Source organism: Eumetopias jubatus, unplaced genomic scaffold, assembly GCF_037043125.1.
Source record: "Eumetopias jubatus isolate StellerSeaLion01/CBP00866 unplaced genomic scaffold, mEumJub1_p1.0 scaffold_7, whole genome shotgun sequence".
NCBI classification, from domain to species: domain Eukaryota; kingdom Metazoa; phylum Chordata; class Mammalia; order Carnivora; family Otariidae; genus Eumetopias; species Eumetopias jubatus.
The window spans coordinates 103,693,692-104,268,272 of record NW_028274813.1 but is presented as its reverse complement, the minus strand read 5'-3'; the positions used below and the strand labels follow the sequence as shown (position 1 = coordinate 104,268,272).

At 42.8% G+C, this 574,581-nt stretch overlaps 5 protein-coding genes, 1 long non-coding RNA gene and 1 pseudogene across 32 annotated transcripts; 4 read left to right on the top strand and 3 right to left on the bottom strand.

Moving 5' to 3' along the window:
* The first annotated feature begins 12,705 nt into the window (after positions 1-12,705).
* DAPK2 (death associated protein kinase 2) lies at positions 12,706-129,281 on the top strand. 10 transcript variants are annotated; one of them, XM_028099990.2, is made up of 12 exons: positions 12,710-12,798; positions 19,076-19,173; positions 77,331-77,552; positions 86,423-86,561; positions 103,737-103,866; positions 109,242-109,290; positions 110,094-110,120; positions 113,266-113,418; positions 114,465-114,510; positions 126,149-126,238; positions 126,329-126,412; positions 129,115-129,281. In XM_028099990.2, exons 2-12 carry the CDS (start codon positions 19,097-19,099, stop codon positions 129,193-129,195), a joined length of 1,098 nt encoding a protein of 365 aa, XP_027955791.1. In that variant the 5' UTR covers positions 12,710-12,798; positions 19,076-19,096; the 3' UTR covers positions 129,196-129,281. The 10 variants fall into 10 exon arrangements, 8 of the variants coding, with proteins under 8 accessions (XP_087880975.1, XP_087880974.1, XP_027955791.1 ...); XM_028099989.2 differs by lacking the exon at positions 12,710-12,798 and adding an exon at positions 13,195-13,275; XM_088024847.1 differs by lacking the exon at positions 12,710-12,798 and adding an exon at positions 13,195-13,275 and having other exon boundaries at positions 113,239-113,418.
* Positions 129,282-189,964: 60,683 nt separating this feature from the next.
* Positions 189,965-378,927, top strand: HERC1 (HECT and RLD domain containing E3 ubiquitin protein ligase family member 1). Of its 11 annotated transcripts, XM_088024839.1 has the most exons (79): positions 189,965-190,072; positions 234,454-235,409; positions 240,280-240,375; positions 244,565-244,759; positions 245,567-245,878; positions 248,451-248,547; positions 249,118-249,261; positions 250,317-250,444; positions 253,765-253,909; positions 254,003-254,174; positions 256,016-256,150; positions 256,467-256,632; positions 261,697-261,822; positions 262,735-262,956; positions 267,722-267,874; positions 268,000-268,132; positions 269,549-269,740; positions 272,646-272,867; positions 274,790-274,963; positions 277,895-278,009; positions 278,098-278,218; positions 280,435-280,606; positions 282,924-283,236; positions 283,717-283,837; positions 289,773-289,824; positions 292,190-292,318; positions 296,783-297,051; positions 299,598-299,813; positions 300,500-300,620; positions 300,858-301,095; positions 301,251-301,444; positions 304,326-304,481; positions 306,226-306,332; positions 306,861-306,971; positions 309,126-309,302; positions 314,250-314,489; positions 314,850-314,933; positions 316,653-317,173; positions 319,373-320,148; positions 323,187-323,385; positions 325,400-325,560; positions 331,623-331,739; positions 331,945-332,176; positions 333,963-334,087; positions 335,083-335,303; positions 336,250-336,518; positions 337,229-337,281; positions 337,958-338,158; positions 338,773-338,947; positions 341,501-341,771; positions 341,904-342,117; positions 342,864-343,120; positions 344,220-344,347; positions 345,278-345,405; positions 346,590-346,790; positions 348,404-348,534; positions 349,291-349,490; positions 349,876-349,981; positions 351,463-351,609; positions 352,179-352,280; positions 353,309-353,482; positions 354,766-355,059; positions 356,918-356,983; positions 357,134-357,259; positions 358,497-358,635; positions 359,676-359,857; positions 360,651-360,806; positions 361,534-361,656; positions 362,892-362,994; positions 364,539-364,708; positions 366,087-366,225; positions 367,957-368,126; positions 369,156-369,325; positions 369,806-369,971; positions 370,781-370,857; positions 371,629-371,881; positions 372,568-372,720; positions 375,362-375,667; positions 378,297-378,927. In XM_088024839.1, exons 2-79 carry the CDS (start codon positions 234,480-234,482, stop codon positions 378,480-378,482), a joined length of 14,766 nt encoding a protein of 4,921 aa, XP_087880965.1. In that variant the 5' UTR covers positions 189,965-190,072; positions 234,454-234,479; the 3' UTR covers positions 378,483-378,927. The 11 variants fall into 11 exon arrangements, with proteins under 11 accessions (XP_087880965.1, XP_087880963.1, XP_087880957.1 ...); XM_088024837.1 differs by lacking the exon at positions 292,190-292,318 and having other exon boundaries at positions 336,250-336,522; positions 337,233-337,281; positions 342,861-343,120; XM_088024831.1 differs by lacking the exon at positions 292,190-292,318 and having other exon boundaries at positions 282,897-283,236; positions 336,250-336,522; positions 337,233-337,281; positions 342,861-343,120.
* On the bottom strand, positions 227,469-227,737 carry LOC114206454 (SOSS complex subunit C pseudogene; annotated as a pseudogene).
* A 1,394-nt stretch (positions 378,928-380,321) lies between the features above and the next one.
* Positions 380,322-388,865, bottom strand: FBXL22 (F-box and leucine rich repeat protein 22). 2 transcript variants are annotated; one of them, XM_028100270.2, is made up of 4 exons: positions 388,507-388,865; positions 384,216-385,495; positions 383,382-383,562; positions 380,322-382,164 (listed from the first exon to the last, which is right to left on the bottom strand). In XM_028100270.2, exons 1-2 carry the CDS (start codon positions 388,839-388,841, stop codon positions 385,159-385,161), a joined length of 672 nt encoding a protein of 223 aa, XP_027956071.1. In that variant the 5' UTR covers positions 388,842-388,865; the 3' UTR covers positions 380,322-382,164; positions 383,382-383,562; positions 384,216-385,158. The 2 variants fall into 2 exon arrangements, with proteins under 2 accessions (XP_027956071.1, XP_087880968.1); XM_088024842.1 differs by having other exon boundaries at positions 383,382-383,559; positions 388,507-388,864.
* On the top strand, positions 384,819-397,589 carry LOC148163953 (uncharacterized). Of its 2 annotated transcripts, none has more exons than XR_015768561.1 (2): positions 384,819-384,994; positions 397,117-397,589. It is a non-coding gene; the product is annotated as an uncharacterized LOC148163953 (long non-coding RNA). The 2 variants fall into 2 exon arrangements; XR_015768562.1 differs by having other exon boundaries at positions 384,819-385,016.
* USP3 (ubiquitin specific peptidase 3) lies at positions 391,384-496,559 on the bottom strand. Of its 6 annotated transcripts, none has more exons than XR_003608624.2 (16): positions 496,205-496,558; positions 465,356-465,416; positions 461,228-461,359; positions 444,340-444,423; positions 441,129-441,210; positions 439,826-439,908; positions 438,338-438,451; positions 435,286-435,399; positions 426,691-426,837; positions 423,234-423,340; positions 422,990-423,070; positions 398,589-398,707; positions 397,412-397,525; positions 397,206-397,273; positions 392,074-394,945; positions 391,384-391,787 (listed from the first exon to the last, which is right to left on the bottom strand). XR_003608624.2 is itself a non-coding variant. In XM_088024841.1 (16 exons), exons 1-16 carry the CDS (start codon positions 496,293-496,295, stop codon positions 394,780-394,782), a joined length of 1,608 nt encoding a protein of 535 aa, XP_087880967.1. In that variant the 5' UTR covers positions 496,296-496,559; the 3' UTR covers positions 391,384-394,779. The 6 variants fall into 6 exon arrangements, 5 of the variants coding, with proteins under 5 accessions (XP_087880967.1, XP_027956066.1, XP_027956067.1 ...); XM_088024841.1 differs by adding an exon at positions 425,997-426,041 and having other exon boundaries at positions 391,384-394,945; positions 496,205-496,559; XM_028100265.2 differs by having other exon boundaries at positions 391,384-394,945.
* LOC148163952 (uncharacterized) lies at positions 495,284-510,364 on the top strand. Its single transcript, XM_088024844.1, has 2 exons — positions 495,284-495,858; positions 509,242-510,364. Exons 1-2 carry the CDS (start codon positions 495,554-495,556, stop codon positions 509,288-509,290), a joined length of 354 nt encoding a protein of 117 aa, XP_087880970.1. The 5' UTR covers positions 495,284-495,553; the 3' UTR covers positions 509,291-510,364.
* The last annotated feature ends 64,217 nt before the right edge of the window (positions 510,365-574,581 follow it).

The following is a 574,581-nucleotide window of genomic DNA, read 5'->3' as shown; positions in this document are numbered from 1 at the left end:
TTTCCTTGTCACTGGATTCCTGAGGCTGTCATATCAGTATCCTGTGGCTACGTCAACGTGAGGTCTGTTCAGATGAGTCAGAATATACAGTGCATACATATGCCAAGCTCAAGGTTGCCTTGTAGGGTGAAACTTACCAAGTTGCCAAGTACTGCTGGACTTTGATTTCCCCAACTGAAATACATGGCTACCATTGGGGACCATGGGGGCTGATTTTACGTTAATCTAATCTTACTACTTGATTTTATAGGTAAGAAAATGGTGGGCAGGTGTTGAGTAACCTATCCACATTCACACAGCATGGAAAACTCAGAGCCAGTACGATGGGCTTAGGATATATGGAAAGAGGTCTGGATTCCAAATGAGCATTTGCCAATTATCAGCATGATTTGGGCAAATCATTTCTCTGTGTTGATTAAAGTGAATTAAAAGAATAAAATGTGAAACTTTCTAGATTACTTAATTATTTTATAGATTAAAATAGGGGCTAAGTAGATTGACAGAGACGACCCCCCTGGTAAAAAAAAAAAAAAAGGACATAATAGGACATAAAAATCAAGATATAATTCAACTCATTCTGTCATTTTCATCAATTTCTGAAAGATATTTACATCCTAATAGGTCTTCACATTAGTGATATTTAATATTCTTAGCAGTATTTTTCCTCTTTGCAAGGTTTAGTAAAACAATTTAAGCCCTTTAATGAATGCTATTGTTGAGCAGAAACGAGGCTGAGGAAGCAAGACTGAGCTCTAAGAACCTCAGTGCACATTAATAGGTCTACAAGCTTAATGAGCATTAATGGGCACTAAACATGATATTTATTAATTCTTTTCTGGAATGAAGAGGCCTCCACAGATACAAGCTTACATTCTCAGAGCAACCTCTGTTCTACATATTTTGTTTTATTAATTAATTACTAGTTTTCTTTAATCACAAGAGTAATATAGAAGCACAGCAAAAAACATTCAAAAAGTATAAAATGAAAACTAGAAGTGTCCTTTTCTGCCCACTCCCCAAAGACAACCAGCTTCAACAATTTGTACTTTTAGTTTTTCTGCTAATTACCATAATAAATGTTGTTTTACTTCCCCCAACTTTTGGTTTTGAAAAACCTCAAACTTACAGAGAAGTTGCAAGAAGAATTCATCTAGATTTATCAGCTGCTAGTAGCTTGCCATGGTTAGCTTTCTCATAGTCTACATATATACATTCTCCTTTTTGCTGAACCATTTGAGGAACAGCTGTAGACGTTATGCCATTTCTCCTCCAAATACTCTAACATACATGCTCCAAGAATAAGGACATCCTCTTCTATAACCACAATATATTCTCCCACTCAGAAAATGTAGCATTGATTGATTACATAATGAAATGTCCATATTCAAATTTCCATAATTGTTCAATAATGTCCCTTTTAACTTCTTTTTTTAATCCAGGATCCACTCACTGGTGACACATTGCATAGAGTTGTCATCTCTTTGGCCGCCTTTAATGTAGAGAAGTCATGTTTTCTTTCGTGACAATGGTATTCTTAAAAAGTACAGGTCGGTTGTCCTGCAGAATGTCTCTCAATCTGGATTTGTCTGATTGTTTCCTCTTGACCAGATTCAGCGTCCACATTTTTGGCAGGAATAGTACATAGATGATGTTCTTTCCCAGCACAACACATGATGTCAGTTTGTCCCATTATTACTGATGCTCAGTTTAGAAATTTTATTGAGGTGATATCTACCAGATTCCTTCATTGTAAAAGTACCCTTTTCTCTTTGTCAGTAATGAGTAGTCTGTGGCATGGTAGTTAGAAACCACGGGAATATCTTGTTTTCCAACCATCTTTCACTCAGCGGTTTTAATATCCAGTGATGAGTCTTGCCTGAACACTCATTGCTATGTGGTGGGAAAGTGGTGATTTTTCTAATTCCATCATGTCTTCTCCACTTATGAGTTGGCATTTTTCTTTAAAAAAATTGCTCTCCTGAGGCACCTGGGTGGTGGAGTTGGTTAGGTGACCAACTCTTGGTTTTGGCTCAGGTTGTGATTTCAGGGTCGTGAGATCGAGCCCTGCTTCGGGCTCCATACTCAGTGGGGTGTGTGCTTGAGATTCTCTCTCCCTCTGCCCTTCCTGCTTGTGCATGTGCTCTCTCTCTAAAATAAATAAATCTTTGTAAATAAATAAATAAATAAGTCATTGCTTTCCTTCCTATTCCTCTCTTTGTTTTAATTTTAATTTTTAAAATAAATTTTATAGGGGCACCTGGGTGGCTCAGTCATTAAGCATCTGCCTTCGGCTCAGGTCATGATCCTAGGGTCCTGGGATCGAGCCCCACATTGGGCTCCCTGCTCCGTGGGGAATCTGCTTCTCCCTCTCCCACTCACCCTGCTTGTGTTCCCTCTCTTGCTGTGTCTCTCTCTGTCAAATAAATAAAATCGTAAAAAAAATTTTTTATAAATCTCTGTGAAGTAAATAGGGGTACCGTTTTTTATTTTTTTATTTTTTATTTTTTTAAAGATTTTATTTATTATTTATTTGAGAGAGACACGGTGAGAGAAGGAACACAAGCAGGGGGAGTAGGAGAGGGAGAAGCAGTCTTCCCGCCAAGCAAGGAGCCCGATGTGGGGCTCGATCCCAGGATCCTGGGATCATGACCTGAGCCGGAGGCAGACGCTTAACGACTGAGCCACCCAGGCACCCTTGGGGGGTACCGTTTTTTAAAAAAAGTTTTTATTTTTAAGGAAATTCTATCCCCAATGTGGGTCTTGAACCCAGGACCCTGATATCAAGAGATGAATGCTCTACTGACTGAGCTAGCCAAAGGCCCCTTAATTTTAATCTTAATTTATTTATTTAATTGATTTTTAAGAGGGGGAGGGGCAGACAGAGATGGAGAGAGAGAATCCTAAACAGATTCCACGTCCAGTGTGGAGCCCGACTCGGGGCTTGATCTCACAACCCTAAGATCATGACCTGAGCTGAAACCAAGAGTTGGACGCTTAACCAACTGAGCCATCCAGGTGCTCCTTAATTTTTATTTTTTAAATATCAGATTAGAACATATGGATTCTTTCAAAATTTTTCAATATATTATATCAACATATTAAAACCTATTCCTATCATTATTTCAATACTCAAATTATTCCAAATCTGGTCAGTGGGAGCCCCTTCAAGCTGGCTCCCTTGTCCCCAGCACATTTGTTACCATCCATTTTTGAGCACTTCCTTACTTTCTGGCACAAGATGTCCTAGGTTGTAGAATATCCTGTCCTTTCCCTGACTTTTGCTCTCATCCTTGTATTCTCCCTGCCCCATCCTTGGTATCAGCCATCTCCTTGAGGGGCTTCCATTATGATTAAAAATAATATAATATGTCCTGGAATCGAGCCCTGCATCAAGCCCTGCATTGGGCTCCCTGCTCAGTGGGGAGTCTGCTTCTCCCTCTCCTTCTGCCCCTCCCCGTGCTTGTGCACTTTCTCTCTCTCTCTCTTTCAAAAAATAAATTAATTCAAACAAAATAAAAATAAAAATAATATAATATAAACTAGAGCAAATTCCTCTCCTTCTACCCCTTCTTCCCTTTCCACTTCCCAAATTGTTAGCTATATACATTTTTTGTGTTGTCAAGATCTATAGCATTACATATTAATCGGTACATACAGTTAAACTAGTTCATTCTTTGCTTAAGCATTGTTTCTAAAAATTAAAAGCCAGTAAATGAGTTCTCTTTAGAAACAAATATGCATTAGGTGTCAACTTTTAGTGTAGATATGAATCTCCTAAGGGGCCTGTTAAAGATTCACATTCGTCAGCCCTACCCCCAGAAGTTCTGTATCATTTCATTTAAGGGGTCTGGTGAGTCTAAGACATTATGAAGTAGTACTGGGTGGATAAAGAAGGAAATATAATCCCGTGTCATTAAAGTTTGACAGCTTGATTGAGAATCCTTCAAGTGTCAGCCCCTAAAGAATTCTTTTGTTTTCTTTCTACCTGTGTTCCATTCTTCTGGGTCCCACTCAGCTCGAGCTATTTTTTGTATCTCACATCATCCACTTTCTTGGACCCTTTAAACATTTTTTTTTTAAGTTTTCCAGAGTAATTCTTTTTTCATCTCTGATGCATGTGGTAAGATTTCTGAGCCATTTTGCAAAACACGGTTTCATTTTGCTCTCCCATTCACAGTTTGGTTTGATAAATGAGGAACCTGTTGTTAGTCTCCTTTGTATTCTTGAAGCAAGATGCTTTTCTCCTCTGAATTCTTTTAGGATTTTTTTTTATTCTTACAGTTCTAAAATTTCATCCTGACTTGCCTTGATATACATATTTTTTTTCATTAACCCTACTTGGCCTTTGATGGGTTCCTTTATTTTTTTTATTTTTTATTTTTTTAAAGATTTTATTTATTTATTTGACAGAGAGAGACACAGCGAGAGAGGGAACACAAGCAGGGGGAGTGGGAGAGGGAGAAGCAGGCTTCCTGCCAAGCAGGGAGCCCGATGTGGGGCTCGATCCCAGGACCCTAGGATCATGACCTGAGCTGAAGGCAGACGCTTAACAACTGAGCCACCCAGATGCCCCTGGTGGGTTCCTTTAATCTGAAGATTTTTACCTTTTTTTTTTAAAAGATAATTTTCTTTTAGTATATCTTTTATTATTTCTTCCTTTTAATTCTCTCCTAATACTCATTTTAGACAAATGTTGGACTCCCTAGATCTATTCTCTATGCCGCTGAACATTTCTTCATATTATACATCTTTTCGTCCTTTTGTTTTGTTCTGGGAGACTTCTTTATTTTCCAGTTTACAAACTGTCCAAGTGGGTTGGATGTGTTAGTCTAGCTTTCCTGTTGGGGACTGCGTGGGAAACACAAGGTTGGGGACAAACTGCCAAAAAACGTTTTGTTTTTTGTTTTGTTTTTTTTTTTTTGCTTTTACTCTGAGCATGGCACACCACGGTGTATTTCACTTCTAGATAAAACTATCCTTTTCTGCCCTCTGTCCCTCATGGAGGGCCAAAGTCACCTCTGCTCCACTTCTCCCGAGGGGCTCCACTGCCCTGTCAGGAGGCTTCCCTGGGTAGGTTTTTCTCTTTTTCACAGAGTTATTATTATTATTTTTTAAGATTTTATTTATTCGTTTGTCAGAGAGAGTGCACAAACAAGCAGGGGGAGTGGCAGGCAGAGGGAAAAGCAGGCTTCCCGCTGAGCAGGGAGCCCGATGTGGGGCTTAATCCTTGGACGCTGGGATCATGACCTGAGCCGATGGCAGACGCTTAGCCAACTGAGTCACCCAGGTGTCCCTCACAGAGTTATTCTTATTCAGGCTTTATTTCAAATCCAAAGCTGCATCCTCTGGCCAGTGGATAGGTGGAAGAGTAATGGAGGAGTCTACTGGCCCCGCTGGGCCTGGTGTGGTACTTCCTGAGTGATCCTGTCACACCATACACTGCTCCCCAACTTCTGCTCTTCCTAATGTTCAGTGCAGAACTTGGAGATTTGGGGTATGGCATAATTGGTGCTCTGGAGTCAGATTGCCTGAGTGTAAACCCTATCTCTGCTACATGTTAACTCTGTGAGTCTCACTAAGTCTCATCTGTAAAATGGAGATTATAATAATACAGTGATTGGTGTACAGTAAGTGCTCAGTTACCCTTAGTGACTGTGAAGCCTATGAACTCTGATACCTTGAGCTGTGTTTTTATCTGCTTTTTTCAATTAGTCTGATCCTACCAATTTTCCTTTTCTTTTCTTTTGATTTTAATCAAAATATCATAAGTACATTATTTTCACAAGCAAATACTTTACAAGTTTTATAACTAAAAACCACCATCCCCTGCCTCATCCTGCCCCACATGTAAGCCCCACTCCCTAGAAGCCACCAGTTCAACCCTTGAAACTGTTCTTCTGTTATTCAGCTCCATGTTACCAAAAACCATTACTATAATCCTCTTTCACAACTTTTCCATTTAATATATCTATTGACTTCCTACTAGGAAAGATGAGGGTTTAATGCTCATACTGTTTCCCATCCTCCATCCTTCTCTCTAATGACAGAATATAAATAATTACTGTTCACATTGTTATGACATGTAAATATTATTCACAGCTCAAAGCTGAGCTGTAGTGTATTGCGATGAACATTTCCTTACTTACACACTTTCTTGTTATTTTTTGGAATTAATAATAATCACTTTGTTACTTTTATTCATGCAATTTTTTGTGTGTGCTTATAATAAATGCATCCCTAAACTTTCAAAGAGCACCACTCAACAGGTTAAAACACATTGCCTGATGTATCAGTTTCACCTCTTTCTTAGTCCTGGAGCCTTCTGTTCCCTGCAGATTCCTCTGCTCCAATCTCACATGGTTGCCCTCTAGGCCTGCTGCACACTGTCAACTTTGGGTTCCCCTTCACGGTCATCCTGGGAACTCCATCCACTTCTCTCTTGTGCTGGAAGCTCTGTGATGAGGTAGAAAACTCCAGGTTGAAGGAAGATGTCTTCATTTGGTTCTTGGCCCTTCACCACTGAGCTCATTCCTTCTCTCCCAGTATCAGCCAGGTTGTTGCCAACTCAGCACAAAGGGGTTCACTGGAAGACTAGAAGGACTCAGAATCAATGAGAGGCTGGAACAGAAGGAACCAAAGAGGCTCTAGAGGCTGGAACAATCTGTCCAGCATGTCTCTGCTGCTGATGGCCACTGTGAACATCCTGGCAGTACTCGCTTGGGATTCAAAGTGCTGGGCAGAAGTATGTGATTGGCCAGGCCTACTCTCATGGAGACTGGGGTCGGAGGAGGGAGGATTTTCTCCCTACAGCTTTGGTGGGAGCTGGTGCATCACCTCTGCTTACACCCTAATGCTGTCACCATAGCTGTTTCCTCTTAAATAGGAGGGAGGCATTGGACACCGGACAGCCAAAACAAATGCAAATGGGCACCACACTCTTTTGAGTTTCAGTTTCCCCATCTGTATAATAAAAAGGATATCAGTCTATAAAAGTATTCAACTTGGAATTTAAATGAAATAATAGGAAAATGCTTAGTACAGTGCCAGGCTGGGATAGATTCTCTATAAATGTTGGTTTGATCTGAGTAGAGGGATGAACATATTCTATGTGGATGCAGGGACAGAAACCAAGCATGAGAGGCTGGAAAAACCTAAAAGGGAAGAGCCAAGGGGGTCTGGGGTCCCTGACCCTGGAGAGCAGTTCTGGTGAGGAAGGAGGCCCAGTTCTGTTTTGGGTAGAGGCCACTGTAGATGGCCAGACTTGGCCTTTTCTGCCTTTGCTTTCCCGGATGCAGCTGCTTGTAACTGGGTCAGGACCTGGGCTCAGCTGAGAGGGAGACACAGACCAGGGAGGGCAGGGCAGGAGCCCTGAATTGGAGGGCTAGCCTATGCAGAGTTCGGGGATCAGCCAGGGGTGTGGAAGGAGCCACTACAGACTGACCCGGTTTGGCCCTGAAGTTTCTCTTCAGAAGAGGATGGGGAGGAACTGCTGTCCTCCCATCCTTCCCTCATGGATCCACCAAAGGCCTCTGATGGGTCTAACCACACCACCAGCAAAGTGTGAGAAGGACGGCAGGAGTGACTCAGAGGACCCATTAACAAACAGGAGAAGGTGCAATCTTATCTTCAGCTCAGCAGATATGATTGTGACATCGAGGAGGAGCTCTCTCCTCAGAGCAGCCTTCCTGCCACTGCCCCCAGCACTCAGGGACCATCCCTCCCACCTCTGGGCTCCTCTGGGTCTCTGCCCAGCCTCTTGCCTGGCCCCAGAGCATGGGGTTCTGGACCTTTGTTTCCAGGATAGCTTCTCTGCTTGGCTTGGAGCTCCTGAAGAGCAGGGCCTGTGTCTTACTTCTCTCGGGGCCCAGCCCAGGACCTGGTCCACAATGGGCACCAGGAAATGTCTGAAAAGTAAAGGAGACTGAAATTGAGCTGAGTCTTGGATAAATGAAGGTGAAAGGAAGAAAGTATTTCAGGGACAGTCATGGTAACAACATGGTTGGAGAGATACAGCACAAGTGACAGACTGTTGTGAGAGAGGGACATATATTTCTAAAATATTTTGTCTGGTCCTCATATCAACCCTGAAGGAAAGGTGTAATAGTCCCATTTTACAGATGAGGCAACTAAAGCTCAGAGAAGGAAAAGTGACTTTCCCAAAAAAATGGCAGAACAGGACTATATAAATAGGCCTATCTGACTCCTCTGCTTAGAAATGTAGGTAGGTGAAATTTGTAGCGCTAAAGGTAGGCACAGTTTGGGGGGCCTCTCTAAGAACTCCGTGTCCATGACACCAACCTCTGCCCCAAACTGAAGGTGATGGCCAATGCCTGAGTCATGATCCGATTGTGTGACCCCCGTGCTGGCTCAGGTGGGAGTCAGGGCAGTAAATGGCAGGTGGTTTCATACCCAGCCCTTTGTGCACACAGCTGCTCCCACCTAATGTGCTCCCCTCCCCGCCACCTCCTACTCACCTGGTCCTCTTCTTTCAAGTTTGAATCAAGCCTCTCCTTCCCCTCAAGCCCCTCATGATGCTTGCTGGAGTAGACCTGACACTTCTGGGCATTGAGTCTATACTTGCTAACAACACCCAGCTCCAGGAGGTGTCCTCGAATGTTTGCAGAGTGTATGGGTATGCATACATGCCCAGGAAATCCCCATCCTACAGGCTTCCAGGAAAAGGCAAGGCTTTCCATGCTCCAGCCCCTTTCTTAGTGGGGTCAAGGCCTTGCTGACTCCAGTAAGGCTAGAGGTTGAAGCAGCCACCTCTGGCTGCAGGACCCAGTGGGCCTCCTGAGGGAGGAAAGAGGAAGGGCATCTAGGCCCGCTCCACACCCCATGGCCCTGCCTGGCTGGGTGTGGGAGAGCAGAGGGCACAGGGCAGTGTGGGCAGGGCTGGGAAAGGCCGAGAAGTCAGGCCATCAGGCCACCCTTGGGAGGAGGAGGCTTCCTGCCTGCCTTCCACCCAGGAGGCAAGCCAGCCAGGGAGGAACCACCCGCACCCTCTCCTGGCCTGCTCTGATGGCCTAAGAAAAATGTCAGCACTGGGTCCACTGTCAAGAAGCCTGCATTCCAGACTTCATTTGACGCTTGCTAAGAACCTGCTCTGGGCCAGGCTGTGGGTGGGTGGGGTGAAAAGATGCCTAAGATCCATTTCCTCCTGTAGGGGAGCTCACAGCAGACATGTAAGGAAAAATGAAAAGAGCTAAGACTCATTGAGCACTTTGCCATGTGCCAGACACTGATCTAAGTTCTCTGCATGGATCCATAATGAATTGAACATTCACAACAACCTAGGAGACAAATTCTATTCTTAGCTCCACTTGACCATTGAGGATAATGAGGCACAGAGAGATCAAGAAGCTTGCCGCAGATCACACAGTAAGTAAACTGCATGCGGGCACCTGGCATCATTCGTCCTCACACTATGCCCCCTCGAGGCCGACCCCAGGGCCAGCTGCCCCAGCCAACCCATGCAGCATCCTAATCCCTGTCTCCTTGCCGGGGGTTGTTAGGCTCTGAATACCTGCTAGGCACCAAAGTGTCCTTTAGGATATCACCACTTTCATTGCCCTTTGCTGCCTGCCATGGTTACCTCTTTCCCCGCGGGCTTGTTCCCTGTGGAAGCTTCAAGCTCCTGTGACTCACCCATCTCATGGTCCCTTGGAGTGTCTTGCACAAAGCAGGTGCTCAGATGCGTTTGCAGTTTGGTGGGTTGATGGAGGGTGCTTTCATTTCCCCAGATCTCTGTGACATGAGCAAAGTGGTTCTCAACCTGTCCATGGGAATCCCTTGGGAGTGACGCCACTCCCAGAGGTTGCCACCCCATTGCCCAGACGCCACTCCCAGAGGTTGCGATGTCATTGGTGAGGGGTGCAGTCTGAGCATGGGGATCATTAAACACTCTCAAGCAATTCTGATGTGCAACCAGGGCTGGGAACCCCCGTTTTAACACCATTTTAGAATACTTGGAAGTTTCCATTGAGGGCAGACAGTGTGTGGCGGGGGGGTGGGGGGGCTGGGGGAGGGCAGGGGAGCAAAAAGAGCCTGGACTTGGGAGATGGGCAGGCCAGATTCACAGCAGAGCTCAGCCACCTACAAGTTGGGGTAGCTTGGGCAAGTCAACTTTCCCAAACCTCAGCTACCTCATCTGTGAAAAGGGTTCATTTGCATCCACCCCGAAGCAAAGTTCCTGGCACTGAGAAGGCACATGCTGGAAGGAATGCAATACATGGCAGCTATTAAAATGAGTTATCCATCTCTCCACCCAACACATGATTACTATGTGCCAGGGACTTCAGTATCCTTGGGAGACAATAGAAAACAAGACAGTTGTGATCTTGTGCCATTTACATTCTAGCAATCCAATTTAACAAACTTTACTGGGTTTGGGCTATCAGCCACTGCCTGGGTACACAGATGAACAAGACATTGTCCTTGCCCTGAAGGCAAAGAGAAGTGGACACTGATGATAACTAAAACAGGGGAAGGAGAATGCCAATTCGGTACAAACCAAGAACAGTGGGGCTCAGGGGAGCCCAGAAGGAGGGGAGATCGTATCCATGGAAGATATGATACCTGAGAAGGCCCTTGAAGGATGGATATGTTTTTGTAGGATGGGACTGGGGGGTGGGTGGAGTGGCTTAAACAAAACATGGAAGCAGGAACAGCCAATAATCCAACCCGGCAAAAGAGCTGGCTGTGCAAACACAAGAGGGAAGAAGATGTATGTAGGCCTGGGAAGTGCATGTTGGAGCCTTAATTGCCAGAGTGAGGCATTTGTACTGTTTTGCCAGCTGTGGGAGCATGCAGGAGCTGGAACAGAATCGCTTGATTCTTAGCTCTTAATACCCGGCCCTTCCTCTGGTTTCATTCTGGAATAGATGCGCTTGTTGCCACCTTTCCTTCTCTGCCCACTGCCACCTTGGTTCCATGTACAGTGCTCAGTGTCCTGTTGCTGTTCTCAGGTGAGGGTCTGATACACTCACTCAACCTTAAGCAAAAAATGCATTTCCAGATGGTACCTCCCTAGGCAATTGCATTTGGCAGGTACAGTGCAAAGAGCACCAAACAGAATCTGGCGGAAGCCTGTTTTTAATCCTAGCTCTGCCTCTCACCAGCTGTGTGACCTCGAGCAAGTCACTTTTTCTTTTCTGAACCTCTGTTTCCTCGTCTGAAAAATGACAGGCTGGCTGGGATGATTGACAATGACTCTTCCAGCTGTGATGTTCTTTGACTAATTTGCCAAATATCAAACCTAAGAATGTCTGTTTTGCCTTGTGCAAGGGGATGCCATTGTTGCAAATTAGGTGTTAAGCATGAAGCTCACAGGGGAAGAGATGGAGAGGCGACATGTAGGTGTTCTGGCAGTGTCAGCTGAGTCCAGCTTGGATTCATCACAGCCCAGGCTATGATGTGAATGAAGAAGCCTCCAGAATATTTCATCTTCCAGCCACACAAATCATTCCCAACCTCTCAGGTCTTCCCAGTTGAAGCCCTGGACATTGTGGAGCAGAGATAAGCCATCCTGTGCACTGTCTGAATTCCTGACCCTCCGAATTTGTGAGCCTGACAAGATCACTGTTTCAAGCCACAAAGGCTGAGGTGGTTTGTTACATAGCCATAGATAACTGGAAATGGGGGGGGGGCGTGTTTTGAGGGTAGTCTGAGGGTAAAAGGTCTCCCTACACTGGTGAAACCTCAGTGGGTGTCCTTCTCTTTCACTGACTTTGGAAGCCTTCTCTGGTCTTGGGTATTACTCTAGGTAGCATGGTGCTCTTGGGACAGGAGGCTCAGAGCCTGCGCTGTCCTGGGATGTGATAAAGTTTATAAACAAGGAAGCTCTTTGGTCTTCCTCCTGGCTGTCCAGACAGTACCCCGGTCTGTGTGGGGGAGATTGCTCACACTGGTGGAGGTCCTCTAGATACATCTTAACACTTTTTTTTTAAGATTTTATTTATTTATTTATTTTTAAAATATTTTATTTATTTGTCAGGGAAAGAGAGAGAGAGCACAAGCAGGGGGAGTGGCAGGCAGAGGGAGAAGCAGACTCCCCAGTAAGGAGTCCAATGTGGAACTTGATCCCAGGACCCTGGAATCATGACCTGAGCTGAAGGCAGATGCTTAACCAACTGAGCCACGCAGGTGTCCCTTACACATGTTTTCATTTCAGTTTCATAATAGCTCCATCAGAAACTATAAGAAGGGTGTTAGCCCCAGTTTACTCACGGAGGAAACGTTCAGGTGCCATGCCCGAGACTATCCATGGGGAATGGCAGAGCAGGGCTTTGAACCAAAGAGCAGAACTCTGAATCTAATACCTTTTCCTCTAGGACCTCTTGACTTAGGGATGGGAAACTCTGGGAAAGGGCCTCCATTTCCTTTTGCTAAACAGTCTCTTGTCTTCAAGTAAGTTCTGTCTTGGCTGTGATTCTGTTTCCCCTTCCTTCTTCCCATCACCCTCTCCACTCTCATTCTTTTTTTTTTTTTCTCCTGAGATTTTTGGCAGAAGGAAGAGAGGAGGAATCCACTGCCAAATCCTTTATTAAGGAAGGCTTGATGGGTGATGTGGGGCTTCACAACCATGCAGAGGCTGGGGGGAGGGGGCATAGAGGGCAAAGGAGATTAGGCCACTCCCAAGCTGGGGGTTGGTGGTGACAAGAGGAGTGTCCTTCTCTATCTCAGCCCCCACCCAGCTGTGAAACATTGGTGGTGAGGTTCCCAGAAGAATCCGTCAGGGAGCATCCTGGCTGGGAGGGAGGAAACGGCCTCTTCCCTCGTGGGACTTCCTTTTTCACGGTGTGTGTTTTGGGGGGGGAGAGGGATGGGGGGACAAGGAAACACCATTTTCTGAGCGATTGTTCCAGGCTATATCAGATTATCATCGGCTCATTTAAATCAATTTCCAGATCAGGCTTGGAGAGGTTAGTTGACTTGCCCAAGGCCACACAGCCTGTGAGCGGCAGAGCCGCTAAAGACGCGGGAGGGTCTCGCCCCTGGCGCTCGCCACCACTCCTGGAGGTGTCTGGGGACCTGGGAGGAGGCTCTCGGCCCTCACCTCGGGGCTGTCCACAGGGGGCTCCCAGCAGGGGGCGCCCTGAGCCCCAGTCCCGGGCCGCCGGGCGCGCCTCCAGCCGGCGCCTGGGACGGGGCCGGCCGCTCCACCCCCTCGGCTCCTCCGCGGCTCCGCGGGCGGGCAGCCGGCCGGGAGCAGAGCAGAGTCGAGCGCCGCGCACCCCGTCGCGTCCGCTGTGCCCGCCCAGCGCAGCCTCCGCCGTGAGTAGCGCCCGTATGCGGGCTCGACGGGCGGGACAGCGCGCGCGGGGCTGGGGCTGGCGGAGGGCAGAATGCTCCGGGGCGCTCTCTCGGGTTCCCCGAGCCCTGGTCCCTGACGCCGCCCCCCTGCCGGGTTTGGCCGGGTTTGGCCGGCCTTGCCCTCGGGCGCTGTGGCCGGCCCTGGACCTGTCCGCTGCGCCCCGGGGTGGGGGTGGGGTGGCGCTCCGAAGCCCGGCACTTTGACCCGAGGGACGGGGTGGGGACGGCGGACCGAGGCTTGGCACCCGGGGAAGAGATAGGAAACAGACCTTCATCAACTTAGGGCCCCATGATGGGGAGACCACTACAGATTTCCGGGAGGAGAGGGGCCAGTCTCAGCATCAGCCACCTCACACACCTCCTCTCCCCATTTGCACAAGGACGTGATTCCGGAAGGCTGCTCCACACACAGCTTGCTTGTGGCAGAATGAAGCTGTGGTCCCGCTCGTCAGGGGCCGGGGCCAGAGCTAGGGTGGGAATGGGGGTAGCCAGTAGGTCTGCAACTGGCTGGGGGTAGAAGGGCACAGGACGGCGTTGTCAGTAGTTGACCCTGACTTTGGGCCAGGCATTGTGGATATCTCATGGCATGTGTGGGTCTGGCTAGTCCTCACTGTAACTTTGCCAGGTGGAAATTAGTATTCTGACTTTAGGAAGGAGAAAATGAGTCCCAGAGAGGTGAGCATTGGGCCATGCAGGTAGTGGTAGGTGAGGGGTGCGGCCTGAGAGAGAGGGAGTCCTAGCTGGTTGCCTCAGAAGTGGGTGGGAATGGCCCTGGGGGCAGGTGGAGAGAACACAGCCCCTGACACCTTGTACTCTAGAATCCAGTGGAGGGCAGCTGGGGGCTGCTGCTGTGGCTTCTGACTGTTTCCCAGCTGCCTCCATGTAAGGTATTTCTGGGACACTCCTGGTGTCTAAGGGGAGCTGGTGCCTTGGCCTCTTCACAAATACTTTCAGAGTCCTGTTCTTCTCCTAAGACGTGTTTTTAACACATAAAGTGGCCCCACCGATAATTCAGCTGCTTTGGGAGAGGCTTGGGCAGGGGTGGGTGGGGGCACAAGGGGTGTGTGGATGGGGGTGGGGGTGCAGTAGTCTGGAGCAAGTTTCCAGCTGGCAGGAATGAGACCTGAACTGACCCTGACCACCCCCCTAAGGTTTCCCTCCTTATTAGACGTGAGGGTGTCCAATGGAGCTGGACCTTCACTAGAAAAATGGGTTTTCTCACATCAACTTAGGCAAATGGCTGATCTCTGAGCCCGAGCTTCCTCCTCAGAGATTGGGGTTGGTCAAAGGCCTGACTGCATGGAGGGGCTCTGCAATGCTGGAGCCCCTTCCCTCCTGTGGGCTGTCTCCTCAGAGCCTGAGTGTGATGATTCCTAACGTGGGGGGAGGGGTAAGAGGACCATCATGGCTGCCCCCTTGCAATGGTCCCATCTCACTGACTTACACTGGGTGAGGTGGGGTGAGGATCTCCAAATGTCCAGCAGAGTGAGCTGGGGCCAGTGAGTGAGAGGATTTAGTAGGGTAGAGAGTTCCCTACTGGGGTGATCCTCTAGCCTTGGAGGCCTCCTCCTAAGTGGTCCCTCTGGAGGGCACTGGCTTCCCCAACCCCAGTGCCACTTTGGGGGGTTGAGGGTGCTGTCATCAGAAGCCCAGGCAAGAAGAACTGGAGTGGGCTAGCTGTGTGACTTAAAGTCCCATCCCCTGTGTGCACTTCAGTTTCCTTCTTTGGTCAAACAAGTGGATTATAGACCAGACAGCAGTGATTTTTCAGACTCCTCCCGCCTCCGGTGAATTCTTGCACAGAACCCCAACCTCTAGTATAGATAAAGGGGAGATGCTTTGGCTCCCCTTCCTCATGCTGGTGGCTCCTGAAGCAGAGTCTAAAAACCCCCTGGATGACCTTTGCAGTCCCTTTCTGTGAGGTTCTAGGAAATCTGTGTTAAACCTCAGAAGTGTTGCCTACCATGAGGGTCGAGGGCAGGAGTGTGAGTCCTAGTGAGTCTATTAAGAGAAATGTGGGTGTTAAGGTGGGCTTCACCCTTGGAATGTCTGGAGCAGACATCCTGTGCGTCTGACCGGAAGTTGTAGCTGTGTCCCTCCCCTCTGCCACGTGGTTTCATCTTTTCAGGGCCAGAAAGGTACCTGTACCTCGGGGCCTTCTCTGGGTCCTAACTGGCGACTATAATTCCACCTCAGACTTTCTCCCCTTTAGTTTTATGTCCCTAAATTGATAAAATTGATAAAATGCAAATTCCTCCTGGGGAGAGATACTAGGAAAAGGCTTTAAGTCGTTACTAGTTGTTTTTACCTGATGAGGCAGCTGAGCAGTGGCCTTGAGAATCGAGGCTGGGCCACTACATTGAAGTCAACAAACATTTAGGGAGTGCCTGTTGTATACCAGCGCGACAAGGGGACAGAGGTGAGAGCGTGACAACCACTGCCCTCATGGGACTCCAAGACAGGAGGCAGGAGGGAAGGAATTCCCATTTGTTGGAACCATCCCAACACTACGTAGGTCATTTTACATGTTTCTCTCATTTGTCATAATGTAGATCTTAGTCTCATTTTTTATTATGTGAAATTTTGATTGCATACACAATAAGCGTACATATCACATATCCATGTAACCACTACTCAGAGCAAGAAACAGCATTGCCAGCACCCAGAAACTCCCCTTGTGTCCCAGACATAACCCCCCACCCAGGCATGACCACTATTCTGACTTTTAGCACCACAGATGAGTTTTGCCTAAGTGGAATCACACAGTATGTGGTCTCTTGTGTCCTGCTTCTTTCATTCAACATTATGCTTGTGAGTTTTATCCATGTGGTTGCGCATTGCGGTAGTTTATTATTGTTGTAGACTAATTCCATTGTATGGGTATAACTCAATTTACTTACCTATTCTATTGATGGCCCTTTGGTTGTTTCCAGTTTGTAGTTATTAGTAATAGTGCGGCTGTGAACGTTTTAACACGGGCTATTTTGGAAAAATCTACATGCGTTTCTCTTGGGTATGGCCATAGAAACTGCCCAACAGATTTCCAAAGTGTGATTCTCCTGGCAATGTTTGAGAGTTCTGACTGTTCCACAAAGTCACCAATAGTAGGCGTTATCTAGACTCATTTTCCATATAAGTCATTTGAAGCTCAGGAAAGTTGTCCCATGCTCAGTGTGTGCAGAGGTGATAGAGCTGATTCCAGCTCAGTGCTGTGTGACTGTAGAGTCTGTGTTTTCTCCTTCTGGGTTAGACAGAGACAGTTATCAGCCAAAATGTGAAAACTCTAACCCTGAAAGTATATGAAGAGACCTCTCTGGGAATTTAAAGGGGGTGGGGGATTTTAATCTGTTGTGATGAGAAATAGAGTCATGGAGCCTCACAGAGTTGGTAGCATTTGAGCCAGGTCTTATGGGAAGGGAATGGTTTTGCTAGGAGGCTCTCCAGGTGGGCCTTTCATGGAAAGGGCCTAGCTTGAGCTGAGGTGTGGGAGTTTTGGGGGAATGGGAAAGGTCTACTTTGGCTGAAATATAGGATATGTGGGGGGAGGGGACTAAGGCTGGAAAGTTGAGTTGGGGCCAAACTGGTGGTCCTAGCTTGTCCTTAAGGGGCTCCCTTGCCCCCCAGCCTCTGGCTACCCCTGGAGCCCAAGGTGGGGGGGCTCATCATTTTGCTGGGGATTTGGAGCTGCTTCGAATCCAGCTCAGCTTCTGCTAGCAAGTGGAGCTAGCCTGTTGCCAAATGGAGGATGTTAGCTGTTCTAGGGATGAGTCTCAGGGTATCTGTCAACAGAATTTTTTGGAGTTTTCTGCTTCCCTCTAGGTGTGTGAAATGAGTAATCCCACCCCTCAGGACCTACCTGACCCAAAAGAAGGTGATAGATAGAAGTCCTGCCACCTTCTGGGCTAGTCTCAGGAAATTTGCCAGGATGGGAGCTACGGGGGTGTGGGGGGGTAAGTGAGGGGGTCTAGCTTCAGATTTTGGTCAAGCCAAACTTTCCAGGAGGATCCCAAAACCTTCTCCCTAGAAGGGAATTGAAATGCTTGTCTCCGTTGCTGTGGGAAGCAGAAACACAAAGAGTGGCCCAGAAGGAGCCAGATATTAACAGTAATAATCACCTTTCTTATCTGCCTAGGAGTTTATGCCCTTATCACAAATAGATCCCCACATGGCTGTGTGAAGTATGCGATAGAGATGTTACCAGTCCCGTTTATAGATGAGGGAACTGAGGCCCAGAGGGTGCCAACCTGTGTGGGTTAGACAGCTACTACACATCCAGGCTAGTCTAGAACTGGGGCTCCTGGGAGCCTGCTCTTATTCATAGTCCATGCTTGCTGGGCTCAGGCCAAGCACAGGGTGAAGACCACGCAGCAGGGAGGATGCCTGATGGACCATGGACATCAACAGGCAGGAGTTCAGCAAGTGACCGTGAGAGTCAGGCCCAGGAGCCAGGCCAGCTCTGCCTGGGGGACTTCAGGGATGTGTGCCCCATGGAAGGGAGGGCGACAGGTGGCATCGTGGTTATAGAGCTATGGTGTGCAGGGGGCAGCACTGGAGGAAGGAGTGTGAAATGTATACATTCTCTGAGAGTTGGAACAGCTTCAGCCACTTGGCACTGATGAAACGCACCCTTGTGTAATGGTGCCTCCACCCAGCCTGGTGAAAAACAGTCTTTTGGGGCTCATGGGGCCCTGGGTGTGGTTGGTATCTGATTGGCAGGCTGGAGAAAAGTTGCCAGTGCTAGCCAAAATGAGCTCTGAGAGGCCTTTGCTAATGACTCTTGAGAGATACATCCACAGTCATTTGCAGACTGTGCCCTGGGTCCTGCCCTTGTGGTGCTGTCCAGGGTGGCATGTGGCTGTCCCGGGAATGGGTGAGCTTCTTGGGGCAGGGAGATCCCAGGTTAGGATGCAAACAGTCTTCTTCTGGTGGGGTGGTAAATACTCCCTGTGGCTCGGGGTTGTCTCTGGCTCTCACTGAAGTGCTCTGGGAGGGCAGTTAGGTCCATTTTATAGATTAGGAATCTGAGGCTCCTCTGACAAGAGATGAGGTCCCAGAGCTAGCTGTGGGCAACATTGGAAACAGAACCTCTAGCTCCTGACTCCTGTTGCCCATTATAATTTGTCACGCCTCTCCTGTCCCTCTTTCCCTTGGGGTGATGAATGAGAGAGTTTACAGATCAGTTCAGACTTGCAGTTGGGTGGCTCAGCCCCTCAGGGAACTGAGGTCATGATAATCCCCTACCTTTCTACTCCATTTTCCAGTTGACAGGATAATTTCATGATTTGCCGTGGTTTTTACAGGATTAACCCCTTTAGCAGATGGGCAAGCTAAGTCTGGCAGTTTAAACGACTTACCCAGGCAATTGGAACTCGAACCCAGAACTTCTGACCCAAAGATGAGCACTCTCTCTCCTGCCTCACGGCTGCCTCTTTTTCTCAGCCTACCTGAATTTCATGAGAACAAATCGCCGAAGTTGGCCATGGGGCTGTTTCTCTGAACGTGTTCAGAGCAGATCTGAAGAAGTGAGGAGGGCTCCTTTCCTGTCTCTGTAACAGCTTTGAATTGATATAACTCAAATAAGAACCATACACGGTCAGTCACTGGTGAGAATAGGCTTGGGCAGGGTAGTTCTCAAGGAACGAGGGCCATGGATTATTGTTAAATTATGAGCTCCTGTGCTGCTGATTACTTTTAGGCCCAGACTCTTAGGCTCGCGCCAATGTTCCCAGCTGTCCTGATCTCGGGCTTCCTCCGGTTTCAGGGCTGTGTGCTCCAGGCCTCAATGAGGAGTCCAAACATGGAGACATTCAAGCAGCAGAAGGTGGAGGACTTTTATGACATCGGAGAGGAGCTGGGCAGGTAAGAGGCTGGGAGAGGTGGAGGGGGCGCCTCTCCTGGGGCACTTTTCGCTTGATCGGGTAGGCACGGGCTTGTCATGGGACTCCCGGGAAGCGTTAAAAACGATCCCGAGGAATTCATCTTCACGTGCGGCTCTGCAAATAGTTGTCTCTGTGGAAATAACAACTTGCCAGCACAGCGGAAGGGACTAGAATTCTTGTGCCCTATGTTTTCACCGTCGCCTGGCTGACCGACAGTAATGGCGGGTCTAAAGGAGTCTTGTTTCATCTGTTACTTTTCTCCCAAAACCGTCCCCAAACTCTGGACTGAGACCTGGCCTTGTTGGTATTCTTCTCTGAGTCCCACTTGGGACTCTGCGTGGCTCTTGGGATTTTGTTTCATAAGCTCAGCGCCTGAATGGGAGGTGAAGTAATCCTCCTGAAAATGGATTCGCGTTGAGTAACAGGCCTCACGAGCCTTGTCATGAAGGTTCCTAGGATCTGAGTTATTGGGTGCATTTCCAGCTTGGCTAAATCCAGAATACAGCCAGGGATAAATTCTGAGATCTGAAAGTGATTACTGTGTGGAAAGAAAAGATTTTCCGAAGCTCTCTTCTTGCCTTCCATTTCTAGACTCTGCTAATATTTAGATTTTTTTTAGTTATTACAGAACACCAGTCCTAGAGTTTGATTCTCACTGCAGTGCCTGAGATTGAAATTCATTTCACTCTCATTTTTCATGTGAGGAAACCGGTCCAAAGAGTTTAAGCAAGTTGCCCGAAGTTGCTCAGCCAACGAGTGACGTAGTCAAGGTCTGGCCAGTCCAGTTTGTACCTGCACGCCTGTCATGCCTTTTCCGATAAGTACAGCACTTGCATACTCACGTGAACTTACCAGTACACCCAGCCTCACCCCCTCACACCCCTAGCAGAGTAAAAACTTGGGGGTTTAAAGCCTTCGCTGTATCCATGATGCAAAGCAGGAGTCCTTTCCCCTTTGTAGAGCTCTTGGGTTCAGGCCTAATATTTTCTTACTTTTATTCATTTATTTTATTTTTAATTTTATTACTTTAAAATATTTATTTATTTGAGAGAGAGAAGAAAAAGAGAGAATGTGAGCAGGGGGAGGGGCTGAGGGAGAGGGAGAGAGAGAATCCTCAGGCAGACTCCCCCTGAGTGTGGAGCCTGATGCGAGGCTTGATCCCAGGACCCTGAGATCATGACCTGAGCTGAAATCCAGAGTTGGACGTTCAACCAGCAGAGCCACCCAGATGCCCCATCTCTTACTTTTATTTTTATTTCTTTTTAAGATTTTATTTATTTATTTGAGAGAGAGAGAGAGAAAGAGCACAAGAGCGGGGAGCGGGAGAGGGAGAAGCAGACTCCCCGCTGAGCAGGGAGCCCGATGCGGAACTTGATCCCCAGACTCCAGGATCATGACCTGAGCCGAAGGCAGTCACTTAACCAACTGAGCCACCCAGGCGCCCTCTTACTTTTATTTTTAAAGACAAAATAGAAAGAGCTTCAAAGCCAGAGGAGCCTTACTTCAAGAAGAGGGTGTGTTACTTCCAGTCCAGGGAGTGCTTGTCCTGGCTTACTGGCTGGCTGGGTGCGGGGAGCAAAGGACTGTAGAGACCCAGGAGGGGCACGAGTCCTCAGCCTTTTGTCTGAGCTGACTGCCACTGGCAATCCAGGGCCTGGCAAAGATAAGGGAAGAGGACAGGGCCAGAGTCTGGAAGGTGGTCAGTGGGAGTCTGCCTCTGAATGGGAAGCCAGGTGCTTCTGACGTGGTGATACCGGGGGAAAGTGGCAGGCTCAGCAGCGGACCCTGGCAGGCCCTTCCAATGGCATCTGATTTGGGAGCCTCACCTCAGACACATCGTATGCGGAGGGGTCTGTGCTCAGTGCTCTGGGCACAAAGATGAACAAGACATGGACAGTTTCTGCCCTGCTGGGGCTCTGGCCCTGCAGTGGGGGCAGCCATGCACATGCCAAGGGCAGAGTTGGAAGGGACCTTGTCGGGGTGGGGGACTCTGAAGAAGGAAGTCGAGACCATTTCCTGGGGACTTCACCTATTATTCCTTCTTAGTCCTGTCTCTCCCCAACTTTGCATATCAGGGCTATTAGAGCTAGAAGAGGCCTCTTGTTAGCTGGTCCTTCACCTGTGGCAGGTGGGAGGGTCCGTACCTTTGGATCACCACTGCCCCCTACATCTCTAAAGCGCTAATTAGACATAGAATGGGTAAGTGGCTCCAGAGCCCTGAGGCCTTTGGAATGGCTTGGCATCCTGGGATTTGTGGTCTAGAGGCCAGATGAGCTAGAAGGCCTTTAGAGATCCATTCTTCCAGGCCCTTCATCTGAAAACTGAGAAGACTGAGGCTCAGGGAGGAGAGGAAGGTCTGGCCGTGAGCCATAAGTAGGCTGGAGCTAGCGCCGTCTGCAGACGAGTGCTCCGACTCAGAAGGGACAGTCCTATTTTTCTCTCCTCCCCTCCTTTTCTTCACTTAACACGCCATTGAGGAGCTGCTGTGTGCCAGCCACCGTCCAAGGCAGTGGTAAACAAATAGACACATTCCTGTCCTTTTGCAGCTTATGATCCATTGGTGGAGAAAGACACTAAGCCCATGAACAGGAATGAACGGGATAACTTTTTTTTTTTTTAATATTCTTTTTAAGATTTTAATTATTTATTTATTAGAGAGCGAGTGAGAGAGAAACAGCATGAGAGGATAGAGGGTCAGAGGGAGAAGCAGGCTCCCCGCCGAGCCAGGAGCCCGATGTGGGACTCGATCCCAGGACTCCGGGATCATGACCTGAACCGAAGGCAGTCGCCCAAACAACTGAGCCACCCAGGCGCCCGGGATAACTCTTTATAACATGTGTTAAGGGCTGTGCAAGGAGAGAGCGGGAGGCACTGAGAGAGAATAGGGCACACGGTTGAGACCAAGTGGTCAGGGAATGCTGCTCAGAGGAAGTGACTGTTCACTTAAAAACTGAGGGGTAAATGTGCAGGCAAAGGCAACAGCATGGACACAGGCCCAGAGGTGGGGTAGAGCCTGGGGACCCGGCTGCTGAAACGTGAGCTGTGGGCAAGCAGTGCTAGATGAGGTTGGAGTCATGGGTGGGGGTCGGACCCAGCCAGTGAGCTCCCTGTCAACAGAGTGGTGGTGAGGTTTGGCCTTAGGGGTCAACACAGATCGGAATTTGTGTCCCCTTCCTAGCTGTGCAACCTTAGGACAACTTACTCAACCTCTCTGGGCCTCCGTTCTCTTACCCATAAGATAGGAATAATCACAGTACCTAGCCCATGGTTGCGGGGATTAAGTGAGATGCTGAGTCTCTGGTGCTTCTCACAGAGCCAGGCCCAGGGTAAGTATTCAATGAACGAGAGCTTCCGGCCTTTGAAGTATGTTTGGGGCACCAAGGCCCTGCCTCCCTCCTCTGGAGCCCTCTGGGAGGGACTCTGCAGGAAGAACAGGGTTGGGTCATTCACATTTTGGGGAGAGCTACACACAAACCTGGCTTCCTCTGCTGTCAGTGAGCACCCTCGGCTAGACCCAGGGATGTTGTATTGATTTTAGCTCCTCATTCAAGTCCAAGTGAACATGACTGACACTCGTTTTCATGTTTACCTCTACTGGTAGAGGAAGCTCACAAACATAACGAGCAAAGGAAGCCAGACCCAAATGAGTCCATACTGTATAAGTCCATTTGCGTAAAGTTCAAAACAGGCAGAATCAATCAGTGGTGCTAAAAGCCAGAATAGTGGTTATTCTTGAGGAACTAGTCACTGGAAGGGGGCATGAGGGAAGTTCCCAGGGGGTGGGTATCGTTCTGTTTCTTGATCTGGGTGCTTGTTTCGCTGATGCATTCTTTTCAGGAAAATATATCGAGCCATACATGTTTAGGTCCATCTTCCTGTAGGCATGTTATACCTTAACTAAAAGCATGCGTTAGCAAACAAGGAATCTTTCACTCTCCTCCTGGTCCTGGTCTGGTCCCCGAAGCACATGTGTTTGATTCCTTTGGAGGCCTTGTATGTTTTATCCTACAAGTAGAAGGACATCTGTGAGAAAAGCTGCAGAATCCACCTTTGGATCAGGATGGGGTGCCCTGGCTAGAGGGTCCTGGGCTGTGACCCTCACTTGACCCTATGCATCTTGCCTGATTTCTGGCTCCCAGTGCTGAGTGGAGACACTTGGCTGTGCTCCCATTTTGGCACCAGCCTGCTGGGGATGCTGGAGATCATCTGCTGTTTCTGGGAATGCTTCGAGAAATGCTGGCCTGTAGATTCTGGCTTCTCCCAGCCTTGGTAGCTGGGGTTAGGTAGAGCAGGGGAATATGAGAGCAGGACTTACAAAGAAAAACCCACCCAACTCCTCCTTTTTAGTCAAGGCTAGGACCAGAGAGGGGAAGTGCATTGTCTGAGGTCACTCGGGGGTGGGGACTGATGGTCTGATTCTTAGTCTAGGGCTCTGGCTACCACACCCTAAGAACTCACAAAGCACAAACTCATTTTTGCTCTCATTCGAATGTTTCTGGTGAGTGAGGAGAATATATGGCAGGGTGGTCTTTTCTGTTTGACCTTGAGAGTAGGGTAGCAGTGTCAGAGTCAGGAAGGTGGGCATTTGGGGAGGAGTGATGTTCCTCAGAGGGAGGGGCTGGTAGATAGGCCCTCCCTCTGGGGATGTATGCCCAAGAATACAAGGTAATTTAACGTATGTGATGTCTATCCTATAATGATCAGTACTTTCTTTTTTCCTGTACTTAGATTACTTTCCTTTACTTAGATTGTTACATTAACATAAAACCATAAAATGTTATGTTGAACCGGATTCCAACATGAAGTTAGTCCCAATCTCAATTTTATAGACAAGGAAAGTGAGGCTGAGTGAGGGGAGGTGATTTTGTCCAAGGTCACAGAGTAAGCAATATAGAAGGTGGAGCTTAAAGAAGCTTTTCAACTACACTGTGCTGGTTTAAACAAACGGACAAATATTTATCTATACGTTCATTCGACTTTTATCCGCAGCCCCAACTCTATAGAGGAGCCTGCCTCACCATTACCCCACACTTGCCCTCACCCCCTCCCCTCTTCCCTGACGAAGACACCAGCCACAAGCCCTCTTACTTACAGGAGGCCCATGTGTGCAAAGCACGCTGCTAGGCACGTAATGTGCAGAATCCCCTTTCGTAGGGACAGGAGCCTTTGGCCAGGGAACCACTGTTCTCGAGCCTCACCCTCCCTAAGCAGAGCTGAGGAATTCCCTGCAACATCCATATTGATAGGGCTGCCTGCCAGACCCGAGTCACCCGATGGGGTTCCCTGTGGTTAAGGTCACACACTCAGCTTCGCCAGGGCAACGTCTTTTGGGAGAGAAACAAGACCTCCAGGAATGTGTAGAGCTCAGATTCACGCAGGCTGGGTTCTAGAGCCCAGTCTAGCCACAAAGCACTATAGAAAACTACAATAACAGGTGTTTGGATTGACCTGTCTCAGTCCTTAGGAAAAGGGTTTCCGAGGTGAACTCTAAGGCAAAGGGGCTTTTATTATTTCTTTTTAACTAAGAACTTTTTTTCTTAAATTAATAGAAGTAATGCATGGCAAATGTCATAAAGCTCTGAAGAATTCAAGTAAAAAGTCAACTCCTTCCATCCTCCCTTCTTGTCTCATGCCCACAGCTGGACTTTGATGATAATTTTCTTCTGTCGCCTTTCAGAACTTTTCTAAGTAAAGCAAGTGTGTACAGGGACCCAGATGGGATCACGTGACCATAAGAATCTACAACTTGCTTTTTTCACTTAATGAAATGCATTGACTCTCTTTTTATAGCACTGTATAGAGATCTATGAGACTTATTTTGGATGAAAGTTGTTTTTTTTTTTAACATAAAAAACTTAAGAAGGCAAGTTAAGCCAATGAGAGATTAGTAGCCTTAACTCAGCAACTATTTTTATTTCTGAGTTCTACCTTCTCATTTTTCCCGGGCTGTTTCTCACGCCCACACGTTCCCTCCTCTTTTGTGTCTGCTTGAGGCACATATGCTCAGAGTTAACATTCTCCCTGGTGCTGCACTACTGGGACAGGCTGGGGAGGCTGTGGGGAGCAGGGCAGTGCTCATGGCCCTGGGACTGCCTACACGAGGCCTATCTCACATTTGTTTGTACCAGGCTGTTAGCTCTTTGAAGGCAGGTTCTCTTATTTTGTTTTGTTTTTTTTAAGATTTTATCTATATATTTGACAGAGAGAGAGAGACAGCGAGAGACGGAACACAAGCAGGGGGGAGTGGGAGAGGGAGAAGCAGGCTTCCCGCGGAGCAGGGAGCCCGAGGCGGGGCTCGATCCCGGGACCCTGGGATCATGACCTGAGCCCAAGGCAGACGCTTGATGACTGAGCCACCCAGGCGCCCCTCTTATTTTGTTTTTGTTTGTTTGTTTAAGTTTGTATTTAAATTCCAGTTAGTTAACAGACAGTGTAATATTAGTTTCAGGCGTACAACGTAGTGATTCAATGCCTCCATGCAACACCCGGGGCTTATCATGACAAACGCCCCCATCGCCTGTCCACCCCTCCCCTCCCCTCCCCCCCTCCCCCCTCCCCTCGGCTCTTATTTTGAGTATTACTATAGCACTGAGACAGAGGCCAGAGGGCCCAACAACTTCTGTGATGTCTCCTTGCTCTTTCCTTCAAGGTCTAGGTCAAATGCTGTCTCCCCAGCAAAGCCTGACCCACACCATCCTACTCTACCCCCTTCTGTGTATTTGATTACCCCTTATTCTGGACCCACATCCCTCTTAAATGCTCAGGTCATCCTACTTCATGTTACCTGAAAGGGTTCCCCTGGTCATCCCCCCACTGCGGATTCCTCCGGGCCAGGCTTCCCTCTGCAGTGTCCAGAGGAGGCCTTTTACACCTGAGAAGTGCTCCGCTCCCACAGGTACCCATCAGTGACCTGCGCACTGTCTGGAACCTGCCCTGAGTTAAATCTGAGGCAGAGAACCTCAGCCAAGCCCCCCAGTACCCATAGGCCTTGAAATCCATGAACGTCCAGGATTTTGCAAACACCAAGCAGAGAACAAAATGCAATAATTACTTCACTTCCATTTCCTGGTCACACATCATTATATTTAATCCTTGTCATAGCCTGTGAAGCACTTATTACCCCATTTTACAGATGGAGAAACTCAGTCTCCAAAATGTTAGGTACCTGGCTCAAGAAATTCAGATCTACCTCATCAAGGAGAAGCCAAGTGGGAAATTCACTCCGTGCAGCACAGCAAATCTCAGAGAAAGTCAGAAATAGAAGCCAGAAACTTTGCTGGGCAGAGCCCTGCCTGCTGCCCTGGGCTGGGATTTTTGTCCCTCTCTGATCACATACATGCTTATATTTCCTGTTGCTGGGAAGGTGAACATGGCTGACATATGTTAAGAATCTTCTGCGCTCTCATCAGTGTCTGTGCTGAGTACTTCTTCCAGAACATATGAGTACTCCTTCCAGAACAATGTGAGCTGGGTCACATTCCCACTTCACAGATGAGGAAACTGAGGTGCAGAGAAGTTTTACAGTGGACTCTTGTCCCTCGTGCCAAAAGGCTTTCCTGCCACTAACACCGAGCTTGTCTTCTTCAGGCCCAGGAGGCTCTCAGCGTGGTGTTAGTGGCAAGGTGACCTTTTGGGCCGCAGCTGTACCCTGAGCAAGCCAGTGGTTTCTGAAAGATGAGTGGGGTGTGTGGATGCGTACATTCACGTCTATATTCTAGGTCATTATCACAGTCCAGTGACCCTTCCTGGGCACCCACTGGTGATGGGTACCATGATGGATACAGGACACTTGGGGCTCAGGCCTTGCCCCAGAAGAGCTTGGCTCAGTTGGGGCACAGGGCTGCTCTCCTCAAATGAAATGAGATGGAACAGGCCGCGAGCTAATACGGGGACCCCAAAAACATGTGCCAGTTGTTCAGAGGAGGAAATCATCACCCTATATAGGCAGCTCCTCACATTCTAATCCAGGCGATGGCAGGGAACCACCCCAAGGTTAGGGCTCTGCCAGGGACTGAGGAGCCGCAGGCCTGGGCTTAGGCAAGAGGACACTTGGTGGGGGTGGAAGGGTGGGGCTGCCAGGAGGACAGGAGACCTCAGAGGGCCCTGGATGACAGAGGCCATGGAAGAAGGAGGGAGGCGCTTTCATCACTCTTTGTTAGGAAAACAAAGCACAAAGCCACTCAAACAAAGTGGTTGCATTGCCCACGCTTCCGTCAGAAGCTGGCACACGGGGCAAATCGCTTGCCCTGCGGGGTAGGTCTCATTAAGCTCAGTTTGCATTAGGAAAACTGTAAGAGCTGGGGGGGGGGTACTTACGTGGGGTGTCACTGAAACCATCATATACCTACATCTACAGTGCACACTCTCTTTTCAACTTCATCACCAGTACGGATATTTGTGTTGTGTTGTTTTCGACTTGACGTTGTTTTATGTACACTGTTCCATGTAACCTGAGTCCATATAACTTGAACATTTTTTGTTTCAAAATAATTTCAAATTTAATAAAATTTTCAGAATAACAGGACTCCCATATATCCCTTATTCAGATGGACCAATTTTTAACATTTTGTCACCTCTTCCCTCCTCCTTTCTTTTTGTCTGTCTAACCATCTATTATTGCTTCTGAACCATTTGAAAGTAGGCTGCAGACATTATGCCTCTTTATCCCTTACTACTTGGTTATGTATCTCCTAAGGGCTCGACTGTTCTCTTCCATATCTACAGAACAGTTTTCAACTTCAGGACATTTAACTCCAATATAATATTTTTCTCTACGCTAGCACCCTCATTCCAATTTTGTCAATTATTCCATTAGTGTTCTTTTTTGTTTGTTTGTTTGTTGTTTTTTAAGATTTTATTTATTTATTTGAGAGAGAGTGGAAGAGAGCACAAGCAGGGTGGGAGGGTAGAGGCAGAGGGAGAAGCAGGCTCCCCGCTGAGCCAGGAGCCCGATGTGGGACTCAATCCCAGGACCCTGGGATCATGACCTGAGCCGAAGGCAGTCGCTTAACCGACTGAGCCACCCAGGCATCCTCCATTAGTGTTCTTTATGGCCATTTTCTCCCTGCAGAACAAGATCCGGTGCAGATCATATGCTGTGTTTTGTTGTCCTATCTCTCTAGTTTCCTTTAATCTGGAATGATGCCTCAGCTTCTCTTGGACGGTCATGACACTGATATTTTTGAAGAATGCTAGCCTTTAAAAAGAAATACAGTACAGGGCGCCTGGGTAGCTCAGTTGGTTAAGCAACTGCCTTCGGCTCAGGTCATGATCCCGGAGTCCCGGGATCGAGTCCCACATCGGGCTCCCTGCTCAGCAGGGAGTCTGCTTCTCCCTCTGACCCTCTTCCCTCTCGAGCTTTCTATCTCTCATTCTCTCTCTCTCAAATAAATAAATAAAATCTTTGAAAAAAAAAGAAATACAGTACAGTCCCTATACATTTGTTAATGTCATAGCCTTCTGCCATCGAGACATTGCCAGTGTACTTAAGTTCCCCCTGTTGTTTCTCACTACTAAAAATAAATGTTGCTGTGGACATATTTGTTTAATTTCCTCTCCACATTATTTCTGCTGGGCATATTCCCAGAGGTGAAATACCAGGTCGAAGGTTATGACTGATTTGTGTAATGGTTGAAAATAGATACTCAGTTTACCAGGTCACCAGGAGGTGCTTATTTCCGTGTGGCTTTGTCAATATGCTTTCATTGTTTTGTTTTGTTTTGTTTTTTAAAGATTTTATTTACTTATTTGACAGAGAGCGAGATAGCGAGAGCAAAAACATAAGCAGGGGGAGCAGGGGAGGGAGAAGCAGGCTTCCTGCTGAGCAGGGAGCCCGACGCAGGGCTCGAAACCAGGACTCTGGGATCATGACCTGAGCCGAAGGCAGACGTTTAACGACTGAGCCACCCAGGCGCCCCGCTTTCATTGTTTTTGTGTGCTTTTGGTACTTGGAGTTTTGTAAAGATACATTCGTGTTTTCACTGTGGGGAAATTTAAACTGATGGAGGTCTTCTGTGCTTCTCCCTTAGTTCCAAATTTTATTTCTCTCTGTGACTTTGCCCTCCTTCGTGGTGTTTACTTTTCATTACCTTTCCAGTCATTGGATAATTTGAAGTTTTGAGAGCAACAGAAGGCAGGTAAGGCAAATATAATCATTCCCATTTTATAACTGAGGCAAAGGAGGCTCGGGGAATGTACCTGACCCAGCCCTGCCAGGACCACAGGGTTTGGCCTCCCTCCCCTCAGGGGCAGAAAGGGCACAAGGTCTTTAGGAGACCATGGAACTCCAGCAGAAGGTTCCACGTCGTTGTCCATACTTTTAGAAGCTGGCCCGGAAGGGGTCTCTAAGAAAGCTTTCTGAGAGCTCTGGGAGAGGAGTTACCTGGGGAGGGGACTGCTTTTAGGGCAGAGGAGAGGAGAGTGTGGTTTCCCTGTACTTTCTTGCTGAGGAAATGCACGCGAAGGGGAAGAGGTGAGGCTAGTGGTAGCAGTTTGGGCCTGAGGTACCCATCACCTTAGCTGCAGTTAAAGCAGCCCAGGCTCTGGCAGTGCAGGTGGGAGGTCATGGAAGACCCTGAAACTTCTAGATCTTCCCACAGAGGTGATGGCTATGGCCTTCGCTGTCTCTCGGGGAGATTGCCCCAGTCTCCCCAGCAGCCTTCACCAGGCTTTAGAGCCCAAGAACTTTAATCTGCAAGGGCTCCTACACTGTCTAGTCCAGGGGACGGAAAACTATAGCCCTCCAGCCACATCTGGCCCGCCACCTGTTTGAGTGGCCCTGGAGCTATGAATGGGTCTTACCCATGAACTGTTCCAACAGATTTGATGAAAGGGAACACTGACTTTGGACCCCAGGTAAGCAAAATGTTATCTCAACCCCCTCCGCCCTGACCAAGTGTTCCATTCTTCTCCTTGGAAGATTTGTATTACAAAAAACACACAAAACAAAAATAAAATAAAGCTCCTTATTATATTTTGAATTTCATCAACTAAAAATTTGTGGAGATTTTTGTTTTATTCCCCATTATATACATACCTTGATTTTGCTTCTTGGTCAGCAATGCAGAAACTATTTACTCTCTGGCTCTTTGTGGAAAAACGTGACCACTCCTGATTGACTTTGGTAGAGTTTACTATTTAAGCAACAAAACTTGTAAAAAGTGGATTATTATGGGGTGGGGGACTGGATGTAAACCGATCAAAGTGAAGGGGCTGTTATGGAAAAGGAGGAAGAAGGGGCAAGCAGAGGTCCACCTGCTCCCCATCCCTGCCCTCTCTCTCTCAGAGCCTGTGAGGAACCTCCGAGAAGGCAGTTTTAGAGTCACAGTCTAACTAGGTTAAGCCTGTCCTCTTCAGAGAGTGCTGGGGTGGGAAGGAGGGAAAGGAGCTCTGACGATTAGCGATTGAGTGTCTTCTCTAAATCTGGTCCTGCTCTAGCCACAGGGGTTCATTACCTGGTTTAATCCTCTTGCAGCCTATGTGGTGATAGGTCTTTCTCCCATTTTGCAGATGAGGAAGCTGGAGTTTAGTGAGCTTGGCTGACTTGCCAGCTAGGATTTAAGCCCAGGACTCTGATTCCTGTTCCAGCGTTCCCTTTGAGATACCAAGTTGCCCAGAATTTTCTTTCTGCTTGAGACCCTCAGGTCCCCTCCACGGAACAAGGAGGGAGGTTGGCACAGTTGTTTCCTGCTCTTGGTGGGCTATTGGAGGAGATCTGCTGAGAGCCTAGTTGTCCTGCCTCTGGTGTACCTCTAGGGCTAGCACTGCCTCCCTGCTGATCCCCTGCCCTTGGTGGCCAGCATCTAATCCTGAGGCCTCAGGACCCTAATCTTGAATCCCGAGCTGTTTAGCCCCTGGTGTCCTAGGCACAGGGCCTGGAGGGTGAGGAAATATCCCTCCCGCCTTGGGGTGAGGTTAACTTGGCACCCTGGGGCAGGACCCACAAGCTAAAGGGGGAACGTTAGCTACAGTGTGATTCTAGGAGGCAGAGCATTCCTACCAGTCTTTTGGAGGGGACCCCCCACTTCTCTCCCATCCGTCCCCCCTTCCCAGCTGAGAAGACAGGGCAGAGGGGAGAAGGGCAGCTGAGGACGTCGGCCGGAGGATGGGCTCAGGGCAGGAGACTGACGAGCCCTAGCCTGGCAGGGACTGTTCTGGGTGCTAGAGCCACCAGGCCCAGGTTTGATTTTGACTCTGCTACCGTGAGCTTTTAGAACTCGGGCAGCTTCACTCTTGTAGGCTCTGTTTCTTCATCCTGAGACGGTCCCCGTCTCACAACATTGTTGAAATACCACACGCGGAATCTGAGTCTCTTCATGTTTTCCGGCTTTCTGGGGTCCCGTTCTTTAATGTCCAAATAAGAATAAGAGCATTCCATTGCAGGGCAACCGGAAGTCCTTTTCCTAATCCAGCCTCTCTGGCTCTCCCCAGGGAGTACTCACATCCTCCTCCATGTCTCAGGGCCTTGGGCTTGGGGGCCCCTTCCTCCTTTGAGACAAAGCTGGGCTCCCTCTGTGACCTTGTCTCACGCATGGACTCAGGCCCGTTTCTGAGTGCCTTCCCTCATCACCAAGATTGGTTGCAATCGGCTCCGCAAACGCTGAGTTTCTCATGAGCTTCTCATGAGAGGAATTTCTGCACAGAGATGGCTTAAAGCATGGTAGCAGACTCCTCAGCTCCTTTGACTCCTGACCTCTGCCATGATGCTGGGGCCTTCCAGGACCCCACCCCAGACCCCAAGTCTGCTACCATCCTTCATACTTACTACCCAAGGGAGACCCTTTTTCCTTCAGATATAACCAAGCTAGCTCCTTGTTGTGCCAACCTGTCCCTAGTGGACCCTGGCTTTTATATCCTGAATCAAAGGCCCTTTAAAGTTTTTCCCAGACAAAAGCCATCTCTGACCTGTACCCACCTTGCCCCCGTGATGGGGTCTTCTTCTCCCTTAGTACATGGTAACAGCTCCGAGCAGCTTTCAAAAATACCACTTTCCCCATTCCTGCCATAGATGTAAGGGCGTAGCCTGGCATTTGGGAAGTGCCCAGCAAATGGTCACAGATACGGACATTATTTTGCTAAAAGCCTGGCAGTCAGTTGTTTTGAAGGGCTTATGGGGAGGAGCTGGGTTGGGCAGCTTCTCTGTTACCTCATTTGATCATGAGACTCCTGATGGAGCAAGTCTCTGTATTATCTTGTCCTGGTTATGTTAATCTTACATTTTGCCTTTGCTCACACTGGACCCCTGCTGAGATGCCGCCCTCCCCTCCCAACCCCTGCTTGTGCGTGCTATCTACTGTACTCGACATTTTCTTTCTTTTTTCTTTTTTTTGAAGATTTTATTTATTTATTTGACAGAGAGAGACACAGCGAGAGGGGGAACACAAGCAGGGGGAGTGGGAGAGGGAGAAGCAGGCTTCCCGCAGAGCGGGGAGCCCGATGCAGGGCTCGATCCCAGGACCTGAGCCGAAGGCAGATGCCTAAAGACTGAGCCACCCAGGCGCCCCAATCAACATTCCTTTCTTGCTAGAACTACTCTCTTCCCTCTCCCCTACCCCATGCCCCTCACTGCCCCCTGCCCAGTACAGTGGAGCTGGGCTGGTCCTTGTGCAGGGGTAGCCCCCGATTGACCCCAAAGCAACCCACTCACTGGCTAGCTGATATCCTATGAGATGGCTGGGCTAAAACAGCTCTGCCCACTAGGAGCAGTGATACTTAGCTAAAAGCCCATTAAATGGCCTCTCTCTGAGACTTGACTCAAGAGTGTGAGGAGGGAATGGAACAGCCACTGAGGAGCTACTGATTCCACGAGCTAATCCCTTTATGGCCTCAAGGTTCACTTCCCATTCCTGCGTGGATCCTTCCAGTGACTACCTTTCCCTCAAAGAGCTCGAATAGCAGTCTTTCCCTGCGTTACCTACTCTCACCCGTGCACGGAGCCTTGCTCCAGCCGCTTCCTCCCGGAAGCCTGCCCAGACTAATGCAGGCATCCTGACTGCAGGCTGGATTGGGAGTGTCTACATTCCCACAACACATGTGGTGACCCTTGTCGTTATTTGCCCACGAGTCTGCTTTCACCAAGTTTTGCGCAGCCCCTTGATGAAAAGCTGCCCCAAAGCAGCTCATAGTCTGGTGAGTTTTCTGATCACAGGATCTGGAGGCCATTCTGTTTTATTTCCTAGTGCCTCACACAGTGATTGGCACATGGTAGGTGCACCATAAATTTTCAGATGAGATCTGGTTTCAGTTGGCTCCGCTCTGTAGTCTGGCTTTGCACCGTGACCTTACCCACGTTTCTCCTCTTCTCTGGTCCCCAGTCCCTTTTTTCCAGTTTAGAACATGGCTACCTCCATGGCCTGGCATAGCTGGTGAAGGTTTTGGGAGGTAGGAGCTAAGTGGGGCACTGAAGGGTGGTTGAAATTCAGATAGGCTGAGTAGAGAGGGTGGACATTCCAGATAGACATAGATGTAGAGCCTCCCAAAGGGACAAGAACATGCAAGGTATGTTTGCAGGGAGTGGGTCCCCTGGAAACTAGATGACCGGTTCTGGCCGGAGAGCCGTGGGCAAGCCCAGGGTAGCAAACACAGGATGGATAAAAATCTAAGCTAGCCGATTTAATGGTATTGGTCACAGGGGTGGGTGGGGTGGGGAAGGAGAGGAAGGTAGGACTATGGATGATTCGACAGTTTTTTATTTATACTTTTCTATACCTCCTAAAAAAATTTAATATGTATTTCTTATGTTATAGGGAAGGTATTGCTTTTTAAGTATTTCATGCTCAGAGATTTGGACTTTTTGCTGGTTTTAAACTGGAAGAGAGGTTCATGGGACCGGATGGAGAAAGGGACATGGGAGTCAGGCTAAGTTCACTCCTTAGGGATCTTGTCTGTTAGGTGAAGTGACACGTACTTGTATGTATTCTAGCTCAAGTCCTAATTCCAGCTAATGCTGGCTTTAGGAAGCTCTTCCTCAATAAGAGCTTCCCAAAATAAGTCTGGAAAACCTTTGCCTAGGACTTGAAGAACATGACCATTACCTGAGAATAGAACTTAAACTGTTAATGGCAGCAGGTGCTCATTTAGTGATGACATTGTTGTGCCTTTTCTGTTGCCCCTGTCAGATTGCCCCGTAGCCAGATGTTACCTGGCACTTGGATGGTTCCTCCCGTAAAGCTGCACTCTTGTGCCCACAGGTATATAGCTCTGATTTATCTGCCTTACCTTTCCGTTGCCACTTTAGTGTCCTCTTTGCAGGGAACGTGATTCAGGACTATGTCAAAGCCATGCCTTCACTACAGTCTGTCAGACACGGAGTCAGGAATAAGTGGCTGGCTGATTAAACTGAAGGATGTAGGGCACCTGGGTGCCTCAGTTGGTTAAGCGTCTGCCTTCGGCTTAGGTCATGGTCCCAGGGTCCTGGGATCGAGTCCCGCGTCGGGCTACCTGCTCGGCGGGAAGCCTGCTTCTCCCTCTCCCGCTCCCCCTGCTTGTGTTCCCTCTCTCGCTGTCAAATCAATAAAATCTTTAAAACAAAACAAAAAAATAAACTGAAGGCTGTGGTTGACTTAGCTCCATTGTTTTGCTTACTCTACTTGCCAAAACTTACCTCTCAATACTTGCCAAATTTTCTCTACTCTAGCTGCTATGCCCCCTGTCCAAGCCTTTTATTTTTACTTACATTTTTTGTAAGTTTTAATTACAGTTAGTTAACATCCAGTGTGATATTAGTTTCAGGTGTACAGTATAGTGATTGAACACTTCTATATATCACCTGGTGCTCATCACAACAGGTGCACTCCTTAATCCCATCCCCTATTTCACCCATCCCCCACCCCCTCCCCTCTGGTAACCATCAGTGTGTTCTCTATACTTAAGAGCCGGTTTCTTGATTTATCTCTTTCTCTCTCTCTCTCTTTTCCCCTTTGCGCCTTTGTTTTGTTTCTTAAATTCCACATACGAGTGAAATCATATGGTATTTGTCTTTCTCTGAATTATTTCACTTAGCATTATACTCTCTAGCTCCATCCACATCACTGCAAATGGCAAGATTTCATTCTTTTTTATGGCGGAGTAATATTCCATTGTATATATATATATATATACCACATCTGCTTATCTATTCATCTGTCAGTGGACACCTGGGCTGCTTCCATATCTTGGCTATTGTAGATAATGCTGCTATAAACATCGGGATGCATGTATCCCTTTGAGTTAGTGTTTTTGTATTTTTGGGGTAAATACCCGGTAGTGTGATTGCTGGATCTAGGGTAGTTCTCTTTTTTAACTTTTTGAGAAACCTCCATACTGTTTTCAAGAGTGACTGCTCCAGTTTGCATTCCCATCAACAGTGCATGAATGTTCCTTTTTCTCTGCATCCTTGCTAACACTTGTTGTTTCTTGTGTCCAAGCCTTTTTTTTTTTAATTTTTAAAACGTTTTAAAAGATTTTTAAGAATTTATTTATTTTAGGGAGAGAGAGAGAGAGAGAGCAGGGGGAGGGTCAGAGAGAGAATCTCAAGCACACCCCCCACTGAGCATGGAGCCCTACTCAGGGCTCGATCCCATGACTCTGAGATCACAACCTGAGCCGAAACCAAGAGTCAGATGCGGGGCGCCTGGGTAGCTCAGTCAGTTAAGTGCCTTCAGCTCAGGTCGTGATCCCAGGGTCCTGGGATTGAGCCCCACATCGGGCTCCCTGCTCAGCGGGAAGCCTGCTTCTCCCTCTGCCTGCCACTTCCCCTGCTTGTGCTCTCTCTCTCAGTCAAATAAATAAATAAAATATTAAAAAAAAAAAGAGTCATATGCTTAACCAACTGAGCCACCCAGACATCCCCTTGTCCAAGCCTGTTAATGAGACGTTCTTTTTTTCCTTTGGAGCACCTTCTCTCTCATCTCCTTCCTCTCTTCCCCTAGTTCTTCTCAGTCCTCAAGTCCAGTGAAAATACCTCCTATTACTCTGCAGCCTTCCATGGTACCTCCCCCAGCCTCGTCCATCTCTCCAACTTCGAGGAGTTGTAGCCCTTAGAGTCTGTGCCTCGTACATAATTGCTCTGAAGTAGAAGGCTTCCTGGAGGTTCATTCTGTATCCCAAGCCAGACTGTGAACCCCTTGAGGACAGGGGCCAAGGTGTATATTTCTTAGTGTTCCCAGCACCTCTCGCATGGGGCGAGTCCACAGGAGACAGTCAACAAACACAGGGGCTGGTGCAACCATAACCCGCGCTCAGCCAGCGCTGAGCCCCAACGGCTTGAGTTTGCTTCTACAAGCCCAAGAGAAGGTAGAAATGCAGCATCATTTTCCTCACAGCCCTGCTCACACGACCTTCTTTGTTTTCTTGCGTGGAGGGGGCGGAGCAGGGGAGCAGGCCAAGTGTGCAGAGCTGTTTGACGTCCCAGCAGCTGTACAGAATGTTCGCTTGTTCTCCCTCTCGGGGCCCCGAATGGCCCCACAGCACAGCTTCTTCCTGCACTGGGGTTAGCCTGGTGGCCTGTGTCCTGCTCTCGCTTCTTCAGGAAGTGGCGCCGCCGAGTTCTGCGAACCCAAGCGGGGTATCTAATTCCAGGGAGAGAAGGTGCTGGTACTTCCCCTTGTGGGGGTACCAATCTCAACTGAGGAGGTGAGGAGGAGCCCTGTCGCCGTAGGAGTTCCAGATCCGGGCTGTGGCATTCTTGGGGCTGAGGGTAAGAGAAGTAGAAAGCTTCATTTGTGGCATCCGAGCCAATAGTCCTGGACTTGGAGTAGAGAACTTGATTCAAGTTCCACTTTGGCCAGTAAGATGTTGTGCCTTGGGCAAGGCAGTTTTCCTCTCTGGGCCACGGAGCATGTTGGTGGTGCGACAGGGACCTGAATGCAGGTCTCTTCACTCCAGGTCCTTTGCTTTCTCTACTACTGCACAGAAACACTTACTCCTTTCAGTACCTGAGGCAGTCTCAGAAATGGGGGCTTTCTTCCAGAAGTGCGCTGTCAGGGACCTATCCCCAAACCATAGCTCTCCCACATTTCCTTCCTGTAGGTATTTCCCTCTAAACCTCCGACTCCCTTGGGGCTACCAGACAGTCTGTCTCCTTCAACAGCTGCAGGGAGATCCTTCCCAGAGGAGGTGGGGACAGGGGAACTGCTTGGGTGAAGCAAGCAATGCCTTCCCACAGCTGGGCTCAATAACAGTTTGTCATACGAATGGATGAATGATGCATGAATGAATGAATTCCAGCAGGAGACAGGAGAATTGATGATGCCATGATGTTACCTTAATCATCACTGTAGGAGACCAGGCCACTCTTGGGAAGACAGACCCCCCACCCCACCCCCGTGAAATGGAGTATCTCAGAGAAGCACCTGCTCACCTGGAAACAAGAGGCCTGATAAAATGCTGTTCTCTGTGTTGAGGCATTCAACGAGAGGACAGTAAGAGAGACTGCTGGTACGGAGTGGAGGGGTCCAGGCTTTTGTTCTGGAGCTGCATGTCCTTTCCCCCACATGGCCTCAATTTTCCCATCTCCAATGTATATATATTTTAAGATTTATTTATTGACTTGAGAGAGAGAGTGTGTGCACAAGAGGAGGGGCAGAGGGAAAGGGAGGGAGACTCCCAAGCAGACTCCCTGCTGAGCATGGAGCCCAATGTGGGGCTTATTCCCATGACCCTCATATCACGACCTGAGCCAAAACCAAGAGTTGGACGCTCAACCCACTAGGCCACCCAGGCGCTCCTCCCCCATCTCCAATGTTTGCGTGTCTCCTGGCACTAGCCTCCTGGACTGTGATTACGTGGAGCATCCTTGCCGGGCTGGAGGCCCCGTGCTCAGTTGGGGCAGGAGTCTCTTACCTGGCGCTGCGGCCCGTGGCACAGGAAGGCATCCGGGGCCACTGGGACTGCTGCTGCTGAGAGTAGACAGGGACGTTCGGCACTGAGGCCATGCCCAGGGCCTGTTTTAGCAACACAGCTAGTAAATATTGACCCTGTGACACGAACATGGAAAGCAGAGATGACTATGTTAACTCACTCAGAGGGTCAGAGTTCACCAAGTCCTGATAAGACTTGTAGTTTTGCAATGTGGAGGCGTGTCACTAACAAATAAGTTGTTTAGGGGTGGCAAGAAGAGAAAACAGGACAAGGAAGCCTTCGTGAGTAGTCTACTGCTGCTCTTCTGTGGACACTGGCTGGCCTGCCAATTCATCTGTTCACTTTTTTTTATTTATTTTTTTTTTATTTTTTAAGGTTTTATTTATTTGTCAGAGAGAGAGAGGGAGAGCACAAGCAGGGGGAGCAGCAGACAGAGGGAGAGGGAGAAGCAGGCTCCCCGCCGAGCGGGGAGCCCGATGCGGGACTCGATGCCAGGACCCCGGGATCATGACCTGAGCGGAAGGCAGACGCTTAACCGACTGAGCCCCCCAGGCATCCCTCATCTGTTCACTTTTAAATGAATGGATACTTACATCCTTGAGGCGCATAGAGAAAAGAATGCAAGGAAATGCACCAAAACATCCCCCACGACACTCTCCAGAGTGTGTCCAAATTGTCACTCGTTTGGATTTTTCATATACTTTTCCTATTTTCCACAGTGCCTGCAATGATCACATATTACTTTTATAATTACAAAAGGGCAACGTGTTAGAAATAAACTATTTTTCTGTGACGAGTCTGAAGGAAATTTCTGAACTCTCCCAAGTACCCCAGACCTTTGTGTTTTTCCTGCTGAACATTGTGTAGGAACATGGTCATCAAGAGAAAAGTCCGTATGGGAGAAGCTACTCTTCTGAATAAACCCTGATCTGAGCTTGTTTCCTTATTGATTTGTGCCCATGAAAGCAGAATGCCGTGGGAGAAATTCCAGTCATTTGAGATTTCAGGATTTTTTTTTTTCTTCTAAGTAAACAAACAGTTAACTGCTTTGAGTGTTTTCTGCTTGCCAGCTCCGTGTACCACAGAGGCGAGACCTGGCTTGGCCCAGAACTGGCAGGTCTGAGCACAGGACACTCTGCTAAACGGTTACATGGGAGCCCAAGGTGGCAGGGGTCAGGTCTGGAGGGACTAGGCCTTAGAGTTTGGAGCATGGGGTGGCAGTGCCATTTGCCATCATTATAATAACTATTGCTAATCCAGCACCAATCATATACCAGGAGCCTCCCACGTACGATTACTGATCATTACAAAACTGTGTGATAGGAATTAGCTAGCTACCTTTGAGGGATGAGGAAACCAGGGCCAGGACAGTCAGAGGCAGGCCTGGATTCAAACCCACGTCTGCTGACTGCCTCGCATGTGCTCCTCCCACCATGCCGGGCTGCCTCTCAAGCGAGTTAGGGTTTTGTACTAAAGAACGGAAACTTCCAAAGGGAACATGAGCTCACAAACAAGGTGCATGCGGCCTTCACCCAGGACTGAGGGTCTTGGGAGGAAGAGGCAGCCCCAAGCGTAAACATGGGTGAGTAGCTACAGGGAGGATCCTGGTGTGTCAGCCCTGATCCCAGGACTGGGTGTGTCTGCCCTCCTCGGCCCTGGGGTGACCCAAAGGGGCCGGTAGGGCCATGAGTACCAAGGGATGGGTAGACCTCCTTTGAGGTTACTTCTGGCCAGGCCAGAGGGCCTTTTATCTGCGGAGTGCTTGTGAGATGGGGGGGGCGGGGGGATTTGTTGGGGAGAAAGGAGTTGGAGCTCGAGGTTGTGGCATCAAGGCCTGTGGGTGAGGAGAAATTGGTCTCTGGGTCTTCTTTAGGCCCAGTGAATGAAAACAACCACTAAAGGAGTCTGTGGTTGTTTAGCTTTTTAGCTGGATTAGTAGAGCTAGCTAATTTGTGAGCCCGACGCAGTGATTGCCTCTTTGGGCTCATAGATCCAGTCCTCACAGCCCTTGGGACCGGCCACAAGTCCCACTTCCTCGCCCACCTCCCCTAGGAATCTCTCTGCCTGCAAACTGTAACTGGAGAACACTCTGTCTGCCCCCCTCACCCAGGAAGGCCTGCCTTCCGAGAGTACGTCTCGGAGTTGGACTTCATCAGTTAAAGTGGGTTTCTGCTTACTTTATTTTTTTAGGAGAAAAGATGTGTTTTACGGGGAGAGGCTGAATTGTGGTATGTGGTGTTTTGAAAAAAAAAAAACCAACTTTTTTTTGGGGGGGTTCCCAAGCAGACGAGTTGTTTGAAGCCCAGCAGCACCCATTATAGAAATGGCTTATCTCATGGTTCTCCAGAGTTGTGGCTAGAATATTTTTGGTTTCCTGGCAAAGCCATATGGAACTTTGAAATTTGATGGAAATGGTTTCAAAGTTGCCCAAATTGAAAGGAGCGGTTGAAAGCAGAGGCCGTGCTTTCCTCCCTCTGGCCCAGAAGTCTGTGTTCTACTGAGGCTCACACCAATGTTGAGCGCCTGCTTTTGGCATGGTAATGAGAATCATGATAATCACCTACGTTTGTAGAGAGCCTTACAGTTTACAAAGCACGTTCACATACACCATCACATTTGGTTCTCATGGCTACATTTCTAGATCGGGAGGGGCAACGAACCCTCTTTTACAGAAAAGTGAGGCTCGGAGAGGTTAAGTGCCCTGGTCACACAGCTGGGAAGAGGCAGAGTCAGAAGTGAAGTCACGGTTTTCTGACTCCAGACCGGGAAAGGCGGAAAGGTTTGCACCCACTTTAAGATGTGGACCTGCCATTGCCCTGACATGCAGTTTCGCTGTGACTGTTGTAGGCCCAGGAGAGCCAACCTCCGTAGGCTTCGAGGCACAGTTGGGGCTTTGCCTCTGTGGCTTTCTGTGGCTGGTGTCTCTATTTGGTCTTGACATTTGCCCCACGAGGAGGCAGAGTAGGTAGATGCTACTAGCCCCATTTTGCAGATGAGAAAAACGACGTTTTAAGAGGTCGGGTCACTCATTCAGTGTCTTTTTTTTTTTTTTTTTTTGGTTATTCACAAAACAAGTATGTGTTGGGGGCCTCTTGGAGGTACATAGGGGACTGGGGTTACAGCCAGTGACTGGGGAAGGGGGGACCAAGAAGAGGGAACACAGGAGGTGCTCACCAACTCTCTGCTGAGTGAGAGCCCTTGAGGACAGCCCCCAGGCTGTGGCTGTCTCTGGATTCACCACAGCAATGAGAACAAGGTGGGCTCAGGCCAATGTTCCAGAAAAACTTCATTATTCATGTAAGTAATGACGATAATTGTTACCACTTATTGTGCTCCTGCAATCTAGCAGACCGTAGGCTGGGCATTTTACATGTGCTATTTCTAATTGTCATAGTAGCCCTGTGAGGTAGCAAGTCCTTACCCCACTTTACAGATGAGAAAACTGAGGCTCAGTGAGGCCAGTCACTCATATCCCACGTCACCCTGGGATTAAAACCCAGGGGCGCCTGGCTGGCTCACTCGGAAGTGCATGCAACTCTTGATCTTGGGGTTGTGAGTTCGAGCCCCGTGTTGGGTGTAGAGATTACCAAAAAAAAAAAAAAATAATAATAATAATACTAAGCTTAAAAAAAAAAAAGTTCCCTTTGACTCCACAGCCAGAACACTTTCCATTGCACTACACTTTCTGTCTATGATAATGGACTCTGAGAAACTCACTGGACAAGGATGGTGCCAGTTGCTTTTGGGGGGCTCATGGATAAACAGGATCTGGTGGAGGGCCTGGGCTGGCTGGATAGGACCACAGCTCTGGACAGAACCCAAGAGGCAGTGAGCCCCACTGTGGTAGCTGTGCCTGATGGGAGAGCCGGGCGGGCTCCTGTTCATGGCCCCTGTATCCAGCTGGCCTGAAGTCGTCAGGAGCCAGGGGCTTCCTTGTCTCGTGACCCCTGCTACACAAACACGAATGACACCACCCCCCAGAACTCCTGAGACTCTCCAGCCTGCTTCCCAACCCCCTGCCCTGCTCTGTTGGTTTTTCTGGGCCTGCCATAACAAATCACCGCAAACTAGGTGGTTTAAAACAACAGATATTTATCCTCTCACAGTTGTGGAGACCAGAAGTCCGAAATCAAGGTGCTGGCAAGGTTGGTTCCTTCTGGAGGCTCTGAAGGAGAATGGCTTCCATGCCCCTCACCTAGCTTCTGGCGGCTGTCGGTAACCCGTGGCGTTCCTTGGCTTGTGGCTGTGTCACTCTGCCTCTGTCTTCACGCGGCCTTCTCCCCTGTGTGTCTCCATGTGTCCTCCTCTTCTGTCTGGTCTCCCTCTGCATCATCCTTATCAGGACACCTGTCACTGGATTTAGGGCCCACCCTGGTAACCCAGGGTGATCTCATCTCAAGATCCTTCAATTAGTTACCTCCTCAAAGATCTTTTTTTCTAAATAAGGTCACATTCATATGTTTTGGAGGTTAGGACATGGACTATCTTTTTAGGGACCCCTATCAAGCCTACTATGCCTGCCATCCCTTTTTCCTCTTGGAGTTGTCTGAGACCTTTGGGGTCAGTGTTCTCACTGCAGGCTGGGCCCTGTGCCCGTGCACCCGCCTCTCTCCTCAGGCAGCCCCTTGGGCCTGTGGTTGAGTGGGTCTTGGCCCCCCCATAGACTGGCAATGGGGGAGACTCTTATGTAAAATGTTCGTAGAGCCCTGGTGTTAGCTGCTTTTGAATTTCAGAGCCGTAATTCCCACCTGGAACGTGCTGTCCTTGTTGGATATGGTGTAGGCCGGAAAGGGGGTATCCTTGGCATGGTGGGGCCCTTAGGGGGCAGCCAGGCTGATTGTTTCCTGCCCGACGGCAGCTGGCACAGGCCCTTGATCATGCAGGACCCTCTGGTGCCGCCTCACCCTGACTGAGCACCCTGCAAAGATCTGCTCTCCTCCTCTGGCCAGCTCTCCTTAATACTTTCTGGCTGCCTCTTCTTAGGATTCCCCCTTACTCCCTGCCTCTTACTTGTCTGGTCATTTCTCTCTCCTTCCTCCATGGTGGCAAGTCTTGTTTTATTTAATGGCATTAACTTTTCCGAGGGATCAGGTCTATTTTTTCAATTAGAGGTGAGCTCCCCTGCGGTACTTTGCATGCCGTCTTTGATAAATACCTGTTGGTGGCCCATGGCTGCTCACCTGGCATAGGAAGGTGTGGACTCTGGGTTTCATCTAGGGCCTCAGGTCTCTCTCCTTCAGAGACCTGAGGGCTGTAGGGAGAAACGAAAGCCTAGGAAGTGGGTGACTTTTTCCTAAAAGATCAGGTGGCTGTGAACAAGTCCCTCACTTCCTCGGTCCTCCCTTTGTCCTCAGGAAAACCAGAGTGCCGGGCTGTGAATGACCCTGGAAGGTCCCTTTCAGGTTGAACATTGTGTGATGTCCCAACAGCCCTCTGGTCTCTGAAGGATCATGTCTGTTAATGGCAGGGCCTGGACCAATGGGGAAAGTTCTCCCTGTGCCTGAGGTCGGTCAGAGACACCCATTCTCCCACCTCCACGTGGCCCCAGCACCGCTGCCTCCTCAGGTAGTACCCCTGAAAAACCAAACTCCAGGAGGGGCTGGGCATGCTTTTCTCTGTAAGGAGGCTTTGAGAGAACCCCACTTCCCTAGGATTGGGTTCTTTGGGACCAGGGAAGACTATCCTAGAGCCCAGTTAGAGGAAAATGAGGTGACTGAACACTTGATTTATGTCACTGCAACGTCATGAGGACTCTGAGCCCAGACCAGAACCCTGGAAGGTGTTTCTTTCTAGGGAAGCTGCCAGCCACACCCAAGGGAGGTTGGGATTTGCTTCGTGAAATGACTAATTAGTCCTGAAGCAGGAGATATCTGTCTGCTCACAGTGGCATCATGATTTATTCATGTGAGGCCGGAACACTTGTGAGGGACTGGGCCCTTGTTGTGGCTTCCATGTGATGTGCAACCAACTGTATTTTTCCAGAAGGGATAATTTCTCAAATCTAGCCTGCTTTCCCAGTCGCTGCCAGGAAGCCTGCAACTGGGTCACTCAATAGCACCCTTTTTCCTGGGTCTGCAGTCATTTTAGAAGGAATGCATTCGTATCTGGGCCTCCGTTCCTTCTCTGGCAACGTAGGGGTTGGGCTAGATAGTATCTCGGTGCCTTCCACCCCTTAGGTTCTTTACTTTTAAATTATTGCCCCTTCCCGAAGCGAACCCTTCTGCGGAAGGTAATCAGAGACATCCCAGCTACTTGAAAGCCGTGCGCCTTGGCTTCATTTTTCTGCCAATTACTAACTCTCAAAGGCACCTAGTGTAGTTTAAGCTGCTAGTTTCTGGTCTTTTAGGATTGCACAGATTCACTTAAGGTCTTCCAACTTGGACCTTCCAGCCTAAAATCTCAGTAAAAACAACAAAATCTCAGCCCGCGGGGAGCGTTAAATCAGGCTTACTCCACCTCCATATTCCCTTGGAGTGAGGGTGCTGGACCTGTCTAGTTTATAGGACATTTGCAACATTACTGTGCCTCCTGCACTCTGGCTGTGCAAGGAGAGGCTCCTTAATGATTTGGTTGCCACCTTGTGGATCGGCTAGAGGTGGGGATGGCAGGGGCCTCAGGCCTTCAAGACTAGACTGTTAGGGGCTGTGTGGTGGTTTAGCTTCTCTGTGTTTTTCTTTTTTGTCTATTTGACGTTATGATCACACCAAAGGTACAATTCATATCCCATTTTCCCCAATTACAATATGATGTAAACATTTTTTTTCTGTTATTCCCTCAGTGTGTGGGTGTGTGTGTATATATATATACATATATATATATATATGTATGGCACGTGACATTGCAGATATAATTTCTAACATGATCACGTTTAACTTTTATAGATGAAAAAGAAAACTAGTCCATAAAAAAAAAAATCAAATAATGCATTGGAAATTTCCTGCCCTCCCTCCTCCTGAACCTCTCTAGCCCCTCCTCAGAGGTCACCACCATTAAGTTTCTTTGTATCCTTCCAGAAATTATCTATGCATGTGCAAGCGTACATCTGCACATTCTGTAGTTTTTAGAACGTAGATGGGGTGAGACGATACATATAGATGGGATCAGAAGGTTGTTTTGTAATTTGATTTTTTTCATCTTGTGCATTCTTCCAGATCTGTGTGTGTGTGTGTGTGTGTGTGTGTGTGTGTGTGTGTGTGTGTGTGACAGAGAGAAAGAGAGGTTGCTATTCATAGCTACTTGTACCACCTGTTATGGATGGACCATAATGACTTTGGCTCCCTTGTTGGTAGACATTTGGGTTGTTACCACAATGAGCATCCTTGTACATCTGCCTATCTGCATATCTCGTTTACTCACCTTCTAACTACCCACGTATGGTTTCAGGCACTGAGATTCTGCAGTAAACAAGACAAACTCTTGTGCCACACTCAAACCGGTATTGTCAGATAAATTCCAAGTAGAATTGTTGGCAGATTGATTTATTCCATTTATTGAGCCCATGTAAGCCACATAGAATATAGGCACGCGTCCTTTTATCATGCTTTGCTTTATTATGCTTTGTTTTTACAAATTGAAGGTCTGTAGGAACCCTGCATCAAGCAAATCTGTTGGCATCATTTTTCCAACACCATTTGCTCATTTCATGTCTCTGTGTCACATGTTGGTAATTCTTGCAATATTGCAAACTTTTTCATTATTACTATATTTGTTATGCTGATCTGTGGTCAGTGATTACTATTCACCGAAAGGTCAAGTGATGATTAGCATTTTTTTAGCAATAAAACATTTTTCTTTAAGGTATATACATTGTTTTTTAAGACATAATGCTATTGCACAGTGAATAGACTACAGTGTGGTGTAAATGTAACTTTTATATGCACTGGGAAATTGAAAAATTCATTTGATTTGCTTTATTGTGATATTTGCTTTATTGCAGTGGTCTTAGAATTGAACCCGCAATATCTCTGAGGTGTGCCTGTATTTTGTTGAATGTTTGATAAATCAGAGGCTGCCTGAAACTTTCTCCTCCCTCCTTGCCCCTGGCCACATTATCATCATCCTCTCCCCAGCCTCCTGGCGGCGGAAGGACCGTTTAGTGAGGCTTCAGGAAGGTAGTGACAGCATTCAGGTGTGGTGAGTGGTGACTATAATGTGTTTGCTAGCACTTTGAGGGTTCCTTAGGGTACAGCTTTGCAGTGTGTCCTCACAGCTGTGTAGGAGAGTCAGACTGACTGGTGTGCACTTTATAGACAGAACTGGGGCACAGAGGGGTAAGATTGAGCCGAGGTCGGTGATGGGACTCCTAGTTCCCCGCAAAGCTGGCTGGGGGCAAGGCTGGGATAAGGACCCAGGAAGAGGAGTTCTGCTTCCAGGGACTTCTTAAGGGGGTACTCAGAGTTTCTGCTCTTTAAATTAAAGCATCTTCGGGGCACCTGGCAGGCTCAGTCAGTGGAACACATGACTCTTGATCTCGGGGTTGTGAGTTCGAGCCCCACACTGGGTGTAGAGATTACTTAAAAATAAAATCTTTCCAAAAAAAAAATCAATTAAAACATTTTAAAACTGGAAGATTAAGTTAGTTTTTTCTTTTCACTAATGATGTGGAGACAGGGTTTTAAAGGACTTGCCTTTCATGAATTCACTTAGAGCTGTGCTGTAGGGTGCGGGAGCTGCCAGCCACGTGTGACTATCTAAATTCAAATGTAAAGTAAATAAAATTACAAATAAGTTCCTCAGGCACAGTGGCCACATTTCAGGTGCTCAGTAGGTCATGTGGCTAGCAGCTAGCGCGTCAGACAGTGCACTTACAGAACATTCCATCATCCTCAGTGCTGGCTTAGAGTGTCAGTAGGCTTTAGCATCGTTTTTCTCCTAAACGCTTGGATGTTTGTGGGAGGAATTTTTGAGATGGTCTTCATTTTCCAGCTGTATAGGTAGGGAAAAGGAGGCTCACAGATGGGAAGAGACTGGCTGCCCACAGTCACACAGATGGAGGTGCAAAGCTCTAGTGAGAGCCAGCCCTCCTCCTGTGTTTCCTCCACTCCAACCTGCCCCATTTTTCCTGAGGACCCCTTCACTTATGGCTTCATCTGTTCCCTTGCCGAGCCAAAGGGCCCAGATCAGGTGCCCTCTGCCAAGTAGCCCTGAGTCTGTGTTCTCACTCTGTTCCCCAGAGCGGGAGACCACAGAGCAAGTCAGCTGCCTCTGCAAGGCGATGCTGTGCCCTGCACATTCTCCCCACAGAGTGCAGGCCTCCTCTTGAACCCTCTTCTGATGGGGTCAGGACAATCACCCACTGTTTATAAATAAGATTACAGGAAGCTGGGCTGCCGCTGTGCACACAAACCAACCCCGCCCGGCACCGGGAGCATGTACAGCTTGTCTTCATGGATTCAAAGGTGGGGGCAGGTGTCCCAATTAGAGACCAAAACCTTCTGTAGGGGCTTAGAACGATTAAAGTGTCAACTGCAAATCAGGATGATTAAGAAAGCAGCAAGTTCAGCCTTGGTCTCCAGTGGTCCTCTGGGGTTAGGGAGTGATGAGAAACCACTGGTTAAAACTGAGAGACAAATGGGGAACGTGGGCACCCTGAAAGGGTCACAAACTCATATACCCCGTGCCTCATAGATTTTATCCTCTACTCGACCTCTTGCTCCTGGAAACTACTGTTTAGTTGGGAAAATTGGCAGAGAGTATTGCGCAGTCGATAACTGTTGTTACTGCTGGCACTGGTAGTTAGTAGGAGTGATATTGTTGTTACTACTGCTGGCGGTAGTGCTAACTAGTAGTAATAGTTATCAACTACTCAGTATGCTCTGCCTATTTTCCCAGCTACAGTCGTCAATTGTAGTCACGGTGGAGATAATAGTAAACAGGAAGACATGAGCTAAAAATCACATCCATAGGCAGTCTTTAGAGATGGAAGGAGTTGCTCTTTCTGATACACCAGGATATTCCCCTTAAGTGTTTGAACTAGTGGTTCTCAAATGTTGGTGGACGTCGGAACCCCCTGGAGGGCTCGTTAAACCACAGAGGCTGGGCCCGACCCCCAGAGTTTCTGAGTCAGGAGGTCTGGGGTAGGGCCTGTGAATCTGCCTTTCTCACAAGTTTCCAGGTGATGAGGAAGCTACTGGTCTGGGTGCCATCAGGGGCTAGAGAGGACTGTCTTCATGGATTCAAAGGTGGGGGCAGGTGTCTTCATTTTGAGATGGTCTTCATTTTCCAGCTGTATAGGTAGGGAAATGTATTTTTACAACTTTTTACAAGAGGGGTTTAGAAACTTAAATCTATGCCAGGTGGCATAGATTTAAGTTTCTAAACCCCTCTTGTAAAAATCCTCCTACCCATGCCCCAGTTGCATAGCTGCCTAGAACAGGCCTCTGTGCCACCCGGAAAAAAACACTATTGTCATTACTAACCAAGGCTGTGTTTCAGATTTTGAGATGTAACCACCAGTAAGTGTTGAGCTTCTAGAATGTGTCTGTCTTACACTGCGTGTGGCAGGTCACACTGATGAAGTATAACCTTGCCCTGCCCTTAAGAAGATTAATCTCGTCTGAGGGTGGAAAAAAGACAAACACGGAAAGAAAAGGGTACAAAAAGATTATTGAATGTACTCAGCTTTGGAGCTGACACATTCAGAGGCAAGGATCCCTGGGGGTTGGCATGGTTGGGGAAGGCCTCAGGAGGAGTTGGAACTTGAATTTTGGCAGAGGTGGGAGTTGAGGAGGTAGAAGGTATCTCAGGATAGGCAAACAGGGCTAGTCAAAGCCTGGGGGTGGGGATGAATGTGCTGGGCTGGGCCTGCTGGGAAGCCAGAGGAAAATTGGGCAGGTAGCATGGGGCCAGGTGATGAAAGAGCCCTGGGGCCTGGCCCAGGCGCTCAGGCTTGATGGGAAGGGTGAAACAGGGCTTGGAACAGAGAATGGGATGATATCAGCATTTCAGGAAGATGGACGTGGGGATGTGGGGAATGTGTGCGGGCAGGAATGCTGATTGGGAGGTGGTGCTAAGTGTATCTGTGTGTAAAAGTCTAGCTCAGGAGGGTGGCAGGGATGAAGAGAGTCTAGCCAGTTCCATTCAGAAGACAGGTACCGCAGACCTAATGTGTGTCCGGCCCTGTTATCAGGTGCCTGCAGGTACAAGGATGAGTGATTGCTGGCTCTGCCCAAGGACCTCGCAGTCTCGTGAGGAAGAATAATATGTAAAGAGAGAATTCCAGTAAAGTGTGCTGAATGTTATGAGGAGGTGTGCACCAGAGATGAAGACAGGGGAGCGTCCCCTGTTCAGGACACAAGGAACATTTTGAAAGAAAGATCAGTAGTGACTGAATACATCCTAGCCGACTCTCCTGTGTTCCTTTTGATCTGATGTTTGAGGACTAAAAAAGGGGTCCTGCCCTCTCCTCACAAGTTGCCTGTAAGGCTCTTGGTGACCCTGTGGCTCAGTGGCCTGTGCCACTTCCAGGGAGTTCACCCCTGTTTGGATAATTACAGTGCTCTGCTGTGCTGGTTGGGGGTGTCCGTTCAAGTGTTTATTTTCTCTCTCTCTCCTTTTTTTTTTTTTACTCTTAAAACAACACAGGAAGTTTTTAAAGGAAAGTTTTCACTCAACTATTCATCATCCCAGCACATTTTTTGCATCTGTCTTCTCTACTATATTTCGGCCACGCAAGGGTATTTAAAACAAAACAAAAGTGGTAATCAAACTGGCATACCATTTGCGCATGTTTACTTAACATTATTTTATAACACGTGATGCTCCTGTTTATCACGTTAATGTTTGTGTGTACTCTTCCGTTGCATCCGGGACAACTCATGGCCGTCGCAGTTCCTTAGCAGAGGAGGGCTGTTTTGTTTTTTTTTAAAAGATTTTATTTATTTATTTGACAGAGAGAGAGAGAGCACGCACAAGCAGGGGGAGTGGGAGAGGGAGAAGCAGGCTCCCTGATGCAGGACTCTATCCCAGGACCCCAGGATCGCGACCTGAGCCGAAGGGAGACGCTTAACCGACTGAGCCACCCAGGCGCCCCCGGAGGATGTTTTGTTTGTTTCCAGCTTTTCCTTTTGTATGGAGGTGTGTTTTTTCTTTCGAAGTCTCTCCATAGGCGGCATTCCCAGAGAACACTGTACTTGGACTCAGATCATCTGATTTTTGGTTCCAGATCTGTGGCTATTTAGCTATGGGACCTCAACTCCTTGAGCCTCAACTTCCTGGTCTGTAAAATGGTGAGAATAGCAACCATACAGGGTGTTGAGATATGACCCAGGACAGATGTATGTGGAAGTGTTTCATAAATACCTACTTCTTTAGGCACAGTTGACATCACCCAGTAAAGAGATATGAGTATTTGTATGGTTTCTCTTTCTTTATCTCTTTAAGTAATATAATTCACCATTTATAGTGACACAATTTCATGACTTTTAGTATATTCAGAGTCGTACGTCATCACCACAATTGATTTTAGAACATTTTATCACCCCGAAATAGAAAACCTGTTCCCATTAACAGTCATTCCCCTATCTCCCAGTCCCTCTAGGCCTAGACAACCATGAATCTAATTTTGTCTCTATGGATTTGCCTATTCTGGTCATTTTATATAAGTGGAATCATACATTATGTGGTGTTTTATGACTGGCTTCTTTTACTTCTCATGATGTTTTTTAAGACTCATCCATGTTCAGGGCGCCTGGGTGGCTCAGTTGGTTAAGCGACTGCCTTCGGCTCAGGTCATGATCCTGGAGTCCTGGGATCGAGTCCCACATCGGGCTCCCTGCTCGGCAGGGAGTCTGCTTCTCCCTCTGACCCTCTACCTTCTCGTGCTCTCTATCTCTCATTCTCTCTCTCTCTCTCAAATAAATAAATAAAATCTTTAAAAAAAAAAAAGACTCATCCGTGTTCAGCATGCGTCAGAAACTTCATTCCTTTTAATTGCCAAACAATATTCCATTATATGGATATAGCACGTTTTATTTATCCATGCATCAGTTGATGGTCATTTAGATTGTATCGGATACACAGTGCTAAATGGCATTTGTCAAACACTGCTGCGTGTCCCAAGCTGTTTGATGTGCCAAGAAGTAGGACTCTTGGTCTTACTCTTGGACACTTTTTCAACATAACAGTCAAACCACAGAAATTAGGTAACTGTTAGTAGACCCATCAGAGAACTGTCCTAGGGTGTTAGGAGGAATCCCAGGGCAAAGTAAGCATATGCCTTCTAGGAGGATACCTCTGCCTCCTTCCTAGCGCTAACTTTATCAAGGGCTGGGAGATCAGAGCAAGGGCTTCAGGAGGCAGAGAAGGCTGCCTGGAGGAGGGGGGCTTCCAACTGGCTCTTCAGGGATGGAGAGCTCTGGCTGGAGCTAGGAGGAGGTGGACATCTTGGACAGGTAAGCAGGAGACAGGTTGCCATGATAGGAAAGCAGAGGGAAAATTGGGGGGCACTGGGTTGGCCAGATCGTGAGCTGAGGGGATCTTATGCCTTCCCATCATTTGGGCGGTATGTGAGAAAGAGTCTCGTGATGATGAGCGTGAGGAAGTGAGGATGAGCCCACCCCTGTCTTTCAGCTTTCCCCCTTCCCTGCAGCTGGTGGAGGTTTTTCTGAGCAAGATTTGCGCCTCCCTGCATTTTCAATGGCTACCTGGAGCCAGGCTACTAGTTTGTGCTGGGCTACCTGTGGGCGAGAAGGGAGAATAGTCTCCACTTCCTCCTTGGCTACCTGCGAGATTGATGTAATCTGGACTTGGCCTTTTCCTCTCATAGCTGCCAGGCCTTCCCCATGCAGGTGCCAGGTCTGAGCTGTCTGAATCATGAGGCATGGTGGAGAGGAGAGAGGACTGGGCTGCCGGTCAGGAGACCTTTCTGGTCCTGGATCTGTCACTGCCTGGGAGAACAGGGGACTTGGGCAAGGCCATTCCCTCTGCTGGGCCTCGGTGGCCCCATCTGCAGAGTGAGGGCTGATGGTGAGACGCTCCCTTTATTTCCATGGTTCCATGTGGTTTGCTAATTTTTATTGTGCACGGGGAGATCTCGGACAACTTTCCTTGGTTGTCTCTGTCCTGCTTTGGGGGGTTTGTGGCTTCCCTTGAGGGTCCTGACATAGGGACTGCGCATCCTTAGCTAGGGAGTGTCAGGGGCTGACATGTATTGTATAAACCAGGACATAATACGAGGAGAGAAGTCGTTTTGGTGTCTCCTGCTCCCTGATCAGCCCCGCTGAAAGACTGTGGCCTCTGACGCTAAGAGCTGATTCTCTGACTCTGGTCTGTTTTCGATAAACTGGCAAGAGCTATATGTGTCCAGGTCAGGTTGGTACAGACCTCGGTGGCAGGTGCTGCCATGGTAGCAGTGGGGTCAGAGCTGGCTGGGGGGAGCCCTACGGTGGGCTGGCACCACTCAGTGTAGGTTGGTGCTGAAGCCCTCTTGATGGGCTGCCAGCCAATGGCACAGGCAGAGCCATGCTGGGCAGGTTGGTTTCGCCCACATTGCAGAGAGTTACGTGGGTTGGGTCTGGTTCCCCTCCTGGATCCAGTCCTTATGTTCGCTTACCCTCCTTTATGGGCAAGATAGTTTCTTGTTTCTTCCCCCCTCCCGCCTCCACCTTGGCCCTCTGTCTCCCAGTGTTTGCTGTTGGGAGAGGGACTTTGGGCAGATCGGTACAAGCCCGTTCCCTTCATGGGAGGGCACGTGGCTGTCCTCACACCTCCCAGGCTGTTTCAGGCATCCCTTTCCCCATCTTCTCCAGCACCTGCCCAACTTTCCCGAGCTTCATGTGGTATTTCTGGACCTGGCAGCTGGGATTTAGGTCAAGCGAGGATAATATTTCTGCTCTTGTTTCCGATATCTGTGGTGACTGTGTTTACTAAACCCCTGGTCAAAACACATGGCATCACACGCACAGCCCAAGAGTAGGACGCAGTGCTTACAATTGCTGCTCTTTGGGAAAATCTAGCAGGATAATTTGCTATGAGCTGACTGGAACCCGTCTTGCTAAGAGCCTCTTAACTCCTCCAATACCACAGGTAGGAAGATCCCTCAGGGGTGGGTACTGGACTTACTCCGAAGACATGTCTTTGTCTTGGTGTAGGCAAGATCTGAAGCACAGGCCTTAGGCCAGAGCAGGACAGCAAGAAGTCCAGCCAAGCTCTTTAGGCTCAGTTTCCCTGCCTGGGGAGCGGAGCTCTCTGCTAGTCACCTTCCTTATGCACTTAAGTGCTGGGAGGATTGGGTAAGAGAGTGATTTGAAAGCTCTTGAAACCCTCATCTACAAGGAGTTATGGGAGTAGAGGGAATTAATGTTTCAAAGGAAAGAAAGAGAATTCATCACTCTTTTGGCCCTGAAGCCAAGAATGTGAGGTCAAAGAACAACCTGTGGCTGCTTAAAGGGAGGGTGTGGCTTTCAGAGTGATGTCTGTTGCGAGAGGCAGTTCTGCCCATGCCCAGTGCGTTTTTGAGAGCCTGTGAAAAAGAGCCTGTATGCACCCCGCCCCAGCCCGAGCCTGTGCTGAACCTTGGGGCCTATCACGTGATTGTTCTGATCAAAGCTGAGGGGAAGACCCCACCAAACCAGTCAGTAGAGACCCCCCACTTCCACCCCATGCCGATGGGGCAGTAACAGCTTTGAAAGTCTGTATCCCGCTAAGGAGACCCAAAACCTCAGAACACTCTACTGGTCTAAAAGAAGCTGCCCCGTCCAAGCAAAGTTATCTGCATGAAGCAAGTCATGGGATGAGGATGAAGATTTTTTTTTTTTTAAGAGAGGGGGAGGGGTGGAGGGAGAGAGACAATCTTTAAAGATTTTATTTATTTGTCAGAGAGAGAGAGACAGAGAGCACAAGCTGGGGGATCGGCAGGCAGAGGGAGAAGCCAGCTCCCCGCTGAGCAAGGAGCCTGATGCAGGACTTGATCCCAGGACCCTGAGCCAAAGGCAAACGCTTAACAGACTGAGCCACCCAGGTGTCCCAAGAGAGATAACCTTAAGCAGTCTTCATGCCCAGTGCAGAGCCCAATGTGGGGCTTGATCTCCCAACCCTGAGATCATGACCTGAGCTGAAATCAAGAGTTGGACTCTCAACCGCCTAAGCCACCCTGGTGCCCCAATGATGATGATTTTTTAAAAACATGACTCCCCTCCCCCACATTGAATGAATGGGTCTAGGTATCGATCATCAAAAGCTGCTAATGTTACAAAGAGAGAGACAGCCATGTATGTATGTGCCTCCTAATGGAAGCACCTATGGAGTTTTGCCAGAAACACAAACCTCAATCTGATCAAATGTCTAGACCCAACTTCTACTTTGTAGGAAATACAGGGGACAGGGGAACATGTTCAGCGACACTGGGTCAGCAAAATCCAGAACTGGAAAACTGCAGGGCAAAAGACCTAGTATTTTAGCTAATGAATTTTAAGAAAAAGTGTGTGTGTGTGTGTGTGTGTGTGTGTAAAGTAGGGAAAGGAGAGGAAAGGAGGAGAAAAAGAGACCTATAGATTAAAAGACACTTAAGAGACATTCTCAATCAGTTGCAATGTATGGACCTTATTTGGATTTTGATTTGATGAAACAAACTAAAAACTTTTTTGACACCATAGGGGAAGTATTGGCACCAACAGGATATTGATGATATTAAAGAATTATTGTTATTTTTAAAAGTGTGATAGGTACTCTGGCTATAGTTTTTAAAAAAGAGCTCTTGCCTTTGAGACACAAATACTGAAATATTTACAGATGACATAATATTGTATCTGGGATTTGCTTCAAGATAATCCAGCAGAGTGGGGGGTAGGTAGGCATGAAATGAGATGGCTATGAACTGATAATGGTGGAAATTAGAAAAAATTTGTTTTTAATGAGATTGGACAAAAACTTTTATGGGACTGCTTGACCCCCAAGTTGATTCAGAAACCTTATTCAGAAGATGTGCCACAAAGTCGTGGTGTCACAAGCGTTATTGAAATATTTGCAAACAGAATGAACTCCAGTACAATAGAACATGAAATAGAATAGGACGATTTTCTGGGTTGGCACAAAGTAGTAGTAATAATAAGAGTAATTAATATCTGTAGAGGATCTGCTGTGCACTAGATGCTGTTCTATGCCCTTTGTTTTAGTTCACTGGATCATCACAACTCTGTAAGGTCGATACTATTATTTTGGAATTTTTCAGATTACAGATTAATTTAAGATTTACAGAAAAGTTATAAAGATAAGCACAGAGAGTTTCTGGATACCCCTCACCCAATTCCACCTAATTCTAATGACATCTTACATACCCCTGGTCTATTTTTCAAAACTAAGAAATCAGCATTAGTACATTATTATTAAGTGCACTCCAGACTTCCCATGGCTTTCACCCGTCTTTCCATTAAGGTCCTTTTTTCCATTCCAGGGCCTCCTCTAGGATACCACCTTGCATTTAGTTGTCATGTCTCCTTAGACACAGAATCACCTGTGGAGTTTTGCCAGAAATTCAAATCTGAATCTGATCAAACCTCTAGACCCAACTACTGATCTGTAGGAAATACAGGGGACAAAAGAACTCTGGTCTGTGACTATTTCTCCCTGTGTTTTTCATGATCTTGAGGAGTTTGAGGAGTGCTGGTCAGGTGTTTGTAGAATATCCCTCGGTTTCGGTTTGTCTGATATTTTCCTCATGAGATTCTGGACTGGGGTGGGGGGAAGAATACCAGAAAGGTGAAGTACCCTTCTTAATCACCTGCTAGGAGGGGGTACCTGGCATCAGCATGACTTATCACTGGTGTTGTTAATCTTGATGACTCAGTTAAGGTGTTGTCAGCCACGTTTCTCCACTGGAAGGTTACTGTTTTTCCCTTTCCATACTCTGTTCATGAGTCACTGAGTTTGGCCCACACTCAAGGGGAGGGGAATTTGGCTCTGCCTCATGAAGAGGGGAGTACCTCCATGTATTATTTGGGGTTCTTCTGTAAGGAAGATGAAATAACCTCATTTTAAAGATGAGGAAACAGGCACAGTGGCAAACTAACTCACCTAAGGGATGAATTCTCCATGGACCATAGCAAGCTGTGTCCGCTTAACTTTGTGAATCCCCACCTCCACGCTTGACCAATGTCCCGTGTAGCCTGGTTGCCAGACTTGACCATAAGAATCACTTTGGCTCCCAGTTCACCCTGACATTCGTCACCAGCTCCCAGGATGAATCATGGAGTCCCACCAGCTAGAGATAGACAGGAACATAGAGGCCATCTGACCTACCAATTTCCAAGCTGTGCTCCTTAGAGCCACAGCCTCCCCCGGCTGGGGGCCACCACAGGAGAAAGGGAAAGGGAGATTGAGCACCTGGCTCCTCCACCCCTAGAATTTCTGTTTCCATTGGTTTTACATGTTGGGCTTTACTAGTTAAGATGTTTGGAGATTATGGATCTATGTCAGTCATCTCATTTAAAATGAGGCAGCTAGAGGCGTCTGGGTGGCTCAGTCGGTCAAGCGTCTGACCCTTGATTTCAGCTCAGGTCATGATCTCAGGGTCGTGGGATCGAGCCCCACATCAGGCTCTGTTCTTAGCGGGGAGTCTGCTCGACATACTCTCTCTCTCCCTCTGCTCCTCCCCCCGTGCTCTCTCATTCTCTCTGTCAAATAAATAAATAAATAAATAAATAAATAAATAAATAAATAAATAAATAAATCTTTAAAAATAAATGAGGCAGGGGCACCTGGGTGGCGCAGTCCTTAAGCGCCTGCCTTTGGCTCAGGTCACGATCCCAGGGTGCTGGGATCGAGCCCCGCACCGGACTCTCTCCTCTGCCGGAAGCCTGCTTCTCCCTCCCCCAGTCCCCCTGCTTGTGTTCCTGCTCTCGCTATCTCTCTCTCTGTCAAATAAATAAATAAAATCTTTAAAAAATAAATAAATAAAAATAAATGAGGCAACTAAGGCCCAGAGAGGATGATTGATTTACTTTCCATCACATAGCCGATTAAACCCGGGTTGTTGAACCTCCTCAGGGATCAGTAAAGACACAGGAGTCCTGGTGATGCTGGAAGCATTGGATGCCCTGTAAGGACCTTATCTTACAGTCTGCAACGTGTGTCTAGGTCTCCAGCAGCAATGGCACTGGCTATGATGGGGCACGGTCACGAAGCCTTCCCACGAATGCAGGTTAATTTCCCACTCTTTGGCGGTATTGGTCTTCTGAGTTTTAACACTCAGTCACTGAAGAGGGACAGAACCTCGATATGTGGCCTGGAGGGAGCAGCGGAGAGCCCTCAGGGTTTGTCTGTACCCCTAAAGCGGACAGGCCCCGTCCTCTCTCCCAAGCCAGTTCCTCCCCACCTCATCTCCTTGCATCCATCCCTGCCCTCAGCCTCCCAGCCTAGGCCCCATTCCTACTAATTCCTGCTTTGGAGGAGTTGATAAGGGATTTGGCCATAACCCTACCCCATCACCTCATCACCTCCAGCAACACACACACACACACACACACACACACACACACACACACCCTCTGCTACCAGTTTCATTAGCTGGATGATTCTCTGTTAAAAAGCTCCAGAACTGTAAGGAATACCGCTTTAAAGAAATGCGGTGTGGGGGCAGAGGCCCCCGAACTCTTACCAACAGTGGCCCACTGCCTCTGTTTGTGAGACCCACGGAACTGGTCCATGTGTTTGCTTGGCCTTTTGCAGTTTACAAAGTGTGTTCACTTCCCTTTTCATGTGTGGGCCTCACAGCAGCCTCCCGTAGGCAGGGAGTACCCTCATTTTACAGACGAGGAACCAGAGGCTGAGAGGTTTATGACTTATCCCAAGTATGACAGCTCTCTTGAGGGAGATGGTACCAGATCCCAGGCCACCTGACTCCTGGGATCACATATCCCAGCTGTAGACAAGTGGCTGTAGGGTCCCAGGATGGGTGCTCTGCCTGTGCAGGCCTGTCCTAAAAGTCTACAATCACCTGTGACTGAGGAAGAAAGGAGCATTAGGGTTCAGGGGTCCACTGGTGACTTTTGTTTCAGTGGAACAAATAATAAGTAGAAACTTGGGTTGATTGCTCTCTCATGGCCAACTTCCCAGCACAGTCTGGTGATATTCAAGGATGGATCAAACTTGATCCTGCTTGGCTTTCAAAGTGATCAAGATCCTGACTTCCTGTCTCATCATCTCTCCCCAGGCTGCTGACTCTATTTTTTACCAGTTTCCCACTAACCCTAGATGAGGCCATCAAGGTCAGGAGTAAGGCTCTGGAGCCAGTTCTTTTGGGTTTAAATTCCAGCTTTGCCCCTTCCTAGCTGTGTGACTGGAAAATTACTTGCCCTCTCTGAGCTCCAGGAGCCGCCTCATCTGTAAGTGGGACAATCACGATACCTCCCCTATCGGATCGCTAAGAGGACCAAGTGAGTTAACACATTCTAGAATGGCGTCTAGAATATAGCAAGAAATAAATGGTAGCGGTTATTTTTAAAAAAGAGTGAAAAGTCTTTGTAAATGGAGCAAGATATAACTACAAAATAATGAGTGATCGGTTGTTGTTTTTAAATAAACTGGAGAATCTTCCAAGGATGCTGTCAATTCTGAAAATAGTCCTGAAACTCCTTCCTGGAAATTGTCTTCTGTGCCAGATTGCAAACCGTATGAGACAATTGGACACATTATGGTCTCATTCTATGAAACTTCAGTTAACTGTAACCCTCTGCCAAGTGGAATTGTGTGCATGTGTATATGTCTGACCTTTTAAATAGGCAGATTAAAAGAAAACAAGATGGTATCAGGAATCTAGTTTATATTTTAGGGGTAAGGCCCCAGTTTCTCACACCTATACTATAGCTCAGTTTACAGCCCTCTCCACTGACAGATGAAAAGACATGTTCTGACAAATTTGCCACGTCCATCTATCTATCCATCCATCCATTCATTCAAAAACACTTTTTGACAGTTACATGCAAATTACTGTGATAGATGCTATGGAAGACATGATAATAGGAGAACTTGAAGACTTTCAAGATCTGTTAATCTTCAAAAACATATTTGATCAAAGCACATATATACAGGATCTTATTCATTACTAGGGTAGGTGAAGTTGATTCATGTTCCCAACAAGAATGCCCAAATAAGAAAGGAATTTCTGATGAACTCTGTTACTAAAACATTTTTTTAAAGATTTTATTTATTTATTTGACAGAGAGAGAGACAGCGAGAGAGAAAACACAAGCAGGTGGAGTGGGAGAGGGAGAAGCAGACTCCCCGTTGAGCAGGGAGCCCGACACGGGGCTTGATCCCAGCACCCTGGGATCATGACCTGAGCCAAAGGGAGATGCTTAACAACTGAGCCACCCGCGCACTCCTGTTACTAAAACATTTTTATTTTTTTTTTAAAGATTTTATTTATTTATTTGAGAGAGAGAGAGAATGAGAGATAGAAAGCACGAGAGGGAAAGAGGGTCGGAGGGAGAAGCAGACTCCCCGCTGAGCAGGAAGCCCGATGCGGGACTCCATCCCAGGACTCCAGGATCATGACCTGAGCCAAAGGCAGTCGCTTAACCAACTGAGCCACCCAGGCGCCCCTACTAAAACATTTTTAAAAATCAGGTCATCCTTTCCTCCAAACGCTACGTACAGTTAATCCGTGTTGAGCTGTGACATTTCCAACCAGGTGTGGCTCCTGAGTGCCACGTTGGAGGCTGTTGGTGCCATTCTCTCCAAGGCCCCAGTGCTTGGCTCCTCGTCTGTAATCAGAGTCAGTAATGCCTGTCCCCAGGGTCTTCTTAGGGATTTGGTGAATTTGAAATAAAAGAACTCACATAAAACCACTTTGTAAATCATAATGCTACTCTTTAAGAGTCATTTATTGTTATTATTCAAGAAAGGAGTCATTCAACAGATATTTATTAAGTTGTGTTTGCTCATTACTCTGCCTTTACCAAAGTATGAAAACAGTCTCATAGGTCCAGATTTCCAGCAAGAAGGTCCAGAACCAAAGAGAATGTGGAATGAATTTTTAGGTACCCAGGATTCCATTAAGTAGTAGATTGGGGGCTTGCTGTAAGTTTTTCTAAAGTGGTGCTTCTCAAACTTCAATATGTAGGTTACTCGCGTGGGAGTCATGTTGACATGCAGATTCTGATTCAGTAGTGCTGGCATGGGGTCTGAAATTCCGCTTTTCTGACCACCCCCCAGGTGAAGTCAATGCTGCTGGTCCAAAGATCTCACTCTGAGGAGCAGTGTCCTCGGGGAGACAGTGTTCGGTGGTAAGGAAAGGAGAGGCCATGCAGCCCAGGGAGGGAGATTTCCAGGAAGGTGTTGTTGGGAGCTGTGATTGCAATTCTCTGCCCCTCCTTCCTTCCCATCCCCATCTGGTAGAGGCTGTTATCTTCCTGGGTTGTGTCTTTGCTCTGCATTTTAGAGGAAAAAAATGGACATTGTGAGTGCTTGGGGGAAGGAGGGGAAGGAAGGAGATTGCACCATCATGGAGGGTAACTGTCCTATCTAGGTGACAAGCTGCATTTCCTCATGACTGGACAGTGATCTAGAGAGAGCAGAATGAGCCAGTTCCCACCTTCTGTATCCAACGGGCAGCAGAGCAGAATCCAGTGCAGACCAGAACTTTTATCTTTGCCAGTACCGGAAGTGGTTGAAGAATGTTGACTTCAAGTGTTTTGAAGAAGGGAAGGACTGAGGTGTAAGCAATCGGGATGCTCCCACCCTTTCTTTTTGCATCCCTCTGACACATTTCGTCACCCTCTAGTCCCAGCTTGCCAACTCCAGGTGCCCTCATGCTGACCTCTGGCACCCCAAAGACCTCCGCTGTAGGGCCCATCCTGTTCTGCTTTCCCCGAGGTGCCCCAGTTCTCTCCACTCCCAGTTTGTCCCTTCTTTTCCTTTTGCATCAGAATTTCCTTTTTCTTCCCTAGCATGGCTGAATTCTGCAAGTTGGTAGGAAAGTAATCTAATTCAACTAATTTAGGCCTGCATGACTGCCAAGCGAACTAGCTCTTAGTTATTTCTGTTTATATGAGTTGTGGCATAGGTGGATTCCCCCTACTTCTGTCTCACCAGAGTCGGAGCCACAGGAAAGCCTGGTGCTTTGTAGAGGTCTCTTTTGCTATAGATGGTGATACCTCAGGAGTCTGGGTGTGGGAGGAGCTGTGGGGACAAAATGCAGGTATACCTGGTTGCAGGGGTGTCTGTGCAAGGAGCAAGGTTCCCTCTGCCTCCACGGCAGGCACGGAGTAAAAGCAGGAGGCTGTGTTGTAAAGGGGAAGTTTGCTGTAGTGGTGTGTGGTGTCATGCTGAGTCTTATGGGGCTTTCCTGTGTGTGTGTATGTGATTCCACTCTAAGGCCTTCTGTGCAATTTCATTTTTACATAGCCACGGTCATGGGTATTACTTTGCTAAAAATTTAAGAAAGAAATAATGAAAAGAAAAAGAGCTCTGCTACCAGAATAAGTTTGCAAATCCTTGCCATCATAGAAAGTCACAGATCAGGTGCTGAGAGACCCCGGGGTCTCAGGCTGCTCTGCCGTGAATTGCTCTGTGACCTTGGGCAAGCTCTGAGTGTTTGCTCAGCTGTCAGAGGGGTCCTTCCTCTCCCCTGTGGTTTGACCCTGCAGTTCTGTGACCAGCAGCTGTTGGCAGCTGTGGGAGCAGGACTGTCCCTCCCACTCCCCTGCTGTGCCCTGGACAGGCTGGGGTCTGACACCTAGCCTGTGGAACGGCCTGACCCCCAGTCCCAGCGTGGTTGGATAATTCCTCGGCTGAAGCGGCAGGGAGAATCTGACCAAATTACTTTGCATCTTACTTGCCAATGGGATCATGAGAAAGTTCCTTACAGAACAGAGACAGACTGGGCGGGTTGCCAGCAGAGTATACATGCGGTGCTTCTGAGCTGAGTTTAGTCTATGTCCAGGAGGCCCCTACTGTGTACCCCGTGTGAGCTTAGGCGTCCTGGAGGTAAAGAGGGGTTCCACAAAACAGCTCTGCCCTCAGAGAGCATGGGAGAGAAGACACACAGAACGTTTAGTTTAGAAACGAGATTTGTGAGTGTGCCTTCTTCAAATACTTGGTGGTTCTTATGTGAATGAGGAACGGCATCATGTTCTCCCTGCCTCTCTGTGTCCCCAGTGCCTACACTCCAGACTCACTCACACATCTCACACACACTGAGCATTGATAAATGCCAAAAGCACAACAGTGAGCAAGACACCACTGTCCCTGCCTCTTAGGAGTTTATGGCTCCGAAGGATGGGAGGAAGGCATGGCGGGTGGGATTCAGGCAAGCAGACAATCAGAATAGCCCAGGGCAGGAAGAACTGTGGTGAAGGCTGAGTTGTGTACACTGAGGGCACCTGTTGCCACAGTCGTGACAATCTCAGCCGCCCCGACTGCACTTCCTGGCAATTCCCCAGGGTCTGCTCTGGGAGTGGGCCTACCCAACACAGACCCGGGGACCCGGGTAGAGAGCCCTGGTGATCTGGGGACCCTTCTGTGTATGTAAATGAACCTCGCCAGCCAGACCCAGCATCCGGCAGGGGACCCTGCAGAGTCTCTGACCTGCAGGAAATGGTATAGTGGCAGGAGACTTAAGGGAGACAGTCTGTCCCCTGGCTGTCTTGAGCTCTGATGTGTCGAGACGTGGCCTGGCTTCTCACTTGGCTCTGGAGGGAAAGCTGGAACCTGCCAGCTCTCAAGATAAGCCAAGAATGTGCCCGTCTGGCCAGTCTGGGGCCCATGTGGGGCCCATGTGGGAGCCAGTGACTGCTCTGTTGGCCTATTTCTCTAAGGGTAGAAGTGATTTTCTGAGATTTTGAGGGACAGGAAAGGTCAGCCTGCAACCATGGGTGAAAACGTCTGCTCTGAATCAGGATATTCATTGTCTGATTTACTTATCCTTCACACTCAGAAACCATTCACCGAACAAGAAGGTTATGCCAGGCTCTGTGCTAAGTGTCCTTGGATTTCTCTAATTAAAATTTCTCAACCGTCCTGCAAGTTAAGCGGATTATTTCCATTTTACAAGTGAGGAAGCTGAAGCCCAGAGAGCTAAAACTAAAGTCATATTTATGAGTGTTTACCATATTGACACATGCTGTTCTGAGCCCTTAGATCTGTCACTATGCTTAATCCTCATCACAGCCTATGAGGTGGCTGTCATCCGCATCTTACTGATGAAGAGACAGAGGCACAGAAAACTTAAGAAACCATCCAAGTTTCTAGAGCCAGCTAGTAACGGAACTGGGCTGACATCAGCCTGGGGTCCTTCCCGGATCTGAGCCCCTGTACCCTCAGAGCGCTGCTGGTTTACCTGTGCCCTTCTGTGACTCCAACGTGGGTCACATGTGCAAGGACAAGGCCACACTGAGGCAGCTAGTGAGGGAGGCCTGGTGGGTGGGTTTCTAGAGGGAAGAGGCCATGGGCCGGGGTCTGTTCTAGATTGCAATTTGGGTCGACAGAGGTAAAAATAAATCACATTGGATGCGACACATACCCTTCCTGCATTCTGACAATTAGGCTCAGAGGCAACGTGCCAGGCAGTACCAAATCCTGTAATGACTTAGAGCAGCAGAGTTAGAGGAATTGAGAAGGAGTGGCAGCCTCGAGGGTGCCTGGTAGCTGCTAATTGGGGGTGGTGATGACAGAGGAGGTGGCAAAGCTGCAACTCTGAGCCACTTGCCCAACAGAGTTTCTGGCTTCTGCTGGGGAGACAGGGAGGGGTGGGAGGAGAGTTTGGAGAGAAATCTACTTCCAAGAGGCCTTGGACCTGTTCCCTCCACCCCCACCCCACCTCCAGGCTTGTGGGAGACTGGGTGTGGAGCTAAAGTCAAATCCCTCTGAGGGTGGGGTTGAGGGGTTGGGCCTCCTGTGAGCTGGGGGCCAGAGGGGGATGGGAGTGTCACCATTTTATTCCTGTGGGAAATGCCTCCTGCTCCGAAATCAATCATCTTGGCTATTGGGATCAACTGGAAGTGTTTGGGTGGTTCTCTCTTGGACCTGTAACAGTTTGGGGGCTCCTTTTGCCATCTGTGAAATGGGCCAAGTTCTGTCTTTGCAGGTGTGCTCCCCAGCTCTCTGTCTTTCTCTGTGCTACAGTGATGGCAACACAGAACCACTTACGGTTAGTTCTTCCTGTTCGTGGGTGTTAAAGATTGGAGACAACATAGAATAAGAGGTACATAGGCAGAATTGGAAAATAAAGGTAGAAGATCCAAAAGCCACATGCCCTCCAAAGATTATGATTTATCAAATCTATGGTAAGGCCTGGGGATCTGCATTTTGAAGTTTTTATTTATTTATTTGTTTGTTTGTTTATTTACTTATTTATTTATTGAGAGAGGAGGGGAGAGTGCAGGGGGAGGGGCAGAGGCAGAGGGAGAGAGAGAATCCCGAGCAGACTCCATGCTGAGCGCAGAGCCTGACATGGCACTTGACCTCACGACCCACGAGGTTATGACCTGAGCCGAAACCAGGAGTTGGACGCTCAATTGACTGACCCACCCAGGCACCCCATTTTTTAAAAAGATTTTATTTATTTATTTATTTATTTAGAGACAGAGCACGAGTGGGCATATGTATTTTAAAGCAGCTCCCCACATGATTCTGAAACACTCCCAAGTTTGAGAACCACTGGTGTGAAGGAAGGAGGAAGGAAATACACCCAAGATCTAGGCCATCACAGTTGTTGTCACTGACCACCAAGATAACAAAAAGGAAATAAGATAATGTCATTTTCATTTTCTTTTCTTTTTTCATTTTCATTTTCTGAAATGAAGAAGGGTATCAGTTTTTCAGGGTAGACAGACATCTTCATGGTGCTGGTTTCTGAAAGAAAGCCATTATGTGTATCGCGTGACAAAAGACACCAAATGATATGATGGATAATTCGGGGCAGGAGGGATGCTTTGCATCCCTCAAGGGTCTGTTGCACCAGTCGCCCCCGCAGCTATGGCCCCTGCAGGAGGTATCAGGCCCACTCTGCATTAGGACTTGCTCACCGTGAGATGGCTTCCCTTCCTGCAATCAGCTGGGAGGGTGGGGGGCATTGCCAGGAGGAAAAGTGAGGTGACTTTGAAGAAAGGAGCAGGTGTGGGGGATGAGAGATCGTGGTGGTTCTCCTGGGCCTGTGCAGTAAGTTTGAAGGTATAACCTGAATTGAGTGCCTAGTGACCAACCAAGTGAAGAGTTTCACCCCAAGGCACAGGGCACTTCCCTTCACGGTGCCCCTAAAGCACAGCATCTGGGTGATTGAAGTGACAGGAGGAGGGAGAGTTAAAGGGGAAAAACTGGTTAACACCACCTGATGCTGAGGAGACCTGAAGCTCCTTTGTAGGCAATACAATCAGTTGGGGAAAATATTTGCAACATATGTGACAAATGGTTAATACCACAAACATATAAAGAGCTTGCATAAACACTAAGGGAAAGGCAAACTCTCCAGTAGAAAAATTAGCAAAGCATATGTGAGTATGCAGTTCAGATCACCCGTAAACATAGGTAAAGATGTTCATTCTCACTAATAATCAATTATGAGTTAATTACCTTCTTTTTACAAGTTAATTAACTTAATTCAAGTTAAAACAACAATGAGATAATTATCTTTTGTGTATCTAAATGGTAAAGCTGAAAAAAGTAATGAGCCAGTATTTGGCAAGATGCATGTAGGGTGGGGAACGCAGGGGCTGACAATATTTATGGCTGTTCGGAGTCTTAGTAGCACAGTCTTTTCTGGAGGATAATTTGTCAGCATGAAAAACCTTAAGAATCTACATAACTTTGGCTAAGGATTCTATTTCCTGGAATTTATCTTAAGGAAAGAAAACCAGGGATGTATACAAAGATTTATATGTAAGGGTATTTAGAGCAGTGTTATTAATTACATTAAAACTTGGAGGTTGGGCGCCTGGGTGGCTCAGTTGGTTAAGCCACTGCCTTCGGCTCAGGTCATGATCCCGGAGTCCTGGGATCGAGTCCCGCATCGGGCTCCCCCTTCTCTGTGGGGAGCCTGCTTCTCCCTCTGCCTCTGCCTGCCACTCCCCCTGCTTGTGCTCACTCTGTCTCTCTCTCTCTCTCTCTATGTCAAATAAATAAATAAGATATTAAAAAAAAAAAAAAAAACTTGGAGGTAATTATAAATGTCCAAAATTAAGAATTTGCTTTTAAAACCATGGTTTATCTGTATGATGGGATATTATGTTGCCATTTAAAATCAGGTAGTAAAATAATTTTTAATTATGTAGAAAAATGTGAAGTGGATATATTGTTAAGTAAAGCATGTAAAAAAGCAGGTTCCAAAATAGTACTTATGGTGTCATTCCAGTTACATTAAAAAAATATTAAGAAACAAATAGAAAAGACTATATGATGCGCTGAAAAAATCCAGAGAGCAAACACCAAATGACAACAATGATTATCTCAGGAAGGCGTGATTAAGGACAGTTTTTAGCCTCCTTTTTGTGCTTTTCTGTTTTCTTTCTTTTCTCTTAGATAATGAGCATGCTGCTTTTGTAATCAAAAGAAAGTACCAGGAACATGTTCTTTTTTAAGTGAATCTGCCAGTCAGGGCTCCTGCTACACTGAAGGCTGGCTGTGGGTGATAAACTTCACCACCCTTCCTGCTGCCTCAGTTTAAATCTTCCTTTCTCCAATCTCTGCATCCTCGCCAACATCTGTTTCCTGAGTTGTTAATCCTAGCCCTTGTGTGAGGTGGTATCTCATTGTGGTTTTGGTTTGTGTTTCCCTGATGCCAAGTGATGTTGAGCTTTTTTTCATGTGTCTGTTAGCCATTTGGATGCGGAGAAAGGGGAACCCTCCTACACTGTTGGTGGGAATGCAAGCTGGTGCAACCACTCTGGAAACAGTATGGAGGTTCCTCAAACAGTTGAAAATAGAGCTACCCTACAACCCAGCAATTGCACTACTAAGTGTTTATCCACAGGATGCAAACGTAGTGATTCGAAGGGGCACATGCACCCCTATGTTTATAGCAGCAACGTCCACAATAGCCAAACTCTGGAAAGAGCCCAGATGTCCAGTGACAGACGAATGGATAAAGAAGAGGTGGTATATATCTACAATGGAATACTACCCAGCCATCAAAAATAATGATACCTTGCCATTTGTAGTAATGTGGTTGGAACTAGAGGGTATTATGCTAAGTGAAATAAGTCAAAGACAAATACCATATGATTTCACTCCTGTGTGGAATTTAAGAAACAAAACATGAACATAGGGGAGGGGAAAGAAAAAGAAAATTAGATAAAGACAGAGAGGGAGGCAAACCATAAGGGAGTCTTAACTCTAGGAAACAAAGTGGGTTGCTGGAGGGGAGGGGAGGGGGGGTGGGGTAACTGGGTGATGGGCATTAAAGAGGGCACTTGATGGAATGAGCACTGGGTGTTATATGCAACTGATGAATCACTAAATTCCACCCCAGAAACTAATAATACAGTATATTTTAACTAAATTGAATTTAAGTAGAGAATTTTAAAAAAAGGAAAAAAAAGCATTTTCCTTTCTGTAGGCACTGACTGCCTCCCTGCTGCGTGCTCAGTGCTGAGTGCGGTCTGTGAGAGTTCTCACTCTCCAGGCTCTTAGGGGCTGGTTAGTGGTGAAGGGCTAAGGTGCATGCCCATTTGCTATAGAAATGCCTTTGGCCTTTGGTGTGTTCAGCATTTTGATGTTAATATAAAGATCGCTTAGGGGCATCTTGCTGAGAGTGCCTGAGATCTGCTTTCCTTACCTGACGCCCTAATACCCTGCTTTGGAAATTGACTTGGTTAACCTGTGACTAAGTCTCAGTAGCCTCAACCCATGGCTGAGCCCTGTGCAGAGGGAAATGCAGAAGTCACCCTCTCTGTCTCAAGCTGATAGATCCATGTGACATACTGGCCTATATCAGAGAATCCTAAGAGGGCGAGCTGGGGTGGAGGTAGGGACCTGAATGAGACATCGGGTCCAACGCTTCATTTTTTCAGATGAGAAAACTGAGGCCCCAAGAGAGAAGAGAACTTGGTAGTTGGTGACAGACCCAGGACTCTTAACCTTGTGCTCTGCCCACATTCATAGCCCTGAGTGTTTGGGAGATGTGATCTGAGACATTGTCAAGTAATGGCAAGGGAAGCAAACTTTGGGATAAAAAATTCACCGAAATTCTGAGAAACAGAGGATGGCAAGGAACTGAGTGAATCATTGAAGAACTTGCAACAAGAATTCCTAGGACATTAAGATCCAGGGGCGCCTGGGTGGCTCAGTCAGTTAAGCGTCTGCCTTCAGCTCAGGTTATGAACCCAGGTCCCAGGATGGAGCCCTGCATCGGGCTCCCTGTTCAGTGGGAAGTCTGCTTCTCCCTCTCCCTCTGCCCCTCCTCCCTTGTCATTCTTTCTCTCTCAAATAAATAAGTAAATAAAATCTAAAAAAAAAAAAAAGATCCAGTGGTACAGAAGGGAACCAACAAGAAATAACTGGTCATGATTGGTTCACACACCCACATTCACTTACACAGACACACATAGTCAGTTCTTTGCAGAGCCACTTGTTTGATGTGTTATTTAGGAAAGTGGAAAGACCTTTTTATCTCCGAGGAATTTCTCCACTTGCCCACTGTGGGCCTAAACTTGCCACCTTGAAGCCCCTCTTGGTCAAGGATGCTGTTAAAATGTGAATGTGTTGCCTTGGAAGGAGATCAGGTAACCCTTGGGAATCCTTTATCACTTTCTGTGAATTATGGAAAGGATCCCAGAGTGATGTGGGCCTCGGGGAGGTGAACGTTCACAGGAGACAGGCTGGGCACAGAACTCTGCACCAGAGGGGTGGTCGAGACTGGCAAGTTGGGAGGGAGGGATTATAGAAGATAGACTGCTCATTTCACCGTTTCCCGAGGATGGCCCTGTACCCCCACAGGAATAGCAGAACCTCAGCCATCTTGGATTTTTCTGTCTTCCTTTGCAGTCCCAGTCTTGCTCTGCACCGTGAGCTCATGCTTAAGGTCTCATCTGTTATGGTCCGGCCTCTTGGGCTTTGCCAGGCTTCAAAGGCCAATTGGCTGACGTTTCTAGGAGCAAGCTAGCTGACCTGTTCTGTTGAAGTTCTTTCACTGATCAAACATACATCTGATTATCAGGAACCAGGTGGTAAGAAGGGGGCCCAGCCCAAGTGAACATCGCTGTTGGCTGACCACTTGTTCTCCCCTCCCCTCCGCTCCCACAAAGAGGAGAGGAAAGGGCAAATGTAGCTTTCTGATGTATTTCCTCGACAAAGTGGCCACTTTGCCACTTGCCAGCAAGGAAGTGAAGTAGAGAGGTGGTGACTTGGGGCCTCCACAGAATAGAGCATTCGTGTCTCTCTTCTCTGCTTCTCCAACTTTGGTGAGTGGTTTTCCCTTTGCCTGTCTGGATCCAGTGTGTTCTGCCAGGTCTGGTTCAAATCCTGCTAGCTCCATAAGGCTTCCGCTGACACCCTGTCAGCTGGTACTTGTCCTTCTCTGCAGTTTCTGTTTGCCCACTCACTTGACCCTGAGGCAGATATCTCGTACACACCCATGCCATGTTTCTTTTTCCACTAGTGTGTGTCTCATCTCCCCAGTAAGCCTTGCAAGTTGTGGGGTGTGTCATGCTTAGAGCACTTAGGACACTGACCAATAAATGAGGAATGGAGGAATGAATGAGAGAATGGATGGATAGGCGAATGGGAACTCAGGTGGATGGTGGGGATGGTGTGGGGGGGCGGGGAGCTAGGCAGGTGAGTGGGTGGAAGGCTCCAAGCCCAACACTGTATTATGTAACCTACATCATGTCAGCGTCCAGAACCTAGACTCTACACTAAGAGATATGCCAGAGGACACTGAGCTGTATTTTCAGTCAAAACCGTTCTCTATATAGCCAAGTCCCCCTTAAGTCAGGCCTCCCTTATTTCAGGTCTTGGACTTGTGGGCTCAGGTTCATTTGACAACAGCATCAAAAGGTGATAGATTCCGAAAAGCAATCATACCTCAGCCTGACTTGGCTATGCTCAACAATTCCTTCCTTTTTGTGCTTTAGGAGTTTTTTTTTTGGACAGGAAAAAAAAAGGCCGGAGGAAGGAAGTTAGTCTGCAGGGAATCCAGTGAGCTAACCCATGAGCCCAGCTACTGTGGACCAGTATGAGCAGACCCTGTGACTCTGTGGACGGGGCCACTGGTAGGTCAGGCCTCGGCTCCCTGGACACTTGTGGTCCCTGATTCTTATCTTCTGTGTATGCCTTACTGTTGACCCTGAGCTTGGCTTGGTTGGAGTGACTTCCTGAAAGACTAGATAATAATTTTGAGAATGTTTTCTGCTTATCTCTCTCACTCTCTCTCTCTCTCTCTCTTTTTTTTTTTTTTCCGCTTACAGTTTGGAACTGTTTAGGGATCAGCAAAGGGCATGTTGCCACGTTGTACAGTGTACTTCTCAGATTGTGTTTCCTGGAGCTCTCGGGGTTCTATGAAGCCTGTTAGGCATTAGGGGGTGGGCTCTGAGTCGGTGGGTTCCCCGTGCCCCTCCCCCCAAAGAAGCACTGTTTTTTATCTTTTTTACCTGCTGGGCTTCTGTGCAAGATGTATTGGAGAGAGGGTTCCACACCTCAAGCAAATTTAAGCACCGATGTCAGAAGACTACAAAGGTGTTGGCAACATGGTCGGAGAGGAGAAGCGGCTTCATCAGCCAGCAGGCTTGGCTCACTAGCTGGGAGAAAGGGCAGTTTGAAGGGCTCTGGGCACTCTTGTGTTTGCAGGTCTGGTGCTGATGTTTCTGTCTGCTCCAGAGTCTCCGCTTGCCTCGGGCTGGTTTGGATGCTGCTCCTGTATGCCTCACACTCTTTGCTTGCCCACCTAGTTCTTGATGTGCTGCCCACTTGGCTTTGGGTGAATTTTTGCTCCTTACCCTTATCCCTGTGACCTGGAATTCTGACCTGCTTCTTGCTCTGATTTCCGGTAACTTTATATTTCTTCACCCTATTTTGGCTTCCCGGCTATCTGGTTTCTTGCCTTGTCCTTGAGTAACTGCGTCCCAGGTGTGTTCTGTGTTCCTGGATCCTGGCATCACCTGGGAACTCTGCTTTTCATCTGCCATGGTCCGCCCCCCCCCCCCCCCCCCGCCCCAGCCCTATCTATATTTGTAAGCTGGGATCTGAGGATGCAGTTTGTTGGGGCTGAGTTGGGTTCAAGGACAGGCTGGGACTGGAACATGGGGACCCGGATCTGGATGTGGCGATCCAGTAGATGGAAAGGAAAAAGACTTTATATCCATGGAGAGGTCACACTTCACATAGTGCTTCTATACACGGGTCTCATTTCATTCTCATTACAATCTGGTGAGACTGGGACATTCTTATGTCTATCTTCACACACAAAGGATGTGATTTACTGAAGGTAGAACTGAAAATAGAACCTGGGTCTTTGGGCTCTAAATCCTGGGCTAGGGCAGAGGAGATAAGAACAGGTTGAGTGCTAAGGCAGTGAGGAGAAGGATCTTGTTCATGGGAATTAGGAGTAGCCTGAGTAGGGGTTGGATGTATTGGTAATAGGAGGGAGCTAAGAGGCAAGGCAGCCACAGAGGTCCCACAGTCAAAGGTGGCCAGGCAGAGGGGTGAGGAGGGGCTCCATGGCACCATCCCCAGACAGGCTGTTGCCGTGGGATCAGGGTGTGAGTCCTCTGGGATCAGGCTGATCTGGTTCCTACAGACTACAGATTTGAACTGCCTTTTTTTAAAATTAAAAAAAAAAGATTTTATTTATTTATTTTGAGAGAGCGTTTGAGAGAGACAGAGCATGTGCTGGGGGAGGGGCAGAGGGAGAGAGAGAACCTCAAACAGACTCCACAAGCAGCCTCTGTGCTGAGCACAGAGCCTGATGTGGGGCTCAGTCTCACCACCCTGAGATCATGACCTGAGCCAAAATCAAGAGTCGGATGCTTAACTGACTGAACCACCCAGGCGCCCCATGGCCCATGCCTTTGAGACATGTTAGCTGGAGGGCCCATTCCCTCACCTGCTGAGCTGCACTTGGAGTGGCCTTGACTGGGAAGCATCTAAGCATTATCCCTGCTCCGTGGCCCTGAAAACTTGCAGGGTAATTCCAGAGGAATCGTGGCTTGTTGTTCTGCGGTGTGGGGAGAGGAACTATCCTGACCGCTTGGGGGAACCGGGAGGAGGAACCTGGTCTCCCCATCCCTGTGCCTTGGAACACTTCCCATTTGCTGCCACTCCTCTCACATGGCATCTCGTCCCTGGGTTTGCATTCTATGCAGTCCTGCCTCCTCTCTACCTTAATAAACTGGTGACTTTCGGTTAGGTTACTAAACTCGTGGACCCTTTAAAGTTGATTGAGAAAGGAAGTGAGTTAGGTCTGCTCTATTCCTAGACCTTACAAAACACCTTAGCAGCCAGCCCCTGGTGGTTGCCAGAGCAAGTCTGGTTGGCTGGGGCTTTACCATGGAAGGTAGGGGTGGGTGGGCAGAGGATTTGGTTTCCTCGATGCAGGTCCTGATGGGTGCATTTTCTTTTGAAAATGAACACCAACAATAAAATCAAATAAAAATAAGTCTGCTTTTTATTTTCACTGTCCATGTGCAATTCTAAATAATATCAGTGATCAAATACTCCTCTCTTCTGGGGTGGGCCCCTCTGCCCACCGCTTGGCACACTACTGAGAGTCAGGAGATGTGGTTTCATGTCCAAGCTCCACTGTCAGGGCTGGCTCCCTGGCCAAACCACCAAGTCACTTCCCTTTTCCTCTGTTCTTTTCTGTGAAATGGAACTATGAAGGATACCTGCAAATATTAAAAGAGAGAATAAATATAAAATTAGCTTATAAAGAGAAAAGCTGCATATAAATGTAGTATCCACATTTTTATACAAAATCTAAATGGTATGAGATCTGGGTCATGTTCAGGTTATTTTTCTTTGGCAGTGAAGAATTTGGGGGTGATCGAGCCAGGCTCTTCCATGAAGTTGAGGAGCTGGTGTTGGAGAGGTAACACTGTTTCTGGCACTTAGAAACTGTTCTAGGTTTATGCCTTTTCATCTGATTCTTGGGGAGACAATAGGGCACCCTCCTGGGGTGCCACCCTGGGCCCTGCTGAGTTGCTGAACGAGGCCCATCTGTCTCACTGTCTAGGCAGGTTGCTCCATCTTCCTGGGGTGCTGAATGAGTGAGGAGCTGAGCCCTCTGCCTGGAAAGAGGGGTGTGTTCCTGACTTAATTGCGGGAGAATGTGCTGGCAGAAGTACGGAGACTAGTTTGTGTCTGGTGGATTGCCTGTCCATCACTAAACCATGCTCTGTGGCTTCTGCAACACACACACACACACACACACACACACACACACACACACACACACACACACACACACCCCGCCCCATTGCCTGTCCATCACTAAACCATGCTCTGTGGCTTCTGCAACACACACACACACACACACACACACACACACACACACACACACACACACACACACACACCCCGCCCCATGCCTCCTGCCCTTCTACAGTGCTAGATGGTAAAGGCCTTTCTCAGGCATTGTTAGGATTTCTCCTGTGACATGGGGCTTCCCGCTTGACAAGGAAGGAAATTGAAGCCCAGGGAGTTGAACAGGCTGCCCCAGGTCAGGGTAGGGCTCTGACTGGAACCCACAGGGAGAATGAAGGGAAAGTCTTGTACTTCTGTTCAGTTTGTCGTGGGCTCTTTGGAGCTTTCTGACAGAAGCTTTCTGAGGGGAGACCCATCCCGTGAGGCTCTGATGGCAGGACCAGGAATTGATCAGCCTGACTGCCAGCCCTTTGCTGCATGAGACCATGGGTTGGGTATGGCCTGTTTGCAGTGTGGGGTGGGGCGGGGCAGGAGGATTGCAACGTGCACGCTTTGCACATGTGTGTCAATGTGCATCTTCTGTCTTGATTTGGAACAGTTCAACGCCAGACCCGTCAAGCAGAAACTGTCCGGGTGGGAGAGACAACACTCCCCCTCCGCCTTCCCGTACTCCCCATCCTCCTTCCCTCGAATGTCAGATCAAAGAACTAAGGGAGAGGGTAATATATGAATACTGAAAAAGACAAGGCATAAAATGAGTGACAGCAGTACAATTTCTTCTCTGTAAAATGCAGAGAATCAGAAGACTGTTGTACCCGGTACACAGCAGTCACCTGGGAGGTTTTTAAATAGCTCAGTTCCCCGGACGGCAGCCCACCCAGACCCAGGAGATGGGAATCTTTGGGGATAGATGCAGGCAGCCAGGTTTGAAATCCCCTGGGTGATTCCGGTGTACAGCCAGTTGAGAACCATTGCTTGAAGGGTTAAAAGAGTTGGTTAACTGCTTAGGACAAAGATATGGCTGTGCACTACAATCATAAGGACTTTTAAAATGACACTGATTCCCTGGCCACATAGTACACACCACGTAAATCAGTGGCTTCTGTGGTGTCTCTAGCTTGGCCTTCCTAGGAGCAATAAACTAGTAAGAGAATAGCTATCATTCCTTAGAGCTGACCGTGGGCCAGCATTGCAGATATTTCCAGTCACCACGATTCCCTAGTAGGGAGTCATGATTCCCATTTTACAGATGAGGAAACCGATGCTCAGAGAAGGTAGCCACTTGCCCCAGGTGACAACGTAAGTTTTCTGAGGCCAAGCCTGTTTGCCCTGGAAGGCTGCTTTTGCTGCCCAAAGCCTCGCAGCCTAGGGGCTGGCCCTCATGGAGCATATTCTCCCCTCTTCCCAGTAATGGCGCAACAAGAAGGGCAAACTCATCAATGGCCCAGGCTCTCCATGGGCTCCCCTTGGACTCCCCAGGGCAGGTTGAGTGGAGGATCCCTCCCCCAGGAAGAGAGGGGAGATGAGTGGTGTTGCTTGGTATTTGGCTTTGTTATTCACCCACTCTCAAAATACCTGCTTTTGGTGGGAGGAAATGGCCTGTATATTAGGACTGACCCCCCAGCCACCTCTCATTGCCGCAGTTGCTCTCACAAGGAGAAAACTCAACCAGGAAAAGCAAACACTCATTTGCTTTTTTGAGACTTTGAGGAATTTTTAAATCATGTGATATAGAAAAATGCCTCTGTTTCCCTCATAAGTCAAAGTGGGGAGGGGGCTATCTCAAGGTGACTTGAAATATTTCTCTCTGCTTTACAAAAACTCTGCGCCTGCATGTCTGTGTTCTGTAAGCTTAAACAAAATGCTTAAAATCCTTAAGCTTTGGTTTCCCCCTCAGTCGGCTAGAAAGAGTGAGCCCTGTCTGCTCTTAGGGCTGCTGATGCCAGGCCCCTGAGATGTCAGAGAAAAGAAAAACATGGCCGTCCTGACATTGAGACTCACAGTTGCCTCACAGTTGCCTGGGACTGGAAGCTGAAAGTCAGGTGTTTGCTGTCTCCCACTAAGGGACCCAATGTCCCTGAGGCCCAAAGTAGCTCCAAGGGACCAGCGGTGTTAGAGATCTCACTAACTGTGTTCACTTTGGCTTTGAGAGGCCTGGCTTCACTCCACCTGCGTCATCCCCTCACGTGTAGACAGCTAGGAGCTAATATTCAGGTCGTAAATAGCTGAAACTGTAGACTTAGTAGACAATGTAATATAAATTTGGTTCCATAAAGCCATCGCTGTCCAGCCTATACCAGCCCCCAGGATCTTTCTTCTCTTTCCCCAGAGCTTCCCTTATACCTGTTGTCTGTGCCTTTGGTCCCTGCCCATTATGCCCCTGTACAGAGCCTGGCACAGAGCAGACACTCAGGCAGCACTGAGTGAATGGAGGATGAGGGGATGGAGAGATACGGGAATATGTGTCTGGTGACGTCTCTAAGGTGGTTGCCATAGAATGCTATTTAAGTGTTGGCATATCTATTCCTTGCTTGCTCTACTTGACTTTTTTTTTTTTTTTTCCACTTAGGTTTATTTTGAAGGCTGTCTCACTGAGGATTATTCTAGGAATGGAGTGGTTCAGATGTGATGCTATTTTCTGAGGTTGAGGCAAATATCTGGAGAATTTCATTGTGTGTAACTCTTACCCCAGAGCCACTAAGAGAGTACATCCTGTGTGTGGAATATGGTGCTCCCTTATTAAGCCATTAAGCCGAACCTGAGAACTTTCTGAGTTCTGTCTTAAGCAGTGGCTGTTGTGGGTGAGAAAACATGGGGCACTTGTGGAAAATGATGGAAGAGGGGTGGGAGGACCCCAGAAGGGGGGGACCACTGGGCAGTCTCCAGGGACTTCGAGCTGCCCACCCACCCTGCCCACCTGAACTGAGATGGTGAACAGAAGGCTGCTGCCCTTCCCGGTGGAGTGGGCTGTCCTTGGAGCACTGAGAGAAGCTGGCTCAGGGCCACCTGCCATTGGCATGGATGCCATTTCATGGTTGCTGTATTGGTCCCCAGAGTGAAGCATTTCTAGGCTCAAACCTGAAGGGCACGAAGCACAATCTTGACTTCTACAACTACTTAGTGGCTTTGTGGACAGTGGGCTGAGCAAAGGGCTTGGCCATTAACTCTGTGTTGACCTCACACTTGTCACTTGACCTCTCCCGTGCGTCAGTTTTCTAACACTTTACAACCCTGTGGTCCCATTGGCCCTCTCACCATGACAAACTCCCACTTATGGTTATTAACAATGTCAGACTGCCTCCACCCACCCCTGCCTCCACCCGTACCCCACCAACCCAGCCAGCATGTCCTCTGGCCTTGTTGTTACTTTAAGTGCATCACCCTCATCTTTGCTCTGTTCCCTTACTGAGGACCTGCTTCACTCAGGTCATTGAGATTTTATTTGTTGGGAGGAGGTTGGGAGCAAAGGTACAAACATAAGAATATAGGGAATATAGAGAAATCACAATTAAATGGATGAATTTGTACTTGTATCCAGATAAGGCAGACCCAAATGAATAACCGTTACCACTAGTACTTTGACCATGCCGATCTGATCTTTATGTTTTTCCTTTTTAATCTTTACATTACATAGTACAAGTCTCTGGACCCTGTGATTTTACCTAGTGGATACTGGACTTGGGTTCTAACTGAGACTTAGGAACGATGAGGCTGTGTCATCATCGTCAAATCAATAACCTTTCAGAGCCTCAGTGGTCACATCGGTACACTGGAAATGACAGTACTAACATTCATTCCTAGTAAAGGGGGAGGATTCATATGAAAAAAGGGAAGCCCAGGACCTGCCCCATCTCAGCCACGGGTTAACAGGCAGGGGGGAATGCTGGCTGGTGGCGTGACTTGTCCTACCCTCGTAGAATGACTCTGAATTAGTGTGGCCTGGGGGCTGACAACTGGGTCACTTCCTAGACGGACACAGTAACACCCCGATTGTGCCGATCTGTCTCCCCACAGCGGCCAGTTTGCCATTGTGAAGAAGTGCCGAGAGAAAAGCACGGGGCTGGAGTACGCGGCCAAGTTCATCAAAAAGCGGCAGAGCCGGGCCAGCCGGCGCGGCGTGTGCCGGGAGGAGATTGAGCGGGAGGTGAGCATCCTGCGGCAGGTGCTGCACCCCAACGTCATCACGCTGCACGACGTCTTTGAGAACCGCACCGACGTGGTGCTCATCCTTGAGCTGTGAGTGGGTGCTCGGGACCCCTGGCGGGCAGCTAGGGTGGTGGATGGTGCAACCACAGACCCCATAGTGCAGCAGCAAGCAAACCTAAGATCAGCCCAGAGGCAATAAAGTCAGCGGCGGGTGGTTTCCCCTGGTTATCGCCCTCCCCCCCCCCCCCCGCCCCCGGCCCCGCAACCTGGGTCAAAGGGAGGTGGGTTTGCTGAGTAGCAGGGACAGAGAGCTAGGGTCTAGGTCTGGCTTTCATTGGACCCTGGGGATAAAAGGGAAGCAATGGCTGGTGCTGGGGTCGTTTCCTGGCTGGAGAGCGTGTGGGAGGACGGTGGGGGGCGGGGTGTAAGAAGGCGGTGGGAGGGAAGGAGAGGCTGTCGGGGAGGGGTCTTCTCTATGAGGAGGAGAGAAGCAAACATCTTCCAGGCTCTGCAAAGCCCTTCTCCAGCGCTTTCCTAGGAAAAAAAAAATCCCCGCATTTGTGCTCTTTGATGCCTTCATTATCATAATAATAGATATAATTGAGAGAGCCCTACTGTAAGCCAACCATTTGTCAGGTGCTTCATGTTTGCCATCTGGTTCAGTCCTCACGGAGACTCTTGAGGAAAGTGTCCTATTAACATGGAGGGGTTCCTTTATATTCACTGTACTGAGCACTTCTGTTACCTTACTTAATCTTCCTAACAATCTTCTCACACAGAGGTTCTTATTATCTCCATTTTACAGACAAGAACTTGAGTCCATACAAGCAGCTATGAGCATGAGGTGGCCTTATGCTGGCCTAGCCAGGGAAGATGTCACAGTCTGGTGATACCAAGACTACAGGGGTTGGCCACCTCTTGGTGTCCCTCCTGGAGGTGTGTCCATGGAATGGGGAGATGGGGCTCTGGCAGACAACAGAGTTTGAGTTGGACTGTGGCACAAGTCACAATGGCTGTGTCCAGTCAAGCAGCAAGACCGGTGTTGGGAATGTTCTGAGCCTCAGAGGCATGCATGCATCTGCTGGTTAACAGAGGGGTGGTGGCATTTGTTTGGTAATCCCTGACTTTGTGACCTTGGGCAAGTCACCTCCCTCCTTTGAGCTTCAGCTGTCATCTGTACATGCGGCGGCCATCCTCAGCCTGCCTACAGGTTGGGTGGACCACCTGACATTTGAAATAATTCTAATTTGAGAGCTAAGCCCTTGTCTTACCAGGATATAGATTTATGTAGCAGATGGGCATTTGCATACTCTTGCATTTGATGCTTAAATTATCCATCTCACTGTTTAAATGCATAGGCCCACCCGTGCTATTCCTTTCTCACTCCAGCGTCTTCCACGTCTCTCCCGTGGACCTCTCAGTCAGTTGCACTAGTTGGCGTAGACACTGCCTGACTCAGCAAGCCTGGGGGCGTCCCCCAGGGGTGGTCAGCCATGTGGACAGCCCAAGTTGCGGCATGCCGTGGGGCTCAGGGTCAGCAGTGGGCACACTAGTTCCCAGCAGAGTGACAAGCCCACCTCTCCTGGGAAGGCGAGGCCACTGCCTTAAAAAACTTTCCAGCAACTGAAAAGAAATTACATTCATAATCCTACCACCCAAACAAAACACCCATTTGTGTTTTCTGTGGTTCCTCTCAGTCTTATCCATTTGTATACAATCATTGCACTTGTACAATTTCTTGCTCTACTTCTCCCCCCTCAGTTAGCTAATTTCACAAAAAGGTTTTTTCTTTTAACTGAGGGTTTCATGTTTCATTGAATCACATACTTGTATATCCCTATTGTTGGACATTTGGTTTTTATTTCCACAGCTTTTAACCATTACAGATTTTATTGCCATAAAACAAATTTCTTCCATAATTTCCCACTTTTCTTTTGAATTAATCCTTTCGGATCAATCCCCAGGAAGGGGATGACCAGGCTGACGTTTGTGGGGCTCTTGATATCCTTACTTTCACAGGACAGTGTTAGTCAACCAGCATGACCTACAATATAGGAACATTCCTATTTGCCTGCAGCCTTGCCAGCCCTGGGTCATTTGTTTTAGAGCAGGATTCATTATTTATTGACCTTTGTAGTTATAAAATGATTCTTTCTTGTCATTTTTATTTTTATAAAATTAAAGAATTTTATTCTTTAATTGCTTGGGAAATCGCCTGCTTTTCCCTGCTCGTAGAACCCTAGGAGTTGGGGTCTGGGATGCTCTTGAGATGTCCATGTTCCTCCCCGCAAGGCTCGTGGTCAGCAATGGTTATGTGCCCTCTCCTAGTAAGCTGTCACTGTCCACACCGCCAGTTGCACACTGGTGTCTTGCATGAGCTGCCATGCTTGCTCAGATCTGTGTATTCATAGTTTCTCTGTCTCCTCCTTCTCTTTCAAGCTGTCTCATGTTCTCAGGGTGCCTGTCTAGGGAGTGCTAGGGATTGCCAAGGCCCTGCTCAAACCATACATGCCCGGGGTCTGAGAGGGAGGACCTCCTGAGAGAGAAGGGCTTTTCGTGGGCTTTTGTGTTTGGACTTGGTGACCCCTGTTGGGCTGATCAGCAGCCTTTGGCTGCCCGGTCCTCATGGTGCCCTAATAGGTCAGTGGGTTTGCCCAGTGGGGAAACATGAGTATTAGTGCCCGCCTGTTCCGTTGAAATGGCAGGTTTTGTGGATGGGCCTACCCCAGTCCCATTGCCCCTCTTAGACACTGTGGTCTGATGCCAGGCATGCTCTGCTTTCTGCTAAAGTGACCAGTACTCAGAGGACATGCCCAGCCCTGATTTGAGTCCCTTTTAGCTGTTGTTACCCCATCCATGAACTCCTTAGCAGCAGCTGCCTCTGGTTCAGGGCTGTTGAAGGCAAGGATGGGAAGTATTCAGTTTTTCCATATAAGTTGACTTCTGTAGAGCATAAAGATTGTTTTCAAAATCCCAGTAGATTAACTCATGTCATATGTGGAGCGTGCTCTGGAAAATGTAAGTCAGTCCTGGGAGGGTTGGACAGGCCTTCCATCCAGGCCCGTGACGGCTCTGGGGCCTCCCCGACTCCCAGCGAACAGAAGGCAAGAGCCTGGGAGAGTGGCCTGGCAGAACACCCCCAGGGTGTCGCCAGTGCTTCCCAGTGCCCCCAGTTGAGTGTGGCTTCCTCGGCCTGAGCCGCTCCAGCAGCATTCTTCCCAAATCGCTGCCTACGCAGGTCGTCTCAGCACACGTTCACAAAAGAGTCAGAAAAGTGTTTCTAGCAGGCAGAGCAACCTGCGAGGAGGAAGATCAGCTGAGTGGGAAGGGGACTGATCCCGGGGATGCTGAGAGGAGAGCAGAAGAGGCTCAGACTGTTAGGTTTTGCTTTTCATCTTTAAGCTAAAGAGGTTTGGGATGCGAGAGGGGAGACATTTGGGAGGAGACAGGGAGCTCCAGGGAAGAGGTTTTGGGGCTGAGAAACCCTTGGGAAAAGCTATGTCAGGGGGAAAATGAACAAAACCTTGAGGAGAGCTGCCTGAGCATGGATGTGAGTGTCCCCAGCCTGGGTGTCCGGACTTGGACATTTACCCCAGTGGGCTCATCCGCCTCCCACCTTTCCAGGACTCTGGGGGAGATTCTGAGGACCTTTGTGGCTATTCCTTTCTTTATCCAAAGGAGACCATGTCTTAACCTGGTCTCCTGCCCAGATCACACCGGCAAACGGAGTGGCTGATTACTGCCTCCCAAAGTCCTCACCCAGCCTGGGCCTTCACATCGGCGGCTCTGGGTGACAGGACACATCCCCATTATCATGAGATTCTTTTACACTTAGGCAGCATCCTATTTAAGGTAGGAAGGGTAGGGTGTGCCTGAGGCCACAGCTTCACAGGACCCAGCAGGGGCTGGAAGGGCAGAAAACCAGGGCCAGGCGGTGTTCTGTGTTTCAGAGGGGGACACTGTGGATTTGAACATTTGCACAGGGCTCCAGGCAGGTCTCTTGCCGATGCCAAGGTGTCCCTTCTCTATGATATAGAATATTCTATATCATGTTGATAGTTTTAATGCTTTTTTCCCCCTTTGTTCTTTTATCCGCCTACCTTCTATTGAATGCCTCTGTTACACAAGGTGTTGTGGAAGCAAAGATAACCTAGCTGGGGAGAGAGACAGGCAGCTAAAAACAGCGTGGTATGATTAGGGCTCGGATATGAGTGCGGCTGAAGGGGATATGTGAGCACCACCCACTACTTGGGGTGGCTTTGAACTTTCCTCATTGCACCAACTCAGGCTTTATAATGGGGAGACAGTGCAGTGAGAAAGCCACATGGTGGACTGGGGCTGTGAAGATCTGGCTCTAAATCCTATTTCTGTGACTGACTGTGTGACCTTGGGCAAGTCACTTGGCTCCCTTGGCACCTCGGTTTCTCATTTGAAAAATCAGGACAGAAGTTCCATGTACCCCTCCGGGGGGATGTGAATCTCAAGGGAGAGAATGCTTGGGGAAGCACATTGCACAGGCGGCAAACTTAGAGTAAACCCGGAATCAAATGCCCTTCCACCACTACCATGCCTGATATCGATATGGTGCATGGTATTTCCTTCCAGGACTTTACCAAGGGTCTCATAGCACTTGTCCAACTCTACAGCAAGATTACACCCTCCTGGGGGCAATAGGCTGGGTTTTTCCCTCATTCCTGTGTTGTTTTTTTTTTTCACTCTTTTTTTTTTTAAAGGTTTATTTACTCACTTGAGAGAGAGAGAGACAGAGTGCGTGAGCAGGGGGAGGGGCAGAAGGAGAGGGGAGGCAGACTCCCCGCTGAGCGCAGAGCCTGATGCAGGGCTTGCTCCCACCACCCCGAGATCATGACCTAAGCCGAAATCAAGAGTTGGACGCTTAACCAACTGAGCCCCGCCAGGCTCCCCATCCTCATTCCTGTTTTGCAAGAAGAAAAGCTAGGCCCTGGGACTCTCCTGTGCCACACCCCCAGGGGACGGTTGGGTCTATAGGGAAGGATTGGAACCACCGTCTTGGCCCTTTGACCAGACTCAGGGTTACTCCTTCAGCAGCTAAAAGGGGCTCCAGTTTCTGGCACCTGCCCAGGTGGGGGTGCGGCAAAAGATGGCCTCACCCTTGAGACACATGGAAAAATAGTGCACCAGCCTCATCCCCAGCACTGAGGCAGACACTGTGGGCTACACCCAGCTGAGCGGCTCTAGCAGACGGCACATTCTCAGGCACCAGCTCACCGGCGCCTCTCTCAGGCTCTCTTCACCCCTTGAGCACCACTCCCCACTTTCTCTAAAGATTTACTCAGCACCTATTACGTGGTAGACACTAGACATAAAGATGAGGACCTGATTCACGGCTCCTGCCCTTGACAAGCTCATGCCCCAGCAGGAACAGAGGCTTCTGACATTATTCTGTCTGCCAAAGGGAACTATTTTTAACCCCATTTGACAGATGAACGAAGACTGAGGTGGAGAGTGACGTGCTAGGCAGTGACAGAACCAGCATGCCAGTAGGAGTGCCTGTCCCCTCCAAGGCAGGCCAGCGCTCAGGGACTTCCTGCCACATGCATGTCCTGCGCGCGGCCCCGTCTCTGCACCTTTTGCTTGTGCTGTTTCCCTTGCTCCCTCTGTCCAGGCCCTCCCCGAGCCTCACCGCATCTCCAGCGCCTTCTCCCACACTAACCACATGTGACAAACAATAACATCACGGCGGAAGCCCCTGCCGGTGGAGTGCTGGCACGTTCCAGTCACCGGGCTGAGTCCTTCCTTATTGCACCAACTCATTTGCTCTTCAGAATGACGTGAGCACCAGTCCCCAACAGACACTGCTGAGAGAGTTAGGACAGCTCGTCTCCCATCACACGTTAGTCCGAAAGACAGCGTTGGACGGCGGCCGGGGCCTGGACATGACCTTGACTGCACACTCCCCTGCTGGGAGACCTTGCACGGCCACTTCCCCTCCTGTGGGCCTCGGTTTCCTCTTCTGTTATGGAGGAACTGCCAGGTGGTGATGGTCATAATGTGGGAGGGCAGCTGAGGGAGATGGCAGAGACTGCCCCCCTCCCCTCCCCCTTCCCTCGTGGGAGTTTACTGTTAACTTCTTATTATGGTGGATTTCAAACATATACAAAAGTAGAGAGAATAGTGTAAGGAACTCTTATATGCCCATCACCCAGCTTCAAATGATCAATGTTTTGCCAGTCTTGTTTTATATAAAACTCCCACTCTTCCACCTGCCCCCACTCCAACTGTTTGTTTGTTTGCTGGAATATTTTAGGGCAACTCTCAGACATCATATCACTTTACATATAAATACTCTAGTGTGCATCTCTCACTGATGACAGTTTTTAAAAATGTGGCCTTCATATATCTATTACACCTAACAGAATTATCCAACCGGGCCTCGGGACCACCGAGGCTTTCTACACTCCAGTCCATAGTGATATTTTTCTGATAGACCAAAAGATATCTTCTTATGGCTGTTTTATTTGAATTAGCATCCAAATGAGGTCCATCTACTGCATCGGGTTCTTTTCTCTCTTCTGTCTCATTTCTCCTATAGCAGTTCTCCTTCCCCTTCTTTCTCAATGCTATTGATTTGTTGGAAAAACTAGGTCATTTGTCCCATTGATTGTCTCACAGCCTGGATTTGGCTTATGCCCTCCTCATGCTGTTAGTAAACTTGTTCCTCTATGTCTTGCATTTCCTGTAAACTAATAGTTAGATCTAAATAAGATACTCTCCGTATTGGCACTGTTCAAGAGAAATATAATATGAACCGTATATGTGATTTGAGATTTTCTACTAGCCACATTGAATCAGACGTGAAAAGAAATAGGTGAACTAATTTTCATCATATTTTTTATTTAATCCAATATATACAAAATATTATTTTAACATGTAATCGATATAAAAACCATTAATGAGATATTTTACATTATTTTTTCCATATTCCATCTTCAAAACCCAGTGTGGTTTTTACACTTACAGCACATTTAGTTCATTCTCAGTGTCATGGTTAGCGTGAAATACAATCCTATCAAAACAATAAAGTTGTGTTTGCAGGAAAACATTTTATACCACTTCAGTTTTTAAATTAAAATGACTTCAAAATGGGGTGCCTGGGTGGCTCAGTTGGTTAAGCAGCTGCCTTCGGCTCAGGTCATGATCCCAGGGTCCTGGGATCGAGCCCTGCATCGGGCTCCCTGCTCGGCGGGAAGCCTGTTTCTCCCTCTCCCACTCCCCCTGCTTGTGCTCTCTCTCTCTCTCTTTCTCTCTCTCAAATAAATAAATAAAATCTTAATAAATAAGATAAAATAACTTCAAATGAAATAAGATATAAAATTCAGTTCCTGGGTTGCACTAGCTATGTTTCAGATGCCCGATAGCCACGTGTGACTCGTGGCTATTCTACTGGACAGTGTTCATAGAGCACATTGCCATCACTGCAGAAAGTTCTGTTGGATAGCACTGAGTGAGAGGCTTAAGCAGATGTACGCTTAAGTGAGATAACTTCATAGGTGTTGCTGTGTATTTGCCTGTGGTACCCATCATGTCCTGTGGCTCTGTTTTTCATGAGGCTGAGATTGATTAGTGGGGCCGTAGGTGCTTCTGGACATTTTTAAAGAAAGGAGAAAAAGGAAATTTTGGTACTCTTTGTTTAGGATGAACTAGGTGGCAGGTGATTCCCCCAAACTGGGACAGAAGCCATTCTGGCCATGTAAGAATCATCTGAGGACACTCAGTATGAGATAGTGGTTGAAAGTCATTATGCCTGGGTTTGAATCCTGACTGCCACTTAATAGCTCCATGACCTTGGGCAAGTCACTTAACCTCACTGAGCCTCTGTTTTTTTTCAGCTGTGAAATAGGAAAATACTAGGACTTAGCTCATAAGGTATTGTGACGGTTAAGTGAGATAATGTGCCTAAAGTACGCATCATGCACAGAGTAAGTATTCAATGAATATGAATTACTGGTATTATGTTATTGTAAAAATACAGGTTCCAAGGCTTGGGGGCTGGAGAATCTAATTTGTTAGGGTCTGTGGTAGGACCTGGGATCTGCATTTTAAACAGGTTCTCCAGGTGATCCTGAGTTCCTGGACCCCCTAGCCCAGATCTCTTCCCAATATCTTTCCCTGGGATGACCCTTGGCTCTGTCCCAGTCCCAGAGAAGCACGTCCTGGCTGGATACCCTAGCATCCATCAGAGGACAAACAAGCTCAGTAGGGTTGTCAGATTTAGCAAATAAATATCCCCTATTTTATCTGGCAACCCCACATCTCTAATTCAGATAAAAACTGTAAACCAGTATTTACGAGGGACGTTGTTTTTGCTCTGTGGGCCTCCATTCCCGCCATACCTACCAGAAGGTGCGAGAGTGGGGGTGTGTGAGGACAAAAGTAGCATTTTCAGGTTTTTAGATGGGTCTAGCATCCATGCCTAGATTCTCTTGAGCTTTGAGGAGGCCATCTTTTGTAAAATGAAAGAAAGGGCTTTAAGAGCCAACTTACTCAACCTGCTCATTTTGCAGGTAAGGAAACTAAGGTCTGCCAGGAGGGGTAAGTGAGTTGTCCAAGGTCAGTGGCAGGGCTGGACTAGAACCTAGGTCTCCAGTTTCTGGCCCAGCTTACGTTCCTCTTTGTCATCCCACAGCACTGACTTCTGTCCTCTGCCCGTTCGGTCATGGGGTGGGGAGAGATAACACCCAGGACCCCTCTGGTGACTCCCCAAGAGCGGTTCCTACCCTTGTGATCCAAAGGGAAGAACACAGCGAATAGAAACAAAGTCAGTTCTTGGTGCTGGCTGGACCGAGCCCCGGAGATGGGTGAGGGGATCCCACTGTCTGTCCAGATGGTGGGGGTCAGGTTCAGGAGCTGCACCCATGGCCTGGCCTCCTAACACGCAGGGCTGACCGGACCCGCCCCCCTCCCCCACCGGTGTCTTGCAGAGTGTCGGGAGGAGAGCTCTTCGACTTCCTGGCCCAGAAGGAGTCGCTGAGTGAGGAGGAGGCCACCAGCTTCATCAAGCAGATCCTGGAGGGTGTGAACTACCTTCATGCCATGAAAATTGCTCACTTTGATCTCAAGGTCAGTGAGGGGATGAGGGAGAAGAATCATTTTAGGAAGAATGGGCCCAGTCACTTCTGACATCACTGCTAGGAGGGGCTCAGTGCCCATCTGGCCCTCCTCCCTTGTCTCGCCATGGAAAACGCTGAGCTCCTAGGAAAGAAATGACGCCACAGAAGGCGTCCCTCTCCTCAGTTTCATTTTGCAGATTGGGCTTTCTTCACATAGGGGCTGACTGCAAGAAGCTGCTTCTTCAGACCACAGGTACCTTATCTCTTTCAGGCAGCAGGTGGGGTGTCATTTCACTGACAGGAAACGTGAAACCAAACACATTTCACAGGGCTGGACTCTTCAGTAGCCAAGAACTAACTCATTAAGGAGGCAGAAGTGTTAGCGTTCGGGCGAGGACTGCTGAGGTTGGCTGGCTCTCTGGGCCCTGCACAGCCTCCAGCACCCCTGGCCCAGAGGCCATCGGTCTTGGAGCCTAGGGACCGCTGACTGCCCTCCCTGTTCCCATCCCCTACTGTGGCCACAAAACTGCTTCCAAGGGGCACTGATCATTTGTGGTAACTGGTATTCAGGGTCGAGAAAGTTAACTGTGACCACATAGGACCTCAGAAAGCAAGAGTGTGGTCAAAGTAGAAGGATCAGTTCCCCTAGTAACTGAGCTCAGTTTAGTGGACTGATAAGCCTTTACAGACACCCGAAGCATAAAGATCCTCTAATCTGTGACCAGAGGGACCTATTTACCGGGGTGAAGACCTACTCAGTTTTCTATCCAGAAATTCCTGTTGTGTTTTAAGCATTGTGCCACGTGCCTAGTTACTGCTACAGTTACAAAAACCAGCTGAGGCCCTGTCTGGGGTCAGTTCCTCTTTTCTAGGAAACCTAGTACAGGAGACAGAAAAAATCAACAACTCTAAGTGCTATGATAGAAGTACGTATAGGGGAGCTGGGGAGCTCAAAGGAGAGGGCATCTAAGTCAGACTGCAGTATCCGAGAGGGCTTCCTGGAAGAGGTGATATTTGAGTTGAATGTAGAAGGACTGGGAGGGGTTACCGGAGGGAAAGGGTCTTCTAAGGATGAGAGGCCAGCAGTTTACATGGTCTGGAAATGGCACAATGCATTCAGGGTCGTACAGGCAAAGGGTGGATGTTCCTAATGGCTGGAGAAACAAGCCAGGAGGAGAGCAGAAGGCAGACACAAGGGCGTGAGAGCCAAACCAAAGAGGTTGAACTTTACCTTGAGGGATACAGAGTCGTTGGGGGAGCAGGTGATCAGGGAGGTGAGGCGAGTGGATGTATGTTTCAGAAGGATCTCTCTGGCTGGAAGGCTGGGGAAAATGGGGACACCTGGAGGCTGGTGGCCCAGCTGGGAGGCTTGTGCAGTAATCTGGGTGAGGGTGTGGCCTGAGCGAGCCTTTGGATCTCAGAGTGGTAATGCACCAAGCAAGAAACGGTCTACCTGGATTGCACTTGTGTCTCCCTCCTGACAGTACTATGGACAGTTAACTTGTTTTCTGTGTCTTTACTGGCTCCAGGAGCCTGGCCTCAAAGTGGGCTCTTTTGTCTTTTCTCAGCCAGACCTGGTAGAGAGGTAGGAGTTGTTGTAATCCCATAGGTACCATGACAGCCGCAGCTTCATGCTGTTTAATTTGCTTGTGTGGCCCCTGGGGGGTGGGGAGGGCCGGCTTGGAGGCGGCCGGGTCGGGGTTTGGTCTTCATTCTGCTGTATACTAGGACACAACTGAACCTCAGTCCTTCAGCTTCAACGCAGATCATAATCCCTACCTGGCACAGTTGTTGCAAGGGTCAGAGAGAAGCAGCATTACGTGCCGGCTCCCAGACAGCGCTCTGAAATAGTCCCTGCTATTGTTATTTCCCCTCCCAGAGTAGAGGAAAAGAAAACACAACTCTCGTTACAGGATTCTGGGTCCATTAGACTAGGAAGACAGGCCTGCTAGTGCAGTTCTCAGTTGCCCAACAGAGAGCTGAGATTGGTTGCTGCTGGGGCATGGCAGGCTCCTGGGCTCAGTCTGGCTGTTTTCCACGACCTGGAGACAGTCTGGGTTTGCCCCAGATGTGTGCAGGGCGAGGATACTGCTCACCCCCATCTTGGCCTCCTGTCCTTAGAGCTGTGCAGACTCTGAGCCTTCTCACCTCTCTGCCCCCATCCGTGGTCCCTTGGCACAGGCCCAGCTGAGCAACTTCAGGAAGTGATGAGTAGCTGCATTACCTCATGATGGGGTAGACACTTCTTGGAGCTGGAATATGGGTATGCTTGCCCCTGGCTCGAACTTCCCCTGGGCTAGAAGGAATGATGTAGCAAGTCCAGCTGGTAGCTTAGAGGAGGGTTCTCGGTTCCAGGTTGTTTCCCATCATCTAAAAATCATTTTACACAAATATGTTTTTCTTCCTGATTTTCATTCTCTGTGAGGTGCCTCTGCCTTCCTCAACTCTTGTATTCTCTTGCTCCTCACCCAGTGAGTCAGGCTAACCTTGCGGTCCCATGAGCACAGCCTCCCTGTTGTCTCCAGGCCCCTACCCGTGACCTGCTGCTCTCCATGCTCATCTTCTGGCTTGAAGGAGCAGGTGATGGAGGAGGGGCAGCTCTCGCCTGCCTCTGGAATATACGAACGGCTTCTCCTGGGGCTGCTAGCTGATAAGCTCCTCCTGTGTTCAGCCACGGAGCTAGAGAGGTGAGGCCCTGTCCCGGCTTATGACACGCTCCCAGCCTTGTGGCAGAGAGCAATAAATGGACAAATTAACATATAATAAGCAGTCTTGGGAAAACAGATCGAGACAGTCTACGGCCCAGAAATCTGTGATGGGCTCTTGTCATCTGTAAGATAAATGAACCAACGGTCAGCCTGGTATTCAGGCCTTTTGTACACTGCCTCGGCCCTGATTCTGACCTCAGCCACCTTTCCCCGCTCCGAAACACTAGCCCCAGGCAACAAGAGGACAGATCCACATTCTGGCCTCTCTCCTCCTCTGTTCGTGCTGTTCCCACCCAGGAAGCCCCTGCTCTTCCTTTCCTCTGTCCATGGACTTCCTTCCTGCTCATCCTTCTAGGCCCAGCAGAAGGACCATTTCCTCTGGGAAGGCTTTACCATCCCTGCTACCTCCCAAAGCATAACTAAGAATGAACCTGCCTCCCTGCCTCCCTTTGCACAGCCTTCTGGTGAGAGTATCTGTTGCTCTCAGTCACTTTCTGCTGCTTATATCTAGCACCGTGCTGGACACATGAAGAGTTACTCAGTGTTGAATGAGTGAGTAAATGAAGGCATGAATGCCTTAGTAAGACCAGTGCATGCATGGAAGGCAAAGGCCCCTTTATGTCACCTGGAAAATGCAAAAGAGGTTACAGGCAGGTTTCAGTCCAATGATGTGAACATTTTTTTTTAAGATTTTTTATTTATTTATTTGACAGACACAGTGAGAGAGGGAACACAAGTAGTGGGAGTGGGAGAGGGAGAAGCAGGCTTCCCGCCGAGCAGGGAGCCCGATGCGGGGCTCGATCCCAGGACCACGGGATTGTGACCTGAGCCGAGGGCAGACACTTAACAACTGAGCCACCCAGGCGCCCCAATGTGAACATTTACTGAGGGACTATTGTATGCCCAGGAGTAGAGTGTCAAACACCAATGTGATATGGCACCTGCCTTCCAAGGGCCCACTGTCTACCAGGAGATGGCCATGGTGGGACTCGGTGGGGAGGCCACCTGAAATGAAAGCTAACCATGACTCTTGCCAACAAGAGCTCACTTCTGGGGGTAAGCGTTCTGCCTCAGCAGAGGGAATAGCATGCCAGTGTGCGTTGTAAATACACCCCAGAAAGGCCCATTGATGTGGGTGGTTGTGGGAGGTGAAGGTAGATGATGTTGCCCTGTATTTACGTGGATGGAAGGAACCCTGGGGCTGACTGCCCCCCCCCCCAGTATGAGGTAGCACCCAGTGTGCCTTCAGACATGGCATCTGCAGGCTGGATTACCAGGAAGTGGGTTTCAGTACCACCCAGGAACCTCACCCTGGTATGCCATTCCAACACAAATGAAGGCCTTGTAGAGGGCGGGTTTGTGTAGTTTTGTGTTTATTTTGTATTTGGGAGTTTCTCTTCTGAGTATGGGTGTGTCTTCCCTACACCCCAAACCCAACTGGAGAATTCAAAAATGGAAGGTCGTCCTCAGGTCTGACTGGTATTTTCAGCAAAAAGAACACGCTGTGAGGATTAAATGAAATTATATGCAAGCCAGGAACCCAGAACTCTCATGGTGGGGCTTTTTGGTTTATATAAATAGTATTAAGAGGTGAATTTCTTTTTTTAAAAATTTTTATTGTTATGTTAATCACCATACATCATTAGTTTTTGATGTAGTGTTCCATGATTCATTGTTTGTGAAGAGGTGACTTTCTGAACAAAGTGCCCCCAAAATCCAAATTCCTCTATGCCCTGATCGTCCTTTGAGTTGTTTTTACGTTCGTGACATGATGGGGTCTGCTCGTCAAGATTTCACAGAAATGATACTAATAATACTTTGAATGTTTATGGCACTTTCTGGAATAGAGTATGCTTACACATTTGTTCTCTCATTTGATCCTCATGGCCACTCATGGAGGTACAAGGTATTGTCCTTTTTTTACACACAAGGCAATTGAGATTCAGAGAGGTTAAGTAACTTGTCCAAGATCACGCAGGTATTAAATGACAGAGCTGGGGCTTAAACTTAGCCAGTGAGGAAATACGAAGCCAGCTGGGTGCCACCAGCTTTTCTTTCCCCAGATTCTGACAGTTGTAGATTTCTTACTTCCTTGGACCATGCCTCTGACACACCATTAATCCAAAGGTCTGTATTGTGCCATGCACTTCTCTTTCACACAGTTAATATCTCATCTGGTTACATTGTTTTTTATTTCTAGTAAGTTATTCCTCACATTTTAAAAAAATGTATATTTTATTAGTTGCTATAAAATGTGCATGCATTTGGAAGTAGAACTTCTAAGAATGAGGCTGTTTCCATACTAAAACCTGGCAGCATGAAGCAAAGGTAAGGCATGATAGAGTAGGGTGAGCATGCTAGAGATTTAACTGTCAGGATAGAGTAGGGTGAGATTGTGAAGTTTCAGGGCAGACCATGGTCTGCCAAAGTAAACCATGGAAGGCTTTTTCCCTCAAAATTTTTTGTTATGAAAACATTTCAAAACATTTAAAGAAATTGGAAGACTACAATGGACACCGTTACACCTTCCCCCTAGATTCAACATGTAGGCGCATTTGCTTTACCTCTTTCTCTCTTTAAAAAAGAAAAATATATGTTTATATAAAAAGGGATTTTGATATATGTGTGTCTACACAGACACATACCATATGTATATATGTTTTTTAGTATTAAAAACATTTTAAATAAAAATTAAAATAAAAAACATGTTTTTTTATTTTTTATTATGTTCATCACCATACATTCCATCCTTAGTTTGGGATGCAGGGTGCCATGATTCATTGTTTGTGCGTAACACCCGGTGCTCCACGCAGAACGTGCCCTCTTTAATATGTTATTTTTAAAAACGGTATAATTTGAAAGAAGATTCTTGCCATCCTGACACTTCACTCTCAGCACTTCTGTAGGCATCTACTGACCTTAAGAAAATTATCACACTTAAGAAAATTAACAATAATTGGTGGAAGACCTTTAATGAATGGATACACATGATTCTATTTCTGATTTTGAAAGAAAATTCTGGCAGGCAGAGAGGATAGCTGGGAGAGAGTAGGCCAGTTGGAGGTAATGATAAGAATGTGGGAAAGAGATGACCCAAAGGTACCCTTTAATGTTTTTTAAGTGAAGGATGGTCTTTTAGGCTATTATAAAAAGTATTAACTCGTAGAAAACACAGAAACTTGCAAGGAAGTTGCCCATAGACTTTCTACTCCAAAACAACCATTGTTAACATTTGGTGTATTTTCTCCAGCTTTTTATGAACAGGTGTGTGTGTGTGTGTGTGTGTGTGTGTGTGTTGTGTTCATGTGTGTGTTGTGTGTGTGGTGTTCGTGTGTGTGTGGTGTTCGTGTGTGTGTTGTGTTCATGTTCATGTGTGTTGTGTTCATGTTCGTGCGTGTGCGTTGTGTTCATGTGTGTGCACGTGTGTGTTTATGTGTATGTTTGTGTGTGTTGTGTTCGTGTGTGTGCGTGCGTGTGTTCATGTGTGTGTGTTGTGTCCGTGTGTGTGTTCATGTGTGTTTGTGTGTATATTGTGTTCATGTGCGTGCATGTGTGTGTTCATGTGTATGTTTGTGTGTGTTGTGTTCATGTTCGTGTGTGTGTTGTGCTCATGTTCGTGCGTGTGTGTTGTGTTCAGGTGTGTGCGTGTGTGTGTTTATGTGTATGTTTGTGTGTGTGTTGTGTTCGTGTGTGTGTGCGTGTATTTGTGTGTGTGTGTTGTGTTCATGTGTGTGTTGTGTGTTGTGTTCATGTGTGTTGTGTTCATGTTTGTGTATGTGTGTTCATGTTTGTGTGTGTGTTGTGTTCATGTGTGTGGTATGTTCATGTGTGTTGTGTTCATGTGTGTGTTTGTGTGTTCGTGTGTGGTGTGTTACGTGTGTTGTGTTCATGTGTGTATGTGTGTGTTGTGTTCACGTGTGTTGTGTTCACGTATGTATGTTGTGTTCATGTTTGTGTGTGTTGTGTTCACGTATGTATGTTGTGTTCATGTGTGTGTTGTGTTCATGTGTGTGGTGTGTTCATGTGTGTTGTGTTCGTGTGTGTGTGTGTGTTGTATTCATGTTCGTGTGTGTTGTGTTCATGTTCGTGTGTGTGCTGTGTTCATGTGTGTGTGTTCATGTGTTTGTGTGTGTGTTGTGTTCATGTGTGTGTGTGTTGTGTTCGTGTGTGTGTGTTGTGTTCATGTGTTTGTGTGTGTGTTGTGTTCGTGTGTGTGTGTGTGTGTGTTGTGTTCATGTGTGTGTGTGTGTGTTAGGGTGCTTATAACTACACTACTTTTACAGTTTTCTCTTATGCTTTTTTCTACTTTACATTTTAACCTGAACAGCCCACATGTGCTCTAAAGTATTTTACTTTGCTCTAGAAACTTTTATACAAGTCTCACCTGATTTCCTTACCTTCTCGGTGTAGCCTGAGGGGCGGACCCTGTTTCCCGTTCTTCAGATGCAAAGCTTGGCTTGTGCCCCAGCCTCAGAGTGTACCCCTTGGGCCCCTTCATTTCAAGCCCTAGAAATACATGCTGGCTGCTTTATCAACTCCTGCAAGGTCCCTCGAGGGCAACCCCAAGAGGAGTGAACTGAGGGTGCTGAACTTCTAAATAGTGGAGGGAAAGAACAAAATGTGGCAGAAATTAAGCTATGGAGAGCCATTATTAAGAGTTGAGGGGCACCTTCCTGGCTCAGTCGGTGGAGCATGCAGCTCTTGACCTCAGGGTTGTGAGTTGGAGCCCCACGTTCGGTGTAGAGATTACTTAAAAATAAAATCTTTAAAAAAATAAAAGATTTGAAATATAGACACGTTGGAACAGGAAGCATTAAGCCAACCAGGTGACTCTTACGAGCTACAGCAGGAGGCCATGGTGAAGCAGAAAGAGGAGAGGACTGGGGATTGAACCTGCATTTGCATCACCTGTGCTCTGTGACATTGGGGAGGTCTCCTCTTTGGCCTTGAAAGTGGAGGTAATATTGCCTCTTCTTCCTGTCCCACGGTAGTGGAGTGAGGGACCAGGGAGATATCAGTATTAATGAGAGGGCCCTGCAAATTCTGAAACTCCCTACACGTACTGGTTGTGAATTTTAGCTAGTCTTATTAGGCCACATTTCTCCCCATTCCTCTCTTTCCTCCAAAGGGATTAGGAAAGGAAGGTCGGCTTAGGAACATCCAAAGAGGAGGAATGACTAAGCTTGTGTTTCCCCACCTGCCCGCCAGGCAGGTTCCGAGGGTGGCAGGACACTGGGGAAGGCTGATACAGGTTGGCATAGATACCGTGATCCCCATTTCTCAGATGAAGAAGCAAAAAATGCAGTGCCCTCCTCCTCTTTTGTCCCTTATTGCCTTTGCCATCACTGTTAGGTGCTCCGAGGCCTCTTGGGGCTCCTGGCTGTCCAAGCCAGGCTGCATAATATTCCATTGTGTATATATTCCACATCTTCTTTATCCATTCATCTGTCAATGGACATCTTGGCTCTTTCCACAGTTTGGCTATTGTGGACATTGCTGCTATAAACATTGGGGTGCACGTACCCCTTCAGGTCCCTACATTTGTATCTTTGGGGTAAATACCCAGTAGTGCAATTGCTGGATTGAATGGTAGCTCTAATTTCAACTGTTTGAGGAACCTCCATACTGTTTTCCAGAGTGGCTGCACCCGCTTGCATTCCCACCAACAGCATAGGAGTTTCCCCTTTCTCCGCATCCCCGCCAACATTTCGTTTCCTGACTTGTTAATTTTAGCCATTATGACGGGTGTGAGGTGGTATCTCATTGAGGTTTTGATTTGGATTTCCCTGATGCTGAGCGATGTTGAGCACTTTTTCATGTGTCTGTTGGCCATTTGGATGTCTTCTTTGGAAAAATGTCTGTTCATGTCTTCTGCCCATTTCTTGATTGGATTATTTGTTCTTTGGGTGTTGAGTTTGATAAGTTCTTTATAGATTTTGGATACTAGCCCTTTATCTGATATGTCATTTGCAAATATCTTCTCCCATTCTGTCTGTCGTCTTCTGGTTTTATGGACTGTTTCTTTTGCTGTGCAAAAGCTTTTTATCTTGATGAAATCCCAATAGTTCATTTTTGCCCTTGCTTCCCTTGCCTTTGGCAATATTTCTAGGAAGAAGTTGCTGTGGCTGAGGTGGAAGAGGTTGCTGCCTGTGTTCTCCTTTAGGATTTTGATGGACTCCTGTCTCACGTTTAGGTCTTTCAACCATTTGGAGGCTATTTTTGTGTGTGGTGTAAGGAAATGGTCCAGTTTCATTCTTCTGCATGTGGCTGTCCAATTTTCCCAACACCATTTGTTGAAGAGACTGTCTTTTTTCCACTGGACATTCTTGGTGGCTGTGAGGATCTAATAAGGTGATGTACAGGGGAAGCCCACCACAAATGCTAGTTTGGCACAAACCATAGAGCCAGCATTGTTTATTGGCCCAAGGCCGAAAGCCAGTGGTCCTGAATGCCCTTAAAAGTGAATTTTTATTTCTCTCCATGCCACAGAGCCTAGAGAAAGAGTAGGCAGGTAGAGTGGGTTTTCCCTTCTGCTTTACCAGACAGGGCGATGGAAGGTCGGAGCCATGTAGCAGCCTTCCCCAGAGGAGGAGGCCATGAGTGAGTGGCCAGAAGCTGTGCTTTAACAAATCCAAATGCAAATGAGTTGGGGCCCTTCCTGAAGCTACAGCTGTGGGTTTTCTGGGAAAAACATGGAGCTGGGACAGGAAGCTGCTGAGGCACCAGAGCCAAGTTGGACATGCCCACTTTGCCAGCAGGCAGGGGTGACCCCAGCAGGCTCCCTTGTATCAACTAGAAGAAGGGAGGCGACAGGGGAGAGGGGAGAGCACACAGGATCTGGAGTCAGCCAGAGCTTGAACCTTAGCTGCACTACTTATTACTGAGGCACCTTGAGTAAGCACTTAACCTGTCTGAGCCTCAGTTTCTTCATCTGTAAAATGGGGATGATGATAGTACCTGCCTCGGAGAGTGAGAATCAAATGAGTATGAATGCTTTGTAAACTAAATGCTACAGGCTGGGCTGTACTGAAACCTCAGGCTGGGTGCTTTTAGGAACACAGAACATGCAAAGCAGGCCTGCCCTCTGCAAGTGTGCGATCTGGTTGGGAAGGCGGGACTAACACATAGGGCTCTCGGCAGTGGTGGGTGCTGCGGGGGGGTGAGGTTGCTACACACGTGTGGACCTGGGAGAAGGAAGCTGGGCTGGGTATTTAGATTTAGATGATACTTCCTGGGGGAGATAGAATTTTGGCTGGGCCTGGAAGAATGGGTAGGAGTTCAATAGGCAGATGATAAAGACCCTCATTCTGGGAAGGAGAGACATGATCAAGGAAATAATCACAGAGGTGATGCTAACAGGTCACTTTATATACCCTGTTTGATCCTCTTGGTAACCCTCGTGAGCTACTAATTTCTATGTGAGAAACCTGCCGCTGACAGGCTAAGTGACTTGCCCAGTGTTGGACTGGTAAATGGCGAAACTGGGATTGGAACCCAGGTTCTAAAGCTCTTAGCCATTATATATCTTGAGTCCCTAAAAGCTGAAGGTGCAAGAGATGGATATGTGACTGCACTGGTTGTTCATTTGTCCAGGAAACAATTCCTGAGTATCCAGGAATTGCAATGTCAGCCACTCTTGGGTGCAAGGGGTGGAAACGAGAGGCAGGGCCCCAATCCTCCTCCTGGGGCTTCAGGACAGTGGGGAGATGGCACACAAGGAACTACAGTGCAGTTGATTCGCCGCCAGAGGCTCTGACCAAGGGTAACTTGCTGGCGCTGGGGGGAAACAACTAGCTGTATGTGTTGGAGGGTGGGGGTCACAGAACACATTCCAGAATGAACGTGTCGGAGCTGGGGGTAGGGGGAAGTAGCAGCTTGTGAGGAAGGCCATTCCAGCAGAGTGAACTGCAGGTTGGGGTAAGGGAGATAAGGAGGTCCGTTGGGATGTGGCGGAGGGGTGAGTGTCCAGAGGTAGGAGGGCCTTGAATGCCAGATAGAGGGGGACCTTGTGCACGGGCCACACTGGAGGCTTGCGGGAAGGGGCTGCCTATGGTCTCATCTGTAGTGTGCCAGGGGGGAGTTTGCTGCGGCACTCTGGAGACCTGCCCAGAGAGGCCTGGCAGCACGCAGCCTTGCTTGCTCAGGTTGCCCAGCACTTCCTGAATGATCTGGGGCCGTGCTCGACATTTGCAATGAAGGTTCATAAGCAACTTCCTTGTCCCCAGGGCACAAACTGGCTGGGCCCCCGCTCTGCTGAGCTAAGCAGCCTCACCCAGTGACAGGCACCTGGAGAGGACACTGGGGGCCGGCGGCGGGGGGGGGGTCAGGAGATTGGGTTCTGCTCCTTGCTCAGTGACCTTGGCAGTTTCTTGACCTCTTTGAGTGGCTCTGCAACATGACGGGACTAAATGATCTCTGAGGTCCCTTGCAGCCTCAACATTGTGAACATTGTAGGGGTGACATGGGAGTGAGGATGAGTGGGACAGGGGGCAAGTCAGGGAAAGGGCATGTGCACAGGGGATTCAGCAGGGATTCAGTAAGGTTCCCGGGGATGACTTGTCATTCCTACATCCCAGAGAGGAGTGAATGGACATAGCCGCCATTACTTGAAATCATGCTGGGCATTGATCCTTCCGTGGACCATCTCTCTGGGTCTTTAGAACCACCCTGTGCCATGGGGGTGTTGTCCCATTTTACAGATGGGAAACCAAGGTTGCAAGAGGTCCGTTGACTTTGGCTGTCAGGTTTCACTGTGATTGACAGAGCTGGGATTTGAACCTAGACCCGCCTGACTCTAAGTTCAAGCCTTTTGCACCTTACTATATAGCCCCCTGAGTGTGCGTTCATCCTACAGGGGCTCTTGGACACACTGGACTGGACTGGTGGGGATCACCTACTCACATGGGTCCTGCCCAGAGGACCAGCTTCCGGTTTAGCACCATAGCAGGCACCTCTGACCAAATCCACTGGGACACGGTGGGGCATGTTGGCCTCTCCCGCAGCTGCCTGCCTCGTGGGCTGAACTGGGTGGATTTGTTTTGACAGGTGAGGGCAGTTTCACCTCCTGGGGTAGCAACTCCACAAGGCCTGTGCTGGGCAGTGGTGGCACCTATGGGAATGTGATCCCTCCTTGTAGCCATGCTTTGGAGGTGATGTCAAGTATGTGGGTAGTATTTGGTTGAAGTAAATAAAGCTGGAGAAGGACAGATGGATAGGATCATACTACCCTAGAGGGCAGCCTGGCTTGGGCCCAGCAGTCTGTGGTCACAGTGGCCTGTTCTTCCTTCCTGAGCTGGAGCCAGGAGACCTGAACCTTTCGTATGTCCTGCCTTGGGGCCCAGAGGAGTAGGAATTTGCCCAGTCAGCTTGGGAGGTGGGGCCACCTTGCAGTTGCAGAGGCTTGAGCTCAAAGGGGCTCTGGATCTTATCCAGTGTCTATTTTAGAATTGGGGGTGCTGAGGCCCAGAGAGAGGAAATGGTGTTCTCAAGTTCACATGGCCTTGTGTGGTGGAGGTGAAACTGGAATTTCCCAGTACCCAGGCCCGGGATCTTTTCTAGGGCCCTACTCTGTTTGGGAAGGGGGGAGCAGAGAAGCTGAGAACCTAGACCTTGGGGAGCTGCTGCTTTGCTGGCCCTCAAGCTGCCCTTGGGGATCCTCTCTGTCGTCCTCCCTTCTGACCCAGGCCTACAGCAGCCCTGTGGGAGGAGTGCCCTTAGGGCGCCCCCTACAGGTGGTGGAGGACCTCCCCAGGGCAGAAAGAGAAGGGCCACTAACTCCCAGTTCTTTCAGTGCATGTCAGCATATTTCAGTGGAGCATGCAGGATGCAAGACACCGTAGGGGACGCCAGGAAACAGCGCTGACCTGAATTTTCCCGGGAAGGCCACCACCCAGGAGAGGAGCAGTGTCACATTATGAGGGACAGCCTGCAACGGAGGACCACTTGCTCATAAGCATTGTCAGCGCCAAGCCGGTTAGAGCCCAAGGCCAGGGACCACTTCACTGAAAAGTAAGGCAGTAAGTAGAAGGAGGCAGGGATGAGGCACAGTCTCTGAAACGTGACGGGAGTAGGAAAGGCATTCTAGGCCAGGGGAAGAGCTGGAGCGAAGGATGGAACCGAGCTGTCATTCTGGGTGTGGTAATAGCCACCTGGAGGGGATGGGGGGCAGGTGCAAGGAGGGGATGGGCCATGAGGCTGGGAAGGCAGCATGGAGCAGCCAGAGCAGAGCCCTAAGGCCTCAAATATCAGACCGGGCATTTGAGCTTTCTCTCATGGTCAGTGGGGACCACCAAAGATAGTTAACCAAACTGGGTGATGTGGTGGCCAGCAGGGGCTGGACTGCCCAGGAAACCCACCCTGACTCTGCCATTATGAGGTGTTGGACCTTGGGCCAGTGCTTTGGCTCTCTGAGTGCTTTTTTCCTCATCTGTGTAATGGGGGTGATAACAGTGCTGTTGGCAAGGATGACGTGGAGCAGTAGCGGGCTGCTTGCCTTGGCAAATGTTCAGAAGATGTCAGCCCCTGCCTTGCCTCCTGAGTAGCATCAGGCTGGGTTCGTGGAGGCTGGGATAGCAAGAAGGAAGCCCTTCTGAAAGCAAGAGGAGCTGCAGATAGAGGGGCTATTTTCCTTTTTACTCCCGGTCAGGGCAGGTCTGAGCCTGAAGGTACATTTGGTCCAGGTGGGCCAGTGTGTGAGTGATGAGGGCAGGACAAGAGTCTGGGGCCTGCCCACCTAGCAGAACATTCCTGCTGTGCCAGTGTGCAAGCCTGCCCTAGGTTGCCAGGCCCAAACAGCATTCCCACTTCCCCCTGGGATAGATTCCCAGGACACTTGAGCCCCAGGGAAGGAAGATCATTTACTCTAGTTGTTAGGAGCAGAGGCTTTGGAGTCCCAACAGATAGAGGTTAAAAGCCTCTTGTTCACAAGCCAGTATTTCAGTCTTGGTTTCTCTTTCTGAAACAGAGGAATGATGACATCCACTGCAGAAGGTGGTTGGGAGGGTTCGATGAGGTATAAAGTATGTCACGTGCGTGGTTAGCACAGTGCAGCCAAATAGCTGTCTTCACTCAGGGGACATTTACTGAGCACCTGGTGGATGCCAGGCTCTGTAGCCAGAAGAGGAACAGAACTCTCAGGAAGCTTGTAACCCGGTGTGGGGAGACAGATAAGTAAGCCGTCACCTTGAGACAGTGGAATCGGGGAAGCACAGGGCATTATGGGAACTGGGGAGGATGTGTGCGCACACGTGTAGGCCTTCTGGAGGAGATACTATTTTTACTGAAATGTGAAGAGGAAATTAACCAGGTTGGGGATAGGGACTGTGCAGGAAGAATGTTCCGAGCGGGGGAGAAGTCACCTGCTGTGTGTTAGGTTCTTGGGGCGGACAGGAACTTGTGGGGCCAGGCAGGACTCAGGTAGGAAAATGTGGCCTGGCCCTGAGGTTTTCACAAGCCAGTGGAGAGGCTAGTTCTCCTAGGCTGTGGGACGCTAGAGGTGAGAGGACGTAAGGCAAGGATGCTTCTCAGCATTCGGAGCAGTGCTGCCTGGGAGGATTCAGCCTCCCGTTGTTCTTCCTTCTTCTCTGATGTTCCCCACCCAGTTCCTACTCCCCCATAATCCTGGGGGTCACCACACCAGGTCCGCTGTGACTGCCTTTGTCCACTGTGGCTCCCATCCTCAGGCAGAATGTGCTGTGCCCCCAGCACACTGCTCATCAGAAAGACTCGGGCCCTGACCCTCGGCCCCTGAGACAAGCCTCAGGGCCATTCCCTGGAGAGGAGGGGAAGTTCCCTATAACGTGACTAAAGAATGTGGTGGAATGGAGGGAGGAGAAGCTTCTCCACCCCCGCCCCCCTGCCGCCAGGGTGATGGTAGGCAGTGGGGAGGGCACAGCTCACTGCATGGGGTGCCAGGACACTTGGGGTCCAGGGGCAGCCATTGGAGGTCTGGATTGGGGGTACTGGAGTGGGGCCATCTGTCTGGGTCCTATTTCCTGACCTCCGCTGTCCCTACTCTCCTTTCTGCAGGGCTGAAGACCCTGCTTTGGCTTGGGAAAGGGCTTTGACACATTTTCAAAATAAAAGTGGAGAGAAATCTCCAGAGGGGAAAAAGGATAAATAAGGTTAAAAAAAAATGCAAAAGGGGATGTATTAGTTATTTATTTTCAAAGTTGGGGGAGGCCTCAGCCAGCTCCCTTGAGTGAAAGTTTCCAGCCCCTCTGACATGAGGTCGCGGAGAGCCAGGAAGTTCGGGCTGCGGCACCTGGAGTGTCTTCAGGCCAGATTTAGAATCAGTCCGGCTAAGTTAGGGCCGCACTCAGCCTGCCTGCCTGCCTCCGTGCTCTGCACTGCAGGGGTGAACATGCAAAGACCTGAATCCCTCCCTCCAGCTGAGGGTCCGGTAGAGGAGCTAGGGCAGTGACAACAAGGACTGTTGGGCAACAGAGAGTGTGACAAATGTCATAACAAAAAGGGTCAAATAAGCACCAAGGGGACTGGGGAGGAAGATTCATTTCTGGTGAGTGTGGGGGAGGGGTGCTCAGTGAGGAAAGCTTTCAAGGGCTAGCTGAGTTGAGGTAGACTTTGAAGCCCAGCTAGGATTTTAATGGGCAGATCAAGCAGAAGGCTCTCTAGGTAGAACAGATAATGTGATCCAAGGTACAAGGTGGGAAATTCTTTAGGACTTTGGAAATAGGGACATTTGATTTTCTTAATTTATTTAAAACTGCTATATTGAGGTAATAAGTCATATACTATACCATTCACCCATGTAAAGTGTACTGTTTACAAAGTTGTGCAACTGACACCACACTCGATTTTAGAAAATCTTTATCACTCAAAAAAAAAAAAAAAAAAGCCCCATACTCATTAGCAGTCACTCCCCATCCCCCCAGTCTTGGGCAACTACCAATCTACTTTCTCTTTCTATGTATTTACCTTGTCAGGATATTTTGTGTAAATGGAATCCTATAACGCATGGTCTTTTTTGACTGATTCTGTCACTTGGCATAATGTTTTCTTTTTCTTTTTTTTAAAGATTTTATTTATTTATTAGAGAGAAATAGCATGAGTGGGGGGAGGGGCAGAGGGAGAGGAAGAAGCAAGACTCCCCCGCTGAGCAGGGAGCCCAACTCGGGGCTTGATCCCAGGACCCTGGGATCATGACCTGAGCTGAAGGCAGACGCTTAACCGACTGAACCCCCCAGGCGTCCCCGGCATAATGTTTTCAAGGTTCGTCCATGCAGAAGTATCAATATTTCCTTCCTTTTTATTTTTCCTTTGCCTTCATTCCTCTTTATGGCCAAATAGGATTCCACTACATGGATACACCATATCCACCAGTTGATGGACATCTGTCTTGTTTTCCCTTTTGACATTTGATGTCAAATGTGACATGTGTTGTTTTGGTGTAGATGTATGTTTTCAGGACATTCCGTTTGAATGGAGCCTAGGACCCTCATGGCAGGGAGTGGGAGGGGACAGGGTGAAGCAGAGCGACCTGCTCACCCACTGTGGACTCTGAGTGGTTGGGTGGGAGTGAGAAGGGCAGGCTCCCGTTCTGGCCTCACTGAGAGCCTGTGGCGGATGAGGCCAGGGCAGGGCCATCCCCCACCCGACACACACCCACACGGTTGCATCAGATCTGACAGCCTCTGTCTATGACGCTGGAGATAGCCTGGGCAGCTGCTGTTTTCCCTGGAAATCAGGTGCATTTGTCCCCCGTGTCCTGCCGAAGGCCAAAATCAGTTAAACACATAGAGAAGTGTGAGCTACGTGGTTAGTCCAGAGGAGGGGAGTTTGTCAACAGGAAGCTGGCCAGCCGGGGGGACAGGGTGGTCAGGAAGCAAAGGTTAATAAGCCAAGTGTAAACCGAGGCTAGGCTGCTAGGCTCCCACCCCTCCCATCCTCACATGGGGGCAGTGGTTTTGTTTACAGGAAATGCTGCAAGTTTCTCACTGGCCCCATCTAACATATCGGGAAACAGGCACTGCATTAAAGGGATCTGCCATTCAGAGACAGAAGCTAAGGTCTCTGGTTCTGCTATAAGCAGCAGGCTTGGTAAAACCTGGGCCTTGCCCTCAGCACCGTGCCTGTTTTTGAGTTCGCAGGAAAATACAGGACACAAAAACAAGAAAGAGTTTTAGTCTCTCTTTTTTTTTTTTTTAAAGATTTTATTTATTCATTTGAGACACAGAGATACAGAGAGAGAGAAAGCATGAGCAGGGAGAGAGGGAGAGGGAGAAGCAGGCTCCTCACTGAGCCAGGAGCCTGATGTGGGGCTCGATCCCAGGACCCTGGGATCATGACCTGAGCCGAAGGCAGACGCTTAACCATCTGAGCCACCCAGACGCTCCAAGAGTTTTAGTCTCCTAAAAAAGAATACCAAACCTCACCCTAACCCCAAAGTGAAGACACAAAACAGGGCTTTAGTTACCATCTTTTCTTCCTTTCCTTCTTTTTTTTTTTTTGTTCTCCAGCCAGAAAACATTATGTTGTTAGACAAGAATATTCCCATTCCACACATCAAGCTGATTGACTTCGGCCTGGCTCATGAAATAGAAGATGGAGTTGAATTTAAGAACATTTTTGGGACGCCAGAATTTGTTGGTGAGTTATAGGCCTGTTTCTCTCCCACAAAAGCATCTGGGATCAAAAGGTAGAGAAATTCCGGGAATAAACCCTGTGTCTAGGGCTGTGGTCTCTGGGCTGAGAGGTGATGCCTTGGAGAGTGCCCCCCCCCCCAGCCCCGCCTTAGAAATAAAATGTCCTGCTGGTCTTCTAGGTAAGAGTTCAGGTGCTGGCTTTGAGCACCCAGTGGGGGAGGGGGAGGCCAGGTGGGGCTACAGGTCTTTTCTGAGTCAGACCCTCCCGGAGCTGGCCCCACCCCCCTGCTCTTAGTGGAATTTATTGTGAAGATTTAAAATTACTTCGCCCTCTGGCATTCCCATAAACTCAAATTTCTCTGGAGCAGCTTTTGATTTCCTGAAAAGGAAAAGGGAAATCATCTGCCAAATGCCAGATCTGCCCACTCACCTCTCCTGTGTGCCTGGCCTTTATTCGTGCATGGGGGGTGGGCGGCACCGGGAGCAGGGCCCTGGCAGCACTGTCTTCCCTCTGCTTCTCTCAGCCTTGGCTCAGGCCCCAGAAACCCCCTCATGGGACTGGGGCTGCAGGCTGGGGGTCCTAGAGAGACAGCCTTGCAGAAGGGAGAGGAATGAGAACTGAGGACCACCGTCTCTCTGCTTTGGGAGTTGGAGTGGTCTTGGAAATGGAGGGAGGGTGTGGTCTCCACCAAACCTGGAGGCGGAAACTTCTGACCACAGTCTAATCAAAAAGGAAAATAGAATGTGTCAGATCATCCATTCTGATGGATCCACGGCCGTTCTAGAACAGTGCTGTCAAGGCCCCAGAGACCCCAAGGTAGGGGAAACTTTCTGCGGTGCCAGGCACTATGCTGGTGCCCTACAGACAGTATCTCAGTTTATCTTCAAACAACCTCATAAAGCGGATTTAATTATTTTCTCTATCAAATGCTTTATTCAAGGCAAAATAACCAGTAGGTGGTAGAGCTAAGATTCAAATGTAGATACAGCCAACATCAAAGCCTGTGCTCTTTTGGTTACACTGGGTCATCTCTCTATAAAGACCTTCCCCCCAGGAGGCTTACAATTTAGTTGTGGAAACAAGACATCAAACCATCAAGTAAGAGTGCTAGAAGGATCTTTTTAGGTCATCTGGTCTAGTTTAACAAATGTGGAATTGGAAGGCTAGGGGATTTTAGTTAAGGTCAAGCAATGGTTATTCTTAATCTACTGTTTAACAGATATTAGGTGAGGTACTGGAGACACAGTCATGGCAAGGAGTCACACTCAGAATGACACATCCAAGGTCACACAGTGAGTTGGTGGCAGAACCAACTTGAACCCGGGGCACAAGACATCTATTCTTGAACTTTGTCCAAGATAGCAGTTGCTGTCCACTATTCACATATGTAGATAAAATGCATATATTTATTTAGTTAAGTTCATACCAAGTGTTAATCAACAACAAATGGTTCAACAAGAAATTCAGGGCAATAGTGGAAGAAGTGTCACAAGACAGAATGTGATTAATTATAAAGTGAATGATAGAGATATCTCTGAAAGACTATTCAAACAAGATGGCCACTCTGGCAAAGTCAGTGGGATCAGCCATGCCCTTGAGTCAATGAGAGACAAAGGGCTGGTGTTGTGGGTGGGAGAAGTGTCTGAAGAGGGATGGGGACAGAGCCAGGGTAGAGGAGGAGCACATCCCAGGTTCAGTCGTTTATAGCAGGGCCAAAATTAGTGCATTTATTGGGGATAGTTCACTGTCCACTCCGGATGGAGCAGAGAGTTCCCATCATCACACTGGCCATGTGAGTGGGATATTGATGAGTAGGCCAGACTGTGGAGGTTTTTTTCCAGTGGTATGCTGTTTAATGTCTAACAACGGGGTCTCAAAACAAAACAAAACAAAACACAACCCTGATTTATAGCATTTGCCAATTTTAAGCTACCAACTTGTCACTGAATTCAGGGTTGGGAAGAGATGCACACAGTTGACTCTGGTGAGCCAGTATGACCAAGCTCCAGCCCAGAACTGATTTTGTTTGTGCCTCACAGATATGTAAGGTGACTTCTTTAGGTCCCTGCCCAAATTATGATGACTTTCTTTACCCAGGACTCCTGAGAAACGGGGTTATAATCACTTGTCCTTCTCCCACATTCCTTTGAAATTTGAACCTGGGGGCACAGTGTTGAAAAGTTATTACTGCCAGCCTCTAGGAGTGTGGTGGATCTGGTCTTCCAAAAGCCCTCCTGCTACAAAACTGGATTCTTGAGAAAAATATTCTTTTTAATGAAATTATGAACTCATAGGAAATAAGAGAAATCTTTAAGGGTAGTAACTCCTCCAGCATCACTGGGCCCACCTCCAAAGCCAGTGAAATGAACTTAGACCTGGGGCTGTGAGCAGCAAAGGAATTCAGTAGAAGGACCTCTCCCAAAGGCAAGGGTATGTATCAGCGTTTCAGGGAGAGGCCAGCAAGACTTAGATATCCGTGGACATAAGATACTGAGTATAAAATAAATGGAATGTGTCTAGAAATAAAAGATAGAAACACAAGAATAAGCAAGCAACAAGAGACTGTCAAAAATGAGCAGGCAAATTCTAGAAAGAACCAGATAGAAGTTTGAGAGATTCAGTATATATTCCTAGAAATTTAAAATTCAGTGAATGGGTTAAACAGCAGATTTTACACAGCTGAAGAGAAAATTGAAAAATTGAAAGGCAGAGCTGGAAAAATTAGCTAGAATACCACAGAAGGACAAAGACACGGGAATATGAAATAGAGGACAAGTGTAAGAGGGTAAAAATGGAAAGCCTAACATAGGTCTGTTTGGAATCCCAGAGGAGGGAATGGAGACAACAGAGGAGCAATGTTTGAAGAAGATGGCTGAGAATTTTCAGAACTGTTGTAAAAACGTGCATCCCCAGACACAGAAAGGACATGTATATCAAACAGAAAACAATAAAAGTAAATTCATTATAGTTATACTAAAGCTAACATTACAGTTAAACTATAAGTTACCAAAGGCAAACACATCTTAAAAGTAGCCAGAGAGAAAAGACAGATCATCAATCAATCAATACAAGTTTTAAAAAATTAGACCTACAGCATACTTCTCAAAACAACAATGGAAGCCGATGTCTGATAGAATATTATCTTCGAAGAGCTGAGGAAAAATAAAAAACCAATAGGGAGCATATCTCTACTTGCTAGATGGGATGCTGATTCATGAATTGCTTAATAAAAGTCAATTACATCCTCAAAAAAAAAAAGGACCCATAATTGCATACCCAGGAATGTTATATTTCAAGAATGAACAACAAAAAATTACAAATGAACAACAAAAAAGACAAACCATGAAACAATTAACCACCAACGGGCATTTATTAATAGAACTCCCAAAGATGTGCTTGTGAATAAAATGACCTTTGAGGGGAAGTCTCAATGCAACAAGTAGTAGGAGCGAAGAAATGAGTAAACAATAGGCAAATATAAACACTTTCTGTTTAAAATGATGATAATAATGTTTTAATTGTGGGGTTAAAATAAGAACTAAAAGTTGAAGAAAATGTTAGGACAGACTGCTTGAAATTAGTGTTCTAAGGTTCTTGTATTGTTAAAGGAAGGTCAAAACACTGCTTTATGTTAGAATTTGTTACATAGCCATTCTAAAGTCTCAAGAGTGGCCATTACAAAAATATAAGTAGGGGGGAAAACAATAAGAAAAGTAATAAAAAAAAAAAAACAAGAAAGAAGGAAAGCACAGAAGAAAATGGACCAACAAAAGCACACAGAGGACAGAAGTGCGTGTATATGCATATCAAGCAGATAAGCTTGGAAAATGAGTTGTGTTTCTCAAACTCTCTTTGGTGAAAGACTGGGAAAAGCTATCTCTCATTCTCTCTCTCTCAAATAAATAAAATCTTTAAAAAAAAATAAAATGCTAACATCCTTTAAAAAAAAAAAAAGTCTTCAATCTGTCCTGGACTGCTTCTTCAGTGAGATACGAGAAAAATAAATCCCTAGAAAAATTATCACAATTTGAATGTCACGGCAATGTCAAGTTGCTCTACGAGTTTCTAAATGCTTACTCCCAATTTCTGTACCTGGTGTGTCTGGACCAGGGACTGTCTTCAGACCGCACCATGAATCACTGTCCAAGAGGAAGTCTTTCATGTTTGTGAGGAGACGTGTGCAAAAAAAGCTCATAGCAATGTTGTTCCAGTAAGAAAAGAAGTGGAAACCATCCAAATGATCACTGAGAGGACCGTGAAGGGAAGATGCTATATATTTGCTCAGTGGACTGTTACATGGCAGTGAAAACGAAAGACCCTGGATGAACCCTGAATGAATGCTAGAAGCATAATGTTAAGGGGGGGGCACCAAGTGACTACATCATATCTAGTATGACATCATTTTTATGAAGCTAAAAAATAAGCCAGAAAAGTGGTTCCTTGTGTCTCAAAGTAGGGACAGGTGGGAAGGTGGGCACACCCCCTAGATGCAGTGGTTTTAATATTGTTCTAGATGAAGAAACGCCTTTCCCACTGTCTCCCTTTTGCCATTATGATCAAACAGGCTCAGCCCTTCTCTCTTCTCTAGCTACTCACCTCTCTTTCTCCTCTGTTTCATGGCCAAGTTTTTTTATGGCGTCGTCTAACTCTTATCTCGACTTCCACCATCCGGGCACTTTCTGGACATTACTCACTTTCCAAGTGCTTGCCTGCTGGATCTTTGGGCAGCACTTGGCTCTCTTCTGTCCTGGGTAGAATCTTCTTTCCTAGACTCTGCACCCACTCCTGGTCACCATGTCATCCACACAGCTCCTGTTTCCACCTGTACAACGAATGACTCAGGTTTTGATCGTTCTGACTCCCTCTCCCGTTCCCAGGACATGTTTGCCTGGATGACCCTCGGGCACCTCAGGCTCATCATGTCATTGGCCCCACAATGTCTTCCTTCTCAACTCAGTGGGGAGGTGCCCCTCTTTCAGGCCAGACTCAGGAATGTGGATTCCCCCTCTGCCTTCTTTTCTTTATTATCACCTTCCAGCGCTGACCTAACTGGTTTCCACCAGAGAGTTCTAAAGCAGGCCTTGTTGCTAGGTCCCATTTCCCCTTCCTGCATCTTCCTCATGCCACCCTGCTCTTCCTCTTCCAGGTGTCCCTCTTCCTCACTACGAAGGCCTCTGTGTAAAAGCTTTCCACCAGAATAACCGGCAACTTCATTTCTCAAAATTCTTATGCCCAGAATTATCTCCATCTGTTGCTCTGATTTTTCCTTAGTGAGGATTCAGGAGGGGGACATTTGTCACCAAACACCCTAAAATTCTCTCGAGCCATGTCTTCTCATTTTCATTCTCCTGCTGATTCTTCAATATGGCTTCTTTCAGCTCCAGAAATTGTGAACTACGAGCCCCTGGGCCTGGAGGCTGACATGTGGTAAGTTGTACAGGCCACCCACGTGACCTAGGGATCCTTTCAAAAGCAGCAGGCCTCAGACCCCGGCTCCGGCTGACATCCCCCTCGACCATGAAAACCCCTTTCTCCACACATTCGGAGCCTCTGGCTGCTCCAAGTGTGCCGGACCCGCGGCCCAGGCAGCTGGAGGCAGCCAGGCCTGGACCTGAGGCCAGTTAGAACATGGCCACACAGAGACCAGGGGAGAAGTGAGGCTGCAAGTACAGGCTCAGCCCTGAGGCCTGCCACAGCCATGAAAAAGAAATAGTAACGATAGCTCATTCAGTTAACCAAGTCATCACTGAGAGCCTCTTAGGCTCTAAGCACTGGGTGGGGCCCGGGGATACTGTAGCGGATTTTCTGCACAGAGAGGACTCATTTCATTTGCACAGGGCTTTATAGTTGGCTGAGTACCCTGATTGCCTGGTTTTCTAAAATCCACGCAGCAGGTTTGTGAGGTAGTTTTCATTACCCTCATTTTATGACCAGAAAGAGGCTCAGAGATGGATGATAAGGGACTTGTCGCAATCACAGCCTGCGAGTGCAAGAGCCTGATCTTGAACTCGGGTCCTCGGATTGAATGTCCAGAGCTCGATGACTCCAGACGCATCCCTGGCTGCTGCTGAGGGGCAGGATGGAGGGGGTCATGGGCTTGAGATGGCATCTTTAGGCCGCCGTGGAGGGGCAAGTGACCCCTTCCCCTGAGGACCGTTCGGGGGAGTCCCTTGCTGGGCTGGGACCAGAGCCAGGTGGCTCTGACTGGCCTGTTTTTTTTTGTTTTTCAGGAGCATAGGCGTCATCACATACATCCTGTGAGTATCCCCAATGCCGGGGCGCCGACCTAGCTTGGATCCAGGGGACCCGGGAGGAATGAGAGAGGGGCAGGCCGATTGAATTTACTGATTTTCCTCATTTCCTCATTTCCTGTGAGCCAGATGTGTTCGATCCAGACGGCACACCTGGCGGTCTGTGCTCTTAGCTCCGTTTCAGACGCTCGGCCCCGGGGCGGAGGTGGATCCTTGTCAGCATCCCCACTGTGGCCAGACACACAGGCTCAGCCTCACCCAGGCTGCACGTCCTGTGACCAAGTCGGCTTTCGCCCAGAAGCCTTAGTCCGGCCCTCCGGGCTGCCATGCCTTCCCCGATCCCGCGTCTTTCTGCCCCCTCTCCCCTTCCTTCCCCAGTTCTCACAAGCTCTCTTGTTTCTCCCCAGAGCCTCTTTCCCAGCCCCGAAGTATTAAGTTGCTTAAGTAGCCATTTCCCGTGGAGCTCCATGTGCAGTGGATCTGTCACTTTCGATCTCTGTGGCCTTGGGCAGATACTTAACCTCTGGGCCTGTTTTCCTCATCAGGAAAATAAGAATCTCAAACTTCCTGCCCACGGGTGTGCTGGGCGGCTTAGATGAGCCGCCACCTGCAAAGCTACCGGCGCGGCTCTGGCACGTGGCACGTGGCTGATGAGTCAGCGTGCATTCCAGCAGTGCTTCCCCTCACTGCACACCTGGGACGTGCTATTTTTAGGGCACACTGGGTAAGAGTCTGCCCACAGCCAGAGGCGCCGTGGGGGCTCCAGCGCCCCACACCCCCATCCGCCAGTTCTCTGACTTTTCCAGCAGCCCACAGACTGGAAGCTCTGTACGACGTGGTGGACCCCCCTGAGCTGCGGAGGAAGGTCTCGATCCTGGCTGCACGTTAGACCTTTTAATACCTACCGCTGCCCAGATCCACTGCAGATCTGTTATCTCAGGATTGCTAGGGATGGAGTCTGGGCATCATTATTTTTAATCAGTTTTTTAAAAAAGATTTATGTGTTTACTGAGAGAGAGAGAGCGCGCGCACACATGCGCACAGGTTGGGGGAGGGGCAGAGGGAGAGGGGAGGGAGAATCCTCAAGCAGACTCCCCGCAGAGCGCAGAGCCCCACGAAAGGCTCTATCCCAGGACCCTGAGATTATGACCTGAGCCGACATCAAGAATCAGACACTTAATGGACTGAGCCACCCAGGTGCGCCTAGGCATCAGTACTTTTTAAAAGCCCCAGAGGAATTGGATGCAGAGAAAGAATCTGATGCAGTGCTCGATGGTTCCAGATTCTGCGTTGGCTCTTGAAACCTTGATTTTTTTTTTTCAAAACTCTGATTTCCGTATTGAAATATTGAGAAATTTCAGTGTGTACAAGGCACATAGCCTTCTTGCAGCTCATTGGAGTCCCACACAATTTCTTGAGTGCCTGCTCTGTGGCAGGCGCTGGGCCAGGTATGCAGGATGCTGACATGAAGGAGGTCTGCCCTGCTTGCCTGGAGCTGTCTGTGTCGGGGGGAGACACCACACAGCTAAGTCGCACTCAGTGGGACCAAAGTCACGCTGGATGTATGAACACGTCTCTGTGAGACATGGCTGGGAGGGGCACTGGTTTGCTGGGGCTGTGGAAGATTTAACGAGATAGAGATTGAGATTTATCTGAACTGGGCTGTACAGAGTGAGATTGATTCTGTAGGTGGAAAGGGAGGGAAGGGCTGTCTGCTGGGGAAGGAAGCAGTGTGCCTGTTAAGTGTGGTGAAATGTACTGAGGAGGTAGCAGGAACTAACTTGTGATGTCCTGCCCCGGAGTTTAGATGTGATCCTGTAGAAAATGGGGAGTCATAGAAGGTTCTTTGGGTTCAAAGACAGAAATAATGGCCACCAATTCCAGAGCGCTTAGAATGAGCAATATTGCCCGGAGCATTGTCAATGTATTTATTCTTTTTTTTTTTTTTAAGATTTTATTTATTTATTTGACAGAGAGAGTGAAAGAGCACAAGCAGGGGGAACAACAGAGGGAGAGGAAGAAGTAGGCCCCCTTCTCTGCAGGGAGCCCGATGCGGGACTCGATCCCAGGACCCTGGGATCATGACCTGAGCCGAAGGCAGATGCTTAACCATCTGAGCCACCCAGGCGCCCCAGTGTATTTATTCTTTACAAAATCACGTGAGGTGGAGGCTTTTATGTTCTTCATTTTATAGAGAAGGAAACTGCAGCTCAGAGAGGTTGAGTAACTTACCTAGGTTCACACAGCTATTGAGTAGCAGAGCTGGGATTCAAATCCAGGACTGAAATATCAAAATTTTGCCAGTGTACCTTGCTGCCACTATGCCAAGCAAGTGGCAGTGGGTTGGGGATGACCTGCAAGAGATATTTAGTAGATAAAACCAACAAGAGTTTGGGGCCAGTTAGATGTGGTGAGGGAATGGATGGAAGAGTCAGAGGTGGTCCCTGTGTTCTAGGTTGGGTGCATCCGTGAAGGGACATCATTAATCAAGGCAGGGAGCTCATGGAGGGAGGTTAGGGCACAGTGACAATGGCACATCTAGGGAGAGGTATCCCATAAGAGGTATCCCAATATGAGTCAGGAAACAGTAGATTTGGGAGTCACTATCTGAATGATACATTCTTGACAAACCCTGCAAGGGAACTTCACACACCTATCTAGGCCCTAATGGCCCATCTCTTCCCACACCTCTCAGGTTTGGCTCAAGCTGCTCCCTTAGTCTAGAAGAACTTTCATCTCCTCTGACTGCTGACAACCTCTTCATTCTTCAAAACACAGCTGATACAAATGTCAACTCCCCCATGAAGCCTGCACTGGGTTTCCCCTCTGTCCTGTGCTCCCCTAGTCCTCCATCTGGTCTTCCATTTTTTCTGCTTTATTCTGCTTGGGATTATGAAGAGCCATGTCCCTCCTCTTAAGTTCCTTGCAGACACAGTTTCTCTCTGTCACGTACTTAGTAGTAGCTCCATAAAGCAGATTGAATTCAACTGTTAGCTGAAAAGGCTGCTGACTGGCTGCCCAGAGGGGGGCAGGCGGTGTTGCTAGGAGCCTCCCATCCCCATGCAATAGTACGAGTCAGGGTTCCCTGACTCCATCACCCCCACCTCTGTCTACTTACCTACAGTCACGTGTTACCTCTCTGTGTGCTCAGCCTAAGTGGAGCATCCCCTTTCCTGGGAGACACGAAGCAGGAAACGCTAGCAAATATCACAGCAGTGAGTTATGACTTTGACGAGGAATTCTTCAGCCAGACCAGTGAGCTCGCCAAGGACTTCATTCGGAAGCTTCTGGTTAAAGACACCCGGTAAGAAGAGAGAGGAAGGCATGAGCTTCTTGGGTACTGAGCTTCTCCTGTCCCCTCTCCCAAAGACATGTCATTCTGTCCCTACTTTGCCATGGGCTGCCATCTGCACCATTGTGGTCTAATCTGGGCGGGTGCTGAGAAGTGTGGATTAGCTGAAACTTGGCATTCATCTTGCTTGCTCAAGTCTTTCTGCTTTCTTTCTTGCCAGAATACAAATAACTCTGTGTGTATGTGTGTGCGCGCGTGCACGTTTGAAAATCAGCCTGTGTTTCTCTCGGGCACATCATCTTTTCCCGTCTGTCCCAAAGGCGCCTAGAACTAGGATTTGAAAAGGAAGGTGGCAGAGTTTCTAAACCAATTCAGGTGGGAGTTGGGGGAGGCAGACTCAGCGGGGCCAGTAAGTGGGAGAATAGGAGACATGCTAATCCTACCCCTTCTTAGGGCCCAGGGTGAGCCCCTTGGCTCTGGAGTCAAAGCAGGAGATAGGCCGCGGATTCTAAGGTGCTGGGTGCCCAGAGCATGACTAGATGGGACAGGAATGAGATCTCCAGATTCTAGAAGGCCATGTCCCCTTGGTCCCACAGACTTCAGAGAGAGCCAGAATGGGGTCCTCTAAAGGGCAGGGGCCTGGTTTCCCCATCCAAAGGCAGTGCTAGGTCAGGTCCCTACCAGAGCAGGAAGGACGGAAGAGGGATCTGGGAAGCAAATAGAAAAACACCAAGGTTTCATGGTCTGTGGAGAGCTAACGCTCACAAGAGCACTTAATGACTCTTACAGAGTGTGGCGTTAGGCCCTTCAAGTTCGGGACCAAAGATGAGGGTTTACGTAATGTCACTCACTCTACTGAGGGGCCTGTCTGGACCACTTTCTCTGGAATGCGGGGACTTCAGCCAGTTCCCCATCCGTCTCTGCATCCCCCATTATTCTGGTTCGATGGCAATGGTCAAAGAATGCCACAGTGCGGGTCTGACAAGAGTAAGAATGGAGACCGTTGCTCTCAGCTTCTGTCCTGATGGATCATCACTGTTTTCTGATCCTCGTTGCAGGAAACGGCTCACAATCCAGGAGGCTCTCAGACATCCCTGGATCACGGTAAGGGCATGGTGTGGAGTGCCAGTGAGCAGGCAGGTCGGCAATCTCTCTGGGTGGGTGGCCAGATGCAGAGGGCCCACCGAAAGACCTTTGCTAGAAACACCCACCCTCAGGCACAGATGAAAGCCGGGCAGGGGTGCCAAATGGTCTGGATTTGTTCAAATTAGGTTCATAGGTTTAAGTTTATATTTCACAGGTTCAGGTGACTTATGAAATGAAACCTCACAAAGCTCCGTTGAAACCCTTTATGTTTGGGTCCATCTTACAAGGCGTACTTTGTCAGAGGACGTGTCGCTAGCACTCTCAAAGCAGAAATCAGGACTCGCAAGTTGTAGAGAGAAAGGAATGACAATTAAAACCTCAACTCTGTAACCAAGGCTCCTTCTTTCTAACTTTCGGCTCTCAGAGTAAAGGATGACACTCTGACCAGAACAGGGCTCAGAGATGGAAGCCTGGTGGGGAAGAGAGGTGGCCACCCCCAGAGCAATGCTGTTCCCTCTGGGGATGTGGGGGCACGAAGGCGACTCCCCGCCTAACCTGCTTCGTAATTGGGCTTCCAGCCGCTGGTTTGGGGAGGGTCTTGCTGTCTAGTCACAGTACAGTGAAGTGCTAGTTTTTGTTTTTGTTTTTTTTTTTAAGATTTATTTATTTATTTTGAGAGAGTGAGAATGAGAGAGAGAGAGTACATGAAAGGGGGGAGGGTTAGAGGGAGAAGCAGGCTCCTCGCTGAGCAGGGAGCCCGATGCAGGACTCGATCCCGGGACTCCAGGATCATGACCTGAGCCGAAGGCAGTTGCTTAACCGACTGAGCCACCCAGGCGCCCACAGTGAAGTGCTAGTTAAAAGCACTTTGCCGAGGGGTGTCTGACTGGCTCAGCTGCAGAGCATGTGACTCTTGACCTTGGAGTTGGGAGTTCAAGCCTTCAAGCCCCACACAAGGCATAGAGATTACTTACAAAAAAAAAACCAAAACACTTTGGTGGGGTGAGAATCAGGAGACCGGGATTCTGGCCCTACTTCTGCTGACTGATGAGATGTGCACTCCCTGGGTCTCACTAGATTTCCCATTCACCTGCATTGCAAGGAGAGGGCTGGCTAGGATGATCTGAGCGTGCAGATGCACAAGAATAAGGCCTGTGGAGGATGGAGGGCAGGGAGGGCTGGAATGCTTCGGAGAAGGTCACGCTCATCTGCTCATTAAAGGATGGGGAAGGCCAAGGGCCCTCTAGGTTTGGAGTGGGCCCAGAGCCCAGAGCGAGGGAGTCTCTCAGGCTTAGTGTGCTGAGTTGCCTAGGCCTGGGATGCCAACCGGCCCTGAAGGAGAAAGGTCCCTCAGCTCCCCTCTGTCAGCCATGGCCTTGTCTGCTCCTACCTTTGAGTGGATGCCTGCAGAGTCCTGTCTATAGCCTGCCTGCCTGTGTGAGCTCCCTAAATGCTGTGCGTGTGGAAACCTCCTCTAATGGCCATGGACCCCTCCCCCACCCTGAAGTGAGCATGCAGCCAGCACCCCTGTACTCTTTAATCTTATTCATCATCTGTGGGGATGCTCATCCCACCGTGGTCCTCCCCGTGGCCTGATGCGTGCAGTGAATGTGTGCCTTCTGCCTGCACCTTGAACTGTCCTTCGGATCAGACATCAACTTAATTCTGGCTGTTCTATCTAAACACCCACCAGTCCAAAGGAGAAGTCAGAGCCCCGGAACAGCAGAAGACAGAACCTCCCCAGCTGAAGACCAAGCGCCTGAGAGAATACACCCTCAAATGCCACTCGAGCATGCCCCCCAATAACACCTACGTCAACTTCGAGCGTTTTGCCCGTGTAGTAGAGGACGTGGCTCAGGTCGACCAGGGATGCCGTGCCCTGGCAGGGACCCATGACACCATCCAGGACGATGTGGAGGCCCTGGTCTCCATATACAACGAGAAGGAAGCTTGGTACCGAGAGGAGAGCGAGAGTGCCCGGCATGACCTATCCCAGCTCAAGTACGAGTTCCGCAAAGTGGAGTCCTTGAAGAAGCTCCTGCGAGAAGACATCCAGGCCACAGGGGACTGCCTCGGAAGCATGGCCAGGAAATTGGACCATCTGCAGGCACAGTTTGAAGCTTTAAGGCAGGAGTGCTCAGCAGACCTACAGTGGATCCAGGAACTGGTGGGCAGCTTCCAGCTGGAGAATAGGAACGCAGATGGCCTGGGCTCCATGTTCCACAGGGACGCCAGGGAGTCCCTAATGGAGCTGCTCGACAGATCAGCCAGCAAGGAAGTCTTGGCCGGCTTGAAGCTCTGAGTACCAGAATCTAGTCGGTGATGCATCCTGGATGATTTGCAGAAGCGTGCTTCCAAGTGCCCTGCCAGGGCATCAGCTAGAATTATCCTGTGGGGTGTGTGTCTGTAGCAGAGCCTTCCACCCCCTTCACAGAATCCAGAACCAGGAAGGTGCTAGCTAGCTATTCATTCTGCACCTCCTCTCACCAACCTGGGTTTCTGGGAGGGTGGCTGGCACAGAGAGCAGCCTGTTTAAACAGCAGGCTGTTTAAACAATTGCAAGTGAATACCCCTCCGCAAACCCTTCTCTGGAGGGAGGATGGCTGGCCCTGGGGAGATGCTTGATAATTGATTTGTAATAATGGATTTGTTCACACCTCACTTCCCATCTCTGTGCCTTAGGGACTGCAGACTAAAGGGCAATCTTTGCCTTAGCTAAGGATAACAATAAGCCAGTGTGGTGCTTTCCTGCTACAGAAGGAGGGATTTAAAATGCACGGAGAAAATATTACCTTTTATTTGCACTGGCTTTTCACTTACTGAGCACTTCCATCTTTGATCTTTTAAAGAACTCTGTGAGCAGGAAGGTGGGTGGTATTATTATTGTTGTTACTATTATTTCCATGTAACTGTTGAGGAAATTGATACAGAGAGGACAAGTAACTTACTCAAGGTCTTTCGTAGCTGGTCGATATGGATGGAACAGAAACCTAAGAAGCCTGACCCTCAGATGAGGTCTTTGGGAAGAAATAGTGAGACTTTGCTATAAATATCCACCTTCACGTTGAAGTTCAGGTCCAGAGGTAAAGTTAGCAACTTCCTCTAGTTCATGTATTCTGCCAGGTATAAGTAGAATGCCCCATTCCTTTAGACAATTGTCCCAAGAAGTGGGTCCTGGAGGGTGCGGTTCGTGGGTCCTATCTAGCCCTATCCCTGTCTGAAGATCAGCTTGCAGAGCAGTAGGCGAGGGGCAGCATCTCCCCCTTTTCCCCTCTACCCCTTCTAGCTAAAGGCCCCAACCTTGTGTTAGGAATGAAGACCGAAAGGAACTCAACAAGAAGGTCCCTTTTCTTATGTACCTAGGGCACTGGGACCCTGAAAGGGCTGAGAAACTCTGAGAGAGTTTAAGACTGGGAAGCACAGGCTCAGTGGTCCCCGCCTGACGCCAAGCTTTGAGCACACCTCCCTGAGGACCGTGTGAGGTCATCTCCCTGGAGGGGCCAGTCAGCCAGCTCATATGGACAGAGCGTGGTGGAGTGTGGGCCTGGCACTGGGCTAGAAGCTTGGGGGTGAGGGACCAGATGGTATCATTTCAAACTGACTTCACAGATTCACAAAACACCCTTGTCAGATAGGCAGGGTAGGTGTTATTCCCAGTTTGAAGATGCGGAAACAGAGAGGTTGTGATTTGCCCAAGGCCACGGTCGTGGTAAAAGTGGCACCCTTCTGATGATACTCTGTTGCTCTTTCTTGCTTCCCCTAACTGCCCCAGGCTCCAGGAGTTTATTCTCTGCTTACAGGGCAGGGATACCCAGACTCACCCATCCGTCTATTGACAAATAATGTTTGAGCACCTGCCAACTGCCGGGCAGTTGGGTTGGCACTGGGGATACAATGTTGAGTGAAAACAGGCTCATTTCCTGCCTTCATGGAGTTCACAGTCAGGAAGAGGATTCCAACATTAATCTAGAACATTCTGCAAGTACAGAAGTGCAGGTGGAACACATGCTATGAAAGAGAAGTGTGTAGCTGGCAGCAGGGGTTTGATCTAGTCGGGGAAGGCTTCCCTGAGGTGGTGATGCTGGAGGCGAGGTCCGTGAAGCAAAGCAGGGAGAAAGAAGTGTTCCCGACGGAGCTGTCAGGGCTAGGGCTCAGTGGTGGAGGGGGCATGGAAGCTGGAAAGGAGAGGATAAGGTGGATATATATATGGTGTAGATGGGTCTGGAGAGGAGGCATGACCAGTGGTACTTTGCCATATTAAAGAGCTCTGCCTTCATCCCAAGAATCATGGGGAGCCATGATGGATGCCAGACTAGTCAGCAGCCTGCGCTGCTGGGCGGGGGGAGGGCATGGCCAGTGAGCAGCACAGATGGCAAGTGGTTTGGGATGAGACATGAGATTTTGACCCCATGCAAACCTACCTCCTTTTCCATTATCCTGCCAGATCATCTCAAATATCATATATAATATTTGTAACAGAAACAGTTTCTATCAAATGTAAGAAACCATATTTTCATCAAATACATGATGCGTTGTTATTTCAGATACCGAAAATAAGAAAGAAAAAAGCCAAGTGAGGTAGGAGACCGCCTCCCCTCCCCCCACCCCAAAGCTGAGACACCTTCACTGAAGAAGGCAAACCAAGAAATAAAGCCATCGTGCAAAAAGGGAAAGCAAGGAAACGTGTGTTTCATCCTTAATGCTAGATGGAGGGATGAAAAATCCTCTCCTGAGAAGAGGAGCCCCAGGTGGGTGGTACTCATGCAGGTGTGCTTTCTGTATTTGCCCAATCCGTGTGATCCGAACAAACCTTAAGCAGAGAATCTAATGTCACACGGTCTGAGGTTGGGTGGCCCCTGATGTCCAGCGGGAGCAGTGTGTTCATCTGGAGCACCTGTCTTCACTTTGGACCCACTGTAATGATATGATGCCGTTGGTTAGAAGACAAGTCCTGATTTCAGAGTCCAAAAGTGTGTGCATTTGGAATCGGAAATGGAAGATAGCGAAGCCCTGTTTCCTGTGCCCTGCCTGGGAGACTGGCTACAAATGACCTGTCTCCAGTCTCTTCAAGAACTTACTCACCCTTTAGCCATGTCACTAGACCTTGACCTCATACAACCAGATTTCCTAAAGGAAAGAAGCCCCCAGCTGAGTAACTCAGGTTAGACTTTCTTGTGAAGGTCGAGATAAAAGGCACTACAGGAGTAAGACGTTGGTGCTGATTTGAGTTAAGGAGACCGGGAACAGGGAGGGGAAAGCGGTTAGTCCAGAATCGTGGCACCGGCCACTCACCGTTCGTGCTGGGAGGTACTGAGAGGCGAACCACCAGACGCTCTCGTTTTACAGCATTTGACAGGACAAGACTCGGCGGGAGTCATGCAGCTGGTCACCCCCAGAGCTGGGGTCAGAACCACGAGTGGTTTTCCTCCCAGTCGTGGAATCATCCTCTCTGTGTTCATGTCCTGTCATTGGTAACTATTTATTATTTAGATGTTTTATAAACAGGCCCTTTTCTGTACCTAAGAGCTTCTGAACACAAGTTGAAATGAACTGAGACGTGCCCCCAAGCCTTTCAGGGAAATTAGAGGAGGCTGTGACCTTCCTCTGTCACCTGGCCAGTCCAACTCCTGTCACCCTGTGGTATCAGAACTTGATGCCAAGGGGAGAGCCCAAGGAGGCCTGTGGAACGCCCAGCTGGAGGATCCGCCGGATTCCCCGCCACATGCCTACAGCTGGTGTCCTAACCGTGGAGTCAAGGGCAGGGCGGGGCTGACAGTGGCCGGATGGGGTGTCAGGAGGGGAATGTTGCACTGGTACCTAGAGGGAGGAAGGCCTGGGGGGGTGCTGCCAGGCCACATCAGCCACAAAGGAAGAGTTTTCATTCACCACATATCGAGAGATTGGCCTCTGCTCTGTGCAAACGCGACCCTGGGCTGTCGGGGAGGCTGAGCATGTGACATCTTCCTGATTACAGATTCCCAAGGAAGCTGGAGAGTTGGCATCTGCGGAAGGCAGCAGCCTGAACCCGCTCTGAGGCAGATGCACATGGCACGTGATAGCTCAGCTTTGCGGGAGGAAAGGTGGAGAGAGCCTGGTAACCGGTGAGGGGGCTGGCAGTGAAGGGACAGGGCAGAGTGATAATGGCAGGAGAAGTCAGTCTCCCCCGCGAGCCCTTCTCCCTGCACCGCCCACCCTCCCCCACAGGTGATCATGAAGACGGCAGCCCCCCACCTCTCTCTGACAGGCGGGGCACCCAGCCCGTGTGGGAGGTGGCTGTGTGCCCAGCCACCAACCCCACTGTCAGCCTCTGGAAATGTCTGTGGCACTGAATGGCCTTTTCTCCTTTGTCTGTGAAACTCTTGGCCTGTGGAGAAGATTCTTTGCCCTGTAGAGGAGACCCAGCAGTGGGCATATTTGAGGAGCAGAAGGGACCAGTTCATCTGGACAAACACTGATTGTGCTCTGGCTCTGAAGGGAGGTGACAGATAAGGACAAGACAACCCCTGAATAAAAGACTCAGTGTCTGTGACAGATGGGAACCACCCCCCTGCCTCTGAACTGGGAGATGGGAAAGGCCATGCTGAGTGATAAAATAGAGGTACCCAATATTCCAAAAAACTAGAGAGATAAATTTGGACTGAGAAAGGGTCAGAGGGGCAGCAAGGGTCAGAAACGTTCTCGGGGAGGGTCCCCCCCCCAACACCTCCTTCCCAAGCTGTAGCCTGAGAAGGTGCCACGTAGAATTTGGAGGGGTGGGCATGAGCCCAGATTAGGGTCAGGAGCCTGGACCTGTTAAACAGAGATAAAAGAGGAGCTTTACAGAAATTTAAGAGAGGGGGTGTTTTCGCTTTGAACTTTTGGTTGTGGGAAATTTTCACAAATATCCAAAATAGTATAGTGAATTCCATATGCCTCTCACCCAGCTGCAACAGTGAGCAAGTTATGGCCCATGATCTCACATGCACCTGCACCACCGCTGTTTCTGGAATATTTTAAAGCAAACTTTAGACTTATTTCACTCATAAATTCTTCAGCATGAATTTCTAAGCACTTTCTTTTTAATACTACTCCTGTACCATTATCACACCTAACAAAACCAAGAATCATTCCTTAATATCATGTGGATACATATTCCATAATCCCATGTCCCCACTTTTCTCCAGGATGTCCTGTTGTGGGTGGTTTGTTCAAATCAGGATCTAAGCACAGTCCATGCATGGCATTTGGTTGTGTCGTCTCTCAGCTCTCCTGTCTTCCATACCAGTACAGGAGGGAGAGCTTTGGAAACTTTTCCTGGGGACAAAAAACTGCTCAGAAAACTGAAGGTCCTGGGAAGAGGGTCAAAAGTGTGGAGCCCTAACTCTGGAAAGTGAGACCAGGTCAGACAAGGAAAGGGGGCATCCCACTCCTTTCCATTGCCTTTTTCTATGTGCGGGACGACCTGCAGAGACAGTCTCTCCACAGATCGCCCCACCCATGTATAAGGAGGCAGACACTCAGGCCCTCATAAGCCTCATGTGCTCCTTTCCTGGAAAGACTGGGAAACGAAGCCAGCAAAAGGGAGAGTTGGAGGTGCCACCTATAGAGAGACTGGATTAAGGGAGATTGGTGGGGCTGGAGACAGACAGACCCAGGCTGGAGATGGAAGTGGGTGCTCAGGTGTCGCTGACTTTCCATGGAGGATGGGGCTGGAGAAATGGCACAGATGGAGGTTTGAAAAGTTGCAATCCGTTTGCAGTTTCTAGAGGAGGCCTGGTATTGAGAGGAAATCTGGAGTGCCTCTTCTTATAAAGAGAGTTCCTTTTTTGTGCCCAGGGGGGTAGCTGCTGTTCCAACTCTCTGCTCTGTGGGCGTCGGTCCTGACCCAGCACACCCTGCTGGACTTTGTCAAGGCCATTTGCATCTCCATAAAAAAAACCTGACTTCAGCCACAGCGTTTTGTCTTCTTGCCTCCTTTCCCGACATTTTTCCGAGACACTAAACATGCTCCTAGGAGCCTGGTCAGAATTGCCCATACTCTGGCCAAAGGACCTCAGGTTGGAAGGTGGGTACTGTGTGTTCGCAGAGAGGGGAGGGCCAAGAGAAGGCAGACCACAGCCCCATCCCCCCCCCGACACCCCTAATTTAATCAAAAGTGTTGGTGCCACATTCCTTCTGGGAACAGATTTCACTGCAGAATTTACGTCTCTGACTTTCAAGGATTAGATGGCAGTGTCAGCATGTGGTGAGCCTCTTGGCAACCAAGGAGACCCATTGATTAAGAAAGGCCAGCCTGACAGATTTATGCCTGGGTGGCCCCGTTCTCAGAGTTCATGCTGTTTTGTGTAGCACATAGACAGGGCCCTAGAAGCAATGGCATCACCTCCCATTAATGGCTTCTGGGAATGGTCCCCCCCTCATATTTTAGTTGGGCCCCTCTGCTCCATGGTTGGCACTGCTGGACTAGTTGGAAGGTAGGATTCTTATTAATGGGATTCCCCTAACTGCGTGTTGACTTTCCAGCCATGGGGTTCGGGCCTCTCTCTTCTGGCAAGAGTGCCAGTCAGTAAGTGGATAAAAAGAGGTCCCTTCCCTCCCAGAGTCTGCTGATCCCACCTCATCAAACTCTCCAAGTGAAGTACAAGTGTCCCCTGCAGGGCTTAGGCTCAAAAGTGAACGCAGACATCAGTAAAGTTAGAGGTAGAAATGTTCTGTGGGTTGGGGAGGCAGGAAATCACCCTGGAAAGGAGATACTAGTTGCTGGGAGGTGCGGGAGAGGGAGAGTAACAAAAAACAAATAAATACAGAATAAAATGTCAGGTAGTGACACCTGTTATGAAGAAATAGGGTGCAGGCACAGTGCACTGTATGGGGCAGTTGGGGTGCTATTTTATATACAGAAGTCGAGGAAGGCTTCCTGAGGAAGTGACATTTGAGCAAAGACCGAACAAAGTGACAAAGTGAATATATGAAGGAGCAAGGGCAAAGACCCTGAGATTTTGGGTTCCTGGGCCAGGAAGCAGACTGTAGGAACCACAGTGACGGAAAGGAGAGAGGGACGAGGAAATCAGGGTGGAGCAGGACCCAGATGCTACAGGCATCTTCTCTTCCCTCTCTGTCTTCCTCCTTCCCCGCCCCTCATTCCCCCTCAGGCTTTGGCCCAAAGAGTGTTTTAGTTTGGGAGAGTGAACAGCCCCTGGCTTTCTCATCCCCCCCTCCAATGTCAAGGGTATGTGCACTTTCCTCCCTGCTCCCTGCTCCCCACAGAGCTCTGTTGACTCCCAGGCAGAGCCCTGGGGAGCCATGGTGTCACGGCCTCCGATCCAGGTGCCCGGGCCTGTCATTGGCAGGAGTGAGCAGGTCCCGGGTCCGAGGATTTCATTCCAGTGTGTCTCTTCAGCAACTCGCGGAAACTAACGTTATAGCTGTTAAGCACCCACGGGGTCTGCTCTGGGTGGGGAGGAGGTGGGGCAGAGGACACAGACAAAACCATGAAGAAAATCATTTCTGTGCCCTCAAGGTGTTTTTCACTAGTGAGACGGCCCCACTGCAGAGCTGGCCGAGGTTGGTGGGAAATACTGAGGGAGCTCACCTGTATTTCGGTCACGGCAGGGAGAGAGTCACTGCCTTTCGGAAGCTGTCTTGCAGAAGGTCATGTTTGAACTGGGCTTTGAAACACACAGGGGCCTTCCGGGAGCACAGGGGCTGGGGTGGGCATGGAAAGTGCGCCTCCTGCTGGGAGATTTTAGGTCCCCAGCAGTGTGGGCCAGCTCTATGCCCCAGCTTCCCCATGCCAAGCGCCATGATGAAAAACCAGCAAGAATGGAGGAGTGCTCCAAGCGTGGATGGGAGACAAGGCCAGCACTCAGGAACCCACGAGCGGCGTCACACAGCAGTCACTGAGGAGCCAAATGAGGCATTGCTGTGAGGAGGCTGTGAGAGCAGAGAGAAAAATCAAGCTGGGTGGGACCATATGGGTCATCCCTGGCAGTTCATTTTCTTGAGGTCACAGAGCTCTCTGAGAATGGATGAAATCTATCAGCTCTCTTTGGAAGAAATGTATATGTGTACACACCCATTAAATTAAATTTTTTATTGAGATATAAATCACATACCATAAAATTCCCCATTTAAAAGAATACAGTTCAGTAGTCTTTAGTATCTTCACAAGGTTGTGCAGCAATCACCACCATCTAACTCCGGGACATTTTGTCAATCCAAAAAAAAACCTCATACCCTCTCAGAGTCATCTCTCAGCGCCCCCCCCTCTAGCCCTGGCAACCACCAATCTCATTTCTGTCTCTATCAATTTGCCTATTCTGGGCATTTTATGTAAATAGAATCATACAATATATGGCCTTTTGTGTCTGGGTAAATAGAATCATACAATATATGGCCTTTTGTGTCTGGCTTCTTTCACTCAACATAATGTTTTCAGGGTTCATCCACATTGTAGCATCTGTCAGTACAGTGGACCCTTGAACAACCCAGGTTTGAGCTGTGGGGGTCCACTTTTATGTGGATTATTTTTTTATAAATACAGTACAGCACTGTAAATGTATTTTCTCATCCTTAAAATTTTCTCAACACTTTATTCTCTCTAGCTTGCTTTATTGTAAGAATACGGTACGTAAAACATATACAAAATATGTGTCAGTCGACTATGTTACCAGTGGGGCTTCTGGTCAACAGTAGACTATTAATGGTTAAGTTTTTGGGGAGTCAAAAATTATATGTGGGTTTTTGACTGTGTAGGGATTCAGTGCCCTAACCCCTGCATTGTTGAAGGGTCAACTGTATTATGAATAATATTTCTGAATTATATTCCATTGTAGAGAATTTTGTTTATTCACTCATCAGATGATGCACATTTCAGTTGTGTCTACTTTTTGGCTATTATGAACAATGCTGCTGCTTTGAACATTCATGTACAAGTTTGCACACTAAAATTTGCAAACCATTTCAGGGGGTTCATAGAACCTCTGAAACCTATCTTTTGCTCTAGGAAAACTTTGTTTTACAGAAAGGGAGGAATTCAAGAGGGAATGGACTCATCAAATTGTTTACATTAAACATGTCCAGTTTTTTTATATGTCAATTATACCTTAATAAAGCTTTTATCCCCATAATACAGATGAGAAAACTGAGGCTTAGTGAAGCTAGGCCAGCTTGTTGGAGAAGTCAGGATTTAAGCTGAGCTTTAACTGCCAGGCTGTGAAAGGCAACTATACATCCCACTTCCTCTCCCTCTCCACTGAAGCCCCTATTTCCTTCAATTTACTTTTGAACGGAGTCCTAATGTTCTATTTGCCCTCTGTTTTGCTAAGCCCAGTACCATCCCAGCGCACAGTGGGCATCCTAGACTGCTGTCCAATGACCCTTCCCCAAAGTGAGCCGTGATTGAAGGCCCTGCCTCCCATTCTTCCCCTCTGGGAGGACAAGTCTCCAGCCCAGCCAGAGTGTGTGTCTGTCTGTGTTATAATGACACCAGGGCATCTCCTGAAAGCTGAGAAGTCTGTAACCATTTGCCTCAACGCAATGGCCCTCTTCATGCCCTGCCCTATGAGGAGGTGCCAGAGTCAGGCTAAGGACAGCATGTGGCTGGGGGTTTGAAGGAGGGGTGGTGGCTGCCGACCCAAGCCCAGTGTCAGCCACCAGATTCTGCTTTGTCTCCCAGCCAGTGGACAACCAGCAAGCCCTGGTCCGCAGGGAGTCTGTGGTCAACCTGGAGAATTTCAAGAGGCAATATGTCCGCAGGCGATGGAAGGTATGTCAGGGTTTGGGGGTGGGGAGCAGGGAGCTCCGGCAGGTCTCTGTGCACAGTCTCACCTGGCAGCCCCTTTTCTCTCTCCCTCAGCTCTCCTTCAGCATTGTCTCCTTGTGTAACCACCTCACCCGCTCCCTGATGAAGAAGGTGCACCTGAGGCCAGAGGAGGACCTGGTAGGTAAATTCAGTGTTCTCTTCTTGGGCAGGATTCTGGGGTGGCCGGGAGCTCGGGGATGGAAGGGAGCAGGTGGGTGCTAACTGTTTCTCACCGATTCTGCTCGTCCTGTCCTCTGAGCTGCATGATCGGCAGAGGCTGCACGTTCAGGGGGCGCCGCTGGGGTGGTGCCGGGAGGGGAGCACTCCGATGGGGCAGCACGGGCTTCTGGAAGATCTTGAATCCTTTCCTGGCGGGCTTTCAAAGGGACTGCTGCTGCCGCTTCACTGCGCCAGGCTTTTCCCTGAGGACTTGTAGCCTGCTAGGGTCCTTGAGTCTGAATAACATGACTACCACAGTCAATCCAAAATGTATTCCTGATAATCTGAAGATCTACTGTAGCATGAGAGCTTAATATTCGTTTTTCAAATTTTCCATTTCTGTTTTGCTTTAAATTGCCATTAATAACAATAATAACAACAACAATACTTAGATGATATTTGACTAGCTTGTTACTGTTTATGTACATTTAAAATGAGGAACTTACTCAGGAGTGTGGCCTCTGGAACCAGACTTTCAGAATTCATATCGGCCACTTACTAGCTGTGTGACCTTGAGGAAATTACTTAACCTCTCTGTGCCAAAATGCTGTCCTGTGTAAAATGGGGTTAACAACAGTTCCTACCTCATAGAGTAGTGACGAGGATTAAATGATGACATAACCTTAGAGCCTGTCATTACAAGTGCTCAGTGTGTATTAGCAGTTATTATTGTATAAAATCTCCCCGTAGACTAAAATGCAGTGCCAAGTGCTTCAGAATGCAGTTAGTGTTTCCGCTCGTAGAGGTGCCCGGGACAGATGCTCCCCACTGCTCATCAAATGTGGGGAGGCCCCAGAAGTGTCTGGGATGGCACAGGAAGGGCAGCTGCCTGGGACGGATAGGGCCGTCAGCCCTGAACAGCCCCAGGACCCGCAGCTCTCGGGCTGCATCCCAGGACCTCCCTCCGCGCCACATCCTGGGGTCCACTTTCTTCAGCCGAAGCTCTTGATTCTTGCTCTTGATTTGGGGGTTTATGGCACCAGATGCCCTCAGCAACTGTGTGGCTTTGGCAAAGCCATGTCCCTTCTCTGACTGCTCTCCTCATCTGCTCTTCAAGGGGACTGGACTTTCCCTCTGAAAATCCCTGTTAATGACAGGCAGATTTCCCCCCCGGCTTACTTTTTCATTGTTTGGCTCTGACTCATGCTAAAAAGTTGCTATTCAGCAGAGCTGGAGTTATTTTTATTGTTACAGCCAGGCTTGGTCCAGGATATATTTGGCTAAAGTTAATCTTTTTTTTTTTTTTTTAAGATTTCATTTATTTATTTGACAGAGAGAGAGACAGCTAGAGAGGGAACACAAGCAGGGGGAGTGGGAGAGGGAGAAGCAGGCTTCCCGCTGAGCAGGGAGCCCGATGTGGGGCTCGATCCCAGGACCCTGGGATCATGACCTGAGCCGAAGGCAGACGCTTAATGACTGAGCCACCCAGGCGCCCCTGGCTAAAGTTAATCTTGACCTTGGATTTCCAACTAGCTCAGACCAGGGGAAGGAAAGGGAGAAGGCTCTGTCAAGGCATATGGCAAGTGAGTTGTTCTCATATGATGGAGGCCATGGGGAGACAGGACTGGAGAATAATTGGAAAAAATGTAAATTTCTTTCTTAATTTTTGTCCTTGTGCAAACATTTAAAAATAGCCCACTCAGTGCCATCAGCTCAATGGCTTATTCTAGCTTATTCTACAAGTGGAAAAGGAAGGCTTGGGTCCCAGACATCTATTATACAGTTTTCTCAAAGGGAATTTCCTTTAATAATAATAATAATAATAATAGGTCCTTTTCTTCAGGCAGCCTTAAAATTGAACATCCAAGAACAGATTATTTATGACGCACTGAAGTCTTTCTGAATTAGTACCTCTTTTAATAAATTTTAATAATTTGATTAGACTGGGGTCGCCTGGTGGCTCAGGTCCTGCCTCGGGTTTCCTGCTCAGCAGGGAGCCTGCTTCTCCCTCGGCCTGCCGCTCCCCCTACTTGTGCTCTCTCTCTGACAAATAAATAAATAAAATCTTAAAAAAATAATTTGATTAGACTGATGTGGCCTGAATAAAAAAGTCACTGTGACCTCCAGGATGGCTGCCCAGACTCTGGTTGAGCCATGGAATGCCCTTTACTCTTTTCCTCTTTCATAAAGATGGAGCCCAAAAGCCAAAGATGCAGCCTAAGCCAGTCAGAGCAGAGGGGATGTGGAGCAGTGGCCATCAGAGCTTGGGGAGGTCCCTGTGGCTTACCCCTGCCCCCCATCCTCTCCAGGCTGAGTTCAGGAGACCCTGAACACTTACCCAAGTGGTCTTGGTTACGTGGCAGCTACAAAGAGCACCAGATATCATCTTCATTATTATTATGATTTGGCTTCTCCTGGTGCCTTGTTTTTCCCAGATGCGCTGCCTGTTTTCCTTCCTCCTGGGAAGGAGGCCTCAAGGCAGTTGGTCTGGCCCCATTTCAGGTCCCTCCCCACCCGCACCCACTCTACCCCCAGACTCTAGACGGAGCAGCAGCCTTCACCTCAATGCCCACCTCCCCGGCTTGCAGGCCCCTTGGCCCAGTATCAGCCAGGCTGCCCAGCACAAACCCATCGCTGGCCTCTCACGACCCTCTTGCCCTGGGCCTCTTTTTTTTTTCCAGAGGAATTGTGAGAGTGACACAGAGGAGGACATGGCCAGGAGGAAAGCTCTCCACCCCCGGAGGAGGAGCAGTACCTCCTAGGTGGCCCGGCTCTCTCTGTGCAGACTCCGGGTCCCCACTCGTCACCAGCACCCAGGCATTCTGCATCCCTGAACGCTTTGCAAGACAGATGAGCCTGCAGGATTCAGAAGAACTTACAGAGGAGCAGGGAGCCCTTGGGAGCTGTGGCCGTCTCCTATGGGGGAGGCCCTGACGTCCTCAAAGCTCTTATTCTCCATAAAACAGGCTTTCACCTGTCTGCCAACCTCAGAACCTCGGGTGAGGTGTGGACTTGAGAAAATGATGTCAATGAACATCATCATCATGGGGGAAGGTCAGACTCGGGCAGGTTTCCTCACAGGATGAGGGAGTTCAGAACGAGCCTGGTGGAAAATTACACCAGAAAGACAGAGGCCTCCCCCATGGGAACAAGACAGGTGAGAAAAGTGAATCTTAGGGTGTGAAGGACCAATCCTGTGACCTCCCAAAACCCACGTGGAGTCAGCATGTTGGGCTGACCAATATATTAGGCCTTCTCAAGTAGTCCACTGTATTGTAATTTTTTTTCACTTTTATTAAACTTCTGATTTACCTGATGCTTGGCTTCTTCTAGGGCTATCCCCATCTGGTTTTCTTTAGCGCAGGTGCCTGACTCTGGGCGAGCACCCAGGGTTGGGGTGCTGAGTGGATGGTGTCTCAGAAAGTCACGGTGAACCATCCCCTCTGGACTATAGGGCACCTGCCTTCTACATCCTTCCTTAAAGGTTTTCCGCCCCACCCCCCCGTCAGCACAGACACAGCATATAATGCCTGTACCCCCCCCCCCCCACTATTACCATTGCCCCTGCTGGTAGGGGCTCCGTTGTGTCTCCCAACCCCTGGTACCACAGAATATGACTATATTTGGAGTTAGGGTCTTTAAAGAGGTAATTAAGTTAAAATGAGGTCATTGGGGTGGGCCCCAATCCAATGTGCTGGTGTCCTTATAAGAAGAGGAGATAGGACATCAAAGAAAGAGCGTGTGAAGACACAGAGAGAAAACAGGCATCTACAAGGTAAGGAGAGAGGCCTCAGAGGAAGCCAACCCTGCCAATACCTCGGTCTCGGGCTAATGGCCTCAAGAGCTACGAGAAAATAAATTCCTGTTGTTTAAGCCACCTGTCTGTGCTACTTTGTTAGGGCGGCCCTAGAAAACGAATATATTTGCCAACTATGGCCAAGATGGGGCAGGGGACTTCTTTTTTTTTTTTTCCTAAGATTTAATTTATTTATTTGAGAGAAGAGAGAGAGCACAAGTGAGGGGCAAGGGGGAAAAGCAGAGGGAGAGGGAGAAGCAGACTCTCCATTGAGCAGGAAGCCCAACATGGGGCTCGATCCCAGGACCCCGAGATCATGACCTGAGCTGAAGGCAGACACTTAACTGACTGAGCCACCCAGACGCCCGGGGCAGGGGACTCTTGAAAGATGTGGATGGAGAAGGGCAAAGAAGGACCCACAGGGAGAAAGGAGAGGAAAAAGAGATGGGTTACATGGACCCTGGAAGTAAGGGAGGCTTAATGACGTAGAAATCTGGGCCCTGCTTTCCAGGCCAAAAGAATGGTGACGCTGACCAGAAGCCCAAGAGAAGGTCCTTAGAAGCCACAGGTCAGGGTGAGGCACTGAGACTGAGAAAGTATGTGGGAAGAGGTGGGAAGAAAGGGGAAGTCTTGGAAGGTGTATGAGGGGAAAGTGAGCCAGGAAGAAGAGAGGGGGAAGGAAAAAGGGCCAAAAAGAAAGGGCCCGGGGAGAAAGGGAGGCTGAGTCAGCAGCAGGTTTGAAGTACATCCTGTGAGGGAGTGGGCCACACTGCTTTCAGTCAGTGCATGGATCCAGAGTAAAATGGCTCCAGGGGAACAGAAAGGCAGCCCAGTTTCAGAAAAGCTCCGAGGCAGAAAGGGAGAGGAGCTGTCAGTGTGTTGAGGAAGCTCTGCAGCTGACCTGTGGTTCCTGGGTGTCCTTGTTCTCAGGCAGAACCAGCTCTCTGCCTCACTGCAGCCTCTGGAGGACAGTTGAGGCTGGGAACCAGGTCCAGGGCCCCAGGGCCTGTGAGGGGCTCTCAGCTGTGACGGGGCACATCCGTCAGTGGGGAATGTTCTGGAACAGGGGCTCAGTGGGAGCTCCTGGGAAGTGATGTGTGGTAGAGGATAGGGGACTGCCCTCTTGCTGGGGAGCAGAGCAGTGACCGGCGTTGACAAACCCAGCCGTGAGTTTCCAACCATGAGCATCGAGTTAGCCTTTTGGAGTTTGTGTGGCCTAGCTGCTACGTTTGACTGAAGAGGAAATTGAAGCCTGGAGAGAGGAAGTGACTAGTTCTGTGTCACACAGCACATTTGTGAAAATGTCTGATGAAAGCCCAGACTTCTGCCTCCTAGCACAGTGCTCCTTTCTTCAGCCCGGTGATCTATGTAGACCCTTAATGAAACAGATGGACTTTTCACTTTGCTTCATTTTAAACACGTTCTCGTCAGTCCTTTACTGCGCCCCGCCTTGTACTTCATTCCTGGAAATGGATGACATTGTCACACGTGCTTCTGTCCATCTTTTCACAGTAAAGGAACTCTGTTGAGGAGTGGAGACATCAATCTACCTCCATGGGCTGCGAGTCAGTCAGGGAACTAGTATATGCCTCGCAGTGTTCTAGATGCTGGGTTTAGGAGAGTGAACAGGACAGACATGGCGCCTGCCCTGAAGGGGTCCGCAGTCTGGGACTCCTCCCTGCCCAAAGACTGTTCCTCCTAGGCTTCTTCTCATCCAGGCTTGTATCAATCAAGCCCCACTCACTGAGTCCCCTCAGCCCAGCTCTCTGGTGTTTGATGGCACCTGCTAGCTCTCCCAAATTCCTTGGGAAGCACAGGGCCAGGCAGTGAACAGAGGTGGGCCTCTGAGGATGCCTTTGAGGGCCAGCAGCCAGAAGAAGCCAGGTGCCCATGCCTTTCCCATACAGAGGCTCAGTCCCTGCAGCCTCTCTGCTGGCGGATGGCTGGTGCCCTCCAGGTATGAAGACGAGGGGGGCAGCTGAACCAGGTATGTAGGGTTGGCTCTGAAGAAGGCTGTGTTGGCCTGCTGACACTTCAAGGCTGAAAGAGACCACAGTGTACTCTGAGGTGAATGGAATATTCCAGTGACGAAAGCTGTGCTCAGTTAAAAAGGCAAGTCTTCAAAGAGATGTGAGGGAGCCCTGCCCCAGGGGTGTTTGCCTGTGTGTTTGCAGGAGGCTGCATTAATATTTCACAAATGCACACATAAATATTTTAGCGCACTGTGTTTTAATGCCAATCTCACCAGCCTTCCTGACTCCAGATCTTAGATTGCATTTGCCTTTTCCACTCACATATTTATTTGGTGAAAACCCTATTTTGGAAGCAAATGAAGACCATATCATAAGAGGTGAACCACAAAATCTCTGTGAAAGAAAAGTCAAGCCCAATGCTCTACAGACAATCAAAGTGGGTATATGTGAAAAGAGATCAACTAAGGACTGAGATATCACAAGGAATTTTATCTGGCGCTGGCCTGTAGAACTTTCTTTCCATCTGGTTCCCAGCTCGATGTCATCCCGACATTGTTCTGTTTGCTGCCGCTGGACCCCGAAGAATAATGTCTTCTTCAGTGGTCAGCTGAGAGGATCCCATTCTAAGCAAACCTTGATGGGCTTAGGGATCGGAGCAATTGAAGAGCGGTGAGCAATGGGTAACTGACTTTTCAAAAAGCAAAACACAGTTGGTGAGCTAGCACTCATAGTTCCTCTTCCTGTGTTTCCCTTTCTCCTGCCAGTTCTCTTTTTCTCTGCCCCTCCATCCATTTGCAAGTCATAATATATAGCTGAAGTACATATTTTAGTAATGTCTTCATTTACTGAATAAAATTCATGTTCCCAGTTCTTAATCTAAGAAACAATTGATTGCACTATCTAGAGGGAAGTAATTTTGTAAGGATTTTTCCCCCTGTGGATCAGTGATCTCCACCCCTGAGCTAGACGGAAACACAAGAGAAAAAGTAAACAACAGAAGCTCATAGTAATTTTTAAAAACCTGTTCTGCAAGAGGAACACTTCACATACAGGCTTTTACTATACCCTCTTCATAACCTTATAAGGGGAACAAGAGCCCCATTTATACAGATGAGGAAGCTGAGACTCAAGAGAGTTAAGAAATTTGCATGCAATCACACAGCTTGAGCACTTGAGATCTAGATTCAGCCCAGTTTTGCCTACTCCCTAATCCACATTCTTCTCTCCCGTTCCTGGAGACACAGTGTGGAGTGGAAAAAAAGCATCCCAGAGAAGCACATACAGTATGATACTATTATTATAAAACTCAAAAACTATACCATACATCGTTTAGCAATAAATGCAAATACGATGAACCTATATGTTAAAAGCAAGGCAATGACATTACTCAAAATTCAAGACGAAGCTTACCTTGAGATGAGGAGGAGCTCATCTGAGCTGAGATGGAGAGGAGCACAAAGGTGGGTGCGAGGCTGTTGGCAGTGTTCTGGCCAACCCTGCATTCACGGTGGGCTTATGGGCGTTCATTATTGTGCTTTCTTACTTACATATTAGTTATCAACTCTTTTGCATCTATCAAATATTACATTAAAATAATAAAAAGGGGGCGCCTGGGTGGCTCAGTTGGTTAAGCGACTGCCTTCGGCTCAGGTCATGATCCTGGAGTCCCGGGATCGAGTCCCACATCGGGCTCCCTGCTCAGCGGGGAGTCTGCTTCTCCCTCTGACCCTCTACCCTCTCGTGCTCTCTATCTCTCATTCTCTCTTTCTCTCAAATAAATAAATAAAATCTTTAAAAAATAAAATAAAATAATAAAAAGGAGGGGGTGAGGTAAAAGAAAAAAAAGATCCTAATGGTCATCAGGTCATCAGATGCTGGAGTGGACAGGACATGAAACTGCGTCATGACTACCCCTAGGAGGACCTTGCCCCTCGCAACTCAATGATGGTCTTTTCTCTATTCTTTTATTGGCACCCTGATCAGAGCTCATCCTGTGAGAGTCCCTGGGCTGAATTAATAGTGCCATTTTATTTTATTTTATTTATTTTATTTTATTTTATTTTATTTTATTTTATTTTATTTTATTTTAATTTTATTTTATTTTATTTTATTTATTTTATTATTTGAGAGAAAGTGCAAGCAAGGCAGGGAGGGGCAGAGGGAGAGAGAGAGAGAGACAATCTTAAGCAGGCTTCACGCCCAGCACGGAGCCTGATGTGGGGCTCGACCTCATGGCCCTAAGACCAGGACTTGAGCTGAAATCAAAAGTTAAACGCTTAACCAACTGAGCCACCCAGGCGCCCCATTCATATTCCTGTTTTAAAGAAAAGGTGCAGAAAATACCCCCTGCCCCTCCCAGCTCCACCTCCTCAGTCATCACCTCCCCTTGGAGTTTGCCTAAGGACCCTGGTCTGAGGACATCTTCCGAGCCCAAGTAGACTTGATCGCTACCTCTTGCTCTGGGTGTCTTCATGTCTCTGAGTTTAAACCCAGAAGCTGGACGGGATTTGAAAAGCCCTCTGGGCCATTCCCCTGTTCCTGGGCCGGACTGCACTTGGGGTTCTTCATCTCATTTTGAATTGAGAGAAGGTGATCTTATGCCTTTCATCAATTCCCTTTTCTGGTTCTTATCAGTCCTAATATCTCACCACTCAGAACCAAAAAACCTGGGCTAAGTCCTGGCATTTCTCATCTGCTGCATCTTGATCTTGTCATTCAACTTTTGTGGACCTTGATTTTTTTTTTTTAAGTTTATTTATTTAAGTAATCTCTACACCCAACATGGGGCTCGAACTCATGACCCCAAGATCAAGAGCCACATACTCTACCTACTGAGCCAACCAGGTGCCCCTAGATCTCGATTTTTTGAATCTGTGAAATGGTAATAATAATATTGCTACTTATCATGAGTGCCTCATTGAGAACAATTCTGCAAAGGAGATATGTCAACTCTGAAGAACTTGGCAAACCTAAGGGATTTTTTATTTACATAATTTAACTGCACTCTGGGACCATAGGCAACTTTGAGAGTTGCTAAAAAAGAATGACCATGGCCAATAGTGGTATTCCATGCTGGTGGCCTAGACTCTCGGTAGAGGGCTCCTGGGGCCTGGATGCACCTCTTGCTGGGCTCTTCTGTGTGATGCCTGATTCTGCACACTCAGCAAAGGTCTATTAAACACAGGAGAGAGCATGAGGGGCTTTCCCCCAACACTGGTGCCAGAGGCTCTCCGCTGGCCATCCAACTCTCCCCTCTGGAGGGGGCCTGCTGGGAGGCCAGAAGCAGAAACAGACTCTGGCACTGAGTGTGCTGCTTTGTGCTTTCATTCAGGACCTGTGGTATGATTACTAAAGATCTAAGGAGAGAAGGCAGGGGGAAGGGATGACGGGAGGAATGAAGGGAAGAAGGAAAGAGAGAAGTGTGGGAGGTGCAGAGGTAGCCATGAGGCTCTCTTTCAGGGGCAGCCTGCAGGAAGGAGCACACTGTTAGGGGCCGGCCCCCAGCCGCCAGCACCTTCAGGATCCACCAGACCATTCACGCTGAAGCTATTCTCTCCCCAGGCTGATGACTGAGCCAATGATTGAACATGGCAGGGTAGGGGGCTAGATGGGGGGGAATGGTAGGTTCTAGAACCAGGCCATGCCTGTCTAGTGTGGGACCCACTAACCCTTGTTCTGGGGCTCCCCAGCCCCCCGGCTGAGACTCTCTCAGAGTTGCACTGCAAGCTGAGTCCCTTCCTAGCCAACCCCCCTTTCTTCCTTCCCTCTCTCCTGTGATATTGGTCTGTGTCTTTGGCTAAAAAGCAGTTCCTTTTTTTTTTTTTTTTTAAGTAGTCTCTCCACCTAACGTGGGGCTTGAACTCACAACCCCAAGATCAAGAGTTGCATGCTGCACCGACTGAGTCAGCCAGGTCCCCCCCCCCGAAGCATTTCTTTAAGTGAAAACGAATCCCCTGTTTCTCCCCTTTCTCTTGTCTCTCATCTTGAATCCCAGAATCTTGAACATGGTCCAGGATGTGCCTCGTGATCAGGCCCATGCCTGTTGCTCCAGCCTTTGAGCCCTTCGCTCGCTGTGCTCCAGCTATCAGGCCAGGAGCACCCTGTGTTCCTCACAGGGGCTCCTTCTCCATTGCTTGAGGACCAGGGCGCATGTCCTCAGTCCAGTCCAGTCCCCTCCCCCACCCCAAGCCCCACCTACTTTCTACCTTTTGGGAGTTAACTTCTAATTCTTTAGGTCTCAGCTTAAATGACACGTCCTGTGACCCTCCCCCACTTCCAGAAGAGCTTAGGTCCCCCTTCTGTAACTTCTCATTACACCTTCATGACACTCATTCATTTTAATTAAATATTGTATTAGTTTGCTAGGGTGGCCATAATGAAGTACCACAGACTGGTGTGGGCTTAAACAACTCAATTTTATTTTCTCACAGTTCTAGGGGCTAGAAGTCTAAGATCAAGGTGTCAGCAGGGTTGGTTTCTTCTGAGGCCTCTCTCATTGGCCTTCCCCTGCATGTCTGGGTCCTAACCTCGTAATGCCAGTCATATTGGATTAGGAACCCCCGTGTGACCTCATTTTACCTTAATTACCCCTTTAAAGGGGTAATTACCTCCAAATACAGGCATAGCCAAAGGTATTGGAGGTTAGCACTTCAACATATGAATTTCAGCACATAAATATTTACTTCAAGAATTGCTTGAGGTTTTCACAGGCAGCAACCTCAGCCACAGCAACTTCTTCCTAGAAACATCACCAAAGGCAAGGGAAACAAGAGCAAAAATGAACTATTAGGACTTGATCAAGATAAAAAGCTTTTGCACAGCAAAAGAAACAGTCCACAAAACCAAAAGACAACTGACAGAATGGGAGAAGATATTTGCCAAAGACATATCAGATAAAGGGCTAGTATCCAAAATCTATAAAGAACTTATCCAACTCAACACCCAAAGAACAAATAATCCAATCAAGAAATGGGCAGAAGACACGAACAGACATTTCTGCAGAGAAGACATCCAAATGGCCAACAGACACATGAAAAAGTGTTCAACATCGCTCGGCATCAGGGAAATCCAAATCAAAACCTCCATGAGATACCACCTCACACCCGTCAGAATGGCTAAAATTAACAAGTCAGGAAACGACAGATGTTGGCGGGGATGTGGAGAAAGGGGAACCCTCCTACACTGTTGGTGGGAATGCAAGCTGGTGCAGCCACTCTGGAAAACAGTATGGAGGTTCCTCAAACAGTTGAAAATAGAGCTACCCTACGACCCAGCAATTGCACTACTGGGTATTTACCCCAAAGATACAAATGTAGGGATCCGAAGGGGCACGTGCACCCCAATGTTTATAGCAGCAATGTCCACAATAGCCAAACTATGGAAAGAGCATAGATGTCCATCACTAGATGCATGGATAAAGAAGATGTGGTCTATATATACAATGAAATATTATGCAGCCATCAAAAAAAGAAGAAATCTTGCCATTTGCAACGACGTGGATGGAACTAGAGGGCATTACGCTAAGTGGAATAAGTCAATCAGAGAAAGACAAGTATCATATGATCTCACTGATATGAGGAATTCTTAATCTCAGGAAACAAACTGAGGGTTGCTGGAGTAGTGGGGGGTGGGAGGGATGGGGTGGCTGGGTGATAGACATTGGGGAGGGTATGTGCTATGGTGAGCACTGTGAATTGTGCAAGACTGTTGAATCACAGATCTGTACCTCTGAAACAAATAATACATTATATGTTAAAAAAAAAAAGAAGATAGTTGGAAGGGAAAAATGAAGGTGGGAAATCGGAGGGGAGGCGAACCATGAGAGACTATGGACTCTGAGAAACAAACTGAGGGTTTTAGAGGGGAGGGGTTAGTCTGGTGATGGGTATGTATTGAATGGAGCGCTGGGTATTATACGCAAACAATGAATCATGGAACACTATATCAAAAACTAATGATGTAATGAATGGTGACTAACATAACATAATAAAATAAAATTTAAAAAAAAGAATTACTTGAGGTTTTGAGGTCTGTCCTTTCCTCATGCTTCATGGGAGCAGGACTGGGTCTCTCCATTTGCTGTTTTCTGTATAGTGCCTGTGGGCGCTCAGTAAGTATTTATGGAAGGAATTAATGAAGGGTTGATCCAAAATGGCAAGTGTAGTTGCAGGGCCTTGGCAAGAAGCCAAAACAGAGCCCTGAGAACCGGGCAATGGACAGCCACCCTCTCCCGACATGGCCAGCCCTCATGGGCGTACGCAGTTCAGTGCACAATGGTGTTGAAGGCCTACTGTGCATCAGACTTTCATCTGGCCTTAAAGGATGAATAAACTGGTAAGAGAAGGGAAAACAAGGTATGGGTTGGTGTTCTGATTTCTTGTCCTTACGCCTTTTCACGATTGGACTTTGGAAAGTTAGCAAATAAATGAAAGAGCCAAACATCTTTTCCTGGTGCTGAATTAGTCGTGTGGTGACTTACCTCTCCTCTAGTCATAGTGACCCTGTTTCTAGGTCAGAGACCCAGAGGGCCCTGCCAAAGAGCCGGTAGCCACCTGTTAGGGTTGGAAGAAGTGTTCAAGGTTAAGCATGGAGGACAGATCTGACTCTGACCCAGAGAGAGAGAGAGAGAGAGAGAGAGAGAGTGTGTGTGTGTGTGTGTGTGTGTGTGTGTGTTTCTGGGTGTTTCCCAGGTATCTGTGTGTGTGCCTGTTTCCACGTGGATATATCTGGATGTGTGTGTGTACACATCACTGGATGTGTCTGAGTTTTCTGTGTGTGTCTCTCTTCGTTTCTGTGTGTGTGCATCTGCCTGTGTGTCTAGGTGTGTCTGGACATGTGCATCCATCTCTGTGTGGCTATATATGGATGTCTGGGTATTGTCCGAAAGGACTCATGGGGAAAGTGACTCTGGGCCCAGGCTTTGCAGCCTCTCTTCTAATGCCATCAGACGTCTGAGGCTGGTCTCTTTGACATTCCAAGGGATAGGGTTGAGGACAGCCACATCTGCTGAGTCATAAGGATGTGGGCTGTATGTGTTCACAGTTGGACATATCTCCTTTCACACACACGGGGAGGGGAGATTTCAGATGGGCTGGCTGACCCTGCATTCTTTCAGAAGGTTGTGACCTCAGCCAGCTCCAGGAAGGAGCGGAAACGAGAATGTTTATGAGACCTAGAGGTTGGCAGAAGGCGAGCTGAGACCTGGGTGTTCTCCAGCTGGGTCCCCTGGGTCATGGCTTTCTCGTATTCCAATAACCAAACTGCCGGCTTTGAAACTGACTGCTGGGCACTTCCTGGTGGGGGAGGAAGCCAGGGCAGGGTGTCTTGAATGGTACAAACAGCAGGCCTCAGCCAACTCTTACAATCAGTGCTGCTCCTGGATAGGCCCCACCAAGCCGTGAGTCTAGACTCCAGAAAATCCTTCTCTTCCCTCTTCCACCAACCAACCAACCAACAAACAAATAAACAAAAAACACAGAAACGGTTTACTTAGCCAAAATGCAATCAAGTGAGTCTTTCAAGCTTGTCTGATCCAAACAGTACAATTTCCCCCAGGGCAGGGCAGGGACAGGGACAGGAACCCTCAGTCCCAGCCTCCTTGATTGGAACGGGTTATATAGGATCTTTCCCAAGAGCAGATGGGAAAGGGCAAGAGAACATTTGCCCATGGGTGTGTACTTGGGAAGACATCTTGGATGGGGAAAGGGTTTGAGCAGGAATGGGATGTAAGTATACACCTACTGAGTGTTCATGTATGCCTGTTGTGGCGCAGGGCACTATTCCCAAGGAGCCCCAGCAGGAGCAAACCTATATTCAGCTTACCCATGGATAAGATGCTTGCCCTAGCCCGTGAAGCTGGAGGCACAGGTGTGAATGAGGTGAGGGAAGTGGGTTCAGGTGCATCAAGGAAGATCAAGGAAGGGTTAATCGTTCTGAGGAGGCCATAATCAGAAGAGGGAGATAGGTTGGCCTGGAGCAGAGTCCCTCACCACTGGTCATGTCTTATAATCAGACAGTGAAGGCCATGGACAAAAACTTATGCTTGCCTACCATCACTCTCCTCTGGTAAGGTCCAGCCAGCCCATGGAGCCTTCAGGGGGTCTAGAATGCAGGGCAGTGGGTTTGGCAGGCTTTCCTGGGGAGAGAGGGGCCTGAGAAGGAGGTTGGAGTGATCAATACTTGCCTGACTTTAGCAACTTTGTAGATGCTCAGCCAACCTCACTGAGGGTGTCCAGAGGCAACAGGGAGCTCACACTCTCCTGGCAGGACCTCAAGAGCTGGTGTCAAACTGTTTGCTTTATTACAAGTTCTTTCTCAGGTTGAGACCAAATCGGTCTCCCTGAAGATCCACTCGTTGTCCTGGTTCTGCCTTCTGGGGTCACATGCATTTAACAAATATATGTAGACAAAGATGAAAAAAGTCCATGTCCTCAAGAAGCCCACAGACCAGTGACAAGGACAGCTGTTACTCAGGGCAGGATGAAATAGGAGCTGTGAGTGAGGGGGGCATCTTTCCTCCTGACTGACGGGAGCCCTGGGGCATCTGGAGAGGGGACATTACAGAAAGACTTCCTTTTTTTTTTTTAAGACTTATTTATTTGAGGGGGGTAGGGGCAGAGGGGAAGGGGAAGGTGACTTCGCATTGAGTGTGCAGAGTCCCCCGCGGGGCTCCATCTCCTGACCGGGAGATCATGACCTGAACTGAAACCAAGAGTTGGATGCTCAACAGACTGAGTCACCCAGGCGCCCCACAGACAAGCTTCTTTAAGGGGATTTGTGTTTGTGGAGGGGCCGTGGGAGCCAGACGAGGAACAGCTTGAGCAAAGACACAGAGCCAGGAGGGCAGAGCAGCTGCTGAGCCCATAGAGGAGGCAGGCAGGGTGGGGGCCTGGTGTGGAGGGGAGCTGTGCGGGCCATGGAGACTGGATCACAGAGACCTTGAACCCAGACCTGGGCCTTTACTCAGTGAGCCACGGGGAGGTCCAGAGGTTTTGTGAGACTTCATCGGAGCTGTGATTTACATCAGGTATTCTCAAAGCGTGGTCCCTGAGCAGAGGCATCAGCATCCCCTAGGGCTGGTTAGATTCAGACCTGCTGAATCACGAGCTCTGGGGGTGGGGCCTAACGAACGACCTGCTTTAACGAGCCCTCCAGGTGATTCTGATGCAGCCTTGAGAAAAATAAAATAATGAGGGGCTGAGGGAGGGCTGCGGTGGGAGAGGTATGGAGGAGGAAGAGCCGTCAGGGCTCCTGGATTCAGCTGTCCTGGCAGGAAGCGTTGGACAGATTGGGGTTCCGGTGCTAGCTCCTCACCTAGCCGCATGAACCTAGGCAAGGGACCGGCCTTTCCTGGGCCTCCATTTCTGCATCTTCAAAAAGGAGTCCCGGCTTGCCGAGGCCCGAGGGGTTTCGTGGGACGTGGGACTTGCAGTGGTAAACCCACAAGCGTCCAGGGCAAACCGGGACAGTGAGTCACCCACCCCCTGTGCAGTGCCCAGAGAGAAACACTTCTCACAATGTTTATGGAGGGGATGGGTGGGGAGTGGGGCTGTTGAGTTGCCCAAGTCCGTTCTCAAGTGGCCAGTCCCTCCTGTCACCCGTTTCCTGTGCCCAGTGGGCCTGGCCGGAGCCCCTCCCACGTGCCTCTGCCCTGGTCTGGCTCTGGAAACCAGCAGAAAGGGAGATGGGGGCCCAGGCCTGAGGCAAGGACGAAAGGTTGGCTCCGCAGGGCCCCGTCGCTGGCCCAGTGCCTCGGTCACATGAAATACAATATGGCTGACGCCTCTCAGACCCTGCTGATGCTGCCGGAGGCTGAAAATACCCACTGCCTTGGCCTGGGCGCCCGGCTGACTCTCCTGGGCCAGGAGTGGGGGCAGCGGCTGTGGTGTCTGCTTACCCTACTGCTCTGGTCTCCGCTGGGTTCTCGCCGCTTCAGCCAGGGCTGGGGGGCCGGTGTGCTGGTGTTACAGGGCCCTGTGGCCTCCCACCTTTCCTACGTGGGAAGTTTTTTTAAAATAAGAACCTGAGCCGTAAACACCAGATAGAAAAGTTACCCATGGACACTTTCTCAGCGAAGTGGGGCGGCTTCTTTCTGAAGACCCCATGGGCCCTCTCCATGTGTTTTGCTGGGGACTGGGAATGGAGTAGGGTGATTTGTTGAGGCCTGAGACCCAGAGCCATAGAGCCTGCTTCCTCCAAAACTAATGGAGGTGAACCGAGGTCGCTGCCAAGAGAAAGGCAACAGATGTCAAGGGGGACCAAATGTCTCCCTCATTCTCTGCCCCTTCCTGCTGGGCGGTACTATTTCCCTCGTTCTGCTGCTGGGATGCCCTCTCCAGCGCAAACTCTCTGGGGTTCAAATGAGGCTCCTCACTCCCAGCATGCACTCACTCCTGCCCAGGAGTCGGGCCTCCCAAACCTGCAGGCCCTGTGCGTATCTACCTCTCTTCCCTGGAAAGATCCTTCCCACCCAGGCAGGAGAGGCTAGTCTCAAGTGTGCAAACACCGGATTTGAGGTCAGGCCAGGCCTCTGGGTTTGAATCTCCGTTCTCGCACCTTCTTGGCCAGGTGACTTTCGGCAAGGAATCGAACCTCAGGTTTTCCCTCTTGTCAGTGGGGATGACAGCATGTTCCTCCCAGGGCTGCTGTGAAGATTAGAGGAAATGAACCAAAGCATGGAAGCACCCAGGACGCTGCACTCAGAACGTCGTTCCCGCTGCGACAACAGTGCTTCTTATTGATGTCATATAGTAAAATAACAAGAATAAATACATAAATGAGGAAACTGGAGCAGAAGGGAGAGGAGGATAGAGACTCCTTGCAGTATTTTTTGCCCCTGGCAACTGCTCTGGTGACTGCAAAGCATGAGGTTGGCAGGGGCCTTAATGTGAATAAGGGGCCACACATCTTATCCCTATTCTTACGAGGCCACGCCTCCTCCTTGGCCTCCCCCGCGCTGTGGGCTGGGCAGGTGGCCCCCATCGCCTGCATACAAGGCAGGGTTAGTTAGCAAGTCTCACCGCCCAGCCATGAGGCACATTCTGCCTTCCGCACATCTGCGCCACCCCCCTCCACTGGACCCCCACGACCCCACCATGACCACCGCCACGTGCAAAGTGGGCCCTCTTCCTACTATCTGTGCCAGGGGCAGTTTGGGTGGGGGAAGCAACAGAAACAGTGGTCCCACCTGTCATGTGCCTGCCACGGGCCAGGTGATCTGCAGATAGTATCTTTAGTCTTTACAACAATTCCAAGGAAGAGCTGCTGTCTCTGTTTTACAGGTGAGGAATACCAAGGCTCAGAGAGGAGAATGAACTCTTTAAGACCGCATAGCCAGCAAATGAATGAATGGTAGAGTCCAGGTTCAAATCCAGTTCTGTCTGGCCCCAAAGCCCCAGTGTTTTCCACCACACAATGGGGAAAAGAAGACTCAAGGTGCAGGTCAGGGTCATCTACCTGGGACTGGGGCAAACCCTCCCCTTGCTGGTCCTCCGTTTCCTCACCCGTGAATGAGGTTAGGCTTCTTTTCCCGTAGTGTCTGACTTCTGGAAAGTCCTCTGCTGCCACGGGTACAGAGAACAGCCAGGGAAGAATTGTGACCCAGGTGACCTTGGTGTTTCCCATTTTCGGCTGATGAGGCTCTTCCTCTGGCCAGGCTGGCGTCTTCTCACTGCCACACAGCTTGGAACCCAGTATTCACCCCTCCCAGGCTGCTTTGCCCTGTTCTTGGAACATTCCTGCCCACAGCCTCGAACAACATGTTTTCAGTCTAGCATCTCATCTCCCTTAGGTTCTGCCATCTTTGAGAAGACCTGGGAGGGAAGCTGAAATGCGAATCTGAATTAAGGGGAAAGGGGCTAGTGGGCTCTTTAGTTGGATGCTATCAGGAGCCTCTAGAAACAGTGTCTTAACCCAAAAGAACAGGTGACCAACTTAGTATTTTCATCAGTGCCTCTCTGGGTGCCCTCACCCTCCTGCACATTCATTGTGATTTTTGCTCTATTTGGCTCTCTCCTAAGACTGGGTGCTCCCTGAGGGCAGGAACTGGGCCTTGCTCCCTGGCCAGAGGACGTGCTCAATGGAGCACCCAACCCTCCTGGGGGAATGACTGGAACTGGACCAGACCCGCCTGTGGGATCTGCAGACACCTCCTGAGTTCCCTCCCCTCATCAGCCAGGCCAGAATTTATTCCTTGGTAGTTAAAGAAGCAAGAAGGTGGAAGGAGGGAGGGAGAGTGTTTAGCAAGACCAGAAGCATAAAGATTTCTTTTTCCTCCGTCTTTCCAATGCTGAATCCTCCCAGCAATGTGGCCAAAGTAAGCACCCAGGATCCAGGCTACCCTCTTTTGGGCAGGGGAATAGATTTATGAAGAAGTAACAAAAGGGAAGAGAATTAACATTTATCAAATTCCTGCTATGCACAGGCATTTTTCTAGGTTTGTGCACGGACTTTATCTGAGGTATACCTGTACCCATTTGGCAGATGAGGAAACTGAGGACCTAGAAGGTTAAGCCATATGAGATAACAAGGCTAGCAGATGGTGGCATCAGGGTTTGAACTCAGGCCTAACTTTAAAATCCATGTGCTGGGCGCCTGGGTGGCTCAGATGGTTAAGCGTCTGCCTTCGGCTCAGGTCATGATCCCAGGGTCCTGGGATCGAGTCCCGCATCGGGCTCCCTGCTCCTTGGGAGACTGCTTCTCCCTCTGCTTCTCTCTCTCTCTCTCCCCACCTCTGTCGCTCATGAATAAATAAATAAAATCATTAAAAAAAAAATAAAAATAAAATAAAATAAAATAAAATAAAATCCATGTGCTATGTGTCCTTGCAGGCTGCCTCTGCTGGCTCCTTGGGACCCAGGGGTTCTAGAACTCTGGAAAGCTGTGCCTCATTCCAATCAAGACCCAGACACACAGCCTCTAGGGACTGTGTGCCCACTGAAGCCACCCACCCAGCCTGTGGGCACAATGCCATGTTATCCTCCCTCTTCTGTATCTGCAGAGCATCCTCACAGATTTTTCAGAGGGATGCTTGGAATCCTGTCTGACTAAGGCCACCAGGTGGCGCAGCGTAAGTCATGAGACCTTGACTCCTGGATCTAAAGGTTCTGCAGGTTCTTAGGGATCTTTTATGACAGGCTGGGATTCCTCTAAGAGGATCCTGGTTAACCAAAACCTACAGGTCCGATCCCTAAGAGTCTGGTTTGATATTCTGAATTGGGTCCCAAGAACCTGCCACTATTTTTACATTGCATTTTTAGATTTTTTGAATTGGTGAAGTATCATTCCCATGGTTCAAAAATGTTCAAGTATGAAAAGATATATAGAGAAAAATATCCATTCACTCCCCAGCAGGTATTCCCTATTATTAGTTACTTGTGAATCCTTCTAGAGATCATACATATGTATACAATATTATACATAATCATCTGTATATAAGAGCACATATATAATAATACATAAGGATATTCTTTCCCCCTTTTTTATACAAATGGTTGTATATTATTTTGTTTTATTCAATTTCAGAATATACATCTAATCACAAGTTTTGTAAGAAGGAAAAGATATATCGCAGTACTCCATTAAATAAGACTAAGTTGCCATTTAAAGCAATAAAGTGACTGCTCTGAGCCTTACTTCATGTGATCACATACAAATATGAAATGTATACATCCAACAAAAGAAGCAAGAAGAATGGATTTTAATTAAAGTAACAAGACAATGGATTCTTTTGCTACCTAGCAAAACATAGGTTATACAACTAAAAATATTAACAAGCAGTAGCTATTCATCTGGTAGGAATAGGAATATCTCAGTCATGATTCTTATAAAAATTCACTTGATTTTTTTATTGATTAATCTCAAATTGTGGTTTTAAGACTGGTCTGGGTCACTATGTTTGTGAGCCTTACTTTTTTTGTCTCTCTTTAGCAATACTTGATTCCCACTTACACAAACTTTCCAAAAACTTTTGGTCATTAGGCTTCTTCCACTCAACTTTCACGTGATCCCACTCATTTGACTTAATGGAAATATAATATATGGAAATATAATATCATATTTCTGATAGTTGTGTCTGGTTCCTTCCAGATGTCACTCAGGTTGGGAAGGCTTGGTTCTCGTGATCACCACTTTGGGAGCTGGGTCCTTAACCTCTTGCTATGGGATAATGCCAAACAACTGGCTGTACATTTTCCAAGTACCCCCAGGATGGGGTGGCACTCACCCCATCCCCAACCACAGTGACCTGTGAGATCTGCTTCCATGATGTGGAGGTCTGTTTCCCTCTTGGGGTGAGAGTGTTGCATATTAACATACATACACTGTTCCGTACCTTGCTTTTTTCACTTAACAATATAGAGATTTTTTTTATATCAGTTCATAAAAAAATCTTGCTTATTCTTTGTTACTGTTTTATGGTAGCCCACTGAATGAATGAAACATATTTTTTACCAGTTCCCTAATGATGGATATTTAGGTTGTTTCCTTTGCTGTTACAAATAAGGCTATAGTGAACAACCTTGTGCATATGTCATTTCAGACATGTGTAATATCTGAGGGTAAATGCCTAGAAGTAGAATTACTAGATCAAATGGTATGTGCATTTTTAATTTTTACAAATATAGCAAAATTGCCCGTGATAAAGGTTGTACCAATTTATACTTCTACCAGGAAAGTATGAGAGTGCTTTTTTCCCATCAACTTCACCAATGTGGTATGTTATCAATATCAGATTTTTGCTAATCTGATAATGTGAAAAATGATATCTCAGCATTTATTTTGTTATGAGAGAATTTGTGAGCTGTCTTCATATTTTATTTTTTTTAAGATTTATTTATTTATTTATTCATGAGAGACAGAAAGAGAGAGAGAGAGAGGCAGAGGGAGAAGCAGGCTTCCCGCTGAGCAGGGAGCCCGATGCGGGACTCGATCCCAGGACCCCGGGATCATGACCTGAGCCGAAGGCAGACGCTTAACCATCTGAGCCACCCAGGCACACTGTCTTCATATTTTAAAGCTCTATTTACATTCTCTTTTCTGTGCTTTGAGGTATTTGTCATTTATAAAATGCTCCTCACTTATAACATGAGGCAGGATATAAAAAACACAAAGATGGGTATATTTAACTTCTTTCAAATCATAAACTTCTATATAATAAATAATAGCACTAAAAATCTTTTAAAAAACCTAACAGGAAAAAAATATTTGCAACATGTATTCTCAATGTAACTTGCAGAAGAACTTTCAAAAGAAGGGAAATGGCCAGAATTCGGGCTGTCCACCATCCCTCACCATCTTTGTAGCTTGCAAGGAAAGTGCTCATACCACATGACTCCTCAAAAAAGCCCACTGAAGTGTGTGCTATCATTTCATAGATGAAGACTGTAAGCTCAGAGAGGCTAAGTGACCTGCCCAACGTCACACAGCTGAGGGGAGGGAATGAGGTGTTGTGTCTTTACCACACACAGCTCCCTGAACCATGTGGAGACCTGGGCTCCTGCTCTGGCTTGGCCATGACTCCTAGACAACCTTGGGGAGGTCTCTTCTCCCTCCACGTCTTCTTAGCTATAAAATGGCTGGATTCTTAAGATCCTTGCTAGCTCTAGAGTCTGTGTGTGGTGGGGGTGGTGGGAGAGGGTAGGAGTTAAGTGTGGGGTGGGATGTGTGAGGTTGCACTGTGGAGGTGTGTCCATGATGGGGAGGTGGTGAGTATAAGTGTGTTCGTGGTGGGTGGACTATAAGGGCATTTCTGCAGGCAGAGACCCCCTTCCAGGGAGTTCATGGGCTCTTATAAGAAGAACTGCCTCTGACCCCATTCCTGTCAGCAAGCCAGGCCCCTGAGCAGTGGCGGGCATTGAGCCATCACCCACTTTTGTCTCCAGGACCCTCTTGCTATGCCTCTTCCCATTTTCCAGCAAATTCTTCCTCAAGCTCTACTGTCCTGAGTTTGAAGGAAAGGGAATGCAGTAAGTTCACCCCTCTGAGAGGTGCAGTCTAAGAGGCTCTATAAGGAGAGGACAATGCTCAACCCTAAAGAAAGACAGCCATTGGCAACAGCTGCGGATGAGGCTCATATTCTCATAGACACCCAAGTAGGGGCTCACATCCCATCGATACCGATCCAGGAGGCCTGCCCTTTTGGGAGTCACCTTTGTGCCCCGTCAGCCCTGGGGACGGTCTGGACAATTGACCTTAGCACAGACTGGAAGTCAGTGAACTGTGATGGGAGCCATGAGATCCAGCCACACAGCCTGCTGGGCAGATGACCCGAGGGCCAGCCTGGGGCAGGTATGGGACTGGGGAAAATGTCAACCCTACCCCCACTCTCCCCACACGGCACCGTGACGGGCCTAGTTTGCCCCGCATGGGTACGTAACTTGACTAAATGGTCAATGAACATTCTCTTTGAGAAAGCGAGAGGAAGGGAGGAAAAGCACTGGATAAACAAACTTTGGAAGTTAAAAATCTAAAACAAAACATGATAAAATAAAGATGATATCTATAAATACACCATTCCGGAGCTTTAAGCGGCCTTAGAAGGTCTCTGTTGTTGGCATTAGTCGTGGGTTCTGTGCGTATATGTGTGTGCTTGGGGCTCCCTGGAGGGTCTGCATCATGTGAACGGGGATGGGTCAGAGGCAGGCCTACGGGGACCTTTCCCAGGCCCTGTGGCTTTCTGGGTGACAAGAGCTGATCCCGGAACAGGACCTGGCCCTGTGTCTGCCTGGAGATCTTATCCTCCCCAACTCCCGAGCTCGCACCAACCTCAAAGCAGAATGCCCCAGGCTTGGCTCCAGTCTCACAGAAGAGCAGCTGGGGGCAACTTTCCCAGGCTTCCCGCCCAGGGCCTGGGCCTCAGAGGAGGTGCTGACAGAAGGTCAATGAGGCCAGGCCCAAGGGGGAGGAAATCCTCCAAATGAAGGAAGTGGAGCAGGGTCAAAAAAAGAGAGAAATGGGAACACATCCTTTGGGAAACCAAGCAGCCAGGGTGGTGTGAGTTCGCCTTCCCAGTGAATAAAGACTTGTTTTTCTCAGCATGGGGTTGGGGCGCAGAAAATTCACCAACAATCTTGGACCCCTGCCTTCTTGGTCCACGTGAATCCTGTGAGGGTACTAAGGAAAATAAGGCTCTGCTTTTGCCTTCTGGAGGCCCCCGGGGACAGGCCGTGTCAAACAGAGGTTTAGAAAAGTGCTGGAGAGGCAGGGAGATGGGAGAGGCTCCTTAAAAATGAGGGTAACATGGCGTAAGATGGCATTTACATCAAGTACAGACCAGCCAGCCCTCATCTGTGGGGTCAGGTCAGGACTCACCCTTGGTCGGAGAGGTGCTGGTGGTGCCTGGCAGGGACGCAAGGGGACTTTGGGGGCTTGGCTGGGACTGGCTACACAGGTGTATTCTGAAACCATACTGAAGGATTTCAGAACGAGCGTCCCCAAAATGTGCCACTTTGGCAGGTGGATTATTTCGAGCTGAAGACGATCAAGGCCCAAAAGACTCAGGAAGAGCTTTTTGCCTTCCCCTTGTCTGCCGGTAAGAATTTAGATAGGGGGCCTGGTCCAGGAAGAGCGCTCCCCGCACAGATAGGTGAGCTAAGTCTAGGTGAGGTGTGCTAAACTGGAGCCCAGCAGGACCTGTTCGTTCAAATTCCCCTCTGTGTCCCATTCACTCTGCCTGGCATGACAAACATTTGTTTACCTTTTGATACCTGAGGGTCTAGCTCATTGATTTTAATTGCTAATATAGTATTCCATGATCTGAACTGATCCACAATTCAGTCTTTTTCCTGTGGATAGACCTTTTTTATTTTTACAAACGTTACCACACCGAATGTTTGGATTCATGTCTCCCTGGGCCCGTCTGTGAAAGATTCTCTAGCGTATATACTCAGAAGTGGAATCCAGAGGCCGAGGGTAGGAACATCTTCAACTTACTAGAGATTGCTACATTGCCCTCCCAGCCAGTTCTCTCAATTCAAGCTCACATCACACAGTGTTGAATATGTTATGAACACCCTCCTGAAAATCAGTGCAATCAGGAAATGCAAATCACTTTCCCTTGGTCTGCCGGTGGGGAACTGAGCAATTTTATTTGACCCTGAAATACTTTACTCCTGTAGCATTTCATGGGGCCTTGCCACTTCTGCCCGTCCCTAGCACACCATGAGCAAAATAGCAGCTTAGTCGCCCTTTGTGTGCGTCTCCATCTTAATTCAGCAAACATTTATGGAGCACCTGCTGGGAGCAAGCACTGGGAAAGCTCAACACTGAACAACAAGACTCCTGTCTGGCCCTCGAGGGGGTTACGGGCCAGTGGGTGAGAGAGATCCAAGTATGCAAACCATTATCCAAACTACATGAACTCGTCCGTGAGGTACAAACAAGGCTCTGTGGGGCTTCCCAGCGGAAGTCAGTCTTTATTTTAAGTGATTTTTGTTTTGATTCTATCACTGAAGTGTCTTTCTGAAAAGAAAGAAAATTGGCCATCCTAGCCCCCAGAGACAATAGCTTTATTTTCTGTTAATGCTTGGGTGACTTGTTCTGAATGGGGAATGTGGTCAGGAGGCTAGAGGACGTGTGAGGAAGGGGAAGGCGCAGCAGAAGCGATGTGGGGTCTGCCACCCTTCAGCTAACTGCCCTCCCTTCCTGGAGTGGGAATTACAATAGACAGGGGACTGGAGACACCTATGTTGAAGTCCCCGTTCCTCAAGTCAAGCCAGCCCTGTCACCTCTTTGGGCCTCAGTGTCTCCATCTTTAGAATGGTGACCTCAAGGTTTTTTTCTGGGTTTCTCACTTGGACCGTCTGGCCTGCAGCTGGCATACTGGATTTATTTGTTCAAAGTCAGATTATTCTGTGTTGTTTTCTGTAATAACACATGAAGGGAAGCAAAGCCAAACCCCTGTCCCTCTCAGACAACAGCTCCTGTTCTCCCCACCTTCCTGTCCCCACCAGTTCTGGGGCAGCCCTGAGCAGTGGGAAGTCCTACCCTGGAGCCATCTCCCACAATCCTGGTCCTGAACCTGGAGGTCTGTCCGCGTCTGAGGACCCACAGAAAATGCCAGGCAAGTGCTGAGTGAGCCTGGCAAGCAAGCCTTGCTCAGCAGTGGTTATTATAATTGCTCTGTCAACCCTCCCAGCCCCGGTAGGAGATTCCCTGCCTGCCAGGCTGCCTCGTGGAGGCCTAGGGGCTGTGACCACTCCTGCCTTTTCCTCACTCCCAGGGGAACCCCCCCACCAAAGGGTCTGTAGTAGCCTCAGAGGGGAGTCATGTATCCAAGGGGGAAAGTTGAAGCAAAAACCCTGGGATTCCAGATCCCTGGCCGTCCCTGGGAGGTACGCGAGGTCTTTCCCCTCAGCCCCACTCTGCCCTGCCCTCCCCTCACCCCACTTGGTGAAGATGATTCTGCTGATGTCAGTGTTCACCTCAGATCCAGGTGTTCGGAGCGTGTCCATCCACAGGCCACTCTGCAGCAAGTATGGCCAAAGCCAGTCCCAGATACCCCACTTGGAGCCCTGCTCTAGGATCCAGCTTCAGTATCAGCCAGGTCCCTCAGAATTCGGCCTCAGGCTCAGGCCACTGGGGCTACTCTCTCCCTGGCTTTGTCCTGGAACAGCTATGAGGCGGGCAGCCTTCCCTGGCCTGAGGCCCTGTGAAGAAGGCCAGCAGGTAGGCAAACACCATGCCTAAGCACATCTTCACTCAGGTGTCACTATGCGTGGTCTCGACAACCTTGGGCTTATTACAACCCCCCACTTGTGGGATGAAGAAACTGAGACTCAGAGAGAGGGGTTATTAGCCCCAGTTCACTCAGCTAACAAGTAGAAGAACCTGGGCTTGAACCTGCATTCTGTCTGTGTCTCCCAGATTGGGACCTACTCACCATAAGCCCTTAGGGCTTAAGTTCTCTCTTTAGCTTCTGGGAAAATGCATCGAACTCATTCACACTGGAATGAAAATGACTGAAATAGGTTAATAGTATCCTCTTTCCCAGGGGGCTCCAGGATATGGGCTCAAGTGTGACCTCTCTCTGTCTCACATACCGCCAGCTGGTCATGGCCCGGGATGGCCCTGGGCCACAGAAAGTTGATGTAGTTGAATTTCCCCTAAAGCTAAGGCATTTCCCTCTAGGTGTCACTGGAAAGTTCCCAAGAAGCTTCTTCCCTACCCTTTCTGCCTGGTTGGCCCCAGGCCAGGCAAGAGATCAAGATAAGGGTGTGGCAGCTCTGGGGCTTGTTCTGCCTTCCCATTCCCAGCTGATCTGTAGCCTCTGCACAGGTCCCTGATCCTTCAGGGTAGGGGAGGGGCAGATGGTGGGGGTGGGCGGGGGTGGGGGGTGGGGAGCCTCATTGTGAGGAGCAGGACTTACAGGTATCTGATGCCCAGGACCAGGCCTGGCATCAGTTGAGTGTCGTGGGAATGGAAGCCAGGAGTCCTGCAGAAGCGCTGTGGAGCTCCCAGGGGCCATTGCAGTGACCCTCTGGAGGTCTCTGGGCTTGAGGAGAGAGGGGGCTCTGCTCAGGCTATGGATTCTGACAGACTGGATTTGAATCTTGGCTCCGGCACTTCCCACTGAGTGCTTTGGTGGAAGTGACTTAATCGTTCCAGACCTTGAGTTCCTCATCCCAAAAATAGGGACCCTACCTTAATAAGGGGCTACAGTGAGGCGTGAAGAGGCAATGAATTGAAAGAGTCTAGCAACTCAGGCAGCAATGTGGATAATCCGGGCAGCGTCGGCCGGGGACGCCGTGTGGACATGCAGTCGGTACGCGTGCGGGTGTCCACCGGCAGGATCTGCACCGTGTGACCTGCCAGCCATCTCCAGCCTGGCGCGTGGTGGGTGTTAAATAACTAGGAATTCTCTGTCCGCCTCCAGGGAAGTCACCTTCCCCATTTGTCGCTCCCTCTCCTGCCTGGGCCTGGGTGTCACCTGTCCTTTTCTGCACCCAGCCCCAGACCCAGGAAGCCTCTCAGGGTCTGAGGTTAGCATTCCAAAGGAGTCTGGATTCCTAATTGCAGAAATCTCCCTTCCTCCTGTTTTTGCCTCAGGGGGCATCACTAAGGACCTCGGATAGCTGATGGAGAATTCACTTCAGACTGGGTAATTAATGTGTCTAGATGTTCAATTTCGAACAAAGTTTATATTTGGCAAATGACTCCAAGTCTATGTGCTGAAATATTAACAGTGGTATTATATACACATGCATACCATGCACATACAGAACTTCATTTCTTTTCTACACATGAACGTGTTCTTCAAGGAACATGCATTATATTTATAATGAGAACGGAGTCATGGTGAACAATACATTTTCCCTCGTATAATTGTATCTATGTTGCTTTTTCTTTTTAAAGTACTGAAATCTAGGGCACCTGGGTGGCTCAGTTGGTTAAGCGACTGTCTCCGGCTCAGGTCATGGTCCCGGAGTCCCAGGATCGAGTCCCACATCGGGCTCCCTGCTCAGCAGGGAGTCTCCTTCTCCCTCTGACCCTCCTCCATCTTGTCCTTTCTCTCTCTCTCTCTCAAATAAATAAATAAAATGTAAAAAAAAAAAAAGTACTGAAATCTATATTGGCATGTGAATCAAGGTAGAGATTGAATCGCTCGAATGTCTTGACAACAAACCTCTCCTTACTCATTTTGGTCCTGTGAGTTCTGAAGTACCTTTGAAGAACCCCCCACCCCCGAGATTCCAGCTCGGTTTCTCTCCCCTTGACTCAACACCCATTTGCTGAGCACCATGTATCCAGCTCTGGACCAGGGGCTGGGGGATCATGCTAAAGACGGGGTGATCTCTCTCCCCAATGTGGCTGGGCAAATGAAGGAAGGAAATACATGCCTTTCAGTGGCTGGCATTTAGAGAGGAAAGATTTATATGCAGGAGGGAAAGAGGTGGAAGGTGGCTTCCCAGCTGGGCAGTGGGTCACCACAGTTGCAACTTGAGTTCCCCAGTGTCTTTTTAAGCTTTGCTGAGGTTTGGGGTCCCCAGGTATGCTGTAGAGCTCTCTGAGGAGGACCCCTCTTCCCTGCTCACTCAGAGCAGAGCTGTGGAGATCTGGGTTCCTGGGGAGGAACCACTAGACCAGGCTCCTGTTGGCATTTCCTGGGGCCTGGCAGGAGTGCTGACTCCAGAGTTCCCCCTGCTGCCGGGGCAGAGCTGCCTCGTAGCTCAGACCAAGAGTAACTCCGCCGTCCTCAGGCCTCAGAGGTGGCCTTGGTGACCTGAATCCTTAGGGAGGGAGGTTGTGCCTGGTAGGTCCCCAGGGTGCTCATCCTGCAGCTGTCCTCACCACGAGGGGTCAGAGCACCAGCTACTCCCTGTTACCAACAAGATGAGAGAAGCAGGGCCAGTGTGTGGAGTTCCGAGTCCTGGGCTCTAGTCCAGGCTCTGCCACTAATTCTCTGGGCACATTTGGTGATACTTGTTACCTAGGAAGTGCCGGACATGATGTGAGATACGTTACATTTTCAGAAACGTGTTTTCTCTCTTTTACAGGTGAGGACACCACGTCTTGGAGAGGCTCTGTAAATTGCACAAAGTCACACAACTGGAATTTCCATCCCGTTCTCTCTGGCTCCAGAGCCAGAGCTATATTCCCCCCACAGGGCAGGTCTCTGCATCTCCCATCTCCTCTTCATCCTATAAAGAGGTTTGGACTTACCTGATGAAAGGAGGAGGCAGGAAGGAAGCCTTTCAGCTAAACGAGCCAGCCAAGGGCTTACTGTCATTGCCATCAGAGCCACTGAGCCTGGGGAGGGGAGGGTCCCCCACCATTGCTTGAGTTTGCACCAAAGTTTCTGGTTTCTCAGGGGTGGGGGCCAGAGTGGTTCCATCTTGTGTCCCACCCACCGACATTGGCCCCAGTTTACCCAATAGGCTCTTTTTAGTCTTCCTTTTCTTTCCTTCTTTCTCTTTCACCAGCTAGGGTCAGAAAATCAACTTAAGAAGGAAAATACCAATAACAGGCTTTCTCCAGTGAAAACCTTGATCACTGGAACCCACTAGCCCTTGTCTCCTTCCACCGCAGGGAGGAAACAGCAATCCCCCAGGACACATGCGATGGGAGGCGGGCAGCCGGGCTCTGTCGCAGCCCTTGGGATCGTTTGAATCGGGAGAACCAAACACTCATGTTCTCCTCCCAGATAAGATAAAGTTTCATTTAGTTCTTGTTGCGGAAGGTGCTGACCTTGCCAGGTGCCAAAAATGTTAATGAGGCCCCAAGAGGAAACCTGCCTGGTGGTTAGAGCACGGAACTGAATGTCACATGGGGCTCTGAGAATTCCCAGAGGTGTGACTTTGGGCAACTCAGGTTGCCTTTCCGAGCCTGCCTTGCAGGCGGTTGGCAAGACAGTGAGGCAACACTACAATGTTTATGGCTTTGGAAAGATGCTCGTCATGTATCGGTATGAAAAAACAGGTTACAAAAAGTTGTGTATGGTAGGTCCCCATTAATGTGGACTATAGACAAATAGCTGACAGCTGTATATGCCATAATGTTAATAGTGTTTATTCTGAATGACGGAATCATAGATGTCTTATATTTCTCCTTTTTTACTTATCTATATTTTCTCATTTTTTTCCCTACAGTGAGCATGTATTATATATCTATCAGCTATTTCCACAATAGTGCTGCAGAACAGGTCAGCCCCCGAAACCAGTGGCTCAGATCACAAGGATTTATTCTCGTGCTCATGGTCTATAATTTGACTGATGTAGGTTGGCCTTGGCAGGGCTGCTCTGTGTCAGGTTGCAGGTCAGATGGGCCCAGCTCCTTACTGCAGGCTTGGGTTCAGGTCTATGCCATGTGTCTTCATTTTGGGACTCTGGCTGAAGGGACAGCAGCTCTCTAGGGCTTGCTTCTCTTTCCAGGTCACCAGAGCCCAAGACACAAGCCAAAGTGTACAAGTACATAGAAAATCCCTGTTCACCTCATTTCAATAATGTATCATTGGCTAAAGCAAGACACATATTGGCCAAGCCCAGCACCAATGGAATAGGGAAGTAGATGCCACCACAGTAGGAATTGGAGGGAAGTGAATATATTCTGAAGAACAATCCAGATGTATTAGTTATCCCTCGCATAACAACATGAACATGATGTACTTCATGAGATGCATTCATATTGTCCACTAGAGGGAATTCTATAAGGATCCCCAAGAATAAGATCGGGAGCCATTATATCATCTTGTTAGAGGATAGAACAAATGTACAAGGGATAGGCTGGCCCTCTCTTCCTTCATCCTCTCTGTCCCTTTAAGACAAACAGACACTACCGTTCATGGCACCTGCAGTCCCACAAAAGAAAGTGGAAAACACAGGCTTATGGACAATTAAAGCCAAGGGCCAGACATTTGCTAGTTCCCATACAGATCTGTCTGAATCCACTTCCTGGTGATTTCCTCTCTTTTGGCTTCTCTCAGTTCATTCAGCCATTCACTCAAGGTATATTTATTGACCACCTACTATGTGCTGGCACTCTTCTAGCCATGAATGGGGTTATGTTGGTGAACAAGGCAAGGGTCAATGAATAAGAAAATCTTGGGCACCTGGGTGGCTCAGTTGGTTGAGCGATTGCCTTCGGCTCAGGTCATGATCCTGGAGTCCCGGGATCGAGTCCCACATCAGGCTCCCTGCTCGGCGGGGGGTCTGCTTCTCCCTCTGACCCTCTTCCCTCTCATGCTCTCTGTCTCTCATTCTCTCTCAAATAAATAAAATCTTTAAAAAAAATGAATAAGAAAATCTCTCTAGGGTATACATTCTAGTGGGGTGATGAAGTGAGTGCTGGGTGTGGTGGGAAGTGGTAATGATGTTGATGATAATGCCAAGTAGTGTGGATGTGTGGATGCTAAGAATGAGATAAAATAGGGTATGCACCTGAGATCAATAGGGCAGGGCATGGCTACTTTGGGTGATGAAATCAGGGGAGACCCCTGAGCAAGTGTTGTTGAAAGTTATTGGAGGCACCTCTTGGAACCTAATATTTACATCTGGGCTCTCCAGACTTGACTCTGAGTCCCACTCAAGAACTTGGCTTGGATTGTTCCCACCAGCTCACTCCCTACTTTGCCCTATTTTGGGGAGCTCTCCTGTCCTAGCTGTGTTTCAGAACCCAACCCAGTTTCCCATTGACTGGCTGGTGTCACAATCAGCTTAGCTAGTTCTCACCATAGAAGGGACCCAGGGGAGCCTTGCTGACTCTTGATCTCAGGGTCAGTGGGTTCAAGCCCCACACTGGACATAGAGCTTGCTTTAAAAAAAAAAAGAGGGGTGCCTGGGTGGCTCAGTCAGTTAAGCATCTACCTTCGGCTCGGGTCATGATCTCAGGGTCCTGGGATCCAGCCCCGCATCAGGCTCCCTGCTCAGCGGGGAATCTGCTTCTCTCTCTCTCCCTTTACCTGTCCCCCCCCGCCCCAGTTCTGCTCTCTCTTTGCTCTCTCTCAAATAAATAAATAAAATATTTTTAAAAAGGAGAGCCCCCCAAAATCTATTAATTCAAGCCAACCATTTATTGAACTCCTTTTGTGTACCAAACTAGCAGGCATTTATTGAGCACCTTCTATAAACCAAACCAGTAGGTGTTTATTAAGCATCTACTGGATACCAAATCTACAGCTATTTATTGAGTGCTTGCTGTGTATGCAAGCCAATAAGTATTTACAGATGGACCCCAACTTATGATGGGTTCAGCTTATGATTTTTCAGCTTTATGATGGTACAAAAGTATAATACATATTCAGTAGAAACTTACTTCGAGTTTTAGTTTTTGATTTTTTTTCTGGGCTAGCTCTATGCACACAATTCTCTATCACAATGCTGGGTAGTGGCAGTGAACTGCAGCTCCCAAGCAGCCCTGTGACTTTGAGGGTAAACAACTGATACATTTACAACCACTCTGTTTTTCACTTCCAGCACAGTATTCAATACTTTGGACATATTCAACACTTTGTTTTAAAGTAGGCTGTGTGTTAGATGTTTTTGCCCGGACTGTGGGCTACTGTGAGTGTTCTGAGCACGGTTAGGGTAGGCTAGGCCTGGCTAACCTATCACGTTCGGTAAGTTAGGTGCATTAAACGTATTTTTGACTTACAATAGTTTCAACTTACAAAAATGGGTTTATTGGGATGTAACCCTTTCATAAGTCAGGGAGGATCTATACTTACAGTGTGCCTGGAATTGAGGAGAACATAAAAGGTCTAGCTATTTCTAAGAACTTGCAGCTGAGTGGTAGAGCCAAATGTTACATGACTATGGCTATAAAAGGTAGAGCTTAGTACAAGAAGTGCCATGTTGTGCAGAACAGCCTCTAAGCCCTTGAGAATCTAGAGATGAGCCTAGAGATCAGCATGGAAAGAGGTGGCCACAGGAGGCTTCATGGAGGAGGTGAAGCCAGTGCTGGGCTTGAAAGGATAGATAAGACTTAAGATGGAAGAGAAGAGTAGGGACAGACGGAGCATGGCTGGCCTGGGGTGTATGTGTTTTGGGACCCTAGCATATAATTCTGGGCATTCATTGTTTGGGCCTGGTGCCCTCTCCTTCCTGGTTTCCCAGCATTCCTGTGCCAGCCAGCTCATCCATGACCCCTGTTTGTCTGAGGCCACAGCTGACTCCTTGGCAGTCTGTAATAATTTGCCTGGGTGATCAAGGGCTGATGTCATTGGGCTAACATCAGAATGGGCAGCCCTGGGAAAAGGTGTTTATGATACTTTTGGTAGGTAAGGGCATAGAACCCATAAAGGTTGGCTTGAGCATATCTAAGTACAGTGTATTTCTAGTCCAGGCATCCTCCCACCTCATAGCACAGATGTCTTTAAAAACAATCATGTGGGGGCACCTGGGTGGCTCCGTTGGTTAAGAGTCTGCCTTCAGCTCAGGTTGTGATCCTGGAGTCCCCGGGGTCAAGCCCTGAGGCAGGCTCCCTGCTCAGCAGGGAGTCTGCTTCTCCTTCTCCCTCTGCTCCTCCCCCTGTTCATGCTCGCGCTCTCATTCACTCTCTCTCTCTCTCTCTCTCTCTCTCTCGCAAATAAATAAATAACATCCTTAAAAAAAAATAAAAACAATCGTGTCCATTTCCTCTGCCTGGAGCCTTGAGACAGCAACCAGGATCTTTAGAATTTATTAGATTTGAGGGATGGGCTCAGTGGTCCCTTCCTATATTTCTGGAAGCAGGAAGAATGCCGTATTATTATTTTATTACTCTGATGGCTAATAAGATACTCTACTTTCCAGAAATCAGTCATGAGAATTGTCTTACTCTCTGAGTCTGTTTCCTCAACTGCAAAATGCAGGGTAGAGGATTAAGTAAAACAGTGTTGGGAGTGGACTCAAGGGCCCCAGTACATGTTCAGAGAATGCAGATGCCCTTCATTCCTTTGTTACACCCCATCTAGTGGCAAGTTCAACACAGCGACATGTACTCTCCGCTCAGCCCCTCATCAACCATCCTTCCTCCCTCATCACCCCCTCCTCCCTGCCATCTACAGGAGAAGACCAGGCCCTTGAACCTCTATCACGATGGGGCTGCAGCCCGTGACTAGGCTCTGAGGTGGGGAAGAGGGAGACCCCAGCAGGATCAATGTCATTCTTACTGAGGGGGACTTACAACATAGTGAGCCATGTCCTCTCTGGAACAGCCTCAGGGAAGATGCTCAGGCAAGCTCTGCTACCAAGTACTTTGGGCTGGGGTACAGATCATCTGCTGCCCCCCAACTACTGGATATCTTCCTGCAGAAGGAGCCTTTGGGGACAGCTGTGTAAGGCAGTACCCAGCCTCTACTTGCCCACAACCTTGACCTCACCCTCATGATCCCACCATGCTGTTCTCTGTCTTTGTCTGGGTCCCTTCCCACCCAATAAATCCAGGCCTTTGTGCCTGCTGGTCCCTCTACCTACAGTGTCCTTCCCCTTCCCTCACCCTCCTAGTCAACACCTTCACCAGTCCGGCTCAGATGTCTCCTCTTCTGGGCAGCCTTCCCTGACTCACCCCTCTTGCTCTATCCAGTCTCCTACACGTGTCTCTGTGCCTTGGTTTCTATATCTGGAAAATGGGGCTGATGATGTTAGTATTACCATAGCTAATCACATTGTAGTAGTACGAATTAAATGAGATAATAGTAAAAAACACCTTGTAAAGGCCTGTATAAGTGAACACCATTGTCGATGATAAGCACGTGTCCAAAAAACACTGGTCTATGAGCATGTAATGCTGTAGAGTGGGCGATGAGAGCCCACAGTGTGGCAACGTGGAGGGAGTGCTGGACTCAGAAGTAGAAAACCTGCTTCTGTCTGCTGCTGGGCTAAGTGTTCCTGAGCCAATGCTTGTCCTCTCTGGGCCCCAGTTTCCTCCTCTGCATATGGATGTGGCCTCCTTGGGCCCTCCTTGGCTCAGAGGCTCTGGGTCCTGGGCCCTGCGTGTGTTGCCTGAGCTCCAAGACCCTTCCCAGCTCCCGGGCTGGACAGCTCCTGTGGTATTTCGGGAGGCTCCCAACTCTCAGCATCTGGACAGCACCTCAGGCTGGGAGGATGGAGAACCCAGCTGACATCAGGCCTGGGCTTCTAGGTAGGGTTTGGGAGAGTGAGTGGGGAGTTCCCTCCCAGAGGAAAAGGTTAGGGACCAGCAGCAGTCAGGAGCTCCAAGGCCTCAGAGAGCAGGTGGGAGGGGTCTAGACCAACTCTAGCCCCTTAGTGGAAGAACTAAGAGACTGTATGTAGCCTTTGGGATTTGGCTACAATCTTAGGGTCAAGATCACCAAAATCACTTAGACCCTGATGTCTTGATTGGCCCTAATCCAGATATAAAGCATAGGGTTTTCACCTGATGCTATGGAGAAGAGAAATTTTCCACTGTGATTGTTCAGAATCTTATTAGGCATCAAGGGCATTATCCCACACACAGCAACTCTGTCATATCCGAGACTATGGGAATTTTTTTAAAAGTCCTTTGGTGTGTCTTTGATGTTGGATCCAGTAATTGGCTGTTAGGTTTTAAAGGCTTGGCATTTCTACTGTGAGTCATAATTGTTCATTGACATACCTCATTTATTGCTTAATGCCATTTATAGCCCCAAAAGATAAAATGCATTGCATGAAAAATTTTAAAACTGCACTTCCTTAAATAGACTCTATATTGTATACTTTTTTCTAGGTCTTTCATCCATTTGTTTACCCATCAAGTGTTCATCTAGTGTCTCCTGTGTACTGGCAACTTCTCTCACTTTCACACCCCCACACCCATCAGGTTATTTAATTATCATGACCACCCCAGGAGCCAGGGATTGTTATTCTCTTTTCACAAGTGAGGGAAATGCAACTCGGAGAGGTTAAGTGACTTGCTCAAGGCCACACAGTAAATGACTGAACCAGGATTTCAATTTAGGACCTTGAACTTCTGATTGTATCCTATTTGCCTCCTCTCACCTTCTCAGCTCCTTGCCCCCATGGGCCTTGTGCCCTGCCCCCTTCTGTTTTGAAGCAGAGAACACTGAGGAGAGTTATAGTTGGGAAGATGGAACACAAAAGGGTATTGTTGAATGTCAATTTTATTTTCATGTATTTATTAATTCTTTCAACACAGATCAGTGAGAACTGGCTAAACAGGAGCACTTGGTCGTCGCCCAGAGACCTAAAGGTCATGGTCACCTATTACATGCCAGGATCCATGGGGGCTCCATAGCACCTTACTATTACCTACTATTACCCTGGATAAGGAGGGGAAATTAAAAAGGGGGCACAAATAACTAGAACTCAGGGTCTCTGCTCCTGTAGAAGAGGGTCTAAGGAAATGAGAAGGAGAAAATTCTACCAATTAGAAATCAAGTCTGAACTTGAGGCAGGAAAAGAGGGAAAAAAGTCATCTATTCAAAAAACCCTCTATTCCCACTAATCTCATGATGTTAGATTAGGATGTTTTACATAGTGGCCAGATAGGGTATGAAACTACATCCCTGGGAAAGAGGTGTTGTGAGGTGGGGAAATAGGGACACAGCATGGTCACCATCAGATCCTGGGCATTCTCTCAGGCAAGTAGCTTGATCTCTTCTGGCCTTGCTTCTTTATCTGGAAAAGGGAAATCTTTCCCATCTCTTGGGATAGCCCCAGGAGACTCAATGAAATAACACATGCAATGTCCTTGGTGCAGTTCCTGGGGTGTGGCAGCAGCTTGAAAATTGTTATTTCAATTCCATGAGTTCTACTGAAGTAATTGGTCCAGAGTAGAGGGGACCTAAAATTTGGGCCAAAAAAGGGCCCTTGGGACATAAGGGTTAACGCAGCATTTGCATGGATCTTTGAAAAGACACACTCTTTTTTCCAATGTGCTGATGAGACGCCCACATCCCATCACAGAGTTGGTCTAAGTGGAAGTGAAGGGAGCTCTAATTTGAGAATTGTAATGGACAGTCGTTCATGTGACAATGGCAAATGCTAATGACGATTGCAAACAAAGGGTGGTGGCCTATATAAATGAAAGGTCTTCTTCATTCTCTGGAGGAAAAGAAATATTTACTTGAGACCACTGGTTGGGTGCTTTAGGCTGAAGAAGGCCAATACAATATGGGAGATAACATGGTGGAGAGAATGAGGAGAGTTATAGTTGGGAAGATGGAACACGAAAGGGTATATCCAGAAGCCTCGACTTAGAGCAAGAGGACCAAATCCCAGTGCCACCCTTTAACAAGCTTTGACATGGTGGGCAAGTCACCAAGTGTCCTGCCTTGTTGGTGGGAAGAGTTCTCTTAGTACCTGCCTTACCTTTGTCATAGAATTATTGTTGGAACAAAGAGGTGGCTTCCTCAAAAAGTTAAACATAGAATTACTAAATGATCCAGCAATTCCACTTCTAGGTGTATACCCAAAAGAATTGAAAGCAGGGACTCAAACAGATATTTGTACACCCATGTTCACAGCATTATTATTCACAACAGCCCAAAGGTAGAAATAACCCAAATGTCCACCAACAGACGAATGAATAAAAAAATGTTGTACCTCCAGACAACAGAATATTATTTAGCCTAAACAAGAAGTGAGGTTCTAATACATGCTATAACATTGATAAACCTTGAAAACATTATGCTAAATAAAATAAGCCAGACACAAAGGGGCAAGTATTGTATGATTCCACTTATATGAGGTGCCTACAATAGTCAAATTCATAGAGAAAAAAATAAGAATAATGGTTACCAGGAATGGGGTGGGGGAAGGGAATGGGAGTTATTGTTTAATGGGTACAGAGTTTCAGTATGGGACGAGAAAAAGGTTTTGAAGATAGATGACGGTGATGGTTGCACAGCAATATGGATGAACTTAATGCCGCTGAACTGTACACTCAAAAATGCTTAAAATGATACGTTTTACGTTATGTGTATTTTACCGCAATTTAAAAGAGGATAACTTTTTAAAGAAATGGCGTAATGTAGAAGAAAATGTTTTACAATCTGTAGAGCAATATGAACCAATTAGCTGTGGTAAAGAGGTTAGGATGTAGTATTTACATTTCTGTTAGAACAACCATCAAAATTGGGGCCCCCGCCTAGAACTTCCTACAGCTGTCTTCTCATCTGTACGATATCAGGAAGATGTACATATGAAAAAGAAATAGCACCCAGTGGGGCGCCTGGGTGGCTCCATCGTTAAGCGTCTGCCTTCAGCTCAGGTCATGATGCCAGGGTCCTGGGATCGAGCCCCGCGTCGGGCTCCCTGCTCAGCAGGAAGCTGCTTCTCCCTCTCCCACTCCCCTGCTTGTGTTCCTTCTCTCGCTGTCCCTCTCTCTGTCAGATAATTAAATGAAATCTTTAAAAAAAAAATAGCACCCAACCAAAAGAGTTGAAAATGGGGCTTCCTCTGGGAAGTAAAAAACAGCAGTCCCTCCCACTCCTAACACACTTTGAAGAGCAACTGGACTCTTTTTAAAAATTATTTTTAATTTTTTTTTAGAATTTTAAAAAATTTTACTTATTTATTTGAGAGAGAGAGTGAGAATGAAAGAGAAAGCACTCGGAGAGAGGGAGAAGCAGACTCCCCGCTGAGCAGGGAGCCCCATGTGGGACTCCATCCCAGGACCCTGAGATCATGACCTTAGCAAAGGCAGACATTCAACTGACTGAGCCACACGGGTGCCCCCAGTTGGACTTTTTAAATGGTGCAGATAAAGGGGTGCCTGGCTGGCTCAGCTGGTAGACAGTGCAACTCTGGATCTCGGGATTATGAGTTCGAGCCGCATGTTGGGTATAGAGATTACTTAAAAAAATAAAATGAAATCTTAAAAAACTAATGAAATAAAAAAACAAACTGTGCAGATATAAGTGTTTCACAAAAACAAGCATGACTTTGGTCTTACTGGAGGCCAAATTAGAGAAAAGAAAAAATATCAAATATTTCTAATGCGTTACTTTGTTTATGCTTCTCTTTTACTATCTGTTCTATGGCATTGACTTTCATTCCATGATAAAATGAACCCGGCCAGTGAAACCCGGGTGTGGTTGTCAGAAGGAAGTAGTGGACAAATATGGAGCACCCTGTGTTCTTCCCCTCTGCTTGCTAGGCACCCAGCGAGGGGAGCACCCTGTGCCAAGACCCTCCACGCATGCCCATTGGTAAGTGAATCAACTGGCACTGGCTTTCCTGTTTTTTAGTAAATCTCTCAGGAATCTGGAGCCAAGGTCTGGATTCTCCAGAGCTTAGTGTCCTCATGTGAGCTTTGCAAGTGGGGTTCAACAGCCTTTGAAACCAGGACCAAACTCAGGATCTGAGGGACCTGTCAAGGTGTTCTTTGAAGTCCTTCCTCCTTGAAGGTCTTAGCCCCTTTAATTACAACACTTAGAGTAAAAATCCAATGATAAATTCTGTGCATAAAGGGTAGTGTGTACCAATAAATAAAAATTAACTTTGGCGGTAGGTTGGCACAATTTCTAGATAACACTTCACAGGCACTAACTCAATCTGCCCATTAATGTTTTTTAACATCTTTATGGAGATGTAATTCACATACCCTACAATACACCCATTTAAAGCGCACACCTTAATGTTTTTTGGTATAGTACATAATTAATCTTTTTAAATTGTAGTAAAAATATATAAAACATAAAATTTATCATTTTAACCATTTTTAAGCATGCAATTCAGAGGCATTCATTACATTCACTATGTTGTGTCATTGAATATCTGCGAAGACACCTATAGATGGAAAACTGAGTCTGAGTAAGGCTAACAAATTTATCCATAGTTACTCAGTGAGGAAGTGGCCAGGTAGAGTTGCAAACCTAACTCTAATTCTGCCAACCTTGAAAGCGAGCTCTTCCCAGCGTGTCGTGTCACCTTCTACTGAGGCAGAGAGAGAGGTTCCTCAGAGGTCAGCGGTGCAGAGTGGCTGGAAGGTGGGCTCGCTGGTGCCCACAGGAGCCAGCAGGGGAACTACAGAGTAGTTCCGGCCCCTTGTGGCTCCTTGCCTGCCCTTCCCACTCGATCTTTAATCAGTTACTGGTGCTCTCCTTTGTGCCTGTCACTGGTTCTCTTTTGAGGACATGAATAAGCCACCCGCCCCCCACCCCGGGCCAAACTTTGTGAAAGAAGGACCCACCACTGTCTCTGCTTCCTCATTCCTTGTTATTCCTCAACGGACCAAGATCCAGTCCCACGGCTCCCCTGATGTGCCCCCCCAGCGACCAAATGCAATGGCTTCCTCTCGGCGGTTGCGCGGGCTTTTCCCAGGGCTCCCACAGCCTCCTCCTCACCATCCTCCCAGCTCTGAACCTTCCTCTACCTCCTTCCCTCTGCCCTGCCCTTAGAGGCTGGGGTTCCTCAGAATTCGGTCCCAAGCGCTCTGCCCACTGTTCCTGTTGCCCTAGACAGCCTTGTGTGCGACCTACACCACCTGCCAGGCCAGACCTCCCATCTGAGCTCCGGCCTCAACTCCTGCGTGGCGCCCTCGCTGGTCATCCCCCAGGGGCCTCACATGAACCATGTCTAACATAGAACTCAGCATCCTCTCCAGCTCCAAGTCAGCTGCTCTGCCCTTGCCCCCAACTCAGTAACAAGTCCTGTCATCCACCCAGGCACCAGGGCCAGAAACCTGGAATCATTCATTCCCTCAAATGTGAACTCTACCAGGACAGAGACCTTGTTCCCTTCTTTTTTTTTTTAACCCTATATTTAAGCACCAGGAACTGTTTCTGGCTATAGGAGGTGCCTAATTATTTGCTGAATAAATGCTTGCCGTTTCCCCACATAGGCAAACCATCTCCAACACCTGGCTATTCTTGCCACCTAACACATCTTCCCATATACCTCTGCTCCTCCAGCGAGCCACTCTCCTTCTACTCTAGTCTAATCTGTCCTCATCACTGGCCTGGACAAGCACAACCTCTTCACTGTTACTTGTGCTCTCTACTTCTGATCTCCCCATTTCAAGACCATTCCCCAGGTCACTAGCCAGTGGATCCTTACAAAAACCCAAATGTAAGCAAAACAAAACAAAACAAAACACAAAAACTAATTATGATTTTGCCCTTACCTGTTAAAAATCCTTCAGAGTTCCTGTTGTGATCAGGATAAGTTTCCTGGCATTAAGGGGGTCAGGATTGGTTTTGAATAAGCATGTTTCTGCTCTCTGTAGCAGACTGAGGGCCAGGGTCATTGGCCCACCCAGCTCGAAACTTTCTTCCTGGGAGGTGGTGTTACAGAGCTCTCTAACATCAGAGGCCTCTGGCAGCTCCCTGCAAACATGCTGGCCTGTGTTAGGGCCATCTGGGACTCCTGTTCTACATCCTCTCCCCTGTTTCTCCCACCCACTCTGGAGTCCGTTCAGAAAGCATGACTTGGAAGTTGTGCCCGGCAATTCTGCAGAGCTGGGGGAAAGAAGAGAGAGGGACAGAAGCAGAGCTGCCAGGGTGACTCAACCTTCTCCGGGCCTAGGATCCTTCTTTCCTGCCATCCTCAGTCTGTATCCTGATCTGCCGGTGGCCACCCCTGAGGATCTCCTAGTGGGGACCCTAGACTGCCAGCAAAGGCCAGAGGCCTTTGTCAAGGTAACCAGCAGGGAGAGAGACCCAGCTTCCTCCCTTTACTGAAGAAAAAGACTCCTGGCTTCAGCTGCCCTAAAGGGCTTGGGTTTTGGTAACTTAGAGCCTGGAGTAATGGAGATCAGGGGTACAATGAACTCTAGAAATCAGGCCATGGAGTGGGGGGGTTCCTAGGCATTGGGCATAGAGAGATTCTGGCTGTAAGGAACTTTTTCTGGAATGCTTTAGACTCAGGCTGCAGGAACCCTTGAGGAATTCTTAGGACCCAGGCTCTGAGGACATCCTGGTGAAGGGACTGCACTGAGGCTGTGGGACCTTTTCGGGAAATGCATGCCATTCGGGCTGCAAAGGTCCTCGGGGAACTCACGGCTTCAGGCAGGGGGCTGCTTGAGAGATGTGCTGACTCTGTCAGGATGTCCAGGGGACGCTACTGGGCTCAGGGCCCACAGGACGTTCTTGGGGACGACATTGAACTCAAGTTATGGGGGCTGCTTGGAGGAATCAATGAACTGAGTTTATGAACACTTCTTGGGAAGCTCATTGAACTCCTGCTGCAAGCCTGGAGCTTGGCCTACAGATTCAAAGTCCAGGTGGCTTCCCTTTGCCACACAAACCCAGAGTTACCCGACCTAGAGACAGGCAGGACAGAGATGACAGTCACCCACAGGGTCGTTCGGTCTCTCTCTCTCTCTCTCTCTCACACACACACACACACCACTTTCCCGGGCCCCTCTCCTGTGGCTTCTACATTTTCCTGACCTCTAAACAGGGGTGCTCAGCCCTCAGTCCTCAGACCTTTCCTCATCTTGTTGGCACTCACTCCCCAGGTATTCCCACCCAATCTGAAGACATTAAGCACCATCTGTTCTCTGACAACTCTCCATTTTCCATCTCCAACCTAGACCTCTCCCAGCAATTCCAGACTCACCCATACCCAACTGCTTGCTTGATGTGTCTACCTGCTTGGCTGACAGACATCTCAAACTCAACATGTCCAAAACCAGACTTACTTCTTTTATTTTTTTAAAGACTTTTATTTATTTATTTATGAGAGAGAGAGCATGAGTGGGGGGAAGGAGCCTAGGCAGAGAGAGAAGCAGACTCCTGGCTGAACACGGAGCCCGATGTGAGGCTCGATCCCAGGACCCCAAGATCATGATCTGAGCCGAAGGCAGATGCTTAACTGACTGAGCCACCCAGGTGCCCCTGGACAGACAGACTTACTTCTGACCTTCCCTCCCATACTCCTTCCTCCCACAGTCTTCCCCATCTTAATAAATGACAACTGCATTCTCTCAGTGTCCCACGTCTAAAAGCAGAGTTGTCTTTGATCCCTTCTTGTGTATTCTATATCAGCAAATCCCGCTGACACTACCTGTAAAATATATCAGAACCCAATCTCATGTGGCCATCTCCACCATGTCCACCCTGGTTCAAGCCATCCTCAGCTCTCCCTGGATCAAGGCTCTAGCCTCCTGGGTTTCTATATAGGCCTCCTTGCCTCCATCCTTGCCTTCCTCTCGTCTATTTGTAATGCTTCAATCCTTCAAAAACGTAAGCCGGAGCACGTCCCTCAGTTGTTCACAACCCGCAAGTGGTCCCCACCTCAGAGTAGAAACCAGCTTTCTTACTTGGACCTCCGTTGCTTCACGGGATTCTTCCTCACCAGTCCTCTCTCTCTTCCCTCAACCCTATCACCCTTTATCCTGCTCACTCCACTCCAGTCCTTCTAGGCACTCCCCACCCCTTTGCTCAGCTTTTTATTTTTCTCTGTAGCTCTTATCACCACCTGATATACTATTGATTTATTTGCTTATTTTTTCATTGTCTCCCTTCACTAGAATATAGACTCCGCGAAGGCAAAGATTTTTCTTGTTCACTGCTGTATCCCCAGGTGCCTGGAAAATAACGGGTACTCAATAAATATTTGCTGAATGAATGAATGAATGCTGGGAACCAGGTAAATATTTGTTGGAATGAATGAAACTAGATCCCACCCTTGCCCTTCTAGGTCTCACAGAGTTGTATCTTCCTTTTCAGAGATTTTAGGAAACAAAAAGGAAGTTTCTAAAGCAGTTACCAAGGCTGTGACGTGTAAACCAATACTTAGACTAAAGGGAGGGGGCTTAAGACTTGTAGAACGGTATGGGATGCGTGAAACATGACAGCTAACAGAGTAACAAAACAGATACTGGTAATGTCTCGTCTGGAAGTAAAAACCACTTTGAGTATTTACTTTAAAACAGAGACGTTCATAAAGTGATGGAAGAACCAGAAACCTCCGGGGAATGTAGGGCAACTCAGAGGTTAGCAGCAGCGAGAAGCCACCTCGACCCCTAGCCGAGGTCGGAAGGTCCCTGGGAGGAGGTTACTAGGGCACAGGAGCCAGGGACACCAACAGAACTGGAACCACAGAACAAAAGCAGAGATGCAGTCAGAGGCGTGTGTTGGGGAGAAATTGCCTGACCTTTCCCCAGTCCCCCCACTCCAGGGCGTCCCATTGGCCAAAGCTGATCCAGGAGCCTGGGAAATGCAGCCTGCATGGGGCGCCTCCTGTAACACAGACCAGAGCAGGGGAAAATGGAGGAAGGGCATGGAGGGCAAATGGCAGAGTCCCCGGAGAGGCCCAGAGGTGCTTCAACAGGTAGAAGAGGAGAGAGAGAGAGTCACTGGGGAGAGGCAGAGGCCGTAGCAGAGCCCATGAGGGTGAGCAGGAAGGAAACATCAGGCCTGAAGTAGACTTTCAGTTGGACTCAGTCGGTAGGAGGTGCTGATCCGCGCCACCATATATAATTTTGATCACTTGCTTCTAGTCTCTCGTTTCTGGCAGCTGCTTTAAAGAGAGGAATCTGGGGGGCGCCTGGGTGGCTCAGTCGTTAAGCGGCTGCCTTCGGCTCAGGTCATGATCCCAGGGTCCTGGAATCAAGCCCCGCATCGGGCTCCCTGCTCCGTGGGAAGCCTGCTTCTCCCTCTCCCACTCTCCCTGCGTGTGTTCCTGCTCTTGCTGTCTCTCTGTCAAATAAATAAATAAAATCTTTAAAAAATAAAAAGTAAAAAAATGAAAGAATAAAGAGAGGAATCTGGGGCTCCTGGCTGGGCTTCCAAACCTGCTTCTGCCCTTCTCTATCAAGGTTGAACCTTGTTTGAGACCAGTCCAGAGCACTGCCTCTGAGAGCCCTTTACTATGTGGAAGGCACCAGACTGGTATTGTCCATGGGCACAAGGGACACTGATGGCCCCCAGAGTATCCACTGTTACTGTGGCAGGGGAGGATAGCAGAACAAACCCCAGGTGCAACTGGGGGTTTAGCAGAAGCACCCTTCAAATTCTTCACTGCTCTGGAAGGCCTCACCTCCAGAAGGAGGAGACAGTTTGTTCGGCCTCAGTAGAGCCAGGACCGGTGGGCACGTTTCTGAGGAGGAAGGCTTCAGTTAAGGAAGAAGTTTTAACAAGTGGAGCGGCTAGCAAAGGAACTGGCTGTCTTGTGAAGGAGTGAGGTTCCTGCTCCAGGAGGTATTCTAACAAGGGTCTGTCTAAAAGGTGTAGGGGAAGCCTGCTGTGGTAAACCTGATGGAATGCATTCTCTGTTGCCTCTAACTCTGCCCAACTCTGAATCCCCTGGGTGCCCAGCCCTCTCCTTTCATTCTGGAAGGCAGCTATGCTCACCACTATACCACCAACGCTCTCCTTTCATTCTGACCCTGTTCCTGACACATCCTTCTTCAGACCAAGGCCAAGTTCAAATTCCATGAACCCTGGCCAGGAAGCATCTGAGGGGAGGGGCAGGTGTGTGTCGCTCACTCAATGGGCCTTTCTCTTCCTGCCTGGCTTTGGGTTGTGGAAACTGGCCTTCGGTGGGTGTGGTAGAGAGAATAATGGTGCCTTAAAGATGTTCACGTCCTAATCCCTGAGCTGTGAGGTTACCTCACGTGGCAAAAGATGTGATTAAGTTAAGGATCTGGAAATGGGAAAATATGCCTGGATCATTTAGGTGGGCCCAAAGTAACCAAGGGTCAGAGAAAAAGACGTGACAACAAAGGCAGTGCTTGGAGTGATGCTTTGAAAACGGAAGAAGGGACCGTGAGCCAAAGAATGCAGATGCCTCTGGAAGCTGGAAAAGCAAGGAAATGGTTTCTCCCCAGAGCCTCCAGGAAGAATGCAGCACAGCTGACGCCCTTGATTTCCACTCCATAAGACCCACTTTAGGCTTCTGACCTCCAACACTGTAAGATAATAAATTCTCATTTTAAGTCACTGAATTTGTGGTAATTTATCAAAATAGAAAACTAACACGGAGGGCTTGTGACCAAGGCCCAAGACAACCAGCACATGGCCTCATAGTCAGTAGGAAACTCATCTCTCATCCAAAGGGAGTAACAGGACAATTAAGAGCATGGGCCTTAGAGGCAGATACACGGGGTTTGAATCCCAGCTCTGCTACATTGCACAGTCTCTCACAGCCCCAGCTCCTCGTCCATAAAATGGGAGTATTAATACCCACCTTGCCCAGGGAGGTCACGAAGATGAAATACAATCATGCAGGTAAAGTGCTCAGCACGGTGCCTGGGACACAGGAAGGCCTGGATACGTAATAGCAGAAGTTATTCTCATTCCTACCACCATCCCTGCTGCCGACCACCACTGCGGTTACTACCACCACTCCTGTGACTACTACTGTCCCTTCTACTCCTACCAATGGCAGCAACGGCAAGGGACGGGTCTGTGGCCGAGGAGCCGAGCAGGTGCCACAAGAAGGACGAATAGACACAGCAGCAGGGAAGGGAGAGGCTGGGAGTCAGCAGGGTCAGAGGGTGGAAGTCGCCACTTCAAACTGCTGCTTGAGATTGACTTTGGCGTGAGAGCTCTTGAGGCTAGATGTCTATTTCTGGGGGTGCAGCCTTCTGGCTCCGAGACCTTGACTCAGAATCACAGGCCAAGACCTTCTGTCTGTGTTTCTGTCTGGCCCAGTACCCTCGGCCCAGGCCTGGGGCTAGGGGAACACCAGAGAAATGCAGAAACGTGAAAGAGCCCCGAATTCAAGGCCTGGCCCCCTCCTCCGGAAGACAAACCAGGATCCCGAACCCAGGCGCACATTCATCTCTTCATGGTATTTTCCAGTTGAGAAAACAGGTCAGTTAGCAAGAGAATGTGCAGGCAAGGTACAAACACCTCCTCATTATCTCTGTAATTCTTCCCCAATGCCCTGTTTAGGGGCCCTCCCGGCTTCTTTTCTTTGAATGTATAGAAAAGCACCAGGTGGCTTTTCCCTACGACACTGTGTTTGATGAACAACACACTGAGACCGTATGTTGTAGCTATTTTTAGCATGCCCTACCACCCAATGTGGTGGTTAAGCATCTTCCCTTGGAGTCAGATAAACCTAGCCTCACACTCTGGCTTTGTCACTTTTTAACTGCGTGGCCTTGGACACGTTCCATAACTTCCCCAAGCCTCAAATTCCTTGCCTTAAAAACCACTGTAATAGCAGATACCTTCTAGAGCTGTTGTGAGGAGAAAGGAGATGATCTGTATATGGTACTCAGCACACTGCCTGGACTTCGGCATTACTGAGGAGATACTGATGATTGTTGTCAGTATCGTTGGTATGTCACTGTCATTTTCAGAAAAAGCTTTAACTCCAGACCAGAGGCAACCACAAATTTGGTACCAACTTGGCTTTGTTTCTTCTTGTTGTCACAGTAGCCTGAGACCACATGCTTGGTAAGGACTGGGAGGTCAGGCAGCCTGAGGATCTTCCTGGTGTGTTCATCTAGACAGAGCTGTAAGAGACAAGGAAGAGATGTTGACGGGTTCCAGATACGCTCCACAGCTGTTGCAGCGGGGATTGGTGCTGTCTCTCCCCTGAATCCATAACCTCAAACCGCCCCCCAAAAAGACAAAACCAAAAACTTCATCTCTCCTATGAAACCATAAAAAAAAAAAAAAAAGACATTGGTGGGAAACTGGTTTCTAACTTTATGTGTCTTTGGACAAAAGAGTTGAATTAGTGAGCAGGCTAATTCAGTCATGACTGATGAAAATACACCTGAGAAATCATGATGCCTCACGTTTATCTCAGACGTGGTGACTGGGAGCAAATTTTTCCAGGGTACATACAGGACATAGAAAATGAGTCAAATGACGTTTGGCAAACGGCTTTGAACTCAGGGCTCTGGAGTGACAATAGTGAGACAAGCAATCTCCTTCATCACTGGTGCCAGTGAAATCACTATAACCTTTGAGAAGGTCATTTGGCTGTTGGTGTCAAAGGGTTTTTTTCCCCTTGGGCTTGGTAAATCTCTCTCTGAGAATCTATTCTAAACAAATAATCCACAAACTTAGGAAAGGCTGTATGTGTGGGGTTGTTCATTGCCTCTTTGTGTACAAGAGTCAAAAGATGGAAACATCCTAAATATCAACCTGATGGTCTAACAGTAGAGGGTTGGTTAAATGAACCGCAGCATAGTTATTCAGTGGAATACTATACGGCCATTGCTAATGAGAATCGCAAAGACCATACAGCAGCACAGGAAAAGGCTTCTGGTCTATATCAAGTGAAATAGACACAAAATGGTAAAGCATAACTGTGTGAAAGACTAGATAGGAAAATAGATTGGGAAGAGTTATGGAAATATTATTGGTGATGATGTTAGGATGATGGAGGAATTGTAGGCGAATTTTTTGGTACATGCTCCAAGTTTTAAATTTTATAGTTCTATAATTTGTCATGGCAGGCAGAATGACCACCCCTCAAAGGCTCCCCAGAGCCTCCAGAAGGAACACAGCGCTGCCAGCACCAGGCTTTTAGCCCAGTGAGACCTATTTTGGACTTCTGACCCCCAGAATTATGAGATAAGAAATGTGTTGTTTTAGGCCACTACATTTGTGGTGATGGGAAATAAATATAAAATATGTAATAAAATTGAAATGACTAATGTATATAACAAAAATTAATTTCCTAAACTGCCAGTTATTAAACAGTGTGTCATCAAATAGAGTGGAATCATTATATATTTTCTTCACACTGATGACATTCTTTTGAATGAGGAAGAGGATTGATTAGTAGCATTGGCTTTGGAGCATGCAGACCGAAATATGCATCTCAGCCCCTCAGCTGTGTGACCTTGAGTCATAAGTTCCTAGAAGACTTCTCTGATCTTTTAACCTACCTACTTGTGGACCCGGAGATATAATCATTTTCAACTGCAATGGGCCCTGAGTGGATAGACTGCTTTTTTTTTTTTTTCTTAAATCATCTTTTTGAAATTATAGAAATAATATAATATTACAAACAGAATTGAAAATATAGAGGAAAACTCCCGTAATTCCTTTACCTTAACACAATAGTTCTTCCGTGTCTTTTCTTCTGATCTTTTTTCATGTTCACATTATGTTTGTCAAGACTCAGTTTCAAGTAACCAAAACCCAACTCAAAGTAGCTCCAGTTAAAAAAGGAACTGTGTTGGTTCAGTAACTGGGGAGTGCACTGGCTTTTGGAACAGCGAGATTCATGGGCTCAGATGACGTGAAAGTCCTGTGTCTCTCCAGGAGCTGGCTCTGCTTTCTTCTGTGTGGCTTCAGTATCCAGGGGGCTCTCTTTTTGTGGGGGGTGAAGAATGGTCCATACCATGAGGAGGCTTCTGTGGTCCTTACGGCTCCTCATTCCAGAAGAAAATAAAGTAACCACATACCAAATACCGTGCCGGGATTTTGATTAGCCTGCCATCAGTCTTACGCACTTGGACACTTGAACAAACCATTGTTGGTAGGGGAAAGGGATGTTGTGATTGTCTGGGCCTGCCTCACATGCCCACTCCTGCAGGCAGGGATTAGAAGGAACAGGGTGATTGCCATATAACCAGGGGGGAGGGCAGTTAATAGGACGTGTCGGGGCATGCAGAGACAGGAGCTGTCCTCTATCCATATTTTATAACATGAGTAATTTGTATTTCATTCCAAAGTCTTTTTTTTTTTTTTAAGATTTTATTTTTAAGTAATCTCTACACCCAACGTGGGGCTCAAACTCACAACCCTGAGATCAAGAGCTGCTTCACTGACTGAGACAGCCAGACACCCCTATTCCAAAGTCTTTATAACTATCATTTTAATAGATTTTGGTTTGCAATGTACCATATTTTGCCTAACCCTTGTTAAATAGTGTTGGCTACTTGGATTGTTATAAAAATTCCTTCATTATAAATAATGCTGTGATGAACATTCTTGTGCAAATGTTTAACTCTGAAGTTTAGATTATTTCTGTAAGACAGATTCCCAAAAGAGGGTTTGCTGGGTTAAAGGTGGCAAATGGATTTCCAGGAGGGCTGCCCAAATGTACAGGAAATGGTGCAGTTGCTGTAACTTGGAGGTAGAGCAGGGCTCCCTCCCAGCCTTGCAAACGGAGGGGGTTGAAAGGATACCACAGACTGCTGTGCCCTGAGGCCGTGACAAAAGCAACAAACAGGAAGTACACTTGCCCTGCTTAAAACCAAGAAAAAAATGCAAACTCACTTGTAGTTAGGGAAATGCACATTAGAGCCATCTTTCATCCATCAGGTTGGTAAAACTTGAAAACACTGGTAACATACAGTGCTTGTGAGGTTAGGGGAAGAAGCACCGTCACCATCAGCTGATAGATATGGCGGTTAGGACAGCCTTTTGGAAAGTAATCTGGCCACATGGATAAAACTGATCAGAGGGCGCCTGGGTGGCCCAGTTGGTTAAGCGACTGCCTTCGGCTCAGGTCATGATCCCGGAGTCCCAGGATTGAGTCCCACATCCGGCTCCCCGCTCAACGGGGAGTCTGCTTCTCCCTCTGACCCTCTCTCCTCTCATGCTCTCTCTCTCTCTCTCTCTCAAATAGATAAATAAATAAAATCTTTAAAAAAAAAACTGATCTGAGAACACCTCCATTGCATCATCACATAATTACCATTTCTTTTGTCGTAAGAACATTTAAGATCTACTCTCATAGCAACTTACCTTCAAGAATATAGTACAGTATTATTAGGGGTGTCTGGGTGGTTCAGTTAGTTAAGCATCAGACTCTTGATTTCAGCTCAGGTTATGATCTTATGGGTCCTGAGATTGAGGAGCCCCGCATCCGGCTCTGGCTAAACGGGGAGTCTGCTTGAAATTCTCCCTGCCTCTCCCTCTGCGCCTCCCCCTACTTGCTCTCTCCCTCCCTCCTTCTCTCTCTCTCAAAATAAATAAGTAAATCTTTAAAAAAAAGAAAGAATATAGTACAACTAGCTACAGTCACCATGCTGTCCGTGAGGTTTCTGGAATTTATTCATCTCCTAACTGGAAGTTTGTACTCTTTGACCAACATCTCTCCATATTCCCTGGTAACCACTTTCACTTTCTGTTTCTAAGAGGCTTTCTTAGAATCCACGTATAAGTGGTATCATATTTGTCTTTCTTCTTTCCTTCCTTTCTTTTTCTTTTTTTAAAGTAAGCTCTACCCCCAACATGGGGCTTGAACTCACCATCCCAAGATCAGGAGTCACATGCTCTACTGACTGAGCCAGCCAGGCACCTCCCAGTGTTTGTCTTTCTATGACCAATTTATTTCATTTAGCACAATGCCCTCAGGGTCCATCTATATCGTTGCAAGTGGCAGCATTTCCTTCTTTCTCATGAGTGAATAATATTGTAATATTTAAGAATACCAAATGAACGGGTGCCTGAGTGGCTCAGTTGGTTAAGCGACTGACTTCGGCTCAGGTCATGATCCTGGAGTCCCGGGATCGAGTCCCGCATCGGACTCCCTGCTCAGCAGGGAGTCTGCTTCTCCCTTGGACCCTCCCCTCTCTCATGCTCTCTATCTCATTCTCTCTCTCAAATAAATAAATAAAATCTTTAAAAAAATTAAAAAAATACCAAATCAATACGTTGTACACCTTAAGCTTACACATTATATGTCAATTACATTTCAATAAAGCTACAAAAATTTGATCTGAGAGTCTCATGTTTGTGAACACTCTATTCAACAAAAGCAAGGACTGGGTGTGTTTCCCGGTTGTGTCAGTTTCTCTCTTCACAGGTTATAGCTCCCGGCATGAGCTAGATCTATCAGGTGTCTTTGGGCTTCGGGGGTGCCATACCCATTTTGTCTTAAACAGGTAAGCATTTGATGTGGACTGTGGCAGAGGCAGCTAGTTCCAGGGGCTATCTCCCCTTCTTGCTTTTAGGAATAGATCCCGCAGAGCCTATAACCACCCAGTGAGACATCACATAGCCCCGCCTCCCTTACAGCTAGGTATGGCCATATGAATAAGTTTTGGCCAAGACAAGATGTGTGGAAGGGAAGTCTGCAAACACCAAAGGTGGAACACTCAGATTTGTTCTTCTGGAAACTTAGGCCTCTGAGAGATACCAATGAATATCTGCTGGTCTCTTGAACTGAGAAGAAAGAGAATTGGGAGCCACAGGATGGCTGCTTCCTGCCATGATAACAGAGAAACGAGGAGAGGTGGTTTGCAAAGAAAGAATGGAGTAAACGCAAACCAAGAGGCAGGATGGGGATACTGTGAGGTCTGGGGGGATTCAGAGCAGCTGTCCCAGTCCGGACTCTCATTCCTCATGAGTGAGGCCACACCACTCCTGTGCTTGGGTCCTTTTAATAGATTCCCCATTTTCCTTCAGCTAATTTGAATAATTTTCCCGTTATTTGCAAAAAAAGGGGGACTTCATAAAGATAGAGCCCTCCAGAATAACGCTTTCTTTGGCATAGGATTGCCAATAAGGTGTGGCAGGAAAATTTACTGAGATAATGTATTTTGCTTTTGCAGTCGTGGAAGAATTAGGAAGAATAACAGCCGTTTGTTTATTTATTCTTGGGATTTTCCCTCCGTGTTCTGAAAAGATAGACAGGCTTCGGGTTTCCTGCCTCAGAGGAACTTTGAGCTACGGGGCTGTGAGAAGTTACCTAAGACATTCCGCTCTCCTAGGTTTGGTTTCCAAAAGTTCGAGTTCCCCAGGAAGATTATTCAGGAGGAAGGGAGAGAGGTTCTAGGTGGGACAGGTATGTAGAAGCAAAGACAGTGAAGGGAGAGTCCTTGAGATAGGAGAGGGATACAAGTCTGTAGATTCTGTGACTTTTGAGAACTTGTAACCTAACCTGGCTAGTCTCAGGAAGATTCCAGAATGCCAGAGGGGACCAAAAGCCTGGTGCATCCAGAGAGTTTGGATCGTGGTTTTCTGTGCCTGACTGTCATTTCCTAACCATAAAACTTTATTTATAAAAACAGAAGTTCGGACAGATTTAGCCCATATAACAAGGGTTTGCTAACCCTCGAATCAGAGTATCTTCACTTAACAGCCCTCACTGCATTGATATGGGCCTTACACATTGGTGGATTTTAACATCATAAAAAGTGAGACAACCAGGCATTGTGTGCCTCCTGTGGTCTTGCCAAACACTCCTTATAGTCTTGCCAAAGGACCCAACCTGAATCTAATTCAGTCTCCAGATGCAGCTACATACTTGCAGGAAATACAGGGCACAGAGAAACATGTTGAAAATCGGCAAAATCTGGACTGTGGGAAGCCGTACGAGTCAAAAGGATTCTTCAACAGATTGGGTAAAGCAAAAGGATAGAGGGAGGAGATGTAAGTTGAAAGAGATTTAGGGTTGTGTTGTTTTGGAGAAAAATGGGCCGGACTAAACTCCAGTTTAGGGATGTACGTATTATTGGGTGACTATTATAAAAATCGAGGTTTGGAGAGGGTCGCAACTAGGAAGGGCTCCCATGGATGGCAAGATTTTATTTCCGGATCTGGTGGTGGTGACAAAAACGTTCACCTTAAATTGAACTACGCTTTTGTTTTGTGTTTGGTTTGTTGTGTTTATATTTTATTTTGCATTTAAAAAAAGGAGTTCTAAGGACAATAGAAGCCTGGAGCTGCCATGACTCCTGTATGCAGAGCTGCTTTGGGAATGAAGTCATGCCCAGAGGCAACAGGGCCTAGGGACAGAATGTGAGACATTAAGTTGCTAAAAAAAAAAAAAAAACAACAAAATTCAACTGAATAAATTTGAAGATCTAATTGGCTTTATTAAGATATTCATGAACTGGGCAACATCCCATCTAGTAAGTAGAGAGATGCTCCATGAGTTTGTATAAAATGGGAGGTGTTCATAGGCAGGGGGTAGGGCAAGAAGTTATTAGCAAAAGAAAGGATTGTTTCAGGTCCAAACATTTGGGAGGGGTGGCAGGGTTTTTTGTTTGTTTGCTTTTTTTTTTGTTTTTTTTTTTATCATGCAGGTCACCTTACCAGTGCTGATCTGGAAATTTCAGACTGACCTTTAAAAGATCACATTCCTGGGGCACCTGGGTGGCTCAAGTCAGTTAAGTGTCTGCCATTGGCTAGGGTCATGATCCCAGGGTCCTGAGATTGAGCCCCATATCAGGGTGCCCGCTCAGGGAGACTGCTTCTCCCTCTGCCTCTGCCTTTCTGTCTCTCTTGAATAAATAAATAAAATCTTTAAAAAATCACACTCCTGGGACAGTAATTAAATCTTTTTTTGCCGTCATGGTGGGAGCAAACGACTCCGTTTGGGACTTTTTTTTTTTTTTAACAAAGTCCTTAAGAATCTTGTTTGATTACCTCCATTCAGGCATTTCTGAAGCTTGATATATCCATGGAATTTTCACTTATATGAACCAAGAAAGTCCCTTTTTATTTATACTCCTTTGGTTTGTAACCAAGAGTTCATCTGAATATCTGTAGGTCTTTGAAAAGCTGGTAAATGTTTCTCAAGAAACTGCTGGTTTTGTTGGATTTTTGGTGATTGCTTCAACTATCTGCAGTAACTCGCATTCACTGCTAGATGCAGGCAAATCTGTTCTTCATTCTCCTGATGGTCTTAAAAGCTTTATTCCATATTTTATAATGGTGGAGTCCATTGTCATTCACTAAGGCATGGTTCATGGTTCATTCTGACCTTGTTTGAAAGTTGGCAGAGCTCACTGAAGGAGGGGATGGGAAGGAATGTTCTATCAAAAGGGAATAAAAATCCCACCACCTGAACAGTTGGCACATTTGTTGGGGTAATCTGAGCCCAGGGGAAGTAGTAGGCAGTCCTGTGTTTCAGGGATCATTCATTCATCTATTCATAGTATATTTATTGATTTTCAGGCACTGAACATGACAGTCCCAGGCTCAGCACTTGGGAAACTCATAGCTGGGGTTGGAGAGGTGTGGTGAAGAGCTAAGTGGTAAAACCTGGGGAGCTCTTGGAGGCTTATTTATCTTTGGTTTGATTCATTCCCCATTCCAGCTTCTGAAATTTCCATCATATGAGTTATTCTTAATATTATTGCAATACTCCCAGGAAATCCCATTTAGAATGCAAAAATGTATTTAAAATGTGTTAACTAGGGGCACCTGGGTGGCTCAGTTGGTTAAGTGTCTGCCTTTGGCTCAGGTCATGATCCCAGGGTCCTGCTCAGTGGGGAGTCAGCTTCTTCCTCTTCCTCTCCCTCTGCCCTCCCCTAACCTCCCATTCCTGCTCTCTCTGTCAAATAAATAAATGAAATCTTTTAAAAATAATAATAATAATAAAATGTGTTCACTAGCGGAATGAGCCCACTTTAGGACACAATATCATTATGGTGAAGAGTAGGAGAGGACAGATACTTTTTTTTTTTTTTTAAGTAAGCTCTACACCCAATGTGGGGCTTGAACTCATCATCCCAAGATCAAGAGTCAGATGCTCTACGGACTGAGCCAGCCAGGTGCCCCAGGACAGATGCATTTCGATAAGAAGACGGTCTTTGGAAAGAATCTGCAGCCCTGGGCAGCCAGGAAGTGTTGTCTACGGTAAGGGAAGGGGATGACCATGCGAAAAAGGGTAGGTAAAAGAGGAGTTGAGAAATTCCTGTTCCACCAGTGTTCTCAGGTTCTGGTAGTACCCATGCCTTGAATATCTCTCCCTGGTAAGGAAGTGGGACTTATTTTGTATTCTAGTCTTTGAAGTCAGACAGATCTGTGTTTGAATCCCAGCCTTGCTATTTACTAGAAAGTACCAAATTACTTCTAAACTCAGCCTCAGTGTCCTTATCTGTATAACACAGAGAAGATATCCACAGATGGTGGAGGGGAAGTAAAAGATACTCATGTATTTAAAGAGCTCAGCCCAGAGCCCAAGCACATTGGTTTTTCTCAGTGAATGTTAGTTCCTGCCCTTGGTTGAATAATCCCAGTTGTTTGACAGCTATTTAGGTCAAAAAGACAAGAAATTTCAAATGGTTCTTTAGATCAGCTTTACAGATGGACTTTTTTGGGGGGCGGGAGGGAGGGAGAAAGAGATAGAGAAAGAAAGACTGACCTAGCCCAATCTCCTTCAGTTGACATTCCAGTCACAATATCCAGTCTCAATATCCAATATTTATTTTGTAGTATTTCTCTTCCTGCCCTATTTTAGCCCCTAAGTCAGACCGCAACTAATCCCCTCTCTATCAGAGACAAGGGGTCATAGAATTCTTCCCTCCCATTGTCTTTGTTTTCTTAATGTATCAGCTTTGGGTGCCTGAGACAATCAGGAAATAAGAGGAATTTCCTTTTCTGGGCAACAAATAATTAAAAATAATGATATATTGGGCGCCTGGGTGGCCTTCGGCTCAGTCATGATCCCAGGGTCCTGGGATCAAGTCCCGCACTGGGCTCCTTGCTCAGCGGGGAGTCTGCTTCTCCCTCTCCCTCTGCCTCTCCCCCCACTTGTTCTCTCTCTCTCTCACAAATGAATAAATAAAATCTTTTTTAAAAAAATGATATATTGAATGCTGGCTATGCACCAGGCAAATGGGCTCTGCATCTTACGAGGTCTTTAACGTTTACAACAACCAGGTGAGTGGGGATTATTATCTCAGATTTATAGAGCCCCATAGGGTTGTTCTGAAGTTTAAATGAAACAATGTTTGAAAAGTGCGGGGCACCTGGTTGGCTCAGTCGTTAAGTGTCTGCCCTCCGCTCAGGTCATGATCCCAGGGTTCTGGGATCGAGCCCCGCATCGGGCTCCTGGAAGCCTGCTTCTTCCTCTCCCACTCCCCCTGCTTGTGTTCCCTCTCCTGCTGTGTGTCTCTTTCTGTCAAATAAATAAAATCTTGAAAAAAAAGTGCTGGGCGCCTGGGTGGCTCAGTCGTTAAGCATCTGCCTTCGGCTCAGGTCATGATCCCAGGGTCCTGGGATCGAGTTCCGCAACGGGCTCCCTGCTCCGTGGAGAGCCTGCTTCTCTCTCTGCTTCTCTCTCTGTCTCTCATGAATAAATAAATAAAATCTTAAAAAACAAAAGTGCTTAGAACATCTCGATTCAACAGAAGTTAGCTGTCACAATTACTATTACTTTTCAGTGAGGAAATTGAGGTTCCCGTTAGTTAAGATACCCACCTAAAATCAACCAGCTAGAAGGCCAAAGAAGGATCTCACTGTTGTTAAAGTCAGTGTGAGAGATCCACTATGTTTCACAACATCTTGACTGAAATGACAAAACATTAATCAATTTGGACAATAACAACATTTTCAACCCCATTTTAATCTCATAGTCCAACGAATGTTCATCATAATTTTGAGCCAACACATCCCCACCACTCCCCCAGAACCCCCGGTTAAGAAGTTCCCTTTATAGATGCCAAATTCACTTCTTACCAACTCCCAGAGCACAGTCTTACAATTCTAGCTTTCCAGACCCATCTCCCACCTTTTCTCAGAGGTTAGTGAGTACTATGGTGTACATCTACCGTGCGCCCTGCCCTTTCTCTGGGCCCCTGGGATTGTTGTAGGGATGAATACTGATCCAATCCTGGCCAATCAACACTTTTTTCCCCCAGGAATTTCTCAAACTTGAATTAAGAATGTTAGTCCCTTTCTAGTGGTAGAAATAGTCAGATGCAAAACTTAGGAGTGCCGTATTTCCAGATATATGAAGAAAGCCAGTCTTGGGGCACATGGCTGCCTTAGTTAGAAGAGCATGAGACTCTTGACCTCAGGGTTGTGAGTTCAAGTCCCACGTTGGGTGTAGAGGTTATTAAAATAAATACATAAAATAAACTTTAAAAAAAAGCTAGTTTTGTTAGAAACGAGCCAGTGCTGCAGGGGAAGCAAGGAAAGAGCAAGAGGATTCTGGTGAGGCTGAAGTTCCTGGTTCCAAAATTTCCTAAAGCCTCAGTTCATCGCTCCCCCTGACCTCCCACCTTTTAGTTTCACTGTTCAGCCCTTTTTTTTGATTCCTTCAGGTAATTCTTCTCCTTCACTTTTTTTAAAAAGATTTTATTTATTTATTTGACACACAGAGAGAGCAGGAGAGAGAGAGAGAGAGGGAGAGAGCACAAGGAGGGGGAGCGGCAAGCAGAGGGAGAAGCAGGCTTCCTGCATGAGCAGGGAGCCCGATGTGGGGCTCGATCCCAGGACCCTGGGATCATGGCCTGAGCTGAAGGCAGCAGTTTAACCAACTGAGCCACCCAGGCGCCCCTTCTTCTTCACTTTTGCCCAAGCAAGTTCAGGTTGGGTTTCTGCCCATTGCAACCAACGAATCTGGGTAACATACATATCACATAGCCACAACGAGACTGGACTGCCTGCTGATCTTGAGCACACTTTTGCTTATGCTGTTCTTTGTGCCTAGAATGTTCTTGGTTCCCACGTGTCCCAAACTAACCACTCAGTCTTCAAGGCCTCATTTCTCATGCACCTTCTCTGATCCAACCTGCAGGAATTAACCTATCCCTTCTCTAAGCTCCCCGATCCTTTAAAAGGAGAGAAAATTTACCTTATTATACTCAGAACTTTGTAACTTGTATTATTGTTACTTACATATACACCCTCTCTACTATTTTCTTTCCAGAACAAAGATTTGCCTTGTTCATCTTGTTCCCACTGTGCTACCACAATGTCTGGCATCCACAGTATATAAATGTTAGTTCTCTTCTCTTTCTCCTTCTCCTCATTGTAGTCACACTTTCTTCCTGTAGATTCACTTTCTTTCCCCAGCACCAACATTCCATTTCCTGCTGCCAAGTGAGAAAATGTTCATCTGTGTCTGCCCCAGGCAGTTGTGTTTTGATGCAATAACACCAACAAACTGTTGTAAAAAGAATTTAATTCACCTAAAAATGGTTATTGCATTGTAAGCTTAAGGAACTAGTGAGGGAAGTTGTTAGTGCTGCTTAGTTGGTGCTTTGTCTGGTATATGTAATATTTCATTTAGAATATGGATTTCAAGTGGGAACCCTGGGAACCCTGTAAGGCTTGCATTCAGCAAGAAGGGACTCCATTTCTATTTTTTTTTAAGATTTTATTTATTTATTTGAGAGAGAGAGAATGAGAGATAGAGAGCACGAGAGGGAAGAGGGTCAGAGGAAGAAGCAGGCTCCCTGCCGAGCAGGGAGCCCGACGCGGGACTCGATCCCGGGACTCCAGGATCATGACCTGAGCCGAAGGCAGTCGCCCAACCAACTGAGCCACCCAGGCGCCCCAGGGACTCCATTTCTAAAAGAACCACCTGCCAATCTTGTGGTCCTATTTTTAGTATTCCATCTTCCCTTCAAACCTCTTTGGCAGATCAATTATTCGTTAGCATTAGGGAGAAAAGAGGTAATGAGTGTGTTCTCATATGTAGATACATTTAAAAATTCTAGGCAACTTCTGTGGCTTGGAGGTTGGTGTTTTGAGGATACATTATTATCAGAATATGTAACTTTCCATATTTAGCTGTCAGCTTCCCTCTCAAATTCCACCACCTGGATGAAGTTCTCTCTGTCCCGAAATCTATAGTCTCTTTTCTGAGTTCTGAGAATATCTTTTTGCACTCTCTTTTAGTTTGCATCATACTGCTTTTTACTGATGGCTGTTTTTTGGTACAGGTCTTTGTCTTCCAGAATAAATTTAATTGGTTTTTGGGCTTGGCCAATTTTAAATCTTACCTGTACCCAGAGAAAATTATAATGGTTACACTCTGTTTAAAGGATGATGTATTCCAGAGTACCTACTAAAATACCTATCATGCATCTATAAATATCAAGTTATAATAAACATCTTGCCCTTCCTTTGCATCCGACTTCTTCGGAGGAACAATAGGGTAAACAAATTTCAGAAGCTAGGCACCCCACTTTACAATTTTGCTCATTCAACCAATGAAAAATATAGAGGAATAGAATCCACATTGTTGGTTATTTAGCTACCTTTATATAGATATTTATCTCCATCTTTCGTTTTCAGAACCCCAGAGGGCATGGACCTACTTTGTACAGCCTATAGTTTAGCATGGTGTCTTATACACAGTAGGCTCTGATAAATGTGAGAAATGATTGAATGATATATATACTCTTTTAGAGTTTCTCTGCAGGGTAACATAATTGAGAATAAAGTACTAATAGTCATCTCAAAGCCTTTTTGTAAAGAAGTGGATAATAATAAAGATATTATTACCACATTTTGGAAATGCCTCTTCGCCTCCGATCTGCAATATTACCCAGATCAGAAAGACTGTCTGAAAGGAACAACTGGGGACCAAGTATGTGAGGTAGAATGCATTCTCTTTTTCTGGTATTTAAACACAAGCTGTAAGAACAAAATGTTTCCAATTAAGATACCACTGACTTTTCCCTCCATTAATTCCATTTTTCTTCCAAACTAATGGGTGTATATAATGACTCCACATCAAAGACTGTTTTATAATGGTTTAAGAAATGTGAGTTTTATTAGAACAAAGCAGAATTCACAAGCCACAACAGAGCAACTTGTCAAAGTTATTTTAGAGTTGATTTACACATCATTCTTCATAAACTGTGCTGGTTCCTCATTGTATGTGCCGTCTTTCCAAAACTCCTTCTCCAAGAATGTTTCAGCTCTTTCCCCTTCCTCTTGCTCAATCCTTCCCCTCATACGCTTGCCACTTACACTCTCCTCACATGGTATTATAATGATCCATTTTCTTCCTATCACCTCCTATTAGACCAGAAGCTCCTTGGGGGCAGGTATTAAATCTCCTTCAACTTAGTATATTTGGTGCCTTGCAAAAGGGCCTGATCTGTTAAAGGAATGAATGATAACAATGTCTCACATTTATATGGCACTTTAGACTTATAAAGCACTTTCCTATGTTACTCAACTCCCATGATATTCTGAGGCAGGCAGGAAACCCATTATCATCCTTATTTACAGATCTGAGAAGAGGTTCAGAAAGGCTGTGTAACCTAAGGGCAAATAGACTGCAATTTCAGGAGACCAGGACTCATGACTGTGGATTCCTGCTCTAGGAATCTGAACATGGGAGCAGTTTGTTTTCTGAGCCACGTAGCAAAGGCAAAACAAACTTATTCCTTGAATCCTTTTAACTTTCTGCCTCCACACTTTACTCCTCTCTTGGGTCTTTTCACTTCTGACTTAGCCCTACTGAGATAGGGGAACTGAAGGACTCCATAAAAATCTGCTTTTTGCTCCTTTTCCTTCTTCTACATATATATACATATACACACATTTTTTAATTTTTAAAATTATTTATTTATTTATTTTTTAAAGATTTTTATTTATTTGAGTGAGAGAATGAGAGATAGAGAGCATGAGAGGGAAGAGGGTCAGAGGGAGAAGCAGACTCCCTGCTCAGCAGGGAGCCCAATGTGGGACTCGATCCCGGGACTCCAGGATCATGACCTGAGCAGAAGGCAGTCGTTTAACCAACTGAGCCACCCAGGGGCCCCAATTTATTTTTTTATTTTTTTTTATTTTTAAGTAGGCTCCACACCTGACCTCCTGCTTGAACTCACAACCCCAAGATCAAGATTCTCATGCTCCACCGATTGAGCCACCTGGGTGCCCCTCCTGCTTCTATTCTTGCTAGTACCCGCACCCCCACTTTACACAACCTCATAATGGAAATAGTGTATGTCCTCCTTGTAAGGGACAAGGAGTTAATGATTTCTTTAGAATAGATTACATCTAAGGAAGGGCCAGGTGAGAATGACCAGAGGAAGCTATCATCTGTGTATTCCAGACCACTGGTGCTAGACATCTCAACGCCAAGACCCCCTGGCTCCAGGGAGTAACACATGGGCCCTCGCCTTTGTTCTAATGGGTTCTTGGATGCCTGAGAGGACATGTACACCAGACCACAATCCTCTATAAAAACCCCAGATCCTGAACAGAGATCTGGAGAGACTCTCTCTCCTTTCCTTTCTGAGTCTCCCAGACACTCTATCTGTACCTGCCCTCTATACCTTCAATAAACATTACTTTCACCTCCTGCTGATTCACATTTGATTTCTATCCTGTCTCTTGGCTGGTTCTGTGGGACACCCTGTGGGTCCTTGGTCCATTATTACTTTTTATTTAGGAGCCACATATTTCCTATATGCAGTTGAAAGGAAATATATATGTTCTTCTGTTGATTCTCCAGTTCCTCTCTGCCTAGGACCTCCTGGCTGAGGCGTGGGATTGCGGAATATGTGGCATGAGGTGGGGACGATGTGCATGTGTGGGGAAAGATGTAGCTGACTGGCATGGCCACAGTGCACTGCTCAGAGGACTTTCAGGGCAAGGGCCAGCAATTGGGGACTCAGCCATGGCCTTGAGTTCCCTCTATCACCCCCTCCCAACTCCAACATTTTTCTCTAGGGAAAATCTGGATAAAATGAACTAGTAGAGTTGGGAGAATGATACTGACAAGACTCTAGCAGATGTTGATTTAAATATGAAAGAGTGTTGGGGTGCCTGGGTGGCTCAGTTGGTTAAACCTCCCACTCTAGGTTTTGGCTCAGGTTGTGATCTCCAGTCACGATCTCAGGGTTGTAAGATGGAACCCCTTGTCCAGCTCCACACTCAACATGGAGTCTGCTTGACATTCTCTACCTCTCCCTCTGTCTCTCTTTGGGCTCGCACACATGTACTCTCTTTCTCTCTCTCGCTCTCAAATAAATAAATAAATAAATAAAATCTTAAAAAATTATTAAAGAGTGTTTAGAAAATGGGTGGAATGGTCAAGGTGAGGGTGTAGAGTCAGGGCTTATTTGCTGACATTAAGTGCATTTGATAATTGTGTGCAACTGAACTCAATCATCCACTTGTTCAGTTCTCCTTTGTACACGGCTCTGAGGGTGGATGTTAAGGAAAGGGAAAGGAGGAACTTTCTAAAATGGCCTTTAAAATAAGTAAAGTCTTTTTCTTGAAAAAGAATGGGTAAAAGCAGTAGTTTTACAAATGCAAGATAAATGGAATGTCATGGGATGCTTGAGTGGCACAGATGCCTACATCATCAGCAAGTTAAAATGAGAAGGACAAGGGAACTTGTTGGCCTTGTCTCAGCTTCACATGCAATACCCAGATCATAAAGCACTAGCACCAATGACATAAACTCCACATATACCCACTCCCTCACCTCTAGTTACCAGAAATAAGTAGCACATTTCATATGTAGAAACTTAAAAGTTAGACACAGAATGAGACCTACCACTTAATGAGTAATTAGTATGTGCCAGGAGCTTTACGTATATTTTACTCCTCATGGGAACCCTGTGATAATAAGAACTAACTTTATAAGTTGACAGATAAGAACAGAGGTTTAGGGAGGTCAAGCAACTTGCCCAAGGTCATACACTGGGTAAGTGGAACTCCAGAATTCTCACGTATGTCTGATAGTGATCTTAGGCTAAACTGCCTCATATACATCCAATTTAACCACTGGCAAGCATTCCCTCTTCTGCCTGTATCATAATTTTTTATGTGAATGACACATACATGGCTTGTACGTTGTGCACTCATGTCCGCAATTAGATTGTGAGCTTGTGGAGGGCAGAGACTGGCTCTAGATCCTCACTCAGTTACCCAGTAACTCAGTAGAATATATTGTAACGATGGACATCAGGAAGATGGCTAGAAATGTGGGAGTCTAGAACTAAGAAAAGATACAGAAGGGAGAAGACAGGAATATTCTTTCAATCATTTAATGAGCACCTGGACCAGTGTTACTGCTGGGTGTACAGTGATGACCAAGCCTGTTAGCGTTCCCACCCTTCATGGGACTTCTTCGCAATGGTCCGGGTCATGATCAAGGATGTCTAAGGGACAATTTACCTTGGTGTTCCTCAGAGGGGTGGCAGGCCCCAGCATCTGCAGGGTTCTAGCAGTCCTGCTGCGCAAAGACATGAGTAAGATAGAAGTGTGTCTAGTGAAACGCTTTCATATATGATCGTACTTCACCGGCCAGAGGTCTAGGGCCGGGTGTGAAGAGAGATAAAGAGCGCAGAGCAACCCGCGAGCGTCCGAGATAAAGGGGTGTGGCCGCCCCACCTCTGCTGCCAGCTTTTCCACGCGTCGCTTCCTTTCGCAGCATCAGGACTGCGGGCGGGGGGGTCTTCCTCGCCCACTACGGGGAAAACGGGGAGCCCTGACTGGCCCCTAACTCCTCACCGGCCTTTGTGAAACGTCTCCAATTGTGCCTCATAAGCGGAGTCCGGCCCCTGTGGACGGACGGGGCTGTCTGGACTCCGCAAAGGCTGAAGGGAGAGCACAGCGCGGTGGCAGGTCGTCCCCAGAGCCTGTCAACACTCCCCCCTCCCCACCGCCCCGCCATTAAATCTCCTTCCCCTTTCCCCCTCCTCCCGCAACCCCGCTCTGGCGCTCCTCCCCCGGCGTTTCTGGCCTCCCGCGCAGGGCCTGGGGGGGCGGGGCGAGCGGTCAAGACTGCGCGAGAGTTCCGCCAAAATCCCGCGAGACTTGCCTGCCGCCGCTGCCGCCGCCTCTTACGTCTTCCCCTTTGACAAGTCGCCGCTGCTGCAGCAAAAATAAAGGACGCGGCAGCCGCAGCCGCTGCCGAACCGGGCTCGGGTCGCTGGAGCCGCGCCCCACCCTCGCCAGCTCCGGGGCTGCGCACGGTAACGCCTCTTCTTCTGCCCTCCTGGCCGCCTGTGCGTGCGCCCCGCGGGCTGGGCAAGGCCGGCCGGGGCTGTTCCCGGGCCGCGGCCGAGCCGGGAGCCGGCGGGGTCCCGGGTGGGCGGCAGGCAGAGGCCTGAGGGAAGCTTCCCGGCGCGGTGCGGGGTTCCGGCCTCAGAGGCCTCTCGCAGCCCGAGCGCTTACAGAGCTCGCCCGAAGGGGTAGAGGGACCCGCCCCTCCGGCGGCTTGCTGTACTTGCCCCTCGGGAGTCGAGACTCTGACCTTCTCCCCCACCCGTTTATCCGCTAACTAGGGCCCCTCACCCGGCTGGGGCTAAGGTTGGGGGACAGCGGCCCGACTCTCTTTCGGGAGAGCCGCGACCCCAATGCCCCCCCCCCCCCACGTCGCCGGCCGTCTTTTGAGGGGTGGAGGTTGGGACGACGTGTCTTTCTCCTTTCCTCTGCTTTTAGATGGGGGCAGCTCATCATCAGGTAAACCTTTCTCCAAATCTCCCGCCTCGGTAAAATAACAATTTATAAAGCCTGTGCTACCAGGAGGGGAGATGAGATGCATTGTTTAGTCTGTGGGTGAGATGAGGATGATGATGACAAGAGCTGTCCCAGGGAACATGGGGAAACCTTTTCTGTGATGGGTGGTAGGTTCTTGGGAGACTCGAGCACCGGAACTGGTACCACCTTTCCCAGGAGGTTATATAAAAGACATGTTGTCCAACCCAGAGAGCTGTGAGCAGGGACACAATTTGCCTTAATTTTAAAATAATTTCTATAGTTCTGTAGAAAATATGGATAATCAGAATTATAGGAATACCAAATCTGAACTCGGTCTTGTAATTCCATTTTCAGAGATAGCATTTCATGGTTACCATTTTGGTGTGTTTCTTAACAGACACTTAGTTTTTTCAGATTGTCCTTGGCTCATCATTGATTGGGACTTCCCCTGTTCTATATATGTTTCAAAATGATTTGTTCTATTTGAGTCATTTTGGCCCACTTGATTAAAACTGGTTATTTGTACATTATCACTGGCTGTACTCTGTCATCTCTATCTCTTTCACTGGACTCTCTTCCAAAATGATTATTAGATAAGTGGTTTTAAAAATCAAAAGTTAAAAAATTATTACCTGCTTGGATGTAGTACATGAGTGTTTTTCCTGTGGTGGGCGCTGAAAAGGAGCAGTGTTTGTGGAAGGCAAACTATGATTACTCACAGTGGGAAGAAACCTGTTTACCTCAAGGTTTTATAACATTGATTCCCATTGGTTATTTTTAGACCAAAATCGTTATGTGACACTGTTTGTTATAGTGCCTTTGTGATTGAGATGGATACATGCCTTTGATTATGTAGGTTTCTTTGGTGTGAGTTTTTACAAGCAAAATTGAGTGGCCTAGGTGTCTGTATGTACACACACATATAATGCACCTATACATGGGTTTATCTTGGAAGTGAGTTAAAATGTATTATTTGAGAAAAGAAAGCAAAGAATGGTCTTGTAATATTTCTCCCAAATTATATGACAGGATTATATGGCAGAATGAAACATCTAGGGAGGTTGGAAATCTGGCAGCTTTAAAAAGTAGGATAGTGTCATTTGTCTGGGGTTGTCATTGGAATGGATTAAATGGCCTAATAAGGCCTTTTGTAATTCTTTTTTTTTTTTTAAAGATTTTATTTATTTATTTGAGAGAGAGAGAGAATGAGAGATAGAAAGCACGAGAGGGAAGAGGGTCAGAGGGAGAAGCAGACTCCCTGCTGAGCAGGAAGCCCGATGTGGGACTCGATCCCAGGACTCCAGGATCATGACCTGAGCCGAAGGCAGTCGCTTAACCAACTGAGCCACCCAGGCGCCCAGGCCTTTTGTAATTCTAAACTTTTATGAATTTTGCTTTTCCTAAGATTCTGTTATCACTTTGCTTCTTAAATTTCTAGTCATGCTGTATACATGTGACACTTACCCATTCATTTGCTGGTCATGTATTCCACTCCCAATGCAGGCATCCTGGTGGTGCATGAGGAGAAAGCAAATGTAAATGGGTCACTTAGTCTATTAATATAAACATTTTCTGCAAATCCTATTTGATTAAAGGAATTTCAAAGACTGTGTTCTTGATTGGGCTGGATTGGTTATTAGAGGATGTAAATAATAAATAGCAATCGAATTCTGATGTCTCGAGCATTTCTTTTTTAAAAAATTTTATTTATTTGACAGAGACACAACAAGAGAGGGAACACAAGCAGGGGGAGTGGGAGAGGGAGAAACAGGCTTCTCATGGAGCAGGGAGCCTGATGTGGGGCTCGATCCCGGGACCCTGGGATCATGACCTGAGCCGAGGGCAGATGCTTAACTGACTGAGCCACCCAGGTGCCCTCAAGCATTTTTTTCCTGAAAAAGAAAAAATTACTCCTTCTTAGTATTAAAAAAAAAAGAGACTCCATACATTCAACAGTTGATCTTTTAAAATTCAGATTATCAGTAAAATAACAATAATGAAGACCTTGTGGTTTGGTGTGTGGAGAGAAGTCCATGTTAGGATAAAAGCAAATTGACTTGTGAAAACAAATTTTGAATGTTATAGTTGGACAACTATGTAATAATAAGTAAAAAACTTACTATAACCTCTTAAAGATAATTTTTTTAATTGTAAATAAAACTTTGGCTTAACAGACAAATGAAATGTGTTGTTATGGGCACATACTGCAGATTATCATGATGTTGAAAACAACAAATTGGTCACATCACTTAAAAAAGAAGTTTGCGAAGCCAGTAAAGTCACAACAGCTAGCAAATTTTTTTGACTAAAAAAAAGTATAAGGGAACGTAAAGTAGCTAATTGACTTTTTAGATGCCAAATATGATTTTTATGATTTTTGTTTTTTCTGCTGTCACTGGGCCCTCTAAACTAATCAGAATATTAAATTACAGATGAGATCCCTGAGCAAGGAAATATGACAGTTGGGTAAGATGATCAATTGATGGATTTTATTTACTTTTAACTGTTTATTTTGAAATAATGTTAGAGAAATGTTGCAAAGATAGTACAGAGAGTTCCTATATAATATTCTTCCCGCATCATCTCCTGATGTTGACAATTTACATAACCATAGTACAGTGATCAAAAACAGGAACTTAGCTTTGGTATAATGCTATTAACTAAACTACAGACTTTATTGCAGTTTCACCAGTTTTACCCCTAACGTCCTTTTTTCTGTTCCACACTTAATTCATTGCATTTAGTTGTGGTATTTTCCTTGTCTCCTCCAATCTACGATAGTTCCTCAGTTTTTCCTTGTCTTTCATGATCTTGACATTTTTTTTTTAAAGATCTTATTTATTTATTTGAGAGAGAGAGAATGAGAGATAGAGAGCACAAGAGGGAAGAGGGGCAGAGGGAGAAGCAGACTAGAGCAGGGAGCCTGACATGGGACTCGATCCCGATCCCGGGACTCCAGGATCATGACCTGAGCCCAAGGCAGTCGCTTAACCAACTGAGGCACCCAGGCGCCCTGATCTTGACATTTTTGATGAGTACTGTCAATTTGTAGAATTTTTCTCATTTTGGGTTTGTCTGATGTTTTTCTCATGATTAGATTTAAGTTATGTATGTTTGCAAGAAAACCACAAATGATGTGTCCTTTGTGCATCATTTTAGAGGGTACATGGTGTTTATGTGTCTTATTGCTAGTGATGTTTTAACCTTGATTACTTGGTTAAGGTGGCCTCTGCTTTGTTTTCTACTGTAAAGTTACTATTCTTCCTTTTGATACATATCTTGGGGGAGATACTTTGAGACTATGCAGATATACTGTTTCTCCTCAAATTTTCTCCTGCTGATTTTAGCATGTGTTGATAGATCTTGTCTGCAACAGTTATTGTGGTGTTTACCTAATGGTGATTTTATATTTTCCTCTTTTTTTTTTTCCAACATATTATTGGAATTTTTCTGTTAGGAAGAGATATCTCTTTCTCATTTGTTTATTCAGTTATTTATTTATGTAATTATAATCTCATGGGTATTTGTTTTATTCTACATGTTTTAACCCAATAGTATTTTTTTATTGCCCAAATTGTTCCAGCTTTGGCCATTAAGAGCCTTTTCAAAGTTGGCCTTCAGTCTTTTTTGAGCACTTATATTCTGTTATCATAGGCTATTTCTCACTCATGTTGTATCTTTCCTTGTACCAGTCCTGGAATCAAGAGCTTGTCTAAGGAACTCTGATTCTTTTTATTGGTGAATAGAATATAAATCAAGATCTGGATGTTAGGTGTACTCATTGGGGTGTCATTGCCCCTAAGCCCTCAGAGGACAGTGCTAGGAAATATAGGTATATATACTAACTCTCCCACACATACAAGTGAGCGCGCGCGCGCGCACACACACACACACAATTTATTTCTATATTTATCTTTCTATATATATTAAAAACCATGAGTTCATATTGATAGCTTCTAGTCTAGTTCAACACCACAAGGTTCATTCTAACCTTTACTTATTTCTTATTTGTAACTTTTTTCTGATTGTGAAAACCTGGCTCTCATTAATCTGTAAACAATAGATCATATAGATAATAGATCATATCCCACTTGTTCACTTTTATAATGCCCATCAAGTAGTTACTGATTGCTAACCCATTACACTTATGAGAAACGTATTTGCTAATTAGTGTACAGTCTTTTTTTTTTTTTGTCTTTAACCTCACGGTATCTAGTCAAAATATTATTTTCCAAAGTTATTTAGGTTAGTTCTTTTTTTCCCCACACTTTTGGTGTTAGGTTATTCATCTGTAATGCAGTTTGGTTCTTTTCTTACTCTTTGTATTCCATTTTGGGTTACCCCTCAGTCCTGGTTGATTTAGATTATTTATTTGGGTATATGAAACATTACTATTACTAAACATTACTACATAAAAAGATATAGTCAGAGAAATGTCACTCCTTATTCCTACTACCTGATTCCCACCTCCGTCCCTTTTTCCCCATCTCTTTTCCTTGCCCTTTAGGTAACTAGTCTCTTTAGTTTTTTGGTTTATCCTTCTATTACTTCTTTTGCACAAATGAACAGATTGTGTGTGTTTTGTTATATTACTTTTTTTCTCATGCAATTTTAATTGAGATACAATTCACATACCACAAAACTTACCCTTTTAAGGTGTACAATTCCTTGGTTTTTTGTGTATTCACAAGGTTGTGCAGCCATTACCACTATCTAATTCAAGAATATTTTCATCACTCCAGAAGGAAACCCTGTATCCATTAGCAGTCGTTTCCCATTCCACCTTCCTTAGCCCCAGTTAACCACTAATCTACTTTCTGTTTGTATGAATTTGTCTATTCTAAATATTTGATGTAAATGAAATTATATAATCTGTTGACTTTTGTGCCTGGCTTCTTTCACTTAGTGTAATTTTTTCAGTGTTCATCCATGTAGCATTTATCTATACTCCATTCCTTTTTATGGCTGAGTGATACTCCAGTATATGCATATATCACATTTTATTCATGCATGCATCATTTGATGGACATTTGGTTTTCCATTTTTTGGCTATAGTGAATAATACTGCTGTGAACATTCAGGTACAGGTTTTCGCGTGGACATATATTTTCAGTGCCTTGGGTATATAACCTAGGTATGGAATTGCTGGATCGTATGATAACTCTGTGTTTAACTTTCTGAGGAACTGCCCAACTGTTTGCTTTTTCCTTTCTTTCTTATATGAAGAGTAGCATCTTACAGATACTCTTTTGCACTTTATTTTTTTTACTTCTGGAAATCACTGGATATCTTGGAAATCACTCCAAATTAGTTCATTTTTAATAGATATTCTTCATTCTTTTTTACAGCTGTACAGCACTCCACTCTGGGGATTTATCCTAATTTATTCAACCATTCTTCTATGTATGTACATTTAGGTAATTTCCTATATTTTGCAGTTATAAACAGTATTGCGGTAACTGTCCTGGGCATATGTATTTTTGTATTGTTAGAGGGTATCTTCAAGGTAGATTTCTATAAGTGGGATTGCTGGGTCAAAAGTTGAGCATGCAGGAGTCCCTCTATGTCTGCAATTTCTCTTTCTGTGGTTTCACTTACTGGTGGTCAACAGTGGTCCAGAAGCACATGATCCTCCTCCTGAAATATAGTCAGAAAGAAGGTCAGTGGTAGCCTAATGCTACATCACAGTGCCTAAGTCATTCACCTCACTTGATCTCATCATGTAGGGATTTTATCATCTCACATCATCATAAGATTGAGTAAAGTACAAGAAAATATTTTGAGAGACCATATTAACATAACTTTTTTTTTTAAGATTTTATTTATTTATTTATTCATGAAAGAGAGAGAGAGAGAGAGAGAGAGAGGCAGAGGAAGAAGCAGGCTCCCAAGGAGCAGGGAGCCTGACTCAGGACTCGACCCAGACCCTGGGATTATGACCTGAGCCGAAGGCAGACGCTTAACCATCTGAGCCACCCAGGCGCCCATAACTTTTTTTTTTTAAGGTAGGCTCCACATCCAAAGTGGGGCTTGAACTCACGACCTTGAGATCAGGAGTTTCATGCTCTATCGACTGAGCCAGCCAGGCATCCCTCAGATAACTTTTATTACAGTATGTAGTTGACCTTTGAACAACATGGGTTTGAACTGCCTAGGTCCACTAGGCAGTACTGTAAATGTATTTTCTCTTCCTTATGATTTTCTTTTCTCTAGCTTACTTTATTGTAAGAATACAATATATAGGGGCGCCTGGGTGGCTTGGTCATTAAGTGTCTGCCTTCGGCTCAGGTCATGATCCCAGGGTTCTGGGATCTAGCCCCGTGTTGGGCTCCCTGCTCCACGGGGAGCCTGCTTCTCCCTCTCCCACTCTCCCTGCTTGTGTTCCCTCTCGCTGTGTCTCTCTCTCTGTCAAATAAATAAATAAATAAAATCTTTAAAAAAAAGATTACAATATATAATGCATATAATGTCCAGAATATATGTTAATTGGCTGCTTATGTTATCAGTGAGGCTTCTGGTCAACAGTAGGCTTTTAGTGGTTAAGTTTTTGGAGAGTCAAAAGTTATATGCAGATTTTCTTTTTTTTTTTTTAAGATTTTATTTATTTATTTGAGAGAGAGAGAGAGAGCACATGAGAGGGGGGAGGGTCAGAGGGAGAAGCAGACTCCCTGCTGAGCAGGGAGCCCGATGCGGGACTCGATCCCGGGACTCCAGGATCATGACCTGAGCCGAAGGCAGTCGCTTAACCAACTGAGCCACCCAGGCGCCCTATATGCAGATTTTCAACTGCATGGGGTATTGGTGCCCCCCAACCTCTGCACTATTCAAGGGTCAGTTATATTGTTATAATTATCCTATTTTGTTATTGTTGTTGATCTCTTACTCTGCTTAATTTAGAAATTAAACCTTATGGGTAGATATGCGTAGGAAACAACATACTATAATATATGATTTGGTACTATTTGCGATTCCACTGGGGGTCTTGGAACATAATCCCTTTGGATAAGGGGGGACTACTGTATGTAGTTGTGTTAGATATTACAGAAGTGTACTCATGTGCATTCCCACTGGTAATGTATGAGAACATCTGTTTTCCCTATAACCTCACCAACAGAGAATGTGTTGTGCTATATATATATATATATTTTTTTTTTTTTTTTGCAAGAGGTGACTGATTTTTAAAAATGCTCTGTAGTCATTTCAGTACCCCGAACCTGTTGTATAGGGGCACTTAATGCCTGTTGTTGGTAGGTTCTTATAGCTTGAAAATGAAATAAATAGTTCATTAATATTACACTGATAGTTGTAGGTAATTATGTGCAGGTGAAATAAATTGGAATGCATTTCTGATCTAGCCAGGATTGCTCATTGAAACATTTAATAGGAGTTGCTGCACTGATTCATAATACCCATGCTCTGAAATACTTCTGGAGTTTAACAAAGGATAACTGAAATTGTAAGGAGAATATTCTTTTCTCCGGAGTATGTATGATAAAGTTTTGGTTCACAGTATATGCCAGTTATTTTGAATAGTACACACAGTACATACTGAAATCATGGTATGGTAGTTATTTGACCAGTAATGGCTGTCTCTGGAACCTTTTATATTTCCATAAGAAAGAAGGTTAATTTGAAGGAAGATGAAATGAGAGTTTACAGTTCTGGATTAGGATAATCTTACCAGATTTTAGTGGGACCAAGATACTAAGGCAACATGAAAAACATCCCCATCTTAACAAGGTAACAAGTTCTGCCCAGCTGGAAATTTAGGTTTTTTTTTTTCCCCAGAAAGAATACTCTTCCAAGTGCTGGGGACACATTAATGAAAACACAAAAATTCTTTTTTTTTTTAATTTTATTAAGTATAGTTGGCACACGATGGTACATTAGTTTCAGGTGTAGAACATAGTGATTTGACAGGTCTATACAAAAAAACTAAAAATCTTGCACCAGAGGAGCTTACATTCTAATAGTTTTCTGATGAACTGGTGTTCTTAAGAAAAGATGCTGAGTGCTGATTGTGAATGGAACCAGCAGAGGTCTGTGTAGTCTTAAAATAAAATTACTTTTGTTGCTATAAAAACCCCAAATGACACTTGATTTTACTGGTTACAAAGAGAAGGCCATGAAAAGTTATAGAGTGGTAACTTAACATTGTTCACCGGTTAATCTTCCTCATTTTAAAGGATTCCTAGTATTAGTAGTAGTAGTACTATTCCCAGTAGTAGTAGTAGTAGTAGTAGTACTATTCCCAGTAGTAGTAGTAGTAGTACTATTCCCAGTAGTAGTAGTAGTAGTAGTAGTAGTAGTAGTAAGTAGTAGAAGAAGAGAATAATAGAGTTTTTCTTCTCAGCTGGGATTCCATGAGAGAACTAAATGCTCTAGGACATTTGGACAGTTACTGTATGTAAAGAATTAAGTTCTCTCCAGTGCATCTAGAATGGCATTAGGTATGTACCATCCTTGGGAGAATTGAGAAGATACTCGCTCCAATATTCAAGTTCTCTGGTTTAGATGATGAACTTCAGTTGAGAAAGTAACTGTCATCATCATTGTAGTCAGATCTGTTTTTTTTTTTTCTAATTCGGCCACTTGCTAGCAGAATGATGTTGGACAAGTCTTAGTCTCTTACCTTCCTGATCTGTAAAGGTAAGAATAATAATAGTTGCTACATCACAGGGCTGATGTGAGGATTAAACAAATCTTTCCAGTCTACGTTTATCTATTTCTGTGGCTTTAAAAACTTGCTATGCTGATTGACTTCCACATTTATGTCTTCAGCCCAGACACCTTCCCTGAGGTCAGTGTTAGAGTTCATCTGCTTAGTTCATATTTCATTGACCTTCTAATGGGCATCTCAAACTAAATTTGTACAATAAAGAAGGTGTGATTTCTGTCCTCATCATTTCCTCTGAATCAGCTCTTAGTAAATGGCTGGACCATTAAACTAGTCACGCGGGCCAAAAGCCTAGGTGTCCGTTGTGATTTTTCTCTTTTCTTCATACCCTATAACAAGCCCATCAGCAAAACCTCTTGACTTTTTCTTTTGACTATCTTTCTAATCTGATCATATATCATCTCCTCCTTATAACTTTGGTCTAAACTACCATCATCTCCTGCTTAGATAATTAACAGTAGTCTCTTAACTGGTTTCCCTGCTTTCTCACTTGATCTCTAACAGTCTCTTCTCCACTTGTAGATAGAATGATCTTTTTAACTGTCAATCAGGTAGGCCAGTCTTCTATTTAACACTTTACAGTGACTTCCTTCTACAATTAAAATAACCAAATTCCTGGTATTGGCTTAAAGGCACTACATGATGTAGTTAATCCTTGCCTACCTCTCTGTTCATTCCACTTGTGCTACACTGAACTCCTTATATTCTTTGATCACGACAGGTACATTCTCAGGGCTTAGTATTTGTTCTTGCTTGGCTCGGAGTGCTCTTCCCTCAGGTCTTTGCACAGTTTCCTCGCTCACATCATTCACGTGTTTGCTTAAAGAAGAGTTCTCAGAGTTTACCTCTTTAGAGAAATCGTCATCACAATATAAAAAATAGTGATCATCTCCCCTCCACTCTCCTTGTCTCTTTTGTCTTTTTTTTTTTTGCACTTGTGCTTCCTGAAATTTAATGACTTACTTGTCTACTTGTTTATTATTTGTCTTCCTCACTAGAATGTAAACTCCATGAGAGCATGAACCTATATGTCTTATTCATTCCAGTGCTTCTAAAAGTCCATGGTACATAGTAAGCCAGGAATGCAGCTCTAGGAACTTGACCGTGGAGTAAAATTGTGTCTAAATTAGATTAAATAATTCTTCCTTTTTAATGTTTCATGCTGATGGAGAACTTTTTTTTTTTTTAAGATTTATTTATTTATTTTAGAGAAAGAGAATCCCAAGCAGGTTCCATGTCCAGCGCAGAGCTGGATGTGGGGCTTGATCTCACAACCCTGAGATCATGACCTGAGCTGAAATCAAGAGTCTGATGCTCAATCTTGACTGAGCCACCCAGGCACCCCTGAAAGAGAACTATTAAATCAGTTAAAACAGTGTGATTTTTTTTTGCATTGGGTTCTTACATGTGAAATGTTAAGATTTAGAATTTACAACATTATCAAGAGCATATAATTGTGCATAGGATGTGCTAAGTAATATGTAAAAAATTAACTTGGGGTTCAGCTCTTGTGGTTGTTCTCTATAATGGTAGTGATGTTAATAGAGTAGTAATATTTCCTCTTAACTCTGGCAAGCTATTTGTTCTCACTTTAAGCTCTTCATTTAAAGTCCATTGATTTTGATTTTGAGGGGTATACATTGTTGTCCAAGTGTTTTGGTTTCTTTCTTTTAAGATTAATATAGCCACATTTATAGAAGCTCTATTAAGTTTTGCCATGTTTTAAGACCTTTCCTGGTGTTAGTCACTCTACTGTAAAACTGTTGGGTCATGGGCAATGGGCAGTTTTATATGATACAATTCAAGTAAGCAGCTTTGCTAACTGATAGTATTAGAAATATAGGGTAACCTAATACAGAACTAGAAAGATTATATTGTCTATGTGTTAATATAATTGAAAAGCAAAAGTGTCTTTTATAGAAGGTATCATTGAACTTTCTTATACAAACAAGTGTCCAGTCACATATAATGAAATTTTGTCAGTAATATGGTCATAATTTCTGTTTTCTCAACATCGTTCATTCTTTTAAAAAGAGGGAATGATGGAGAATGATGGAGAGATTTATGGAATTTGTGAAGGTGGTGTGATGGAGTAGACAGATGCACATATAAAGGAATAATACTGGGTAACACTTACTGAACGTTTACTGTGCAGCAGGTATTCTAAGTACTTTTATCATTTATTTTTATTTACTTTTTATTTAAATTAAATAAATTAACATGTATTATTGGTTTCAGAGGTAGAGGTCAGTGATTCATCAGTCTTATATAACACCCAGTGCTCATTACATCATGTAGCCTCCTTAATGTCCATCACCCTGTTACCCCACCCCCTTCCCTCCAGCAACCCTCAGTTTGTTTTCTGTGATTAATAGTTTCTTACGGTCTGTATCCCTCTCTGATTTCGTCTTGTTTTATTTTTTCCTCTCTTTCCCTATGATCCTCTGTTTTGTTTCTTAAATTCCACATATGAGTGAGATGATATGATAATTGTCTTTCTCTGAAAGTACTTTTATCTATTGTTTAAACCATGGTTAAATCTGGTTGAATTGTTAATTATTTAAACCACATTTAACCTGTTTATTCTGCGGGAGAAGGAAATGGAAGTATAGAGAGGTTAAGTAACTTGCCCAAGATCACACAGCTAGTAGGTGGTGGGAGTGTGGATTAGAATTCTGTAACAAAGGGAGGTGTTGGCAAAAACTGTTGGGGGCAGAGTATGGAAGTGGCGAGCCTAAATGTGATGGTTTTGGCTGATCTAAAATCCTATCCCACTGGGGCGCTTGGGTGGCTCAGTACATCAAGCATCAGACTCCTTGATTTCATATCAGGTCATGATCTCAGGGTCATGAGATGGAACCCCACATTGGGGCTCCACACTCAGCAGGGAGTCTGCTTAAGATCCCCCCCATGTGCACGCATGCACACGCTTGCTCTTTCTCTCTCAAATAGATAAATCTTTAAGAAAAATAAAATAAAATCCTACCCAACTAATATTTGGGCAAGACCATTCTACATAGGTGTTGAGGAACTCATTGTGACAGACAGAATTTAGGTGCCACGTGTTGCTTTGAATTCTTTTTTTTTTTTAAGATTTTATTTATTTATTTGACAGAGAGAGACACAGTGAGAGAGGGAACACAAGCAGGGGGAGTGGGAGAGGGAGAAGCTGAGCAGGGAGCCTGATGCAGGGCTCGATGCGGGGCTCGATCCCAGGACCCTGGGATCATGACCTGAGCTGAAGGCAGACGCTTAACGACTGAGCCACCCAGGCACCCCTGCTTTGAATTCTTAAAGAATGTTTCTATTCTGTTCTGCCAAAGAGGGCGAATAGATGTTAGACGAAAACAGTAAATAGAGAGGTGAATATTAGTGAATCTTTATGCCCTGGAATATGAAGTCTTTCTTGGTAGACCTTGAAACCTAATGATATTAAGGAGCAAGTTTAGTCTGCAGACTGTCTAGAGTGCAATCAGGTAGTGAAATAGTAATGACTTACATTTGTGTGTGTGCACATATGTATACACACACATACATATTTGTGTAGTGTACATGGCTTCTAGTTTGCAAAGTACTTTGGTAACCATTTTCTCAGTTGATCTTCATCATACCTCTGTGAGATAGACAGGGTAGATATTCTGATATTTGACAAGCTTCCACAGAGGAGAGAGGTAGCTTTGAGGAATGAGCCCTTGAATAACCTCTAATTGCTAGACCTTCTTTTATTAGGTTCTCTATTGATAAAGGAAGTTGCTATTTCTTTGCTCAGCTGCCAGAGTGTGAGTGGTGGACTTCCACATTGTTGTTGTTTTTAATGTTTTATTTATTTGAAAGAGAGAGCACGAGTGAGCGGAGCTGGGTAGGGAGAGGGAGAAGCAGACTCCCCACTGAGCAGGGAGCCCTACGTGGGATTGTGACCTGAGCTGAAGGCAGACGCTTAACCAACTGAGCCATCTAGGCGCCCCTGAACTTTTGCATTGTATGGTGTTAATGGGCTTCATCTCTTAAATAGGTGATTAGAAATTGCTTAATCTGGAAGCAGAAGATAACTTGGCATGATGATTGGGCAAAGGTGGCCAGTTGTAATTGGCATGTTCTTAATGTTATACTGAAAGCCTAGCTGTTTTTAAGAACTATAAGTTAGATTAAAACTATAATTCTAATTGCAACACTATTGTAATGTTTTAAATAGATACAGAACATCTTTTTTTTTTAAGATTTTATTTATTTGACAGAGACAGAGATAGCAAGAGCAGGAACACAAGCAGCGGGAGTGGGAGAGGGAGAGCAGGCTTCCCTCTGAGGAGAGAGCCCGATGTGGGACTCGATCCCAGGACCCTGGGATCATGACCTGAGCCGAAGGCAGACTGTTAACGACTGAGCCACCCAGGCGCCCTATTGTAATGTTTTTAAACTAATATTTTAATGAAAACCTTCTACCAGTTAGGCTGCAGTAATGTTGATGCTTTTTTTGATTGTATTGTAGATTAAGATAGAGGTAGAGTGCTTTACCTTTTTGAAGTAAAAAAAAAAAAAGCTGAAAAGGCTAATGTCAATGTACAGCAGTAGTGAAATGCTGATAAAAGTTCAGTAGGTCCCCTCTTTCCTTTGTTTATTTTGGAAATAGTTTGAATTGCTTTGGTTAACTTAAATTGGTCTTAGATATTAAGAGGGACTTTTCAAAACTCTTAAAGTCAGATGCAGATTCACAGAATCACTTCACTTTAAAATAGTTGATGATTGACAAAATGTGACTTTGTTTTGCAAAAATCTAAGGAATTGCTGAATATTTTGTATTCTTAAATTCTTATATCTTTCAGCTCTCAGGGTTATTTTCTTTTTCTCTGGTGCTCTCATAACTGCCTCCTTATCACCACCCCCTCCCTCTTGGTTTGCCATCTGTTGGTTTGGCTCTTTATTTCAGAGTAGGAAGGCAGGAAAGAGTTTTTGTACAAAAGATAAAACTTGTTCTTTTGGAGCTCAGTGAGCTGGTGCACTTATGCAATTAAGTCTGCTGATGATAAATTCCAGAAGTACCATAGGCCGCTAGGACTAGAAAGATAGTGATGAGTCTGCAATATTGTCTGCAAGTTTTTTGTGACTGTTGCTTTATTTAATAAATAAAAACTAAAAAAGTATGCTGAAACACTATATTTTTTTCATAAAAAACTATAAATTGGTTAGATAGAAACAGGCTTGCAAATAACAGTAATTATATAAGAGAGTTTAGCATGTGGAGTATTAATGAAATTCATGTCAAATGATTTCTTATAGTACTTTATAAATATAATTTGATCATGGACAGTTTATATTCACTTATGCCTGACTGTGCATTAATCTATTGTGGGAATATGTAGAGACTATTTGCAGTCCTAGGCAGGTAATTCAATTCCCAGATAGCATTAAAAAAAACCATTTTATTACAAAGTATTTTAAACATGTTAATATAAAACAGAAAGAATAGTATAAAGAGCTCCCATGTGCTCATAATTGAGCTTCAGGAGTTATAGGCAGTCTTGTTTCCTCTGTATTTCTGTTCACTACCACCCCAGTGGCCCCAATCCCTGGACTCTTTTGAACCAAATCCTAAGCATAGACCTTTTTAATTTGTAAATTTCAGATATTTCAGTTTGGATTTCTTTCTTTCTTTTTTTTTTTTTTAAGATTTTATTTATTTGAGAGAGAGAGAGGGAGAGAGAGCATGAGAGGAGAGAGGGTCAGAGGAGAAGCAGACTCCACACTGAGCAGAGAGCCCGATGTGGGACTCTATCCTGGGACTCCAGGATCATGACCTGAGCCGAAGGCAAGTCACTTAACCAACTGAGCTGCCCAGGCGCCCTCAGTTTGGATTTCTAAGAGTCTCTCTCTTTTCATAAAATAAGCAAAATACCATTATATCAAAATAAGTTTATAGCAAGTTCTTTATATCACCAAATATGTAATCAGTTTCATATTTTTCTGATTATTTTACATACATACTTGTGTGTGTATGTATATATATGTATGTGTATATATCTTTCTTTTTCTTCCTTACAGTTTTTTGTTAAAAGAAACTCTGTTGTTTGCTCTGAGAAGTTTCCCATAGTCTCATTTTGCTGATTGCATTTCTGTAATGTCATTTAATATGTTATTCTGTCCACTGATTTCCTGTAAATTGATAGATTTGTCAGAGTTTTGTTCTTATTGTAGGAGCACTTCATTAGAGTGGTTTGTGTTTCAGGAGGTACATAAGGTCTTATTATCTCTTTGGATGTTAGCAGCTATTGATGATCCTTGCTTAGATTTATCAATTCATCAGGGATTGCAAAAAAGTGACATTCTTTTGTTTCTTTTTCATTTATTAAGTGGTGTTCTTTTGGATAGTTTTTCAACAATGTAGATTGTGTATTTATAGGGCATTGTATTTATGCCCGAGCTGGTTCTGGGATGATTGACAAGGTTCTGTGGTGGGATTCCTTTAAGGGAAGAGTACAAGTCTTTATTATTGAAAATTCAGAGACTACTTAGGAATATTGAATAATTGGACTTTGTTTAAAGGTTGTTTGGCCAATAAATAAGTTAACATGCCATCATGAGATAATATCTTGTGACTTCGCATGTGTAGCTAGCTGGCCATTGGTGTCTGTTCTTTTTAGAAGTCAGTGTTCATATTCAGAAATTTCAAAAGTGATTGGTGCAGGGCAGCAAGTACTGGTTTCTTGAGCCAGATTTCTCAGCAGGAATTTGAGAACAGGCCTTGTGTTTGAATTAGGTTTTTAACATGTTGAGTTTATATAACATAAAATATTTTGTATTAAAGGTTGTAAAGATCTGGAGCAGCAATGTGGCCCCTGACAAAAGGGTTTTGGGGTCAAATAAACTTGGTGAACATTGTGCATTTTATGCTCTCTTGGAATGTAATAGTGCATATTAATATGTTAAAGAAACCTGTTTAACATTAACACAGCCTTTTCCAAATTAACTTGATCACTGAACCTTTTTTTTACCCACCTCATAACATCTTGAAGAACTAGTGAAACAAATTTTCTTTTTTTTTTTAAAGATTTTATTTATTTATTTATTTGAGAGAGAGAGAATGAGAGATAGAGAGCACGAGAGGGAAGAGGGTCAGAGGGAGAAGCAGACTCCCCGCCGAGCAGGGAGCCCGATGTGGGACTCGATCCCGGGACTCCAGGATCATGACCTGAGCTGAAGGCAGTCGCTTAACCAACTGAGCCACCCAGGCTCCCGTGAAACAAATTTTCTAAAGGAAACAAATTTTGGGAAATGTTGGCTTAGAGGATTTGAACAAAGAATAATGAAAAATGGCTGATGATGACTTCACTACAGTTAGTGGAGACATTTTGATAGGTAATAAAAGGTAAATAAAAGACGTTTTTCAGTGAGAAAAAAGCAAGAGACATGTTGGTTGCTTGTTTTAGCTTAGCCTATAAGCATTATACTTTTAGAGAAGCAGTATTAGAAAAGGACTAAAGTCATATATAACATTTACTATATGTCAGGCACTGTTTTTACAACTGTTTTACAACTTTATGCACTGATGTACTGTTGTTACCTCAGTTTTACAGATGAGCAAATTGAGGCACAGAGAGATTAAATAAATTGTTCAAGGTTACTTTGCAGAGTTGGTGACACAGCAGAGCCTGGTTCTGAACCTAGGCAGTCTGGCTCCAGGGTCCGTGTGCCTAGCCACTACTCTACATTGTAACATATGGCAGATCATAAAATATAAATCAGATTAAAAGAAGATTTTAACATCTTTTGGAGGGAACAGACATATTTTCTTTCACTTTCAGGCAATCAGAGCCATAAGAGAAGAATGTGGGGGGCTGGTTCTGTCCTAGTGAAGATAGAAAACATGGAGACTGAGGTATACCTCCCAAAGAGATAGATTAGATGTAGGTAGAAGGCTGAGCTAAGAGGACACTGTTAATACCAGAAGGGAATTGGAACTCAATAAGACCCCCTTACTTTATATATGAAATATGAGTTTACATAGTTTGTTCATGTGCTTGTAGTAATAATAGCTCACATTAGTGTATTGCATTAAAGTACTTTCACATGGATTCTTGTTTGATCCTCTAAACAACTCTGAAAGGGAGGTAGGTACTACATTTTTCCACAGCAAGACTGGTTCTTGAAGTTAGATTTTCTGCATTTTAAAAGCTAAAGTGTTCCACACTATATATGTGTGTGCACGTGCATATGTATGTGCATATATATATATATACACACATAAATGTATGTACACATGTATATACATATATATATCACATTGCCTCAGTTCTTGATGAATAAAATATATTGATGAATAGAGTGTGCTTTTGAAATGAGGATTTGGATCAGAAAGAAAGCTACATTTTAACGAGTAGAAATAATTCTCTCCTAGATGTGAAAGGTGGTAATATATGCAATTATAAAAAAAATATTTTTATTTTTATTTTTATTTATTTTTTTTAAGATTTTATTTATTTATTTGAGAGAGAGAGAATGAGAGATAGAGAGCACAAGAGGGAAGAGGGTCAGAGGGAGAAGCAGACTCCCCGCTGATCAGGGAGCCCGATGCGGGACTCGATCCCGGGACTCCAGGATCATGACCCGAGCCGAAGGCAGTCGCCCAACCAACTGAGCCACCCAGGCGCCCTATAAAAAAAAATATTTTTAGACAGCATAGGGAAATACAAAGCAAAAGGTAAAAACTGTTCAACTATGCAGATTAACCACTGTTAAATTCTAATGTGTAGTTCTCCAGATTTTTTTTCTAGCTCTTTTTATATGTATAGGGAGTTTTTTTTTTAAAAAGATTTTATTTATTTATTTGAGAGAGAGAGAATGAGAGATAGAGAGCACGAGAGGGAAGAGGGTCAGAGGGAGAAGCAGACTCCCTGCTGAGCAGGGAGTCCGACGCAGGACTCGATTCCGGGACTCCAGGATCATGACCTGAGCTGAAGGCAGTCGCCCGCCCAACCAACTGAGCCACCCAGGCGCCCTAGGGAGTTTTTTTCAAAATTCTGTACATATTGTTTTATAACTTGAAATACCGTATCCTTTTTTTTTTAAAGATTTTATTTATTTATATGACAGAGCACAAGCAGGCAGGGAGGCAGGCAGAAGCAGGCTCTCCGACGAACAGGGAGCCCGACATGGGGCTTGATCCCAGGACCCTGGGGTCTTGACCCAAGCCAAAGGCAGCCGCTTAACCGACTGAGCCACCCAGGCACCCCAAAATACTGTATTCTTTTTATTTTATTTTTAAAGGTTTTTTTAAAAGATTTTATTTACTTATTTGAGAGAGAGAATGAGAGAGAGAGAGAGAGAGCATGAGGCGGGGAGGGTCCGAGGGAGAAGCAGACTCACTGCTGAGCAGGGAGCCCGATGCGGGACTCGATCCCGGGACTCCAGGATCATGACCTGAGCCGAAGGCAGTCGCTTAACCAGCTGAGCCACCCAGGCGCCCCAAAATACTGTATTCTTAAAAGAGACTATCCATAGGTACTTGGTCTTTTGCCTCCACCATAGTAAAAGGGTGTGTCCAGGATGACTGGCATAAAATAAGTGAGAGTAAGTTAGAGTCACCAGGATGCTTCCCCTGCATACTTCAAGTGTATGTCTCCTAAAAATAAGGACATTCTTCAACGCAGCTTCATACCTTTGTCACACCGAAGGAAAATAATGTGAATTCATTATTATCTGATATGAAGTTTTCTGTTTGTTTCCCCTCTATCTTTTATAACTTCGTTTTTCTGATTTCAGATGCAATCACATTGATAGATTGCTTTTGGTTTTTATTTCTTTTTAGTCTCTTTTAATCTAGAACAGTCCTCTTTTTTTTAAGTGACATTAATTTTATTGAAGAATCTAGGCCATTTGTCTTACATAATGCCCTACAATATGAATTTGCTGATTGTTTCTTTAAGATTGTATATTCAGGTTAAACATTAATTGCATGAGCACTGCGTACTTCTAACATCACCTCAGGAGGCACTTAATGCCTTTTTTTTTTTTTTTTTTTTACATTTTAAGTGATGCTGACTTTGATCACTTAAGGTGTTGACTAGTACTAGATCAGATCAGTTCATTGTTCCCCTTTGTAACTAGTATGTAATCTAGGGGTGGTATTTTGAGATTGTGTGAAAAGCATTTCTCCCACAGCCTTTTCCAGTGGTCTTGGCATCCATGGGAAGATTATCCTTATATGGATAATTCTTTTTTTTAATAAAAAAATTATTAAACAATATGTGTACATAATAAGTTCACAAGGTACAAAGGAGGTCACAGCAAAATACATGTGTCCCATTCATGTTCTATTTCCCTTTCCAATTTTTTCCAGAATTAACTTGCCAGTTTCTTTGTGAATCTTTTCAGTTCTAAACCCCTCCAGTCATGCATTCATATATATTCTCTCATTTTTATTTCTTTTTACACAAATCGTAGATACTACAGAGTATTCTAAATCTTTTTTTATTATAGTAAAAGAACATTTATAATTTTAACCATTTGTGAAGTGTACAATTCACTGGCATTAAATGTGTTTACAATGTTGTGTAACCATCACTGCTGTCTATATCCAAAACTTTTTCATCATCCCCAAGAAGAACTATGTACCCATTAAATAGTAATTCCCTCTTCCTCTCCCCCAAAGCCCCTGTAACCTCTTTGGTACTTTATCTATGAATTTCCCTATCCTTGGTGACTCATAAAGGGGGAATCATAAATTTGTTCGTCTGTGTCTGGCTTATTTCACTAAATACAATACTTTCAAGGTCCGTCCATGTGATATGTCAAAATTTCATTTCTTTTCATGGCTGGGTAAAATTCCATTGTGTGTGTGTGTGTGTGTGTGTGACATGTTTTGTTTATCCATTCGTCTCTTGATGGACACTTCGGTTGTTTCTGCCTTTGGGCTACTGTAAATAATGCTGCTGTGGACATGGGAATATAAATATCTCTTTGAGTCCCTGCTTTTAGTTTCTTTGGATACATACCTAGGAGTGGAATTGCTTGGTTTACATCTTAATGTATTTTTTTTTTAAAGATTTATTTATTTATTTGAGAAAGCGAGAATGAGAGAGAGAGAGTACATGAGAGGGGGGAGGATTAGAGGGAGAAGCAGGCCCCTCGCCGAGCAGGGAGCCCGATGCGGGACTCGATCCCGGGACTCCAGGATCATGACCTGAGCCGAAGGCAGTCGCTTAACCGACTGAGCCACCCAGGCGCCCCTACATCTTAATGTATTTTTAACTTAATATATCATTGTTATCATTTAATACATTCCAGATAATTGCAGATCTTCCTCATTCATTTTGATGATTACCTTGACTCCCAGTGTATGTATATAATTCATTTAACCAGTTTCTTATTGGTCGATTTTAGGTTGTTTCCCCTTTTTGTTTTTTACCTTTTTTTTTTTCTTTTTGCTATTCTCAACAAGGCTGCAGTGAATAGGATATTCTTAGTTTAAGCAATGCCTTATTTTTTTTGAAGATTTTATTTATTGGGCGCCTGGGTGGCTCAGTTGGTTAAGCGACTGCCTTCGGCTCAGGTCATGATCCTGGAGTCCCGGGATCAAGTCCCGCATCGGGCTCCCTGCTCGGCAGGGAGTCTGCTTCTCCCTCTGACCCTCTTCCCTCTCGTGCTCTCTCTCTCTCTCATTCTCTCTCTCTCAAATAAATAAAATCTTTAGAGAGAGAGAGAATGAGAGAGAAAGCACATGAGATGCCCAAGCAATGCCTTATTTTTTAATTAAAATTGCAATGTGAAAATGTTGATTGAGCCTAGTCTCATTAAGTATACCTTTTCAGTATCCTTAAAATTTATCTTCTCACAAACCAGATACCTTATTGGTCTTCTATTTTAGGCTCTCATGTCTCAACTCAACGTTTAGGGTGTCTGTTCTGTCCTGGCTACTCCATCCTTCCCTTCATTCCCTTAGTATTATCCATAGCTCCTGCTGGATAACTTTGTTATGCAGCGTTGTCATGTTGTATTGTAGTTCTTCACATACCTTTATCCTCTTCTGGGTTCTGAGTCCTTTAGGAGCCCTGCGCTTTGTATGTAGCAGACCTTCCTACTATGGAGAAATTTGTACATTCTTGTCAAGTTCCTAGTAGTAATAAATTTGAAATGCCTTTGTTAAAATTAACATATAGTTACAGAGATTTTTGTCAAAAATATGCACTTAGGGTTTAGATGCCAGCAAATTGATGGTTCTGAAGAAGGGGGAGGAGATTTTTTCTACAAACAATATATGATGAAGACCACTGGCCTTTTCATGCCTCTCGAAAAACTTTTATTGTTGAAGTGTGTTGTCTGGTTCATGGCCTCTAGTCAGCTACACTTAAAGGTATCCTGCATGTGCTGATTTCTCTTTGTATTTCTGGACTAATTTTATCTATTTGCATAACAGCTTGTTGAACTTGGCAAGTGCATGACTTGCTTTACTCTTTCGTTCCCAAAGATTCTTTCATTCCCAGAGATTCTTTCATTAGAAAATGCTTTGATCTTCTAAAAACTGCCTAGGGGTACCTGGGTGGCTCAGTAGTTAAGCATTTGCCTTTGGCTCAGGTCATGATCCCAGGGTCCTGGGATTGAGCCTGTGGCCCCGCATCCGGCTCCCTGCTCCGCGGGAGGCCTGCTTCTCCCTCTCCCACTCCCCCCTGCTTGTGTCCCTCTCTCGCTGTGTCTCTGTCAGATAATAAAATCTTAAAAAATAAAAAAAATAAAAACTGCCTAAGGTCGCTAGCAGACATAATTTGAAATCATTACATTGAAAGCAGAATCATTAAATACATAGTTAATTTGCTTATAGCTAGTTACCACAAACTTTTTATAGTAGAACATTGTGGTGATGTATTTTTGTTTATTGCATTTTGCCAGCCAGAGTTACTGTATTTCTAATGTTATACTAACTTCCATGATGGAATACGAAAGAAGGAACTTAAAATAGTTCAAATTATTTCCCTTTGGAATTAGAGTCTATATAATGTAATACTAGCATTTATTTTTACAGATTTCACAGTACTTCTATGTAAGAGACATGGAAATTCCAACATGGAAAAGATAATTTGGATTAAGGTTATTAGAACAGGTGTAAGTGTGTGTGTGAGGGGGGGTGGGTAGGATCTGAATTAGTAGCTGAGGGAAGTATAGGATTTGTTAGGTAGAGAGGAAGGGTGAGCTTTTGAGGGGGCAGCAACATACATGACTAAGGGTGCAGAGGTAGGGATGAATACATTCCAGCTTAGTGATGGTAAGGATTGGGAGAGATGCCTGCCTAACTAGAGCAGAGGGCTGCTGAGGGGCATGGGATGGTTAAGATTTGATAGGTTGGAGGGAACAGTGGATTATAAGCCTTGGGAAGCAGAGTGAGGAATTTAAGCCTAGGAAGCTATATATGAGTCAGGGCCCTGGGAAGAAATAGAGTAGTTATAGAGGTTTGGGTAGGATTAAAGAAAGCAACAAGGTATTGTGAAGTTCCCAAGGTCCAGCAATATCTGGAAGCCATTGATACTTTTAAGCCAGTGGGGCCAAGAAGAGGAAGACTGATGAGAGCTGAAACAATGAAAGCCAAGCCAGTGGATAGCACCTGTGGCCATAGAGGAAAGGATTCTGAGGTGGGGAGGGAGCCAGGGAAATAAGGACCACTCTTTCCTTTTCTTCTCATTCTCTGATTTCCTTCTAATGCCTCTCATTGGCCTAACCCACCTGGAAACCAGGGGATTTTGGACAGTGCAATCCTAGAGGTCAACCTCAAAAGGTACAAAGCAGAAGGAAGATGGAAGGATAGAGATTAAGTTTGTGTGGGGAGACTGGGGTCAAACAGACAATGCCTAGCCCAGAACCCATTTTAAATTACTGTACATGTGTAAGCAGAGGAATGTTATACTGAAAATGCTCTTGTAGGAAGATTTGGTTTAGTGGATTTTGAGGGTCTTCTTAAAAAAAAAATCTCTCTCCAGGCAAAGTTTCAACTTACAACAAAAAAGGCAGAAAGCAATCTCTTATTCAATTTATCTTTATAGCCCCCCCATGGGCTATCTACTTAAAAAAATTTTTTTGTAGACTCATTAGATCAGAATTCATCTACTACAGAGGGTTCCTGAGTCTCTGCAACAAGAAAGGTAGGATGACAGTGGCTTAAAGGGACAAAAGAGGGACAATACAGAGTACCAGTTTTGAAAAGCTAAAATCTGGTGATTGGGTTAGTGGTAATGAAGAATGAAGACAAGTGCACAAATAATAAATCAGGCAGAGGGTACAGGTGTTATAATATGTGTAAGCAAAGTGTTATGAAAGTTATGAGTGTTAGGAGGAAGTGATGAATTCTGTATTGGTGAATAAAGTGATTAAAACACAAAAGTCTTCATAAAGGAAGTGACCCTTGAGATAGGCCTTGAAGAAGCATGGATTGTAAAGGTAAAGATTAGATAGGTGAGGACAGTCAGTTACAAGGAATAACATGAACAAAAGCCCAGAGGTGGGAAGTGTTCGGCTTTTTCTTTAAAGATTTTTTTTTTTTTATTCATGAGAGACAGAGGGAAGGAGGGAGAGAGAGAGAAAGAAGCAGAGGGAGAAGCAGGCACCCAAGGAGCAGGGAGCCCAATGCGGGACTTGATCCCAGGACCTTGGGATCATGACCTGAGCCGAAGGCAGACACTCAACCATCTGAGCCACCCAGGCACCCGTGTTCGGCTTTTTCAACAGTGGGATATATTTAGGGGAGTTGTGGAAGATGAAGTTGCAAGGCAAACTTGGCTCCCTCTGGATGGACTTAAGCCCACAACAATGGCTTGTATTCACTTTCTTTTTCTTTTTTTTTTTAAAGATTTTATTTATTTATTTGACAGAGAGAGACATGGAGAGAGAGGGAACACAAGCAGGGGGAGTGGGAAAGGGAGAAACAGGCTTCCCACCAAGCAGGGAGCCCGATGCGGGGCTCGATCCCAGGACCTTGGGATCATAACTTGAGCCGAAGGCAGATGCTTAACGACGGAGCCACCCAGGCGCCCCTTGTATTCACTTTCATAGGAAATGGTAGAGCCGTTGACTTCTTTATGGGCAATGATGAATTGGTTAGAACTGAGCTTTAACATTAATCTAGCAGAAGGAGATAGATGCAATGGAATGGCGAGACTCCTTGAGAGCGCATTACAGTTTCCCAGGGCAGGTTATAAAGGCAAGGTGGGGCCAGTGGGAATATTAAAAGAGGCTGGAGAGTAAAGGAAAGGCCTGAGTCAAAGTCAAAGATTAAAGGACAGTTTTGACTCTGGGTACTTGAGTGATATATCAGAAGGAGCTGGTTTTATAAGGTTTTATAGGAAAGGGGGAGGGGAGCATGAGGAGATAGAGAAGCTGGATGGTGAAGTTAATTTTGGATATAGTGAATTGAGGGTGGGAAGCATTGACATTGTAATGAGCATCAGACATTGGAAAACAGACTGCAGAGGTGCTGGCCAGAGGCCTGAATTTGGGAGTTTCTCTGTGTAGTGAAGATGAGTGAAGCTTTAGCAATGAACAGAAATGGTTGATGTTAAAAAACAAACAAACAAAAAAACAAATATTGCAAAGAAAATGAGGCTTCAGAACTTTAGGGCATTATGTGGACAAGAGAGGGCAAGAGTATATAAATTACTATTATTTGTCTATTCATCCGTTGATGGATATTTGAATTTCTAATTTTTGGCTTTTATGAATAAAGCTGCTTTGGACTTTGAGGTATAAGTTTTTATATGGCCATGTGTTTTCATTTTTCTGGGTAAATCCCTAAGGAGTGGGATTGCTGCATATATATAGTAAGTACGGTATGTTTAGTTTTATAATAAACAGCCAAAAAATTTTCCATTTTACGTTACCACCAGCACTTTATGGGAGTTCTAGTTGCTCCACATCCTCATCCATACTTGGTATTGTCTGTTTCTTTAAATTTAGCCACTTTAGTGTGTTTGTAATAGTATCACTATAGTTTTAATTTCCATTTCTCTAATGACGAAAGTTGAGCATCCTTTTTTATGCTTATTTAGCCACTTACATATCTTTGGTGAAATGTCCAGATTTTTTGTCTATTTAAAAAATTGTTTTATTGAGTTGTAAGGGTTCTTTTTATGTATTCACAAGTACTTTATTAGATATATGTTTTGCAAATAGTTTCTTTCAGTTTGGAGTTTGCCTTTTCATTTTTCTTAACAGTGCTTTTTGAAGAGCAAAACTTTTTAATTTTGAGAGAGTCTAATGTATTGATTTTTTGAGTCCTATTTAAGAAATATTTGCCTAATCCAGGGTTACTAAGATTTTTTCCTGCATTTTCTTCTCAAGAGTCCCCCCCACTCTTTTTGCCCCCACTCCCCACCCAGAGAGAGACTGCATACTTGTGCATGAGAGTGGGGGTGGGGTGGGGGGGCAGAGAGAGAGGGAGAGAGAGAATCTTAAGCAGGCTCTACACCCAGCATGGAGCCCGATGCAGGGCTCAGTCTCAGGACCCTGGGATCATGACCTGAGCCGAAATCAAGAGTTGGTTGCTTAACCCACGGAGCCACCCAGGAGCCCCTCTTCTAGAGATTTTTATGGTTTCAGCTCTTGTATTTAGGTCTGTGTTGATTTTTGTATGTGGTGTGAAATTAGGGTTGAGGTTCATTTTTTCCCTGTATGTATATCCAGTTGTTCCAGCACCTTTTGTGGAAGGTTATCCTTTCCTCATTAAACTGCCTTGGCACTTTAGTTAGAAATTCATGGGCCATATATGTGTGGGTCTGTTTCTGGACTTCAGTTCTGTTCCGTTGCTCTGTCTTGATGCCAATACACATTTGTCTTGGCAAATGACAAAATTTGTCTTGATTATTGTAGCCTTAAAATAAGCCTTAAAGTCACATAATGGAAATTCCTCAATTTTGTTCTCTATCAAAATTGTTCTATTCTCAGTCCTTTGCATTTCTATCTTGCAAATTTCTGGTAAGGACTGTGAAAATTATTTTGTTGTTGTTACCCAGTTGGGATTTAATGACTTAGTGATCTTGAGAGAGTGGCTGGGAGGAATGGATTTTATCATAGTAACAGGACTGAGAATGAACTGAATTGGCAGTTGATTGATTCAAATCTTCTGAGGTTTTTAATTTTCTAAAATTCAGAGTGATCTAGAACATGCGAAACCACCATGTCAGTGATAACAAGCAGCATGATTTAGTGGTTAAGTGGTTGGGTATTAGACTGCTCTGGTTTGAATCCTTACTCTATCAATTACTGGCAGGGTGACCTTGGGCAAACTATATTTAGCCTCTCTCTGCCTCCATTTCCTTTCCTGGAAAACCAGAATAATAAAAATACTTATTTCAGAGTTGTTCTGAGATTAAATAAGATAATACATGTAAAGGTTTTAGCACAGTGTTCAGTGTGCTCAATGAATGTTAGTTACTGTTACTGCTCTGTTCACCTAGAGAGTGTTAGAAAGCTTCACAATTTGATAAATTCACTTGTAGGTACTATTTGGTCTACCCCTGTCTCAGATCCTTCAGCCTGCTTCATTTATTTCAGTTTTAGAAAGATAGTGCTATTTGGTTTCTTTTCTAGTCCTTTGGTCGTTTTTCCAGCCCCACTTTTCACTGGTGAATTTGGTAATTTATGTATGTAATTAAATTTGGATTTGTGCCTTGGACCATGAGTGGAAAAAAAGAACAATTGGCTTTTAGTGGTATAAATCATTGCTGTAAATGAAACAAAACAAAACAAGACAACAGCAGTTTTTTTTCTTTGCTGGCGTTTAGCTGGTTCATCAGGATTGTGAATTGGTGGTTCTTGAATACAAGTGAAAATCCATCAGTTTGATTTGATTTTGTCTATAGTTCTTTACTTGCTGAATAAGCAGGTCTGCTTCTGGTTTATTTGACTAGTTCTCATTATTGATGTAGCAAAACAATTTGCCAGCAAACTCAGTAAGTCTCTTCTTTTTCTAAGTGTACTCACTTTGTAAATAGGGATAATAACAAAAAAAAGCTTTTTCCTTCTTATCAGCTGTTTAATTTTGTGCAGCTAAACATTGAAAATTTGTATGGTTTAATGAGAGCCAAAATCAGTCAGCCTAATGAAGCCCTCTAGAAGGGAAGCACTTGGGGTACGGGTAGGGAAAGCTGGATCACAGTGTGCACTTAATTTTCAGTTGCAGAACTTTCCAGATGGGCTGTGTCCCTCCTGCACTTCCTTGGTCAGTGCTCTTGATAAATATCCTTACTGATGTCTTTCTTTTATGAAGCTATGTAGAGCTTCATAAATTTATTTATGGGTGCTGATGTGGCAGAGGAGTGGTGGTGAATGACAAGTTCAGTTTCAGCATGTTGAATTTAAGATTCCTTTGGAACATCTTAGTGGGTATATCATGTGAGCAGTGGATATTCAGGTTTGGAGCTCAGGAGAGAAAATTTGGACTATACTCATTAGCATATGAGAGGTAGATGAAAGCCTTGGAAGTAGCTAGAATTACTCCAAAAATTATATACAGTGAGAAGAGTAGACAGAAATGGACTGAAGATGGAGTTCACGTGGTCTGTCTGTGGTACTTCCACACTTGGAATCAGTTCTTTTAATGTGCTTCCATTATGTATCAGCTCAGAATAAGATAATATTTGGGTTTAGGTTGGATTCTATGTAAATAATGAACTACATAGATGCAGATTGCTCAGCACAATTCAGCAAATATTTATTGAGGTCCCTCTATGTGCTTTACCTTTGCTAAGCACTGAGGATATAAGCATCTTTGCCCTCATGACTTTATATACTAGTATGAGAGGATGCTAAACACATAAGTACACAAATAGTACATAATCGCAAACTGAAAAATGCTGAGAAGGTAAGTACTGCATATTGTGTGAGCATTTTATATATATATATATTTATTTATTTATTTTATTTTATTTATTTTTTTTTTTTTTAAGATTTTATTTATTTGACAGAGAGAGACACAGCGAGAGAGGGAACACAAGCAGGGAGAGTGGGAGAGGGAGAAACAGGCTTCCCGCGGAGCAGGGAGCCCGATGCGGGGCTCGATCCCAGGACCCTGGGATCATGACCTGAGCCGAAGGCAGACGCTTAACGACTGAGCCACCCAGGCGCCCCTATATATATATATATTTTAATATTTTATTTATTTGACAGGGAGAGACACAGCGAGAGAGGGAACACAAGCAGAGGGAGTGGGAGAGGGAGAAGCAGGCTTCCCTCAGAGCAGGGAGCCCAATGTGGGGCTCGATCCCAGGACGCCGGGATCAGGACCTGAGCCGAAGGCAGACGCCCAACGACTGAGCCACCCAGGCGCCCCTGTGTGAGCATTTTAAAAGAGGGACCTGATCTCATATGGGTGCCGTCAGGGGTAGCTTCCCTGAGGAAGTGACATTTTAATTCAACTAGCAATTATTGAGTACCCAGTATATCCCTGCACTGCTGTTTAAACTGAGGTCTTGTGACAAGACATTAACTGGGTGAAAGAGGGTGGGATGGAGAAGGCAGGCTCTAAGTAGAGGGAACTTTATGTGCAAAGGTCCTGCAATAGAAAGCAAGGAGCATGAGTTCCTTCCAGGAATTAAACATCTCAGTTATAGCTTATAAAAGGGAGAGCAGGGGAGAGAGGTCAGTTCTTTTTTTTTTTTTTTTTTTAAGATTTTATTTATTTATTTTGACAGAGACACAGTGAGAGAAGGAACACAAGCAGGGGGAGTGGGAGAGGGAGAAGCAGGCTTCCCGCAGAGCAGGGAGCTCGATGTGGGGCTTGATCCCAGGACTCTTGGGATCATGACCCAAGCCGAAGGCAGATGCTTAACGACTGAGCCACCCAGGTGCCCCGAGAGGTCAGTTCTTGACCTTTTCTTCTCTTTTTTTAAAGTTTTTATTTATTTGACAGAGCACAAGTAGGCAGAGCAGCAGACAGAGGGAGAGGGAGAAGCAGACTCCCTGTTGGGAGTCCGCCGCTGCCGTGGGGCTCGATCCCAGGACGCTGGGATCATGACCTGAGCCGAAGGCCGCCACCTAACAGGCTAAGCACCCAGGCGCCCTAGTTCTTGACCTTTTCAACCATGGAGAGATTTTGTTCTTTAGATTAAAACTATTGAAAAGCTTCTGGAAAAAATGTTAACATTTTTTTCCCTTTTAAACTGACTTTATTAACTTTTTATTTTTTAAAAATTAAACATACACATTAGTGGAAAGAATATTTCACAACATCCATTTTTTTCAGCGATGTTTTGTAGTTTTCATTGTACTAGTTTTTCACCTCCTTGGTTAAGTTAATTCCTCAGTATATTATTCTTTTTGATGCTATTATAATCGGAATTGTTTTCATAATTTTTTTTCAGATTGTTCATTGTTATAGAAATGCAGCTGATTTGTGTGTGTGTGTGTTTGACTTTGTGTCCTGCTACTTTGCTAAATTCATTTATGAGTTCTAACAGGGTTGGGTTTTTTTTGTGTGTGTGTGGCCTTAATAGGGTTTTCTACATGTAAGTTCTCTGTGAACAGAGACAACTTTACTTCTTTTCTTCTACTTTGGATGCCTTTTGTTTATTTTTCGTCCCTAATTACTCTGATTAGAAATTCCAGTACTGTGTTGAATGGAAGTGGCGAAAGTAGACATCCTTGCCTTGTTTCCATTCATAGAGGAAAAGTTTTCACCATTGAGTATGATGTTTGCTTTGGGTTTTCATATATGGCTTTTATTATGTTGAGGTAGTTTCCTTCTGTTCCTAGTTTGTTTTTCCCATGGAAAGGTGTTGAATTTCATCAGATGCTTTTTCTGAATCAATTGAGATGAACTTGTGGTTTGTTTTCCCTTCATTTGGTTTCACAGAATCTTGAGCGAGACTTAAGAATAGCTCCTGAAACTTCCCCTCAGAAATTCTCTGACCTCTTCTTGCTTCTCTGCATTTTTAGTCTTGCTGTGGTTATCCTTGTGAATGTAAGTACTTACTGTCATTTTGTAGTATTTTATTGTTTCATTACCTTCTATCTCCTGTCATCTCTCAAATTCTATATTCTTTGCTTTCAAAGTCCCTAGTTTCTCCTAAGTCTGACCTCCACTGCTACCCATGGAGATTGTAATAACTTCAAGGGCTTTCTGGATCATTGCCTCCTTTGGATACCTGTGGCAAGGAACAATATTATAATTGAGACACACTTAAGTTCTTCTACATTTTTTATTTTTTTTATTATTATTATTTTTTAATGTTTTATTTATTTATTCATGAGAGTCAGAGACAGAGAGAGAGGCAGAGGCAGAGGGAGAAGCAGGCTCCCTGGGGAGCCCGATGCGGGGCTCGATCCCAGGACCCCAGGATCATGACCTGAGCCGAAGGCAGACGCTTAACCATCTGAGCCACCCAGGCGCCCCTCTACATTTTTTAGAAGTTCTTCTACACTTCTAGACTTCAGTTCTACACTTTTACACTTGAGGTTAGGGGCTGGATATAGACATTATATGAATAGTAACTATATCTGTGGTTGGAGATAATAATGGTAATGATAATAGCCACCATTTTCCAAAGATTTATATATCAGAACTGAAGAAAAAGGTATGTAGAAGAGGTTGTTTCTGTTGAATTAACAGTTTATAATTTAGTTGTACAACTCCTAAATTGAGTTTTAGTCAATCATTGACTGACTGATTTGAAGTTAACTTGTCTGAAAGTTACTCTTTTGGTAGCTAATATTATTTAAATGTAGACATTAGTTGTAATTAATTAGTTAATTTAACAAACACTGTAATATTTTAGGCTGCATGCTAGGGAATTAAAATTGAAGAAGATGGAGTCCCCATCCAGGGAAATGCATTATCTATTAGGGTTAGAGTAAAAAAACTCTGATTAATTAGAGTTCAGAGTGAGAGGTATTCTGTTAGAGAATTAGAAAGCCTAGCTTTCAAGTTCCAAAAGGTCTTGCATAGGAGAGGGTGGAAGAAGATCAAATGGAAAGTACCTAAATTCCTGATTATAAGGAGGTGGTTGCTGGTGTAAGGCAGTTGGCCTTTACATGGTCAACCAATAGCCTTTTGAGGATTGAAACAAGAGCATGACAGATTTGTAGAAAGATGGAGGATGAACAGGAGTTGGGGAGAATCTGGTATCAGGGAGTTGAATAAGGAAGTTACTGTAATGGGTCAGCATAGAGAGAATTTTCATTTAGATGTACAATTCTAACTCCAATTCCACTTTTGATGTGTGGGTTTTATACAGAACCAGGCAATTCTTGGACACCATCTGATTGCCCTACAGTTCAACTCAATATGACACTGTCTACCTGGAGATAGAGTCAGGTCCCACAGGTTAAGGGTTCAGTCCTTAAAGACTGCCACCACCCCCCTATGTTGTATTGTCACCTATACTTCTGACTGACTAGCTGTAGATTGAAGGTTCCAGTGACCCCTCTTTGGGTTTGATTAATTTGCTAGAAGGGCTCACAGAACTCAGAGAAATATTTTACTTCTAGATTACCAGTTTATTATGAAAGGATATAACTCAGGAACAGCCAGATGGAAGAGATGCATGGGACAAGGTATGGGAAAAGAGAGTATAGAGCTTTCAAGCCCTTTTGGAGCATGACACTCTCCCTGAGTCTCCATGTGTTCACCAACCTGGAAGCTCTCCATACCCTGTTTTTTTTTTTTTAAGATTCTCTCTCTCTCTCTCTCTCTCTTTTTTCAAAGAATTTATTTAGTTTGAGAGAGACAGAGATAGCATCAACAGGGAGGAGAGGGAGAAGCAGGCTCCCCGCTAAGCAGGGAGCCCGATGTGGGGCTCATTCCCAAGACTCTGGGATCATGACCTGAGCCGAAGGCAGATGCTCAACCAACTGAGCCACCCAGGTGCCCCAAGATTCTCTTTTAAAGTAATTTCTGCGCCCAACATGGGGCTTAAACTCACAACCCGGAGATCAAGAGTTACACACTTCACTGACTGAGCCAGCTAGCCCCCCCCTTTTTTATGGAGGTTTCATTACAAAGATACAGTTGATTAAATCATGGGCTATTGATGGTTGAAGTCAATCTTCAGTTCCTCTCCCCTCCCCAGAGGTCAGAGTGTGGGACTGAAAGTTCCTACTCTCTAGTCACAATGGTTGGCTCCCCTGGCAGCTAGCCCCTATCCTCAGATATTTTCCAAAAGTCACTTAATTAATATAACAAAAGACACTTTTTTTACTCTCATCACAGCAAATTCCAAGGGTTTTTAGGAACTTTTTGCTAGGAATGGGGACAGTGACCAAGTAAATATATATTTCTTATTATAAATCACAATATCACAGCTATCATCCTTAGGCACTGATTACAAAGGTGAAGATGGGGGCTGGCAATATCACACTTCTCCAAAAGAAATTCTTCGGTGGGGTAGGTTGGGGAGCTGGGCGTGTGTATTTGGACAAGTTCTCACCCTTGATTCTTACATCCACCCTGCATTTAGAATTAATTTTTCAGGGGAGTGATACTATGGAGCTGTGGAAATACTGCTGGACTTCAGACTGTGGAGACTTGTGTTTAAATCCTGATTCTAACGTTCACCTTTTGTGTGATCTTGTCAAATGATGTAATCCTGCCCCCACCCCAGTTTTTCAAGATCTAATTGTGGATCTAATATGTGGATAAGGGCACTGAAATAGGACTAAATCCAGTAGTTTCTAATGTAAATTTTTTTAGTTTTAAAAATTAGACTAAGGGCGCCTGGGTGGCTCAGTTGGTTAAGCGACTGCCTTCGGGCTCAGGTCATGATCCTGGAGTCCCGGGATCGAGTCCCACATCGGGCTCTCTGCTCAGCGGGGAGTCTGCTTCTCCCTCTGACCCTCTTCCCTCTCGTGCTCTCTATCTCTCATTCTCTCTCAAATAAATAAGTAAAATCTTTAAAAAAAAAAAAGTTTAAAAAAAAATTAGACTAAACTGTAAAATTCAAAAGCCTTTACTCAGCACCTGTTAGATTTGAGATACTTTAATTATCATAAAAAACCATAGGACAGTAATAACATGAAACACATATTTATTTTTTTTTAAAGATTTTATTTATTTATTTGACACAGAGAGAGAGACAGCTAGAGAGGGAACACAAGCAGGGGGAGTGGGAGAGGGAGAAGCAGGCTTCCGGCCGAGCAGGGAGCCTGATGCCGGGCTTGATCCCGGGACCCTGGGATCATGACCTGAGCTGAAGGCAGACGCTTAACGACTGAGCCACCCAGTCGCCTCTAATTTTTTAAAAAAATTAAATAATTTGGGGACACCTGGCTGGCTTAGCCCTAAGAGCATGTGTCTCTTGACTTCAGGGTCATGAGTTCAAACTCCACATGGGGTGTAGAGATTACTTAAATAAATAAAACTTAAAAAAAAAAAAGAAAGAATTTGATGATAGTGTAACCTAGTATAGTGTTTGTATTCTTTCCAGAAGTGGGTAGAATGTAGTAAGATCCAAATGTATATGTTATTAAACATTTGGGTTTCATTTTATTTTGGGGGGAGATTATTTTAAATTTAAAGGTCCATAGTATTTTAGAACTGGAAAGGACTTTGGAGATTATTTCCTTTGATTCCCTTATTTTTTAGATGAGCCCTCGGGAGTAAGCAGTTTTGCCAAGGTCATTTCTTGGGTAATAGTGTCTTAATTTCCTGATTCCATTCTGATATTTATTGAATCATGCTTGTCTTGTTTGTAGCTAGGGTAGGAGGTTGATAAACTGGCTTAAGACTTTTAAGATTTGAAAATGTTGGTGGATTAAATATGAAGATACAAACTTTGTGAACCTTACTATATATTTTCTTGGCGTTTTAGGGAAAATGAAAAAATTAAATCAGTTGTCAATTATTATACCTTGCCCCAACTGGACAGTAGCTTATAATAAAACTACACCAAAAGTTGATTAAATCAACAATTTTGCTTTGTTTTTGAACAATTGTAGGACATTAACACTGGAGAGTCATAGCTAGTAGATAATACAGCTTTGAAACAGATGGTTGGAAAACTAGCTTTTTGTATAATACTGTATGTATTTGAAGAAATAATAACTTTGTGTCTTAGTGTGGGAGAAAATGTATTCTAATTTTTCACATTTAGAGAGGATCTGCTGGTTGTAGCTGATGTGAATGAGGCTTACAGCTTGAAAAAATCATATATCTCAGTTGGTAATAGTTTATTAGTGGCTGAAGGAACCAGAATTTGTAATTTGAATACCCTTGATGAATTGTTTTTTATTCTTTTATTTGACTGCAACATAATGTATTAAAAAAGAAAAGTAAATAGGGTTTATCTAGTAACTCAAAAGTTTCATTGAAAATGTTTAGTCTGATGCAGTATTTCGTTGTTTGAACCTTTCTCCATTGATCAGAATTATTCATAAAACATCATCCCCTTATCTCTGGCAACTCTTGCTCTCATGATTCATCTTTCTCTTTTACAGAACACATCATCAGAATGTGCCCAGAGGTTATGTTTGTGATATTTATGAGTTTGGGGGTCTATCCTTCTAATCTTTTTTAAAGATTTTATATATTTATTTATTTGAAGGGGGGAGGGGCAGAGGGAGAGGGAAAGAATCTCCAGCAGACTCTGCACCGAGTGTGGAGCCTGACCCAGGGCTCAATCCCACAACCCTGAGATCATGACCTGAGCTGAAATCAAGAGTTAGACGCTTAACCGACTTTAGCCACCCACGTGTCCCTGTCCTTCTAATCTTTTTTTAAAAAATACTTTTATATACATCTCCACATACATCTATAATCTATATGTATATAAATATATTTTTTAAGATTTTATTTTTAGGTAATCGCTACACCCATCGTGGAACTTGAACTTAGAACACTGAGATTGAGAGTTGCATGCTCCACTGACTGAGCCAGCCAGGCACCCCTACAACCAATATTTGGTAGAGATAGCAATAAGGAACAAAATAATAATGATCATAATAGCAGTTTACATTTATTGAATGTGTACTATGTTGCAGGCAATGATTCTAAGAACTCTGTATGTGTTATCTCATTTAACCCTCATGATAACCATAGCGGGTTCTCTTTATTGTCCTCTACTTTATAGGTAAGCACTTTGAGCCATGGAGAAATTGAGGAACTTGGCCTTGGTCAATAGACTGTGATATAGCCTAGATTCAGACCTAGCCAGTCTGTTAGACTTTGGTGCTTTTACTTTTTTATTTTATTTTATTTTATTTATCTTTAATCTCTACACCCACTGTGAGGCTTGAACTTAAAACCTCGAGATCAAGAGTTGTATACTCTACCTACTGAGCAGTCAGGCCCCCCTGGTGCTTTTACTTTTAACTTATGCAGTACAGCTCCTCTAGTATTGTTTTTTGGTGTTCCTTAAACACTAAATCTTACTTTGAAAATTAGAAAATTTTATTAGTTTTGTTGAATTGCATGTGTTAACTTTTTTATGGTATAAAGTTGATAATTTGGCATCATCTGAATATACCACATTTTAGTTATCTCTTCCCTATTGATGAATGTTTAGGTTTTTCCCTATTATAATGAGAGCATAATGAAAATCCTTAAACGTGTCCTTGTACACAGTGGGATGTAGTGTATATGCATTCATTAGGATTAACACCTTTATCATATGCTCACATTCATCATATACTAACTTTTTATATGTACTTGGATCTCCTGGATGCTCAGTTCTTCTCTTGATATTTTCTAATGTAATATGTTCATGTGTCAGAACCACATTTGGTTATTCTAGCATTATAATTTTTAATATCTGGTAAGCTGGGACCTTTCTCAGTTTCCAGTTTTTTTCAGAGATCTTTTTTTCTGTCCCTCTTTCTTTTTTTTTCTTACAATTCCTATGTATTTACTTTTACAGATAATTTTAAACACTTTATCAAGTTTTAGAAAACTCCAGGACGATTTTGGTTGATATTGAATTAATTTTATACATTAACTGAAGGAGAATTGACCACCTAAAATGTGGAGTCTCCCTAATAAGAGCATTGCTTAAGCTATCCATTTATTAAAAGAATCTCTTGTTCTGCAGTAGAATTTTACGTATTTATTAATAAAATTTTTGCACTTTTCTTGTTCAGTTTATTACTAGGTATTTATATTGTTTATTAAAACTGCAATTTTTTCTTGTTATATAATTCCTGGTTATTGTAGTTATTTAAGGATACTTTTTTTTTTAAAGTTTTTATTTATTTATTTGAGAGAATGAGAGCCAGAGAGCACGAGAGGGAAGAGGGTCAGAGGAAGAAGCAGACTCCCTGCTGAGCAGGGAGCCTGATGTGGGACTCGATCCCGGGCCTCCAGGATCATGACCTGAGCCGAAGGCAGTTGCTTAACCAACTGAGCCACCCAGGTGCCCTTTAAGGATATTTTTGATTTTTTTGGTCTTGTAACTGTTTTTAATAGACTGTAGTCACATTTATAGTGGTGTATGTTTATAAAAGTTGTGTAAGACTGTTTGGTAATTTAGGCTTATCTTGGGTTTTCTTTTAAAATTGAGACTAGGGAACTAGTCATGAGTTAACAAAGAATATTTTCTGGATGGGGTGCCTGGGTGGCTCAGTTTGTTAAACATCTGACTCTTGATTTTGGCTCAGGTCATGATCTTGGGATTGTGGGATTGAGCCCTACCTCAGGGTCTGTGCTGAGCATGGAGCCTGCTTAAGAATCTCTCTCTCCTTTTGCCCCCCTTACTCCTCTTTGCACGTGTTCTCTTGCTCTCTCTCAAAAAAAAAAACCAAAAAAAAAAAAAAAAAACCAAAACATTTCTGGGTATGTTGACTGTAAGATCAGAAGGTACACTGACATCAGTTCCATAAATAGCAAATATGAATGCAATTTATTTAAGCCTATTTGTTTATATTTTTAAAGAATACTCTTGTTTCTTTAAAGTTAAGTACTATAAATAGTTCTTTAAAGTCTTGCGGAAATAATATACCTAGTCCAACTTCTTGGGGACTAGGGGATGAGTTTATGTAACCATCCAATTTAGAGTCTGATTTAGAGTTAAAATTAAATTGAATTACAGAAAAGTTACAGTCACAGGTAGCATGATCAGTTCCTCAGATAATACAACTTCCAAACCTCTAATCATCCAGATTACCCTTATTTTTGCTTTTACTTACATACACCTTTCTTTAAGGAAGCACAAAATTTGAAAGTTTGTCCAAAATCTGAGTCATAGTTTGTATAGCACTGAATGATAGTAGCTTTGGCATTTGATATTATGAAGTCACTTTTATTGCAAATATGTTCTTCATTCTGGGTCAAGGTGAGGTAAGAGGGGAAGAAGAAGATTCTCGTGTAGAGTCTTGAGTTTTGAAGTGTCCAGATGAATGTGTATGTGCATGCTGCGATTCTGGAGGTCTTTCTTGAGGGTCTCTGAGAGCGCAGTGCTAGCTCTAGGATGATCTGGTGAAGATTGGTTCTGCTTCAGTAAGTTTTCTTTTCTCTTTGTCCAGTTCTGCCAAGATTGCAACTTCTATTTTTGTTTTGAAAACCTTGTCCTGAAGGGTTTGCAGCCATCTTCCTATTTTCTGTTTCAACTATGTTCAGGGCAGTTGGTGAGCAGGGTCAGGAGAATGTGGGACCCCACCCCACAGCTGGATCACGATTCTCCAAAGGGGATGTGACTACTTAGAGCTAGATACTTTTGAGTTTTGATTTTTACTTACTCTGTAATCAACTACCTCACTGTGATAGCAATTTCTAGAATACTTTATAATACTTATTTTTTTGTTCAATTGCATTATTGATAATAGCAGTGAAAGTGGGCACTTGTCTTGTATTTGACTCCTGGAGTCAGTGCTGCTAGTGTTTTTCTTCTGTTTTATGATATGAAATTGTTAATAATTTAAAAAAGGAAACCTTTATCTTTGCCTTATTATTAGATTTTTATTAGGAATTTTGCATTTTGTCAGCTGCTTTTTTAATATCTCAATATAACATGGATTTTGTTAATGTTAATAGATTTGCTATGTTGTTCCATCATTATATTCCTCAAATAAACCCACTCAACATGTCACGTGTTAACCTTTTAATATACTGTGCCACTTTGTTTGCTAATATTTTAGTTGTGGATGTTTACAACTCCTTTATAGGGCAGTATTATAATTGTATTTTTTGTGCTTTGTTGAGTTTGGTATTACCTTATTGACTACTTAAGAAGAGCAGAGACCCTTTCCTCAATGCCCTGAGATGTTTAGTTTAGGAATTGTCTAGTTCCTGAAGGCATAAAAAGATTTCTCTCTTAAAACATTCAGAGCTTGATTTTTGTTGTTAGTTTCTTTGAACCTCATTACTGATTTCTTTCACTAATATCCTAACTATGTTATTCCAGCTCTCTGATTCACTGTAAATTAGTAACCAGTTGGTTTTCTTCAAATGCATCCTTCATTGAGGACTTAACGAAATACCAGACACTGTGCTAGGTGCATTGTATAATTTTTATCTTCCAAATTATCAGTTTTGACTCATTGTAGATTATAGAACTAAAAGGAAAGTCATTGGCTCATTAAATTTTTTTCTCACATTCTGAACTCAGGTTCTTTTTCTTACGATTTTATATGAACATTTTTATGTTTTTAGTTATTCTGATTCATTTCTATTCTTTAAATACTCTTGACTTTCTTTCCTTTGAATTCACAATTTGATGAACCTGGAATGGCATCTTGTAATTTTTTTTGACCCATCAAAGTCATTCTTGATGTACCTTTGTTTTGGGTCAACTTTGGCTACATTTTGTTGATATATAATGATTTATATACTTTTCTAGAAATTGTGAAATCCTTTTCTCTTCCCCTTTTTGTTTAAAAAAACTGTAGAAGAGCATTTCTAAAAATTTGGCTTTTTCTTTATTTTGGTTTTCTTTCTTTCTTTTTTTAAATTATTTTTGAAAGATTTTTATTTATTTGACAGAGAGAGAGACAGTGAGAGAGGGAACACAAGCAGGGGCAGTGGTAGAGGGAAAAGCAGGCTTCCCGCTGAGCAGGGAGCCTGACACGGGGCTCGATCTCAGGACCCTGAGATCATGACCTGAGCCAAAGGCAGACACTTAATGACTGAGCCACCCAGGCTTCCCTGGTTTTCTTTATTTAAAAATGGAATTTTTTTATTTGCTTTGGTAACAAATGCACATATGTGAAATTCAGAAGGTTATGCAGTGAAAAGTAAGTATCTTTCCTACTCCTGTCTTACAGTAACTCAGGTCCCCTCCCCTCAAAGGCAACTAATATTTTTAGTTTTTTGTGTGTATTCCAGAGTTTTCTGCATTTGTGAATGTACATGCATATTTAAGTCCTTTTTAATATAAATATTACTATATGTGAATTATACTACACATGAGTACATCTTTTTTTCACTTAATGTATCTTGGAGATAGTTCCATATTAGTTGTCCTGTAAATACTTTTTGGTTTTACTGCTTTACGGTTAGAAATATGGTCTAAGTTATATCTAAATTTTGGAATTATTTGTTGAAATACAGTCGGTTTTTAAAGATTTTCTACTGGTACTAATAAGATGTTTTAGAATATCCATAAAATTTTATGAGTTTGGAGTACATAGATGACTTTAGGACATCTGTGAAACCTTTGGAATTTTGCTCATGTTTTTATGAGTATGTGCATAAGAATTTTATTCTTTGGGAGTCAGAATCCACAGCTTTCATTAGGTTCTCATAGGGATCCATGGTCTGACAATAGATTCAGAACTGGTGTGGTTTTGTGGAGAATTCAGTTTTTCCCGGGCACCTGGTTGGCTCAGTTGTTAAGCGTCTACCTTCGGCTCAGGTCATGATCCCAGGGTCCTGGAATCCAGCCCCACATGGGGCTCCCTGCTCAGGAGGAAGCCTGTTTCTCTCTCTCCCTCTGCCTGCTGCTCTCCCTGCTTGTGCTCTCTCTCGCTCTCTCTCGCTCTCTGTCAAATAAATAAATAAAATCTTAAAAAAAAGAAAATAATTCAATTTTTCCTTTTCACTGTTAGGGAAGAAATTTGGGGAGATAGTTATTCAGCTGCCATTGTCCTCAGCTGTCTTGGAAGTCCTGGATTACTTAATAAATGGTGATAGCATAACTAGCCATACACCTGGAAACAATAAACTTGAAACCAGTTTTACATGTAGAACTTATTACAATTCCAAATGAATATGGAATTTATTTAAATTCCACGTGGATTAAAGACTCGTGTTAAAAAAAAACAAAAACAAAAATACCTCAAGAAAGTCCCAAGTGAATACCTGTATAATCTAGAATTCATGTGTAATCTGGGTATGAGTGTGTGGGGGTGCTCCTTTAACTAAGAATGGAAAGCAGAAGCTATGAAAGAGGGGTGTGTGTGTGTGTATGCAAAAGATAGATTTAGAAGAAATATTTGCCGTGTTGAGGACAATGATAAAATACAGAAAGCTTATAAAAGTTGACAAGAAAGCTAACCCGATAGAAAAATACATGACTAGAAGGTTATGAACAAGCATTTCCCAGAAGAGTATATCCAAATGATCAATAAGTATAGAATGTTCAGATTTATTAGTAATCGGGGAAAGTGAAATTAGAGCAATGACATATGCCTTTACAGCTATCAAACTAGCAAAATTAAAAAGAACAGAATTACCTATGGGTTGCAGGGATGGAGGTAAATAAGGTACTTTAATATCCTCTGCATAATATGTTTTTTTTAATTTTTTTACTTTTAAGATTTTATTTATTTATTTGACAGAGACATAGCGAGAGAGGGAACACAAGTAGGGGGAGTGGCAGAGGGAGAAGCAGGCTTCCCGCTGAGCAAGGAGCCCGATGCGGGGCTCGATCCCAGGACTCTGGGACCATGACCTGAGCCGAAGGCAGACGCTTAACGAATGAGCCACCCAGGTGCCCCTTTATTTATTTTTTAAAAGATTTTATTTATTTATTTGACAGAGACATAGCGAGAGAGGGAACACAAGCAGGGGGAGTGGGAAAGGGAGAAGCAGGCTTCCCGCTGAGCAGGGAGCCCGATGCAGGGCTCCATCCCAGGACCTTGGGATCATGACCTGAGCCAAAGGCAGATGCTTAAGCCCTGAGCCACCCAGGCACCCTGTTTTTTCTTTTTTTTAAACAGTGTGGGGCTTGAACTCAGAACCCTGAGATCAAGACTTGAGCTGATATCAAGAGTTGGACACTTACCTGAGCACCCAGGTGCCCCTCCTCTGCACAATGTTTAATAAATAATTACGAAATGAAGTGGGAGGAGGCTTATGTTTTGTTTTCCCCTTTCCAAGTACATACTTTCTGAGTATCTAATGAAGATAATTTAGCATAATAATCATAATCTTGAGAAGGGAAGTGTCATCAGATTTTATATGTAGAATTTAATAGGGCATACTGAGAAAGAGGAAACTCCTTTTAATTAGTCTAGGATCACTATCACTTGAACTCTTTAAGATTACCTGTATTATGACAATAAATTGCCCTTCGGTATTTGAGGTTGTTTTTCTAGTACCAAGTGTTATGACTTCCATTCTACGGACTTAGTCCCCACCTCCCCTACAATAATTTATGATGACAATTTCAAATATATGGCCAAGTTGAAAGATTTTTAAGTGAACACCACTCTCACCACTGAGATTCTACCATTAATCTTTTAATATTTTTGTTTTATCACATACCTACTCACATATATATGGATATATATAAAGATATATAAAGATATATTACACATCAGTGCATTTTTTTTTTAAAGATTTTATTTTTTTGACAGAGACACAGCGAGAGAGGAAACACAAGCAGGGGGAGTGGCAGAGGGAGAAAGAAGCGGGCTTCCCGCTGAGCAGGGAGCCAGATGTGGGGCTCGATTCCAGCATACTGGGATCATGACCTGAGCCGAAGGCAGATGCTTAATGACTGAGCCATCCAGGCACCCCAGTGCATCTTATTTTTTGATGCATTTCAAAATAAGTTATAGTTGGGGCACCTGGGTGGCTCAGTCAGTTAAGCGTCTGCCTCTGGCTCAGGTCATGGTTCCAGGGTCCTGGGATCTGAGCCCCGCATCAGGCTCCTTGCTCAGCGGGAAGGCTGCTTCTCCCTCTACCACTCCCCCTGCTTGTGTTCCTTCTGTCCCTGTCTCTCTCTGTCAAATAAATAAAATCTTTAAAATAAATAAATAGTTATCAGTATTCTTCCCCCCCATATATTTCAGTATGCATATCAACTAGAGTTCAGTATTTATTGAGGTAAAATTCACATTCAGTGAAATGTAAAAATCTTAAATGTGTGTTTATTGAGTCTTGATAAATGCATATGCCTGGGTAATTCAATATTATCACCTCCTCAGGAAGTTCATGCTCCTTCCCAGTTTGTTTATGCTCTCACCTTCTAGGGGCAACCATATTTTTATTTAAGTCTTTTTATGGACCTGTGTTTTCTTTTGGGTAAACCCCTAGGAAAAAAATTGTTGGTTCATTGAGTAGAGATTAGTTTTTGTTTTACAAGAAAACTATTAGTTTAGTTTTATCTATCAGTGCGGGGCACCTGGGTGGCTCAGTTGTTAAGCATCTGCCTTTGCTCAGGTCATGGCCCCAGGGTCCTGGGATCAAGTCCCCCATCGGGCTCCCTGCTCAGCGGGAAGCCTGCTTCTCCCTCTCCCACTCCCCTTTGCTTGTGTTCCTTCTCTCACTGTGTCTCTCTCCGTCAAATAAATAAAATCTTAAAAAAAAAAAAAAGAAAGAAACTACCAGTGCTTCTTCCCTTTTACGCTCCTGCAAACGCCCTTTTACGCTCCTGCAAACGATTTGTGAGTTTTGGTTGCTCTACATCCTTGCTAACATTTGGTATTGTCAGTCTTAAACGAATTTTAGCCATGCTCCTGGGTGGGTAATAGTATCTCTTTGTGTTTTTAATGTGCATTTTCTGATGAATAATGATGTTGAGCACTTGTGCTTATTGGCCATTCGTATACGGTGAAGTTTTGTTCGGTCTTTTGACCATTTTAAAAATTGTTACTGAGTTGTAGGAGTTCTTTTTATTTATTTATTTATTTATTTATTTATTTTTTATTTGACAGAGAGTGAGAGTAGGAACACAAGCATGGGGAGTGGGAGAGGGAGAAGCAGGCTTCCTGCCGAGCAGGGAGCCTGATGTGGGGCTCGATCCCAGAACCCTGGGATCATGACCTGAGCCAAAGGCAGACGCTTAACGACTGAGCCACCCAGGTGCCTCAGGAGTTCTTTATGTACCTTGGATGCTAGTCCTTTGTGGGATATATGTTTTGTGAATATTTTATCCCATAGGACTTAGTTTTTAAGTGCTTAAAAAAAATACTTGTGGAGTACTTACTATGTGTTGGAATATAGCAGTTGACAAAATATACAAAAACATTTCTGCCCTTTTGGAGTCACTGTGGTTCCTCTGTACAGCAAGGAATACTGGTAGGAAGGTTCCTTCAGGGATCCAAGAGATGATGGCTTGGGGTAGGGTTTTAACAATGAAGGGGGTGAGAACTGTTTGGATTCTGGATATATTTGAAAGTAGTGCTGACTAATTTGGAGTGTAAGAGGGAGGAGTGACTCCAAGGGTTTTGGCCAAAGGAGGTAGAAGCATAGAGTTGCCATTTATTGAGATGAGGAACCCTACAGGAGGAAGAGGTTTGGGTGGGCATGGTGGTAGTGGTGGATTAGGAATTCAGTTTGGAGTATGTTGAGATGCCTATTAGATACCTATATGGCAAGGTCAAGTGGGCAATTGTATATATATGAATTTGGAGTTCAGGGAAGAGGTGTGGGTTGGAGATATGAATTTGGGGTGAGGATGATCAGCATGTAAAACCCACTGTTATACTGATAGTGGGACCAGAAACTGAAGAGAAAAGGTACAGAAATCACTAATTTTTAAAATAAATTTTATGGGGTGCCTGGGTGGCTCAGTCATTAAGCGTCTGCCTTCGGCTCAGGTCATGATCCCAGGGGTCCTGGGTTCGGGCTCCCTGCTCTGCAGGAAACCTGCTTCTCCCTCCCCCACTCCCCCTGCTTGTGTTCCCTCTCTCCCTGTGTCTCTCTCTGTCAAATAAATAAATAAAAAAACATTAGCATCTTTTAACTCTAGTACATTGATGAAAGCTAAAATACTAATACTGGTACATTCCTGTTAACTGCAGTTCAGACTTTGTCTCACCAGTTTGAAATCGCTAATTTTAGCTGTAAGATGGAAGTTCAGAAATATTTTATGAATCATTTGTGTAAGTTTCTGACTGCTTTTTCATCTCCCTTTGTAGAACTAATGGCTGAAGAGTAAACCAACATGGCAACTATGGTTCCACCAGTGAAACTGAAATGGCTTGAACACCTCAACAGCTCCTGGATTACAGAGGATAGTGAATCTATTGCTACAAGAGAGGGAGTTGCTGTTCTGTATTCTAAACTGGTCAGCAATAAAGAAGTAGTACCTTTGCCCCAACAAGTTTTGTGCCTCAAAGGACCACAGTTGCCAGACTTTGAGCGTGAGTCTCTTTCAAGTGATGAGCAGGACCACTATTTGGATGCCCTTCTTAGCAGCCAGCTAGCACTAGCGAAGATGGTATGTTCAGATTCCCCATTTGCTGGGGCACTTCGGAAACGACTGCTTGTACTCCAGCGTGTCTTTTATGCACTTTCTAATAAATACCACGACAAAGGCAAAGTAAAACAGCAGCAGCATTCTCCGGAGAGCAGCTCTGGTTCAGCAGATGTCCATTCTGTTAGTGAACGTCCCCGGTCAAGCACTGATGCACTTATAGAAATGGGTGTTCGAACTGGTCTAAGTTTATTATTTGCACTTCTAAGACAAAGTTGGATGATGCCTGTGTCAGGACCTGGTCTTAGTCTTTGCAACGACGTTATTCATACTGCAATTGAAGTTGTCAGCTCTTTGCCACCATTGTCTTTAGCAAATGAAAGCAAGATTCCTCCGATGGGTTTGGACTGCTTATCACAAGTGACAACATTTCTTAAAGGAGTAACTATTCCCAATTCTGGCGCAGACACTTTAGGTCGTAGATTAGCTTCTGAGTTGCTACTTGGTTTAGCAGCTCAGCGAGGCTCTTTGCGGTATCTTCTTGAATGGATAGAAATGGCTTTGGGGGCTTCAGCGGTTGTAAATTCCATGGAGAAAAGCAAACTACTATCAAGCCAGGAAGGAATGATCAGCTTTGACTGCTTTATGACTATATTAATGCAGATGAGGCGTTCTTTGGTATGTACTATAAATCTGTCTTTAATCTGTAATAAACATCTCATTCCTCTTTGGACTTCTTTTATATACTGCTCCTCAGTACCAGGAGTTAGGGAGGAAAAGAGTTAACCTTTGTTGAGTGCCTGCTACCAACCAGGTGCTTTATATGCACTGTCTGATTCAATTATCATGTTAATATGTGAGGTAGATATTATTTATCCTTATCTTAAGGATGAAGAAACTGGTAGTTATCCTAAATTTACACATGTATTTGGCAAAAGATTGGAAGTAAAACATACACAAATTAAGCACTTATGGGGCAGATGCTGTGTTAACGAATTCTTACAACCCCAAGTCTGTCTGCAAAGCCCATGTTTTTTCTGACTACTGTATGTGACTTTTACTGTATTTGTGTTAAATTGATTTATTTTTTCCCATGAAGGCCTACCTTAAAGTAGATAAAATATATAAAGTAGTAAAATGTAAGTTTATATTATTGTTGGATTTCTAGTTTTCTCTCCATTTGCCTCTTTCATTCTGGGACAAATAACACCTAGTCAGAAGGGGCCTCCCTCCATACCTCTGTGGTTATACCCTATAATATAGCTCTTTATTGTGATGAGGGTACCCCAGAAAACTAGATTGCTCTCCACAGAATTCTGGATCTATTCTGGTGAAGAAACTTGTATATTTGATTTAGTTTGGCTCTCCTAAAGTCACCACAGGCCTATATTAGATTGAATTTAATTAAATCTCAGATTGGCTTTAGGGGAAAGGAATGATTATTAATTGAAATTTACGTTTATTATTCCTTCTTGCATAGTAGTGATTGAGTCTAATGCTCTTGGTCTCCAGAACCCACATTTCTTTTTTTTTTTTTTTAAGATTTTATTTATTTATTTGACAGAGAAGGGGAGTGGGAGAGGGAGAAGCAGGCTTCCCGCTGAGGAGGGAACTGGATGCAGGACTCGATCCCAGGACCCTGGCATCATGACCTGAGCTGAAGGCAGACGCTTAACGACTGACTGAGCCACCCAGGCACTCCCAGAACCCATATTTCTTATACTTTACAGTGTTGTCTGAGAATTCAGAAAATAGGTATATCCTCTCCTGGTACACTGGACTCCAACCTGACCTGATCTTCCCTGCCTTAAGTTTCTCTACCCCTGAACAACTGGGACAAAACTTACTCCCAAGCTAGAAGTTAAAGGGAGAGACATAAAACCATCAACTGAGTACCTGATGTAAGGCCTAACAAAAATGAATTCAATCCTTTATTTTTATTTACTTGTGTGATTCTTAACTTTCACTAATGATACATATGTAGTAATTGTGTTTGAATGGGAGTCCACAAAATACTCGTTAACTTATATTTAAATGAAGAGCAGGGAAATAATGTCAATGTATATCTCTGAATTCTGAAAGAATAAACGGCAATAAAAACACCATTGGCCCTTGTCAGTAGGTGTTTATTTAGCACTGTGTGCCAGATACTGTTAGGCACTGAGTTTAAAAGGTAAATGAGGGGCGCCTGGGTGGCTCGGTTGGTTAAGCATCTGCCTTCAGCTCAGGTCATGATCCCAGGGTTCTGAGATCGAGCCCCACATCGCATCAGGCTCTCTGCTCAGTGGGGAGTCTGCTTCTCCCTCTCCCTCTGACTGCTGCTCCCCCTGCTTGTGCACTCTTTCTCTCTGTCAAGTAAATAAATAAAATCTTAAAAAAAAAAAGGTAAATGAGCTTTATAGCATCCATGCCCTCAGCCAGCTCACAGTTTAAGGAAAGACAGATGCACAAACATTTCAAAAAATGATAATGGGCTGTGGTAGTGGTCTGCAGTGGGAGGAGATGGGACACAGGAGGAGAACTGGAGGGAAGGGGCAGAAAATGCCTTGTGGAGGAAGGATCCCTGAGCTAATTGAAAAGTAGGAAGAGTTTGCCTACAAACATGAAGTGTGTGAGTGTGGGGAGCTGGAGAGGTTTTCAAATGAGAGGACCAGAGTTCACAAAGTGACCAAGGTGTAGGAGAGCAAGCCCCTGGATGGATGGGGTAGAATGGGATGAGGTGAAGCTGCCAAAGTAGGCAGGGCCTTGTATCTTGTGCTATGGGGTGTTGAGACTTGTTCCCATAGGCAGTGGGGAGCCATTGAAGCAATTTTAAGTAGAGTAAAACCAGATAGCAAGAATATATGGAAATGTACTCCATCCGGTCTTATGTCCTTGTCAGAATATCTTAAAAAGACAAATGTGGAAAAAAAAGGTATAACATTTTTGATGGTAGGTGCTTAAGAGAGGGAGGTAATTAAATGAAGACCTATGAAACCATGAATTTGTTTTTTTAATTTCCACTTATCTTTAGACCATCGAAATTCCTATGTTAAATATATTTATATATATATGTACTATAAAGTTTATAAAGCTTATAAACTTTATAAAGTTATATATTTAATGTACTGTATTTTCCAAAATTTAGTTTCTTTAAAAATACCTACATGTAGTATTGTTTATTTACATTAAGAATTCTGAACAGAATGGGTTTTAGAGAGATCTTTAATCCTTACTGTGGCTAGAGTAGTCTCACCCTTAACTATGTTATCCCCCCCGTTATCCTTGGGGGCTATGTTCCAAGACCCCCAGTAGAAGCCTGAAACTGCAGTTAGTACTAAACCTTATATGTACTATGGTTTTTCCTATACGTACATACCTCTGCTAAAGTTTAATTTATAAATTAGGCACAGTAAGAGATTAAACAACAACAATAAAATAGAGCAATTATAACAATATACTACAAAAGTTATGTAAATGTGGTTTCTCTTTCAAAATATCTTATTGTACTGCACTCACCCTTCTTATGATATGAGATGATAAAATGCCAATGAGATGAAGATGAAGTGCGGTGGATGAATAGGCATTGTTACCTAGTGTTAGCTACTATTGACCTTCTGACTATATGTCAGAAAGAGGAACACCTGCTTCTGGATTGCTCTTGACCTCAGGTAGCTAAACCACTCAAAGTGAAACTGTGGATTTGGGGGGGTGGGGAGTACTTTATTGACTGTATTGGGAAGAACAGAAGTCAGTGACAGTGTTTGAAGGATGTTTTATTGGTTTGGTATTTTTAAATTTAGCAAGAATATATTAAAGATTTCTTGTATTTTCTTTCTCCGTACACGTGATGCAAATTAATAATTACTGCTACCAGTTTTGAGTTCTTACTGTACATTAGAAACTGTGCTAAGCATGTTTTATATATAACTCTAATCTTCCCAACAGCCCTAAGTAATATGGGCATTATTCCTGTCTAAGACTAAGGAGACTTAGCCTTCATTCACACATCCAGTGAGTGATGGAGCCTGGATTTAAACCCAAATCTGTCTGTCACTGAAAACTTCATGCAGTTTTCAACATTTTCCTCCATACTGTAGAAAAGCATGAAAAGGGGGATTATGGTGGCTCTGGTACCAGCTCCTAGGAAGGCATAGCAGGCTGTTGTTTCACATCTACTTTTGATTTGGTGATCACTAGAGGTGGCCTTTAAATAATGGAGCCACAGATTACAATTGTGTTTTTCTCAGAAGTAGTGCACAGCTAATTATGGATATGTAGAGTCTGTGCCCCTGAGTATTTGCTGGTATGGCAACACCTTGTATGTCTAGTACTAGTTAATTTTGAATACTCAGCTTCTGGTATGACACCAGAGCTACAAGTGGCTTTCTCTGGCCCTACTACACAGAGTGAGCCTCAGATGGCAGCATTGGCATATCCTGGGAGCTTGTTAGAAATGCAGAACCTTAGGCCCCATCTATATTTACTGAATTTGAATACTGAATCTGTATTTTAACACAGTCTCTAGATAATTTATGTCCACATTAAAATTTGAGAAGCACCACCTTAAACAAATAAAAAGAAAAATTGATTTGGCAGTAACAGGTTAGTACCTGATATACTAGCCATAAATAGCCAACATATTCATTTGTTTCATTTCTTGGGAATCATGTTAATTAAAATAGTTTGAATTGATAAAATCATATAATCTTAGAGTTAGATGGGATCTTATAGGCATCTAGGCCAACCTCCCTTCCATAGTAGAAGATACACTTTTCTATGATATATCTGCCAGTTTATCATTTAGAATATAAATATTTTTACAGTATAGTATGCATTGAAAAAAGCCACTGATCAAAATTTTACAATTATAGGGTTGCTAAATCAGAGAAGGAACTTGACATTTGTGATCTAAAGATTTAAGGATTTGGGAATTTGAAGGAGCAGTGAGATCAAGTTCACTTTCTGGTTTGTCATTTGTCAATGACAGAATGATTTCTGGTCACAGCCATTGGGCCCCACTCTGGAGAGTCCCAGAGAGGTGCTATGATTCCTCAACTATGATAGGAAAAAGATGCTTTGTTGCTATGGTAGTCAGGTAGCTACATGAACTGATTTGTGGGACTTCAGTTTTACTGAAACTAAGAAGGAAGGAACGGACTTTCTCCTGCTCTAGTCAAGGTTGTCACTCAAGCTGGCTATGTTCTACTTGCCTGTATCCTCAGGGACAGGTGGGCAAGGCAGCCCCAGGAGAGTAGAATATTTCCTAGGGCCTCCTTTACTGGATATTGGCCACCCAGATAATATGTAATTTGCAAAATTCTGCCTCGTCTGTTTCTAGGTCAAGCCCAAGACTGTTGAATAAGCAGTCATTGAGGGATTGACACTTAATTTACTGTTTCGCTCTATAGCTCCATCTTTTGTAACACTTCTGTGTAAAAGTTGGTTTCATAACCTAATGTTAGGATTTGATCTTAGTGCTCATACTCATATATATAGTTCCTCAGATATTTCCGTGGAATATTTAAGTGATTTTAATACATATGTCTCTCTCCTTCTGAAACTGTAGGGTTCATCTGCTGATCGGAGTCAGTGGAGGGAACCAACCAGAACATCTGATGGCTTATGCTCACTCTATGAGGCAGCTTTATGTCTCTTTGAAGAGGTATGTAATAGTCATGGCTTTTACATTAAAAATTACTTTGTCATAAAATGCTATAGCATATATTTGTCCCTTAAAAATAATTACTCAGTGTTTGGAAAGGATGCAGAAGAAAGTAGCATCAGGGTTTGCCCCTAAAAGTGGAGCTAGGGCGTCTGACATCAGGAATGGGAAAGAGACATACTTTTCAATGTATACACTTTTATTCATTTTGAGCTTTGTATCATGTGCAGGTAACTTTAAAAATTTTTAAATAAAAACAGATACAGAAAGACATACAAACAAACGTCAGGCTTAACGAATTATTATAAAATAAATATCCTTCTAATCTGTACCCAGGTAAAGAAATAAAACTACCAACCATTCTAAATGGCTCTTTCATGTCCTGGTCTTAACCCCTGTCCTCCTCCCCTAAGCAACCACTATCCTGACTTTTAGAGTAATCACTTCCTTGCATTTCTTTATCATTGTGTCACCCAGGTGTGTATTCCTAGGCACTGTAGTGCAGTCTTGCCTATTAAAAAAAAAGGGGGGGGGTGCCCAGGTGGCTCAGTCGTTAAGCGTCTGCCTTCGGCTCAGGTCATGATCCCAGGATCCTGGAATCGCCCCGCATCTGGCTCCCCGCTCAGTGGGAAGCCTGCTTCTCCCTCTCCTACTCCCTCTTCCGTCTCTCACTGTGTCTTTCTCTGTCAAATAAATAAAATCTTTAAAAAAAAAAAAAAGATGTCTTTTAAATCTCTTAATCTATAGGTTCCCCTCCATTTTTTTCTTTACCTTCAATGTTTTTGTTCAGAACCTGGGCTTTTTGCTGATTGATTACTCGTAATCAGTTCACTATGTCCTATTTATTTCCTGCAAATTGGCAGGTGGATCCAGAGGTTAATCTGAGGATTGATGGGTCCTAGGCTTGATCCCTTTGGCAAGACTATACATGGTGTTGGTGATGACCATGTTCATCAGTTTCCTTCTGGTTGTCTCTCTTGTTGTGGTATTAGCAACTCTTGACGCTTAATGACTACATTTATTAATTCATTGGTTGCAAAATGGTGATACTTTAATTGTATCATTCCTCTTTCATTTATTCATTGGAATGTTTTTATAAAGATGATTCCCTTATCAACTATTTGGTTACTCTGCTTCAGTTCATATAAGAAAGACTGAATTAAATGCTTGATTATGTCTAGTTTTTAAAAATTTTAACACTGATTTTATATACTAGTGTCCAGTTTAATGAATTGGTCTGTCATGTTCCAGAGTAGACCAGTTGATTTCATTTGAAAAATATCATTATGAACCCATAGACTTAAACCTGTTTGAATTTTAACCCATTAAATTATTATCTATAGTGGAATTCATATTGTTTCATCTTTGGCCAGTAGTCTTTAGGGTGGTTCCTGAGTTCTTTTTTTTTTTTTTTTAAAGATGTATTTATTTGAGAAAGAGAGAGTGCAAGCAGGGAGAGAGGCAGAGGGAGAGGAGAGAGAATCTCAAGCAGAATCCCTGCTGAGTGCGGAGCCCCACATGGGGCTTGATCCCGCGACCCTGAGATCATGACTTGAGCCAAAACCAAGAGTCAGATGCTCAATCAGCTGAGCCACCCAGGCACCCCCTAAGTTCTTTTGATATAGGCCTAATAATCTTTCATAGCTTTCTTGCCCTCTGAGACATCAAATTATTCCAGACTGTCTGCATCTGCTTATATTTCAGAGTTATTGGAGGTACCTTTGTCACCTAGTTTTGTTGTGAATGTTAGGTGTGGACTTGAAGTTTGGCCTTGTAGTTGTTCTCTGTAGTGAATCAGGGTGTTTAGAAAATGACATTGCTGCTGCAGGATTTCTACCCTGCCCCTGCTCCAGTTTTCAAACATACATTTCTAGGCCCTATAAGTAATTTTTTTTTTCTCTTACTCTTTTTTGGGGGATGTGGGGTGGAGGAGGAAAGCTGTGATTTATCATATAAAACTTGTAATAGATCTTTAGATTGAAAAATTTAACACTCTTGGCCCCACTACCCTTCTTTTGTCTCAAGCAAAATTTCAGATCTTTTATTAGGGACTGGCAGCCTTCACTTACACATATTTTGTATGTTCTCACAACTGTCCTCATATTCATTGGAAAATGTTTAACACACGTGTCATCCTATTGTTTTGGATACTATTTAATGATTCTGACTAAAATTATTCTATCCCCTTCCATTTAATGGGCTTTTGAAGATTAACTTTTGAAGGTTTTCCTTCTATTGTTTGAGTAAAAAAAACACTACAATACAGACAAAAGATTCGACAACAGCTGTAGTCAAGAGTTAATTTTTTTTTATGTAATCTCTACACCCATCATGGGGCTCTAACTCACAACCCCAAGGTCCAGAATCACATGCTGTACTGACTGAGCCAGCAAGGTGCCCCCAGAGTTAATATTTTTACTGTATAGAGTTCATATAAGCCAATTAAAAATCCATTAAGCCCTAATAAATAAATGGGCAGAAGTTAGTGGTAAATAAATAGAAAAACTCGTTCTGTTATAATAACGAAATGTCAAGTTAAAATAATGCATCCTCTTTTATCCCACTTAAGTTTGCAAAAAATTAAAAGCATAATACTTATTATTGGTATGGATGCAGTGAGACTGCTACTCTCATATAGACGTATTCCTTGGCTAGGGCAACTGGGATGGCCACCCTGAGTCCTATCCTTCTGGCAGGGTTGTGGGGGACAGCAGGTGGAGAAGTGTGGTTTTTAAAAAGCATTATGAATAACAACAGACTTTACCATTATATTCAACACAGATGGTAAATAAGCGATGATTTTTATTTTATGTATACATAAAATGTACTGCCTGTGATATATAGTAGAAGCATTGTGGAAAGCAGTTTGTTATAGTATGTTTCAAGAATCGTAGGATTGTTGTCCTTTTGGGATATAGTAGCCCCGTTTCTGAGCTTCTCTACTTAAGAAGTAATGAAAAATGTAGTCACAGCTATGTTCTTAAAAATGGCTTGTATAGGGTGGCTCAGTCGTTAAATGTCTGCCTTCGGCTCAGGTCATGATCCCAGGGTCCTGGGATTGAGGCCTGCTTCAGGCTCTCTGCTAGGCAGGAAGCCTGCTTCTCCCTGTTCCCCTGCTGTGTTCCCTCTCTTGCTGTCTCTCTCTGTCAAATAAATAAATAAATAAAATCTTTAAAAAAAATTTAAAAATGGCTTATATAACAAAAAGAATAAATGTCCCAATTAAAAGAAAAGGGTTGGGGGCTGGAAGGGATGGGGTGGCTGGGTGATGGACATTGGGGAGGGTATGTGCTATGGTGAGCACTGTGAATTTTGTAAGACTGATGAACCACAGACAGCTACCCCGAAACAAATAATACATCATATGTTAATAAAAAGAAAAATAAATAAAAGGGTTAAGTAAACTGGGGTTTTTACATTAGGTGGAAAATAAGCAGTTCATTCATGAAATTTAGGTGACTTTTATTTCATCACTTTTATATATCCACTGTGATAACTATGTTAAAGAATGTGTATATGCAAAATTCTGGAAGAACACAAGTAAAAAAGATAACATTCGTTGTATTAAGGTGATAGGATTATCAATTTTTTTTTCTAAAAGTAAACTTTAAAAAGTTCAAGCCCCACAACCCTGAGATCAAGAGTTGCATGCTTTACTGACTGAGCCAGCCAGGTGCCCCTTCTACTTTGTTTTTTAAGTTTTTTTTTCTGTAATGCTGTGTGTGCAATAATTATTAATTAAAAAAAAGTCTTGATTATGTGTCTCCTCCTCCTCATTTTTGCCACCTTTATTAGTATCTTTTGCATGAGTAAGTAGTCTAGCCAACTGTATTTAAAATTAGGTGTATTGTTCTTAGGTATTTGAGCAGTTGAGAGTTTTAGAAGTAAGGAAAATAAGCAGTAATTTCAGACAACATTTATAAAGCTGTCTCCATTAAGAATGTCTTGCCTATGTTTTTTTTTTAAAGATTTTATTTATTTATTTGAGAGAGAGAGAATGAGAGCTAGAGAGCACAAGAGGGAAGAGGGTCAGAGGGAGAAGCCGACTCCCTGCTGAGCAGGGAGCCCAATGCGGGACTTGATCCCGGGACTCCAGGATCATGACCTGAGCTGAAGGCAGTCGCTTAACCAACTGAGCCACCCAGGCGCCCTGTCTTGCCTATGTTTTGCATGTTTTTAATTTTAACAGGTTTGCAGAATGGCGTCTGATTACTCAAGGACGTGTGCTAGCCCAGACAGTATTCAGACTGGTGATGCCCCCATCGTCTCGGAAACCTGTGAGGTTTATGTCTGGGGGAGCAACAGCAGCCATCAGCTGGTGGAAGGCACACAGGAGAAAATACTGCAGCCCAAACTGGCTCCCAGTTTCTCCGATGCTCAGACTGTGAGTTCTCTGCATATCTTAACACACTGGTAGATGACACGGTTTGCTGTAAGTAGTGTTATAAGGTTTTTTTTTTTTTTAAGTGAGTGAAGATTCTTGTTTCTTATCTATATTGTTTCTATATACCATGCTGTATCACTTTTTTCATCTTAACAGGAAAAAACCATTTTTAGTCCATTTCCCTAACATGGTTTCCAAGTTTCAAAAAATTAAATTAGGAGCTGGATTTTTGAAAAGAATTATGAATGACAACAGACTTTCCATTGTATTCAATGCAAATGGTAAATAAGACTAAGCAAAAGCTAGTATTTTCATTTTGCCAGATTGGCATTTTATTTTCTTATTATTACTTTTTACATTTGTAGCTACCTTTTAGCCAAGCTACGACTTTCTATTTTATTACTAGTTTCATTTAAAGTTAGGTTTTTTCCAAATGAGTGTAAAATATATTTTATATGGTCCTTGCCATAATGGACTCTAAGGAATTTATAAGATAATTTTATTCCTTGCCCTTCACCCACCAATTATAAGATGAGGCTAAACATTTTACTTTGTTGCTTTATTGAATCATGACTGGGTAGATACCCTGAAGAGATAAAATATGCATTGATTTGAGCTCAACAATAAAGTCACTATGAAAAGGCCATTAATAGTTTTCTTAATTTTCTGTTTAATGTCTCTGGAGATTTATGCCATATTCTGCTTTTAAAGACTTCTTTGAACCTCTTTGATAAAACTAGCATTAAATATTTTACTTTGATTCTCACAGAAGCATTTTATTTTACTGTTCTGTTTTTTTGCTTATAGATTGAAGCTGGACAATACTGCACTTTTGTTATTTCTACGGATGGCTCTGTCAGAGCTTGCGGTAAAGGCAGCTATGGGAGACTGGGCCTTGGAGATTCTAATAATCAGTCCACTTTAAAAAAGTTAACATTTGAACCTCACAGGTCCATTAAAAAGGTTTCATCTTCTAAAGGATCTGATGGTCACACCTTAGCTTTTACAACAGAAGGAGAAGTCTTCAGTTGGGGAGATGGTGATTATGGGAAACTGGGACATGGAAATAGTTCAACACAGAAATATCCCAAGCTTATTCAGGGCCCTCTGCAGGGAAAGGTATGCGCTTTCTTTTTGTATTTAAAAATAATTAGATGCACTGTGCTATAAGTGATTATATGTTTCAGATTTTGATATATTCTTTCTGAAGTTCCCCCCCACCCCCAAGTCCTTTTTATATTTTGTATATTTGCCTTAATGGTTTACCAAACACTTTCACATACATTACTTAATTTTAATTCTTATAACAACTTTTTAAGGTAGTCATTATTCTCATTTCACATGAGGAAACTGAGAATCATCCATTTCACAAATATTGTTCAGTATCTTCCAAGTGCTAGGCAGTGTTTTAGGCCTTAGACATACAGTAGTGAACAAAACAGACAAGATCCATGGTCTCATGGAGCTTTTAATCTGTGGATACAGATAATCAATAAGTAAGCACATAAAATGATTTCAAATAATAATAAAGAAAAAATTGAGTAATGTATTAGATACTAACTTGGGTGGGGTGTGATATTAGGTAATGAGATCATAAGGTTGGAGGAGGTGGCATCTTAATAGAAATGAGGCATTTAGAGTGGTTAACTCACTTGCCTAAGATCACACACAAATAATTAGCACCATTAGAAGCTGAATCTAGATCTCCTCTTCTAATTTCTATTTTACATTTCTTTATTTTTTTTTTATTTTTTTAAAGATTTTATTTATTTATTTGACAGAGAGAGATACAGCAAGAGAGGGAACACAAGCAGGGGGAGTGGGAGAGGGAGAAGCAGGCCTCCCGCGGAGCAGGGAGCCCGATGTGGGGCTCGATCCCAGGGCCCTGGGACCATGACCCGAGCCCAAGGCAGACGCTCAACGACTGAGCCACCCAGGCGCCCCTATTTTACATTTCTTTAAAGAAGTGAAGGTATTTCCCTGAACTTACAATTATATGCAATTATACAGGTTCCTCTATTTTAAGATTACATTCTTGCCACAAAAGTTTTTTTATATAAGACCCTTTTAAAGTTAAATTTTTTTTTTAAAGATTTTATTTATTTATTCATGAGAGGCAGAGAGATAGAGGCAGAGGGAGCAGCAGGCTCCCAAGGAGCAGGGAGCCTGATGTGGGACTTGATCCCAGGACCCTGGGATCATGACCTGAGCCGAAGGCAGAGGCCCAACCATCTGAGCCACCCAGGCGCCGTAAAGTTTAAATTTTTATATTATACCAGAATTGCAAGTTGGGACACTTTTCCTTCATGGGAGGTTGTCTGACAAGATTGGCTATCAAGTGAATTTTACTTTATTATAACTTGTAGTATTTTAACTTAGACATCAACCCCAAAGCAGTGAGCTTTGGAATGTTCCACTGAACGGCATCATGGGATACTTGATAAGATGCTGAATGTGGGGCTCTAAGGAAATTTTCAGATAAATACTATTTGAAGTTGTATTTTTCTAGTCTTTCTAGCACCTTCTTTCTTCCTTAATTCCAATTCTTTAAACATTTTTTTACTTGTATTCCTTTTAATGTCCTATTTTTTAATTTTAATTTTATTATGTTCTATTTTTAATGGAAACATTGCTAATTAAATATAACTTAGTATGAATGTCATAAAGGAAAAGTATTCCAAAAAGTAAATTACTGACTTATAGATAAAAATTTCAGAAGTTTTTAGCATATTATCTAGAATGTATTAGGTGCTCAGTGTTAGTTTGTTTTTAAATTTTGAGAGAGAGAAAGATTGTGCTCGAGTTGAGGGGGAGGGGCAGAGGGAGAAGCAGACTCCTGGCTGAGCAGGGAGCCTGATGCAGGGCTCGATCCCAGGACCCTGAGCTGAAGGCAGACACTTAACTAAGCCACCCAGGCATTGCATGGTTTTCAGTATTTTTAATTGAATCTAAATTTTGAATTTTCTAAAGTGAGTTCTAATTTTTGGAGATTGAAAAGATACAGAGTAATTAGTATAGATATTTTTTTTCTGTTAAATAACTATTTTGGTCAGTGGTAAAAGCTATGAGTCATCTCCCAGTTATGTTGTTGTACACTCTTATTCCTCTAATTCTACTCATAAACTGTACAGCTAATTGAGGGTAAAGAGATACTGCTAAGAGTTTAATTAATATAAGCTTATATAGTGCTTAGATCTTTCTGCATTGGTAATAGTCACTATGTTTTTGAGAATTATCCCTATTATGTAATGAGTTTTTCTTGATTAGCCAGGATTGTAGGTTTTATGTTAACATTATATTTTTTTATTGTTCCATGAGTGTTTAGCCCCTGCCAACCCTTTGAGTAAAGACTTGATTGGTGATACAGTATTCTTGCAAGTGATTAGATTGATGTGTTCAGGGCTCCTGCTAACCTTCACAGTGCCTTTGTGTGAATTAAGGAAAGTTATCATCTTCTTTGGGTGGAAGGCAGGTTTCATGGCTTGGCACATGGAGCAGAGGCTGTATTTTAGTACTTTCGTGACCTTAGGCACCCTTGTCCTGGGCACAGCCTCTACAACTGTACATGGCATCTTCTGGATAAGTTGTGAATATCAGTATCTCTGAAGTCTCTGTGCATAAGATCAAATATGAACTATATGTTTTAGCATATTCATGTTCTTCATCTTGGTGTGCTTTGTGTGCCATGCAGGTAGTTGTTTGTGTGTCTGCTGGGTATAGACATAGTGCTGCTGTCACAGAGGATGGTGAATTATACACATGGGGTGAAGGAGACTTTGGAAGACTAGGTAAGCTTTTTTAAAATTGAAGTTACTCTCACAGAAAAATAGAAATGATGGTTACAGAGAAGCAGTGAGACTAGATTTAATAGGCCAAAGAACTGTTAATTATTTTGTTAGTTTTAGCCCAGAGGAAGACAGTTTTATACTACGAATACCTGGATTCTAGTGCTGAAATTTAAGCTGTAATTAAATCTAGCAAGTATTTACTGAGTACCTATTATGAGCAGACACTGAAGGATTTCAGGGACAAGAAAGATAACATCATGATCCTGAAGTGTGTGTGAAAACAAGTTGACGTGAGCATGTTACTAGATAGCATTAGACAAGTGCTGGGAGAGGAGCATATGTAGAATATTCTAATGATTCACTGAAGGGACTGTGTGTCTCAGTTTGAGAGCAGCCTAGAAGATTGGATGAGAAGATAGATACTGGAAATGATTCTGTCTTTCATATTTAATTGCACTTTAAAAATACCTCATTTCTATCATTAACTTAACATGTTTATTCTGCCTGTGAAGTAATGTCCTAAAGAAAGAGTTAACAACATTATTCTTTGTTGTGTGTGTTTTATCCAAGGTCATGGAGACAGTAACAGCCGTAACATTCCAACATTAGTAAAAGACATTAGCAATGTAGGAGAGGTTTCTTGTGGCAGTTCACATACTATTGCTTTGTCTAAAGATGGGAGAACTGTATGGTCTTTTGGAGGAGGAGACAATGGTATGTAAAAAATTATTTATTGATAGTTTTGGGCTTGTTTTCTTGAGATTTAAAAAAATGTACTTTTCTGTTGTACATGCCTAATGTAGGAAAACTCTAAAGATGAGTAGAAATTTTAGAAATTTAAATGAACTGTTTCAATGAATGTTGCTATAGCCATTGTTAAAACTTACATAGGTAGACCTCTAAGTATATATGTATTTGTATAAACATGTACATGTATTTCCACATAGATGTCTTTTTTGAAAACCAAAGCAGGCATGTATATCTTAGATATTTTATAACCTGGTTTTTATCTGACAGTATTTTTTGAATATCTTTCTATGGCTGTACATTTTTCTAAGTAGCTCAATGTATTCCTTTATGTAATTGTAATACAACTTAAAAAAATCAGTTTATTATTGAGTACCTAGATGGTTTCCAAATATTTTTCTGTATCAAAAACTACACAACGAATGACTAAATCCTTGTCCACTTATTCACAACTATAAGCAGTGTGAGATTGCTTATTTTTCCCATGTCTTTCAACAACAAACAATTGGTATTAAAAAGTAATTTCAGTAGTGAAAATGGTATCAATTAATAATTCCTTGATTCTTAGGTTGAATTTATATGTTGTTGGCCATTTGCTTTTCTTCTTTAGTGATTTGCCAAGTTTTCTATTTCAGTAACTATTGGCTCTGTTCAAAAATTAAAAATAATTAGATACATACAAACTGCTTGTTACAACCTGTTTATTACATCAGCAGATTTGAAGTTAGAAATATGACCACTAAAAGTAGAGAAAGAAAAAGTTTTCCATATCTCTCTTAAAGTGGTTTTAATTGCTTGAAATTAAGATTCAGAAGCCTGTTGGTTGGTTGTTTCTTTCTTGTAACAAAAACATTCATTTGTTCACCTCCTCTGCTGTCAGAAACAGAGTTTTGCACATCTGTCAGGTTAGTGATAGAAAGATGAGTGATACTTACCAACATGAATACTTAGGTAAAAGAATAGAGGTTCTTTAAAACAAATAAATTGTTTAACTTGAATGTGCTTTTTTTTTTTTTTGGTAGGCAAACTTGGCCATGGAGATACTAACAGAGTGTATAAACCTAAAGTTGTTGAAGCTTTACAAGGAATGTTCATTCGCAAAGTTTGTGCTGGGAGCCAGTCTTCACTTGCTTTAACATCAACAGGGCAGGTAGGAATAAGGGATGAGCATAAAAGGATTAAATTATTTCAGAGGAGTAGGTGACTAAAAAGTAATAATCATAATTAAACTTTAAAGTTAAAAAAATACATTTTACTTTTTAAGATTTATTTATTTGAGAGAGAGAGAGAGTGGGGGTGGGGCAGAAAGAGAGAGAGAGAGAGTCTTAAGCAGACTCCATGCTGAATGTGGGGTCCCACATGGGGCTTGATCTCAGGACCCTGAGATGAGGACCTGAGCTGAAACCAAGAGTCAGACGCTTAACCGACTGAACCACCCGGGCGCCCCTTAAAAAAATAACATTTTAAAGGCAATCTATTGAGGGCGCCCGGGTGGCTCAGTTGGTTAAGCGACTGCCTTCGGCTCAGGTCATGATCCTGGAGTCCCGGGATCGAGTCCCGCATCGGGCTCCCTGCTCGGCGGGGAGTCTGCTTCTCCCTCTGACCCTCTTCCCTCTCGTGCTCTCTTCTCTCATTCTCTCAAATAAATAAATAAAATCTTTAAAAAAAAAAAATAAAGGCAATCTATTGAAATGAAGTATTTTCTCCTGTTTGAAGAGGTAGAGTATTTGCAAAGGAACGAGATTTTCTCACCTGGCATGTGTGACCCAGATAAACCCGTTCTCAGCCCCATTCTTTGTATTAACAGGTTTTATAAAACCTTTATAGCACTCAGCACCCCTTAAATTTTTTCCTAAAAATTATGGATAGTGGGAGAAAGTGTGAATAGCTCTTGTTGAAACCAGTGATAGGAACTAAGAGGGCAAGAAGGTGATCAAAAGAGGGTAAGGAGAAATTTCCATATGGAAAATGATCTGAGAGGGATAGGTGTTTCTAAGAAAGGGCTAGTCAGGCTTAGGATAGTCAGAACTTTACGATCCCTTTATTAACTTTTGAACTTCTATGTGCATATTTTGACTTCTCTCTGCTTTTTGTTGGTGATGGATAGGATCCAGGTATGGTGATAGACTTAATAATTTTCTTCTTATATCCATTAGCAACCACAGTGAAAAAGTGAGCTGACCACTCATTTTCTCACATGTAGGAATCCATTACGTACCACATAGTTGTATAATAATGTTTTCTGACTAATTCACAAGGCAGATGATGAACAGCAAAGCTGAAATTAGCATATAGTGTAATTATTTTGGAGAGACTAGAATGCCTTGTGTCTTAAAAAATCAAACTCAAACTATTCATTACCCTATATTTCATTACATTAGTCATTTGTTACAGTGCTGGATGGTGCCTTAAAACCTGGAACTTCTCTTTTACTTCTTCCTCACTATGGGTTTTGTGGTAAGACTATGAATTGAGGCCAGAAGATGCTCACTTGCTTAATGTATAGCCATAGGCAAATCACAGACTTCCCTTCATCATCACGTTCTTTTGTATGAGAGGGGTAATGATTTCTGCTTTGCCTACGAATGATCATATAAGGTAATTACATGAATTGAAAATTTCTATAAATTACCAAGTACTGTTCAACTATTAGTTGCTAATAATGATAATACATTTATTACATTAAATTTCAAAGGAACTTGTGAGTTAGTTGCTATATAGAAGAGTTGTATCATGAGTATGCTAAGTTGTGTGAAATCAAATATATATACTTAGGAAAAAATAAAGTGAGAGAGAAATACATTTAAATGACAAGGGTAGTTCTATTTACCGTTATACTTGCTGAACATGAGATGAGCAACATCTGTTTTTCCCTCAGTCCTCTCAGGCCACTTCACTGCTGACTTCCCATCATATTAAGTGTGATTCTTATGTTGAAAAATACAGTATGTATATTTTATACAGCAAGGTCCCTAAATACAAGCCAGATATTTCTTCATCTGGTGTTCAGCCAGAGGAACACGGCAAGAGCAGACTCTACCTATATGGATCTTACTGAGTGACAGAACTGTATTGTACTTGATGAGTGATTTAGGAGATTTTGAATGACTTTGACTATGTATTTTTTCACCTTACTTGTCTTTAGTTCTTAACCCCTTCTAACATATACCTTTAGTGTACTGGAATTTTGTTCTATTTTTGTCTTAAGTAGTTCTCTAGCAACTGGTACAAGTATTTGCTGCTCTTTTTTTTGTTTAAGAGGTTTAACCTCTCAGTAGTCTTTACTGAAAGACAAAACAATTCCCAAACCCAGTGGCATAAGGGTAAGAGTCTATATGATATTACCAGAACCCACCGAAGGAAAAAAAAGTCACTCAGTTTGCTAATTGTTTTGATTTTGGGCTGCCCATCTGATAGTCATTCATCCTTTTATCTTCCTCTTCAATTCACCTTTCCCCTAAGCTTCTTAAATCAGTCAGTGGTGGTGGTTGTATTAATTAGCCAGAAATGAAGATGATCGGAGAGCTGTGTTGACTACTGCTTCACATGGCCCTCTTTGTAAGTGATCATTAAAATTATTATAACAAAGAGGTGATGTGATTTTTAACTGAATCATAAACATCAGTTTTGTGACTTACATAATTCATTTTATATGTTCACACCTTGGTCTAATCAACCAAGAAATATTTGTTGAGACCTGCAGACAGAGTAGGAAACATATGAAAGAGAAGATGTAAGATAACAACAGTATTTCTAAGCTGCTAAGATCTTCTAAGATCTTTCCATTTTTCCTATGACCAGTTATTTTTCTTTTCAGCTCAGCTGCTTGTCTGCCTGTGTAGTGAACATTTAAAAACAGCAAAATAAATATAAAAGTCAAAACAGTAAATACTATTTTTAACAGCAGAAGGTTATTATTTATTTTTTTCAAGATTTTATTTGAGAGAGAGAGAGAGCAAGTGAGAACACAAAGCAGAGGAAGGGGAAGAGGGAGAAGCAGATTCCCTGCTGAGCAGGGAGTCCAGTGCGGGGTTTGATCCCAGGACCCTGGGATCATGACCTGAGCCAAAGGTGGATGCTTAACTGACAGAACCACCCAGGTACCCCAGAAGTTATTTAGTATCAAGCCACACTCTCATTTATTTTTTAATTTATTTTTAAAAAAGATTTTATTTATTGAGAGAGAGAGAGCACGCGCATGCATGTGCACATGAGTTGGTCGGGGGAAGGGGGACAGTGCAGAGGGAGAGGGAAAGAGAGAATGCCAAACAGGCTCCAGACTCAGTGCGGAGCCTGATGCAGGGCTCCATCTCATGATCCTGAGATCATGACCAAAGCTGAAACCAAGAGTTGGACACTTAACCAGTTACCCTACCCAGGTTCCCCTAGATGATATTTATTTTTAAACAACGTAAGTCTTCAACCTAATAACTCAGGATATTACATGTAGTGCTTTTCTGTTTGTTTCAGGTCTATGCTTGGGGCTGTGGAGCTTGTCTAGGTTGTGGTTCTTCAGAAGCTACTGCTTTGAGACCCAAGCTTATTGAAGAACTGGCTGCCACAAGAATAGTTGATATTTCTATTGGAGATAGTCATTGTTTGGCTCTTTCTCATGGTAACATCATTTGTTTTTAAAAGAAACAGTATTAACTATTATCTTCTGTAAATTATTACATTTAAATTAGGCTTTTGTTTATTTTATTTTTAGATAATGAAGTTTATGCCTGGGGCAATAACTCAATGGGGCAGTGTGGCCAAGGAAATTCCACAGGTCCTATTACTAAGCCAAAGAAAGTGAGTGGCTTAGATGGCATAGCTATTCAGCAGATCTCTGCTGGAACATCACATAGTTTGGCATGGACTGCTCTTCCTAGGGATAGGTAAGAATGCCACGTTTAAAAACTCTTGTGTTCTAATAACAACAGAAACACCAATGAAAACAAAAATAATTGTACTTTGTTCATAAAATGCCCTTCTGAACATTTCTAGTATTGATTTTTTTACTGTCACAGAAATGACATCTAGAGTTCTTTCGATTTGAGTGTTGAGGCTATATTATATAAGCAAGAAGTTATACCCTCTATTTAAGATAGTTTCTTGATTTAAGTGTCTTTTAAACATTTTGAATTCCTTCTCTGTCTCTAGATCTGATTTTAAAAATTAAATGTCTCCATATTAAGAGGAAGTTACATTAAAATACAGTCAGAACTAGGTTTTATTTATTTGTTTATTTATTTATAAAGATTTTATTTATTTATTTGAGAGAGAATGAGAGAGATAGCACAAGAGGGGGGAGGGTCAGAGGGAGAAGCAGACTGCCTGCTAAGCAGGGAGCCCGATGTGGGACTCAATCCCGGGACTCCAGGATCATGACCCAAGCCGAAGGCAGTCGCTTAACCAGCTGAGCCACCCAGGTGCCCTGTTTTTTATTTTTTTAAAGATTTTATTTATTGAGAGAGAAAGTGAGAGAGAGAGAGAGAGAGAGCATGAGTGGGGAGGGAGAGGGAGAAGCCGACTTCCCTGCTGAGCAGGGAGCCTGATGCAGGTCATGATCCCAGCCCTGACCCTGGAATCATGACCTGAGCCGAAGGCAGATGCTTAACTGACCTAGCCACCTCAGTGCCCCAGAGCTAGGTTTTATTAAATAGTTGATTAGCCTCAGTGGCCTTCGTCTGGTTGATTTTTTTAAAACAAGCAGTGGCTATACTTTTAAAGGTTGCTTTTGCAGAAATTTAGCTTTTTCCTAAAGAGAGAACCATATCTTTTTAGAAAATCAGGTAGATGATTTTTATTAGGAGTATGAATTTTAAGGAATTTTAGGGTTGTTTCAGATATTTTCAGATGCATGTGGGCTAATTTAAACTTGGTATATATTATATTTGCATTCCAGACCCTTGATTCAGATGGATTTATTATGACATTCTTTTTTTTTGATTTATTATGACATTCTTACCAATAAAAACATTTATAGATAATTACCCTCCAAAACAAAAGCTAAAAATATAATAAATTGATTATAAATAATTTGCTGTTCATATTAAATTTGCAACTTCCCAATTCGTATGTAGGTAGTTGGTTCCCAATATCTTGACAGTCTTCAGAAGAGTCTTTAGGAGTTGTTCTTTTTTTTTTTTTTTAAAGATTTATTTATTTATTTGAGAGCAAGAGCGTGAGTGTATGTGAGTTGGGGAATGGGCAGAGGAAGAGAATCCCAAGCAAACTTCCCACTGAGTGCAGAGCCTGATGGCGGGGCTTGATCTCATGGCCCGTGAGATTATGACCTGAGCCAAAACCAAGAGTCAGATGTTTAACTGACTGAGCCACCCAAGTGCCCCAGGAGTTGTTCATTTAATAGCTTTTAGTTTATTGTTCTATAGAGTCAGGCTGTTTTTCTTAATATGAAATACACATTTTATAGACCCTTAGAACCAGAAGACTGTAGTAGATCCTGTGGCTCAGGTCTTGCCTTTAAGTGAGTGAATATCCAACTTTTCAAAGCAGGTTGTGGTTATATGTTTTCTCTTTGAAGAACTGTAGGGATAGCAAATTCTTGGTTTTCCTTGGTTGCTAAAATGAAGGGTTTTAACTTTTATAATTAAGAAGGTCTTCTGTATATTTTGTTGAAGTCTTTCAGCTTTATTAATGGTTTAAATTTTGTTTTTGATCATGTGTGAAAATTCCCGTTAAGGTTACTACATGATTTTCTTATGCTTCCTTCTAGACAAGTTGTTGCATGGCACCGACCTTATTGTGTAGATCTTGAAGAGAGTACCTTCTCACACCTGCGTTCTTTTCTTGAGAGATACTGTGATAAAATAAACAGTGAGATTCCCCCACTCCCTTTCCCTTCATCAAGGTATATTACATATATGTATATTGGTGTGTTTGTGTGTTATGTCTGTTAATTACTCATTTTGAGCTTGACTTTTCTTTTTTGTTCTGTTTTCCCCTCAATTATATTAAACTTCTTTAGAATCTAAAAAAGAGCTAAACTTAGGTACTTATTGATAATGACCTTTAGGAAAAGTTACCCATAATTTCATGAATCACGTTTTAAAAATCACTATTGGTCATAATTTGACAAAATTTTTAAAGAGAAAAAATGTTACCCAAACTGGATAGCACATGCTCTTTTATGTTCCAGAAGTTCACAGCACTTTGTTTGGTTTCAGGGAACACCACAGTTTCCTCAAGCTGTGCCTAAAGCTGCTTTCAAATCACCTTGCTCTTGCACTTGCGGGAGGGGTAGCTACCAGCATTCTTGGGAGACAGGCAGGTCCACTTCGAAATTTGCTTTTCAGACTGATGGATTCAACTGTCCCAGATGAAATTCAAGAGGTAAGCATATAGGACTTGGAATCTGTATCTCAAGCCACATCTTTCCCTAAAGTTGTAGCTCATAAATTCAACCATATATTGGAAAACTTCAACTGGATGCTATTTCCCTTACTCCTTTTCTTGGTGGAAGTAAATGTTTTTGATTAACTCATCCTTTAAGACTCATCTTTGGGAAGCCTTTCATTCTCTGCTCTCCTGCCAGGTTAGGTTTCTCTTGTATGTGTTCTCATTGCATCACATTGTATTTTAGTTGTCTGTTCACAAACATGCCTGTCTTTTCCACCAGAGGATAAATTTTGAGGATAGGGACCCAGTTTTATTTTTTATTATGGTAAAATACATACAACGTAAAATTTACTGTCTTAACCTTTTTTTTGAGAGAGAGAGGGAGAGGGGGATGGGAAGGGACAGAGGGAGAGAGAGAGAATCTCAAGCAGGCTCCATTCCCAGCTTGGAGCCTAATGTGGAGTTCGATCTCATAATCCTGAGATCACGACCTGAGCCAAAATTAAGAGCTGGACGCTTAACTGATTTGAGCCACCCAGGTGCCCCTATCTCAACCATTTTTAAATATAGCTTGGTGGTATTAAATACATTCATAATGTTCAGCCATCATCACTACCCATCTTCATAATTCTTTTCATCTTATAAAATTGAAATTCTGTACCCACCCAACAATAACTCCTGATTCTCTCCTTTCTCCAGCTTCTGGCAGCCACCGTTCTACTTTCTGTCTCTTTGATTTTGACAGTCTAAATATGTCATATAAGTAGAATCATAAACTGTCTTTTTGTGACTGGCTTATTTCACTTAGCATAATGTCCTCAGGGTTCATCCATGTTGTAGCAGGTGTCAGAATTTCCTTCCTTTCTAAGGCTTAATAATCTTCTGTTGTATGTATATATCACATTTTGCTTATCCACTCATACATCATCTTTATGACTTTGGATTAAGCAATAGTTTCTTAGATGTGACACCAACAGCACAAGCAACCAAAAAAAGAGAGATAAATTGGACTTCATCAAAATGGAAAACATTTATGCCTCAACGGGCATTATCAAGAAAATGAACATACAACTTATACATAGAATGGGAGGAATATTTGTAAATCAAACGTCTGATGATATTCTAGTTTCCAGGGGCACCTGGGTGGCCCAGTTGGTTAAGTGTCTGCTTTTGGCTTGGTCCATGATCCCGGGGTCTTGGAATTGAGCCCCCCAACCCCCACCCCTTTCCAGGAACTCCTGCTCAGCGGGGAGTCTGCTGCTTCCTCTGCCCCTTCCACCCCCGCTCATGCTTGCTCTTTCAAATAAAGAGATAAAATCTCAAAAAGAAATATTCTAGTTTCCAGAATATATAAAAGATCTTTACAACTCAACAATAAAAAAGATAAATAACCCAACTTTATTTATTTTTAATAACCCAGCTTTAAAAATGAGCAAAGAATTTTGAGTAGACATGTTTCCAGAGAAAATATGCATATGGCCAAAAAGCACATGAAAAAATGCTCAACAGCCTTAGTCATTAGGGAAATGCAAATCAAAATCATAATGAAACACTACTTCACACCCACTCAGTGGCTATAATCAAAAAGACTGAGGATTGTGTTAGTAAGGATGTAGAGAAATTAGAACTCTTGTATATTGCTGGTGGTAATGTAAAATGGTACAGCTGTACCATTTGGAAAGCAGGTAGTTCCTTAAACATTGTTACCATATAATGTAGCATTTCCACATCTAGGTCTGTATCCAAGAGAATTTTCACTCAAAAACTTGTACAGGAATGTTCATAGCAATATTATTCATAATAACCAAAAAGCAGAATAAGCAAATGTCTGTCAACTGATAAATGAATGAGCTAAATGTGGTATGTCTGTACCAGGATAATCTTATTCAGGAATAAAAAGAAAGATTTTGATAACATGCTACAACATGACTGAACCTTGTAAGCATTATGCTAAGTGAAAGAAGCCAGTCACAAAAGGCCACATATTATATGATTATATGTATATGAAATGTACAGAGTAGGCAAATCTATAGAGAAAGAAAGTAAATCAATTGGTTGTTAGGGGTTGGGGGAGGGAGAGAGGGGAGTGACTGCTAATAGACACAGAATTTCTTTTTGAGGTGATGAAAATGTCCTAAAATTAGAATAGGGGTGATTCACAACTCTATGAATATACTAAACCACTGAATTTTATACTTAGAAAAGGTGAATTTTATGACATGTCAGTTACATGTCAATTAAAAAAACAAAAAGGATAACTCATTTTTCAACTGGAGAGACATATCCCTGGCATGTGGGTGGGAGAAATATTAACCGGGTGGTGAATGGGAACTTTGATGTTTCAATATTTATCAGGAATGAAAGTGTAGTATTTTTAAAAGGTCAAAAAGTACTGGAATAAAATAAGGAAAGTAAATTTTAAAAATTATCTTTGGAAATTGTTTATTTATTCCTTGACTGTCCTTGGTAGTTACTCTATTAGGAGAGTCCTTGGGAGATGAATTCTCAGGATGTGTACAAAGCTGTTTCTGTTCCTTATCTCTGAAATTTCTAGTAACTTAATCTGTTTATAGCACTCACTATTGCTGCTCTTTTTTGTTTCTTTTTAAATGCTTTATTTTGAGTCATTTGTAGACTTAAGGAAAAGTTGCATAAAAAATAGAGTTTTCTCACTCAGCTTCCCCAATGCTAATGTCATACATAACCATATTACAGTTATCAAAATCAAGAAATTAACATTAGCTTCATACTATCAGTACACTAAACAGCTTATTAGAAATTTGATCAGTTTTCCAATACTGTCCTTGTTCTTTTGAGGAATCCTATTCAGTATCCCATATTACAGTTGATTATTGTTTCTCCTTGGTCTCCTACACTGTCACAATTCCTCGTTTTTTCCTTGTCTTTCATGACCTAGACAGTTTGTGAGTACTGGTCAGTTATTTTATTGAATATCTCTGTTGTTTTCTCATGATTGGACTGGGGTTATGCATTTTTGGCAAGAATGCCACAGAAATGATGATGTGTCCTCAGTATACCACATCATGGAGTTCATGGTACTGGTGTCTTATTACTTGAGATTTTGACGGTGATCACTTGGTTAAGGTGGTGTCTGTTGGGTTTTTACCTCCATCAGTAGCTTCTGAGAGAGGGTAGATAGGAAAAATATTCCTTGAAAATACACTCACAATGAAGTAGTTTGTGAATTGAATATCTTCGTGAATAGTTGAGGGCATAGAATTCTAATCTAAATCATTTTCCTGTTAAGAATTTGTTCTCCCGTAGAAGTCATTGTCTTCTAGCTTTCAGTGTTATTACTCAGAAAATCAGTGCTCTTCAGGTTTTTATCGTATGAATGGAAATCTGCTTTTCTCTCTGGATTCTATAGCAAGTTCTATTTGTCCTTTGTGTTCTCACATTTCAAAATAATATGAACTGATGTGGGTCTGTTGTTAACCATTGTGGTTTGTACTTGGGTGGACCCTGTTAATTTCAAAACTCATAGTCTTCAGTTTTAAGAAGTTAGCTTGAAGTATTTTGTATATTGATTTCCTCTTCATTGTTTTCTATGTTTTCTCTTTCTGGAACTCCTTATTATTGGGATACCAGACCTCCTGGATGAGTCCTCATAATTTTTCTTATGTTTTCTTTCCTGTTTTCCATTTTCCCCCATCTACTTTATGAGAAATTTAATTTTATATTCTAAACCTTCTATTGAGTTTTTTAAAATTTCTTCCATTGTATTTTAAATTTATAAGAGCTCTTAATAATCAAGTGTTTCTTTTTTCTAGTCCAACACCCTCATTTTAGTGATAAAGAAGCTATGACCCTGAGAAATTATGGGGCCTCAGATAATGCAACTGTTCTTAATAGCTACCTGGATATTTGTTAGTCCAAGTCCTTCTTGTTTTAAAATTATTAATTTAGGGGCACATGGGTGTCTCAGTTGGTTAAGCGTCTGCCTTCATTTTGGGTCATGATCCTGGGGTCCTGGGATTGAGCTCCACTTCGGGCTCCCCATTCATTGGGGAGCTGGCTTCTCCCTCTCTCCCTACTCGTGCTCATTCTCTCTAATGCCTTCTGTCTCTCTCTCAAATAATAAATAAAATTTTTTTAAAAAGTTTATTTACTTATTTGAGAAAGACAGCAACAGAGCATGAGCGAGCATGAGCTAGGAGGTGAGGGAGAAGCAGACTCCCTGCTGAGCAGGGAGCCTGATGCGGGTCTCAATCCGACGACCCTGAGATCATGACCCGAGCCGAAGGCAGATGCCCAACTGACTGAGCCACCCAGGCGTGCCCCAATAAATAAAATCTTTACATAAAATAAAATTCTTAACTAAATGTCCAGTTCTTAGGGAGACCTTCTGTGAGCCCATAGGCCATGTTAGTTACCTGTGTGTGTGTTCATTCAAGTTTGTACTTCGTTTTACTTTCCCTATATGTGACTCCTTTCACACTTAAAATTACTTGCTCAGGGTCTCTTTCCCACTAGACTATAGGCTTATGAATGCAGGACTTTTGTCTGTCTTGTTCATTTCTGCATCTACAGCACTTTGCAGAGTCTTATCAGGCCCAATGTTATAGAGTTGGTACTAAATATTTGTTGGATGATGATTAGCTGTAAGTGGCAAATTCAAAACATGTATTCTAGACGAACCATGAGAGACTATGGACTCTGAGAAACAAACTGAGGGTTCTAGAGGGGAGGGGGCTGGGGGGTGGGTTAGCTTGGTGATGGGTATTAAAGAGGGCACGTACTGAATGGAGCACTGGGTGTTATATGCAAACAATGAATCATGGAACACTACATCAAAAACTAATGATGTAATGTATGGTGATTAACATAACATAATAAAATAAAATACGTATTCTAATCTACTTAAAGACATCTAAAGGATTGCTTGCTTTCTTTTTTCATGTCACTTTATTCAAACTTCTGTGATCTACCTTCTTCAGATTTCCATGATCCTAATAGTCAGTGCATTTATTTTTCATGTGTTTCTGTTAAAAAGATAAGGAGTAGGCCCGTAAATACACTTTTCTTTTTTGATACTAGGTGGTAATTGAAACTCTGTCAGTGGGAGCAACCATGTTGTTACCTCCATTACGAGAACGTATGGAATTGCTTCATTCTCTTTTACCCCAAGGACCTGATAGATGGGAAAGCTTATCTAAAGGACAGGTGAGCCTTTGCATGGTATCTAAGTAAACCAGTAATATCACAGACACTGAAATAGACTGAGAGGGAAATAAAGCTATCGATTACCATGTATTCATGGAATAATACTTTATGGGTTTAGTAAATCCTAATATTTAATGTTTTCTGCTGGAAGAGTTCCCAGAATTCTAATGAAGGTGAAGCAAATGATAATCTATTAAATGATTTGGGGCTAATTATTAAAATTTAATAATTTGTTGCTTATATATCAAACCAGAGACGTTTTGGTTTATATAGTGTGCTAAGTTGAAATCAAGGTCATGTGCTACTGTTGGTTCCATGCCCAGAACATTGTTTAAAATTGCTTATATAAAAAGTAAAAGAAGGTGACTGTTATGAAAATGTATTTGAGGGCATGAATGTGCTTATTCTTTCCATTTTTAATATCTTATGTACATTAAAATAAGTACATTTTACTCGACCAAGTAGAACTATCAATTGTAGAATTAGAGATTTCAGGGGAAAAGTGGTACTCACTGGCAATATCATATCCACAGATGCCTCCAATGAGTAGTTTTCAGTAATTTAGATTTCAGGTGATTTATTTTAAACATTAGAATAAATAGTTACATTGATAAGTCTGTAGAAGAATATATAGTATAATTTATCTATTGACATTTCCTTCTCTTACAAGTCCTAAAATCATTATGCAGAGAATACCATTTTGCTTAGAGTTTTGGGTATTATAGTAAAAGAAGGAATAGAATGCTGTAAGTTACGTTTTTCCAAATGGTATCAGTGGAATAGCTTTTCTTTTAATTATACACTTCCTAAAATATCAGGATATTAAGTGGGATCCTTTTTTTTCTTTTAAAGTGCATTTTAAGCTAATTACTTATTTGTACGTATTTCATTGATGAAAATATTTTTCTTTAGAGAATGCAACTGGATATCATTCTGACAAGTTTGCAAGATCATACCCATGTAGCTTCCTTACTTGGCTATAGCTCACCCTCTGATGCTGCTGACCTCTCTTCTGTGTGTACTGGCTATGGAAACCTGTCAGATCAACCTTATGGCACTCAGAGCTGCCATCCAGACACCCATCTGGCTGAAATTTTGATGAAGACTCTCTTAAGAAATTTAGGATTTTATACCGTAAGTTGCTCTTTTTCTTTATAGTTAAAAAAAAAAGCTTGGATTTTTTTTTGTTTGTTTGTTGTTTCTTTTTTGGAGGGGATAGGGATGGCTTCAGGTTGAGGTAGTTTGATATTTAAATACATATGAAATAAATAAAACTCTAGACTCCACTTCCCCAGAGGCAGAAAACATATGTCAGGCTTCTGAAATATTGCAGGAGCCAAATGACTTGTAATTGAGAATTCCAAAAAGATTTTTTTTAGAATTTTACCAAGTTTTTCTTATGTTAATGTTCAAGAATAAACAGATAAAAATAGTTGCCAACATTTGCAAGAGAAGAATAATGAGGAAGGGATTAACCTTACCAGATATAATCCTGTAATTACAGTGTGGTTAGTACTTACTAAGAATAGGCTGATCAGTAGGAGAGAAGACAGTGGACACTATAGCTTTCCCTGTGTTAGGATGCTCTTAATTCTTAAGTGTTTCTTAAATCCATCTCTCACTCCCCCATCCCCATTTCTGTGGATTCTAACTCACAACATCATTACCTAATGCTAATAACAGTGTTGTAGTTATTGTCACTTTTTGCTGATCTCTTCTCTGCATCTTACTGCTGGAATAACCTCATTGTATTAAATTAAAACCCCTTCAGACCCTTCATCATTTGGCTTACACACCACTCATCTGAGTTCGTGGACATGGCATTACCTGTTTCCAGCTTGTTCTAATCTGTGACTTCTTCAGGGAAGCCTTACCCAAATAACCCGATTTAACCATGTTAATTATAACTTGGTATAACTTCAGCAATTTTTAGGGACAAGGTGTACTGTGTGACTTAACTTTGAGTGGTTTGTGTATCCTTTCATATTGTTTCCTAGACCTTGTCAGGGTCAGGTCTGTATCTTCTTCTGTGCAAGTCTTAGTGTTCTATTCGGTACACATTAAAAGGTCGCTAAATCCGAATGACAGTTGGGCCTATATAATTATTTTCTTTCAGATTTAAGAATATAAATTTGATCTGATGTTTGGCTGCACATGGAATGGGAACAATGTCATAATGTCATTTGTTATTGACAGAACATTTTTTTCCAAAGTTGTGAGGAATACTTATGCGGCATGAAAGTAGTGCCTTTCTCAAAGTAGACTGGCTGTCACTGTCAAGTGCGAAGCCCATGGAATTCTTAACACTACAGATACAGTTCGATGTACTTGTCCTTTGGTAGAAAACATCCTCCAGTTACTGTGATTTGATAGTTTTGCCTTCAGCACTAGAAGCTGCTGCCAGGTAATTAGTGGTACATCGTTAGGGCACCTCCTTGCATAGCTGCTACGTGTACTTTAGGCAAGAATCTAGCCTCCTTGAGTCAGAGCTTTCTTAATGCTTTTATTTGTCCTTCTTACAAAGGAAGGTATAATCTTGCATTTATATAATTAAAAGTGGCACGTGCACAATGATGTGAACACATTTGACACTATTGAGCTGCATATTCAAAAATGGTTAAGGTGATAAATTTGATATTGTATGTATTTTACTACAATTAAAGATAAAATTAGTGAAAAAAAGTAGTGCCTTTCTAATGTCATTAGGGCTGGGGTAAATGTGTATGTTATATGGAAATGGAAATAAAATACTGCTTTTGGGTGAAAATCATAAATTATTTCTTTCTGAAGTGATTTAAACCAAATTTGTCATGTTCTTTTTACTTTTTTTTTTTTTTTTAAGAGAGAGAATGTGTGTGATAGGAGGGTTGGGGAGATGGGAAAGAGGGAGAGGGAGGGTGAGAATCTCAAGCAGGCTTCATGCCCAGTGTGGAAGCTGACGTGGGACTCTATCTCATGACCCTGAGATTATGACTTGAGCCAAAATCAAGAGTCAAACACTTAACTGTGACTGAGCCACCCAGGCGCCCCTGTCATGTTCTAAGATTTTGAAATGATGGTGCTTGTCTTAGTCTGTTTGGGCTGCTATAAACAGAATACCATAGACTGGGTGGCTTTTAAACAACACAGACTTGTTTCTCACTGTTAGAGAGGTGAGAAATTCAAGGTCAAGGTGCTGGCACATTTGATGGTGCCAGCTTCTTGGTTCATAGGTAGCCATCTTCTTGCAGTGTGTCCTCACACAGGGGAGCTCTCTGGGGGTCTCTCTCATGAGGGCACTAGTCCCTTCCCAAAGGCCCCATCTCCAAATGCCATCACATTGGGGATTAGTTTTCAACATACGAATTTTGAGTTGACACAAACATTCAATCTAGAGCAGTGCTTATTTGGCAGCTTATAATGGTGTTTATATGGCAAGGGCCTTAAAATGTGCTGAGACTCTGTCTTGCATATTGTAAACATAGACCATACTTTATGCATAAAGGTGTTCATCACATCTTTATAAGAAATAAAAATTTTAAACAACTTAAAATATCTAAAATGGCTAGGTAAATTATGGTGTATACGCTCAAGGGAATATTATGACCCTTAAAATTTATATACCCATGATTTGTGAAGACAGATAATATTTACGAAATCTGTTGGAAAAGAGAAGATTAAAAACAGTATGCAATATTACGAAAAAATTGCAAAAGTCACAAAAATCAGAAAGAAATAAACTAAAAAATATTAGTAGTGATTTTCTTTGGGTGTTCACTAAATGGCGATTTTAACTTGTTTTTAAATACAGTTTTGTTATTTTCTAAATTTTTTACAAGAACGGTTTTTGTTTTAATTTTATTTTATTATGTTAATCACCATACATTACATCACATCATTAGTTTTTGATGTAGTGTTCCATGATTCATTGTTTGCATATAACATCCAGTGCTCCATTCAATACGTGCCCTCTTTAATACCTATCACCAGGCTAACCCATCCCCCCACCCCGCTCCCCTCCAGTACCCTCAGTTTGTTTCTCAGAGTCCATAGTCTCTCATGGTTCATCTCCCCCTCCGATTTCCCCCTCTTCATTTTTCCCTTCCTACTATCTTCTTTTTTTTTTTTCAACATATAATGTATTATTTGTTTCAGAGGTACAGGTCTGTGATTTATCAGTCTTACACAATTCACAGCGTTCACCATAGCACATAACCTCCCCAATGTCCATCACCCAGCCACCCCATCCCTCCCACCCCCCACCACTCCAGCAACCCTCAGTTTGTTTCCTGAGATTAAGAATTTCTCATATCAGTGAGATCATATGATACATGTCTTTCTCTGATTGACTTAGTTCGTTTAGCATAATACCCTCTAGTTCCATCCACATCATCGCAAGTGGCAAGATTTCGTGGGGTTTTTTGATGGCTGCATAATATTCCATTGTATATATATACCACATCTTCTTTATCCATTCATCTGTTGATGGACATCTTGGTTCTTTCCATAGTTCGGCTCTTGTGGACATTGCTGCTATAAACATTGGGGTGCACGTGCCCCTTTGGCTCACTACATTTGTATCTTTGGGGTAAATAGTACAATTGCTTGGCCATAGGGTAGTGCAGTTGCTGGGTCATAGGGTAGCTCTATTTTCAACTTTCTGAGGAAACTCCAAACTGTTTTCCAGAGGGGCTGCACCAGCTTGCATTCCCGCCAACAGCGTAGGAGGGTTCCCCTTTCTCCGCATCCTCGCCAACATCTGTCGTTTCCTGACTTGTTAATTTTAGCCATTCTGACTGGTGTGAGGTGGTATCTCATTGATGTTTTGATTTGGATTTCCCTGATGCCGTGCCGAGTGACATTGAGCACTTTTTCATGTGTCTGTTGGCCATTTGGATGTCTTCTTTGGAAAAGTTACAAGAACAGTTTTTTAAAAAATATTTTTAACTTGAAATAATTAAAAACTTACACAAGAGTTTCAAGAAGCAGAGAACCCCCTTCTACCCTTCAGCCAAATTAGCTTTACCATCTCTAGTATTCTAAATCATTTGAGAGTAGTTACAGATGCCATGCTGACTATTCCTAAATGCTTAAGCATGTATTTCTTAAGAAGGGCATTCTCTTACATAACAACAGAACAATTATTCAGAAAAATTTAACATTGATACAATTTACTATACAATCCATATTCAGATTTCTATAATTGTCTTAATGTGCTTTATAGCAACCCCTTCCTCAAATGCAGGATCACACACTGTATTTAGTTGTCATTCTCTTTAGTCCATTTCTTTTTTTTCTACCTATTTTTAAATTTAAGTATAGTTGACATCACTTATTTCTTTTAAAATATGAAACTAATTTAATTTCTGAGAATTGGGTTCAAATGTTCAGTTGGTCCTTTCACAACCATGTGAAAACAAAACCTTGACACGAGATATGGAAAGCAGTTGCATTAAAATGTTGAAGTATGTTGTCTGTGGGTATTGTACTGTTTTCTCTATATTCAAAGTTTCTGTAGTGAAACATGTATTACTTTTTTTTAAATGGTAAAACACATTGAAATTGCTTTACAAGTTTTGCTAGTAGCTAATAACAGTGCAAAAATTTAAAGATTGATAATGGGAAAAAGGAGACAGTGGCTCTTTTTTTTTTTTTTAAAGATTTTATTTATTTATTCATGAGAGACAGAGAGAGAGAAGCAGAGGGAGAAGAAGCAGGCTCCCAAGGAGCAGGGAGCCCGATGCGGAACTCGATCCCAGGACCCTGGGATCATGACCTGAGCCGAAGGCAGATGGTTAAACATCTGAGCCAGCCAGGCACCCAAGGAGACAGTGGCTCTTAAGTCAGAATCATTTATGGTACGACTTGACTTTCGTTTTCAAGCACTTCAAATATAATCTCAATTTATATATCATCTTAGGATCAAGCCTTTGGAGAGCTAGAAAAGAATAGTGATAAATTTCTACTTGGAACATCATCTTCAGAAAACAGTCAGCCTGCTCATCTTCATGAACTCCTGTGTTCACTGCAGAAACAGCTGCTGGCATTTTGCCATATCAATAACATTAGTGAGGTATGTGATTCTTTGCCTTTTATGATGGTCTCCCAGGGACCTTGAAACTCAGATATTTGGGTAAGCATGATATTTCTGTACCTTGAATCTTTCACAGTAGTAATTTAAGAACTTTCCCCCAGCAGAACTCAAGCAGCGTGGCGCTGCTTCATAAACATCTTCAGCTCTTGTTGCCTCATGCCACAGATATTTATTCACGCTCTGCAAATTTGCTCAAAGAAAGTCCTTGGAATGGCAGCGTTGGAGAAAAATTAAGAGGTGTGTTTGGTACTGGATTTGGCATTTAATCAGTGGTTGTAAAGCAAGAATTCTTAGCCTTCGCAAAGCCGTAAGAGACCTGAAACCTCTGAGTGGAATAGGAATGATCTTGAATCCCCTTTCTATTGAAGATCCCTTTGATTTTGGTTTGGGAGTGATGGTAACAGTGATTGATAATGACTAATTTTCAGAGATGCTAATTGACATGAAAGAGCCCTAATATAAAGATGTTTCAGTGATACTCAAAAAGATTAATTTTCTGGCTAACTGAACATAATAAAAAATAAATAAAATAGAAGTTCTTTCTTAAGAAAAAAAAGATTAGTTTTAAATGGCATAAAGTGAATTTTTATATGCTGTTTCTTTACCTTTCTTTAGCATTTGCCAGTGTTCCGCTCTCCTTCTTGAAATGCTTTCTTGTCTCTGGGTTTCTGTGTAGTCACAATCCTGTTTTGCCTCATATCACTCTGATCACTTTTTTTCAGTTGTTTCTTATAAGCTCTTTTTCCTTGGACATGGCCTTTAATGTGTAAGATCCTCTGAATTTTGTCTTCAGTCCTTTTTTCTCCCTGAATGATCTGGTCTGGTCCCATTTCCTTTGACCACCACGTGTCTATTGATTTCCATATCTGCATCTGGCTAAGAACTCCTTTATCACACCAAAGCCTTTTCTAGTTACCTATTGGGTGTCTTGTCTTGGTTGTCTCAAAGGCAACTAAAATTCAGTATGTCTCTCTGAAACCACCTTATCTCTGAAGTTCCCCAACTGAATAAAGAAAGAAAGAAACTGAGAAACTAAAACCATTGCTTACTAGACACCTCCATTTTGTCTTTCCACAGGTATTTAAAATTTAATCTCTTCAAATGGAGCTAATCTCTGATGGTCCTTCCCACCCCCAATACAATGAAATAGGGAAATAAAATTAATTTAAAGCCAGTATAGATAAAAAGATGCTTTGAAGTGATCTTAATTTTTTTTTTAAAAATTAAATTTGGTTTAAAAAATATAGTATGTAAAGATCATGAGGGTAGGAGTTTTTAGCTCTTTGTTCGTGGCTGTCTCCCTTTCACCTAGAACAGTGCCTGGTATGTTGTACCCAATAAATATTTCTTGAGTAAATCTAAAAATGAGGATAAATTTGTGAATGAGAAATTCATAATGTATTTTAAGGGAAGCAGCTGTAATCCTTTGAATTTGTTGGCACAGGGATCTATATGCTTTCCCGCAAAGTGTCTGTTGGTGGTACTTTCTGAAAGTGAGTAAATACTAATACCACATCAGCTACCAGGTACATGTTCAACAAAGAGTTATCGAATTAGTATACTCTAGTTCTAGACTAAAATAGTATTTTTTAGGTTTTTTTCTTTTTTAAGTTTGAAACAATTGATCCATGTTGAATTTCTTACCCTTCATAGATGTGATATACGTCTCAGCTGCAGGCAGTATGCTTTGCCAGATTGTTAACTCTCTACTGTTACTCCCCGTGTCAGTGGCACGGCCTCTGTTGAGTTACCTCCTCGACTTGTTGCCACCTCTTGATTGCCTTAATAGACTCCTGCCTGCTGCCGCTCTTTTAGAAGACCAAGAGTTACAGTGGCCTCTTCATGGTGAGTAAAGGTAGTAAAACAACAAATAAGGCTTTTGGGAAAAGTTGTTCCTCTTGTGTGCATCAGGTGGGTCATATCTGATACTTGGGTGTTTCACATAATCAAAAGGTAAGGTTGTTATAGTCTAAGAATTTGTAGCCTAAAGGGCGACTGAGATGAGAAAACTCAAGAAGTTGCTCATATGTAACAGTGTCATAAAGAGGGTCTTTATATGGTCATTAGGTTTGAATAGTATATTTCGTTGATTCTGAGACACTTTTTTTTTCTCCAAATTTTGACATCATTGAAATTAGGATACATCTTACATTGGATAATAGGAAAGCATTCTTTCAAAGTTCAGTCAGCAGCATAGTGACACATTTTACAATCAATGGATTGATTTGATTAAAAAGTTGTATTTCTTAAATGAAAGGATCTTTAGTTTTAAATCTCTTTTTGACAGTAAAATATTTAGTATTTTGGTTGGATGTATAGATAACTGAACGTGGAAGATGGAAATTGGGAGTCTCTCTTTATGTGTATGGGTTTTTTGTTTTGTTTTGTTTTGTTTTTTTAAGGAACTTTATAGGAAATAGCATTCTGATTTTAGGTATGACACTTGAATTCAGTCTTAATTTATAAAATGGTGATTTTGATACTCAGTTGGATATAGTTTTGAGTACTATGTCTAGAAAACATTGTGTTTTTCCCTTGAAGTCTGTCATAAGGCTATTAAAGGAGTTTGATTACCAAGTCTTAAAAACCTTTCAAATGAGGCCACATGTTTTATTAGAAAGAATCCTGGACTAAGGCATAAAGCTAGTGACGTGGCTGTATTACCTAGGGCAGGTTGCTTATAATTTCTTAAGCCTTGGTTTCTTCTGGAAGGATTGGAATTGGACAAGATGACAATGAGGACCTGTCTTTAACATTATATGGTTCTTTGACAACTGGATTTAGATGAAGTCAGGTGTCAAGGTTACAACTGTAGCAGGATGTTAATTAGGTTTTATATGGAGCCATTCCAGGCTGACTCTTCTTTTTCTAAAGCATCTCAGAACTTGTTAAGATTTACTCTTTTTGTGTTAGGTAAGTTAGATATCATCTTATTTTGGATTTTTGCATCTTTTGTCATTTTTACTACCACAGTTATCCTAATCTCGTAGCATCAGTTTGGAGTCTTCCCTTTTTTCCCTTTGCTCTGAAATGATTTGTGTAAGATAGAGGATATCTTTTTTTGAAGGTTTAGAAGACTTCATCTATAAAACCACCTGGCCCTGGCATTTAGATAGACTCTGGCTATTAATTTTCTTTCCTTAGTAGTTATTTTTCTTTTCTAGCTTTTTATTTCTTCTCAAATCCATTTCGGAAGTTGATATTTTTCCAGAAAATGTCATTTTGTTGTTTTTCAAATTTTTTTTTAAAGATTTTATTTGTTTTTTTGAGAGAGAGCTAGAGCATGAGAGAGAGCATGAGCTGGGGGATAGGCCAATGGAGAGGGAGAGGCAGGCTTCCCGCTGAGTGGGGAGCCTAATGTGGGGCTTGATTCCAGGACCCTCAAATTTATTGGCATAAAATTGTTCATAGTATTCAACGGTTTTTTAAAAATCCCTAGTGTAGGGGCTTCTGGGTGGCTCAGTTGGTTAAGCGTCTGCGTTCGGCTTAGGTCATGATCCCAGGGTCCTGGAATTGAGCCCCGCATCGGGCTCACTGCTGGGCAGGAGGCCTGTTTCTCCCTCTTCCACTCTCCCTGCTTGTGTTCCCTCTCTTGCTGTCTCTCTGTCAAATAAATAAATAAATAAATCTAAAAAAAAAAAAATTCCTAGTGTAACTGTGGTTACATCCTCTTTTTTATTCCTAATATTTGAATTTATGCCATCTTTTATTAGAAGTTTGTCCATTTTAGGGGTGTCTGGGTGGCTCAGTCGGTTAAGCAGCTGCCTTCGGCTCAGGTCATGGTCCTGGGGTCCCGGCATCGAGTCCCGCATCTGGCTCCCTGCTCGGCGGAGAGCCTGCTTCTCCCTCTCCCTCTACCTGCCACTCTGCCTACTTGTGCTCTCTTTCTATCTCTCTGTCAAATAAATAAATAAAATCTTAAAAAAAACCCAAAAAAACAAAAAAAGAAGTTTGTCCATTTTATCAGTCTTTTTAAATACTAGTTTTTGGATTTGTTGATCTTCTTTGTTTTTCTTAAATGATTTGATTGACATCGTTCCTATCTTTATGGCTAAGTATAGTTTTTTTTTTTTTTTTAAAGATTTTATTTATTTATTTGACAGAGAGAGACACAGTGAGAGAGGGAACACAAGCAGTGGGAGTGAGAGAGGGAGAAGCAGGCTTCCCGCTGAGCATGGAGCCCGATGCGGGGCTCGGCCCCAGGACCCTGGGATCATGACCTGAGCCGAAGGCAGACGCTCAATGACTGAGCCACCCAGGCACCCCAATAGTTTTTCTTTTTTAAGTGAAGAATGAATAATAAGAAATCATGGATCTGGATTTTAGTACAAGACAGTTCTGAATTTGGGCCTTAAAAACATTAAACAATAATAAGTGTCATTTTACTAGATCAATTCTTGTATTGATTTTGGAGGGGTGAGCTGCCTCAAGTACTCACTGTTATGGTGAAATTTGATCTGGATAATGAAAAGTAGGACTAGAATCCCTTGGGACATTTCTGTTATAGATACTGTTTTAATGTTTGTCTTAAAATTAGTAACTCCACAGGGGAAATTTATTTGATGGCAAACTCATTTGAATATATTTTAAGTTAGCCTAGTAAAGAGAATATATGCGGTTAGTGTTATAATTTATGTTTTCAATGTAAAATTAGTTTGCTTCATTGTCTTATTGCAATGCAATAGAAATGAGAAAGATTGAGACTCTTGAGTACCAGATAAGACACAATTACTAATGATTTTGTCTTTAGGAGGGCCAGAACTGATTGATCCTGCTGGCATGCCGTTACCTCAGCCAGCCCAGTCCTGGGTGTGGCTTGTGGATCTGGAAAGAACAATTGCTCTCCTTATTGGGCGGTGTCTTGGTGGTATGCTTCTGGGCTCCCCTGTGTCTCCAGAGGAACAGGACACTGCATATTGGATGAAAACACCGCTTTTTAGTGATGGTGTAGAAATGGACACCCCTCAGTTAGGTAATGTGCTTCTCTACAGTGTTTAAAATACATCCTTATGTTTGTAACTTCTTTGGAGATTTCTCTTATTCTGGGTTTGCTGAATAGAGAACTGATAGCAAACAAGTGAAACATTAGCTGGGTGGGGGATCTGAGATTGTGACTTGGAGCCCTTAGAAGTTAAATCCTGCAGCACTGTGTAGTGAAAAGAGCCTCCAAATTAGGGCAATGTAGGTCTCGTCCCACCCTGTCATTTATCACTCATTTTTGGCAAGTCATTTAACTTATAAAAGTGGGAATATGCTTGATTCCTTGTTTTCTGGGGCTTGGAAGTTATGAAAGTGCTTCATAGAATGTAAAGCTCTGTAAGGTTACCAGGACTTGCCAGTGTTCAGTTTTTAAACACCTCCCAGATGTGAGTGGCAATCTCTTCTCCTCCCAGCCTATCCTACTTTCATGCTGGTGTTACCTTGTACGTTTCCACATTTTTTCCTCCCCATTTATGGTGCCTTTGGGGTTTCTCTTTCCTGCCTCATCTCCCATTTATCTTCTTTGCTGGTAGGCTGTCTCTCAGACTGTCTGAACATGAAGATTTCTCCAGTTCCTGAACAGGTGATCTGGTTGTTTTAGGACTGGCCCTTTAATCTCTCTGGACCTGTAATTTTGATCCATAAAATAAGGAGCTGATTAGATAGCCTATGTGGTCTTACTGACTTAAAATTCATTGTTCCTCTGATGGGTGAAAGAGACTGAGAGAGTGCCTAAGAGGGAAAGTCCAAGAGAAATCTTAATCTAAGAGAATCTCAATCAAGAGGGAGAAGAAAAATTGAAACCAAGACAAAAATTGCATATTCTGCTTTGGGTTTGGAGGGTTGGGGAGTGGGAGTGAGAAGAGCTACTGAAGATTTTCCTCCTTTTCCAAATAGAGAGTATATATTCATCATTTCATTTATGAACCAGACAGTGATTCTGGCCATGGTTGTTGAGTGCTACACTGGTACTTAAGATACAGTTGTATCAAGGAAAGTAAAATGGTTTTTCAGGGAATGTTTAACATTATAAACATGGTTCCAGTGCTGTCAGTGTTTAGTTCTGTGATAGTTGCAAATGTCCTCTTGAGGGCAAAAGTATCTTTATCTCTACCTTCCTCATATTTCTATTATATTTACTTTAGTGAATTAACTGGTCTTTAGTATGAATAAATTTCAGTTTTAAATGTTATGTTTCAGTTTTTAAAATTATAAAATCATGAAGCTATTAAAATATTACATTTTATGTTTAAATACTTGCATGTATTAGGAAAAGGGTATTGTCCTTTGTAAAATTGTAAATACAAGATAATTCAGTTATATTATAGGTTAAATTGACTTTTGGTATTAATCCCCAAACCTATCATTTAGCTATATTTTTTTTGTAATGGAAAATGAATTCTGAATGCCACAATGTCCCATTAAAAAGTTAGGAATCACTTGAACAAATGTAAATATCAGTAGAGAAACTGTTCATGGTATCTTTGCTCTCTCTTGAGTCATACTTAACTGATTATTTTCCCTTAAGTCTAGAAAAAAGAAAAAGTTCTTGTCTAGTCTCTTTCCCAGTGGTCCCGTGTTTCTCAGTGAGGACATCATTCCATTTTGAACAAAAGAGTTCTCCAGACCTGTGCTACACGCATAGGACATGTAGCTTCCCTGGTGCCTGCCTACCAGAATGCCAGAACTCCTCCCTGGGGGTTATGTTTGGTCACACATCCTTCTGGAGGAGATTAAAAGGGGTGGTGATATTACTTCTCATTGAGAAATGTTAAAGGACTTTACCTTTGTACATCTACTTAAAATGGTTTGAAATGTATTATTAAATATGGATTAAATAAAAGTGATTAAGATTTTATTTGTAGCACCAAAATTGTTCAGGCTTAAAATTGGTACTTGAATAATTATTTTTAGATAAATGTATGAGTTGCCTGTTAGAAGTAGCTCTTTCAGGCAACGAAGAACAGAAGCCTTTTGATTACAAACTGCGGCCTGAAATTGCTGTGTATGTAGACTTGGCATTGGGTTGTTCAAAAGAGCCTGCGAGAAGCCTTTGGATCAACATGCAGGATTATGCTGTTAGTAAAGGTAAGATGAAGAGGACAAAGTTGGTAAATACGGAGATGGCTTATAATATTGACTAATATATATGTAATATATGTAAATCGAAAGTAACAGGGATCACTCTATTCCTTTTTTTATAGAAAAAAGTATTTTACAAATCACATTAAACAAATTTCTTTTTCCTCTTTGTGTAAAACACTCTAAGTATATATCCCACTTGAAGCAAACCTACTGTGCGAGATTTATATAAAAGACAAATCCAGAGGCCAACATTTTACTGAAAGAGTCCCTGCAGCATGAGTCTAGTTTAAGAGTTTGTTTAATGAATCTCTTCCCTTTGCAAGTCCTGGGGTAAGAACTAAAGGGATGTATATGTAGAACTCTAAGCTCTAGGCCTGGTCATTTTCCTTCTCTGTGAAACACTTGCTTCTTACAGAGTGCTGGTGAGGCTATCAATTTGAAATAAGATGAACTATGAAGTACAGTACTAAAGTGCTATGCAAGTATGTAGTGGTATTTCAGTTTCCGATATTAATTGATTAATAAAATAAACTTTACAGGTTTTCAAAAGATCACCTGATTTCTTTTTAGTTCCCATGTTTTTATTTTTAACAGTGACCTTGATTGTTCAGAATCTGGTATATGTAAGTTGTCTTTCTCCATGGTATTTTTTCTTGTCATATTTTTAGTTTCCACCTATTTCTTTGAATTGTCTTCCTCCTGTGATAAAAATGGTAAAAGTAGATACATTTTTACCTTTTATTGTCTTTTATTTTGTGTAATAAAAATGAAATGAGGTGCATATTGTTCAGATCTTTAAAATAACATTGAGATGTGATACCTTTGAAAGTTTAATTTCGCCCAGTTTACAATTCATATATTGTTCATGCATTCTATATTGTGTTGACTTCAAGCAGAAGTAGAAAAGTATGGTAATGGAGGAGAAAAAAAATGTACTTTCTAAGTTGTATTCTCTGATATTCTCTCATACTTGCATTCATTTTCTTGGAATGTGCAGTTAGGTTTTCTTTTATATCATCTTTTTAATTGCAGTTAGAACCTTAAAAAGCTAGATATAAACATAAAATGAATTAAAAACTCATTTTATGGCTCCATTTCCTGAATTGCTTATATACTGCAGCTTAGACTATACCTGAATAGTGGAAACATTCTGTAGTGCTTGATATGATATGACCATAACTTTAATGAAGGAAAGAACCCATTACTTTAAAAATTGTATAGGAGTATAATCTACTAATGTGGAAACACAGCAGGGGGTCTTACGTTAGTTTACATTTTAAATTGAGTATTAGCTTCCTTGAAATGGGTCATGTTTGATGTTAGGTCATAGCTGTCAGAATAGCAAGCATTCCCTTGGAACAGGTGATTTCTCATGAACCTAATGTGGAAAAATTTTTATGTAATATAGTCTATCATTTTAAGATTCTCTGTGGCCTATAAAATTTTCTTAAAATCAGGCATGTTTACATTGTCAGGGTTTTTGTTTTGTTTTGTTTTGCCTGTAAAATAGGTAGGTCTGAATTTAGTTTTTTTCCCTAAGCATACAAAAATGACTGGAAAACCAAGATGTAAAATTTTATCTCTTGAGATAGGAGTTTTAAGAAGGTATTAAGAACAAATAAACTTAACTTGGGGCTTGGTATTTTCCATGGGTGTTTTTTGTTTGTTTGGTTTTATTTTTAAGTAGCAAGGTAAATCTGTCAAATTAACAAGAGTTTAGCAGACAATAAACCTCCCACCCCCATTTGGAATCTACCGAATGTACTGCAGTTTTAAAATACAGTACTAGTATGCCAGCATGGAATTAAAACAGCTGCCTAGTGCTCATCATCTAATGCTGTGATTTTGGCTTTCTATTACATGTACTCATGTGTGTCCAAATGTTTCATTTCTTACCCCATGCATTTCATTTTATTAATGGTATTCACAATATCTAATTCATGGCTTCAAATACCAGATATGTCCTCTCTTGACTGGTTTGCTCAGTATCTCCACGAGGATGCTTAAAAGACAGTACTCAAAACCATACTCCTGATTTCAGCTCCTTGTTTTCCAAAAGTGTTCTTCCTGTCTGAGTAAATGCCAACCACATTTTAAGTACATTTCTAGTCAACTTTGACTTCTCTCGTATTCGCACATCTGATCAGTCAACAAATCCTGTCAGCTCTACCTTTCAAACGCATTTGGAATCTGACCATTTCTCACTACCTCCGCTGTTAATGCTGTGTTCTGAGCCACCATCATTTCTCATCTGAATTACTACAGTACTGCTGTTCCTGTCTAGTTCACCACTCAGCAATCAGAGTCTGCCTTTTAAAACATGAGTCAGATCATATTGTATCTCTGTTCAAAGCCTTCTAATGGTGCTTCCCATTTCCCTCAGAGTAAAATCTAAAGGACTTGCAGTGGCCTGCAAGGCCCTATATGATCTGGTTTCCAGCCAACTTTCTAATGTCTCCTACCACTTGTGCATGCACGCTTTGTTCCAGCCACAGTGGCCTCCTTTAACCTGCCTCAGAGCCTCTACACTAGTTTTTTCTGAGGGGACACTGTTTCTGTATGGCACCTTCCCTAACTTCATCTACATCTCTGCTCACTTGTACCTTATCCAAGACCTTCGCAAACCAGCCTATATAAAATAGTAATCCCACACTGCTTTATTTTTCTCTATAGTACTTTCCTGTTGTATTAATTTTTGTATTTATTAGTGCCCCTCTCCCCCAGCTAGAAAATATACTCTGTGAGATCAGGGACTTAGTTTTGTTAACTGATGTATCCCTAGCACAAGGAACAATATCTGGTATCTAGTAGGTGCATTTGTTAAATAATGCTTAGGAAAATGATACCATTCAGATGTTGGATTACTAAAAATAAAATTACTCTGAACGGTTTTCTGAGCCCTTTTAAACGTCAATGCATCATTTTTGTTTTCAGATTGGGACAGTGCAACTTTAAGTAATGAGTCACTCTTGGACACTGTGTCTAGATTTGTTCTTGCAGCACTTCTGAAACACACAAATTTACTTAGCCAAGCATGTGGAGAAAGCCGGCAAGTAACTTAAAACTATCCTCAGACAAACATTTGCTCTCATGATGTTGGAAATTAGGTAACTTTTCTATTTTGGTTCTTTATTTAGATATCAACCTGGTAAAAGCTTATCAGAAGTGTACCGTTGTGTGTACAAAGTTCGAAGTCGTTTACTTGCTTGCAAGAACCTTGAACTTATTCAGACCAGGTCATCATCACGAGACAGATGGGTAAAGTTGGAAATCAGTTAATTTCTGTTTTTCTGCAAGCTGTGAGAGATAGCTCCATATTGGTTTATGTGAGGGAAAAAAATGTGCTTTGATTATTGCAGATGTTCAATAAATATTGAGTACGTACTTCTTTATATAGTTAAAAAATTGGACGAGTAAAGGATTTGGTATTTATTTAACCCACATTTATCAAGTGATATGGCTGCTAAGAAAATTTGTATATTCATAGGCTGTATAAGTAATAACAAATTGCATTGTGCAAAGCATATGAAATATTATTCCTTTATTTTATGCTGATTAGACCATATTTGAATTATCCTGTTTGGGACATTAACAAAAGCTACCTTGGATTGCTGAAAGGTCTGAAAGTCACATTATATAAGAACTGGAAGTGTCAAAAATGTTTAGCCTAGGGAATTGAAAAAGGGAGTCACTTGATAGCTGCCTTAAAAATAAAGCTTCCCTGTAGCAGAGGAAATAACTGTGTGTTTCTTGTTCCAGAGGGCATAGGTAGCACCTAAGGGTCACAACTGAATGGAGAATCACTGTTAGCTGAATATAAGGAAGAGAACCTTCTCATAATTAGAGTTGTCTACCACTGGTGGTTAAGATTAAAACTTTTTCTTAAGACTGCTCCAGAAGTGGGATGCTTGAGTGGTTCAGTCAGTTAAGTCCGATTCTTGGTATCAGCTCAGGTCTTGATCTCAGGGTCATGAGATTGAGCCCAGCATAGGGCTTCACACAGGGCATGGAGCCTGCTTGGGATTCTCTCTCCCTCCTCCCCCTCCCGCCCCTCACCCTGCTTGCGCTCTCGCGCATGCTCTCTCTCTCTCTAGAAAAAGAAAAAAAGGAATGCTCCAGAAGTTTTTCTTGCAACAAAAATAGGTGATTTCTAAAGTGCTTGGTAATCCTGATAATATGATCCTTTAATTACAAGCCTGGATTATACATCACCTTCAGAAATGCTTACTTTAAAACTTTATACGTTAGATGCTTTGTACTGTTATTGAGATCTTAGATTTTAAAAACCAAAGTCTATCTCTGCATTTGTATCATAGTATTCTTTTGGCATGCACTGATTTAGTATTTGTGGATCTATTTGTTAGTGATCTTGAAAGTCCATGAAATGTATTAATTTACCATTTTGTTGTGGCCCAGATTTGAAACTTCATATTATGGGGATAAGTGACTTACACATTGTATGAGTCTGACTGACTGCTCAGTATCCCCATCTGTATGAAATTCTTAAGTTATTTACTGGCTGTCAGTCACAAAATAACTTTTTTTTTTTAATTTTATTTATTTATTTGTCAGAGAGAGAGCGGCAGGCAGAGGGAGAAACAGGCTTCCCGCTGAGCAAGGAGCCCGATGTGGGACTCAATCCCAGGACCCTGGGATCATGACCTGAGCTGAAGGCAGACGCTTAGCTGACTGAGCCGCCGAGGCATCCCAATGACAAAATAACTTTTATTATGCATTAAATAAAAATTTTCACTTGTACTTTATACTAAAATTTGTGGGGGAGATGATATATACTATTATGGTATTTGTGAGGCTCTTAATATCTGTTGCAAGGACTCTGTCCTCTAGATGACTGCTAGGTAGCTTAACCACTGTGGGAAATAATACTAATTTCTAATTTTTTATTTTTCAGGGGAAAGCAAAGTAAAGAAAAAATTTTTAAATTAAAAAAATGAAAAACAATACTGTTTGTATAACTGAAATTTGCTAAGAGAGAGAGCTTAAATGTTCTCACCAAAAAAAAAAAAGTAAAAAAAAAATACTGTTTTAAATTAGAATTGTTAAACGTTTATACAGAGTAATAATAACATATACAGCCTGAGGGAGACTGGATGGTATAAAAATTCATGTTCTTAAATTACCTTTTATGCTTGGTTTTACAATCAACTCATTTTAAGTTGCAGCTCTGTAGTTTAAAGCTGAATAGCAATATAAATTTGAATCAACTTATAACATGACATTCTAATCAAATACTGAGGATAGGAGGGCATATAGGTGTCTCTATACATATTTTGTGTACATACATTCTTTCTAACCTTTTCAGACTTATCCAGTGTATCTTTTGGGTTTTTGTAGTAAAATTCATGTGTTATTGATATTAACAGTATTTTCCATGATAAAGAAGGCAAGGTTTTAATAAAATTTTCCGAGTTTTTGAAAAAAATATTCAGTGTAGCTTTGACTGTTTCTTTAAGGTCTCGGAAAACCAAGACTCTGCAGATGTTGATCCTCAGGAGCATTCATTTACCCGGACCATTGATGAAGAAGCTGAAATGGAAGAACAGGCTGAGCGAGACCGGGAGGAGGGGCATCCTGAGCCAGAGGATGAAGAAGAAGAACGGGAACATGAAGTGATGACAGCCGGCAGTGAGTACACCCTTCTTACTTCACAGATACACATTGTGGCATTCTTCGTGTCAGGGGAACTGACTGGAGAAGAGAAAGGCAAAAATTTCTCTACGGGTTTTCTAAAAGGATCTAATATTCTACTAGTGATCTCAATTTACATTAGCTAATGTTTCAGCTCTTAAAACTGTGCTAATTCCATTTTGAAGCTATTGGATTGCATGTTTGGGGCTGAAAAACTCTGAAAGCAGGCTTTTAGAAATAGTAACTGTTCCACTGAGTCTTATGTATGACATGATGCCCATGAGTGATTGGATATTGTCATTCAGAGTTTGTTTTCGAGGGTACCAGTTTGTCCATAGGCCTGGCCAACCTCTGTGTGGTGAGGAAGAGAGCCCTTTCTGCACTTATTAGGAGAGCCTAGTTATTTTTCACATGTTACACTTAAAATTATAAATTTTACCCATTGACTACAGCCATGGTCAGTAGAGAGCAAGAATATACATGAGAATACCATTGGCTGGGTGAATAACACTTTTAATACTTGTATATTCCAAGGCAACAGATAATTTTTAAAGGTAATCATTTAGATGTTTAAAAGGAAATATCAATGTTTTTAAACACTTGTTAGTATCTTTTGAGTGATTTGGCTATTTCAAGTTAAAATGTTTATTCACTTTGTAGACTAAAATATTATGGCTAGCTGTGCATTTGTATTAGGATTGTCTGTATATATCAATTTGATACTTATTTTGTTATCAGTTTATTTGTGTTCTGCATACTTCTAAAAATGATTTGGAAGTGGCCCCCAAACCAAAAACCATTAAAAAACAAAAAAAAGAGGAAAAAGGGGATTGGAGATGGGGAGGGAGAATAATTATATTTTAAAAACCTAGGCTGAAGGAACTTTTGCAGTTAAACTTAAAACTTAGTTTAAAATTCTGGAAAGCAAAGTCCAAAGGGGAAAACACAGTAACAAAATATAACCCTCAGTTATAGTAAAAGAAAGTGTAATAGTTGTCCAGGGAGTAGTAATTTTTAAACTAGCTATGGTTTCTGAGCACCTGTATTACCTGCTGGGCACTGGGTGAAATCCTTCTCATAGATTAGCTGATAATCCTCACAACAGTCTAATGAGATGCACACTAGTCCTTACCCTTTTGTGTGGGCAAACTGAGGTTTAAGGAGGCAAAATTATGTGCCTAGGGCCACCGTTAGTAGCAGCTGGAATTAGAGTGAGATATGCCCAAAATTCCAGTGACCATTCTCTTAATTACTTTAACTGATTTCCAGCTTTGTACTCTTGAGTTTGTTGCTGTGATTTTTGCAGAAAATAAGAGACTTTAAAGAGCATATGAAAACATTGCTATAATAATTCTATAAAATATACATATAAAAATCCATTTTTAAAGTTTGTACTTCGGTATTAAGAGATGAATCTAGTATTTTACCAACTTTTCTGCTTGGATTCCCAATAAGAATACTGTTTTCACTCAAAATTTGAGCAAAAAATTCCTTTCCTATTGTGAAGTATCTACCACTGCATCAGAACCTTATTAAACTCAGTGACTTTACACTTGTGAATCGGGAAGGGCTGGTATCAGATAGACATTCTTGGTGATGCCACTTGACTCTGGAGGCAATCTTGGCTGTGTATTATAACCATGTTCAGTTTCAGCAAAGAACTTTAGTGGTTGTACTTTTTGTGTTTGAGATACAGCAAAGTGTAGATGTCAGGAATTATATAGACTTTAGAAGGGGAAAGGGGGCTTTTCATAACTAATGCAACTTAAATTTTATGTTTCTTTTGTAACCTGACATTTGCCATACCAAGGTTACGAACATCTCAGAACTAACGCAGTTATTTTTATCTAACCCTGTAGTTTTGAAACTTTAGTGGACCTCAAAATCACGTAGAAGATCTGTTAAAACACAGGTTGCTGGCCCCATGCCTATAGTTTCTGATTCAGAAAGTCTGGGATGAGCCCAGTAATTTGCTTTTCTAACAAGTACCCAGATAATGTTGATGTTTCTGGTCTGGGGCCACACTTTGGAAAGCACTGATCTAACTCATTAATAAGAGTAGAAATAGAATAAATCAAATCTAAATTCTGTAAAGGCATAGGTATTTCCTATTGTAATTTTTGGTGAAGTTTAATATTTTACATGTATTTAATATAATTTTAACTTAGTAACTATCGGTATTTAATGTCTAAAAAATAATTTTTCCCTCTTTCAATAAGTTTTTGATCCAAACTTTATGACTATTTTTATTGTTATTTTCTTTGCTCTTCTCTCCCCATGTGTTAAGACCTTGTTTTTGTGTTGCATGTTACAGAAATCTTTCAGTGTTTCCTCTCAGCCCGTGAAGTAGCTCGTAGCCGAGATCGAGATAGAATGAACAGTGGGGCAGGGTCTGGGGCTCGAGCTGATGATCCACCTCCTCAGTCTCAGCAAGAGCGAAGGGTCAGCACAGACCTTCCTGAGGGTCAGGATGTATACACTGCTGCCTGCAACTCTGTGATCCATCGGTGTGCCCTGTTAATATTAGGAGTAAGTCCTGTGATTGATGAGCTTCAGAAGCGAAAGGAAGAAGGACAGTTGCAGCAGCCTTCAACAAGTGCCTCTGAAGGGGGTGGACTTATGACCAGGTGGGACTGACTAGAAACTTAAAATATTACTTGACCCCCTTTGTTACTTTATGCATTGAAATACTTTATTCTCAAAGATGTGGTGATCTTCTGAAATTAATACAGACGCGGAGGAGGAAATACAAGTTGAGTAGGGTGAAATAATGTATTAATGTATTAAAGTAATGTAAAGAGTGACACTGATTCAGCCTGGAACATACATTTCTGATTAAACGAGGCACAATTTTTCATACATACAAACAACAGCAGTTGACAAACATATGAAGTTATTTGCAGCATCTCTGTACTGTAGTGGTATGCAAATTATTTTGGTGTAATTATAAAGGGCTTTGTGCTTACACAAGAGTCAGGATTTCCCATTGACAGATATAATTACTCCTCACTGTATGTGTGTATTATCTCTATGCTGCTAATTTCATTCAATTTTATGTTCACTAACAATCCCAAATTGAAAAACTTTTCTTTGTGCACGTGAGACAGGAGTGAAAGTCTTACTGCAGAGAGCCGGCTAGTCCACGCGAGTCCAAATTACAGACTGATCAAATCAAGGAGTGAATCTGATTTGTCTCAGCCTGAATCAGATGAAGAGGGTTACGCACTGGTAGGTATACCTAGATTCAGTAAAGAGGGATTTTTGTTTTCAGGGTATAGATACATAAGACTTTGGTGACAGTAAGTAATATATGTTTGTCTTAGACATATAAGAGCTTTTTAAAAAAGAACTTTTAGGGCGCCTGGGTGGCTCAGTTGGTTAAGCGACTGCCTTCGGCTCAGGCCATGATCCTGGAGTCCCGGGATCGGGTCCCGCATCGGGCTCCCTGCTCGGCAGGGAGTCTGCTTCTCCCTCTGACCCTCTCCCCTCTCATGCTGTCTCTCTATCTCATTCTCTCTCTCAAATAAATAAATAAAATCTTTAAAAAAAAAAAAAAAGAACTTTTAAGGGGCACCTGGGTGGCTTAGTCGTTAAGCATCTGCCTTCAGCTCAGGTCATGATCCTGCGGTCCTGGGATCCAGTCCCACATCAGGCTCCCTGCTTGGCGGGGAGCCTGCTTCTCCCTCTCCCTCTGCCTGCCGCTCTGCCTACTTGTGATCTCTCTCTCTCTCTGTGTCAAATAAATAAATAAAATCTTATAAAATAAAGTAAAAAAGAACTTTTAAGATAAATAAGATAACTATATTGCATAGATATTTACCACCTATATGTTAATGACTCTCAGATTTCTGTCTTTAGCTCTGACTTCTTCCTAAACTCCAAATTCATATATCTGACTTCTTGATGGACATTCCACCTGAACAAGTGAGGTTACCCCAATCTTTTTTTTTTTTTTTAAGATTTTATTTATTTATTTGAGAGAGAGAGAGAGAGCATGAGACGGGGGAGGGTCAGAGGGAGAAGCAGACTCCCCGCCGAGCAGGGAGCCCGATGCGGGACTCAATCCCGGGACTCCAGGATCATGACCTGAGCCGAAGGCAGTCACCCAACCAACTGAGCCACCCAGGCGTCCCGAGGTTACCCCAATCTTAACCTATCCAAAAATAAATTGATCTTTCTCTCAAATCTTCTTGTCTTTTATTCCCTTAGTAGGTGGTATTATTAACTACCCAGGATTCATCCTTTTCTTTTCCTTATTTTCTCATCTTTGCAAACTCCCACACTCCCTATACTTCAATTAGTCAAGTCTTGAAAATTTTACCCTTAATATATTTCTAATATGTCCTTTCCATCCCTTTTGCCACTGTTCTGTTTCAAATTTTCCTTCTCTTCTGCTTGAACTAGTTCAGAAGCCTCCAAACCTCTTGTTTTGTGCCCATCGTATTGTGCACATATTTCACACGTCTGTTTATATCTCGTCTACTTAAAATTTTTCAGTAGCTCTCAGTTACCTACCCAAAAAGTTTCAGGACCTGGACTACAGACAAGATGGTCATTTACCTAAGAAGTAGGAAGTAAAGTATGCTATAGTGGGACAGGTAAATTATAGTGTGAAAACTGTCTAAGAGATTCCTTCTATTTGAGTAGCTTTGGACTTGGAGTTCATAGCTGGATTTTTAGTTTGACTGTTCCTCTATCTTGTACGTGAATAAACTATATGTGTTACTTGACTTCTCTGGGCCTTAGTGTTCCAGAGAATTGTGTGATAGGAGATTATTAGTGCCTGTTGTATTGATGGCAATGTGTGAGACTTGGCTTCTGGCCTTGATTCTACTTCTGAAGAGCTGTGAGACTGTGGTCATGTCACACAACAGCTCAAACAGAAACTCTCGTTTTTTGGACTGAGTGGTACATAAGCTCCATTTTTAGCTCTGAAATTTCTCTGTTGTGTGAATTGAGATGATGGATATGAAAATATTTTTGAAAGATATAACGTGCTACATGAACAGAAAGCTGTTGTTTAAAAGAAACTTCTAAGCATAAAAGATTCCTCCTCTAAGGAAAGCTCAACAGTGTCTTTAAGCAGGTTTCATTGTATCATGATGTTTTTATTTGTTTTCTTCCTTTTATTCTTTATTATCATTTGTATCTCTGTTCTCCCAGTTCATGTTCCCAGTCTTACAGTCTCTGAGATGTCTCTCTGTTTATTTTTCCAATCTGATCAGTATCCTTACCTAGTCTCCCTACCCTGTCAAAAATAACACAGATCATGTCACTTCTCTTCTCAAAACTTCCAGTGACTTCACTTTTTCTTAGCTTAGAAGCCTTACAAGGGCCTACAAGACTACATTTGCTGGCCCCACTATCACTCTGAGCTCTTCTCTCCTGTCCTTCATGATTGATGATTCTCCTTCTGCCATACTGGCCTCTTGGCTTTTTTGTGAACATACCACACAACTTCCCCATAGGGCCTTTACCCAGCTGTTTCTTCCCACTAGAATACTGTTGTCTGCCTGGCTAATTCCCTCACTTCAACTTTTCATTCTGATGTTACTTTTTCGGTGAGGCCACTCCTGACCCCTCTGTTTATAATTGCAGTTTGCCCTCCTTTTCACATATTCATTCCCTGTGCACGTTGCCTTGTGGGGTTTGTTTGTGTTTTTGTTTTCTCCCCCACAGGACCTAACATAATTTATTTATTATATTGGTTTATCAGTTTCTGTTAGCCTACACTAGAATATAAGCTCCTTGAGGACAGGAGTTTTGCTGTTTTATTTACTGCTGTATTGCAAGCACCTATAGTGCCTGGCACATAGTAGGCAGTAACTAAATTGTATTGTTTTGTTTTGTTTTTAATGACTGAATTGCCGCCTGATCTACTTTGGTAAAATTTCCGTGCCTGTTCTGTCTTTTCTACTCTTTAATTCAGGTCTTTGTTATTTTGCCTGGACTGGTAGTTTTCAAACTGATCTCCCTACCTTTTTTCAGTTCCTCTCCTTAGACGTTGTTCCTAGAGTTAGAGCTCTTGAAAATACATACAGGAACAACACCTTTGCTGTCATGCTACCTTCTATTCAGAAAACTCAGTGACTCTGCACTGCCTACCCAGAAATCAGAGATTCTGGAAAATATTTCCTACTTGCCTCTGGAGCCAGTTACCCCTGTGGTAATCTGCATTTTTGGCATGGTAGTCTACCTGCCAGACCCTAAACATACCTCTTGAGCTTTTGCGCAAGCACTGTTTGTCTTCAATGTTCTTCTCCTGGGCTTTGTTGATGGGGGTCCTATCTCTCTCTTAAGAACTGGCCAAAATGTCAACTCTTCCAGAAAGCTTTTCCAAGATAACGTTACTCACAGTGAGTCTCCAGTTATTTCTGTGGCAGTTTGTTAGTACCTCTAATGAACCACTAATGGGTTGTCTCACGTCGGACTTATTTATGTATTATTAATATTTCTTTCCAGTAGACCTCTTAGAAGATCTTGGTTTGGGGTGCCTGGGTGGCTCAGTCATTAAGCGTCTGCCTTTGGCTTAGGTCATGATCCCAGGGTCCTGGGATCGAGCCCCGCGTCAGGCTCCCTGCTCCGCAGGAAGCCTGCTTCTCCCTCTCCCTCTGCCTGCTGCTCTACCTATCTGTGCTCTCTCTCTCTCTCTACATCTCGTCAAATAAATAAATAAAATCTTTAAAAAAAAAAGATCTTGGTTTATTGTGTTGCCCCGATCTTTTATAATATGCCAAGCATACTGTAAAAGATTGATAATTCATTTCCATTGAAATGAAAAGATAAAAAATGAGGAGAGATGTAGTTAGAGCAACATACTTTTAGAAAACAATGCAGTCTGACTGAGTCACAATAGGCTTATGATTTACTGTTGATCTTCACCTGGGGCAAGACATTTAACTTTTCTGAGCCCTTGCTGCTTTATCTTTGAAATGGGGAATAAAACTACCTGCTATACTGACCTCAGCTGGGTTGTTGTGGAGCATAAATTTGGTAATACAATTTAAAACATTGTGAAAATTATGTTTTCAAAACAATAGATCAATGGAGGTGGTTTGAACTTCAGATTTAATTGCTAAGATTGTACATTTAGTTTCCATACAATTTTTAAAAGATTAATAAACACATTTTTGAAAAGGTTTGCTCTTGATCATCTTTCGTTATGGAATGTTTAGAAAGATAGTGTTGTAAGAGGTTGGAAAGTCTAGAACCAGAGCAGATTCTTTTGCAGATGAAAGGAAACCTGGGCTAAGGCTTCAGTTTTAGAGAGCCTGGTATAGATGAAGAGGAGCAAGCAGTGGGGGCAGTTTGGGTTTTTCCAGTTAAAATATATTATCCTTCTGTCTGAGGTCATTTAGGATTATCATTCATATCCTTGATATCTAGTAGTATTTCATTTATTCTGAATTGTGAATGAATGAAATGGTTTCTTAAAATAACTGAAGTTAACCAGCTTAATGCTAAGTCTTTATCCTTTTATTTATGTTTTTTAAAGATTTATTTATTTTATTTTAGAAAGAAAGTGAGTGAGCATGAGTGGGTGGGGCAGAGGGAGAGGGAGAAAGAATCTCAAGCAGACTGCACTCAGTGTGGAGGCCGGTGCAGGGCTCAGTCTCATGACCTGAGATCATGAGCCAAAACCAAGAGTCAGAAGCTTAACTGACTGGGCCACCCAGGCGCCCCATCTTTATCCTTCTTTTATAAAAAGTGTTACATGATACATAAATCTTCTTTTCTGGCTTAGTAAACAGAAAAACCTCAGCAAACAGTTAATTAAACCTCAGTTTAACTGACTGACAGTTGTCATACTTGCCAACATTTTGTACTACAGTCTCTTAATTTATTCCTTCTCCCCCTTATTTCACAGAAGATTTGTTTTAGTGTAGAAAAATAATTTATCAAGGTATAAATTAGATTAATGAATTAGGGCTGAAAGAAGCTGAGCGATAAAGCCCTGGGTAAGATTTGTATACCTCAGCACATATCCTGTGATGTCCTGCTGAAGGTGAGCCACCAAACAGGAAAAGCATGATTCACATGATTCAGTGTCTAAAAAGATATATACAGACCAGTTGTTCAAGGGAAACACAGATAATTCTGGTTCTGAGGCCTGAGATAAAACTCCTTCCATGAGCCTTCATGATAGAGGTACTGTGTGATAAAAATGTTTATTGCATGACACAGTGATATCTTTGGGAACTATTGTGACATTTGGTGTTTTGTCCAGTGCCAAATGGCCTGACACTATACTTATTTTTGGTGTATATGTGTGTGTAAGACAGAATGTGTTTCTCTACAATGTAGGTACATGTGTCTGTGTGTAACCAGGTAAAAATTTTCTATAATGGCATTTCCTAAATGAGTCTGTTTTGTCATTTCTGCAACCTTTCTTCTTTGCCACCAATTTTTTTTTTATTGTATGTTAGAGTATGAATGAAATTCCTAAGACTATAATGTCAAGTCTGCGTGAAAATAAGCCACCTATGGTTTATGTTTGGTTGGCTGTATGAGCAGAGCAGATAGTTGTCTACACCCGCTCCCCAGCAGAAACAGAAGGCTTCCTGAAAGCCTTCACTGTTTTTATTGAGCTGTCTACAGTTTCACCAGTTTGAGATTTTTATCTTTAACAGGCTTTTAAAAACATTTAAAAATCTTTTAAAATACTGCTAGAAGGTTGAGGACTATGTTATTTTTCTGTTAGTGTGGATTCATCAGATTCTCCTCCTCTTAACACTTAGCCAAGACTAGTGGAGCTTTTGAAAAGAACATAAAGTGAGAATAGAACAAGTAATAATTTTTGAAAATGGGACTTTACTGCAGGGGGCTTTAGACATCTAGAGGGTATTAATAAGGTCATAATGTGTTTGGAAAATAAAAGACAAAGATTCCAAAGACGAAAAGGTGATAACAAAGAAAAACTTATGCTACTTTGCAGTGTTAGTGTATACCTTGACTTTGTGTTTTAGTATCTCAGAATTATGTACCTAGGCTTTCTTAGAGGTGTTTTCAGTGGGTTTTTAGAGGCTTTGTATTGTTAGTCTGACTTGACTTGTGAATAAGTAGCACATTGCTATAATTATATTTTTATTCTAATATTGTATTAAATCTTAATCTTAAAGCACTTTTCACAACTAAATTTTATTACTTATTTTTAACTCAATAGAGTGGAAGACGAAATGTTGATTTGGATTTGGCATCATCTCATAGAAAGAGAGGTAAGTGTTAAAAAATTAAAAATCTGGTTAAATGAAGTAGCTGTTTTCATTTCTGATGTATTTAGATATGATTGTTGTTGAAGCATTATTGCAGAAGCAAATTTAGAAACATCTTAATTGGAAGACTTAAAAGGAAGATCATTTTCTTTAAAATCTATACCCTTTTAAAATCTATAAATGTCTAGGAGTTAATAATCTGTTTTGTTTCTCATTTGTCATGTGTTTTAACTTTGTAATAAGTCCTGTGGAACTCCAGAAGCAATGCTTTATATTATGGGGGGTTATGTACATGATTTGCCATGTTTTAGTTCACTGGTATAGTTGCCATAGTTTAAAAGGTGTTTCAGGGAGAACTCTCCTCCATTCACTCTCCTGCGTACCCATGCATATTTTCAGGAAGTTTCCACTTCTTTTTGCACTCTTTGCCTCATAAGATAAAGCATGTAAGGCATGAACTTAGGATTTCTGGGGAGAAATTTTCCCATGAGGAACAATTTTAGAGTGTCATCGAGAGTTAAGCTTGTTTGTTAGAAGCTCTATCTCAGTGAATAATATAGTTAACTCTTGGTTATATATACAGATGTATGGAAAGGACAGCAGTTTCAGAGAATCTGAATTCAAGGAAAACTAAAAACTCTCCAAATATTGTTCTCTATTAACTGGCACTTTTATTGAACCCATTTATACTGTGGTTGTGAAAATGTGAGATGTGAAGAGTTGGCACTAGTGGCAGTTTTTTAGCCTGTGGGAAAAATTTTTTCCTGTGATATTAAGTCTTCTGTACTTCAGAAGGAAACCCTTCTCTTCACAGCTTCCTTGGCAGGATGTTAGGTTCCCCCCCACAGGAAAAAAAAACAAGAAATGAGGGAAAACTGAGGAATGAGGAGAAGAAATGCACATACAGTTTTTTCATTTTTGTGCTTATAACTTAGAAGAAATGTTGGTACTTCTATAGAATATGACAATATTTTGTCCTTTAATTTTAATGAGAATACAGAGAATGATTTTTCTGAAATATTAGGAATAATGACTAGAACTGGTGCTTTCTTTATCGGAAAGTCTTCGGAGACTGTAACTTACCTGTTGGGTTATAACATAGCTGCTGGGTTTCTAAAAAAATTACAAGGTATCTGTATATGAAAAAAATTAAATGATGTTTAGTATAATGTGCAGCATGTACTTTATTATTTTCTAATTCTCTGAAAATTGGCAGTTCATGTGCCATAATTAGCCAGAGAATTATTTTCCTTAACCACTTGACTTAGGAATTAAATTTTTGGTTAGCTCAGGTGAGCCCTGTTGCTAAAATTTCTGGGTATATTAATGAATGCGTATCATTTGGTGCTAGAGAGAAGATGGTTCCAAACTTACTGAGTAGCATAAGGGATCCAGTCTATAGTGTAAGAGCCTCCTACTATACTAATTATATTTATATGTGATAGTCCATTAGCTAAAATTATTCTTTTCTCTCAAATCCTTATCTTGTTTATGGAAATATAAATGTGAGATTTAGTCTATATTACCCATGACAGCATGTGGCAAACTAATGTTTAGAATAAAACAGAAAGTGGTATCTTTATCTTTGAATTAAGCATAACCTAGAATTTGAGTGTAAGTTACTTGGGAGGAATTACTCTAATACTTCAGAATTACTGTCCTAGAGTTACTACCTGTTCAGTTTTTTAAACTATTATCCTGTAAGTAGATGTGGCGTTTCTGTAGTTTTAGATCTAAGTAGATACAAATGAATTAAGCCATTAATCCAAATTTTATTTGTGGATAAACCACCTTCTCCAAAAAGCTCAAGGTAGTACCAAAAATCTATTAACCTGTTGGAATTTAACTTTATTTTGTGGAAAACAGAAAAGCAAATATAGGACTTCATGGGAAAAAAATTTTTTTAATTACCCACTTAGGAAATTATAATAGGGAGGCAAACTAGTTATATAAGTTTTCATGATATCACTTAATATGGTACCAATTTATCTTAGTAATCATTACATTTTAATGTTCCCAGAGAAAAAAATCTGATGGCTTTGTTCCTAGGAATAGGTGACTAGAAAGGAGCAGTACTATTTTAGGAAGGGCAGCAAAAATAAGTAGTTTTCAATCTCATGAATCCTAGAGCTTGTGGATTAAACAATGAAAATGTACACTTAATAGTTTTATTATGGATTTCCTTCTCTAAAAGAAACAAACATTGAAAATACATTTAGGAGAATATATTTTGAAAGGAATTTTTAAAGATCAAGTATATTTAGTGACTACCTTCTGACCATGGTGGTTTTTTTGTTTTGTTTTGCTCTTAAATAATGGTAAAATAGGCTACCCTATTTTTTCCTTATTTATTGCCAATATGGACCAGATGCCATAAGCCTCAGTATGCTTATCTTCAATTGGGCAAATGAACCTACCAAATCTGAGAACTGTTCGGGGCCTTTTAGGTATTCTGATTCTAACTTGAGCTATGAAGGACAAGCAGATGTCCAGCTAAGTGAGAATTCTTCTACATACTTGTTTACCCCTTTCCAATATTTTGAAGAGGAAGTGTAAACTTTTTCCCTCACATAGCTTTTGTAATTATTAGCCTCAGTGGTCTTGAGTTATTAAAAACCTAATAAGAAAAATTGGAGAGAGATAAGTGTCTAATTTTGTCCCATTTACTGAAATTAAATGGCTGTATCAATAACAGCTAATGGTTGTCTACACATTTCAGCTGCCCTTATTGTGCTTCCAAAGACTTACTCCTCCTTGGGAGTGCCTAGTGCCTATAATTTCAGTATGTGGCATTGGAGATACTAGGATTCATGCTTTCATAGTTGGGCCAAGTAAGTGCATGTAGGAAGGAGAAGAGCAAAGTGAGCAAATAAATTTAGCTCTGTCAACTTGCTCAGCTCTTTAGAGGCATGGAAGCTAAATTCTAAAACCAAAAAAAGTCATAAATTACTTTAAAAAGAGATAGGTGAAATACATTTCTGCTTAGCACCTCAGAGATAATATGACATTTGCATTCTTTAAACACCTTTAAACTGCTTATATATGCCAGTCATTGTTCTGATCACGTAAAACATATTAACACATTTAATTCTTATAGCAGCTTGTCAGAATTTTTGACAAACCCTGTTAAATGTGTCGGTACTTTGGTACTTTGATAAATACTTAGAAGACTTGCTATAGTTGTGTAGAACTGAGGTCATCCTTCACTGAAAGATACCTTTTTGCAGATACTTTAGTTTTCATAGTTAAGCTGAAACTGATGCAGTGGAAAATGGTGCGGATACCAAAGCAACAATTTAAGAAGCAACATCAGGAATCTTCTTAGTTAAAATATTATACGGTTTGGTTTTTTTATTCCCAAGGTCTTTAAATAAAGTGTTAGGGTTTTACAGCTATAATAATACTGGAAACATTTATCAGCATGTGTGTTTCATGGTATGACATGTATGGGTGAAATGCTGTTGTAACTATGCATTTCAAATTAGATTATATAAAGAAGAGCAAATGTAAATGTTGTCTCCTGTATCAAATTTCTCCTTTTGTCTTCTGATTCTTGTGTGGTAGTGTATTTACTCCTTTTTGGCCAGTTGAGCCCCAGAAAAAAGAAGAGCTTCAAGCAAGTACATGATGGCATGTTTAATTTTTTTCCCCTTTTAGCTTGCCTACATATTTTATGATGTATAAAGTATGTATTGCAGCTCTGCCATGTTCATTTTGAAAATTCCATTTAAGAACCAAAGTTGTAAGGACAAGTAAACAATCTCAAAATTTTCCTGGACTTTATATTTTCTTTTTATAGTAGATGACTCTGAATTAATACTTAGAACTGGACTTAGTCACAATTACTTTATAGAAGCTTTTGTTGTACTTTTCAGACACAGTATTTCCTATATTCAGATTAAACAAAGTCGAACAAACCAAAGTTATCAGGTTGTTACAAGTTTTTTAAAGACTAAGAGTTCTTTCATCTCTCATTTCCATAATGTAAGTTTTTTTATTTTTTATTTTTATTTTATTTATTTAAAGATTTTATTTATTTGAGAGAGAGAGAATGAGAGATAGCATGAGAGAGAAGAGGGTCAGAGGGAGAAGCAGATTCCCTGCTGAGCAGGGAGCCTGATGCAGGACTCGATCCCGGGACTCCAGGATCATGACCTGAGCCGAAGGCAGTTGCTCAACCAGCTGAGCCACCCAGGCACCCTAAGTTTTTGTTTTAAAGTATTTTTTATGTCAGCCTAAATATTTGGGTTACAGTTATTTTATTTATTTATCCTAATGCTTTCATATCATGTTTTTCTTGTTCTTTCTTTTAGTCATACAAAGTTTTGTTTGGGTCTTATACCTAATAAATTGCATCTTTTACATTGGGGTCAGCAAACTATGCCTAGTGAGCCAAGTTTGATCTGCTACCTTTTTTTGTAAGTAAGGTTTTCTTGGAACACAGCCACACACTCATTTGTTTATATATTGTCTATGACCGCTTTCCTACTACAAGAGCAAAGTTGAGTGGTTGTAGCACAGACCTTTATGACCCAGAAAAACCTAAAATATTTACTGTCTGACTCTTTATACAAAAGCTTTAGCCCCTGCTTTTAATTTACAGAGAGGATTTGAATGGGTTACCTACCCATTCCTAGAACATTTTGGGGTATATTAAAGCAATTCACTCTTTGTATATTCTTCACAGTTGGACCTTTGTGTAGGCAGGCAATTGACATTTCCATGGACTAGTGACTTGTGATGTTGACTAATAACAGGAATATGTAAGATCACATCCCTCCCATAAAATTAAGGAATTAGTGTTATTAATTTAACAGGTAATTTTTTGAGTGTCTGTTTCCTCAGTTGGAAATTGAGGACTACATAATCTTCAAGGTCCCTTTTACTTCTGTGGTTCTAACACTAGCTCATTGCACAGTAATTTGTAAGTATTGGAAAACAGAAGAACTCTTTATTATGAAATTTTATTATTGAACAAAGAAGTTCAATGCAAAGAGCCAGAAACTATCATTTCTAAGTTAAGGCTATATCCAGATTCTGAATTTAGGGTGCTTAAGGAAATGGAAAATGATTATTTCTTTTTTTTTAAATTAGCTTCTGCTTTATTCTTTAAATATCATTTTTAATTTAATACATTATCCATCCTTGACATTATTCTTTGGATTTTTTTACTCTTTTCTATTTTATGTGAAAAAATATTCAGCTATACAGTTTGGGGAATTTTTCAGATTGATTATTTTTTATGCTCAGTAAAACTGAAAATTCATCATTTTTTAATCTTAAGAATTCTTGCTGAAACATGGAAGGCAGATAAACCATATATTCGTTGCCATTTTAAATTATTCTAGTAGAATACTTAGAAATTATTTCAGTTGCTTTATAATATTAGCTGAATTTCTACATCTAATTTTGAAGTCCTAGGGTTTTACTGACACCAGTGTAGTAATTCAGAAATAGGCGTAAATATTGTATTAATTTGTTTTCTCTGTGGGCATTAGTGTTTAAGTAGTTCTCTTCCCAAATCTATTTCATCTTGTTAGCAACAAATATAAGTTTTGGAATGCATATTTTATTGGGTACCTTAAGATGCATTCCTAATAGAGAACTTCGGTATATTCACGTGATAGGACATTGTATAGTATTCATACAAATGAACTATGGCGACATGCAATAATGTGAGTGAGAATTGGCAGTATTACATTGCTGGAAGAGAGTATGCCCAAAAAATTTACATGAAATGATACTTTTTTATAAAGTAAAAACCTACTAAAACTAACCATTCTTTGTCTTGGGAATGAATACATATAAAATAAAACAATATTTAGCATTAATAAAAGCAAAGGAATGATAAGCCCAGCTTAGGAATGATGACAACCGTAGCTAGGAGGAGATCGGGAGAGATGGGTTGGAGGAGGAACAGAGAGGTAGACATAAGTTACTATCAATTTTCTAGTTCTTGTGTTCCCATTTGTTATAAATAAATACAGAAGCAGGCCATGCATGGACCAATGATGAGAGTATATCATGAGCCAAGGATTATAATTAATCTAATTCATGTACCTGAGATCAATTAAATTAAAAAAGACAAGGCTTGTAAGAACTGAACATTTACACATTTATTTAAAGCTAATATTGGCATGTGACTTGGACAGTTGTTGAGTTCAAACATATTAACATATTTGTTGTCTAATGTTTTTGTCTATTTAGTCTAGAAAATGCCCACTGGCAAAAACGAATGGTATTATATCTAGCAACTATTGTGACATCACTTGGTAATTTTAAATAGATACCATTTACAGTAAATCTCATATATTCTTGTCTGTGAAACTTTGCTTCCTCTATATAGGAGTTTCACAACCTGCAATAAATATGCATATGACACAGTGAAAGTGTTCCTTATATTAATGAAACCCAAAGGGTGATGTTTGTGTCTCCTTTTTGTGTAAGTTTACTTGCCCTTCTATATTCATTTTTTTTGGTAATGTTTCATTGTAAATATGTAGATCTTTGCTCGGTCTTAACTTACTCTTTGCAAAAATAATGTTAGATCAGATGAAGTCCTATTACTATTAGGTCTTACCAGCAGTGTCCCAAATGTCAAGTTCTTTTTTGTTCATAAATGGTGGTCTGGTTTAATACTGCAGAGCATTTTAAGCTAAGCATTTTGAGAGCAGCTTCTGCCTTTCTTTTTCTTGTGGCAGCGTGTTGCTAAAGCGCTTACAGAGACACTGATACATCAAACAGGGCTTTCCCTTTATTTTCTTACATTGCTCTACTTTATGTTTGTTTGTTGTTTTTACCAAAGCATTTTGCTCAGATTCACTTAATGCATGCATGTATTCAAACATGAGTGTCCATTTCTCACCAGTTGGTATGGTAGCAGCACCCAGCCCTCGTCTAGTTTCAGAATGTATGCTCTACTTGGTTGTCATTGATACCTGTTTGTTCTGTTTGTGTGTAGGTCCTTTGCACAGTCAGTTGGAATCCCTCAGTGACTCTTGGGCTCGCCTGAAACATAGCAGAGACTGGTTATGCAACTCCTCTTACTCCTTCGAGTCTGATTTTGATCTGACCAAGTCTTTGGGAGTTCACACTTTAATTGAAAATGTTGTGAGCTTTGTTAGTGGAGACGTGGGGAATGCCCCAGGTTTTAAGGAACCGGAGGAAAATATGTCTACAAGTCCCCAGGCCTCCATCATCGCGATGGAGCAGCAGCAGTTAAGGGCAGAAGTAAGTCTTTGATATTTACTCCTCGTGAGACACTATGGAAACCCAAATCACCGAATGCACAGTGTAGGAAAAACTTTTCCTTTTCTTCTACTCCTTCTCTCACCTCCATTTTTTGATGTCACTCTCATAACTAAAACAGTGTAATATTTTGTTTGAAGTGGACAAAAGTACATTTTTAATTGCCATCTCTTGGAATAAGATACTTTAATCATAAGTCTTTCTTATGATAGAAAGACTCATAGAAACCAGAAACTGGCTGGTGAGCATACAGATCGGCTCATAGAAACCAGAGACTGGCTGGTGAGCATACAGATCGGCTTCCTAGAGCCTCCAGTTTTGACCCATTTGTCTCCATTTAAAAAGGGCTAGATTGCAGAAACCTTCATAGAGACATGCCAAAATCCTTACTTTAAAATGATGTTTCAGATAATGTCATTAACAAAATTATGTGAAAAAAAGATCAAGTAGTTGTATTCAGAGTTACCTCTTGGGTTATTAAAATAGTGTATGAACATAGCTAATCATTGCTTGCTGCTTTTCTACTTGATACTAATGTTTGGGAGACATAAAGTTACTTTTGTAGTTTGTTAGAGCTTTTCTTTATTTTAGCAATGTTTGATAAATAATCTAAACGTGTACTAGGAAATGATGAGTATCTACAATATATTAATATAAAGTTAAGCATCTTTTATTATTATACAGAAATATTTGTCATTAAATTATTTTGAAAAACATAAATAAATAAAAAGGGCTAGATTAGAACACCACAGTAATGATGATAAATGCTAAAATTAGTGAGCAAAACTTCAAGGAGATATAAAATGTCTTCATAGCCTCAAAGTATCTCCCTCAAAATATTTATTAATTATTCTGGTTTTAACATATACAGTGTTTTTTTTTTTTTAAAGATTTTATTTATTTATTTGAGAGAGAGCGCACGCATACAAGCACAGGGGAGGGGCAGAGGGAGAGGGAAAAGCAGACTCCCTGGAGCAGGGAGCCAGATGTGGGGCTCTGTCCCAGGACCGAGCCGAAGGCAGACGCTTAACCAAACTGAGCCACCCAGGCGCCTCTGTACGCAAATTCTTTAATACTCTTCCTTCCAGGAGGTAGAGCTTAATTCCCCCTTTTTTCCGAGTAAGCTGGACTTAGTGGCTTGGGGCTTACAGAGTATAAAAGGGGGGAAAAATGAGTAATTTTACATTGCAGAAACCTGGTGGACATCACCTTAGCCAAGTGATCAAGATTAACATCATCAATAATAAGTTACGGTGTTATCATACATCTCTGAAAATAATGTGATGAGAAGAGGACTTTATGGTATTTTCCCCCAAATGCATAACTCTAGTCCAATTATGAGAAAACATCAGGCAAACCAAACTGAGGGACATTCTATAATACATGAACAGCTTGGGACGCCTGGGTGGCTCAGTCGTTAAGCGTCTGCCTTTGGCTCAGGTCATGATCCCAGGGTCCTGGGATCGAGCTCCCTATCGGGCTCGCTGCTCAGTGGGAAGGCTGCTTCTCCCTCTCCCACTCCCCCTGCTTGTGATCCCTGTCTTGCTGTGTCTCTCTCTGTCAAATAAATAAAATCTTTTTTAAAAAAAATACATGAACAGTTCTTCCAAAAGAAAAATGGAAACTGTCACAGACTTAAAAAGGAGACTAAGGAAACATGACAGTTAAATGCAACAGGCTGTCTGGGATTGGATCTTGGAACAGAAAAGGGACATTATGGGAAAACTGGTGAAATCCACATAAAATCTATGGCTTAGTTATAGTGTTGTGCCAGTGTTCATTTCGTAGTTTTGATAAATGTACCATAGTTACCTAAGATGATAACATTAGCAAAAGGTAGGGGTAGGGCATACAGGAACCATCTGTACCATCTTTCTACTGTTCTGTACAAGTATTAGATGTACAATTATTTCAAAATAAAAAGTTTATTTAAAAAAAGGGTAGGCTGATTGGCCAGAGTGGTGGGTATTGTCTTCCTAGGGAAGGTAGAGCCCGATGTTCAGGAGAATCACAGAGAAACCTTTCAGAAATACTTTTTCTAATTCTTGAATTAAACGGTATTCATTCTATATAACTTCATTATAAGTGAAGGAAGCAATAATCATAGTACCTTTCAGTTTTGAAACCACATATTTATTCTCATGAGCATCACAATAGCTATGTAAGTTAAAGTACTACAGTATTGGCCTCTTGACACATGAAGAAACTGAGATTCAGGAAGTTAAATGAGTTTCCCAAGGCCACACAGTAGGTGGAAGAGTCTGGCCTTGAAATTAGGTCTCTTTTACTTAAATCTGTTTTCCCCTTTGTCCTGTGTAGCCTCTTTTATACTGAAGTATGCTTATAGAATTTTTAGAAATATTTTGATTTTAAAAAGTCGTAATAATAAAATAAATGTTTAATAGAATAGATGTCTAAGAAATGTCAGAGCTTTCTGTGTGCTAAGTAATATATTATCTGTGTTGGAATTCCTTTGTGTCTCAGTTCAGTGAAGGACTCTAAAATATATTTATTTTACTTTTCTCAAGCTTCGTTTAGAAGCACTTCACCAGATCCTCGTTCTCTTGTCTGGGATGGAGGAAAAAGGTAGCATCTCTCTGGCAGGAAGCAGGTCAAGCTCAGGCTTCCAGTCATCCACACTGCTCACATCTGTGAGGCTGCAGTTTCTAGCAGGGTGTTTTGGTTTAGGCACTGTGGGACATGTAGGAGCCAAAGGAGAGAGTGGCCGATTGCATCACTATCAGGTGGGTGATGGATCTGTTGTGTGAGGATGACACCTTGCAGGACATTTAGATTATAAATAAATAAATATATATACACGTATGTGTGAGTGTGTGTATATATATATATTTTACAAAATCACTTTAATAATGCTAAATGTTCTGGTGTTTAAGATTGAGGTTTAAAAGTATAAAGACTTTTAAATGACTCTTAAAGATATCTCATTGATTTAGTTTCCTGAGTAATAGTAGTATAGTTGGGATCAGGTGAGCCATTTTTACTGTTATTTTTTTAGATTCTTAGCTGGCTCAGTTTTCTTAACCCTTAGCCAAATTGGATAGAGATAGATCTAATTTGGGTTAGGGATTGGTGTTTGCGAGGATGGATTTCAAGAATTTACATTTGCACTTGATCACTTTACCTAGTTTCTCTGATGGCTTGAAAAAAAATTTTTTAGGTGTTGTCTTTATGTGTTCCATATTTAGAGAAGAAAAATTGCTTTGTGGGAAAGGAGAAAAATTATATAGAATCAAGAATTGTCAAGCATTTAAGTATAAATTTATAAAACTTTTATATATTGAAATATACTGAATAATTAAAAATCACCATAAGGCTTTATCATAGAGTGGGATAAAATGTTATTACTTTTATTTGGGTAGGAGGTGTTATTGTTACTAATAGAAAAAGTAAATGTTTATATATAATTCAGGATGGGATCAGAGCGGCTAAAAGAAATATTCAGATTGAAATCCAGGTGGCCGTGCATAAGATATATCAGCAATTGTCTGCTACCCTAGAGAGAGCTCTTCAAGCAAACAAGCATCACATTGGTGAGTAACTGCCCCTGCAAATACAAGATGCAAGTTACATTTTATGCTAGATACTTTAGGTGTTCTATATCTTGTTTTAACATTAGTAGGTCAGTTTACAGGTGGAGAATAAATATTTGAAAATGTAATAGTGTTCCACATTACTATTTATATTTTGGAATATTATTTATTTTAGTAAATGTTTTGTTGACTTCAAAGAAAATTCTCAATTGTCTTTCTTTTTTCTTTCTTTCCTAGAAGCCCAGCAACGTCTCCTCTTGGTTACAGTTTTTGCCCTGAGTGTTCACTATCAACCAGTGGATGTTTCTTTGGCAATTTCCACTGGTCTGCTAAATGTATTGTCGCAGTTATGTGGCACAGACACCATGCTAGGACAGCCTCTGCAGTTGTTGCCAAAGACAGGTGTTTCCCAGCTTAGCACAGCTTTAAAAGTGGCTAGTACAAGATTGCTCCAGATTCTAGCCATCACTACAGGGTGAGCATTATAGATGTCTTGGAGGAACTATATGGGACCTAGTCTTTTCACATTTTAGTAATTTCCATTTCCCTCTAATCTCCTTTATGTGTTTGAGCACAAACAATTGCCCAGCTGTGTTATTACCACTGTTCTTTTCCTGTTACTTCATGTAGGACTTATGCTGATAAACTGAGCCCCAAAGTAGTTCAGTCCTTGTTGGACCTACTCTGTAGTCAGTTGAAGAATTTGTTATCCCAAGCTGGTGTCCTACTTATGGCCTCTTTTGGAGAAGGGGAAGGAGAAGAGGGTGAAGAAGAAGAAAAAAAAGTTGACTCCAGTGGAGAAACTGAGAAGAAAGACTTCAGAGGTAGCATAAACCCTTTTCTTTGTCATTATTCACAAGCATTTATTGAGTCCTCATTGCGTAAATATCATTAGAATCTAGACTTCTTTCTGTTGTGAGGCGTGAAGGAATTTTTTGAAAGAATTTTTATTTATTCATTTATAAACTCCTTTTCTCTCCAAATATGTATGATTTAGATGAGCTTCTGACCGAACCTCCTCTCCTTAGAGTCAGTTAACCTTGATGCAGTGACCATACTGCTTCCTCTCTAGATTCAGCTTCTCATTGGCTGTCCTGGGTCTAGAATCTAGAGGTTCTAGGTGACTGATTCTCCCAGGTTATGTCTTAGCATTTGATCTTGACAGCCCATCTTTAATCATAGTCTTGGCTTAAGTGTTCCCGCAGGACCAAGGGTTTTCATATTTGGGAACTAGGTTAGAATTAGAATAGCTGAACTTCTTGCTAGGTTGTTATGTTTCCTGGTCACTAAAAAACTTATTATATTTAATTGTCATATATTTTGTTGCTATAATATGACCATCTGCTCATAGCTTTAAAAAACTATAGTGAACATTGTATTTCAGTAGAATTTAAACCCTGAACAGCAGAAGTGCTACCTTTGTCTGCTACATAATTAAGGAATAAAAGTTTAAAATTGGTCATTTATTTAAAAAGTTTTTTCAGAACTACCATGTCTTATTACCATAATAAACTCTGCGAGCCCTTAAAATTCTCTCCGTTAAAATCCTTTAATAATGTTAAAATTAGATAAAGTAATATTTAAATAATATTGTGTAGATAGGTGAGTGGATAGAGGAAATACCCTGTGGGTACAAAAATGATAAAACATTGTCTCTGCCCTCAGGAATCTTTAGGGTAATGAGAAAGGCAGACATGCCAACAAATAATTACAGTGTAATACAAGAAGCTCAGAAGAAAGAGCTAAATTTCTTAAGTCAGAGTCTAGAGGATGTATGAGTCTGATTAAGGACCAGTTTTTGGTTTCAGAGGCTGAACCTGTGGCAAATTCCTTCTCCCTGTTCATATGGAGAGTATGGTACTTAGACAAAGAGCATGGGCAGACTCACAGGGGGTAAAATAAACACAAGCTTTTAATGCCACCTCCTGTTTTCCTGAGATCCAGTGAGGAATACCAGGTGGTTAAGGTAATAGTTTCTCACTATTCTGTGCTGAATACTGCACATATGGACAGTAAGGAAGACATAATAGAGTTACTTCTCAACCTGTAGGTTCCCAGGAAAACTGGGCCCTTCCATATCCAGTAAAAGAAAGAAACAGTTCTTCCATGAGTGAATCTCGGCAGGTGTAACAGCAGACTGAATCCACATAGGTCATCCTCGAGAGAATGTTGTTGTACTCTCTCTATTCATGGGGATGGCTGGGAGTGAGACTGATTCTGGTCACATGCAGTGGCCAGCTTTTAATAACCCCACAAACTCTCTAAAATACTTACCTGAAAGTAAGGTGTACCTTTCAAACATAGTATTGTTACTGAAACAAACTGAATCACCAAGGTGTATCAACCAACTTTATATTTAAGGTCTCCAGACTTCAGTTAATTTAATTAATTTAGTGTCTTGTTGCAGAGATACTTGCTGGGAGTGAGGATGGGGGGTAGAATGGAGACCTCATGAGAAAAGAGATTTTCCCAAGGATCTCTGTCCAGAGAGAAGGCCACATAGAAGAGGTAGCTTTTGAACTGGATTTTGAAGGAATGGTTGGAGTGATATGTGGGTACCCAGGGTAGATTAATAATTTTATGTTCTTCAAACTGATATTATAAAAATATTTGCTTATTAGCATTTAAGCAAAGAAGAGTTAGAGTACCATGTAGAGGAAGTGTAGCAAAGGAGTACAGTGGTCTCTAATTGTTGCCAGCGTTCTAGTTCTGTCATAGACATGCACACCCATTTCAGCAGAACAGAAGTCCTCCAGTTATGACGAGATGTCTGTGAAGGTAGATTCCTGGCCATCTAAGTGTGGCCCTTGGTGTGGGGGTCTCCCTCTAAAGTAACTAGTCTGTGTATTCCTTAATTTGACATGCCAGGATCTCCCTGAAAGGAGTGCTGTGTATACATGCCTTCAGATTGTTAGGATTTTGTATGTTTTTGTGCCTCTTAGAGATTGACATTCTAGGCAACTGCCTCACTGGCATTTTGCCAGGCTGAGAGGGTATGAAAGGTTTTGGATGATGATAGAACATGGTGTATTACAGGAAGAGCAGATAGTTCTCTGGCCTCAAAATGCACAGGTGGGGAGGGAAACTATGAGGGGGGACAAGAGAGAGTCTGCTACTGATGCTGGTGGAAAAACTGGGAAGATTGGTTAGGGCACGTTTGTATGAAAGGAGTTAGTGCTCAGGCAAATCAGACTCAGGCCTAGAAGTCTGTTGCCTTGTAGAATCTGAAAGCACAAAGGGGTTTTTAGAGATGTGATTCTTAATTTGATTGGACTGGGGGGTCATGGACTTTTTGAAAATGTGATCCAAGTTGTGAACTCTTACTAATCAAATACACAATTTTCATACAATTTTAAGAGGGTTCACAGACAATTTCCTTCAGATTCTATCTGGTAAAACTATAGACTTGGATAGAGAACTGTTGTTTTTCAGAATAGCAGTAAAAAAGAAAATGCACGAAACCAAATACACATACTTTATTCTAGCAACCTCACTATTGTACACAAATGTAAAAAATGTTTTAAGCTTGGCATTATTTTCTGACCTTTCCTCATTCTGTTCTTTAAGTTTTAAAAATTTAGCAGCTAATGACAACTTAAATTTTGAATTAAGTTTGGGCATCCTGCATCTAAATGCAAGTTACTTGATAAGACATTTTCCTGTTGATTTTTGGTTGTAATGTGAACTTGTCTCTTCCCTCTTCAGCTGCTCTTAGGAAACAACATGCAGCCGAACTGCATCTGGGGGATTTTTTAGTTTTTCTTCGCAGAGTTGTATCTTCAAAAGCAATTCAATCAAAAATGGCTTCCCCAAAATGGACAGAAGTGCTTCTAAATATAGCATCTCAGAAGTGTTCTTCAGGTATATGACCTTTGCCTTGTGTTAGAGTATTTTTATACATCACACGTATTTTATTCAGATAGTGACAGACTTGAACAACATTGGATATTTGACCTTGATTTCAAGACTTTTATTTTCTAAATACTTACTTGATCAAAAGAAAAATCTAATTTCAGAAATAAAAATTGATAGGAATTAATAGAAAGTAGTACCAGACTAGATTATGGATTTAATCTAAAGAACTTGACGCTATTTGGATTATCATAACAAAAATAAGCAGAGAACATAGTGTTTAAAATGATAATTTGGCACAGATTTTGACATCACTTCTTGATTATCAAAGTGCGGATCTCATTTGTCCATTCTCTCTTATCATAATATGATTTCTGTTGTCTTGATTATAACTTCTGATTCTGTGCTATCTATGAAAGTTGTATGTAATAAGCTCACTTCCCAGTTCTTAGCCTAGAAGTCTGTTCTGCTTGCATGGATTACTGTCCTTTCCTAGTCTTTTTTTTCAGTTGTGGTAAAATATACATAAAATTTACAGTGATATAAAATAAAATATAAAATCTACAGTTTTAACTATTTAAGCGTACAATTCAGTGACATTCAGTACATTCGTAGTGTTATTCAGCCATCCCCACTCTCCGTTTCCAGAACTTTTTCATCAATCCCCAGTCTTTCTTAAATATGCTAAAACATCATTTAATTTTCTGTGGTACCATGTTATTTTATATGTATGCATTCTCAATATACTTTGCTAGTTTTTCTTAACTAGTCTAACTTAAAACAGCTTTTTTTCTCTAATAAGGTGAGGCTTATATTGATTAATGTCTTAGAGCATAAAAGAAAAAATCAGATATTCATTTATTTTTAATTGGTTTTGTTGTAGTAGAAGGTATAAAAAAGAGCATCATTATTCTGCCTCTACCTTTGCTTACTTTAGAAAAGTACAGACTGTTTACTTTCCATTAATCCTAACAATCTCTGGGAGGCAGTCAGGGCATGGATGGAGGAGAAGCCATGAAAGACTGTGATAAGCCTGAGCTTTAGAGATTAACAGATCTATTTAAAATTCTACTTGTGCTGAACTATGGTCACCTTACTTCACTTCTCTCAGCCTCGGTTTCCTCATCAGTAAAACAGGGGTAGGATTTGTGAAGATCAACAGAGTTAATGTGTATGAAATGCATAACATAGTACTTGGCACAGTAGTTACTATAGTGCTATTCCCTTTATATATACATAAAAATCCTCCCCCCCCCGCCCCGCGCACATGGGCGCTCTCTCTCTTTAGTTTCTCTTTTTCTCTTTCTCTAAAATAAATCAATAAATCTTAAAAAAAAGGGGGGGTGCTTGAGTGGCGCAGTCAGTTAAGCATCCCATTCTTGGTTTTGGCTCAGGTCATGATCTCAGGGTTGTGAGATGAACCGCCCCCCCCACCCGTTGGGCTCTGCACTCAGTGAGGAGTGTGCTTAAGATTGTATCTCCGCCTCTCTCTTTGCCCCTCCCCCCATATGCGTGCCCTCTCTCCCTCTCTCTAACAAATCTTATATATACATAAAAACTGAGATATAAATATGAGTATTCATGTACATTGGGTATGGGATGAGTCCAGAATTCTTGTGATAATAGGTTAAAGTATAGTCCATTCCAACCATAAATGCTTAATGGAGCCTCAGATATTTTTATTCAAGAAGCTCATTTACACTTTGAATGTAAGTCACACTGATAATAAGAAAATGTCTTTTCCCGCCCCCAGGTATTCCTCTAGTTGGTAACCTAAGAACGAGGCTCCTTGCACTTCACGTCCTTGAGGCTGTGCTACCAGCTTGTGAATCTGGTGTAGAAGATGATCAAATGGCTCAGGTTTCTATTCTTTAAAGCTATTAGAAGATATTTTTCACATGTGTAATATAATTCACCAAAAATCTAAATAATAGTCTCTCCAGTGGTAAATGTGTCATTAATTTGGTGGCAAAACTTCTGCTTCTGAGATTGCTTTATTATTTCATTTCCAAGCAAGGAGAAAGAAATTAAGCTTATGGGTGTGAGGAGTAGGGGGATAGTGAATACTTGGAAGGTCAGAAGGAAAGGAAAATCTGTGGAATTTCTTACTAGGTTTGGGCCTCGAGAGAGAAATGTGTGTGGTTGCGTGGCCTTATCAGAGGTCCATAAAGTGAGGAAACATGGAGGGCCATGGAACCCACTAGAAAGTGGGTGAATGATCCTTCTAAAAAAAGATATTTAACTTAACAACCACCCAAAGTAGCTTGTACATTGTTATGATCAAATTTCACATTTGACTTAATATTACAGTTACATGACTTATTTTTTCTAAAATTACTTAAAATTATCTTTTCCAAAATTCATCATTCTTTTTCTTTCAATAAATAGGTTGTTGAACGCCTCTTTTCCCTTCTGTCAGACTGTATGTGGGAGACACCCATTGCTCAGGCCAAACATGCTATTCAGATAAAGGAAAAAGAACAAGAAATAAAGTCACAGGTAAGTGATTCTTCCAAAAAGGTACTTTTAGACAGCACAAATGACTATCCTGTCTCCTGTCTCTGGACTCCTTCTCCTCTGAGGGACTTTGTTCTGTCAGTTATTCCATATTTTTTCTGCACTTTCTCCTTCTCCACTGGTTCCTTTTTCTCAACTCATAAACATCTCTCATTCCTACCCTCCCCAAAATCCTTTTTTTTACCCAAGAACCTGCCCATGTCTTCTCACTTGTCCTTCATCGCTAAGCTTCTCAGAAGAGTAATTTTACACATATTTATAAGCCACTCCTTAGTTCTCATGTTCTCTTCAATTTAATTGTTGCTCTTCCATCAAAACACCGAAATTAAATGACAAAAGTAAGTGCTAATTGCTAAATGTAGGATGCACTTTTTTGTCTACATCTTACCTGATCTCAGGAAACTCTAGCTTCTGTTGTTTTCAAAATACTGCCTTCTCCTACATCTCCATTCCTCTGCCAATCCTTGGTTCCCTCTAGAGGCATTTCTTCTTTGGTGCCATGTTCTTCTTCCCTCCATCCCAAACTGTTATCCCTCAGAGTTCCAGTCTTACCTTTTCCAGCCGTCTGGAATATACCTGGAACCATTTTCACCTATATGCAATGTCTTCCAAACTTAAATACCAGCCCAGGTGTCTCCCCATCAAACTTTTTTACTTTTTTCCCTGTCCATTTTTTAATTCGTGGCACCACCATTCACATAGCATTCCAAACCTGTGTTCTTGGGAATTCTGATTCCCTAATGTCACCCCATCCATGTAGTCACTAGGCCTCATTGATTTGACTTCCTAAATCGTTCTTAAATCCCTTTATGTAGCTACCTTAATCTTTCTCTTGGTTTTTATGGGTCCACACTTTCTCTGGTTTTCCTTCTATCTCAGTACAATGGCTTCTTCTCATTCTCTTTTATTAGTTCTTCCTCTTCTGTTTAAGTGTTGGAGTATCCCAAGGCTTGGTCCTAAAACCCCTTCTTTTTTCAACCATCATCCCCATTTCTTCATTACTTCTTCAAAGTTCCCTTTCCTGATCCTAAATCTAGAGTTAGTTGTCACATACTCTGTTACATCATTTGCTTTAATTTCGACATAGCACATACCTGATATTTTTTGTTTATGTATCTTCTGTTTCTATCTTCTAAAGTATAAGTTCTAAATAGTTTAAAATATATTATTTAATTACATATATAATATAAATATATTAGAAACATTTAAAACTTTTTATTTTATATAATAAATATATAAAAATGTATTTTTACATTTTATATATATAAACATTTTATTATTTTATATATATAAAAATTCTATGAGACCAGAGACCTTATTTATCTAACATACTGCTGAATATATAGGACCTGGTATAATGTCTTACACATAGTAGATGCTTAATAAATACTCATTGAGTGAATTAATAAATTGAAGTCCTCACTGTTTTATACCTGAACTCTTGCAGTAGTAATCTTCCGATTGATCTCTCTGCCTTCATCCTGTATACCCCTGGTAAAACAATGTTTATAAAGCATTGATCTAATCTAGAGATCCTCTATATAAATCTGTGTAAGCACTCCCTATTGTCTGTAAAGTTCAAACTTTAAATGGCATTCAGGGCCTTCCATGATTTTGTTCCTTCTCTTTCTAGCCTCCTTTTCTACCATTCTCATCCTCCAGACATTCCACACTGCTTGCAATTACTATAAATCACTGAACTCTGTTGTACCTCCATGCCTTGGCACAGTGCTCTACTTACTGCCCTAAATGCCTTTCTCTCCTTTGATCAGCTGCTGAATGCCTTCTTATTATTTAGGACTCAGCTCAGAAGACATCCTCTTTTGAATACTTTCCTTATCCTTCCCAAGCATGTTTAGACACTTACACCTTTATGTTTCTGCTATACTGGTCATGTAACTTCTGTTACTCTCTCACAATATTGGTGTTATGTATTTCTCTGGCCCCTAATTGGACTGTAAGCTTTATGCAGAGGCCATGCTGTATTTATCATTGTGTTCCCATTGCCTGCACAGTATCTGGTACATAGTAGATATTTAATAAATATTTGTGGACTCTAAACTATGGAGTCTTAGAATATTTATTAACTGAGATCTGGATTATCCCAAAGTACTGACCCAGCTTCCTTTTTGGTAGAAGCAGGGAGAGTTGGAGGAAGAAGATGAGAACCTTCCTATACAGGAAGTATCGTTTGACCCAGAGAAAGCTCAGTGTTGCCTGGTCGAGAATGGACAGATTTTAACTCATGGCAGTGGAGGAAAAGGGTATGGACTGGCATCAACTGGAGTAACTTCTGGGTGCTATCAGTGGAAGGTACGTAGAATTCTAAGTAGTTTCTAGCATTTTGTCTTTTAGTCCTTTTCTCCCCAGGTTCTTACAAAAAAATGTATGAAAGACTTTTAAAAAATCATGTATAGGGGCACTTTGTTGTCTCAGTCGGTAGAGCATGTGCCTCTTGATCTCAGGGTTGTGAGTTCAAGCCCCATGTTGTGTGCGGAGCCTACTTAAAAAAAAATCATCATATGTAAATGTTTTATCTTTATGTAAGATGTTAACATAAATGGCACTGAATGAAGGTATACAAGAAATCTATTATTTTTATAACTGTTATAAATTCTTCTCAAGTTATCTCAAAAATTTTTTAAATGAACAGTTTAAAAATGTTGATAATCCCTCTTATGAGGGGTCACAGAGATCATACCCAGCCATGAAAATACAGTAATCTGTGTGATGTTTCTGCCTAGGAAAGCCCATGAGACACTAAGTGCCCCAGATTTTTTGGGTGCTGGTCACATACCCTCTGCCTTGATATACACCAAACTTTTAGACTCCCAGAGGGAAAGGAGGTGTTCATGCTAAATGATATTGTACAAAACAGCCCAGGCACAATGAGCCACCCTTATCAGTTAGGGAAAGTTTTTATTGGTGAAGGAAACTGTTTACCAGTCTAGTTCCAAATTTCAGACAGGGGCCAACACTGCAAGCAGGACTTTCTAAGGATGGCAGTCTCTGCTATATTAATTCCTTTTTGGCATAGTCCACCCCCTTGGCCCTTGGCCCCCGTCTCTTTACAGTAAAATTATCAGTAGGACCCTAGGCAGCCAGGTGAGACCGACTTGTACTATTGAGGGGGTTCTAGACTTAGCTAGTTAAAACAAATCCCATTAACCATAAAGGCCTGTCGTAAAAAGCCATGTGGATTTGTCCTTAAGTTTTTGTATTAACTGGCTTAGGCATCATTTCAGCACAGCACAACTCTGGCCAGTCCAGGGCTTAGGTAGTGTCATGTTAGGGTGCACACACAAGAACTACAATTCTAGAAGCCATGCATGCTCTCCTTGAAAAAGAAGAGTTTATGATTGTTAGGATACCCCTGATCAGGATGTACATTATTAAGCAGAAAAGTTAACAGGGCCCCAACGTGACCTTCCACCAGGGGTACCTCCCACCCTCTGCTCCCAGTGCAGTTTGAATAATTTAGAGTCAGTGGGACTCAGGGACTGCCTAAAGGCAGTCAGTTAAATGGTTTTACTTGTCTGTGATACCAGTTTATTTGCCTCAAGAGCATGATGACATCTAGAGGTGTGCTGTGGAATATGCAGGAGCTAGGGCCACTCCCTGTTTTTCATAGTCTGTCGGTTATGATGGGAGGCTCAGCAGTCAGGTTGAATTTGAAGTAGTCACAGCAGCCTTCAAGACAACATGGATTTTTTTTTTCCCCCTAAGAGAAACAGTTCTGAAAAACAAAGATCATTAATACCGTCCCCACTCCTCCACACTTCCCAAGGGTCTGGGTTTTGTTTTTGTTTTTTTATTCTCCCTCATTCTAAAATCATAGGTCCCATTTAGTAATTATAACTTCAGATTTTTTCAGTCATGTTTTTATCTTCATTTAGACCTTTTGTGCAGAAGTGTTGGGTGCAAGGACAAAAGAATTTTCACACAAAACCATTTTCATACAACTTAACCAGAATAGTCAGGAAATTGGTCAGGACAAAAATCCCAGTTAAAAATTTTTTTTCAAAAGGTTTAAAAACCTCTTAACTCTTTTATACTAATCATTTATCTAGTGAGCATCCTAGAAAAGATCAGTCTCTTTCTGGAGAAATTCTTTTAATAAAAGGCCTTACTTAGATGTGTCTATCAGAAGAAAGATGAGACACGGAGAGTCAAGCTATCAGTCTGTTGTTGCAAACTGCAAGTAATCCAAAAAGCTGAACATAATATAAGCCAACAGTAGTGGGATGTCCCCAAGGAGAGGTCGAAGGTCCAATCAATTAAGAGTGGATGGCAAGGTCATACTCCCTGTGGTACGCCTTCCTCCAACTACAGCTTTCAGCAGGAATTGCTAATTAGAGGACTGAAATCAGTTTATGTGTCAGAAATATGGAGCCAGTTAGCTCAAATTTAGATGGTTCCATCAAAGAATAAGCCCTTTCCTAGGGGCATCTGCAAGTGACCCAGACAGTCCAGCCAGAATCTATGAGGTTTTCAGGGTTTGTGGCCCCACAGAGGAGTCCTAAATCTGCAACACTCCCAGAATTTGAGTTTTGTTCTTTGGGCCAGTTCCTGCTTTTGAATCGAGCACAGCTCATGTTGGGTTGAAATAGCCCATGGCAGACAGTATCGCGTTTTAGCTTGGCATCAGATCCAGGCAATTAGAATCTATAAATTCAGGATTCTAAAAAGCTGACAACTCTTTTGGCATCAGTGAAGCCTAGAGGTTGTCAGACCAAACTGCTGTGTTTCAAATCCAAGTGACAAGCAAGGCTTTTCTAGGCTCTTTTTGCCTTGTCAGTCTCCGAGTCCCAATTTAGCCAGTCAAAAATAAGCACTTTAGGCTAGAAAATCATTAGCCTCTTTAAGTGTCAGACATCAGATTTTACTGATGAACTGAATGGCAAGTGAAAACTACTTTTTAAAACTCTGAAAATATATCTGTGTATCTCTGTCTCGAGATTATCACTCTTTATATATTGTCTCCCTTTTTTCAGAGGCTCCAGTAAGCAATAATCATAGCAAAAAATCATCACTTATGGAAGCTTATTTTGTTTCTGATACTCAAAAGAGATTAAATTTACCCTCTGGTGGTAAAAAAACAAGGAAGTTGTGTCTCCCTAACAATTTTTCCTTTGAAGCTCTCACTGATCAGGATGATCCCTTAGCATTTATGAAGTTACAAGCCTATAATGTTTTATATCAGTTTTATTACACATCTAGATGAAATAGCCACAAAACAAAGCTGGTTTTTGTTTTTTATTTAAAATTTGGGGCACCTGGATGGCTCAGTCGTTAGGCATCTGCCTTCGGCTCAGGTCACGATCCCAGGGTCCTGGGATCGAGCCTCACATTGGGCTCCCTGCTTGGCGGGAAGCCTGCTTCTCCCTCTCCCACTCCCCCTGCTCGTGTTCCCTCTCTGGCCGTCTCTCTGTCAAAAAAATAAATAAAAATCTTTAAAAATTTAAAACTTTTCCCCTTCAGATTTCAAGTTTACTCAAAGTCTTAGAGTAAATTTAGGGTAATTAGCTGGGTCAGGGGCACTGCTATAGCAGTGGAAGCATCTAGGCTAAAGAAAATAACTGGAGAGGTCTTTTCTTTCTTTCTCTTTTCTCTTTTTCTTTTCTCTTCTCTTCTCTTCTCTTTCCTTTTCTTTTCTTTTCTGCTTTATTCCAGCTCTGGAACTGATTTAACTTTTTTCCCCTCTTACTTGGAGGAAAGAGAAACACACTTCTAATATTTTTGGTCTACCCAGAACTCACCTTTGGGGAAATTTGAACTCTTTGCCCTCCCACCCAGAGGAGAGACAACTGCAAATTAATTTGTATTCTTTGGCCCACCCAAAGCCCATTTGTAGGGATGTTTGGGGCCCATTATTTTCCCTCCCACAAGAGAGAACATCACAAATTTTACCCTGACTGCTCTCTTTTTTCTCACTTTAACAAGGCCAAAAGCAGTCATGGGAGCCAGTGAACTAACTCTTCTATGGTTGGATCTATTATTTTTTAGTTCCACAGGTAATTTTACCTCTCCCAACAGATAGCAATTCACCTGCTGTTTCATAACACATGAAACTCCGTAGCCACCAGACACCAGTGTTTTGTCTTTTCCCACTTCTCTCTCTCTTCTCCAAATAACGCTGTAACTATATTTTAATGAGTCAGTTCTAATGAATCTTCTTGTTGCCTCCGTGTGTCAAGGGTCCCCAAGATGACCCCTATATTCAAAGATTTGGTAGAAGAATTCATAGGACTCGGCATATAGTTTTACTTACGACTAAGATTTATTGTAACCATCCAGTAAGGACTTAAAGCTGGGTAAAAGAGGGAAAGACCAAGGCAGAATCGGGAGGAATCAATGTACATGCTTCTTTATGTTCTCTCCTTCCCATGAGGGCTCACATGGAATATGCTCTTTTCCCAGCAACATAATGCAGCAGCATGTATGCAGTGTGTTAGGGAAGCCCATTAGAGACTTAGCACCCACGATTTTTACCAGGGGCTCATCATGAAGGTATACTCTGCCTCATATGTACCAAAATTCCAGACTCCCAGGAGGAAAGCAGGTATTCAGTATAAACCGTATTGTTCAAACACTGTATGCCTGGTGAGCTACCCTTATCACTTAGGGAAAGTTTTATATCAGTGTAGGGAACTGTTTACCAGTTGAATTCCCAGAGACTAGCCAGGGGCCAATGATTCAGCTCAGGTCATGATCTCAGGGTTGAGATCAAGCCCCATGTTGGGTTCTGTACTGGGCATGGAGCCTGCTTAAGATTCCTTCTCTAACTTTCTCTACCTTTCCCTCTGCCTGTCCCGACCCTTCTCTCCTGTCCAAAAAAACCCCCAAAAAACACAGTTTCAGTCCTGCTATATTAACTCTTCTCTGCACAGAAATATACATAAAAGAGTAGTTAGAAAATTTGAATGTAAAGAACTGAAGCTTTCCATTAATGATTTTTCTGGACTGGACATATTCAGCTTCATAATTGAAATATAAGCTAAAATTGTTTAAATAAGTACTCAGAGGTTACTCTAAATGTTCTATAGGTAAAAATTAAATTTGTCTTTAAATTGTTATAAAATGATGAAATTGTTTCATTTGTATCTTATTTTCACTTAGGATGGAAATAAACTTACGTATTCCCATAAATGCATCAGTGTTGTTTATGAGCATATTCCCCAGTATTGGTTTATGCAATTAATAGTATATAAACAGGTTTTTTGGATATTAGTGAACATTACCACTTTCATTTTATTTTAGTTTTACATTGTGAAGGAAAACAGAGGAAATGAAGGCACGTGTGTTGGAGTTTCTCGCTGGCCAGTACATGACTTTAACCACCGTACTACCTCGGATATGTGGCTCTACCGGGCCTATAGTGGTAATCTCTATCACAATGGAGAACAGACTCTGACGTTGTCCAGCTTTACTCAAGGAGATTTCATTACCTGTGTGCTAGACATGGAAGCCAGGACCATTTCCTTTGGGAAAAATGGAGAGGTATTGAAACTCATTCACAAGCATTACATATTTTCTTGTTTTTATTTATACTCAATTATTTAAGTGCTGGTCACTCAGTTTATAGATTATCCCTCTTCTCTGCTTTTACTCTCTTACCTTTTGGTTCTTTCACCAAACAAACAACTGAAAGATGGCAAAATCCCAGTAAGATTTTTGAAGCAGATGAACAAATCAGGATCATTTGTTATGTGTGGGATTTTCTTGGTTGGCAATGTTATTTGAGATTTGTTCTTATAAATTGTATTCTGTCTCATAAAAGCTTTGAATCTTAATGTGATTGGATATTATACATTAAAAAAAAAATTCTTATTTCTTTTTATCACCTCTGCCACACTATAGGAACCCAAATTAGCTTTTGAAGATGTGGATGCAGCAGAGTTGTACCCATGTGTCATGTTCTATAGTAGCAACCCAGGGGAAAAGGTAATGAAACGTCAAACCTTTATACTTAAGTGTAAAGAATATTTGTCTTTTTTTATTAATATTTGTTAGGATCTGATAGAGTTTATAAATAGAATAAGCTATTTCTACCATTAAAGTACCTGCTCAGGTAATTTGCTCTCCTAGAAAGTTAGATTACTTTTAGAAAGTACCTTTACTCTTCATTAAAGCACCATTTGATATTCTGGCAATTTGAATGTAATAAGTCCTTTCAGTTATAGGAATTATAGGAAACAATTTAGGAATAATCTGGTTCATTGGCAGTTGTGCATATAGGAGATCTAGAAATAATCTTAAACGTAATCAGATAGCATTAGCTGAATAATGGAAGTTGTAGTTGTGATGGGGAACCTGAGGTTCATTCAGCTGAGGGGGGGGTCCTTATACCTTATAGATGGTGTAAATTTGAACCCTAAACCTTCAGGAGGACAGTATTAAAGAGATACCCTCTCACTAAAAACTTTTTTTTCTCCTCATCTAACACCCAGGCAGAGGCAAATTTCTTTGTGGTTTCCCTGTGCTGATGGGTGGATTTGTTTTCTGTTACATCCTTTCATTTGAGGATGTAGTATAGCCTAGCTCTGGTCTCCAGAATTTCTAGTTTGTAGTAGAAGATTTTCACGCTGTCATATTTCTATAATGGAAGTGCTGGACTTGATCAGTCCCTAACCATGAAAGTTAACTTTTATTCTGTGCTTTTAAATATGTTTTAAAAATTGCCAAGGTGGTATAATTTTAAGCTAGCAATTCATGAGAGAGGGAAAGTGCCTCTTGAATAAGTAATCAGCAAAACTGGGGATGAAGTAAAGAGACAACCCAGTACCTGCAGTAGTCCTTTCCCCCAGTGATATTCTCACAGCGCGAACTAGGCTCTGCTATGTTCTACTCAAAATGATGGCCTAGGGCTCCCCAACATCTGTGAACCTTGAAGGAATTAATTCAGCCTTGGACTATGTATCAACCAATTTATTCTGCCCAGAAGCCTTTTCTGATAAGTTTCACAGTCTCTGATAAAAACAATATTAATGGTAATTAACATCTTTTTGAACAATTTACTGTGTATCTGGCACTGTAGTAATAGGCACTCTATGTACATAGTCTCATTTAATCTTTAAAATAACCATAAGATGCAGATATTAATTGTGCAATTTTTTTCAGATGAAAAAGCTGAGGTTTAGTGAGATTAAATAATTTCCCAAGATTATGCAGAGTTAAGATTTGAACCCAAGTCTTGCTCTTCTTTTAACATCAGGGTCTTATTTGAAATGTGTGGATTGGAAATATCCCAATTATCTAGACTTACAATTTTTATCTTTGTGCCCATTGAACAGTATAAGATGGCCTCAGGGCTTGTCTTAAGGATGAGAGTGAATAGATTCTCAAGGCTTTTTTTTTGAAGTAAGTGGAATCAGTCACCAACACCTTGGTTTAAACCCATCTTTTGGGTGGCTACAATAACTCTGATACAGGCTGTAGGAGGAAGTTTAAATGACACAGCAGCTTGTTTCAGAGGACCATATGGCTATTAACAATAAATTTGTAATATTTGTTCACTCCTTAGCAGCAGCCAATGGCATAATATACCTATATTAGGAGACCAAACACAAGTTCAACATGGGATTACATGTGCTGGACTTTATAGTGACTAGTAGTTTAGGAGAACTATTACTATCACACATTTCCTGCCTTTTTTCCTTCTAGGTGAAAATTTGTGATATGCAAATGCGTGGCACACCACGAGACTTACTTCCAGGAGACCCTATTTGTAGTCCAGTAGCAGCAGTGCTGGCGGAGGCCACTATTCAGCTTATCCGTATCCTTCACCGAACAGACCGTTGGACTTACTGCATTAACAAAAAAATGATGGAAAGGCTGCATAAAATTAAGATATGTATTAAAGAGTCAGGTCAGAAGCTAAAGAAAAGCCGCTCGGTTCAAAGCCGAGAGGAAAATGAAATGAGAGAGGAGAAGGAGAGCAAAGAGGAAGAGAAAGGTAAACATAATAGACATGGCCTTGCTGACCTCTCAGAGCCGCAGCTGAGGACCCTTTGCATAGAGGTGTGGCCTGTGCTGGCAGTGATAGGAGGAGTTGATGCTGGTCTTAGAGTTGGAGGTCGGTGTGTTCACAAGCAAACTGGGCGCCATGCCACGCTGCTGGGAGTGGTCAAAGAGGGCAGCACGTCTGCCAAGGTCCAATGGGATGAAGCAGAAATTACCATCAGGTATGATTTGTTGAGTTACGCTTTTAGCAAACGAGTATTTAATGGTGAAATGGGCCTATGGACAGTGAGTAACTGTATTTTAGATGAGCTGCCAGTTTTTAAAATATTTTTTTTCATATAGCTGGATATGAGTACTGTGATTTCATAAAGGAATATATCCCAAAGCCATGTTACCAGGAATATTAGTGGTTTATAAGATATATGGGCTTTTGTTTTGTGAAGAAATGGTAAGCTCACTAATTTAGGTTTAACTGGGATCTGTCTTTCTGTTTTTCATTTGGCTGCTTGCTTTTTGATCATTTCCATTACACACTGGGATAGAGAAAAGCCAGCCAGCAGATTTGTCAATTATATTTTGTGTAGGTGGGCTTTGAATGTAGGCAGGAACATTTGAGTGACTAAAATTCCTATCCCTTCGGTGTACAGTATTTTGGGTAGATATGGAAATCACACTTATTTGACACAAACTGTATACTTAAAAGCATTTAGATGTGTTTGCAATCACATAGGATTTGTGTGAAATGGAAGCTTCATGTTTCAAAGGAAATATGTCAGGTATCTTAATTGATAAGGGGACTCACTTATCTAATGATTCTACATAGTTGCATCATTTGAAAATGTGATTTATTAGTGATAATATATAACTATTCATTTTACTGCCTAAAGTGATTGTTCTATAGTGTTTGTTTTTTTTAAGATTTTATTTATTTATTTGACAGAGATAGAGAGCACAAGTAGGCAGAGCGGCAGGCAGAGGGAGAGGGAAAAAGGCTCTCCGTGGAACAGGGAGCCCAACGTGGGGCTCGATCCCAGGACCCTGGGATCATGACCTGAGCTGAAGGCCGCCGATTAACCCACTGAGCCACCCAGGCGCCCCTGTTCTATAGTGTTTTTTTTGTTTTGTTTTGTTTTTTAAAGATTTTATTTATTTATTTGACAGAGAGAGACATAGCAATAGAGGGAACACAAGCAGGGGGAGTGGGAGAGGGAGAAGCAGGCTTCCTGCAGAGCAGGGAGCCCAATGTGGGGCTCGATCCCAGGACCCTGGGATCATGACCTGAGCTGGAGGCAGATGCTTAACGACTGAGCCACCCAGGCGCCCCTGTTCTGAGGTGTTAATATGACATGGGACCATATCCAAAACAGTGGTACTTAAGTATTCTTTGAAGGCAGTACTGTTTTAGAATCTAACAATAGCTGTAGATTCTCTCAGCTGAAAACTAACACATAAAATTTGTACAGTTTCACCCTATACTTACATTCCCCCACTCTACCAAGCTAAGAAACTAGTGAAAAATTTACAATGTTTCATGAAAGTATCTACCTTTTCTTTTATTCTTTGCCTTGTTTCAGAAAGGATTTATGATGCCTTAATAAGATGCAAATAAAATAAAGCAAAATAAATCAAATTAAAGCAAATAAGAAAATGAGGAAAAGGGAAAATAAGATTAAGAAGATTAATCTGGAACCAAGATTTAGGTTAATATGACAAAGTTATGCCACCAAACTTTAGGTATTTGCGAAAGCTGTTACATTTTGTGTATTTATAACATTTTTAAACTTCAGTAAATTCTTGCCAAATATCAGGAAATACGTGATCATATTTTTGCTTAAGTTACAAATTACAAGTATTAATTGAAGACTACAAGGTAATTTTTTAAATGAAAACAAAGTCTTGGAACCTCTTGAATAGGTTATAGTCATTACCCATATAATAAGCGAAATCTATTCTACAAACTTCAAATAGCTTACATCGGGATAGGCAAACTGCATCTGGCCCATCTCTTGTGTTTGTAATAATGTTACACAGCCACACCCATTCATTTAAGTATTCAATGGCTGCTTTCACACTATGATGTCAGGGTTGAAAGGTTGCCGTGGAGACTGTGTGGCCTGCAAGGTCTAAAATATTTACTATTTGACTCTTTTTAGAAATTTTGCTAATTTCTACATTAGAGTATAGTAAATACTCTGATTTGAAAATACATGCACATCTCATTGCTTTTGCATTTATCATCACATTTCCCTATTTTCTCATAAAATACTCATTTTTCTCTCTGTAATGATTTCTCTAGTTCGTGTAAATTATTCTTTGTACTGTGTACATGATGCATCTTATTTTGTTTACATTATTTTCTGTACCTTCCTTCTTTCTATCCCTCACTTGCTTCTTCCTGTGTCATTCTGATCTTATTAAAGCTTCCCAACTTTTTGGTCGCCTAGTGATACTCCATTGTATAATCTGGAACCCTGTGAACCACTGCCTTTTGATGTGGCGCGATTCCGAGGCCTGACGGCTTCTGTGTTGCTGGACCTCACATATCTGACTGGTATTCACGAAGACATGGGCAAACAGAGCACCAAGCGACATGAAAAGAAACACCGACATGAGTCTGAGGAGAAAGGGGATGTTGAGCAGAAAACCGAGAGTGAATCTGCTGTAGATATGCGAGCAGGCTTAACATCTGATGATGTCAAAAGTCAGGGTACCACAGCCTCCAAATCAGACAACGAAATAGCTTCATTTTCTTTAGATCCAACACTGCCAAGTGTGGAATCCCAACATCAGATAACAGAAGGAAAAAGAAAAAATCACGAACATATATCCAAAAACCATGACATAGCCCAGTCGGAAATCCGAGCAGTCCAGCTGTCCTATCTCTACCTCGGTGCTATGAAATCACTTAGTGCTCTTCTTGGCTGTAGTAAATATGCTGAACTATTGCTGATACCAAAGGTTCTGGCTGAAAATGGCCATAACTCAGACTGTGCAAGCTCTCCAGTCGTTCATGAAGATGTGGAGATGCGTGCAGCCTTGCAGTTCTTGATGCGACACATGGTGAAGCGGGCAGTCATGCGGTCACCCATAAAGAGAGCATTGGGATTAGCTGATCTGGAACGAGCTCAAGCCATGATCTATAAATTAGTGGTCCATGGGCTCTTGGAAGACCAGTTTGGGGGCAAAATTAAGCAAGGTATGTTATCTGCTTTTTTTTTTCTTTTGTGTTGTTGAAATTATTTACAATGTCAAATATGATACATTCCATTAGTGATTTATAAAAAATTTTTTTCACCAAAGCAGTTTTCACATTGTTTTTCCTTTGCAAAGCTAACAGTTCTTTTTTGTTTCTTTTATATTAATAATTATCTGTCTACTTATAATTTTCTATCTTAAACCCACACAAGCATAGAACTTAATAATCATTATTACATTTTGTAAAACTTAACTCATGCCACAAAAGGTACTCAAATATTTATTGATCTGAATCAAGATGTATGTTATTCTGATAACTTCTCAGAGACATTTTATTTTATTTATTTTAAATTTTATTTTATTATGTTAGTCACCATACATTACATCATTAGTTTTTGATGTAGTATTCCATGATTCATTGTTTATGTATAACACCCAGTGCTCCATTCAATACATGCCCTCCTTAATACCCATCACCAGGCTAACCCATCCCCCTATCCCCCTCCCCTCTAAAACCCTCATTTTTTTTTTCAGAGTCTATAGTCTCTCATGGTTCGTCCCCCCGCTCCGATTTCCCCCCCTTCATTTTTCCCTTCCTAATACCGTCTTTTTTTTGTTTTTTTTAACATATAATGTATTATTTGTTTCAGAGGAACAGGTCTGTGATTCATCAGTCTTACACAATTCACAGCGCTCACCATAGCACATATCCTCCCCAGTGTCCATCACACAGCCACCCCATCCCTCCCACCCCCACCACTTCAGCAACCTTCAGTTTGTTTCCTGAGATTAAGAATTCCTCGTATCAGTGAGATCATATTATACTTGTCTTTCTCTGATGGACTTATTTTGCTTAGCATAATACCCTCTAGTTCCATTGACGTCGTTGTAAAGGCAAGATTTCGTTTTTGTTTTTGTTTTTGTTTTTGATGGCTGCATAATATTCCATTGTGTGTGTATATACATACACACACATACCACATCTTCTTTATCCATTCATCTGTTGATGGACATCTTGGCTCTTTCCATAGTTCGACTATTGTGGACATTGCTGCTATAAACATTAGGGTGCACATGTCCCTTTGGATCACTACATTTGTATCTTTGGGTAAATAGTGCAATTGCTGGGCCGTAGGGTAGTGCAGTTGCTGGGTCATAGGGTAGCTCTATTTTCAACTTTTTGAGGAAACTCCAAACTGTTTTCCAGAGTGGCTGCACCAGCTTGCATTCCCACCAACAGCGTAGGAGGGTTCCCCTTTCTCCGCATCCTCGCCAACATCTGTCGTTTCCTGACTTGTTAACTTTAGCCATTCTGACGGGTGTGAGGTGGTTTCTCATTGAGGTTTTGATTTGGATTTCCCTGATGCCGAGCGATGTTGAGCACTTTTTCATGTGTCTGTTAGCCATTTGGATGTCTTCTTTGCAGAAATGTCTGTTCATGTCTTCTGCCCATTTCTTGATTGGATTATTTGTTCTTTGGGTGTTGAGTTGGATAAGTTCTTTATAGATTTTGGATACTAGCCCTTTATCTGATATGTCATTGCAAATATCTTCTCCCATTCTGTCAGTTGTCTTTCGGTTTTGTTGACTGTTTTCTTTGCTGTACAAAAGCTTTTTATCTTGATGAAGTCCCAATAGTTCATTTTTGCCCTTGCTTCCCTTGCCTTTGGCAATGTTTCTAGGAAGAAGTTGCCGCGGCTGAGGTCGAAGAGGTTGCTGCCTGTGTTCTCTTCTAGGATTTTGATGGATTCCTGTTTCACATTTAGGTCTTTCATCCATTTGGAGTCTATTTTTGTGTGTGGTGTAAGGAAATGGTCCAGTTTCATTCTTCTGCATGTAGCTGTCCAATTTTCCCAACCCATTTGTTGAAGAAACTGTCTTTTTTCCATTGGACATTCTCAGAGACATTTTAAAGTACTACTTTTATAGATTCTGTATTATTTTATTTTTTATCTTCACCTTTGGGGATAATATGAATTCTGAGATAAAAATGAGATATATTTAGTAAATGTTTATTGAGTGTTTGATATGTACCAGGTACTCTTCTTGGTTCTGGGGAGCCAGCACCGAACAAAACAAAGTCCCTTGCCTTCATGGAACTTCAGTTCTTTTTTTCTTTCTTCCCTTCCTCTTCCTCCTTCCTTCCCTTTTCCCTTACTCCCTTTCTTCCTGTCATAGATTAGACAGTAAATAGGCAGAGAGAAGTGCATGTTGTATATGAACAGGAGTATTAAGATCATGATTATGAAGGTTTGTGGCCATTTGGCAACGCTAAGAGAATCAGCTATCTTTGTGGCAACTGCTATCTTTTTTTTTTTAAGATTCTATTTTAGAGAGAGAAGAAGTGGAGGGGGCGCTGGAAGGCAGAGGGAGAGGGGAAGCAGACTCCCTGCTGAGCACAGAGCGAGAGGCAGGGCTTGATCTCACAACCCCAAGATCATGACCCTGAGCCAGAATCAAGAGTTGGACACTTAACTGACTAAGCCACCCAGGCGCCCCACTGCTATCTTGATATTATGTTTATTTGTAAGCTCTTAGACGTTTTAATTTTTTTAAACTCTTGGGGGTAGTTTATTTTGTGAGGCATTGCTCTGTTTAGAGCATGGGGTTTCTGTCTAGATTTGTATTGTATTTACATGTCTTCATCTTTGCATGTTTGAAGACTAAAGATAGGCATCAAAATCAAAGTGCTAAGGAAACACAGTTTTAGTGATTAGATATCATTCTTAGAGAAGCTCTAGTCAAATCTTACAAGCAAAAGTGAGACTATTTTTTGTTTTTAAGAGAACCACCTTCTCTAAAAAATGAGTAATTGCAAAAGCTTGTTACCTTATTATCTGTAGAGTTTATAACAGTGGGTACAGTAGTGAATACAAGGATGTATATATGCAAGAACATTAAAAAATGTTTCATAGAAATTGGTACTTATGAAGTAGATTTAGAAACTTCTCAAATTAAATGTTAAAAGTTTTCCATTCCCTTGTCACTTGTGAAGAAACAAATCCTTAATACTTTTTAAATATTTACTGTGGTTTACAGAAATTGATCAACAAGCTGAAGAAAGTGACCAAGCCCAGCAGGCACAGACACCGGTTACCACTAGCCCATCAGCCTCGAGCACAACTTCCTTTATGAGCAGCTCACTGGAGGACACCACGACTGCCACCACTCCAGTCACTGACACAGAAACAGTACCTGCATCTGAATCCCCAGGAGTGATGCCACTTAGTCTGCTCAGGTAGGGAAGTTGACTTTAACATCTGCCATATTGATGCCTGTGATTCTGATCACAGGATCGTTCTCTTATAAAGAATGTGCCTAACCAAAAGCATTCTAGAGCTAGAAGGAACCTAAGAGATCATAGAGTCAAACCCAATTTGCTGAAGTTGGGAATGTCCTTCAGAAGTTTAGTAACTTGCCCAAAGTCTCACAGCCAGTTTAGAGGTGGCTGATCTGTCTCCCGTGCCACTGACAGATACTCCAGCCATCTGTCTCATTATAATAATTTTTTTGGGGGGCTAGGCTTTGGAATATTTTTTTCCTCAAAAAGTAAATGCTTGTATTGAATATTAGAGCTTCAAGATAGAACTCACTTCCATGGAAATAATTTTCTCAGGTTATTTCCCTTTTAAGCATTATTTCTTAATTATACTTTTATTTTCTTGTAAGATCAAACAAATCTACTCAAATGAAAGAGCATGTCTTATGATACTTCTTCAGCCAACCCTATTTTGTAGGTTTGTAAATTCCAAATAATGTTTAAGTTTCTTTTTGCTTCAATTTGCCAGGTATATTCACAAAATGAAAAATTTTGAGAGAAAATCGTTAGGAAGGGACTATTTTGTGAGCTCCCTTAACTAGGGCTTAAGTGAAATAAAGGCAGTAGAATGGTTAGTCTCCCTTTTTTTCTTTCTTTCCCCCCTTCCTTTAATTGACAGGTTATTATTCCTAGGGTATAGACTGACATCTTAGAGAGTAGAAGAGAGAGGGGCTTTTATCGTAATGCTTCTTAATTTTTGGTGTCCACAAGAACCAGCTGGGAGGCTTTTTAAAGCTCTGGCTCTATCCCCCTGTAGTCTCATTCAGTAGGGCTGGTGGGGCACACAGTTTGCATTTGAATTGAGGGTCCCCAGTGATTCTGATGCAGTGGTCTTCAGCTCACACACAGAGTTACTGCTCTGCTCTTGGGCGGGAACACTCATCCTGGCAGTTACCAGCGCCCAGCCCTCACACATCTTAGCACTCTCACTTGAGTAACAGTTCCAGGAGGTGCTTCTGTTCAAGAAAGAAGGAAGAGAGGAATAATAGGATATTCTAATACGGTTTTCAATCCTTTTGCCTTCCAAGCTGTGCTGTGCAGGCATGGGATCCCCTGGTAAAATAACATTCCCTTGCTTTCACAGGCATTCACAGACCTTGTGACTCCTCCTTTGTCCTCAGTGTTTGCCTGCTGTTAGAAGCTGCAGTTGTGTTTGCCTGGCTAAACATCATTTAACACTAGAAAAATCTGGGAACAACTGCCCCTTCTGTGAATATCATTGTATCAATTATTCGACTGAGTAGACAATGCTTTTTTGATGCTCAAAAAGTTGTTATTAGTTTTCCTGGATAAATCTTAAGAGTAGACAGTTGATGAGGATCTCCCTGAACCTTATTCTTTAGCCAATGTCTGCTTTCTCAGCCTGAGAGGGGCTGCCTTTCTTCTGCCTTTCCCCTCTAGACAGCTGGCATACCATTCATACGCTGTTTTCAGTTGTGCTGGGGGCCTGGGCAGTTACCTTTTCTTTCCATAACTTAACTATTGACTACTACTTTATTCATGTGAATAATTTCATGGCTAGCTAGTAAATTTATATTTGAAGTAACTGTAAGTTAGCTATCTTTAAAAGTCTTTATTCTCTAACTACTGTATGCCTACCAAAATACCGCTGTCATCTTGGCATTATAGTAGATGGAAAGCTTCGTGAAGGCAGGGATTTTTTAAAATCTGTTTTGTTAATTGCTGTATTCCCCCCACCTGCTATGTTGCTGGCATTTTGCTGAACAAATAATATGGTATTATTACTTTTGTGGTAAAAAGTGTCCTATTAGATAACGATTATTAAAATTGTTGGGAGTCTTTCTCCCCTCCCCATTAAACTATAGTTAACTTATATAGTTTTCCAGGTTGAATATTCTTCTATAAGAGGACTGTGATGTATATATTATTTTCCAATTGGATTTTTATGCTAACCATTGTTGTTTTCTTAAAGGCAAATGTTCTCTAGTTACCCAACTACCACTGTACTTCCCACACGTCGCGCACAGACTCCTCCAATATCATCGTTACCAACCTCTCCTTCTGATGAAGTAGGAAGGAGGCAAAGCTTAACTTCTCCTGATTCCCAGTCAGCAAGGCCGGCTAACCGCACAGGTGTGTGTGCTGTCATGTACTGTGACACCCAAACCTCTTGGCATTCCTGATAGGTGGGACTTGATAACTTGGGCATTGTGTTTTGTCTCATTGAAGGTAAAACAGTGATTTAAATAAAAGGGGGGGGAATCTGACCTATCAAACTGAACCGTCTTTTTTATTTTGAAGCTGTAGATTGAATTATGGCTACTTGGGAGAGAAATAGTGTACTCTACATCAGTCATATCAGACCCTTCTTATTTTCTAATATAGACACTTTTAGTGCTGTGAATTTCCCTTAAGCATTGCTTTTGCTTCAACCCACACATTTTGAGATGCTGTGTTTTCATTTCCATTCAGTTTAGAGTACTTTCTAATTTACCATGGATATCTCCTTTGACAATTTGGATCATTGGGAAGTATGTTATTTTGTTTCCAGTTATTTAGGAATTTTCCATATGTCTCTCTCTTACTGATTTCTAATTTAATTTCATTGGTATCAGAGAACATATCTTGTATAATTTGAATTCTGTTAAATTTGTTGAGACTTATTTTATGGCCCAGAATATGGTCTGTTTTGATAAATATTCCATGTGTACTTGGAAAAAATGTGTATTATGCTGTTGTTGAGTAGAGCGTCCTGTAATTGTTGGTTAGGTCAGGGTGGTTGATTGTTACGTTCAAGTCTTCTTTATCTTTACTGATTTTTGGTCTACTTATTCTATCATTTATTGATAGAGTAGTGTTGAAATCTCTGACTGTAATTGTGGATTTATTTCCTCTTTTATTTATTAGTTTTTGTTTCATGTATTTTAAAATTCTCTTTAGGTCCATAAATATTTAAGGTTCTTAAGTCTTCTTAATGAATTGACCTCTTTATCATTATGAAATGACTGTCTTTACCCCTGCTAATATTCTTTGCCCTTAAATCTGCTTTATCTGGTATAAATATAGCCACTTACTTTTTTTAAAATTACTTTTGGTATCGTATGTCTTCTCCCATCATTTTACCTTTAACTTTTTTGTGCCTTTATATTTAAAATGGGTTTTTAAAGGCAGCCTATTGTTGGGTCTTGTTTTTTGGGGCGGCGGTCCTTGCTTTTTTAATCCTACCTGATATTCTCTGCCTTTTAATTGGTGTGTTTAGACCATTTACATTGAATGTGATAATTGTATGATTGTGTTTAAATTTGTCATCTTTCTGTTCATGTCATCTGTTCTTTGTTCTTCCTCTGTTTCTGCCTTCTTTGGATTAAATGAATATTTCATTTTATCTCCTTTGTTGGTTTATTAGCTATACTTTGTATTGTACTTTTAGAGATTACTTTCAGGTGTATATTATATTTCTTTAATTATCACAGGCTATCTTCAAGTAGTGTTATACCACTTCATGTATATTTAAAAAAACTAACAGTGGTATGCTTTTATTTCCTCTTTCTCAGTCTTTGAACTTTTATTACACATTTAACTTATAGATATGTTATAAAGCCCCATAATACATTGTTATTGTTTTTTTAAAGATCTGTTTATTTATTTTGGTGGGGAGAGGAAGATGGAGCAGGAGAGAGAGACTCTCAAGCAGATTCCTTACTGAGCACGGAGTTGGATGTAGGGCTCGATCTCATGACCCTGAAATCATGACCTGAGCTGAAATCTAGAGTTGGACACTTAACCAGCTGAGCCACCTAGGCATCCTTACATTGTTATTATTTTTGCTGTAAACAAAAGAGATTTGAAAACTAAAGTGTGTATTTTATATTTACCCACATAATTCCCAGTTCTGAGATACTTTATTCCTTTATGTGGATCCAGATTTCCAAGTGGTATCATTTCCTTTTGCTATCCCTTTAACATTTCTTGTAAGGTCTGCTAGTGATGAATTCTTTTGGCTCTTATATATCTGAAAGAGTTTATTTCACTCTTATTTTTGAAAAATATTTTCATTGGTTATAGAATTCTAGATTGACAGTTTTTTTCTTTCAGTACTTTTATTTTTTAAATTTTTTTTTAAAGATTTTATTTCTTTATTTGAGAGAGAGAGAATGAGAGATAGAGAGCACGAGAGGGAAGAGGGTCAGAGGGAGAAGCAGACTCCCTGCTGAGCAGGGAGCCCAATGTGGGACTCGATCCCGGGACTCCAGGATCATGACCTGAGCCAAAGGCAGTCACTTAACCAACTGAGCCACCCAGGCGCCCTCTTTCAGTACTTTTAGATCCTCTGCCATCTTCTGGCTTGCATTGTTTCCAGTGATAAATTTTCTATCATTCTAATCTGGTGTAATATGCCTTTTTCTCTGGGTGCTTTTAAGATTTTTCTGTTTTATCACTAGGCTTAAGCAGTTTGATTTGACCTGCCCTGACATAGCTTTCTTCAATTTTCTTGTGCTTGGGGTTTGTTGAGCTTCTTGGATCTGTAGATTTATAGTTGTCATTAAATTTGGAAATTTTTAATCCATTATTTTTTCAGATTTTTTTCTGTCGCATTCCTCCATTTCAGTATCTGTGGCTATGTGTATACAAGACCACTTGAAGTTGTCCCACAGATCACTAATGTTTTGATTTTTTTTAATGTCTTTTTTCCCTATGTTTCCATTTTTGATAGTTTTTGTTGTTGTGTCATCTGGTCATTAATCTTTTCTTTGTAGTGTTTAATTTGTTCATAATCCCATCCAGTGTATTTTTCCATTCAGACGTTGTCATTTTCATAACTAGAAGTTGAGTGTAGATTTTTTTAAAAATTTTTATGTTTTTAACGTATGCTTCATCTTTTCTCTGCCTTATCAAGTACATGGAATAACAGTTTTCATTGTTAGAATAGTTATGTTCTGTAAAGTTTGTGAACACTGAATTAGTGAAAACTGAACTATTGCTCCTAAGGGAAATACAGAGCTAGGTTTCTGTGAGCTTCTGATCACATTTTGTCAGCTGATCAATATATAACCTTGTTTTATGTGTGTTTATATTTAAAGACATTCTATTTAATATATATTGTTGATTCATTAGCATTGAACTCATGATCCCAAAACACCATAACTTGTGCCTGAATGAAATTTATCTGACATATTTTTTTCATAAGGCATATTACAGCATTCTTGGACTTAGAAACATTAGACAGTATTTCAGCACTATGCTTGGAGGCCATTTTAAACAGTGAAATCACCAACAAAAGGCACAAAAATGCAAAACACATGACACTAAATAGACCATGAAGAGGAGACTTGTTTACAGTCTCAGAGCTAAAACAAGAATGTAGAGCATCACCTGTTCTGTCTCAGCTGGGAACAAATGTGTCAGGAGACTGAAATGTTTTTGTCACTGTGTGCATGTAAATGACTGTAAAAAGCACCGTGAGTATTGATTTTGGAGTTACAAATTAACTTTACTGAGTAGATGAATTTTCAAATATGGAGTCCACAGAAAAGAACATCAACTTTATACCTGTTTTAATATCCTTCTCTACTAATCGTTTATCTAATTTCTAGGTCTGTTTCTATTGACTGATTTTTCAACTCATTTTGAATTGTATTTTCTTGTTTTTTTTTCATGTTTGGTGATTTTTTTTATTGAATATTAGACATTGTGAAATTTACCTTGTTGGGTGCTGAATAGTTTGTATTTATTTAAATTAGCTTTGTTATAGGATGTAGTTAAATTACTTGGGAATAATTTGATTCTCTCAAGGCTTCCTTTTAATCTTTGTTAGGAGGGACCAGGACAGCCTTTAGCTTGTCTGAATTTTTCCCCATCACTGAACCAATACCTTTCTTCGTATTCTATCCAGTGCCTAGTGTATCAAGAATTTTTTCTCTCTGGCTTGTGGTAACACAAATTCTTCCCAACCCTGTGTAAGCCCCAAGGATTGTTCTGCCTGCTGTTTCTTGGTGCTTCTTTCCCCAGCTCTGGATAGCTGCTGCATTAGCATCCGCTGAAGACTTGAGGGAAAGAGAAGGACCCTCTGCACATTTTTGGAGTTCGCTTTCAGTGCTGCTCTCTTCTTTCCATATGGCTCTCTCTTTTCTCGTATTCTACCCTATGAACACTAGCAACCTGAATTCTCTACTCCTGTCTGCTCAATTCAGAGAGACCACTCAGCTTAGCTTGAATTTGCCCTCCCTGAACTGCAGCTTGGAAATTGTCTGCAAGTTTCAGGAAGTAGGCTGAGGCAGTTGTACACCTTGCCTAGTTTGATTTCCTTCTCTCAGGGATCACTGTCCTACACAGCCTGTTTGTTCAGTGTCCACAGACCATCATTTGATACATTCTATTTATTCTTTTAGTTGTTGAAGGTAAATCCAGTCTCTCTTACTCCATGATGGCTACAAGTAGAAGTCCATCAGATGTATCAGACCTATTATCACTCTGGCAGTAGTGACATTTTTTAAGCAAAAATGGAAGTTGTCATTCTCCCTCCTTCCTTCTTCTTTCCTTCCTAATTCATTTCAAAAACATTAAGTGAGGCCAACCTAGGTAGGCTCTCATGCCAGCAGATTTGAGAGGTAGGTGGCATAGTGGTCCAGATTGGGGTTTATCAGCCAGACTGGAGTGAAGGAAACTTCTTGTCTGTGGGAGTGGCCTAGCATAGGGTATTGGAGTCCCAAGTCGTGGAGGAAATGTCCACATAGCTCAGCACTAGGGATCAAGGCCATGCAGGGTGCAGAGGGCTTCTATCAGCACTGTCCACTGAGAGGGCCTAGGAGCAGTTATGCTTTAGTAGCAATAAGCACACCTAGTGCCAAGATCCTGTCTTCTAAATACCATTCTTTACTAAAAGGGAACTCTGATCTTCTGGCAGAAATGGCTGATTTCAGGGTTAAGTATGAGATGAGCTGGGAATAGCTTGTGTAAGAAAGTGATAAAGTGCTCAAAGAATGATGGGCACATGCCTCATTGATATAGAAACCAGATTGAAAGGGCTTCCACTAGCCAAATCTGGGATGTTTGGGGCATCAAAATAAAAATCATAATTATAGTAACATATAATAACCCATGAATACAATGAGAATCTATAACCCTACACTGATAGAGAAAGTAGACTGATAAATCTGAAAGCAATGATAGAATTGGGAAATCCTCATTTGTCAACCATCATCATCATAATAATTAATTCAGCCAATAAACATTAATGGGTGCTAGTGAATCTAACTTTGACGAGGAACGGGATATTCACATATTCTCATAGTTCCTCCCAACAAATATTTATTACAAAGGGGAAAAAAATAAGAGTACTTTTATAGTGGGGGAACCTGGCAGATACCAGCTTAACTCAAGCGATCAAAGTTAGCATCACCAGTAATGGGACAAGTTGAAATCATGTACCATTTAATAGAATTCAGTGAGTAGAAGGCAGCATCAGTTTTGTGGTACTCCTGCCAAATCATGAAGACACAGCAGACAACCCCAAATTGAGTGACTTTCTATCATATAACTGGTCTGTAATCTTCACAGTATCAAAGTAATTGAAGGAGATGGAAGAGATAGGAAAACTAAATGCAAGGATGATCCTGGATTGGATCCTTTGCTGTACAGAACGTCAGCACTTCTGGTGAAACTAGAATGGGATCTGGATTAGATGTTGACATTGTTAATTTCCTTACTTCAGTGGTGTGTTATGCAGAACAGTGTCCTTATTTGTAGGAGTTGAAATGTTAAGAGTATTCAGGGGACTTGGAGCATCATGTCTGCTACTTACTCTCCAGTGGGTCAGGGGTAAAAGAATTCTTTTGTACTATGCTTGCAAATTTCGGTTAAGTTTGAACATTTTTGTAAGTAAGAAACTATTTCAAAATAAAACATTTAAAATTTTTTCAGCAGCTTTATTTTGTGCTAGCTTTATGAAAAACCTTAAAAAGCTGTAACTTAATCATATTAGCTATAACTTAATCACAGGTTAATCATGACCTGAACAGAAATCAAGAACTGGACGCTTAACAGACTGAGCCACCCAGGCACCCCACGAATTCTTAATAGAAAAAAATTTCATTAAATTTGTACAGTGTTAATAAATTGGGGACTTACGGTGTAGGGACACTTTTTATTCATGGTATGTAGTGATATAGGCTTTTACTCTCTTTCTTTTGTCTCAGCCTTGTCAGACCCCAGCAGTAGACTTTCAACTTCTCCTCCTCCTCCAGCAATTGCAGTACCCTTGCTGGAAATGGGGTTCTCTCTCCGGCAGATTGCCAAAGCCATGGAAGCCACAGGTAGGATACGTTTTTACATATCCGTATATGTGGATATGAGAAGCCTGGTATTATTGAGGGTGATTTATTTTTTAAGAGACCATAAAGCTTTTTAGCAGCCGATTTAGTTACAGTGGCATTGTAGCAGACACTGTTAAACTGATAACCTGAATAACTAATTATGTCGCCCCAAATCAGTATCATACTTTTCTTTTTCCCTCTTCAGGTGCTCGAGGAGAGGCTGATGCCCAAAACATCACTGTCCTTGCCATGTGGATGATAGAGCACCCTGGGCATGAGGATGAGGAGGAGCCCCAGTCAGGCAGCACAGCAGACTCAAGGCACGGAGCAGCAGTCCTAGGCAGTGGTGGGAAGTCAAATGACCCGTGTTATTTGCAGTCACCAGGAGACATCCCATCAGCTGATGCTGCTGAAATGGAAGAAGGCTTTAGTGAAAGGTGAGATTCCAATTTCCATATTTCTGTTGTATGTGGTATAAATGATACTTCCAAGTGACCTATTTATTTCCCCTCATAGATGCTTCTAATGGTGTGTAAAGTTGATAACTAGAGATATAAGGTGGGTAATTCAGTTACAAGTTTATATTTTTGTGAAGGGTAAAAATGATATCACAAGTTTTGACTTGAATAGATGTTTTCATGGAAAAGAGGAAATTTTTATATAAAATTAAGCTGAAAAGAGGAAACTGAAAATTAAAACAAGTTTTTTCTGAAACAAAATAGACATTCTGATAAAATAATTTTATCTCCTGTAAGTGATATAGAATGTTCATTTTTTTTTTTAAGGTTTTATTTATTTATTTGACAGAGACATAGAGAGGGAACACAAGCAGGGGGAGTAGGAGAGGGAGAAGCACGCTTCCCGCCAGCAGGGAGCCCGATGCAGGGTTCGATCCCAGGACCCTGGGATCATGACCTGAGCCGAAGGCAGATGCTTAGCGACTGAGCCACCCAGGCACCCCTAGAATGTTCATTTTAATATTGGAAATTGACTTAATGCATATAGAAGTAGACTTTTAAATCTTTTCTTAATATAAATTTATATTTTCATTTCTTCTTTAGTTTTTAATATCTAGTATAATACACCATTTAAAAATATATTTTTTAAAGATTTTATTTATTTATTTGACAGAGAGAGACACGGTGAGAGAGGGAGCACAAGCAGGGGGAGTGGGAGAGGGAGAAGCAGGCTTCTTGCGGAGCAGGGAGCCCGATGCAAGGCTCGATTCCAGGATCCTGAGATCATGACCCGAGCTGAAGGCAGACGCTTAACGACTGAGCCACCCAGGCGCCCCTACACCTTTTTTTTTTAATTGTAAAAAGAATTCTGTGATAATGCATAGCCTGAGATGAGATTTAATAAAATACTCCATAGTTTTTCCCAAAATCCCCCCCTGCTTTAGTACTTTAAGTGTTCATTTTTCTTTTTTTTATAATGATGCTTTTTATTTTTTTTTAAGATTTTATTTATTTGTTAGAGAGAGAATGAGAGATAGAGAGCACGAGAGGGAAGAGGGTCAGAGGGAGAAGCAGACTCCCTGCTGAGGCAGGGAGCCTGATGTGGGACTCGATCCCGGGACTCCAGGATCACGACCTGAGCCGAAGGCAGTCGCTTAACCAACTGAGCCATCCAGGCGCCCAAGTCTTCATTTTTCTTTGTAGCCCATGAAGTCATTTTGTTAACAAGGCTTGTGTCTTCTGTAATATGCAGATATTTTCTGACAAGCTCAGTGGATATTTTCATAACTTATTTTGAAATATGTTTCTCATAGGCAGGGATTCTCAGTCATTTCAAATTTAAGTATTTAATCATTTAGAATTTAATTAAAACCATTGATCTCGTTTGGATTTGAACATGCATTAGGCATCATTTCCTTGTTGGCATAATTCATAATTAGATAGGGGTGCCTGGCCGGGCTCAGTCAGTGGAGCATGCAATTCTTGATGTTAGGGTCATGAGTTCAAGTTTTATGTTGGGCATAGAGCCTACTTAAAAAATAAAGTAAAAAAAAAAAATAGATAAAATTACTGCTCAGGGCAATATGACATATTTATAATTTAGGAGCTTTTCCAAGGACAAGATATGTTTCAGTTTTATTGTAAATATATTTTATTCTTGATACTGTTTGGAGGAAAACGCAATACCAAAAGTGAGCTTGTGCTTGTGCTTTCCATTTATGGTGGTTCTTAAAAATTTGTGTTGCTTTCTAATTTGTACTTGTAGTCCTGATAATCTGGACCATACAGAGAATGCAGCTTCTGGAAGTGGACCACCAGCTAGGGGTCGCTCAGCAGTAACAAGAAGGCACAAGTTTGATTTAGCTGCTCGCACATTGCTAGCAAGAGCAGGTAATTAATATGTTTCACATCCTTCTGATGGTAAAAGTCATATAGTTTATATTTGAAAATCAGTGTGAAAGCAGCATTAAAGAAGATGTAAACTAATGATACTAAGTACTCAGTTCCTCCACATTAACAGAGTAGCTATTTGCATTTTACTATCTATTTACATAATTTTGTATTGAAGTCACAGCATACGTTCATAGATTTATTTTTAAGCTTCCTCTGGGTACAAAAGTCTATACTGGTTACTTGTAGATCCTGAGATTTTTCCTGAATATGCTTTCTGCTGTCAAGCAATTTATACTTTAAGAAGTGAAGATGCATGTTTAAAGTTTAACATTAATAGTGAGAAGGAGCTGAAAAGAGCACTGTGCCAAAGTAGGCACTGGCTTTTCTGATGTCCTCTGGGCCTTAGGGCTAAACTAGTAGGTAAGGCCCTAGATAAGCAAAAATAAATTCCATTGCTACTTTAGTAAAATACTTGCAGTATTATGCTCTAGATATGTGAAGTGTAATTTATAGGGGAACATATTTTCCAAACTAAAAACTAGGATATGTGATGTGTTAAAATAGCATTTGATCTTTGAACTATTAAAACGTGAATAATTTTTCAGTAATTTATGGTAACAGAAGTTGAGATTGAGCTAGAAAATATAGGATGTGTAGTTTATATATAGTGAAAGGGACTGATTAAAAAAAAATAACTCTAAAAGAATAATAACAGCCCATATTTATTGAGTGTTTTTCTGTATTACATTATGAAGTATTTTACATGGATTATTTTATTTAAACCTATTAACAGCCCTGTGAGTTAGGAGTGCTCTTCCCCATTTTACAGAGAGGAAACAAATGTGATAGGTAAAATTTTATGTTTATGGCCTGGAATCCAGTAAATCAGCTGAGCTAGGCTCTTTCCTGCATGTATGGCGGTTAAGAACTGGCGAAATATTTAGAATTATTTTATACATGCAAATAAAATGCCTTTCTTGTTTTGTTCTGAGCGGGGTTATACCGCTCTGTGCAGGCCCACAGGAATCAAAGTCGGAGAGAAGGAATATCTTTGCAACAAGACCCAGGGGCGCTGTATGACTTTAATTTAGATGAGGAATTGGAAATTGATCTTGATGATGAAGCGATGGAAGCTATGTTTGGACAAGACCTGACCAGTGACAATGATATTCTGGGAATGTGGATCCCAGAGGTACTGGATTGGCCTACCTGGGTGTGTGTGATTGCAGCGGGGGCTGCTCTGACTTATTTTCCTGCCCTCCTGTTCATACAACTTACTAACAACAGCCTTGCCTAGAGTTGTTACACTCTGAAAAGTCTTACATCTCATCCTAACGTTTGGGGCTCTAACGCTTGATGTTACTTTGATACCTACAGACTAATAAGAAAAAGTCTCTCTTGCTTTCTCTGTGCGATTTTATTGCTTCTCTTCCCAGACTAGATGAATAGAGCCATATAATGGTAATATTTGATTATAATATCAAAGATAGATTACAAAACAGGCATCAGGTCCTAGTCAGCTGTGCTGGGTGTAGAACATGGCTGCTGTGCTCACCTTGCTGTCTGAATGCATGCTCTTCTCCTTCGTAGGTTCCACTTAATCACTGTAATGCCTCATTCTAACAACCAGTGCCACCTAGGTCTTGTAACTGCTTCCATCCAGGGCCAGGGTACATGATGGGTTTGTATGTTTTCATTGTTTAGCATTATGTTTTTGTAGCAGGGAGACTGAAAACTTAACAGGTCTAAGTCCTACAGAAAAGAGCATCTACTATATTAAGTTAATAAGATAAATGAATCCAAATGATTTCTTAGAAATTCAGATAAGAGATATGCATGTTATGGCCAGATGAAAAGCAGCTTTATTAGGATTTTTTTAAAAATCATTTGAGATAGGGCTAATTGTCATTTTTATTAACTCCTCTCAGTAGGATAGTGAGTTACCTTTATTATAACTTACTAGATTGAGAAAGGGCAAACAACACCTTCAGATCGTGAGATCTAAATTCTGATTTGAAAGAAATTTGTTATGTAACATTAATGAACATCCTGCAAATACTCTAGCATATGTAAACAAAGTCATTAATATATAAATATCTATTTTCCTCTCTTAATTTTATGTTAAATTGACTAATAATTTGATATGAAATTTTGTGCAGCATGTTTGTGAGTCTGAAGACAGGGAAGAAGTGGTGGTGTGTGAACTGTGTGAATGCAGCGTTGTCAGTTTCAATCAGCACATGAAGAGAAATCACCCTGGCTGTGGGCGCAGTGCAAACCGCCAGGGCTACCGCAGCAACGGCTCCTACGTGGATGGCTGGTTTGGTGGTGAATGTGGGAGTGGAAATCCATACTACCTGCTGTGTGGCAGCTGCAGGGAGAAGTACTTAGCCCTTAAGACCAAATCCAAGACAACAACTTCTGAAAGGTACCTTGAAATTGTATAGATATCCAAACCCTCTGAATGAAGAGTATAAAGTATCTCTCATAAAGACATGGGAATTACAGCTTTTTTCATGTGAAGAGTTACACTTAACCTTTCCTTAAGTCCCATGATTGCTGAATTGAGGTCAGGAAGGATGGAGGAGGTTGAGGAATTCATGCTTTGCCAGAGCTGGGAGCCTGTAGCCTAGGAACAGATTCTTCACTGGAGTTTGATTCCATTAACCTTTGACTTGTTGGCAAGTTCTGAGCAGGACCCTTGCCTTAACCTTCAGGAAGCTTATGGTCAGTTTTTCACATTGGTGTTTTTTACCCTATTTTTGACCTCTTAATTAAATGAGCTTCCATGAAAACATTACTTCTTTATATCCTTGAATAGCAATTCATCTGTAGTGAATAGGATTTTTGCCCTTATTGACAACTGTTAAAATCTTTACGGCATTCTGGAATAGGTTTTGATTAAGAGTTGTTGTAGGTGACCCAGAAACCTCCCCAGTAATTTGGTAAAATAGTCACTGATTTTTGTAAACCTGTGTGAACCTACATACCAGTAGTTTTTATTAGTCCATAACATGAAACACTTTTATTTTGTGTTGCTTTATTAATGACCTTTTAAAATGTTCTAATGCCTTAATTTGCATTTTTGGGTACTAACTGTTCTGTATAAAGATACAATGTTCTTCATGTTTGGTGCAGGTACAAGGGACAAGCTCCAGATCTAATTGGCAAGCAGGACAGTGTGTATGAAGGTAGTTGTTTCGAGAGCTTCTTTATTTTACATGTGTTTTTATATATACCTTCTGCTTAACATCTGTTACTAAAATTTACCTTTATGTGTATGTGTTTGTATTTAGGTACATGTTAACTTAAAACTTTCTGTAAAAAGCTCAAGGTAGTTTGAAAGCAACAGCCCTAGTTCTTAAGACCAAAGGAAAAGGACCTGGATTCAAATACTAGCTTGACCACAGAATGTTTATTTCTGTATGGCATATTTTTTTTCAATTTTTTTCTCTAATTGAGAAAAATAAAAAATAAAAAAAATAAAAAATTGAAGACAGCATGAATTTATCTGGAGCATTCGTTTCCTTGAAATAACTGATTCTGTAATGATTATGGACAGGGTTAAGAAGTCTTTGTTGACCCCATAACAATAGCTTGTATTAGTTGAAACCTCCATTACCAGCTGTAACGTTTGCTATTGCTTTAAGTGGGTTTGGCTGCTCTGGCTCCTTTTCCCTTAGACTCTCACTGTGCCTCAGGAGTGCACTTTGGTTGGGTCACCAAGGAGACGGCACCATAATTCATTTTGTGGGCACTGGGCTTTCTGTCCATCTGCATTTTAGACATATCTCATAGTAACCATTGCCAGTAGAGTTGTGTCATGTTTATATTCACCTACCATACATTTATTTATTTAAATTCCAGAAGACTGGGACATGCTGGATGTTGATGAAGATGAAAAGCTAACGGGTGAAGAAGAATTTGAATTACTTGCTGGACCACTTGGTTTAAACGACCGACGCATTGTACCAGAACCAGTTCAGTTCCCCGACAGTGATCCCTTGGGAGCATCGGTAGCAATGGTAACTGCTACCAACAGTATGGAAGAGACTTTGATGCAAATAGGTAAACTGAAATGCTAATTGGCGTGGATTTTATAGAGTCTATATTAATTTGTTTCTTAGGTGGTAAATAATAACACATTGTTCCACCCCATCAAGGGATGTTAGCCAGTTGTTTTAACATTTTGAAGGTATAATGTAGTATTTTTTATTTTTTGTTTTTATGAAATATTGAAGTGATAAAAAGAAAATTTATAAAATATGAGTATGATTATTTTTTGTATTTATTGTGATAAGGGAATCCTGGAACTGACTAAAAACAATTTGGCAGTCTTTTTTTTTATTTGCATGAGAGGGTATGGGTAACTTTTGCTATCGGGAATACAAAATAAAGAATTAGTATTGATGACTCAGCCTTTTCTCTTGTACTCAAAGCATATTTTAAAAACTATATCTTTCCTTTATTTGTTAGTAGAAATGATATATGAGCAAAATAAATAAAACCAAAATATTTTAAGAAACATATATAATAGATTATTGCCTTAGAAATATTTACTTCTCCCGAGGAATTTTCTGTGTAACTAAGTCCAAATGAACAAAGTACATTGGTTTGCTGTGTTTCCTTGCAGCCCAGAGCCGAGATGGAAAAATTTTCAATAGTCTGGATATGTTTTTCAGGTTGCCATGGCTCTGTAGAAAAGAGTTCCTCTGGAAGAATAACACTAGGTGAGCAGGCAGCTGCTTTAGCAAACCCTCATGACCGGGTGGTGGCTTTAAGGAGAGTGACTGCGGCTGCTCAGGTTCTTCTGGCAAGAACCATGGTAATGAGAGCTCTGTCTCTTCTCTCAGTCAGGTGAGTATTATTTTGTGTCAAATGATGCTGTTAGTTTCTAGTATATATTAGACCGGAATCTGATATTGTTTGGGAGGATGAGATAGAGTTTTTAGAACCTTGAATATCTCCTGTCGAATGAAAGAAGTTAGACATAGTTATCATTTTTATTCAGTCAGTAAATACATAGCTCTTTTTGGTAGAAAATAACACCACTATAATAGCTGAGTAAACTGCAAACATTTTTTATTATCTGAAATGGGATACTAAGGCTATCAGTCCATTTGGTGCAAGATAAAAATAAAAGGTTGAATGAATTTTTCTGCAAAATTGACCAACTGTGTAGCTACTTCAACCTGCAAATTCCATCATAGAGATTCCTGCCATGTTCATATTGTGGAATGTTATATTTAAAAAGGAAGAAAGCCAAGAATTCATAAAAGATCCATTTAAGATCCGGTTAAGCAAAGGTATATAACCATAAATCAGTGAAGATAGGAGGACCCTGAAATAAAAACTCAAAATAAAATTTAGAGGAGACTCCGGTATTGGTTCAAGAATAGGTCATTTGGAGAGTGGAGGAGAGAGAGTTTAGAAACTAACCCACATATATAGATAAACACATGATTTATAAGTTTGATTTATGATTGTGTTTATAACACAGAACAATGCAGAATTGATGTCTTTTCAGTAACTTGGGCTAGGTTAGGGGCGCCTGGGTGGCTCAGTTGTTAAGTGTCTGCCTTCGGCTGAGGTCATGATCCCAGGACCCTGGGATCGAGCCCTGCATCAGGCTCCTGCTCCACAGGAAGCCTGCTTCTCCCTCTCCCACTCCCCCTGCTTGTGTTCCTTCTCTCACTGTGTCTCTCTCTGTCAAATAAATAAAATAAAATAAAAAATCTTTAAAAAATAATAACTTGGGCTAGGTCAGGTGGTTTATTCACGTAGGAAAAAGTGAGTCTTGGCTCCAACCTCACACTAAATAAAACAAGTATTTCCAAGTGGCCCTTAGACCTAAATGTGAAAGGTAAATCAGTAATGTTTCTGTAAGGTAGGAAGAATTGATTCTTGATCTTGGGATAGGCAGAGATTTCTTAAGCGAGTCACAAAAAGCGTTCATCATAAAAAGATTGATAAATTGGACTACATTAAAAAAGAACTTCTGTTTAGTAGAAGTCATTAAGAAAGTAGAAAGAAAGTAATAAAACAAGCCACTGAATGGGAGAAGAATTAACATTGTATATAGCCAACAGAATATGTAAAGAATTCCTATTAATCCATAAGAAAAAGAGACAACCCAAAAGAAAAATGGGGAAAATGCAAAATAATATGAGAGGATCTCCAAATGGCCAGTGAACATGGAAAATGAGGTGTTCAACCTCAGTAGTCTTCAGAAAAATGAAAATGAAAACCCAATGAGATATTAATCCACACCCACCAGAATGGCTAAAATTTAAAAGACTGGGGGGAAAATGTGAGCAGGAGGATTGGAGCCCCTAGAACTCTCATACACTGCTAGTGAGAAAATAAGTTGGTCCAGCTACTTTGAAAAACTGAAAATAGTACCAACCAAAGGTGTATATTAACATACTCTATGACCTAGAAAGCTACTTCTGAGTGTATATTCAACAGAAATGCTTATATATGTGCACCCAAAGACATAAGCAAGAACATTCGTGGCAGTGCTGTTCAAAATAGCCCCGTGCTGGAAACCACCTAATTGTCATCAGTATGGATAAACGAATTGTGGTCTATTTTATTACTATGTCCGTGAAAATGGGTGTCTGCTGCTATAAAGCAACAGCATGGATGAGTCTTACAAATAAGCATAATGTTGAACAAAAGAAGCCAGACACAAAAGAATACAGACTTCAGTATCTTATTTATATAAAGTTCAAAACAGGCAAAACTGATTTATGACTTTAAAAGTCAGTAATACTACTGGTTAACATTTTTTTTTAAATGTTGGCCTTTTTAAAATTTTTTTATTTTTTTTTTAAGATTTTTATTTATTTATTGAGAGAGAGAGAGAATGGTAGAGAGCATGAGAGGGAAGAAGTTCAGAGGGAGAAACAGACCCCCCACTGAGCAGGGAGCCCGATGCAGGACTCGATCCCGGGACTCGATCCCGGGACTCCAGGATCATGACCTGAGCCGAAGGCAGTCACTTAACCAACTGAGCCACCCAGGCGCCCTGGTTAACATTTGAGGGCCTAGTGACTGAGAATGGCTTAAGCAGGCTTCTGAGGTATTGGTAATGTTCTTTTTCTTGATCTGGGAAATGATTACATGGGATTGTCCAGTTTGTTGAAAATTCATAATTTGTGAACTTTCCTGTATATAATACTTTGATAATTCAGTTATGCTTCACGTATATTCAATTAATATAAAATAGGAAGGTGTTAAAAGTTTCAATAACAGTTTCCAGCTTACATAATATTTTTTGACTTCTCTTAGGATATATATGACTAGTGATATTGTTGTTGGTACTTTGATATGATATGTGGGGCTCCAAATGGTCCCTTCAGAAAGCTGTTTTCTTTATCCATCTGAAGTGTGTTTCTTTCCTGGCAGTGGTTCCAGTTGTAGCTTGGCTGCTGGTCTTGAATCTCTGGGGCTTACAGATATCCGAACCCTGGTTCGATTAATGTGCTTGGCTGCGGCAGGGAGAGCTGGCCTCTCCACCAGCCCTTCTGCCATGGCCAGCCCCTCAGAACGCTCTCGAGGTGGGCACAGCAAGGCCAGTAAGCCCATCTCTTGCCTGGCTTATCTGAGCACAGCGGTGGGATGTCTGGCATCAAACACTCCTAGTGCTGCAAAACTCCTGGTGCAGTTGTGTACACAGGTGAGCTGGTTTTCAGTGCTTTTCTTGTTGAATTGCTTATTTCTGACCAATTCTTAAAGAGCCTTTTGAGGTGAAATCTTTTTGTTCCAAAATTATATGTAAAAATTAAATCTGTTCCAATTGCCTCTTCAGAACTTGATTTCTGCTGCAACAGGTGTAAATCTAACCACAGTCGATGATCCTATTCAGCGAAAGTTTCTACCCAGCTTTCTTCGAGGAATTGCTGAAGAGAATAAACTTGTAACCTCCCCAAACTTTGTTGTAACTCAGGCCCTTGTGGCATTACTAGCAGACAAGGGGGCCAAACTGAGACCTAACTATGATAAGTCAGAAGTTGAAAAAAAAGGTAAGTTGCATACCATTTACCATTTAAATATATAGTCTTGTAACCAATTTGATTCATGCTTTTTAAAACATGTTTTAGAGTTGTAAGTGATGAATTACATAGCATCATGTGTACTTCTTAAGTTCAGATATTTTCATTGTGCATGGAAACAAATATTAGAAAATGTATCAAATTTGTCTTGGTTTGATTGGATTATTCTATTAGATAATGGTTTGAGTCACCAGTAGATAATAATTCTGGTTAGGTTTCCTTAATAAAACCTAGATAAAGATAGTGCTATTTTTCTCTTTGTCGTAAGATGATAACAGTTTGAAGGGATTCTTTAATCACTATTGTCTACCCTTCTCTTCATCAGGACCATTTGGCCAAGATAGATAGGCTTTTGGATCTATCAGCACAGCCCCTTGACTGGCTGTGATGATCACTTTTGAGCAGCAGAAGCCAAACTTTTACTTTTTTAGGGCATGCTGCTTCTGCCCTGGCCTTAAAATCATTTCTGCTGCGTTCTCAGTCTGTGTGGCCTTAGAGCAAAGACGATTGATTGATGTGTATAATGTATATTTGCAATGAATCAGATTTACTATAGAATGTGATATGAAATAAATGCTTTATACCTTGTATGCATATCTTAGTGAAATGATTGCTTGCAAAAGTTTTAATTCTTAAAAGATATGGGTTAACCCATTTTTTTTGTTTACCACCACCAACTCTTACCTGGGCATCATTTCATTGTTTTGTTTAAGCAGGTTTAACTGCCCAATTGTATGCCCATCCTTCCTATGATCCTTCTGCTGTAGGCCCTCTGGAGCTGGCTAATGCCCTGGCAGCCTGCTGCCTGTCCTCCAGGCTGTCCTCACAGCATAGGCAATGGGCTGCTCAACAGCTTGTGCGCACTCTTGCTGCACATGACCGTGACAACCAAACTACTCCCCAAACACTCGCCGATATGGGAGGAGATCTCAGAAAATGCTCCTTTATCAAGTTGGAGGCTCATCAGAACAGAGTATGTATTTTGAGCCCTACGTGTGTTAATCACCTCTATAAGATAAAATAGTTTCTTTCCTTCTCAAAGAGCTCAAAGTTCAGATCTTAGCCTCTCTCTCACTCACTCTCTGTCTCTCACAAACACACACACAAAATTATCAATATTTGTCTAGTAGTTACAAGCTCTCCTTTCTCTTTAAGTTGACATAATAGTATACAAATAGAAAAATCAGATGGGGGATGAGAAGAAAACCGAGGGAATTGTCTCACAAAAAATGAGGGCTTGTCCATGCAAAAGGAAAAGAAATTGTTCTATTTTAATTTAACTCACTAGACTCCAGAACATTGACAAGGGGTGTTTAGGAAATGAAGACTGATCTCCGTGATTTACCAATTTAAAAGTCACTTCTTAGTCTGTACTGTTTATTTTATAGAATGTATAAATATGTTGAAATATTTATACTTTATTGAATTAAATAAACATGTTTAGTAAAGATTCTAATACTATCTTCAATAACTCAAATGTTTGGGCATAGTACTTTAAAGCCGTACAAATAGATTTATGTTTACAAGCCAGTTAGAAAAGAGTGAGACCATGTATATACTATGTTATAACATGAATGTTTTTCTTTTACAATTTCCTTGTAGATTTTTTTAAAAATTTGAGAGAGAATGACAATCATTTGAATCAAAACTTGCTTAAAATTGTTGGACTTTTTCAGAATGAAATCTTGCCATTTGCAATAACATGGGTGGAGCTAGAGAGTATAATGCTAAGCGAAATAAATTAGAGAAAAACAAATACCTTGATTTCACTCCTATGTGGAATTTAAGAAACAAAACAAAGAACAAAGGAATAAAAAAGAGACAGGCCAAAAAACAGACTCTTAACTATAGAGAAAAAACAGAGGGTTCCAGAGGGGAGGTGGATAGGGTATGAGTGAAATAGGTGATGGGGATTAAGAGTACACTTACTTTGCTGAGCACTGAGTAATGTACAGAGTTGTTGCATCGTTCTATTGTACATCAGAAACTAATATAACACACTATGTTAACTATACTGGAATTAAAATAAAAAACTTAATAAAAAAATTGTTGGACTTCTCCAACTTTTCTAGGTAATGACTTGTGTTTGGTGTAATAAAAAAGGACTCTTAGCTACAAGTGGCAATGATGGTACCATCCGGGTGTGGAATGTTACCAAGAAGCAATATTCCCTGCAACAAACCTGTGTGTTCAACAGATTGTGAGTGCTAACATCAGCTCTCATGTGTAACTTTTAAAATAAGAGAACCTTGACATGCTTCATTTTTGATGTGTTAACATAATCAAATTGTCACTAAACTTTATTACAGTTTTTCTTATACAGTATTCTTACTATATCTCCAGTGTGTTTTTAAATTTCCAGGATAGTAATTAAGAAAATAAAAATTTTAACTATCAATATCTGGACTTAACTCAGAATTAAATCAAGGTGTACTGTGCTAGCATTATAAATATTAAATTCTATAAAACAGTAGCCTAATTTTCTATCATTCTTTAAGGATTATTTAGGAGTTAAATTAATGATATTTCCTCTGTAGCAGAATGTACAGCATTTATAGTTTTATAGCTAGCTATAGGTATTTCTTTTCTGAGAACTTCCCTAGAGATTAGGCAAACAAGAGTCAATGTACTCTGAATAATAACCAGATATACAACCCATGCAGAATCAGAATGTCTTTGTTGACAAAGTAAGCACTACATTAAATGAGTAGTCTAAGGATCACTCTTTTGTAATTCTACATTTTTTACATCGTGATAAACACTAGTGAATATGTGATTGTCAAATTCTGCTAGCCAGGCTTTCGAAATTAAGAATCTGTATTATGTACTCTAGTCCATACGAAACCTTTATTTTAAGATTTGGGATTTAGGGCGCCTGGGTGGCTCAGTTGGTTAAGCGACTGCCTTCGGCTCAGGTCATGATCCTGGAGTCCTGGGATCGAGTCCCACATCAGGCTCCCTGCTCGGCAGGGAGTCTGCTTCTCCCTCTGACCCTCTTCCCTCTCGTGCTCTCTATCTCTCATTCTCTCTCTCTCAAATAAATAAAATCTTTAAAAAAAATAAGATTTGGGGTTTAGTATATTTTTGGATGATCAGGATTAGAATCCCCTGTGTGTCTCTCATATTCTAGAGAAGGAGATGCTGAGGAAAGCCTGGGGTCACCCAGTGATCCAAGTTTCTCACCTGTTTCCTGGAGTATCAGTGGCAAATACCTAGCTGGGGCCTTGGAAAAGATGGTGAATATTTGGCAAGTTAATGGTAAGAGTCATGCCAGTACTGGCAAAATACTGAAGGTACTTTTTAAGCCTTTTTCTTAGCTTTCTGAGTCCAAATACCCTCGAGACTCACAGTCTGTTCGTCAGTTGTGTAGATCTATGCATTTTTTGGTTTAAATTAAAGAGGATGATGGGGGCGCCTGGGTGGCTTAGTTAGTTAAGTGTCTGCCTTCGGCTCGGGTCATGATGCCAGGGTCCTGGGATGGATCCTCATGCGAGCTCTCTGCTTAGCGGGGCATCTACTTCTACTTCTCCCTCTCCCTCTGCCCCTCCCCCTGCCTCATGCTCTCTCTCAAATAAATAAAGTCTTTTTAAAAATTAATTGGGGAAGCCTGGGTGACTCAGTCAGTTAAGTGTCTGCTTTCGGCTCAGGTTATGAGCCAGGGTCCTAGGATCGAGTCCCTCATCGGGCTTCCTGCTCCGTGGGGAGTCTGCTTCTCCCTCTGCCTCTGCAGCTCCCCCTGCTTCCCCCGCCTTCTCTATCTCTCTGACAAATAAATAAATAAAATCTTTCTAAAAAAATTAAAAAGGATATGCTCATTTCCTGACTTTTCTTTCTAGGAGTTTCAACTAATCTGGTAGCTATAAACTAAAAATTCTTTTCATGTACTACTATAAGTGTTCAGAATAGGATTTGAGCTATGAATTTTTAGTGATAGATTCTTTGAATCACTTGAAATATTTTTATTAAAATTGTTCATTTCACAAGTACAAACTCTTGTCAATTTGTAATAACATGTCTGAAAAGTAAAAATCATTATTGTAACTTGGACTTATCCATATTTTTGTTTTTGCGTATTTAAAGAATGGCTATTCTGTTTCATATATTTGAAGGAACAACTAGCCTTAACTGTGGGGAACTTTCATTATCAGTAATTGTAGGAAAGGACTTAAGCATTTGACATTTCTACACTGAATATTTTCCTTTACTCCCTCTTTAATAAAGCTATCATTTTTGTCCCATTAGTAGTTACAGAAAAGCCTATGAATTTGATAATCATATGTAGTATATAAATGAAGAATCCTGCCTTGTAGTCATATTCATTCTTAGGCTATTAGGAAATTGGGGACTGCCTTGAGTGTACTATTAGAATTAAGTAGTAGTTATTTTTGTATTACTGTTTTTGAGAAATAAGTAACAACTATTAATATTTTCTCCCACTTTAGGAGGAAAGGGATTAGTAGATATTCAGCCTCATTGGGTATCTGCCCTGGCATGGCCAGAGGAAAGTCCGGCTACAGCCTGGTCAGGAGAGTCTCCAGAATTATTGTTGGTGGGACGGATGGATGGATCTCTAGGACTGATTGAAGTTGTTGATGTATCAACCATGCACCGTCGAGAATTGGAGCATTGCTATCGAAAGGATGGTAAATGACTGGACTTGTGTCTAACTGAGAATATATTCCCCCAATCAAGAAAACTTAATTTTTTGGCACTTGCTTTTAAAAATGTTGAATTCCTTTTGGCTTTGTTCTCTAAATTTTCCAGTTGGTATTTCATTTTAATTAGTTACCAAGTTGAAAGATATTTCTCTTCCAGCACCTGTAATACATCTCTGCCAGAATGAGATGTCATTCATCCTTTGTTTAAGTATCTAAACACTTAGAGTAGGGCTCCAAGTCTCCCTTGAAAGTTAGGAATGTCCAAGAGAAAAAATTATAATCATTGGTAGAGGTGAAATTGAGGAAATGGGAGGAGGCAGAGGGAAGTTCCTGGTGTGACAAGAAATAGTAGGAAGTCTACCTTCATTTATTTTTTCTGTGTTCCCTTTGGATGCCTAGGCCTATCTTACTACATAGTTAGCTGTTTTGGGGGATGGGAGCATTTCACAGATCACAGTCCCAGCTTACATGGTATTCTATTAGCAGAATAGAATGAGTTTTGTTTTGTTTTTTTAATTTAGTTTGTTTTTTTATTTATTTTTTTAAAAGATTTTATTTATTTATTTGACAGAGACACAGCAAGAGAGGGAACACAGCAGGGGGAGTGGGAGAGGGAGAAGCAGGCTTCCCGCCAGGCAGGGAGCCTGATGCAGGGCTCGATCTCAGGACCCCGAGATCATGACCTGAGCCGAAGGCAGACGCTTAATGACTGAGTCACCCAGGCGCCCCTAATTTAATTTTTTTAAATCGGTAATGCCTTCATGGGGTTGAAAAATTTTAAAGTTTAAGTTAAAGTGAAAAGTCTTTTTCCCACCTACTCAGTTCCCATGTCCCCATTCTACTCCCACAGATAAACACTTTTTTTTTTTTTTTTACCTCTCTTATAGCCTTCCAGGGTTATATGTATTTAAAGAAGCAAATATGAATATAGATTGTTAGAAATGGAACATGTAAGTTAGAATATGGGAACACAGTAGGGAATATTAAGCAAAAGAAGGGACAGGTAATTTTCTTTCTATGACATGGGTTATTTCATTTCTCAGTTTCATGGTAGATTCTGGTCCAAAAGGAAAGAAGCCAGTATACTGACTTGGAATCAGCAAGGAAATTTAATTTTTCAATAATCACCTGAAAAAAATGAAAGATTAAAAATGAGGGTAGTCCTTTTCACTTATAAATAACACTTTTATGGGCACCTGGATGGCTCAATTGGTTAAGTGTCTACCTTTGGCTCAGTTCATGATCTCCAGATCTTGGGATCGAGCCGCATCAGGCTTCCTGCTCAGCGGGGAGTCTGCTTCTCCCTCTGCCTGCCGCTCCCTTGCTTGTGCATGTGCTCGTGTTCTCTCTCTCTCTCTCTGTCCCATAAATAAATAAAATCTTTTTAAATAAGTAAATAAATAACACTTTTAAAGTGGGTTACTCAGAATCCCTGCTCTTAGCCTACCTTTTGTCTAATAAATGCATTAATGATCTGGGAACTTACTTGCAGTGGTTGTGGTAGCATATATTTGTTGCAAAATCTGTCTTAAGTTAGATAATGACAAAGGAGTCACTTATGTCTTTTTTTCTTTTAATTTTTGTTTTTATCATGTTAGTGTCTGTAACTTGCATTGCTTGGTTCAGTGAAGATAGACCATTTGCAGTGGGATATTTTGATGGAAAGTTGTTACTGGGGACAAAAGAACCACTTGAGAAAGGAGGCATTGTTCTAATTGATGCACATAAGGTAAAGCATCTTTACCAGATGGTTACTTTTTCTTGTTTTTTATTATATAGTATTGCTTGGTACTAGTTTTTTTAAACTGTTTTACATCAGGCACTTAGGATTTGATATTCTACTGTTAACAATGTCTTTGGACCATGTATATGCATGGAAAAGTCTGTGTAAAAAAGCCATCAAGCCAAGAAAGAAGTAAAACCAAAACTGAAATAGAAACACCCTGTCAAATGCTAGAAACTCCATCTTTGAAGAATGATTCCTTTACCTTAAAAAGAGGTTGCCGGTTCTGATGATTACAGAGGCATTAGTGCATGAAGGCAGGAGTTGGAAAAAAGTGTCAGAAGAACACAGTGATGACCACCGTATAAACACACAATATGTCTTAGATTCTCATAATATTCACTATTTTGTTATGACGGGTGCCTCTTTTTTAAGTTTCTTCTTTTTCATATTTTAATGATTACAAGTCAAAACTATTAAAAATGCTAATGAAAGATGAATATTCCTTCTGAATCAGAATTTCATAATTCATGTATTCAGCTAACATTTACTGAACTTTGGCTGCAGCAAATATATATAATGCAGACTATATTACAGGGTGAGTTGGTCTAGTGATTGGGAATGATATGACAGTATCTTATTTGCATAAAATGTTGATTTCAAAATAAATGAGTGATGGAAGTATAGGTCATAAATTACTGAGTTTAAAGTGTTTGTGAAGGAAGCATTACCATGATTTTTTTCTCTTCCTACCATTTTAAGGATACTCTTGTTAGTATGAAGTGGGACCCAACAGGTCATATTCTTATGACATGTGCCAAAGAAGAAAATGTGAAACTCTGGGGGCCTATTTCAGGATGCTGGCGTTGTCTACATTCACTCTGCCATCCATCTATTGTAAACGGCATCGCTTGGTGCAGCCTCCCAGGGAAAGGATCCAAATTGCATTTACTGATGGCTACGTATGTTTTAATTGTGTGTGTGTGTGTGTGTGTGTGTGTGTATCTTAATTTTTACATTAAGTATAGACTGTTACTTAGTAACAGTAGTCTTAAATGGCTTATTGCCCGTTACTGTTCTTATAATGTGTAATACCATAAGATGATCTTAGACAAATAGAGAACAGTTTTCCAATGTGGAACTTGCTGTACGATCTCGTTAACTGGGTGTGATGTTGCAGAATATAGATTCTATTTGTATTTCTTGTAAAAGATTATAGCATACCTATTATAAATAATTTTAAAAATAATATTGTAGTAGTTTTTATCAGGTCTTAATTGCTATTTGAAAATATATTTACTTCTGCATATTGACATGTTTTGGTTTTCTGTGATCAATTTTTTTAAGTGGCTGTCAGAGTGGCTTAGTATGTGTTTGGCGTATTCCACAAGATATCACACAGGCCAGTGTGACTAGTTCAGAAGGATGGTGGGACCAGGAGTCCAGTTGCCAGGTAAATGTTCTGGTGCTTTTGAAGACCTTATCTGAAACCATAGATAGTATATGTTATCCAAGTAATCCTCTGTGACTACTCAGATACTCAATACTTAGTATGCAAAAGGACAGGATCCATTAGGGAAACATGAACAATGGTCATATTCTGTGTGTTTTCTGAATTAGCTTTATTTTTTATAAGTCAGGACAGCATGTTTGCTTGTTAAAGCGAGATAGTCAAGAAATATTGAGTGGTGATCATTTATGGGACTGGATATATGGGAAACTACAGATAGAGAAGTCGTAAGTTAAGTCTTCGGTACATTGAAATAGCACTACAGGAGCACCCCCGTCCAACCAAAGTGCCTCCTGCTGATACCAAAACTCTACCTATGAAGAATAATTCCTTTACCTTAAACAGAGGTTGCAAATTCAGATAGATGCTTACAGGGCCATCTAGAAGCTGGGAGTCAGAGGTGTGGAGAGGGTAAAAACAAAAAACCTAGAAGTATGCATGCTTCCTATAAAGGACACAGCTGCCACAGACTTGATTGTCACCCTCCAGAAATGAGACTGTTGTTACCAGATTGTCTCATTTTTTTTCTGATAGAAGTCAAAAATCCAGTGTTTTAAGTAAAATCTTCCAATACTGAACCTTGGCCTCTGACTTAAAATTCTTTAAGACACCAGGTGGCCAGTCAAATGGCCTCCCTGAGCTAACAGTTTGCATCCTCTGTTGCTCTCTCTTTTGCTCATGATACAAATACCCCTGGAAGAAATATGCCTTATGTCATCTTTGGGTAAATAAATATATCTGGTATTATACTCTATCATAACTAGAAGGAAGAAGGAGAAAGGGGTGAAGAGGGAGAAGTAAATAGCTCACTAATGGAAGGAAAATGTCACAGAAGTGGATGTGGAAAAGCACTAGAGATAAATCTGATTTGCTCTTTGTGCTAGACAGTAGCCCTTTGGACAGGCCTCACCTATCTCACTTCTAAAACCTGCACAGCAAACATGAAAATAGACACCATGTGGCAGTCAGAGCCATCGGCCAACAAAAAGAAGTATGTGGTTAATAGAGAACCAACATGTGCAATTCATGAATTTTAGGCGCTAAAAATGAAAATTACATAAAGCTAAATTTAAAAATTAAAACACCCATTAAAAAGCATGTTAGAATTTTTCTATCTCTGAGGGATAATTAAAACTTAGAAATGTCAGGCTTTAGAAATGTAATTTCTGCCAGTTTGAAGAATAGGAAATTCACTTGGAAGTGTGTCAAAAAAAGATGAAACTCAGCTCCAAAGGAGCAAAGGAGAACCAGGTTGATATTTTATTATTTTCTCAAGCTGAACCTTAGGAGAGAGTTGTCCTTCCCTCCTCCCCAATTTTATGCTAAATTATAAAAATATAAAATTTTCAAGAATGAATTCTAAATCTTGAATCTATAAATTTGTTTTAATTTCAATATATATTAAAAATAAAAATAAATTGCAGGATGGATATAGGAAATCGACCGGAGCCAAGTGTGTTTATCAGCTGCGGGGACACATCACCCCTGTCCGGACTGTTGCCTTTAGTTCTGATGGGTTGGCCCTCGTGTCTGGTGGACTAGGTGGGCTCATGAACATTTGGTCTTTAAGGGTAAGAATACAGATGTTATTTTTATAACTTATATATGATAAAATTTAACCCAACTAATCTTAGGAATATTTTGTGTACTAATATCTTGGACACTCAAGAAACTCTTCTCAAAATTCTCTACCCTTTGATTTTTCTTGTTGATATAGTTTCAAAGTCATCTAGAAAAGATCCCAGAAAATTGGAGAGTAGCTATGTAATTGGACATTGCTAAATTTAGCTGGTGTAGATTTTAGAATATGTTTTTGTGAATGTGAAGTATAAATTTAAAATGTAAATAAGGACTGGGGCACCTGGGTGGCTCAGTGGGTTAAACATCCGACTTCGTTTTGGCTCAGGTCATGATCTTGGGGTCATGGGATTGAGCCCCGAGCTGGGCTCTGTGCTCAGCAGGGAGTCTGATTGGGATTCTCTCCCTCTCCTTCTCCCCTTGCTCATGCCTCTACTCTCCACCCCTGCCACTCACTCTTGTGCGCATATTCTCTCTCTCAAAATAAATAAATAAATCTTAAAAAAAAAAAAAAAGACTAAGGTTAAGTGATATGTACTGATATAAATACATCTCATTTTAGGATGGCTCTGTCTTGCAAACTGTTGTGATAGGCTCTGGAGCTATTCAGACCACAGTATGGATTCCAGATGTTGGGGTAGCTGCTTGCTCAAATAGATCAAAGGTAATTTTGCAATTACATAAAATTCTAGGGTATAAGTCTATAAGGTACCTTAGAATTATAGTTTAAGCAGCCCGCTTTACGTAAAAGAGGAGAAAACTAATAGCCAGAGAGCTTATTACCTGCCCAAGATAATATAACTATTTAGTGACAGAAGGAAAACTAGCCCAGGACTCCTGATTTGTAATCTAGTACTCTTCCTACTATACCCTAGACTTTGGTGAAAATGCTTAATTATTGAACAACTTAATTTCCACCAGAAATCATAAAGTGGATTTTTACTTTCTGCCATGATTTTTTGAGGTAGCACTAAACTGTCTCAAAAGAATTTTTTCTAAAAAGGAGGACCAGAAACATTTAACTCAAGTATACAAAATGTATCTTGGCTTTCAAATGTAATATTCTAGTTTAAAAAAAAAAAAATAGTAGCCCCCTGCTGTGAAGTAATTCTGATATGACATACCCTTAATGAATAGAGCCAAGGTGCTACTTTAATTTACATTTTATTAGTTAAAAGATTTTTTTAAATTGAACCGTAAACCTGCATGAACAGTCTTACTAGAAGTAAAATATAGAATCAGAGCCAAGGCAGTGGTGGCCTTTGTAGAATAAATCCTAGAGCCACAATTAGAACAGTGCTGCTTCTCTTGCAGATATGTCCCTCAGCAGGCAGAGGACTCCTTCCTCTGGTACCCTCGTGTCATGTCACGCTTTTGAAATATCCTAGATACTTTGTCCTCCAAGTCCTGTGAAATATTAACGAATTCACATGTCTCCTTTTAAGGAGAATCAGCAAATGCAAGGTAGCTCACAAATTTTATGGTTATTCTTATTCACTTGTTTTTACTTAGACAACATTTAGGATATTTTGAAGTTCATAGGTATTAAAGGTACAGTATAAAATGTCCCAAACAGCAAAAGTGTTCAGTGCAATAACTGGAAAGAATTTCAGTTATGAATGGTAATAAAATCCTCTCTTTTATTTTTTACTTAAACAAACATATCATGTGGCATGGTTTGTTTTCCACCAGGATGTTTTGGTCGTGAATTGTACAGCAGAATGGGCTGCCACCAATCACGTTTTAGCAACCTGTAGGACAGCACTGAAACAACAGGGTATTCTGGGATTAAACATGGCTCCCTGCATGAGAGCGTTTCTGGAGCGACTACCCGTGATGCTTCAGGAGCAGTATGCCTATGAAAAGGTAACTGATGACACTCACTGCCGCAGAGCTACAGATGATTGCTGCTCCGGAATTTGAATTGCGGCTTTGAGTTTATTCCTCGAGAGCATAAAGTCTGAGGAAAATGAGTGGGGCTATTTGGCAAAATCAGATACAGTTAAGTCATGTCTAAAATGGTTGTTCAGTAATCCTCAGCCTGCTTTTACTTTATTTTAATGGGAGTAAAATTTTAAAATAACCCTCAAATTTGTATAGTGTTTGTATAATTTTTTTTTCAGATTACTTATTCACTCCAAAACTTCTTACAATACCGGCGCTGCAGAGTATCATCTTCCCTTTTCTGACCCATAAATTTATTTTTTTGTGGTTTTGCCATCCTGAAGTAGGGAGGTGTGGGGTGGATATGGGTGTCAGGGTGAACATTGTCTGTTTATCGGGTGAATCCATGTGGAAAGTTTAGTGGAAGAGGTAAGGCTGAACTGAGTAGGGTCCTTCAGTACTAGAATGAGGAATAAGGGAATTTGGACCTGTAGCCCAGGCTGTGATCCAGGTCTTCCAGCCCTCGGTAGTCACAGTGTGCTGCCCCTAGGCAGAGCTCTTTGGGGTTTTTTTCTTCTTTTTTGGCCAAGCTACATTAATGCAATCAGCTGTTACTGCATCCGGTTAACTTCACTGATGTATTTGCCCAAGTTTTCTTTTCTGAATCACTCAGCATCTCATAGAGTTGCTCTGCCACAGTTAGGGAGGGCCATGGAAGAGGGATCTCCCTTGATGGCTACCAGGATTCTCTTGTAAAGAAGGAAATGTGAGAAGGGAGCAGGTTGTCGTGGTTTAGTTACCTGCTTATCATTATTATTATTATTCATGAAAAACTGTAGTGAAAATATACTGCTAAATGCATGTGATGTCCTGGATTGGATCCTGGAGCAGAGAAGGGGCATTAGTGGGAAAACCAAATAAAGTCCTGTGGTTTAGTTGGTATTGTAGGCAATATTAATTTCTTGGTTATGTAAGATGTTATGAAGAATTTACAGGAATCCTCTGTACTATCTCTAACTCTCTGTGTATCTAAAAATTATTTCAAAGTAAAGATCATAAAAAAAATAAATTTGGGGTTTTTTTTTGTTTGTTTTTTTTAAGTTTTTATTTAAATTCCACTTAGTTAACATACAGAGTAATACTAATTTCAGGTGTAAAAAAAGAGTAAACTTAAAAAATACAATTATAGGTTTTCAGAATACAATAGGTTAATTTATCATATTTGGTACAGGCTCTTCAGTTTGACTTTTTGTATTTCCTCTTAGCCGCATGTGGTTTGTGGTGATCAGCTTGTTCATAGCCCCTACATGCAATGTCTGGCTTCCCTTGCTGTGGGACTGCATCTGGATCAGCTGTTATGTAACCCTCCAGTGCCACCACACCACCAGAGCTGCCTCCCCGACCCAGCATCCTGGAATCCAAATGAGTGGGCCTGGTTAGAATGTTTCTCAACCACCATAAAGGCTGCTGAAGCCCTGACCAATGGAGCACAGTTTCCAGAATCTTTTACTGTTCCTGATCTAGAGCCTGTTCCAGAGGATGAACTTCTATTCCTAATGGTAAGCATAGTATGAGCTGCTACTATTCACAGCTGAGATTGTATCATGGGTGTTAAGCAAGTAGCAGACCTTCAGTAAGTATTTCCTAGCTTGGATAGCTAGAAGCATGCCCTTAGATAAACTTACAATATCTTGCTTTCAGGTAGTCACTTTGAGTCTTATGGCAGCCCTCTATGATGACAAAGATTATTTATACAAGAACTGTGAAGCTCCTGTAAACTTGGTGGCTTTCGGTGACAAAGTCCCATATTTTCTCACTTTTTGTCCATAGGTTCCTTGTTTAGTACCTGATTTATACATATTTTAACATCTTTTCCTGGGTCATCCTGGGGGATTTATTCCACATATAGATTCTAAATTATTTGCCACTTTAATCATCTTTTAATCACCATAAAATGAGAATATAGAAGAACAGCATTCCAGTTGTCATTTCTTTGATTGTATTTCGGAGCGTCCAGATGTAGAAACTGTGATGTAGATGAGATGCCTGTATAGACAGAGCAGGCCAGTGCTTGATCTGACAACCTGTTTACTTAGTTAAGATTTACATATGCAGACATTGAATACAAAAATATAGATACGAAACAAATATGAATTGAGGGAAATTATCTAAATATAGATAATTTCTTTATAGCTATAAAATATTATTTTTTTAAATTTTTTTAAAAGATTTTATTTGTTTACTTGAGAGAGACAGAGACAGAGATAGAGCAAGCACAAGCAGGGAGGAGAGGGAGAAGCAGACTCCTCGCGGAGCAGGGAGCCCGACACGGGACTCGATCCCAGGCCCCTGAGATCATGACCTGAGCCAAAGGCAGACGCTTAACTGACTGAGCCACCCAGGTGCCCCTAAAATACAGTTTTAATTAAGAAGTGTCCTTCTGGGGCACCTGGGTGGTTCAGTCAGTTAAGCATCTGCCTTCACCTTGGGTCATGATCTCAGCGTCCTGGGATTGGAGCCCTGTGTTGGGTTCCCTGCTCAGCGGGGAGTTTGCTTCTCCCTCCCTCTGCCCACCCCCCAACTTGCACTCTCTCATGTACTCTCTCTCTCTCAAATAAATAAATAAAATCTTTAAAAAAAAAAAAAGTGTCCTTCTGAGCCTGTTTGCCCCAAATCTGTCATTTCCTAGATGAGGAAATTGAAGCCTAGAAAGATGAAGTGACCTGCCTGCTGCTGTACAGCGAGTTCACAGGGGTGGTAACTCCTGCACATGACCTTGTACCTGTTGGTGCTCAGAAAACCTAAATGGTTAACTTTGAATCGCCAATGTGATAGTGATAGTGATAGTTGATTGTAAAGTGTTTATGATAAAGGGAAATATTAACAATGCATAGTCAAGTTTGGCATGATTATAAAACTACTCTTAATTTCTTAAAGTATTAAAAAATTTTTCTTAAAGTATTTACTAAGTTCTTTTATGGAAAGAAGACTTAGTTGTTAATTAAGATTATTTATTTATTTATTTATTTGACAGAGAGAGAGAGAGAGAGAGCACAAGTAGGCAGGCAGGCAGAGGCAGAGGGAGAAGCAGGCTCCCCGCTGAGCAGGGAGCCCGATGTGGGGCTCGATCCCAGGACCCTGGGATCATGACCTGAGCCCAAGGCAGACGCTTAACCGACTGAGCCACCCAGGGCGCCCCTTAGTTGTTAATTAATAACAGATAAATCTTGGGGTGCCTGGGTGGCTCAGTCCGTTAAACATCCAACTCTTGATGTCAGCTCAGGTCTTGGTCTCAGGGTCCTGAGTTCAGGTCCCACGTTGGAGAGGCTATTTTATTTATTTATTTTTTCTAAAAAAACAGATAAATCTTGAGTAGGATTTATTAAGATTCATCCTGATGTTTGCTGTGTCTTGCAGGATAACAGTAAATGGATTAATGGCATGGATGAACAAATTATGTCTTGGGCAACTTCCAGACCTGAGGTCAGTAAAGATAGCTAGATGGTGGTTCTAATTAAATTTTCTGATACTAAATGCTTGTTTGTTTGTAACCTGGTGTCTCTTATAGAGGCCGGCCCATGTTTGTTAGAAGGAATGGTTGAGTCTAATTTTGAGATTAATGTGGTCTTCTAGGACTGGCATCTGGGAGGTAAATGTGATGTCTACCTGTGGGGTGCTGGCAGGCATGGACAACTGGCAGAAGCGGGAAGAAATGTAATGGTCCCTGCAGCAGCTCCCTCATTCTCACAAGCCCAACAGGTAACTAAAAGGGTAAAGAAGTGAGGAAGAAACTTGGGAACTCTAACAATTCTAATTTCTTGCTGTCAGATAAAGTTTATCCATCGTGTAATCTGTTGAGGAATAACTAAACAAAGTCATGATGTATACCTTCTAAATAAAAGCTTTCTAGGGTTTTTATCAGACTTAAATTTTGTTAATAAGTTCTAAATTTTTCTTGCTTTCAAGTGTAATAAATTAACATCATGATGCATTAGGCCTGCCTAGTACATATGTATAGAAGTTAACATACTCCTAATTATTGATTCTGTTTTGTGGTCATTAACTTACAAGGATCTTTAGCTAGATTTCATTGATACCCCTCTCCTCTAATAATCGTGGTAGTATATTTCCAAACCCTCTCTCAGGCCACTGCTTTCTCTTCCATTCTTCTCCGCCTTAGTAAGTCCCAGGATGCACTCCTTTTTCTTGTGTATTTCCCCTCAGCTTTCCGCTTCTTGATGATCTCTAGCCAGTCTTTAATATTTCCCCTCACCTTTTCCTCTTTCTGTTTGTTTCGTTGTCAGTGTTATTATTTAAACTATGTGGGATGCCTGGGTGGTTCAGTCAGTTAAGCGTCTGCCTTCGGCTCAGGTCATGATCCCAGCATCCTGGGATCAAGTCCCCCATCAGGCTCCTTGCTCAGTGGGGAGTCTGCTTCTCCCTCTGCTTGCCACTCCCCCTGCTTGTGCGTACTCTCTCTGACAAATAAATAAATAATTAAATCTTTAAAAATAAATAAAATAAACCCTGCCCAATTGGGGCACCTGGGTGGCTCAGTTGGTAAAGTGTCTGACTCTTGATTTCAGCTCTGGTCATAGTCTTGGGATTGTGACATAGAGCCCTGTGTCGGGCTCCGCGCTCAGTGCAGAGTTTGCTCCATAATATCTCCTTCTCTCTCTCTGAACTCCCACCCCTGCCTCATATGCACGTGCTCTCTCTCTCAAATAAATAAAATCTTTAAAATAAATAAACTCTGCACAATTGGCTGAAATCCCTGTAGATAGGATAGTTCTAAATGATTTTAAATAGTCCAATGAGCCTCATACATCTCTTTGTTAAGTAAGCAGTTTTATAATAATCAAGAGCTTGTAGGAACCCCATACTCTTTAGTGAAATGATAGAAGAATTAATAAAGGTATCCTAGGTATGCATAGAATCATTTTAAGTGTTAAAGCTATATAATAAAGGATAATATATTTGTGTGTTTTTATCCTAGGTCATATGTGGTCAGAATTGTACCTTTGTCATCCAGGCCAATGGCACAGTGTTGGCTTGTGGGGAAGGAAGTTATGGCAGATTGGGACAAGGAAATTCAGATGACCTTCATGTGCTGACGGTTATTTCAGCCCTACAAGGTACCGTTATCCTCAGTTAAAAGGTGGTCAAAACTATGGTCTAACTATAGGAATGTTAGCTTATGTTGGAACTTATCTCAAACCTTTGCTAGATAGAGTCATAGAGAGTTTTCACTTCTTTAGATTCTCATTTAGGATGTACAGGCTGATTTCCATATTTTAAGCTATGTTATTTTGCAAGCTCTTTATCATGGCAGTGCTTGAATTCACTGATATAAATAACTATTCTAAGACCTACTGAAGATTGTAAACAAATTCTTTAAAATTGCAAAACTGTAATTAGGCAACTATTAATAGCAGTAATAATCATGCATGTGTTTCCTAAAAAGTAAAAATCAATTTATATGGAAATGTGCAAATGTACTAAAGACTTTACAGGGCATCTCTGTCAGAGTTCTCTGACTTGGAAAAAGAATACGTCTGGAGAATCCACTGCAGGAGCTCCTGGCTTGTTTCTTAAGTCAACTTTTACTGACTCCAGAGCCTACAAAGAGAGCAAATAAGGTTTTCTCAGTAAAAACATACAAGTAACAATGAGTTCAGAACCAATTCTGAAATAGTTCTGAGTTCTCTTCCTTGAGATCTCTTCCTCCCAGAGCACAGCAGTGGGGATGGGAGGGCAGGGTTCTATTCAGTACTATTGCATCCTGCCTCTAGGACCTTGCACAAGCTAGACTAGACCTCTTTGTGACTCGGTTAGCCCATTTGTAAAAGTGGTGATGATAATAGCTGCCTCATAGGTTCCATGTGAAAGTAGAAAAGGAGACGTTCCAGGTAAGGCATTTCTAGGAGTGGCTAGAACATAGGCCTTGATGACTATAACTGACCCCGTCACCCTCCTTTTCTTCCTTGTCATCATTTTATGTGACTGCTCCCAATTTACTAGGTTATGGCTTCAAATTTGGTTTAAAATTAAAGACATTGCCTTTCTTTCTGTAAGACAGTTTTGGTATTTTTTCATGCTAAGAGTATTCTGTAGCAGCTGCATGTAAAGAGTTTTACCAGCCAGTGACTCTTGTTGGCTTTCTGCTCTGTTCCAGGATTTGTGGTGACCCAGCTGGTGACTTCTTGTGGTTCTGATGGGCACTCAATGGCCCTGACTGAAAGTGGAGAGGTCTTTAGCTGGGGAGATGGTGATTATGGCAAACTCGGCCACGGGAACAGCGACAGGCAGCGGCGCCCCAGGCAGATCGAGGCCTTACAAGGAGAAGAAGTGGTGCAGGTCAGGCAGGATGTGGATCGGTTTGCCTTTGAATATAAATATACTAGTTGTTGAATAGTGTTCTCAAATTTAACAGGAAATAATAGTAAAAATATATTATGAGTCATTACAAGAGATCCACTGTTCTTGGTTGTTCACCCTTGAGTTTATTAGAAATTTGAATGGCTTTGGTAATAGAATGGAATCCCTTTTCCTGAGCCAATTCCATGGCCCAGGATGGGGTACTTCAGGTGCTTGGAAGAAACACAGTGGGGTTTAGCTCGTGCCCCATAGTTCTTGATACAGTGATAGGTTGAATGCAGAGCTTAACATTTATCATTATTGTTACAAGTGTTGAGTTCATATGCATATTCTGGAAAATCAACTAGTGATCTAGGATGATATTTTTTTATACAGATATATTTATTTATAAATATTAGGAACACAGTTTATAAAAGAATAAAACTCCTCTCTAGAACTAGGATGATATTCTGAAATTGCCTAGCACCAAAGAGTTCACAAGAATTTCCCCATTTACTATCGCATGTAATGTCTAGGTCAATCTGTACACAGCTAAAGCATAGCAGCAGTTCTTCTAAGGGAAGCTGTTTAGCTTGGTGTTCCTAAGGATGATGGGGAGATCAGGCTTGGGGAAACAGGAGGGCCACTTGGGCAGGTAGGACATACTGGTCTTGAAGATCCTGAGTTGTCAGTGAAGTTTATTACTATATTAATAACCAAAAATGACGGATTTCATTCTTTCTTAGTATACCCTCTTCTTAAATTTTTTTGTTCTCCTTGGTTCTGTCTGTAGATGTCTTGTGGCTTCAAGCACTCAGCAGTGGTAACTTCAGATGGCAAACTGTTCACTTTTGGCAATGGTGACTACGGTCGTCTGGGTCTTGGAAACACCTCTAACAAAAAACTTCCAGAGAGAGTGACTGCACTGGAGGGATATCAGATTGGACAGGCATGGAATAAATCAATAATATGTTCCATCTGGTCATAGTGTCTTATTTCCTTTGTGTGCACTGAGACACTGTCCTTTAAAGAAGACGAGAATCATCAGTTGTACTTAACCTCATGTACATTTTATTTGGCCTACTTGATCCTTTTTTGTGATTTTTTTTTTCCCAATGTGAGAATTCACATTTTAAGTCATATTTGACAAACGAAAGCATTAATTCAGGATGCAAATGTTTTAAAACCCCCTCCATAATGCAACTTGATATAAAACCTTTAAGCCATACTGATTTTTATGACTGCTGTCTGGTAGTTTGGAAGTAGATGGCCGAATTGCAGCATCATTGGTACTGCTGCTTTTAGGCAGTACTTGTCCTGTACACATTGAGATTACCTCTTAACGAGATACTTTTATCATTTTCTCTATCATTCCTCAGCCTGTCTCTGAGGTATTTTTGACTCATTACGTACCTTTCCTTTTATGTTCTCTGATTCTAAGGTTGCCACAGATATTTGAAGGATTTCGCCTCAAAGAAAAAAGTTATTTTTTCGTTTGTGGACATTAGGAATTTTTTCTTACTGACACATTTTGTTAACATATGTAGGAGGCCCTGAAATTAAAATAAAAATATATATAGCCAAATTTCTCACTGAAGTGGAGAAGAATCCCAGAAACAGGTATATGGTTTAGGGGCTATGATTTTGCCTTACTGAATACCCTGTTCTTTCTTTAGGTAGCATGTGGCTTAAACCACACGTTGGCAGTATCAGCGGATGGCTCCGTGGTGTGGGCTTTTGGAGATGGGGACTATGGAAAACTAGGCTTAGGAAATTCCACTGCAAAATCTTCCCCTCAGGTCAGTATTGTCTTTAGGGTTTCAGACAATGCAGTTTTCATCTATGTCAGTGCTTCTTTTTAGTTGGAAATAATTTACCTTTAACATTTTAGTAATTCATAATGAAGTTTAGAAGCGTCTGTTGCTTACTCTTAAATGTCCCAACATTCTAGATCTTGATTTTATTTATTTTTTAATATTTTATTTATTTGTTTGACAGAGATACAGTGAGAGAGGGAACACAGCGGAGGGAGTAGGAGAGGGAGAAGCAGGCCTCCTGCTGAGCAGGGAGCCCGACATAGGGCTCGATCCCAGAACCCTGGGATCATGACCCGAGCCAAAGGCAGACGCTTAATGACTGAGCCACCCAGGCGCCCCTAGATCTTGATTTTAAATAAGCCATTAATGGCTAAACTGGATGTAAAAATTGTGCAAGGATAAGCCTTTATCCCCATACACTGGCTGAACAATGCAGGACCGTCTCCCATGTAGAGAAGAAATAGTTATAGACGTATCTCTAGGGTGTCTGAGGGAGGGAACCTTGAACAATCTTTTGTATCCTTCTGCTTGCAGCTGCCATTTTAGCAGATTATTACCCCTAATTTATACAAGTATGCGCCTCCTTTTAAAAAATAATAAGGAAATATAGAAAATAATAAATTAGAAGCTAATATTCACATTACAGAAGGTTTCTTGGCTCTGCGGAAGACCTTCTGCACAGTTCTTTCAGTGGGTTTTCCTAATACATTTAACAAACAGCATGATTTACAAATATTTAATGTATATTCAACTCCCGATGCCCTATCGTATATAATCTGTAATATCTTGATAGCTAGATTGGTGAATATTCAGCTAAGGATATGGAAAGCCAGGAAGCCGTCTCTGAAAGTAGAAAAAGTCTAACTGGGAGCAGCCCATGGCTTTACATGGTCTCATGTAAAGTTGTTTAAAAGGCTACAGGATTCTCTTTGGTCCCTGTTGCGCAGAGGAGTGATTCCACTCACATGAGGTCCCAGGGATTTTAGTCAAATGCCCCTCCCTAACACTCCCCCTGCCCCCCCGACACACAAATTCAGGTAAATTGTAGAGCAGTATGAGAAAATAACATTTAGGAGTGTGGATTTGGGTGGAAACAGGTGACAATGAGTATTTTTATTAGAAGATAGTCCTTGAGTTTATACATGCTAGTAGGCAATTTCAAAGGTTTTTTTATTTTCCTTTTTTAAAAGTTTGTGCCTTATACTTATATTTTGCAGAAAGTTGATGTCCTTTGTGGAATTGGAATAAAAAAGGTTGCTTGTGGAACTCAGTTTTCTGTTGCATTGACCAAAGATGGTCATGTGTATACCTTTGGTCAAGGTAAGGCATTTTCCAGGCATTACATTGCTTGTTTTGTGTATGCATGTATTATAGAAACATTTGCCTTCCAGTTTTATAGAAAGTGCTCTAAATAGAGTTATTTTTTTGTTATGGGTGGCCACTATGACCTTCATTCACTAGCTACTTTTCTCCTTTTTCATGAACTTTGTCATAAGGACAAACTCTCCTCCCCACTGATGGGCCTCTCATGCCAGAGCCTTCGCTCTTGCTAGAAGAGTCCCTGCCAAAGCCCTTCCCATCCTCCTTTCTGCTGCCTACACCGTGCTGCCATAAACACTTCTTGACCACCAGAGCTACTCTGGATCCTGTCCAATTCCCCAGCCCTTCCAGGGAATGGAAGTTCGGGTCTTAGGAATTCATAGGCATTCAGGGTTCAGATCTTGAATGGGTTCTTAATCCAAGCATCCACAGTGTGATTTCCTGGCAAATATACTCACCTTCTTACATAGAACTTCTTGGCAAGTTGTAGTCACTGAGAAATGTGTAAGGCAGATAGGAGGAGGGGGAAGAAATAAGTCATGAGGGAAGTTTCTAGTTTTGGCAGAACAACGATGTCACTGAGGACAGGGAGCTGGTTTTGGGGAACTAAGTAAGGAACTTAGTTTTGGTCATATTGAATTGGGGCCATATACTCAAGGTATATGTATGGAGATGTCTCGCAAGTTATTGGGGATTTGGATCTGGAACTCCACAAAGAAATTGGTTATAGAGATGTAGATTTGCATAATGATAGTATTTAAAACCATGTTAATAGGCTTTAAGAAACTCAGGGAGAGTGTAGGATAAAAAAGAAGTGCATAGAACTCTGGAGAATATGAGTGAAGGGCAGGTGAGCACAGAAGGAGGACTTGGGAGAGTTGGCTTTGAAAGGAATGGAGAGAGAGGTAGCCAGTGAGCCAGGATAGTGCAGAATCTCTGCAGGTAGGAGGCGCTGAGGACAGGTCAGCAGAAGGTTATGGGGGCTCCGGGGGTAGAGCCTGAGAAGAGGCTGCTGCCATAGGCAGTTAGGAGCTACCCATGGCTTTTGAGAACATAGCCTCAGTGCAGTGGTGAGAATGAAGGGTAGGCTGCAGAAGGTGGCTATGCCAAACAGTTCCAGAGGACATGGGCAACAGGGGCTAGCCTGCACTTTCTAGAAGTTGGGCAGCAAAGGTAAAGGGAGAGGTTGGCTCGAAGTTTGAGGACAAGACAAGTTGAGTGATGTCTTTTCTTAGAATGCAAGAACTATAGGGTCTTTCTTAACTATGTGCCAGTCCTCTCAAATAGGAGGATAATGGAGATGCCTCTTGGTTTGAAATAAGCTGCTATTTTAGATTTATTTATTTTATGAATAAGGAATCTGTGACATTTTGCAAAGGTGCTGTTTCAAACTTCATTCACTCAGAATCCAGTATCAGAATGGCAGCTTTTGCCATCATGAGTTAAATATGTCATTGCTATTCCACCAGAAAAGTTAAACGACTCATTAGAAAACATAAGACTGTGGTGTCCCATCCATAAATTTTCTCTTACTGTGTTTTCAGATCGCTTGATAGGCTTGCCAGAGGGGCGTGCTCGCAATCACAACAGACCACAGCAGGTCCCTGTCCTGGCTGGAGTGGTCATCGAAGATGTGGCAGTTGGAGCTGAGCACACACTTGCTTTGGCATCAACTGGAGATGTATATGCCTGGGGGAGCAATTCAGAAGGGCAGGTAAATATTTATCTTGCTTGTCCTCTCATATTCTAGAATTGTGACAGTGTTCTTCATTTGGGAGAGGGATAGGCTAGGAAACTCATAAGATCTACCACAATGTCTCACACACATCACTTTGCCATGGGATGGATTTATTTGTGAGTCCAGTTGTTCATGTCTCTCTCTTGATAGTGGCCAAGTAAATATTATACCATGGTTTAAAAAAATCTGATGGTATGGCAAAGTGATTAAGGGAATTAACTGAGTATATGTGTGTGTCTACACTCATTAAGGGCCTGGCACATAGTAAGCAGCAACTTTATAGGTATTTGCTACTATCATCATCATCGTTTTTATTGTGGTAATATGTGAGATTAGGTCCTGGGAGCATCAGTTGATCTGGAACATGGAAAGAATCAAACAACAATGCTTTTATATTTAATAATAGGACATAGTACTGTACATAGTGTGGTATACATAGTCTATTTGTGTTTGCGCAGGAAGTCTTGTCATCCCCATTCTACAGAGGAATAAACTGAGCCTCTGAGAGGTTGAGCGAAGATTCGAGAAGTTGCTATGTTCAGCCTACCCTGAATATGAAGGAGGGAGAGATCTGGGTGGGAGGTCTGGGATGCCTGCTGCTACAGTGGCTTTCAGCCGTGCGCGCAGAGCCACATCCCCGTCCTCCACAAATCCTCTCTGGCTCTGTCTGCCCACCGAGCCAGGGGCCCTCAAGTTCAGGGTCTCCATTGTTATTCATAGTAGCCTTAGTTTGACTCTGTGGTCACCTCATCACTATGTTAACAGGTGAGGAAGCTGCTCATCATTGTGGCTGCACATTTTCTTAATGAGAAGAGAGTTGCTGCTGAAGACACTTTAGGGAGGTCGCTGGCAGGGACTTGACATGATCCTCCCCTAACGATGTTGAGCTGCTTAGCCACTGAAACACTGGGTATCCCACTCACACCCTAAGAACAGAGATCTAGAAATGCGAATCTGCTACTGTGTATGTTTTTATAATTCTTTATTGTTGCCCAGGCAGTTCATGTTAAAAGGAAATCAGTGTATTTTAAATAAAAGCTCTATAGATCATTCTGTTACTTTTTTAACTTTCCAAGAGTTATTTCCTCTCTAGAAGTGGAATCCAAGGATGTGTTCCGTCATTAAGACTCATCTGCTAGATTTGGAATGGCCTTGTTGCAGCTAAGTTTTTAGGAGACAGTCTGAGCTGTGAGGACTATTCTGATAGAGATAATTAGAATTAATTTAATTATTTTGATGCTGTCACTTGGCATAGATATTTATTTATATCTGCTATCACCTAAGGCAGATTGCATCATCTTGACTTCCTCTTCCTCTTTTTAATTGACTCTCTGTTTTTGTAATTTATTCCCAGCTTGGCTTAGGCCACACCAACCACGTTCGAGAACCCACCCTGGTGACAGTTTTGCAAGGGAAAAACGTTCGGCAGCTCTCAGCTGGCCGCTGCCACAGTGCTGCCTGGACAGCACCGCCTGTCCCACCGAGGGCACCGGGTGAGAGATGAAATAGCCACGCTCCTGCAGCCTCTCTTTTAGTGGTCTCCAGCCGCACTGTCTGCCTCTCCCCCGGCTTATGCCTCTCTCTCTCACTCTCAGATAAATAAAATCTTTATTAAAAAAAAAAAAGGATATAAAGAAAATAAAATGTGTATTTATATACTTTACATTCTACTGCATACTCTCCATATTGGATCCATCTTCCATTCCCCACAAGTGTGGGGCATTTATCATTCCTTATGCATTTCTTTGCTTTTGGGCTGTTTCTCTCCCAGGCCCTTAAGCCCTTTCTTTAGACTGTTCTCTGGTGTGTCGGACTAGAGTTTCCTTGAAGCAACCTTGTGCCTGGGAACTCAGCATTCTCTTCCCTTTTTGCTGACCTCTGCTTCTAAGTCCTTGGGGAAGACTCACCATAGAGATTTTTTTCTGTTAAATACCCTAAGGGAGCAAATTAGGACTACCAAGTAGATTCCAAACAAGCAGGACATGTTTTCTGATTAGCACAGTCCAGAATGAGCAGTGCTGCTCACCCACTGACAGTTTCAGGTGCTCAGGGTCCTCTTCATCTTACAGAGAGATCTCACTCCCACTTCAGGAGAGAGGCTCTGCAGTGTGGTGGTTCAAGGTCCAGATTCTGGAGCCATGTTGCCTGGGTCGAATCCTAGCTTTTCCTCTTACCAACTGAGTGATCTTAAGACTCTGTTTCCTTGTCTGTAAAATGGGATGATAATAGCCCCTGTTGTAAACAGCTGTAGGATTAAATGAAACAATTTACATGAAGCTCTTAGAATAGTGCTCAGCACATAGAAATACTCAATAAATGTTAGCTTTTATTAATAGTATTAATAAAATTAATTGGGAATAAAAAACTGAGAATTGAGCTGTGCAAGTCTTTATTTACATGAAATTCAAATAAGGCAAATGATGTAGGTTTACTCTGTTTTTAAGAAGAGGGGAACCATGAGTACAGTCTTTGCTTCTACAGAGCTCTTATTCTTGCAGTACAAAGCTTTCATGAATCATGCACCCATAGCTTTCATTCTATCATGGTCACTTTCTGTCAGATCCTAGTAAGTGTGGGAGGTGCCTGCTGAGCTGCCCATTTTTATTTTCCAGAATTGCCTGCCTAGGCCTGGCTCACATCTTATGTTTTATGAAGATGGCAGCTATCGAATACAAAAGGAAGAATTTGGGGTTTTTTGTTTTTGTTCTTCTTGTTTAAGATTTTATTTACTTGAAAGAGAGTGAGAGACACAACATGAGCAGGGGAGAGGGGCAGAGGGAGAAGCAGGCTCCCCACTGAGCAGGGAGCCTCGTATGGGGCTTGATCCCAGTACACTGGGATCATGACCTGAGTGGAAGGCAGACACTAAACTGACTGAGCCACCCAGAAGACCCTGTTTTTGTTCTTTTGTGAAGGAACTATTTAAGTCCCATAGTTAAATGGGAAACTAAATTAAAGGAGAAAATAAGTTTCCATAATGATAAATAAAAAAAGATGTCTTGAAAACCAACACATATGCATCAAAACATAAAGATGAATTGATGGAGAGAGGAATTGATAAACGTGATGAAGCAAATACAGGCAAATATTAATTCTAGAATTTAGGTGGTAGGAATGGGTGTTCATTGTATACTTAGCTTCTCTGTGTGTTTGAAAATTTTCAAAATACTGAAAATGAAAGCAGTGCATTCTCCTTTACAAGTGTGTGCTTCCTCTCTTGGCAGGTGTGTCCGTACCTCTGCAGCTGGGCCTGCCCGACACAGTGCCACCGCAGTACGGGGCGCTCAGGGAGGTCAGCATCCACACAGCGAGGGCCCGGCTCCGGCTGCTTTACCACTTCTCTGACCTCATGTACTCGTCCTGGAGGCTCCTGAACCTCAGCCCTAACAACCAGGTAACGTGTCGGCTTGGGAAGCACTACCCGTGACGTGCTCACCAGGTCCCAGGAATATTTTTCCATGGCTAAAACTTTTTACTCTCAGCTCCCAAGAGGGGTAGAAAAGGCAAAAGTTCCATTTCCATTTTACCGCTGGTTTAGGAATAGTCCAGGTACTGATAACCATGCTGCTGGGCACAGAGTAGTCTTCCTTCTATGTTTTGGTCTGTCGAGAGCTCAAGGAAATACGAATGGCTAAGTGTGTATTTTCTGTAAAGTCCAACATGTGATTTTAAAACTCGAGCACACACAAGTGTTGGCACCACTGTCCCAGTGGCTCCGTAGATGAGTCTGACGCGTGCGGAGACGTCCTGATCGCCTCACAAATGAGCATTCTGGATCCTGTGGGGGGGGGAGAGTAAATTCGGCTGATTTGACCATCTTTATAGAACAGTCTAGTGATATAGGAAGAAAGCAAGCTGGCTATGTTTGTTGGTCTGTGTAATGTGTCAGCATGCCTGCCAAAATGTGTATCAGTTTGTAAAACTGTTAGAAATCCTTGGGTAACCAGTCATGGGGTATATGAGAGATTTGACAGATCATTGTTAGAAATAGGTAATCAGCCAGCCAGCAGAATACTGTGCAGCACTGAACAGAGTGTTAGAAAACTGTTTGTAATTAGCGGGAGAAATGTTTACAATAAAAACTTAAAGCGAGAAAAGCAGCAGAAAATTGCATAAGCAGTGTGTTCTCAACAATGTGAGAAATGTTTGCACACATGGAAGGGAACTGGAAGGAAACAGATGAGAGTGATCATGGAGGTTATGGAGGATTCAGTGTGTGCATGTGTGTGGGTCCTTTTCTGTATTTTCCAAGTTTTAAAAAATAATAATCGTATATTTTATCGGAAAAAAATATTTTTAATAGTTACTGCTATCCAGGTTTATACTTTTAAACCAAAAAGAATTATGTTCTAAAAGTGAGAAGCTGTTTTTTCTGGGAAGCCTTGGATTGTACCATCTCTGATAAGTTTCCTGTCTGTTACAGAGCAGTACATCCCATTATAATGCCGGGACGTGGGGCATCGTACAGGGGCAGCTTCGGCCTTTGTTAGCCCCAAGAGTCTACACCCTCCCGATGGTGCGCTCCATAGGAAAAACCATGGTTCAAGGCAAAAACTATGGACCTCAAATTACTGTAAAGAGGATATCAACCAGGTTAGCATATGTGTGTTTTACTAGCTAGCAAGCACTTTTTTTTTTTAAGATTTTATTTATTTATTTGACAGAGAGAGACACAGCAAGAGAGGGAACACAAGCAGGGGGAGGGGGAGAGGGAGAAGCAGACTTCCCGCCGAGCAGGGAGCCCGATGCGGGGCTTGATCCCAGGATCCTGGGATCATGACCTGAGCTGAAGGTAGACGCTTAACGGCTAAGCCACCCAGGCGCCCCTAGCAAGCACTTTTTTAGGTGAATGTGATTCCTAACTAATCTCTGTGAGCTTTTGCTTCCTGGGTTGCAAACTAGGAGAGTAACAGTGCTTACCTTAGTACCCAGTGTGGTCACAGTGGGCCTAGCACACTGTTCGGCTGTTGTTAAGCTGGCTTGTTCACCCTCTGATGGGAAGATACCTTCAAGTGATGGTTTGGGGAAGTTAGTAAGAGTTGTATTTCATTCTGTTTTCCTTTTCTTTTGAAGAGGACGGAAGTGTAAGCCCATCTTTGTTCAAATAGCAAGACAAGTAGTTAAACTGAATGCATCAGACCTCCGTCTGCCCTCGCGAGCATGGAAGGTGAAGCTGGTTGGAGAAGGGGCTGATGATGCTGGGGGAGTGTTTGATGATACTATCACAGAGATGTGCCAGGTATATTCATGCGATGTCCCCCTGATGAGTCATCTGTTCAGGTGGTGGCTATTTTACCATTTTCAGTGACTACTCTGTCTGACATGTTCTTATGAATGTAGCAAGGATGCATTTGTGAGCCTTACATAAAAATCATACTGTTAATGATGTAGAGGTGAATTATAGCAAGGGTTTGTGACATGACTTGTGAAGATACCTTCCCGAATAAATGTCAGTGCCTGACTCCACCAGTGACTCGCTGTCAGTCCTGCTCTAATACTGGTAGAGGAAACAATGATGACCCATATTTACATTTATGTAACGGACAAATCCAGGACCACCCATGTGCTCTGATTAATTCATGAAGTAGAACTGCCAGGCTCTAGCGGAATTAGAAAAATAAATGCTGAGTTTAGACGAGTTCTTATTTGGTATCTAAAGTGGCAGCTTTGCTTCCAGGTCAATTTTGACCCTTCCCGCTTTACCTGTAGCAGGATTTTTCTAATAAATCCTGTGACTAAAATAACTTTTGCCTATTGTTTGTTGGGTCTTTTTGAATATCACTGTGCCCTGCTCACAGATACCCCAACTCCTGCCCTGGATTGACTTTCTTATCTTAGTTCTGCATACTACAGGGTATTTTATACAAGGGGGATGTTTGTAATTTCACTTTAAATTAAAGCCACAAAAATTATAGAGATGGCCGGTTGTCACATAACATTATAAATTCCTCAAAATAATCTCTTTTCAGTATGATCTTTAATGTAACTAGTTTGTTCTCTTGATGCATTTGATTGTCATTTCTCAAGAAACTGTTCTTTCTTTTACAGGAACTTGAAACTGGTATCGTTGACCTTCTTATACCCTCTCCCAATGCTACCGCAGAAGTGGGCTACAACCGGGATAGGTAAGGCAGTCATCAGGTGCTTATCGATTATCTACAGTAATAAGGATAGCTCACTTACTGGGAACTTACTGTGTGCCACACACTGCTTTAAGTGCTTTACATATATTATCCCATTGAATCCTCATTAGAACCCAAAGGACTAGGAACTCTTATTACTCCCTTTTCACAGATAGGGAAACTGAGGCACTTCCATCATGATTCTATTATGGGACCAACTCAACGATAATATTGAGGGGTAGGAGAAACCCAGACTTGATAATGAAACCTGACTTATTTTATGTTTCTGAAGGCCCACATGGCCTCCCCGCAAAGAATTTTCCACATCAAAATTCATCAAGTCACAGCACTTAGTATTAGCAGTTCTGTGTTATACCTATATTTGCCAAACCTTGAATTTTGGATCCTGCTTCATGGAGTTGTAAATGATAAAATGAAATGATTTTAGGAAATAGGGCATCCTGGAGCAGGTAGCTCAGGGACTAATGGACCATGCAGTTGCTCTTTTATGGTTCTTCTGAAAATAATTCAAAATATGGTCCCTGTGCTGTCCAAAAGAGTAGCCACTGGGCCTGTGTGCCTTTTGAGCACTCGGAATGTGGTTAGAGTCACTGAAGAACTCCATTAAATTTTATTTAATTTGAGTAGCCACATCTGGCAAATGACTACCATATTGAACAGCACAGGTCTGGATGAATGCTGTACCTGTCTGATAACTTACTTCCAGTAGAAACGAGGACAGTTTTATTTGAAGTATTTCCTTTAATTTTGCAGGTTCCTTTTTAACCCCTCCGCCTGCCTTGATGAGCACTTAATGCAATTTAAGTTCTTAGGAATTTTAATGGGGGTTGCCATTCGCACAAAGAAGCCTCTGGACCTCCACCTGGCCCCTCTGGTGTGGAAGCAGCTGTGCTGTGTCCCACTCAGCCTGGAAGACCTGGAGGAGGTGGATCTGCTCTACGTGCAGACTCTCAACAGCATTCTTCACATTGAAGACAGTGGGATTACCGAGGAAAGTTTCCATGAGGTAAATCTTGGCCAGTCCATGTTCTGCTGGTATTGACTAGAATTCTTCTGTGGAAAACTCAGATCTGGTCTTCCCCTTGCTGTCTGATTGACTGATGGCATGTCCCATTGCTGCCCTAGCAGCTCAGCCCCAGAGGTTTAAAAAGATGCTCATGGGTAGAATTGGCACCAGGACCCAGCTTCTTCTGCTCCTTCCTCTTCGGTCCACTCTCTGCCTGCTAGAATGGACAAGCAAGGGAACCCCGTTGGAGAGGGAGGCCTGGGGTGACCAGAGTTCACCAAACCTGGTTTGAGGACAAAGAAATGGTTAACTACAGCCAGATGAGTCAGCACATTTCCTTCTGACCAAGTGGCGTGATTAGCTACCTCGATTCGTTTTTGTCCTTAAAATTCTTTTCTTTTTTTAAGATTTATTTATTTATATGAGAGAGGGAGAGAGTGAGAGCAAGCACAAGTGGGAGGAGCGGAGGGAGAGAGAGAATCCCAAGCAGATTCTGTACTGAGTGCGGACCTGATGCTGGGCTCGATCCCTTAACCCTGAGATCAGGACCAGAACTAAAATCAAGAGTCAGATGCTTAACCGGCTGTGCCACCCTATCCCTAAAATTCTTAATGTTGTTACTGTTTTGCTATATTTGTGTGTAATATACCTTTTTTTTCGTAAAAAAAAATTTTTTTTCTTCTTAGATGATTCCTCTTGATTCTTTTGTTGGCCAGAGCGCTGATGGCAAAATGGTTCCCATAATTCCAGGTGGAAATAGTATCCCACTGACATTTTCCAACAGGAAGGAGTATGTAGAGAGGGCCATTGAATATCGACTTCATGAGATGGACCGACAGGTGAGCTGAAATGTGACATGTATGCGAATGTTTGCAGTTGTTTTCAAACAAGAACTGACTGGTTACTGCTGAATTTGGGTATATGAACTACTGTGTCAGTTAGTTTGTATCTGTCTTTCAGCCCCTGTTCAGAGACTTTTCAGACTTTACCTCTGGGTTTCCTGTCTCCTTACTCAAGGCCTTAGGACAGCTCTGAATTGGTCACTGGTTGGATTGAGGCCAAGCTCTCAACCAGGTGTTTAGACCCTGCCTTCTCACTCATCCTCAGTTTTGTTTTTCTTCATCTCTTAATGTCCCCAACTCAGGGTCCGCACTCGAGTTGGGTCAGTCAAGGCCCATGCGAATAAACCCCTAAACACTGGTCTTGCAATCCCACATGAGTGCCTCTTTCCCCCTCCTGCTGAAGTCCCTTCAGGCCCCAGCTGAAAATACCTCTCCTCCACAGACCAGCTTTCCTCCAGGTCTGTAGCCTGTAGAAATCTTTTTTGTTACTTAGAAATTTCTCAAGATACCACAGTACTTCTATGTTGTGGTCTAAGAACTAGGCCACAGAGTTTGGATCTTGTTTCTTCAATTATTGCATTATAGAGTGTGTGTGTGTGTGTGTGTGTGTGTGTGTATCCTAAATATCCTTGTTCTGTGCTGACATGTAGTGTGTGTGTGTGTGTGTGTGTATCCTAAATATCCTTGTTCTGTGCTGACATGTAGTGTGTGTGTGTGTGTGTGTGTGTGTGTGTATCTCCAAATATCCTTGTTCTGTGCTGACATGTAGTGTGTGTGTGTGTGTGTGTGTCTGTATCTCCTAAATATCCTTGTTCTGTGCTGACATGTAGTAAGCATTTAATAATAAATGATGAGAATGTGATGAGTGACCAGAGAAATGAACATCCACCCCCAAGAAATGAGCATTTTGTCCAAAAATGGTTTTTTGGTTATACAGGCCTTAATAGCCACTTTAGTAATACTTTATTTGCAGAATATGCTAGGGTCTTCTTGAGAGCTAGACTGAGGCTCAAAGTCTGTAGTAATTTGAAGTGTATATATATTCTGGGCCTTCCCTCCTGGTTCCTTCTTTGACTCTGGCTTTGGCCCGAGTCCAGTCAGAAAACTGTTATCCCTTAGTGAGGGCAGGTCCTATGGGCAATGCTGTTTACACAGCCAGGGCTTAGGGTTTGTCTCCAGTTGTTCAGAATTTTAATCCTCAGGGTAAATAACTGACTAAAAATACATTAACTACCTCCTGCGTGCCAGGTGTGGGGCCAGGCTGCCTCATGTGCAGTTTTTCCTTCAGTGACTCTGTGACGGAAGGATTGCTGTCACCATCTCACAGGTGAAAGCACTGAGTTGGAGAAAGGACATGAAGTGCCCAAGGCAAAGCTAGGGTCCCAAACCAGGTTGAACTTTGGGGTCTAGGCTCTTCAGGTGCCAGCTCAGCTCTGCCGTGGCTTTGTTCATTTCTCAGCAGTGAGGGCTTCTTCCTCTTGGAACCCAGTGTTCTTCCCATAGCTGTCCCCATTTGTTCCCTGCCAGGCAGCCGGCCCCATACCTCAGCCTCATTTTTTTCCAGACAGCTTTTGGTTTGTATTCTGCCAGGCATGACAGCTTGTGTTTGGGCAAACTTTGGCTGGGGTCTTCCCTTTAATGCCCATCCAGACTGCCCTCACGGCCAGTCCTGTTCCCTGGCCCCGGCAGGACACCCTGGTACCAGTCACAGCCCCAGGGCCTTCCCCAAGGTGTGGCTCCTGCTTGGGTCCTCAGGCTTTTTCCTTTTGCTTTTTATCATCGATGGTTCTGAATTGGCCAAGAGCGAAGAAGTGTTTATGAGCAAGTCCTGAACAGCAATGAGTCTGTGTGTAGGGTGTGCATTGCTGTGCAGCCTTGGGGTGTTTTTGAAGCAGACTGTGGGTAGCCTCTGGCAGCTTCCCTTCAGCACCCCCAAGCCGACCTGTTCTCAGCACCGGGCTAGGAGAAGGAAGCAGCAGGTCACACAGATTTACAGGGAAAAATCTCATCATAGTCATGTGAGCAGCAGGTATTTGCGTCATTTCTCAGATGAGAAAATTAAAGTAAAAGAAGAGTCTGGAGCTGGGATTCAGACCCCAAGTCTCCCAATTAAATGCTCTGTCCTTCCTACTGCCTTCCTACAGGAGGCCTTGCTAGTTTTACTTTCTTCTTTGTACTTTTTTTTTTTTCAATGAGTACAAATAAGTTTTACCAAAAGGATATAACTCTTTTCAAAAGAAAAATATGAATGACAAAAACAGTAGAAGCTAGACACGTCCTCTAGGGGCTTCTTAAGCCTGCCGACGAGCCCGAGTAGCCCACAGAGCCCGGTGTGACAGTGCGCAGCCACACATGTTTAGGAATATAAGTGAGTGCAGTTGACAGTGAGGGGTGGGGGGTGGGCTGAGTTTTGTGGGGGCAGAGGTCAGGCTTCTCAATTGACTTGACCTGGGACCGGAAGGAGTGTACAAGTCCCACAGGTAGGGAGAAGCTCGGATAAAGGGTCAGCAGCCAGGGGAGTGGGCCATGTGCGCTTGGAGTTCTGGGGGACAAGTAGAGGGTTTGGGGAACGGATGAGCAGGTGGGAGGTGCCCAGTCTGCAGACACATGTCTGATGTACAACCTCTCCTGGGAGCAGGTAGCTGCCGTCCGAGAAGGGATGTCCTGGATCGTCCCTGTGCCGCTGTTGTCACTCCTGACAGCCAAGCAGCTGGAGCAGATGGTGTGTGGGATGCCTGAGATTTCCGTGGAAGTCCTGAAGAAAGTGGTGCGGTACCGGGAGGTAGATGAGCAGCACCAGCTGGTGCAGTGGTTCTGGCACACGCTGGAGGAGTTCTCCAATGAGGAGCGCGTGCTTTTCATGAGGTTTGTGTCTGGAAGATCTCGACTCCCGGCCAACACTGCTGACATTTCTCAGAGATTTCAGATCATGAAGGTTGATAGGGTAAGTAAGCTCCTCGGCCTTCCTCGTCATGTCTGCCCCACTGTTTCCTGGCTGCTTGCCTCTTGGGAAAACCACACTGTGACCCTCGAGTAGGCCTGCCAGTTCAGGCTTCATGTTTGGGATTTCCAGACTTAAAAAAAAAATCAAGCGGAAAAACTTGTTCAGAAACATAACTTGAGTGAAAAAAAGCCCTAACTGGATGTAGAAAGCACACTACAACCAGCAACCTTTGATAAATCCCCCAGTACCTTCCTGAGGGAAAGCTCAGCTTGGCAGAGCGCTTGTCATGCTGCCTCTGCCTCTTATTCCCTGGGCCTTTTCATCGTGTGACTGGTGCACTGGGATGTGGTCTTGTGTGTTTTCACGAAGATACTGACCAGCCCTGGTGCGCATGCCCCGCGGCTGCTCGTGCGGTGTGTGTCGTGGAGCAGGCGGGCCACTCCTCTCCGGCCTGGTAGGTGAAGAGCCCCAGCTGCCGTGACGACAGATGGCCAAGGAAGAAAAGGGCTTAGAACCTGCAGTGCACACTGCTGCCAGACACCTCTTTCTCATGCACCCATCTGACCATGTCAGTCTCCTTTCAGGCCGGAGGAGCCCCCATGCGTTGACTCCAGAATAAGTGCTGACTGCTTCAATCGCCTTAAATATTTATCTCCAGTCTGGTCTCTGCCCCAGCTTTCCGACGGCACCTCTTAACACATACCATGTTCTGGCCAGGACAGACCGTTTGCCTTTTTTTCCCGACACACCACACTGTTTCTAAACTTCTGTGCCTTTGTGTAGGCTGGTCCCTCTCCTTTACTAAGTTCTCCTTCACACCCCTTTCCATCTATGCCTGGCAAGTACTTACTCATCCTTTAGGCCCAACACACCAGTGTCCTCTCCTCCAGGAAGCCCTCTTGGATGCTTTCCTGCTGCCCTTGACCATTCTCGAGGGCAGACTTAGATATCCTTCTGTCCACCTCCAGGATACTTGGTACATTCCTTGAACCCAGCATTAAGTTAGAAGTGTTTGTGTTCTCTTTCTCTCTTTCCATCCCCAACTGCCCAAGAGCTGGGAGGTCCTCCGAGCAGGGCCCGTGCTGTTGATTCCAGAAACAGTAAGGAAAGTAGGGCCTCTTCACACAAGGACCCTTCCTGCCAGTTTCAGCATCTGCCTTTCTGGTGTTTTTCCAGTAACTATTCCTGGAGGTTGCTATAGCCAGAGCCATCCCTCCCCCAGCCGCCTGAAGCTGCCTGCCTGGGCTCCACTCCTGGGCTAGGCTTGCCGGAGAGGCCACGCACAGGAAGGGCTATGAAAAGAGCCTTTCCATAAATTTTCTACATGACTTGCCAGAAACTATAAGTTGTAAATCTGTTTTGTTGCTTCAGAGAGAGGTGGGTGGAGGCAACGGTTTGATTCTATTCAGCTCTGGAAAAAACCCTTGCCTTCTGTCTGTCCCAGGCTACCATCCCAGGGGTTAATCCACCACTAATCCCCTGCCTGAGGCTTTTGAGCCTCAGAAAACTGACCACGGTGGGTCCCTCCTTTGTGACTTTTAGACCATTGCTCCACCTTCCAAATCAGAGGCACCTATTGACATGGCCCTTCAGTGTCTTTGCTAGTTATGCTGTTCCTGCATTTGAGTTTTCTGTGTCCTCACTGGCTCGGGCCCTGTTAGGCTTCTGGGCCCTCCAGGCCCTCGTGCTCCCACCTCTTTGAAATGCACTCGCCAGGTGTAGGGTTCCAAGGAGGAGGGGGAGGGTTTCAAGGAGTTGAGCAAGAAAGAAAGGGCAAGTCCCTTTATTTTAAAATGTAAAAACTTACTATCATTACAGAGAGTGTGGAAGATGGCGACGTTTGCAGGGAGGGCCAGGGAGCATATGCCCCCCCCCCCCCCCCCCGCTGCCATAGCAGCCTCCCCTCCTGCCACCTCTGTGGCGTGCCTGTGGTGTTTATGTGCTGTGTTTGGCTCAGTCTGTCCTAAGCACTTTTCTGTTCTGCTGCTAGCCATCATGATTATCATTTTAAAGGACTGCGTCACTGTCCGTTTAACGGACGGACTAGGATTTAATTCACTGCTCCTTCCTCGTGTGAGCTGTGTGCCGGCAGCCGAGGCAGCCGAGGCAGCCGAGGCAGCAGAGGGCCCGCGAGGAGGGACGCGAGGAGGGACGGGGAAGGGTGGAGGCGTGCGGGGGCTCCGTCCCATGTGTTCTTTCCATTTCGCCAGCTGTTGGGGGCTCTGTGCCCCAGCTCCGGGTCTGCACCCTCCCGGTGGAAGGGAGTGGGCTCTGTTGGCAGCCCCTCCATGGCAGGCTGGGTGCAAAGCCTGTTCTCCCACGTAGTCCTGCCAGGCAGAGCTTGCTGGCGCTTTGCACACCAGGCGGGGGGGGGGGGGGGGGGCGGTGAGGAGAGCAAGGAAGCATGTTCGCCAGAAAACCCCAGAGCCCACGTTCCTTCCACCACAGCCTGGGGTCTCCTTCCCCTTGAGTCGGTGCTGCACTCCTGTCCGTGGAGCCCATCTCGAAAAGTGCTTTCCTGATTTGGGGGGCGTGGTACCAGGTTCCCTGCGCCCCCCCCCCCCCCCCCCCCCCCGCCCCGGACATCCCAATGCTGCAGTCACAGCTCCGGGTCTCTCTCTCTCCACAGCCTTACGACAGTCTGCCTACCTCACAGACCTGCTTCTTCCAGCTGCGGCTGCCCCCCTACTCGAGCCAGCTGGTCATGGCCGAGCGCCTGCGCTACGCCATCAACAACTGTCGCTCCATCGACATGGACAACTACATGCTCTCGCGGAACGTGGACAACGCCGAGGGCTCGGACACTGACTACTGACCACACGCGGGGGCCGCCGCCCCTTTTCTCAGTAATGCTCACTTCCAATTTCATGTGGACACACTTTTATGGTAACTACATAGATGTTTAGGAACATAAACCGACATTATAAACAGTGGCCACATTTAGTTACTCTAAATGTAACAAAGAAATTAGATGTTTTTATTTTTCTGTGATTGTACAAAAAAACGAAGTACTCTCAGTCAGGTTTTTCCCTCCACATTTTTGGTCACTTTTGATAAGTTTGCATGGAACCATTTTGGTGCATTTTTAGTTGGGAATGGTACATTTTTGTAAACCCACCCAGTGAACATGAAATTGTACATTGTGTATAATTGTTCATTAGAAAGGACAGTTTTACATGAATATTCATATATTTATTTTGTTTTAATTTGAATTGCCTGTGCAGGGTTCCTTATGCAGAGAAATAAAGCCAGTTCAGGAACCAGAGCGTGGGCTGCTTTTGTTACCTCCAGTGGAGCTTCTGAGAAAGAACGAGCTTTCGGGCTAGTCTCACTCTGACGGTGTTTTGACCCATCAGAAACACTCCTTCACACTGAGAGTGAGCTTGGCGTGGAGATGACAGAGCAGCTCCAGAGAGCAGGAAGCCCCTCCTTTCATTTATTCTGTCATCCTGGGTGTCCTACACTTCGTTCCCTCGCCCCAAGGCCCTCGCATCAGCCCCGTGGCCCATTCCCTCAGCAACCCCCTTCCTCCTCCTCTGCAGCTGGGTTGTGAGTGTAACCTGCTAATAAGAGCCTGTCCTGAGTCGCCCTGGGAGACCTAGTATGGGGTGCAGCTCCACTAGGCAAGGAGGAAGCTAACCAGAGTAGCATGATTCCAGTGCTGCCTGTGAGGAACCAGCGGTGGGCTTAAAGAGCAGGGCGGTTGACGGTAGCGTGTCTCTGCAGGAAGGGTGCAGGGTTCGGCGGGGGCCGCCATTGCTGGTAGGCACTCAGCGTGCACAAATGAGTGACCAGGAGAACGAGCAAGTGAGTGTGCGAAGTAATATGAGAACCAGTGAGTGGCTTTCATATCCTTGAATGGTGGTTGCTGGAGAGTTGTTCAGGGGGCCGGGGGAGGGGTCCCACTCTTGGCGCTTGAACGCAGCCCTTGAGGGCCCTGGGCAGCGTGCTCATTTGTCCAAGCGTGTCAGAGTGTGTGGTTCTGGAAGAAAGGGCCATGGTGAGAGCAGCTGTGAAGGCTCTGGCTGCTGGGAGTGGGAACAGGAAGAGAGGGCAAGGCCTTTGGGTGGTGTGTCTTCATTGACAGCCAGTTCTTGCCACAAGCTGTTCCCGTGTACTTCAGGGACTGGGTCAGGCTGACAGCCTGCTCAAATGAGGTGCCAGATGGAGAGCTTTGCGGGCAGTTGTTTTTCACAAGGAAGATAGAAAATATGTGTTTTCAAAGAGAAATTGGAAGACAGATACGGTTTGTGGTACAAGGATCTTTCCCAGTGAGAATGCCTATTATTACTTGAAAAGAGGTTTCAATTGGAATTGGGTCTCAGAGGGGGAGACAACAGCTTCTGGGAAGCCACAGGGGTTCTGGGCAAAGAGGAACCTTCGATACTTGATGTGAGAGCTCAGTCAGTAGGAGCGGTGAAGGGCTCTGGGCTCGACGCACTCACTGGGGTGGGAAGGCACACTGCCCAGGCCTCTGGGCCAGGGGGGACCTGAGAGGAGGGAGGCCTCTGTGTGCTGCTGAGATCCTGGACGATGCCAAGCGAGGGGTCTCTTAGAGCCTTCTGGGCTGGTTCCTGGTAACTAGTGGCTTTTCCTTCTTGCTGGGCTGGGCTGAGGGTGTGCTGAGCTAAAGGATACATCTGCAGTCTCAGAATTAAAGTTTTTATTTATTTATTTGAGAGAAAGAGTGAGAGAGCATAGCCAGAGGCAGAGGGAGAAGGAGGCTCCCCATGAGCAGGGAGCCTGATGCCGGGCTCGAGCCCAGGAACCTGGGATCATGACCTGAGCCGAGGGCAGACGCTTAGCGACTGAGCCACCCAGGTGCCCCTCAGAATTTATTTTAAATAAAAATAATGCCTCAACCTTTGAGAGGCTCTGGCCTCTGCTGCCATGTTTGGCTCTGCACTGAGGGGCAGAGGTACCCCCAGCAGGCTGATGCTCATGGTTCCAGGCCCCACCTGTCAGGCTTCTCAGGAGGTATGACCCTGCAAGGAAAATCTGCGCAGACACCTTGATTTTATAACAGATGCCATTTCTTTACTGGAAACCTGTTCTTTTTTTAGAAGAATTCTCTTTTAGAAGCCCTGGAGGAGAGACGGAGGCATGAATCCCTGGTCCGAGGGGCTGAAAGGGCCTGGCACAGGTGTTTATTTTCCCTAATTCATTTTCAGCCCCTCTGGGGAGACTTGGGCAGTTTTTTTGTTCGCTGGATCATTCAGTTAAATCCCTTGCAGTTGTTATGACCCTTAAAGAGCCCCCAGAGAACTTGGATCCCCCTCCTTTAAGATGTAGGATTTCCCAGGGGCAGCTTTGTTCTGGGCCTCCTCGCTTCGTGGCCTTTGCCCAGCACTGCCAGTCGGATGAAACCTGTATCTGGTGAACTTGGTTTTTAGCAAAAAGCAAGCCTTAGGCGTGGACCCTAGAGCTGGAGGAATCCTAGAGCTAAGGTGTCAGGTGACCTCTCTTACCACGAATCTGAGGTCAGGAGAAGGAAGGTGCTGGATCACAGGTGTGTACAGGCTAGAGCTGGGAGCCCTGGCTTCCTGTCAGCACACCTGCTGACCATTGTGGACCCGAAGGAGCTGAGTCCCCTCCAGATATTCAGCCTGTGCAGAAACAGGCCAGCGTGTCCCTGTAAGACAAGCCTCACGGCCCCGCGTCCCCCTAGCAGGCTCCGCCTCCCAAGGAGTGACCTGAGCCCCTGACCTAGGAGCATGTGGCTCCGGTCTCTGCTGGTACTGAGCTTCCTGCGCAGGCTCGCCAGCACGATATGGTGACCGATGCCAGCCTTCCACCAGGGAGCACCGTCCTGCCCCGGGGCTGAGGTTCTGCACCCTCCCCCTAGCTTTTCCTCTCTGTGGCCACTGGCTGCCTTGGCCAGAACTGAGAGCAAAACAAGCATTCAGGAGCTAGGGAAAGTTTGTAGACTGTTCTAATAGAGGCCGTGAGGACATAGGTAACCTCCACGCCATTTTCAAGTGGGTTTGGAACACAGGCTCCCATCTCCCCTGGCTTCCCTGGGCTTGCCTTGGGCTTTCTGACTGCCTTTGCTGAACCGTGCCTGCCGGAAGGAGCACCCCACCCACAGACCCTGTGGGAGCTGGGGTCAGTCCTCCGAGTGTTCCTGGATCACCCCCTTACGGACCCAGCGTGCTTCTTCCCGGTACCCAGGCCTTGTGGGTTCTGCCAGGCACTTGGCTTTTCTAGGCTGCCGCGGATGTGAGGACATCTTCCAGACACGGTACACTGAGGCATCATCTCATCGGGGTGTCACAGAGAAGGTACTGGCCCTATTTTAGAACTAAACTAAAGCTCCAAGAGGTCATAACCTGTCAGAACCCCGCAACCCCAGATGAATGAGTCTGTGGATTAACGAAGCATGTGATGCCCCTTGTTCTCCGCGGGTCTGAGAGAAGCTGTCGAGCGCAGTTTCCGGTGAAGCCGGGCATTGTGTTCTGTCCAGGGCTCTGCTCAGTGCCCGATGACGTGAACAGCACCTGTTGGAAGGCGGAGTGGAGAGCCCTGGATCTCATCAGGGCCTGCCTTCCCGTGTACCTCAGGTGGCCCTTGGCTCAGGGACCCAAAGCGCCCCGGAGGGGGCGGGGCCCAATTCAAGCTCTAGCAACAGTGTTGGACTCTGCTGTCAGTGCAGCTTTAGGTCTGTGATCGCTAGAGCCTCGGTATGTGGAGGGTTACTGGGCACCAGAGGCTTCGCCAGGGAAGTTAGCCCTCATTTATAAAAGAGCTTCTATGGGCTGTGTGCCTGGGTGGCTCAGTCGTTAAGCATCTGCCTTTGGCTCAGGTCAGGGTCCCAGGGTCCTGGGATGCAGTCCCGCGTGGGGCTCCCTGCTCCACGGGAAGCCTGCTTCTCCCTTTCCCATTCTCCCCCTGCTTGTGTTCCCTCTCTTGCTGTGTCTCTCTCTGTGAAATAAATAAATAAAATCTTTAAAAAAAAAAAAAAAGCTTCCATGGGGAAAAGGAAAGGGGCCTCAGCTTACCCTATTTGAGCTAAACTTGCAGTGACTTCAGCTTTACAAACATGACGTGTTAATCCTTACTAGAACCCTGCAAGCAAGACTCTCCAGCAATCCCAACACACAGATTTAAAAGCTGAGGTTTGGAGACGGCTGACTGGCTCTCAGAGGAGAGACAGAAACTAGGACTCTACTGTCCCCCACACTAAACCATCAACTCAGGGCAAACAGAACCTGCTGGCAATTCAGGCTTATCAGAAATAATAAAAGCAAAGCCCTGGGGTTTAAGTGGTGCTGTTGTTTTTTTTTTTAAAGAGGTTATTTATTTGACAGAGAGACACAGTGAAAGAGGGAACACAAGCAGAAGGAGTGGGAGAGGGAGAAGCAGGCTTCCCGCCGATGCGGGGCTCGATCCCAGGACCCTGGGTTCATGACCCGAGCCGAAGGCAGATGCTTAACGACTGAGCCACCCAGGCGCCCCTAAGTGGTGCTGTTTTAAATAAACATTTTTCCCCCTGGAAGCCTAAGCGTTTTTTCAACACCGTTTGCAGTAGTGGGAAAGTAAAATCCCCGCAAGCCCTCTTTCCAGAGTCCAGAGCTATGGTGGGTAAACCAGAAAATCACCCAGAGGAAGTGGGGTCCTCCCGTTCCCCTGCAGCTGACGGCCTGAGGGGGCTGGCTCTCCCCCCCACACAGGGGTGAGGGATTGTGTCAGGCCTGACCTCAGTGCCAACACCCACCTGCTTCTGGGCCCAGCGCTGGCCCAAAGGGCCCGGGACGGCAAATGAGGCCTCCAGCAGGCCCTGGAGGGCTTGGGATGGGGTGGGTTGCTGCTTGCCCCACCACAGGTTCTGCCTGGAGAAATTTCAGCCCCTCGGGGCTTCACCTGGCGATCATCTCTGCTCGGGACCCTGGCTCCTGCTGGGGGTAGGTTGGGGTGGGGGCGCTCCAGCTCCCGTTTCATGCTCAGAGTAACCTGTGAGGCCTCTAGAGCCACCCACATCCCTAGTTCTCTGATCTTTCCTGCTCCCCTTTCCCCCTACTCACTCTGCCCCCGCCACACTGCTCTCCTGGCCCCCAGCTCGCAGGCCAGGCTCCTGCTCTGGAGCCCTTGCACGAGCTATCATTCCCTGCGCCTGCACTACTTTCCTGCCAGATGCCGCTCGGCTCCCTGCCTCACTTCACGTGGCGAGGCTCACATTGGTCAACCCCTTTTAGGTCGCTTTCCCCCTCCCCAAGGCTTCCCCAGCAATTGCCAGTTATCCCCTTACCTGGTGCTCCCCATCCCCCGCCCCCACCGTACCCTTATTAGTTTCTTAGATACCAAGTATTTACTGTCTCTTCTCCTACTAGAGAAGAAATTGTAATTTCTCTTTTTTCCTTGCTGGTTCCCCAATATTGGGCAACAGGTGAGTAGGGGTCTAGATCCGCTTTCCCAGACAAGAAACACCTGGCCTCAGGTGACTTAAGGGCCCAGGTGCCAGCTGGTGCTGGGCGGAGTTGGAGTGTGAGCATGGCCCGCCAGCCCGCTGTGCTCCCTGCCTTCCCCTCGTACCCAAGTTTTCACCGTGTACCTGGGACCAGGAGGCTGCTGCGGGGCCGGGAGCCTATACTTTGGTGGCTAAAGGTGGGACATCAGTGACTAAAGCTCTGAAACTGAAGTCCAGGCGTGTGCCCACGTTGAGCAAATCCATCAGGTAAAAATTTAACTTTGTAGGCGCCTCTAGTGGTCTCATTATCAAAGGACTTAACCAGTGCTGCTGCTTTTGTTTTCAGGTCTTTACTTAGGGTTTTCCAGATGCTTTCTTCTGTCTTTGTGATACGAGAACGGTAGAAAATTAGGATAACTATGTGGTTTATGTTCAGAATCATATCGACCAGCGAATTTTCTAGAATCGTGTGTGCGGGCTGGCCCGAGCGCCGAGCGAAGGCGTGGACGGCAGGGGCCGCGGTGGCGAGCTCGGGGGCTCTCCTGCTGGGAGCTCCGGCTTTCCCCCTCCTCCCGCCCACTGGTGCAGCGGGCGGCTATGCTCGGAGGGAGCCTGGGCCACGCACGGCCGCGGGGTGAGCTTCGGCGCTCGGTGGGCCGCCGGGGTCGTCCCGCCCCCACCCCACGGCGCCTGCGCGCGCTCCGCCTGCGCCGGCGCTCTACCGGGTGGCCACGCCTCACCATGGGGGTTATTTCGGTTCCTGACGGCGGTCGCAGTCTCAAGGCATGGTGTGGGCTTCTCCCCTGCTGCGGACAGCAAGTGGCGGAGGACCCGGGGCGGAAAGGCATCGGGATAAATGCTGGTGTTTAGTGAGGGCTAGCCGAGTGTTTTCCCAGCATCCGGCTACTTAATCTTGCACTCCGGTGCGTAAAACCGTAATGTGAGGTAGGCATTAGTGTCCCCACCGGGGACACTGAGGTTCAGAGATGTGGCGACAGTCTGGGAGGTGGAGGGGCTGGGGTTGGAAGCCAGGTCGCTCTTTCCGCCCGGGGCCCTTGGTTGGGTGTCGTGCCCCGGCGTGGTCGGCCTAGGGCGGCAGCAGCTTGCGAAAAACCGTGCCGGGCGCGCTCGGGAGCTGGTCCGGGATCATGGCTGCGCTGTGCTCGGCCCGCAGCGCGAGGCGCGGGCACGCGGCGCGCAGGCGGTGCAGGCCGGCCGCGCTCACGTTGCGGCAGAAGTCCACGTGCAACGTCTGCAGCGCGCGCCCGTGCGCCGCCACGGCAGCCAGCGTGCGGTTGGTGACGCGCGCGCAGTTCTCCAGGCGCAGCGCGCGCAGGCGCGGGCAGCAGCGCAGCAGGCACGCCAGGCAGTCGTCGGTGACGTGGCCGCAGCCTGAAAGCGTGACGGACGCCAGGTTGGGGCACCTGCGGAGAGATCGCGGGGGCCCGGGGTCGGGGCCCACGCGGGTACGGTTGGCGCCCGCCCCGTGCCCCGCCCCTCCCTGGAGCAGCCCCCGGCCCAGTAGCTCCCTGCCAGCCCTGGGACTCGTCACATAACTCCGTGTATTGTGGGCAAGGAAGTGAACCGGGCTCAGCCAGTTTAAGGAACTGGCCTGCGATGACGCGGCCCGGATCAGAACCAGGGTTTCTGTCCCCTTTCCCCCTGCTCTTTCTGTCTCTGCACTCCACCAGACCTTAATCTGCGTGGGCTCTTAGCTTCCTGAGCCGCCACTGGTCCTGCTGTGGGCAGCGGGGTTGCAAGGTCCAGGACGACAACTCTGGGTGTTTTGGTTCTCTCCAGGCCTGTTGCTTTGGGGGACGGGAGTGCGGGAAAAGATGCATGGTGACTACTCCAGTCTGGCTTCAAGCTGAGGCCCTGATGCTCCTGGCAGGATGGTCAGTCAGGTGGGAGCAAGGTTTCCTGTGGGGTGGCTTAGGGACAGGCACTGTTGAACCCTTGGGGCTGGGGTCGGGGCGTATCTCTGAGTATGCCTGGCTCTGGGTTCTAGACCCCTGGTTTGTGCTCAGTTAACTGGGACGGTTTTTGCATGCCCACTGGGATGCCAGCCTGGAAGAGGTCTAGAACCAGGTCTGAGGTGGGTACAGTCAAGGGCCACTTGTACTGAAAGTTTGGGGGCTCCTCTGCCCCAGCCTTACCAGCACTTGCACTTGCTGGAGAAAAAGATCTTGAGCAAAGTTGGATTTGGCTTATTTCGGTGTGACCTTGGCTGAGTCACTCACAGAGCTTCAGTTTCCCTCTATGTGTATGGGTGCACAGCCGGGAGGGAATAATGCCTACCAGTGGGCTTGTAGTGAAGATCAAGATTTGGGGTGTAAAGAGCCTGCACAGGGCCTTCTACAGGCACTTGTAACTCAGTTTTCCTGGGAGTACACAGGATCAGGCTGCTTGCAGTCAAGAAGGACCTGTCTTGTGGGCAGGGGTCTTGGCTCCCTGTAGCCAGTGGGAGCTGTGGTCTTACAGGGGCTTTTGCTTCCCCCATCAGCTTTCCCCTTAACCCCCTCACTGCACCTGCCTGGGCTAGCCCGGTTCCCTTGTGCCTGGGGAAGGGGCACATTTCACACACTGAGCCCATTCCATCTTCCCAAGTTCATATGGCTTCTTAAGTCTTCGTATCAAACCCTCTGCACCCTGTTTTGTGAATGAGGAAACTGGCCCAGAGGGCTCAGGTAACTTATCTCCTCTCTGACCCAGAACAAATGTCTGATCTGTGCTAGTCCTCATTTGACAAGTGGGAGAAATTGTTAGCTGTAGGGTGATTATGACAATTAGGTGTTTAAGCCCCAAAGGTGTTGAGTGGTCCGTTTTGTTCTAAGAACCTTTAGCATAATCCTGATGTAGGAACAAACCAGAGAAAGAGCCGACTGCTTCCCCGCCATCCTCAGCTGTCCCTCGCCGCCAAGAGTGGATCGCTAAAGAACCAGATCTCATGGATGTTATCAGTACCTGCCGTGGGCCAGTGCTACTGTGTCATTTAATCCTCTTAGCCTGTGAGATGGGTGATTTATCCCATCTTACAGATGAAGAAATTAGGTTGGATTTAAATATCTGGTCTGGGGTCCCATGGTCGGACAGTGGCAGCACTGGGAGACTCAGCACAGAACCCTTATCACCAAGCCGTGTGTTCTTTTTGGACACTGGGGCCCCTTGCTGCACCCAGACATGAGACATGAGAGGGCCACTCCACACTTGCTGATGTGGGAAATTAAGTTCTCTTGCAGCAGGAATGGAACAACTTCACAGCAGGCCTGCCCCTCCCACATATATCACTCCAGTCTGATTGCTGGGCCTTGTTAAACCCACCAAAATGGCCTCATCCCTGCAGGGCCCAACCAAGTCCATCTTGTTTTCTTCTGACTGCCTTTAAAAAAAAAAAAAGGGCAAGGCGGGGCCACCACTCTGTTTCCTTCCATGCCGGTCACACTGCCGGCAAACAGTAGCTGTTAAACCCGGGTGGCAGCAAACTGGCTGAGCCTAGTTTGTTAGTAACCAAGAGGTGCTTTTCCTTAAAGGCAGGACGGGACTGGTCAGTTTAGGCTCAGCGAGAGGCTGGCAGCAGAAGTCCGCTTGCGTGGGCTGCCCTAGGCAGGAGGCTGGGACCATGGGGGGTCGCCTGTGGCTTAGCCTCTCCACGAGGGGTAGAGTTGACCGATCAAATACAGGATGTATTTGGGACATACTTACGCCAAAAAATTTTGTCTATTCAAAATTCCAATTTAACTGGATTTCTTGAATTTTTATTTTCTAAAATCTGGCAATCCTAGACTGTGGGTAGATCACATGACCTCTCAAAACTTTGATTTGCTCATTTGAAAAATTTGGCTAAAACACCCTCCCTTAGGGGTACAGTGAGATTTAGTAATATTCTAATGAGGAAACCATTCTTCCATATCACCACCCCTCCTCCTGGAGTCTGGCTTGGTTCAGCTTACCCAGAGCACCCTAGCTGTCCTTCCTTAGCTGCGTTCCACAAGCCTTGGAGTTTGTTTGCTAGGGGGAGAGCGGAGGGGTAAGCTGATGGCTTAATCTAGGAACCCTTCCCAGAGCCTGACCTTGAAAATCCAGGCCCAGCCAGGCCGCTCTTGACGGCTGCTAGGGAGGACAGCTGCCCAAAGGACAGCGACAGCTGAAGCCCAGTCTTCCTGTTTGCAGCAGAAGCAGCTCCAGGACCTGGGAGGCTAAGAGGAGGAAGACCCCCCCCACACACACACCCCCACTGCCATGACTGTATGCCTTCTCTAGGGACTGTGCTGTGGACAGGCCTGGACAGTCTGCCTTGGGCCTAGTTTAAGGCTCCCCAAGATGGAGGCATCTTGGTCTTGTAATTTGCTCTTCCCCCACCCCAAGCCTCCTAGAGCGGTGGGAGCCAGGCCCCCCGCCCCCCCGCAAAGCCCTCGCAGCTCAGGAGGTGGCCTACCTGTCGCACACCTGGAGGAGGAAATCATTGACCAGGCTCTCGTGGCGGCTGCAGATGCTCCTCTGGAAGGCGCTCTTGAGCCAGTCCTCAATGCTGCACACCTGCACACGGCTGGAGTACCAGCAGATGGAGAGGCTCCTGAGGGCCGGGCTCAGGAGGAAGTTGTCCTTCTTGAGCTCTAGGAGGGATCGAAAGTGCAGCAGGGGCCAGAGTGCGGGGTCCTCAAACACGTCCTGGAGCTGGGGGCAGGTCCTGGCCAGGTTCTTCCTGCTGTCCTTGTCCAGGAAGGAGAAGAGGTGCAGCAGGCAGTCCCGGTTGAGCTGGGTGATGTGCATGGTGTGCGCCCAGGGACCTGACCTTCCTCCTCCTCCTCCTCCTCCTCCTCCTCCTCCTCCTCCTCCTCCTCCTCCTCCCCCTCCTCCCCCCCCCCCCCCCCCCCCCGGCTCTGGGCTGGTGGACATATATGGTTGAGGAATGGTGTTTATTTTTGGCTAACAGCTGGTGCTGAAGCTCTGAGAACAGGGTAGGGGGAGTCAGGATCCAGACATACGTGCGGCAGTCTGTGGTCCGGCTCATGTTCAGAGGAATTGAAAATCCTGGCAGAAAAGCAGCCTATTGAAGTTAAATAGCTTCCTTAAAAGGGATTTCTTTCCCTTTTAGCTGACAGTGGTGCTTAGCAGAGAGCTCTTTTGGCTTTTCCCAAGGCGGAGGTGGCCAGCCAGACCACCTGTCTGGGCCTGCAGTCTGCTCACTGGGAGGGACCCTGATTATAAATTGGATGTTTCCATTCTCGAATATGTATGTGTGAGTCTTCTGCTCCACTCCTAATAGGAGTTATCTATAAAGAGCGAAGGGTGACAGTTTTGTGTTCAAAGCTATAAGTTGAAGCTGTGATAAGGCCCCTTTCCCTGTGATCTTTGCTCAGTGGTGATGGTTTGTGAGCTCGGCCCAACTACCTTCAGACCCTGCTGCCCTGTGCCAGGCAAAGGGATTTCCTCAGCCTCCCAGCTGGCTCTGTTTTTACCCAGTCGTTGCACAAAGATTTATCTTAAGTAGCTTAGCTCTCCAAGGTTGTTCTGTGTGTATGTGCATAACATGTTAAGCTTAAGTTTACTTGGCTTTACATCTTAACATTTTCCCAATTACATACCCTGTTGTATCTCGTTTGTATTTCCCAAAATGTCAGGATGGATGAGGGAGCTCTTAGTACAAAACTGCTTGAAACAGTTTTAGGTTAAAGTGTTTGAGTCTCAGCTTGCCCTTTAAGCCAGCCAGACACCACTGTCTTTGTGAAAGCCTTTGGTCTGCTCACTGGGAGGGATTGTCGCCTAGGCAGGCTGCCTGGAGGTCTTATCTCTTTTAAGTTCTCCTTTCCTGAAGTCACAGATTTCTCACCGTGTGGATCGTTTTTTCTAATCCTGCTTCCCTCCCAGGCCCACCCCAGATCCTACTGAGATTGTGCTGCTGTGAACTGGCAGCTGTGTGTGCTGGTTTGGGGGATGCTGACAGGAAGGGCTGCACTGTCTGCAGCAGTGAGGCAGGGGATAGATTTTCCTCTGCTTCGCCAGGGAACACCACCCAAGTGGTTACCTTTGTTCATTCCCCCATTTGTTGGAATTGGAAGGAAAGAAATACTTTGCGTGCAGTTGTGTGGAGTCAGGCGGATGAAGCAGCTGTGTTGGACCCTCTTCTGGAACTAAGGCTTGGTCGTTCCTGGTGCAGCTTTGCCTTTAAAAGCACAACAGAGCTCAGGAAAGAGCCATTCTAGCCAACTCCGAGACACCAGGCTCCAGGTCCTGGTGCTTGGTTACCCCAGCAATGCCAAGGGGAAGGGGTGTCTTGTCTTACAAACAACATACACCAAGAAACAGCTAAAGGATGCAGTTCTTAGGGAAAGGGTAACTAGCTACTGCTAATACCGCAGACTAATTATTTTAATGGTTTGCCACGGCTGACAGCTGACGCCCCTCTCTGGCTTTCATTGCACTCACCCAAAGGGGGCACCGCACAAAGCCTTATTATCTCCTTTTCCTCGCAAATCCTATCTAAACCAGTACTCTTCAGTGGACTGGCCTCTGGAAACGGACAGTTCTTTCAGCTTCATAAAAGGCTGGCCACTGGGCCGTCCTCGTGGCCCGTCGAGGCTTCCCCACGGAGTCGTGCATGCTGCCGGCGGGGGTGGGAAGCACTGCAGGATGCAGGGAGGGTCTGGGCCGTCAGGGTGGCGTGGACAGCACAGGGCACGGCTCCCTTGGCCCCACCGCCACCGCACAGCCCCTCACCAGCTGCCAGGAGGAGGCTGCCGCGAGGAGCGGGCTGGATGGGGCCTGGAGGCAAAACCATTTGCCTGTTTTCAGAGACTGAGAGGAGCAGGCAAATAACAGAAAAACGATCGGTGTGGGCAGAGGGTGGTGGGTTTTTCTCTGTTTGCAGGGGACGACGGGGGCAGAGAGGTATATAGGAGCGTACTGAAAAGCAGAAACTATTTTTTAACAGTGGCACTTACTTGCATGTCTTACTTTAAAAAGGTGACCAATGTCCTTTGCTCAGAGCCCCCAGCGCCGGTTCCTCAGGGCGGGGTCTAGCTCTGCAGGAGGCAAGCGGGCCTCGTTTTATAGGACGAGCCGGCAGAGGGGAGGCAGGACGCTCTCGCTGGCCTCCGCGTGCACGGGCCGCGGGTCCAGCACCTCAGCGCAGGCGCGAGCGCAGCCCACCGGCTTGCCGCCGCCGCCCGGCCCTCCGGCCGCCTCAGCCCTGCGCATACACACCGGCGGCCCCGCGTCGGGCGGGCGCTGACCGACCGGGCCGTCCCCTGAGCAAGTACCGCGATACTGACGTGGCTCCCCTGAAAGCGGTTCAGAAATAATAGTCAAGAGGAAAGAGACCAGAACTTTAATACTTTTATCCATAAAAGTTCAGGTTGGTGAAGCAGAGAAGGGTTGTGATTACAACGTAAATGAAATCAGTCACTTGCACCGTTAATCCTCTCGCATCATACAAACTAGGCTTTCGTGGCGGGCGAGTACATGAGACAGCACTGGCGGGGCGGGGGGTCTGGAGTCCATGGTGCTCAGACCTGAGGGAGGCGTTACACCAGCGAGGCGGGGCGGAGACCTCGCCCACAGCCCGGCCCCGCGGGCCCGTTCCTGCGGCTGCACCCCAGTGTCCCAGGCCCCATGCCCCGGCCACAGGAACAGACTGCTCCTGAGCCTTTTCAGGGCCCAAGTGACGAGGCCACGTCAGCGACAGGGTGTGTGAGGGAGTTGAGGGGACGCTGGGGCCTGAGGGGGAAGAAATAAATCTAAATAAACTTATGTACACTAAACCACTGGAAGAGAGGTTTGGCCTTTAAGAAATAAATATGTCCCCAACCCCAGAAACCAAGCTGCTGAGTAGGTTCCCCAGGTGAGATACACATTTAACACTTAACCAGGGCCTGTACACTTGACTGGTTTAATTCTATTACATATGTCGTCTCTAGACACTGAGTAGAATACAGTGGATAAGCAAAGGTTTCTCCACCATGGAGAGAGATTTGTGTTGCCACAAACTGTTTCCATCACCCACCTGTGTGGGAGGACTTCTGAGGAAGTGTTCTTGTTCCAGGGAGCCATGGGACAGAGCGAGGCACCGCCTGCGCCACAGCCCCTGCGCGAGAAGCCACACGCGCAGAGATAGCACGGCACAGGGGAAAGCCCTGAAGAGCACACGAAGATCAGCTTTTTAAAATAGGTGTGATAAGGCTACACAGTTAAATTTTTTAAGTACAAACAGGCACGTTTACATCACTGGCGTTCAAATGCACAATTCAAATGGATCCAATCACTTTTCCAAGGGAGCGTTCGTAATGTCATTCAAACATTTCTGCGTCAGTAAAATCAAGCAATAAAAACACTCCAGAAATTCAAAGAGGAGATGTGTCCATCCCTCAAGCCAACAGCGCTGCCTGTCTGAGGACCACCTTCCCCAACAAAGTGGTCTGGCTGTCGCGAAGTTCCTTTTGGTATAAAAAGACCGTTTTTCTCCACCAATATCCACACTGCCCAAGGCTATAATGCTGCAGTCCTCTAGTGGGCCCCCTCGGAGAGACAAAGGAAGTGCAAATGTTAGAAGTCCCAGCTGTATGCCTTCTAAGTAAAAGAAGCTGGATTCACAGGCGATACCAAACAGATCAAAGAAGAGGCACATTCCACATTCAATTGTATGTGGTGTTAATGTACTAATATATTAGGTCAAATTATGTGCAACTTTCACTGTTGTAGATCAAAAGGTTAAATACCACAATCTCTTATGGTTCAACCTCATGTAATTTAGCACTGTAAACTATTTTAAATACATGTTTCCCTCTTAATTATCTCCTGGACTCTGTGTCTAAGTTGCAAGACCTAAACACGACAGCAAAGCTTTCTTCTCCGGAGTGAAAATGCAGACCAGCGCTGTCCAAGAGCCCTACACAACGACAGAGCGGCCCTGGGCCCAAGCATTCTCTGCCACAAGCGGCTGCTGAGCCCTTGAAATGTAGCTAGTGGGACTGAAGAACTGGGTTTTAAACTTAATTTTCATTAAAACCTCAATAACCACATGTGACCAGTGACTGCCATACCAGATAGTGCAGGTTTAGCTGTAACTGCAGTTTGTTCCAGGCCATGTTAAAGTGTTTAGCAGCTGATTTCTGCCCTGAGAAAAATACAGGATTTATCTAGCGAATATTAAAATGGAAATGGAGCCACATCTGCTCCTGCAACCTCAAACATCCGACCCAGGAAGACAGCCATCAGATTATTCATGCACTTAAAAGAAAAACAAAAACAAACTTGGCTTTTTTCTTTTAATAGGAGAAACAAGATTACCAAAAATTTTGGCTGACTGGCTTAATATGAAAGACATTCTGCCCCTTCTAACAACTTGTAGAGAACAGAAGAAATGGACTGGAGTAAGATGCGCTGACAGCAGTGCACGGTCCTGTGCTAGAGCCTACTGGGGAGTGTGTGTTTTCTCTCTCTCTCCCTTCTCTCCAGTCTGCAAGCACTGCCACCCCCACCCCCCACCCCATCAAGACTGGCCTGGACCACTTGCAGAATCAGTTACCTTCCTTAGATGGAATTCTGGTTCCAGATTTCAATTTGAGTTCAATCCTAATAGTGCCTATACCTATTCTTCTTGAAAATTTTGAAACAAAGACAACTAAAGAACAGAAACTATTCAAAGTGAATATTTTTAGTTTGCTCTATCAGGATAGACCAGTGAGAGTTGTTAAAAACCAAAGTAGCAAAGACTCAGATTTCCTTCTATAGGAGCAGACCCCATAGTGTTACCTGAAGTATAGGTGAAGGTCAGAATCCACTCTGGAGGTCGGCATCTCGACCTCAGATGGCCAAGCAAGAAGACAGAAGTGGACATGTAGTTATTCCCAGCACGAGAGCCAGTGGGGTAACTAGATGCTGGTTTGAAAGGCAAACAGAAGCTATGGTTTCCTCCCCCTGGATAACATCTACACCGTGTAGCGGAGTCTGAGATTTTTACACACTCAAAGTGTTTGGTCATCTTTGGACTCTTCTGTACTCCTAGCTCCATGAGCACAAACACACAAGCAAAAAGTATCCCCAGAACAAAACAAAAACTCAAAAGGAGTAATTCTTGAATTTGCAGTAGAGGTACAACTGAACCAACAAATTTATTTAGTTAGTGCTGATAAACAGCAGCCTGGAGAGATACCAAGAGCAGCAATTACCTGGCCTGCTTAATGATGCCCTCCCACTTCTCTTTTACAATCAAAAGGAACGATTACTGAGCAGCGAAATCCTGTGGGTCACAAATGATGTGCACACATGATCCTGGCTTTCCAGTCAACCTGGTCTCCGTGACAGCTGTGAAGGGCAGCAGACCGTTAGGCTGCTCTTCACAATCAGGAACACCTCCTGCTTGCAACATGCGAGAGTAACAAAGCATTGATGTAAGTGTGTCTCAAAGTGAGAACTGAAAACATTAATATAAAAAAAGTCAAATAGAACTAAGTTCTTGAAACTACATATAAAAACAATTATTACAACTAAAGCAGCAAATCAAAATATCTGCTGAGGTTTTCTGGTAGAACTAAAAAAACAAATTAGTTGGTGCCCATATTCAATACATCACTACCACTGACAAAATAAAACTAAACCCAAAACAGGAAATTGAAAAGTGCATAATGAAATTAAATCTTGGATCAAGTATTTACGGAAAATTGGAAATGTTTGTCCGGTATACTTGACAAATAATGATTTAAAGGAGGTATTAAAGTTTATCTGATCCAGCTTTGGCCTGGCGTTCCACATAGAAAAGGATGTAGGCCTTTGCTTTCACAACGGTGTCTTCATCAGTCAGTGTTACAGTACTGTCATTGAAATGGAACCAGCGACCTTCATGAGTTGCATACGCTGTGTAATGTCCAGAACCAACCCTGTAAGGGAAAGTAAAAAAAATGAAAGAAAAGGGCCACAGAAATAACAAAAGGATATGCGCAGTCATAGAATTTGTTAGATATATAATAAATTATAAGTACTGTAATAGAGAATACACCCTAGAGACTTGTGGTTTAAGATGGCTGATTGAGCTCAGGTGTTTACGTTCCTCAAAATCCACTGAAATGACCAGGAATATACTGACATTGGAAATACAGGGAAGAGTGCCATCGAATGACTAGAAACTGAAGATTTTCTACAACACACAAAGCATTGTTCACATGGCACTGGGTTAATGGAGAAACCCAAGACCTAAGCACTCTTGCCCTAACAAGCATAGGTCAAGGTCTAGGGAAACCTGGACCACTGAAGAACAGATTTCCATCACAGCCTTGGAAAAAACCTGAGCTTGAGAAAGTACTCTGCCTCCAGGGAAGTGCCCTCCCTGTACTGTGGCCTGCAAGCGCTTTTCTTTTTTTTGTTTTTAAAGATTTTATTTATTTGAGAGCGGGCATGGGAAGGGGGAGGGTCAGAGGGAGAAGCAAACTCCCCACTGAGCAGGGAGCCAGATGCGGGACTCGATCCCAGGACTCCAGGATCATGACCTGAGCTGAAGGCAGTCGCTCAACCAACTGAGCCACCCAGGTGCCCCCGCAAGTGCTTTTCTGTTAGCATGACCCAGCCACTCACCCACGGAGCCCTAGAGTCAGCGCTCCCAGCAGGAGAAAAGCCTTAGGTAGAATGGACACCCTACAAGTGCTAGGAAAACCCTTACCATTTACCAATAATGATCAATCTCATCATTTATTATGACTCTGAATAAACAGCCCCAAATCATCAAAACCCGGGGTGCAGGGGGTGTGGATGGTATGAAAGAGAAGTTCTGGGAAGAACAAGTAAAGCATTAACCACTAACAAATTTAATGCAGAAAACCAAAGAGCTTTAAAATTCTAATACCGATGGTTTCAAAAAGAGACTGCAACCATAAAACAAGAATGTTCCGATTATGAAAGGAAGTTATCAGAAAAATGGGATTGCCACAGTATTAAACATTTCACAGAGGAGCTTATCTTCAATTTGGATACAGATGAAATCCAAATTGGTGATTTGGAAAAATAGGCCATGGCAGTCTTCAGAAACACAGAGATGGAAATCATTGAACAGTGGTTAAAATGTGTGAAAGAACCAGAAAATTCACTATATAGGAGGTCCCCCTCATCCTTGGCTTTGCTTTCCAGTTTAGTTACCCACAGTCAGCTGCGGTCCAGAAGATGATCCTCCTTGTAACATCTCATCAAAAGGTCAACAGAAGCTAACACTACCACCATTATAATTAATCAGTATTAAATATAATTGTAAACTAAACTATCATAGGTACATATGTATAAGAAAAACTAAAGTGTATATATAGAATTTGGTTCCATCTGCAGTTTCAGGCATCCACCGGGGGTCTTGGAATGTATTCGTACAGATGGGAGGGGGGCTGCCGTACGTGTAATATCGGTTCCAAAAAGTAGAAAAGGGCGGGGAACAAACACTATTTCCAGGAGCCAAAGACACTGACGAAGAGGATCCCTATCAACCACCAAGCCAGGAATACATTTACTGTAATTTCTTAAATCCAAAGACAGGATCCTGTAACCGTCTAATGAGGAAAAAAAGTTGCCTATAAAGGGATGAGACTCAGACTGGTAGTAGACCTGGCCCTTGTAACTATGAATGATGAAGTCCAGGGAGCAATGTCTACAGAGCTGTGAGGGAAAAGGGTTTTCAACATGGATAGGGTTTTGTCCACGTTGGAAGGTAAAATACCGAATCTCAAGAAATCAGAAGGTATAAACTAATACAAATTTTCAGAAAAACAAAAATTCAATAAAAATGAATCTTTAAAATAGATGACATGAAGTAAGTTCCAAATAATTTCCCATTTTTCCCCCAATTTAAATGTCATCTGACAAAGGAAACAGAAAAACTTTGGAGTAAAGATTACTCAGGATTTTGTGGACAAACAGCTTAGGTTCTGAATGCTGAGCTCAAATGAACCGTTCTCCATTTTGCTTTCATGTGCCTTCCTCCTTCACAACATCCTTTCAAGAATATTCTTTCACACCAAGATGGAAAGAAAACTCTACTTCACTCACTTTAATGTATCTGAATTCTTTTTTTTAGGGAGATGAGGGAGAATTATCCAGAGTGGTGTGAAACTGCTGGTCTTCACCGTGCGTTTCCCAAGCACGAGAAGCCACTGACACACTTACCCGGAACCATGGTGCACCACCACAGCGGCAAGGTCGTAAAGGCAGTGCTCTGGGCCTCTGTTCTCAGGCTACAGGAAAAGGGAGAAGACATCCCAGGACTGAGTTAGCAGCAGTGCTCAGTGACATCCTATCTCCTACCTCAATGTGAAGACTTGATTTGACTGAAGAGCCATCTTTCACTATCTAACAAAGATAACTGATCTTACCTCTAGCAAGTAGCATTTCATGTCCAGGCCTCTCAGGGGAAATTCTACATAGGTATCAACTTTGTTTCTTAAATATGCCGTCCAATGAAATCGTTTCAAATGTAAGCATAGCACCTGGATGAGAGACAAATCAAAGATTATAAACAATTTACATTTCAATAAAATTAGCTACTTGGTACTAATGTCTCTCAATATTTTAGGTGGCCTATCAGTTTATCTTTTGAAACCTGATGGTACTTTCTTCCACATTGTGATGTTGTGATTTATAATATAACCCCTGAAACTAGTATTACAGTGCATGTTAACGAACTGGAGTTAAAATAAAAACTAAATATATATATAAATTATATATATATAAATAAATAGGTCTTCACCCCCTGTCCTAACAGAGCTCCTAAACCCTTAGAATTTCCTAAATGATCGCCATAAAGGTGTCTTTGTTATGTTAATGAGGTGACTTTCAGACCACACCTAAGGATAGGGGCTGGTTGGGGGGGGGGGTGCAACACCCAACCATGTGATTAGAGTTGGAACTTTTAGTCTCCCCAGTCTCCCCGCCCCCCACCCCAACTCCAGGGAGGGGAAAGGGGCTGGGAGTTCAACAACTGCCAACAGCCAGTGAGTTACTCAGTCAAGCCTATGTAATGAAGCCGCCATAAAAATCCAAAATGAGGGGGTTTAGAGAGCTTCCAGATGGGGAACCAGAACAGTTCGAGGCCCATGCCAGGCCCAAACTCCACAAAGGCAGAAGCTCCTCTGTTCAGGACTCTGCCCTACCTATCTCCTCATACATATCTGTAGTCTGTTGGTCAAAAGCATAAAGTAACAAGCTGGGCTTGTGACTGGCTTCTGAAGCGGAGGCAGTCTTGGGGGACTGAGACCTGACCCTGTGGAATCTGATCGCTGTCTCCGGGTAGACAAGTCAGAGTTGCAGGGAATTGTAGGACGTCCCGCTGTTGCTCAGTGGTCGTGTGGTGGGAAACCACCTTCCACACGCTGGAAACTGTGATCAGGACACGTTAATTATGCATTCTCAAAGGGTTTCTTTACCTTTCACTAGCAACTCAAGAGACCAATAGAGAGAACACAGGCTAAAATTATAAAAATGATTTGTCTTCTCATCAATCAAACATTTTTCCTCTCAAAACTGCATTATAATTTGAAACTCAGTCCTTACCTTGGGTAGTTTTTGAATCCAAAACTTTTTAGTGGATTTTTGTTTCTTTTTGCATTTGTGGCACATATATAACTCTGTCTCATCAAGTTCTTCTAAGTCAGTGAAACTGCGAAGACAATCTAAAACCAAATTGATTTGGGCAGCATTAAAACGGGAGGCCTTCTACAGAGGCAATACGCTGTAGAAAACAGACTGTGAACTTTGAAGCTGGACAACTCTGGCTCCAATCTCAGCGTTATTAACTCAGTGACCTTGGAAAAAAGTCAGCCTTTCTCAGTTGCAAAATGAAAACCAAAAAACAAACAAAAACAAAACCAAAACCTACTCTGAAGCACTGTTGTGAGGAAAATACTGTGTGTCAAGTGCCTGGCATCATGTCTGACATCTGGTAACTATCACTTAATGACAGGTGGTACTGCTGGGTTTGGTGCTATTAATGAAGAAATCTTCTGGATACTTTTGCTAAAAATGGTTTCCTTAATTAAAAAAAATCAAGGTTTGAGCAGCAATCTTCTCTCAATATCTTACCTTATAGAGGACAAAGCCCCCAAGTTCATAAAGTCAGGTTTAGAGCAAACATTTTCACAGTCATAATTTATTAAGAAATAAACATAGATGACAGAAGGCTATATTACCAACCTTCCTACGATACCTCCAGGGAATCCTTTGTTCCAGGCTCTACTCTCAGTCCCCTGGACAAACCACAGATAAATTTTTTTAAAGGCTTAATTGTGTAATCTGGGGTTTGGTAAACTGCGGCCCCAAGCCAAATCCAGCCACCTGGTTTTGTAAATAAAGTTTTCTTGAACACAGACACGCCCACTGATTTATATATCCTCTGTGGCTGCTTGTATACAAGAGCAGAGCCGAGGAGTTGGGACGCAGACCTTACATGCGGTAATACCTAAAGTATTTACTATCTGGCCCCTTATAAAGAGTTTGCCAACGCCTGTTGCAATCAGTAAGGTATGTATTGTTCTGTAGAGAAATAGTAATATTCCTTTTAGAGAAGAGTATGAATGCCTATGTACCCAGCACTCAAATAAAGAAATGGATTCTCTTCAGTACTTGAGGAGCCAAACTTTATGTGAATGGCATCCCCTACAGTTGTGCAGTGAGCAACCTGAGCAGCCAGGTGTGGGAGCCCTGTTAGGAGTTTCCTGTATTTTCCCAGTAATAGACCCCATCTTTCCCTCTAGAAGTAGACATTATCCTGAATTTTGTGTTAATCATCTTTTTGCTTGCCTTTATAGACCACATACATTATGCATCTTTAAACAGTATAATGTTTAGTTTGAAAAGTTGGGTAGCAAGCACTAAACCTAGCTGTATGAGGAAAAGCACCACTGTCTCTGTACTCAGAGTTTTCAGGTCATAGTCCACCTTGGCTCCCAAGAGAAGAGGATAAGAAAGAGCCTGGTGGCACAGGCCCATGTGGGGCACGGGGGAACCATGCATTCTTTGTGGAGTTGTGTGTTTTGTTTTGTTTTGTTTGAGGTATAATTGGCACATAACATACTAATTTCAGCTATAGAACATTCAATATTTGTATCTGTTGTGACATCACAATAAGTCTAATTAACATCCATTAAAATTTTTTTCCTGTGATGAGAAATTTTTATTATCTTAGCAACTTTATTTTTTAAAGATTTTATTTATTTGACAGAGACACAGCAAGAGAGGGAACACAAGCAGGGGGAGTGGGAGAGGGAGAAGCAGGCTTCCTGCTGAGCAGGGAGCCCGACGTGGGGCTCGATCCCAGGATCCTGGAACCATGACCTGAGCTGAAGGCAGACGCTTAACGACTGAGCCACCCAGGCGCGCCACTATCTTAGCAACTTTTAAATATACAATACAGTATTAACTATAGTCACCATGCTATATTATTACATCCCCATGACTTATTTATAACTGCAAGTTTCTACTTTTTGACCCCTTTCACATATTTTGCCCACTTCCCATCCCGCACCTCTGGTAACTACCAATTTATTTTCTGCATCTATGAACTTGGTGTGGGGTTTTTTAGATTCCACATATAAATGAGATCATATGGTATTTGTCTTTCTCTGACTTTAACTTAGCATAATGCCCTCAAGTTCCATCCATTTTGTTCTAAATGGCAAGATTTCATTCTTTATGGCTGAATAATATTTCATTATATAAACATTGTCTTTATCCATTCGTCCAACAGTTGCTTCTTTATCTTGATTATTGTAAATAATGCTGCATGAACATAGGGATCATATATCTTTTCAAGTTAGTATTTTCATTTTCTTTGGAAAAATACCCAGAAGTGGAACTGTTGGATCATAGGGTAGTTCTACTTTAATTTTTTTAACATTTTTTTATTGAAGTTCAATTAATTAACATATAATGTATTACTGGTTTCATAGGTACAGGCCTGTGATTCATTAGTCTTGTATAATACCCAGTGCTCATTATATCACAGGTTTTTCTTAATGTCCATCAGCCAGTTACCCCCATCCCTCCACCCCTCTTCCCTCCAGCAACCCTCAGTTTGTTTCCTGTGATTAAGAGTCTCTTATGGTTTGTCTCCCTCTCTGGTTTCATCTTATTTTTTCCTCTCTTCCCCTATGATCCTGTTTTGTTTCTTAAATTCCACATCAGTGAGATCATATGGTAATTGTCTTTCTCTGATTGACTGATTTTGCTTAGCATAATACCCCCTAGTTCCATCCACGTCATTGCAAATGGCTAGATTTCATTTTTTGATGGCTGCATCATAATCCATCATACACATACACCACATCTTATCCATTCATCTGTCGATGGACATCTGGGCTCTTTCCATAGTTTGGCTATTGTGGACACTATTGTGGACTTTGCTGCTATAAACATTGGGGTGCAGGTGCCCCTTCAGATCACTACGTTTGTATCTTTGAGGTAAATATTAGTGCAACTGCTGGGTCGTAGGGTAGCTCTATTTTCTTGAGGAATCCCCACACAGTTTTCCACAGTGGCTGCACCAATTTACATTCCAACAGTGCATGAGAGTTCCATTTTCTCCACATCCTCCCTAACGCTTGTTATTTCTAACATTTTTGATAAGAGCCATTGTAACAGTTGTGAAGTGATAGCTCATTGTGGTTTGATTTGCATTTCCCTGATGAGTGATGTAGAGCATCTTTTCATTTACCTGTTGGCTATCTGTATGTCATCTTTGGAAAGATGTCTATCAGGATTTTCTCCCTTTTTTTAAAATGGAACTGGTTGTTGTTTTGTTTTTGCTACTGAGTTGAATGGGTTCTTTATACATTCTGGATATTAACCCCTTAACAAACACTATTTGCAAATATTTTCTCCCATTCAGTAATTTGCCTTCTCACTTTATTCTCTTTGCTGTACAGAGGCTTTTTGGTTTGAAGTAATCCCTCGTATTTAATTTTGCTTTTGTTGCCTTTGCTTTTGGAGACAGATTCAAAAAGTCACTGCCAAGACCTATGTCAAAGAGTTTACTACCTACGTTTTCTTCTGGGACCTTCATGGTTTCAGGTCCTAGGTTCCAGTCTTCAATCCATTTTGAGTTAACTTTTGTGTATGGTGTAAGAAAGTAGTCTACTTTCACTCCTTTGCATGTGGCTGTTCAGTTTTCCCAACATCATTTGTTGACGAGACTATCCTTTCCCCTTGAATATTCTTGGCTTTGTTGTAAATTGACCATGTATGTGTGGTTTATTTCTGGGCTCTCTATTCTGTTCCATTGATATGTCTGTTTCTATGCCAAAACCATACTGTTGTGACTACTATGGCTTTGTAATTTAGTTTAAAATCAAGGCGTGTGACGCCTCTGGCTTTGTTCTTCTTCTTTTTTTTTTTTTTTAAGATGTTATGTATTTATTTGAAAGAGAGAGACAGCGAGAGAGGGAACACAAGCAGGGGGAGTGGGAGAGGGAGAAGCAGGCTTCCCACTGAGCAGGGAGCCTGATGCGGGGCTCCATCCCAGGACCCTGGGATCATAACCTGAGCCGAAGGCAGACCCTTAATGCCTGAGCCACCCAGGCGCACCATGGCTTTGTTCCTTCTCAAGATTTCTTTGCCTATTTGGGGTCTTTTGTGATTCCATACAAAGCTTAGTATTGTTCATTCTACTTCTATGAAAAATACCATTGGAATTTTGATGGGGATTGCACTGACTCTGTAGATTGCTTAGGGTAGTGTGAATAACATTAATTCTTCCATGGGCATGGTATATCTTTCCATTTATTTGTGTCATCTTTAATTTCTTTCTTCATTGTCTTACAGTTTTCAGTGTATAGGTCCTTTACCTCAGTTAAATTTATTTCTGGGTATTCTTTTTGATGCAATTGTAAAAGGGATTATTTTAATTTCTCTGATAGTTCATTATTAGTGTATAAAAATGCAATAGATTTTTGTATTTTGATTTTGATCCTGCAACTTTACTGAATAATTTTTTTGATGGAATGTTAAGGGTTTCTATATATAATATCATGTCATCTGTAAATAGTGACAGTTTTTTTTTTTAAGATTTTATTTATTTATTTGAGAGAGAGAGAATGAGAGATAGAGAGCATGAGAGGGAAGAGGGTCAGAGGGAGAAGCAGACTCCCCGCCGAGCAGGGAGCCCGATGCGGGACTCGATCCCGGGACTCCAGGATCATGACCTGAGCCGAAGGCAGTCGCCCAACCAACTGAGACAGTTTTATTTCTTCCTTTCCAATTTAGGTGCCTTTTTTTTTCCTTGCCTAATTGCTCTGGTGAGGATTTTTAATACCTTACTGAATAAAAGTGTTGAAAGTGGGCATCCCTGTTTTATAACTTATCTCTTGAGGAAAAGCTTTCAGCTTTTCACCGTTGAGTATGATATTAACTATGGGCTTGTCATATATGGCCTTTACTATGTTGAGGAAGGTACCCTCTATATCCTGAGTTTTTATCATAAATGGGTATTGGGGCACGTGGATGGCTCAGCTGGCTAAGCATCCAACTCGTAATTTCAGCTCAGGTCATGATCTCCGGGTCTTGAGATTGGGCCTTGTGTCATGCTCTCTGCTGGGTGTGGAGCCTGCTTGAGATTCTCTCTCTCCCTTTGCCCCTCCCCCACCTATCCTTGTGCTCTCTAAAAATAATAATAAGTGGGTATTGAATTTTGTCAAATGCTTTTTATGCATCTACTGAGATAATTATATTTTTATCCCTGATTTTGTTAATGTGGTGTATAACACTGATTTATAGATGTTGAACCATCCCTGCATCCCTGGAATAAATCCTGCTTGATTATGGTGTATGATCCCTTAATGTACAGTTGACCCTTGAACAACATGGGGGTTTCAGGGTACCAACCCCTATGCAGCTGAAAATTCATGTATACCTTCTGACTATCTCAAAATTTAACACTGACAGCCTACTGTTGACCAGAACTCTAATGATAACAGTCAATTAACATACATTTTGTATATTATATGTATTATATACTGTACTCCTCTAGTAAAGTAAGATAAAAGAAAAATGTTATTTAAAAAAATCACAAAGAAGAGGTACCTGGGTGGCTCAGCCAGTTAAGCATCTGACTCTTGGTTTCAGCTCAGGTCATGATCTCAGGGTCATGGGATTGAGCCCTGAATTGGGCTCTGTGCTCAGCGTGGAGTCTGCTCGAGATTCTCTCTCTCCTTCCCCCCACTTGCACACTTGTGCTCTCTAAAATAAATAATCTTGGGGAAAAAAATCACAAGGAAGAGAAAATATACTGTACTGTATTAACTGAAACAATTCACATGTAAGTGGACATGTGTAGTTCAAACCCATGTTGTTGAAGGGTCAACAATATTGTTGAATTCAGTTTGCTAATATTTTATTGAGGATTTCTGCATCTGTGTTAATCAGGAATATCAGCCTGTAATTTGCTTTTGTTATGGTCCCCTTGTCTAGTTTAGTATCAGGGCAATTGCAGAATGGCCTTGTAAAATGAGTTTAAAAGTGTTCTTTCTTCTATTTTTTGGAAGAGTCTGAGAATTGGTATGAATTCGTTGCATGTTTCGTAGATTTCATCACTGAAGTTGTATAGTCCCAGACATCTGTTTGTTGGGAGATTCTCGATTACTGATTCAATCTCCTTACTAGTAATCAGTCTGTTCATATTTTCTGTTTCTTCATAATTCAGTCTTGGTAGGTTGTATATTTCTAGGAATTTACCCATTTTTTCTAGGTCTCCAGTTTGTTGGTGTGTAACTGTTCACAGTAGTCTCTTAAGATCCTTTGTATTTCTGTGGCATCAGTTGTAATGTCCCCACTTTCCTTTCTGATTTTGAGTCCTGTCTTTGTTTCAATGAGAATGGCTAAAGGTTTGCTGATTTTTATCTTTTCAAAGAACCAGCTATTTTGCTGATCTTTTCTGGTGTCTTTTTAGTCTCATTTATTTCCACTCCAATCTTTATTTCCCTCCTCCTTCTAACTTTGCGCTTTGTTCTTTTTCTCATTCCTTAAGGTGTAAAGTTAGGTTTATTCAAGATTTTCCTGTTTCTCAAAGTAGGTATTTATTGCTATGAACTCTCCTCCTAGAACTGCTTTTGCTGTATCCCTTAAGTTTTGGTACGTTGTGTTTCCAGTTTCATTTTCACAAGGCTTTTTTACTTATTTTTTTTAAGATTTTATTTGAGAGTGTGTGATAGAGAGCGTGAGCAGGGGAGAGGGGCAGAGGGAGAGGGAGAAGCAGGCTCCCTGCTGAGCAAGGAGCCCGATGTGGGGTTCGATCCCAGGACCCTGGGATCATGACCCGCGCTGAAGGCAGACACCTAACGACTGAACCACCCAGGCACCCCCGCAAGGCATTTTTAAAATTTCTCTTTGACCCGTTGGTTGTTCAGTAGCATGTCATTTAATCTCCACGTATTTGTGGATTTTCCAGTTTTCTTCTCATAGCTGATGTCTAGTTTCATACCACTGTGGTCAGAAAAAATGTCTGATGTGATTTCAGTCCTCTTAAAGGTATGAAGACTTCTTTTGTGGCCTAACAAATGATCTACCCTGAAGAATGTTCCATGTGCACTTGAGAAGAATGTATTCTTTTGCTTTTGGATGAGACACATTGTATATATCTGTTAAGTCCATCTGGTCTAATGTGTCATTTAAGGCCACACTTCCTTACTGATTTTCTGTCTGGATGATCTATCCAACTGATGCAAGTTGGGCATGAAAATCCCCCTGTAACTGTAATACAACATTATTACAATGTTATTGACTATATTCCCTATGCCATATTTTTCATCTCCACAATGTACCTTATAACAGGGAGTTTATGCCTCTTAATCCCTTTTATCTGTTCCACCCATCTCCCTATGCCCCTCCCCTATGGTAACCACCAGTTTAATCTCTATATTTAAGAAACTTTTGTTCTTTAGATTCTACTTCTATGTAAAATTATATGATTTTTGTCCTTCTCTTATTTCCCTTAGCATAACACTAAGTTCATCCATGTTGTCCAAAATGGCAAGATCTCACTCTTCTTTCTAGCTGAGTAATATACTAATTGTATATATCTATCCCATCCTCTTTACCCTTTCATATATTGATAGCCACTTGGGCTGCTTCCATATTCTGGCTACTGCAAATAATGCTGCAGTAAACACAGGGGTGCAGATATCTTTTGAATTAGTGTTTTCATTTTCTTTGGGTAAATACCCAGTAGTGGAATTACTGGATCATATGGTATTTCTATATTTAAATTTTTTGAGGAATCTCCATACTGTTTACCCCAGGGGTTACACCAATTTTACAGTCCCACCTACAGTGCACTAGGATTCCCTTCTTTCCCACATCCTTGCCAACACTTGATATTTCTTGTCCGATACTAGCCATCCTGACAGGTGTAAGGTGGTATTTCACTTGGTTTTGATTTGCACTGCCCTGACGACTAGTGATGTTGAGTATCTTTTCATATGTCTAGCCATCTGTATGCCATCTTTGAAAAAATGTCTATTCAAGTCCTCTGCCTATTTAATCAGATTTTTTGGCATCAAGTTGTATATGTTTTTTATATACTTTGGATATTAACCCCTTATGGGATATATCATTTGCAAATACCTCCTCTCATTCAGTAGGTTGCCTTGTTTTGCTGATGGTTTCCTTTGCTGTACAGCAGATTTTTTTTATTGGTGTAGTCCTAAGTGTATTTTTGCTTTTGCTTCCCGCCTGAGGAGACCTATCCATAAATATGTTGCAAAGGGTGAGGTCCAAGAGATTACTGTATTTTCTTTCAGGAATTTTATGGTTACAGGTCTCACATTTAGGTCTTTAATCCATTTTGAGTTTGTTTTTGTGTATGGTGTAAGAAAGTGGTCCAATTTCATTCTTTTGCAAGTAGATGTCCAATTTTCCCAACACCATTTATTGAAAAGATTATCTTTTCTTCAGTGTATATTCTTGCCTCCTTTGTTATGAATTGACCATATAGGGGTGGATTTATTTCTGGGCTCTCTATGCTGTTCCATTGACCTGTATGTCTATTTTTGTTTTGATTAGTATAGCTTTGTATTATATCTTGAAATCTGGGATTGTGATACCTCTCATTTGTTCTTTTCTCATGATTGCTTTAGCAATCTTTTGCACTTTCATATAAATTTTAGGATTGTTCTACTTCTGTGAAAAATATCATTGGTATTCTGACAGAGGTTGAATTTGTAGATTGCTTTGGGTAGTATGGACATTGTAACAATCTTCCAACCCATGAGCATGGTATATCTTTCTATTTCTTTGTGTCATGTTCTATTTCTTTCATCAGAGTATACATCTTTCACCTCCTTGGTTAAATTTATTCCTAGGTATTCTTTTTGCTGCAACAGTAAATGGGATTGTTTTCTTTCTGCCACTTTGTTATTAGTTTTTTTTTTTTTGGTGGAGTCTTTAGGGTTTTCTATATATGCTATACAAACAGTGACAGTTTTACTTCTTCCTTACCAATTTGGATGCCTTTTTTCTTGTCTGATTGCTGCAGTTAGGACTTCCAGTACTATGTTAAATAAAAATGGTGAGTGGACATCCTTGTCTTCTTCCTGATATTAGAGGAAAGGTGCCCAATTTTTCACTATCATGATGTTAGCTGTGGGTTTTTATCATGAATGGATGCTGCATTTTGTTAAAGCTTTTTCTGCATCTATTGAGATGATCATATGGTTTTTATCCTTTCTCTTGTTAATGTGATATATCACACTGATTGATTTGTGAACAGCAAACCACCTTTGCATCCCTGGAATAAATCCTACTTAATTGTGGTGATGTGTGAGTGTGTGTGTGTGTGAATGATTTTTTAAAATGTATTTTTTTTTAAAGATTTTATTTGTCAGAGAGAGCACAAGCAGGGGGAGCAGCAGGCTCCCTGCTGAGCAAGGAGCCTGATGCGGGGCTCGATCCCAGGCCCCTGGGATCATGACCTGAGCCAAAGGCAGATGCTTAACCAACTGAGCTATCCAGACATCCTAAAATGCATTGTTGAATTCAGTTTGCTACTACTTTGTTCAGTATTTTTGCAGATATGTTCATCAGAGATACTGACCTATCATTGGTTTTGGGGTTGTTGTTTTTTTTTTTTTTTTTTGTAGTGTCTTTGTCTGGTTTTGTTATCAAGGTAATGCTGGCTTGTAGGATGAATTTGGAAGTTTTCCTCCATATTCTATTTTTTGGGATAGTTTGAGAAAAACAGGTATTAACTCTTCTTTAAATGTTTGATAGAATTTACCTGTGAAGTCATCTGGTCATGGACTTTTGTTCGTTTTTTGATTACTAATTCAATTTCATTACTAGTAATTGGTCTGTTCAAATTTTCTATTTCTTCCTGGTTCAGTTTTGAAAGATTATGTTTCCAGGAATTTATCCCTTTCTTCTAGGTTCTTCAGTTTGTTGCATGTAATTTTTTTATAATCTCTTATAATCCTTTATATTTCTGTGCTGTCAATTGTTACTTGCATCCTTCATTTCTAGTTTTTACTGGAGTCCTCTCTTTTTCTTGATGAGTCTGGCTAAAGGTTTATCAATTTTCTTTATCTTTTCAAAGAACCAGCTCTTAGTTTCATTGATCTTTTCTATTTTTTAAAAAATGTCCTTCCTGGGGCGCCTGGGTGGCTCAGTTGGTTAAGCGACTGCCTTCAGCTCAGGTCATGATCCCGGAGTCCCGGGATCGAGTCCCACATCGGGCTCCCTGCTCAGCAGGGAGTCTGCTTCTCCCTCTGACCCTCTTCCCCTCTCGTGCTATCTCTCTTTCTCTCTCTCTCAAATAAATAAAATCTTTAAAAAAATAAAATAAAAATAAAAATAAAAAATGTCCTTCTACTAGTTTTGGGCTTCATTTGTTCTTTAAGCTCCTTTAGATATAAAGTTAGGTTGAGATTTCTCCTTTCTTGAGGTATGCCTGTATCACTATTAACTGCCCTCTTAGAGCTGCTTTTGCTGAGTCCCAAAGATTTTGGATCTTTGTGTTTTAATTTTCACGTTTCCATGTATTTTCTGATTTGATTTTTTTCATTGACCAAGTGTTGTTTAGTGACATGTTGTTTCACCTTCATCTGTGTTTTATCCAGATTTTTTTCTTGTAATGAATTTGTAGTTTCGTATCATTGTGTGCAGAAAAGATACTGGATATGATTTTTTTTAAAAAGAATTTATTTGAGACAGAGTACAAGTGGGGGGGGGCAGAGGGAGAAGCAGGCTCCCCGCTGAGCAGGAACCCCGACGTGGGGCTCAATCCCAGGACCCTGGAATCATGACCTAAGCCGAAGGCAGATGCTTAACGACTGAGCCACCGAGGCGCCCCTCCACTTGATATGATTTTAATAGACTTGTTCTGTGGCCTTACGTGACCTATCCTGGAGAATGTTCCATGTGAACTTGAAAAGAATGTGCATTCTGTTTTTTAGGGGGAGATGTTCTATATATATCTATTATGTCCATCTGGTCCAATGTGTCATTCAAAGCCACTGTTTCTTTATTGATTTTCTGTCTGATTTATCCATTGATGTAAGTGGGGTGTCAAAGTCCCCTATTATTGTATTGCTGTCAATTTCTCCTTTTATGTCTTTTAATATTTGCTTTATGTATTTAGATGCTATTTGGGGTGCACAGATATTTACAACTGTTTTATCCTCTTGTGGCATTGGATCCCTTTATGTAGTGCCCTTCTTTGTCTCTTGCTAGTCTTTTAAAGTCTATTTTGTCTGATATAAGTATTGCTACCTGGGTTGTTTTTGGTTTTTGAGGTTTTTTTTTTTTTTTTCTTCCATTTGTATGGTACATGTTTTTGCATCCCATCACTTTCAGTCTGTGTCTTTAGGTTTGAAGCGACTCTCTTGCAGGCAGCACATAGTTGGATCTTTTTTTCTTCCCTATCCATTCCATCACCCTATATTTTTTTTGATCATTTAGTCCATTTACATTTAAAGTAACCATGTACTTCTTGCCATTTTGTGAACTGTTTACTGGTTGTTTTTGTAGTGCTCTGTTCCTTTCCTGTTCTCTTGCTCTTCTCCCTTGTAGCTTGATGGCTTTCTTTAGTGTTATGGTTGGATTCCTTTCTTTTTAATTTTTGATTTGTGGCTACCATTGGGTTCATGTACAACATCTTATGTGTTTAGCAGTCTATATTAAGTTGATGGTCCTTAAGTTCAAACACATTCTAAAAGCACTACATTTTTACTCCCCCTCCATATTTTAAGTATATATCATATTTTGCATCTTTTTTTATCCCTTGACTGATTTTTGTGGATAAAAGCTATTTGGCTACTTTTGCATTTTAACCTCCATTAGTAATTAATCTACTACCTTTATATTTGCTTTTACCTGTAAATTTTTTTCATTCATGATTTTCTTCTAGTTATGGCCCTTTTTTTCCACTTAACTAATTCCCTTTAACATATCTTATAAGGCTGCTTTCAAGGTGATGAAGTCCTTTAACTTTTGTCTGGGAAACTCTTTATCTCTCCTTTTATTCTGAATGATTACCTTGCTGGGTAAAGTATTCTTGGTTTGTAGCGTTTTTTTTCCTTTCAGCACTTTGAATATATCTTGCCATTTTCTTCTGCCCTACAGTTTCTGCTGAAAGATCAGCTGATAGCCTTATGGGGTTTCCCTTGCATATAACTGTATATTCTTTTCCATTTCTACTTTTCAAATTCTCTATCGTTACTGTTTGCCATTTTAATTACTATGTGTCTTGGTGTGGACCATCTTGTTAGGAGCTCTCTGCTTCCTGGACCTGGATATCTGTTTCTCTCCCCAGATTAGGGAAGTTTTTAGCTATTTCTTCAAATAAGTTTTCTGCTTCCTTCTCTCTCTTCTCTGAGATCTCTATAATGTGATGTTAGTATGCTTGATGTCACTGAGGTTCCTTAACCTATTCTCATTATTTTCCTTTCTTTTTCCTTCCCTATTTAGATTGGTTGCTTTCCACTCCCCTGTCTTCCAGATCACTGATCTCCTGGATCCTCTAATTTGTTGATTCCCTCTAAGTGTATTTTTTTTTAAGATTTTATTTTTGAGAGAGAGACAGCAAGCACGAGCAGTGGGCGGGGGGGGGGGGGTGAGAGGGAGAAGCTGACTCCCTGCTGAGCAGGGAGCTGGATGCGGGCTCCATCCCAGTACCCTGAGATCATGACCCAAGCCAAAGGCAGCCAACTGCCTGAGCGATGCAGGCGCCCTCTAGTGTATTTTTATTTCAGTTATTGAATTCTTCAGCTCTCTCTGGTTTTTATATTTTCTATCTTTAAGTTGTCACTGAGTTCATCCACTCTTTTCTCAAGTCCAGTGAGTATCTTTATGACCATTACTTTCAATTCTTTATTAGGTATACTGCTGATTACCATTTTATTTCACTTTTACTGTGATTTTGTCTTGTTCATTCATTTGGGACATCTCTCTCTCTACTACGTTTTGTAACTGTTTCTATCAGGTCAGCTACATCTCCTGGTCTTGAAAGTGGTGGCCTTGTGTAAAGAGGTCTGTGGTGCTCTGCAGCACGGCATCCCTCTCAGGTCACCAGAACCAGGCACTCCAAGGGAGCCCTCTATGTGGGCTACATGTGACCTACTATCGTGGGTAAGCTCCAACAGTCTTCAGCCGAGGGAGCTGCAATGACCCACTTTGCTTGCTGTAGATGCACTGCTCAGAGTTTGGTCCCGATGCCATTGAGATGCCTGTCTGAGGCCACCCTGGACTCATTGTAGGGTGAAACCCACATTCAGCCTAGCTGCTTGCAATTAGCCTCTCTGCCACAGCTGTGGGGGCACAGAATGGCAGATTTTGCTCCATGCCTTTTTGAGAAGCTTAAACTTAAAGGGTAACCACCCAGTGGTTCCAAACTGATTTATGCATAAGATAATGCAGTTCTCCCCTTTTCCTGTGAGGCCATGTAATAAACCAAAATACAAGAGAAGATATGAAAGGCTCATTAGACAATTCATAACCAAGCCATACAAGCTGAACCTGGTTTTTCAAACATTCAATTTAAAAATGGTGGTCCCAACTGCCTCTAAGAGCCATCTTGTATTCTCACACCCCTCTGTTGTTGCAGCAGGCTCAGGAGCCACATCTGCTGCTGTACCCTCAGACAATGAGGCAGCCTCACTGTCACAGCTGCATCAGAAGCTGAGAAGACTGTTGTGTCCATGGGCAGCCTCTAAGAGTTTTAATAAAGAAACATTATAAACCCTAGTTGGATTAGTAAAGAACTACCCACATAGTCATCTCCATATGGATTTTAAAAGCTGCTTTTTAGCTCTCCCTAAAACTAATGCCTATTTGTAATGACTTGTATGGGTTAAAACAGTAACAACCGAGAATAATTCTAAATTTCCAACTGCTGTCTTTAAAAAAAAAAAAAAACTTTTAAATCAGGTTTTAAATAAAAATATCCTTGAGGCACCTGGATAGCTCAGTCAGTTAAGCATCTGACTCTTGATCTCAGCTCAGGGGGTCCTGAGTTCAAGCTCCAAGTTGGGCTCCACCCTGGGGGTGGAGCTTACTTAAATAAAAAAAATAGTCCTTAACCATGGTATTGCTGGATAGTACACTTAGGAGGGATGTTTATTTTCCTCTTTGTACTCTTCTGAATTTTCCCTAAATTCTACAATGAATATACAAACTTTCTTATGTCCTTCAATTTTTATTATTGAAACATACATGCACACAGTTACTTCTTAAAGACGAAGACTGCCTAGGTACAGCCTTTTCTTGACATTCACAGATTTGACACCTGCCATTTTAACTATCTGAAGTCTGAATGACCCTAAGATGTATTACAGTTTAATCTTTTGCAGCAGCATGAAACTACTAGCTACCCAGCATTCACATCTCACAAAGCTTTGTTGTTCTCCACTTACCTTCACACCTCCCATCTGAGGAAGCTGCTTAAACTTTTTTCATTTGTACTTTATTGAATTTCATGAGAAAAAAAAAAATGCCATGATGGTTTTTGAAACTCCTAAGATTCTCAAGGGTTTCAGGGCATATATTTCACAAGTGTCAGTCTTCCACATTATATAAACTGTTAAATACATCCCTATGGAGAGCAGGGAATAAAACTGGTTTGTTGATGTTATTAAATCCTTTTTATGCACTATATAAATTTAACTTATAGCAAAGCAGTACTTGGGAAGTATGTATAAATTAATCCACATTTTGTTTTACTCCCCCAAAGCAAATATACAATTATAAAGGTAATACAATAGGTTAAAAAATTCAAACAACATAAAAGAGCAGGAAAAAGGAAGTCACAGTTCACTTTCTTCTGGAATCCTCACCCCTAAGAAATCACTCTGAACAGATGGAGTATGTTGCTCAAGACTTTAATGCACATATGAATGTTTATTTTACACAAATGGAGTCATTCTATAGACACAGTTCCATGGACAGTGTTTCACTCCACAGTATTTTGTAGCTATCTTTCTGTGGCCTGGCTATTGATCAACTTTATCTTTCTTAATTACTAAACAGTATTATTTATTAAACCAGTGCCCTACTGGTGGGCATGTAAATTGTTTCTGATCTCTGCAATAATAAAGAATGCTTCAATGAACATCTTTTACAGGGGTTACTGTCCACGTTCACAAGTAAAATTACAACGTCTAAGGAAATGCTCATTAAAAGTGGTAATCACTGTCCTCCCAAACTACCAATTTATACTAACACCAATATGTGAGAGTGCCTGCTCCCCAAAACCTGTACTAACAATGGATATTACCTTTGTCATGTTGACTAATTCTGCTCTACCTATACTTTCTTGAATGTATAGGTAAATGTTAAATCGACCATTTGCATTTCTCTTATTCATATACTTTACCAAGTACTCTTTTTCATATGTCCTCTCCTTTTCTACTTTAACCTTAATTATGCAGTTAAATTTAGGAAATTTTTTTCCTGAGTTCTGGTCTTGGTGAAAGATCTCCCCTACAAGTTCAAAATGATGTTTGCCTATAGTGTCCTATGGTTAAATTCATATTAAATCTTGAAACCTCAAATTTCAGAAAAGATGGGAGTTAGGGATGAAATTGTTTTCCCAAATTTTCATTTTCACTATTGACTTTTTTCTCCACTGATTTGAAATTTTTTCTTTGCTATATAATAAATCCCCATATACACCTTTCTGTACCAGGACCTGCTAAATTAGTACACATGGGACATTTCCTACCTTATCTCTATCCTGCTTCCTCATTTTTTTTTAAAGATTTTTATTTATTTGAGAAAGAGTATGAGAGGGGGCAGGGTGAGAGGGATACGCAGACTCCCTGCCAAGCAGGGAGCCCCATGTGGGATTCGATCCAGGACTCCAGGATCATGACCTGAGCCAAAGGCAGTCGCTTAACCAATTGAGCCACCCAGGCACCCCTGCTTTCTCATTTTCATTTTAAAAACTTTTTAAGCTTAATTTCTTTCTGCTGGGGCACCTGGGTGGCTCAGTCGGGTCTGCCTTCAGCTCAGGTCATGATCACAGGGTCTGGGATCGAGTCTCCCCACCACCCCCCAACACATTGAGCTCCCTGCTCTCAGTGGGAAGTCTGCTTCTCCCTCTCCATCCAACCCTCCCCCTGTTCATGTGCGCTCTCTCTCAGATAAAATCTTTAAAAAAAAATTTCTTCTTAAGAATTTTTGAGCAAATTAGAGTAAATTTAGGAAGTAATTTGGGGGAAAACGGACATCTCTATATTACTGGTCTCCCTAGCCAAGTATATGACATGGCTCTGTTAATTCAGGCTTTTTATCTGTTCTAATACGAAGTTTTATAATTTTCTTCATCTAGTTCTTATATATTTCTCAATAAATTTAAGATTTTACTGCTACTGTGATTAGGATCTTTTGCTATGTGTAGTAAAGCAATTGGGTTTTTTTCCTATTTTTTATTGGGCTGCATAACTAAACTTTTTAGCTCCAAGTTTAGAACTTATCAAAATAATACCTGTATTTAATTTTGTTTAAATCGAGAGCTTTCAGAAAAGCAGGTCTCCTGCCCAGTGCTCTCCTTGTCTTCTGCCTTGTCTCTCAGCAGCAGGACTCCTGACTGCTCCCACACTGTAATGGAAAATCCTAGTGCTTCACTGTTAACTATGGTGATCACTGATAGCTTTTTTTTTTTTTTTTAAGATTTTATTTATTTGACAGAGACACAGCGAGAGAGGGAACACAAGCAGGGGGAGGGGGAGTGGGAGAAGCAGAAGCAGGCTTCCCACTGAGCAGGGAGCCCGATGGGGCTGAAGGCCCAAGGACTAAGCTATCTGGTGCCCCAGATAGCTTTTGATAGATAATCTCCATCAAGTTAACTTTCTATTCCTAGCTTAATAAGAGCTAATCAAAGGGCTTTTTTCCTCCTCCTTTTAATCAGTAATGGATTTGAAATTTTATCAAAACCATTTTTATCTTCCATTTATTTTCTAGTATTACATCTGCAGGGGCCCAGGGCAGGCCGCCCCAAGATGGGCCACTTTGACATGAACATTATTTTGAGTTAAAGCAAACAAAACCCAGCAGGTTCAGGAAAAGCTCTTACCTCCTCTTCAACTGCCTGCTTATACCAGGAAGAGATTCCTCTTTACCTAAGAAACTTCTCTGCCTGTTTGTTTTCCAAACATCTCTTCTCACCTTCCTGCTAATAGTCTTTCTCCCCTTTGTTTCCTCAGACCCATACCCCTCTCCTTGGCTCATAGAAGCCTCATGTTGCCTGTCTTTGGAATCTCATGTCTGTGTGGATTCCTCGTACATACAAAACTAAATCTGATTTTCTATCTTGAATCAATTTGGTTCTTCGTCCAGCAAAAAGACCTTGAAGGGCAGAGGAAATTCTTCAACAGCTGACATAGTCAGCAGGATACTTTAACTTGCTGGACATGACTGCAACTGAAGTCCTTGGGACATGTGACATACAGCCAGCAGAAGGTAGATTTCTTACCCTGTTAACCTCCCAGAATCTTTATCTGCAGAGTCCAAAGGAGCAGAAGTGGTGAGAGTCCTTTCTCTTTCTTGCTACGTTTAAATTGGCAGGAGAAAATATTTGTGGAACCTACCTCCTTGGGGTTAGTTATTAAATTGATTAAATTGTCTCTGGTTAAATTTGGTAGAGTTCATTTCTTCCCAGAGATAGTCATTTGTCATATGCACTTTGTGCACATAAAAGGTAAAGACTGTTGCTAGGGGACATCTTGGAAGCTAAAGCCCCCAAATTGGCGGACACAGATCAGGGACTTAAAAGCTACTAGAGCGCTCACCACCTCAAGACTCTCATGAAAGCTAAGTTGGTCACGGAACAGGTTAGATTGACACTAATTCACTTACTATCCTCAACCAAACTTCCTTGCAACAAGGTACACTGCTAAACAACACACAGTCCCCAATTCTGCAGCACATCTCTTGCATTTTCATGGGAGACCAGAGACTCCATTTTCACCATCCTTCCTGCCTATGCAATGAAGGCCTTTGCTTTCTTAAACTAATTTTGGGAGCAAACTTACAGGCCATGGGGGCCATCATCTATGTCCTCTTTGGATGCCTCTTCCATCTCTGGTTCAGCCATTAAAAGACTTACTGGTTGGAGTTGCTATGAACAGATTATTCATCAATGGTCTTTAAATTGCTTATATTGAAAAACATTCTGTATAGAGAGCTCTCAATTGTCTTACAACAGCATGCCTTAGGGACTCCCCTGACAAGATGGAAAGGAAGACTAAAACATAAATGTCTACCTCTAAAGTAAAATTCCGTTAAAATGTGGGCTCATCTGGTCTGCCTTCAGCTCAGGTTAGGTTCCCAGAGTCCTGGGATTGAGCCCCAGGTCCGACTCCCTGCTCAGCGGGGAGCCTGCTTCTCCCTCTCCCACTCCGCTTGCTTGTGTTCCTGCTCTCGCTCTCTGTCAAATAAATAAAATCTTTAAAAAAAACTAGAAATAAGGGAAACAATTCCCTATGCAAGGAAAGAACAAAGTGTTTTTAGTAGAAAAGGGTATGAGGAACAGAAATACATTTTTTAAGGGAAAAGAAAATAATTTTGTACTAAAATGAAACTGGTTTTTTGAAGAGAGGAAAACTCTGAACAAGAGCTGAATGTTAAAAATAAAGTTCCAAGAGCCAAGATGTCCATCGACAGATGAATGGATAAAGATGATGTGGTATATATACACAATGGAATATTATGCAGCCATCAAAAGGAATGAGATCTTGCCATTTGCAACGACGTGAATGGAACTGGAGAGTGTTATGCTGAGTGAAATAAGTCAATGAGAGAAAGACATGTATCATATGACCTCACTGATATGAGGAATTCTTAATCTCAGGAAACAAACTGAGGGTTGCTGGAGTGGTGGGGGGGGTGGGAAGGATGGGGTGGCTGGGTGATAGACATTGGGGAGGGTATGTGCTATAGTGAGTGCTATGAATTGTGCAAGACTACTGAATCACAGATTTGTACCTCTGAAACAAATAATGCAATATATGTTAAGAAAAAAGGGAAAAATGAAGGGGAGTAAATCGGAGGGGGAGACGAACGATGAGAGACTATGGACTCAAACACACTGAGGGTTCTAGAGGGGAGGGGGTGGGGGGATGGGTTAGCCTGGTGATGGGTATTAAAGAGGGCACGTTCTGCGTGGAGCACTGGGTGTTATGCACAAACAATGAATCATGGAACACTACATTAAAAAAAAGTTATAATACAGAACTCACGTTAATCAAAAAAAGTTCCACAAGGTTTATGGAAAAGGAATCTTTGGAAAGGGATTTTATGTGTGATCAGTACTGGCTAAGATTAGGATATATTTAATATCAAAAATACACTGCAAAGTTGAAATTTTTTTTGTTAAAAGGACAAATTACAGATCTCTTAATAGAAAACTGTAAACCAATGTCTTTCTTTTCCTTTAAAGTTATCTGTTTAGAAATCAAGGATTCTGTGTTTTGCCAAAATAATTTGTTTATCAAGTCTTTGATTCTTTAAGAAAACTGAGTCTTAATATTAAAGCTAAATTTTGCTCACAATTATGTAAGGTTCTATATTTTTGCCTTTTGAAATCTTTTGTCATTTTGGTTAGGTAGTTAAACATCGTTTCATAATGACCTGTGATCCTGTTAATCAAATGTTCAAACTGTTCAATGTTTTTTTAACATATTTCCTAAAATCAGATCCTAAAATGAAGTCTTTTGACCATAATCTAAGGTGTTCCAGATAGGTCTTTTAGATTATATTTATGTAGATATGTTAAGTGTTCTAAAATTGTATAAAACTCCTAGAAACTTGATGTCCTAGTACGTTGTTATATGTTAGGAGTCAAAAATAACCAAATTTCCTTGTCAACTGCATCATAATGAACTCTAATACAGTTACTATTTTGCTCTGATGGTATTGCAAATGTGCCTTAAGTTCATAAAACTGATTTCTTACCATAAAACTGGTAAGAATTTCTGAACTAGTGGAAAAACTGGATTTAAGCAAAATATGGAACTGCAAATTTAAAATTATCCTTTTTAGTTCTTTGACTTTTTAAAACATTGCTGCCTTTCTACAATGCTTTGTTTTTCCAGATTTTAAACTGTTTCTCTTAAGCTAACTGACTTAGAGCAATTTAACAAAATATACGTTTATCCTTTTCCCTACCTGAACTCTCCGGAATTCAGAAACTCTAGGTATTCTTATATTTATTTGCGTAAGTTCAATACAATTCTGTTCTCCTTATAACAGGACACAATTGGAAACATTTGTTATGTAACCAAGGCTTTGACTGGAATGTCCTATTTGAGAGAGAGATGCATAACCTCAGCTATGACCAGACAGCTTGAAGGAACTAGGTTGACTTTAAGAAGCCAGTAAAGCCCCCAAGAGTACCAGTTTGTTACCCTGCTTACAGAGTTCCCAGCTGCCTTACCAGATGAGTAAAGGTTCGCACTCCCTGGCAAATACAGGAACCTCAGGATACTTTGGAGACCTCGAGCAGAGAGGAATTCACCCAAATCTATAGGTATTGCAGCAGAAGTTCTGATGGCAAGTATCTGGCTTGGCTTCTGGCCTCAAGAGGCTGTTAAAACTTCAATCTTGAAAAAGTTCCAGCAGGTTTTAAAGAATCTACCTAATCAACTGCTATTCTTGCCACACTCATTTTGCAAACAAATTGGTATTCATTTGGCTATCTATAAAGGTTGATTATAGAGAAAATAGGTTTCAGTAACATTTGAGTACATAATAAACTGTAATACTGTTCATTAGAAACTGGACTAGATCTTGATTTCTTCTAATTTCCTCCAATGCTTGACTATAATTCTCCAAAGTAACGTTTTTTATTTTTCTTCCAACCTTCTACGTTGGATTTATCCGAGAACTAAGAAGCCCTACAAACTAAACTTATGTAAACTTCAGAGAAATCACCACAACAGCTCTCATATAGGCAATCTTCATGCCTGTTGCTCTGTGGGCCACTCAAAAAGATCACCAGAGACATTCGAACTACAAACCAGGAAAATCAGTCAGACTGCCGCTGCGCACTAAAGATGGTTCAAGCTTAACATCTAAAAATCTTGATTGACTACCCTCAAAATTCAGAAACTGGTTTATAATTTGATCCAATCAGTAACCAGTGTTTTTGTTTCCACAGAAATGCCTCTTATTTAATACCTGATTGCTTGAACCTTAGGCCTAACTTGCATCACTGCCTCCCGAAATGAGACTCAACTGACTTTTGGCCAGGACTGGTTCAATAAGACCAAACAATCGGCCAGCTCAATTTTAATGTGTGAAATTTCAGGTAAGTTTCAGAGGAGGAAACTGCAGGGGCCCAGGGCAGGACACCCCAAATGGGCCGCTTTGGCATGAACATTATTTTGAGTTAAAAGCAAACAAAACCCCACAAATTCAGGAAAAGCTCTTTACCTTCCCCCTCAATGGCCTAAATTTACATTGCAAGGGAGAGCCTGTACCAAGAAGTGACTATTAACAAGAGATTCCGCTTTACCAAAGAAACTTACCAGCCTAAGAGGACAAACTTTATTCTCCAAACATTTCCTCTCACCTTCCTGCTAATGGCCTTTCTCCCCTTTGTATCCTCAGACTCCTACCCCTTCTCCTTAGCTCATAGAAGCCTCATGTTGCTGGTCTTCAGAATTTCATGTCTGTGTGGATTCCCCATACATATGAAATTAAATCTGATACTCTCCTCCTAATCTGTCTCATGTCAACTTGGTTCTTAGTCCAGCTAGAAGGACTTCGACAGAGCAAATTCTTCTTTCCCGATATAGCGTCCTACATGGCTGGAAGAAATCCTACTTGATCTGTTATTTTACCACAGTATTAGATTCTACTATTAGCTAATATTTTATATCAGACTCTTTGGTCTAGAATAATATCTTTCCTTTTTTTATGGTATCTTTGTCAGCTTTTAGAACTGGGATTATTTTAGCCTCTCCTAATATATGCATGTTTTTAAATAATTTCAAATTCCAGGGATCTTTCTCACCATCTTTCCTTTCTAAATGAAAACTAAGCTTGTCGATTAACATTCCAAAAAGCACACAAGTAATCCTTGCATTAAAGCATGTAAAATGTAATCACGACTCCATCTGTTTAATAAAGAAATGCACATCAACTAAAATTCATCACACTCTGGATGTCCAAAAAAAGTAGTACCCTTAATTGATAATAGTGGTAAACAAAGAATGACTCTACCATCTAGTTTTTTTAAGCCAATCAGTAAGCTCTTTAACAAAATAAAAATCAAGTCTGAAAATTCAAAGGAAAGCCCTCTGAGAATGCAGGAAACCTGTTTCCAGCCAAGCCCGAGACCCCTCAGGATGGTCTGGGCTCCCTGAAACTAAATCCCAATCACATCAAATTTCAGTGAGTCTATGCCAAGAAAAATACGACTTGGGAAGCAAGGCAAATGCCATTTACCACTTGTTTGTAGTACCAATCAACCACTTAAGCTATGTCATACAATCTCCTGGACAATCTCAAGAAAGTAAGGTTTCTCAATATTAAAGCATTCTGGGATAGGTAGTAAGTGAAATGCTACAGGGGACAATAAGAACCATGTTATATGACCAATGCAGGATGGGGGGGACACAGTGCAGAAGGAAGAAAGAAGCCTGTAGAAACCAGTGGCTCTGGGTATTCCAAAGATCATCTGGACTTAAGTTTTATTTAGGAAATATTGTTCAAATACATATCCATATTTGTGTTAAGGAATGTTTGAAGAAATTATAAAATGAAGCCATATCCAGTTTAGATTATAGGGTTTGAGGCTAATTACTAATCTCTCACTGTTTTCCTCTCTAAATGAGCAAATGTTTGTTTTATGATTAAGTTAGCTTGTACTCTCATGCCATCAATATAAAGAGAAAATAATCTGACATTTGATACCAAGTATACCGTGATATTTTCAAAACCTGTATTTCAAAACCATCTTTTTTGAGGGAAGAGGAATGGATGGGGCTTCCTTAAATTTCTCCTGTACTCCTGTTCAAAAGAGACCATCAACACTGTTGCAAAGGTGGGGAACTGAAAATATCTACAAAATGTTTTCATATATGGAGTTATTTTCCTGTCTTACAGTAGTCCAGTGTATTTGACAGCCACCCCTGAGGGATTTCAAGAAACTACCTGAGGAACGGGGCTACAGGCAAGACCTCTGCTACTCCTCTTTTAACAAGCCCAATGCTGCCCAATGCATCTGTGACACAGAATTCTGCCTGTCCCTCCCCCAACAGTTATATTTTTACTAGAATTTTTTTTTCCAAGAACAAGTGAGCGGCAGAATAATTTGATTCTAGGGTAGTACTGCCCGATAGAACTTTCTGCAATAATGGAAATGTTCTGCATCTGTGCTGTCCAATACAATAGCCACTAGTCACCTGTGGTTACTGATCACCTAAAATATGGTTAGTGAAACTAAGTGCATTTTTAATTTTAATTTACATTTTACCATCTGTGACCACCACAGTGGACAGTGCAGTTTTAGACCAATGAGAATCTCCTATAGGAAAAGACTGTGTGTGTGTGTGTGTGTGTGTGTGTGTGTGTGTGTGTGTGTGTGTGTGTGTATAAATCCTTAAGACAAAATTCTCTGGAACAGTTGAAGAAAAAATTACTTTTAGTCAACAGACAGATCAGGGTAGAAATTACGTTACTTGCCTTCAGTGTAGAGTTACTTAATGATAGAACACACACTAGGCCCTCTTTCTTTTTCCTATCCTAGTTTCATTTTATGACCAACAAGAACAATTACTCACTTTAGTGACTGGTCAAAGATCAGTCTTTTTGCCTTCACAAAGGTAGTTAACACTAATCAAGGAAAAAATTTGTTCCAAATCTCAGTTTTCAATTAAAAGTAGAGCCTCAGGCTTAACCAACAGATGTATCATCAACAGATTTCTAAAACTATTAATCATAGAAAAGAGTAACACCATAACTTATTAAACTTAGCTGAGTGTTCTTTCCTCCTATGGATACTAGTGGGATATCCACAGAATGTTCTATCTCATTAAGTCAGAAGCAGTTTGTTACAGACACTGAATTTTAAAATCAGTATTAAAAGTGAGAAATATCTTATGCTTGCCTTAATATCTCTGGCACCAATTTTTTTTTTCTTTCTTTCTGACAGGAAGAGACATTCAGGTTTGACTATGTTAAATAGTAATGCAAATTCATTCAAACAGTTAACAACATAGCACAGGGTGCCTGGGTGGCTCAGATGGTTAAGCGTCTGCCTTCGGCTCAGGTCATGATCCCAGGGTCCTGGGATCGAGTCCCGCATCAGGCTCCCTGCTACTTGGGAGCCTGCTACTCCCTCTGCCCCTCTCTCTGTCTCTCATGAATAAATAAATAAAATCTTTAAAAAAAAAAACACAGATGGATGGAGTTTGAGTCTATTCAGCTATTTCGGAGGGAATAAAAATTCTACAACATTAAAGTATCTTTACCTCGTAATGAACAAACTGGTCCATTTTCTTGATTCTTAGAGCGCTTATTTCTGAACTGACTTGGAATATCTAATGAAAGGTCTTAAAAGGAAATAGGAAAATAGCTGTTAAAGGCATGTATGACACTTAGAAAAGAATTTCAAAAACTGATGTATTCTTACAATTATCTCGTACTGTCTTAAATTTTCAAAGGAAACATTAAAATTTTAATACAATATATCACCACATGCCAAATATGTCTTACCCAGGAATGGATCAAACTTTCTAGATTCTGTCCCACATATGAGGCAGTTAACCTCATTTTGGAGAATACCTCCGAATATAGCTGTGACAACCGTAGATGCTCCATTTCTAAAGAAAATCACCACACAGGAAAATATATCAGTAAAAAAACTAAAATAAATATGTATAAAAGCTGCCATACTTCTTGGGGGGGAATATGTATATCATTTATTTAATAAATAATTTTATTTAAATTATGAAATAATGCAAAAACTTTAAAGCTATATAGAGGTATACTAGATAAAAGGTTTAAGCCCCTGGCCTCTCCACAGCCCCACTTCCAATCCCAATTTCTCCAAGAGCCACTAACACTGACTGGACATTTGCCATTACTAACAAACAGATGACATACATATGCCTATACTCAGAGAAACCACCTTATAAATTTTTGCAAGACCTCTCATAGGGAACGCTCTCAATTACTTTACTTTGAATAACCTCGCTCAGTGACAGTTTTAGACTTTTTAGATGGTCAGCTGTCAGATTGGGGAAAAAGAGGTAAAGAAATTTAATACAATTTAGTAATTACTGGTGGAGGCATGACGTCACAGTTGAAGTGCTAGATATTACTATCAATAAGCCTTTTAAGCTCACTTAAAACAATATTGTAAATTTCCTTGTTGAGATCAGGAATATACCACTTTAAGAACGATAAAAAACCAACTGCCCTAATGTTACTTAGCTTCTCTGTGCTTCAGCTTCATCAGATGTTCAGCAGGAATAATATCTACCTACCTCAGAGGCCTGGTGTGAAGATGAAATGGGGTGTATCTCTACAGTGCTGAGACAGATGTTTACCAAAAAGAAAGCCCTTAAATTGTTTCAAGGCTCTTTTATTAGCATAATAATTAGGACCACACCCGCCTTCTGCTTTTCTTTTTTTCAAAGTATGTATCTTGAACATGTACCTCACCCTTTTTGACAGCAGATTGGCATGCCACAGTATGAACAGATTGGACGCAAGAACCACCAAGAAAGTGTACCACGAAAGCATGATTAGCAAACGCTTATAACAGCACTTACTCTGTGCCGAACTCCATTCAAAGTACTTTCCATGTATTAAATCAGTTAATCCTCAAAACAAAGCTATGAAGCAGATACCATTATCCCCATTTTACAGACCAGGAAGCTGAGGTCCAACTTGGTCCAGGGTCAGACAGCTCTTAACACTATGCTCCTTTTCTTCATTTAACCATATATTATGGTTTTCCAGGTTGTTTCCGTTGTTTGCTATCATTAATAGTACTACAGCAAACATATTAATCTTTGTGCACTTACGTATGTAGTTACTTAAAGTCAGTAAATGCTCTTTTTTTGCTTACAGCAATCTGAGGTGGTTTCTCTCACTTGCAAACAATCATACTCCTAATACACTGAACTGTACTTTTTGAGTTGCTCCAAATTAAACCCACTGCCACGATGAGACAGACAAAAGCTACTCAAGCAATTATATTATTTTAAAAGTTTGCTTCCTTTTCCAGGAAAGGGCTTCCATTCTTTACTGGCAAAAGAAATATACTGCAGCTTCATCTTTTTTTAAAAAAAGCTGTTCATAAGATACACAGCTTTAGTAAATTAAAAAGGGAAAATGCATTGGAACCATCTGATGTAACAGCTATTTCAGGGTACAGGTTTAAGAACTATGTCATAAACAAGGGCACACCAAAAAAACTACTGGAATCAAGGGACTATGATCCTTTCATATTGATGTTCACATACAATACTGCCCTTAATTACAATGGAAACTGCTTTAGTAAAAAGTAGTACATTTAGACTCAATGTAGTTCTTCCTTTATAATTTCTTCCTCTGAGAAAAGGATACTCATCAAGTCTTGGCTACCTGCTGTGTATGGCATTAAGTCAGGTATACAATGACTGAAAACAAGATCCATAAATGATTTCAAAATTGATTTCCCATTCATTATAACTGTATACCAAGAGTGTTTAAATATCAGTTACTCGGACAGACTCTTACACTGCTAGGGTCTTTTGTATTAGCAGTAATGGTTTTCTATGTACTAAAAAGAACAGATCTGTCATTTATTTAATCTGCCATCCCTATCTTCAGTAGCATTGGATGTGTTTACACAAGTAAACACAGATATTGCATAGGAGACCTTTTTTTGTAGTTTTAGCAAATATGATCCTTAGGATCCTGTAATGATAATTTTTTTCTTTCTGTTCCTATCTCACTAATGGAACCTAAAATTACTACTCTTTAAACTATCATGAAAAGATATGGGTTAATATGGAAAACTCATTAGTTACTAGAGTTTTCCGTATCATCCTACGACTATTACACAATGTGACTCTATGACGGTGCCTTGGGCATCACATAAAATAATAAAGACATATACCCTCTTACTTCACACAGACTATCCTTGATAGAGCCCAGTTCAATATTAAGTGTATAAAAGGCCATCATAAAATACAAAGCAGAATTTTTCACTTAATACTACTTTTAACTTGGTGCTAACAGCAAGAATAATTCTACCAGGTCACAGATCCCTCCCCTTCTGTACTGGATTCTGATTGGAACCATAGTTATCAGGACCTAGAGAGCCAAACGTTTTGAAACATATAGCAATTCAAATGGTTGCCCTTCTCTGATACGGCCAGATGAGCGATGAGGCTGCTCTGTCATTAAAAGGACCCTAACTTAACACTAAATCAGATTTGTGAACTGCAAGGCAATACAATATGGTGATCCCTATATATTACTTACTCTTTTCTTTCTGTCTTTGGGGAGTTTGTCTTGTAAATCCCTTTCCTGCACAGGTCAAAACAACACTTTTCAAAAAATTTGAACAAAAGGAGACTACAATTAAAATCAGACTGAAATAACAGTAATCATCCCTACCTCAAGCAAAATAAGCTTTCTAATCTCAATGTATATTTTGGGGTGTTAGTACCTAGGAAAGCAATCTAAAAGGTTTGATTTGTTCATATTGAGAGGCAAGAAAAATTCTGAGAACTTACAAATGCTTCAATTTCATTAAAGAACAAATATATTTTAGGAAAATTCACATTCAAAATATTTTTAAAACTTTGTTTCTAGTGAATAAATATAATTATTTTATTTTAGTATAGAAAATTAAGTTTCCCAAATATTATTTGATACATTTGGCAGGGAATTTTCAAGTGCTAAACTGTACAAAATATTTGCTGTTGTTTCTCAACTTTTAAAATGATCTATACCAAAAACAATTAGGACTATACCAAGAGGCAAGTACAAGATGCCTCTGGTATGGAAGCAGGAGGCCTGTGCTAGTCCACTTGGTTATAAAATTCAAGTACACAAAAGTTTCAGCAAAAGTTCAGGAAAACTCTCCACCTTCCATTATAAATCTAATAAACAATAACACCAACAGAAATGTCTGAGGTCCTCCTAAAAAAAAGAGAAGGAAACTACATCTTACATGCAACATTTGTTACTTGCAGATAGAGTAGAATTCTCCTGTAGAATTGCTGAGCGGGAAACACCATTGAAACCGCCCTGGAGTTCCAAGTGCAGGTGGTCCAAAAGGTAGCGCATAAATTCATGGGCATCCTGTTGCTGATAACCCCTTAAAGCAAAAAGAAGCAGGCCATCACTGGGGAGGCTCCACACGCCCAGCCAAACATGCAGGAAGGCAAAGTGCTACGAAGGGCTGCAGCCCTGCATTCAGCAGTGAGGCTCCCTGACCATTCATCCCCACTTGTGCCAGGTTTTCTCTTCAAGAAAAATTTCTCTTCAAAGAAAATTTCTCTACAAGAAAAAATTCTACTAAAACAAATCTGAAAACACAGAATATTAGAGCTAATCAGGGGTGTAGTGATCTCAACTGACCTCACTTTAGAGATGAAGAAAATTGAGGGGCAGGAGAAGGGGTGCGTGTCATGCCTAAGTCCTACAAGAGAGTAACAGAGGTGGGATGGACTCTGGTTTTCCCACTCTCCCACATGGCCTTTCCAAAAGATGCTCAAATGTTAAAATGTCATATCTTGCCCTCACCAGAAACCTTGGTCTTATAAACCACCCTTATAAGAGATAAGGAATTTAAAACCAATTTTTTACACTTAAAGATACTAATTTAACACTGGCTGAAAGGAAGAAAAACTTTCTAAAGAGTCTATACTTGGATCCTAATCTCTGATTCAAAAGATATTTTTCATATAAATACTTTAAAAAATGCATTGACTCATATACAATTATGCTCTAGCCTAAAACTTGAGTATAAGCAACAACATATTCTTAGGTTATTTCTTATACTACATTCAGACAGGAAAGGATATGGAAAAAAATTTTTTTTTCAGAGAGCGAGCACCAAGGAAGGAAGGGAGGAGGAGGAGAGGGAGAGAGAGACTTATTAAACAGGCTCCATGCCCAGTGAAGAGCCCAACTGGGGGCTCGATCTCAAGATCCTGAGACCATGACCTGAGCTGCAATCAAGAGTCAGACGCTTAACTGACAAGCCACCCAGGCGCCCCTATATGGAATTCTTACAATAATACAGACCATGACAAGTGAAGGCTGACAGAAAATGAAATCGGCACACTTAAAGGTTATAGAGGTTTATGTAGATAAAATAAATCAAGCAATGATATACACATAAAGTACTTGATAAAACTATAGATAGAAAAGATTTCTGCCTACATTCTGCCAACATGGAAGGTTCCCTTTATCTTTTAAATCACAAGTTTTTCTGGCTTGGTCTTGAGTCAAAACTTCCACCACTCTTCCAGGCAATGGTTCCATGGATGTCTTTCAACCAGAGTTTCCCTCAATATACATTTGTCCCCTTTCCCTAAAATTTCTTGTGGAAATCATAAATTATGTAAACCATCCACCTAACCAATGGAACTTAAGTCAGAAGTCACTTTAGCATTTCACTGTAACTTTTTCTGAACTACTTAACTGAGTCTCAATATATGTTCAAGTAGTTCTTCTAAGACTCCTATTAAAAAAAATGTTAAAATTCAGTCTAAAGTTTTCAAAGTTGTTAGATCCTTTACATATCTACAGAGTGCTTTAAACTTTTTCATCACAACATCCATTTTTTTGACTCAAAGGTAAGAGGTATCTTAGGTCATATTTGAAATTCTATCACATATAAAAATAGTTTTATTTTCTCACCAAAATAAACTATTATCTAATTATTTTTCTAAAATGGATCATGAGACCAGTACTTTGTAGTTATGTTGATTTGCACTTTCAGCAAATACATATCCATCCCTTTTTAAAAAACAATCTGCCTAATGTACATTCATGAATGTTTCCAACCACACCATGACTCTTTTGATTCTCTTTTCTTATATCAAAACACATTAGGGCACCTGGGTGGCTCAGTTGGTTAAACGACTGCCTTCAGCTCAGGTCATGATCCCACAGTCCCGGGATCGAGTCCCGCCATCGGGCTCCTTGCTCAGCAGGGAGTCTGCTTCTTCCTCTGACCCTACCCCCTCTTGTGCTCTCTCTCAATCTCTCTCTCTCAAATAAATAAAAAATCTTAAAAAAAACATTATTTTCTATTGTTTCCTTTACCATTAGAAATATATATATTTTTTACCTACATGAGATCATGGAACACTCAGCTTTTTTATAAAGGTACGTTTCAATTTGTGGTCTTTACCAAAAAAACACAAAGTCAGCTTCTTCTAAGACTAGGAAATTTTTCTGATTCTGACTAAACAGACATTTACAACTCTATTTTTAAATAATAGCTTCACTGACTTATCTGAAAACCTTAAAATACTGTTTAGTAAGTTAAATTCCACAAACTTCAGTTATCTTTTCAATTATTTCCCAATTATGCAATCCGGAGCCTCAGAATTTTTTTTTTTAAAGATTTTATTTATTTGACAGAGAGAGAGAGAGATAGCGAGAGCAGGAACACAAGCAGGGGGAGTGGGAGAGGGAGAAGCAGGCTTCCCGTGGAGCAGGGAGCCCGATGTGGGACTCGATCCCAGGACCCTGGGATCATGACCTGAGGCGAAGGCAGACACTTAATGACTTAGCCACCCAGGCGCCCCGGAGCTCAGAATTTTGTTGGTAGTCAACTTAGGTCTCTCTTCCTTGGTAATCATGTAAAAGGAACACTCCTCACATTTAGGTTCAATGTTTATGTTTTGTATACAAATTATCTCAGTGATACCACCCAAACAAGTGCTGGTGAAACAGTGAGGAAATGGATTTATAAAGAACCAACTGGTATCTCTGTGACAGACTGGAATGAAGACAGAAAAGAAGACAGGAAAATAATAGTGGCTCCAATTTTAATACTGTTTCTTACCTTAACTTGTTTGTAACCTTAGGTAAAGATTACCTCCTTCTTAATACTTACAGAAACTCTGTGTCATAAAGATGCTGTGAGAAATAATGGTTGGAGAGCACACTGCAACTATAAAAGCCCAAAAGATCATGAAGAACCCCTTCTGAACGAGGGGCCAAGAAAGAGGGATGTTGCTGAAACACAATGTGTAGAGGTACGGGGCAACCGTTTCTTCACGATTTTTGGCACAAGGAGACAAGCTGTATTTACCCAAATCTTACAAAGAAATGTCCCAATGGAGAATGATGAAAGAAAATGTTACTTTGTTAAGTGTGAAAAGCAGACAATCCAAATACTGAATCAGATACCCCAGAATGCAGGCACACACAAGTACTTGTATGATGCCAACACACCTAACTGTGACATACACCTGTGCATTACTATTCTCTGCGTTCTGGCAGTACCAGTACATAATGTATAAGATGGAAAGACCAATCAGGAACAGGATATGCCTATCAAATTTTATCATTCTAGAACAAACTTCTAAAATACCTACGACACACTATAATTTTAGGCTCTGTTCTTATTTTTAAGATATCTTTAAGAAAAAAATACTTTTTTAAAAAATATTTTATTTATTTATTTGACACACAGAGAGAGCGAGAGAGAGAGAGAAAGAGGGAGAGAGCACAAGCAGGGGGAGCGGCAGGCAGAGGGAGAAGTAGGCTTCCTGCATGAGCAGGGAGCCCAATGTGGGGCTCGATCCCAGGACCCTGGGATCATGGCCTGAGCTGAAGGCAGCGGTTTAACCAACTGAGCCACCCAGGTGCCCCGAAAAAAAAATGCCTTTAACATTCATAAAAGAATTCCAAATTGTTGTTTTGTCCAAATTGTGTATAATACCAAAATCAATTAAATTTAACTATTCCTCTCCATTTTGTGGCATCAACCACAGCTGAGTTTCTCCAAGACAAAAACACCAGAAAATGAAAATGACAAATAACTGTTTTTGTTTACAAACACACAAAAAACATACAACTGCAAAATTCTTAGACAGAATTATATTATAAATTTAATTATAAATTATGATAATTCCCAATTATACAATCCAGAGCTTCAAAATTTCACTTAATTATAAAATATCAACAGTATACCTAGAAAAATTATTAAGATATCACATGCAGAGACCCATCTGTTGTCCACAAAGATCTTTTATATTTTCTACAAAGCCAAGTAGAATAGCTAGTAGAAATAAGAAGGTTTTAGGAATTTATTCACCCATCATTTTTAAACATTAATTACAGTAAGAACTGATAAAAACAAAACTAAAGTAAACCCCTTGGGAAGTTAAGGCAAATATATTAAATCAAGTTTATGTGAAAGTAGAAATAGCGCATAAATGATATGAGAAGGGAATAAATAACATGACCCAATTTGAATTATCAAGAGATTTTCCTAGAGAGTTAGCATTAAGCTGGACCTTGAAGTTAAAGAAGGAGACAGAGGTCAAGGCAAATCCCACAGGACAAACATGACAAAGATACAGAGACAAAAAGGCAAAATCATGTTAAGGAAGGCAGAGTAAAAAAAAAAAAGTCTAGCAGAAAAGACTATCAAAATTAAAAGCAAGTATCTTTTTTGTTTTTTTAAGTAATCTCTATGTCCAATGTGGGGCTCAAACTCATGACCCTGAAATCAAGAGTCTCATGCTCTACCAACTGATCCAACCAGGCACCCCCAAGCAAATATGTTTTGATCCAGCAAGTACTCTCTGAGAGCCTTGCATATGCATGTATGAGACTATCCACTGCAGCACTGTCTGGAACAGCAAAAGGTAAAAAACAACCTAGATAACCACTGATATAACCACTATACATAAATCATGATACAATCATAAAGTATAACATTATGCAGCCATAAAATGAAAGTTATTTAGATACTAGTACAAATTACCTCAAAGTAGGAAAAAAGTATGTTATCATTTATGTTAAAATTATACACACACACACACACACACACAGAATATCAACAAAAGGATAAACAAAAATCTAGTAAATATGGCTGCTTCTAGAAAGCAAAATGAAGGGCTGGGAAATAAAGTAAAAGAAAAAAACTTTCATTGTATATCCTTTCTTTACCTTTTGGAAATTCTCAGCCATTTGTATTTTACCTACTTAAAAAACATAAACTTAGTGGCATCTGGGTGGCTCGGTCAGTTGAGCGTCCACTCTTGATTTCAGCTCAGGTCATGATCTCAGGGTCCTGGGATCAGGCCCCACATAGGGCTCCGAGTGCAGTGTGTAGTCTGCTTGAGATTCTCTCCCTCTCCCTCTGCCCATCCCACTCTGCCCCTCTGCTTACTAGTATGTGCTCTCTCTCTGAAATAAATAAAATCTTAAAAAAACGAACAACACCATAAACTTTTAAGTTACTTTTCTGAAAAGGAAAGGGACAGGAAAAGCAGGGCATACTAGGAAGCCGTAAGAAGTGTGGTAAGTAGATATGCATGTTGGAAAGGCCAAACTTTGGCAAAAGTTTATACTGCTGGGTAATTGGCTTTTGGTTTGAGTGGGAAAAAAGAAAGAATAGTTTTGGTGGTTTCTACACAAAAGCTGTTGATTATATTTACTATATATATATATATATATATATATATATATATTTACTATATATATATATATTTTTTGCATTACTTAATGAATGAAAGTTGTTCCTGGGCGCCTGGGTGGCTCAGTTGGTTGGGCGACTGCCTTCGGCTCAGGTCATGATCCTGGAGTCCCAGGATCAAGTCCCGCATTGGGCTCCCTGCTCAGCAGGGAGTCTGCTTCTCCCTCTGACCCTCCCCCCTCTCATGTGCTCTCTCTCTTATTCTCTCTCTCAAATAAAATCTTTAAAAAAAAAAAAAGAAAGTTGTTCCTACTTCCACATGCATGTGTATTTCAGAGTCCTCATATTTCATTCCAAGTGATCAAATTCCCCAGACCTTGTCATAGGTTAATCAAGGAAAATGGGCTTTCTAACCCCTTTTAAAAATTTATTTTGTCAGGCTCCCTGCTCGGCAGGAAGCCCACTTCTCCCTCTCCCACTCCCCCCTGCTTGTGTTTCCTCTCCTACTGTGTCTCTGTCAAATAAATAAAATCTTTAAAAAAAAGGAGGGGGGCGCCTGGGTGGTTTAGTGGTTAAGCGTCTGCCTTTGACTCGGATCATGATCCCAGGGTCCTGGGATAGAGCCCCACATCAGGCTCCCTGCTTGGCGGGAAGCCTGTTTCTCCCTCTCCCACTCCCCCCTGCTTGTGTTCCCTCTCTCACTGTGTCTCCCTGTGTCAAATAAATAAAATCTTTAAAATAAATAAATAAATAAATAAATAAATAAATAAAATTTATTTTGTGATCATAAATATAACAGAAACATAGTTCAAGACTCATGGCACTTCCACACAGGCAGGCCACATTACAGGAACTTTACCCTGCATACCTAATACGAGTACCAGCTATAGGAAGAAAGCCCTACATCTCCCTGCCTCACCCCTGGGTGTTGTGCAGTGACCTTACACTTAAGCTTTATCCCAATCTCAAGATCTAGATCTAATCAAGAGAAAATTATTCGTCGATTACAAGAAAATGGGGACCAAGCTCAATTACTGTGAAACTGAGAAAGCCTTGCTAAGAATACACAGGCATTCTACTCCCATCAGTCACTAAGGAATCTAAGAGTTCATGTGAATTAGGAATCACTCCAGAAACTCAACTTGGTCACCTTCTCCAAGAGTCTTTTCCTTTCATTGCTAAGGATACAGAATGGGCAAAATTAAGCAGCTAAAAATTAAATCATGCTCACAGCTGGGCTATAGAAACTTTATATAAAGGGCAGAGATGTGGGCAGATTTTGAGGAAAAGTAGAATTCTATTGAATAAAAGTTTCATACAGTTTCTAAACTCCCGCTTAAGAATAAAGGACCTGAATCACCATGGGAACCAAGCAGAACAGTATAAAGTGAGTTGGTAGGCTTCACTCAGGCATGTGGACAAATGACTGCTGACACATCTATTCTTTACCAATTCCACAAAGACCTGAGTCCTAACTCTGATCCTAACACCTACTAGATGTGTAAGATTGAACAAGTTCTTCCTCCTCTCTCTGTTTTGTCTTTTTTAAAATGGAGTTAACACTTCCTACCTTGATGGGAATTTTGTGGTTGTGTTTTTTAATGAAGATCAGATATAAAAGGCCTAAAGTGCTAGACACATAGCATTCAATAAATAGAAACTAATTTTATATAATAATAAAACACAAAGACTAAAGTCCCTATCAAGAGTCTAACTAGGAGACTATATTAGAAATGTTATATTAAGTCCAAACCTGGTTAGTGGTAACTTAGCAGTCATTTCCACCTTTCCTACTTGGGAGTCAAGAAACTTTAAAATCCTTGCAAAATTAGTCTCTTCTAAGAGGAAATTTAAATGTCACAATATATAAAAGAAGTTTCCGTCAAAATAAAGAGCAGGGGTAACAACAGTCACTCACATCAGATCCTCAAGGCTAGACTTCTCGAGTAAGGCAACAAATGTCAGTTCTTTGAAGTTATTACCTTTTTTTGAATTATATTATGTTAATCACCATACATTACATCATTAGTTTTTGATGTAGTGTTCCATGATTCATTGTTTGCGTATAACACCCAGTGCTACCTTTTAAACATTTTTCTATACTACTAATATATCTAAATCACTATTAGGCAATAGAGCAAGATAAACTACTAAGTCTTACTACATACAGCATGCTGGGTATTTTTGTTTTTGTTTTTTTCAAAAGGAGAGGGATGTACATTAGAGAGGGATGTACAAACTCCTGACTAGCAAGAGCACAGACCTGCTTCAGAAGGACAAAATCAGAAGGTGGCAAAGGCTGTTGTCAAACACCTGCAGTGCCTCAAATCTGCTGTTACCTGCATCCCTACCGAGAGGACTAACCTAGGAGAAGAGGCAGATTCCTCTGACAGCAAGGCTGTTTCCCTCCTCAAGTGATGCTATAGAGAGAGCAAGGAAAACACAGTGACTCTAGAGCCACATTAGGATGTGGTCCAGCTACCTTTTGCAAACTGAATCCCAACAGACCTGACTTCAGAACCCAGCCCAGAACAGTGAATTTCAGACCACAGATTTCTACAGATTACATTTGGATGTTTTTTTAGTTGAAATAACAAGATGGTGTATGATGGTGTATGATCATCATAAGATTTTGAAAGAATGGAATTTTGTCCAGTATGTGTTCCTAAATTATTTACAAGGGCATGTAAGTTACTTATAAGGGCTTTGTTTTTAGAACAAAATATCCTACCATTTGTTAAAGACATTGTTAATGTCTATGTATTATTTAAACACACACATTTGTCTAGTCAAATGATCCAATTGCCGTTCTTCTCCTTTTAAAAACAACACAAAAAGGGCACCTGGGTGACTGAGTTGGTTAAGCATCCGACTCTTGATTTCGGCTGAGGTCATGATCTTAGGGTTGTGGGATTGAGCCCCACGTTGGGCTGTGCGCCAGGCGTGGAGACTGCTTAAGATTCTCTCTCTGCCCCTCTCCCAAACCCTCCTCCCCGCTCCCCCACTCTAAAAAAATAAAAATAAAAAAATAAAATAAAACCAGTCTTTAATAAATACCTTCTTATTATTTAGAATACCACCACTTCATAGGAAACTGTTCCAGGAACAGCATAAAGACTAATATTAATGTTTTAAATATTCTTAAGTAATACTTACCTAAAATTTGGCATAATCTTCCAAACAACATAAAATAAGGACTCTGGGCTAAATGCAGTCTGGCTACCTTGCCATAAAGCACAGAGTGTCTTTCTGAACTCTTCCACTAAAGACCTGGAAAAGAAGAAGGGATGATACCGCTGGCATTAGAGAGAGGCTACTGTTTCAATACATAATGTCCAACTGTCTACAATTCATAATAAAAAATATAAACATAAAAAGGGTTTGGCTTCTTCTAAACTAACTCTGACAGTTAAGTAAGAGCATCTCAAAAACCCACATAAATTGCAGTAATTACAGACAAGACTAGTTTTTAACTATATGGTGAACTTTGTGCCAAAGTAATGCCATACTTGTAGAATAAAGCAATAAATACAAACCAAATTACTTTAAAATGTACATTTTTAAAAAACTTAAAACAAGTAACAGATTCTCTTTCTCCATTTCCTGCAGTTTTCTTTCTTGCCCCTCACAAGGAACACTTCCCAGACCTCAGCGAGTGACCATCTGTTCATCTCTGCCTCAGACAGTTCATCTGGACACAAAGTTTCAATACTCAACTCTATACCAGGACTTCCAAATCCAAATCTGAAAGCCAGATTTTCTCGCGACCACTTTTAGTCAGGTTTCTCCAGTTTCCAAGATGAATTTTCTCCTGGATGTCCTCGTCACTTCAAACTCAATGTGCACTAAAGCTGCTCTCTATACTCTCTCTACAATCCTCCAATACCCATTCTTCTCTTCTCTCATAGAAACAGAACTTTCCATTTTTGCTCGGCAAAAGAACTTCTGGAATAAAAAACTTTGAGTGTGTTCAACTTCTGAGAAATTCCCTTAAAGAGAAATAGTCCTCATTAACCCCTTCCTTCTTCCTTCTAGTTGGAAGGACGAAATGGTGGTACTCCAGCATCACTCTGAGCTATGTGGACGACAGCCCTACACTAGGGTTGGTGGAACAGAAAGCTAGGAGGAGCCTGATGATTGTGGCAAACAGCCCTAGATGGATAATCTCCAGCTTTTACATGAGAAAATAAACAATGGATGTTTAAGTCACTATTAATTTTTTCTATGTATGTAGCTAGAATGAAATACCTCCAATAACTAAACTGAAACATCTCCAAACAACTTTAATATCTGTATGTCAATACAATACCATACTCACAAATACCTGATTGATATCTCAGAGAATCTCAATAACTCCTTGCTCAACCCCTGTCATCCAGTAGGTCCCTAAGATACAGATCATATTTTTTACTTCCTAGTACCTGAACCCTCTCCCTGTATTTGAGGAATTCCCCACCTTAAGAGTCTTGGTTAAGAGACTGCCTCCCACTATGGAAGCTGGAAAGGCCAGATACTTGCTGTCTCAAACCCCCTTGCAGCCAGGGCTCAGGTACATGGCCTGAGTTCTGCCTATTTGAAGCAGAAGTTAGTGATGCAAAGCTGAGGCAGTGACAAATCCTTTCTGGTGACAAAGAGCATCATCTGGAGTGCAGGGGCAGCAATAACAGCAGCATTCACCCAGCACCCACTCTAACAGTGCTGGTAATAGGAACTTTGGTGTCACACACTGGGCAGTGTGTTGTCATGGGTCAGTGATGTTATGGAAGCAGTGATATCCTTATGGGATAGAGTTCCATGGGGTAAGTGCAGCAATGGTCCTGGATGTCTAGATTCCAGACCTGATTTTCCACCCATCCAGTAACAGCTTACCAACAGACCTGCATTAAGTTCTTTTTCGGCCTAAAATGGCCAGAGCCAATTTCTGCAGTTTGTAACTAAACCCTAAATGACACTAATGCATCAAATACTACTAATTCTCCTCTTAACTTCTGTGAAGATGTATTTTTTTCTTCCTTACTTCACTGCTGTCTCATCCAACCCAACTACTATAAAGTGTGAAGTCTCCTTGAATGCAGGCATTTTCCAGTTCATCCTATATGCTGCTACTAAAGCAAACTCTTAAGATATCAATTGTTGTGGTATGATTCCATCCCTACTCCAATGCCTGGCTTTAAAGTTCCCTGGTATTTTGGCTCTATCCATACTGCATACTATTCTAATATGTTCTATCCTAATCTCCCTGAGTCACTTAGGCAGAACAATGTCAGATTATAAAATGGCTTTTCAGAATGTGTGGGGATGGGGTGTATGGGAGCTGGGATGGGCTGGCAGAAAAAACATTACATTAAAATATATACAAATTAGGAGCACCTGGGTGGCTCAGCCGGTTAAGCATCTGACTTGGTTTCAGCTCAGGTCATGATCTCAGGGTCATGAGACTGAGCCCTGTGTTGGGCTCTGCGCTGGGCCTGGAGCTACTTGGGATTCTCTCTTTCACTCTGCCCTTCCCCGCCCCAGCTTATGCATATGTGTGCTCGCTCTCTTTAAAAAAAATATATGTGCATATATATGTACATATATATGTATATATACACACACATACAAACACACATATATATAAACACATACACAAATTATAAATCAGAGCCTTATTTCAGTAATGTTAAGATATGAAAAAAACTCTGCCCATTACAATCATAATATAGATCTTCTGAACATCAAATGGAGCACAGCTGCACTGAATTTGCATACATATTGGTTCTCAATAATCATTTGTCAATTTTTCCCTCTCCATATCAACTAAAAATTGGCTATATTGCCCCATAATTAATTTGATGACTACAAATTAATTTTATTTTCCAAAACAGATTTATCTAACACTGTAAGACAAATCAATTCACAAAGACTAATGATATTCATGCTGGTCTACACCTAGAACTGTGTTTCATATACAGATGTCAATTTTAGAGCTCAAATCCACAAAGACTTAATATGTAGAGAGCTAAATTTATTCTCCTATTAGGTAAATAGAAATAAAAGAATTCCAACAATTATTAAGATCATTAGCTAGACAGTTAAACCCAGGTTTTAGAAGAAGAGTGTTTTAAAATGCATGTGCCTATGAACTCACATAATACAATGGAAATCACCAATAAGAGTCCCTTGTTTTGTATCTCAAAGCCAGAAAGGATATATTCTTAGAACTCACACATTGTTATCCCCTTGGCTCCTGGTGTGGTATGTTCGCCTTCCTGCTGTTTTCCCATTCCTTAACTCCACAGCGGGCAGTTCTTTGAAATAACAGCAAAACTGCTCAATGTTACTATTTTAAAAGGAAGGGAATAAAATTATTTTAAAAAGAAGAAAGAAGGAAAAAGAAAGAAAGAAAGGAAGAAAAGAAAAGAAAAGGAGAGAGAGAGAAAGAAGAAAGAAAAAACAAAAGAATTTACTAGGACTGTAAAGAAAGTTCTATAAAACCTACATGTGAATTTTTTAAATGTGATCTTTCAATTTCTCAAGAAATTGCTTTGAGTTTCCCCATTAAGTTTCCTCATTTACTCTAAGAAAACAGTATTAACTGATGACTTTGTAGAAATGAACAAAGAAAGAACTTAAAGCAAAATCTATTCCAAAAAATCCTGAATTCTGGGGCACCCACTGGCTCAGTTAGAAGAGCATACAACTCAGTCTTGAGGTTGTGAGTTCAAGCCCCACACTGGTTGTAGAGACAACTTAAATAAATAAAACTTAAAAAAATTTTTTTAATCCTCAATTCCCCTCCCCCAAAGGTTGTCACCATTTTTTCTTTATGGTACCTGTTCCCAAGTATTCAATAATTTCCTCAAATAAAAGCAAACCATGAAACCAACCGTACTGTTTAGATATACAGTCAAGAGTATTAAGGAGAATTCAGTAGTGACTTGAATTTCTTATTTGAACAAGACTAGATAAACCAAGAGATAGTACCTTCAAGGAGGGATCAAGTATGACTTCTGCTCCTTGTTTGCAAGGTGGCCTTGGGAAGAGAATTAATTCTGGCCTTTGATGCCACATTAAAATCTACAAGTACATGACTTTCAAAATAATTTCTTCTACATAACTGAGGTCAGCCTTGTTGGGTATTTTATTTTTGCTACTTATCTTACATTTTAAAGATCTTCTAAACATCCAATCTTATGACCATATTTAAGACTTAACTAATGATCGGATTAAATTCTCTCAACAAGGTTCTCTGTAGTCCAGGGGTCTGCTGGCCAAATCTGGTCCTGGGCCACTGAGCTCTTACATTTTTAGAGTTGTTTAAAAAGTGTGGAGGTGGAGGGCAGGGGAGGAGGAGAAGATAGGAGACAGACTGTGTGTGGCATGCAGAGACTAAAATCCTTACTGTCTGGCCTTTAAATGAAAAAGTTTGCGGGCCTGTGCTCTAGTTTATTCAAGAAGCAATAGGAGAGAAATAATAACAACTAACAGTTATTTACTGGTGGGCACTGTTCTAAACCCTTTATATAAATTATTTAATCTTCCCAACCATCCTATGAGGCAGAACTATTACCCCTGATTTTACTGACGAGGAAACTGAGGCACAGGGAACTGACCAGAGTTAGTGGCAGAGACAGAATGTGAACCCAGAGTCTTTCCTCCTAACCATTACACTAGAAACTAACACCAGCACCTTAAGCTCTGACGTTGACAGTACCTGAGTGACTGAAGGATGGCATTCATGAAACATGTGTTCCCCAGATTCCGGAGGCCTGTGGCACAGATGGCAGCGGTGCTTCCCTGCAAAATGGGACAAGAGAGGCCATCAGTAATACCAAGAGAAGGACGTGTCAGACATCAAAGCAAAGACCTATATTTGAAACTCTAGCATCAAGCCAGTTTGGAATTGGTCCTTCTTTGTCCAATGAATATTTCAAACTCTCATTCTACTTTCTGTAGAAGTGTCCAGATATTTTTAGAAGCCTGATTCTGATCCTGGGATTGTTCTACATGGGAGTACCTCATGGAAGCTTATGAGGAAACCAGCATTAATGAAAACCATGGAGTACAAATTTGAAAACCAGGAAGATCCTTAAAAGAAATGAAGTTTAAGACAATGCTTTCATAAGATTTTATTAAAACTACTACAAATTGAAAAGATATAAACATTTACCTGAAATATTCACCCCCAAACGTTTAACTATGCCATGCATAAATGACCAATACATGTATTCCTAGCAATGGGATATCAATCTTTAAAAACTACCTGAATTTCCCTTGAAGACCAAGGCTTGATTTTCTGATTAGCTCTACAAATGCACTGTAACATCTGAATACTACACCTGAGAAGAGAATCTACCAATCCAACCCAAAGCATCTCTGCCCATAACTCAGATGGCCAGAGAGCACTTTAGCTCTTTCTTTCACAAAATCCTAACATTTTAACTAAGTACCTGCATGTCTAAACATAACTAGTGTGATAGCAGAAAGGCAGATGCAGGGCAAAATTACTAATGTATTTAAAAGTATTTAGTGATCTTTAAATTTTATTAATTTATTAATGGATCATACATCTGGTAACAGATGGTTACCAGAATGAGGAAGCACATTCTTTCGTGGTGAAACTGTATTAATGAAATCCTAAGAAATAAAACTTACCAAAACTTCAGACCCATAGAATTTGCACTTAGAACCTTTAACAGAAAAAAAGCAAAGATCTTTGGGATCCTTAGAAACAGAGTAGTGAGACACATGAACAGGCTTTAAGAGTGAACACTTGCTAAGGTAGAGGAGCACAGTAGTAATCCTGATGGCAGGAAGGCACTGACAGATGGACAAAATGGAGTATTTAGTTACATCAAGAATCATTAGTACAAGTGGCAAACATTTTGTAAAATATACCAAATCCAAGGCATACATTTATGAAAGTTTATAAGGAGCAACATTAATGTTAGAGTTGTAATAAAACAGTGATGAGATCTCAACCAATTCTTACATTTGTATATATTTTAATTACTTACATTTACTTTTAACAACTTGCTGTTTAGTGATGAGTTTTCCAAAAGTTTTCTTTTCCTATGCCTATCAGCTGTGAAAGCTGAGCTATTAAAACACAAACAGATAGTCAAAAAAGACATTAACACAAACATACTAGACAGCAGGTTAAAAAATAAACGTTGCTGTTCTAAGGGTCTGGGGTATAGAGCCCTGCCTGGCTGCTTAGCAAGGCCAGGAAGTGACCTGTTAGGCCCGCTGTGGCCCACAAGCATTTTAAGTAAGTGGGGAGTTCCATTTTCCTTGGCAATCCCCACTACTCCTCTACAAGGTGGGCTGCAAGCGTCTACCACCAGGCATCTCCCAGAAAAGCTGGCCAGGTAGATGTAGTCTGTGAGACGATCCCTCTTCACTACCACTACCTGCCTAATTGACTGCGAAACTTCAGAAATGAGAAGACCCATTCCTCACAACAAAAGGAAAACCCTTGTCTGATATGATTATACTGAGATTTAACATTAAGTCTCAAATACTATGCTACTTCTTTCCCAATTTTGATAAAAATTTCCTATTTTGCTCATTTTCATAACAGATTATGATATAATCTGAATTTCTGGAAAATAAATTATAGGCACATAGATATATACAAATTAATTCGATTCAGCTATGCTACAAAGGATATTCTGAAACAAATTCTAATTAGCATGGATATTCTGAATTAAAATTTTTCAAAATTTTTCTGGATAAGAGATATTTTGCTTAAATTTTATCAGAAAATAATTCTTTCAAAGGATTCCTTTAAAATTATTATATATCAGGAGATCTCATCTAAAAGAAGTAAAAATTATCATTTTTTACTATTAATATATAAAAAACTACCAAAAACTGTAGTTTCCACTGCAGACTAAAGCCCACATTTGAACAACACAGACTTTTTAAAGTCTGCCAATTCTTTTCCATCTTCTAAAAAGTATGAGGGTAGTCCAAAGTAAATGCATGATTATTTAATTTCCACATGAACTATAGTATCTTTGGAGCATCAGATCTAGTGAGTTACTTCAAAACTAAAAATATTCTTAGGCAACATGTCCTCAGAACTGTGTGTATATCCCTCTCAGAGTATCAGTGAATACAAGGTAAGAAAAGACCAATTCCATATATTACAGTGTCAAGTTATTCCTTCACAATTTAAGTAAGGAGGCTGAATCACAAGCACTACACACACACACACACACACACACACACACACACACACACCTTAGCAACAAGCCTAACAGTTTTCAGTTTTAACCTATATACACATTCAGCTTTTTAAAATATAAGTTATTAAATATTATCCTCAGCCATTCTCAAAATGGCAGAATTCACTAGATCCACACTAATACAGTAGCCACTTACTACATGTGGATATATAAAGTTAAATTAACTAAACTTACATAAAATTAAAAACAGTTCCTCGGTCATTGCTAGCCACTTTTCAACTGCTCTGCATAAGACTACTGTATAGGACAGTGCAGATTATACACTTTCGTCACTTCAGTAAGTTCTTTTACACAGTGCACTTCTAGAGGATATGCAGAAGAGTCTAAAGTAAAACACAAATATAATCACAGTTTTGAAACTGTGGTTTCCACTACAGACTAAAGCCCAAATTTGAAGAACAGAAAAATGAACCCAAGTAACGTTTTTCAACACAGGAGGAGGACTGCAAGGTAGACTTTTCAGTGGGACCAAGCGGAAGTATAGAAAAGGAACTCTGACATCTTTTACCGGATGAAGTGGTCAATGGAAATAAAAGATCTGATAACTGCATAAATGCATGTACATCCTTGAATATCCTCTTTTCCCTTTGACTTAGTTCTGATACATTTATTTGGGATTGAGAGGTAGTCTTTTCTTAGAGAAAACTGTAAGTGGCAGAAAAAATATTCTGGTAGCTACCCACTTCTCTGACAAAAAACATCACCACACTAAAGAGTGACATTACATAATTACTGTGGGAATGTCCTACTTGTTAATTATGACAATTTCAGACAAAAATATTTGGGTCTGTGTATCTGTACCTCTGTCTCTAATCCTAGATAGGGCTTCTGCTCCTCTACTTCAGATTACAAGAAGGGAAGAAGCACTTTGAAAAAGAGAGGAGCCAAAAGATATCAAGCCGAAAAGTACTTTGATTCAAAGTGTTTTAACAAGTGTAGATTTTAAAGAAATCCATCCTTCTTCCCTTATCAGCTTTGTAATCTATTGTCAACAAGACATGCATAAAGACTTTGGTTAACGAAAACTATACAAGTGTTTTATTCAAAGCACTTAGGCTATTTCCTCTCAATATATGATTTAAAAATATTCTATTGCCTTTAAGTTTGCTAAGGGACTCCTCCTTTTGTATGTTCTCACAATAGTTTTTAAGGTCAACTGTCAAAATAAATTAGATGGCACCTGACGATCAGGGGTGATTTATACAAATTTCACTAGAGTCAGCAGTCATTCCAGGGCCATGCTTCTATCCACTGCATCACTATTTGGATTTCTGTTTATTGCTTCAACTTTGGGTTCAGTGAATTTTATCTGAATAACCTATCTGGCTATAGCAAAAAAATTCTATTCACATAAGTTGTGAATAGAATTTCTTTCTTTATGATGATAAATTTCTTTAGATGACGTAATTTCTTTCTGATGACACAGCATTTCACAATCTATTGTAATTTCAAGTGACACATACAGCCCCTAACAAAAAAGGAAAAGATGAAACTAGGATCTTGTGCTATCCTACAGAAGCAAAGTGGACAATATAATAAAACCTAATTTCCCTTAAAAATAATGCATAAATTTTAGTGCTTCTGAGACCTCACAAAACATGCCTGACAAGGATTTTCTAAAATCATAAGTAACTCTATAATGATTTTCTATCATTTTATGCCCTTTCCTTATACCTCCAAAATTTCCCTTGCAAATCAACTGACCAGAGCTTATAAATTGGTGGGTAATAACTTAAAAAAAAAAAGGCTCTTGGACTCTTGGCTATGATTTATGATAAATATTAAATGAAATAAATGCTATGACCATTAACTATGGGCACAGTTTCAGATATCCAAAGTTTACTTTATTAACACTTCAATCACACTAAAATCATGATGAAGTTATGGAACTCAATAATAAAACTCCCACTCAAAAATCTGCAAAGACCCCTCAACCCTATTCTATACCCTTCCTTTCCCAAGTCCTATTACTTACTTTTCCAAGTTCTGTAAGTGTTCTCTGACTTTCTGTACCAGTCCCAGCTTGGTGTCATTAACCACAAAATCATCACAGCGATAACTGCAAGAAAAATATTAATCAATGTGTGCAAAGAGCTTGAGGAAACCACATAATGAAATCACTAAAAGGCCTGGCTGCTGCCAAGATGATCACATGGCTCTGCAGCCAGTTACTGTCGGTGGTAAGTTTAAAGAGGACTTGGAATCCACAATGGAATGTTTTTTAAGAGCCTTTTAAAAAAGCCACGTAGGCAATGAACACTAGCTTCTTTTCACATTTTTACTCAAAAGCTCTTCAATTCCTCCTTCAAAAACAAAATAAGCTGCTACATGTGTTACATTCTTTTTAGTGGTACATAATACATGGAAAATAAAAAGCACCAAGTCAATTCACATAGCATTAAGCCCAAAGCTTTCAGGTAATGCGTCCCAACTCAAAATAATAAGGAATTTGGGGGGAGAAGAGATTTATTATTTTTTTATTAACATATAATGTATTTTTGTTTCAGGGGTACAGGTCTGTGATTCCTCAGTCTTACACAATTCACAGCGCTCACCATAGCACATACCCTCCCCAATGTCCATCACCCAGCCACCCCATCCCTCCCACCCCCCTCCACTCCAGCAACCCTCACTTTGTTTCCTGAGATTAAGAGTCTCTTATGGTTTGTCTCCCTCTCTGGTTTCACCTTGTTTAATTTTTCCCTCCCTTCCCCTATGATCCTCTGTCTTGTTTCTCAAATTCCTCATATCAGTGAGATCATATAATTGTCTTTCTGGGAGAAGAGATTTAAATGAAGAGCAGGGAAAAGGTAATTAACCTATAGGGACAGTTAAATTTAAAGAAAAAAAACTAAAAATACAGCTATACATTTAAAACAATTTAATTAAAATAAATTGAATTCAGATGGTTGAGAAGAAGAATCTTCATTCAGAGGTGCTAGAAAACAAAAGTATAAAACAGTGGCTACATCTTTTAGGAAACATAACTGCTTTGAAGAAAGTTATTTAAGGTGTTCTTTAAAATTAATATTGTGTGTGTGTGTATTTTAGCAAGTCAATAAGCAAATAAAGGAACTCACACGTAATAAACTTCACCTTCTACATTAGCATTCAATTTTTTCCTGGAATAAGGCCAATTTTAACAAAAACAACTTACAAGCTAGTACCAATATATTCTTTTGAATAGCGGCTTTGTATAAAACCACTTATTAAAACTACCAAAGAATAATGACAGTAATGCTGCCACTCAGCAAATAAAACTTTGAATGCATAGCAATTAGTAAAAATTAGGTCATCTCTAACAGAATCCAAAAAACATTAGAAGAAAATGGGGGAAAGTAATGGGGGGAAAAAAGATTACACAGAAAAGCATGTATCCTAAGGTCTTTTATTTACAGATGTTAAAATTTCAAGTGAATGCTTTTGAAAACTTCAACTAAAACAGTAATATATATGTAATTAGTTAATGCCCCTCCCCCATTAGCTGAGTACCTATGCTATCAATCAAGAGTCTCTAAAGTATTCTTCAAGTTTCCTGACATTTTCACAAATAGCAAAAGCTACCTTTTACGTCCTGGACTGTTTATCATCAAAGTACCAGCAGTGGCAGGAGAAAATTATCAGTTTTATGATAAATATGTAAAATATTAAATCAGTGAAAAGGTTTAATTCCTTGCTTCTTCTCAGCATAATGCTAAGAGAGTAAGGTCTACTCTGTAAATTTAGACTTAAGGCACCTGGTTCCTCAAGAAGCTTAAGCATTCACTGAAGAGTAAAATTATGCTGCCTCTCTAATTCCTCCTTTTCATTTTATGTTTGCATAAATTTATGCATGTATTACAGATAAAACAAGACTCAGTATTCAAAACAAAAACAAGGCTAAATGCTAGTGTTCATCTGGGGAATGAAGTCTAGGAGCACATTTAGATCACCTTTCATCTATTTACAGTATGCCATAATCTCTAATTGAAAAGTGAACCCCTGAACCTCCATAAAAAAGTTGTTGCTTTGTTTAAACAGTTTCCAGTTAAATTAAATAACTGTTTTTTTTTTTCCTTATTAAAGTAATTCTTTTTGGAGCACCTGGGTGGCTCAGTTGGTTAAGTGTCTGACTCCTGATTTCAGCTTAGGTCACGATCTGAGGGTTGTGAGATCGAGCCCCTTCTTGGGCTCTGAGCTGGGCATGGAGCCTGCTTGAGATTCTCTCCCTCCCCCTCTGCCCCGCCCTAATGCTCTCTCTCTCTAAAAAAAAAAAAATTTAAAAATAAATAAAGTAATTCTTTTTGGTGTGATATGGATTTAGCCTAGGATATAAAACATTTGTTAAAGTAACATTTTTCATATACTGAGTATAGATTTATTTATGGTTTTGCTCCATTCTAAACTAAACTAATCTGGCTTGACTGGATCTAGTTGCTTCATCTCTCTGAACTTACATCATTGAAGTAAATAAGTTGCTCTAGACTCTAGACCTGTGCTTATGTGGCTGATGCCACTTAAGAATTGAATTTTAATTTTTAGAAAATTCTAATTGATACAAAATTTCACTTAACAACTAAAGCAGTAAAAAATACTTTTCCACTAAACACAATTTTATGGTTTTGGCAAAACTATACTTCACTTTTATTATTACATCACCTAAGATGTATTGCAGTGCACATGATGGGTGCATGTGTCATTTCTAGTATTACATAAGCATATCACAAATCTAGTTTATGTCAACAGATGGTTATTTTTGTATGCAACAATGTAGCACTACAATGTGTTTATCTGAATATTTTATGCAGACAGCAGAGTTACAGTGATAACTATGTAAACAGTAATTGGTAGTTAAGCTGCTACGCTTATTTTAATTATAATGCAAATTATTTTTCTGGCTTAAAAATTAAGAATGAGGGGTGCCTGGGTGGCTCAGTCCTTAAGCAGCTGCCTTTGGCTCAGGTCATGACCCTGGGATCAAGCCCCACATCGGGCTCCCTGCTCTGTGGGAAGCCTGCTTCTCCCTCTCCCACTCCCCCTGCTTGTGTTCCCTCTCTCGCTGTGTCTCTCTGTCAAATAAATAAATAAAATCTTAAAAAAAAAAATTAAGAATGAAAAAAATTTTAACTTTCAAATGAAGGCACACTAACGAGGCAGTATCAAGTGGAGAAGGTATGTCACAAATTTTACAAAGGATGGCAATACAATTTGCTATAGCAGAGAAAAATGAGTAAGTTGTATAAAAGAAGTTTTAAGGTGTGCCTGGGTGGCTCAGTTGGTTAAGTGTCTGCCTTCAGCTCGGGTCATGATCTCAAGGTCCTGCGATCTAGCCCCACATCAGGCTCTCTGCTCAGTGGGGAGTCTGCTTCTCCCTCTTCCCCTCCCCCCACTTGTGCTCTCTCTCTCTCTCTCTCTCTCTCTCTCTGTCAAATAAATGAATAAATTAAAAAAAAGAAGTTTTAAGATAATACCAAGAGTCATCTTCAGCAAATGCATATTCATTTAATAAGAAGTTGCCTCTCAACAGTCAAAAAATAAAACAGCTAATGAAATTAGAACTAAACATATAACAAAAAAAGTCTGTGATTATTAAATAGGATCTGAGCTTATAATTTTGGCCAACCATAAAATGGCTGGGATTCTTGCTCAACAAAGAGAACCATTTTTAGATGGAAAGATAAAAAATGTAATTATCATTTCAGTTAAGGGAATTAGGTTTTAAAATTTGAGGAAACGATTAAAACAAACATGAAATGTCTTAAATTGACCCACCAAGGGAGTGTCAGTGAATAAAAGACTGTTCTAAGAATATTAAAGATCAATCTATTCAACATTTGAAAAATTGCAAGTACTTTTATTTTGAGCTTTAAATGAGCTTCACAAGAGATACTGACTGACTAACATTCTGGGTATGTTTTGTCTCAAACAACTTCTAAATTTACAAAGAAATGTCTTCATCTAATCAATCTCAAGTTGTAGATACTATATTTTTTAATCTTTTACATCTGTCACTTTCAGCTAGATAGGAAAAAGTTTCTATCAAGACAGACAATGGGGGAGCCTGGGTGGATCAGTCAGTTAAGTGTCTGCCTTCAGTTAAGCATCTGCCTTTGGCTCAGGTCATGGTCCCAGGGTCCTGGGATTGAGCCTTGCATCAGGCTCCCTGCTCAGCGGGGAGCCTGCTTCTTCCTCTCCCCTACTTGTGCATGCTCTCTCAAATAAATAAAATCTTAAAAAAAAAAAAAGACAATGGGCCAGCTATGTGAGACCCAAAATCTGGATTTACTAGATTTCCCTTATTAATTTCACTGTGTGATACATATTGAAAATATCTGTGTTCTGAAATGGACTGTATCATGGATGCAGTTATTAAAATTGTTCAGTATATATGTACAAATGCTATGAATCATCACCAGTTTATGAAACTGTTATAAAAAAATAGAAGATAATGAATTTAATGACCATAATTCATGATAATGAATTAAATGATCTTTAATATTGTTAGAAAAGTTCTTTGCCAATGTTCACTGCTTCAGTTTGAGTCATGAAAGAGTTTTACAAAGATTTACTGTACTATTTATTCTAATTCAAAAAAAAATTTTTTTAAAGACTTAGAGAGAGAGAGAACATATGTGTGCATGGGGGTAGGGGGAGAGGAAGAAAGAAAATCCTTGAGCAGACTCCCTGCTAAGCATGGAGCCTGACATGGGGCTGTATCCCACAACCCTGAGATCATGACCTGAGCCAAAATCAAGAGTCGGCTGCTCAACCAACTGAGCCACCCAGGCACCCCTCTTTTTTTTAAAGATTTTATTTTTAAGTAATCTCTACATCCAATGTGGGGCTCAAAATTCACGACCCCAAGATCAAGAGTCGCACTCTCCACTGAATGCGCCAGCCAGGCACCCCTCTAATTCAAGATTTTCTTGAAATGAAAGAACACCTGCCAATATTCAATAAATAGAAAACATCCAAGTATGATTTACATTTTTTTCCCTGTATCACAGGGCACATGAATGAGCTCAATTTAAAGATCCAAGGAAAGAAAAAGCTTATTTGTGACCTCGCTAGAGAGATACAAGAACATATGTTAAAATTTAAACTTTTCATGATACAAGTCAATAATGATTTTACACATTTTTCAACATGAATAAATATGCAGACAATTTTAATTGTAATAGCATTATGTAAATTGGCTTTAAAAATCTGTAAGAAAATTGGGGCGCCTGGGTGGCTCAGGCATTAAGCATTTGCCTTCGGCTCAGGTCATGATCCCAGGGTCCTGGGATGGAGCCCTAAATCGGGCTCCCTGCAGGGCAGGAAGCCTGCTTCTCTCTCTCCCACTCCCCCTGCTTGTGTTCCCTCTCTCGCTGTGTCTCTCTCTGTCAAATAAATAAATAAAATCTTAAAATAAAATAAAATAAAATAAAATAAAAACATAAAATCTGTGAGAAAATTGAAGGGCATGTTGATATGGATACATTTAGAGTCATTTTTCAGTTTACATAGTGCCCCTTTGAATTCAATGTTGGTAATACTGAATTGTTACAAGAGTTAGTAGATTTACTTAGATGTAGTTTTGAAACTGATATGCTTTTGCTTCAGAGTTAAATCAGTTGTTCTAAAAAGATGAGTCAGTTTTGTCAATACAGATGCAAATATTAAAGAAAAATGGTTTTTTTGTACTTGATTCATTTATTGGAAAACTTCTAATAGTTTTTAGAATCTACTTTTTTAAATGCAATTTTTATGAATCTAAACAGAAGTCAAGCATTTCTAATGAAAGTTTAGTATCTGAATGGAGATGTGCTGTAAGTGTAAAATATACACTGGATTTGGAAGGTTTTATGTAAAAAAAAAAAAAGAACACAAACTATCTCTAATAATTTTATGTTGATTACATGTTGACATGACAGTATTTGAATAGATGGGTTAAACAAAATATACAATTAAAATTAATTCACCTGTTTCTTTTTGCTTTAATGTGACTATTAGAAAATTTAAGATTACATATATGACATATTATTTCTGTTGGATAGCACTGGCAATCTAAAGGGTATCTAGGACATTACCTGCTCTAATATTCTATAATAACCCAATATCATAAACTTTACTTAAATCACAACTTAACTTTACTGAGCTATAAGAAATCAATTTTGTTTTGGCTGGGTTAGTTTTTACTGATTTAAAAGAATTTGTTAATGTTTTTACAACTGTCCTTATTTCTCAAGAGCCAATTTTAGGTTCTCTTACAGTCACTAAGAAGGACACATTTCTAAGATTATAACTTTTATACTCTGAATTTACCACACTATGCAAGTATTATTTGATGATGATGACGTTAAAGGAAAGCACCTACTTCTATGGGCCAAAACTTCTAAGAGTGCCTGGCATGTGGTAGAGATCAATAAATGTTAGCTTCCTTCCTTTGTGTAACGAAGAGCTCCCTCACAGCACGGGCTTCTCTAGCTGCCCACAACCCCTTTTGATTTCTTCTTCCTCCCAGGCCAAGAGGTCAAAAGAAAATCAGTAGGAAAAGTTGAATATAAATGAGAATTTAAATGTTGTCTGGCTGCTTAGTCTTAGCTGAGACACTGCTTTCAAACTGGAAACTATCCCACTAATACTGGTATTAAAAACTCCCAAGGTAAACAGAAGGATTTAAAGTAAACAAGTTCTAAAAATCTCTCCCTGGTTTACAACTGTGTTGAAGCCAATCAGTCAGAATTATACTCACCTCTAATATCTGGAAAAAAAAAAAATACAGTCACTCTTTCCCTTCAAGAAGACTGTGTCAGAATAAGATTAGTACAAAAAAGTACTTAACTTGTAGGCTAGGTTTCCAAAAGCTTGTAGATTAGTCCTCTGAAACTTGGAATGCATTTCCCATTTTGAAATAAATGTTATAAAATATGGTTAAATGTTGTAAGGTGAAAATACACCTGGTTCCCAAAATGTAGTTGAAATAATATTATAAAGAGTTGTATTCCTCTTTGACTTCCATCTATACTGCTGTCACTGAGAAATTGTGATAGGAGGAAGCTGGTCAGAGTTCAGATAACCTGATTAGTACTTCGCTAGGAGAGGAGGTCCAGGGTTTAGCATCTCATTCACATAGGACTTCATGCGTCGAACAAACAAAAGTCAAGAATTACGTATATTATACAACAAATTCTTAGGCTATTAAATTTACACTTAAGAAAGTTTTTGTTTAGGGGTGCCTGGGTGGCTCAGTCAGTTAAGCGTCTGCCTTCAGCTCAAGTCATGATCCCAGGGTCCTGGGATCGAGCCCAGCATCGGGTTCCCTGCTCGGCGTGGAGTCTCCTTCTCCCTCTGCCCCTCCCCCTGCCTCTCTGTCAAATAAATAAACAAAATCTAAAAAAAAAAAAAAGTTTTTGTTTAGTGATTTTAGATGATTCTTCAAGTAAAGACAACCTCTACTTCTAACAGACTACTTGTCAGATAAGGAAAAGGTTCACTTTTGTATTTAGAAAAAAACAAAGAATTGTTTAAGAAAATGTAAGTAATTTGAACATTAAAGACAAAAAAATAACACTTGAAATCATATCAGGCAACATATTAGTGACGTCAGACAAAGAAACAGGATATAAAAAGCAAGGTAGGATGGGAACTGGTATCTTTCTTTACTTCTAAAACCTTGAAACAAACCACACTATCATCTTAGCTAGGTGAAGATTAGTGTTAAATCCAAATTCCTTGAGCCAAAAATGATCTTAGTTTTAAATTACTTTAAGCCAATAGTTAATAAAGAAATTAAGCATACAGGATGGAATTTACATGTACACTGATGTTAAGAAAAAAATTAATTTTACTACCTTGCACTAAAAGAACATACCTCAAGTAGCAGATAAATTTTCGTAAGAAACAAGTTATTTACACTACTATATAATTAGGGAGGTAAAAAATGGATAAAATCACACCTTTATTTCACATTCTGCTTACTCTAAAAAAGAACAAAACTGTCCAATTTCTTGATTACATTGATTCTTTATGTGTATACTTTTTGATTTTCATTTATTTCTATCCTTTCTACTTTTCTGTTTATAATTTCCCCCAAACCCATCTTTTTTCTCCTCCATTTCAACTAACATTCTATTCCATACTTTGGTTATTTCCTTTGGTGTGATCTCCCTCACTCTACCCCCTTAGACGGTGATGTTCAAATCCACAGATATCTATAGCCAAGTTAAGGTACAGTATTTGATGGTCCCACAATGTTAGCCTTACTTATATTTTCTTCTCTCTCACCTTTGCCTCCCAATCTTCTCTTTCACTTCTGTATTACCTGCTTTACATGTAGATTTAAGCTTTCATCTGGGATGGTGATCTCAGGGTGGTAAGATCAAGCCTGGCATAGGGCTCCACCCTCCGGATGGAGTAGGCTTGGGATTCTCTCCCTCTTCCTCAAATAAATAAAATCTTAAAAAAAATTCCTCACTTGGTCAACCCCAACTGTGCTTTCTTTACCATTCTCCAAAAATGAAAATTTACAGCATGACTTAATCATTTTCTTATCCCAAAATTTAATGTGGGTTTATTTTTTTTAATTATAACTTTAGAAACACTTCTTTCCTATTTTTTTCCCTGTACTATACATGCCCCCTCTAATTCTAAAATGCAAAACACTGGTCTCTTAAGAAGAAATCTTCAAATTAGTTTCATGAGGCACCTAATCAGGTTAAAAAGTAAACCACAAAACTGAGCATCCACCACCCCCAATATATTTATACATGTTTCTATATAAGATTTCATATATAAGTACATCTAAATTAATGTGTATAGTATAAAAAAAGAAACATCTTAAAAGAATAAGTTAGAGGTGAAATAAACTATTTGAAAATGTCCTATTTAGGACATCTTCACACTATGATTTAACAAATATCTCAAAGTATAATATACACATAGGGTGAATTTTGACATTAATCATAAGAGATATAAATTCATACTTCTTGTAGCTTAAGCTTTTTGTCCAACTTATCAAATCTGACTAGTCTGTGTTTTTATTAGAAAGCCAATATTTTTACCTTGTCATTTGTTTAATGAGCTCAGAGTAGGAAAGCCTGTCAGCCTGCCCTTTTTTTGTTCACCAGTATCTGTGTTCCTATTATCATTGTCTTGTAGGGCTTGTTTGTTTAGTAAAAATCTTTTGTATTAAAAAAAAATTTTTTTTAAGTAGGGTCCACACCTAGCGTGGAGCCCAACACGGGGCTTGAACTCGACCCTGAGATCAAGACCTCAGCTGCGATCAAGAGTCAGACGCTTAACTGACTGAGCCACCCAGGCACTGCTTTTTAATTTTTTTGAGTAGGCTCCACACCCAACATGGGGTTCGAACTCACAACCCGAGATCATGAATCACATGCTCCACCAACTGAGCTAGCCAGGCCCCCCATTTGGTAAAAATCTTTTAAATAGTATATCCATTTGATGAGGGTTGACTTGGACAAACTAAGTAAATCCATGTAACTAGGCAGACTGCAGTACACTGCAAAATGAACAAGGGTGAGGACTCAAGTGAAGCTCTGATTCAGAACATTCTGTGTATAGTTCATGACACATCACAACCTAATCGAAAGACCCACAGGCAACAGGTATATTATTGGCCAAAACTTTTTTTTTTTTTTTATAAAAACTATCAGGGGTGCCTGGGTGGCTCAGTTGGTTAAGTGTCTGACTCTTGATTTCAGCTCAGGTCATGATCTCAGGGTCCTGGGATCAAGAACTCCATCAGGCTCCCCGCTCAGCAGAAGTCTGCTTTTTCTCTCTCCCTCTGCCTCTCCCCCTGCTTGTGCTCTTGCTCTCTCTCAAATTAAAAATAAAAATAAACTTTTAATAGAAGTTCTATATTTTCTTTCCACCCCCTCAAGTGCATTATTTTGGAGAATGATGGCACTAAAACCTAGATTCCCAGCACAGAAGAGGTGCTCAAAGAATATTTATTGAGTAAGAGCCAACACATCTGCCATTGTTTTTTTCGGATGTTGTTCCCATTATGTTTGCGAGCCATCATGTAAATTAGACTCTCAAGTAAAAATTTCAAAGGTAAGGGGCACCTGGGTAGTTGGTTAAGTGCCCAACTTTGATTTTGGCCCAGGTCATGATCTCAGTTTGGTGAGATCAAGCCCCCCATTGGGCTCTGTGCTCAGCAAGGAGTCTGCTTAAGATTCTCTCTCTCCCTTTCCTTCTGCCCCTCCCCCTACTCATGTGCAGGCTTTCTCTCGCTCGCTCTCTCTCAAATAAATCTTTCCAAAAAAATTTTGAAGGTAAAAATGTGGGGGGAGGAAGGACTGTTTATAATACCAAATTTTCTTCACAAAGGATCTACAGCTTTGCTTTGTGTCTTCTTTAATACATTTATTCCTACATCTAGTTTATAGTTTTTATCTTTATGTTGAATGTTTGTTTTTTTGTTTCTTTGGTCATTTCCATTTTTCACTGATGACTGCTAATAAAGAGAAAGCTATTAGTATTTATATATTTATATCACCATTTCAGAATTTTTTATTAATTCTAGTTATTTCCATTAAAGTCTCCTTGAATGCATTCTGTGCATTCTATAATTTGAAAACAAAATTTTCTTATTTTCCAATATTTATACCAATTATCTCATTTACTTACTGTCTTATTTCAATGGCTAGAACTGCCAAAATAATGTTCGAGAATACTGACAGGTAAAATGATTATAAAAGGTATTTCTGTCTTGTTTCTGATTTAATGGAAATGGCTTTAGTTAAAACCTGATGCTTACTTTCTTTTTTTCTTTGGTTTTCGGAAAACTGTATTTTAATAGTTTCCTTTTATTTCAATGTTATTAGTGTTTTTTGTTCAGAAATGGCTATTTATAAAGGTATTTTTGCTTGTAATGGTACAATAATCTGGGATTGCTTTATGACATCCTGGTACAAATAATGAATAGGCTGGCAGATTTCAGGTGAAATTAACTCAGTAATATGTAAGTTTTCTTTTTGATATATCTTACTGAGTCATATTTCCTTTAAGTTTTAATTATTTGCAACAAAATATTTTAATTAGTGAAACTGACTTATTTTCTTTTTGGAGTTTCACATTTTTGTCTAAAGGTTTTGAAAGTTTCATTACATTAAAATACTCAATGTTAAATTTTAATAGTTTGAGGCTACAACATCTAGTATAATAGCTACTGTATCCTGAAATACAGAAGCCCCATGTGGTTGACTTCAACTTATATTAATTAAAATAAAACAAAACAAATTAAAACATTAAATTCCTGAGTCCCACTAGCCACTTTTAATTGCTCAACTGCTACAATATTTTATGGCACACACACCCAAAACAGAAAAATCTCTTCCTTAGCTTTAAAATTCTAAGGTTGTTTTTCCATTCCTATTGTTAAGTGCTACTGAAGTTATAAAGACCCATATCACATTCTTGAAGAAGAAAATATTCCCAAACCAAACCTTTCACCACCTATCTGAAACAAGAAGCAATCATCATACAAATGAACCTGATTTTTTATGCAACAGTAAAGAAACAAGTCCTTTAATCTACTGGCTACAGTGATCTTTACTTATTTATTTTTAAAGACTTCATTTATTTGACACACAGAGAGAGAGAGAGAGCACAAGCAGAGGGAGCTGCAGGCAGAGGGAGAAGCAAGCTCCCCGCTAAGCAAGGAGTCTGACGTGGGACTTGATCCCAGGAGCCTGGGATCATGACCTGGGCCAAAGGCAGACACTAAACCGACTGAGTCACCCAGACGTCCCTACAAAGGATCTTTAAACAGTGTAAATCCCCTCAAAACAAAACGAAAACTTTTACGTAAAAAGCACCCCTCAAGAAGGACAATGGCGGGTCTGTCATTAAGTTTTAAATTCCTTTCCGTTCCCCTGCATAGTACTGTGACATTTGAAGGCAAATTTGACCTCTGGTTTTATTATAAAAGATAGGATTACAGGAAAAAAAAAGTTTGTGTTCTAGTGACTTCATCTTTTCAAACCAAGGAAAGTTAAAACCCAAAAGAACTTACATAGCAAGCTTATTTTTAAATTCTTTTACTAAATTCTGATGTACTGCCATCAAATAAGCCAATTTTGGAAAAATAGAAGAACAACTGCAGAGAAAACCTATATCCTTTTCTTTTAAAGATTTTATTTATTTGAGAGAGAGAATTAGAGAGAGAGAGAGAGAGAGAGAGAGAGAGCACAAGGGGGGAGGGACAGAAGGAGAAGTAGACTCCCTGCCGAGCAGGGAGCCCGAAGCAGGACTTGACCCCAGGACCCCAGGACTCCAGGATCATGACCTGAGCCAAAGGCAGTCGTTTAACCAACTGAGCCACCCAGGCGTCCCAGAAAACCTATATCCTTTGTTAAAAGCAGACAAATACTAGCTTATTAAGGAAGAGCCTTTCATGTTTTCAGACCACCTCTACTGAAAAAGTTTTTAAACTTCAAAAATACTGTTTTTAAATAAACAAAACTCTTCCTGTTCTCTAATCTTTACAATACTGAAAATTTGTACCCAAATTGTTTATAAAGATAGTCTAAAGATTTTCCCCTTTTTACTTTTCTCTCTGTTTTTGAGAGCAAGTGAGACTGTACGCACGTGTGAACAAGGCAGGGGGCAGAGAGAGAATCTTAGGCAGGTTCCACACCCATGGCAGAGCCCAACATAGGGCTCAAACTCACGACCCTGAGATCATGACCTGAGCCGAAATCAAGAGTTCCATGCTTAACCCAGTGAACCACCCTGGCGCTCCATTTTTCTTTTTACTTTTTTGTGCCTCCTTTTTAATATTTGATCATAATTTCCTTTGAAAATGATTTGGTATCAATTTAAGTCCAAAACTAAGAACTTTATTAGTTTTAGTTAAAACTGGTATTTGTTACAGGTGTTTAAAATCTGAAATACAGGGGTGCCTGCATGGCAGTTAAGCATCTGACTCTTGGTTTCAACTCAGGTTGTGATCTCAGGGTCTCACTCATTTGCTTGAGCTTCTCCCTCTCCCTCTGCTCCTCCACTCCCTCCCCCAACCCCGAACTCTAAAATAAATATTTTAAAAAAATCTGAAATACAAGTCTTTTTTCTAGACAAATTGATTCACATTTCATAATATTTCTTTGTTTGATATAGTGCCTTAAAACATCACCCTGCCTAGTAGTTTAGTTTTATATTTTTTATTTTATTTAGTTTTAATATTCCTTTCATATTTTTGTATTCTCAGAAATTCAGTTACTATTGATAAGGATCAGAATCAACAAGACTATGTCAGGCATCAAAAGTTATCTGTTCAGCATTTTTTAAAAATGTTTTATTTATTTATTCATGAGAATCACAGAGAGAGAGAGAGAGGCAGAGGCAGAGGGAGAAGCAGGCTCCCTGCCTAGCAGGGAGCCTGACGCAGGGCTCGACCCCAGGACCCCAGGATCATGACCTGAGCCGAAGGCAGACGCCTAACCATCTGAGCCACCCAGGTGCCCCTCTGTTCAGCATTTTAAAACTATTAATTCCAAATGTCTATGTAAGAAATCAAAGTTCCTAATTTTAATCACAGTTTCTTTTTGATACAATAATGTATACCACATACAATTCCATTTTTACTGACTGGAGAGAGAAGTTGGGGTGGGAGGAAAGGAAATACTACTTAACACATAATAAAAGTGAACACTAGCCCTTGTGTGAACATCTTGAGGAGATTTTCATTTTTATAGAAATTCATTTTATAGAAATCTTCACAAATCAAATTCCAATTCTAGTTAATAAAATGAATTTTTATAAAAATGAAAATCTCCTTTAGGAGTAGGTTTGTGTCAAATCAAAATTACTCCTTTTGGTGTTGCTTTCCCTCTTTTGAAACAGTGACCCATTTTATGTGTTCTGTTTGGTTAATAAGTGCTTCTTCCAGATGTCCTGTTTATGTGAAAAGCGAAGGGACTACTCTGCAGCAGAGTACCCTACCCTCTTGGGAGGTAAATGAAATAGCTCACACAAGCCACGATTTACGTCTTCTTTGAGAAAGATGTTCTGTGGTTCTTTAGTCCTCCAAGATGATCAGAAGGCAAATATTATAGATTTGGTGTAACCTTCCCCATTTTTGGAAGACATAAAACAAAATACAATCTTTCCAACAATACAACATATTGCCTACTCTGCACCAGACATTGAGTACTATGGAAGATATTATCTGATATCTGGTTCCTGCAGTCCCCAAGGACATTTACAAATAACCTATCGTGCAGCAGGAAATTACAAGTATCCTAAGAACTATGAGTTTAGGAGAGATTACATCCAGCTACAATTGAAGCTGGGAGGGGGGATGTGGGGGAGAGTTCAGTGGTAACTTCACGAAGGATATGCTAAGATAGGAAAAGGGCAGGGACTCTTGGAAAGGGGAAGTAAGGACAAACTCTAAGCCTCAGAGCATGTTTCAACTTCTTTAGAGAAGACAGCACGTGAAAAAGGAGCTTTAACATTAGATTAAGTCAAAAGATTTTGACAACAAGCATAACAATAATCAAATAGGTGAAAACTAATGCACCAATATTTTACCTCTGAAGCAAATCACTGAGCCTAACCATAAGAAACTTATGTGCAAGGAAACTTGATGAACTGAAGTGAAATTACTGAAGCATACTAGAAAATAACACAAACCCATTCATACAGAAAGAAGAAATTCTTTTTCGTTTTTTTCCTAATCATGCTGAGGTGTGAGGAAAACGTTAACTTAGACTACAGCTTTATCAGTTTGCAACTATCGCAGATTTCTTTTAAGGCATCAGTATAATCCTACAGGGTGATTCCCTGGCATTTTGTTTTTAAACCTACAAATGATACAGTAATGTGACCAGCTGCAGTTCCCTTCCTGCATTTCTGAAGCTCTGAGTGTCCACACACTTTGCAGCTCTGTATAACTTCACACAAAAGACTGGCAATTGGCCAAGAAGCCTCCGCCATGGTGTATATTCCCCAAAGTTCAAGATCTGCCATTTAATTACAATTCAGCCATGAAACCACATGTACTTTTGCATATTATACCAACATAAAACAAATCAAATTCCAATTCTAGTTAATAAAGGTACTCCTCCAAAATGCAGAAAGTATAAAGTATATTCTTATAAATGAAGACACTGAAGTATGTAACCTATATTTTTAAAGAGACCTATTCTACTTCATTAATTTTTAAAATTTCCTCAAAGAGTTACTGTTTCCTCATAATCTCACCAATTGCAAGAAAACCCACTACAAACTTGTTATAGCAGAGATTTAACTGTATTTCCAAACTTCCCCATTTAGCATTTCATACACACCGCTAACTGAAAATCAAGAAGAATGAATGTTTTCAACATCTGGTACATACAGGTTGACATGACTTACAACAATGATTGTGAAATTATACCTAAAGAGTGATCTTAAATTCTGCTCTCTAAAAGTAAGTCTTAAAGAAACATATGGTTCTGTCAATTAGGTAGCTCTGTCATTCTCGTATGTAAGTTTCCTGAGGGAAAAAGCAAAAAACTAGTAAGAACACTCTAACAGCCTGGCTAATGCTTACCTTTCACAGGAAGGAGCATTTTACAAGAGCAAATGACAATAAACTGAGCACTAGCCCATGTGTGAAAATCTTGGGAAGATTTTCATTTTTATTGAAATTGTTATCTACCTCTAGCTTCTCTCTCTTCCAGGTCTGGACATCTTCCACGGAAAGAGTAGTGGTCTGAATGACTAAACCTTAAGATGTGTCATTTAATAGCCACAAATTAATAATGTTAAACCGTTAAAAATTTTAAAGATAGGAAGCCACTCTTTCTTCCTTTTGATGGACATTTTTCTACAATACAATAATCAACTAAGAATGATGTAGACAAGATTAGCACAAAACTCCAGTAGAGTGTAAATCAAAAGTGATTAAATTTAGACTTTAAATCCTCATTCCTGTCCCGTACTGCTTTCGTGTGACATTTAAGGGCTGGATGGCCAAAAAAGATCTCCAAAGGGATCTTTCAAATGGCTTTTTTTCCCTTCAATGTCAAAAACCTTTTGAGAGTAAACTGATTAAAGAATTATTCATCATAATTTACTAGTCAAGGAAAAAAACTTGCTTCACACTGAAGTTAAAACTGCAAAAAACACTGTCCTTCTGAGCATACCAAATGAAGATGAATTATTTAACATAACTGTAACCTAAATAACCTAGTTCTAAGTAGTCACAAAAATCGGTACTTATTTCATTGTCATTTATATGAAACAGACATGCATATTATATTACAAAGAGAGAACAGGGCCTCCAATCTCCTTTTAAAGGATGTGATACTTAAAAAAAAAAAAAAGGCTGAAAGGCTACACATGAAATTCTTAACATTTATCTACAGAGGAGGAGACGAGAATGGATCCGTGCTGGGAGAGGGGTGATTGTCAAAACAGTTTTTAAACCAAGAAGTTACGTTTTCAAGATTACATAACAAAATGTTAACTGGACAATTAAAACATGGGCTTGGGTTTTTGTTTTGTTTTGTTTTGAACATGACTGTGTATCTTATTATTCTTCAATTAAAAACCAAATAAGAAAAATAAAAATAATTATAAAGAACAACCACAAAGAAATACTTTTCATTGCCCTGAAGCTTATCAGGATGGACAAGGAACAGAGGGGTGGGAAAGAGGAGGCCTAGAAGTTGAAGGGAACAATGCAGAGTAAAATCTGAATGAATAAAAAGACAGGCATTCCTGATGGCTCCAATCCCCTATGCATCCTAACAAAACTAAAAGGAGGTAATGGCAGTAGCGACTGGTTTAGAGATTGATGGGGGAGGGGAAAGAGGGAGGGAAATGAGGAAACCCTTGCACACACTGAGTAAGGAATATCATCTCCAGAAAATATTAATACTTACCAGTAGGTACTGTAGCTACTGCAATCCATACACACTGTATGCTGAGGTTTATCTTGCTTTTCTGATTTCTTATGATTAGTTAAGGGTACTTGTGCATCTTCATAATGTTTTTTTGCATGGCCATTCACATACCTTAAAACCAAATAAATTTTTATTTTAATCTAAATATTGCTTTGGAAGTTAAAATAGTAGATAATAAAATTAGATGATAATCAAATTAGAATGAGAAAGAATTCCTCCTTATAAGAGCATTCAATCCTAAAGAGCATTCAATTAGTGATTAAGCTTAGTGCTTAAAATATGCTTTTTTGCAATCAAACATGACAGTCAACTTTTAATCACACACAAGATTAGGGCCAGGCCAGGCAAGGCTCATCTATGCAAATCAGTTTCAATATCACGGCTATTATCACTTATCAACTCCTTTGCTGATGCTTTTGCTTAGCTTTTTCCTTTTTTTTTTTTTTAAGCTTTTCTCAGACTGCTAACCAACTCAGGTTATTCTCAAAGGCAAGATTTGTAAACTAAATCACTCAACCACTTCCCACAGGGCCACAGACTGTGCTTGGACTGCTGTTTATATGAAAGTCAGATAGGGAAACAGGATAATCTCTTTCTCATCAATATGGCTTCAGACATTTTATTCAAATGCTTAAATAATTAGCTCCACTCAAATGGAAACACATTTGTTTTAAAAACAATACAAAGTACAAATCATCTTAAGTTTATATAAACTATTTCTTTACATGGACAAAGATAATTAAAGGTTGACTATATTCATAACAATTTTCTAACACTTTCTAACACAGATCTAATAAATCAGTGTATTACAGAAAGCAAAATGAAACTGAAATAATGTACATGGCGCAACCACCCAAGTTCCTCTAAACCTCCACCTAAATACTGTACAATGTTGTAACTGGCCGGTACTATGAAGACCCTTATAAAACAAAACTTCCCATTTCCTAGAAAGTAGTCAATTTATAGAAGGCAAGACCTTATTGAAAACTCAGTCAAAACAAATGTTGGTCAAATGGTACCAAAATAAACATACTCAGAGAGTTAAAGTAATGTTTTGTCATGAGGCACCTTAATTATACCAGGAGCAACACTCACCTTGGGGAAAGCAGAACAATTGGGGTAAAGAGGGAGGACAACTTCAGGCCCAGCCTCTACCTTAGGAAACCTGGAAGCATTAGAGGCAGTACTAACCTCAACTTAGATTTTGGTGGGTTTTTTCCCATTTTTTTCATTATAGTAAACATAACCAAAACTCGTGTGTATTTGGGTCCTCTGTCCACAAAAGTAAACTAAAATCAATTTTAAAATAAAATAATGATTAAGAGTATAAGCTCAAAAATTAGACTGCCTGAGTTCAAAAGTAGCTTTGTCACATGCTGGCCACTTGAGCTTAGATGAGTTACTTAACCTCTCTCTGCACTTAACATTTTCTCATCTGTAGGTATGGAGGTAACAGTACTTTTATTTCATGCGTTGTTAGGTGATTAAGAAATCCATGGCTCAGAATGCATAAATGAATGAATAGATGTTGGTAATTATTTTATTCATGTTTTTCTTTATATGCTTAACTACTATTTATTCAGAATTCGAACAATATAATTGTTTAGAAAGTGGTCATATTAAGCACATACATTGCGTAGGTCAAGAAACACCCAATACTTAATTAAAAGGTAAACTCCAAGGCATCATATAGGTTCTATATCTAATCAGCTCAATTTCCTATGCCTATAGAATTTATACTGTGCCATGAGAAACAAAATATTTATAATGAGCACCTTCAAAATCAAAGAAAAATACTGAACAATGATAATAAGGCATCACTACTTTTAGGTCTTTGAAAACTGATCATCTGTACATAGTACATATAGTTCATTTAGCCACCACACTGTAGAGTCTCTAATTGTACTAGATGTTTAAATGGTTACTGTAGGCGTTGCTGAAAAGTAAGAAGTATATTACTGCTGACATTAAGATTAGTAATGTTTTGCCTAATATTCAAATACATCACTCGCAAGTTAACAATTATGTATAAACTGGATAAATATTTCCCTCATCTAATTTTAGATTTTAACTGGGCAATCTGGTCTAAAAAGGAAAAGCGTCAATATATATGTCACAGATTTCTAACCATAATCACAAAAATTTGAAAAATAAATGGGATGATGTCGTGAAGGTCAACAGAATATACAACTCAAACATGCTACTGATAAATTGAAGGAATATTCAATTTAAGACTTTCTGCAGAAAACACTCCTAGAATTACTGAAAAATCAGGATCCTTGGCAATCAACACCCAGGGTCACATGATAAAAGAAAATTAGCCAATTAGCTATGTAAAAAGAAGATCCAAATGCAAGCTACTCCCATTATCTGTTTAATCTAGTCATATTTCTCTGAAACTATGTTAAATTTCTCAATTTAAGACTGCTTACAATTGGAAACAGACTACCTGCAGAGTCTAGAAATTTTTCAATTTATTTTTCCAAAACCTACTTAGACACCTATTTGTCCCTTGCTATTAAGAACATTAACCTCTCCAATTTTTGAGAGTTTGTCAAGTCTTTTTATTGGCATATGACCTTCAAGATTTAGGCCGTAGAGCACTATGAGACAACTGGAGAACAGAACTATATAAATTTTATTGCATTATAATTCTCACCTCTCAAAATCTAGGAGAGGAATCTGTCTCTTCAAGTGAAGAATTTAAGTGCTTCTACTTTTCTTCTTTTTTTTTTTTTAATGTTATCTGTACAAAGTATTTTCAGGTTCCCCAAATCCTAGAGATTTCAAAACCACAACAGCCACAATTAAGATATGCAGTTAACATTTTCCAAAGGTACTTTTAAGTGTACATGGAAAAAATACTCAATTCCATGACTCAAAATGTGAAAAATCAAAAGTTAACTGAACACAGATGCTCTCTTCATGCAATGAGGGTTTAAAAATAACAATGGGGAAATAGTCCTAATAAATACAATGTAGATTTCAGCCTATGTGACAGTATGATTTCCCATTCTCTTGCTGCTAAACTATACTTCTAAGTAAATTCAAAGTGGATTTTCTAAGTTAAAAGAGCAATAGAAATAAATGTGCTGTCAAGCTAAAAAAATGCAAAGGCTGATATTGAGTTTGAGTTCGAAGAAAAAAGTGACTAAAGTATTTAAGTAACATCATTTTGAAGCCAAGAATGGGGAGGAAATGCTCAGGCTTGAACAAAATCTGGGGGGTAGGGGGTGTTAAGTCCCTGGAAAACAAAAATATCTTAATGGAACAATGGAACATTTCATACATTTTAGACAGCAATTAATAATGAACTCCACAACGAGACCCTTTTCAAGGGAATTCCTTTATCTATAAACATTTTGTTGTTTTGTTTTCAGAAGAATGATTTGATTCAAAAATCAGTAAAGCAGGCGCCTGGGTGGCTCAGTTGGTTAAGCAACTGCTTTCGGCTCAGGTCATGATCTTGGAGTGCTGGGATCGAGTCCCACAGCGGGCTCCCTGCTCAGCAGGGAGTCTGCTTCTCCCTCTGACCCTCTTCCCTCTCATGCTCTCTATCTCTCATTCTCTCTCTCTCAAATAAATAAATAAAATCTTTAAAAAAAATAAATCATAGGAAGACTGTTTAAAAAAAATCAGTACAGCTGGGAATAGTGTAGGCAATAGATGAAACAAGTTTGGCAATGTTTGATCACTGTTGAAGCTGGGTGATGAAAATAATGGGGTTCAATTATATTACCTCTATACTTTTGTATATGCTTAAATTTACCCTATTAAAAGGTTTAACAAACAACCATTAAGGTAAACTTTTATTTAAAGAATTCAAAGTTCCCTCATTTCATCTTTTCAATCAAATATTACTAGATTATCTGATCATCAAATTAATTCTTGTGAGTACCAATATAAATAAAGGGTTTCCCCCTAGATTTTCCTCAGTTGTATTACTGAGCAAACAGACTCCCCTGGGAAAGGGAAGACTTACAGAATTTTACATACAATGATTAAGCAATGGTGCTAATAAATCCAGGTCACTAAAACCTTGACATAAAGCCCAAGGCAAATTGAAAAAAGCAAGTAGGGTAGTGAAGTAATAAGTATGTTACCTACCTTCCACAGTGGACACTTGAACAAGTCAAACAGACCCAGGGGCTTTTGTTGGAGCGGCACACTAATAAAAAGAAAAATACACAATATACCAATTGTATCATGTTACTTTCCAGTTTCTCCCCTAATTTGTAATATCATATCCTGTGATTAAGTTATAAATTCCATGGCTGCTTAGGGGTACTGAAATCACAAATCTCTGCTTCGTGAGTGCATTTACACAGAAAGGCTGCCTAATTACAGTTATATTGAAAAGAACTGAAATGCATGTCCACAACGGCTATCATTTTAATTGTTGACTCAAATAGTTCAACCACAAGTTAAACATATATATGCTTTTTTTCCTTTATTATTTATTTCTTTTTGCCACAGTCTCCAACAAGCTGACAGCCTATTTTCTCTTAAAAACATTTTTTTAAGTCTAATTTTTTAATCACAAGTCTTTGCCAGGCAAATTACATACTACTATAAATGACAACTCTTTCAGGTTACCTAATGAGAGGCGTAACCTAAAGATACAATTAGGAAGACTAAATCCAGTTCTTCCCAAATTAGTATCTTGGTTGCATAAAATATAATTCTAAATATGACAACTGCATTTAATTCTTGCTGAGCATATAATTGACATTAATTATTTTAGTTTTAGTATTATAGGGATGAGGCAGGCAAGAAAAAAATGAAAACTTTAAAAACACTGATTATAATTTTGCTTGTGGTTTACTCATTCAACCTAAAAAAAAAAAAGCCCAATAAACATAACAATGATTTTCAAAAGGGAAGGGGCATAAAAATCACCTGGAAAGCTATTTCAAAATGCGTATGTTCTACTCAGGCAGAGATATCTACATTGGGGTCGGGACAGAGGACAAAGACAATGGGTGTTTTGAGAAAAGTAGCTTCCCAGGTGACTACCTAATACAACCCCCCGAGAACCACAAGTCCACATCCTAGGGGTATGGGAGGGGCACCAAAGCACAACCACACACTCAGGAGTACAATAAATTCACCACCTGGCACATAGTATGTGCTCAGTAAACACTTGTTGAAAGTTCAAATTTCCTAGTTTAAGACACCAAGCTCTTCCAAGTTCTGGTCCCTACTGTACTGCTCTTGCCTTATACATCACAACAGGCCTTTCTCCCTGTTAAGAAAAATTAACCAAAACTGGAAAAAAGATTCATCAAGAACTGTAAGCCCTTTCAATGTATAATGAAACATTGTTTAATAGGTCCTCCCAAAGATATTTTATTAATAATAGCTTGATCTGCTGTTTACTTTTGATTAGGACCCAGATTCTATGAAGTTACAGGTAAGCTTATAGATTTTTTTTAAAGATTTTATTTATTTATTTGAGAGAGAGAATGAGATAGAGAGAGCATGAGAGGGAAGAAGGTCAGAGGGAGAGGCAGACTCCCTGCTGAGCAGGGAGCCCGATGCGGGACTCGATCCCGGGACTCCAGGATCATGACCTGAGCCGAAGGCAGTCGCTTAACCAACTGAGCCACCCAGGAACCCTAAACTTATAGATTTTTATTTGGTAGAGACAGTATCTGTCCAGCATGCTCCAAAGGTAATGGTTTTACCACCCAGTAGGACATTAACTAATTGTATATTGAGTTTAGCAATTTATTTCAATGTTCTTTCTTTAATACCTGCATACACTCAATTCCTCAAATGTTTCTAGAATCAGCTTTACCATCCTGCTGGTTTCCTCATTAATGAGTTAAATAAGTCTCTGACATACGTTCATTCTGTATTTGTATGGGAGGGAAGAAAGAGGTGGGCAAGGAAGAATAGGAAAGCACAATGATACACTGCCCAAGGGATTCTACTTGTCTGACCAACACAGGGCCCTAACTATTTTTGAATATGAAAACTGCATGGTAACATTCCCTTCTGGCAAGCAAGGGTCCTACCTCTCCTTAGTGCATTCACACATTTACATTAACCGCCACAGGGCCATCCTTCATGAAGGCATTTGAGTTTTTTAATCATTTGGGTCCAATTTTATTATATGTGCATGTAAGCTACATGACCAAAAGGCCAAGAATACCTGTCAAACTGCTAACAACAATTATTACAGGCAGGTACACGAAAAGACCATATTTGAGAGGAGACTGTTGGCTTTTTATTTGTACACCCCTGTGCTTTTGATATGTATCAATAAGAATATGATGTTTTTACAGAGGCGCATAGGGGAAGGGAGGGAAAAATACAAGACAAAATCACAGGGAGACAAAACCCTAAGGGACTCTTAATCATAGGAAACAAACTGAGGGGCGCCTGGGTGGCTCAGATGGTTAAACGTCTGCCTTCAGCTCAGTTCATGATCCCAGGGTCCTGGGATCGAGTCCCGCGTCGGGCTCCCTGCTCCTCGGAACCCTGCTTCTCCCTCTGCTTCTCTCTCTCTCCCTCTGTCTCTCATGAATAAATAAATAAAATCTTTAAAAAAAAAAAGGAAACAAACTGAGGGTTGCGGGTGATGGACATTAAGGAGGGCACGTGATGTAATGAGCATTGGGTATAAGATTATGAATCACTGATCTCTACCTCTGAAACCAATAATACATTGTATGTTAATTAATTGAATTAATTGAATAGAATTAAAAAATTTTTAAAACTGTTTTTATAGTTTGAAAAGAAAGTTCTATAAAGTATATTTTTTAAAGAAAAATAAATTAGAACACAGCTTACTTGAAATAGGTATTCATGGTTTGAGATATAATTTGGAGGACTGAAAAACTAAGAATAGTACTGTTTTGTTCCTCCAGCAAATCTCTTTTTCTCTTAGTAAATACTAAGAAACACCATAACTCAATCTGGGAAAGAAAGCTGTTGAAGTTTAATATTAACCTGAAATAAATAATTATGTTACAATAGTAAGTTTAGGCCCAAGTTTTTGACATCTAGAGTTTGTTTTCATTTTAATTATGGAAGATTTTTTCCTCCTTTAAATGAGAAAAAGAAAATCTACAGCAAAATCACTGTTACTTTCATGTGTTTTCTACCAAGCGTTCCTTTGTTCCCCCTTATAGTTGGAAATATACACACAGCACATACAATTTCATGATCTAACTTCTCCACTGTCGATATATTATTTTTTAAAAGATTGTATTTATTTGAGAGAGAAAGAGAGAGAGCAAGCACTAGTGGGGGACAGAGAGGGAGAAGCAGATTCCTCACTGAGCAGAGAGAGCCCAATGCAGCTAGATGCAGGACTTAATCCCTGGATCCCAAGATCGTGACCCGAGCCGAAGGCAGATGCTTTAATCGACTGAGCCACTCAGGCGTCCCTCCACTGTCAGTATATTAAATGCATTTCTGCATGTTATTGAATTTAGAATAGTGTACTCTATATCTAGTCTTATAATATCTCAATTACCTCAAAAAGTTTTATTAATTTTTTAATTTCTCAATTTCAAATTTTAAAATGGCACCCTGAGGCTGAGGGGAGAAAAAATTGGGGAATAACTGCTTGATAGGTACAGGGTTTATTTTGGGATGATGAAAGTGTCTTACAACTAGATAGAGGTGGTGGTTACCGATGTACTAAATGCCACAGAATTGTCCATTTTAAAATGGTTAATTTTGAGTTATGTGAACTGTACCTCATAAAATAAATAAACAGGTACTTTAGACAAGGATGAGGAGAGAGAGTAAAAGGAAAAAGTACTGACTTTTAAAAACATTGCAAATAAGTGACTGTGCCTTTTAGTAAATCTCAAGAGTTCCCTTTCTGAGTTAAGAAACCGGACTTCTTCTATCATGAATATTTATAATAAGAAAGTTAAAAATATGTGATAGGACAGTTGGTCTTGACTATTTAAATGATAGTACCTTTTGAGGGCTTAATACTTTAACACCTGAGAGACATCTGAAAGCTAAAAAGCTACAGAGAACAGGGTATGATGGGGCATTCTGAAGCCATTTACTGTACTGCATCGGGGGATGTTCACTGTTTATACAGACCTTATCCAAATTAGAACCTTTCGTGTACCCAAAACAATTATAAAATAGGATGAAAAATATTGGCTTTAAATTAAACTAATTCTCAATTATTGTTAAGAATAGAACAGGACATAACATGAAAAAGAGAACACTACAAATAATCTTAAAATTGTTTATTTTATCACCTAAGGGGCACTCTCTTATAAAAGGTAGTCTCAATTTATAGGCAGATGAGTTTCAAAAGTTTATCTGTAGGATGAACATATTTCCCATGGAAACAGTATTAGAGGTTTCCAGGCTCTTCTATAAAACTCTAAGTGAACCGTAACGTAACTGAAATAATGTGCAGTTGACCCTGGAACAATGCAGGGGCTAGGAGTCCCAACCCCCGCAGAGTTAAAAATCCACATATAACTTCTGACTTTACTAATAGCCAAAAAACTTTATTAATAGCCTGTTTTTGACCAGAAGCCTTACTGATAACATAAACAGTCCATTAATACATATTTTATATGTTATATGTATTATATACCTCATTCTTACAATACAGTAAGCTAGAGAAAAGAATGTATTAAGAAAATCTTAAGGAAAATACATTTACAGTACTGCACTATGTTAACTGAAAAAAATCCACATATAAGTAGGCCCACATAGTTCAAACCTGTGTTAAGGGTTACCCGTGTATATATATTTAAAACAAAAACACACATAGTCAATAAAAATGTTTTTAAGCTATCCAGTGAAACATAAAAATATTAAGCTGAAGTAGTTTTTATTTTTTAAATTTTAAAATTTAGAACTTGACAGAAAGAGTTACGAAGATAGAAACCTAGAGAAGTTCAAAAAGATAAGTCCAGGGGCGCCTGGGTGGCTCAGTTAAGCGTCTGCCTTTGGCTCAGGTCATGATCCTAGGGTCCTGGGATCGAGCCCCGCATCGGGCTCCCTGCTCAGTGGGAAGCCTGCTTCTCCGTCTCACACTCCCCCTGCTTGTGTTCCCTCTCTCCCTGTTAAATAAATACAATCTTTAAAAAAAAAAAAGGGAAGTCTAAGAACTCATTAGGGCTCTTTTTAGTACACCTAATTACACTTCAAGGTGACGTCACAGCAAGAAAGCTGGGCAGTGTATTTCTCACACTGTTACACTTGGCCACAACAGGATCATTGGATTTCATAAATGGACTTCTGCCTTTTACTCAGAATATGTTGTCAAAGTTATTCTTTCTTCCAGCAATCTCTCCCATTTGCTGGTTTTCTTCCAAACACAAACTCAGTGCCCCTTTTCTAAGCTCAGGCATCTCAACCCAGACGTTGGTACTAAGTAGGCTCCTTCTACTCTCCTCCTTCAGCTATGGTCTCAGAACCTTCTTCTGGTCCTGTTCTCACCTCAGCCACAAGCTCTGCAATTTGGCCACAGGGCCTCTTTGGAGGAAGAGGAGAGTCTTGATCCTTTCCCGAACTAGAGTCACTTTCCAGAAAGTAGACGCCGTAACACATAATGCTAGGCAAGGGAGAGAGGTGGAAGAGCACCAGCCTCTAAATCATGCTCATGCCATGCCTTCTTCCTAAAGTCCCCAAAGCTTTAACTCTCCTGGAAACCAGGAAGTTAGAATTGATAGGGCACAGAGGTAGAGGGAAAGCTTCCAAATGATCTACAGACCTAAGTGGTATCCTCCTTTATCAAGAGATAAAAACTAGGGAATTTGTGCTTAAAGGGGCCTATTTACACACAGATGTTTTCGGGTTGCGTTCAGAAGACAAGGAGTTCATAAGACAAAATAGCATTTATACTTCCCACATAACCACTGGTCTTCAATACCCTTAGTTTTCATTACACAGAACATAACAATGTAGAGTAAATTTGATATTTAAAGCCTACCAACAACACTCTTGGAATTCTTTTTTTTTTAATTAATTTATTTTTGAGAGGGAGAGAGAGAGAATCTGTGGAGGCAGGGGGAGGGGCAGAGGGAGAGAGAGAATCTCAAGCAGATGCTGTGCTGAACACAGAGTCCCATGAGGGGTTTAATCTCATGACCCTGAGATCATGACCTAAGCCAAAACCAGGAGTCGGATGCTCAACCGACTGAGCCACCCAGGCACCCCTCTCTTGGAATTATAAATTTTTGTCTTTTATAAAACATCAAACACCAGCGCTTATGACACACCTTAGTGTCTCTACACACAAAACAGTTCAAGCACACAGCACTGACATGCAAGCCACTTATAGTGCATCCATTATTCAATAGTTGCTTCAACTGGTAGCGAGGCTCTTTATCTTCTTAAGAATTCAGAAAGGTGAGGATCTGATGACCAAAATTCTAGTCTGGCTCTACCATTACTAGCTATAGAACTGAGAATATCACTACTATTCTGGGTCTATTTCTTCATTGTAAAATGAAGACTAGGGAATAAGCATATCCCCTCTAATCATAAGATTAGTCAAAGAACATAAGGGAAAAAATAAATGAAACAACAATGTCATCCTTCCCTATAGATAAAAGTCTTCCAACTCCACTCTCCACCTAACTTAAAGGTTTATCACAAGGATCAATTGCTAATGTAGTATAATTTTCTAAACCAATGGTTTTCAGCTTTTTTTCCTGCCTCCAACCACTTGAGAGGCAAACACATTCCCACCACATTGCCCATCAGAAACAGTAATTCACTGCAGCTGCAGAAGTGGAAAGTGTGGAATCATTGAACAAAACTGTTACAGAAAAACATGCTGCTATGACAGTAAAACTCAGAACACCACTCCCCCAACACACACAAAATTTTTAAAGTGCAACACTCTAAAAATATTACCAAGCCATAAGAAAACATCCATAATATAGGTTTTTTTAAAAAAGCAAGTTCACTTTTATCTAGTTAATATTCATCTAAGACATATTATGTGCCACGCACTATGGCAACCATTTTATGAATATTACTCATTTAATCCTCTAAAATCCAATAAAGAATATACTATTCTTTGGCCTGTTTTACAGATAAGGAAACTGAGGCAGAGACAAGTTATGTAACTTGCTAAGTTAGTGACACAACTAGAAATCAAACTCTGTTTGAAGGCATGGACTGCCGTAAAGCATTAAGTCCAGAAGGTTGTCATTTTTGTTTTAAAAAGATTTTATACTACGTGTTTCTGTGTGTATATTATATGCCTCTATATAAAATTTTTAAAGTCTGGAACAATATGTGGTAACTGTTAATGGTTATGTAAAAGGAATGGGATGAGGGATTGGAGCCACATGGATCTACTTTCCACGACAGTGATTTTGTCAGAAAATGTTACTTCTTTTATAATAAAAATTTTAAATGGCTCAAGTTTAAAGATACTGGTATTATAAAGTTGTCCTAATGAAAGAGACTTATTCTAAATTATTAACCATGAGTGGTAAGTGAAACCAAAATCCAAGATTATAACTCTATGGGTTTGTAAAAATATAATCAGTGAAAACAAAATTTTTGCAGCTGTTATTCAAAACACATACACACACACACACACACACACACACTCCACAAGTATCAATAGCAAAACTGTTAGTCCTCTTAAAACTAGAGAATAGGGCAGGATTATCATAAAAATTCTGTGAGTATTCCAGTAAATATAAGTAGAACTATATTCTAGGACTAACCCACCAACTGATACATTTTTAGATATTTAAGAGCAAGGCATATAATCTTCTTTATACCATAAATATTATTTGAACCATATGCTCACAAGCCTATTCCATGCTAAAAGTTCTGAAGTCTCTCCTATCTTCAACTTGAATCCTCTGAAATTACCGGGGGAAGGAGTTGGTAAAGTCACATAAAGAGAGCAGGAACTGGGCTATAATATAGTATAATATAGTCCAGAAAAGAAGAGATCCAGCTATCCTAAGCAACTGCCAAAGGTGCCAGAGCAGTCTGAATGCAGCCAAACTCATTGTCTGTTGCCACCCCACCCCCCATCCTCCAGTGCTGCCCATTCTAGGAATGGGCATTGGGTTCCCAGGGAACAGAGAAATAGAGTTCTCTTAAAAAGCAACAGGAGGTGCTCAGGGCCAAAGCAGTGAGCTAATGCAGAGTTTGGGAGACTAAGCAGAGGTCCAAATACTGGAAAAGGAGGAGACCAAGCATGAGTACCAAATGCAAAGCGGACAAAAGTGGCAGGTTGGGACTCAAGGCCAAGATCACAGAACCAAAAGTTCAGGGACAAGGCAGAGAAGGCAATTACGAAGCAAAGCTTATCTTGGTCATCTTTCCACTTTGCCCATGAGAACCTTTCCACCTTCTTCCTCCTGGCAGCTCTCTCCTGCCTCACTCCCATCCTTATTCAAGGCTTAATCTTAATCTCTCCTGAATCATTAAATAAGTAAATTGTTTTCTGGTAAAGTCACAGTTCAGTATTTCTCATAATCATTCTCTCCTTTCTGTTTAACAGCCCTGTAACAGATTAAAGATAGCCACAAAGTGTTTGACACTACTCCCACTGAGAAGTAGATCTGTATCCTCATTCTTTGAATTTGGCAGGCTCTCTAACTGCCCTGACCAACTGAATATGACAAGTGACTCCATATCCATTTGCAGGTCTAGGCCTTAAGAAATTGACAGCTTCCTCTTGCTATTATTTGGAATGCTTACTCTTGGAAAAGCCAGCCACCATCTAAGCAGTCTGATCACCCAACATACTGTGAGAAACCCAAACCACATGGGGAGACCTTGGAGAATATGACACCATGGCATGGGGGGTTGGGAAAGGGAAAGAGACTGGAGCACAGAAGCAGCAGAGATGTGACTTAAGAAGGCATCTTGGGGGCACCTGGGTGGCTCAGATGGTTAAGCGTCTGCCTTCGGCTCAGGTCGTGATCCCAGAGTCCTGGGATCGAGTCCCGCATCAGTCTCCCTGCTCCTTGGGAGCCTACTTCTCCCTCTGCCTCTCTCTCTGTCTCTCATGAATGAATGAATGAATAAATAAATAAAATCTTTATTTAAAAAAAAAAAGGCATCTTGGAAGAAGATGTTCCAGCCCCAGGTACTCCAGCAGATGCAACACCAGCCAAGTTTCTCCTGAATTCTGATCCACAAAATCATAAGCAAAATGAAATGGTTGTTTTAAGCTACTAAGATGTAGGATAGTTTATTATGCAGCAGTAGATAATCAGAAGACCACTTCTACAAAGAGGAGTATCAGTGATCTAACATCCTTCATTCACACCTGCCAAACTCACTGAAATGACTGACACTGTTGTTTAACAGAAGTGAGGATGGGAACCTCCAAGAGGTTCTACCCTTAAGAATCAAAACTATACAAGGGCTAGACGATCCCCTCTGCAACAGAGGTAGTAAGAGAGTAAAGACATGGTGGTCTATCAACTAAGTGGCCATCATCTTTGGGACTGGCTCTTTCTATATCCTCCCAATCTTTTAATAACTCAAATTCAGATGTACTGTTACAACCATAAGGCAACCTAATTCCTTCTTGAGCACTCCTAATGTTGCCCTATATTATAAAAACAACCTTCAAAATCTCAGAAACACTATTCCCATAGCAACCCCAAATTCTGAATAAAGATCCTTAAGAAAGTGTCATTGGCACCTGCAAGAATTCCTTTTCTCTCCTTTAAAGGTACAAAGCCTATCCTTCATTTCTTTGGCCTCTCTGGATTATGTTCTTTAATAAGCATTCTGACAAACCTCAGATTTTACTGAAGGTTCGATTTGAAAAACTGAAAAGTTATGAATTGAGAACATCCTACTTCATTTCTGTTTCCAATTCTGTCTTTGCTCTGAGTTCTGACATATTCCTGAGCCAGCCTGACTTGATCCCTATCTCACTCAGCAATGTCTGATCCCAGGCCTTTGTAGCTAGAATCAAAAGCCCACATGCTAACCAGAATCCGAAGATTTCTGAGGAAGTGCTCACACTTTTCTCTTAAAGTTCTCATAAAATTGTTACACAGCCAGCCCAGAAAGAGGAGGGAAGGGAAGGGCACAATGACCAGAACTCTATTCCACATCATCTCAGTTGAACTAAGCAGAGGCCTTAATCACCTGCCCTTGACTCTTGCCAAAAGAAATCTTCCTTCTTTAATATAAAAATGTACCAAATGACTAGGTTATCCTCATATGAATGTAACTGTTACTCTACAGACTCAAAATAAACATGTTAGAGGTCATGTGATATAGTGAAGCAAGCATGGCAGGCTTCTGGACCAACAGTTTTACATTTACCTTCTAGCTTTACCAGTTCTTTTATTCTATGACCTAAAGAAGCTGGTTCCAGAGCCAGCTTCCTCATCTGTAACACAGGACAAATACCACCTCTACCTCACATGGCTGTGGTAAGGATTTCATGAGATAAAAGATATAACGTGCACAGCAAAGGGCCTAACAAACAGAAAGCACCAAGGACTGTCAGTTCCTTTTCATTAAAAATATATTAAAAAGAATAAAATGGCTGGCAGGGGTTAATTCTGGTGGCTGCGATTATATATAACAGTTAACATATTGTCCATATATACCATGACTACTAATTCTCAGAATTTTTTCTGAGTTTACACTCACTAAAAGGAACTGCAGCTGACAATTCCTTTTCATAAAAAATCTCATATACATGTCACATTAAAAAAAACAGCAAAAATCTCTCAGAAACTCCTCCTATATTTGACCTAAAATTATATTCAAAACGTCAAATGAATCAGATAAAATACTCAATTTTATTTATTTATTTATTTATTTTGACAGAGAGAGAGAGAGAGAGAGAGAGAGAGAGAGAGAGGAGAGAGGGAACACAAGCAGGGGGAGTGGGAGAGGAAGAAGCAGGCTTCCCGCTGAGCAGAGAGCCCGATGTAGGGCTCGATCCCAGGACCCTGGGATCATGACCCAAGCTGAAGGTAGATGCTTAACAACTGAGCCACCCAGGCGCCCTCAATTTTAATAAGCTTATTTCAAAATTAATTTAACTACTACAATCACCTTAATGTCAGAATCATTAAACTTTATACATCTAATGTAAAATAAATATATTTAGAAAGCATTTCAGATGTTCCTTCTGAGAGATGTGCAAAGAGGTTTACACAACTTAATAAGATACTACTCAGATAAAATATTTAAGTACAGAGGCAACTTAAGTGTCAAAATCATACTGAAATATACTGAACTCAGAGGTATTCAGAACAGAGATTAAATCCTGGTTCACCAATCTAATCAAGCAAAATATACCTTGTGTATTCTAATATCCGATACAAACTGCTAGGCCAAGTCATTTAAAAATATTTTTTAATTTATTGATTTTTATTGAATTATAGTTGACACACAATATTACATTAGTTTTAAGGTATACAACAGTGATTTGACAACTCTATACCTTATGCTATACTCACAAGTGTAGCTACCATCTGTCATCATACAACACTATTACAATACCACTGTGTATTCCCTATGCTGTACCTTTCATTCCCATGACTTAAACATTCCATAACTAGAACCTGTACCTTCCACTCCTTTTGACCCATTTTGCCTGTCTCTCCACCCCTCCCCTCTGGCAACCACCAGTCTGTTCTGTTTATAAGTCTGTTTCTGCTTTGTTTTTTAGATTCCATATGAGTGAAATCATATGGTATTTGTCTTTCTCTGACTTATTTCACTTAGCATTATACCCTCTAGGTCCATCATGTTGTTGCAAATGCCAAGATCTCATTCTTTTTCATGGCTGAGTAATATTCCATTACACACACACACACACACACACACACACACACACACACACACACACACACATTATATATATCTCCCACATCTTTTTTTAAAGATTTTATTTATTTGAGAGAGAAAAGAGAAAGAACAAGCGGTGGGGAGGGGCAGGGGCGAGAAAGAGAGAGAAGCAGACTCCCTGCTGAGCAGGAAGCCTGATGCTGGGCTCAATCCCAGGACCCTGAGATCATGACCTGAGCTGAAGGCAGATGCTTAACTGACTGAGGCACCAAGGCGCCCCTCTCCCACATCTTTATCCATTCATCTATCAATCAACACTTGAGTTCCTTCCTTATCTTGGCTATTATAAATAACACTGCAAGAAACATAGGGATGTATATATCTTTTTTGAATTAGAGTTTTCATTTTCTTTGGGTAAACAAAAATATTTTTAAATTTCTAATTCTTGTTTTAGCAAAGAAGAAAACAGGAATGATTTCAAATCACACCAGATTAAAAATGGTGATCAGCTTATTTTTTTGAACCTGTAGGTCAAAATTTAATTCCTCCTTATCCACCTTACTACCAGATTCTCTTTAAGAAGCAATGTCCTTGGCCCTTAGAGGCCAATTTTCAGACTGTGCTCTAGCTTACTTTTCCAACTTTTTCCATGTCAGGGCATGCACAGAAAATGGTAACATCTGTATGGCACATGCACATAAATTCAAAAGGCTTCTCAGGACCATATTAAGTGGGATCCCCTTGGAGGCTACAGCCACCCTTAGGCTGGGGGAATCACTATTTCAACACATGTATAATTCATTCATGGTCCCTCTGATGGGAAGCTGTGCTAGCCAATCTTTTACATGGTTATCTACCGATGTAGGAGGAGGTCTCCCTTCTGCGGCAATGCCCACTTATTGGAACAACAGACTGGAAGTTCTCAACCACCTGAGAGAGCCAGCAGTATTATCTGGGAATCCAAGATACCATTCCTCTGAAGATTTCAAGTTTGTAATATTGACTAATGCTCTAAGACCTATCAGAGAAAACAGATGCCTGTATCCCCATTTCTAGCCTATGTATAACTCTCTTATCCTACTGTAATTCTGTGACCCCAGGGAACAGCCAGGCAGCAGCATAACATGAATTAAATTAAAAGTAAGAGAGAAGTCCCAGAAAACAGTTCAGTCTGAGTACTTAGATGGTAAAACAGCATTGATTAGTATGTATAAGGAGCAATCAACTGCTTATAATGAAAATGGACCCAGAACATATCTGATTAGCTACTATGTACTGACTAAAAATGCTTTCAAGGCCACTTCAGCTCTCTGATTTCAAGGTTTCCCAGGCAGAAAAATAATTACAATAAAGTATTTCCCTTCAACAGCCTTAAGTACATTTGTAAGACCACAGCAGATGGGAAGACAGGAACAGGCAGGCAAATAGGTTGAAGTATTATCATAAAATCACTTACACATTACTGCTCACACAACTAAAAAGTTAAAACTTTCAATCTTCCCTGTAGATACTCTTAATACAAAAATACATTTGTACAGGACTATTAGTTGCAGCATTACTTGTAACTGTAAAATATTGAAAACAACCTAAATATAGGAGCAAAACATAGGAGAATGGTTAAATTCACTGTGACACATCCACAAATGGAGTACTATGAAGCTGTTAAAAAAAAATAAGGAAAATTTCTACAAACATAGAGTAACATACAGGATATACTGATAAATGAAAGAAGCAAAGTCCAAAAGTGTATAGCTAGTTTGCTACCTTTTGTGAGAGAAAGATAAGAAAATACTCATGTATCTGCTTTTTTTTTTTTTTTACAAAAAAGAAACACAGGAAAATAAATCAGAATAACTGTCTGCAAGAGTGGGTGGCAATGAGTGAAAGGATTGGGTAGTAACACTTCTCAGTAGAGTTTTAGCTTTTGGAACTATGCTAATATTTTATACACGCAAAAAGGAAAATAAAAACCAGCAAGGAAGAGGTGAAAAAATCCAAAATCGAAATCAAACACAAATGAACCCAACTATATGTCAAATAAATAAAATAAGTGTATTAAAAGATGGAGGGAAAGTAACCCAAATGACTTTTGAACATAGTACTTTACATACTGTCAGCACATAGATAAAAAGAACCATAAACAAGTATTGAACTCTAGTCAAAAGGGGTTTCCTTTACAATGGTATGGGTTAGCAGTTCTGGAATTACTTTCTCTGATTATGGCACAGAGCGAACAAGTACATATGCTGAGGATAATGGGAACCAGATTTTCAATGCTGGAGAAGAGCATTACAAATATGAAAAGGGGCAAGACCAGACCTGTGGTGCTGAATTGGAATTACAAGTATTAATATGAACTCACACACACACATTCACACAGATAGAGATGTGTATTCATTTATATTTCTTAGCTTTTATCTGCTGAGAGATCTTAATTTACAAACATTATTCCCCACTAAACGGAATAAGGGACACTTGGAAAAATGGCTGATTCCAAGGCTGGGGTAGGCTGAGTACAAGATGAGCCTGGAGTATCTTGTGTCTGAAAGAGCTCAAAGAACAATATGGACATGTCAAAATTACAGCTTAGGCTGCTCCCACTAGCCAAATCTACGATAATCTGGGCCTCAAAATAATAACAATATCACAGAATAAAATAAAAATTTATGAGTCCATACTGATACAATAAATGAATAAGTAAGAGGGAGGGGAAAGAAAGCTCTTCCTTACAGAATACTAATATATTTAGAAAAAATACAAGTTAAAAATTCAAAATCTTAAAAAAAAATTCAACATCTTGCAACCATCCTAGTAATAAGTGATTCAGTCAAGAATCATCAATGGATGCTAAGTTACTGGGTGAAAGCCTGGTGAGGAACAGGATATATACACAAAATCTCAAAGTACCTCCCACAAGATATTTATTAATAGCAAAGGGAAAAATAGTAACTTTACAGTGGAATAACCTTGCAAATATTACCTTAATAATCAAAGTTAACATTACTAAAAATGAGACAAACCAACATCATATACCTCTTGATATGATGCCCTAAGACACATTACTTTTGTAGTATTCCTACCAAAAAAATGTATGACCTGAATCAAATCATGAAGAAACATCAGAAAAACTCAAAATGAAGTACATTTTATAAAATAACTGAACTGTATTCTTTAAAAAATACCACAATCTCGGGGGTATCTGGGTGGCTCAGTCCGTTGAGGGTGGGACTCTTGATTTCAGCTCAGGTCATCATCTCAGGGTCCTGGGATGGAGTCCACGGAAGGGCTCAGTGGGGAGTCTGCTTCCCTCCCTCTCCCTCTGCCCCTCCCCCAGTTCATGTGTGTGCCTGTTCTCTCTCTCTCTCTCAAATAAAGTCTAAAAAATTTTAAAAAATAAATTTAAAAATACCACGATCTGAAAGATAAAAGCCAAGGAACTGTTTCAGATTAAAGAAGACTAAACCATTATGACAACAAAATGAAATGCATGATCCTGGATTAGATCTGGGGGAGGTAGGTAGGTGTAACACAAAGGGGAAACTGCTGTAAAGGACGTATATAAAGGACATTATTGGGACAACTGGAGAAATGTGAATATGGAATGTGCATTAGATAATACTACTCTATCAGTATTAAATGTCTGATTTTGATCAATATCCTATATTTATTGAAAAGAAATTCCTTGTTCTTGGAAAAAAACAAACAAGTATTTATGGACAAAGGAGTATTTTATCTGCAAATTACTTGGGAAGAAAATATATAAACTGAGGGTGCATAAATGATAACACAAGTGGGGCAAAATGTTAACAATTGGTGAATCTAAGTAAAGACTCTTAACTATAGAGAACAAACTGATGGTGACCAGAGGGGAGGTTGGTGGGGGGATGGGTTAAATAAGTGATGGGGATTAAGGAGTGCACTTGTGATGAGTACCGGTTGTTGTATGAAAGTGCTGAATTACTAAGTTCTACAACTCAAACTAATACTACACTGACTGTTAACTAACTGGAATTTAAACAAAAACTTGGAGGGGGGAGAGTAGATGGAAGTTCTTTGTACTATTCTTAGCAATGCTTCTTTAAGTATGGAATTATATCAAAATAAAAATTTTTTGAGATTAAAAAATTTTATTTATTGCCAACTGAGGACATTTTTTTTACCAAAGCACAAGGGAAAATGTTAAATTATCAAAGCATAGAGCCAGTTTTATGAACCCAGCATTAACTCCACTAAATTGATGCATAATGAACTAATCCAGTAAAAAAATCCAACATATCTACTACATATAGTAGTCCAAATGACCTTAAAACTGCATTTCTTTTACATATCCAAAGTCTGGCTTGTGATTTGGCTTCCTAAACAGAGTCAAACCCTTTGGTTTACCTACTCTTTCTGCTGACTCTGATAATAGCAACAATATTTTGCTCTGTCCATAAGAGAAGGTAAATCTGAGTTTGATCTTTTACTCAAATTAGAGTAATGCAAAATTTCAGTTTTAATGATTTAACTATTTGAATGTAACCAATAAGATCCATTTTTGATAGGACAAAGCATCTTGCCCTAAAAATGATTTAAAATATTTCATTTAAAAATAGACACTAAGGGGTGCCTGGATGGCTCAGTCAGTGTAGCTATCTCGGAATTAGTGGGATCAAGCCCCAAGTCAGGCTCAGGGCTGGGCGTGGAGCCTGCTTGGGATTCTCTCTCTCCCTCTCCCTCTGCCCCTCCCCCCACTCACCCCTCCACCCCTGCGCATGCTCTCTCTCAAAAAAATAAAAGACATCAAATAAAACATGGCAAACCAACTTCTCTCTTATCTCCTCTCCCTCCTAACATCCATGAAAATTACAGTAAAGGAATTAAAAAGATACACACAAGGATAAAGAGAACATGTGAGGCAATCAAAGCACACAAGAGACTTCAACATGTTTTTGGAAGCCAGGAAGAAGGTAGAGGAGCAGTAATAATCTTGGTAGTACAAAGGAAGCTACAACCTAACTGCCATCAGAGAAGCATGCAGGTGGGAGGTGGCCCTGGGCTCAGGGACACTGGGCACAGCAGACAGCAAGGGGAAGGACAGGACTGAAAACAATGGATCCAAGGGCCATAAGGAACAAATGAATCATGGAACTTCCTATACCCTGATGTCAGAACATCAGTGGCCAGGTGTACACTCCCTAGAGGGAAGACTGAAAAACTGAACAAAGCTAAAAAAGTTATCATACAGACATCTTCAGTGTTACCTCCAATGAAGAAGATGGTTTGTTCCCCCATTTCACAGCGAAGCCCACTGACAGCTTTTTAGTGCCTCACTCTTATAAGAAGACACATAAGATAAAACAAATCCTTGAAAAAACCTCTAGTCTGAGAGAATCATTTTATTTGAGAGAGTAAGAGAGAGAGAGCATGAGCGGGGTAAGGGGCAGAGGGAGAAGCAGGCTCCCCGCTGAGCAGGGAGACGGACAATGTGGGACTCGATACCAGAACTCCAGGATCATGACCCGAGCCAAAGGCAGACACTTAACCGACTAAGCCACCCAGGCACTGGGAGAGAATCATTTTAAAAAGAAAAAGAGGAAGGGGCACCTGGATGGCTCAGTTGGTAGAACATGCGACTCTTGAGTTCAAGCCCCACATTGGGTGTAGAGATTACTTAAAAAAAAAAAAAAGGAAAAGAAAAAAAGAGGAATCCACAGGAAACAGAAACAGTGCAGGGAGCACAGAAAAACTCTGAAACAAACAAATTCTAAAACCCCAGAGTAATAGGAAAAGATACTGCAAAACAATAGCAACAGGATTTATGAAGAAGCAATGATCAGAAAAATGAGAAAAAGCTCCTGAAAATTAAAAGTATGATTAAATATCAAAATTCAATGGAAGGCAGGGAGAGAAAAAAAATCAAGGAAATATCTCAGGAACTGGAACCAAAGGGCAAAGAAATAAAAAGATAAGAAAATTGCAGTTTCTATCTAGGACACCCAACATTCAATTAATACGAGTTCCAAAAAGAAAAAAGAACAAATTAAGAGATGTAAGTATGGGAAGATAAGTACGCCTTGAGTACCCGTCACAATAGAAGAAAACTACCTATGCCAACACACATCACTCTGAAATTTCAGAACACTAAGGATAAGAAAAACATCCTAAAAGTTTCCAAGAAAAAGAATAGAAGGATATGAAGGCACAGTAATCAGAAAAGCATCAGGTTTCTCAATAGCAACACTTGGAAGCCTAAAAACAAAGGAACAATTTCATATTTCTAAGAGAAAAATCTTTTCTAATATTCTATAGTAGGTCAAGCAATCAAGTACAAAATTAGAATAAAATTGTCAGACTTGCATGGGGTCAAAAATCTGCCTCCTATGAAAAGGGAGCTGGATGATATACTCCAGCAAAACAGGCTAATAAACCAAGAAAGAGAAAGACATGGGATCCAGGAAATGGGAGATCTAATACAAGAGGACATCAAGGGAATCATAGGATAAAAACTGTCCAATAGGCTTAGAGAACAATTAGTTCAAATGGGAGGAAGAAGACTCTGGAAAGGAGGTCTTCAAGGGGAAAAAAATAGTACTAAGAGATTACCTGCTTAAGTGCTTGAAAAATAATATTCATAGACATAGGACAGATTTGTAAGTACATTTGGGAGCAAATATGTAGAAGATAAACTTTTTTAAAAAGGCAATTACTGGGGCACCTGAGTGGCTCAGTCAGTAAAGCACGCAACTCTGGATCTCCAGGCTGTGAGTTTGAGCCCATGGTGGCTAGAGAGATTACTCAACAATAAAATCTTTAAAAAAAATTAAAAAATAAAAAGGCAATTATTAACTCAAGGAAAAATAAAATTCAAGAAAAAGTAATCTCCATGTTAACCAAAACTTGTAATCTAATTATACTGAGAAATGGAAAAAGGGACAGAAAGGAGAATAGTACAAACACATTAATGTCCTCATTTACCACAGCAAGATGTCAAGAGATAAAGCCTAAAAGCGATAAATTAAGAAATAACAGTGTATTACTTAGAAATATACAGGTACTGGGGCTCCTGGGTGACTCAGTCAGTTAAGCGTCTGCCTTTGGCTCAGGTCATGATCTCAGGGTCCTGGGACGGAGCCCCGAATTGGGATCCCTGCCCAGTAGGGAATCTGCTTCTCCCTCTCCCTCTGCCCCTACCCTCCCACTTACGCTCCCTCTCTTGCTCCCTCTTGCTCTCTCTCAAACAAATAAATAAAATCTTAAAAAATAAAGTATACAGGTATTTACCTGCATGAAAGAGAAAAAAACTAAATAGACCTTAGCATGGTTGCCTATGGACAGTAAGACAGGGTGGAGGGGTAGGAAATCGCTGCTGTTTTAAACCTTATGATACTGGGGCGCCTGGACAGCTCAGTCGGTTAAGCATCTGCCTTCAACTCAGGTCATGATCCCAAAGTCCTGGGATCGAGCCTCGAACTGGGCTCCCTGCTCAGTGGGGAGTCTGCTTCTCCCTCTGCCTTTCCCCCTGCCTGTGCTCTCTCTCTCTCTCTCTCTCTCTCTGTGTCAAATAAATAAATAAATAAAATCTTAAAAAAATAAACCTTTGATACTATCTCTTAACTGTGTCTATGTATTACTTTTTGAAAACATGAATTAAGGGGCGCCTGGGTGGCTCAGTCGTTCAGCGTCTGCCTTCGGCTCAGGTCATGATCCCAGGGTCCTGGGATCGAGCCCCGCATCGGGCTCCTGCTCAGTGAGGAGCCTGCTTCCCCCTCTCCCACTCGCCCTCCTTGTGTTCCCTCTCTCGCTCCGTCTCTGTCTGTCAAATAAATAAATAAATAAATAAATAAATAAATAAAAGAAAACATGAATTAATCTTTATGTTTTTTTAAGATTTTTATTTATTTGAGAGAGAGCGCACGAGTGGGAGGCGTAGAAAGAGGGAGAAGCAGGCTCCTGCTGAGCAGGGAGCCCGATGCAGGGCTGGGTCCCAGGACCCTGGGATTATGACTTGAGCCGAAGGCAGACACTTAACCCACTGAGCCACCCAGGCACCCCATGAATTAATCTTTAAAAGGTAAAATGATAAAATCCTATCAATTCATGCAATTGCCAATGCCATTTTTTTCATCTTTTAAAAAAATATATGTGCTGAATGACTGTACTGTGTGTCTGAAACTAGTATAAAACTGTATGTTAACTATACCGGAATCAAAATTTTTTTAGGGACACCTGCGTGGCTCAGTCGGTTAAGCAGCTGCCTTCAGCTCAGGTCATGATCCCAGGGCCCTGTGACTGAGTCCCACATCCATCTCCTTGCTTAGTGGGAAGCCTGATACTCACTCTGCCTCCACCACCCTCCCCCCACCCCGCTTGTGCTCTCTCTCTGACAAATAAAATTAAAAATTTTTTTTTCAAAACTCTCACTTGGCATAAAATTTACAATAGCAGTTTATCATTTGAGGTATGCCAGGCACAAACTGAATTCCCTGTATACTACAAGCTGAATTTGCAGAGCTAATGGTATGTGTCCTTTACTACAGAAAGTAATTTCAAAACTGGCCAAAAAGTGTCATCTATATATCAACAGATCCAGTTACCTACAGAGCTAGAAAAGAGAGGGCATCTGGTCCTGCTGACTTCCCACATAGAGGCAAATTCTGATCCTTAAGGCTGATCCCCTCACTGGCTCAAGCATTTTATCCTATTTTGAAATTTCTGAAATCACTTTTCAACGTGAAATGAAAACAACATAGAGAAACAATGTATGTGAAACTACATAATCCCCAAAACAGTAAGGCACTAAATAAATTTATTATTCATTCTTTTTTTTAAGATTTTATTCATTTATTTGAGAGAGAGTGAGAGAGAGAGCACAAAAGGAGGTAGAGTCAGAGGGAGAAGCATGCTCCCCGCTGAGCAGGGAGCCCAAGCCGAAGGCAGTTGCTTAACCAACTGAGTCACCGAGGCGCCCCTATTGTTATTCATTCTATCACAAATCTGACTTCTTCAGACCTACTTTGGTGAAAAACCTAATGAAGCTATTATGCTGTATCTACTCTACCAGCCTTAAACTAAATACTGGAACTGTGCCCCTAACTCCAAATGAGGGGAAAGGGTAGTGAGGAGGCGGCTTAAAACTACTAAAGCCAAAGTAGATTACCAAATCAGAGTCAAAATGGGTCACTTTTGCCTCCGGAAGACCGGACACAAATAACTACAGAAAAATTACCAAGAGTTTATACTGCTTCAAAAATAACTTCCCCTATGAAGCAGATTATGCAGAATGAAAACAAAAGCCATGAATCACTTAAGAATAATTTTAACATCCACTATTTCCATTTATTTAATATAGCAAGATCTGATACTATTCTGTGCTTTTGCCAACAGCCTGAGTAAACAAATCCATGGTTAAACAGTAGCGGGATCTTCAGAAGAAACGAATCAAGTCATAAATGTTAATACCACACAACTATTATTCAAAACAATACCAGTATATGCAATATAAGATTCATATATATATGAATGAAGCATTCCCTCCCATAAATAAATAAAATAATTAAGAGGTTTAGGAACCTCTCATTATCAAAGACTTTACTCAGGGGACAGTAGGTTTAATATCTGCATTGTATAACTCTACTCCTAGTTTTTTGTGGTTATACAATAAAGTAAAGCACAAAGCAGTGGGGGTGGAGAATACCACACTTGTATTTACTGGTGTGCTGGGAAACTTTATTCACCTAAAGTCAATGTGACTATTTATGAAGAAATGGAAAGAAAAAATATAAATTGCGCACATACTTATCTCTGCTTAACAGGCTAGATACCGAATATTACAGAAAAGAGGAACCTGTAAACTCCAATAGCTGTTCTAATTATTTAACAAAAACCAAGACCTGGAATATCTTTTTTTTTACAACCAGTAGACACAAATATTTAAAATCTGACCCACATTTCCCCCAAAATATCTATTAATTGTTCAAAGAAAAAACCCCACAAAAGCCTAAAAATGTTTTAAAATGAGGCTCCAAAAAGACTACACATAAAGAAAGCACTTAAAATAACTGAAATGAAACTGATGTAGTACATAAAGTTCTCAGAATTAAATTCTCATGTCATGAATGTTGAGGTCTGGCAGCTACTGCACACACATAAGGTGAAGCTTGAGTCCTTAGTTGGTACAGAGCAATTTCTCCAATGTTAATGCATCTCACAATTAACATTCAAAATAATTCAGGTGGAAGCTAGAGTTAATCTTGATTAAATCAAAGGACATTTTACTGTGTGGCACTAAAATGAAAAATCCTCAATCAATAACCTAAGTACTAGTCCCAGAGACTCTAAGTTTTAAATAGTTCTTTTTAGGGGCGCCTGGGTGGCTCAGTTGGTTGGGCGACTGCCTTCAGCTCAGGTCATGATCCTGGAGTCCCGGAATCGAGTCCCGCATCAGGCTCCCCGCTCAGCGGGGGGTCTGCTTCTCCCTCTGACCCTCTTCCCTCTCGTGGTCTCTGTCTCTCATTCTCTCTCTCTCAAATAAATAAATAAAATCTAAAAAAAAAACAAAAAAATAAATAGTTCTTTTTAATAAAAAAATGTTATATGAGAGCATTTCTCTGACATGTTATCTATCAATTTTCCCAGGAAAACATTCTATAGCAAAAATTGTTTCCTTGAAACAGCAGTATGATCTTCAAAAACTTTTATCAAAATATTACCATCCCAATATTGTGCAACAAATGTTCAAAACAAAGGAATGGACAATAATCTACTATTTAAAAAAGAAAATCTGAGCATGGTCAGTAAGGACAAAGGTTTAAAGAAGCTAAAACGGTAAGTGTAGTATCTTACAATCAGTTAAATTAAACCTGCAGGGGAGGGGAAGAATGAAGTGGGGGAGATCGGAGGGGGAGATGAACCATGAGGGACGATGGACTCTGAGAAACAAACTGAGGGTTCTAGAGGGGAGGCGGGTGGGGGAATGGGTAAGCCTGGTGACGGGTATTAAAGAGGGCACGCTCTGCATGGAGCACTGGGTTTATGCACAAACAATGAATCATGGAACACTACATCAAAAACTAATGATGTACTGTATGGTGATTAACATAACAATAAAAAATTTAAAGGAAAAAAATTAAACCTGCAGGAATATGACAGTTAATCACCAGCCTGCTCTTCCTGGTGATGAGATAGTACAAGAACAGTCTAAAAAATTAAGAGTTTTCAGGGTGGGTCAAGGATAAACGGGCAAGCAGATTTCTACAGGGCTGTCTTAAACCTAACTACAACAACAACAAAAAATATCAGGACTGAATGTCTACTCAAAATGGAAAATAGCCCACTGAAAGAGCTATTTAATCCTAAAGCAGAATACAAAGTCTTCAGATAAAATCCAGTTGGTTATATCTTTTCAAACACACGAGCTGTTCATCATAAAAATAAACTCTCAGAGCGCCTGGGTGGCTCAGTCAGTTGAGCACCCACTCTTGGTTTCCACTCAGGTCCTGATCTCAGGGTCATGAGATGGAGCCCTGAGAGGGGGTCCCCACTCAGCGCAACACAAAGTCTGTTTAAGACTCTCTCTCCCTCTGTCCCTCCCGCTCCAAGCTTGCTCGAGTGCATGTGCGCTCTCTCAAAATAAATAAATAAATCGTTTAAAATAAATAAATTCTCAATTCTCACCTAGCATTCAGTAATCATGAAGCACTTAGCTCACACAAACATTAAGACAACTATAAACTTCATTTTTTAATGTCCAAGTTTAATTTCAACAATAGTTTTCAAAATCTGAAATTGCCTTTCTAAGCTCATCTGCATTTTATACATCTGTAACCAGCACACATACATACTTGTCAGTACTTAAGAGAGGGAAATCTGTTTTAAGCTTTGTAGTCTAAAGACTATAATTAACTTTTATAAGAAATACAACTGGAAAATCTTAGAATATAACTAAATGGAATCAACAAAGTACACTGGTCTAAAAGCAAAGATTCAAATAACCTTTGAGCTACCAGAAGCAAAAGCAAAATTCCGTATCTTAAGATTTCCCTCCCTCCTCCATCCCACAACACCTCCAAGAAGACTCTCCTCTCCTAGAAACAAAATAAAAAAATGAGAAGGGGAAACTTCAAGAACAGAAGCACATTTAAAAAATAACCAAAAGCTAACTGCATTGAGAAAGCTGGTTTATTATATCTGAACTCAAGTAATATGAATTTCAGCCAACAAAAAAATTAGATCTGAACTATAATGAAGTTAAATTCAAAAACAGCAGTTTTCTTCCAACTGTATTACCAATCTTGTTCCAACTTGCCTGCACTTTAATCAATAAATAGGGAGAGGAATGACTAATTAAACACAGAATTTTTAAATAAATTATTTTCAAAATGTGGAATTTAAAACGTATTTCATGTCAAAAATCTTCAAAGGAATTATTTCAAGCATGTTTCCAAACACTTTAAATCCTTTACATTATTAAGCACTAAGTTACTGGATGACAAAATAAAGACCCTGCTTTTTAAAAGGCAAGCTAAAAGTATGGTTTGAATGGTATTTGAATCTAAGCTTTGGGCTATCTCTAATACCCCCAAGCATCTTAAGCAACTCTTAATCTTTGTCTCAGTTTCACAATCCATAAAACAGGAAAAACTACAAGGATGGGCAGTTAATTAAATTAGTCAGGATTAAACGCTAGCAAGCTTCTTTGAAGTTACTTTATGTTGTTCTCCATTCCCCTCCTACTCAGTAAAACTAATAGATGAGAAAACATCTGGAATTACTATAGATACTAACATCTGCAGACTCACAGCAGTTAAAAAATGATCTCTACATACAAGTTTCTAAGCCAAAGATCATTCAAAACCCCAAAAGATTCCAGGATACAATGGCAATGACCAAGTTTTAGGTAAATCTCCTTTCAATTTAAAAGATACCTACCCTTACCTACATTCTCAAATCAGACTTATGAATCGCAGAGCATCCTGAAAGGTCTTGGCACAAAAAAATTCTAGGTAAGATGAACAAGCTGTTACTGATATTAATGCTAGTCTCAACATTCTAAACTGTCAATCAAGTAAGCTTCATGACAAATACACCCCCCAAAAAGTACTAGCCCCTGCTGAGAATCTAAGTACTTCCTTCTAAGCCATCTGTCCAGGAAAGCTCTATTAAAACACCCAGAATGCAGTTCTCTCACGTCTAAAGGAGCTGTGAATAAACATGAAACACTAAAATACATTAAACTGTATATATTTTCCACTTCAAGCACTGATAAACTACCTACCCAACTCTCTTCCGAGGCCTAGGTTGAACACAAAACCCATCGGTAGGTTGGTGGGAAACTGCACTAATCAAAGGGAAATAATATTTTTTTTTCAAAGAAGGAAAAATATACAAAATAGCTCAAGAAAGAGAAAAAAGCTCCAAAAGAAAGAAAAACAAAGTTAGGGGGAAATGTACATATAAATTACTCCCTGATGGAAGAGGGACTCAATTAAATTTTAAAACAGGAATTTAAATTACTCGCTGAGCTACAAACTAAATTACTCACTATTCTGCTTACTGAGCTACAAATACTATAAAACGTATTTCTAAATCTAGTTTCAACAATCCAGAAATGAATCTATTAAATTCCAGTAAAGAAGGAAATTGCATAAATTAAAATGAGGAAAAAATAGGATGTTATAAAAGCTAATCCTGTAAAAGCAAGTAATGATGAGAAGGAATTATTTTGAGAATAAATTAATAACAGGAAACCAAAACAAAGAGTTCACATTCTCCCAACCCCATCCTTTCTTCTGCTTTGGACATGAAGGATATTCTTTGTATACTACTAAGAATACCATTTAAAAAATAACATCTGATCAATGTGTCAAAACTTCACAACAGCAATGCCTAGACTACAGCCTCTTCAAACAAACACATGGAGCACATTCTAGACTCTAGATCTTTCACATCTACTACCAATTATTTAGAGACTTTACTGAGGCTGGTTTAAGGTTCTGGGGGCCGGGGGGGGGGGCAGGTAGCACTGCCAGAAAAACTAGAAAAACAATTACATTTGACCTAAGCTTACAAATATTACCAACACCTAAATAAGCAGTCTGGGAGAGCATGGGCATCATTTCTGTGTTTGTGAGTTATCCTGGTTGGATAACATTGGGACTTAGATATGATTCCCGCTGGGACAGCCTTAATGTTTATTAGCTTCTAACTAGTGTCGTAAGCGCAATGCCAGAAATTGGAGATCTCAGTTCTTTTGTTCATGGCTTTTTATTCACCGTACCTAATAAGCTTCCTAATAAATCTTTGCCAGACTTAAAAACAAAACAAAACAAACAAAAAAACAAATATTACCAACAAAGTTTAAGTTCTTCAGAGAAGTATATAAAATTCAAATGTTAACCTTCAGAATTAATGTGAAAAAGTATCACCTGTCCACTGATTTTAACTGCCCCAACCACGTATACACTAAAATGTCCACCTGCCCATCTATAAACACAGAATGTCAAAAGAATTCAATTCCATTGCGGTAACATTGCAGAAGGCCACTTGCTCATAATCCAAAATTTACCTTACAGAGGAAAATACTGGGAGTAAGGACTGGTGAAAGCATTCTAGGGGGAAGTTCACTTTGTGTTTATTTTCAACATGAAGTTTAAGACCATTCCAGCCATGATCTAAATGAAAGAAAGTTCATTCATTCATTATCAAGTATTTACTGAGTGTCTTGTTACATGCTAAGCACCTAATAAACACCTGAAATGGTGCTACCAAGAAGCAGTAAATGCATTGACCTAAGGATGAACAAATGACTGATCCTATCTAGAAAATGTAATCTACTGGACATACAAGAGTCTTCTTTAGATGGAGGGTTGTGAGAGAAATATGACACAAAATAACCCATCACCAGATCAAGGTAATTTCCACCTTTATCACAAGCTTTACTACGAATTACAAATTTATTTCCACTGGCAAGGATCAATAATCAGCACCCCAGCTTACTAAATGGATCGTCAAAAAAAAAGGTGGGGTTCTCTCTAATATCCACCCCAAACTGCAGAACATTTACTTCATTTATATTTACTTCACCTGGGTAGAATAATGTGAGGGCAACTGTTTACTGGAAAATTAAAGAGGCATTCTCAGCTCTTTGAAGAATTAATCAGGGAAAGTTCTCATGCCTATACTATTAAAATATCTCCAATTTAACTGGCTATTCTATTTCACCCAAACCCCTGACGTCCAAATGCTTATCCTTTGGCTTTCTTTAGTTATTAAAACAGTGGTGTTTAGGGCATCATTTTAAACAATTTGTTTTTTCCCCTCTATTTTACCACGGGTTCAGTCCTTTTACCCACAAAAATAAGAAATGCCCAAGTCTCCAGCTTCTGAAAATAACATCTGGTGTGTGCACATAACAAAGATCTTGAGAGAATGTCCTAGTTTTTATTTAAAAATTTTTCACTTAAAATGAGAATGCCTTTAGCAAAGATTAGACATAAATGTTTTTACCTTATTAGGAAATTGCTATTTTCAACATTTACCTTAAACCACAACATGGATTTATCTTCTAACCTGTTAGCTTCCTGTCTCTCACCAGCTAGATTAGACTGTAACTTTTTTGAGAGGGCGGGATGACTGGACCCCAACAGAACTGGACCTGTTCCCAGCAAATGTATTTCAAAAACTCTGTAAGTCTCCACAAAGACATACATGTTGCTAGCCTTCAGGATTTCTCTAATTTTTTAAAGCTGTTTTGATTAGAGCAGTTGTCCTTCACTGTTACTATAGATGTATACTAGTAGATTCTCAAAGTGTGGTTTCCAAAACCCTGTCAGGGGTATGTGTAGTCAAACCATTTTCATGAATAATATTAAGATGTTACTTTTATTGTTTACCCTCATTCTCTCACAAGCACGCAGTGGAGTTTTCCAGAGGCTACATGATGTGTGATATCTCAAGTGACTGAATGCAGAAGCAGATATGAAAATGCAGCTGTCTTCTGTTAAGCTAGACAAAAGAGTTGCAGAAATGTAAAATAATGCCACTCTCCTCCTTAAATTTTTGTTTTGAAAAGTACAGTTGTTTTCTATAAACCCTTATCTCTATTAACGGGTAACGGATTACTGTTATTTGTAAATGATTTAATAAAATATATTTAAAATTTTTAATTCTAGTACAGCAAATATCAATAGATACAAGCCATACACAGGCTGAGTTCTCAATAATTTTTAAGTATAAAGGGATCCTGAGAACAAAAAGTTTGAGAACCACTGCAATACACAATTACATAACCTAATACACAGCGCCTTCCACAGATAAGAAGCTCAAGTCAATGCTGAAGTATAATTACTTCTTACACCCCCTAATCTTGTTGAGTAATGTATCTCCTTGCAAAGCATAATTCGGCATAAAGCCAGTCTGTCCTAGGCCCTATTTAAGGGGCTTTAGATATTTAAGTATGTGGGGTCCTATTTATAAAGATGTTCTGGCCTGTAATACCACCTATTACTTCCATAGTGTACAGGAGTTTCCCAACATTTTCACAAAAAAATTACTTTGTTCATTCTAGCAGCAACCTGTGAAATAAACGTGAAGTATTACCCTTTTTTACAGATGATATAATGAAACTGATGCTCAAAAGCAAAAGAACTACTTGTCCAAGGATGTATTGCTAGCTAGGAGAGCCTAGGATGTTGGCCTTTTGCAATTTGCTTGGCTGTCTTAAGGCTGTTTCACTGTGGTGTAATTGCAGGCTCCTAAAGAAAACAAGGCAAGGGCATTACTTTATTGTCCCAGTGCCAAAACAGGGATTTTTTTTTTCTCCTTAATAAGAACGTAATCAGACTCAATACCCGCTCACAGCATTATTTAACACACTGGCTACCCTTTTGGTCCACTACTCAAAAAAAAAGGAAAGAAAAGAAATTCAAGAGTGTTAGGGAATAAATAACAATACATATTACTCCAAGATGATGGATTAGTTAAGGATTCACAAATTTACTAATCATTTAATCACTGAAACAGGCAGGCAAGAACAAGATCAAGCTCAATACAATAAGACATTCTATCAGTGAAAGGATGCCAAGAGGTTAAAACGGGAGGCCCAGATGATATGGGTTCAATTCACAAAATATGGACGGAAGAAAAAAAAACACATAAAGTTGTAAAACTAGCTTTATTGGTTCTACAAATCCAAGCACGTGACTAGCCACCCTAGTAAAGCAATGTCAGAGCCAAGCTTTGTCGTAAGATGCATCAAGACGCCATCCTTCTCCTGGGAGAGAAATGACACCATCCTTACAGCTAGACATACTGGTTTGTTCTTGCTATCAGCACAAGTCTCTTAGTTATGCTCCATTTTACCTTAAGTTCCTCAAGAGAGGAAACCTCAATTTTCTGCACTCTTTTCCACAGTCAAGTGGACTCCCTGACTGACAAAGGCAAGACTGACTCACAACAGGATATCTGCCACTTGCATAAACTCTTTTCCTTTTGTAGATGCTTGTGCCCAGTGAGGCCATCTTTAAATCTGATGTGAGTTCACCTAGAAAAAGCCAGAAGTCTGCTGTCCACTTAGGGTCCCTTAGCATCATTCCTCATGATATACACGTTTCTTAGTGTTTACTTTGGTCTTTTTTATTTTCAAATCTCTTGGGGAAAAAAATTAGAAGTTACAGTTTTAGCACCACAGCAATAGCTACAATTACAGCTAATGCACCCCCAATCAATTTGTAAAGCAATTTGATACACCTTATGTTTTTCCATACTCAACATTCACTGTGGAAGATAAGTTCTTAGGTGAGAGCTAATTTGTACAAGTTCCTGTACTCTCATAAGAAATCTGCAATACTGCACTGTAAAACCAATTAACCAGTTAATCTTTAAAGGCTTCATGCAGAAAAAGATCATTTGACTTTACAAAGTCATGCAAAGCATCAAACCTCTGAGAGCTCCAAGAAACTGCAGTTATTTCTATTCCTTACCCTAGAGTACTTTTTTTCTTTGTGGCGTTGCCTATGTTTTTCTCCAAGGACATATTCACCATTTAAGAAATAACCTGTCAAAAGTGTTCAGGCATTCTCCAAACTATCTTCCCAGCTCCAAATCACAATGAAAAATGTCACACACCTAAATTGTTCCATTGCTTTTTTTCCTTTATTTCTTCAAATGAACTTAAGATTTTTGAAATGCACAATTCAAATTTTACACTACACCCCAAGCTACCATTGATCATATCAAAGCTAATAAACAAAGACTCTAGCGGCGGCACCCGGGCCCTACCAGGAAGTAATCAAAAGCAGTGTGGCTGGTGCGATCCTAAGTCGCTGGAGCAGACAATAAGAGGGCACTGGGGCTTCCAAAGAGCCCGGCAGAAGGAGTTAAGATGCTGAAGTAACGCAAAAGCATTACATAAACCTAATACCTGTTTTACAGCACATGAACTTGGGAATCCTAACCCAATTTCAGACAACCCAGAAGATCTGAACGGCAACTCGAGCCGCCCCTCCAAACCAGCGGCTGGCTCAGTCTCCTGAGCTTTTTAGCCTGTAGCCTGTTTTCAAACTTCACCCTCCCTGGCTGATGAAAGACTCCGACCTCCGCCGCCCGAGTTCCGAATTCCGAGAGCCTCTCGGGGCTGAGGATTCCCACCTGGCGTGGATCGAGTTGCCCGAGCCTGCCGGGAAGCGAAGGGAAACGAAAGGAAGCGGGGCCGAGGAAGCGGCGAAGGGCCCCAGCGCGCCCCGCAGCCCAGACAAAGCTACGCCGGGAGAGCGGCGCTTTTCTCGTGCGCTGGAGGAGGGACGCAACCCGGGCCCCGCCACACGTGCGGCCGCATCGTGGGGGGCCGGACACCAGCCCCCACAGCCCCGGACCCCGCAACACAGGTGAGCACAGCCCCCCAGCAGGGCGGGGCGGGGGGCGAGCTGCCGGCCAGGCTCCCCGCCCGCCGCTGCCCCCACGCGCTCGTGGCCCCCGTGGGCTCCCGCCCCTCTCGGGCCTCTCCTCAGCCGGCCGGGCCGTCGGGCCGCGGGAAACAAAGGAGCCGCCGCCGCTCCACCCGCCGCGCCCGCCAGAGCCCGCCTCACCGCAGACCCCTCCCCAGCCGCCGGGCCTGGCTCGCCCTCACCCTTTTCCGGGTCCGCGCGCCGGCCGCCCGCGGCCCCTAGACGGCAGGCCTGGCGAGGCCGGGGCCTCGGGTGCGCGGCAGGGCCGCCCCGGGGCCGCACTCACCGCTGCAACACCAGGACGACGGGGAGCCGTTGGGGAACTTGGCTGAGTCCGGAGCGATGCAGACGCTAGAGCTGAGGTGCGGACACTCCATGGCCACGAGTAGGGCGGCGAGGAAGACCGAGGCTCGGGGACCTGGAGACGTGAGGGCGGAGGGGCTCCGAAGGCTCCGTCTGGGGTCGCTCCTCGCCGGGCGCTCGGCCGACGGCGGCTGCGTCCCGAGCCCTTGCGTCAAAGAAAGCAAAGGCTTCCGGGCGCCGGGTTTTCCCACCCGCCGTCTCCAGAAGCCCCGCTCCGAAGAACGTGGAATTCCGGGATCCGGGTTCTACCGCCACTCCTAGGCTGAAGGCTTCCGTCTTCCCAGGCCGGCCCTGCCCCGCCCCCATACCAGGCCCCGCCCCCATACCAGGCCCCGCCCCCGCCCACTCCCGCCGGGTGGGGTCCCGTAGCGCGCGGGCGGGTGGCCCTGAGATTCAGGCTGCGTTCGCGAGTGACTTCCCAACTCTGCCGCACGGGGCGGCCACGGCTTCTCCCCACCCCTCCGCACCGGTAAGGGTGGGTTGCCAAGCCCCGGCACGCCGGGCAGGTCCGCTGCGTTTACCGCGGAGGAACGAGTGCTCTCAGAGAAGACTGATCCTGCGCGTGGTGTGGTGGTCTGACGACACTGTGGTAGAAAATCTAGCCACTCAGGAAAGTGTGAAGAAGCAAATAAAAACCACTCGGGCAGACAGGCACTATAGGTCCCATTTTACACACGGAAACACAAGCTCAGAGAGATTAAGTTCCTGGCTCTCGGTGGCCCAGCCGGCTGCGTCGGTCCCAGAGTAGTCCCGATTTAGTGTTACGGTCCCTGCGACAGGTGCGATACTGACCCAGTTCTAGGTCCTGAACACGTGGCCTTTAGCCAGCCACCTGGGTACTGTGTGGCTGGGCCCGCGGGGGCGCCCACGAACCTGGGATCAGATCTTGTCACTGTGACCCCATCCGCGTTACCTGGAGCACGTGGTTGGACTCTGAGACCTCACTCACCAGTGGAGGTTCAAGTGAGATAGATGGAACCTGGGTTTGCTGAGCGCGAGGTCCCAATTACCAGGTGATAAAAAGGGAAGGGATCTAACATATGTTAAACACCCACTACCGTCTTCTAGACAGGCACTTTACACACAATAACTCATTTAAACCTTGCACCACTCTGCTGGCTGCTGTTACCGTGCTCTTTTTGGCCTGAGGGAAACTGAGTTTGTAATTGGTTAATCCGTGCGGGACTGGATCCCCCGCTCTTTGACCTCTTTATGGAAAAGGGGACAGGGCAAGCCTCAAGGAGCAGCTTGGTCGGGCATTACCCCCGAGCTAGCCTTCGATCTCTCTGGGGAATGGCCTTGAGGACGTCCGGGGCTATTACAAATATTGCCTCCAAGATGGGGCTTCTTGTAAAACCCGGCGAGGGAGCTGGAGGGCCAGGAGGCGAGCAGGGGGAGGGGGGAGGCTGATGTGGCAATCCTGCGGGCAGGGCGAAAGGGGGAAGGAAGGTCAGGAAATGATTAACCGGGCCGGGCCGGGTAATGGTTAGAGCAGGGCACCTCCCCGCCGCGCGGTCCTGGAGGAGCCCAGGGACGCCCTCCGGGTCACTTCTCACTGCCCCCTTCCCCCCACCCCCCCCACACACACACCCTCCGCCGCGACTCGTTTTCTTCCGCACGCTCCTCTGCTGCTTGAAGTTCAGTCACCTGGGGCATCTCTGCCCACCCTTTCCCCCGGTAATATTTTGGAATTAAAGCTCTTCTGTCGCTTTCCAAGTTTTATTTGATTGCTTTTAGAGCAAGCCCGGGTATGGAGATTTTAGGACAGTGAGGAGTTGTGGAAAGTGCAGTTGCTCAAATCTTAGTTCTGTTGCCTGCTTGATGGCCAACTTTGGCAAGTGTCTCTAGTCCTCCCAAGCTTTTTCTCTCTCTCTCTTTTTAATCTGTAAAACTGGAAAAATAATACTTATCTCACAAGGAAGATGTGAGAATTCATGAGAATTGCCACTACTTAGTAGATAGCCAATAACTTATAAAGTTTTTTTTAATAGCCGGTGAGGGCATAATACCCTAGGAAGGGAGTGGATAAACAATAAATCGGACCTTTGCTCAATCTGACCTTCCAGCCCTCTCCGCTTTTTCTTCCAAGGCCTGGGTAGACCAACCTCCAGTTCTCTCTAGACAACTACCCCCCATTTAGTATCCATACCCTCTCATTTAGCCATTGAGCATGCGGTGTGACCCATGTCGTCTTCCATAAACAGCATGTAATGCTTCTTTTTCCACTCTCCGAAAGACTCAGTTTCCTTATCCTCTAGACCTCAGCTTAAACATCACTTCCTCAGGGAGGCCTTTCCTGACCCCACTCCACCCCCAGGTTACCTCCAGATATGTGATGCCCTTGTTTGCCCTCACACTCTGCCTTTTAAAAACACTCTTCATGCATGTAATTATTTGTTTAATGTCTCTCTCCCCCCTTGGAGGTCCATACGGGTAGCAAACAAGTCTGTATGGTTTCCTGCTGTATTCCTGACATAAGGTGTGGAACATGTAGGATGTCCAATAAATAAGTGTTCAGTAATGAATGGTCGATTAGCAATGTCTACCTTGGGCAGGAGCATAGGAAGTGGCTGAGTATATGTCAGGTATTTGCTTCTCCCCCTCAACCCCCAGGTAATCTCTAAATTTCCTTTTGGCTCTGAGTGTATCATTTTAACGGCATTAGGAATGTGAAAGCCCCTAAGGTGTAAACTGCTTGAAAGAAAGAGAGAGAGAGAGAGAGAGAGAGAGAGAGAGAGAGAGAGAGAGAGAGAGAGAGAGAAAGAAAGAAAGAAAGAAAGAAAGAAAGAAAGAAAGAAAGGAAGGAAGGAGGGAGGGAGGAAGGAAGGGAGGAAGGAAAGAAAGAAAGAGAAAGAAAGAAAGAAGGAAAGAAAGAAAGGAGAAGAAGAAGGAGGAGGAGAAGAAGAAGAAAGAAGATTTTCATTAGCCTCTTCTCCTCCCAACCAGAATTAAAAACTCCTCCAGAGCAGGGGCCCTAATTTAGTCATCACTGACTGCTAAAGTCCCCAGAGGGTGAACTATGACTTTCAAACAGTCCAGAGAAACTGGCAAAATCAGAAAGGCCCTCCTGGGGCTTTCACTAGATTTCCCTAAAACTAGAGACAGAACTTCCCTGTGTCTCTGAAAGTTTTCATTTGAAAAAAACAAAAAACAAAAAGCTTTCGCGGTGAGTAAATGTGTCAAACTCGGGGAAGACCATGGGGCACACTGGGAAATCCGCTTTCTCAGTCCCTAATCTCGTCGGCTACATACAACAACAACGTTTGCTTTTTTGTTCTTGGCGCACATCCCTTTGGCGCTGAGGAGCTCTGATACACTTAGAGCCCTAGTGGTAACCAGCCAGCCTCCGGCTCAGGCCCTAGGGACCGCGGCTGCGGGGATTCCCCTACCAGCTGGCTCCCACCCACCCCCGCCGCGAGGCCCAGGCGGGGGATGGGGGCGCTCCTGCCGGAAGAGGCGGGTGTGTTTTCCAAACTTTGCACCTTTCAGAGGAGAGGAATACACGATTTCGATCGTGCTATCAAATGTTTCTCTTCTAAAAAAAAAAAAAATATATATATATATATATATAAAGGAGGGGGGGTTGCTGAGAGGGGACGTCACATGTTGCCACGGGAACAACGATCAGGAAAGGTCTCAAGGTTTCTGTGACCTTCCCCTAGCCTTACACTTGAGACTTGCCGCGGAATCGGGGGTCCCGCCCTAAAGCAAGGATTACAAACTGACCAGGCCCTGGGGAAGACTTAGCTTTGATTATCCCCACGCAGGAAAGGCTTATTGGAAGCACCCAGAGAGCTGAGTTAATTATTTACCCTAGAGATTTTTCTAGGAGCAAAGCCTCCTTGGGAAACCAAAGTTAGATCTAGAGAAGGCTCGGTGTATATTCGGGGGGGTGGGGCGGGGAGGAGGAACAGTGCCTCAGGGACTCTTTATCACCTGATTTAATTTTCCAAGAATCACTAATCTGATACTTCCTTGCTTGGTTACTTGTTTATCTATTATCATTCTCTTCCATGAGAACAGAGACCTTTCCAGTCCTGTTCACTGCCTGACTTCCAGCTCCTGGAATTCTGCCTGGTCTTTGGCAGGTCCTCGGTAACTATTCGAATGACTGAATGAAGGGAGATGGGCGTGGCCGTTAGACCCCAAGGGCTCTCTTTCGCTCTCAGGCATCCCAGCAGCCTCATTCTCTCACTTCTTCCCATTTACCCGTTTCGCACTATCTCCCTGCCCAAAATTCTTCAGTGGTTCCCCATCTCTGGCAAGATAAAATCAATCAAAAACCCACCTGCCATCACAGTCACCTGTCCCTTCTCCTTTGCTAAGGCTTATTCATTCATTCATTCACTCATTCATTCATTTATTATTTTTACTGTTCCAGCGGTACCAAAAATAGCTCCTTCATTATAGAAAATGTGCTTCCTTACACCTCTGTGTCCTTCCTCACCTGTCTGCCTTCTACCTGGCCAGTTCCTACTCCTTCACCATGAAACACATAACCTCAAGGAAGTCCTCCATCACTCACCTAAGCAGACTTCTAAGCCCCCGCCCCCAACCCCCCCCATTCTGTCCCATTAGCTTGTCACACAGTGCTGTTACTTTCTGTTTACCACTCAGTCTCCCTTGGGAACAGATGCTTTTCTTTTTCTCCGTGGATACTAGGCACCTAGTTCAGCAATTTCAGATATTAAGACAAGATCATATTTGTTGATTGAATGTTGAAAATGCCCCTCTTGAGAGTAATTATATCAATCATTACATGTAATGGTCCCCTAGGTATTCACAGAAAGAACTGCAATTAGGTAACAACAGAAACAACGTTTTGGGGTCCCAACTAGGTGCAAAATACGCTATCAAGTGGTTTTCATTTCTTCTTTAATCCCCACAACTAACCTGAGAGGTAGGTATTATTTTCATTTTGATGGTGAAAGAACTAAAGCTCAAAGAAGGTGAAATAAGTGCACAATTTTACACAATTAGTACTTGGTCTTTTGTCAAAGGTGGTAAGAATTTCACCCCTCATACACTTGGTCAGCTAAAGGATTTTGCAGTATTATGTGGGGGTAGCTGAAGTTCCTAATAATGAAGTCTCTAATGTACCAAAGGACACAGAATAGCCTTCTAACTAAAGAAAGAATCATTTCAGTCCATTGTAATAATCATTATGTCATCAACATCTTCATGTGTATTGCTTTTAATGCTTTCTTCTTTATCATTGAAATGTGAACTTCATAGCACTTTCAGGAAGGTGACGAGACAGTTCTTCTGTTTAAAGACGCACTTTGCAGATAAAGCACTGAACGATTAAGCAAAAACAGTGTGGCCCTAGCACCAAACAACTGTGACAGTGAAGGAATTACTTCTGTCTCTAGGCCTTAGTCTCCCATCTGTAAAACCAGGGAGTTGAATTAGATGATCCCCAACGGCCTTTCCAGAGTGAGCATCCAGAGATCCTGTGATAGCTCATGGTCACACAGTGACAGTGGCAGAGGTGGGATGATCCTTGTATCCTGTGGCAGAGACTGCTGGCTGTTCACCCCAGACCTGTTTCTTTTCCTCCTGGGTTCACAACTAGAAATTTCTCAGCTTCCCTTGTGACTAGGTATAGTCATTTTTAGTCAATGGAGTCTGAGCAAAAATCGTGAGGATCAGCCTTGGCCGGCAGTGTGGACAGCCACCCAAGACAAAAATACTTTAGTGTCCAGTTTTGTTTATCAGCACTGAAGGAAGTGGGAGAGATATATTAGGTCAGATCTGGAAAGAAATGTGGGTCTCCTCAGCTTCCAGTCTGTTCTTTCTGTGTTCTCTCTTCAACCATTAGTTCATTTGTTCAATAAATCTTGTCTGTGCTCCTGCTACATGCCAGGCTCTGAAGATACAGGGACTCAGAGCCCAGTGCTACGTGGGATCCTCCTCTACTAACATCTCTTTGCCACTATAAAAATGGAAAGTGCTGTGGTATTACTCCTTTCCCCTTGCTTGTTCATTGCCTGACTGGACATCAGAGCCTTTGAGTTTCAAAGTGCTGTCTAGACATGGAGCTCTAAGCCTTCTAAATGTGAAAATAGCTTTACATGAAAAGGGCCTATCTTGGTGCTTGGCATACAGTAGATCTTCAATAAATATTCATTTTCTTGATACCTTGTTAAATAGGATTGATATGGAAGATGGAGGATGATGGCTTGAAATCACTGATTCTACTATAGTCAAGCACAGAAGATTAGATTTAAAGGGATCTGGGCCAGACCATTCAATAAATAACACCGATGCTCAAGACTCGTGGGATACAAAAGTGATGCTCCAGGCACATGGGATACACAAAGTCTCACTCTTAAAGGGATGAGGAAGGGCAAGAGAAACAGACCAGCAAGCAGGCAATTACAACACAGTGTGATAAGTGCTAGGAGGGGAAGTACAGGATGTTGCTTAGCCACAAACAAGGGGCAACTAACCCAAACTGATGGGGGGAGGGGCTGGGAGGAAGCATCAGGCAGGGTTTCCTGGAGGAAGTGACATATGACCTGAGAATTAATTGATAGCAGGTCAAGTGTGGTGGGGGGAGTGGGGCATAGTATCCAAGGCAGTAGGAACTGTATCTGCAAATGCTCAGAGGCTTGGAGAGCATCTGAACCTACCAGTCTGGCTGGAGAGTCATGTGGAAGGAGATAGAGAGATGAAAGATGAGGCTGGGAAGTAGGCAGAAGGCAGTGTAGGGCTGCTGACTCCCCAAAACAGAGAACTGCCAACATAGAGAAGTTGGGGGCCCCAGGACTCTGGCATCTTTTAGGATTGCACTTTGCTAGGTCCTGGGAAAGGGGATAAAAGTGCAAAGATGCAGAAAGATAAGAGATAAGAGAGTAAAGAAAGGCACGAACAGTTATTAAACACCTATAAGATGCTGAACTGCATTAGTCACATGGAAAATGCAAACTAAAACCACAGTGCATACCTACCTAGAAACAAAGAAGCAGGGATTAGAATGCAGATATTACTCCCCCCTTCCGTAATCATGAAGGGAAACTGTGCTGTGGAGGAGTTTACAACCCACTGGAAAGGAGAGGCTCATACACTTTAAGAAGTAGACTTTTGAAGGGGGAAAAGAATCCTAGGCTTGGAGAACCGTCCCTCTCTGCTTTCCCCTCTCCTTTCCTAACCACAATTGGACCTGACAATTCAGCTATCTGCAATATTCAGCTAACCAGAAAATGAGTTTCTCAAAATCCAGAACATAGTCCCCAGCCTTTCTGTGGGGGTGCTGATGCACTAGAAAGAAGCCGAGCTGTGGCGCCAGACTAGGATCCTGCTTCTGCCACTGACCTGCTGTGTGACCTTAGGCCAGCCGCCTGACCTCTCCGGAGCCTCTGTCTATGAACTGGGAATAGTAACAGTTAATTCCAAAATGGTGACTTACGCACTGAAAGCTCTGTCTCCCTTGGCCAGATACTTCATGTTTGGAAAGAGAGAATAGGGATTCATGTGTTATGATCAGAACCATTTTTCTGAAGTTGCCAATACCCATAACTTCTGCATTTATGTAATTACACATCACAGTTTATAAGCATATTTTATAATCACATCGTCTAGAAAGCTCGGCTGTGGCCGACCTGGTTATAAATTGGCAGAAGCATGGGAAAAAAGGGTATTTAACATTATCTAAAGAACAATGATGGGAAGGTAGGGAAAAGGTGTTAGAGCCCCAATGGCCATTCTCAGTTACCAGTGGAGTGGCTGGTGCTTTCAGGCTGGAAATGGAGACCAGAAGCAGCAAGGCTTCAGAGAAAATTACCCTGCTTAAGGTCCCTTTTGGGCAAAGTGATTAGAGAGCTGGAAAGGTCAGGAGTTCCGCAAAGGAGGAAAGTGCTCCCAGAGAGGTGGCACATTTGTCCAGCACCCCGCAGAGTCCTCTGGTTGGCTCCTGACACCACAGGACTCCTTGCTTGCTGAAGTCTGTGTAAAGCCAAGCTGGAGAAGAGTTTTCTCATGCACTTCATTTGGCCTTTCCTGTGCTCCGCATGTTGGTTCTACTGGGGAAAGAGATGGTTACAGAAGGAAAAACGCTGGAGACAGCAGTCAGGATAGCAGGCTCCTCCACAAATAACTTCTAGACTCAAGCCAGTGAGCCCTCTGAAGGGCCGCAGTAGCCCAGCATCAAGTCCCCGGCGTCTGCAAGGCACTCAGGGAATTATGTGACTCTGGTAAACCAGTGTGTGTTAAAGCAGTGAGAAGCTCAGTCTAAAGCTTACTCTGGAAGGACATATAAGAAATTGGTAACAGCTGTTGGCTCTGGGGAGGGAGGCTGGGTGGGAGCAGAGGAGGGAAGGAGGGCAATTCCTTTTTCACTGCACACCCTTTTATTTCTTTTGAGTTTTGTATAACTGGTTATCAAAAAGGTAAGTTCTATTTAAAGAAAAAAAAATGTAAGGCTCATGTGATTCCCCACTCAGAGAAATGTGCATTGTGTAATAGAAGGGAGAGCGGGCTGGGTCTTTAGAGTCAAATGCACTTGGCTTTGACTCCTAGCTAATCCTGCTACTTCCCAGCTGTGTATCCTAGGACAGGTTACCTACCTTCTCTGAGCCTCCCTCTGAGCCTCATCTAACTACAATGGGGACAATGATCCTCCATTGGATCCTTGTGAAGGTGAATGTGATAACATATCAACACTTTCAGAGCCTCACCCTTCTGAATGCTTTCTGTCTGTTAATTCATTTCACCCTCAGGACAACCCTGAGGGATACTACTGTTCTCTTCCTCCTCAACTTACAGATCAGGAAACAGGCCCAGAGAGACTAAGAAAATTGCTTAGAGTCTCACCACCAGGCAGGCCACCTCCCCAGCCTCAGCAAGCGAGGAGCCCTGTGGTGGCAGGAGCCAACCAGAGGACTCCCACTTTCACTCTGCTGCCGTGATATGTTACATCTTCTCTTTCTCAATAGGGAACTCTTAAAAATGTAAACATTTTCAAGACTCCCCCCAAAATGTCTTTATAATGGTAGGCTGTTGGATATGGTGACAGGGTAGTGAGGGCAGTTGCTGGTTAAGGAAGCCTCAAAGCAGGGGCGCCTGGGTGGCTCAGTCGTTAAGCGTCTGCCTTTGGCTCAGGTCATGATCCCAGGGTCCTGGGTCAAGCCCCACATCGTGCCCCACATCGAGCCCCGCATCGGGCTCCCTGCTCACCGGGAAGCCTGCTTCTCCCTCTCCCACTCCTCCTGCTTGTGTTCCCTCTCTCGCTGTGTCTCTGTCAAATAAATAAAATCTTAAAAAAAAAAAAAAGGAATCCTCAAAGCAGGTAAAAAGAAAGGTGCGCCCATGCAATCAATTCTAGTGAAAAGAATTTTGCAATCAGAGGATGTAGTTAAATTGTAGCATATGTGTAATTTTCCCCTTTTATACTTTGTGGAGGAGGACACCAGAAGTTCTTCAGAATTTAAGGCCTCTAAAAACATTAATAAGGGTGGAGCAACCTTTTAGGTGGGGTTGCTTCCCTCACACCCTTCAAATGGGTCCCAGGCTGAGTCATTTGCTTGCATTGCTGATTCTGCTTGTGGTATCCATAGTAGGTGTTTTAATGATTGACATCTTGAAATTAACTTGTCTGTGGTCTTTTACCTCTTTTTCTTATATTTCAATCAAAGAATCCAGTGGATTGAACACTCAGGCTATTGGGTTCTTAATTTCATTGAGTTTTTATTGCACTTAGGGAAAAATTCATCTGCACTTCCTTAAAAAAGATTATCAAAGTCAGAAATGAGCTTGAATTTGTAAGGGACGAAGGCTGTTATTTTGCTTTGGCTGAGTTGAAAAGACTTCTTTTTTATTTTTAAAGATTTTATTTATTTGACAGAAAGAGACACAGCGAGAGAGGGAACACAAGCAGGGGGAATGGGAGAGGGAGAAGCAGGCTTCCTGCTGAGCAGGGAGCCCGACGCGGGGCTCGATCCCAGAACTCTGGGATCATTGGGATCATGACCTGAGCCGAAGGCAGACGCCTACACGACTGAGCCACCCAGGCGCCCCTGAAACGACTTCTTTACCATGTTCCAGAATATGTTTCCTTTCCCATTCCCCCTGCCCATGTCCAACATCTCCTCCTCCCTCAGGACTCTCTGAGGTTCCTACAGTCACCCCCACACCCAAATCAGCCCACTCCCTGCTCTGAGTCTGTCCCACAGGTCTTTAGGGTCTTATGCTCAGCCTGCGCTAAGATAGGGAGCCCCCACTGCTGGAAGCAATTGTCCTCTTTATGTCCCCCACTGAGTGCCCAGCCTAGCAACAGGCGGTGGCCAAAGGGAGGAACCACAAAGACCTCATCTCTCCCTCCCACGGCCAGTTCTCACTGCAAACTTCGGTCATCTCTTCCTGCCTATGCTCTATCAGAAGCTTTCAGCAGCTCCCCACTGCTCCCAGAAGCAAGCCAGACCCTTCCCTGGCATCAAGGCTCCCCTACACTTGGTGCTGACCCACCTGTCAGCCTTGCTTCTCTCCACACTCCCGCAGGGGTGGGCCTGATGGCTGATGCGATCCCGAGTGCTCTTGTCCTGGCTTCTTGCTCAAGCCGTCTCCTCTGCGCACTTCACCGCAGCCTGTGGGAGGTCCACTAAAGCACAACACAAAGCCTGTCTTCTAGAAACATTCTTCCCAGGACCCATCTTATTCATATTTTTTTTCTCTTTCCCTCTTTCCTTCCTTTATCCTTCCCTCTTCTCTTTTCCCCTCTCCCCTCCCTCCCCCCGCCCCACACACGGTGTGAATTGATCTCTCACCTTCATCCAGTTCCCATGGACACTGCTTAGCACTTATTTCAGTCTACTTTGGAATAGAATTCTTCATGTTCACACCACCTCACAGTTAGAAATTGCATCCCCGGAATGCACGAGCTACCCATTCCTCATTCATTGGCACATTTATCACAGCCGGGGGTTTGCATATAGTAGGTTCTCAATAAATATTTGGCCCTCGAGTACAGCAATTTGATGGATAGAGCTTTAGCTTTGGCAACAGGCAGAACTGAGTTTGAATGCTCCTCTACCTCTTCACAACCATGTGACCTTGGACCTACTCTCTTTGAAACTTGTAGGACCAAAGCTATAAAATAGGGGTTAGAATAGTGATGACCCCATTGGTGAGGAATGATTAATGTATGTAGAACATGTAACTCTTGCCATTCGTAAAGCAGGTTCCTAATGAACATGAGTCACCAACTTCATCCTCTTGCACACTTTTGAAGGCCTACTTTTGCCATGGACCCCCTGGAGTGGATTTCTGGGGAGAAGGCTACGAGAATATTTGCATTGGAAGATGACGATCACTTCCTTGCGACCTGGGTTTGGTTACAGAGAGGATGGCAAGGACCGAAGGATTCAGAGGGAAGGGGGGTGGCCCCAAACTGGCAGCCCCAGGCCCCATAGGAGATGTGCTACACCCTTGCCAACTAAAGAGGTCAGACACTGTCCAAGAAATCAGCCCCTCCATTCTCATTAATGATACCTGAGCCCCTATAACAGACCCTTCCCAAAGCCATCTCCACACCTTCGTGTGAGCCTGGGTAACTGGAGAATAGGAATGACAGCTTAGAGCACGGAGAAAGAACATTTCAAAGGAACTTGGCCAGTGTGTCTCTGGCACTGGGGTGTGGGGCACAGAGGCCCAGGAGGGCAAGACTCTGAGGAATGAGGGAGCCCCTCCTTTCATGGAGACACTCACACTTACGCAACAGCCTTCTGATCTCACCTTGGTTTCCAGAAGCAGCATCCTGGAAGGGTGATGGGGGACAAGGTATAGTGTAGGGTAGAAAGGCTGGGGTGGGAACAGAGCAGTATCCTCTGTTTGGCAGCTGTGGTTTCTCAGTACACATTAAGTGGGTGTTCTGATGCATGTCAGTCCCCTGAGAATTTGGGCAGGGTCGTCAGCTTTTCTCAGCACTGAGCTACCTCAAATAAGCTGATCTACTTCCTCCTGTGTACCATCTCCACCAGCCTGTCTGAAATCTAGGTGCCTGTAATGGGGTAGTGTTGTGGGACTGGGGGTGGTAGTGACACTAGTTTGCAAAATACTCATTGTGGGAGGATTTGAATACCATGTGGCAGGCTTTCCTTTTGAGTTAGGATCTTGGACTGGGATTTTTGGCACTTGAATATCTTTTGGAGATCATCTAGTCCAACCCACTCTTTTACAGATAAGTGAAGAAACCGATACCTAAAGAGTCTAAGCTTGTTCACCATGTGTAGGATATCAAATCACCAGAGGGAGAACCCAGGTCTCCTCACCCCTAGTCCAGGGTCTTTATCCTGTTTCTCTATAATAGCCCCATAAAGGCATTTTGGTGTGGTACGATGATGGTGTCACCACATGGTTGAAAATCTGGATTTGACTAGAAAGTGTGAATCTTGCTCTAATCTCAAACTGGAACCCCTATTGACTTCTTGCTTGACTTGTAGCTTCTCATTCCTATTGGGTGATGTGCTGATGGTATCCAGATCCACACTCAGATGGAATCTTGGGGTGAAGTTGGAGAAGGTCCAAGGCATGAGAGTTTTGGCTTGCTCAGCCTGATCCTTTGAGTGCTGGGTAGGCAGGCAGGCAGGCAGGCATTCTCTCCCTCCTTGCTCAGCTACCCAATGATCATGCATATCAAACACACCAGAGTAATATGGTTAAAAGTAATTGCTTAAAAGATCTCCAGCCTCTTAAAGTCCAAAGGAGGCTGGTGTGTAATGAGACACCCCTGGGAGGTAGTACCTGGCACCCCTCCCAGGGAAAGGAACAGAGTGAATGAAAAACTGACAGTAACTCATGTGGGTTCAAAAAAAAAAAAAAAAACACAAGTAAATGAAATTGGCATGGGTATGACAGATGGAAAGGCTAAAAGAAGGGTGGATGTCAAAAGGACTGATGAAACTCACAAGGGGAAATTCATTCGCTCGTTCAAGAGGTCTTTAACTGAACACTTAATTAAACCAGGTACAGTTCTAGACACTGGGGAAATCAGACCAAGAGGAGACCCACGTAAGTGGCCCAGAAGAGGAAAACTCAAAGTCACGGAGAGGTTCCCAGTTAAGTGGAAAGCGAGGATTCTTTACAAACTGGTTCCAATCTGAAGAGGATAACATCTGCACAGATAACATTTTTTTAAAAACCTGGAATAAAGGAGGCAGGAGGAGATGCAATTTGAGATCCACTTTGAACGACAAGGACTAAACGAAAGTGTGTGCACTGCATGCTGGGATGTCATTCACTGAGCAAGTACTGACTGGAGCACCTATTTCTCTGGCCATACCAGGCTCTTTGCTGTTCTTTGCTGTCACCAGATACATTCCCCTACTTTGCCCTTAATCCATCACTGTCTTCTCCCCACCCCCATGAATAGAACCATTTAGCAGATACATAAACAAGCTGAAAATACTCTGACAGGAGATGGAACAATATCCTAGCAAGGACCCTGTCTAATTCATTTTTATACCCCAGTGCCAGGCACAGAGTAAGCATCTGGGGAATGCTTGGGGAATGAATGAATGTCATTGCTAGGCACTGAGGAGGCCAAGGTTTTAAAATCAGAAACGTTACCATGATTATAACTTTGTAAAAAGTACATTTAAAAATGTTTTTGAGGGCGCCTGGGTGGCTCAGTTGGTTAAGCGACTGCCTTCGGCTCAGGTCATGATCCTGGAGTCCTTGGATCGAGTCCCGCATCGGGCTCCCTGCTCAGCAGGGAGTCTGCTTCTCCCTCTGACCCTCCCCCCCATCTCATGTGCTTTCTCTCTCATTCTCTCTGTCTCTCAAATAAATAAATAAAATCTTTAAAAAAAATGTTTTTGAAACCCACTAAAAAATATTAACAGCAATGGAATGTTGTAAATATGGGAGATTTTCTTTCTTTTCTCTATATTCTGCATTTTGTGTACTGTAGCAATATTTTTAATAGTGGAAAAAGTATATTTTAACCTCATCCCTGTCCTGCTCCCTCTCCCCCCCAAAAAAGAATTGTGAGAATTATAACTTACTAATTTGTAAAAAATTTTGTGCTATATAAATTATGAAGACTGAGAAAACATGACCTCAATTTCATAATGCAACCAAAATAAAATTTATCACCACATTACTCTGGTGTGTTTGATATGCATGATCATTGGGTAGCTGGGCATAAATAGCACTTCTCATAAAATGCTTTGATTAGTATTACTTGGAACAGCCCGATCGGTCCCTTTGTCAGAGCACTAGGGGAGGGGAGGCAGGCACTGGGCCAAGGGGGGATGTGACTCTGCCTTACTAGAGTCCCCACTTTTCTGGCAGAGAATGTCAGGACCTGGGAGCTCTAAGGACCTCTGACTGACAGAAATGCAGGCCCCCAGGTGTTGGCAGCAGAGCAAGATAGTACCAGGGCTGGGCGCCTGGGTGGCTCAGTCGTTAAGTGTCTGCCTTCAGCTCAGGTCATGATCCCAGGGTCCTGGGATCGAGCCCCACGTCCGGCTCCATGCTCAGCAGGAAGCCTGCTTCTCCCTCTCCCACTCCCTCTCTGTGTCTCTCTCTGTCAAATAAATAAATAAAAAATCTTTAAAAAACAACAAAAAAAGATAGTACCGGGGCTGCTCAGTCTTCTTAAAGTAGCTTTTCACCCCAACCAGAGTGGTGCTACCCCACCTCAAACTCTCCTTTCCTTCCCCTCCCAGGGTCTCCTTTCTAAATATGAGAAAGCCCATAAGATACTGCCTAAAATATCAGCAGTAAAGATTTATTCCAAGAGTGCAACCATTGCTTTTTAGAGGGCTGGGGGGGACGGACATATTCATTCACAGGACAGATACTTATTGAGAACCAACATAAGGAAGATCCTAAAGGTACATGGTATCATTTCTTCCTTTCATCAACATTACCTAGACGTTACTATCCCCATTATGCAGATAATGAAAAAGGCTCAGAAAGGTTAAGCAACTGGCCACAACTGGGTGGAGGGGGACTAGAGGGGTTAGCAGGAGGGATCCGAACTCAGTTCTATGGGACCTGAAAAGCCACTGTCCCCACACTTGGCACTGCAGCACAGCAGAGCTTTCTAGACTTGGTGTTTAAAGATTCTGTGACCATCAGCAACCGCTCTGGGTCTCCGTCTCCTTGTTTATAAAAATAAAGGGCTTGAGAAATGTTTTCCAAGTGTCCACCCCGCACTGGATTCTTTATCACAGTGTCTCCTCTTGTTGCCTTCGCAGAAGCTCTGCAGGGCGAATTCTGGCAGGCGGCGTGCACAGAGCCACGCTGGGGACTCGGGCTTCTCCTGGGCTCGCCCCCTAGAGGACATCGGTGGTGCGGAGGGAGCCAGGGCTCCCGTTCAGAGTACACGCAACGAACAGAGGAACCAACGTAATCACACGCTCCAAGTCAACTTTAATTACCAATTTAACTTAAAAAAAAAAATGGATTTAGAAAACATTCTCACATGCCTTCCCACGCTCACGAGGGCAATACTACTGGAACATTTAATGATGGGGAGCATTTGTGGCCTGAAGACTTACTGGTTCTATGAGTCATGTTTTAAAATTGGATTATATTTTACTTCCTTCACCTCAGTTTCTTTTAGGCTGTGTGAGGCCACTTATTGATCCAGTGCTGATTTTGCAGGGCTGCTGAACTCTGATTAGAAAACAAAATATTTGCCTCTACTTATTATTACAATGGTCCATTTTCGGTTGGCTAATGTATGCACATGGGATAACATTCAAAAGTCACTATAGAGTTTTCAGTGATTACCATATGACCCAGCAATTCCATTCCTCAGTATATATTCCCTAAACTGAAAACAGCTGTTCAAACAAAAACTTTTATGCAAATGTTTAAAGCAGCACTATTTACAATAGCCAAGACGTGTAAACAACCCAAATGTCATCAACTGACAAAAGATAAACAAAACGTGGTTTATCCATACAATGGAATATTATTGAGCCATAAAAGGAAATGAAGTACTGATACATGCTACTACTTGGATGACCTTGAAAACATTATGCTAACTGAAAGAAGCCAGATACAAAGGGCCACTTATTACTGAGACTGAGATTGAGTGCCTTTTCAAGTATTTAAGACCCATTTCATATAAAAGAAATAAATATTTCATTTATATGAAATATCCAGAAGAGGCAAATCCATAGAGATTTCTCATCTGCAAGTTAGTGGTAGCCAGGGTCTGGGGGAAAGTGCAATGGCAAGTGACTGCTAGTGAGTACGGGATCTCTTTTTGGGCGATGAAAATGTTCTGGAACTAGATAGCGTTGATAGTTGCACAACATTGAGAATGTATTAAATGCCACTGAATTGTACACTTTAAAATGGGTAAAAATGGTAAATTTTATGTGTATTTTGCCACAATACAAATATATAAGGTTTATTTAGGTTTCCTTCCTGAAGACAAAAACAACTATTAGCACTCTATCTTTCCAGAGTGTGTGTGTGTGTGTGTGTGTGTGTGTGTGTGTGCATTTAAATATTTATTTTTAGAGAGAGGGTGAGCAGGGGGAGGGGCAGAGGGAGAGGGAGAGGGAGAGAATCTCAAGCAGACTCCATGCTGAGCATGGAACCCAAGGTGGGGCTCCATCCCACAATCCTGAGATCATGACCTGAGCCAAAACCAAGTCGGGTGCTTCACCGACTGAGCCACACAGGCACTTTTTTTTCCTTTCCTGTTCTTTTTTTTAAAGTAGGCTCCATACCCAGCATGGAGCACAATGCAGGGCTTGAACTCACAACCCTAAGATCAAGACATGAGCTGAGGGGCATCTACGTGTCTCAGTGGGTTAAGCGTCTGCCTTTGGCTCAGGTCATGATCCCAGGGTCCTGGGATCCAGCTCCACATCGGGCTCCCTGCTCAGTGGGGAGCCTGCTTCTCCCTCTCCCTCTCCCCCTCCCCCCACTCCTGTACTCTCTTTCTCTCAAATAAATATGAAGAAAACAACAACCATGAGCTGAGATCAAGAGTCAGATGCTTAAGCCACTGAGCCACCTAAGCGCCTCTATCTGCATACACATTTATATACTATTTATATTATGTGTGCTTATATTATATATATAGTATAAATATATATTTTCTCTTTTTGGACAGCAAATGGTCGCACCATTCTGCAACGTGTTTTTCTGCTTAAATTATTTTTGGATGGCTCTAAGTCAGTACTTTTTTTTCTTAATGGCTTTTGATCTTTTCAAAATGGTAAATGAAATATATTATCTCATTTGTAATTTTTATTTAATTTCTTATGACTGGGATTGAGTGCCTTTTCAAGTATTTAAGACCCATTTGTATTTTCTTATCTGTGAGTCTTCTTTTCATGTACTTTGCCTGATGTGGAGTTGTTGGTCTTTCTTTTTGGGTTCAGGTACTTTTTATAAATTAACACTATTAGCTCTCTGTATTTGATATGAATTCCAAGTGTATTGTTCAATTGTCTTTTAACCCTCCAGCATTTGTGTAACCAAATTTTCTCTGAATTACCTAGCATGGTTTCTGTTTTCCTGAGTGGATCTTGACTGATACATTTGGGTGTTTTTTTCCTTATTCATCTGTAAGAACTCTTTATATAAGGACACTAGCCAATTATCTATCATATACATTTTAATGATTTTATTAGTTTGTTTTTGCCTTTGTTTACATGTTTATTCATGTTCAGAAAATTGAAAATTTTATATACTCAAGTTTCTCAATGTTTGCCTTTATAGTTTCTGTATTTCATGGCATGCCTTAATTCCAAGATTACAAACATATTCACTTATGATTTCTTATACTTTTATAGCTTCATGGTTTGCACTGAGTTTTTTTATTCATCTGGAATTTATTTTGGAGTAAGGAGTGAAGTAGTAATATAATTTAAATAGTTATCCCAAATGGAAAATGGAGTTTAGTCAATTGTCTGGATACCCACACACTTGAATAGCCCTTCCTTTCTCCTTTAAAATGCCAGTTTTATTAAGTGTTACATTCATATATATATACTTGGTTCTATTTCTGGACTGTTTTTTCTACTGGCTTATCGGTCTATTTCTCAGTCAGTAACACTTTATTTGTTAACCAGAAATCAGCATCTGACTTTATGGAATCATCCATGCAAATACCTCTGCATTTGAAGTAACTCTTGGAAGTCAAAACACAAGATAAGAAGGGCGGGGTCCCTTCATGTCTAAGAAGCTGGATGTTGATTCAACAGGAAATATTGAAAACTTGATTTCCTAAACCAAGGCTTCCTGAATAATTTTTGGCTGATAAAGCAAATGCATCTTACACGTCTGATTTCAACCAAAAGTTATGAGGCTTTTTTTGTTTGTTTGTTTACTTTCTGGGAGATTTTTAAATTCTATATTGTGACTCTTTTAGGGGCTATTTCTGCTATCATATTTTTAAGTCCAAGGGCCCTTTATTGCTTTCCAAATGCTCCTTTTTTGTTTCATGGATACATTATTTTCTCTTCTTGAAGATTAACTATAGCATGAATATTTTTTTCCTCTTTTCTGAATCTATTTTTTTTTTCTAAGTTCATTGTTTTGTTTTGGCTGCTTTTAGAGACTTTTCCTTAATTATATGATTTTTGCTTCTTTATACTTATTAAGAGTGGCATGTCAAAAAGCCGACTGGAAAATTTGTGTGTGTGTGTGTGTGTGTGTGTGTGTGTGAGAGAGAGAGAGAGAGAGAGAGAGAGAGAGAATAGGGTTGTTGATAAAAAGGCTTCAGGCAGGATAACTAGGCAGATATCCCACTGTTTATTTAGGTGACCTTCAACTGTCAATCTCTTAAGCCTTTTTCCCTTGGGGCCTCCAGTCTCCTGCCTAGTGGGTACATATCTGGCTGCCTGCTCTTTGGAAGAGAAGCTAGGGAAGTGTGTGTGGAGGGGTGGTGGCACTGGCAACACAGGGACAATACAAAATGGGAAAATCTTTTGGGGAAAAAATTGGTATTTGATATCTCAAAAAACATTAAAGTACTACAATGTGGAAGATCTATGTTCAAGACCAGTGAGTTTGCTGTGTAAGAGCCTTTGGACACATGAGGTATCACTGTACTCACAACTACTAATATGAGTGTGTTTGAAGGACAGGTACAACACATCCTCTATTCCTCCTTTAGTCTCTGGCCACTGGAACGCTAGTCTCTGCTACTGTCTGCACCTATAATCTGAACGAGTACCTTGTACAGAACTCAGGTGTGTGTGTGTGGGCGGGGGAGGGACGGGGAAGGGATGTGGACGATGGTGCAGGGACCCCTTTGGGAAAGAATTCCATTCATAGGAATCTTGGGTCTACTTCCCTACAACATTTAGGAATTTGTGCTGATGAGGATTATTTCAGTGGCCTGTTTGGCCTCTATAAAGCTCTCAATTGTTACTTCTTCCCTTTTAACTGGAGATCGGATGTGTGGGAAGATTTTGCTTTGAAATGTTTTTATTCCAGCAAGAAGACTCCGTTCTAAACACAAAATGTACTTGTTTTAGCTCTGGGCTCTCAAACTTCCAGAGGGAAGATCTTTTACAAATGTGCTGAATTCTCTGTAAGCTTGTGTTATTAAGTCCTGCTCTTTGCAACATATTTTGCAGTGACATAAACATCATTTTAAAACAGGAAGTTAGCTTTTAATCACCAGTCTGAAATCAAGTGCTTCAGAAAATAAAAAGGCTTCAGCCTGAGAATTTAACATGAGAAAAGTCACAACAGGAAGTTAGGTGACTCTGGCTTTGCCTCTCCATTCACAGCCTTTGGCCTGTTCATTCATTTGTCCTTCTCTTAAATACCTACTTTGGTCAAGGCCTCATTTGACAATCTAGTCTACACCAATCAAATGAGCTACTCAGTCAAAATGCAAGAACTCTGTTAATACATAGACGTCCCATGTACAAATATGGGGGAAAGAGGCTTTATTTTTACTGCTGGAAAATATTCCATTGTGTGAATGAACCACAATTCATTTATTCATTCCCCTGCTGATGGGTGATATTTGGGTTGTTTCCAGTTTTTTCTGTTACAAACAATACTGCAGTGAACAATCTATCACAGTCTTCCTGGTTTAAGTTTCACTGAAACCACAGTTCTCAAAGTGTGATCCAAGGATCCACAGGGGTCCCTCTGTCCTTTTTGGGGGATCATGAGATCAAAACTATTTTCATAATAATTCTCCCTCTCATTCTGTCAGGCATATGCAGTGCAGTTTTCCAGAGGTTGCATGATATATCCTCAATTATCAGAAAAGGCTATTTAGGGTGCCTGGGTGGCTCAGATGGTTAAGCATCTGCCTTCGGCTCAGGTCATGATCCCAGGGTCCTGGGATCGAGTCCCACATCGGGCTCCCTGCTCCTTGGGAGCCTGCTTCTCCCTCTGCTTCTCTCTCTCTCTCTCTCTCTCCCCTCCTCTGTCTCTCATGAATAAATAAATAAATAAATCTTAAAAAAAAAAAAAGAACAGGCTATTTAAAATACTCCTACCTTTTCTAACTATGTATCTGTGTGAGGTTGTCTTTTATTAAGCCAGATAATATGGAGATTTGCAAAATGTAAAACAATGCCACTCGTCTCCCTAAAGTTGAAAGTATATATAATTCTTTTTCATAAAATATGTTAACATGTAATGAGTTTATTTTAAAATTAATGAAATTAGGGGCGCCTGAGTGGCTCAGTTGTTAAGCGTCTCCCTTCGGCTCAGGTCATGATCCCAGGGTCCTGGGATAGAGCACCGCATCGGGCTCCTTGCTCCACGGGAAGCCTGCATCTCCCTCCCCCACTCCCTCTGCTTGTGTTCCCTCTTTCGCTGTGTCTCTCTCTGTCAAATAAATAAATAAAATCTTAAAAAAGAATAAAAAAATAAAAAATAAAATTAATGAAATTAATTTAAAATTTTTCAGTTGTAATTTCTAATTGGTAAATATTAATAGATACAACCCCCCAACATATGTAAGTGATGAATCACTAAATAAAAATAAAAAAAAAAGATATAACCCCACATAGACAAAAGTTCTTTGGGATGAGATCTTTCAATAACTGTTAAGAGTACAGAAGAGTCCTGAAACCAAAAAGTTAGAGAAGCTCTGCACTAGGACCTAGGAGTGAAATTGCTGAGTTGCAGGGTAGGTGCATATCCATCCTTACGCGTTAAATCTCATGACCGCTGGAGATTAAATGCAGTTTGATATTATTTATATTGAACTTCCTCCTCAAAACCCAGCACAATTAAAGTGTATATATATATATATATATATATGTGTATATATATATATATATAGCTCAGAAATGCATACATATCTGCTAAAACTGATAATAAAAACTAAAGGGCAATTTTAAGCTCAAGGTACAGGATAGTGGTTACCTTTTGAGAGGAGGCAAGGGACAGATGGGAGGAGACAGTTTGGACTAACTTTTAAGTAGAGTGTTTATTATTGTGCTTTATAAACTTACAGATATGCTGCATTTTTCTTTTCTCTGTATTATGTCATTTTTTTATCTACTGAGAAAACAAGAAAGAGTTTCTGACCCTACGGGGCTCCCAGTCTGGGGCTGACATCTGAGCAGAAATTCTGCTCCTCTTCCCTTTGGATTTCATCCAACTGAGAAATTGACCCAGGGCTAAAGGTCTTAATTGTTGGCAAAGCTGGATTAGAGGAAGTGGGTGCCAAATGGTTTCCTCCTTCTTTCTCACCTCATCCAGCGGGCTAGATACAAACTGGAAGGTCCCCTGCTGACCTCTTCCCAAGTGGCAGGGCCTACCTGGGGGAGGAGGCAGGACAGAAACCACTGAAGGGAAAAGGAGACGGGGTGGGGGGGGGCTTCCTTCCTGGGGAGTGGAGTTCAAGTCCCTCCCTACCCACCCCCATGAGTCTCAGCCTAACTCCCGGGATGCAGAGCAGGAGGCGACAAATGCTGTAAGAGAGCCAAGAGTAAGTGAGCAGGGCCAGGCGGAGTTATTTGCAGCTGACAGTGTGATGGAAGCATTCCCAGAGGAGGCCACAAACATTTGCCTCCACGGGAAAGACGGTGGGTTCTGAGAGGGGAAGGGAGGTAGTAGGGGGGAAATGGTATTGACACAGAGGCTGAAGTGGCCAGACTGGTCATGGGGTTGAGGTCTGATTTGGGGCTACAGTGAGCTCCTAGGAAGAACTGGTTCTTCTTCAGACATGAAGGGTACGTCCCTGGAAGCGAGTGAGTACAGCCCCAGGCTGAGGAGGGAAGCTGGGCAAAGGAGAGATGTGTGTGAGGGGGAGCAGGCTGGGAGCGGTGGAGAAGCCCCTCCCCCTCTCCTCCGCAGGCGTGAGGGAATCCTTTCCAGGCTGGTTCCTGGGTGTGCACAGGGAGCCCTGCCACAAAGTAAGGTCCTCCAGGGGGGTGGGTGACCTGCGTTTGTGACCTGGTGGCCTGCCAGCTGCTTGACTTTGGGCAAGGAGCAAGAGGAAACACATTCAGTGAAAACCTACCTCCTGTGTGTCAGGGTCTTGTTTTCTGGGCATCACTGTCTTTACTTGAATTTAATGCTCACCAACAATTCTGTGAGATGGGCATGGATATCTCCCATTCACAGATGAGGAGTTGGAGGGTCAGGGAGGGTAAGCAGTTACTCAAAGCCTGTGATATCAGAACCCAGTTCCACCTCTAAAGGTGACATCTTGTCCATTATACTGCTTAAACCTTCTGGGCCAGAGTCCCCTTCTGTAAAATGGGAATAAGGTCTATGTCTCAGATTTGCCATGAAAACTAATCATCACCCGGCACAGGGGTTGGTTTTCCTCCTTTCCTTCCAGCCCTGGCTGCTGGGTCAGGCTGTACCCTGAAGTTGCCGGATTAGCCCTCTCTGGGCTTGGCTGTTCTTGGCTACCCTCGAGTTTGGAACCTATCCAGAGAGGGTGGGACCATTTCTTATCACTAATCCTCTCCTGTTTCTGAGTTACATTGTTCCCTTCCTCCCCCCCCTCCGCCCCCCCATCCCCCAGGCCTTTCCCTCCCTTGTTTATGCTCATTCACCCCCAGGGCTGAGCTCATACCCAGATTCTCTCCGTGGCTCACTCTTGACTCGATTCAAAATCATTTACCACAGGCAGTGACTGAGAACCCAGAGTCGAACCACAGAGCAATGAGCTCAGTAAGAAAGAGAAACCTCCAGAACTACCAGAATGGGCCCTCGTGCTGCACCTGCCTCCTCTTAAGACACTGTGGCTTTAGCTGAGCTGCACTTAAGGGGCTAGTGGCCCTGATTTGCCAGGCTAGTTTTTGGTCTTACCGTTCAATTTGGTTTGATTTTATTTAATTAGGTTTGATTCCTTTCGACAATTAAGTGCCAGGTGGTGGGCGAGGCTAGTGTGTTTAGACGGTCGAAGCTCACCTCTCCAGAAAATAACTTTGTTTGGGGCATAATTCCAGAAATAGAGTCAACTTCATAGATATTTTAGCTGGGACAAGAGATGGAATGAGACGGAATTGCAGGCCACATGAGTTTCATGATGACCGAGGAGTCTAGTTCTCTGCCTGTCATGCTGAGACCTCTGATGTTACCGGGGAGAGGGAAAATTCATGGTTCTCCCTAAATAGGCCATGCCGCAGAGAGAGAGGTTAGAAACATGTGTTTGTGCTACTATGGAGCAGAAAAGAACAACCAAGGGGACAAAATGCTAAAACAAACAGTTAAAGTTCTTCTCTGCAGCATTCCCTCCGTTGGAAATTTCCAAACCTCCCATTCTGACATTCTGCTTAGTTTTTAACATATTGAAAATATACGTTCATCTATTTTGAGTGAGCGATACTGATCACAAGACTGCAGGGGAGGAGGGAAAGGCAACGAGGTTAGCTGGTAAAAATAAAATGAGTAAAGTTGGTTAGTTGCAGGAGAAACTCTACATGTCAGCCAGACCTTATAAAGAGAGACAAAACAAGATGAAGAACCCCCCCCCCCCCCGCACCCCAGCAGAACCAAAGATTGTTTACATTCTTGCAACCACAAATGTGAAGTGAGCTCCGAACCCAGTGGGAGTTTAACAAAATAGAGTTAAGGTGGAGGTGGAGGCTGCTCTGTGCTTATTCCCCTCCCGGTTGCCCTGGCAATGAAACATCTGCCTTACAGCAATGAAAGCATGTTGAGAAGAAACCCACAAGCACAAGAGAGTTGCTGGGTCTACATGATGGGGAAGTGTTGGGGTTTGGAGCGAACGGTCAAGAAAGAATTCTTGAGACATCTTTGGTGCAAAAAGGTGGTTTCATTAAAGCACCGGGACAGGACCCGTGGGCAGAAAGAGCTGCTGCACTGCAGTTGTGGCGGGTGACTGATTATATACTTTCAAGTTGGGAGGGGGTTAGGGACAGCACAAGCCTCCAAAGTATTTTGGAAACAAGGTTTCCAGGACACTGAGAGGGCTGGCTATCCTTAAGAAAAGGTCATTTATTACTGTCTAGTAAAACCTCAGTCATGTGACCCTTCAGATGAATATCAGCGGGCCATATGCTTGGAGGATGACTGCCAATATATATCTTGGGGGGTAGAGACAAAGGAAGTTTCCAAAGGAATCTCTACGCATTTAAAGTAGACTCGCGGGACCCTGGGGTGTTGGGATAATGTTAAGCTAAAATTGTCTTGCCTTTAGCAAAGTGTCAACATCCAGGCAGCTGAGCTCCCAGAGGGAGATCACCCTGCCCGTTTCAAGGACTTGTCAATGGGTTGTAAGTAGCAAGGAAATTTATTTTTTTCTTTTGCCTTTGTTTCCCACATCATACAGACTTGCTGTTTCTCCCTCTGACGTTGGTCTAGTGAACATAGGACACGGATCAGGTGGTTGTGTATGTCTGTGGCTGCCCCTTTGCCCCTTTTGTTCATTGGCACCACTGCCTGGCAGGAAACTTCAGGTACCCAGGGCTGGAAGTGTCAGCAGCTTCACCTCCTGGAGGCCTGCCCGAAGGGCTTTGATCAGAGGCTTAACACCAGCCCTGTCACTCAGGTGGAGTTAGAGAGAGGAGAGCCTGAGTTCACTGGTTAGCTAGCTAATTAATTCTTGAGCATGTCATGGAGTTGTCTTGGAGAAGACAAAATGCATGAGATGAGATCCATGTCCCCCAGGTGAGGGGAAAGCAGATGCATTTATGAATTAGTTGTGATATAAGCCACGTTGAGGTGGGTGGCCAAAGTATTACAGGACTGCTTTTCCCCTTCAGTATTCTTTTTCTTATGCAGGCCACGTTTTTATGCGAAAAAACTTAGTAAATATGAAAATTAGCAAAGGGAAAAAATTAAAATCACTCCATATTACACCAACCAGAGAGAAGCATCATTAACATTTTGGAGTATATCTTTTCAGGCTTTTTTCTTATGCAAATATATGCATGAGTTCAAGACATATATGTGCTCTCTCTCATTCTATAGACAGATATTTTTTTGAAACAGTGATATTATATATAGGATTTTACCTTTTGTCATCTCACAATACACCATGAACATCTTTTGAACTAACACGTATATTGCCATCAACATATGTAATGTCTACCTTGCGTCCATTATTTGACCTTAAAATAGTTTAGCCAGACAAAGTGGAGGGATAGGAGGTCCCTGTCCTTCCTCCCAAGTCAAGGGAAGGAGGCTCTGATGGCGACACTCTCAGAGAACTTGATATGTTTCTTATTGTTTTCGAAGCCAGCACTGGTGTCCAACACTAAGAAATCTAAAGGGCAAATGCAGGTTGGCTGGCAGCTGATGGACAAGATAAAGGAAGGGGCTATGCTCAGATGAGCCTCCCGTCCCAGGGCTGCTGCCAAGAATGTGTGAGCATTTACAAGCTGCTGGGTGATTCCATCAACATAAAGGTTAAAAGCGGGAAAGGGGCTCAGGCATTATTGCAATGCTAAGGGGACTCTTTGGGAGGCTGAGGAGGGGAATGATGCTGTCAGAGCCTTGTTGTAGGAGATGAATCTACTAATTGTGTATAAGACAACTGGAGGGAGGGGAGACAAGAGGACAGGAAGTCCGTTCAGAGGCTGTTACCAAAGTCTGAAGACAAATGTCCCCTCCTTCCAAGGGAGCAAAAGGATCTGTGTTCAAGGGTGGCACCGATGAACTTGAATCAGTCACTTTTCTTTCCTGAGCCTTAATATCAAAGGGCATAAAAACAGCCCCAAGAGGTGATGAAAATGCTTTGGAACTTGCTAAAGGTGGTGGTTGCACAACATTTGCCAACGTACTAATGTCGCCGAATTGTACACACTATGAGAGTTAATTCTATGTTATGTGAATTTCACCTCAATTAAAACAAAACAAAACAAAACATCCCCAAGGGTTGTTGGGGCAGGGGGCGAGTGAGTGAGTCTGGTGGATTTGTTTTTATAGACACCCTTGCGTGGGCAAACATGAAACTAGCTTTATTACCATAATTGCATTAACCCTTCTTGGCCTGGATCCCTCCATTGGCTTACAGCAAGCAGCTTACTTAGGTCCCTGTAAGGTTTTACAGGCTTGTAGTTCCAACTGCTTATTAAAATCTCAGTCACTGTGCAGTTGACCATTTCAATATCTTCCCTCCTCCTGGTGCTGAGGAAGGGGGTGGTGTTGAGAGGAGACAAACGAGCGCCTGTTGATGGCATTAAGAGGCTGCATAACTGGTTCACTGTGACTTTCCTGGGCCTTCCTTCGCCTGAGTCATGCCATCTGGCTCCTGGCCACAGCCTCATCCAGGTGCTGCTCGGGAGCAGGAGGGCCAGCTTCTCCACCTGCTCAGTCCAGGGTCCGCTGAAGAGACAATCTCTGTGTGGGTGCTGCACAGAAGTTTTCCTCCGGTGGCACCGAGCCTGGCCCCACCACGGAGGACCCCAGAGGGGTGGCCACATCTGTTTGGGGTGGAGGAATGAATGGTTTTTTCCTCTTGGAGCTAGCTGGGCTGGGTGACCACTCAGGCGCCTGAAGGTTATCTTCCCTCCTCCCCCACCCCAACTAATGTGTCTCCTTCCTTTTGAGAGTCCCTTCCTGTGCCCTCCCAGCCCCTGGTTCCCCAGCTGCTAAGGTGAAGCCATTCTGCTAAATTCTAATCCAGGACTTGCTTTCTCACTCGCCCCTGGTTCAGAGACATATTTAAATCTCCTCCCCTTCTGGCTTCATGCTCAATTTTTCATTGATTCCAGGCTAACATTTTCTTTCACTGACTCAACAAGGACAGATGACACCCATGGTTGATAGCTCCTCCCTCATTTGTCCCTGGTCTGTCATGATCACCTCATGAGGGACTCGAGGAAAAGAGTCACTGAGGAAAAATGGATGGCAGAGAGAGAAAATAATAGATCTTCTTAACTTCTCTCCCCAAGCCGGCCCTTGTCAGCTGAAAGCACACCCACCAGCCCCTGAGACACCTATTTGCTGGCACGCTAGACATCCTGGCCCTTCTGGAGGGAGTTGTCACAGGTAGACAGATGTTAAAAAAAAAAAAAATTAGAGCTTTTCAGATGGGAACAGAAGAGGCAAAGAGACTGTCTATGGCCTCCCCCCCCGCCCCAGCTAAGGCTTCACTGCTTGCAACACCAAAATCACAACGTTAAGAAATGGCAGTGTTCTCTCCACCTGCAGGACCCCCCTCTTCCTCTTTTCTGCATAAAGAACTCCTGCCCATCCTTCCAAACCCAGATCAACTGCTGAGCTTGCAGGAAACCTCACCCACTCCCTCCTCTGTGTGTCCCACGGGGTGTGCCAAGGGTCCAGGAGACATCGGGTGTGGAAGGACAGAATGCTTAGCATTGTGCCCTTCCTCGCTCCCCCAGTAGTGTCCCTGTGAGGGTCACTGGACATTGTGTGTGTATGTGAACAGGCTCTCTAAACTACAAAATACTAGAATTAATATTTATCTGTCTGGGTTTAGTTAGCTGCTTGTACCTGTTCCTAAACTATGAGCTCGTTGATGACTTTCTTTTACTTAAAAAAAGAGTGCAGCACAGCACCTCGCACAATGCTGGGCACAAAGGCAGGCACTCAACAGATGGGCCAAACAGGGGAGCTGCCTTCACACAGGCCCACAGCCTGGCCAGGGAAGCTGGAACCTGGCTCTGGAGCAGCGGAGCAGTTAGTTTTGACTGAGTTGAGGCCCCTGGCTGGCTGCTACATCTTCCCCTGAGACCCCTGTGATTGTTTGCCTTTGCCTGCCCCCAAGTAGCTCTTGCAACCAACTCTTCTAAATTCCTGGCACTTCCCACTTGCTTACCCAGCACTTGACCATGGCGCCTTTCCTACCAGCAGGGCAGCTTCTCAAACTGGACCTGTTGCCGCTGCCCCAGCACTGACCACTACGTGACTGACCCAGGGTTTGTCTTATAAAGAGGACCTCATGTGTGGCTCAATCACTTTATATTGAAAGCTCAATCACTTTATATTGAAGTTGGAGAGAACATCAGTGTTGTGAACAGACGGGCCAGCAGTAGAGGAAAGAGCAGGGGCAGACCTGGGGCAGAAACTGGCTGAGCTACTTATTAGCCATGTGAGAGTGGCCGGTTGCTGAACTTCTTGGAATCTGAGTTTTCTCATCTGTACGTGGGGATCAAAAGTCACCCCCGCCCCCAACTCCTAGGGTCATGGTGAAAAGTAAATACTGTGACACATATTAAGCCTCTGGGCTTGTGCCTAAAACATGGCATATTCTAAGTATGCGTTTCCTTCCTTTCCTTTTCTGCTAAGATCTCTTCCAAGCCTAAAAGTTCATGAGCCTTTGAAATACATGTTCCCACGTTAACCTATAACTTGGGAAGGTCACCAGCTGCCAGAAAGTTTATCTTCCCAGAGGAGCAAGGATCTCAGGTGACAGATAATCTGTGTCCCACATTACCCTGAAACAGGTTTCTTTTTTTGTTTTTTTTTTGTTGGTTGGTTTTTTTTGGGGGTTTTTTTTCCTGAAACAGATTTCTCACTCCCAGGCCAAAGTCCCCCATAGAGGGTGTTACAGGCCCTCAGTGTTTGCAAACAATACTCAACAAAGTAGGTGAAAGCAGATTCAGTCCACAGAGAAGCAGCAAGTGAGTGAGAGCCCAGGGGCCCCTGGGTTTGACACCAGGGCTCGGGGGAGGGCAGCTACGTGAGAGTAGGTGAGCCTGTAGGGGGAGCGAACAGCTGGGCCGGGAACCCTCTGCGCTCTGTGGGCATGAAGGCTGCAGTCTTGAACCACAGGCTTCCATGAAAACAGAGAGGAAGAACTGAGCCAGCCCTTGCCCTTCAGGTGGGTAAAACAGGTAGACTTTGGACTGGAAGCAAGGAAGTCGGTGGAGTCAACTTGCGGCTACCCTATAGAGCAGTCGTTCCTGGGTCCCAGGAGCAGCAACACCAGGAGCACCTGGGCTGGTCAGAAATACAGATCAGCGGGCTCCACCCCAGACCTACTCAATCAGAAGCTCCAGGGGTGGGACCCAACCACCTGTATTTTACTAAGCCCTCCCGGTGACTCTGGGGCATGCTAAAGTTTGAGGACCACCGACTTAGCAGATACTTCTGTTAATTTACCTAACTTTCCTTCCCATTTTGAAGTGGTGGGAGAGGGCATGACAGTGGAATGGTCATGAGCTTTAGACACAGAAGACCTGCATTCAGACCCTATGTGGCGGTGTGGCCTTGGACAAATCCATCAACCTCAATGAACCCTGACTTCCTCAAGTGTAAAATGCCTGACTTGTGGGATTAGGCATTAGGTGTAGAGAGAATGTACAGAAAGCATTTAGCAGAGGGCTAAATGGCACACAGTTGGTGCTCATCATCATCATCATCATTATAACTGCCATGACAACGAAGAAGCCCCTGGGTGAGTAAGAATTCTAGACGCATCTAAGGAGGATCTTCAGGCCATATAGGGATCATCTTGCTCCATAGGCGTTCAATATGCTGCGCGGAGTGCTACTTCATGTCTCCTGGTTAAGCAAGGAATGACTTAAAGATAACAATTCCTTTCAAGTTTGAGGCAAAACAAATCCCTATCTAATTTGCATATACCAAGTGAAAACTGCACAGGAAAAACCGCTCTTATCCTAATATAATCTAGCTGTTTTCTCACCCTACCCACTTTCTTTTTTCCTTTTAGTTTAGTCCCTTGAGTACACAGTAGCACCAAGCAAATATTTGCTGAGTGTTACATGAATGGACCGACTCGACTTGATTTGAAAATGCCCAACTGTTGTGCAATACAAGGAGTCAAATCTGTGACCAAGTCTTTAGCCTCTTGGGTGGAAACGTGGCAGGAGTGGCCACAGTACCCACATGGGGAACACACTGAAATCTTGGGAAATCAGGCACTGTAGGGTGTAAGGGACCAAGTTGGCTGGGACAGGGAATGTAGGTGGCTTTCTGAATTTAGCAAAGGCCTTTTATGATGAGACGGCTAGTGGCCCTCCATCCTGAATGTACATGTGTCCATGTCTGCTTCACCCTCTAAGCCTGGAGGGGAACTTGCCCTTGCCAGAGAAGTGGTTGTCCTGTGGCCTCTGCAATGCAGAGCAAACTGGAATCAGAGCACCCAAATGGGATTCCAGTTTGCCCCCTGGAGACCTAAATGTAAATACGACCTTTCTAGTTCTGGCCAGAGCCATCACAGGTATCCCCCAGTTTTCAAAAGTTTGTGTTACACTGCTTTGCTTTTAAGAAAGACCTACATTAGTATCTATTTTCACAAACCAAAAGAGGTCCAAAGAGGATTTTCATTTTTATGGGGAAAAAAATGCGAAAAGTGAGAATAGCATTTAGTGCTTTTTTTTTTTTTTTGCAGCCAGCCATTTTAGAGGCATCCTGCACCCGAGCAGCGAGAGTGGCGCCACCTAGCTCCTTCTATGGGAACTGCACTCAGCATCTCCGCAGCAAGCTGCCATAGCTTTGAACGGTGCCCGTGAGCATCTGGGCTTTATCTTGATTTATGTTGTGCTTCTGTTAGCAAGATGTGTCCTGAGAAAGGTCTAGGAGAGCTTATTTTTGGTGTCTGGGAATGCTCAAAATGGTTTTTCCATATAAGTTAATGGTAACCGCTGTTTCACTTTATACCATTTTGGCTTATGAAAGGTTTCATGGTAACACTCTACTTTTGGGTAGCTGGGGAAACCTGCAATTCAAGCCCTTGACATCTTTTACCTCCAAGTGCTGCAGTAGTTCTGGGCCTTGCTGGCTTCTGTCCTGCATTTCCCCATTCATCCTTCCCACTATGTACATCTATCTCAACATTCACCACCCCCTTCCTGCTTACACGATAAAGTCCCAACACCCGTGCAGGGCATTCATTCCTTTGCAGTTCAGCCCCAACCCACATGTCCAGCTTTCTTGCCAGTGCCTCCGCGACACCTAACTCCTGCCTGTCAGTGCCCTGTTCTTTCATACTTCCCAGCCACTGACATGAAAGGTCTTCCTCCTGTTGTCTGCCTGGAAGCACCCCGACACCTCATTCCAGAACATGCTCAAATGCAGCTTTCTGTTAAATGGGCCCATCAGTGTCCAGTGGCTTCCTGAATGCTTTTCTAAGTCTTCACTTGTCCTGGGATTCCCTTTTCCTCCTTCCCAACCTCAGAATTCCTAGTTTCCTTCCAGACTTGGCTCTACTATTGCTTAAAAATTTTTATAATGTTATTTGACATAATTTCAGGCTTAAAGAAAAATTGCAGGAATAGTACAAAGAATTCTCATACATTGTTCACCCAGGTCCCCTAAATATTAATGTTTTGCCATACTTGCTTTTATCTCTATCCATCCATCCATCCAGATGTATAATTTTATTTCTTCCAAACTGTTTGTGAGTTACACCATACCCCTCTACTTCTTCAATGTGTATGTTTTCTAAAATCAAGGACATTCTCTTATCTAATCACAGAACGATTACCAAAATTAGGAAATTAACTTTGCTATCAATTACCACGTGATATACAGATCTCACTCAGATTTCACAAATTACCTGAATGCAATCCTTTATAGCAAAGGAAAGTCCGAGCTCATGCACTACATTTAGTTATGTCTCTGAGTATTTAATCTAGAATATTTTTTTTGGCCTTTCGTGACAATTGACATTTTTGAAGTGTCTAGGCCAGTTATGTTATAGAAAGTACCTTATTTAAGTTGGTTGGTTGTTTCCTCATGATGGGTTCATGTTGCACAGATTTGGCTGGAGAATCCCATAGGTGATGCTGTGTTCATCTCAGCATGTCCTATCGGAATGTATATGATGTCACTGTCTCATTTCTGGTGCTGTTAACATTGGCCACTGGTTGATATGTTGATTTGTCTGATTCTTCCCCTGGCCAGAGAGGCCCTTCTCAGGGTCAGGGAGGGAACTGGCTGGATTCATCCTGGCATCCCACTACCTGTAGATGTGGAGATACAGGGAAGTGAGGAACAAACACCAGGTGAGCCCTTCCCACCTGCCTGGCTCTGTGGCTGCTTTTCAACTACGCCTCACAGCACCCCTGTAATTTAGACGTGTGTGCTCATTTTCCATGTGTGCTCAGTGAAGATGAGCAATTTGCTTAAGGGTACTTGAGTGGTAAGTAGCAGAGCCAGATTCAAATCTGGCTCTGTCTGTCACTGTCCATAACCATCATGCCCTGGAGACAAAAGACAGTCAACAACATTCATTAAATGGAAAAATCTAACACCAGACCATCAAAAAACTTAACACCCTCCTACATCAATGAGGATGCTTTTTACTCATTTATCCTTTCAACAAATATTTACGGTGGGTCTACTATGTACCAGGCAGTGTTATAGATAATAGGGATATAGTGGTGAGCAAATAGTTTACATTCTAGTGGGACTCGGCAAATACCAGCAAATCCAACTAAAGTGGCTTGAACAATAACAAGAAGGCAGTAGAACAGCCCTGGGAGTGATTAATTTAGCAGCTCAAAGATGTCATGGCTAAGACTCATGTTCTGTAGAATTCTCTTAGCTTTCCCTTTGGGGATGCAAGATGTTTGCCTTAGTTTTAAGCAAGACATCCTCAAAGGAAACAAAGGGGACATTCCTGCCATGGATCATTTACATGGGCAAAGAAAATCTTGCTGGAATCTCTGAGCTGACTTCCCTCTACCTCACTGGCCAGAACTGCATGACCAGCCCATGCCAAAATCTACCACTTGGCAAGAGAAATGGGCTGCCACGCCTGACTTAGGCAATTTAGATTTGTACCACCCCCTTCCCAGACATCTGGACCCAACCTTCTCCAAAGCACTTGGTTGTCAGAAGCATAAGAGGAGATTGAACAAAATTACAATTTTCTTTTAAGAAGGAATGAGGGCGAAAGGCTGTTGAGTAGACAACTGTTAATATTTGCCAAATCTCCCATTCACTCATTTACCAAATATTTACAAACTCTGTGGCTTTTTAGAAACTCCTTTTTATACAAATATAAATTTTGCCTCATTGCTACTCTTTATGTTCATTATATCAAGTTCTACTTCCTTTTACTAAGTCATATAGTTGCTTTCTTTACCTATCCCTGTATCTCTTGTCTCATTCCAAAACAAGGTCTCCTTTATGTGAACGTACAGAATCTTACCCCGGGGGAGGTTTAAAAAAATATTTAAGAACTGGCTCTAGTATGTGTATTGACCATTGACAGGGTAAGGTCCTGGGAAGTCCTGCTGGGCCAGGCATTCACCATTTAGTTGCTGGACGGGGAGATCCAGGAGGATCCTAGTGGAGAGGCCCGAAGGCTGGGGAGTGGGAGGACACTCAGGCCCTACTCTTTGCCAGCTGGTATGGAAATATTTCAGTACTGTAACAACCAGCATGACAGCACCCATGTGACAGTGCAGACATAGCTCTGATCCCCCCCAGTGTCCGTATAATGACTACAGTACAATATCCCCGACTTCTGCCGGGATCAGGCATTCAGGCTGCCTCCCGTTTTAACTATAATATGAAGCTCAATTCTAAGCATCTCTGTAGGTACTTCTGTTTTGTTTTTTATATTTTATAATATATAAAATTTATATATTTATATCATGTCTTATACATGTATAAATATACATCTCCCAAAGTGGTGTTCCGAGGTCAAAGGGTATGATCAATTTTATAATTTGACATAAAAAGCATTTAACTAATGGTTTAGAAATATCCTTGCCCACTTTTTCAGACTAGTGCTGCTGTGGAGTGGGGAGGCATTTGGCATGGTGGAAAGGGGGTAGGTATGGGAGTAAGGAGAGTTGGGCTCTGGTCTGGGCAATGCTCTTCTACTAGGGGTGGGGGACTGGGCAGTCTCTTGGTCTCTCTGAAGTTTGGTTTTCCCAACTGTAAAACGAAAGAGATGCCATCTCTCATAGTATCAGCCACAGTAAGCGTTGATTGCCTCCATTGGCTCCTGACCTTGGCCTGAGGCTCGGGCCACCATGGTCATACCCTCACCATGGCCTACTGCTAAACTGATGAGCTGGGGAAGGTGCTGGTTCTGCACCATAAGGAAGTGTGTAGACTGCCACCTTCTGGTGAGAAGAGTTAGTATCCAGATGACTTTGGGCATCGAGCTGCTCCCCCTCATGTCCCCGTGAAGATCTGCCCTAAGGGTGAAGTTGCCTGAGAAAGGAGAGGTTCTCCCCACCTAGACTGGCCCTGGTGTCAGTGGTGGCTTTAAGGTGATGTCCTCATTCTGCCGGTGAAACTCTGGGAAAGAAAAGATGCTGAGGTTTTTTTTTTTTTTAATTTTATTTATTTTTTTAAGATTTTATTTGTCAGAGAGAGAGAGAGAGAGCACGCGTACACAAGCAGGGAGAGCAGCAGAGGGAGAGGGAGAAGCAGGCTCCCCACTGAGCAGGGAGCCCAAGGCGGGACTTGATCCCAGGACCCTGAGACCATGACCTGAGCCGAAGGCAGATGCTTAACCAACTGAGCCACCCAGGCGTCTCTAGATGCTGAGTTTTAAAAAGCTGCTCGTAAGTGATGGTAGTTTTGGTTGTAGAGACTGTGAAGGTGCTGTAAAGGGCATCTTTGCAAAAAACAGGAGGTCTCTGTCAGTGATTTATGAGACCCTGATTAGAGACAGCAGTGGTCATTCAGTCCACAAATATTTACAGAGCACCTCATATGTACCAGATAAGTGCTTCGGCAAACAAATGTGAACAAAACCGGCAGGGTTCCTGCTCTGTTTAGTGGGGGAAGTTTCGGGATAAGATGAATTTTTTAACTAATATACTTTCTTTTAACTGAAGACAAAATGTCATCTGAACAGAAAAATTTAAAACACAGTTCACCTCCCAAACACTACAGCTACTTGCATTTCAACACCTTCCAGCCCTTATATATTGTATGCACATTTTATTTTATTTCATTTATTTTTAGAGGTGGGGGGAGGGGCAGAGGGAGAGAGAGAATCCTAAGCAGATTCCACCCCCAGCGTGGAGCCTGATGCCCGGCTTGATGCAGGCTCGAGCTCACGACCCTGAGATCATGACCTGAGCCGAAATCAAGAGTCAGACACTTAGGGCGCCTGGGTGGCTCGGTTGGTTAGGCGACTGCCTTCGGCTCGGGTCATGATCCTGGAGTCCCGGGATCAAGTCCCACGTTGGGCTCCCTGCTCAGCGGGGAGTCTGCTTCTCCCTCTGACCCTCCCCCCTCTTGTGCTCTCTCTCTCTCTCTCTCATTCTCTCTCTAATAAATAAAATCTTTCAAAAAAAAAAAAAAGTCAGACACTTAACTGACTGAGCCACCCAGGAGCCCCTACATGTACATTTTAAAAAGCTGTAATCATAACGCATGTTATCTTGAAGTTTGTTACAGCTCACTTATAATGAACACTTCTCTATGTTGCTAGTTAGCCTTCATAATTATCTTCATAGCTATAAAGGAGGCAAATGTGTGGCTCTATCAAAATCTATGCGGCAATTCCCTTAAACTTATCCACAAATTTTTTTCCTTTTCTTTTTCTATAATAGAAACTGCTGATGTTAACTTCTTCATGTAGATTTTTATTACATCACTTTTCAATAATCCTGGATATGGTTCATCCTATGTGCTACCATATTGCTTCCCCAAAGAGCTATTACTAACTTATAATGCCACCAATAGTATGTAAGTGAGTCAATTTTGCTGCAACACCAGGTATATTGAATATTGTTACTTTAACACATTTTTGAGAATATTTTAAAATAGGGTCCCAAATTTGCCTTAATCTGCATTTCTTTGGGTACTAGTAGGCAGGTTCTTTTTTGCATGTGTATTATTTATAATTGCTCCTTTGTGAAATGTCTGTTCATATTGCAGTTAAACATTTCGTTCTTTCCTTAGAAGACAGAAAAGCACCAGAAGATTGCAGCATTGCAGCCTAGGGAGTCAGAATGGTACTTACCTCATTATTCACTGGGTTAATAACTCCTTCTGGAATCTTCCTGAAGCTCAGTGGTTCCAGAATCTAGAGTGCAAGTCTTTTCTGCTTCCCAGACTAAGTGAGGGAAGAGATTCTGTGACACCCTTGGCGGTGCTTGACTCAATAGTGGAAATGACATAATTGCCCACTGTTTATAAAAGAATTGGACATCAGCCCAGGTTACAATAATGCAAATGAAAATTATGTGATTGGAGAGTTAATTTCGTTTCCTGGTGACTCTGAAGGATGCAAACCATTGTCGTCTCCGTTGGAAAGGTCTTTCTGCTATGGCCCAGAGCCCTGGCCCAGAGAAGTGAAGTGACTTCTTCAAGCTTACACAGGTAGCTAGAACCTCTAGCTCCTAGACCCCATCACAGCTGTCATCTGTCCTGAATTGGAATATAAATGAACCCGTGATTCTCTCCTTCCAGGCTCCCGCCCCCAATTGTCCACCTCTTCCCAGCCTGGATGATTTCCAGAACACAGCTCTGGGAGTGCTTTCTGTGTTGGGAGTTGGTTTCCTTTTCCTGCATAGCCTCCAACAAGAACTCTGGGCCTTTCTTCTCTAGGAACTCAAAGTACCGCACCTCATCGGGACCCGAGCAGTAGCTAAAACACTTGGCCAGAGCACAAGTCCTTCTCCTGAGAGAAGACGAAATGTTAGAAACTGGGCCTGTGTGAGGATGAGCAATTTGACTCTGTCAGAAAGGCTTTTGGTTTAATACCTCACTACTATTTTCTGGGACGATTAGATGAAGAAGGAACTGACATTTGATTAACACATACTATGTAGTAGGCACTGCTTCATTTCATTTCATTTTTTTTTTTAAGATTTTATTTATTTGACACAGAGAGAGACAGTGAGAGAGGAAATGCAAGCAGGGAGAGTGGGAAAGGGAGGAGCAGGCTTCCTGCCGAGCAGGGAGCCCGATGATGCGTGGCTCAGTCCCAGGACCCTGGGATCATGACCTGAGCTGAAGGCAGACGCTTAACGACTGAGCCACCCAGGCGCCCCTTCATTTCATTTCTTAAAAACACTTGTAGAGTAAGAGATTTGGAAATGGAGGCTCAGAGAGGTCAGGTAAGTCCATCAGTCCCCACAGCTAAGATGTTACTCACTGATCCTCAAATGGGGTTGGATTGAGGGGTTGGGGACCTGGAATGGTCCACTGGAAGCTCCTCCAAACCTTTCATACTACGTGTTTCATTGACAACAACTGCACCCTCCAGAGCCATACTTAACACTGACTGGCCTGGGTGCCACCCCATGGATGTTCTAGTCTGGACAGGTGTTAACAAACTTGTGATGTAGAGGGGAGGTAGATCAAAATCCGTGGAGACGGACTAACAAAGATAAGGAAACGAAGCATCTGGAGAAATTCCTCAGGGAAGAAGAAATAGAAGAAGCCTAAGGATTGGAACACGGGGGAGTATAACTCAAGGCCAGAGAAGAGAGGTAGTCCTCGTGGGTGGGAAGGTACGAGAGGGCAGCCTGACTCATTCCAGGGAAGGGTGAGGCTGGAGGGGAGAGGGGCATGGTGCAAGCTTGGGGGTGGGTGGGCGGGCGGGGGGGACTTGTGGTAGAATCTCTGTTTACCACCCTCAGAATGGAGAGACAGCAGCTATGGCAGATGGAGCACTTGACCGAGGTTCTAAGACCTAGTGCGGGCTGTGTGGTCTTAGGCAAGTCATACCACCTCTCTGAGACTTGGCTTCTTTCCCTTTACAAGAGGCATAAAAATAACCTTCTTCGACTACCTCTCAGGGGGCTTATGGTAACCGACTGAGTTAACTCACATGAAAGGGTTTTGTAAATTGTGAAACACTATACAAATGTCCCACAGGGACTATTGGGTACAGCAATAAGTTCTAATTCATGATCACTCAGAATTTCAGCCCCTCAGTCTGTTCTTGGCTTGTTTTATCGACAAGGCAGCATTTGATGCCCACTGAGAGTGTGCATATTGGACCCTGGCACGGGGTAAGCCCCCTGTTCCTGTAGCGTCCCCCACCCCAGCTCTGATGTTGTATCTTCAGCCCATCCAGATGGATCAGCCACATAGAAAATGCCCTCTGCGACTTGTCTGACCGCCCTTTAAAAAACCCAGCTCTTGTCCTTAAGAAAGAGTTTTTGGTGGACAGTTCATTCATACAACAAAATACATACTGACCTATAAAAAAAAAATCCCCAGTACCCCTGTGAAGCCTCCATTTGTCCTTCCCAGATGCTTCCCCTTTCCTCTGCTATCCTCACTTTGTGTCAGTCTTTCTTGTGCTTTTGAAAAATAGCTGCATCACATACAGATTATCCCTAAGAAATAGATTAGTTTTCCTGCCTCTGAACTTTTATAAGGGAGATTGATCGCATTATAAGTATTTCTCCAGAACTTGCTTTTTGCATCCATGATGTCCCTGTGTTGATAGATGCAGCTGCTGTTCATTCATTTTCACTGCTGTATAGTATTCCACGGTGGGCGTGTACTATCATTTACTTATCTATCCCACAGCAAATGGACATTTGGGTCGTTTCCAGTTTGGGAATATTAGAAACAATACTTTATAGGTCTCCTACTGCATATGTGTAAGAGCTTGTGTATCTCTAGACGTGAAAGTGCTGGCTCACAGAGCATGTGTGTCTTTATTAATTTTACAAGATAAGGTCATACTGTTCCAACTGGTTACGCTACTTAACACTCCCACCAGCAGTGTATGAGAATTCTCATTGTTCTACATCTCTGCCCCTGCTGGATTGTCTTTTAAGTTTCCGCCAACCTGGTAAGTGTGGACAAGGCAAATTTTGATTAGTGAGAGAAAGGAGGTAGGAAGGTGCTGGCAGGTAAGCTGCTCGCCTCTCCACAGAAATCCCACATGACCCTGTAACCAGCTACAGCCAGCTCAGGGGCACCGTCCAGTATTTGCTCATTTTGGGTTGAGTTGCATTTCTTTATTACTAAGGAGGCTGAGCATCTTTTCACATGCGTGTGGTCCTTTTGTCTTTATCTCTGAAATGCCTGTTCATGTCTTTTGCCCATGAAAAAATTAAATTGTCTATTCCTGTTGATTTGTAGCAGTCCTTTATAGATTCTGGACACTAATTCTTTGCCAGTCGTATGTGTTGTAGTGATCTTCTCCCGGTCTCTGGCTTGTCTCACCACTGTGTGTGTGATGGTTTTTGATGAATAGATGTTCTTATTTTAGTGCAGTAAACCTCCATCTTTTCCTTTTCCTTTTAGCATCTTGTTTAAGAAATTATTTTTCGGGGGCGCCTGGGTGGCTCAGATGGTTAAGCGTCTGCCTTCGGCTCAGGTCGTGATCCCAGGGTCCTGGGATCGAGTCCCGCATCAGTCTCCCTGCTCCTTGGGAGCCTGCTTCTCCCTCTGCCTCTCTCTCTTTCTCACGTGAATAAATAAATAAAATCTTTAAAAAAAAAAAGAAATTATTTTTCGGGGCGCCTGGGTGACTCAGTCGGTTGAGCATCTGATTCTTGGTTTCAGCTCAGGTCATGATCTCACAGGTTGTGAGTTCAAGCCCTGCCTTGCGCTCTACACTCAGCAGGGAGTCTGCTTGAGATTCTTTCCCTCTGCCCTTCCCCCCATTTGTGCGTGCACGTGCGCTCTCTCTCTCTCAAATAAATAAATAAGAAATTATTTTTCACCTGGGGTCAGAAAGATAATCTCCCACATTTTCTTCTGTGAGTTAAAAAAATTCCAAATGTCTTTCTTAAGACCCTTCTGTCTCCCGAGCTCCTGAATCTTTCCATAAAATATAAGCCTGAGATTATTTCTATTCTAGTGGGTCTCCTCTCAGTGCAGAGGGCTTTGAGTTCTAACAGATGCTAAGAGAAAGACCGTGCATGAAGAAAGCTGGCGGACGCTGTAGGCCTGGCACTCAAAGGCCCTTGTGTCCTGCGTTCTCCAGTGGCCTCAGGCCCCTAGGAGGCGCCTCCACACCAGCTATGGAGCTCCCTGCCACCTGCCCAGCCCAGAGGCAGTGCAGCCCAGCCCTTGGCCCTGCTCAGCTGTGTCCAGCTCCTGCCTGGGCTACTCTTATCTCCCAGCAGGCTGCAGGGGCAGCAGCTCCCCATCAGCTGACGCCCTCCTGCGCTCACCGAGTCTTACCCTGGGCCTAAGCGGCTGGGCCTGAGGCCTCTCTTCTCATTCTTGTAGGAACCACATGAACGCTTCCTAGCCAGTCTTTCCAACCTGTCCTCCCACCTCTTGCTCTTTCTCCTTTGCTGGAATCCCTCCTGACTCTGCATTGTCTTTTGGAGGACCCCTCACAACAGCTTGTTATTGGGTCAGACGCTGCGCCAAACCTCTGCAGCTTGGGACTGATGAGGAACTACGGGCTCCTCAAAGGACCACAACACTTAGGCGGCCACAAAAGGTAGCACATGTAAGGTTGAGGCATGGCGCCCTTTGCCTGTTTGAACGTTCCATTTCATCGTTCCATTTCATCGTTCCCTTTCATCTCCACCGGTTAAGAGCTGCCTTGTTTCTTCGTACCTCAGTTTTCTCATCTGTAAGACCCAGGTGCCAATCACTGTCTTACAGCTTGAGTAGGGATAAAATGAGATGACATAGGTAAGGTTCACTGTGCTTGGCACTTAAGAGGAATCCACACATATCTGTTTCCCTTTGTCTTAGCTTGAGTTCTCCAGAAAACAGCCTGCAGCTAAGCTTATGCACTGATGCTTTATTGGCCAGCTTCACCCAGGGCTGCCAGTGTGAGGGGAAGTGGGAAGAGAGGCAGGGAGGACGGAAGGGCAGATACTGGATGGTGCTCCTGAGCTGTGGGGTAGCTGGTTGCGGGGTCATGCCAGATTTCTCTGGAGAGGCCGTCTGGAGCCCCAGAGGAGACAAGAACACCTTCCCTGCTGGCACCTTCCCACTTTCTGTCTCTCGCTAATCAAAGTTTGCCAGGTGGGGTGTTGAGCCCCCTGCACTTCCGGTACCACCCCCTGAGGCTTCCGGGCAGCCTCTGGAGGAGCCAAAGCCTCCGTGAGTCAGGTCAGCTCAGGTCTCGGCATCGAGCCGCTGTGATTCTTGCTGCAGTGGGCAGGATGGAAGCGTCCAGCACTCTGGCCCTTGTCCTTGGGAGAGGCTGAGGCAACCCGTGGCCTTGGGAGTGGGGGGCATAGTGGGGGCTGCTGGGACCTTAGGAGCTCACAAAGAGCTTGAGCTCTGCCAGGACTATTCAGGCCAAGAAGCAGGGAGAGGGGTCAAGGTCTGGAACAGGGAAGGCTGGAGGGCCAAGTAAATGTAGGTGGCATATAAACTGGACCTGGTACACCTTTCACTTTTAAGTTTATGTGACCTCTGCTTTCCAGGACAGCTAACATTGAGTGCATCCACAGGGATGTAGGTATGTCTGTATTCCCTAATCCATTCAACATTTATTTGCACAATACCAATAAGGAGGCAGAGATGAATGAAGCATGAACAAAGTACATGACCTCATGCACTATGCAAATTGTGTATTTGGGAAGGATGCAGTTTGCGAGGGTTTTGTATGGCACCAAATGCCATGGAGGATTATGTTAGAGGCATAGATGTTATGCCAGGGCTCAGCAAAAATTTTCTGTAGAAGGCTAGAGAGCAAATATGTTAGGCTTGGCAGGCCACATACCTCTCTTGCATTTTGTTTGTTTATACCCCTTTAAAAATGTAAACACCTTTCTTAAACACTTGTATGCCAAGTCAAAACAGGCTGGGGGCACTAACAAACTCCCAACCTAAGTGGCTTAACACATTAAAGGTTTAATCTTGCTCACCTTGCTCAGTGGCCTTCTGAGCCGTTGTCCTCTGTGCTTCGGGGCCCCAGGCCACCTCCATCTCGGCCGCCATCTCTGTGAGGCTGCCACCTCCATCTCGGCCGCCACCTCCATCTCTGTGAAGCCTCCATCTCTGCCGTCCCAGTTCCTGTGAAATGAGAAAAGAGGGTTGAAGTCTTGCATGAGATCTTTGAAGAGGCGCATCACTCATTCATGTACATTTTCTTGGTCAGCACTCAAATGGTCCCAACATCACAGCAAGGGAGATGAGGAAGTCGTTTTCAGGCGTGTCTAGGAAGAGGCAACAAGATGGTAAAACCCAGCCCAGTCTGCGCCAGAGAGTAAGGAAGACTTTGAGACATACGCCTGTCTCAGAGGGCCCCAGGAGCTGGCTGGGGAGAAAAGTGAGCATGCATGAAAATTCAAAGAACGAAGTATAATAGCAAACGCCGCATCAACAGTATGCCGACGACACCAGTAACTACAGAATAACACTCAGAAGACTGGAGGAGTTCGTAGGACCAAGAGATGGAACTAAGCTGGAGTAGCTGGATAAAGTTTCATAGAGAAGGTGACCTGAACCAGGTTTTGAAGGACTGGTAAAATGTAGCCAGAGGCAGAGGAATGAGAACTGCTTTCCAGATGGAGGAAGCAGCACAGACCGTGGGCTGGCCCTGGGGACAGTGGGAAGGTCCAGAGTTCACACTGGTAAATGGCAGGCGCTGACCAGTCCTGACGATTAGTGGCCAGGCGAGTCTCAGGTGTTGCACTTGGGCGAGGCTCCTGGGGAGGTACTGGGGTGGGCCCCTGAGGTGGGAGGAGGGGTTGTTGCCCAGGCCAGCAGTTACAGATGGCTTCTGATCAGTTTAACACCCTCTCTGAACACCCAGGACGGCTCTGTCAGTGCATATAGACTAAATATCTGGCCTGCTTCGGAGACTTAAGGCAGCTGAGGATGTAAAGACAGGTAGGAGTTAAATCGTGAAAGGCATTGAATGCCAGGGTGCTTGGGATTCCCAAAGATAGACATTGCTTATTTTCAGAGACAAAGCTTAGGGACCTCCCGCCCGCCCCCCCATAAATATCTAATAATGAACGAATGGTTAAATAAACAACAGTGTATCTATACAAAGGAAGAGTCTGTAATCGTTAAAATCAAGTTCCTGATGACTCGTTAATGACATGGAATAAGTGGAAAAAATAAAAAACTAGAGTATAATACCAAGTTAATAATTAAAAGTATAAAGATCTTAAGAATAGAACAAACATTAAATTGTAAATTGTGGTTATTTTTGGGTGGTAGTATTATGCTTGATTTTTTTCCTTTCCTTCTTTCCTTCCTTCCTTCCTCTCTCTCTCTCTTTCCTTCTTTTTCTTTCTAATAGAGGGAGAAAGGGAGGTGGGGAGGGAGGGAGAGAATCCCAAGCAGACTCTCTGCTGAACACAGAGCCCAACGCAGGACTCAGTCTCAGGACCCTGAGATCATGACCTAAGCCAAAATCAAGAGTTGGATGCCTAACCTACTGCCACCCAGGTGTCCCTGCTTTTTCTTTTCATCGTTGTTTCTTTGTGTTTTAACTTTAACTTTTATAATGAATAACATGTAATAAATATTACTTTTCACAAACAAAGCTTAAACATGTGGAGTTTGGTGAGGTGGCTGCTACGGTTTTATTCTTTCTGTGCAGGTGGATTCCATCCTCATTTTCACGGTATGCAGGGACTGGGTGCCCACATCGTTTAGTGCACAGTGCTGAGTGTCTTCTGTCCCTGTGGTAGCAGACTTTGCTCGCCGCTGAGCACACGAGTGGAAAACCCTCCTGACTTACCATTCCTGAAAGGTCCTCTGGAGTACCTGTAATTCCAGCAATCCCCTGAGGTTTCTGGAGCCTGAGGGTGAATATCTATATCAGAAAAACTCCCAATTACATAAGCGTGAGCCACAGAGATACGGGAAGGCTGAAGATGGACACAGAGCTACAGGGAGTGAGAACATTCAGATATAACTTCTCAGTGTGTGGAGGAGAAAATGGAGGCCAGAAAGAGGAAAGCCCTTACCCGAGGTCACACAGTGGGTTAATGCAAGTGGGGACTGGGCCCAGGTGCCCAGGGTCCTGTGCTCTGTCATCAACAGTCACAGGCCCTTAGACAACTGGCTTTCCTGGGTTCTGGTCAAATTCAGTTTTTTTGCCTATTTTGCAGATATAGTTTGGGTTAAAGTTAAGGGAATCATTTCTATTTCTTGTCTATTTAGTTTTGTGGCTCCCTGAGTCTCTTTAAACTCTGATCTTGTTCAAATCCAATATAGTATCAAAAGAGTGAAAAGATTCTCCAGAAACCGTTTGACAGTTTCTGAAAAAGTTAAATATAGAGTTACTGTAAGACCTAGAACATGCCACTCCTAGGTATACGCCCAGGAGAACTGAAAGCATACATCCACTAAATCACACATCAATGTTCATAGCAGCATTATCCAAAATAGCCGAAAAGTGGAAACCTCCGTGTCCATCAACTGATGGACAGATAAACAAAATGTTCTATATCCATACAATGGCATGTTATGTGGCAATAAAAAGGAATAAAGTACTTCATGCTAATGTAGGGATGAACCTCGAGGACCTCTACTAAGTAAAAGAAGCCAGTCATTAAAGACCACATGTTGTAGGATTCCATTTCAATGAAATTTCCAGAATAGGCCTATCCATAGAGACAGAATGTACATGAGCAGGGAGCCCGTTGCGGGGCTCGATCCCAGGATCATGACCTGAGCCGAAGGCAGACACTTAACCGACTGAGCCGCCCAGGCGCCCAGAGTTGCTCACTTTTTATCAGCTTCAGCTCCTTCATCTGGGAAATGGGGTAATGAAGTCTGTCTTGCAGGTGGTTGCATGTACAGAGCCTGGCACTCATCATGGTTGCCTTTGGTTTCCCTTTCTCACCTCTTCTCCTGTCTCTGGAGATACCGTGCCACACTGGGGTGCTTGCCCTCCCTGTAGGTTTAAGAAAGCCTCCCGACACAAGGGTCTGGAAGCTTTTCTGAGTGAGTTTGCTTCTCCAACATCCCAGGCAGAGGAATCATTTCTTCCCATAGCTTTTCTCAAACTCTGTAGTTAGTGACTAGACCAAGGTTTCTCACACTGAAAGGTACATCGAGTCACTTGGGGATCTTGTCAAAATGTAGATTCTGAGTCACAGGACTGGGGCAGAGCCTGAGTCTGCATTTCTAAAAATCTCCCAGGTGATGCTATGGTTTCTGGTCCTTGAAAACACCTGCAGAGTATGGTACTAAGTCCCCGGAAATGTTAAGTTAGAATGATTTATGGAACCTTCCTCAAGTAGCAAACTTTGAGTATCTATATAGAGTACATAGAGAGAAAAATAGATTATGGGTTCCATAACTAAAAGGCTTACAGAGATAGAGTCTGAAATACTATCGAAGATTTTTTTTTTAAGTCCTTTGAGGTTTTCAGAGAGATATTTATAGCCTTCCATGAGGGCCTGGAGTTGACATAGGAAATTCTAATTTGAACCATAAAAATTAGTAGTTACATGAAGTGTCCACATTTCCCAAGCATGGCTTGCAACTAGTATCCCCTTTAAATCTGCTTAGACCAAGTCTAAGAAGTAGGCAGAGGAGGAACCATTGTCCTCATTTTGTAGATGACAAAACTGAGGCTCAAGCGGGTTAAGTGACCTGTTAAGGCCCCTCAGATCGTTCCTGGCTGAGCCAGGAAACGATCCAGGAAAACCTCTCCTTCCTGCACCTGGGTCCTGTACCCTCTCACTTCTTATGACAGGACACAAGATTCTATGCAACTCCAGATAGTCCCTCTCGTCCTGGGTGTACCAATGAGGCAGCTTCAGGGATAAGGAGGCAAGACAGAGACTTTCTATTACAAGAGTATCATCAGAGGTGCAAGATAACAGAACTGGTAATATTTCTACCTGTCTCCTCGGCCCCACCCCCAAATTCAGAACTAAAAAAATGTCAGTCTTGTGTACACTAAAACAAGCCTGTTTGGGATCTAAACACCCATCTTGCTCTCTTCTTGCCTTCGTTGTTTATAGGACACAGGAAGGCCAAAGGTCCCCAGCTTTCAGCATGTTCCCAGCCTCCCTTTCACACAGCAAACCATGGCGTGTCCCACTTGGCCCCTAAAAGTTCTCAGGCCTTTGGTGGGGGGCCCAGTGGGAAAGCAGAAACAATCTCTCTTCAGGGTTGGAGTTTATGTCTGTTAATTCATCAGCTAGGCATTCAGGAGTCCAAGGTCTGTGTGATTTTCAACCCTGAAGGTTTCAACCTGGGGTGGGGTACTTACAAATATCCATGCTGTGGATGCTATGTGCTAGAGATCCGTGGTGGGGCTAGCGTTTCTTAAAGTTCTCCAGGCATGCTAATGGACAGCCAGAGTTGCAAGGATTTATAAACCCCACCCCCACCCCCAAAGGCAGGTTACTTCTCTCCATTCTGTCCTATGTAGAGAGGCTTTGCTCATCCTGGATTAAAAATGTCATGTGAATTCCATTCCACACAAATGAAATCACGTGTCTGAGGCGTGGGCTGGAGGGGAGACTGGCTCATCTCTCCACTCAGAGAGACAGTACATGGAGGGGGTTAGGGGCACAGACATTTTGGGTTTGCCTCCTGACTCTGCTGCTGACAAATTTAGTGAATCTGGACACACTGCTAAGGCTTCCTAAGCCTCAGCTTCCTTAGCTGTGAAATGGGGCTGTGGTTTGTGAAAGGGACGCAGAGCTGGAGAGAGGACACGCTTGCATGGCCCTCAGCGTGAGTGTCCCTGTAAGTTTTGCATCCTAGGCACCTCACTTGCTTCACTCTGGTCCTTGCTCTGAGTGGGTGCAAGGGGATAAGGCATGCCCAGGGCTTAGCATAGAGCTCGATGTAAGCCAAGTGCACAACGTCGATTAGGAGAAGGAGCTGGGTCTACTGCCTGACTCTTAACTCAGCTCACTCCACTGTATTCTATGCCACCCTAACAATGAAATTCCATTCCTTTCCATTTAACTCAACAACGCAATTCCACCCCCCCCCACCCCGTCCCGTCCCTCATCCCCACCCCCCTGCAGCTTTCTGAACCGGCCACAGCAATTTAATTGTATTCAGTTCAATTCTTCTAACATCCCCGTACTCCTACAATTGCCAGATTTACTAACAACAAAAATGCAGGGTGTCCAGTTAAATGTGAATTTGAGATAATCATGGAGCAATTATTTTAGCATAAGTATGTCCCATGCTACATTCAAATTTCAATTTGAAATAAATCTGAAGTATTTTAAAATACGAAATCAGATTTGATGTACTATTATTTTACTTGGCAGTACTACCACCTACTCATCACCGCTCAGGCAGAGTTGGGCTCTTTGCTCTCTCCTGCTTTTCCTTTCCCTCCGTTTGGCACTTAGGTTGGAAGACCAGTTGTAAGTGCTCCCTGGCAGATGGAGCAGCTAGAAGGAGCCATTGTCTCATTAATATCTCTATCTCAATTAGAGATATTAGCCTAGTTCTGGTACTGTTTGAGGAAGACAGAAAGAAAGGAGGGAGGGAGGGCGGGAAGGAGAGAGGAAGTAAAGGAAAGGAGGAAGGAAGGAAGAAGAAAGTTTTGGTTTTCCGCTAATCTGATTTAGCATATGAACACAGAGGAGACAAAATTACTCCCTCCTTTGTGCTGAACACTCTGCATTTTTTTTTAAGATTTTTATTTATTTATTTGTCAGAGAGAGAGAGAGCACAAGCAGGGGGAGCAGTAGAGGGAGAGGGAGAAGCAGGCTCCTCACCGAGCAAGGAGCCCGATGTGGGATAATTAACATGTGCCCACTGTTTGAACATTTACAAATAGCTTATACATATCTTATTTAATCTTCACATCAAGACTAGGTCTTGGGACGCCTGGGTGGCTCAGTCGGTTAAGCAGCTGCCTTCGGCTCAGGTCATGGTCCCAGGGTCCTGGGATCGAGTCCCGCATCGGGCTCCCTGCTCAGCGGGGAGTCTGCTTCTCCCTCTGCCTCTGCCTCTCTCTCTCTCTCATGAATAAAAAAAAAAAAAAAAAAAAAGACTTCCGGTCTTATTTTCAACCCCAGGCAGCAGACACAGGTGGTTGCCCACTCAGCAGGTATTCCAGGGGCCCCCATCGGCCTCCTTTCCCGTGTGAATATTGGACCCCGGCTTTGTTCCTATCCTCCTCCTTCCTGGGCCTCAGAGAGGGTGGACCCCACTCCCCACTCCCTGATCTGGGGGCAGCATAGGGCAGGGTTGGGGGGGGAGTGCTCCCTTTGCTTATCCCCAGTTTAGGCACCTGGCATGGTTCTCACGGATGGAAATGCAGGAGCAAGGCTGTTGGGAGCTTTGAGGAATGATTCTCCTTGCTCTTCATAGAGCCGCTGTTCTGTTCTTTGGCTGCTGGACTGCGGTGGGTCTGAGCTTGAGGTCTGGAGGGGGAGGGGAGCAGTTATTCTGAGCAGGGACTGGCAGAAAAGATGGAAGGAACCCGGGTGCTTGACGCCAGCTGGGAGCCGATAAAGCCCCCCCGGGCCCTCCTCCCTCCCACTTCTCGTTATAAGACTCTTTATTGCCTCAGCTGTTTTGAGTTGGGTTTTCTGTTCTTTGCAGCTGAAAACATCTCACTCGACACAATCCCTCTTATGGGTAAGAACAAATTGAGGCATAAGAAGGGAAATGATTTGCCCCGGGTCACATAGCTGGTAAACTCCAGAAAAGGGCCCCAGTCCCAGCTGTACGTGAGTTCAGGTTCAAGGTTGTCTTCACTATGCCTCATGCCCTCTTGCAACCCATGGTCCCTCTTTGGGGTCTGCCACCATAACTCACATTCCCACCGTTCAGCTGTCTCTTTGGGTAAGTAAGATATCGAGGACCTTTGTAAAAATGCGACTACATTTGTGTTTTATTTCTGAATGTGTAGGTGTAGGTAATGCAGTCTATTGTTCTCCCCCCCCCCCGCCCCCAGAAGTAAAAATCAATCCATTTTATTATATCAGCAGATTACCATGTGGACACACCCACTCACATAGCTGACTTTTCTTACAGCCCAAAGAGGGATTTTTCTCCTTTTAAAAAATACATTTTCGGGCGCCTGGGTGGCCCAGTTGGTTAAGCGACTGCCTTCGGCTCAGGTCATGATCCTGGAGTCCCGGGATCGAGTCCCACATCGGGCTCCCTGCTCAGTGGGGAGTCTGCTTCTCCCTCTGACCCTCTCCCCTCTCATGCTCTCTCTCTATCTCATTCTCTCTCTCAAATAAATAAATAAATAAATAAATAAATCTTTAAAAAAATACATTTTCTCTACAAGGATGAAACTTTTTGAAAGCACGTATTTTCAAAGTAAGTAGGAATTATAAATAATCAAAAATTTTTTTAAGTTGCAAGGCATCGGGCTGGTCAGCAGGAGATCTGAGGGCTTTAAATTTGCTTTCAGGTCTCCCTTCCAATTTTTTAAAAAAGATTTTATTTATTTATTTGAGAGAGAGAAAGAGAGAGCCCAAGCAGGGGGAGCGCAGAGGGAGAAGGAGAAGCGGATTCCCTGCTGAACAGGGAGCTCAATGGGGGCTCGATCCCAGGACCCTGGGATCATGACCTGAGCAGAAGGTAGACGTTTAACCGACTGAGCCACCCAGGCGCCCCTCCCTTCTAATTTCTTCATCTTTCACAAACTGTATATGTGTCAAAACACAAAAGTTTCATCCTCTCTGCAGAGAATTAGAAGCAGCTTACTTGAAAAATCAACTGTTTTTTTCTAGTAAGAAAAATGGTGTGATGTCAGGAACTGTGAATATAATTAATTATATAAATATATAACTGAATTATACACTTAAAAAATGGTTACAATGGCACATGTTATGTTATACATATTTTACCACAATTAAAAATTTAATAATATATCAAAAGCCTTAAATTACAGACTTTACATGGGTGAATTATATGGTATGTGCATTGTATCTCAATAAAGCTATTAAAAAAGTGGAATGGGCTATTATTTCCATTAAGAAAACATCGCTTTCCATTGGCATTTATGTTTCTGAAAAGGTGCCCCATTGCTAAGTAATTTCAAATGCATTAATAAAAGGGACCCATGTGTGATCACCCATTTACAAACATCAATGATAGTTATCACAGCCTTTCTAATGATTTTTGGGGGGTACTGTTTGATTTTTATATAATTTCAAACTTACAGAAAATTGTTAGCATTTTACATGTTTTCAAAATAATATATCACATATACAGGCACACACAGAGAGGGGAAATTCAGATAATCTAAAGTAAGTATTATGAGATCAGGAGAAAATCATTCAAAATAAACACAACTTTGAAATAACTAAAGAGATGCCACCACTTTAATACAATCGAAGTTCAGCATACAGCTGTTTCACTACCCGATCATAAAATGCCTGGACACCTTCCTTACCCGTGAAGAGTTGGCGTATTATTAAGGTCATGTGCTCTGCATTTTTACATGATAAAGCCATTCAAGTGCATAGTTTAAGATTGAAATATACTTCATACACAGGCTTTAAATTGTTTTAAAAGATGCAAACATCTATAAATGTGCCTTTTTTTTTAAAGATTTTATTTATTTATTTGAAATAGAGAGAGAGTGAGAGCAAGAGCCAGGAGAAAGAAAGAGAGGGAGAAGCAGACTCCCCGCTGAGCAGGGATTCCCGATGTAGGGACTCGATCCCAGGACCCTGAGATCATGACCTGAGCCGAAGGCAGATGCTTAACCAGCTGAGCCACTCGGATGTCCCTACAAATGTGCACTTTTTGCTGCAAACGCCCATTTTCTCTTTCATAAGGTTCTGGGGCCCATCCCCAGCTCCACAGGACCCGCAGTTTATCCCGGGGGGTATGTCCTTTCCCAGCCCCTCTTCTCACCGCTTTCCTGCCCTTCCAGGCTTGGAAACCTGAGAGGGAAATGTCTTCTCCCACAGCTGACTGCGGTCGGGAGGAAGTCCTTCTGGTTGCTCTAACTGCTGATCTCCAGGGTGGCCTGGGGACCTCCGTTCCTGAGCTACCTCATTGTCAGGAGGTTCTGTGTGGGTGGGCAGAGTCTTTGTCAAGCCCCGGTGGGGCAGGACTCAAGCTCAAGCAGTCCCTTTGACTTTGGTTGGCCCATGAGGGATCAGACCCCCATCTGGCGGCACCACCCCTAGCTGTGCCTTTCAAGAACTGGGACGAGAGGTCTGAAATCCTCTTAGGAACTTCCCCTGTGTAATCTGAAACGGGCCTCTACACAGAGAGCCAGGAGAGACGGAGAAAGAGGTTGGCCGTTCCAGGTTGGTAGGTGGCAATTCTAATAAGCAAAGGGAACTTACATATGAGGCTTATCATGGGCTGCAGCAAGACTAACAGGTCCCTGAACTCGCCCTCCAAATCTTAAAAGTTTATAAAGAGGGACTTAATTGGGTTCAGTCACGCATACAATGTAGGTGCTCTCAACACCACATCACTATCTCAAGGCGATGTCCTTGGAGCCGACTCGGGAAAGTCGAGCAGAACGCACTTTCCGAGGACAGGGGAGGGAGTGAGGAGCCTCCCAGTGCCTGGGGCTGGCTTATGGGTCAATCAGAGGTCACGTCTTTTTGATGATATTCCCCAACAGAGGAGGTGGCTTTGGCCCCTTCTCTCTAACTCACCCTAGTGATCAAGCCTCCTCTCCACCTCCTCCAGGTTTGCTCAGGCCAGCCAGCTCTGAGGTTCTACGAAAGACTGACTTAGGGTCATTATCTTGGTACACCCACTGTTGGCCTTGAGGCATGGGACCCATCAGGTGTCCCTCTCACAATGGCAGGAGATGGCAAAAAAGGGATCTCAATTTACAAAGTGCACACCCCTCAAAGTTAATCATCAACCCCACCACGGGGCATCTTACAGAGACTGGGGGTGAAGTCATGGGGTTCAGGTAGGACAAACGGGGTGTGGGTTCTGCAGAAATGATGTTTTGCCTTCCAGAAAGTTTGTACAGGGGTAGCTGGTGGAGTTGCTCTAAAAATGTGAAGTCTCCAGCTGTGTGCTCTCAAAAGCAATTCCCGAACAGAGGAAAGATGCCACCATCATGATCTGTTGTTCAACTACAGTGAAGCAGGTGCTCTACCGGGACCTTTATGAGCAGGAAACAGGGCAGGGGTTGAGGTAGGGCTGAGGTCGGGCTGGGACTTGAAGGAGACACCTGCTGGCCAGGGAAGAATGTTTGCAGAGACTTGGGCTTGAAAGGACGGGGCCTGGTCAGGAAAGAGCCTGGGAGCTCCTGGGGCAGGGAAGGCAGATGATTCTAGAAAGTGGGTTGCAGCCAGTTATGAGGGCTGAAGGTCCACATAGGGAGCATGGGCTTCAGGGGCTTAATTGGATACTCCGAGACTCTTCAAGTGGGAGAATATCATAGGATGTGTTTTAACTTTTTTGTATATTGTCTCATTATGATAGAGACTATTACAATGAACTATATATTTATAAAGTTTCCACTTCTAACATGTTTCTAAAGTCACAGGATATACATCAACATCCCGGAATGAGAATTCCCATGGAATTTTGTTTATATAACCAATAATTAAAAGTAAATACATTCTTCATGTAGCTATTTTAATATAGTAACATAGTATATATTTTCATTTCTATTGAATTATAAGTCCTGCTCCATAACTGTGACATCTCAGCAAATCTGCCAAGTCTATAGAAAAATAAAATTCTATCGGAAAACATTTTTTAAAATTTTCATTTTCAATTAAAAAACAACTTTGTTTTGAAGAGCTTCACATCGCTGTGCTTATAGGACATACATATTTTCCCACCTCTGCAGTGACACAGGCAAACGATTCAGTAGCTTTTTTTTATGTCAAACTTCTTTTTCTAAAAGATTTTATTTATTTATTTGATAGAGAAAGAATGAGACAGAGAGAGCGTGAGAGAGGGGAGGGCCAGAGGGAGAAGCAGTCTCCCCGCCGAGTCCGACGTGGGACTCGATCCCAGGACTCCAGGATCATGACCTGAGCTGAAGGCAGACACTTAACCAACTGAGCCACCGAGGCACCCCTTGATTCAGTAGCTTTTCTGCTGTTAGCAACAGGAGCCGAGTTTCAGAATAGAGGTATTTTCCCTGGTTCTTTGAAGCTCCCCGTGAATATTGTTTGGCTATTTCTAAAACTACTTGTACTCCCTTTTTTTCCTTTTTGGTAAAAACATTCAAATCTATAGAAGAGTGGCAAAGAATACAATACTTGTTTACTCTTCAGTGAGATTCACTAGCTTTAACATTTCAGTGCATGGTATATATTATATATATGTTGACATTTGGAAGTTTATGGGCACTGGTTTTGTGGCATGTCCCTTAATTTGGATTTGGCTGGCTGTTCTGTCATGAGGAGGTGCAGCTTATGAGTTTTTGGTGGAAATAGGGTGGCCTTCTCAGTGCATCACACCAGAAGGCACATGATGTTAGTTGTCTCATTATTGGTAATATTAACTTTGATCAGTTGGTGAAGGTTGTGTTTCTAGACCTCTCAGCTGTAAAGGGACTCCTTTCACTTTGTAATTAAAAATACACGAATCATTGGGATGCCGGCCTGGCTCAGTCGATAGAGTGTGTGACTTTTTTTTTCTCTTGAGCATGCGACTCTTGATCTCGGGGTTGTGAGTTGGAGCCCCGGGTATAGAGATTACTTAAAAATAAGATCTTAAAAAAATTTTTTTTAAAAATATACAAATCTTTTATTAGTATAATAGTTACAAAATGGTGATTTTCTTACCTACCATTTCTTCTACTTTTATTATTTGACACAAAGAACTTTCCTTCTCCTTACTGTTTCCTATCCCTTACTTAATTATTTATCTATTTGTATATATGTTTGTATTTATAAGTATCAATATGGGCTAATAGATTCTTTGGCTGGGTAATATGTTATAATCTTTTACAGTTATTTATTTCAAGGCCCAAATTGTCTCTGGTTTGTCCAATAGTAACCTTTTTCATGCTGGTTGTTGCGTGTTTTTTTTCTTTTAAGTCCCTAACAGCTTTTTAAGATTAATCGAGTTATTTTCCATGAACTAAAAAATAAAAAAACTCCCTCATTTTCTGACCCTACAAGATGTTCCCTGCCCTAGTCCTGGAATCAACCATTTCTCCAAGGAGCCCTTGTTCCTTTTAGTGGAGAATGCTTTATAGAAACCAAGATTTGGGTGCTGGTGTGGTGGAGAATGTATTTTAGAAAAATAAAATAAGACTCAGCAGGTCATGTGGGGGCAGTTGCACAGGGAGCCAGACCTAAGGCCTTCTCCCTTCCTTGTCTTTCGTGGGAGGACAGCCAGACATTAGTGGCCTTAATGCTTACCAGCACTTGTTCCCAGAGCTGGGCTGGCTGAGAGAAACCCCTCTACAGAAATGAGGGAGACTTCTTTGTGGCCTCCTGCCCTCTTTTGCTGCCTCCTGGGCATTGAAGTCTCTTGGGTTCCTGCCTTTGGTGAACCTGAGAGCTTGTCTTGCTTGGAAACTTTCCAACCTTCCCCAGATCCAAAAAAGTCACCTCCCCACGCCCTTTTTCTAAGTGCTCCAGGCTTTGGAAATAGGAATAAGATTTAGATACAAACTGTGTCTCCTCTACCTGTGTAACTATGAGCAAGTTAATGTTTCTGGGCCCCAGTTTTCACATCTTTAAAATGGAGGAATAATGTTTACAATCATACACTAAATTAACATGGAAGTGCTTTGTGAACCATAACACGTCCATAAAGATGTAAGGGGCTATTATTACTATAAATTAAATCTTCTGATGTATTAATAGCTTAATGAGTTAACGCTCCCAGGTTATCAAGGCAGCCTGATGAACTGGGAATCCCTTTGAAGCCAGAGAAATCAAGTCTCCCATTAATTACTTGTGTGCCTTTGGGAAAAATCACTTAATCTCTCTGGGTCTCCATTTCTTCATCTATAAAATGAGAACACAATACCTACCTGTAGTTTGTTACTGGGTGTCTGCTGAGCCATAGGCCTGCTCAGCTGACCAGGCCTGGAGTGGGAAGGTGAGGGGAAGAGATGGTTGAGCGTTGGGGTGACATCGCTACTTGAAATTCTCCAGGTGATTCCAGTGTTAAGTGAGTTAATAAACCTAACTCCTGCTGTTCCTTCTCCTCTCTCCCTTTGGGACCATGACCCAAAAGTAGCTAAAGGTGACAACCCTAGGCCTGGGGGCAAGGTGGTAAGGAGGGCAAGCCTTTCAGATTCCCTCAAACATAAGCAGCTGAGCATCGGGGCTGCCTGTTTCCTGAGAGTATTTAGGTCGAAGTTGTTAAGTGACATAATGCCAATGTCTCCGTCCTTCACCACCCCCCCCCCAGTACAAAGGATCTTATTTTTAAAAACTCTGCTTAATGATAGGTATATACTGAAATGTTGAAGCTGCCTGTTCAAAACATCAACAACATACTTAAATGTATAATAAGCACATTATGCATTTAACCTGGGGTTAGACAGAGACTTGTCATCTTGACCATATGTGGAGCTATCAGGGAGAGGTTTCCAAGAGACCACATGGGTCCCTCCAGCCAGACCATGTGGGTGCCCTTCTACGGGGGGCTGGTCCCTGGCCCATGTTTGAATCATTTTGGCTTGGGAATTACAATGAAGCTTTGTGTTTATATTATGTTTTTGCTAGCGCATTTTTGGAGCTGCTGTAATTTAGAGCCTCTACTCCCAAAGATAGAGGGCGGTGTCCCCTTGCTTTGTCAAAGGGTGGCAGAAAGAGCAAGAACAACAACACCCGGGAGTCTTGGATGCTAAGGTCCATCCGTCCTCACTTGAGCAGATGTCTTTGCTTCCTTTAGATCGTTCCCTTCCCGGGTTAAATGCCTGCTTCCACCTGCAACGAGGCCTACTGGGTGGATCTTGCAGTAAGTAGTGCAGTTGGTTCTCAACCTGGCTAGATGGCAGAATGCCTGGAGGTCATGGTGCTGTTTCGGCTACTGTGTATTGACCATCTATGTGCCAGGAACTTTATGTGCATTATAGGACATGTGTCTCAGTGGTCTTATATCCTGCAAGGTGGATATATCCCTACTTATTTTCCCATGATAACACCAAAGCTCAGAGAGGTAAAGCAAGTTGTCCAAAGTCACATAGCTAGTAGGTGGCAAGACCAAGATTGGAAACCAGGGCTCACCCGCAGACTCCACTCTCAATGCTAAGCGGCCCTCGTCCACGAGGCCCACGTTATCCAGCTCCACCAGCTCCTCTGGGGTAGAGAAATACGAGGATTCATAAGCAAGCCTTGCCCCTCCACAATACAAACAAACCAACAGGCAGAACTGGAAGAAGTCCTGCCATCCTTCTAGAATGGTTTCCTTTGACCTCTCTGACTGCCACACACAGAAGGAAGGGCATTTCTCTCACTCTGGCAACAGGGGACTGTTCCCAGCCTTGTCTGGAACGTTCATTGTGTGGACACATCTAGAACACACCACGGGCCCTCAAGACTTGTCTCTGGCTTTCACACTCAAGGTGTCCACTCTGCTTCCGTGCCCATCCTTTTCTAGTCCCCCTGGGCAGCAGAGGCCAGAGTTGTAATAATTTATCTTAAAATCTAGTCTTCATTTTAAAAATTCAGGGCCATAGAATCTTCCACTCACAGAATTTTAAAGCTGGAAAGGATCTCATAGATTCCTGACTTCAGTGTCCTTTGTTTACAGTCAGGGAAACTGACATCTCAGGCAGTGTAGACACTGTCGAGGTTATGCCACGAAATTAGTAGTCAGAACACAGCGTTACTAAGAAAGGCTAAGTCATGGGCTCCCTTTGCCCTTTTCAGTGTGTCCCCGAGTTCTGTTCCTCTCTGACACTTTGATTCCTTTTCTAGAACCTACTTCTGGGAACACTCCATCAAGAGATGAGGCAAGGTGGGCAGGGCCTGTGGCACCTATGGGTGGGCACAGAGGAGGGGACAGGAAGTCACTCACCCTCAACCTGAGGCCACAGCTTGGGATCAAATGCAGCCTGGCGACATCCTGGTCACAGAGCATCTTTGCTTCAGAAGCCAGGAACGTTTTGAGGCCACAACCGCCATGTGGCAGGAGATGGACAGAGCATGAGGCAAAGCCTCTCACATGGAGGCCAGTATGAGCACACCCCATTGACAAGGGAATTGAAGGCCTGGGTCCTGGCTCCTGCTCTCCCGGAGGACCAGCTCTGATCTTGACAGCTGTGGCCCCTGCACGGCTACTGGAGGGTGGCAGGTGCTCAGTGCGTGACTGCCTTTGAAACCACCTGTGGAGCCACACGTGGCGTCCAGGTGCATTTTTGAGGTTTCTCATCTTGTTTGGGACAAAGAACAGTATCTCACTCTTACTTCCCAGGTTCAGTTCTGAATGACGTTAGCTGTTTTTCAAAAATCCAATCTATCTTTAAAGGAAGATGATTGGTTACTATTACTATCAACAAGATTCCGAGGAAAGTACCACAGACTTTGAAGACATCTCTACAGGAAGAGTTCCCAAAAGGCTCAGCTCGGAGCAGTGATTCTCAACACTCTGCATGTTAGAACCGCCCGGGGAGATGTGCTAAATCCCCATGCCCTGGCCCTGCCTGCCTAATTCAATCAAATCTCAGGAGTTCCGACCCGGCATCAGTATATAAAACTCCCCAGTGGTCCCAAGATGCTAGGTTGAGACGCAGTAAGTGGAGTCTCCCAGGCTGCTGACTTTGAAAAAGTTTGGAAAGCTCAGTGCCCATGTGATTGCTCCAAACCATCCTTAACCACCTTGTCATTCCAGTTTACCCCCAACCATGGGTCATGCCTCAGTTCATTTCATTGATCTCATTTGATTCAGGTGCAGCCGGACGTCCCGGATGGCAGCTTATAGATGGCTCCAGCCTGTTACACACCTTGAGGTCTGTAAAACAGAAAGGTCTTGCTGTCATTCCACTATTTGATCCCAAGCTTTACTCTCTTTGCCTCTTCATCTTTGCTGCTGGAGAAATCCAGGTGTCTGCTGGTGATCTTGGGAAGTTACTTAATGTCTCTGGGCTTTGATTTCTTTCTTTCCTTCTTCCTTTCTCCCTTCCCTCCCTCCCTCCCTCCCTCCCCTCCTTCCTCCCTTCCTTCCTTCTTTCCTTCCTTCCTTTGAGAGAGAATGAGAGAGAGAGAGAGAGAGAACGCAAGCGTGTGAGCACAAGTGGGGGGGTGGGGCAGAGGGAGAGGGAGAGAGAATCTCAGGCAGACTCTGTGTTGAACACAGCCTTACGCGGGGCTTGATCTCACAATCCTGAGATCATGACCTGAGCCGAAATCAAGAGCCAGAGGCTTAACCAACTGAGCCATGAGACACCCCTGGGCTTTGATTTCTTTTTCTATAAAATGGGAAAAACACTGACCTCATAGCATTGAAAAAAGAAGTAAAGAAAACTGTGTTGGTTAAATGCCTGGCCCAATGCCTGTCCATGGGAATAACACTCACTGAACAGTAGCTAATGTTTGTATTCACTGATTTACTGGGCCCTTCATTCTAATACAAAAGACCCAAAGAGTTTATTTTTAGAGAGGATATTATAGGGGCGCCTGGCTGCCTCAGTCAGTAGAGTGTGCAACTCTTGATCCTGGGTTTGTGAGTTTGATCCCCACACTGGGTGTAGAGATTACTTAAAAATAACAAATCTGTTAAAAAATAAAGAGGATACTATATTGGTCAGTTCTATTTTAAGGTGCATAAGAAAGGAGAAGAATTTCCACTTCTTCACTCTTCACTGCTCAGATGTGAATACTGAGTTCACAGTTAGCTACTTACAATGATAGTGTCTCTCTGGTGGATGTTGATCCAACGCTATCATCACAGATGTGGCCGCATTTCAGGGCTATAATGGAAAGCCGAAGGTGGGAGAGTCCTTTAAGACGCCATCCTTCAGGGGCGCCTGGGTGGCTCGGTCAGTTAAGCGTCTGCCTTCGGCTCCGGTTATGATCCTGGGGTCCTGGGATGGAGCCCTGTGTTGGATTCCATGCTCAGCGGGGAGCCTGCTTCTCCCTCTGCCTCTGCCCCTCCCATAGCCCCCCAACTCGTGTTCTCTCTCTCTCTCAAATAAATAAATAAATAATCTTTAACTAAAAAGATATCATCCTTCACAACTGAAAAGAGCAACTCAAAACTTTGACCTACCTTCAGGTTCTGACTGCTTTGAAAGTCGAGCACAACAGATCTGAGGAGATGAGATCCCCAGCCGGCGATGGTTATAATCCCTTATGTTTATAAGATGCTTTCAGATTTCAAGTGTTTCCCACATTCATTGCAGCAACCTTGGGAGAAAGGGGAGCCATTTTACAGATAAAGAAACTAAGGGGCTGACGTTTCTCAACGGCACTGGGGCTGAAATGTCTGATATTTCCAAGAAAGCACGCTGACTCCAGTAGCTGCAAGAGGAGAGATGGAGTCCAGCCAGTAACTGTTTAGTATTTACTACCCTGGGCTGGGCAATGTTTGAGGGTCAGAAGGACAGTGAATGGTACGGACATGGTGCTGTCCCCATGGAGCTTGATCAGGAGAGTCACTCTCTGTTTCCAGTTTGTTCCTCTGCTCAGGATGGTTTCTCTATCCAACCTGACCTTAGCAATGAGTCTCTAATGTACCTCTCTACTGGGTGTGTGCTCCAGAAAAGGCAGCTACTTTTGCTCATCAGCCAGACATAGGCCTCCTCCAAGCCCATGGCTCATGACACACCATTCGGTTTGGTCAGCTGGTGCCCTCCTAGGCTGGTGATCAGAGCCCCACACGTGTCATCGTTCATGCCACAGATATTTGAGGTCTGTGGGCCAAGCTCGAGCCCCGCGGCGAGGGGCCCATCCTCACTTGTCAATCCCAAACCAACAGAGGAGCTTCCTTGGTGGTTACTGCCTTCACCACAGCTTGGATTACAGATCTCTGGCCACAGGCCTGGTGACTTCTGCGTCAGGTGCCGGAGGTAGAAAAGCGGGCTCCAGGGAGGCTGGGGAGATATTTTCATCTTGTCCTGCCAGCTTAAAACACAAGCTTCTCTTGTGCTTTATTTAGATGAGTCGTCTTGACCTAAAAGAAGTCAAAGCTGTGACTCATTTGAGCCCCCAAGTTGCTCAAAGTGCTCTGAGCTCCTGTCTGGGGCTATTCTGGAACAACATCTTTAATTGGTGTGAGGTGGCCACCATGTTTAGGCAACTGAAGGAACTTTTGGAAATCATTCCCCTTGGATTTGGGGGCCAGAAGGAAGAACACTGGTGTTTAGGATCCCAGCTTGCTGTTTTGGCCCATTCTGATTTTATTTTATTTTATTTTTTTAAAGATTTTATTTGTTTATTTGAGAGAGAGAGAATGAGAGAGAGCACGAGAGGGAAGAGGGTCAGAGGGAGAAGCAGACTCCCCGCTGAGCAGGGAGCCCGATGTGGGACTCGATCCCGGGACTCCAGGGTCATGACCTGAGCCGAAGGCAGTCGCCCAACCAACTGAGCCACCCAGGCACCCTGGCCCACTCTGATTTTAAATAGCATGGGCAGGAGGTGGACTCGTGTATTCAAAGGAAAGTGTGTTTCCATTCTTCTTAAGCAGAGTGTGTGGAACTTGCAGACATACCAAGGTAAGCCCAGAGACCAGATCCCACCGAGGAACCACATTGCTATGTGCACCAGGGACACATTCCCTTGGGGGAAGGGCCACCTGGTGGGGTAAACACATTCATTTCAGACCTCTTCTCAATGCCAGGCTGGCCTGAGGGAAGAGTGTGGAATAAGGCAAGTTCACCTCTGGTGTCCTGTGCTGCCCTCTGATCGCTGCACACGCCCCCTACCCCAGCCCCACTGTTGAGTCCTGTCCGTGGCTTCTTTCCCAGGACAGTAACCCGTGCTCCAGAATCGTCTGTTTGCCTTGCCACATCCATATCATTAAACTATTGCTTTTTCTTCGTGTAGAACCTCCAGTGGTGAGAGAAAAATATATTCTTCACTTGGTCCCAGTGTCCAGACTGCCTTGTGTCAGGATCTAAGCAGGATGCCCAGACAAGAAGGGGCGGCTAGGTGTGAGGGCAAATATGTGAGTTCTGGGGACTTGGTTCGAATGTCACCCATGCTACTTTCCTGGCTTCGTGACCGTGGTCTAAGGCTCTTCACCTCCCAGCCTCCGTTTCCTTTTCTGTAACAGTGTCATGGGCCACCCATCTGAAGAAACGATTCCTATCAGTAGCTTCAGACAAACACAAGCAATAATGATGCACCCTGTACAAGTTTTGAAATCAGCCTTTGGTCCATTTTCAATGCTTATGGCACCCACCATCCACTCCAACACCGACAGACTTGACTAAGTTGCCGTCAGTGGCATGGCAGCAACCCTCAGAAGCATGTGTGTGCTTAGGCTCTGCAGCCAGACTATTTGGCTTGTATCTGAGGGCTTCCACTTCCTGGTTTGAATGGCTTTGGGCTGGCATCCTGGTTCCGTCGTCTAGAAACGAGGGTAATAACAGTACCCACCTCCCAGTGTTGTTATGAATCTTAAATGAGTTGATTCATGTAATGTTCTTAGAACAGTGCCTCACATCCAGAAGGCACTCAATAAATAGTGTAACCAGCAGTTTACATTTGTAGAGAATGCGCAGATGCATCATTTAATTTGGGTTTGATTCCCACAACATCCTATGAGAGGCAGAGAATCATATCCATTTTACAAATAAGGAAACTCGGATTCCAACGGATGAAATGTCTCACCTGAGAAGAGAGCCCAAGTTTTATGACTCTTTCTATTGTTCTCTACCACATGGACAAAAGCACTCTTAAAACTAAACAAAAAAAGCCCATTACAGTCAAGTCATAGGTCGGGGTTTTTGGAAATTCTTCGAAAAAGAAGGGCTAGACAAAATTAAGCAAAGGTTTAGATGTGGCCTTTGAGTGGTGGGCTCCCCACCCCAATGTTTGCAGCTTTGCAGAATTGCCCAGTCAGGGTGACAAAGGTTCTCTAAAGATGACCCCAGAGGGATGGTGAAGTTTCCCCAGAAATGAGTCTTGGGAACAGTCTGGGCTCTTTCGGGGCTGCTGGTGGGGAAGAGGGTGCGGAGGTGAGAGGCTGGATGACTTCTTCCAGCCAACAGTACTGAGAGAGTTTCTTCACTGAAGTTCAGCTGCCCTTATCAAGTTCCCACTTCAATTTGAAAATGAAAATTTAAAAAAATTGGTTAAAGGCAGCACCCAATATTCCAACCTGAAACACAGCTCCAGAAACACTGAGGAGAAAATGTAACCAGAACCCTGTGCCTGTGGAAACATTGATAGCAAAGCACCAATGCCTTCATTCTGTTCCTCCATCCATCCATCAGTCTATCCATACAGCCACTCTTTCATGCCACATGTATTTATTAAGCTCTGACTCTGAAAGCCACCTCATGAGTTACTCATGGCTCACTCAGTGGTCACAGTTAGCTGGAGCTGAGAACAGTAGCCCTGGCACCTCACCTCAGGAAGTAAACCTGGCTCAAAGCAGCAGCTTGGCCTCTTTGGTTTGCCCCTTCCCTCCCTCCTTCCCTTTTCATCTGGGCCAGTGTCCTCCGACGTGGGGAGGATGGTGATTTCCCAAAGCACGGCTATTATTTTGTTTCCATATTTGGCCCACCTGGATGTCATGCGTTTAATTTGAAGGCACCATTAGACCCTGTTTTTTCCTTGGCTTCTTGGAAACAGGTCCCCCTAGAGCTGCCTCTTGGGTCCTCCCCTACCACATACAGCTGGTTACACCTACAACCTCTCATCAGAAGAGCCCAGAATGATGCCTCCCTGTTGCCACGGTCAGGCATCCGTGCCTGAGTCACCTGGCTGTTGGGAACATGGATGCCCCAAGCTCTTCTCCCCAAAGCGGGTGGGGGTGTGCGGGAGGGGAGCGAGTGTGAGCAAAATGGTGAGCACACAGCACCCGGAGGCAGGAGACCTGCGTGCTCCCTTGTTCTTGTCCTGAATCTCCAGTAACTCACTTGCTCTCAGACCCCAGGCAAGCAGTTTCCCCTTTCTCCAGTTTCTTTATCCGTCTCTCAAGGATGGGTACCTGCCTTTGGCTCTAGGGAGGACCACTAGAGGCAACATGATGTCACATGCTAAAAGGCACCAGTCTTATCTAAAAATTAGTTATTATGGGCGACTGGTTGCTATAGGGACAAAAGAGACCCCTGCCGCTTGCTTAATGCTTTTAAGATGAACCACCTCTGTGACTGGGCTGGAGGTTCATGACCAGGCTGTTCTAGAAAGGGTTGAGAAACCAGAAGTCTGTCATACAAGTTCATACAACTCACAAGGCAAGTACTTAGAGATGATATCGCTGTGGGTGCCTATGGTTGTAAAAATGCCACATGGTTTCAAAATATTGGGTGTCGTAAAAGGCACGGGTGTAAGAATATTCATCTGTGTAGGTAGGTCTTTTATGCTTCTTTTTCTCATCGTCTGTGTACACATCTCTGTTCCTTCATAGAGTTAGCCCACTTCATTTATTTTTAAAAAATTACTTTGCCTTTTTATTCCCATTGCCTCTGGTATTTCTCCCTTAAACTGGTCATAATTAAAAAACAATTTGGGGTTCATTGTTCTTACCTGTACTTATTGAAAGTTTTAATATCCTGTTCCAATTCTTGAATTGGATGGATAGAATATTTTATGAATGGTGAAGCCAGCAAGCAACAAAGCTTATTTGTTGCCAACATACTAGAAGTTTTATAACAGAATGTTTTGGAACTATTGCAGAGGATTCTTTTTTAAGATCCTCAATGGGAACAAAATCTTCCTTTGAGGGAAGATTTTTAGAAACAGCCAAAGAGGAGTTTTGGATTTGCCTCTGAAGCTTTAACAGCCCTGTCCTCACTCCCCTTTCCCACCTCAGGCAAGTGCTCTAGGCTCTACTCCCCAGGACTCTCCTATGTCTGCCAGCTCTGTTATGGGGCCTGGGGAGGTACCCCCCCCTAAGACCTGGGGAAGAGGGGCCCTTGCTCTGGGCCTCACACTTTATAGAGCCTGCTCTGGTCCTTCTCTGGCATTGCCTTTCATGGGGTGAGGAGTTGATGGTGCCAAGGGGCTGTGCCCTCAGCGTACAAGGGACTCACACGTTCCCGGCCCCAGCACCTCCAAGTCCAGTTTCAGGGCCCGCATGATTCTCTTCAGGCTATATAGCTGCTGCGCTTATCCTCAGCCGAAGGGACGTCAGGGTGGCTGTTTGTGAGTATGAAGTTTCTGTGGGGGGCTGAGGTGTCGAGGTGCGTCGCACCGAAGTCCCCTCCTGGTGTGAAAGCTGGCAACGGAGAGAAAACTGCGCCAGCGGGGACCTACAAGTTGGGGGCCTTCCTCTGCTGTCCTATTTGGACTCAGAACTTTGGGGACTGTGAACCTTCTAAATCTGAACCTGGCATTCCATCTTGTTTTGAGGATATATGTGCCAAGGTAGGAGAACATATTTAGTCCATGTTTTGTTAGTGTGATTTGTAATTTTGAAATACTGAGGCACAGGGTCTGTGACCTCTGTTTGTGCTCTTAGCCTGGATAGGTTAAGGAGATCCAAGCTGGCGGGCCTGCCTGTCCACCTGGCCCCAGTGGAAGATCCCGACTTCACCCCAGATCCTGACCTTCAGCTCCCCCGCGGTGTCGCGCCACGGGGCCCAGGGCCAGCCCCACCCAACCCCTCCACCCAGCGCTGGTTCCTCAGAGGCCTGGGAAGGGAGCCAAACCTGGTAAATCAGGCGGGGACTTAAGCTAGCTTTTGTTTGTTTCAAGAGGTGGCGGGCCATCCAAGGGGAGGGCGGCCCCTTTCTTCTGTGGCTGGTGGGCTGGCTTTTCCGGTAGCTCTACGGATCTGGGGCCCAGGCAGCATGATGGCTGGAGGGAGTTGAAGGACACTGGGGCTCTGCCAAGACCTGAAATTGAGAGATGGGGCAGGCCAGGCCAGGAGAGAGAGAAGCCGGCATCCAGGACAAGACCAGAGGTCAGCCTGCAAAGCCCACAGGCATTGGCTGAGCACTGGTCGTTAAGGGACAGTAGTGCCTGCTAGAATCTGAATGTGTGTGTTCCCCTGAAATTTATATTTTGAAACCTTAACCCCCAAGTAGGCCTTTGGGATTGTGATGAAGTCATGGTGAGTGGAACCCTGTTTGTTTCTCAACATTCCTCATGGAGAGCATGATGCGGTGTGGGAAGGGGACCTCCGTGATGGGGGGCAGCCGAGAGCCCCGGGATTGTGCTAACAGCAGAGTTCACATGGCACCCTTGGAGGCAGCGGGCTCAGCTACTGCAGGACTCCTGCCTGGTGCCCTGCTCTCCTCTGGGGGGTCTGAGATGGGGTGTCCGACAGCCACATGAGTGACTCGGGGGCTGCAGCATATGAAGTGGGGCTCTGAAGCAGAGGACAACTTCCACTGCAGGGGTCCTGCTCACACTCCAGCTTCTCCAGAAACTATCCTGACTGACTCTCCCTGGCCAGAACACCCATGGCAGATGAGTCTGGACCTTATATTTCTTTCTTCATTCAGTCTAGAGTCCTCTCTCTAGGGCCAACTTTGTTTTCCCCCAAGAGTGTGAATAAGGCCTTACACTCTAGTGGGGAAGACAGACAAGAAAGAAAGAGATACACATATGACACATTTCAGGTAGGCATACAAGCTACCAAGGACATAAAGCAGGGCGTGAGGATACAGGGTGACTGAGAGGAGGGGCTGTTCTGTTTGAAACAGAGCAGCCAGGTAGGGGGTGGGCCTGGGAGGCCTCTTCAAGGAAGGGCCATGTGAGCGGAGGCCCCAAGGAAGTGAGGGAGCCATGTGGTTACCGGAGAGAGGAGCATCCTTGGGTGAAGGGCCTGTGGGCTCACTGGGTTGGAACGAGTGAAGGGGGAGCGATAGGAACGAGGACAGGAGGCAGCCAAGCCTGGATCATGTGGGACCCCGTTGGCTGTGGTGAGGATTTTGGATTTTATGTTTGGTGATGGGACACTCTTGGAGGGTTTGAAGCAGGGCAGTGATATAATATCACATACATAGGACAGCATCACTGGGACTGCCGTGTGGGGGGTTGGCAATATATATATGGCTTTATCTTTATGAACCTCTAACTAAATGTTAGCATTCCCCGATAAATGTAGGCAACAGAACACAGTAAGAACAGTGCCCGTGATGTTGTCACCAGCAGAAATCACAGATGGTTTTACAACACACTACATACAGTTCCTGCAAGTATCTAGAAATATTGCTTATACTCATCACTACTTTGTAATTATAAGTTATTAGAATTGCCACTTAATGAGGTACCAGTGAAGCACATACATTAATATACTGTACGTCTTTATTTTTTAAAAAGGTTTGTTTACTTGAGAAAGAGAGCGAGTCGGGGGAGGGGCAGAGGGAAAGAGAATCTCAAGCAGCCGCCCCTCTGAGCGTGGAGCCTGACTCGGGGCTCAGTCTCATGACCCCAGAGACCATGACCTGAGCTGAAACCAAGAGTCAGACGCCCAACTGACTGAGCCACCCAGTCTCCCGCGGAAGTCTGTTCTTTAAAGTATTTTGATAACTATATTTCAATATGATTGGGTTTCTTTATAATCACCAGCCTTTTTTGTATTTGAAAACACTATTCTGATACAGGGATCCATTGGTTCCTGGCCAGAAAATGCTAGGACCAGATGGAAATAGTGTATGTGGTGAGAAATAGTCAGGTTCTGGATGTATTTTGTGGGGGGAAGCTGGTAGAGCTATTTGATGGATGAAGTGTGGAGACAGAAGAGGAGTTAGGGCCCCTGGGTCTTTGGCCTGAGCAGGAGACTGAAAACTGATGGTGTTACAGGGAATAGGCAGACGAGGGGAGGAGTGGGTTTGGAGGGGCAGGAAACAGAAAGCTCTGTTGGGGCGTGTTGCTTGTTGGATGTCAAGAGCAGAGGTCCAGGGGACAGTTGTGTGCATGAATTTAGAGCTCTGGAGGGAGGCTGAGGATGGAGATTCCAATGTGGGAGGCATCATTCTAGAGACGGTATTACCAGCCATAGGACTGGATGTGGTAAAGACTACCATACCCAGCTTCTAGATAAGGAAACCGAGGCTAAGAACAGCAAAGTGCTATACCCCTGTAGGTGGAGTCAGTTCTTCTAGCTGTTTCTTTTTTTTTAAATTTTTATTGTTATGTTAATCACCATACATTACATCATTAGTTTTTAATGTAGTGTTCCATGATTCATTGTTTGGGCATAATACCCAGTGTTCCACGCAGAACGTGCCCTGTTTAATACCCATCACCAGGCTAACCCATCCCCCCACCCCCCTCCCCTCTAGAAACCTCAGTTTGTTTTTCAGAGTCCATCATCTCTCATGGTTCGTCTCCCCCTCCGATTTCCCCCCCTTCATTCTTCCCCTCCTGCTTTTTTTTTTTTCCTTAACATATATTGCATTATTTGTTTCAGAGGTACAGATCTGTGATTCAACAGTCTTGCACAATTCACAGCGCTCACCATAGCACATACCCTCCCCAATGTCTATCACCCAGCCACCCCAACCCTCCCATCCCCCACCACTCCAGCAACCCTCAGTTTGTTTCCTGAGATTAAGAATTCCTCATATCAGTGGTCATATGATACATGTCTTCCTCTGATTGACTTATTTCACTGAGCATAACACCCTCCAGTTCCATCCATGTCGTTGCAAATGGCAAGATCTCATTCCTTTTGATGGCTGCATAATATTCCATTGTGTATATATACCACTTCTTTATCCATTCATCTGTCAATGGACATCTTGGCTCTTTCCACAGTTTGGCTATTGTGGACATTGCCGCTATAAACATTGGGGTGCACATACCCCTTCGGATCCCTACATTTGTATCTTTGGGGTAAATACCCAGTAGTGCAATTGCTGGATTGTAGGGTAGCTCTATTTTCAACTGTTTGAGGACCCTCCATACTGTTTTCCAGAGTGGTTGCACCAGCCTGCATTCCCACCAACAGCGTAGGAGGGTTCCCCTTTCTCCGCATCCCCGCCAACATCTGTCGTTTCCTGACTTGTCAATTTTAGCCATTCTGACTGGTGTGAGGTGGTATCTCATTGAGGTTTTGATTTGGATTTCCCTGATGCCGAGCAATGTTGAGCACTTTTTCATGCGTCTGTTGGCCATTTGGATGTCCTCTTTGGAAAAATGTCTGCTCATGTCTTCTGCCCATTTCTTGATTGGATTATTTGTTCTTTGGGTGTTGAGTTTGATAAGTTCTTTATAGATTGTGGATACTAGCCCTTTATCTGATATGTCATTTGCAAATATTTTCTCCCATTCTGTCGGTTGTCTTTTGGTTTTGTGGACTGTTTCTTTTGCTGTGCAAAAGCTTTTTATCTTGATGAAATCCCAATAGTTCATTTTTGCCCTTTCTAGCTGTTTCTTGCTATGAAGCAGCCCCTGCTGGCTCCTTCTGAGCTGAAAATAACCTAGTGTGTTGAATCCATCCCCACATGTGAGAACTGCAAAGAAGAATTGTTCGACAGAAGTAGGCCCGGTATCGAGTCTGGAACCAGCAAGATACAGTACAGGAGGTTTCCTTCCATCCTGACAGGGGGAGCCTCTTTCTCCTGATGCAGACCTCTGCATGCCCGTGGTGTCGTGGCCATTTCATGTGCAATGGGCCATCCCAGCCTCAGCGTATTTCGGGCAGAGATTACTCTAGAAAGGCGGTAATTTAACTGCACAGCCAGAGACGCTCTCATATATGATCGCTCGTATTGATGTGAAACCTCAAACACTGTTTACCAGAAACACAGGGTGGTTAGTAATTTTGTTTCAGACACGAAAGCATGGAGCAATCGTGACCAACGTGACTGAATGGGCCTCGGTTTCCTTATCTGTTAACCAAATGGGTTCAGTGAGGTGTGGGGAATATCCCCAAGGCTTTAGAATGTCTCTTTGCTTTTCTCTGAGCTTGCTTCTCCTTGTGTGAATGTCCAGTTATTCCAGGGAAAGCTCTCATCCAAGAAGAGGTGGGGACAGCTCTACATGAGGGTATCAGGGTTTCTGTTCCTGGTGGCTACTCTTTTTTTTAAAAAAGATATATTTATTTATTTTAGAGAGAGAGAGAGAGAGCGCGCAGGGAGGGACTGAGGGAGAGGGAGAGAGAATCTCAAGCAGACTCTGTGCTGAGCACAGAGCCTGATGCAGGCTTGATCCCAGAACCCTGAGATCACGGCCTGAGGCGAAACCAAGAGTCTGTCGCTTAACTGACCGAGCCACCCAGGCACCCCCCATTGGCTGTTCTGATCTGGGGTAAATCTTCCGCCCTTCCTCCCTTCCTCCCTCCCTCCCTTCCTTCCTCTCTTCTTTTTTTTTTTAGATTTATTTGAGAGAGAGACAGAGACAGTGAGAGAGAGAGAGAGAGAGAGAGAGGGCACGAGCAGGGTGAGGGGCAGAGGGAGAGACAGACTCCGCTGAGCAGGGAGCCCAGATGTGGGACTTGATCATGGGACCCTGGCATCATGAGCTGAGCCGAAGGCAAGATGCCCAACTGACTGAGGCCTCCAGGCGCCCTGGGGTAAATCTTTCTACATTTTGGGGTCTCCATCTTTTTGAGCTCTTGAATAAGAAGGAAAACTTTCAGAAGAGAGTGGAGAGATGAATTTCACGATTATAGAATGCTCTAAGCAAAATGCCCAGAAGAATCCTTTACTTGAATCAACAGAAAAGTTTTTCTCCAGGGTTCTGTATCGCACAGATAGTGGTATTTGCGTAGAGAGAAAGAATGGTGGCAGAGAGAATGTGGGCTTTGGAGGCAAGAGACCGGCCCCAATCTCAGTGCTGGGGCAAGTTTCAATTACAGCTGAAGCCGGGTGCCCACCCTGTGCCAGGCGTTCAACAGAAACGGTTTCTTCTCAGCATGATAGTCACCCCCACTTTATACACGAGGAAACATTACAGACAGTTCTGTGCAGTTCCCCAGCTCGTGGGGGTCAGGACGAGGGTGCAAACATGGGTTGCCTGGAGGACTCCCAGTTTTCCTCACACAGTAGGGAGGCCTAGGGGAGCAAGTGCCCGTGAAACACGTGGGACATAATAGTTGTTCTGTGAACACCAGTTTCCTCCCATCTCTGGGCTACAATGGATAATACAGGCTCCCAAGTTCCCAGAAGTTTCTTTCCCTCCCCTTCCTTCAATCATTTAATTTTCACCAGCGTCAGAACCACTGAGAAATATCAGCCTCTTCATCTAGGAATCTACTTTGTCACGGGGCAGATTTGTGGGTCCAGCTTCTGTGCCCTTTCCCTCAGCAGGGCTGGGCTCTGGGGCTGTGGGGGAGCTTTTCTGCCCAGATCCGTGGAGCACTTACCATGGGCCAGTGCATCCAGTGTTTCAGTGCGGTTTCTCACTTCATCATCAGAACAGACCCATGAGGCAGACATAGCTGAGATCTCTATTTCAGAGGTGAAGAACCTGAGTCTCAGAGTAAAGGACTGCGCAACTCAGCAGGAGCATTCAGGACTAGAAATCAGGTCTGCCTTACTCCTAAATTGTTCATGCCCCTTAGAAAATAGACATTTCTTTGGGCAAACTGGGGGTTGCCCATCTCCTCCCAGTTGTCTTCTTTAGCCTGCCCACCACCAAGTAAAACAAAAACAAGCCCAGAATAGATGATTTCTAAAATGAAGATTCCTAGGCATTTGGGAGGGCCCAGGGCTTTAAGTAAATAGCCATTGTCAAAGGGGAAGCTTTATGTGTTTCGTGGCAAGATTCCACACAGACAGTCACACCTCCTGACTTAGTAATTGTACCCCTGGGATCCTGCTAAGGTTATATTTAACATAAACAAAAACCTCCATGAGTATATTTATCATAAAGTTATTTCAATATCTAAAATTTAGAAGCAACATAAATGTCCAAAATAGAGAACTGGTTGAATGCACCAACATGACTAAATATTATGCAGCCATTAAAATGATGATTCTTTAGACTATATAGAAATGGAAAAACACGGGGCGCCTGGGTGGCTCAGTCGTTAAGCGTCTGCCTTCGGCTCAGGTCATGATCCCGGGGTCCCGAGATCGAGCCCCACAGCAGGGAGCCCGCTTCTCCCTCTGCCTCCTCCTGCCGCTCCCCCTGCTTGTGCTCTCTTTCTCTGTCGAATAAATAAATAAAATCTTAAAAAAAAAAAAAAAGAAATGGAAAAACATGGACATATATGATTAAGTGAGAAAAGTAGAGTATAAAGTACCATATGCAATATGATTGCAGCTCAGCACTACCTACCTGTGTGGGCAAGTCTGGAAAGGGATTAATGGAAATGAAGCTAGTGGTGGTAGAGCTTCTGCACGGAAGGAAACCATTAACAAAACAAAAAGGGCAATCTATGGAATGGGAGAAGATATGTGTGGGTAGTATATCCAATAAAGGTTTACTACCTAAAATGTATAAAGAATTTATACAACTGAACACCAAAAAACCCCAAATAATCTGTTTAAAAAATGGACAGCGGACCTGAATAGACATTTCTCCAAAGAAGACATCCAGATGGCCAACAGACACACAAAAAGATGTTCCACATCACTCATCATCAGGGAAATGCAAATCAAAACCACAGTGAGATAACATGTCACACCTGTCAGAAGGGCTAGAATAAAAGAGGACAAGAAGTAAAATAAATAAATAAATAAATAAATAAATAAATAAATAAATAAGGACAAGAAGTAACAAGTGTTGGCGAGGATGTGGAGGAAAAGGAACACTCATGCACTGTTGGCAGGAATGCAAACTGGTGCAGCCACTGTGGAAAACAGTATGGAGTTTCCTCAAAAAATTAAAAATAGAAATACCATATGATCCAATAATTCCACTACTGGGTATTTACCCAAAGAAAATGAAAACACTAATGTGAAAAGATACATGCACCTATGTTTATTGCAGCATTACTTACAATAGCCAAGATGTGGAGACAGCCCAAGTGTCCAGTAATTGATGAATGGATAAGGAAGATGTGGTGTACACACACACACACAGACACACACAATGAAATATTACTCAGCCATAAAAAAAAGAATGAGTTCTTGCCATTTGGGACAACATGGATGGACTTAGATGGTATTATGCTAAGTGAAATAAGTCAGAGAAAGACAAATACCATATGACATGTGGAATCTAAAAAACAATGAACAAATGAAAAGAGCAGAAACAGACCTATAAATACAGAGAACAAACTGTGGTTGCCAGAGAGAAGGGGGTGGGATGAAGGGCAAAATGGGTGAAGCGGAGTGGGAGATACAGGCTTCCAGTTATGAAATGAACAAGTCATGGGAATGAAAGGTGCAACATAGGGAATCTAGTCAATTGTATTGTAATAGTGTTATATGGTGACACGTGGTAACTACACTTGTGATGAGCACAGCATAACTTATAGAGCTGTTGAGTTACTATGCTATATACCTGAAACTAATGTAACATTGTGTGTCAACTATACTTCAATTAGAAAAGAAAGAGAAATGGGGGCGCCTGGGTGGCACAGTCAGTTGAGTGGCCGAGTCTTGGTTTCAGCTCAGGTCCTGATCTCAGGGTCCTGAGATTGAGCCCTGCAATGGGCTCCACACTGGGCATGGAGCCTGCTTAAGATTCTCTCTCCCTCTCCCTCTGCCCCTCCCCTGTACTCATGCTCTCTCTCTCTAAAAAAATAAAAAGAAAAGAAAGAAAAAAGGAGATAAAAAAGAAAACAGTGATATTAGGTTGGTGGAATCATAGGTGATTCTATTTTTTTTAAAGCAGTTTCTGCTCATGTTTTAAAAAGTTCAGAGAAGGCATGAAGTTGAAGTTGGAAATATTTCTACTCTCCAATGACAGTTATTATTACATTTTCTTGTGCCCTTCTCATAGATGCATTTTTAAAGTTAAAAAAGATCCTTAATCCTTAAGATCATTTGGATACTTCCCATAAGATTTTACTTTGGTTATTACTTTTTAATTTAAAAAATTCCAGACATACAAAATTTAGAATATAATATAATGGTCATATGTATACCTACTACCTGGCATAAAAAAACAAAACACTTAAAAATACAGTCTTATTTGAAGGCCTCCTGTGTACACCCTCTAACCCCACCTCTCCCTCCCTGTCAGTGGTCATGACTCACCTAAATTTGCTGTTAATCGTATTTTTTACTTTTACTATGAATACATAACTCTCAAAAATATTTGTTCTTGTTTGGCATGTTTTAAACTTTTCCATGAATTACACTAGATTGTATCTCCTTCTGCAACCTGCTTGCTTCACTCACTATTTTTTTCTGTTAGATTTATTCACACTGATATATATATTTCATTCATTTTTGCTGCTGTTTACTATTCCTTTGTGTGAATTTTAGCAGTCCCTGTACCAACCAGGAATCTTGCCTGCGCGGATCCAGCACACGGGCCTGGCTCCGTGGGCCCACACCCCACATTATTGCTGGAAGGGCTTTCTGTGGCTGCTGGATCCTCCTCTCATGCCAGGGGGGCAGGCAGAGGGCTGGGATTTAACAGCTCCCAGGGGAGTTCTCCAGCTCCCCTGCTCCTCAGGCAGAGTAACTCTGAGGCACACGCCCTTTACTATCTCCCAGAGGTCCCCAGAGGTTAAGCTCCATTTACTTGCCCACAGTAATTACCAGCTTGATAATCATCTCAGTTTGGCTGCTCCAGAAGCAGATACTGAATCAGAGCTTGGGCATAAGGCACTTATTAAGAATTAACACCTGCAAAAGGAAGGCAGAGAAACCAGGATTGGGCAGAGGGATAAGCAGAACTGCTATGCAGGCCTGACAAAGCCCCAGCTAACCCACAGGGAGCTCAGGAACGAGTAGGGGCCTTCAGAGTGTCCCACGGTGATTCAGAATGTCTGCCTCTCTCAGTCCCCGGCTGTGAGCTGCGCTGGGAGGGCATGACCTCAGGTGAGGCTGTTCTTGGAAGCTGAGGCAGACCCTCTGCTAACCCCAACCCCTGCAGCTGGGCAGTGAGGCCTTCCCTAAAGGGGGCGTCGGGTACCATGTCCTTATCTGCCATAAGAACACACCATTTTGGCTTCTTCATCGGTCACACATCTGATCACCTCCCATATAAACTACTTGTACTTGTACCCTTGTCTCACGGTCTGTTTTGGGGGGAACTCAAACTAAGACAATGAATATATGGTGGTATTATTTATCCATCCCCCTGTTATGGGACACCAAGTTGTTTCCAATTCTTTTTTGCTGAGGACTATATTGCAACGGACCTTCTTGTATAATTCTCCTGGTGTACATGTTGTGGGAGTTGTTTGTTTTGGGGGGTGGAGCAGAGGGAGAAGGAGAGAATCTTTTTTTTTTTTAAGATTTTATTTATTTGAGAGAGAGAGAGAGAGCACGAGAAGGGCGTAGGGTCAGAGGGAGAAGCAGACTCCCCGCTGAGCAGGGAGCCTGATGCGGGACTCAATGTGGGACTTGATCCCGGGACTCCAGGATCATGACCTGAGCTGAAGGCAGTCGCTTAACCACTGAGCCACCCAGGTGCCCCGAGGAGAGAATCTTAAGTAGGCTCCAAACTGGGGTGGAGCCCAGTGTAGGGCTCCATCTCATGACCCTGAGATCATGACCTGAGCCAAAATCAAGAGTTGGATGCTTAACATACTGAGCCATCCAGGTGCCCCATTATGGTATATACCTAGAGGCAGAGTTCTTGGTTTACATGGAATGCATATCTTTTCTCTTAGGGGTTGGACTAAGGCCCTGTAGTGAGGTCAAGATTGAAGGTATGGATACACTGGAGACACACAGCCTCACATGGAAAAGGTTTTGTGCCAGATGGACTTTATCACAGACAGACCCTCAGAATCCTTCCTCTAGCAGAGTTTCTCCAGCTTTAAGGTGCAAATAAATCACCTGGGGATCTTGTTAACTTGCAGATTCTGATTTAGTAGGTCTGGGTTGGGACCTGAAATTCTGCATTTCTAAGCTTTCAGATTCACTTCTGCTGCTCCATGGATCTCCTATGAGTAGCAGACTCTAGAGAATCAGTCTGATTAGGAGGCTATCAGAAAATCAAAGTAGCTGTGATTCTTTGTGATGATTGTTAACAAAATAGGGTGAAAAGAGATGGCCTAACTGAGGGGAATGGCCTGTGGGCTAAACTATTAGGTTACTAGATGGGATGATTCCCCCCCCGGTGGAGTTTTGGGGTAGTGTCAACGTCAGTTTACTCCTCACTTTTGTCATGGGGAAAGATACAGACCGAGTGGACTGATAGGACTACAGTTCTGTCTTATTAAATGATTTGTCACCTCTTTCTTTGTTGTTCCAGACACAATGTTTGGCTGAGAATTTAAGGGTGGTGTAACATTTGCCTCTGAAGAGTGCCCAGGTCAGGTGGATCTGTACTTGAGTCCTCAAGGGGGTAGGCCTGCTGGGCTGATTTAAGGATTCACAGTCATGGACCAGCCACATGGGAAGGTACCCTCTTTGTCCCCATAAGCACAGAGGGACATTTAATGTTAGTTAAAAGACTTCCATTTCTATTCAAGATGGAGTAATAAGGATTGAGTTTATCATTCCATGCAAAACTACTAAAAAACTGGACAAAACATTTGAAACAATGGCAGCGAATGAGATGAAAAACTAATGAGGTGAATACTCCAATCACCTAGCTCACTGCCTGGGAAAGTTTTTAAGCTGTGGCATATGGAGGGGAACCCAGGCAGAGGCCAGGGGAATTTCTGAGTTGAGTAAACAGAGCTGGGGTCCAGGGAAGCCAAAGCAGCTCGAGCTCCCAGGGCAGAGTAGCAGAGAAGAGAGAGCTGCAAAGGTGGGGGAGGTGCTGAAGATCTGCAAAGGGCGCCTCTTGTGTACACATCTGACTACCGGTCAACCCATGCATGTGAAGAATCTTGCTGAGAGAAGAGAAAGAGCCACCCTAAGGATTTGAGGGAAGAGAACTCAGAGCTCACATAGGATCAAAAGTAACTCCTGTTCCTAATAGCCAGAGTGGAAAAACACTACAAATCAAGATGTATTGACTACAGTACTAAGGAGGGTCTTGCCTTGGGGGAAAAAATTAACTCTAAATTTAATGCAATTCGGATCTGGTCCAAAAAAATTTAAAAATAAGATCTGAAATGATCAAACTATTGCCAAGTAACTTAACTGCATTCCAGAACAAAACTCAGAATATTCATATAACTATGAAAATATTCACATCCAACAAAGTGAAAATCACAATGTTTGGCATCCAAACAAAAAGTACTAGGCATTCATAAAAGCAGGAAAATACAATCCAGAATGAGAAGAAAAATCAGTGAGTTAAAACTGACCCAGAAAGAATATAGATGATAGAATTCACGTATAATATTTTTTAAAAGTTATTAGGACTATATTCTCTATTTTGAGAAGCTAGAAGAAAGAATGACCATGCTAAGTAGAGACATGGAAGATATAAAATGGCCCAAACCGAACTTTTAGAGATGAAAACTATGATGTCCAAGATGAAAAGTGCACTGGCTAGGATTAATAGATTATACATTGCAGAAAAAAAGAAGAGTGAACTTGAAGACTTAGCAAAAAATATCCAAAATGAAACTTAGAAAAAAGAGTAGAGGAAAGTTAGAGTATCAAATAAAATGTGGAATAATTTTAAGTGGCTTAACATATGTGTAATTTAGAATCTGGTGTCCCTGGAATGGGGGCCCAGGGGATCAAAAATAATATTGGAGGAAATAATGGCCAAAAATATTCTAAATTTGGTAATAACTATAAACCCACAGATCCAAGAAGCACGACAAATCCTAAGCACAAAAACATGAAGAAAACAATACCAAGGCACATTATAATCAAATTGCTTAAAGCCAGTGATAAAGAGAGAATAAAAAACAGTTGAGGAAAAAGACATATTACAGAGAAACAAAAATAAAGATGACAGAAGATTTTTTTGGTCAGAAACAAAGCAAGCTAGAAGACAGAAGAATGACATCTTTCAAGTATTAAAAAGAAAAAAACAACTGTCAAAGTACAATTCTATACCCAATGAAAATATCTTTAAAAATGAAGATGATCAAGAGAATGAGAAGACAAGCCACAAACTGGGAGGAAATATTTGCAAAAGGCACAACTGATAAAGGACAGTTATCCAAAATATACAGGGGCGCCTGGGTGGCTCAGTTGGTTAAGCAACTGCCTTTGGCTCAGGTCATGATCCCAGGGTCCTGGGATCGAACCCCGCATCGGGGTTCCTGCTCAGCAGGGAGTCTGCTTCTCCCTCTCCCTCTGCTCCTCCCCCTGCTCGAGCTCTCTCTCAAATAAATAAAAAAAAATCTTTAAAAACAAACAAAAAAACCCCCCAAATATACCAAGAACTCTTAAAACTCAACAATAAGGAAAAAAAGAGATGTAACAAAAAAAAACAACCCAAATAAAATTTTAATAGACACCTCACCAAAGAAGATATACAGATGGTAAATAAGTATATTATATGTCATCAGGGAAATGCAAATTAAAACAATGAGGTATCACTATATACCTATTAGAATGGCTAAAATCTGGTACATTGTCAACACTGACAACTGCTGGTGAGGATGTGGAACAGCAGGAACTCTCATTCACCGCTAGTGTGAATGCAAAATAGTACAACTTTGGAAGACAGTTTGGACGTTTCTTATAAAACTAAATATATTCTTAATATATGATCCAGAATCACACTCCTTGGTTTACAGCAGCTTTATTCATAATTGCCAGAGCTTGGAAGCAACCAAGATGTCCTTTAATAGATGGATGGATAAATAAACTGTGGTACATCCAGACAGTGGAATATTATTCTGTGCTAAAAAGAAATAAACTCCAAATGGCCAACAAACACATGAAAAAGTGCTCAACATCGCTTGGCATCAGGGAAATCCAAATCAAAACCTCAATGAGATACCACCTCACACCAGTCAGACTGGCTAAAATTAACAAGTCAGGAAACGACAGATGTTGGCGGGGATGCGGAGAAAGGGGAACCCTCCTACACTGCTGGTGGGAATGCAAGCTGGTGCAGCCACTCTGGAAAACAGTATGGAGGTTCCTCAAACAGTTGAAAATAGAGCTACCCTACGATCCAGCAATTGCACTACTGGGTATTTACCCCAAAGATACAAATGTAGGGATCTGAAGGGGTACGTGCACCCTGATGTTTATAGCAGCAATGTCCACAATAGCCAAACTCTGGAAAGAGCCAAGATGTCCATCGACAGATGAATGGATAAAGGAGATGTGGTATATATACACAAGGGAATATTATGCAGCCATCAAAAGGA

Bases quoted from the DNA above. Each gene is read 5' to 3' on its own strand.
- LOC148163952 (XM_088024844.1), top strand. From the start codon at position 495,554: ATGAAAGACTCCGACCTCCGCCGCCCGAGTTCCGAATTCCGAGAGCCT. The intron at 495,859-509,241 runs GTGAGCACAGCC...TAATTAAACCAG, and splicing joins CCCCGGACCCCGCAACACAG to GTACAGTTCTAGACACTGGG.
- FBXL22 (XM_028100270.2), bottom strand. From the start codon at position 388,841: ATGCACATCACCCAGCTCAACCGGGACTGCCTGCTGCACCTCTTCTCC. The intron at 385,496-388,506 runs GTAGGCCACCTC...ATCTCTCCGCAG, and splicing joins CTCCTCCAGGTGTGCGACAG to GTGCCCCAACCTGGCGTCCG.
- DAPK2 (XM_088024848.1), top strand. From the start codon at position 19,097: ATGAGGAGTCCAAACATGGAGACATTCAAGCAGCAGAAGGTGGAGGAC. The intron at 103,867-109,241 runs GTGAGTTATAGG...GGCTTCTTTCAG, and splicing joins TGGGACGCCAGAATTTGTTG to CTCCAGAAATTGTGAACTAC. The intron at 113,419-114,464 runs GTAAGAAGAGAG...TCCTCGTTGCAG, and splicing joins CTTCTGGTTAAAGACACCCG to GAAACGGCTCACAATCCAGG.
- USP3 (XM_088024841.1), bottom strand. From the start codon at position 496,295: ATGGAGTGTCCGCACCTCAGCTCTAGCGTCTGCATCGCTCCGGACTCA. The intron at 398,708-422,989 runs GTAAAGATACTT...ATTTGGTTTTAG, and splicing joins ACCAGTTTGTTCATTACGAG to ATTGTCTTCGCAGTTTCACT. The intron at 397,274-397,411 runs GTAAGATCAGTT...CTTTTCCTGTAG, and splicing joins TGAAATGCTACTTGCTAGAG to CCTGAGAACAGAGGCCCAGA.
- HERC1 (XM_088024839.1), top strand. From the start codon at position 234,480: ATGGCAACTATGGTTCCACCAGTGAAACTGAAATGGCTTGAACACCTC. The intron at 306,972-309,125 runs GTAAGTGATTCT...CCTTTTTGGTAG, and splicing joins AACAAGAAATAAAGTCACAG to AAGCAGGGAGAGTTGGAGGA. The intron at 336,519-337,228 runs GTACCTTGAAAT...TGTTTGGTGCAG, and splicing joins AAGACAACAACTTCTGAAAG to GTACAAGGGACAAGCTCCAG.